We start from the raw sequence: 458,568 nt of genomic DNA, 5'->3' as shown, positions 1-458,568 counted from the left end.
CATTGGTTGTTGGTCAGTCTTTACGTGTACTTTCTCATTGGTTCTATTGAGTTTCTTTGGTCTACTGTGAATGCCTGCAAGGAAGCAAATGGTGACACACAGGTACTTGATAATAAATTTACTTTGGACTTTGATAGAGCATCAGGTAACCAACACTCACAAGAAAAAAAAATTAATTGTCTCAACTTTGCACAACTCTTACAAAGGGAGAACGTGGAACAAGAATGTAGAGCGCAGTGTTGCTGGACGGAGGCAGTGACTAGGGTTGTGCTGGCTGGTTCGAGAGCCGGATGGTTGAAGGGAAGTCACTGTTCCTGGACACGGTGGTGTGGGATTTGAGGCTTCTGTACCTCCTGCCCAGTGGGAGCAGCAAGCAGGGAGCGCCAGCCGGATGGTGGGGATTCTTCGCGCATGAAGAAAGGCTCCTCTCTCTCTCTGAGGGACAGGACTCCCGGTTCTTTCCTGTGCCAGGGGACCATTTGCCGTTCCCACCTTCCTCCAACCAGCCTTGCTGGTGGCTGTGAGTCGCCAGGATCCGGGGTGGGGAGAATTAGCGGGAGGGTGGGGAGAATGGTCAGCGTGGACTCGCTGGACAGAAAGGTCCGCTTCTGCCCTGCACCACTCAGTGACCTGGTGGGGTGGGGGGTGAGTCACTCTCCTGATCCTGATTTCCACCACCAAACAACTGACAACAGTGAAAACCAGCTTCCCCTCGGTACATCCTTAAGGTCAGTGCAGGGGCGAGAGGTCGTGTCCCACACACTCCGTCTGTGTGAGTATGTGTATGCCTCTGTGTGCGTGCACATGTGTGCCTATCTGTGTGGGTTTGTGTCTGTGTGTGTGTGGGGAGGGGGTCTCAGACCTCTCTGTGTCTGTGGGTATGTGTCTGTCTCTGTCAGTGTGAGTATGTGTGCCTCTCTCTCTGACCTCTCTGTGTCTGTCTTGTGTATGAGTGGGAGTGGGTGTGTGTCTGTCTGTGTGAGTGTGTGCCTCTGTCTCAGATCTCTGTGTCTGTCTGTCTGTAGTTTGTACCTTTCCTCTCTGACCCCCATAGTTTCCTCTGAACACCAGTCCCCCCCCCCCCCAATGTATCAGCAACACACAGGGTCGGTGGATTAATCAGCCACCATGAATCACCCTTCTACCCCACCCCAACTGTGTGTGAGTGAGAGTGAGAGAGATAGATAGATAAAGACTGGGGGAGTTGATGGGAACACGGGGGGAGCACAATCGACCCAGCCTGTTTCCACTGCCCTCACTTGGAAGTCTAAACCTCCTGTCCCCCCCCACCCCCGAATGCAGCCCCTGCCCATGGTGATCCTTCACTCCTGTCCCAAGGTCCCGTCAGCTGCAGGTTCAGCTGCACGATCTGATGGACCTGCACCAGAACGAGCTCAACAACCTCGAGGACAACCTGGCCAACCTGGAGGAGAAGATCGCCTACCAGTCCTATGAGAGCAGCAGAGACATCTGGGTCAGTCTGACGGTGCTGGGGAGCAGGGCGAGGGATCACTGTTCATATCTGTGTGCCACAGTGGGTGCAGCCAGTTAGACCGAGCGGAAATTATAGACCAGGTAGCCTGGCTTCAGCGGTTGGCAAGATGTTGGAGACCATCATTAAGGATGAAGTTTTGGGGTACTTGGAGGCACATGATAAAATAGGCCAATGACAGCATGGTTTCCTTAACGGGAAATCGTGCCTGACAAATCTGCTGGAATTCTTTGAGGAAATAACAGACAGGATAGACAAAGGAGAGTCAGTGGATGTTGTTTACTTGGACTTTGAGAAGACCTTTGACAAGGTGCTGCACATGAGGCTGCTTACCATGAAAAGAGTATTACAGGGAAGATGCTGGTTTGGGTAGGAGATTGGCTAATTGGCAGGAGGCAAAGGGTGAGGATAAAGGGGGTCTGTAAGGGTGGGCTGCCGGTGTTCCACAAGGGGTCAGTGTTGGGACCGCTTCTTTTCATGTTACATGCCAATAATTTGGGTGAAGGAGTTGATGGCTTTGTGGCCAAGTTTGCAGATGATACAAATATGGGTGGAGAGGAAGGTAGTTTTGAGGAAGCAGGAGATCTTGGACATATTGAAGGATGAGCAGATGGAATATGGTGTAGGCAAGTGTACGGCCGTGCATGCTGGTAGAAGGAATAAAGGTGTAGATTATTTTCTAAATGGGGAGCAAATTGGGAAATTAGAGGTGCAAGGGGACTTGGGAGTCCTCGTGCACGTTTCACTACAGGTTGAGGAAGGAAGGCAAATGCACTATTGGCATTCATTTAGAGAGGATTCGAATATAAAAGCAAGGATGTAATGCTAAAGCTCTATAAGGCATTGGTCAGACTGCATTTGAGGTATCGCAGACAGTTCTGGGCCCCCTATCTAAGAAAGGATGTGCTGGTGTTGGAGAGGGTCCAGAGGAGCTTCACAAGGATGAGGAGCTTTGGATAGGTCTGGGCCTGTACTCACTGAAGTTTGGAAGAATGAGGGGGGGATCTCTTTGAAGCCTACTGAATGTTGAAAAGCCAGATAGAGTGGAAGTGGAGAGGATGTTTCCTGTGGTGGGGGAGTCTAGGACCAGAGGGTACAGCCTCAGAAGGTCACCCCTTTAGAACAGAGATGAGGAGGAATTTCTTTAGCCAGAGGGTGGTGAATCTGTGGAATTCATTGGCACAGACGGCCGTGAAGGCCAAGTCTTTGGGCATGTTGAAAGTGGGGCTGATAGGTTCTTGATCAGTGAGGGCATCAGAGGTTACGGGGAGAAGGCAGGAGAATGGGGTTGAGTGGGATAATAGATCAGCCAGGGTACCTGGTGAGAGGGAGAGATTCCTCACTGCTGCTCCCCTCTCCCCCTCAGGAGGTGTTGGAGGCTTTCCAGAGCAAGCTGCTGAGGCTGGAGCAGCTGCAGCAGGTGTCCCAGGCTGAGCAGCCGGGCGGCCACGAGCTCCTCGGCAAGTCCATGAACCTGCTGCTGATGATGGCCGCCGTGGCCCTGACGCTCATGTCCACACTCTCGGCTCTGGTCTTGCCCTTCGTTCGCACGCGGACCCGCACCCTCACCACCTGTGCCCTGTGCCTGCTGCTCCTCTGGCTCTGGGGCAATTGGGACTCTTTCCGGGTCCAGCCCACCAGCCCCAAGTCCCTCCAGGGCTGAGCTCAACGTCCTCTACCGCCCATCTTCAGCCAGATCGGACATCTCAAGTTTTAAAAGGGTGCATCTGACGCACCCAGGGGCGCCGAGTGATGCAAAGACCAGAAAACAGCACAGCCTGCCATAAGGCACAGGAGCAGAATTAGGCCACTCGGCCCATCGAGTCTGTTCTGTCATTCCATCATGGCTGATTTATCCCTCTCAACCCTGGTCTCCTGCCTCCTCCCCATAACCTTTGGCATCCCCACTAATCAGGGACCCATCCACCTCCATTTTAAATTCACCCAGTGACTTGGCCTCCACAGCTGTCTGTGGGAATGAATTCCACGGAATCCCCACCCTCTGGCTAAAGAAATTCCTCCTCATCTCTGTTCTAAAGGGGTGACCTTCTATTCTGAGACGGTACCCTCTGGTCCTAGACTTCCCCCCTATAGGAAACACCCTCTCCACGTCAACGCTCCGCTCCGACAAACTGTTTGTAATCTGGACGCTTCACAAAGTGGGCAGCTTGGCCCCCACAAAACAAGGTGCCAGGTGACCGAAGGTGCCCGCAGCCAGCAAACTCCTGAGAGCTGGTTGGTGGGCACGGTGACCGTAAGCTGGAGATGAACTGTGTAAATACCATTGTGTGTGAAACCTTGTTAACAGAACGTTTGGACAAGGTCCAATGTCTTGTTCCCCCCAGAGCAGGAGTGAGTCCATGTGTCAGACATCCGGGGGGGGGGGATTCTGGCTCGGGGGAAGGAGAGAGGGAGATGTGGAGGGGGAGAGAGGGAGATGTGGGGAGAGAGAGAGGGAGACATGGGGGGGGGTTCTGGCTCTGTGGGGGGGAGAGGGAGATGTGGAGGGGGGAGAAGGAGATGTGGAGGGGGAGAGGGAGATGTGGAGGGGGAGAGGGAGATGTGGGGGGGGAGAGAGGGAGATATGGGGGGGTTCCGGCTCGGTGGGGGGGAGAGGGAGATATGGGGGGGGTTCTGGCTCGGTGGGGGGGGAGAGGGAGATGTGGGGGAGGAGAGGGGGAGATGGGGAGAGAGGGAGATGTGGGGTGGGAGAGAGAGGGGGAGATGGGGGGGAGAGAGGGAGATGGGTGGGAGAGAGAGGGAGATATGGGGGGGGGGTTCCGGCTCGGTGGGGGTAGAGAGGGAGATGTGGGGGAGGAGAGGGGGAGATGGGGGGGAGAGAGGGAGATGTGGGGTGGGAGAGAGAGGGGGAGATATGGGGGGGGTTCCGGCTCGGTGGGGGGGGGGGAGAGGGAGATGTGGGGGGTGGGGGTGGGAAGAAACACCGAACTGAACTGGCAGATGAGCGGGGGCCTCTCACTGGGCAGAAGAGCAAAGGCACGGCCGTCATCCTGAGCTGCGGCTACCTCGAAGTGTTGGGGGGAGGGGCAGGTTTCTGACTCTTGGCCATCCAACCAGGTCAGATGGTGAATGTAAGGGTAGGGGAAGGGCTCTGTCCCTGGGACTTTTCTTTTCTCCACCCCTCCCACCCTGTCTTCCTCTCCCCCTTTCTGCCACCCTGCATCCCTCCCCCTCTCCCTCTTGTCCCCTCTTCCCCTGGGAGGCAGGAAACTGCCCTTCCATTGTCGATGGGCGTACTGATAGGAGTCAACCTCATTGACGTTGCTGTAGCCAGTGTTAGAACCCCCGACCAGGAGCAGTTCCGACTGTGGCTGCCACAAAATAATGTTTTGCTAATAAAAAGGTTTTCTCATCTTCACCTCTTGTGGTGTCTGACAGTCTGGGAAGCCGTCCACAGGAGACGGACCAGACATCCTCCTGGGATAACGGGGGAGTTCCCAATAAGACCGACAGCTCTGGGATGGGGGGCAGAGGGAGGGAAGCGGGACATTGTATACCGGATCTGGAGAAGACGCAGTAACAAAGGTAGAACGGGTGAGGCTGGTGAATCTGTGGAAGTTTCTGCCCCAGAGACAGAGAAGACCAGCTTGGATTAAAGTGAAGATCATTACTTCCACCCTCCACCCATCTTCACCATCCTCCTGGTCTAATCCTCTTCCCCCCTCCCTCCCTCCCTCCACTCCTCTTTCTCCCCTTCACGTCCTCCCTCCCACTTCCCCCTCACTCCCTCTGCCCATCTCCACCCTCCCCCTGTCCAAGCCTCTTCCCCACCCCCTCCATTTCCTCCCTCCCTTCACCCTCCCCTGATCCATTCCTCTTCCTTCCCCTGGTCCGATCTTCTTCCCCACTCCATGTCCTCCCTTCCTCTTTTCCGTCAACCCCACCCAACTCTCCCTCTGCATCCCCCCCCCAAATTTTGAGGGATGTTGAGGAGGGAGTAGACTATCATTGGATCTGTAAATATTATATTGTAAATATATGAGGAAAAGAGAAAAACAAACAATACACATATGAATATAAATATATTTTTGTTCTTTTCCACACTGTACATGTATTTTCATATTTTGGGACTGTGTGAAAAACAGAGCTTAATAAAACACGTGCTCTTGTGATGGAGTCAATTTTTTTTCAAGAGACGCAGTGCCCAACATATTCTCCCTCCAATCCCTCCTCCCTCACTCCCTTTTCCTCTCCTTCCCACCCTCATTCTTCCTGCATCTCCCTTCTTTCCCCATCTCTCCTCCTCCTCCCCTCTTGTCCCCACCCCCCATTCACACGAACGCCAGGATATCTTCTCACCGTGACAGAGCACCTCCTCCCCGTCTGTATTGAACACCAGCCACCCTGACACCGAACTGACCCCGTGTCCTTCACTCACTCCCTGACATTCCCAATCCTGGAGGCAGGGAGCGAGTGATCTGATCTGTGCCTTCATCCCAGAAGTGAGGAAGTCTGAGAAAGAATTTTAAATCCAGTAATCGTACCCATTTCACACGAGCTCTCGCAGCCCTGCGTCCAGTCCAGCCTTAATTTGCAGATCTCAACAACACAGTGAAGATACTGCTACTGTTTACATCACTTGAAACGTCGATCAATTCAACCACAGGAGATGCAGACTTGAGTAGAAATTCCACTGGAGACTGGACTGAGAGAAAACACTCTCCATAATGTCCCATCACACACTCCCGGGGTCAAACACAGAGTGAAGCTCCTTCCACACTGTCCCATCACACACTCCCGGGGTCAGACACAGAGTGAAGCTCCCTCCTCACAGTCCCATCACACACTCCCGGAGTCAGACACAGACTGAAACTCCCTCCACACCTTCCCATCACACACTCCCGGGGTCAGACACAGAGTGAATCTCCCTCCACACTGTCCCATCACACACTCCCATGGTCAATAATATTTATGCTCTGCCCTTTGACCCTGCTCCTCAGCCACGCACTACTCCTGTGACACAGACCAAACCCCTCCATCTCCGTGCCTGACTGACTCCAGGACAGCCACGGACTGTTTGGGAAGTGGAGGAACCAGCCCACCCGCCCTCCGCCCTCCTTCACACAGAGGGGCTCTGGAAGATGGAGATGATGGGGTCTTCGTGGTGCCGAACCACCAGCACGCTCCGGAACTTGTCGATGAGGGTCAGCAGGACCGAGCGCCTCATGTTCTCGTTGTACATGATCTCCTCCAGGTGGTGACGGCCGCGGAAATAGTGCAGGAGTCTGCCGGGGAGAGGGACAGGCACGGTGAGGGGGGGGGGCCGGAATGGCTGCTCCAGCTCCCACAACCCAGCCCCGTTCCAGCGCTAACCCAGCACGCCCACAATGACAAGTCCTAACCCATTTGTCTTTGGACTGTGGGAGGAAATGGGAGCCCCCGGAGGAAACCCACGCGGTCTCAGGGAGAACGTACAAACTCCTCGCAGGCAGCAGCGAGAATTTGAGAGTGTCAGGGGCAGAAGTGAGTGTCGTGGCTATTAACAAGGAGAAGGTGCCGGGAATCTGAAAGGTCTGAAGGTACTTGGGACCAGATGGACTGCACCCCAGGGTTCTGAGCGAGGTCGATGTAGAGATTATGAGCTCCGAAACAGGTCTGGAGGACTGGAAAATTTCAAATTGTCACTCTACTCTTTAAGGGAGACAGCCAGAAGAAAGGAAATTAGAGGCCAGTTAGCCTGAATTCAGTGGTTGGGAAGGTGCTGGAGTCTATTACTAGGGATGAGGTTTCAGGGTACCTGGAGGCACAGGATAAAACAGGCCATGGTTTCCTCAAGGGGAAATCCTGCTTGGAGTTCTTTGAGGAAACAACAAGCAGGAAAGAGCAAAGAGAGTTGGTGGATCTTCAGAAGACCTTTGACAAGGTGCCGCACAAGACTAGAAATGGAAGGGTTAATGCACGAGAAGTACTTGATTTCTCTGGGCCTGTCCTCGCTGGAGTTTATAAGATTGGGCAGGCGGGGAGTCTCACTGAAGCCTGTCGAGTACTGAAAATGGATGAAGAGAGGATGTTTCCAATAGTGGGGAAGTCTAGGACCAGAGGACACAGCCTCAGCATAGAAGGACATCCCTCTAGAACAGAGATCAGGAGGAATTTCTTTAGCCAGAGGGTGGTGAATCTGTGGAATTTGTTGCCACGGACAGCTGTGGAGGCCAAGTCATTGGGTGTATTTAAAGCGGAGGTTGATGGGTTCCTGATTGGTTAGGGTGTCAAAGGTTACGGGGAGAAGGCAGGAGAATGGGTCTGAGTGGGATAGTAGTGGAGCTTACTCAAGGGGCTGAATGGCCTGATTCTACGCCTCGATCTTATCGTCTCTAAGAATTATCTTGTCTCTTTGATTACTTGTTGGTGAATTTTCTTTCTTTCCGTATAACTGTAATAATTTCTGATAAACTTTAACACATGTACAGGGCTACCTTTGTTACAGGTACCCTGTGCCGCTGAATCAGAAAAGAACAAGGAACTAATCTTTGGGAAATTGTCGTTACTAAATACTTCTGCCTGCCCCCGGTCCATATCCTTCCGGTCCCTGCACACTCATCTGCCGATCTGTGAGCTTCTTAAACACTACCATATCTGTCTCCACCACTATGCTGGCAGGCCATTCCACAGACCCAGCATTCCCTGCAAGAAAACAACCTGCCCCCCATACAACACAGCACAGGCACTTCCAGCCACAATGTTGTGACAACCTTTTAACCTGCCCTATGGTCAATCTAATCGTTCCCTCCTACACAGCCCATGGATGATGTTTCTATCATGGACGTGCCTAAGAGTCTCTTAAATGTCCTTAATGTATCTGCCTGCACCACCCCGGCAGCACGTTCCACACACCCACCACTCTGTAAAAAAAAACTACCTGACATCCCCCCTATACTTCCCTCTAATTGCCTTAAAATTGATAAAAGTATTTCTGCTCTGGGATAAGAGTCTCTGGCTGTCCACTCATTCTTTGCCTCTCGCCATCTTGTACACTTCTACCAAGTCGCCTCTCGCTCCGGGGAGAAAAGCCCGAGCTCACTCAACCTATGCTCGCTAACGCGGGCAGCATCCTGGTAAGTCTCCTCTGCACCCCCTTGAAAGTTTCCACATCCTTCCAGAACCGAACACAATACTCCCAAGTGTGGTCTGACCAGGGTTTTATAGAGCTGCAATGTTACCTCACGGCTCTTGGACTCAATCTCCTGACTAACGATGACTAACACACCGTACACCCCAACCACCTGCACGTCCACTCTGAGGGATCGATGGAGGTGGACCCCAAGATTCCTCAGTTCCTCCACACTCCTGAGAATCCTGCCACTGGCCCTGCATTCAAGTCCTCTACAAGATGGGTGACCCCAGCCATTATTGATACTCTTCAGAGATTGTCTGCCTGGCATAACCAGGACTTGTGATCTGCACTGGCTGCTCATACAACCATCCACCACCTGCTCCCATGGCTTCACAGCACCCTGATGAGGGGGCTAAGCAGGTGCTACACCTCGTAGCACCCAAGGGTGACCTGCGGGATAGCAGAGGGAAGGAGCACCTTATAGTTTCTTGCCCCATCGATAACCCCTCAATCTCCCCTCATTCTCTGGTCAAACATGGTTCTTCACCCTACCATCCTTTCCCCTGAACCTGCACGGTTTGTTGTTGCTGCTGCCCAGGTTGGGACCCGGCCGGATTCGAACTCGGGACCATCCTTCTCGAAGTCCAGGGCTGATGCCAGTACACCACCAGCCGTCCAGCCCACACTGAACAGAAAACATCCGTTCCCAGTCTCCTTTGAACATTCCCTCAACCTGTGCCTTCTTGTGTTCCAACATCTGTTAATTCTGTTTTTATGTCTTATGGTCTAATATGGGGTTGAGGAGGAGATAAAAGAAGGATCAGCCATGATTGAATGGTGGAGCAGACTCGATGGGCCAAATGGCCTAATTCTGTTTTTATGTCTTATGGTCTTATCTGCACCCCAGGGACAATGACTCCAACAAAGTCCCCATCGACGCCTCTCATCAGTTGAGAAGGTCGGGAGGTTAAGGCAGCTTATGGAATGCTTGCTTTTATTGGTCGAGGCACTGAGTTCAAAAGTCAGGAGGTTAAGTTGCAACTTTATAAACTGGTTGGACCACACCTGGAGTATTGCGACAGTTCTGGTCTCCCCACTATTGGAGGGATGCTAAGACTGGGAGAGGGTGTGGAGAGGTTTACTGGGGTGCTGCCTGGTTTAAGAGGGCAGGGTCACCATGACAGGCTGGATAAACTTGGGTTCTTCTCTCTGCAACACCGGAGGCCCAGGGGAGATCTGATAGAGGTTTGTAAGATCATGAGAGGCACAGATAGAGTACCTATTTCCTCAGGTAGAAATGTCTAACATCAGAGGCGTTGAAGGTGAGGGGGGAACAGGTTCAAAGAGTTTGTTTACTCAGAATGGTGGATGTCTGGGATGCCCTGCCTGGTATGGTGATAGAAGTAAATACACAGGCTTTTAGGAGATGCCTGGATAGACACATGGATGTAAGGAAGATGGAGGGATAGGGATGTGGTAGGAGGAATTAGTATTTGGGTGTTTTTGATTTGCCTTTTAGCTGGTTCAGCATGACACTGTGGGCCGAATAGCCTGTGCTGTGCTGTACTTTCCTCTGTTGGTATTAATGAGAACTTGCAGAGTGTACAGTTTTGGTCACCAAGCTGTAGGAAGGACCTGGTTGTGGATACAGCTCAACGTGTCAGGCAACTGGCGTGTCCCCAGTCACCCTCACCGATTGTTTTTAAATCGATGAGCCACAGACAGCGTCCCGTCTGGATACGTCACGGCACGACAACCGCTCGGCCCGTGAACACGAGGATCGGCACAGTTCTGCACCTGGCTCAGCCCATCTCGGAAACCAGCCTCCCCTCCCCTTGGCGGGCTCTGTCTACACGTCTCACCGTCTCAGTAAAGGCCATTCAGCCCACCGAGTCTGCTCTACCACTCCATCATGGCTGATTTATTATCCCCACTCAACCCCCATAATATTCAACACCCTTGCTAATCAAGAACCCATCAACCTCTGCTTTAAATACACCCAATGATTTGGCCTCCACAGCCGACTGTGGCAATGAATTCCACAGATTCTCCACCCTCTGCCTAAAGACATTCCGCCTCATCTCTGTTCTAAAGGGATGTCCCTCTGTTCTGAGACACTGCCCTCTGGTCCTAGACTCCCCCACTACGGGGAACATCCTCTTCACGTCCACTATGTTTCAATGAGATGCCCTCTCTTTATTCTGAACTCCAGTGAGTACAGGCCCAGAGCCATCAAATGCTCCTATTTACGCGGCTCTACTTGGGAATTGTAACATATTAGAAACATAGAAAACCTACAGCACAATACAGGCCCTTCGGCCCACAAAACTGTGCCGAACATGTCCTTACCTTCGAACTACCAAGGCTTTACCCATAGCCCTGCGCTTTCTAAGCTCCATGTGCCTGTCCAGGAGTCTCTTAAAAGACCCTGTCGTATCCGCCTCCACCACCGTCGCCGGCAGTCCATTCCACGCACTCACCACTCTCTACGTAAAAAACCTACCCCTGACATCTCCTCTGTACCGGCTCCCCAGCACCTTAAAAGTATGCCCCATCATGTTAGCCATTTCAGCCCTGGGAAAAAGCCACTGACTATCCACACGATCAATGCCTCTCATCATCTTATACACCTCTATCAGGTCACCTTTCATCCTCCGTCGCTCCAAGGAGAAAAGGCCGAGTTCACTTAACCTATTCTCATAAAGCATGCTCCCCAATCCAGGCAACATCCTTGTAAATCTCCTCTGCATCCTTTCTATGATTTCCACGTCCTTCCTGTAGTGAGGTGACCAGAACTGAGGGCATTATTATTGTAAAAGGGTTGTTGGTAGTCAGCACGGACTAGACTGGCTGAAGAGCTGCATCTATTCAGGGTCTTTGTGACTCTACAAGAAGGTGCAGCCAACCCCCACCCACCCGTCTCCAAGCGACCACCTACTTGGCCAGCATGCGCAGGTCGTCGGGGTTCTGGGCGGCCGGAATGTTCTGGATGGCCTCCCGCTCGTGCTCGGTCAGGCTGGCCAGCAGGTTCTCCGTCATGCGCTTGCCAAGGGGCGAGTCACCGCTGGGGAGGAGCTCAGCGCTGGAGTTGTCCATGCTGGGGCTGGTCAGAGTCATGTCGTCGCTGCTGGCTGCGGGAGAGAGCACAGGGGTGAGGCAGGCGTCAACATAAACCCCTCCCCCACCGCCCCCGGGTACAGAGCTGTGAGGCCATCACCAGCAGGGCGGCCGTGGGCAAACTGTGGAGCCTGAGTTATGGGTTCGATCCCCGCCGTGCGTGTTCAAATACACGAACTGGAGTGTGTTTGGGTGTACGTCTACATGAACGTCATTCTCTACGACATCCCAGCCTGGTGTGTGTTTTGTGTAAAGGGGTGGCTGAGGGGCAGCATGCATTTAATGGGCTGAAGGGCCTTTTTCTGTGCCCTATGACCCTGTGTTGGCACGTGTCCAAGTGGTTAAGGCGTCGGTCTAGTGATCTGAAGGTCGTGAGTTCGAGCCTTGGCCAAGGTAGCTTGTTGTGTCCTTGAGCAAGGCACTTAACCACACATTGCTCTGCGACGACACCGGTGCCAAGCTGTGTGGGTCCTAATGCCCTTCCCTTGGACAACATTGATGTCATGGAGAGGGGAGACTTGCAGCATGGGCAACTGCCGGTCTTCCATACAACCTTGCCCAGGCCTGCGCCCTGGAAACCTTCCAAGGTGCAAATCCATGGTCTCACGAGACTAACGGATGCCCGATGGTGAGACAATAAATGGAGGTGGGGGGGTGACCCAGTTACGTGAACACAGACCGGCACGGCCCGGCCTCGCCCTCGGGCAGCAACCTACTCGGCGAGCCGAAGCTGAGGGCGTTGGGGGCGCTGAGGCTCCGGCCCCCCACACGGGTGGGCAGCATCCTGTCCTCCTCAGCCCGGCCGGGCGCCGCGGGCTCGCTCGGAGGCGCCAGCAGGCAGACGTAGGTGTGGAGCTGGGTCAGCAGTCGGCGTTGCAGCATCCAGATCACCATCTGGACCAGCTGGGCCTGGAACGCAGAGCAAGAACCGTCAGCGGGGGGACGCGGGGGGGGGGAGAGAGTATGGGCCTGTGGAAGGGGGGAGGAGAGGCCTGGAACGCAGAGCAAGAACCCTCAGCGGGGGGACGCGGGGGGGAGTGTGGGCCTGTGGAAGGGGGGAGGAGGGGCCTGGAACGCAGAGCAAGAACCGTCAGCGGGGGGACCCGGGGGGGGGGAGAGAGTATGGGCCTGTGGAAGGGGGGAGGAGAGGCCTGGAACGCAGAGCAAGAACCCTCAGCGGGGGGACGCGGGGGGGAGTGTGGGCCTGTGGAAGGGGGGAGGAGGGGCCTGGAACGCAGAGCAAGAACCGTCAGCGGGGGGACGCGGGGGGGGGGGGGAGAGAGTATGGGCCTGTGGAAGGGGGGAGGAGAGGCCTGGAACGCAGAGCAAGAACCCTCAGCGGGGGGACGCGGGGGGGAGTGTGGGCCTGTGGAAGGGGGGAGGAGGGGCCTGGAACGCAGAGCAAGAACCGTCAGCGGGGGGATGCGGTGAGGGGGGGAGTGTGGGCCTGTAAGAGGGAGGAGGAGGAGGGGCCTGGAACGCAGAGCAAGAACCCTCAGTGGGGGGGACGCGGGGGGGGGTCGCGGCAAGGGGGGGAGTGTGGGCCTGTAAGAGGGAGGAGGGAGGGAGAGGAGGGAGTGGGAAGGGGGAGGAAGGAGAGGAGGAGGGGGGAAGGGGAGGAGGGGGAGGGGGAGGGGGAGTCAGAGACAACGAGAGAGCGAGGGAGAGAAATGAGGCTGAGTGTGTGCATGAGGGAGGGGGGGAGAGAGAGAGAGATTATTGGAGGGAGAGTGGGTTTAAGTTTGGGAAGCGTGTGTGCGTGTGTACCTGCGTGTGGTGTGACATTTTATGAGTAATTAATGTGGGAAACCAGGTAACTGCAAAGAGTTCACAAACATTTTCCTTTAACTGTATATTAAGAGCCAAAGGTTAGCAAAGTTGGCCCTCTTGAAGATCAGTGTGGTCACCTACATACAGTCAAAAGAGATGGTGTGTAAGGAGGGAGGCAGAGCAGAGGGATCTGGGAATAAACATCCTTAATCCCTTGAAAGTGGTGTCACAAGCAGATTTTTGGCTCATGGGTCTTCATAAATCAGGGCACTGAGTACAGCAGTTGGGATGTTATGTTGAAGTTGTAAAATCTGTTGGTGAGACCTAATCTGGACACTGTGGGCAGTTCTGGTCACCTGCCTACAGGAACAATATCAATAAGACTGAAAGAGTGCAGAGAAAATTCACAAGGACTTGAGGACCTGAGTTAGAGGGAGAGGATGAATAAATTAGGATTTTATTCCCTGGAGCACAGGAGAATGAGGAGAGATTAGATTGAGGATTTTTTTTAAAAACGATGATGGGTATAGATAGGGCAAAGGCAAGCAGGCGTTTCCCATTTTGGTTTGGTGAGACCTGAACTGGAGGTCACGGGTTTGGGGTGAACGGTGAAGATATTTAAGAGGGCCGTGGGTTTGCGGCACCCTTGCAGAGAAGTCTGGACAGGTACACGAAGGGGAAGGGAGGTTGAGGGCTTTGATCCGGATGCAGGTCGATGGGACCAGGTAGAAGACGAGGTCGGCATGGACTAGTTGGGCCGAAGGGCTGCCTCAACACTGTAGTTTCTGAATGCGCTAGGGGTGGGATCACTCGCGGGCAGAGATTCATCGGGTGTTGTGCTTAGTACAGACATCGCGGGAAGCAGGGCCTCTGTTGGATTGTTCAGTGAGAAGTGGGTTTGAGTTATTGGGGGGGGAGGTGTGTGGACAGGCTTTCACGCACCCCACCAACATCCCGCTCCCCCCACCCGTTACCAAAACCCCTGCAGCTGCCCGTCCCACCAGCTCCTTACCTCCTGCATGGGAGGTGCCAGCGGGTTCTTGAACTGTGACAACGAGGTGGGCAGGGAGAACTTAGACAGCACACTGAGGAGGTTGTTTCCGGGGAATCTCTGGGAAAAACGTTCGGCCAGGGGAGAGTACCTGTGGGGGGGGGGAGGGGGGAGATTGGTCATCCATCACAGTCAGCATTAACACCCCCCCGACCGCCTATACCCTCCCGGTTTAGAGTCAATAAAAGACCGTCGACTCTATCCAACTATCTTGAGTTTACAACCCCCCCCCCAAAAGGTCTCCCATCACCCCAAGGAACACGATCCCAACCTGTCCAGTCTCTGCTTGTAGCCCCGCCGCTGGAGAATCTCTCCTGCGCGGCAGTCTACCGCTACGACAGCGCCAGCGATCACTGATCGGGGTTTAGCTCCCCGCCACTGTCGGTGAAGATTTTGCAATGGGTTCCCCGTGACCGCGGGGGTTTCCGTTTAAACCCCACATCGCAAAGACGCAAAGGTTAGGGCTGGCAAGTTGTGGGCATGCCACGTTGGCACTGGGAGGGTGGCGGTTCAGGGACAGTCATCACCCCTCGAACATCGGGCTCTTGTACCGAAGGGGATAACTTCACTTGCCCCATCACTGAAATGTTCCCACAACCAATGGACTGACTTTCAAGGACTCTTTCCTATGTTCTCCATATTTATTGCTTGTTTATTTATTTATTATTATTATTTCTTTCTGTTTGTATTTGCACAGATTGTGGTCCTTTGAACACCAAAAATGGGGCAGACTTTCATTGACTCTATTCGGGTTATTGTTCTATGGTGTCAAAGTGGTTGTGGTGACGCGACTAGTGTGTTAGTGTAGTGGGTCGTGCTTGTCACTCTCACTTACAGCTTCCACCGCTGGCTACCGGTCTTGTGAAAAGGAGAGCTGAGTGTGCAAGTCTCTCCCTGACAGTACATAGCTCCTCCAACAAGCCTCGTGCAGTGCCTCCTCGCTGGCGACACACGGAAACTGAGCTCCTTTCAGGCGCAGGCTGAACTACAGAGGATGGGGAGGAGGTCTGGGCCCCTGCACTTGTAGCACGCAGGCCCACCAGCGTCTGGGCAGGCCCTGGTGCTCGTGAACCAGATCCCCAGCTACGGGTAAATTGCCCCACTGCCTTGTGGGCAGCCTCGGGAGAGACGAAGGCTACAGGAGTAAACCCAGACAGCAAATCCGGAGTGGAGTTCCTAAGGCGGCTGGACATCATTGAACATCCTCCCGACAGCTCCTGTAGCCAAGCTGGTGCCAAACGTATTGCTTCATAAGCTTTCCTTTGGACTTCACCAGTGAGGCTGAGAGGGGATCTTGACGAATGGGCATCTCAGTATCTCCATACCTTCATTACTCATTGTCCTTTGAGACAGACGGATGCCACCACCACATAATTCTACTATGGATTTATCGAGTTGTCGTGGTGGCTATCCCTCGAGGTCGAGGATGATGGTCTTTGTTCTGTTGATCTACTTACAGGCTCTCAAATGGCTTATGAGTCCAATCTTGGCTTTGAAAGTTCTTCTGCATTCAGGACAGGTAGTTCCAGATGGCAGATCGGGCTTTGGTTGTTGCTGCCTCTCTTCCCATTTTCTTCTCTTTTCTTCTAATTCTGCACATCTGTTGGCTTCGAAAGTTGCTGTTCCTTCTCGGTTGATGGCTTGCCAGAGCTTCCTGTCCTTGGCATTGGTTTCCCAATTGTTGATGTCGATGTTACATTTCTTCATGTTGGCTTATAAAACGTCTTTGAATCTCTTCTGTTGTCTGACTCTTTTACGTTTGCCTTCTTTAGGCTGGGAGTACAAGATTTGTTTCAGCAGACGTTCGTCTTTCATCCAAACAACATGACCGCTCCATCTCAGTTGGTTCTTCATGACGGAGGCTTCAATGCTTGTTGTTTTTGCTTCATTTAGCACACTGACGTTGGTTCTTCTATCTTCCCAGCTGATACTTAAGATGTTTTGAAGACAGCGTTGATGGAACTTTTCAAGTGCCTTCAGCTGTCGTCGGTATGTTGTCCAGGTTTCTGATGCATACAGGAGCGTTGGGATCACCACTGCTTTGTACACTAACATTCTGGTGTCTGTTCAGATGTCACGATCATGAAAGACTCTTGTTCAGAGACGTCCAAAAGCTGTTCCAGCGCATTATCGAGTATGCCCACAAGAAAATGAATCTCAGGGTTGTACATGGTGACATTAATGTACTTTGATAATAAATTTACTTTGAACTTTGAAACTTGTGAGCTGCCCCCGCTGATTTGATTTGACACGAACAATGCATACTGTATGTTTCGATGTACCTGTGACATGAACCTAATTTCTCCCTTTCTCCAGCTTCCGAAATTCCCAAACTCCAAAAGGCGGACTTCTAGTCTTTAAGACCCTGCCCATGACGCCAGACTCTCTGAATCTGACAATCCATCATAAGACCATAAGACGCAAGAGCAGAATTTGACTGTCCGGCCCTTCGAGTGCAATCTGCCATTCCATCATGGCTGATTTATTATCCCTCTCAACCCCATTCTCCTGCCTTCTCCCCGTAACCTGTGTCGCCCTGGCTAATCAAGAAAACTATCACCCTCCACTTTAAATCTATCCAATTACTTGGCCTCCACAGCCGTCTGTGGCAATGAATTCCACAGATTCACCATCCTCTGGCTAAAAAAGCTATCTCTGTTCTAAGGGGATGTCCTTCTACTCTGAGGCTGTGCCCTCTGGTCCTAGACTCCCCCACTATAGGAAACAAACTCTCTACACCCACTCTTATCACAAAAGATGGAGGCAGATAAAGAGGAAGAAAATATCCCTCTCTCTCTTCCTCCCACTTCCCAGCATGACACTCCCGGACATCTGACAAGAAGCCAAGGTCCACCAATCGCCAGTGACTCCTCTCTTCTCACTGCTCCAGTAAAGCAGCCAACATAATCAAAGACCCCACCCATCCTGGCCATTCTCTCCCCCATCGGGCAGAAGATACGAAAGCCTGAAGCACGTCCCACCAGGCTCAAAGTCCACCTCTACATGATCCTGAACAGGCCTCCTGTACGGTAAGGTAGACGCCTGGCCTCACAATCTACCCCAATATGATCTTGTCCACCTCCACTGCGCTTTCTCTGTAGCTGTCGCGCTTTATTCTGGATTGTTACTGTTTTACCTTGTCCTACCTCAATACACTGTGTCGTGACCTGATCTTGCGAAAAGGAATGTGTAAGTCTCTCCCCGCCAGTGCCAACAGCCAGCCCCGTGTAGTGCCTCCTGCTGGCGACACACGGATACTGAAGTCCTTTCGGACTCGGGCTGAACTACAGAGGACGGGGAGGAGGTCTGGCCCCTGCACACGTAGCACGCAGGCCCACCGGCGTGTGGACACACCCTGGTGTTCGTGAGTCACAGTCTTGACCGGAGGCGCTGACAATTCCCTCCCCAACAGATGCAGCTCGAGCCACTGAGCTCCCCCAGCTCTTTGCCTCTTGCTCCCAGATCCTAACATCTGGACACCGTGTCTCCCCGTAACTGAAACCAGCGTCGCTTTAAAATATTCATTGAACACTCAGCGGCAACTTCATTCCGTTGAGGAGTGGGGCACAGTGAGGTCTTCTGCTGCTGTAGCCCATCCACCTCAAGGTCTGACGTGTTGTGCATTCAGAGATGCTCTAATGCACAGCACTGTTGTAACGTGTGGTTATTTGAGTTACTGTTGTCCTCCAGTCTGGCCATTCTCCTCTGACCTCTCTCATTAACAAGGCATTTTCACCCACAGAACTGCTGCTCACTGAATGTGTTTTTGTTTTCTGCACCGTTCTCTGTAAACTCTGCGAGACTATTCTGTGTAAAAATCCCAGGAGATCAGCAGTTTCTGAGATACTCAAACCACCCCATCTGGCACCAAAATCATTCCACTGTCAAAGTCACTTAGATCACATTTCTTCCCCATGATGATGTTTGGTCTGAACAGCAAGTGAACCTCTTGACCACGTCCGCATGCTTTTATGCATTGAGTTGCTGCCACGTGATTGGCCGATTAGATATTTGCGATAGCGAGCAGGTGTGCCTGATCAAGTGGCCACTCTGCATTTCACCATGTTGCTGCAGTGGGGCTCACACCAGCCTCTCCCTGTCGGTGGTCCAGAGAACCCTGCCAGCCCCTGCCTGTATCGTACTGGGACCCTGGAGTCTCCGAGCATCTGGGGCTGTGCAAGCTGCAGTGCGGGTTAAGATGACGTGCTGACATTGTACCGTTACCCAAGCTGGACAGGGTCCCCGAGAACCCAGCCCCTGTCTCGTGTCTTTGCCGAGCCTGGGACCCCAAAAGATCATGAGACATTGGTGCCGACTCAGGCCATTCCCCCCATCGAGTCTGTTCCATCATTCCATCATGGCTGATTTATTATCCCTCTCGAGCCCATTCTCATGCCATCTCCCCATAACCTTTGACTCCCTGACTAATCAACCTATCGACCTCCACTTTAAATATACGCAAAGACTTGGCCTCCACAGCCGTCTGTGGGAATGAATTCCACAGATTCCCCACCCTCTGGCTAAAGAAATTCCTCCTCACTCTGTTCCAAAGGGTCATCCTTGTATTCTGAGGCTGCGCCCTCTGGTCTTATCTCCCCCAATACAGGAAACATCCTCTCCCCATCCACCCTATCTCGGTCTTTCAATGAGAAGCTTCTAAACTCCACCGAGTACCAGCCCAGATTCACCTGGTGCTTCTCATGGGTCACCCCTTCATTCCCAGGGTCATTCTGACAAACCTCCTCAGGACCTTCTGATTCCAGCTCGTCCTCGCTTAGAGGTCACCAGACAGGTACAGACGAGGACGCCTCTACTTCCTCAGGAGGCTGAGGAAACTCAGCCTGTCCCCGCTGACCGTCACCCATTTTTAATCGAAGCACCACACAAATCGCATCCTCCGGACGCATCACAGCTTGGCACAGCAACTGCTCGGCCCGTGACCGCGAGAAACCGCAGAGGGTCGTGGACGCAGCTCAGCACATTGCAGTAACTAGCCTCCCCCTCCATGGGCTCCGTCTACACTTCTCACAGACAGTATAATCAAAGACCCTCACCCTCCCTCTCTCTCTCCCGGCGGGCAGAAGATACGAAAGCCTGAAAGCACATCCCGCCAGGCTCCTACCCCGATGTCGTCAGACCCTCTTGTACGATCAGCTGAACTCGTGACCCCACGATCTCCCCCATTCTGACCTTGCACCTTATAATGTATCTGCACTGCTCTTCCGCTGTAGCTGGTACAATCTATTCTGCATCACCTTGTCCTACCTTAATGCTCTGTGTAATGATCTGACCTGTCCTTCACTGTGCCTCCGTACACGTGACAACAATTAACCAATTCTAATAGCCCTTTTCCTTGAAAAAGGATCCAGCGCTTTCCCAGCGTATATGCCAATAAACTCTTCTCGGGCTCCCAGCCGGGTACAGGTATTGGTTTTAACCGACATTTTCATTGACGAGCTCTGCCGTCTTCATCAGGGGATGATTATCTTCGCCTTCGGAGTTTATCATCCAAACGTAAGTTGTAGTCGATACCTGTACCCGGCTGGGAGCCCGAGAAGAGTTTATACTTCTCCTTTTCTTTACACCTCACCTCTCCACTCTCAGCCCCGCATCATGGTGTTGATCATAGATTATTACAGCACAGAGCCAAAAAAATTATTCTGCCTAGTCCCATCGCTCTGCATAGCCCTCCATACTCCACCTGTCCATGTACCTGTCTAAACTTCTCTTCCACATTCACCACCTCCGTTGGCAGCTCACTCCACACTCTCACCTCTCCAACTGAAGAATTTCTCCCCTTAAATATTTCACCTTTCGCCTCTAACCCATGACCCAACCTCAGTGGAAAAAGCCTGCATGCACTTGCCCTGTCTATACCCCTCGTAGTTTTGAGCACCTCGATCAAATCTCCCCTCACGCGTTCCAGGGGATAAAGTCCGAACCTACCCAACCTTTCCTTTTAACTCAGATCCTCGGGACCCAGCAACATCCTTTAAAGTTTCTCTGCACTCTTTCAATCTTATTGATATCTTTCCTGCAGGTAGGTGACCAGAACTGCCCACAATATCCAAATTAGGCCTCACCAACGAACTATACAATTTCAACCTAACGCCACCCCAACTCCTGTACTCGGTACCCTGATTCATGAAGACCAACAGGTCTAAATCCCTCTTTATGACCCTAGATATCTGTGACACCACTTTCAAGGGAAGTGGATCTGTATTCCCAGATCTGCTGGTGCCCTAACATTCGCCGTATTCTCACCTGTGTTAAATCTGACAATTCTGAAGTTTCTGAACCTTTTGACGACAACTGCAGGAATTGGTACCGGTTTATTACTGTCACATGTACTGAATAACAGGGTGGTTTGCATCTCTACCAAAGGAGGTGTAAGGCGCTCCTTCCCTCCGCTAGCCTGCAGGTCACCCTTGGGCAAGGCGTAGCACCCCCATTCCCCCGATCAGGGTCACGTGAGGCCACGGGAGCGGGTGGTGGATGGTCGTATGAGCAGCCGGTGCAGATCACAAGCCCTGGTTGTGTGACCACTGACGCCAGGCAGACAATCTCTGAAGAGTTTTGATAATGGCTGTGGTCGCCCCCCCCTTGTAAAGTCACTGCCTGGAAGAAGGCACTTCTGCAGAAAAATTTGCCAAGTACAATCATGGTCAAAAGACTGCGATCGCCCACGTCATACTGCACGGCACATAATGATGATGTCATATGAGACGGCACATGATGATGATGACGATTTAGTGAGACAGCGGGACGTACAGACAGAGTCTACGGGGGGGGGGAGAGACTGGTTTCCGCGATGCGCTGCGTTCACGGCTCTCTACGGTTTCCTGCGGTCGCGGCCGGAGCAGACGCAGTGCGTCGATAAGGGTTGGCGCGGGTCGACAGGGATTTCTTGAGCCTCCCGACGAAGGAGAGGCATTGGCGAGCTTTCTGGGGCGCGACTGAAGAGGATGGGGGGGGTCGAGGGCCGGCGAGACAAGGCCTGCGGTCGGCCGCTACTCACACACAGATGTCAGCGTCGGGGGACAGCATGTAGAAGTTATTCTCGCACAGCGGGTAGATGATTATCGCCTTGCCCCAGTACACCAAGTGGGCGGCCAGCTGGAAGACCTGTGGAGGAGAGGACGGCTGAATCCGGGCTGAGGGGAGTCCCGGGACCACCCGGCCTCAGACAATGCTCCAACTCCGCTCCCAAGCCTTATGGTACGTTCGTCAGCGGGTAGAGTTCAAGGGCCACGCGGCAAGCTTGCAGCTCTGTGAAACCCTGGTCAGGCCACACTGGGAGTACTGTGTTCAGTTCCGGTCGCCTCACCGTAGGAAGGGTGTGGAAGCTTTCCAGAGGGTGCAGAGGAGATTCACCAGGATGCTGCCTGGATTAGAGAGGGTGCAGAGGAGATTCACCAGGATGCTGCCTGGATTAGAGAGGGTGCAGAGGAGATTCACCAGGATGCTGCCTGGATTAGAGAGGGTGCAGAGGAGATTCACCAGGATGCTGCCTGGATTAGAGAGGGTGCAGGGGAGATTCACCAGGATGCTGCCTGGATTAGAGAGGGTGCAGAGGAGATTCACTAGAGTGCTGCCCGGATTGGAGAGGGTGCAGAGGAGATTCACCAGGATGCTGCCTGGATTAGAGAGGGTGCAGGGGAGATTTTCCAGGATGCTGCCCGGATTAGAGAGGGTGCAGAGGAGATTCACCAGGATGCTGCCTGGATTAGAGTGGGTGTCTTATGAGTAAAGGTTGAGTGGGCTTGGGGAGGAGGAGAATGAGAGGTGACCTGATAGAGGTGTATACGATGATGAGGCACAGATCGAGTGGAAAGGCGGGATGAGAGGCGACTTGACAGAGGTGTATAAGATTATGAGAGGCAGAGATAGAGTAGACAGCTAGCGTCTTTCATCTGGGGCGGCAGCAGCCAAGACCAGAGGAAATCCACTGAGAGGAGGAATATTTCGGGGAAAAGTCAGAGCTAGGTCTCTTTACACAGAAAGTGGTGGGTCCATGGAACGCCCTGCCAGGGGTGGTGGTAGAGGCAGGTACATTAGGGACATTTACAAGACTCTTTAGGCATGGCCAAGTGGTTAAGGCGTCGGTCTAGTGATCGGAGGGTCACTAGTTCAAGCCTCAGCTGAGGGAACGTGTTGTGTCCTTGAGCGAGGCACTTAACCACACATTGCTCTGCGACGACACCGGTGCCAAGCTGTATCGGCCCTTGCCCTTCCCTTGGACAACATCGGTGTCGTGGAGAGGAGAGACTTGCAGCATGGGCAAATGCTGCTCTCCCATACAGCCTTGCCCAGGCCTGCACCCTGGAAACCTTCCAAGGCGCAAATCCATGGTCTCACGAGACTAACGGATGCCTAAGAAAAAGGCTCTTAGATGGACGAACAAGAGAAAATTCGCAGAGGCTGGAAATCCAAGCAACACACACATACAAAATGCTGGAGGAACTCAGCACTCCAGACAGCATCTCGGGCCAAAACGTCAGCTGTACTCTTTTCCATAGATGCTGCCTGGCCTGCTGAGTTCTTCCAGCATTTTGTGCGTGTTGCTTAAATAGACACATGGATGATAGAAAAATGGAGGGCTATGTAGGAGGGAAGAGTTAGATTGATCTTAGAGTAGGTCAGAAGATTGGCATCACAAGGGCTTGTCTCTGGTTGCTCTCTCTACCTGTGCCTCTCATCGTCTTCTACGTGTCTATCAAGTCACCATCCTCCTTTGCCCCAAAGAGAAAAGCCCCAGCTTGCTCAGCTTTTCCTCACAAGACGTGCTCTCTAATCCAGGCAGCATCCTGGTGAATCTCCTCTGCACTCTCTCTAAAGCTTCCTCATCCTTCCTATGGTGAGGTGACCAGAACTGAACACAGTGTGGTGTGACCAGAGTTTTACAGAGCTGCAACGTTACCTCGCGGATCTTGAAATCAATCCCGACTAAACAAGGATAGCACACCGTACAACATGGACCATATCCCTCCTCGCCCCTCCTATCCAGGTCCTTATCCAAACTTCTGTTAGATATTGAAATTGAACTCACAGTCACCACTTCCACTGGCAGCTCGTTCTACACTCCATTGAAGAAATTCCCCCTCAGTTTCCCCTTAAACTTTTCATCTTTCACCCTTACCCCATGACCTCTAGTTGTTGCCACCCAAACCCAACGGAAAAAGCCTGCTTGCATTTACTCTATCTATACCCTTCACAATTGTCCTCTCAATCTTCTACATTCCAGGAGAAAACAGTCCTAGCCTATTCAACCTCTCCCCACAACTCAGGTCCTCAAAACCTAGCAACATCCTCGTAAATTTTCTCTGCACTCTTTCAGGCTTACTGATATTCTTTTCCTGTAGGTAGGTGACCAGGACTGCAGACAGCACTGCAGAATAGGCCTCACCAATGTCTTATACAACATCCCAACCCCTGTCCTCAATACTTTGATTTTATGAAGGCCAAGGTGCCTAAAGTTCATGTTCTCTGCAGGGCAGAGGTTCTGTCACTTGCCACGGCCCCGGTCCCCGAGGCCTGGGTTACCTGCAGTAAGGCCAGGTCAGCGTCCTGAGCGAGCTGCTGGAGGTTCTTCATGGCCGACGTGGTCTTGATGACCCGCACCAGGGCAGGGGAGCAGTCCACGGGCAATTGGCTCAGCAGGGCCTTCTCCTCATCCAGGAGCAGCAGGGCGTGGTATGGCCTGTGGGCACGGGGAGGAAGGGGAAGAGTCACACAGCAGGGGAAAGCGAGCCCCTCACTCCCAATTACCAACACCCCCTATCTCAGCCCATCCCCTTTACCAACACCCCCTATCTCAGCCCATCCCCTTTACCAACACCCCCTATCTCAGCCCATCCCCTTTACCAAGACCCCCTATCTCAGCCCATCCCCTTTACCAAGACCCCCTATCTCAGCCCATCCCCTTTACCAAGACCCTCTATCTCAGCCCATCCCCTTTACCAAGACCCTCTATCTCAGCCCATCCCCTTTACCAAGACCCCCTATCTCAGCTCACCCCCTTTACCTGCACCCCTCTAACCTTTCCTATCCATGGACCCAAATACCTGAGGACGAGAGGCCCCGATGGAGGGTTCTGGCTCAAAACATTAACTATTTATTCCCCTCCATAGATGCTGCCTGACCTGCTGAGTTCCTCCAGCATTTTGTGTGTCTGTTAATTATATACATCAATCTACATCTAAATATATATATATATATATATAGACATACATACATACATACATATACACACTCTATTTCAGTGTTGGGATGGTGATGTGTCTCTGCCAAAGGAGGTGTAAGGTGCTCCTTCCCTCCGCTAGTCTGCAGACCACCCTCAAGCAAGGTGTAGCACCTGCTTAGCCCCCGATCAGGGTCACATGAAGCCATGGGAGCAGGTGGCGATGAGCAGCTGGTGCAGATCACAAGTCCTGGTTATGTGACCACTGACGCCAGGCAGACAATCTCTGAAGAGTATTGATAATGGCTGGGAGGGTCACCCGTCTTGTAAAGTCACTGCCCAAAACACGACAATGGCAAACCACTTCTGTAAAAAAGTTTGCCATGAACAATCACGATTATGGAAAGACCGTGATCGCCCATGTCATATGACATAGAACATAACGATGATGTCATATGACATGCCATACAATGATGATGTCATATGACAAGCTACACAATGTCATGTGACACGCCACACAATGATGTCGATCATATCTGCTTTAAGTTTTCCTAATGCCTTGGCCTCCAGATATTTGAGATTTACTATTAATATAGAACAGGCAAAGCACGCAATGACATTCATCTAACTAGATTCAGATTCATTTTTATCTCATGTACAATGAAACATACAGTGAAGTGCATCGTTTGCATTAAGAAAACAACCTCAGGATGTGCCGGGGGCAGCCCGCAAGGGTCGCCACACATTCCAGTGCCAACACAACATTCCCACAAAGTTCGGCAGAACAACACACAACACAACAAACGACAATGGCAAACCAAGCCCTGTTCTCCCCCTGCCGCGCCCCCCCCCCCACACACACACACACACACACACACACACACACACACAAAGTCTTCCATGCCCAGGACAGGGCTCCAGGCTCCAGACCCAGTGTCAATATATACAGCCATTTTAAGCAAAAGAAATTGGTTGCTGGATGAAGATAAGAACCTCCACTCAGCAGACATTTTACACCTGCACACCGGCTCGTTAATGCAAACACCTAATCAGCCAATCACGTGGCAGCAACTCGATGCAGAAAAGCACACAGGCATGGTCAAGATGTTCAGTTGTTGCCCAGACCAAACATCAGAATGGGGAAAAGATGTGATCCAGGTGCTTTTGACTGTGGGAGAATTGTTGGTGCCAGATGGGGTGGTTAGAGTATTTCAGAAACTGCTGATCTCCTGGGATTTTCACGCACAACAGTCTCTGGAGTTTACAGAGAATGGTGCGAAAAACAAAAAAACATCCAGTGAGCGGCAGTTCCAGTGGGTGTAAATGCCTTGTTAATGAGAGAGGTCAGCAGAGAATGACCAGACTGGTTCAAGCTGACAGGAAGGTGACAATAACTCAAATAACCACACGTTACAACAGTGGTGCATAGAAGAGCATCTCCGAATATTGAACTTTGAAGTGGATGGGCTACAGCAGAAGACCACAATCATACACTCAGTGGCCACTTTATTAGGTACATGAGTTATATATCAAGATGCTAAGCTCTAGCCTCGGTGGGGTGGGGAGGGCTCTCTGTTGATTACAGACAAGCTAAAGCATGAATCTCGACTCCAGCCTCTGGGAGGCGCTCTCTGTTGATTACAAACAAGCTAAACAATGCTAGACTCCAGCCTCCTCTGGGGGTGCTCCCTGTTGAATACAGACAAGCTAATCCACACCACACAGAGGGAATATTAAGGGTCACTTCACGTACGCCAGTGCAATGCACAACTGTCCACACGACTATTTGCCGAAAACAGCACATTTCACACTCTGTTTTGATATACGAGGTGCTGAAGTGGCTAACGGACTGGTGCAGAGCCAACAACCTGCCTCTGAATGTGAGCAAGACAAAAGAGATGGTTGTTAACTTCAGGCGGACACGGAGCGACCACTCTCTGCTGAACATTGATGGCTCCTCCATTGAGATCGTCAAGAGCACCAAATTTCTTGGTGTTCATCTGGCGGAGAATCTCACCTGGTTCCTCAACACCAGCTGCATAGCAAAGAAAGCCCAGCAGCGTCTCTACTTTCTGCAAAGGCTGTGAAAAGTCCACCTCCCACCCCCACCCATCCTCAGAGGTTGTATTGAGACCATCCTGAGCAACTGCATCACTGCCTAGTTCAGAAATTGCACCGTCTCGGATTGCAAGACCCTGCAGCGGATAGTGAGGTCAGCCGAGAAGATCATCAAGGTCTCTCTTCCTGCCATTACAGACATTTACACCGCACGCTGCACCTGCAAAGCTAATAGTACTGTGAAGGACCCCACACACCCCTCACACAAACTCTTCTCCCTCCTGCCATCCAACAAAAGGTACCAAAGCATTCAATCTCTCACGACTGGACTGTGCAACAGTTTCTTCCCCCAAGCCATCAGACTCCTCAGTACTCAGAGTCTAGACTGACATCTACGTCATTTATTATATTGTAATTTTTCCTCTACTGTGCTTAGTTTTGTTTATTAATTATTGTACTGCCCTGCACTGTTCTGTGCACTTTATGTAGTCCTGTGCAGGTCTGTGGTCTAGTGCAGTTTTTGTGTTGTCTTATGTAGTCTAGTGTAGCCTTGTGCTGTCTCACATAGTCTAGTGTAGTTTTGTGTTGTTTCATGTAGCACCATGGTCTGGAGGAACGTTGTTTCGTTTTTACTGTGTACTGTACCAGCAGCTTATGGCCGAAATGACAATAAACTTGACTTGACTTGACACGTGTGACTAATACAGCTAATCTTTCTTTGACTTCTTCCCCACCCGTCTGCCTGTGACACGTCAGAGAGATGGAAGTGGGGGTATTATGAACACCCCCCCACCAGTGATTTCTCTCTCCCTCCACCCTCCAGGACATACACCGGAAATGGCGTTCACAGAGCCCTCAACATTGTCAAAAGGACCCCGGCCATCTGTCCCACGATCTCTCCGACCCCCTACTGTCAGGAAGAAGGTACCGCGGTATAAAAGCGACAAATGTTAGGCTGGGTAACAGCTTCTTCCCCTAGACTCTGAGACTTCTGAACACCGAGACCACCCAGTACATATCACTGATGCCAGCGCCAGTAACATACCATATGCCATACAGCTTATCAACTTTACGTCAACAGAATTTCATCCGTTAACATTATTGTGCTATTATTATCACAAGTTCAGTATGCGACACGTGTGAAGTGTTTTGCATCTTGGTCCCAGAGGAGCAATGTTTCGCTTTGCTGTAAACACGTGTTCGGTTGAATGGCAGCAAACAGGCTGAGAAGTGGCAGATGGAATTTGATGCAGAAAAGTGTGGGATGTTGCCCTTCTGGAGGAACGAACCAGGGTAGGGAAATCAGGGGTTTGCTAGAACAAAGGGATCTGGGAATACAGGGCCATAATTCGTTGAAAGTGGTGTCACAGGTAGCTAGGGTCGTAAAGAAAGATCTTAGCACTTTGGCCCTCATAGGTCAAAGTATCAAGTACAGGAGATGGGATGTTGGTTTAAAGACATTGGTGGCCTAATTTGGAGTATTGGGTGCAATTTTGGTCACCTACCTACAGGAAAAATTGAAAGAGTGCAGAGAAAATTTACAAGGATGTTGCCAGAACTGGAGCCTCTGAGTTATAAGGAAAGATCAAATAGATTAGGACTTTATTCCTTGGAAAGTAGAAGATTGAGAGGAGGTTTGACAGAGGTATACAAAATTTTGAGGGGTATAGATAGGGAAAATGCAAGCAGGCTTTTTTCCCCACTGAGGTTGGGTGGGACTACAACCAGAGGTCATGGGTTAAGGGTGAAAGGTGAAAAGTTTAAGGGGAACATGAGGGGAAACTTCTCCACTCAGAGGGTGGTGAGAGTGTGGAACAAGTTGGCAGCACAAGTGGTGCATGTGAGCTTGATTTCAATGTTTATGAGAAGTTTGGATAGGTACATGGATGGGAGGGGTGTGGAGGGGTATGGTCCCGGTGCAAGTCGATGGGAGCAGGTAGAATAACAGCTCAGCATGGACTAGATGGGCCAAAGGGCCTGTTTCTGTGCTGTACTTTTCTATGAATCTATGAACTTAGGAGGAGGCCATTCCTGCCACTGTAGCCGTGCTAGCTCTCCACAGTGAGCCTCACCGCACTGTAACCCTTCCGAGAACACAGGATAGTGCAGCACAGCCTTTGGGCGCACCTCACTGTATCATGTTGGGCCGGATAGCATCAATCAGTGCTGCCCTCCAGTGATCACTCCTGGGATGACAAGCCGTGGCTGCTCTGCATGAAATGAGGAACTGCTGAGGCTTGTTCCTGCAGAAACGTGGCTCCTGGAAAACATCCCGTGCTCCATCAATCCACAGGGAATTGGGCTAATAGTATTATACGTAGCTTAACAGTTTTTTTGGAAACTGTTTGCTTTTCTGCTATCATAATTGTATGTGCTATATGTGCAGCGTTTTGCACCTTGGCCCCAGAGTAAACAGTTTGTCTGTATTCCTGTATTGTTGAATGACAACTAAACTCAACCTTAACTCATGACACTGAATGTGTGATGACACTTGCCCCCCGGCACACCATTCGGTTGTGTTTCTTCTTAACGCAAACAGTGTATTTCGCGCTGTATGTTTCGATATCCATGTGACAAATAAACCCAAATCTGATCTGATAAACAGGTCTGACCTAATCCTGTCTACTCGCACACAGTCCATATCGCTCCATTCCTCTGCGGCTTCGATAAACGAGTTTCTTAAACGCCTCTATCGTATTGGCCTCCACCATCACCCCTAACAGTACCCAAAACTCTCAGTTAAAAGAAAGTTTGCCTTGCAGACAAGATCATAAGGCACAGGAAGAGAATTAGGCCAATCAGTCCATTTATTCTGCCCCGCCATTCCACCATGGTTGATTTATTTTCCTTCTCAACCTCATTCTCCTGCCCTCTCTCCGTAACTTTCCGCTGCCTTGCTAGTCAACCTCCGCTTTAAATACACCCACAGCCGACTGTGGCAATGAATTCTACAGATTCACCACCCTCTGGCTGAAGAAATTCCTCCCCATCTCTGTTCTGAAGGGATGTCCTTCTATTCTGGTACTAGAGATCCCCTGCGATAAGAAACACCCTCTCCACGTCCACTCTAGCTAGTCCTTTCAATACTCGATAGGTTTCAGTGAGATCCTCCCTCATTTTTCTAAACTCCCGTGAGTACAGACCCACAGCCTCATATGTTAACCCCTTCACTCCCAGGATGATTCTTGCGAACCTCCTTTCCTTTAACTCACCCCCTCTCACCTTAAATACTTCTCTGGTGTTAGACATTGAGGAAAAGTAAAAGATTCTGACTGTTTACCCTATCTCTCACAATCTTACGAATGCCTATCCCGTCTCGTCAGCCTCCAACGCTGCAGAGAAAACAATCCAAGTGTGTCCAGCCTCTCCTTACAGCTCGTGCTCTCTAATCCAGGCAGCATCCTGGTGAACCTCTACCAGACCCTCTCCAAGTCCTCCTTGTCATGGGGTGACCAGAAGTGCACACATAATCCAAATGTTTATTTATCTACTGAGATAGCTTGGAACAGAGGTGCAATCCCCCGACCTGACCTGAGCCTAATCACAGGACAACTCACAATGCTTGATTAACCTGCCAACCGGTACGTCTTTGGACTGTGGGAGGAAACCGGAGTACCCGGAGGAAACCCACGCGGTCACGGGGAGAACGTACAAGCTCCTTACAGGCCGCGGCGGGAATTGAACTGGGGTTGCCGGTACTGTAAGGTTACCGCACCCTATGTGAAGTTCTGTACACGGCCTCTCTTGACCTTCACACTCTATTTCGCAGTCATCGATGACGAGCACGGCGTACCCCCGCTTTCCCACTCAGTCTACTGGTGTGGCCGATCCAGGGGGTCTGAAAGGGGCCACACAAGCAAGCAGGGGCCTTTGATCAGGTCTCACCTGAGGCTCCAGAGAAAATGACCCAAGCTTTTCCAGCCTCTCCTTGTAGCTGACACTCTCTAATCCAGGCAGCATCCTGGTGAGCCTCCTCTGCACCCTCTCCAGGGCTCCCACGTCCTTTCTTGGATCGGGGTGACCAGCCATCTAGCCACGCACGGACTGGCCTCAACGCTCATCGCAGGGGTAAACCTCCAGAATGGTGGCTCACCTCCCCTACTCCCTCCCCCTCAAAGGGAGATGAGGAGGGCCCTTCGGCCCATCGTGGGCTAGCCTAACCCGTCAACAGTGCCAACCCGACACGGAAGAAGCTCGCGGCCCACCAAGGTGGGTAGGTGGGGGGGGGGTCGAGGGGGAAGAGAGTCCAGCAGTTTACCTCCATTCTCACCTACCGGATGGCTTTGAGGCTCCGCTCGATGGCGTGTGGAGGGATGCAGTCGGGGCCGAGCCGGTGGACCTTGTGTGGGAGACAGAAACTGAGTTCCAGCCAGTCGTTGATGTGCAGGTGGACGATGCCCGTGGTACAGAGGCTGACCGAGCGTGGGGGGGTGGAGAGAAACAGAGAGGGAGGTTAAAAACCCAGAATCAACAGCTCAGCTCCCTGCCTGTCTGCCTGCTGTTACCCGCTTGGTGGGTAACCCCCACACGTACCGGAACCGCACACTTCACAGCCCCAAAGTTCAAAGTAAATTCATTACCAAAGTGCATATTGATTATCAAAGTATTATCAATTTATCAAAGTACATATAAAGAGTATTCATCCCACTGCCCCCCCCCCGAAGTTTTCATGTTTTATAGCATTGAATCACAGTGGATTTAATTTGACTTTTTGTGACACTGATCAACAGAAAATGACTCTTTTGTGTCAAAGTGAAAACAGATCTCTACAGAGTGAGATATAGAGAGACAGTGAGAGTGAGAGATATATATATATACACACACAAGCATATATATATATATATATATATATAGATAGAGAGAGATAGAGAGAGAGAGATAGAGAGATAGTTTGATAGAGAGATAGAGAGAGAGAGAGAGAGACAGACAGAGAGACAGAGACAGAGGGGGAGAGAGGGAGGGGGATAGATATGCCGAGAGACAGAAAGAGACATGAAGGTGGAGGGAATTCTGTTTCTCAGGACCCACCTGTCAAAGGCCTGCTTCAGGTCGGATGCCAGCTTGCACTTGGGCAGGATATGGTGGAAGGGTGACTGGGACCCCTCGCCTGCAGAGGGGCAGGAAACACCACTCAGAATCTGAGACGGGCTCGACACAGTCCAGGCCAGCCAACGAGCTCTCACCACCCCAGCCCCCTCCCCGGCTTTCGCTGACCCCATTTGTTGGTCTGCGAGCACCCTGGGACATTGTTTGGAAGCGGCGAGAGGCTGCGGTCAGGTTGAGCGCAGAGTCTGCAGAGCAGAGGTGGAAGCTCACCACCGGGAAGTGGGAACGGGAGAGGCCACCCAGCCCCACAGGCCTGCCCCTGCCCCCCATCCATGGCCAATCAGCCCCAAGCCTCATCTCCTCTCCTCAGCTAGTTAACCTCCACCCTCCGTTCCCCAACCTAACGTACCCACCTCGCCTTCCGGTGTCCAGCCTCTGGGAGAGGGAATCGCTGCCCTCCAAGGGAAACACTACTTTAGACGTGCCCTGGTTTATTCTAGCTCCTTCCCCCTCCCTTACCAGTCCTGGTGTAGGGTCTGGGCCCAAAACGTCGACTGTTTATTCCCCTCCACAGATGCTGCCTGACCAGCCGAGTTCCTCCGGCGTTGTGTGCGTGCTGTTAGATGGGCCAGAGGGAATTTCTGTCCCATGGACGGAGGTTTGCACTCACCGTCGGACATGGCGGACACCTCGTCCTGAATGGCCAGCATCAGCTTCGCCTCGCGGGTCAGGTACTGACAGCGGCGCTCCTCGTGCTGCAGGACCACGGCCAGGCGGCGCGACAGCGTGTGCACGCAGCCGATGACCGAGGGGTCCGCGTTCGCCTGCAGGAGGGGAATGGGACTCTGTCAGTTGTCCTGAGGTGCGCGGCAGGCTGGGAACACCGAGAACCTGAGCTGCCCCCCAACCCCACCCAGGAACAGCTACAGATTCCCGAATCACGCAGGGAGGCTGGGGGGGGCGGGAGGGGGGAGGGATTTACAGAGACAGGGACTGCTGTAGCAGCCAAAAGGAGTCACGGAGATGACGAGGGGTGTAGAGGAGGGAGGGGCTTAGAGAGAGAGAGGGGTGTCATGGCTGAAGGGAGTCACAGAGACAATGAGGTGTGTAGGGGAGGGAGGGGGGCATGGAGATAGGGGGGGTGTAGGGGAGGGAGGAGGGGTCACAGAAACAGGGAAGGATGTAGGGGAGGGAGGGGTTAACAGAGACAGGAAAGGGTGTAGGGGAGGGAGGGATTAACAGAGACAGGGAGGGGTGTAGGGGAGGGAGGCATTAACAGAGACAGGAAGGAGTGTAGAGGAGGAAGGGGGTTACACAGACAGGGAGGGGGGTAACAGAGATCGGGATGGGTGTAGGGGAACACCCAGACAAGGGCATTTGATTCCGAACAATTGGTTTATTGATCATTACAGAGTGTCTCTCTGGTGCTTCCCACTCCCTCCCCTCTCCCTTCCCCTTTTCCCAACCATGATTCCCCTCTCCCTGCTCCCTTCCCACTGTCAGTCCACAATAGAGACCCATATCAAAATCAAGGTTTATCATCACTCACGTGTCATGAAATCTGTTTTTTTTTGCGCAGCAGTACAGTGCAATACAGAAAGTTACTGCAGAAAAGACAATGCCTGGGCCAACTTACCCGCAACGCGAACACCACGTTGAAGAGAATCATGGTAGGCATCTCCCGCTTTGGGGAAGGGTCCAGCTTGGAGACCTGGAACAGGCGAAGAGAGGTTACAGAGCTAACGCGACAGTGCAGTGCAGATCCAAAAGCCCAATACGTCATGGGCAAATTCCTTCTCCCACCCCCCACAGTCCGGGTAGCTGCAAGGTGCACTGCCTCAGGAAAGCAGCAAAGATCCCCACCATTCTTGGGGAGGAGGTCCCACACCACAAGGTTCAGTAAAAGCTCCTCCCCTTCAACTATAATCACTCCCTCAGTACAGCAACACCATGACTGTGACCTCTTGGCACTGCAATAATTATCAGTTCTTACTGTATTCTTCCTTGTAAGAAGTATGTACAAGGCAGATTCCCATTAATTGGGGCAGCCACTTATTTTGGACAACTCTTAAAAGTAATTAATTCAAAATCTTAATTGAGAAGTATAGCTGGGATCCTCCTCGTTTATTTGGGACACTACGCTGCTTAACTGGGACAGAAGCCTATTGCCAAACTGTTTCTGACCGGCATCACTTGTGCCCCCTCTCTCTCTCTCTGGCTATCCATCCCATAGGATGATGATGGTTGCTTTCAGTCAGTTAGTGGGGTGGTACCCCACTCCTCAGAAAGGAACAGCGTGTGTATGAATGTGAATGGATTTAGGTGAGTAGGGGGTGCACAGGTCCAGACCCACCCTCTCGACATCCCCTCCCGATCCAGCAGCGTGGTGGGGTCCAAGACAGCTGGGGGAAGTTCTGTTGCAGTGAATGGCCAGACCAAGCTTCAACGCAAGGGATGCCCTTTCCGCGCTTCACGGCACGTGTTTGCTAGAAGGCCGTTGACCCTACGAGAGGGTTCGTCCGCCCTTTGACAGGTCTTGTTTTTCGTCCTGCAGGGTGTCTAGCCACCCTCTTCAGCAGGCAAGCCTGGTGGGGGAGCCAGTTTAGTCACCAACCACCCGACCATGCGACAGGTAGTACTGGATTACACGGTACCAGTAGCACTCAGACGAGTGACCTGACATGCAAGTGTTGCTTGTGCACGCTTGTGTGGACATCAAGACACTGCCACACCATGATTCAGTGAACAGTTGCACGAGATTGTACTCAAAAAGCCGTGACTTTGGTGAGAAATAATCCGCAAGACAATTCAGAACTTCCACTCACCGCGGTTTCAAACGCTCAGAAACGACTGCGAGTGAAAATGAAACAATTTCACTACTTCAACAAGCTGAGGAGAATCTGAAGGTATCGGCGATCATTTTGAATGTTACAATGAAAATGAAGATTTGGAGGAGACAATTATCAACAGTATTGTACAAAGCCAGTCCATTAGCTGCACTAGGTGTCTGTGCTGATTTTGATCATTTACAGTCAAGAGAAGCTGATGCGGACAAATTCCTCCATCGATAACCATTCGGAACTAATACACAGTTTTATAGTACTGTAGTAGTATTGGAAGTATTCTAATTTGTTCTGCATTTCATTTAAATTAATAACTTATTACTCAGTTTGTCTTTTTTGCTGAGGTTATCTATTGTGTCCGGGGCTCCCGATGCAGTCTCCTCTTATTGGTGAGACCCATGTTCTCCCTAAGCTGTGCGCGTGTGCGCACACACACACATATTTTTCAACCAGCGCACAAAGGAAATTAATGTGCCCACAAAAGGTTTGTTACCTAAAATAATGTAGTAATTAATAATTATACTTATTGAAAATAATCTTTTAGCTAAATGTTTCTGTTAACTAGTTAGTCGGTTTCTCAAATACCACAATGCACGTCACTAATTTACGTCACCTCACCTTTCCTGTTCCGGTTTGTACAGCTGCATCACGGCGGCAGCCACCTTTGGCGGACAGTGTTCATATCGTAAAGTTTACAAAGATCTATTTCAAATCCTGTAGATAGCTTACTAAGTTTTTATTGAAAAAGATCAGTTTAAATGACCCTGTGGCTAAATACTTTATACTTTATTGTCGCCAAACAATTGATTCTAGAACGTACAATCATCACAGCGACACCTGATTCTGCGCTTCCCACTCCCTGGATTACAAATCGATAGTAAATATTAAAAATTTAAATTATAAATCATAAATAGAAAATAGAAAAATGGAAAATAAGGTTGTGCAAAAAAACCGAGAGGCAGGTCCGGATATTTGGAGGGTACGGCCCAGATCCAGGCCAGGATCCGTTCAGCAGTCTTATCACAGTTGGAAAGAAGCTGTTCCCAAATCTGGCTGTACGAGTTTTCAAGCTCCTGAGCAAAATTAGCAAGATAAGAAAGCAGTATCTGGGAGACAATGTTTCGTGGAGTGACAAAGTTAAAGTTTTGTTAAGCCAACAATGTGAAGAAAACATCACAGTAGATACAAGTTCGCTATTGACTTTTATAAACAGTCTTTGTGTTCATTTAGAAGAAAGGTTTCCTGAAGATGAGGTACAAGAATGGTCAGCTTTTGATTTCTCCACAGTTGCAGATTGTGACTTCACATTTGACAATGAACAAGTTAATGCTGTATGTATAAAATATCATGATTTTCTAGCTGAAAATACCGTATTAGTTAGACAGTTTAATGATTTCAAATTTTCTGTGAAAGAAATTAAATCCAAACTGATTTTAAACTTTGCTCAAATGGTGGCATCTGTACTTCAAAATGAACAGTTTTGCGACTTTGCACAGTTGATGGACGTTGGGGGAACCTTTCTTGTGTCTAGTGCGGACTGTGGGTGAGGTTTTAGTCTAATGAATCAACTCAAAAACAAGCTGAGAAACTGTTTAGGTGAATGTCATTTGGATATGTTAATGAGAATCAAAAGCTATCAATTGGATGGAAGTTCTATTAGTCCAGATAGAGTTTACAAAGAATGAGTAAATGCCAAAGACAGGAGAGAGAAAAAATAACTGAGTGACTTAAATATGTATGTTATTTTGTTGTTATTCTGTGCAGTTTTATGTCAAATATTTTGTTAACCTACATAAACTGTGCCATGTGTGCATTCAGTGCGCACGTACTTTTGTCACAGGAAAAAAAATTTGCACAACATTTCATTTTTGCGCACACTGACTACTAAAAATTAGAGGGAACATTGGGTGAGACACGTCGTAATTTGGGGGACCGCCTCGTCAAGCATCTCCGCTCCATCTCCCAAAAGCAAAACTTCCCGGTGACCAAACATTTTAATTCTGATTCCCATTCTGACGTGTCAGTCCACGCCTCCTCTTGTCCTCAGTTTAAAAAAAAGAATTGCCTCCCCTCCCCTTCTATTCCCCACTCTGGCCTCTCACCTCTGCTCGCCTGCCTTTCACCTCCTCTGGGTCCTCTCCTCCTTCCCTTTCTCCTATGGTCCACTCTCCTCTCCTGTCAGATTCCTTCCTCTCCGGCCCTTTACCTTTCCAACCCGTCTGGTTTCACCTATCACCTTCTAGTTATCTCCCCCCCCCCACCAAATTGCCCCACTTTATTTATTCTGGCATCTTCCCCCTTTCCTCCTCAGTCCTGAAGAAGGGTCTCGGCCTGAAACATCAACTGTTTAATCATTTCCGTAGATGCTACCTGACCTGCTGAGTCTCTCCAGCACTTTGTGTGTGTTAATTTGTTTTTTTTTAAACACCTTTTTAACCATTTCTATGAAACTTTGGCTAACCAGGTCAAAACGTACAGGTCCTGATGTGTCCCAATTAAGCTCAGTCCACTGCAATTTATTTTTCCTGAGAACACTGCTTATCCGACGCTGAGTGTCTGCATTACTGCTGCAAGTTAAGTTTGCACTGCTCCTTGCAGTCAGGGATTTAGGCACAAGACTGTAAACATAACTTTGTCTTTCATATGATTAAAGTTTTTCTTGTGAATGCTGCATTTACTCCTTTTTTTGGTTTCAGTTTTGTGTTTAATTAATATGTTTGTGTTTAATTATTGCATTTAATTAATGCTCTTGTGCTTAATTTTAATTCCACATCCCATTCCCATTCTGACATGTCTATCCACGGCCTCCTCTACTGTGAAGATGAAGCCACACTCAGGTTGGAGGAGCACTCAGGTCTGGGTTGGAGCCACACTCAGGTCTGGGTAGCCTCCAACCTGGTGGCATGAACATTGACTTCTCAAAACTTCCGCTAATGCCCACCTCCCCCTCGTACCCCATCTGTTATTTATTTATATACACACATTCTTTTTCTCTCTCTCCTTTTTCTCACTCTGTCCTTCTCACTCTGCCTCTTGCCCATCCTCTGGGTTTTCCCCCCTCCCCCTTTTCCTTCTCCCTGGGCCTCCTGTCCCATGATTCTCTCAAATCCCCTTTTGCCTATCACCTGTCCAGCTCTTGGCTCCATCCCTCCCCCTCCTGTCTTCTCCTATCATTTTGGATCTCCCCATCCCACTTTCAAATCTCTTACTAGCTCTTCCTTCAGTTAGTCCTGACGAAGGGTCTCGGCCTGAAACGTCGACTGTACCTCTTCCTACAGATGCTGCCTGGCCTGCTGCGTTCACCAGCAACTTTGCTGTGTGTTGCTTGAATTTCCAGCATCTGCAGATTTCCTTGTGCTTGTGCTTAATTAATGTTTTCGTTTAACGTTTGTGGGGGCAGCACACGGCCCAACCAACTGCGCAAGGCCCCGTCGGACCCTGCTGCAAGCCCCATCCACTGGCTCGTTGGTGAGACCGACGGTAGGGGAGCCACGTGGCCTGGGTTGTGCGGACCGGGCACGCTTATTGTTGGGTCACCTGTAGCAGCCACCCGGGGGGGGGGAGGTGCCAGAGGTAGCAGGGCCCTGCAGGAACCCACGCTGGCACCTCCCATCGGAGCTGCCCTCCAGTGCTCGCTCCGTGGAAGACGGGCTGGGCTGCGCGAGCACGGGCTCGTTCCTGCTGACATCCCGTGTGCCGTGAATTTACGGGACATGACAGTCAGGGACCTGGGCTGATTTATATTTTTGTGTGGGACTGTAGCTTACATAGGCTACATGTGCCTTGTGATGCCAGGAAAACTGTGCCAGAGAGTTTTTGAAGAGGAAAAGCCACTTCACTGGGGCGGTTCCACTCTCTCGACCTCAGAAGTTGGGGTCCAGTGCTTTGAACACAAACTGGGGTCTTCCTTGGTTGCAGTGGATGACCATGATAGCTCCCGTGCCTTGTCAGGCCATTCGCTCTCCACGGAGAGTTGCAGAACTGCCTTCCTGGCCGTTGGATCTCACTGTAGCTCTCGTTTCCCCCACCCCCCAGTCCGCCGGAGCTGACTTTACATGGTAGGGCAGGCATATCCCTATCTCACTAGGCTATGAGTCCGTCTCCCCTCACCTGGTTTTGCCCGCCTGTTGCAGGGGCGTGCTGGTGTGTGGATACCATCACATGTAAACACCTCTTTAGAGCCACAAGTGAGAGCTGAGTGTCCGGTGTGGGTCAAAAGTTACGCTCCAGATGATTGTCGATACCCCAAGTTCTTCATAGTTCCTAACATGTTTACGTAGTGAAATTGTTTCATCTTCACCCCTGGTAGATTCTGGTATCTCCCAAGCCTGAATGCTCAAAACCACAGTGAACAAAACAGTTCTGAACTGTCGTAATGTTTACTCCTCACCAACTATTAGTGACAAAAGTCACTGCTTTCTAAACACAAACACACAAAATGGACACTATTTAAAAACTTCGCTCTAAGCATGGCTCAGCGTCTAACGTCACACAAGCGCAGGTGATTGCCGCTAGTTAGAAACTGTTCGGCAACAGTCCCCTGCCCCAATTAGGCGGCAGAGTGTCCCAAATTAACCAAGGGAATCCTGGCTAGTCCCCCCCCCCCGCCCTCCCGCTGATTAGTTTTTGTTCCTTAAGAGTTGTCCCAAATAAGCAGCTGCCCCAATTAAGCAGAACCCACTGTGTGGGGTATATACTTCAATAATAAATTCATTTTGAACTTTGAAATCCATTTTTGTAATTATTGTCTATTAGTGTTTTGTGTTTAATTAACGTTGCCCTTGTGAGCACTGTATTGCCGAGGTGATGCTGCAGCAAGTACGTTTTCTGCTGCCCCTCCGGGCAAGTGCAATTGACAATAAGTCCAACCATGACCTTGGCACTTGCCCCAAACACTCAGGTTCACAAACCGTACAGCCACTGGGAGATCCAGCACAGAAGCAGATCATCCGCCCACGGGACCACGCCTGCCGCAAAACACGCATGGGGCAACTGCTCGGCCCATGACCGCAAGAAACCACAACGAGTCACGGACACGGCTCAGCATATCACGGAGACCAGCCTCCCCTCCGTGGACTCCGTCTACACTTCCCTCTGCCTCATCATCAAAGACCCCCACACACCCCAGACATTCCCTTCTCTCCCCCCTCCCATCGGCCAGGAGATACAAAAGCCTGAAAGCACGTCCCTCCAGGCTCAAGGACTCTTGTCCAGTACAATGGACCCTTGACCTCAATATGACCTGCACTTTATAATTTATCTGCTCTACACTTCCTCTGTAGCTGTTACACTTCATTCTGCATTCTGTTATCGTTTTACCTTGTTCTACCTCGATGCCTTGTGTAATGATCTGACCTGTATGCAAGACAAGCTCTTCACTCTGTCCCAGTACACGTGACCACACTAAAATCAATTGCATTGGAGAGGGTCCAGAGGAGGTTCACTAGAATAACCCAGGGAATGAAAAGGTTAAAGGTATGAGGAGTGTTTGATGCTCTGGGGTCTTCACTCGCTGGAGTTTAGAAGAATGGCAGGGGTGAGGGTCAACCCATTGGATATTGAAAGGCCTAGATGGAGTGGATGTGAAGAGTAGGGGGAGTCTCGGACCAGAGGGCACAACCTCAGAATAGAAGGGTGTCCCTTTAAAGCATCACTAAAAGCACATTTTCTGAGGTAAATGGTGTTAAATTATCGCTGCAAACTGTGAAGAGGTGATTTCGGGTGAGGGTGGCGGTGGGCCGAGGTGGCGTGTTGCAGAATCATTGCAGATGGAGCTCCAGTGCCCATACAGCCAGCCCGGGAGGGAGGGTGGGCACTGAAAGGAGAAGTCGGTGCCCAGGCAGAGAGGTTCCGATGCTCATTCAATGGGGCTAGGTGAGAGTTGGATCACTCGGGGGCGCCAAGGGGAGGAATCAGGACTCGAGCAGAGGAAATTCGGTGCCCGCACAGCCAGCCCGGGAGCGAGGGTGGATCAGTCTGGGCACCAGGCTGATTTGAAGAACTTGAGAGCGCCTTGGTGACAAAATCTGGACCTGAAGCAAGTCGCCGGGCGGTGTGGTCTAGGCCCAGAGCCTTTCATGGTAGTGCGAGGCATAAGACAATTTAAAAGCCAGCCCAGATCGGAGGTGAGAGCCGATTTTGCTCACTCTCTGCGGAGGGGGAGGAGAAGATGGCAGTGCGACGCAGCCGCTCTGAAATGATATTGTATGTGTTAACTAGGGCCGTGCACAATCCTGATTTGATGGAGACGGACGTGAGAAGCACGGAGGAACACCTGGAGAAACTTCTGAAATGCCTGCTTCGCTGCCGCTGCTACTGTGCGATTGAGAATCTCTGGGAAAGGCCCCAAATCCTCGGCTTTGCCTATTGCCGGGTTCGAAGCCCTCCGCAGAGGATGGTGCTCGGTGTCAGAGGCTCGAAGTTTTCAGATGGACTCAGAGTCGGCTGTGGTCGGGTGTTTCCACGATGCTGCATCGGCAAGTTTGCGGCACTGGAAGCTCATGGCAGGGAGAATTTTTTTTCTTCTTTCTACCGTCTGCGTGAGATGATGGGACTTTCGAGAGACTTTGAGACTTTTTTTTACCGTGCCCAAGGTCTGTTCTTCATCAAATTACGGTATTGCTTTGCACTGTTGTAACTATATGTCCTGACGAAGGGTCTCCGCCTGAAACGTCAACTGCACCTCTTCCTACAGATGCTGCCTGGCCTGCTGCGTTCACCAGCAACTTTGATATATGTTATAATTATGTGGTTTTTGTCAGTTTTTCAGTCAGTTTGTCTTGTGTTTCTTTGATATCATTCTGGAGGAACACTGTACCATTTCTTAATGCATGCATTACTAAATGATAATAAAAGAGGACTGCGTTTCCTCATAATCTAATCTAATGGTCACCCCATGACACTGACGCTATGAAGACTGCCCCTACTGTTGTGCTCCATGCCCACAAACACAGTGAACTGATAAGTGAGGCTTGGGGCCTACTCTGAGATGCTACAGGGTTCGGATCTGGTTCAGAATGTCGTTGTTCACCTCAATGATGTGTGTTTTTATTTCCTTCTCTTGCAGAATAAGGGTTGGTCTTTCACTTTTATTCTTTTTTTTCTTGAAATTGGGTTCTTTTGGGTTTCTTGCTATTTGGCTGCCCAAGAGCAAGCAAATCTCAGTTATATAATTTATGCATTTTTTGATAATGAATGTTCTTGAGATGAGGAGGAATTTCTTTAGCCAGAGGGTGGTGAATCTGTGGAATTCATTGCCACAGATGGCTGTGGAGGCCAAGTCATTGGGTACATCTAAAGTGGAGGTTGATGGGTCAAAGGTTACGGGGAAAATGGGGTTGAGAGGGATAGTAAATCAGCCGCGATGCAATGCCGGGGTGATTCGATGGGCTGAATGGCCTCATTCTGCTGGGTCTTTTGGTCAATTCCCACCAGATTCTGCCCCTCACAAACTGAACTACCCTACCACCTCGGGAGGGAAGTGGAGCGCCTGGGGGAGACCCACTCGGTCACAGGGCAGAACGCGGGCAGTTGAAATGGCTCGGCGTGGACTAGGTGGGCCGGTTTCTGCGCCGTACTTTTCCATGACCCTAGCGGCCAAACTCCGCACATGCCCACGCACACACACAGAAGGGGGTCAGAATCAAACCCGGGTCTGAGGTGCCGCAGGGCAAATGCTCGGCCAACTGGGTCACTATACCGCTCAGGTGGAAGCAGAGCAAAGCACTAGCACCATCTAGCTGGGCCGAACGGGTTGTCTCCAGGCTATGTATTTTGGTTGGGGGTGGGGGGGGGAGTAGTCAGTGGGGCAGATGGAGGCGCATTGATCCAGGAGACGGGAGTTCGATTGGAGAGTCACACGGTCACACAGCACAAGGACAGGACCATTACCACGAGGTAATGTTGCAGCTCTATAAAACCCTGGTCAGACCACACTTGGGAGTATTGTGTTCAGTTCTGGTCGCCTCATTATAGGAAGGATGTGGAAGCTTTAGAGAAGGTGTAAAGGAGATTGACTAGGATGCTGCCTGGATTAGAGAGCATGTCTTATGTCCCATGTCCCTACCATCTTCCTCCTTCCTTTCCAGTCCTAAAGGAGGGTCTCAGCCCGAAACCACGATGGCTTATTCATTTCCACGGCTGCTGCCTGACCTGCCGAGTTCCTCCAGCATTTTGTGTGTGTTGCTCCGGATTTCCAGCATCTGCAGAATCCCTTGTGTTTATGCCTTATGAGGAAAGGCAGAGCGAACTGGGGAATTTCTCTTTGGAGAGGAGGAGGATGAGAGGTGACTTGATAAAGTGTACAAGATGATAAGAGGCACAAATTGAGTGGACAGTCAGACTCCTTCCCAGGGTCAGTAGAGGCTAAAACTTGTGGGCATCCATTTAAGGTGAGGAGAAAATTTCAGATGCTTTTCCCCCCAACAGAGTGAGTGGTGAATGTGTGGGATGTACGGCTGGTGGCAGAGGTTGATACATCAGGGACATTTAAGAGACTCTTATCGACAGGAACATGGATGAGGGGAAAATGGAGGGCAACGGGTGAAAAGGCCAGAAGGCTTAGGGGAATTAGTCCATTCAGCCCATCGAGTCTGCTCTACCGTTTCAGCTTGGCTGATTTATTATCCCCCTCAACCCCATTCTCCTGCCTTCTCCCTGTAACTCTGACGCCTTGCCAGATCAAGAACCTATCAACCTCCGATTTAATGACTTGGCCTCCATTGTGTCCATGGTAATGAATTCCACAGATTTGTCACTCTCTGGCTAAAGAAACCCCTCCTCATCTGTGTTCTAACGGGACGTCCCTCTATTCTGAGGCTGTGCCCTCGTACTATAGGAAAAATCCTCTCCATGTCCACTCAATCTCGGCTTTTCAATATTCGATAGGTCTCAATATGATTCCAAACACCAGCAAGTACAGGTCCAGAGTCATCGTGTTCCTCATTCGCAGAATCATTCTGATGATCCTCCGCTGGACCCTCTCCTTTCTTAATTAAAGGACCCAGCACTGTTGATAATACTCCAGGTGCGGTCTGACCAAAGCCTTATAAAGCCTCAGCATTACATCCTTTTATACTCCAGTCCTCTTAAAATGAATGCTTACACCGCATTTGGCTTCCATACCACCGACTCAACCTGCAAGTTAACCCGCAGGGAATCCTGCACAGGACTCCAGAATCCCTTTGCACCTCGGGTTTCTGAATGTGATCCCCGTTTAGAAAATACTCCACGCCTACATTCTTTCTACCAAAGTGCACGACCATATACTTCCCAGCACTGTGTTCCGTTAGCCACTTCTTTGCCCATTCTCCTAATCTGTCTAAATCCTCCTGTAGCCTCTCTATTTCCTCAAAACTACCTGCCCCTCCACCTCTCTTCGTATCGTCCACAAACTTGGCCACAAAGCCATCAATGACATCATGCAAGTCATTGACATATAACGTGAAAAGAAGCACCCTGCGCCCCCCCTGCCCCCCAACTCCGACCGTTAACCGAGTTCGCAATCTCCTTCATACTGTTGGTAGTCTAATCCTCTGGAAATGAATGCTAACATTGCATTTGCCTTCCTTACCAATGACGCAGCCTGCAAGTTAACCTTTAGGGTATTCTGCACGAGGGCTCCCAAAGTCCCTTTGCACCTCCAATTTCGGAATTCGCTCCCCGTTTAGAAAACGGTCCATGCCTTGCAACGAGGTGGTGTCGCTGTGGTTGGGTCACCGGCAGGTTGGGCGAACAGGGGAGAGGCAGGGGTGGGGGGGGGTACAGGAGAGCTGGTTAGGTGGGTGGGGTGAACTCTGCCCTCACCTGGAAGCCCAGCGGCTGCTGCAGCAGGGTCGGGTGGCCCACAAACCGCACGTTGTCGATCTTCAGCTCGAACTTCCGGCCGCACATGTCGGACTTGGTGGCCAAGATGGTGGCCAGGATGGCATCGGAGAACCTCGAGTACGTCAAGTGGGGTCAGGGAAGGGGGCGGAAAGCCAAGGGAAAAGGAAGAGTGAGTGGAAGGGTCCCCATAAACACCCTCGGTACAGCCCATTCCCCCCCCTCCCCTTCCATCCGCCCACCTCCCACCCCATCCCCCCTCATCTCCATCCAAGGGCTGGAGATTGATCAGGAGCCGAGCGCTTGCGTCTGGCTGTGGGGTAGGGGCGGGGAGCCCAACACCAAACAAAAAAAAAATTCATAAACTCAAGAGATTCTGCAGATGCTGGAATTCCAGAGCAACACACACAAAATGTTGGAGGAACTCAGCAGTCAGGCAGCGTCTATGGAGGGGAATAGACAGTCAGCGTTTTGGGTCGGGGGTCTTCATTAGGACTGGAAAGAAAGGGGGCGGTGGTTCTGCCAGCTTTCTTTCCAGTCCTGATGAGGGACCTTGGTCCAGAACGTCGGCCATCCAATCCTCTCCGTGGATGCTGCCTGACTTGCTCGGAGTCTGCTGGGAAAGGAGACTCGAGTAGGTTAGACCTGCAACAAGAATTCCACCTGGGATACATTTCAGCCGTCTGAAAACTTTTAACAGGGGTGAGGGCTGGAGGGCTCTTAAAACGCTTGCTCAGCCTCTCCCTGCTTAGTATCTGCAATGAGGAAGGGACCTCGACAGCTCACTCGAGGGACGCGCGCTCCCTCGATTGTTGCCTGAACGCGCCTGGAGTTCCCGTCGGCATCAGGACCCCCTCGGGATTCGCAACTGTGGGGTTTCCTACGCTCACCTCGAGTCCCCATCCTGGTCTTCAGTGCCCTCCGGCGTACTGTGCAATGCGTAGGGACTGCTGGGCTTGCCTGTGGGAAACAATTCAGAGAGAGAGTGCTCAAAGTTCCAAGTAAATTCATCTCCAAACTACCTACATGGTACCATTTACTACCCCGAGATTCATTTTCTTGTGGGCATTCATGGTAGAACAAAGAAATACAATCGGATCAATGAAAATCTACACGCAAATACAGACAAACAACCAAGACAAAAGTGTGCAAATAAATAACATAGATAAATATGGAGAAGATGAGTTGTTGTGTCCTTGAAAGTTGAGACCATAGGTTGTGGAATCAGTTCAGAGTTGGGGTGTGAGTGAAGATATCCACACTGGTTCAGGAGCCTGATGGTTGAGGGGTAATAACTGTTCCTGAATCTGGTGTTGTGGGACCAGAGGCTCCTGTACCTCCTTCCTGATGGCAGCAGCGACATCCATCACGGATCTGTGATCTTCTACACTTCCGTCAGGTTCCCCACCTCAGCCACCCTCGTTGTTGGCCAGTCTCTCCCCATAACTAAAGGCCTCTAATCGAGGGAGCAACCCGGTGAATCTGCTCTGCTCTCTCTCCAGCACAGTCTCCTCCTGCCTGTGGGAGGCCCAGCGTAGAAGGATGGGACACCTGGAAAGCGAGTCTGTGGAATCAGTTCAGTGTTGAGATGAGTGAAGTTATCCACTCTGGTTCAAGGGCCAGGAATAACTGTTCCTGGACCCGGTGGTGTGGGACCTGCGGCTCCTGTATCTCCTTCGTGATGGCAGCAGCGAGCGGAGAGCATGGCTGGGTGGGAGGGGTCCTTGATGATGGATGCCGCTGTCTTGTGGCAGAGCTCCTTGTAGATGGGCTGAATGGTGGGGAGGGCTTTTCCTGTGATGGACTGGGCTGTGTCCACCACTTTTTGTCAGCTTTTCCATTCCTGGGCGTTGGTGTTCCCACACCAGGCTGTGATGCAGCCAGCCAGGATACTCTCCACTGTGCACCTGCAGAAGTTTGGCAAAGTTTTTTCATGATGTGCCGAATCTGCACAAACATAGAAACATAGAAAATAAGTGCAGGAGTAGGCCATTTGGCCCTTCGAGCCTGCACCGCCATTTATTATGATCATGGCTGATCATCCAACTCAGAACCCCGCCCCAGCCTTCCCTCCATACCCCCTGATCCCCGTAGCCACAAGGGCCATATCTAACTCCCTCTTAAATATAGCCAATGAACTGGCCTCAACTGTTTCCTGTGGCAGAGAATTCCACAGATTCACCACTCTCTGTGTGAAGAAGTTTTTCCTAATCTCGGTACTAAAAGGCTTCCCCTTTATCCTCAAACTGTTACCCCTCATTCTGGACTTCCCCAACATCGGGAACAATCTTCCTGCATCTAGCCTGTCCAATCCCTTTAGGATTTTATACGTTCCAATCAGATACCTCCTCAATCTTCTAAATTCCAACAAGTATAAGCCTAGTCGATCCAGTCTTTCATCATATGAAAGTCCTGCGATCCCAGGAATCAATCTGGTGAACCTTCTTTGTACTCCCTCCATGGCAAGAATGTCTTTCCTCAGATTAGGGGACCAAAACTGCACACAATACTCCAGGTGTGATCTCACCAAGGCCTTGTACAACTGCAGAAGTACCTTCTTGCTCCTGTACTTGAATCCTCTCGCTATAAATGCTAGCATACCATTCGCCTTTTTCACCGCCTGCTGTACCTGCATGCCCACTTTCAATGACTGGTGTATAATGACACCCAGGTCTCGTTGCACCTCCCCTTTTCCTAATCGGCCACCATTCAGATAATAATCTGTTTTCCTGTTTTTGCCACCAAAGTGGATAACCTCACATTTATCCACATTAAATTGCATCTGCCATGAATTTGCCCACTCACCTAACCTATCCAAGTCACCCTGCATCCTCTTAGCATCCTCCTCACAGCTAACACTGCCGCCCAGCTTTGTGTCATCCGCAAACTTGGAGATGCTGCACTTAATTCCCTCATCTAAGTCATTAATATATATTTAAACAACTGGGGTCCCAGCACTGAGCCTTATGGTACCCCACTAGTCACTGCCTGCCATTCTGAAAAGGTCCTGTTTATTCCCACTCTTTGCTTCCTGTCTGCCAACCAAATCTCTATCCACATCAATACCTTACCCCCAATACCGTGTGCTTTAAGTTGCACACTAATCTCCTGTGTGGGACCTTGTCAAAAGCCTTTTGAAAATCCAAATATTCCACATCCACTGGTTCTCCCCTATCCACTCTACTAGTTACATCCTCAAAAAATTCTTTTGAGATTCATCAGACATGATTTTCCTTTCACAAATCCATGCTGACTTTGTCCGATGATTTCACTGCTTTCCAAATGTGCTGTTATCACACCTTTGATAACTGACTCTAGCAGTTTCCCCACCACCGATGTTAGGCCAACCGGTCTATAATTCCCCGGTTTCTCCCTCCCTCCTTTTTTAAAAAGTGGGGTTACATTAGCCACCCTCCAATCCTCAGGAACTAGCCCAGAATCTAAAGAGTTTTGAAAAATTACCACTAACGCATCCACTATTTCTTGGGCTGCTTCCTTTAAGCACTCTGGGATGCAGACCATCTGGCCCTGGAGATTTATCTAAGAAAGGTTGAGTATTGCAGAACAACGTCAGCCTTGTCCCAAAGGTGGACACAGATCTGTTGTGGGCCTTCTGCGCAAGTCAGAAGATAATGACCATGACAGAGAGGGAAGTCGGGATGGAGGGGTTGGAGAACGCTACAAATTTTGGGGTTGGGTGCAGTGCCACCCCTCCAGCAGAGCAATGGTGAAGGAGGACTGTCCCACCTCCCACTCTGCTGTTAACAGTGATGTTGTCACTGATTCCTTGGTGCCTCCTCCAAGTCAAGTCAAGTCACTTTTTATTGTCATTTCCACCATAACTGCTGGTACAGTACAGTAAAAACGAGACGACGTTTTTCAGGACCATGGTGCTGCATGAACAATACAAAATCTACACTGAACTACGTAAAACAACACAAATAACACAACTCCTCCTCCTCTGTTCAAGCACACAGCGCTCCCTCATCACCGTGCCCATGGTCTGTTCTTCATCAAATTACGGTATTGCTTTGCACTGTTGTAGCCAAATATTAAAATTATGTGGTTTTTGTCAGTTTTTTTTTTAGTCTTGGTTTATCTTATGTTTCTGTGATATCATTCTGGAGGAACAAATTGTATTATTTCTTAATGCATGCATTACTAAATGACAATAAAAGAGGACTGTGTGTCCTCATAATCTAATCTGATCACCATCATTCAGAAAGTCAGGAAACCTGGCTGGGTAGATTCGGAATTGTCTTACCCGGAGAAGGCAGAGGATGGTTGTAGACGGAGATCACTGACCAGTGGAGGTCCACAAGGATCTGATCTGGGACTCCCAGTGACTTGGATGAGGAAGTGGAAGGGTGGGTTAGTACATCTGCAAGGTTGCTGGGTGGGGCTATGGAGAGTGTGGAAGGTTGTTGTAGGCTACAACGAGATGTACAGCTGCTCTGAGAAGCGGCAGGTGGAGTTGAACTTAGGGAAGAGTGAAGTCATTCACTTGGAAGGTTTAATTTGAAGGCGGAATGGAAGGATTCTTAGAACAGAGGGATCTTGAGGTCCACAGATCCCTCACAGTTGGCAGGGCAGTTAAGAAAGGATATGGTGTGTTGGCCTTCATTGGTCAGTGGATTTTGTTCAAGAGCTCTATAAAAGCTCTATAAAACCCTGGTCAGACCACACTTGGAGAATTGTGTTCAGTTCTGGTCACCTCATTATTCGAAGGATGCGGAAGCTTTTGAGAGGGTGCAGAGGAGATTTTCCAGGATGCTGCCTGGATTTGCACGTCTTATAGGTCGAGCAAAATAGGGCTTTTCACTTTGGAGCAAAGGAGGAAGAAGGGTGTATAGAGGCATAGGTCTACCTGCTGAACCGTGTCTACGCCCACCCAGACAAGCCAGCGAGCACTGTGAGGGTCATGTTTTTTGACTTCTCCAGTGCCTTCAACACCATCCACCCTGCTCTGCTGGGGGAGAAGCTGACAGCGATGCAGGTGGATCCTTCTCTGGTGTCATGGATTCTTGATTACCTGACTGGCAGACCACAGTGTGCTTGCAACACTGTGTGTCCGACAGAGTGATCAGCAGCACTGGGGCTCCACAGGGGACTGTCTGGTCTCCCTTTCTCTTCACCATCTACACCTCGGACTTCAACTACTGCACAGAGTCTTGTCATCTTCAGAAGTTTTCGGATGACTCTGCCATAGTTGGATGCATCAGCAAGGGAGATGAGGCAGAGTACAGGGCTACGGTAGGAAACTTTGTCACATGGTGTGAGCAGAATTATCTGCAGCTCAGTGTGGAAAAGACTAAGGAGCTGGTGGTAGACCTGAGAAGGGCTAAGGCACCTGTGACCCCTGTTTCCATCCAGGGGATCAGTGTGGACATGGTGGAGGATTACAAATACCTGAGGATACAAATCGACAATAAACTGGACTGGTCAAAGAACACTGAGGCTGTCTACAAGGAGGGTCAGAGCCGTCTCTATTTCCTGAGGAGACTGAGGTCCTTTAACATCTGCCGGACGATGCTGAGGATGTTCTACGAGTCTGTAGTGGCCAGTGCTATCATGTTTGCTGTTGTGTGCTGGGGCAGCAGGCTGAGGGTAGCAGACACCAACAGAATCAACAAACTCATTCGTAAGGCCAGTGATGTTGGGGGGATGGAACTGGACTCTCTGACGGTGGTGTCTGAAAAGAGGATGCTGTCCAAGTTGCATGCCATCTTGGACAATGTCTCCCATCCACTACATAATGTACTGGTTGGGCACAGGAGTACATTCAGCCAGAGACTCATTCCACTGAGATGCAACACAGAGCGTCATAGGAAGTCATTCCTGCCTGTGGCCAACAAACTTTACAACTCCTCCCTTGGAGGGTCAGACACCCTGAGCCAATAGGCTGATCCTGGACTTATTTCCTGGCATAATTTACATATTACTATTTAATTATTTATGGTTTTATTACTATTTAATTATCTATGGTGCAACTGTAAGGAAAACCAGTTTCCCTCAGGATCAATAAAGTATGACTATGACTATCAGATTGAGTGGCGATCCAGAGACTTCTTCGCAGATGGGAAATGGCTGATAAAAGGGGGCATACTTTTAAGGTGATTATAGGGGGTGAGGAGGTGATGTCAGAAGTTATATATAAAACACACCAGGGACTGTGGTAGAGGCAGAACCATTAGGGACATAGAAAATGGAGGCCTGTTGTGGACAGGAAGAGTTTGATTGATCTTGGAATTGGTCAAAAAGTCAGCACAACATTGTGGGCTGAAGGGCCTGTACTGTGTTTATCAACACCAGCACCCCTCCCTCCCTCACGCGACGTTCCTTTATCACCAGCCCTGGTTCGCCTGCCCACTTGCTCAGTAATTCCTCTCCCATAGTGGAGCCACACTCCCCCCACCACCCCCAGGCAGCAAGATAGCTCTCCCTCTCCAATGGTCAGGCACTCCCTCCACTGAGCGTAGCTCTCCTCCCCCACAGTCGGGGCTCCCTCCCCCGAGCAGGGCGCTCCTCCTAACTCTTCCTTTCCCACCCCCACCCCCAAAGCAAGGCGCTCCCTCCACTGAGCGTAGCTCTCTCTCTCCCACAGTCGGGCGCTCCTCTCAACTCTTCCTTCCCCACACCCAAAGCGGGGCGCTCCCTCCACTGAGCGTAGCTCTCCTCCCAAACAGTCGGGTGCTCCCTCCCCCGAGCAGGGCGCTCCTCCCAACTCTCCCTTTCCCCACCCCCCAGCGAGGCGCTCCCTCCACTGAGCGTAGCTCTCCCTCTCCCACAGTCGGGTGCTCCCTCCCCCGAGCAGGGCACTCCTCTCAACTCTTCCTTCCCCACCCCCCAAGCGGGGCGCTCCCTCGGCCCTGGGAGCGCCACTCACTGGTCTGCTCGCCCTGCTGCCGCCGGTGCCGCTGGAAGGGGTATCTGAAGAGCAGCTTGTTGCCCCTGCTGCCCGAGCTGACCAGAATGACGCTGACGGGGCTGCTGTCTTCGCCCATGCCCGGCCCCGCACTCGGGATAGAGCGGGTTCCCGACCGGAAGCTCTCCCCGCTGTATCCGGCGAGGTCTCACAGTCACGTGAGCGACGTCCCCGCTGACGCAACCGCGCAGCGCATTCCCTCCGCCCTCTGGTTCACTGACGTCTCGGTGTTGGCTCGTAAAGATCCACATTATAAAGGAAATTTATTATCAAAACCCTGAGATACATTTTCTAGCGGGCAAACACTGTAGAACAAAGAAATACAATAGAATCAAAGAAAAAGCTACACATAACTACTGACAATCACCCAACGTGAAAAAGAAGACAATAAATAAACAGACAGATAACGAACTAACTTGAGAACACGAGTTGTTACTTGAAACAACACACATGAAAGTTGCTGGTGAACGCAGCAGGCCGGGCAGCATCTCTAGGAAGAGGTACAGTCGACGTTTCAGGTCGAGACCCTTCGTCAGGACTAACTGAAGGAAGGGTTAGTAAGAGATTTGAAAGTGGGAGGGGGTGGGGAGATCCGAAATGATAGGAGAAGACAGGAGGGGGAGGGATGGAGCCAAGAGCTGGACAGGTGATTGGCAAAAGTGATATGAGAGGATCATGGGACAGGAGGCCCAGGGAGAAAGAAAAGGGGGAGGGGGGGAAACCCAGAGGATGGGCAAGGGGTATAGTCAGAGGGACAGAGGGAGAAAAAGGAGAGAGAGAAAAAGAATGTGTGTATAAAAATAAATAACGGATGGGGTACGAGGGGAAGGTGGGGCATTAGCGGAAGTTAGAGAAGTCAATGTTCATGCCATCAGGTTGGAGCCTACCCAGACGGAATATAAGGTGTTTTTCCTCCAACCTGAGTGCGGCTTCATCTCCTGTCCTGTCCCATGATCCTCTCATATCCCTTTTGCCAATCACCTGTCCAGCCCTTGGCTCCATCCCTCCCCCTCCCGTCTTCTCCTATCATTTTGGATCTCCCCCTCCCCCTCCCACTTTCAAATCTCTTACTAACCCTTCCTTCAGTTAGTCCTGATGAAGGGTCTCGGACTGAAACGTCGACTGTACCTCTTCCTAGAGATGCTGCCTGGCCTGCTGCGTTCACCAGCAACTTTGATGTGTGTTGCTTGAATTTCCAGCATCTGCAGAATTCCTGTTGTTATTTGAAACAGAGTCTTTAGGTTGTGCAATCAGTTCAGTGTTGAGGAGAGTGAAGTTGGTTCAGGAGCCTGATGGTTGAAGGGTAATTACTGTTCCTGAACCTGATGGTGTGGCACCTGAGGCTCCTGTGTCTCTTTCTCGATGGTAGCAGTGAGAAGGGGGCATGGCCTGGGCGATGGGGGCTTCCTGATCACGGACGCTGCTTTCTTGTGGCAACGCTCCTTGTGGATGTGCTCAGCGGTGGGGAGGGTTGCCGAGGGGTCTCGGCCCGAAACGTCGTCTGTACTATTTTCTCAGGTGCCGCCTGGCCTGCTGAGTTCCTGCAGCAATTTGTGTGTGTTGTGGGGGGACGTTGGGGGGCGGGGGGCGGGGGGCTTTGCCTGTGATGGACTGGGCTGTATTCACTACGTTTTTGTAAGGCGCTTCCATTCCTGGGCATTGGTGTTTCCATACCGGGCCGCGAGGCAGCCAGTCAGAATACTCCCCACTGTTTGTCAAAGTTTTACATTAACATGCCGATCTGTGCAAATGTCTAAGAAAAAGGATGTCCTTTGGGTTGTTAAAAATAAATTAGATGCTTCGGCTGGTGGAAACTGCAGCCCTAATCCCAGCCGCACTAAATAGACACACGATTTCTAAATTAGATTTTCCGTTTGTGTAACTCACGCAAAATGCTGGAGGAACTCGGCGGTTTGGGCAGCATCTATGGAAACGAGTGAACAGTTGACTATTCAGACTTTCATCTCACACACACACACATTTTCTCTCTCCTCTCTCCCATGGGGCAGAAGATACGAAAGTCTGTCCGGCTATTAAAGAACTCCCTCGTGCAATAAATTGGGACTCTTGACCTGCTAATCTACCTCGTTATGGTTTGGCGCCTTGTCGTTTTCCTGCGCTGCACTTTCTGTGTCGCTGTTACACTGTATTCTCCACTCTGCTGTTGTTTTAAATGCGCAGTGACACTTGAAGTCTGCCCCAGCACAGCCGCGGTGTGTAGATTGTGTTAATGCAAACGATGCATTTGGCTGCGTATTTTGGAGTACGCGTGACCACGAAACTCGAATCTCCAATCTTAAATTTATTATATATCAATCTACAAGTTTAAATTATTTATTTAGAAATGCACAGCGAATTCACCAGCCTTTACGGCCCCGGGAGTCAGCACCATCCAGTGACACATACGTGACTAACCCGTGGGGCGAAACCGGAGCACCCGGACGAAACTCACACAGACCCGGGGAGAATGTGTAAACACCTTACAGGCAGCGACAGGAATTGAACTCGGGTGCTGGCGCCGTAATTGCGTTCGACTCCCGAACCTCCATGGGCTCGGTCCCCACCTCTCACTGCCTCAGCATTTCTACCAGCTGGACAGGATGTTTCCACCGGTGGGGGAGTCTAGGACCAGAGGGCACAGTCTCAGAATAGAGAGACGCCCCTTTAGAACAGAGAGGGGGAGGAATTTCTTCAACCAGAGCATGATTTGTGGGATTTGTTGCCGCAGAGGCTAGTGGAAACCGTCACTCAGCATATTTAAGGCAGGGATTGGTGGGTTCTTAATTGATAAGACATAGGAGCGAAAATTAGGCTATTTGGCCCATCGAGTCTGCTCCGCCGTTCAATCATGGCTTATCCTTTCCTTTTCTCCTCCTCAGCCCCACTCCCCAGCCTGTAACCTTTGGTGCCGTGTCCAGTCAAGGTCTGCCTTAAATGTACGCAATGGCCTGGGCTCCACAGCTGCCTGTGTTAACAAATTCCACAAATTCACCACCCTCTGCCTAAAGAAATTTCTCTGCATCTCTGTTTTGAAAGGGCGCCCCTCTATCCTGGGGCTGTGCCCTCTTGTCCTAGACTCCCCCACCATGGGAAACATCCATTCCACATCGACTGTCTAGACCTTTCAACATTCGAAAGATTTCAACGAGATCCTCCCTCATCCTTCTGAATTCCAGTGAGTACAGACCCAGGGTCATCAAACATTCCTCGTACGATAACCCTTTCATTCCTGGAATTATCCTTGTGAACCTCTTCTGGACCCTCTCCAATGCCTGCATATCTTTTCTAAGATGAGGGGCCCAAAACTGTTCACAATACTCAAGGTGAGGCCTCACCCGTGCCTTATAAAGCCTCAGCATCACATCCCTGCTCTTGTATTCTAGACCTCTTGAAATGAATGCTAACATGGCATTTGCCTTCCTCACCACTGACTCAAACCTGCAAATTGACCTTCAGGGTGTTCTGCGCAAGGACCCGCCTTGTGCATTTAAGTAGGCTAAGGATTGCAGGCAGAAGGCAGGAGGGTGGGGTTGCAAGTAAATCAGCCACGATGGAACAGCCATGCGAGAAATTTGTGGGAGCCTCAGGTCCCACGCCTCCAGGTTCAGGAACAGTTACTACCCTTCAATCATCAGACTCCTGCACCAGTGTGGATAACTTCCCTCACCCCAACTCTGAACTGATTCCACAACCTACAGGCTCACTTTCAAGGACTCTCCAGCTCATCTTCTCGGTATTATTTACTTACATTTTAATCAATAAACTTCCAGAAGCGACGGGAGTTTGTCCTGATGAAGGCCCTCGGCCCGAGACGTTGACTTGATTCATTTCCATCGATGCTGCCTGACCTGCTGTGTTCCTCCAGCACTTTGTGGGAGTTGTTCTGGACTTCCGGCACCCGCAGAATCTCGTCTTTGTGGACTTCCAGCTGAGTTCTACTTGGGTCTGTGGGACAGGATGAGCCCAGACCTGCTGAAAGTGTACAATGATGTGTTTCTGCTTGGCAGCATGTCAGACTCCATAAGGAAGGGCATCGTTACCCTCGTCTACAAGGAGGAGGAGAGGGGTGACATCAGGAACTGGAGACCGTTGAATGTAGAGGGTGTAAACTAGTTTAGCAGGGGAGTGGGAAATGGAGTGATAGAGCTGGGGATAAAGGCTGTTGGTGTCACCGGGTTCGGATACGGCCCAAGTGCGGAGTGAGAGAGTTCACAAAACTTTATTGCGAATAGAGTTAAAGGGAAAATAAAACTATAAACGCTAGGCCAAACAGGGCCGTTAACTAAAACTCTCAAACTGGAAATGAACCCTACACTGCGGCTGAAAAAAACACCTAATTATTAAACGAATGCCGCTAATCTTCAGAGTTAGTCGAATTGACAGTCCAATATCTCATGCAAGGCTGATGAACACAAAAGCGAAGTGTTGTTCTGCTCTGTCCAAGTCTCAACAAGCACGACGACCACAAGTATGGAGTTAAATACTATCACGATTCGATAATAATCGGCTGACACATGCAAATTCACAAGCGCGATTGCCGTGTCCACTGCGCTGCCGAATCGCTGGTTGTGACAAGCAGAGCCAGTGGTGCAGTGAGACTGTCTGGAAGGAGAGGCAGGCAATGGGGCAAAATTGCTGTCAGTGGGATGAGTTGCAGTGTGACAGGGGGTCAAAATCGAAAAGGGTGACGAATACAGGACCGAAGATATTATATTTGAATGCACATGGCATATGGAATAAGGGGAATGATATTGTAGCACAGTTAGAAATTGGAAGTTTAAATGGTTTGGCATTGACTAGATGGGTCGAAGGGCCTGTTTCTGTGCTGTACTTTTCTATGACTCTTTTGGCAAGTTAACCCGACCTCAGTGGTTGGGAAAATGCTGGAGTCGATTGTTAACGCTGTTGTTTCGGAGGTACATGTCAAAATAGGCCAAAGTCAACGGTTTCCCTCAGGGAAAATCTTGCCTGACAAATCCATTGGAATTCTTTGAGGAAATAACAAGCGGGGCAGACAAAGGAGAATCAGTGGATATTGTGTACTTGGATTTTCAGAAGGTGTTTGACAAGATGCTGCACGTCTTGATAAGTGCCAGTGGTATTACAGGAAAGATATTAGCATGGATAGGGATTGGCTGATTGGCAGGAGGCAAGGAATGGGAATAAAGGGAGCCTTTTCCCTTTCGGTGTCAGTGAATAGTGGTGTTCCACAGGAGTTGGTGTTGGGACCGATTATATGCCAATGATTTGGATGATGGATTGATGGCTTTGTGGCCCAGTCTGCAGATAGGTGGAGGGACAGGCAGTTTTGAGGAAGCAGGGAAAATACAGAAGGACTTAGTCAAGTTACAAGAATGGGCAAAGAAGTGGCAAATGGAATACAGTGTCAGGAAGTGAATGGTTATGCACTTTGGAAGAAGGAATAAAAGCAGAGACTATTTTGTAACAGGCAGAAAATTCAAAAATCCAAGTAATAAGGGTTAATTTGTGGGTTGAGTCAGTGGTAAGGAAGACAAATGCAATTTCAGCATTCAATTCCAGAGGACTAGAATATAAAAGCAAATATGTAACGCTAAGGCCTCACTTGGCATCACGAGCAGTTTTGGGCCCCTTATTTAAGAGAAAATGTGCTGACATTGGAGAAAATCCAGAGGAGATTCATGAGAATGATTGCAGGAATGAAAAGCTCATCTTATGAGGAGCGATTGATGGCTGTGAGCCTGTACTTGCTGGAATTCAGAAAAATGGGGGAGAGATGTCATTGAAACCTATCGAATGTTGAAAGGCCTCGGTAGAATGGATGTCGAGAGGATGTGGGGTGACTTAGGACCAGACAGCACAGCCTCAGAATAGAGGAGCAGAGATGAGGGGAATTTCTTTAGCCAGTGGGTGGTGACTCCACAGGAGGCTGTGGAGGAAAGGTCATTCGGTGTGTTTAAGGCTGACGTTGATAGATTCTTGATTAGTAAAGGTGTAAAAGGCAGGAGAATGGGGTTGAGGGGGAAATGGATCGGTCATGATGAAATGGTAGAGTAGACTCGATGGGCTGAATGGCCCGATGCTGCTCCTATATCTTAGACTAGGAGATCATCGTCAACATGATCAAACATGCTCTGGAAGAGGTGACCCACTCAGATGAAACCTGTGTTGGACCTGGCAGGAAGATCTTTGACAGCCTTGTGCGGCTCAGTGATACCATCGCCTTTGTGAAGATCAGAGGGGTGGGTGCCTGCCTAGACAGTCTGGACCAGGAGAAAGCCTTCAGCAGAAAATCAGACATTTATCTGATGGACGTACTCCCCAAAATGGGATTTGGGGAAGGAATTGGGAATTGGATCTGACTGCTCTACACGGATATTTGTAGTTCAGTCTGAATCAATGGTTGGGAAACATAGCTTCATCGTCAAGTCTGGAGTCAGGCAGGGCTGCCCACTCTCCCATGTCTATTTTGTGTGCTGTTCAGAACCTTTTGCTGAAGCCATCAGGAAGGATGAGAACATTAACATTGATGAAGGTGGAGCAGTGGATGTAGTGTATATGGATTTCAGTAAGGCATTTGATAAGGTTCCCCATGCAAGGCTCCTTCAGAAAGTAAGGAGGCATGGGATCCAAGGAGACCTTGCTTTGTGGATCCAGAATTGGCTTGCCCACAGAAGGCAAAGGGTGGCTGTAGAAGGTTTGTATTTTACGTGGAGGTCGGTGACCAGCGGTGTTCCACAGGGATCTGTTCTCTTTGTGATTTTTATAAATGACCTGGATGAGGAAGTAGAAGGGTGGGTTAGTAAGTTTGCTGATGACACAAAGGCTGGGGGTGTTGTGTATAGTCTGGAGGGCTGCCAGAGGTTACAGTGGAACATCGATAGGATGCAGAACTGGGCTGAGAAGTGGCAAATGGACTTCAATTCAGATAAGTGTGAAGTGGTTAATTTTGGTAGGTCCAATTTGAAGACAGAATATAATATAAATGGTAAGACTCTTGGCAGTGTGGATGATCTTGGTGTCCGTGTTCTTGGGAAGTTCAAAGCTGCTGCACAAGTTGACAGTGTTGTTAAGAAGGTGTATGTTGTGTTGGCATTCATCAACCACGGGTTTGAGTTCAAGACCATGAGGTAATGTTACAGCTATGTAAGACCTTGGTCAGATCCCAATTGGAGTACTCAGTTCAGTTCTGGTCACCTCACTACAGGAAGGATGTGGATACTACAGAGAGAGTGCAGAGGAGATTTACAAGGATGTTGCCTGGAATAGAGGACATGCCTTATGAGGATAGGTTGACTGCACTTGGCCTTTTCTCCTTGGAGCGACAGAGGATGAGAGGTGACCTGATAGAGATGATGAGAGACATTGATCGAGTGGATAGTCAGAGGCTTTTTTCCCAGGGCTGAAATGGCTAACACAAGGGGCATAGTTTTAAGGTGCTTGAAACTAGGTCAGGGGTAAGTTTTTCACACAGAGAGTGGTGGGTGTGTGGAATGCTCTGCTGGTGGCGGTGGTGGAAGCGGATACAATAGCGTCTTTTAAGAGCCTTTATGTAGGTACATGGAGCTTAGAAAAATGGAGGGCTATGCGCTAGGGAAATTCTAGGCAGTTTCTAGAGTAGGTTACATGGTTAGCACAATATTGTGGGCCGAAAGGCCTGTAATGTGCTGTAAATTTCTATGTGGGTGACGCTGCCAGGCAGCGGAAGGACGCAAGTGAAAACCTCCCTGTGCGTGGATGAATTCGCCGTTTTCTGCTCGGATCCAATGTTGCTGTGCAGATTGATCAGCATCTGTGATCAGTTTGGGTTGACATCAGGGGCCAGGGTCAACCGCACGAAAAGTGCGGACGTGCTCTTCGGCAGCTGGCGCGACCGAGCCAGAGTCCTCTTCCCCATCAGGAAGGTGCTGGGGACCTGGTTCGGAGGTGCGACAAGAATTGGCCGGAGCAGACCGGGAGGGTAAAACAGAAATTGGTGGGGTTGAAGAACCTGGTCATCGGGTGTGAGGTGCTCTCAGAGCTGCTGCACTTGGCGCAGGCGTGGCCCGTCTGCCGTTCCTCCAGCCTGGGAATCAAGTTCATCTGGGGATCCAAGGCGGAGCGAGTCAGACGGGTCACAATGCACGTCCCTGGATAAAAGGGGGAAAAGTACCCAATTTCCCCCCCCCCCCCACCTTCGTGTGTGGCTGCGTTAGACTGTGTGTGGGTTTTGCGTTATTAGCGCTCACGGCGTGCTGAGCTCAGACTTAATTCCCAGCGCCGTCCTGCAAGCAGTCCGTACGTCCTCCCCGTGGGACGCTCTGCCTTCCTCCTACACTCCAAAGACGTACCGGGTAAGTTAATTGGTAAATTGACCTGTAATTAGGTTAGGGGGTAATCGGGTTTGAAGGGCCGGAAGTGTTTACTCGGCGCTGTTTCCCTAAACAAACAAACATACAATGTGCAGACGCCAAGTCCCGCCATGCGCTGAGATACTATAACAGTCCCCGGTATCGTTTGGCCCCGGTGCCGCACAACGCCCCCGTCAGCTGGACGGTTCCGCACGACCTGTCCTCCTAGTAAGGTTCTTCCGAATCATCTACTGTCACCACAAGTCCGGCAGCCGGTGGTTAGCACGGAATGACTCTGCGGGAGAAGGAGAGGGACTCGATGGACACAGTAGGGTGGTAGACTATCCAGACCAGGGGCCGTGGCCTCACCTGGCTGACGGTGAGAGAGGGGAGGGGGTCCTGTGTGTCCGGAGCAACACTCCCAGCGTGCGCTGCCCGCAGCATGACTGTACTGGGGAAACGGTGGGTCGCTCGCCTCTCTGCGCACTGTCGGCTTGGTGAGGACAGTGTGGAGAAAATGCACGGGCTTGTGTCGTGGCTCACCCAGAGCAGCTGCGTGACAGAGGACTCTGACCTACGGGCTGTTTCCCAGGACATGGTTTCTTAAGTTCGTTACAGCCGGGAGAGATGGTGGGGATTAGCTCCCGCTACCTATTAAATGCTCCCAATGGCGTGCGTCTCAAATAGCCTCTGACAACCAAGTCCAGCTCCTGGCCTTCACGTGTGGTTTATCTACTAAACCCGGCAGAACCGTTTCTACTGACAGGACAAGGGTCAGAAGGCGGGTTACTGCCGCCATAAACGCAGAATGGGGCTCATCAGCCATGGTTGGCAGCTCATTTAGGAGAAGGAAAACTCTCATCTCAAACCTCCGCTGTACTCACTCACGGGGAAGGCTTCGGGAGTAAACCCTGAGGGGAAAATCCGGGGCCGGATTGTCTAAAGCCGAGTTCAACACTGACTGGCAAATTCTTGCCATGCCGCTGGTCCCAAACCGCATCGGTGATGATGTTCTTTTGGATCCATCAGCTGCGTGGAGAGGGGGAGCCCGCTGCACGGGTTAAACCCATAACGCACTGTCCTGGCTTCCGTATCACGTAGACAGCCGGCACGTAAAGTCCGCGGTCGGCCCCGAGTAACTGAGGGCCTCCCAGGGACTCAGGTGCTGCTGGCAGATCGTCATGTCGGTGAAAGACGCCCTTCGGTCTGACCGGAATCTGCTCGTCTGCCGGCGCATCTGGATGCCGGTGGAGGAATGCTGCAGGCGGGGTGGGGGGGGCGTGTCACTGAGGCTCGGTGGGGAAGGACCACAGTGTCGGGCTCTGGGGGCCGGGTTGAGCGAGGAAGCACCTCAATTATTGTGATAGTTTACCCCAGGGAGCCACCGGAGTGATGAGCGGAATAGGACAGTACTGAAAGTGTTGACTATGAATGTAAAGAACGGACAGGCATTGCATAGTTTATTCTTGTAAATAGTTTTTTTCAATTATGAATAAAGTTTATTTTGATCAAAACATTATTTCCACAGTTTAGCCTCCTTTGCACAGTGGTCGTTTGTCAGTCTTTGCGTATGTACAAGTTTTCACACTGTGACGATATCCTGAGTTATTCATTATGGACTGTGCCTTTAAAAAGAGAGAGAGAGCGTGCAGCTGTACAGCACAAACAGCTTGTTACAGAGAGAGAGAGAGAGAGAGGGGCGAAGACTGCTCACAAGTTGTTTGGGATTTCTGCAAGGTCACTGCCAGCTTCTGAGTTCCTACAGAGAGAGAGGGGAGGAGCTACTTGATGGACGGCCGGTGTTCAGCACAACAGTATTTAAACCAGCGTAGTTGCCTGTTTCACAGGACACGCAGACGCACTAAGGTGTGGTGAAGCTACCATTATCCTGTCCAGGAGTGTGGGACTAAGGATCGATCTGTGATTATTGGTGCGTGAAACAGCGGCCCTGAGGAGTCTAGCAGTGTGTTTAACCTTTGCCTGGGTTGGTAGACGGTGCTCTTAAGTTGGTCCAGTTTGGCTAACGTGGAAGTTTTGGAGGACGGCATCGGCTTACCCGGACAACCACAACACCTCTCTCTCTCCAACACTACTCAACTCAATACCAGGAACTGAACTGATTTCATTTACCCATCACCGTAAGACTGTATCCATTTACCCCCTAGGCTTGAAGAAACTTGTTTTGTTATATTTCCACACTTATATATATAATCGTAAACACAAAATAATCTGCAGATGCTGTTGTCGAAGGAACACTCACAACGCGCTGGAGGAACTCAGCAGGTCAGTCAGCATCAGTTGAAAAGATTATAATCATTTATCTGAATTTTTACTACTGTATTGCGTAGTTACTAACAAACGAGCTTCAGAAAATAGCAATACCAGGATCCAGGGTGATTTCCATTTCTGCTGGTTCTTTAACTCGTTACGGGGTACGTAACAATACATTCTGCTGCATTTCTCTATTTTCCCGTGAATGCCTGCAAGAAAACGAATCCCAGGGTGGTACATGGTGACACAGGAGTACTTTGATAACAAAGTTACTTTCAACTAAGCGAGGAAACGTTTCAGTAAGTGATCAGCAACGGGCTTCCGAGAGAGGAAAAGTTGAGTTAACCCTGGACAACCGCTCCTAACAAGCGATGGCTCTGAACTACACTCGCTGGAGTTCACAAGAACGAGGAGGGGAAATCATGGAAACCTGTCGAATACTGAAAGGCCGAGATAGGGAGGACATGGAGAAGATGCTTCCCATAGTGGGGGAGTCCAGGACCGGAGGGCACAGCCTCCAAATAGAGGGACCTCCCTTTAGAATAGAGATGAGGAGGAATTTCTTTCGTCAGAGGTATGTGAATGTGACCAATTCATTGCCAAAAACGGCGGTGAATGCCAAGCCATTTTTATACCCTTAAAGCAGAGGTTGATAGGTTCTTGATTAGTAAGAGTGTCAAATGTTTTGGGGACAAGTCAGGAGAATGGGGTTGATGGAATGATGGGATGGCAGAAAAGATTTGATGGGCCAAATGGCCTAATTCTGTCTTATGGTCTTAACATATCGGAAGACCTGTCCTTCACCCAGACTTCGGCCATATTCCACGGAGATACAACACTGGGCGGCACGGGAGGTCGTTCCTGCCTGTGGCCATCGAAGTTGCAGCTCCTCCCGTGGAGGGTCAGACACCCTGAGCCAATAGACTGGTCCTGGACTTTTTTCCATCTGGCATAGTTTGCATTTTGTTGTTTGATTGTTTGTGGTTTTTGTATTGCTATATTTACACTCTATTCTTGGTTGGTGCGGCTGTAACGAAACCCAATTTCCCTCGGGATCAATAAAGTCTATGTATCTATCTGTGTATCTATGTAGATGAAATCACACAGCAAGTGCACCAGCGTCTTTACCTGTTTAGGAGTTTGAGGAGGTTCGGCTTGTTATCGAACACACTGAAACTTCTTTCCCCCGGGGTACTGTTGAAAATATCCAGACTGGTTCGTCAATTCAGGACTGAGAGTAGCGGATCTCTGTCCAGTACCTCACGGGCTCATCCCTCCTCACCATCGGCTCTATCCACAGGAGGCACTGCCTCAAAAGGGGAACGTCCATCATCAGAGATCCCCGCCGTCCGGGCAGGGCGTCTCGCAGCTCCCATCGGGCAGGAGGTACAGAAGTCCGAAGTCCCACACCACTCGGTTCAAGAACAGCATCAACCATTCGATTCTTGAATCAATCGGCACAACCCTATCACTGCCTCACGTAGCTCTAAAATTGACTATTTTATTTACTTGTGCTCCTTTTTGTAAAAGAAGTGTATATAATTTATATTTTTCGGTGAATGGAGTGCTTCTGATACTATGTGCCTGTGCCGCCGCTGCGGTTAAGTTTTTCATCGCACCTGTACAGATAACAATAAACCCGACTTCAAAATCTGCTCTTTACACGGCAGGACTGCTATAAATGGAGGGTCGACTGCGCGGACGACGGCGGCAAAGTGTAGCAGGGGGAGCCGATACAGATGCTGCCAGGCCCACCGAGTTCCTCCAGTCGGTTGTGTGCGTTACAGTATAAGATTTCCAGCATCGGCAGAAGCTTTTGCGTTTGCAGTGGGTAGAGCCGCTGTCTCCGTGCGCCGGAGACACAGGTTCAATCCCCATTTCTGACGCGCGTGGAATTTACCTTTTCTTCCCGTGACCGCGTGGATTTCTTCCCGGGCGCCTCCCACACCCCAGTGAACGCGCGGGGTTGGTGGGTTAATTGGCCACTGTAGATTGCTCCCCCCACCCTCCCTGAGTGTGTGTGGAGGAGGGGGGCAGAGCTGATTTGGGGCTGCGTGGCCACTGTGAAGTGAAGGGAGGGGAGAGATTGTTATTATTCCCCAGTGTTATTTCAGAGGGCCTGTCCTGGGTCCAGTACCTAATCATGAAGTAATTATGCACGGTAGCACCTCTACTTCCTTAGGAATTAGTAAAGATTCGAAACTTTGACAAACTTCTATAAGCGTGTAGTCCGGAGTATATTGTCTGGCTGCATCACAGAACGGAAAATCCTACGGGAAGTGGGGGCTACCACTCAGTTTACCACGGGTAAAGCCCTCCCCACCACTGAGCACATCTAAGTGTAGCGTTGTCGCATCCATCATCAGGGACCCCCACCACTCAGGCCTGCTGCCATCAGGAAGAAGGTACAGGAGCCTCAGGACCCATACCGCCGGTTTCAGGAACAGTTGTTACCCCTCAACCTTCGGGCTCCTGAACCAAAGGGGATAACTTCACTCAATTTCATTTGCCCCATCCCTGAAATGTTCCCACAATCTTTCGACTCACTTTCAAGGACTATTCATCAGTTCAGGATATTTATTTATTATTTCTTCTTTTTGTTGGGGTAATGTGCAGCTTTGTAACATCCTAGTTAGACCACACAAGACTCCCACTTGCCTTTACTGGGATCTTCCTCCTCACTAAATCTATTTTAGAGTTTAAGGTTACAGGTTTGTGAAGGTGGTGGGGTTATGCCTAATGTTAGGGGTTTTAACATAGGGAGTGGGTGCTGTGATTTGGGGGTTTGTGCTAACTTGTTGGGATGTGGAGGGAAGGGCCAGGAATTGGGGTAGGTTTGGGCAATAGAGAGGTGGGGTGGGAAGAGGGTAGGGGAACAGAACTGGTGGTGATGTGGGGTGAACTTGGCCCCCTGGTGGGAAAAGAGCTTGGGTTTATGAGGGTGTGGGTGTTAGGTTTAGGGGTAGGGTTGGGAGATGCAGATGCAGGCCTCCCCACGGGGAGGTGGGGAATGATAGGACCTGATGTTAAGTAAGCTCATTTGGGGGGGGGGTTGCAGTCCGGGTTAGTTGGGGTCTGTGGGCCTTTGGACGTTAGGATTAGGGTTAAGAGATTTTAGCAGAGAGGGTTGTGGAGTTTAGTGTTCGGAGGTTGGGGTGAGGGCTGTGAAATTTCAGTTTTGACAGGCAGGGTGTGTCCTGACAGAGTGGGGTGGGGTGGGGGAGGCGAGATGTGCCTGAGTTTCAGCAAGATCCAGTTTCCCTACTTTGCAAAGTTTTCGGTGATCTCTTCTGTGTCAAGAACTGTTCTGCTTCCCCATCTGGATCAAATTAATAGGTAGAGGAATCTATTCTCCCTGGTCATTATAAAGTTATAATTCATACTCTTAGACCTTGTTATTTTGTTTAGGTTTGACCATTTGGCGAATGTGGTTATATTCTGAAGCCCAGTTGTTAGGTTTCATTTCCAAAGTAAGATGTACTTTCCTTATTTGTCAACTGCCTTAATTTTGATTCTGGGTGGGTGTGTGGGGGTTCCCCCGACTAGATGAAAGTAAATCATACTCTTCCCCTGCTGTGATTTTAATAATTTAATCCCTGTTTTACCTTCTGGCCTAATTTTTTAGGCTTTGTTTAGACTGTTTGAGGAATAAGTTTGTAGTCTTTCAATCCATCTCCTCGCTGCTCCTTTTCTGAGGAGGTTTGACCAATTCAAGTTAGCTTCCAGGTCCAGGATTTCCAAGGAGTAGATTACATATCTGTTATGGTTTTCTCTTGTAATATTACTGAGGTGCCCTGTCAGACTGGTTCTTAGTGTTACCCATCTCCCCGTGTATATAATATGACATTGTTTACACTGGATTGCATATACCAAATTATTGCTGTTCAGAAGTTATTCTCTGCTCTATCTGGGCCCACTTTCCAGAAGCTCTGTCGTGGATGCACTTAGAGATTTGTAAGTATTTGCATGCCCTGCAGTTTCCAACCCCACAGTTTGGGGCTGCATGTAAATCTGATACTGACTAGTACGTCCCTCCAAGTTTTTACTCCTCTTGAAAGCTTAAACTATTGTACATTGACCCAGTGGGCCTTCTGCTTTGAGTTCTTCAAAGTGGCCTTGATCGTTCTGTGGATACTCATCACCATTACACTGCATCCTGTTATCAGCGGTCATCTCCGTGCTGGATTGTACTCGTGATACTTTTCAAACAGTCAGATTTGATGTGTCTGTCTATTTAGCTTATCGTAGTACAATACTGTTCAGTTCTGGTTGCCTCATTATAGGAAGGATTTGGAAGCTTTAGAGAGGGTGAAGAGATTTACCAGGATGCTGCCTGGATTAGAGAACATGTCCTATGATGATAGCTTGAGCAAGCTCGGGCTCTTCTCTTTGGACCGACAGAGGACGAGAGGTAATTTGTTAGCAGTGTACGAGATAAGCGGCATAGATTGAGTAGATAGTCAGAGACTCATGAAATTCTGCAGATGCTGGAAAGCCAGAGCAACACACACAAGATACCAGAGGAAATCAGGAGGTCAGGAAGCATCTATGGAAATGAAAAGTCAAGCTTTCAGGCCTTTGGAGCAATGGAGGATGAGAGGTGACTTGGTAGAGATGTACAAGACAATGAGAAACATAGATCGAGTGGACAGCCAGAGACTTTTTCCCAGGGCTGGATTGGCTAATATAAGGGGGCATAATTTTAAGGTGATTGGAGGAAAGTGCAGAGGGGGTTTTAAAGATAAGTTTCTTCTACACAGAGAGTGGTACGTACATGAAACACCCTGCTAGGAGTGATGGTAGGGGCAGATACATTAGGGACATTTAAGAAATGTATAGATAGGCACAAGGATGTTAGAAAAAAATGGAGGGCTATATAGAAAAGGTTAGATAGATCTCAGGGTTAAAGGGTTGGTACAACCTCGTGTGCCAAAGGGCTTGTACTGTGGTGTTTCTATGTTCTGTGTTACACCAGTACAAGATCCTGGGCAGACTGTATCGAAGCACTGCAGAGCCGTGATTGCCCAGCTAAAGCAAGGGTTGCTATTAACTCAAGAGGCCAGAGAAGATTTGAGGACTGAGGGATTGAGCTACGAGAATGGATAGGCTGGGGTTGTTTTTCCCTTCATTAGCTGAGGAGTGACCTTATAAAAGTTTGTAAAATCATGAAGGGTAGAGGTAGGAGCAGAATCGGGCCATTCAGCCCAACAAATCTGCTCTGCCATTCAATCACGGCCGATTTAGTTTCCCTCTTAACCCTATTCTCCTGCCTTCTCTCCGTAACCTCTTTCGCCCTTACCAATCAAGACTCTATCAATCTCTGCTTTAAATACATCTAATGACTTGGCCTCCAGAGCTGCCTATGGCAACGAATTTCACAGATTCACCACCCACTGGCTAAAGAAATTTCTCCTCTCTGTTCAAAAGAGACACCCCTCTGTTCTGAGGCTGTGCGCTCTGATCCTAGACTCCTGACTATAGGAAACATCCTTACCACATCTACTTCATCTAGGCCTTTCAATATTCAGTAGGTTTCAATGAGATTCCCCTTACTCTTCTAAACTTGAACGAGTGCAAGTTCAGAGCCATTTAACTTCTACATAACTTTTTTTGTTCCCAGGATCATTCTCGTGAACCTTCTCCTATCTTTTCTCCCAGGGTGGTGGGGTGTTAAAGGAGAGGGCACAGCTTTAAGGTGAAGGGAAAGAGAGCAGTGGGGATATGGATCTTGAGTGTCAGAGGAAGCTGTAGATTGAGAGACATTTATGTTTAAATGTCATTTGGACAGGTTACATGGACAGCAAAGGTTTAGAGCAGGGGTTCCCAACCTGGGATCCACGGACCCTTTGCTTAATGGTATTGGTCCACAGCATAAAAAGAGGGATATGGGCCTAATGCGGGCAAAGGACACAAGATATTGGTGCAGATCTGGTCACAGAGCTCTAGGGAGCATGTGTTTGAGCTGGAAAAGATTTACAAGGATGTTACCTGGACTGAAGGGCTCGAATTACAAGCAAATTGCTCCTGAGGAGCAACTTAATGAATATCAAGGTAGAATCTGGTGACAAACACTCAGTGGCCATTTTATTAGGCACACCTACTCATTAATGCAAACATCTAATCAGCCAATCATGTGCCAGCAACTCAATACATCAAAGCATGCAGACATGGTCAAGAGGTTTAGTTGTTGTCCAGCCGTACATCAGAATGGGGAAGAAATGTGATCCAAGTGACTTTGATTGTGGAATGATTGTTGGTGCCAGATGGCGTGGTTTGAGTACCTCAGAAACTGATCTCCTGGGATTTACATGCACAACAGTCTCTAGAATATAGAGAATTGTGTTTTTTTTTGTTTTTCACACATCAAGTGAGCAGTGGCTTTGTGGGCAAAAAACAGCTTATTAATGAGAGAAGTCAGAGGAGAATGGCCAGGCTGGTTCAAGCTGACAGTTACTCAACTAACCATGTTACAGCATTGCTGGGTAGAAGAGCATCTCTGAATGTACAACGTGAACCTTGAAGTGGAATGGCTACAGCAGCAGAAGACCACAAACATTAGGTGGGAACTTTATTAGGTACAGGAGGTAACTAATAAAGTGGCCATTACATACTTTGATAATAAACTTAATTTGAACTTTTTCCCTATGCAGAGGTCGAGTGGGATATGGAAACAGCTGCCAAGCAAAATGTTAGGGGAAGATCCAATCACATTGTTTAGAAGGCACATGGATAGGAATGTGGGCCTAATGTGGACAGGCAGGACCAGCTGAATGTTGAGCCGAGGTGCTGGACAGGTTTCTAGAATCACTGACTCCCACGCCATCCGGCAAGAAGTACCTTAGCACTAGAACAAGGACTGCTTGGATGGGAACAGCTTCTTTCCCCAGGCCAGGAGACTACTGAACTCCCTGCCACCACCTAGGTCTCATCATGTATGTAGCGTTATACTGAACTCACAGCAGGTCAGGCAGCATCTATGGAAGTGAAGAAACAAGGATCTGAAGATGGGTCTCGCTCGAAATGTCGACTGCTTATTCATTTCCATAGATGCTGCCTGGCCTGCTGTGAGTTCCTCCAGCATTTTGTGTGTGTTGCTTTGGATTTCCAGCATCTGCAGACTTTCTTGTGTTTATGAGTAGTGTTATACTGTTTACTTTTAAATTTCTGTGGTAAAAATGCACCTTATTATTTGTGCTAATATTACTGTGTGTTTGTTCTATGCACCATGGCCCAGAGGTACGTTGTTCCCTTTGGCAGTGGACATGAATGACTATAAACTTTAGCCAGGCTTTACAACAAGTCTTGCTGCTGCAGATGAACTGAGGTTCAACGAGGAGAGGACCTACAGATTACCGGCACTCCCCTCCTACCCACCTCCAGTTGCGACTGCTCCTCTGCGGAGGAGCCTGTGGGAGAACACGAGGTCCCTCTCCTCGCCCCGGGCAAGGTGAGAGCCTGAAGGAAGACACAAGAAGCAAAGACAAAGGCACCAGAGCAGCAACAAGGCAACCAGCGTTTCAGTTTTTTTGCTTTGTTTGGATTTTTTTAATAAATATGTTGTAGGGGATCCATGTCACTTATACGGATACACATTCAGACAAGTCAGTAACTGAAATGATACAAATCTCCTCTTTTTTTTTCCTTAACAAACCACGTGGTTTTCCCGTGAACTCAGTATGTTTCGGTTGTTCTTAATACAAAGAACCCACTACTTCATTTAGAAAATAGAACCTTTGTTTTTTTTAATCCCCTCTCTCCTTAATTTATCGATCTCATGTTAAATAAACCAAAGTTTCTCCCGCATCAACCCCTTCCGACACCAAACAAATAAAAGACAGGTTAAAGAACTTTTATTTTCCTGATCAGTCTAGAAATAAAGTGGGGGGGGGGGGGAAGATACATTAATCCGCTCAAAACCAAAATTCTAACACGAAACAAGGTGGGTGGGGGAGAGGAGAAAGGAATTAATGTGCTAAAGGTGTTTGGGAAGACCACAGTCAAGGGACTAGGCTTAACAGTGTAGTATTAATGACAAACGAGAGAAAGAGAGAGCAAGAGAAAAAGAGAGAGATACATGTTTCTCAAACACTGACATGACTGCGTATATTTTAAATAACAGTCCTTGTGCATTTGGTCTGGAGTTTTCTCACATTTCCTTTCTAATAAAACAGATTTTGCTAAACCTTCTCTAAAAGCAAGTTGGTTAAAGCAATCAAGCCATCAGAAATTTATCTCAGGTCTTGGAGGAAGAGCACAGGGAAATGCTTGTGGGTCACCACCCCCCCACACCCCTGGCAGCTCATTTGGTGTCAGATGGGTGGTTAATGGCATTGTGGAGTGGGAAGGTGGGGGCATGTATTTTAGGATTTATTTGGATTTTTCCCAGGAGTCTGAGGATTGGGTGGGGGAGGAAGTTGAAGACATTGCAAGTGACAGACATCCAAAGCACGACTGGTTACACACAGCCCCTGCCATCTGCTTCAAGAGCAAAGGAAGTTACTGGGCAGTGTCAGCCTGGAATCTGTTACATGTCAGAGGGATGGGAGTGTTTTCTTTTCTGCCCTCCACCAACCGAGTCTGAACTTCTGTTCCTTGGTGTAGTTCCTGGTTCGAGGAGGGAGACAGGCCTTAACAAAAAGGGGCGGTTGGTTCCCAGAGCAACACGCACAGGTTGCTGCACGAACTGAGCACATCTGGGCTGCAGAACCTCATGTTTAAGAGGGTCCCAGTGTTCTCCCTGGGAGGAGGGGTGGGTGACAGGGAGGGTCGGGGAAGGATACTGGATGTGACAAAGGACAGCAAGGTAGGCAGGATTGGCAGTCTCGTAAACACAAGAGGTTCTGCAGACGCTGGAAATCCAGAGCAACACACACAAAATGCTGGAGGAATTCAGCAGGCCAGGCAGCACCTATGGCGGGGAATATACAGTTGATGTTTCAGGCCAAGATCTTTCATTGAGATTGATGTCCTGTCATCACCAATCCTGATGAAGGGTCTTGGCTTGAAATGTTGACTGTTTATTCCTCTCCACAGATGCTGCCTGACCTGCTGAGTTCCCCCAGCATTTTGGAATAGACATCCAGTCTTTCTCTGATCTATCCCCACTTAATTTCCTCCAACTCCCCAGTCCCACTCTCGTGGTCCCCCGTTATCCCTGCATTTCCTCCCTCTCTGAGAGGAGTATCTCGCTTCCTGCTTTGCAGAGTAGCGGAGCAGGAGGGCATACTTCCTCCAGCATAACCACCACCGCCAACAGCTTCCTCGAGAGAAGAGCAGGGAATGCCCAGGCTGGAGTTGGGGGATGCCAGGTGAAGCAACTGGTCAGTGTGACGGGCACTGTACTGAGTGTACTGCCCATTCCCGCCTTTCAAACATGGCCACTTTTGGGGCCCTGGAAGGAGTGGAGGTGATACAGCAGGGTGGGGGTGGGGGCAAGGTTTGGCAAGTGCAGGATTGGAGTGTCCTGGGTAGGAACCATGTCTTCCAAATGTAGGATTCCCAAACTAGCTTCCTCTGCCCGAGTCCTATCAGGTAACAAGTGATCATGCCAAGCTAGAGCAAATGCCCACTGCATGACACTTGCCAACACCACTCACCCTACCAGCATCTCTGCCTGTCTGCCCCGAATCAAACAAGGCTGAACTTAGCTTCCAACATAACCAAGGGTTAAACCAGACATGCACAGAACAGCACCACCCTCACACACAGACACCTGTGCACAGTGACAGACAGACAGACAGACACACACACACACAGAGGAACAGCATCTCTCACACAAACTCAGACACGCACACAGAGCAGAACACTCTCTCTCACACTCACACTGTGGAACACTCTCTCACCCACACAGAGTGGAACACTCTCTCTCTCATACACACAGAGCGGAACAATCTCTCTCTCTCTCACACACACACACACAGACACAGAGTGGAACACTCTCTCTCATACAGTGGAACACTCTCTCTCATACACACAGAGCGGAACAATCTCTCTCACACACACACACAGAGAATGGAACACTCTCTCACACACAGAGCAGAATTCTCTCTCACACTCACACACTGGAACACAATCTCTTACACACATTACAACAGTCACTCTCACACGCACACAGTGGAACAGTCTCTCTCTCTCTCTCTCACACACACACACAGTGGAATACAGTCTCTCACACATAGTGGAACACAGTCTCTCTCTCACACACACAGTGGAAGACAATCGCTTCCTCACACACATTAGAACACAGTCACTCTCACAGGCACACAGTGGAACAGTCTCTCTCACACACACACACACACACAGTGGAACAGTCTCTTTCTCACACACTTTGGAAGACAGTCACTCACACACAGTGGAACACAGTCTCTCTCTCTCTCACACACACACAGAGCAGAACACTCTCTCCCTCTCTGACACACACACACACAGTGCATCACAGTCTCTCTCTGACACACACACAGTCACTCTATCACACAGTGGAACAGTCTCGCTCTCACACATACACACACAGAGTGGAACACAATCTCTCTCACACACAGTGGAACAGTCTCTCTCTCTCACACACACACAGTGAAACAGTCTCACATCAACACAGTGGAACACTGTCTCTGTCTCTCTTTCTCTCACACAAAGCGGAACATTCTTTGTCTCTCTTCGCCTCACACAGTGGAACACTGTCCCCGGCCCCCCCCCCCCCCACACACAGAATGGAACACTATCTCTCTCTCCCACACAGTGGAACAGTCTCTTTCTTTTTCACACACACAGTGGAACAGTCTCTCTCTCCCACAGTGGAACACCATAGCTCTCTCACACACATACACACAGCAGAACACTGTCTTTCTCTCACACAGACAGTGGAACTCCATCTGTGTCTCACATAGCAGAACTCTCACACACACAGCGGAACACACTCTCTCTCTCTCTCTCTCTCACATACAGCGGAACTCTCACACACATCGGAGCTCTCTCTCACACATACAGCGGAACACTGTGTGTCTCTGTCTCTCTCCCACACACACATACACTGCATTCCTGCTGTACATCTGGCACCTTCTCAACAAATGATGGGCATCTGCCGACGTGGCTGCTTCTCTGCGGGGTTTATGGTGTCCTGAACATTGCGATTGTCAAATGCCTGCCCCGGAGTGTCAAAGGCTCAGCTGGTTTGGATGCCTTTCTATGGAGTTCAGCTGCAGCGAGTGAGCTGGTGGCTTCACCCGAGAGCAAGTCCTGTCCTCCCACTCTGGGTCTGTCACTCCTCTGTCGTCTTTACTACTGTTCCCACTCTCTGATAGACTAACTTTATCTATCATCCTTAACTTACTGTACTGAAGACATGGCCTTGTCAGGGGGCTTTAGGAGTGTGACAGGGAAGGGCTGGGGTGAGGGTGAAGGAGCAGGGGAAAAGCAGCATGATGGCCGGGGTGGGGGGGGGGAATGGAGCAACCAGTCAAGACCTCCAGCTTCCAAAAGGGCTGGGATTCTAGGAGACGGTTTCGCGATCTTGCCATCTGCCTTTTCCTGTTAGTGGCACTTCCACGAGCCCGGGGGCTGGGCAACAACGGGGTCTTCGTGGGGTGGAGGGGCAGTGGCACAGCAGGAAGACAGAGCAGGGTAAAGTGAACAGGTCAACAGCGGGTTCCAACAGAGCATGTTCTTTGACAGGAGGAATCATTGGGATTAGTTTCAGTCACCTATCCTCCTGCCTAGTCACAAGCAACATTAAACAACCCCCACCCCCCACTACACTATGTATGGTGCTAATAACTTTAAAAATATAAATATAAATCTATAAATCTGACTACAAAAAAAGAAAATACAGGCATACACACACACACAGAGAATACAACAGCGAGCATTCGCAAACCATCACCTCACCAGCCTCAGTTGCATGAGCTGTACATGTCATCTTGCAGTGATGGGGCAGGAGGGGAAGGAACATCAAGCCCTGGTATGTATGGGTGACAGCGAGGGGAGGGAGGGGAATGGGAATGGTGGGTGGGGGGTTTGAAGCCATTTGCTAAGCAATGGAAGGTCCCTGCGGGTCATTCCCAACTCCCACCACCCCAACCCTCCAGTCTGGTTCCCAGAGAGATGGAGCGAGCCACTTGCCTATGGGGCAGGAGCGAGGACTCAGGGAGACACGGAGGCCCCAGCCAGGCTCTCACTCGCCACCTCTCCCACTCCTGTTGCAAGCTTCAGCGCACTCCCTCCCCTCCACCAAAACCCCTGTGTTTTGTTCTACCCTGCATCCCTGCCCCCAAAGGGTGGAGAACAACCCATGGAGAGGGTGGGTGAGGGGGTAATCTCTCACCAGGCGGAGCTTGGAAGCTTGACGGACTGTGAGAAGACGTCACTGCCCAAGTAAAACTCTCACAAGTGGTTAAAATCAAAGGACTTGGAAGTTTTTATTTGCGATTTTGTTTTTTTGACAGTGATGGGAGACCACATTAGTTCATCGTACGTGCTATGAGTCATGGAAGCCATACTGAAAGAGTCACTTGGTAGGTTAAACAAGTGGCTGGCTAGGTCACCCAGTCAGCCTGACGAGGAGTACAAAATCTGACACACAGTGATATTCATTTACCATCCCCTCACCCTGAAACCCCCCCACCCACCCCCAATAACTTTTATGACAGCGAGCAATCCCTACGTCTTGCTGGAGGAGCCGTGAGCTCCACGCTGTCTCACCACAGATTAACTTCACCCTTCTCCCTTGCCACCCACCGGTGAGCAAAGACAACATCAAAACACATGATCCTTAACCCCCACAACCCCGAAGAAGAATTTGGCACAGAGAGTTCACCTCACTGAACAAACAGGGGACTCTGTAATTACTCTGAGCGGTGTGTGCACTGCCAGACTAACGAGAGCTTTGTAATTACTCTGAGAAGTGCATCTCCTGTCGGGCAAACAGAGGGTTCCATAACCACTCTGGCGCACGCCCTGGCGGACAAACAGGGAGCCCAGTAATTACTCTGAGCGCTGTGTGCCCTGTCCGGCAAACAGGGAGCCCAGTAATAACTCTGAGCGGTGTGTGCCCTGCCTGAGAAATGGGGCTCCGTACAGTTAGAACAAACACTTCAGCACTGTACGTGCAGTTACAAAGAAGACAGCCTAGTACTGCTCCAACCAGTCACAAGCTACAGGATAGGATTCATAGTCACGGTAATTATAATATATAGACGAAAGGAAGCACTGAGCTAGAATCTATTATGTAACTATACAGATATATTCTATAGGAAACTATATGTTTATATTCTATAGGAAGCTCTATATATTACTAAAAGATAAAAAATATAAACCAAGTGGTCCCCCATCCGGTCAATCTTCACCGGACAAATGGATTATCTATTTTTAAAAAAAAGTTCAATCACACGCACTGAGCTGGAAACCAGCCACAGGTACTGAAATACGGAAGCGCTTACTCGCCTCTTCTATTTTGCGCCCAGGTAACAACATGCCAGCCCTCCCCAATCGCGATTCCTCCTCCCTGATGTCCCGCTATGGTCACACGCTGTTTCTTTTTTTTTGTTAAAGATAGGCATTTTTTCTCTTTTTAAATTACAAAACACAGGTCTGTGGCCGAGAACACAGCTGGATTAAAGTTCACGTATCTCAATGTGCTTCTGGTCAGACATAGGCCAAAAGAGGCAGAGGGAAGCTAGTTAATTTATTTCTTTTCTCTTTAAATCGGAGTCATTAAAAAATAAAAACATAAGCACACCAACCGAGTTACCTATGTGATGGTAAATGTGAACACTGTAAAAGCCACGATTTTATTTATAGATATATATATTTTTATATATATGTATGCATATATTATTTTCTTTACTGAAAGAGGTTTTGGTGAATTCACAAGCAGAACAGTTTTACAATTATGATTTTTTTTCTCTTTTTTTAAAAAAAATATAAACTTGTTTCTCTATTTCCGTGCAAAAACAAAACAAAAAAAAGCATTATCCTACAGAATAAAAGTCACAGGTTAAACCTAGGCGGTATTGGCTATTGGTTCTAACAAGAAAATTCTCGGCACTGACGAAACACGCGTCCGCGCGCGCACACGCACACACACACACAAGAAAGACGTCGTGGAGGGAGTGTGCCGACGACAACGGGATTTTGGTGGGACCTCAGCCCCTGTCTGGCGCCCGTGTCTGGCTGCCAGGAGGAGCTGTCAAACCATGGCAAGTAAAGCAAGACATCCTTCCAGGGGAAGTGTGGAAACACTGAGTGGGTCTGCACTCTTTTTTGAGGAAAAGGCTCGAGAACCGGAGGACAGAAGTTGCTGAACTTAAAGCCTGGCGGACTATCAGTCTACAGACCGCCGGTGTACTGGTCACCGAAGGGAGAGGGAACCTGGGAGGTTAAAGTTATCTCAGAAAACTTGGAGTGTACTGGGCACCCCCCCTCCACCACAAACAGACAGTCGCCGTTCCTCCAACTTCTGGTTTGCTTCCAGACATTGAGGAACTTGCTCGATGCTCCATGACACCAAATCACAACCTGGTTCACTCCCCAAATGGAGCTAGGTTCCCAAGGCAAGATCCCGTTCACTGGGAGGCTAGGCTGGCAGGGACCAGCTAGGCACAAGAAAGTTGGACAGAGAGGGTGAGCAGAGGGCATGCCAAGAAAGAGGCACCGAGCCTCTTTACAAAGGGGATCTTCCCACCCTCCGCAAAGCAGAAGCAGGCCGTGGCTGTCTTCTGTGTGATTCTGTAGGTTAAGTCCCGAGCAGGAGCCCTGAGCGCAGCAAGTCGAAGGCAGAACTGTGTGACCAGGTCAGCAGAGGACCAGTGCCGGGTAGTTACACTGATCGTACTGAGGAATCACTCACCCACACAGACTGAACAGCTGTGGGGATGAGCCTACCCGAAACCACCACAGAGTGGTAACAAAGGAATCAAACCAAGGGCTGCTGTAGCCCCAATGTGCCCCCACTACACCACACTCGCATTCTCATGTGCACTGAGTCCGATCTCAATGAATTTCCTGGTCTTATGCCTTCGCAAACCCAGAACGATTATTCCAGATGGACTTTGTGTCTAGCATTGTCCTCTGCCTTTCACAGTGAGCGCCCCAGACTCATACCAAGGAAGAGGTGAAAACAACCTGAATTGGTGGCAGAAATTACGAAGGGTAAAGACTGCCACCTCCAGATTCTGTGAGGAGGGTGGGCGGCCAAGAGCACCAGAGTTACTGACTTGGGCTTGGGGGATCACCTATGAAGTCAGCTGGCCACATTTCTGGAGTTTCCCCACCACCACCCCTGCCCACAGGACCTCGGTACAAATCAACAATTGGTATCTGCAGCAGCCCGCGTCTCTCACGTTCTTCTTCGTGCAACGTGGATACGGGTTTGGGGAGCGGGGAGCAGGGACCAGTGGTCGGTACACAGGTCCATGCGGTTTCTGGGAACTGCCCAAGCTGCACATCAGTGCAAGTGCAATTCTTCCCCACGACAACAATGAATAACCTACTGACACAAAAGCTGTTGATACGGGTCTCTAACTCTGGGAAAAACGAACAAAAAGGGCGTATGCCAGAGGACTGTGTGACATGGATTCTGAAGAACGTTTATGCAGGGAATGGTTAAAAATCAACATAAATCATTAATGATAACATTCAAGTTAACACTGCGGGCAGAAACCTTCAATACCTCGACTGCGAGACAAAAAGCGCCACCCAAATTCACTCGGGCACCCCGTGGCTTGTCCGAGATTAAATTCAAATTACGTCAATCCAACAACACATTTCAGTACATCCACGCACAGGACAATACAATACTGTCACTTTAAACTTCAGCAATTGATTTGCAAACACCTACCCCTCCGGCACTCTGCTCATTTCACCACCCCCCCACCCGCCTCCTAATCCTCACCGTTTGTGTAATGCGGGAGCCTACAAGGAGCTGGAGGAGAGGGAGGGCAGGATGAGGGAGCATTACTTCTCCTCCCCGAGCAAGCAAAACGCCAAAATCTTCACAAGGACTAGGACTACGCAGGGCAAACATAACATGGAGCTTCCCAGAGAGACTGCTGCACAGAAAATCAAACCCAGACATTTGGGAGGGGGCGTGGTTTGGCAGCACTCCCCTTGGAGGACATTCCCCCTTCAAAGAGACACTTGCAGCCAGCGTGTGGCAAGACAGACACCAGTGGGAGGCCAAAGTCTAGTGACTGGTCAGTTATTGCATTTCCGAGAGGTTTGAGACTCAGGGAGGGGCTGACCAGTCCAATGCGAAGCACCTATGGGTGCCATTTGGTGCTTATTAAGGAATGAAAGAACTGAACAAAAGGACTGACCATCTGTAGCTGGTTGGGGGGGGGGGGGATACTAGGACGCTTGGGACATTGTGTTTCATGGGGCACCAAAGTGGAAGAACAGTAATGGTGATCCGCAGTGTGGGATACCTCAGCCGCAGAATCTGCGCCTGCACAATGAATGGAGGCAGCTTCCGAGGGGGAGAAAGATGGTTTGATGAAATCTTTTTGGGGCGTTAACTGGAAAAAGAGCCATATTCACCTGTGTCTGTGTGTGTGTGTGGCCACCATCCCTCCCATCTAATTCCTTCCTGAATTACTTACTCTTAGGGGAACAGAGTCAGTTCAAACCCCAACTTGTCAGCTAGTTACCTCATACCAGCATTTAGTTTTATGGACAATAGCAAATTTGGAATTCAAGACTGGCCGACTAACCTGAGGGAGACTTAATAAGAGGCAACATCGCGACCCCACTGCAATCTGACACACAACACAGTACTAAATGATCTCTGCGCACATGGATCCAGCATGTGGGGAGGAGAGCTCTCCATCGTCTGGGCAGGCTGCCCACTGGGTTGATCTACAATGAGCCATTATTGTGACTGGTGCAGCCGCGAGGGATTTAGTCAGGGACTTTGGATACCGGCTCATCCTGGGGTAATTCCACTCTGAATGCACTTGGCCCAGGGTGGAGGAGGGTGAAGAGGAATGCGGACACACAGCGATATTGAAACACGCGCCAGTGTCTATGGCACATCTGTAGGGTGGACACCGTATTGGATTTCTGGCTGCAAATGTTCCAATCAGTGAAGGAGAGCACTGGCTGAGATACATCACTAAGAGCTTTCTATTATCAGTGCGTAGGCCACTAAAGGGACCATACTTTCACAGTGCCTGTGCCAACAGGACCATGTTGTGGCACAGGGGTTTGTACAAACACCAGTCTGACCTGGAGCTGTCTCTTCTGCTAAGGAGGCGAGGTGCGGGAAAGGGGGGCGTCAGCACGTTACAGGAAGTAGTATCCATCACGCAAGACACAAAGCTGGCTGCAGCTGAAACCAACGGGCACAGGTGGAGACTGTGCCCTCAGCAGCCACCCTGTAGGTCACCGAAAGGCCAGCTCGCAAGACTGGGCAGTACTGCAGAGTTCACAAGCATCTGTTCTAAAGGGGAGCAGGGGTGGGGGGGGGATGTCAGTATATTTTAGGTAGCTTGATTGGTGCTTGAAAGGAAAAGACAGAGCCAATCAAAACTCTCCAATATATAAATAATATCACTATATGAAGAACATCCTACAGTACAGAGAGAAGCTCTAGTCAACAGTGCAGGCAGGAAGATTTCCGGTCCAGCAGACATGACCACTCAATGGGATGTGAAGAGCAGGCTAGCAGGACTGCTACTGAGATACAACCACCATCTCAAAGTGTTGGCAACCCTTCAACGTAGCGCAGTGGGAGTACGTGTTCCTTTCTCTCTCACGACGCACAATACCAAAACAACTACCAATCCATTGAACTATTTAGTCCTATCTAAAGATAAAGTTGGTCAGTATTTCTTTTCGGAGATGACGACTTTATTTTGTATAAAACCTCCCTCCCTTGATTCATCTCCCACCCCCCCCACCCACCCAAAAAAAGAGGCAAAGCGAAGACGACTTCTGGAGCAGACAGAGGTGCAGCAAGGCAAAGGAGAAGAGTGGGCAGGGGCGTCTGCCTGTGGAGTGCTCTGTGCGTGGTTGCAGGTGCACAAGGGGTGGGGGAAGGTCTCGGTCCCTTTTGACTGACTAGGGTAAAGTCTCCAGTCTCGGGGCTCCCAAGTCGTGCCTCCAGAGTGAGGGTGTGTTCTCTCGTGCATATGGTTTAGAAGATTATACACGTGCACACGGAAATCCGCAGGGGTCACTCGCTCTGCAGCTCCCAGTTTTTTGGGGGGGGGTGAGGGAGAGCTCAAGAGTACCTGGAGGTGGGGAGAGGGGTGGGGCCATGGCGTGTCATAAGCTTGCTGCACAACTGTCTACCCCGAACTCACCGCACGCAGAAGAGGGATTTCTTTCAGAAGATCGTACCTTTCCCCTCTACCCCAAAAGCATCCACTCACTCCCTCCTCCCCACCCGCACCATTCAGAAGGTGCCCACTCAGAAACCTCCTTGAACTGTGTCCCGGTCACACTTCCTACCCCGCCGGTGGCTGGCGAGGCCATGTTGGTCCACCTGGACGCGGGCAGCACACTTGCGCTCACCCCTCCTGCACCACTGGATGGGGTGAGGTGCAGAGCTCCGCCTTGCTGACACCTGCCCCACCGCAGACTCCCCCCAACTCCGCTGGTACCAGGGGTTGGAGGGGATGGTGGGGGACAATCTCCCCTCTCCTGCCACCACACCAGCCCCAGCCCTGCAAATTCCGCAACACAACCCAATGAGGGACTGACCGGGAGAGGAGGGTTGAGGACCCAAGGGGCTGCTGACTGGGAGGAAGAGGTCAGTGTAACGTGAGGGTTGAGGCACCGGTGGAGCCCACACCACCCTGCCTCTGGTACTCACTTCCACTCATTGCAACCCCACCCCTCCCCACTCCCAAAACAAGTCCAGCGTCAAGACAGAAGTGAGGCCGAGAAGCTTCAAGACCCACCGACTTTAAGCCCAAGGGGCACCCCAACACGAGACAAGCTCGCGAGCCACACACAGAAGGCACGGTAACTTTTTTTTTATATAAACCTCCTTCTTCTTCCTTCTTCCCTCCATCCCCCCATCCCACTCTCTGCAGGCAGGAAGAAGGGTGAGGTAGGAGGGGAGGAGGAAGGAGAGAGGAGAAGGACATGGAGGAGGGAGGGAAAAGAAGAGGGAGGGAGGCTGGGGGCGCAGGTCGACCTCTCGCTTATCTTTTTTTAAACCAAGGTCTGAACAAAACACAAAAGACAGACTGAACACTTGACCACCTAACAGATGCAAACACTTCAAAGAGGAAATTAGAAATTAAATCTTGCCCCATATAAGCTTCGAGGTTCAGCATCAACTGGTCTGGAAAGCCTTCGTTCAGAGCCCTACTCACAATGAGAAAAAGACACAACAGCTGCCTCGTCCATTTCTTTTTTTGTTGTTGTCGTCATTGTTTCCTTCTTCCTGCGAAAGTCAGCTCACTCTCTCGGAAACAGTCGCCCGGGCGTCGGCCGCCTCCTCCCTGGCCGGCCTGGGGACGGCCGAGATGACTCCCCGCTGCTCGCCCTCGCCTCTCAGTTTGCTCTTCTCCGCGAGCTCAGTCTTTGGGGGCTCCTTCGGCAGCAGGTCGGCCTCGGGTCGGGCGCGCAGCGGCTTCTCCTCGCCGCACGCCCGGCTGCTCAAGTCTTTGCGTTCCGAGGGGCTGCTGCCGTCCTTGGAGCTCTCTGCCTCCGGGGACGCCAATTCCTTTGGGGCCTCGGTCAGTGGCGGACACTCCTTCTTGAGGCTCCGGGCTTTGGGGCTGCCTTCTCGTGCCTTAGGCGCCGCGCTCTTGGCGCCTTTCTGTCCCTTCCCAGCACCGGCCAGCTCTTCCGCCTCGCTGCCCTCCCTCGCCAGTGAGCTCCCCACCACTGGTGTGCCGGTGTCCTCCTCAAAGATGCGCGTGCTCTTCCGCTTCTTCAGGGGAGAGCTCTCCTCCCCTAGGTTCCTCTTCTTGATGGGCAGGACGGCCACCTCCTCGGGCTTGGCAGACATCTCCTTGACTGCCTTCTTCTTTGCCACAGCCGCCCCCCCGCCGCCCCCTCCTCCCGGCTTCCGGCCCCTCTTCTTGGGAACCACCTGGGGGTCGCTGTCAGACTTCCTCTTCCTACCGGGTACCCCCTTGCGCACTTTCGGATGCTGCTCCGTGGAAGACGTGCCTCCCTCAGCTTTCTGCAGCAGGGGGGCTGCGAAGGGCATCTTAACCAGGAGCTTGGCCGCGCTCTTTTCTGACAGCCTCTTCGACGGGCCGCTCTTCCGCACCATCTTATCCTTGCCACTACCTTTGGGCCGGCCCCGTCCCCTGCCAGTGCCCGGTGACTTGGGGGTCTTTGGCTTTTTGGGCGGCTTCTTCTCTCTCCTCGAGGGGCTTCCTCGGCCCGTGACCGTGAAGTCAAAGTCGCTAGGGTCGAGGGTGGTGTCGCCGACCTTTTCGAAGTGCGCCAGGAGTTCCACTTTGGAACGGAAGGCTTTGCCTTGCGGGCTGAGGAGGCAAAAAGAGGAAAAAGACCAGGGTGTCAAAACGTGGGAGGCAACGCGGACATCCTCTGTTAAGCTGTAGTTCACTCCCAGGCTTGGTTCAGGAGGGGATTGAAAGCTGAGGGGGGGGGGGGCGGCGGAGAGGGGGAGGGTACATACAGAGAGCGACAGTGATCTGGAAGGAGTGTCGGACGAGTGTGGGACAACAGTGAGAATGGAGGGTGGAGGAGAGAGGTAGGTACCAAATGGGCAGAGTGAGGGGGAGGAGAGTGGAAGAAAGAGAAGGCAATAAGACAGGAGGGAGCAGAGAGAATAAAGTAGGGGTGTGGGGGAAATGCTACAACTATTGAAGCCCCAGCTCCCAGCTAACCTAACTGGAGTGTACAGAATCAAGAGCGATTTACGCAGTGTTAAAGCAAAGAAAACACACGAAGTGCTGGAGGAACTCAGCAGGCCAGGAGGCGTCTATTGAGGAGAACAAACAGTTGAATATTTCGGGCTGAGTAGGGGACACAAGCCATCCGCCTATCTCACATCAAAGTTCAAAGTAAATTTATTATCTAAGTACATATATGTCACATTATAGAACCCCAAGATTCATTTTCCTGCACGCATTCACAGAACAAAGAAACTCAATAGAATTAATTAATTGTATATATTAATGATCGCCCACTTCTACATCACCTAATCTCACCTATCACCTGCCAGCTTGTACTCTGCCCCTTACCTCCCCACATTATCATTCCCACTGCTGTGTGTGAGGAATTTGTCCGTTCTCCCCATGACTCTGCTCCAGTTTTCCTCCCATAGTCTGGGTAGTAGGTTAATTGGTCATTGTAAACTGTCCCACATTTAGATCAGGTGATCGCTGGATGGTGCGGCTCGCAGGGCCTATTCCACGCTGTATCTCAATGGATGAACATAAATAAAATTATTCCCTTCCATAGATGCTGCTTGACCTGCTGAGTTTCTCCTAGATCCCTGAACAGAGGACAAACACTCTCGGGGGCGGGGTGTGTCCAGAGAAATGAAGGCAACTATCACAGTCCGTGGGCAAGCTACAGTGAGTGAGAAAGCATGATACACAAGCAGTAGGATAGCATAATGCTACTGCAGTGCCCGTGACACGGTTCAATTCCCACCATCGCCTGTAAGGAGTTTGTCCGTTCTCCCTGGGACTGCGAGGGTTTCCTCCCACAGTCGAAAGACGGACGGGGTAGTTGCATAATTGGTCACAATTGGGCGGTGCGGGCTCTTTGGGCCCCAGTCAGAGGTTGGTGGTTCCCAATCTGGTCATCTCAGTCAGGGGACGTGAGCTTTGAGCAACTCACAGTCGAGGAGCAGAGGATCTCTCTCCACTCTCCTGGTGGCCTTTGCCCTCCCCCTTCCACAACTCCCACAGAAACAGCTCTCCAACCCCAGCGGTCACTTACTTTATAATGTAGACGTCGTACTTCCCTGCCGACCGACCCGACTTCCGCTGCTTCAGTTTGCGCGTCCAGCCCTCGGGAAGCGTGGGGTCGTCATATAGGGGCCCCCGGTCTCGGATCAGGGAACGCCGGGGCTTCGGGGTGGAAGGGGTGGCCGCCACAGCCCCCTCTTGCTCCGCCGTCTCGACTTTGGCGCCGTCTGCCGGCTCGGGGACTGGCGCTTCCGTCGTCTGGGCTTCCCCGCGCCTCTCCTCGTCCCGCTCATCCTTCTTCACCTTGTGCTTCTTCACCTTCACCACCTTCTCCCGCTGCCCGGCCTGCTCGTGCTCTTCAGGTTTCTCGTCACTGTAACGGTAACAGAGCACAGCCTCGTTTCTCACTTGTCTTTAATTCACAGACCACTACAGCACACAAACGTCTGGCCCACGCCGCACCATTATTGCCCAGCCCCATCGACCAGCCTCAAAGTTCAAAGTACATTTATTATCGCAGTACGTGTGGAGTGTCCAGGGAAGGGTGGCGCCTCTGGAAAAGGGGCTTGTCGTGTCCATTCTGGGGCAGCCGCTCACCTTTGGTCCCCACCAGTGCTCCAAGCAGCTGTTTGCATGTGACATCAGCCACACCCCGGTACACCACTTCGAAAGGAGGGCTAAATCAGGTGAGGGTAGCTGGTGGCCTCATACCCTGCTGAGATAGGGACATACCTGTCCTAGCACATGAAGTCAGCTCCAACGGACTGGTGGAGGGGGGAGAAGGGATGAGATCTACCTAGGAAGGCGGTTCTGCAATGCTCCATGTGTACTATAATGTTAAGAAGTTAGCATCTCGCAGGCCTCTTGTGACCTCGGCTATTTTGTAAGGGTCATAGCGGCTAAGACTTTGACAAAAAGCAGAGAAGCACAAGTGTTTCTCACAAGGTAAGCTGAGGGGGTGATATTATTTTTGGTATGCGACCCGCATAACTTCAGTCCTTGCTTAAGAACAACTTGTACCACTGTTTGATTAACTGCTGTAAGAAACATAGCGCTTGCTAGATAAGCATTGTAAGGAATGCCTGTTTCAAGGGTGGGAAGCACCGAGGGGTAAGCCTATGCCTGGCTGTTCCCAGACGTAAGGGTAGTTAAGCTGTTACACGAACAATTTATGGCTGATAAGTTAAACAATACTCATCTGTACAGAAACTAAGGGGGTGAACCCACCTGTATCTATGTACGTGACTGCATATGTATAAAAAGCACTGTATTAGCTTCAGAAGGCAGAGACCCCTGGAGCAGCCCAAGAGAGTGCTTAAGGAGGGTTCTCTCTGGGAACTTGCTAATAAAGAGTTAAAGTTACATTCACCGTAGTACATGGTGTCTTTGCATCGGGTAGATTGGAAGGAGTTTACGACACATGGAGGGTGAAGGGTATGACAAGGCATAGAGGACGTCCACTACAACCAAGGAAGACACTTGCTCATCCCACTGGACTCAGACTTCTGAGGTCGAGAGAGTGGAACTGCCCCAGTGAAACTTTAAAACTGCACCTGCAAACGTTTCCTGTCATCGTCAGATACGGCGGAGAACCATCATATGTTATACAACCTTGAGATTCGTCTCCTTACAGGCAGCCACAAAACAAAGAAACCCAATAGAACCCATTAAAGATAGAAGACCGTTAAACACACAACGTGCAGGAGAAAAAAAACTAACGGTGCAAACAACATCCAGAACTGAAGCCAGTCACAGCCGATGCAGGCCACAGCCTCAGTTCAGCACGGAGATGAGTAAATCTCACTGAGCAGCGAGCTGAACACGTGCCCGTTCCTCCCCTCTGGCCCCGACACAATCTGGCCCGGCATCTAAATCGGCCAAACAGCAAGTCGTTCTGCACTCCCAGGCCCACACCCCTCCACCGCAATTCGGCCCACACCTGGCACGCTGTAACCGTCCTGCACCTTTCAAGGCTTCAGCTCACACCGCAAACATACCAGGTAGTACAGAGAGTTCAAAAGCTCTACTGATTAATGTGATTATTTTCGAGAAACTGTGATTAACAGTCAGTAGTTTTGTTTGCTGCCAGCAAGTTATCGCTGTACCTCACCACCGTCATTTTAAACCTGGACATCCTTTAGAACAGAGATGAGGAGGAATTTCTGCAGCCAGGTGGGGAATCTTCAGATTTCGTTGCCACAGATGGCTGTGGAAACCAAATTACTGGATATATTTAAAGTGGAGGTAGATAGGTTCTCGATTAGTAAGGACATCGAATGTTACGGGGAGAAGGCAGAAAATGAGGCTGAGATGGAATTGCAGAGCAGGCACAAAGGAGTCGAATGGTCTAATTCTGCTCCAATGTGTTATGGCCTAAATAGAATGGATGTCGAGAGGATGCTTCCTATAGTGAGGGAGTTGAGGACCAGAGTGTACAGCCTCAGATTACAGAGGCATCCCTTTAGAACAGAGACGAGGAGGAATTTCTTTAACCAGAGTGGTGAATCTGCGGAATTCATTGTCACAGATGGTCAAGTCATTGGGTATATTTAAAGCAGAGGCTGACAGGTTCTTCATTTTAAGAGTATCAAAGGTTACAGGGAGAAAGCAGGAGAATGGGGTTGAGAGGAAGATCAATCAGTCATGACACAATGGCTACACAGACTCGATGGGCTGAATGGTCTTAAGGACTGGCTCAGGTAAGCAACTTTGATGAGCCAGGTCTAAGAGCCTGCTGTCTCAACGACTCAACTCTGCACACACTCCGACACCCACCAGCGTCTTTGTGCCGTGTCACAACTTGGTCGGATGCGGTGAGGATTCCCACGCTTTCCAGCTGCACAATCGTTCTTGAAACCACTGCATCAACGTCTGCAATCCCTCACAAAGGAATGAGGGCAGAAAACATCTAAAGCAGCTTCTAGTCACGGTGTCACTTTCTACTATATTGTTCAAGATTTCAAACTCAAGTTTCTTTATCACATGTATATCGAAACATACAGTGGGATACATCTGGAATGTTATTCCGTGACTGCGTGGGTTTCCTCCGGGTGCTCTGGTTTCCTCCCACATTCCAAAGACGTACGGGTTAGGGTTAGTAAGTTGTTGGACTGCTGCTTTGGCACCAGAAGCATGGTGACACTTGTGGGCTGCTCCCAGGCACAATCCTCGGGCTGTGTTGGTCGTTGACACAAACAAGGCATTTCACGTGACAAATAAAGCTAATCTTTATCTTTGAAATTTCTACAGGTGTCCCATGGAGAACGTTCTGACAGCTGCATTGCCATCTGGTATGGAGCTCACCGTACAGGATTGGAAAAAAGCTGTAATGGGTTGTAAACTCAGCCAACCTCATCATGGGCACTAACCTACTCACCTTCCAGGACACCTTCAAAAGGCGATGCCTCAAGAAGTTGGCATCCATCATGAAAGGACTTCACCAGCCAGGACCTGCCCTCTTCCCACTGGAGGGGGTACGGGAGCCCAAAGATACACACTCAACATTTTAGGTACAGTTTCTTCCCTTCTGCAGTAAGGTTTCTGAACGGACAGTAAATCCACGAACACTACTTCACTATTTTGCTCTCACTTCTCCGTGGATTGTCACCTTGTCGTGGTGGAGAAGCTTGTGTGGTCCTGTGATCCCGAGAGCAATGCCCTCTGGAGCTATGCTCCTGGTAGGGTCACCCATGGCGGTAAGGTCGAGGGTAAGGTCCCTGACAAAGAACAATCCAACCAAGACCTCAACGGTGGAACAGGCGGACGAAGTTACTTCGAACTCAACGGCTGTGAAGGCGGATGAAGCTGCAACAAATCCATCAGCTCCAATCGTCATGGTTTCCATGCCACTGGAATCAGTTGGTTGATTTCTGAAGTATCGTGTGCTTCTTGGGGTACAACATCAAGTACACATTAAACAAATACACGCACAGGCATCTTCACTCTGGGCCACTTCTTCAGAACGAAGACCGTCATCCTCGACCTCGAGGGATAGCCATGATGACAGATTTTGCTCTCTTTTTACGCTACTTATGTATATTATTTTAACTTACAGTATTTTTAAAAAATGTATCGCACTGCACTGTTGCCGCAAAACAACAAATTTCATGACGTACCAACACACATCAAAGTTGCTGGTGAACGCAGCAGACCAGGCAGCACCTCTAGGAAGAGGTACAGCCGAAGTTTCAGGCCAAAACTCTCCTGACGAAGGGTCTCGGCCTGAAACGTCAACTGTACCTCTTCCTAGAGATGCTGCCTGGCCTGCTGCATTCACCAGCAACTTTGATGTGTGTTGCTTGAATTTCCAGCATCTGCAGAATTCCTTGTGTTTGCGTTTTTAATTTCACGACGTATGTCAGTGATTCTGATTATATCCAGGGCTGGAGGCAAGTTGGAGGCCTTCAGTAAACCTGACTCCCAGCAGAATGCCACAACAGTAAAACTGGAACAACAGATGAAAACAACGTAAATAATTTGCCTTGTAACACCACAAAGGAATCCCCTGTACTCCACAAAGCTTTGGCAGGCTCTTTAATTTAAATGCACAGCAAAAATAAGTGATGCAACGCAACATTCAAGTTCTCCTCAAAGTAAACTGGAAGTTGATCCGGCTTTGGCCATCGGGGGGCAGCAACGAGCAAGGCAAACAGCAGCTCTCTGATGGAAGTACAACACGCACGGGTTGGCTCAACGTAGTCGGTCACGTGGATCACTTTATGTTGCAGCCATTGGCTGCTTTGAAATTTCAAAAACAAACCTCTCACTCACTGCAATCCCTCCCTTGATGGGAGACGTTGCCTCAAGGAGGCAAGGTCTACCATCAGAGATCCGCACCATCTTTTCACAACTACCACTGAAACAGGAGGTACAGAAGCCCAAAGCCCCCCACCACGTGGTTCCGGAGGAGTTTCTGCTCTTCAGCCATTCAGTTCTATTATCAAAGTCAGAATCCGAATCAGGATTATAATCACTAACCTATGTTGTAACACTTATGGTTTTGCGGCAGCAGTATCGTGCAATACATAAGACAGATTATAATAATAGGAACTATATGTGAAAAAAGGCAAATTACCCGAGATTCATTTTATTGAAGGCATTTACGAAAAACAAAGTAGTCTAATAGACCTAATAAAAAAGCTATACATAACAAAGATGGGCAAATAACCAACGTGTAAAAGAAGACAAATTGTGCAAACAAAGATATAAAATATGGGAACATGAGAACATATTCTCATCTCAGCGACCTGTAAAACCCTAATGACGACAGTATAGCAACACTTGGATCACTTTGCATCGTAGTGGACCTTGGTCTTTTTTCACTTGTATTTTGTGTAAAAATGGCATTATTTGCGAATGCTTATCTTGCAAATTTGCTTACATAATGCTGTGTACCTGTGATGCTGCAGCAATTAAGATTCAAGATTACTTATCATGCGTACATCAAAAGGTACAGCATCAACAACCAACACACCAGAGGACGTGCTTGGAGCTGTCCACTTGGGTCACGTGCCCCAGCGCCAACATGGCATGTGTACGATGTTTGGCAAAGCAATGCAGAACTTAACAACAGTACAAGCCCCATTTTCCCCTCCCACCCACAAACAGTTCCCCCTAAACTGTGCGGGTGCGTGGCCACGCAGTAACTGAAATGCTCCCGCACACATAGCCTTTGTTGACGTGCAGCTGGAGTTGACAAAGTGAACAATCTGCTTGCTTCTGTAAGTTCTAACATTGATAATGCGTCCATTACTTGGAATCACTTGGATAACAGATTTCCTGACAATGAGTTATGAGGATAGCAAGCTTTTGACTATATTGCAGTTACAAATGCAACCAGTTTTGAATTTGTAAAAGAGAATGCTGTATGTGTCAAAAATTACAATTATGAACTACAAAAGCCTTGCTTCAAAAATATTGCAGCAACATTGTGAATTCAAATTTATCGTTTATGAGAAAGTTAGGATTGATTCAATTAGGACGCTCACTGATATGTTGAACTACGCATCTAGAAACAAAGTCTTTGAAGAACTGTCAATTCTTGTTGGCATGGTTGGAACATTTCAGGTTCTAGTGCTGACTGCGAATGTTGATTCTGCCTTATGACTTCAATCAAATGGAAATCCAGAAACAGACCAGAAGTGGAACATTTGGGAGATCTAATGAGGATTACGACTTATTCTTCATCTGGATGTGAAATTAATCTGGACAGCGTTTATAGACAATGGATTTGTAATAAAGACATACAAGTTTATGAAATGTGAAAGATTTTCTTTGTACTGTATACCCTTCAAGTAATAAATAAAATTAAAAGTACGTGACTTTTGAATTTTCGTTCTCAATATTCACAGTATGCATGTACAAAAAAAACATTTAAAGTGCCACAGTTTTCAGGCCATGTAAAAATCCCTTCTCAGAGCGACGGTTGGTCTGCATAGCTGTGTAAAAAGAAACTAGAGGGAACGTTGCACGTATAAACCCCAGGACAGACCATCGTCGGCCTCCAGTGGACCTGGATTTTGATTTGGACAGTAGGTGCTCTGACTACCCCAGCGGACTTCCAAAGGTTCGCTGGCCAATGGCTCTCAATTTCTGAACATCGATCCTTAGCATCGGACACAAGACCCGCCGGACACCAACGAGCAGGCCTCGAAACTCCAGACTCACTGATAATGGACCCTGAACACCAGGCCTTGGAATCCAGTCATTGGACCTTGTTCATCCTGTCTACACAGAACTCCAATTCCATAACCCACAGACAACTCACTGACTCGGGGGGCAGGGAGAGGTGGAGTGTGGCCAGCAGTCTTCACCCACACTGGTCAGTCACTCCGACATCCAGCCAAACATTTCAGCCTTGTCTGTTGGACGTCCGGCAGGCACTTAAGACTCTGGCCTGCCCTCGAATTCCTCAACATCCCTGTCCCTAAACCCTAACATGACACCTAACTCCCCCTTTCTGTCTCCAAAACCAAACCCACAAACCTAGAAAGCCACTGAAAATCAACAGAGGTCGCAGCTCAGCGACATCGTGAAACTACCTCAGATTTCACTGCACCTGTGCCTACATGGACTTGTGCATTTGACAATAAACTTAACTTTGAAAGACTCCAGCATCACCTTTCATGCAAACCAATGTAACACACTCACTCACAGATTTCAGGGAGACCTTCCAAATTGCCAAGACCCTCACAATTTTGTGACATACTATTTTTTAAATGAAATTATTAAGACCAGGGAAACATAAAATTACACAGACCATGTTCTGATTGCTGAGGTAGCGCCAGCAGCCCGAGTTCAAATCCTGCCGCTGGCTGTGAGGAGTTTATGCATTCTTCCTGTGACGTGTGGGTTTCCTCCGGGTGCTCTGGTTTCCTCCCACATTCCAAAGATGTACAGGTTAGGGCTGGTGCGTTGTGCGGCACCAGAAGCATCGTGACACTTGCGGGCTGCCCCCAACACATCCACTGACGCAAACAAGACATTTCACCGCACGTTTCTGAAATCCACAATCAGCTCTTTCGTCTCACTGACGTTGAGTGCCAGGTCGTTGCTGCGGCACCACTCCACTAGCTGGCATATCTTACTCTTGTACGTCCTCTCATTACCACCTGAGATTCTACCAACAATGGTTGTATCGTCGGCAAATGTATAGAATGGTATTTGAGCTGTGCCTAGCCACACAGTCATGTGTGTATAGAGAGTAGAGCAGTGGGTTGAGCACACGCCCTTGAGGTGCGCCAGTGTTGATTGTCAGCAAAGAGGATATGTTATCACCAATCCACACAAATTGTGGTCTTCCGGTTAGAAAGTGGATGGAATCCAGAATAAGATGCTGCCCCACTTGCTCATTTCCTCCAGCTGTGTGTGTGTGTGTGTGTGTGTTGCTCAATGGTTTCTTCTTCCCTGCCGCTTGCAAATCACTTCCTAAATCTAGCCCAGGTTTGTGACAAATGGTAACTAGACAGGCTGATATGCCAGCACTGTACTGAGCAAGTGTCAGTGCATCATAGGATGCCATCCTTGTGTACAAAGGGATGCAATGTAGGTTCTGCTAAACTAGTCTAGGGTTAAGGCAGACATTAAAAAACCCTCAGTCTTCCAAAGAGGGGAATGTGTTCCCAACGATCATTCCCAAACCTTCTAGTGGTTACAGAAACGCCATTACAAATGGGATTCAATTCTCAACAGCGCCTGTAAGAAGTACGCATGTTCTCCTCATGACCACATGGATTTCCTCTGGGTGCTCCAGTTTCCTCACACATTCCTAAAGCAAACGGATTGATAGCAAACACTCCAGCAAATTTCTGCAGACGTACTGTGGAGAGCATTCTCATTCTGACTGGTTGCATCACTGTTGAGTATGGAAGAGCCATAGCACAGGGTCAGAAAAAGCTGCAGAGATTGTAGACTCAGTCAGTTCCATCGAGGACATCTTCAAAAAGTGATGCCTCAAAAAGGCGGCATCTATCATTAAGGACACCCACCATCCAGGACACACTCTCAACGTTTTCGAAACATAAGGTACAAAAGTTCGATCTAAAAACTGTCCATTATGCCTAAACCAGGAAGACTACAACGGGATAAGGAGGAGTTGGATAGGGTAGGCTGGGAACACAGGCTATGTGGTGGGACGGTTGATGAACTGTCAAAAGCAAGGACAGTAAGGGTGGGGAGAACCAGCCATGGATAACTAAGGAAATAAAGGAAGGCGTCACACTAAAAGCTTGTGTGTACAAAGTCACCAAGAGGAGTGGGAAACTGGAAAATTGGGAAAACGTTAAAAAGCAAAATAGAACCACTAAGCGAGCAATAAAGCGAAGATATGTTATGAAAATAAACTAGTACAAAATATAAAAACGGATAGTAAAAGTTTTTATAATTATATAAAGCAGAAAAGGGTGGCGAAAGTGAACATAGGTCCCTTGGAGGACAAGAAGGAATTGATATTGGGTAATAAGGAAATGGCCGAGGTTTTGAATTACTATTTTGTGTCGGTCTACACAGTGGAGGATACGTCTAACATGCCGAGGAAATAAGATATGGATGTGATGGGAGGTGAGGACTGCGATACAATAACTATCACTAAAGAGGTAATGCTGAGCAAACTTGTGGGCCTAAAGATAGACAAGTCCCCTGGTCCTGATGGAATGCATCCCAGGGTACTGAACGAAATAGCAGAGGTTATAGTAGAGGCCTTATCAAAATTCTCTGGACTCTGGACAGGTCTTGGCAGACTGGAAGATGGCGAATGTCACGACACAGTTCAAAAAAAGAATGTAGGCAAAAGCTAGGTAATTATAGGCCAGCAACACACATCAAAGTTGCTGGTGAATGCAGCAGGCCAGGCAGCATCTCTAGGAAGAGGTACAGTTGATGTTTTGGGCTGAGACATCGACTGTACCTCTTCCTAGAGGTGCTGCCTGGCCTGCTGCATTCACCAGCAACTTTGATGTGTGTTGTTTGAATTTCCAGCATCTGCAGAATTCTTCGTGTTTACGTTAGTTTAACATCTGTAGTTGGGAAAATGCTTGAAGCTATCATTATAGAAGAAATAGAGAGGCATCTGGAAAGAAATGGATCCATCAGGTAGACCCAACATGGATTCAGCAAAGGCAGGTCCTGTTTGACAAACTTACTGGGGTTCTTGGAGCACAGTGGACAGAGGGAAACAGATGGACGTTATTTATTTGGATTTCCAGAAGGTGTTCAATAAGGTGCCACATAAAAGACTATGGGGTGATGTATTAGCGTGGATAGAGGATTAGTTAACGAATAGAGTGCAGGGAATTGGGATATATGGGTGTTTCTCTGGTTGGCAATCAGTGGTGAGCGGTGTGCCACAGGGGTTGGTGCTGGGCTCGAGAGTAGTGTATCTAGGTTTGCTGATGACACTAAATTGTGTGGAAAAGCAAATTGTGCAGAGGATATGGAGAGTCTGCAGAGAGATATAGATAGGTTAAGTGAGTGGGTAAGAGTCTGGTAGATGGAGTACAATAAGAGGTCATCCAATTTGTAAGGAAAACTGGAAGATCAGATTATTATTTAAATAGTAAAAGATTGCAGCATGCTGCTGTGCAGAGGGACTTGGGAGTGCTTGTGCATGAATCACAAAGGCTGGTTGCAGGTGTAGCAGACTATCAAGAAGGCAAATGGAATGCTGGCCTTCATTGCTGGAGGGATTAAATTTAAGAGCAGGGAGGTTATGCTGCAACTGTACAGGGTACTGGTGAGCCCGCATCTGGAGTACTGCATGCAGTTCTGGTCTCCCTTCTTGGGGAAGGGTATACTGGCTTTGGAGATGGTGCATAGGTGGTTTACCAGGTTGATTCCAGAGATGAGGGGGTTAGACTATGAGGAGAGATCGCGTTGTCTGGGACTGTACTCACTGGAATTCAGAAGCATGAGAGGAGAATCTTATAGAAACATATAAAATTATGATAGGGATTGATAAGACAGAGGCAGGAAAGTTATTTCCACTGGTAGGTGAGACTAGAACTAGGGGACATAGCCTCAGGATTCGGGGAAGTAGATTTAGGGCGGAGATGAGGAGAAACGGCTTTTCACAGAGAGTGATGAATCAGTGGAATTCTCTGCCCAATGAAGCAGTGGAGGCTATCTCAGTAAATATATTTAAGACAAGGTTGGACAGAGTTTTGTATAGTAGGGAAATTAAGAGTTATGAGAAAAAGTCAGGTAGGTGGAGATGAGTCCATGGTCAGATCAGCCATGATTTTATTGAATGATGGAGCGGGCTCGACGGGCCGGATGGCTCACTCCTATTTCTTGTGTTCAACCGTCAGACCCCTGAACCAATGTGGATACCTTCAATCCCCACTGCTCTTAATTCATTCTACGACTTGCAGATTCACTTTCAAGGACTCTTTCCAACTCATGCTTTCAGTATTAGTTTTGATTTGCCAACTCTATCAACTTTTACACATTGGCTTTTTGTCAGTCTTTAAGTCTAGCATTTTTTGTAAAATTCTATTGCATTTTTCCCCAGTAAATGCCTGCAAAAAAGTATAAGGTACTCTGAAATTAAATTTACTTTGAACTTTGATTACTGAGACGAGGCAGTGGGAGGAGGGAGATTAGTTGACCAACCATGTATATGGTCCAAAGATGACATTTAAGGTCACTAAACACAGAAACCCTACAGCACAATAGCTGTGCCGAATGTGTCCTTACCTGAGAAATTACCTAGGGTTACCCATAGCCCTCTATTTTTCTGAGCTCCATATACCTGTCCAGGAGTCTCTTAAAAGACTCTATCATATCTGCCTCCACCACCGTCGCTGGCAGCCCATTCCACGCACTCACCACTCTCTGCGTAAAAAACGCACCCCTGACATCTCCTCTGTACCTACTTCCACGTACCTTAAAACTGTGCCCTCTCGTGCTAGCTGTTTCAGCCCTGGGAAAAAGCTTCTGACTATCCACATAATCAATGCCTCTCATCATCTTATACACCTCTATCAGGTCTCCTCTCACCCTCTGTCACTCCAAGGAAAAAAGACCGAGTTCACTCAACCTATTCTCATAAGGCATGCTCCCCAATCCAGGCAACATCCTTGTAAATCTCCTCTGCACCTTTTCTATCCTTTCTACATTCCTCCTGTAGTGAGGCGACCAGAACTGAGCACAGCACTCCAAGTGGGGTCTGACCAGAGTCCTATATAGCTGCAACATTACCTCTCGGCTCCTAAACTCAATCCCATGATTGATGAAGGGCAATGCACCATATGCTTTCTTAATCGCAGAGTCAACCTGCGCAGCCTTGAGTGTCCTATGGACTCGGACCCCAAGATCCCTCTGATCCTCCACACGGCCAACAGTCTTACCATTAATACCATATTCTGTCATATTTGACCTACCAAAATGAACCACCTCACACATATCTGGGTTGAACTCCACCTGCCACTTCTCAGCCCATTTTTGCATCCTATCAATGTCCTGCTGTAACCTCTGACAGCCCTCTACACTATCCACAACACCTCCAACCTTTGTGTCATCAGCAAATTTACTCACCCATCCCTCCATTTCTTTATCCAGGTCATTTATAAAAATCACAAAGAGTAGAGGTCCCAAAACGGATCCCTGAGGCACACCACTAGTCACTGACCTGCATGCAGAATATGACCCGTCTACAACCACTCCTTGCCTTCTGTGGGCAAGCCGTTCTGGATCCACAAAGCAATATCCATTTGGATCCCATGCCTCCTTACTTTCTCAATAAGCCTTGCATGGGGTCAAACCTCGTCAAATGCCTTGCTGAAATCCATATACATTACATCTACTGCTCTACCTTCATCAATGTATTTAGTCACATCCTCAAAAAAATTCAATCAGGCTTGTAAGGCATGACCTGTCTTTCACAAAGCCGTGCTGACTATTCCTAATCACATTATGCCTCTCCAAATATTCATAAATCCTGCCTCTCAGGATCTTCTCCATCAACTTACCAACCACTGAAGAACCACTGGTCCATAATTTCCTGGGCTACCTCTACACCCTTCCCTGAAAAATGGAACAACATCCACAACCCTCCAATCCTCCGGAACCTCTCCTGTCACCATTGATGATGTAAAGATCATTGCCAGAGGCTCAGCAATCTCCTCCCTCGCTTCCCACAATAGCCTAGGGTACATCTCGTCCGGTCCCATTCTGCTTCAAATTTAACCATTTTCCATGACGTACTTACAGGAACTTGAGGAATGCAGACAGGAATTTTTCTTTAGGTTTTCAGTATTTTTAAAAAAAATTTCATAAATAGGAAGCAATAAGGAGCCATGTCGCTACCCCACACTGCTCTTTAACCTCAGGATGGGAATCCACATCAGGCTGGTGGGATTCTCAGCCTTAGAAATCCTGTTAATGAGCCAAAATTTCAGTGCAGTTCCCTGGGAACCTGGGCACACAATATAGTAATGGCTTTAATTCAGCAGTGTCAGAGAAAAGTCAAAAGCATCTCTGCTGTTGCCAGAACATCAAAATCAACAGATAAAAATAATATGCTGATGTAAGATGGCTCATGCACCTAACTATCAAAAGAACACGGTATTGATGGTGCTTGAAAATTATTTTATGATGAGGGTGTGGAGACTGAGGGGAAAACATTTTTTTCCCTTAGTTCCCCCAGTGGAAAAGTGCAGGAACAATCACCAAATTAACACACACAAACTACTGGAGGAACTCAGCAGGTCAGGCAGCATCTATGGAAATGAGTAAACAGTTGACATTTTGGGCCGAGATCTCCTCCAGGATTGGAAAGGAGGAAGACGCCAGAATAAAAATGTGGGGTGGAGGGAGGGGAACAGGATAGCTAAAAGGTAACAGGCAAAGCCAGGGGGGTGGAAAAGGTAAAAGGCTGGAGAGCAAGGAATCTGATAGGAGAGGAGAGTGGACATTAGGAGAAAAGGAAGGAGGGGGGATCCAGGAGCAGATGATAGGCAGGTGAGAAAAGGGAGGAGTAGACGAGGAGAGGGGGAGTGGGAGAGAATTTTTTTTTACCAGGAGAAATTGATATTCATGTCATCAGGTTGGAGGCTACCCAGACAGAATATAAGGTGTTGCTCCTCCACCCTGAGGGTGGCATCATCGTGCCACAAGAGGCCACAAACTGACATGTCAGAACAGGAACATAATTACAATGTTTGGCCACCAGGAAGTTCCATTTTGTAGCAGATGGAGTGGAAGTGCTCAACGAAACAGCGTCCCCAATCTACGTTGAGTCTCACCAATGTAGAGGAGGCCGCATTGGGAGCACCGAACACAACTGACAACCCCAGCAGGTTGTAGACGAAGCATTGCCTTACCTCGCAGGACTGTTTGGGCCCCTGGATGGAGGTGAATGGGCAGGTGTAGTACTTCAGCTGCTTGCAGGGTTAAGTGCCAGGAAGGACGAATGGACAAGGGAATCACGGAGGGACTGATGCCTGTAGGAAGCAGCTGGGGGGAGGGTAGGTAATGATATGTTTGGTAGTAGGATCCCTTTGGAGATGGCAGAAGTTTTTAAATATATATTTGTGTTTTATTTATTGAGAACAGACCTTTTGAGCTGCAATCCAGCAACCCACCTATTTAACTCAAGCCCAATCACAGGACAATTTACAATGATCAATTCACCTACCAACCGGTACGTCTTTGGACTGTGGGAGGAAACTGGTGGTGGGATTTGATACTGTACAGTGCTGTGCTAACTGCTACACCACTGGGCCGCTCCAATGTGGAGGCCAGTGGGGTGATAGGTAAAGCAAAGAGGAACTCTATCACTGTTAAGGAAGATGGGTGAGCATGCATGTTCTGGAAATGAAGGAGATGAGGATGAGGGTAGCATCAATGGCAGAGGAAGCAAAACCCTGTTCCTTGAAGAGGGACATCTCTGATGTATGAGTAAGGAAAGCCACATCCTGAGGACAGATGCGATGAAGACGAAGTCATCCACCAAACTGAAGTTCAGGTTTATTATCATTTAACCATACATGTGCATACAGCTAAATGAAACATCGTTCCTCTGGGACCAGGGTGTGAAACACAGCAGAAATAGTTACAATCTAGCACAGTCACAAAAGACTATCAGCTCAAGTCCCTGAGTGGCATGGGCTGAACACTGACGGGTTGACATAAAGTACAAAGCTCTCCTTGAGAACCATGAAGATAAAAGGTGTCATTAGACTAATTGGTGAACAAAATGAGCAAAAGTTCAAAGCTCAAAGTCAATACATCAAAGTACACGTGTCACCATATCATTTTCATTTCATTTTCTTGCAGACATTTATAGGAAAATAAAGAAATACAACAGAAATGATGAAAAACTATACATGACAAAGACTGACAAATTACATGCATGCAAAAGAAATCGTGCAAAAAAATAAAGTAACTAAATAACCCTGAGAATATGTGTCGTAAAGTCATTAAAAGTGAGTCCATAGGTTGTGGAATCAGTTCAGGGCTGAGGTGTGTGATTGAAAGGTAATGACTATTCCTGTACCTGGTTGTGTGGGACCCAAGGTTCCTGTACCTACCCCCCAATGGGCGCAATGCCTGGATGGTGGGGGCCCTTGATGAGGGATGCTGCCAGTCAATGTTAGGGAGAGATAAACATAATACGGGCTGAAAGGGCTGTCAGGAAGCACAGGCAGTGTAATAAAACCCCCTTGAGTACAAAGATTGCTGCCACCAAGCATTTGCTGTTTATCTAGCCTGATAAGAATGGGTGAAGACACAAGGTCGCCACATAATTTCACACTGGGCACTCGTTAATATTCCAAAGATGAACAAGTGTGCAGAGAGATTAGTTTAATCATGACAGGAATCTGTAAGATGAGCACAGGCACATCATAGCAATACAGAATTCCTTCTGGCAGCTCTAGCCCCATTTATCTAAGCAACACACATCAAAGTTGCTGGGTGAACGCAGTCCTGACGAAGGGTCTCGGCCCGAAACATTGACTGCACCTCTTCCTAGAGATGCTGCCTGGCCTGCTGCGTTCACCAGCAACTTTGATGTGTGTTGCTTGAATTTCCAGCATCTGCAGAATTCCTCGTGTTTGCCCATTTATCTAAAATAGGTTGCTTTCTCCTGTAACATAGCCAAAGGAAAGGGAGGCCAAAGCAGGTTCAATACCATTGGACGTAGGAGCAGATCTAAGCCATTCAAGCCCATCAAGTCTGCTGTTATTCCATCATGGCTAATTTATTACCCCTCTCAAACCCATTCTCCTGCCTTCTCCCCATAACTTTGATGCCCTGTAAGAACCTATCAACCTCTGCTTTAAACTACTTGGCCTAAAATTGCCTGTGCTAATGAATTCCACAGATTCACCACCCATATGGCTAAAGAAATTCCTCCTCATCTCTGGTCCAAAAGGGACGTCTTTCTATTCTCTCTGGTCCTGGACTCTCCCGGTTGGAGGGTCTTGACTGGAAAGTTGGCTCTTTATTCCCCTCCACAGATACTGAGTTCCTCCAGGATTCTGTGTATGTTGCTCAAGATTCCCAAAACCTGCAGAAGGTATTGTGTTAAAGAAAAGATCTTGCTTTCTTTTATTACCATGCTTATGAATATTTGTACACGAAACTGCAGCACAATGATTAAACCCAGAGAGCATAAAACTCTTTCACATTCCCTCAAGGGCAAAACTTTGTAGTAAATCAAGGGTGGTGCTTGGTCATAGCTAGTGGCTTAAAAATAATATTCTTCAAAAAGGGTTTTCAAAAAATTTCAAGCTTGGCCATTCTTGCCCAATTTGTATGTTGGACCAGGATTCCAGCCTTACAGCTCACTCTTAAAATCCACACTCCAGAGCAGAGGCCTGACAGCTCCCATCACTGGAACATGGTTACAGGGGTATGTTTCTGGAGGACTGGCCCAACAAAGACCACGGCCCATTGCCAAATGAGCTCTCTTTCTCAAGACTCTTGCTCGTCTATGTTGCTTTACAAGCACCTGCTCCCAATCATTCACCAGTTCCTCTCCCTTACACTATTGAAATTGGTCTTACCCTCTGGCCTTGACCCAAAGCCCAACCTTATCACTTTCCATAATGCTGTACATTTCAAGGAAGATTCAAGGGAGGCACTGTAGCATAGCAGTTAATATCAACACTCCACAGCCCTTGCGGTCACCCACTGGGGTTCAATTTTAGCCGCTGCCTAAAAGGAGTTTGTACGTTCTCCCCGTGATTATGTGGGATTCCTCTGGGTGCTCTGGTTCCTCCCATATTCCAAAGTTGTACTGGTTAGGGTGAGTAAGTTGTTAAGTTCCACGCCATACCTCAATACATAAATAACATATGATTTATGTTTAAATTATTTTTCTTCTGAATGCTGCTGTGTGCCTGTGATGCAGCTGTAAGTAGGTTTTTCACTGCACCCGTGCATGTGACAGTAAGTTCAGGTTTGGCGCCCTCCCATCATACTTGTTATCTTCACCGAGCTCTGTGCTTGTTTACCAACTTTATAAAGATTCAAAGTACATTTGTTATTAAAGGATGTGTGCAGTATGCAGCCCTGAGATTCACCTTCCACAAAGACAACCATGAAACAAAAACCATGGAACCCGTTCAAAGAAAAACATCAAACCTCCAATGCACAAAAGGAAAAATAAATTGCACGAATGACAAAAAAAACCCAAAAAATACAAAGCATCTATCACAAAGATATCGAAAAAGCCCACATATTTTCAGTTCAATCCAGCACAGGGTCCCTCACTATCTGCAAGCTGCAGTGCTAGTCCACCCCAATCAAAATTGCACAGAACAGCAACAAAAAAAAAGAGCAACCAGAAACATATCCTAATGTGAACTATGGAGTCCAATCCACAAAATGCGTCAATTAAACCTTGCCCAAGACCCACGGACTCTAGCACCATCCTTCAACAGCATTGAGTGAGAGGGAGAAAGAGAGGCCAGTCACATGCAGGTAGACAGTGCTGAACACTTGTCCGCCTTTCACTCTTGTCCTCATTGATTGCAACCTTCCTCGACACTTTATTTGGCGAGATCAGCGAGATCATAGGCTCGCACCCTGTCTCCAGGCTTCTTGGACTTTAGGACCCACTCTTCGCTTGAAACCTTGCTGAATTCCCAAAGCCCCAGGTCGCTCAACTGGCCTGAAAACACACCACCAAAATGTAGATCACAGGCTCCTACAGTAGCAGAACCACACTTGAAAGAAAAGGATGAAGTAAATGACGTGAGAGAAATAATTTCATGAACAGTCTGAAGAATGTTGCCCTTGGTCATGTTGTTCACTGGCACCACCTTCTTCTATAGATGTGTCTGTTCCACACACCAGGGCAGTCTTCAGAAGTGCAAAAATGGGAAACTTTCCCACCATAAAATGATTGGCAACATGGCAAGGACAAGGACATCAGAGCAATCAATCCATTTTTCGTACTGCCCTCAAAACTATTTCTTTTCATGCAGTTCATACTCTCTTCCTGAAGCCCTGGTGGCCTCATCTTCTGGTACGGGGGCTCCAATGCAGAGAATTAGAGGAAAGAGGCTGCGGATGTACCACGGTGGCATTGCCACCCTGGTATGGAGGCACCAATATACAGAAACAGAGAAAAGCTGCAGAGGGGTCAGCTTCATCACGGGCACAACTCTCTCCACCATCGAGGTCACCTCCAAGGTGGTGCCTCAAAAACGTGGCACCCATCACCATGGGCTCTCACCATCTGGGACATGCCCATTACTACCATTAAGGAGGAGATACAAGAGCCTGAGACTCTTTTCTCTACTTTAGAAGACCTTGACTTTGCGAATGACCTCGCATTACTATCACAGCACATGCAAGAGAAAACTCAGCTTCTGTCCTTTGATGGTCAGGTTGGACTCGGGGTCAGCCAGAGAAAGACTGAGACCATGACCCTTAATGCAGAGTCTCCTCCTCCCGTCAAGGTGTATGGCATCGACATACCCAGCACCGACAGAATCACCTACCTGGGCAGCATCATTCGGCAGGATGCTGGGACCAAGGATGACATACAGTGCAGACTCAGCACAGCTAGAAATGTCTTCAGATTAATTACAACATATGGGCAGAGTGAAGTACAGCTTCCATCCCAAAGTGAAGCTGTGTTCTGTCCACACTCTTGCATGGGTCAGAATGCTGGCACACGTCAGAGCATAACCTTGCTAGCTGCCGTCATTCCGCACCATGAGCCCCCGAAAGATTCTACTTATTTTCTGGCCAAGAAAGATCTCCAACCACACCGTATTCCTTCAGAGTCATCAGGAGGACATGGCCACAATCATCACGAGGAAACTTTGGGGACAGATTGGGCACGTGATGAGAAGAGAGGCCAAATCCATCATCGAGACAGCACTTCATTCGACCCCCAGAGGGTGGAGAAAATGTGAGAGACCAAAGACAACTTGGCGTCATCCCGCGGAGGCAGAAATGAGGACCCCTGAACCGCATCTGGACCACAATAAAGAAGGTGGCCAAGGACAAAGAGATGAAGGACCTTCACTGCTACCATAAACACCAGCAGCGTAACAGGCAGTAAGTACAGGAGCCCAAAGACACACAGTCAACGATTCACCAACAACATTTCCCCCTCTGCCATCATACTTCTGAAAAGATCATGAACTCTACCACACTATTCCTCTTTTGCACCATTTATTGTGACTTCTCCCGCTTTTTATGTCTTACACTATACTGTTGCCACAAGACAAGGCACTTAACATTTGTCAGTGATTCTGACTCTGAGTTCAAAACAATGAGTTCCAGATTGTCACCCATGCCTGCATTAAAAAAAATCAGCTTCACACTGTTCACTTGTCTGCACGTCTGTGAGTGCAGGCCAGAGACAGCAGGTAAGACGTCTGATGTCTGCAAGGCTGACAGTTGGGGGCCAGGGACTGGAGGCCTGTAAGTGTGAGGGGTTGGGAGGGTGGGAAAAGAGCTGTTTGCTGTTGGCTATTGTCTTGGTTTGTTTAACTGTTGCTGCTTGTGTTCTTCTGTGTTGTGCTGAAAATGGTGGGCATGCTATGTTGGCAAACTTGCAGGCTGCCTCCAGCACATCCTTGGGTATATTGATTGTTAACACAAATTATGCTCTTTGCTGCAGGTTTTGATGCAGAATCAGAATCAGGTTTAATATCACCGGCATATGTCGCAAAATTTGTCATCTTTGTGGCAGTAGTACATTGCAGTATATAATAAGAAAAAAATGTGAATTACAGTAAGTATATCTATATGAAATAGTTAAATTAAGTAGTGCAAAATAGAAAAAGAAAAAATAGGTAGTATTCATGGGTTCAATATCCGTTCAGAAATCTGCTGGCAGAGGGGAAGAAGCTGCTCCTGAATCATTGAGTGTGTGCCTTCAGGCTCCTGTATCTCCCTCCTGATGGTAACAATGAGAAGAGGGCATGACCTGGCTGATGGGGGTCCTTGATAATGGATGACACCTTATCGAGGCATTGCTCCTTGAAGATGTCCTGGATACTACAGAGGCCGGTACCTATTATAGAGCTGACTTAAGCTTGCAACTCTCTGCAGAGCCCCCAGCCTCCATACCAGACAGTGATGGAGCCAGTTCGAATGCCTTCCACGGTACATCTGTAGAGATTTGCAAGTGTCTTTGGTGTCTTTACCAGATCTCCTCAAACTCCGAATGAAATACAGCCACTGTCATGTCTTCTTTGTAACTGCATCAATATGTTGAGCCCAGGATAGATCTTCGGTGATGTTGACACCCAGGAACTTGAAATTTTTCCACTTCCACATGCGATAAATAAACCTCAATCTGTGATCCAAAACATTGAAGCATTTGTTTACGGGGAATTGCTTCACTTTGTGTATTGTACTGGAAAGCCAAAGAGGGAAAACAGCAGTCAGCTTTGTACCTTCTCCAGAGTTTGCAGGAAACCCCATACCTATGGCTGCAATCAGCCAAGAAAGTATAGTTCCCTTGGGCTCAAGATTCAAGATTCTGCATTGTCAGGAGTATAAAGAAGAAGAAAATGATTGTTACTCTGGATCTGGTGCAGCATTAAAAGTCACAGTAAATATAACAGCAATCCTATAAAACACAAAGTACAAGGCGCGGCACAGTAGCATAACGCTAATACAACACAGCAACCCAGGTTCAGCCCCCGCCGCTGCCTGTAAGAAGTTTGAATGTTTTGAGCTGAACTGAGTATGCCCGAACTGTTTCGCTCGGTTTTCTTTTGCCGTTTGCATGATTTGCTTGTTGGGGATGGGGTTGATATTTTCCTTTGAATGGGTTCCACATTTTTTTCTTTGTTTCATGGCTGTTTGTGGGGAAGACAAATCGCGGGGTTGGATACTGCTGACAAAATTTTGAATATAAATGTACTTAGAATCTTTCCGTGACCATGTGGGTTTCCTCCAGGTGCTCCCACGTTACAAAGATGAACAGGTTAGTAGGTTAATTGCTCAGATGGGTTTAATTGGTTTATTGGGTTGGGAAGGTCTGTTACTGTGCTGTATCTTGAAATAAAAAAGTAATGGTTAGGGTGTAGCCATATATACAAAGACTGACTGTATGTACATATAGTGACACTAGGTGCAGGAGTATCTGAACATAAGGTGACTCGGACAGGAACTGATAAAATGACAAAGTGACTCTTGGCAAGTGGAATTCTTTAGGTAGCAGCAGGGCATATGAAACCACAGCGGACAGTGACTGTGGCAGTGAAGGTATGAGGTGTAAAGTAGCACAGCATGGGAGGGAGGGGGAAATGAAGGCTACTGACAGACTGTGGAGAGGAGTGGATATAGAGGTAGGGGTTGGTTAATGGGTGGAGGTGTCGATCAGCCTTACTTCTTTGGGGAAGTAACTGTTTTTGAGTCTGGTGGTCCTGGTGTGGATGCCAAGTAGCCTCCTCCCTGATGGGAGAGGGACAAACAGTCCAGGAGCGGAGTGGGTGGGATCCTTCATTATATTGCTTACGTTCTGTTTAATCCCCTGTAAACTACTCTGTACTTTCTCAAGACCCTTAACTTCAGGGAGCAATGATTTACCTTATGTTCTTGCCTAGAGGGCGACCAGAAGGCAGCAAAACTGTGGAAGCTGTGGCAAGACAAAGGTTAACATATTGTCCAGGCCATGATAGATTGCAGCTCGAGTGCAGACTGCCCAGGGAAGAAAGAGCAGAGCTTGCCTTTGCACAGCAGGAGACCAGAGTATTTTCCGTTACGGAGACAAGAATGCAATGACGTGATTATTGGTGTCAGACGGAGTGGTTTCTGCATCTCAGACTGCTGATCTCCTGAAGTTTTCATGCACCAGGTTCAAGAACAGTTACTACTCCTCAAACATTAGGCTCTTGAATAAAAGGGGATAATTACACTCACTTTCCCCATCATTGAAGGGTTCCTACAACCAACCATCTCACTTTAAGGACTCTATCTCATTATTTTTGCTATTTGTACAGTATTTGCATTTGCAGTTTGTTGTCTTCTGCATTCTGGCTGATCTCTCATTGATCCTGTTATAGTTACTATTCTATAGATTTCCTGAGTTTCCCACAAGAAAATGAACCTCATGGTTGTATATGGTGACATACGTGTACCTTGATAATAAAATTTACTTTGAACTTCAAGAGACTCTAGAGTTTACAGAGAATGGTGCAAAAATTTTTAAAAAAACATCCAGTGAGTGGCAGTTCAGTGGGCAAAAATGCCTTGTTAATAAAAGACGTCAGAAGAAAATGACCAGGCTGGTTCTAGCTGACAGCAAGGCGACGGTAGCTCGAATAACCATGCATTACAACAGTGGTGTGCAGAAGAGCATCTCTGAATGCACAACACGTGGAACCTTGAAAAGGATGTGCCACAGCAGGAGAAGACCAGAAACATACACTCAGTGGCCAGTGAGTGTACTTAACTAAATTCAACGTATCCTCAGTTGTTAGCTTGTAGTTTTTTCTGACTTTTAAAACTTTTGTTGTGAATGGCGATTGATCTTGCAAGGAATTTGAACACACACAGTTACCAAATTGGTACCTTAAGGTTGTTATAGCCGGGTGTGGTAATGGGGATAAGCTCCCACTACCTATTAAATGCTTGCAATAGTGTGTGTCTCACATAGCCTTTGACAACCAAGTCCAGCTCCTGGCCTTCACAAGTGGCTTAGCTATTAAGCCTGGAGGAACCATTTCTATTGACAAGAGGAGGGGCAAAGGTACCGTCCTGGCACCTTAAAACCTTAAAGTTGGGGTCACTTCAGAGATGGGGCTGAACAGTCATGGTTGGCAGCTCATCTAGGAGAAAAACTCTGATCTTGTCCATCCGCTGCCTTGCTCATGGGGAAGGCTTCAGGAGTAAACCGCGAGGGAAAAATCCAGAGCTTGAGTCTCTAAGGCAGTCCTACATTGAGTTCAATGCTGGACGGCAACTCCTGTGATGCCACTGGTGCCAAACTCTGCTGTTCCTTTGGGTTCACAGATGTGTGGGGGAGGAGCTTGCTCTCAATATGTTACTGCCCTGGCTGCACATCCAGACAGCTAGGACACAGCACCCACAGTTGACCCCGACCAACTGAGGCCTCAAAAAGTTTACCAAATGGTCAATATCAAAATCAGAAACTGGTTTAATACCACCAGCATACGTTGTGAAATATGTAGTCTTTGCGGCAGCAGTACATTGCAATACGTAATAGTAGAGAAAGACTGTAATTGTAGTAAATAGATATTTAAATAGTTAAAAAAGTATTGCAAAAATAAAAATAAAGCCATAAGGTAATGTTCATGGGTTCAGTGTTCATTCAGAAATCAGATGGCAGAGGGGAAGAAGCTGATCCTGAATCGTTGGGTGTGTGCCTTCAGGCTCCTGTACCTTCTCCCTGAGGGTAGCAAGAAGAAGAGGGCACGTCCTGGGTAATGGAGCCACCTTTTTGAGGCATCGCTCCTTGAAGATGTCCTGGATATTAACACCCACGATGGAGCTAAATTAGTTCACAACTTTCTGCAGCTTATTTCGATCCTGTGAAGTGCCCCCCCTCCACCACCCCTCCATACCGTACGGTGATGCAGCCAGTCAGAAAGCTCTCCACCATACCACTGTGACATACCAAATCTCCTCAAACTCCTAATGAAGTACAGCCGCTGTCGTGCCTTCTTTGCAACTGTATTGGTATGTCGGACCCAGGATAGATCCTCAGAGACGCTGGCCCCCAGGAATTTGAAATCGCCACGCTTGAAGTGAGCATAACTGCAAGTCAATTCTGTATAAAAATGGCATTTCTCCGTTCGGACTCAGAACAGTGTGGGGGACAGGGGTCATGCTGTTCCCCCTATGCGCAGCAAGTAAAATACAGTATGATTGAGGAATGAGTGCGAGTTTTCAGATCCAGTTAATTGGTGACGACAAAACAAATGTGCGAAGGCAGCTGGGAGAGGGAGCTATTTTTAGAGTGGAGAAGAGAGGAGCAGAGAATCCCAATGTGATGTTTTTGTCACACGCCACACAGGGACACTGCTGCAGTGCTTTACAGCAATACATCGATGATGACAGTTACTCGGCGGAGAGCTGCAGACAGCTCGAGACGTTAACAAGACAACAATTTAAACAACTGCCTGACTGCGGACACCTCGATGCATTCCCGAAGCAGCGAGCTAATTGAAGGTTTCAGATAGCTCGTGTGACAAGATCTCGGGGTTTTTGGATGGAAATTCAGACAGCTGGGAGTGAATTATAGGCTCTTCTCTAACCCCAATGTCTTAAGTGTCAAACAACATTCACTGATACAGTGGTTTTGACATAGTGGTATCAGGAGCATTGCAAATATACACTAGGTGGCCACTTTATTAGGTACACCTTTACAGCTGCTCCTTAATGCACATATCTCATCAGCCAATCATGTGGCAGCACTCAGAGCACTAAAGCAGGGGTTCACAACTTTTTTTATGCCATGGACCCCTAGCGGGAACTCCTGCATAAAAGCATGCAGACATGGTCAAGAGGTTCAGTTGTTGTTCAGATCAAACAGCAGAACAGGGAAGAAATGTAATCTAAGTGATTTTGACCAGGCATGATTCTTGATGCTAGATGGGGTGGTTTGAGTATCTCAGAAACTGCTGATCCCCTGGGATTTTCACGCACAACTCTAGAGTTTATAGTGAAAAACAAAAGGAAAATATCCAGTGGGCAGTTCTGTGAAAGCTCCTTGTTAACGAGAGAGGTTAGAGGAGAATGGCCAGACTGGCTCAAGCTGACAGGAAGGCGACAGTAATTCAAATAACTACACGTTACAATGTGGTGCACAGAACAGCATCTCTGAACGCATAACATGTCGAACCTTGAAGTGGATGGGCTACAGCAGCAAAAGACCACAACACACAGTCAGTGGGCACTTTATTAGGTACAGGAGGTAGCTTATGAAGTGGTCACTGAGTGTATGTAACCCAAGAAGCACAGAGGTGGAGGGAACTCTGTGCAAATCTGAGGTAGAGGCCTGAAGGGCGAAGCCTCTGGTTGACCTGTCCAGAGGTCGGTTGCCCGACGTCTGCACGTTCGGGCCAGGGACTGGTGGTTGGAGATTGGGAGAGTGGGAGAGTAAGAGAGCGAGAGAGAGACAGAGACAGATTTCCTGTGCACGTCTGTGTGTGCCTGTGTGTGTGTGTATGCAAAGCATGTTTTGTTGTTGTTCTTGCTGTATGAATTATTCTACTGAGTGTTCTGGGCGTGCTATTTTTATTAAGATACGTTATCGGACAGGCCCTTCCGGCCCTTCAAACTGCACCGCCTTGCAACCCCTGATTTAACCCTATCCCAATCACAGGGCAATTTACAATGACCAATTAACCTACTAACTGGTACATCTTTGGACTGTAGGAGGAAACTGGAGTATCTGGAGAAAGCCCATGCATTCCACGGGGTGGGCACATGGATGACATCGAAACTGATCTCAAACTCTGATGCACCAAGCTGTAATAGTGTCACGCTAACCATAGTGTGGCCCAAATGTTGGCGCCGGAATGCGTGGGAACTCCTGTGGGCTGCTCCTCAGCACATCTTTAGGGTGTTGGTTGTCAACGCAAATGACGCATTTCACTGTAAGCATTGGCATACGTGTAGTAAATTAATTAGAATCTGAATCAGCTTGTGTTCAGACAGCAGAATCTGAAATGAGATTTGGGTACAGATTGGACAGACTGTAAGTGTTCGCTGCAGGACTTTGAGAGCTCAGTCAGAATTTTGATAGCCTATCTTCTCCCTCTGATTAAGATGACAGGGAAATTAATTAATTACATGGGTTTGAAGCTCGTAAACGTAATATCCCTGTATAAATCAGGACAGCATCCAATTCAGAGTACAAAGGGCAAAACTGACCACAAAAACTGTTTACTCACACTCCCTCAGAAATACAGAAGAGACAAGCACAGTTGCTCCCTGCCACTCCTAACTGCCCCAACCCTCTGTTCGTCACATGTACAACAAAACATACAGTGAAATGTGCTGTTTGTGACGACAGTCCAGCACCAACATAGCATTCCCACAACTTACAAACCCTATCTTTCTGAGATGTGGGAGGAAACCAGAGGAAATCCACACACTTACAGGGAGAAGGTGGATGGGGAGGGGGAGAGTGAAAGAGGTGGGATAAACTCCAAATTTTTCTTATCTAACATTCGTAGAAAAGCCACTTCCATCTGGATAGATAGCTGGAACAAGGGTAATGTTTTCTCTTCCAGGAATGCTCAGGAACACTTGAACCCCCAACCTCAGCTTCAGGTTCCCAGATCTTTCCATCTACTTTTGCCTGCCTGGCACACCTCAGAACTGCCGCAAACTTCTTCAAGATGGCGCCAGTGAACAACGCGACCAATAGCGACATCCTGCAGACAGTTCATGAAACAACTGCTTTTACTTCTTCTTTCAAATATGGTTCTACTACTAAGCTGTGTGTGATTGGAACCTGTAATTTCCATTTTGATGGTGCGTTTTGGGGCTGATTGAGAGATTTAGCACTTTGCCGTCTCCGAGGGAGTTTGGCAAGGTTTGAAGTGGAGTGTGCGGCCTGAGGGCCTGGAAGCCTGGAGCCCATGGTCAATACCATTGCCTCTCTCCAACTGAGCAGCACAGGCGCGAGACCATGATTAACTCCATTACCTCTTTGACTGAGGCGTCAAGCAAGATTGAAGTCGATGAGGACGAGAGTGGAGGATGGGCGGATGGGCGGCGCTGTCCGCCTGCACTTCACTGGTCTTTCTCTCCCTCTTGCTAGCTTCTATCAGAGAAAAGTGCAGCAGTCTTGGGATCTACATTGCAAGGATTGACTGTGGACTCGTCTTGGGAGACTTTGGGGCTCATGTTGCATGTGCTGCTGGATTCCGGTTACTCTTTTTTTGTGCTGTTTTTGGGTGGTTTGGTCAGGGTAATCAATGCCATCTGGGGCACTTCAGCGAAAAATGCTTTGCCCTGTAGCCTGCAGTGGACTAGTGGCGTGATGCTGAACTGAACTAAATGGAATACTACTAGACTCCTGGTTTGAAGTTTGATATTCTGTGTGTTGTCGCTTGCTTTTTGCTGTTTGCATTATTTGTTCTTTTTCTTTGCATTGGGTGTTTGATGTTTTCTGGAATGTGTTCCATGGTGTTTCTTTGTTTCGTGGCTGCCTGCAGGACAAATCTCTGCTTGCATACTTTGATAGTAAATACACTTTGAACAGTGCGACCAACTACCAAGGACTTGGAGAGTCAAAAATGGTGGCATTCTACTTCTGACCTAACTCTTCCTATGCTTAGGCACCCTCCTAGGGCAGGGAAAAGGAAAAGAGCCTGTACCAAGAAGGGGCTTAGATCCAAGATCCAAGCACTATGCTATCTTGAGCCAAACCAAGGATAGTGAGGAATCCTAAGTATCTATTTATTCAACAAATGCGTAGGTTAAAAAGCCAAACTTTTCTTTATTTTTGCCAGGTTAAGATTAGCTTTATTTATCACAGGCATATCAAAACATACCATGAAGTGCATCGTTTTGCATCAATAACCGATAGTCTGAGGATTGTGCAGAGGGCAGCCCATAAGTGTCACCACGCTTCTGACACCAATATAGCATGCCCATAACTCACTAACTCTTTGGACTGTGGGAGGAAACGGAGCACCCGGAGGAAACCCATGGTGAAAACGCACAAACTCCTTGCAGGCAGTGGTAAGAATAGAATCCTGGTCATTCCTTCCTGTTCCCAGAAGGCTTCACAATGGAAAGTGAATGAACAAGTCACTGCAGAGACTGAAAGACTTTGCATGGATGTCCTTACCCAGCCTAGAAGTCGCTGTGTGCTGATAATAATATGCAGGTGTAGAATCTGCACAGGGAAATTGATTTTAACCGCACAGCTTCCTGAGAGTGGAGTCACTTGGAGATGGGGGGAGAAGGCACCTGACCTTCATCAGACCACGGAGCACAAGGCTGGGGTGTTGCAGATGGACAAGATGTTGGTGCAGCTGCATTTGGAATACTGTGCTCAGTTTTCATCAAAGATGTACAAGTGTGTTGCTAGGAGTTGAGGAAATAGGTTATAGGGGTTGCTGGGCAGACTAGGACCTTTTTTACTTGGAGCATAGGAGACAGAGGGGTGATCTTACAGAGAGTCAGATCATGTAACATCACGTAGGACAGAGTAGGATGAATAGTCTTTTCCCAGGGTTGGGGAATGAAGAACTGGAATACATCTAAGGCAGGGGTTCCCATGTTTTTTTATGCCATGGACCAATACCATTAAGTAAGGGATCCGTGGACCCCTAGATTCTAGGCCTTTCAATATTTGTTAGGTTTCAATGAGGTTCCCTCTCATTCTTTTAAACTAGGTTGGGCCGGTGTCAGTGCTGTGAGACTCTATGAGATGAAGATCCGGCTGGATATTCCCTGTTTTGGGAAGGCGTGTGGCAGACAAAGTGTGGATGGCACGCAGCAAAATGAACAAGCCCGAAGTGTAAGCAATTAGGAAAGAGTAAGCAATGTGCCGAGAAGGGACATGAATTAACATTAGAAACCGTGGTCATTAAGGTAGGGAATAATACAACTGCACTCAGATGAAACATCAAAGCGACTGGCGACATATAATTAATACTGCTCCAGTGGGCTGACCCATTAACACAAAAGCAATGAGCCTGCCACGAATGGAAAACGATTCATATCACATGGCTCCTCATCGCGAAATCTCTTTATAAAGCATCAAAGTAGTTTAAATGACTACATGCAAATATTAATTTTGAAGTGAAAAGCAGTGAGGTGGAGTCTGTCCCCACCTCTCCCACACACCGGGAGAACCACCCTTGACATGTTTAAATGGAGAGGGCGCTGGCATAGACACAAAAGGTATAAAAACGCACTTTCCACATTCACCCTGTGTGCTCTTGAAGACATTTTAGATCACTATAGCACAGGCCCATCTAGTCCGTGACAAACTATTATTTTGTCTAGTCCACTGACCCACACCTGGACCACCGCCCTCCAGACCTCTCCAAACCTATCCAAATTTCTCTTAAGTATTGAAATCCACTCTGCATCCACCACTTGTGCTGGCAGCTCATTCCACACTCTCACCACTCTCTGAATGAAGAAGTTTCCCCGCATGTTCTCCTTAAACTATGATCTCTATTCCAGTCTCACTCAACTTCACTGAAAAAAGCCTGCTTGCATTTATCCTATCTATACCCTTCACAATTTTGTATACCTCCAGCAAATCTCCCCCTCAGTCTCCTATGCTCTAGGGAATTAAGTCCTAACGTATTGAACCTTTCCCGATAACTCAGTTCCTCAAGACCCAAAAAACATCCTCTGCACTTTCTCAATCTCATTTACATCTTTCCTGTAGGTGGGTGACCTAAACTGCACACAATACTCAAAATTAGGCCTCACCAACGTCTTGTACAACTTCAACATTTCATCCCATCTCCTGTACTCAATACATTGCTTTATGAAGGCCAATGTGCCAAATGCTTTGTGACCCTATCTATTTGTGATACCACTTTCAAGGGTCTGTATTCCTGGATGCCTCTGTCCTACTGCACTCCTGAGTGCCCTACCACTCACCATGTAAGACCTATCCTGGTTGGTCCTCCCAAAGTGCAACACGTCACCCTTGTCTGCATTAAATTCCATCTGCCATTTTCCCAGCTCTTCCAGATCACTTTGCAAGCTTTGATAGCCTTCCTGCTGTCCATTACCCCTGCACCCCCAATCTTGGTGTCATCCACAAATTTGCTGATCCAGTTTGCAATATTATCATCTAAATTATTAATACGGATGACAACCAACAACAGACCCAGCACCATTCCCTGCGGCACACCATTCCTTGCCTCCAGTCGGAGAGGCAATGTCGAATCCAATTTACTACCTAAATCTTGAATGCCAAATTTTAATCTGCTCCAAGGTCAATCCAGCCTTTTCTTCCCACAGAGCCCTCCATTTTTTTGTCATCCATGTGTCCATTTAAGAGTTTCTTAATGTAACTGCCTGTATCACCAACCTCTGGCAGCATGTTTCACACACCCATCACTCTGTAACAGCTTACCTTTGGCATACACCCCCCCCCATACTTCCCTCTAAACAGCTTAAAGTAATGCTCTCTTGTATTAATTATTTCTGATCTGAGGGAAAAAAGTCTCTGGCTGTTCTCTGCCTTTTATCAACATGTACTCCGCTATCAAGACACCACTCATCCTCCTTCGCTCTAAAAAGAAAATCCCCAGCTTGCTCAACCTTTTTACATAAGACACGTCCTCTAATCGAGGTAGCATTCTGGTAAATCTCCTCTGCACCCTCTCTCATGAAATCTCTCTGTAACCCTCGGTCCCTTGGTCTCTGGTTGACCTGTTGAGTCTACATGACCTACACAAAGGTTCTTTGGAGCAATACTGTCAATCCCATTCTCTGCGACCCTGACAATTATTTCAAAACCCTCTGTTGTGCTTAAAGCACGTCTAGACACACTGGATGCAAAAATCAAACAGAGGAAAGAAGTCCCATCTGCTGCCTTTGCCATTTCTAAATATACTTCTTTCCCAGCACGGCACAGAATGATAACGATTCCACCCCCCACCCCCCCCGCCCAGGAAAATATGAATAAAATGACAACTGTTTTAATTTCAGCTCTGTCTGAGGTCAGACAGGTTAGTGGGTCCCGGCACTGGGTGTTCATGCAAGCCAGTGAGTCAGTGAGCCCAGAGTTTGAGGTCAAAGTCATTGGCTAGTTTGGAGCTCAATAACAAAGATCAAAACAAGAAAGTTGATTGTAAGTCTGGAAGCCGGGATCGGAGGACATGGTTATGCAGAGAACAGACAAATTTCTGACACACAGCGACAAGAATCAAAGCCCAATTGGTGATCGCTGGTGCTGTAGAGCGACTGTGCTAACCACTATTCTACCACATCATCCACCAAGTTATACAAATGAAATACCAACAAAAGAGTGAAAAATGCTAAAGAAAACTCTCTAGCATAGACGGGACATGAAAAGTGGAAATCAGCATATCCCAAGCATAAAACAAATTCCATCATTCCTGCTGTTACAGAGAAAATGTAAGGGGACCCAAAGGAGACGGGTGACCTGTCTGTGTGAGTGAGTGGTTGGGAGGGAGGAACGGGGCTCGTCTTGATGTTGTTGTTTGCTTATTGTGTTCTGTTTTAAACATGAGAATTTGCAGATGCTGGAAACCCAAATAACAAACACACACAAAATGCTGGAGGTCAGGCAGCATCTATGGAGGGGAGTAAAGAGCCAACAATTCGGGCCAAGACCAAAACAGTCCAGAGGAAGAGACTCAACCCGAAGTGCCAACTCTGTATTCCTCTCCAGAGATGCCATCTGGCCTCCTGGGTTCCTCCATTTTGTGTGTTGGTCTGCCGAGCATTGTGGCCACTCCATGTTGGCACTTCCGGGCTGCCCCAGCACACCCTCAGACCGTGATAGTCGCTGATTCAAAAGACACATTTCACTGCGTGCATCAATGTACATGTGATAAAAAAGTGAATCTGAATCTAGGCTGTGAAAAAGTGGCAATTCCCTCTCTCAAACAGAACCTGCCTAACTGACTCAAGAGATTTCAAAGTCGTATTAATAATTACTTGAATTTGTGAGGAACAGATGATTTACAGTGTAATCTGAGAGATTACTCACATGATTAGCAGGAAGGCTCGAGGCACAGTTTTCAGAATGTTAACCTGAATTTAGTGAAGGCGCTAATGAGACAAAGATTTATATCCCTCTACCTGTGAGAGTTACCTCAGAGATGCACGAGAAACTCCCTCGCGTAGGAAGGACATGAAAAGTGGAAATCAGCAGATCCAAAGCATACAACAAATTCCCGCTTTTACGTCCATCATTCCTGCATGAAATGTAGCTTGAAACTGTCAAATCATTGTGTACACAGATTGAAGACCACATTTTAAAAGAAATTTTAAATCGTTAAATCTTCATTTTCTAATGCCATAAGAACACAAGATCTTAAGACATAGGAGCAGAATTAGGCCATTTGTCCATTGTATCGGATGTCCCATCCCATCATGGCTGATTTATTCTCCCTCTCAACCCTATTCTCTTGCCTTCAACCCGTAACCTCTGACACCCTTACTAATCAAGAACCCAGCAACCTCTGCTTTAGATATATCCAATGACTTGACCTCCACAGCCCTCTATGACAATGAGTTCCACAGATCCATCACCCTCTGGGTCCTAGACTCCCCCACTATTGGTCCAATCTATCCAAGTCTTTCAATATTTGATAGATTTTAATGAGATTCTCCCCCCTGTCCACTTCTTTTAGACTCCAGTGAGTACAGATCCACAGCCATCAAATATTCCTCTTATGTTAACGCTTTCATTTCTGGGATAATTGTCATGAACCTTCTCTGGACTCTCTCCAATGCCAGCACATCCTTTCTTAGATAAGGGATCCAAAACTGCTCACAATACTCCGAGTTCAATCTAACCAATGCCTTATAAAGCCTCAGCTTTACATCCTTGCTTTTATGTTCTGGTTCTCTCAAAATGAATGCTAACATTTCATTCACCTTCCCTATCACTAATTCAACCGGCAAGTTAACCTTCAGGGAATTGGTTGCTAAGGGTTGGGGCAGCATTCAAGCTATGAATGCAGGGTTGCAAAATGGTCACAGCTCAGATAGATGCTGCTCAGCTCTATTATGAATATTAGATTAGTCGTCACGTGTATCTCGAAACACACAGCGAAACGCTTCGTTGCATTAAGAACCAACACACCTATTGATGTGCCGGGAGCAGTCTGCAAGAGTCAGCTCTGCAGTGAACTGATGTTGAGGCTGTGGCCTGTTCTGGGCTTTGTGTCTGTGGACTCGCTTTTGCTCTGAATGCTATTTGCTTACCTTTATTATTTGCACGATTTGTTTCTTTTTTTTTTCTGCACATTGGGTGTTTGATGGCCTTTTTCTTTTAAAGTGGGTTCTTTTGTCTTTCTTTGTTTTGTGGCTGCCTGTAAGGAGTCAAATCTCAAGGTTGTATAATGTATACATACTATGATAATAAATGGACTTTGAACTTTGAAGTGTCACCACACCTCTGGCGGTAACACTACGTGCCGGCCATTTTCAACAGCAGCAACATCAGAACAAAACAAGCCCCTTCTCCACCCTCCTGCCCCTTCACATACACAGACAGACCTCCAGTCCCAGGACTGCATGCTATAAAATAACAGGGCTTATTAGAAAACTACTGACTGATAGCAATCAGATTGGACAAACCAAATTGGCAAGGACAGTCTTCAGGACAAATTCTGTGTCCATTTGGGACGTAAGCAATGTAAGAGTCATACAGCACAGGAACAGGCCCTTTGGTCCAGCTCCTCCAAGCCAGCCACAAAGCCCACCCATATTTGTTCCATTTGCCTGCATTCCGATTCCTTTTCCACCCATGCAATAGTCCAACTGGACTCTCTCCCAACCCTGCTCTATCCTTCCACCAACTCTTACCTCTTTGACAGCCCTGCCAAGTTACGACTCACTCTGTCTCAGTCCCTCCAATCAGCATCAATGCCATTGATTGCCTAAGTGTAACCGAGTCCCGCTGCATGCTAGCTGTACATGCCATACGGGTTTAGAAGGATCTGGGTCAAACACAGGCAAAAGAAACTAGCCTGCACAGACACCTTAATCAGCATGGGTAAGTTCAGACACCTTAATCAGCATGGGTAAGTTCAGACACCTTAATCAGCATGGGTAAGTTCAAAGTTCAAAGTAAATTTATTATTAAAGTATGTATGTCACCATATTAATTTAGTAATACAGCACAGAGCAGGCCCTTCGGCTCTTCAAGTCACATGGCCCAGCTACCTCAGACAAAGCCGATGAATCCTAACCGAAATCACGGGACAATTTACAGTGACCAATTAACTTACCCGTAACGCCTTTGGACAGGGGGAGGAAACCGGAGCACCAGGGGAAGACCCACACATTCCACGGGCAGGACGCGCAGGCGGTGCCAGAACTGAACTCCAAACTTGGAATGCCCCAAGCTGTAACAGTGTTGCGTGAACTGCCGAGAGCCTTCAGATTAATTTCCATTCGGGCATTCACAGTAGAAGAAATACTACAAAATCAATGAAAAACTACGCACAGAGATAGGCAAACAACCAATGTGCAAATGAAAAACTGCGGAAATACAAAGAACTATTAAGTGAGAAAGTAAATATGAAACAGTCCTTATCAGTGAGTCCATCGATTGTGGAATCAGTTCAATGTTTTGGTGCGTTTGAACCTGGATCCCATACTGAACAGCAAACAGTGTTGCAAAGTTACTTCCTCTTAAATTACCACCTTCAAGGCCAGCCAGTCACCTTATACTGGCATCCCTGAAAATAAAACAACCCAAACACTGTAATCAACAGAAAAAGGTGGAAGTCTGGTACAGTGTGAGTGAGAGTGAGAGTGAGTGAGTGAGTGAGTGAGTGAGTGAGTGAGTGAGTGAGTGAGTGAGAGAGAGAGAGAGAGAGAGAGAGAGAGAGAGAGAGAGAGAGAGAGAGAGAGAGTGAGAGAGAGTGAGAGTGAGAGTGAGAGTGAGAGAGAGAGAGAGAGAGAGAGAGAGAGAGAGAGAGAGAGAGAGAGAGAGAGAGTGAGAGTGAGAGTGAGAGTGAGAGTGAGAGTGAGAGAGAGAGAGAGAGAGAGAGAGAGAGAGAGAGAGAGAGAGAGAGAGAGAGAGAGAGAGAGAGAGAGAGAGAGAGAGAGACTCACAGAGGTGCAAACGAAGACTGCGGTTCCCAGCTTCTGCCCGTCCTTGCGAGGAAGACAGCATAAAAATAAGGCAGAGCATTCTCGCTGCAGAGCAAATTATGACCAACGGGTTGGTTGGGCCTTGAACTATGTCTGCTGCTCCCCAAATGTCACTGGGAAGGGCAGGCAAGGAGACAGAATATCTTTCTAAACAAAAATCTATCATCAAACAGTGGTTTAATCACATGGATAGCTGTTATTATCTATTGGCTGAGAAACTGGGTCTGAATGACGGTCGTGCATGCAGTTGAGATATTTTAACGTTACCTTTATTTGTCACATGTACATCGAAACATCAAAACACATGGTGAAATGCGTTGTTTGCGTCAATGACCAATCTGGGGATGTGCTGGGGGCAGCCCACGGATGCTGCCACGCTTCCTGCCCCAACATAGCATGGCCACAACTCACTAACCCTAGTACATCTTTGGACTGTGGGAGGAAACTGGAGCACCTGGAGGAAACCCACATGGTCACGGGGAGAACATACAAACTCCTTACAGTCAGCAGCGGGAATTGAACCCCAATCACCAGTGCTGTAAAGTGTTATGCTAACTGTTATGCTACTGTGCCATCTGTAGTGGATACATGAAAACAAACCAAAACCACTGAGAGACTAAGCCAAGGTAATCGACACTGTAAAAAAAGCTTCCAAATTGCAAAAGGTATGTTCAATCTTATATTACAAAACCAGCAAAAACAAATTATCTTGTAGCGATAAAAAACTAATGAAACTAAATTGGCAAAGTAACAGTCTAACTTGCAGTCTAGTAGCAATATTAGCAATACCAGTAACATCCCAATTAGTGGGCAACAAAAAAATTCTCCAGACTCACTCCCCCTCAACTAGGTGAACTAAGTGTGTAACATAACTATACTCATTTGATTCTACCACGCCCGAACCTACGTGACAGATTACCGTAATAAACGCAACACAAAATACAATACAGAGAAAATAGATATGTGGCTCCTGCACCGCCCATAACGTGTATTATGTTGGAAAACACACACACACACTGAAACTCCTTGGGCTCCATTCTTTTCAAATACTTTCATGCCTGCTTTTCAATGATTTACTGACTGCAGAATCATCTTTGAACACACAACCTTCTCCTAACAAAATCACAAGATAACGATGCAAATTGTAGCAATTGATAACGGCCGCAGTTGTAACCTGAGACGCAACCCCCACCCCACAACTCGCTCTCTACACCAATACAAGGGTGGCTGCAAGATCAAGCGTACATTACACTGTTCTGACAGGTGCCGGCTTCCCCATGTCCAATATACACGCATCCACCACAAAATCACAGCACTCACCTCCTTCCACGTCAGGTCCACGCCACACAGAACACAATCAGTACCTATGCACAGAAACTATCACATGTCCAAATCCTTAATACTGTAAGACATAGGAACAGAAATGAGTCCATTCAGCCCACTGAGTCTGCACCGCCATTCCATCATGTCTGATTTATTATACCTCTCAACCCCATTCTCCTGCTCTCTCTCCATTACCCTTAACACCCTGACTAATCAAGAACCTATCAACCTCTGTTTTAAATGTACCCTATGATTTGGGCTCCACAGCCGCCTGTAACAATGAATTCCACAGATTCACCACCCTCTGGCTAAAGAAATTTGAAATTCTTCCTCATCTCTATTCCAATCCAAAATAAATATTCATAGGAGTTCTGCTACCTGAACAAAAAAAAAACACAGAAACCATTGCAAAGTTTGATGGTTCTGAGCCTGTACTAGCTGGAGTTTAGAAGAATGGGGTGGGGGGAGGAACTTTTTGAACCCTATCGAATATTGAAAGGCCTAGACAGAGTGATGTTTCCTACAGTGAGGGATCTGGGACCAGAGAGCACCGGCTCAGAATAGAAGGACATCCCTTTAGAATAGAGGAGGAGGAGGAGGAATTTCTTTAGCCAGAGGGTGGTGAATCTGTGGAATTCATTGCCACAGACGGCTGTGGAGCCTAAACCATTGGGTATATTTAAAGCAGAGGTTCAAAGGTTCTTGGTTAGTAAGTGTCAAAGTCACGGTAAGAAGGCAGTAGAATGGGGCTGGGAGAGCTAATAAATCAGCGATGATGGAATGGTGGAGCAGACTCGACGGGCTGAATAGCTTAATTCTGTTCCAATGCCTTATGGTCTCTTTGATTTTGCTGATGTTGAGTGAGATGTTGTTGCTATGGCACCATTCAACGAAATTTTCAATCTCCCTCCTACATGCTGATTGATCGCTGCCTTTGTTTCAGCCAACAATTATTGCATTTAATTCATTTTTGAAAAAGTTCCTCTGTTCTTGAACAATGACAACACCAGTTAGTGCAATGCTTTACAACATGAGCAAACTCAGAGAGGGGATCAATTCCCACCACTGCCTGTAAGGAGTTTGTACATTTGCCCTTGACCTCTCCATGGGTTTTCTCTAGCTGACAAACACTGCGCTGAGAATGGGTGATGCACAATGCAAAGTGGAACACAATGTATTGACCGTGTTTGACCCCATGGCCTATCACTGTCCAATCACATGTCTTGAACAAAATGCATACTTCATCTCTGAGTTTTACAGACATCAGGTTCCTTAAAGGTTATCACAGCCAGAGTAGGTAGTAAGGATATGTTCCCACTACTTATTAGTGCTCCCAATGCATCTCAAATAGTCTCTGACAACCAAGTCCATCTCCTGGCCTTCAGGCGTGGCTTAGCTGCTAAGCTCAGTGGAACAGTTTCTACTGACAGGGGAAGGGGCAAAGGCCAGTTACGGGTATCCTAAAACGAATTGCTCTGGGCAGATGGGGATCCTCAGCCGCAGTTGGCAGCTCACCTAGAGGGAAAACTCTGATCTCAAACCTCCACTGCCTTACGGCTATACCCAGTCATGGGGAAGGTTTCAGGAGTAAAGCCTGAGGTAATATCTAGATCTGGAGTCTCTAAAGCAGTCCTACATTGAGTTCAATGTTGACCAGCAATTCCTGCGATGTCACTGCTGCCAAAGTGCATCAGTCTCCACCCTTCTTTTGGATGCATCAGCTGCATGGGCAACAACTTGCTCTCTGTATTGTACTGCCCTGGCTTGTGTATCATGTAGACAGCTGGGATGCAAAATCCACGGTCGACCCTGACCAACGGATGGCCTACTACAGACACCAGCACAGTGCCACATCAGGGGGAAGAGCGAGAAAAAATTACTTTACGAGTCACACGTACATCAAAACATCGAAACATGCAGTAAGATGTATCACTTGTGTCAACAACCAGCACAATCCAAGAATCATGCTGGGGGCAGCCTGCCAGTGTCACCATCATAGCATGCCCACAACTGGCAAACTCTAGCCCATATGTCTTTCGAGCATGACCAGAGGAAACCCATGGAATCACGAGGAGATTGCACAAACTCCTTAAAGACCGCGGCGGGAACTGAACCCCGATCTTACAGCTTTGGGCAGTCCACAAGCCTGCTGTCGCCAACATAGCATGTCTACAAGCAACACACATAAAAGTTGCTGGTGAACACAGCAGGCCAGGCAGCATCTCTAGGAACAGGTACAGTCGACATTTCGGGCCGAGACCCTTCATCAGGACTAACTGTGTTCACCAGCAACTTTCATGTGTGTTGCTTGAAATTCCAGCATCTGCAGATTTCCTCGTGATAGCATGTCTACAAGCTCCTTACAGGGAGTGATAGGAATTGAAACCAGATCGCTGACGCTGAAAAAGCATTATAGTAACCGCAGTGCTACCTTGCCCACCCTCAAAATAGCCTAGGTGGGGGGGGGTGGGGGGCGGGGAACAAAACAGTGAGTGTCGTTGCAGACTGAAAGTTCAGAGTTCAGCCAATACCCAAGAAAATAAAGTCAGGAGAAATAAAAGCCACTAGGTTGAGTAGAATCCAGGAAATCTTCCTTGGAAAAGGGAGAAACAGTACATTTTACCCCATGGGGGGGGAAGGGGGGAATGTGGAGAGAATAGGGGGGAAAGTCTGTAGTAAATTGCAGACCAATATTGTCAAATTGTTTTTTTTTAAATGACAAGGTAAAAAGAGAGCTGTGTTGAGGCAAGTACACGAGTGGTTACCTGGAATCGGTGAATTCAGTATTAAGTCCCAAAGGCAGCAATGTGCCCACGCAGCTGAGACGCACCCGCAATGTTTGAGCAAGGCCCAAAAAGGACGAGTCAGACAGTCAGACAGGTGCAAATGTACCATTGACTAGAAGATCAGAAACGCCCTTGTGCAGTGAACAGAGGGGCCTGTAAAGCTTTTACAGTTCAGACATGGAACAGACAATGAAAGTTACCATTGGCTAGAAGATCACCTTCCAAAGATGTGGAGAGGGTTGTGCACATGATGGAACTGGCTGAGTTTATCATCTCCTGCAGCTCAAAGTTAATCTTTTGCCAGTTTTTCTCATATATTATTGAAATATATAATATATATATTTCAATATATATATCTTTCACTGGTCCAGGACCTAGACTTGATGCCCAAGCTTCCATAAATCTGCACATTTCAATGAGTAACACTTTGTGCAATACCTGCAATCACCTATCACGTTCGATTCCTGCCGCTGTCCGTAAGAAGTTTGTACATTCTCCCTGTGACCGTGTAGTTTTCTTGCAGGTGCTCTAGTTAGCCCCTCATGCTGAAGACTTTCGGGTGAGAGTTATTGAGTTTGTGGGCATGAAATGTTGGCATCAGAAGCATGGCAACAGTTGTGAGCTGCCCAGCAAATCATCACGGATTTTATTTGATGCAGTCAACACATTTCACTGTATGTTCCAATGTACATGTGACAAATAAAGATAAACTTTTACAGTCACTGTTCCCCAAGTTGGGTGGCGAGGTGGAGATATGTCTCTATCAAAGGAGGAGTAAGGTGCCTCTTTCCTCTGCTTGCCAACAGGTCACCCTTGGGCACCTGCTTAACCACCCCCCCCCCCCCAAACCAATCAGGGTCACGTGAAGCCATGGGAGCAGGTAGTGGATGGTTGTATGAGCAGCCAGTACATATCACAATCCCGGTTATGTGATCACTGACACAAGGCAGACAATCTCTGAAGAGCATCGATAATGGCTGGGGTCACCCGTCTTGTAAAGAGACTGCCCAGAAGAAGGCAATGGCAAACCACTTCTGTAGAAAATATTGGTCAAGAACAATCATGGTCATGGAAAGATCATGACCACTTACATCATGCAAGACACATAACAAACGAATGCTCACCAAGTGCTTCCCCACTGACACTTCCACCATCTGACCACGTGGGCCAGACTATCATGAAGGACCTTGATAGATCCTTGATTAGTAAGGACGCCAAAGGTTACAGGGAGCAGGCAGGAAACAGGGTTGAAAGGGATAATAAATCAGCTGTGACTGAATGGTCTAATTTTGCTCCTGTGTCTTATGGTTTTTCAAATACAATTCTGATGACAATTCCTTGACCCTAAATTAGGGGTTCCCAACCTTTTTTATGCCAACGACCCCTACCATTAACCGAGGGGTCAGTGGACCCTGGGTGGGGAAACCCACTGACAGTTTCTCTCCCTGTGGATGCTGCTTGGCCTGCTGAATGCTTTAACATTGTGTTTTTGTTCTGAATCTCCAGCGTGGCTCAAAGTATAAAAGTAAACAAATGCTATTGGCCCCACCCTCATTGGCCTACAGGCATAAAGGCAACAGGATAAGCGAAAGTTGCACCCAAGAATAGCTGTTAGCAAATCCATCTGGACAGAGATACACGGCGACCAAAATCAGCTTTCAGAATCTCTGAAGCAGAAGATTTAAGCCTGACATCAGATTTCATCACAGATGTACGCTGATGCATGCACAGAGCCTTGGGAGCAGAATTAAGCCACCATATCAGTTTATATGTCAGCTACGCTAACAGGGCTCCCCTCTGTGTGTGTTTTATAGGAAGGAAGAAAGAAAGAATCAGTGGCTTCAGCATTTTCTCATCCCTCTCCATTCTCATTGATCATCATATTCACTACTCGGTTAAACCAGCAAGCAGGGGAAAATGGCCGAGGCAAGTGACAAGAGTCCAATGGTGTGAGGAGGAGGCAGCAAAAGCACCAGAGAGCGTCGTGAACCCCTGGGGAAAGAAGGGAATCCTTCAGTTTAGCGTAATTAAACTCTTTCAATGCTGTTGGGCTCTGTTAGTTCCTGTCAGTCTCTCATCCTCCCACGTTGAGGTCATCAGACCCCCGCCACTTCAACAGAAACGTCTCTTCCCTTTCAGATTAATTTGCAGCTGCATTTTGAATGCAGTGCACATAGGTTGGCCCGTTTCCTCTGGGGCCGAGCTGACGCAAGCAGCAAGCTCTGCTGTTTCACTGAATCTCTTCAACTGCCGACAAAATAAAATGAGATACAATTGCTCCACTGAATGACAACAGGGGGTCTCTGACCATTTCCATTGAACCAGTGGCTTTCTGTTTGTCTACAGCTGAGTCGCTGCCACAAATGCACAGTGCCTCAATAACCATTGTTTAAATGACTGTACAGAACAGCAATCAGGCAATGTTTCCACTGGGCAAACAGAGCATAGAACAGTACAGCACAATACAGGCCCTTCGGCCCACGATGTTACGCTGACACTCAAGCTAATCCTACCACCTCACCCCATCCCTCTCTACTTTCCGCAGGGATCACTCCCTCTGTGACTCTCTTGTCCATTCGTCCTTCCCGGCAAATCCCTGGAAGCTACACCAGGCCATTCACCTCCTCCCTCCCCACTATTCAGGACTCCAGTCAGTCCTCCCAGGCCAGTCAACCCTATCCTCTATCATCTCCTCTTCCTTCCATTTCTCCAATGGTCCACTGTCCTCTCCAATCAGATTCCTTCCTCTCCAGCCCTTTACATTTCCCATCCACCTGGCTTCACCTATCACCTTCTAGCTAGGTTTGTTCCCTTACCACCTACCTTTTTATTCTGGCATCTTCCCCCTTCCTTCTTGGTCCTGAAGAAGGGTCTCTGTGAGAAATATCGATTGTTTACTCACTTCCATACATGCAGCCTGGACTCCCCCAGCATGTTGTGTTGCTTCCCTCCTATGTCACCCTCCACTTCTCTATCATCCATGTGCCTATGGTGGTGGTTGTCTCTCGGGGTCCGAGGAAGACTAAACGTTGTGCAGTCATCTGTAGATACGCACGTGGCTTCGGAGGCCGAAGGCCGAAGCACACATGCGGTTGCAGGTTGGACATGGACTGGCTGTTGTTAGAACAGGTACATACACAGCTTTGTGGCGTTGGTCTCGTGCTGCTGCAAGGCGCTGATTTCGGTCATCCTCACAGTCAGATGCAGCTTTTCTGGTCAGCGCGCGCCACGCAACCCTGTCGGCTGTGGACACCTCAAGTTGTCGAGGCTGGACGTCTGCCCGTTTGATGTACGATTTCAGATTGTCTTTGAATCTTCTTTTGGGGCGGCCCTGATTGTGACTGCCATGCTCAAAGCTCACCGTAGAGCAGCTGCCTGGGGATTCTTGTTTCACCCATACAGATTACGTGGCCAGTCCAGTGTAGCTGGGCCTGGAGGATCTTTGCCTCAATGCTTGTGCTGTTGGCTCTATCAAGGACTTCCTGGTTGGTGATTCGGTCCTGCCATCGAATCCTCATGATCGACCGCAGACAGCGCATGTGAAACTGCTCCAGCTGTTTGATGTGCCTGCAGTACAGGGTCCAGGTTTCGCAGCCGTACAGGAGAGAGGTGAGGACCACAGCCTTGTACACCTTGAGCCTGTTTGAAAGCTGAATGTCCTTGTGCCCCAGAACTTTAACACGGAGTTTCCCGAGTGCCTGGCTGGCTTTGTCGAGGGATCAATTACGAGAGATGTTGCTTCCTAAATACTTGACGCTCTCCACATTCTTCAGGACAGTGCCATCGATGGTGATGCAAGGCTGAGGAGAGTGACTGTTTGGTGCAGGTTGTAGGAGAACTTCTGTCTTACCGAGGCTGACTGTCAGGCCAAACAGCTTTGAGGCTGTGGAGAACTTGTTGACAATCGTCTGCAGGTGGTTCTCCTGGTGGGCCATGAGGGCACAGTCATCAGCAAACAGGGCTTCAATGATGAGCCTCCTCAACATTTTGGTCTTTGCAGCAAGGCGTCTCAGGTCAAACATCGATCTGTCTAGGCGATATCTTATGTAAATACCCAGGTCTAGGTCCTTAACAGCATGCTTCAGCACTTGGGTGAAGAGGAGGCTGAAGAGCACTGGTGCTAGAATGCACCCCTGCTTCATGCCATTTGAGATGATGTTGAGAGTCTCAGATAGGGAACCATGTAAGAACACTTCTGTCATGTCATCGTGGAGCAGGCGGATGAGTGTAGTGAATTTCTGCCGGCAGCCAAGCTTTCTAAGGATGAACCACAGCGCGTTTCTGTTGACCGTGTCAAACGCCTTTGTCAGATCAGTGAAGACAGAGTATAACTTCATGTTCTGTTCCAGGCACTTCTCCTGTATCTGTCTCACTGCGAAGATCATGTCGACAGTGCTGCGTTTGGGACAAAAGCCCCATTGCAACTCGGACAGGTTCTCTTCTGACACTGTTGAGGATAGACAATAGGTGCAGAAGTAGACCATTCGGCCCTTCGAGCCTGCACCGCCATTCTGAGATCATGGCTGATCATCTACTATCAATACCCGGTTCCTGCCTTGTCCCCATAATCCTTAATTCCCCTATCCATAAGATACCTATCTAGCTCCTTCTTGAAAGCTTCCAGAGAATTGGCCTCCACTGCCTTCTGAGGCAGCACGTTCCACACCTCCACAACTCTCTGGGAGAAGAAGTTCCTCCTCAACTTTGTCCTAAATGACCTACCCTTTATTCTTAAACCATGCCCTCTGGTACTGGACTCTCCCAGCATCTGGAACATAGGATGACGTGGGCGAGGATTTTTCTAGCAATGGAAAGTAGTGAGATGCCTCTGTAATTCCCGCAGTCGGTCCTTGAACCTTTATTTTTGTAGAGGGCGATTATCATTGCGTCTCTGAGGTCAGGGGCATCTCTTCTTCTTCCCAAATGCTAGTCAGGGCGCTGTGGAAAGCCTCAAGTGATTCCTTGCTGAGTGCATTGTACAGTTCAGCAGGTATTCCATCCTTGCCAGACGTCTTGCCACTGCTCATCTGCGTGATGGCCTTCTTAACTTCATCTATCGAGGGAGGATCATCTAGTTCCTAGTGAATAGGCTATTGGGGGATTTGGTCCAGAGCAGACTGGTCAACCGATGAAGGTCGGTGCAGGAGCTGGCTGAAATGCTCTTTCCATCTGTGTTGGATGCTCTCTTTGTCCTTTACAGTGGGGTCCCATCAGCAGACAACAGTGGAGATGAACCAATCTTGAGGAGCCGAAGATCATCTTGATGTAGTTGAAGAGCAGCTTCGAGTTGTTGATGTTGGCAAAGCATTGCACCTCTTCAGCTTTCCTATCCCACCACAGGTCGTGCATCTTGCGAATTCCTCGTTGGGCATGGGCCTGAAGGGACTTAAACCACTCTTCTTTGGGAATGGAGCTTGGGTCGTTTTGCCACTCCATGAATGCTTTGTTCTTCCTGGCCAGGAGATCTTTGATGGTACTGTCATTCTCGTCGAACCAACCTTGGTGGTTCCGGTCCTTGGGACCGAGGACTGATTTTGCTGTCTCCGTCACCATCTCTCCAAACTGATTCTACTTCTAGATTGGCCCACCAGCTAGTGGTCCATTGGCAGACAGTTTCTCATCAAGGGTGCGAAGATACAGCAGCTCTTGGACTCTGGCAGTGTTCAAAGCTGTTCTGATGAACTTAGGGTGCTTGGGATGGTGGGGAGCAATGCGTAGCTTCAATGTGGTGCGGACAAGCCTGTGGTCAGTCCAGCACTCCGCTCCTCACATGGCTCTGGTGATGACGACATCCCGGATGTCTCGGCGACATACTATAATGTAGTCAATCATGTGCCACTGTTTGGATCTTGGGTGCATCCACATTACCTTGTACTTGCTTGCCAGCCTGAACACTGTGTTTGTGATGAGGAGGACATATCCTGCACATTTGCTAAGGAGCAAGAGGCTGTTGCTGTTCATATTGCCAATTCCATGTTTGTCTAGAACCCCTTCCCTGTGACTGTGATCGCAGCCTACTCAAGCATTGAAGTCACCGAGCAGGATTAGTTTGTTGTTGGCAGGAATTGAGTACAGAACAGAGCTAAGGTTGGTGTAGAACTGTTCAATGGTCTCGTATTTGCTGGTCATGGTGGGGGCAGAAGCGCTGATGACTGTTGCGTGACCTTTGTGGCTGAGGGGCAGACGTAGCCACATAAGCCTTTTGCTGATTCCCACGGGCAGGTCGGAGAGTAGTTTCAGGAAGCTGGACTTGACTGCAAATCCAACTCCATGAATCCTCTTTTCATCTTGCGCTTTTCCTTTCCAAAAGAAAGTGTAGCCGCTGGTGGTTTCAGTCAGGGATCCTTCCTCTGCAAGCCTGGTTTCACTGAGGGCTGCGATGTTGATGCTGTATCGTGGAAGTTCCTTGGCAACAAGGGCTGTTCTTTTTTGGGGTCTCGCTGAGTTCTCTCTGTCCATGAGTGTGTGGATATTCCATGATCCTAACAGAAGTTTCTTTCTTCTCCTTTGAGTGTAACCACATTGGCGCATGAACTGCCAGCCACTGTAAGCTGGCCAGTTATCTGTCCGTAGGGCAGGCAATGTTTAGGCCACCTTTTCTAGGCCCCTCCCTATCAAACGGTGAGCAGTGCTGTCCTGAAAAGGGCTGCTCAGTCGCCAGTGGTGCTGCCGGACTCCTCTGCTGCCCTGGGTACAGAGAAGAACGACCACTTATCCAAAGGCCACCTACAGGCGGGTTCGTGACTACAACTCCCAGTGGTCGCCTCCACCCGTTGCTTCGCCACTCCCCCATCGCCATAGGACTTGTAGAAGACTGGTCGGAATTGAAAGTTGGGAGATGAATGTTGCACAATGTAACCAGTACGTGGAAGATATTAAAGTGGAAAAGCCTTGCACAGAGATGATCCCACTCTCTCGGCCTCAGAAGTCAGGATCCAGTGGCACAAAGAATCGTTATGTGCCTATAAGAGTGTCTTAAATGCCCCTAATGTATCTGCCTCTTCTTGAAAAGGAGCAAAGGAGGAAGAGAGGTGACTCAATAAACATGTACAGGATGATATGAGGTGTAGATCAAGCGGACAGACAGAGATTTTTCCCCAGGGTGGAAATGGCAAGGGAGGCATAATTTTAAGGTGATTGGAAGAAAGTACAGTGGGGGCGGGGGGAAGATATGTGGAACTCACTGCCGGGGTGGTGGTAGAGGCACAGTCATTCAGGAGGGGATTCCCAACTTTTTTAATGTCATGAATCAACACCATTAGGCAAGGCGTCCATGGACCCCAGGTTGGGAACCCCTGCATTAGGGGCATTTGAGTCTTAGATAGCACATGGATGATAGACAAATGGAGGAGGGAAAGGTTAAATTGATCTGAAGTAGGTTAAATGGTTGGCACAATATCGTGGGCCGAAGGGCTTGTAATGTTCTATGTTCAATGTTAATCTTTGTTTAATCCTACTCATTCTGAAGAGCGACGCCACTTGATTTTCTGAGCACTGACTATGCTGAGGCATGGTGCCAGAAATATTGGCAGAACTGCGCAGGTGTTAAATGAAGCGCTCAGACAGATTAAAACAGCACAAGTACGGCAGGAAACTCCAGAATTAATAAACATTGTCACTGATATTAATTAACACTGTGGCAACTTCAGTCTTGATAACAATCCCAACAAGAAAGCAACCAAAATCTAATCGGTTTATTAGCACATCCCACTTCAATATTTACACACAGTATCAGAGTGAATCATAATGCATTGTAATCTCTCTTTAAAAGACACAGTTAGTATTCAGCTCAGTTTTGACCTCAATAATCCATTGCCAAATCCTGCTCCCAATCAGAATATTTGCTCAAGATTTCTGCCTCAGTGGTTGTTCTTCAAAAATGAATTCCAATTTGGATTCATTTAGTTATCACATGCACGTCGAAACATTCAGTGAAAATGTGTTGTTTGTGTAAACAACTAACACAACCCAAGGACGTGCTGGGGGCAGCCCACAAGTGTCGCCACACATTCCGGCGCCAACGTAGCAAATCCACAATGCTCGGCAGAACAACATCAGAACACAACAAAGAACCCTGTCCCTCTCTTTCACCCATGCACATACACAGACTTCTAACCCCAAGGCAGTCCGCCTTCTTCGGTCTCTAGCCTCTGATTCAGACTTGGATATGCAGACATTGACTACCCCAGCAGACTCAAACACTGGGCCTCCGGCGAATGGGACTCGACTTTCGGACATCTGATTCAACTAACACAACCTCAGGATGTGCTGAGGACAGTCGTGAGCAACTATTACATGATAAAAGATTCATTCTCTCTCATTCTCTCTCTCTCTCTCTATAACTACACATAACAAAGGCTGACAAACATGTAGTGTGCAAAAGAAGACAAACTGCTCAAAAATAAATAACCAGATACATACTGACAACACGAGAGTCTTTGAAAGCAAGTCTGTAGATTGTGGAATCAGTCAGCATTGAGGTGAGTGAAGTTATCCACGCTGGTTCAGGAGCCTGATGGTTGAGGGGTAATAACTGTTCCTGAACCTGGTGGTGTGGGAACTGAGGCTCCTGTACCTCCTTCCCGATGGCAGCAGCGAGAAGAGAGCACAGGCTAGATGATGGATGCTGCTTTCTTGTGCAGTGCTCTTTGCAATTGTGCTCAATGATGGGCAGGGATTTTCCTATGATGGACTGGGCTGTATCCACCATTTTTGTAGACTCTTCTGTTCATGGGCATTGGTGTTTTCATACAAGGCCGTGATGTATCTAGGCAAGGTGGTCTCCAAGATGACAAGCTAAACTGACGCAAACTTCTAAGAAAGTAGAGGTGGTGTCCCATGACCACATCTTTGTTGTCCTCTACCTTTAGAGATGTCATTCCCCCCCACCCCACCCCCACTGCCCCTGCAAGGCTACCAGGACAGACAACATATCAGGCCAAGTACTCAGGGAGTAAGTGCACTAGCTCAATGACATCTTCAACACTTCACTCATCCAGGCTGCTGTCCCCCATGCTTCAAAGCAGCCAGCATTATCCCTGTACCAAAGAACTCTACACCTTCAGAGCCAAACGACTACCGCCCAGCGGCATTAACACTAATCATCGTCAAGTCTTTGAACGGCTGATAATGGTGCACATCACAAACTCCATTCCTGGCAAATTGGACACTCTCCAATATTCTTACCAACAGAACCACTCCACAAGAGATACCATAGCATCTGTGATGCACTGGCCCTGACACATCTAGGAACTAAGGGCACTTGTGTCAAAATGCTGTTTCTGGATTTCAGTTTGGCATTCAACACTACTATCACACAGACCTTGCTGAACAACTTCCTACTCCTCAATCTAAACACACCATGCAACAGGGTGTTGGTCTTCCTAACCACCAAACCTCAGGTAGTCAGGACGTACAATCGCTCCTCCTTCCCATCATCCTCAACATGGGTGCATCCCAGGGCTGTGTGCTGAGCCCATTGCTGTGCACTCCGCTCACACATAACTGTACAGTCAATCACATTGTCAAGTTCACTAATGATGTGACAGTGGTTGGGCTCATCACAATAAGCCAGCCTACAGAGAGGATGTTGAGGCCTGGTGTCAAGCAACTAACCTCTTCCTCATTGTCGATAAGACAAAGGAGATGGTTATCGACTTCAGGGGAACCCACACCACTCTTTACATCAGCAATATAGCAATGGAAACTGTGAGCGGTTTCAAATTCCTGTGAGTGCATATCTCACACAACCTCTCATGGTCCTTGAACACATTCTACACAATTGAGAAAGCTCACCAACGCCCCTACTTTCTGTGGAGGCTGAAGAGGGCTGGACGATGCACTTCCATACTCAAGACCTTTTACAGATGTGCAACAGAGAACTTCCTAACATGCTGTATCACTGCATGGTACAGAAACTGCATTGTAGAAGACAAGGAGGCTCTACAACTGATAGTCAAAACTACCCAACGCATCGCCAGTACCACCATCAAGGGCATATGTACAGAAATAAGACAGAAAAAGGCTAGCAACACTGTGAAGGATCTCACCCAGCCTGCTCATAGACTGTCCCACTCCCATCAGGGAGGAGACTACATAGCATCGACAACAGAACCACCAGACTCAAAGACAGTTACTTTCCCCAAGTGGTGAGGCTGATCAACACCTCCACCTGCTACCCCACTCCATTCCATCCCCACCACTTTATCATTTCCTGTCAGTCACCTTATGTACAGACACTCCTAGCATCATTTTAAGGACATATAATCCATGTTTATTGTGGGTTTTTTATTATTGTGCTCTTTACCTTATTGTCTTTTTTTGTGCTGTATTGGATCCAGAATAACAATTTATTTCGTTTTCCTTTACACTTTTGTACAGAAAATGAAACAAACTTGAATCTATATGGACTTTAGTGTGACATTTGACAAGGTCCTGCAGAGTAAGCTGGTCCATGTGGGATCCAGGACAAGCTGGCTCAATGGATACAAAACCGGCTTGGAGAGAAGACACAGATGCTAGGACCCTTGTACTTAGTGAGAAACATTAACAACTGGGATGTGAACACAGAAGGAAGTGGACGACAAGTCAAATTATCTGTCAAGTGGAAAGTTGGGCAGATTGCTGGCAAATAGAACTTGATCTTGGTAATGTATTCTGGGAAATCAGACAGTGGGGTAGGACACACACAATAAAAGGAAGGATGCTGAGCAGGGGTTCCCAACCCCTTGGTTAATAGTAGGGGTCCATGGGAACCCCTGGTGCTGAAGATCGTTCATGAACAGAGGATTCAGCTCAAGAAGATGATATCCCTATCATCCAGGCCACATCATCTTCTTGCAGTTATGACTGGGAAAGAAGAACTGAAGCGTGAAAATCCCACACCACAAGGTTCAAGAAAGGTGACTTCCCTTCAAGCATTCGGTTCCCAAACCGACCTGCATAACCAGAATAAATATAGTTTAGCAAAACTAGGAGTTTATTCACTTTGGACTCCAACAGACCTTGTGTTTTTTTTGTTCTACTTGTGTTCTTTCTTGCAAGAGTTGTGTCCAATTTATGTTTCATTTGTTTTTCTTGTGAATACCACTTATTAAAGATCAAAGCAAATTTATCACAAAGTACAAATATGTCACCATATACTACTGAGATTCATTTCCCTATAAGCATTCGCAGGAAAATAATGAAATACAATAAAGTTTAAGAAAAATTATACAGAATAAAGACTGACAAGTATTCAAATGAGGACATTATGGAAAAATACATTTTTTTTAAAAAACTAAAATAATTAACACTGAGAACACCATTGTAGAAACTTTGAAAGTGAGTCCACAGGTTGTGGAATCAGTTGATGCAACATGCCGATATGTTCCTGAAAGTAAGTTCTTCATTAAACCTGTGTGCACATGTACACAAAGCTGTATACAGGCCCTTTGACCCACGATGTTGTGTCGACCTTTAAACCTATGCCAAGATCAATCTAAAGCTTCCCTCCCACATAACCCTCCAATTTTTCGATCAAAAGTCCTAGATGTACCAGCCTCTACCATGTGCTCTGGCAGCAATTTGTGCATAAGACAATACACTTGATTTTGACCAGGGATTCTAATCCACTGTTGTCTGAACATAGATTAGGGTGATGAAAAAGGCATATGGCATGATTGACTTCATTGATCAGACTACAGGACATAAAAGTTGGGCATGATGTTGTAACTTGCAAAATGCTGGTTAACCACTCCTGGAGTACTACTGTACCACAGGAAGGATGTCATTTCCAGGATCAGACAGAGTGAAATTCCATCCCCACCCTGCCACCACACACTCCAATAGTCATATACAAGAATGAGGCTCCCTCCATACCGTCCCATCACACACTCCCGGGGTCAAACAGAGTGAAGCTCCCTCCACACCGTCCCATCACACACCCCAGGGTCAAACACAGGGTGAAGCTCTTTTGCACGGTCCCATAGCACACTCCCAGGGTCAGACAGAGTGAAGCTTCTTCTGTACTGTTCCATCACACACACACCTGGGGTCAGACACAGATTGAAGCTCCCTCCACACTATCCCATCACACACTCTTGTGGTTTGACACCAAGTAAAGATCCCTCCATGCCGTCCCATTGCACACTCCTGTTGTCTGACACAGTGAATGAAGCACTGCCTCCCTCCAGGCGAGAGGGGAATGTCAGTCATGTGAGGGAGGGAGAGAGAGGATGCAAGGAGCTGGGAGGCAATCGGTGCAAATGAGAAAAGGGCAGAAGAAGATGGAATCTAAAAGGAGAGGACAGTAAAACACAGCACAAAGGGAAGGAGGGGAACTGGAGGAAAGAACATGTTGGTGATGGACAGATGAAGTCCAAACAGTACTCCAAGCAAGAGATGACATTCATAATAAAACCTATATAATCAGTAGCCAGTTCAGTCAGCAGTTTAAAGGGGAACAAAAAAGGTTTCTTGGCTGGAGCTCCAATGGAAACAAATCAGGACCACAGCCTGTACTCAACGGAGTTTAGAAAAATGAGGGGGGGATTTCACTGAAACCTACTGAAAATTGAAAGACAGAGTGGATGTTTCCAATAGTGGGGGAGCCTAGGACCAGAGGGCACAGCCTCAGAGTAGAAGGAAGTCCCTTTAGAACATGGATGAGGAGTTATTTCTTTAGCCAGAGAGTGGTGAATCTGTGGAATTCATTGCCACATATGACTGCGGAGGCCAAGTCGTTGGGTATATTTAAAGCAGAGGCTAATAGGTTCTTGATTAGTAAACATTTCAAAGGTTACGGGGAAAAGGCAGGAGAATGGGGTTGAGAAGAATAATAAATCAGCCACAATTGAATGACAGAGCAGAAATGATGGGCTCAATGGACTAATTCTGCTCCTGTGTCTTCTGGTCTTACAGTTACAAGGACATCACTTTAGAACCGAAATAAGGAGGAATTTCATTACCGTGAGTGGAGTGAAGTGAAGTAAATCTGTGGAATTCATTGCCACAAATGACTGATGCTGGAGTGTGTGATGGGGCAGTGTCCCTAACCTTTTTTTCTAATGCCACAGGCCAATACCATTAAGCAAGGAGTCTGTGGACCCCAGGTTGGGAGCCCCTGGCCTAATATCACTGATCTCCCATTTTCAGATGCTGACATACCAGGAATTTCCAGCCCTCTCCATTTTGTGTGCCAGTTCAACAACATCTCTAATTCCTATCCCACATGAACCAAGCACGTTCACCCTCTGCTTCACAGAGCAACTACAAATGCATTTCGGGCGAGCAGGTGGTGGGGGGTGGGGGGGGGTTAATTTCAAGCCTATTTACATACAGTACACTGGGCAAAGCCCATACTGTTCCGTTGCACGTCAGAATTTTAAAAGACAAATTGAAATGCTCTGCATGTGGCAGAACTATCGCATGCTAACGGCCTTCTGTCTGTTAGAAAAGGTTATAAGTCCTTATTGGATTTTTCAGATGATAGCAAAGGATTATAAGTACACTTTTCCTCTGAAATTGAGTCATCATACGGCAGTCAATTAAGCTGGAGGCCTATGGCCAGTATCAACTCCATGCCTTCAAGGGAAAAGCATCTGGCCTCTCAGCTGGCGATGGTAATGCATGCTGTGGGCTCGCTGTAGCTTTCCGTTCCAATGTTATCCGCAGAAATTTAACAAGGTTTCGGCTCCGGTTTCCACAAGTTGGAAAGGGAATGTCTGGAATAAAACAGTTTGGACCTCAGCCAGACTAGAGAGCAAAGAAACAAGCGATCAAAATTCTTGTGTGTGCATTGCTTTGCGAAGTGGCCACTGTGTGCGTGAACCATAGGGGGCAACTATAATACTGGAGCAGAATTAGGGCATTCGATCCATCAAGTCTGTTCTGCCATTGCATCGTGGATGAATCATTGTCCCTCTCAATCCCACTTTCTTGCTTTCTCCCCATAACCTATGACGCCCTGACTAATCAAGAACCTATCAACTTCTGCTTTTAATGTAACCAATGACTTGCCCTCCACAGCTGTCTGTGGGAACAAATTCCACAGATTCATCACCCTCCGGCTAAAGAAATCTTTCTCATCTCTGTCCTAAAGGGATGTCGTTGTATTCTGAAGTTGTGCCTTCAGGTCCTAGACTCTCTACTGGAAACATCCTCGCCACATCAACTCTATCTAAGCCTTTCAATATTTGATAGGTTTCAGTGAGATCCTCCCCATTCTCCTAAACTCCAGCAAGTACAAGCCCAGAGCATTCAAATACTCCTCAGATGTTAACTCTTTAATTCCTGGGATCATTCTTGTGAACCTCTTCTGGGCCCTCTCCAATGTCAGAACATCCTTTCTTAGATAAGAAGCCCAAAGGTCCTCACGAATAAGCCAGGTGCGGCCTGCCCAATGCCTCATAAAGCCTCAGCATTACCTCCTTGCTTTTATATTCTAGTCGTCTCAAAGTAAGTACTGACATTGAATTTGCCTTCCTCACCAGGCCTTCAGCGAGAAGGCTGATCTCAGCCTGTATCTCAGCTTAAATTTTCCCTGCCAGAAACAGATTTGTTATCATTGATTCAGATGATGTGAAATTTGTAGTGTGGTGGTAGTACTGTGCAAAGATATAAAATTAGCAAATTAAAAAGATAGTACCATAAAAGAGGAACTATGAGATTCAGGAGACACACAGAATGCCACAGGAACTCCGTAGGTCAGACAGCTTCTACAGAGGAAAATGGAGTTGACATTTCAGGCCGAGACTCTTCATCAGGACTTCAGATATCTGACGGTCATGTCTCAATCATCTTTAGGACCTGTACCTCCATCCCGATGGTAGTAATAAGAGAAAAGCATGTTCTGGATAGTGAAAGCCCTTAATGATGGATGTCACCTTCTTGAGGTACTGCCTCTTGAAGATTAAAATTCAAAGTAAGTTTATTATCAAAGTACAAAAATGTCACCATATACAACCCTGGGATTCATTTTCTTGCAGGTATTCACAGTAGAAGAAACACACACAATAGAATCAATGAAAAACTACACACAAAGACTGACAAACAACCAATTTGCAAAAGACAAACTGCAAGTACAAAAAAAACAAAGAAACAAACCATGAACATGAGTTGTAGAGCCTTGAAAGAGAGTTTATGGGGTTGTGGAATTAGTTCGATGTTGAGTTGAGTGAAGTTATCCACATTGGTTCAGGAGCCTGATGGTTGAAGAGTAATAATTGTTCCTGAACTTGGTGGTGTGGAACCCAAGGCTCATGTACATCCTTCCCAATGGCAGCAGCAACAAGAAGAAAGGATGGCCTGAATGCTGGTGGAGGGAGCTCAAACATCTATCACTTTCCAGTATGACCATAGTCTTGACAGTCTCCCCGTAACAGTCTTAGACAATCCCTTCTCCTGAAACTGAGACTCAAATTTCTAATCCTCCAACTGAAAAGAACAGACTCTCAACATCCCTTGCCAGATGCTCCATATTTCAGAGATATAGCCTCCCATTGTTTTAAACTCCTGCAAATGCTGGTTAACTCCCCCTCCCATCAGATCCCAACTCTCCATTTTCCTTCATTCCTATTCTCACCTCCTCCACTTTTTAATATCCACATCTGTTAGAGCTTTAGCTGTCTTCACATGCTTGGACAGATAGGTCCCTAACTCCCTGGGTTATCAGGCCACTGGCTACTACATAACATACATAGAGATACATCTCTCTCTGTATACGTATGTATATCTATATACACACACACACAAAATTTATAGCATTTTACGTATTGCACTGTACTGCTGAAAATCAACAAATTTCACAACATATATTAGTGATAATAAACCTAATACTGAAGTTCTCCAGCGGCCTGTACATGCTGACATATACACACTTCAAACTCGGGTCTTACATCACCTGCAATGAAGAATGCAACCCCAACAATGCTCGAGATACTTGGAACCATGCAGTGTACAGCAGACTGATTGATCAGCACCCCATTTGCCACCCTAAGCAGACATTCCATTGACAAAGTATGCTGCACATTCATAATCATGTGGTCACATCAGACAGTAAGGGAATGGCAGATTCGTCCCTCACCACCTGAATTAGGTGAACACGAGTGGCTCCTAATGGACAGAGCACTGGGATAAACGTCACACCTTCATTGATGAGTGTGTGGTCACAGGAGACTGGGGAAGAATAAAACCAGAAGACATACAAGTAGAACTAGGCCATTCAGCCCATCGAGTCTGCTCCATCATTCCATCGTGGCTGATTTATTGTCTCTCTCAACCCCAATTTCCTGCCTTCTCTGTTACATTTGACACCCAACTAATCAAGAACCTATCAAACTCCACTTTAAATATACCCAATGATTTGGTCCCCACAGATGTGACAATGAATTCCACAGATTCACCAGCCTTTAGCTAAAGAAATTCTCCATCATTTTCGTTCTGAGGGGATGTCCTTCAATTCTAAGACTGTGCCCTAAACTCCCTCACCACAGGAAACATCTTCTCCACATACACTCTATCTAGGCCTTTCCGTATGCGATAGGTTTCAATGAGATTTCCCACCACCACCGCCACCCTCCCTCTCCCCCACCCCTGGTCATTGTGGCAGTTTTTTTTTATCCGCACCCTGAATTAGGTTAACACGACCTATTTTAATGACAGACTGTCATTTTAATGCTCACTAGGATGAACATCACCTCCTTTATTGGTGGGTGTGTGTTCATACCAGACTGGGAAAGAACAGCAGATTCTTCATCTGTTCCCTGAATTAGGTGAACATAATCTGTTTTTAATGACACTCTGACAGTTTCATGGCCAGTGATCCCAGGATAATTGCCCTTTTATTGCGTGTAAAGGCAACCTTTCCATCTCAGCAACTCACACAAAATCCTGGAGCAACTCAGCAGGTCAGGTAGCATCTATGGAAATTAATAAACAGCAAACGTTTGGGGCCGAGACCTTTCTTCAGGACAGGAAAGGAAGGAGGAAGACGCCAGAATAAAAAGGTAGGGGGAGGAGAGAGAGGATAGCTAAAAGGTGATAGATGAAGCCAGGTGGGTGGAAGAGGTAAGGGCTGGAGAGGAAGCCCTGATAGGCGAGGAGAATGAACCATAGGGGAAAGGGAAGGAGGGGGGACCCAGGGCGAGATGATAGGCAAGTGAGAAGAGATGAGAGGCCACAGTGGGGAACAGAAAAGATTGGGGGGGGGGGGGGGGGGCGGAGGCAAAAATTTAAAAGGAATTTTCCACCCCCTTTTTGCAGGACAGTCATGCGCATAGACACACAGACGCAGACCCAGATCCAAGGGGAAAGAACCGACATCCCTCTCCAGAGAGGGGATGGGGGAAGAGAGAGAGGAATTGACACCCCTCTCCGGGGGGAAGAACAGATACCCATCTCAGCACTAACTATACAGCTCATTCTCCAATTCCTCAGCTCAAAAGGCAGAGCTAATCTGAAAAAGAAATGAAGGACCTCGGCCCGAAATGTCGACTCTGGCTACAGCTACAGAATCTGGGTCTCTGTACCTCCTTCTGCAATTGGATCCTCAACTTCCTAACTGAAAGACCACAGTCTGTGCAGACTGGTAAAAACATCTCCACCTCGCTGATGATCAATACTGCCTGCCGCAGCTCAGGGATGTATGCTTAGCCCACTGTTCTACTCTCTCTACACCCATGACTGTGTGGCTAGGCACAGCTCAAATGGCATCTATAAATTTGCCGATGATACAACCATTATTGGCAGAATCTCCAATGAAGCAAGGGGGCGAACAGAAGTGAGATATACTAGCTGGTTGAGTGGCGTTGCAGCACCTTGCACTAAATGTCAGTAAGACCAAAGAGCTGATCATGGACTTCAGGAAGGGTAACATGGGGGAACACGAACCAGTTCTCATAGAGGGATCAGAAGTGGAGAGAGTGAGCAATTTCAAGATCCTGGGTGTCAATACCTCTGAGGATTAAACCTGGTCCCAACATATCGATGCAGCTATAAAGAAGGCAAGCCAGCTGCTATATTTCATTAGAGTGTAAAGAGATTTGGTTTGTCACCTAAACACTCGAAAACTTCTACAGATGTACCATGCAGAGCACTCTGACAGACTGCACCACTGTCTGGTATTGGCAGGGGGTGGAGGGCTACTGCACTGCATTGTAAGAAGTTACAGGAAGTTATCAGCTCCATCATGGGTACTAGCCTCCACAGTATTTTAGACATCTCCAAGGAGCGGTGCCTCAGAAAGGCGACGTCCATTATTAAGGACCCCCCCCCCCCCCATTACCCAGGACATATCCTCTTGTCATTGCTACCGTCAGGAAGAAAGCCTGAAGCCACACAATCAGGGATTCAGGAACACTTCTTCCCCTCTGCCATCTGAATTCTGAATGGATGTTAAATCCATGAACACTACCTCATACTGTTTTCACAGCATTTTTAATTTAACTATTTAATATACATATACTTACTGTAATTGATTGATTTCTATGTTTATCATGTATTGCATTGTACTGCTGCCGCTAAGTTAACAAATTTCACAACATATGCTGTGATATTAAACCCGATTCTGACTCTCTTTATTCCTCTCCACGAATGCTGCCTGACCGGCTGAGTTCATCCAGCATGTTGTGGGACTCCAACAGCTTCAGCCTGACAGAAGCTCGATTCACAGTTCAAAAGTTGAAAGTAAGTTTATTATCAAAGCACATCTATGTCACCATGAGTTTCTTCCTGGGGCTCTGGTTTCCTCCCACTGCCCAAGGTCCAGTTAGTATGTCAACTGGTCACTGCAAATTGCCCTGTGATTGGGACAGGGTTAAATAAGTGGGTGGCTGGGCGATGCGGCTCGTTGGGCCAGAAGGACCTGTTCATGCCGAATCGCTAATAAATATACTATCCTGAGATTCGTTTTCTTGCAAGCATTCACAGTAAGTACAAGGAGGCACAATAGGATCAATGAAAAACTACACACACACACACACAAATAACCAACATGCAGAAGACAACAGATTGCGCAAATACAAAAAGAAAAACTTGAATATTAAATATTGAGATTATGAGCTGTAGGGACATTGAAAGTGAGTCTGTAGGTTGTGGAATCAGTTCGTTTTTGAGTGAAGTTTATTCATTTACTGATTTATTGAGATACAGTGCAGAGGCAGATCCTTTCGGCCCTTTGAGTCAGCAATCCCCAATTTAACCCTAGCCTAATCACTGGACAATTTATACCGTAATGATCAATTAACCCACTAACCAGTACGTCTTGGGACTGTGGGAGGAAACCGGGGAATCCGGATAAAACCCACGTGGCCATGGGGAGAATGTACAAACTCCTTACAAGCAGCATCCACACTGTTTCTGGAGCCTGACGACTGTTTCAGAACCTGGTGTTCTTGGACCCAAGGCTTCTGTACCTCCTTCCCAATGGCAGGAGGTGAAGTGTACAAATTATGTTTTTAATGCTACATGGGCAGCATGGTGCCTGTAGGAAGCTTCTCCACTCCTCCCCCTCCCACCACTGTTCACAGCTCCCTGCAACATTTATGGAACAGTTCTTGGAAAGCATTCCTTTAAATCTTCAAATATCTTCTGTGAAGGCAGCCGCCTCTGGGGAGGAACACCTCCGGCAGATTTCCAAAGCAACCAGAGAGGAATATAGTAAACAAAGGAGCTACAGATTTAATCTGTGAAAAGCTGAAATATTTTCACATTAGAAATCATTTGCTAGGGGCTCCCACTGTAGCATCGTCAATGAGTCATACAGAGCAGGAAATTCCTAACTCAATGGCCAGCCTGCATTCAAAGTGTCCAAACGACTCGTCTCACAGCACCAGGGTATGCCTCACATCTCCTTGAGATTCAAGATTGCTTAATATCATTTCCAGTACACGAGTGTAAAAGAGAATGAAATAATTATTACTCTACATATTATGCAGCACAAAAACAAAAAAAACGCAGTAAGATAAAGAACACGATAAAAAGGTGAAATGTTTAAGGCGTACATGAGGGGAAACTTCTTCACTCAGAGGGTTCTGGAAGTGTGGAATGAGCTACCAGCAGAAGTGGTGAAAGTGAGCTCAATTTCAATGTTCAAGAGAAATTTGGATAGGTACATGAATGGTAAGGCTATGGAGGGCTACAGTCTTGGTGCAGGTCGATGGGAGTAGGCAGTTTAAATGGTTTGGCACAGACTAGATGGGCCAAAGAGCTTATTTCTATAACTTTATAATTAAAAAAAAACAGAAATATCAACACATAAGACATGGGTTGTTGGTGTGGAGACACATCTCTACCAAAGGAGGATATGCGACCACTGACACCAGGCAGACAATCTCTGAAGAGTATTGAGAATGGTTGGGGTCGCCCATCTTGTAAAGACACTGCCCAGAAGGCAATGGCAAACCAACTCTTTAGAAAAATTTACCAAAATCCATGGTCATGAGATCATGATCGCCCATGTCATACGACCATGACCTCCTACGTCACATGACTCAGCACATAATGATAATGATGACGGGTCTCAAATCCCAATGGATCAAACGTCAATTCCTTTAACTTTCTGAAATTTGTCCCCTTTCTCTCTTTCTCCATTCCCCATTCCAGTTCTTCTCTTACCCCTTCTCTTCTCCTCAGCTGCCAATCACTTGTCTGGGTCCCCCCTTTTCCCCTTTCAACCTGCTTAAGCATGGACCTGGACCCACTATAATTTGCCTACTGCCACAATAGGTTTACAGCAGATGTGATCTCAATGGCTCTCCCTTTGGCCTTAGATCACCTGGAGAATACCAATGCTTACACTGGGCTGCTGTTTATTGAATACAGCTCAGCATTCAACACAATCATACCCTCAGTTCTAATCAACAAGCTCCAAAACCTGGGCCTCTGTACTTCCCTCTGCAAATAGATCCTTGACTTCCTCATCAGGAGACTGTAGTCTGTGTGGCTAAGAAATAGTATCTCCACCTCACTGATGATCAACACTGGCATTCCACAAGGATGCATACTTAGCCCACTTCTCTACTCTCTCTACACCCACGACCATGTGGCTAGGCTAGACTCAAACGTCATCTATAAATTTGCTGATGACGCAAGTAATGTTGCCAAAATTTCAAATGGTGACAAAGAGGCCTACAGGAGCAAAATAGATCAGCTGGTTGAATGGTGGTGCAACAACAATCATGCACTCAACATCAATAAGACCAACTGAACTTCACAAAGAGCAAGTCGAGGGTACACACACCAGTCAGTCCTCACTGAGGGATCAGAAGGGTGAGCAATTTCAAGTTTCAGGGTGTCAACATCTCTATGGATTTATCTTGGGCCCAGAATATTGATGCAATTACAAAGAAGGCTCGACAGCAGCTATATTTCATTTGGAGTTTGAGGAGAATTGGTATGTCACCAAAGTCACTACAATTTTTTTTTTACAGATGTACCATGGAGAGCATTCTAACTGGCTGTATAACCGTCTGGTATGGAGGGGCTACTGCACAGAATCGGAAATAGCTACAGAAAGTTTTAAACTCAGCCAGCTCCATCAAGAGCACGAACCTCCCCAGCATCCAGGACACCTAAAAAAGATGATGGCTCAAAAATGTAGAATCTGTCATTGAGGACCTCCCCCCCTCCCCTAAATCATCCAGGACATGCTTGTTTTCATTGCTACCATTAAGTAACCAGAAGAGACACACTCACCGTTTCAGGAACAGCTTCCTCCCCTCTGCCATCAGATTTCTGAGTGGACAATGAACCCATGAACACTTCCCTCAGTACTTTTTCCCTTCTCTTTTAGCACTGTAATTGTCTACTGCTATCAACTTCAGCGGAAACATGTGGGGAAACTTCTTCATTTAGAGAATCGCAAGAGTATGGAACAAGCCACCGGCACAAGTAGTGCATATGAGCTCAATTGCAACGTTTTCAAGTTTGGATAGGTACACCGATAGTTGGGGCATGGGGAGCTACGATCCTGATGCAGGTAGACGGAAGTAGGCAGTTCAAATGGTTCAGCATGGAGTCGATGGGCCCAAGGGCCTGTTTCTGTAACAGCAGGGATCTTAAGGAACCACAGATAAAATGCTAGAGGAACTCAGCTGGTCAGGCAGCATCTTATGGAGAAGAATAAACAGACGATGTTTAGGGCTGAAGACCCTTCATCAGGGCTAGAAAGGAAGGGGGCGAGGGAGAGAAGTACAACCAGGCAGGTGGGTGGGTGGGGCCAGGTGAGAAGCAAGAGATAAAGGACTGAAGAAGGAACCTGATCGGACACAACTAAATCATGCAAGAAAGGGAAGGAGGAGGGGTTAGAGAGGGAAGTGAAGAGCAGGTGAGGAGAAGACGTGAAATGGTAACCAGAAATTGGAAAAAGAGAGAAGGGGTAGGGGGAATAAGTTAACAGACATTGGAGAAATCTCACATTCTTGCTGTCAGGTTGGAGGCCACCCAGGCGTAATGAGGTGCTGTTCCTCCACTTCACCTGGACTCAACCATTACCACTACCTACCACTACCTGCTACTGCCCCCTTCCTTTCCAGTCTCAATGAAGGGTCCCAACCCGAAACATCAACTGTTCATGGCTGCCTGACCTGCTGAGTTCCTCCAGCTTTGTGTGTGTGTCGCTCCAAGAATTCCAGTGTCCACAAAATCCCGTGCTTATGAGACCATAAGATATCGGAGCAGAATTAGGCCATTTTGGCCCAACAAGTCTGCTCCACCATTTCATCATGGCTAATCTATTTCCCTCTCAGCCTCAATCTCCTGTCTTTTCCCTGTATTTTTTTTCACACCCTGACTAATCAAGAATCTATCAACCTCAATCTCTGACCTGGGCTCTACATTTTTCATCTCTGATCTAAATGGACATCCCTCTATTCTGAGGCTGTCCCCTCTGGTCTTAGACTTCCCCCACCAGAGGAATCATCCTCTCCAAATCTACCCTGTTGAGACTATTCAACATTTAATAGGTTTCAATGAGATCCCCCCCTCACTGAAGCCATGTCTACTTGCTAGTACATGCAATGGACACAATGGCCTCTTTCTCTACCATAAATTTCCACAGGCCTCTAATCCCGAGGAGAATCTCAATCAGACAAACTTCTGCAATAACTGCAAATGAAAACTTAACACAGAATTGAAGACAAGAAGAGAGCACTAGACCAGGGAGTTCCCTTCCCTTTACACCTTCTCCCATGGGTGCAGAGCTCAGCAAGTGGTAAAAACCATACTTTGGGTCACAAGCTTCTAAGTTTCAAAAGAGACAACACCAATCGCCAACTCGTTTATGAACTGTCAACCTTGAGCAAAGGTCATAAGATAACGAAAAGGATGAAGATCAAAGATTAGTTTTATTTGTCAAAAGTACAGTGACATACGTCATTTGGATCAACGACTAATGCATTCTGAGGATGGGCCGGGGCAGCCTGCAAGCATTGCCACTGTAGTGTATTTAATATTTCAGTAATCTTGCATGTACATACTTTGAGTGATTAAGAATTTTGTTCCATTATGGGTTAGATGTCAAGATACATGAATTACATTCACACTGCCACGTGAAAGTAAACTCGAAGTTAGACCCGTATTTCGAACTCCCGTCTTCCTTGGAATTAGCTTACTGTTTTGAAGTTATAAAACCTAACAGTTACGTCTCCGGTGTCAACATGGTGTGCTCACAACTCACGAACCCTAACCTGTACGTCTTTGGAAAGTGGAAGCACCTGGAGAAAACCCAAGCAGATGCAAAGGGGGGAGAACATACAAACTCCTTACAGACAGTGGCGGGAATTGAACCCCGATCACAATCGCTGGCGCTGTAAGGCATTATGGAATTGCTACGAGCAGAGAAGATAAGAGACTTGATACTGGTCTATCTGATGCACATTGTGAAACCCTTGTATGTTTGGTGCTGTTGAGCAAGTTCAAAAACTCACTCGCTGGGCTGGGTGACTAAACGTACAATTTCGCAGTACTGAGTCACAGATAATTTCCCTGAACACCTAGCACCAACGTCAATGCACGTCACATTTCCCCGCTATCAGAGAATCTCCCGCTCAGTCACCCCAAATGGACCAAGTGAGCAAATGACAAGAAGTGACTGTGTGGATTATGAGAGCTTTCAGATAGTCTGGACAGGAGATTGCAGGCTTCTTTCCCCTCCCCACTACAACAAATAAGCCAGCACAGGGGTTTAGAGCTAGCATGTTCTCTTCCTATTGTTACCTGGCAATAGGCCAGGGGGATTACTGGTTTATTAATATCGTGCTAGGAATGCCGCTAGATCCACCCACTTGGCATCAGCTTAGATCTTGCTGGTAATGGGTCCAACAACTAGCCCTGGAACAAAAGGAAGAGTAAAAAGCAGCTCAGATTTAAGCTCTGGTAAACAAGTGCCCGTAAAAGGATATTAGGTGAACATGGTCAATGTTCAAAGTAAATTTATTATCAAAGAATGTATATGTCAGCATGTACCACCCTGAGATTTATGTTCTTGCAGATATTTATAGGAAAACAAATGCAATAGAATTTATGAAAACTATATAAAAACAGAGACTAAAAACCAACGTGCAGGTAGTATAGTGATTAGCACGATGCTTTACAGTACAGGTGACCCAGGTTCAATTCCCACTGTTGCTTGTAAGGAGTTTGTACGTTCTCCCCACGACTGCGTGAGTTTCCACTGGGTGCTCCAGTTTCCTCACACAGTCCAGTCATACCAGTTGGTTAAATGGTCATTGTAAATTGTCCCGTAATTAAGCTAGGATTAAATCAGGAGTTGTTGGGTGGCGCAGCTTGAAGGAACGGAAGGGCCTAATCCGCACTGTATCACAATAAATTGTGCAAAAAAAAAATCAGAGAACTTGAGTTGAAGAGTCCTCGAAAGAAAGTCTGTAGGTTGTGGAATCAGTTTGTTGTTTGGGTGAGTGAACTTATCCACGCTGGTTCGGGAGCCTGATGGTTTAAGCATAATAACGTTCCTGAACCTGGTGGTGTGGGACCTGAGGCTCCTGTACCTCCTTCCCGATGGCAGCAGCATAAAGGCAGCATGTCCTGGAGGTCTTGAGGTGGTTTGAGCTCTGCCCCATTACCTCCCAATGATTAACCATCTGTACGGATACCATGGATAGACCAAGTGGCTGAAGGAAATGTGGTAAGCAGAAATTTAATCCACCATGTCAGGAGGGAAAATAAAGGCACCAAATGATGCAGAATTAAGCCGATCAGATATTCAGGATATATAACCAGTGGTTAGCATAATGCTTTACAGCATCAGTGTCCCATGTTCCATTCCCACTGCCGACTGTACAGAGTTTGTACGTTCTTCCCATTACCAAGTGGGTGTGCCCCCACATTCCAAAGACACACACGTCAGTAAGGATTAGTGAGTTGTGGGTACTGGAAGCATTGTGACATATCTGGGCTGCCCCCAGCACATCTCGAACCGTGTTGGTCATGGACACAAATGACTCATTTCACAGTGCGGTCCTATGCGTGTAACAAACACAGCCAATCATTTCTCTTTCAAAACTACAGGTTTATAGACATAGTTACCAAAATAGCCATCCAAATTCCTAATCTGGAAAAGCCCAAGTCAAATCAGTATTAACAAATCGCAAGATTGGTTTTAGTGTAGTGCATTTTAAAATGTGGCATCAGTAAAGAAAACCACAAGAATAACTGGGTATTTAGAAATCCAAATTTCATTACTAACTCTAAAAGCTGCCAATCTCACCTCAGATATAATACAGGCCCATTCTAATACAACCACTTCAGTCACAAGAGTCCACAGAGTTATCTTAGCAAGCCAACATTTTCCCAAGGTTAAAATAAAATTCACCCCATCCGTACTAAGACGTTTCTTCTGAAATCTCAAAAATAGCAGCATCACAGGGCTAGCGACAGTGGGAGGAGAATCCGCCAAAGCTCCAAGATCTATTCCAGAATCCCTTTGACCTCCTACTGTCAAGGCAGAAGCTGTTCTGTTTTGTAACTCTAAAGCATTAAACTAATTGAAAGGAAAAGACGAGAGCCCAAAATGTGAGTCTAATTTTGTGCTTACCTCAAATGAGGCGCACATGTACTACATGGTACTGTCATGACGTATGCAATTCACTTATCTTTACATATAACCCATAATGAATTATTTAAATGAATGATAATGCTTAATCAAACACATATCTAATTATTCAAATATTACAGAAATATTAAATACACAACATTCCTTCCAACTTAGCCATAAACTCCAACTCAATATAGAATGCATCTCAACGTGCATACATGCGTACACTATAAACAGTATACTTTATAATACAACTGCTATACAGGAGGCCCCCATTTTCTGAATGTTCGCTTTACGACACCTTGCTGTTATGAAAGACCTACATTAGTTACTTGTTTTCGCTAAAAGAAGGTGTTTTCACTGTTACGAAAAAAGGCAGCGCGCCCGAACAGCCAAGCTCCTCCCCTGGAACTGCATTCTAGCTGGCATTGCTTAAACACGTGCTTTATTTCAATTTATTTTGTGTATCCGTTAGCAAGATGAGTTCTAAGGTATCAGAAAAGCCTAAAAGAGTTCGTAAGGGTGTTACACTTAGTGTAAAACTAGACATAATTAAACGTTTCAATCGTGGTGAACAAAGTAAGGACACTGTCCGCGCATTGGACTTGCCTGCGTTCACCATTCGTACTATTTATACGCAGAGAGAGAATTTTTGAAAGCTGCCAATGTTACTGTTGGTTCTGCTCATAGCAAAGTGGTCTCTCTTAGTCGGCATCCAATAATGGATAAAATGGAAGGTCTACTGCTTGACTGGATTGATGGGTGTACAAAGCGTGGTGTTCCGTTAAGTTTTCTTATACTTGAGAAATCAGTCTTTTAAATAAGCTGAAACAGAAAGCACTGGACGATGGTGATGAAAGCATTGCGAAAGTGGAATTTAAAGGTAATCATGGGTGGTTTGATCGGTTTCTGGGGCGAGGGCAGCTTCATAGTTTAAGCAGTGGTCTCCAACCTCCGGGCTGCAGACCGACACATTGCCGCGAAGAATGCAGTGGTGCAGCGGTAGTCAGAACTCACGCAGCACATCTTTAAGAAAAAAGCTGAAATAAACAAGCTAATTAATTAGGTGCCCGGCATGTAAATGTCGGCCCAGATCAGAGGCAATTGCTGATTGTGTCAGGTGGTTATTCGTATAAGTGTTTAACTGTGACGAAACTGCAATGTATTGGAGTCTTCCCAATTCCGGTAAGTGAAACTACACTGTACATACATTATTTCTACTTGATATAGGCTGTGTACTTTTATGTATTATTCGGTATGATTTGGCAGCTTCATAGCTTAAAGGTTACTGGAGAGAGTGTTTCTGCCAAGAGCGCCTGCGCCGTGTTCCTGCCAAGAGCACTTCCGCGAGATTTTCGCTGTGCTAGACAGCGTTGCAGGAAAGTATTTCTACTTTATATAGGCTGCATATTTATCATATCATTCCTGCTTTTACTATATGTTACTGTTACTTTAGGTTTTGTGTGTTATTTGGCATGATTTTGTAGGTTATTTTTTGGGTCTGGGAATGCTCAAAATTTTTTCCCATATTAATAAATAGTAATTGCTTATTCACTACGACATTCCAGCTTATGAACCGTTTCATAGGAACGCTCTACCTTCGGATAGCAGGGGAAATCTGTATAGACATCTGCAATATAGTAAATTTTTTAAATGGTCCCATTCAGGCCTGAAGATTTATTCACTGTAGAGGATTTCTTACACTTGTGGGATAACTTCTTTGCGAGACATGCATCTGTGAAACAATCTCCGGTTCTGGGGCATCCTCCATGTTGGTTGTCAGGAGCTGACTGAGGGTGCAGAAAGTGGTTCTGACAGTTCTGGACACCTTTCTTCTCCTTTTCTCAGCTTTTCTCTCTCGATCTTCTCTCCTTTTTAACTTGTCTTTCTTCTTCTCACCTTCCTTTTTCATCTAGTTTCTCGTGAGCATCTCTGAATTTGCTAATTTCAAGAAATTAGGTCTCATTTACCCTCTTCCTAGCCGGCTGGTGGCATAGTGGCACCAGCGCTGGACTTCCTAGCAAAGGCTCCCGAGTTTGAATCCAGCCGGCTCCCTTGTACGCTTTCCATCCATGCTGGGTTGAGTGTCGAGCTAACAACTCAGCCTCGTAAAAATACTAAGAAAGCCTGCTAAAAAACGCCGTCATGATGGCATCCCGATGACTCCACTCGGAGTTAAGGGCTTTCTTCTTCTTCTTACCCTCTTCCATTTCCATAGTATTGATATCATCCTCCTCTTTCTTTTCCTTTTTCTTCTGTCTAGGATGCACATCTTGATCTTGGGAAGCTTCATTTAGTTCACTGGAGTATTCTTTTATTAATCCCTCTATTGGTCTTTACCATCTGATCTCTCCTCTTGGTTTCCTCATCCACAACATCATCGATTGAATCCTGTTTTCATATCTCCATCGACGCCTTTTTTTGGCCTTCTGTTCATCCAGCTGGGCTTTGGTCTTTGCATCTTCTTTTACAAGCAGCTTGTCTCCCAATTGCAATTTGTGCAATAACCTTAATGCACGCAGAGTAGATTCTTTATACTCCAAAAGCTGAATGCTTGCAACTTTTCTGAAGCTCACTGAATTCTCTCACAGCTTAAAACTTCCTTGTGCAGTCCATTTATTTTTGTCTGTCTGACATGCTCTTTGTATGTCTTCTACTTTGTTGTATTTTCTGCAAAGTTCTGCCTTTAAATCTGAATCAAATTGGTGTATGAGCTCCTGCCAAAATGGTAACACAATTTGTTCGGCTAAGCAGGCCTCCACCTAGACACCGCAATTTTCTCCACACTCATTTTCATTCCTGATGCAACTCAATTGCATCTCTGTCTGCTGCTCCCATTGATACAGCTCTTTTAAATGTAGGTTATGTTTCAGTTAGGAGCCATGTTTGAATGCTTTCTTGTAAAATTCCACGAACTGAACAATCTCTCAGTGCACAATTAAGCCCATTACCGAACTGACAATGCGTAGACAATCTCTTCAATTCAGCCACGCAAGACAAAATGGATTCCCTTTCCTTTTAATTCTGCTTATGAAACCTAAAACGTTCTGTGATCAACAATGGTTTCAGTTTTAAATGTTCCTGCATTACTTCCACAATATCAGCAAATCTCATTTTGGCTGCCCTGGTTGGAGCAGTCAAACTCCTAAGCAAACTATATGCTTTTAAACCCAATGCACTGTGCAAAATTGGTACTCACTTTTCATCAGCTATTTCATTTGCTTTAAAATTCTGCTCAATGTACAAAATCCAGTTATCTGTTATGTAATCAATTGTGCTAATCTTTCCTTTCATAGCCAGCCATTTCTGTGTTTTATTATCACCCAGTACTATTTATGTACCCATGAATTCTTCCATTTCTGCCTTTTTTTAACTCGATCATCTTCCCTTTTGCAAAGAAAATGAGCTGCACTTTTAAAAAAAACTCAACCATTTCTTACTGTGTATTTCTTTTTAAACTTGAACCACTCACTGCACTTCAACAGGTTGTCTCAGATTCGTTTTTTTAAAATACATCGGCACTTACATTATGTAATTCCAAGACATTAAACTAATTGAAAGGAAAAGATGGGAGTTTGAAATGAGAGTCTAACTTCGTGTTTACTTTAAGCGAAGCTTGCAGACTTCATGGGGTATCATGACATTAGCAATTCACTTATTTTTACATATAACCCATAATGAATTATTAAATGAACAAGAATGCTTAATCAAACAATATACTTACAATATTACTGAAATGTTAAATACACAAAAGGTACCAGAGTGTAAGAATGAGGATGGTTAGGCTTTTTCCCCTCAGGCCATGGGAATTGTGAATACCCAGTACACATTATTGGAGACAACACCAGTAGCATACTTAACTGTCATTTATGCACTTTACGTCAACTTGCACATCTACAGGTTCTCTAGTTATAACCGGGGGTAGTATTGGGGACAAGCTTCCACTACCTATAATTCTCCCAGTGACGTGCGCCTCAAGCAGCCTCTGACAACCAAGTCCAGCTCCTGGCCTTCACGTGTCGCAACTGTTTCTACTGACAGACAGGCAATTGGCTCCTTAACACCAGTTGCTTCGGGCTGATAGGGCTTGTCAGCAGTGGTTGGCAGCTCATCTTTTTATATGGAAAATTGCAGTAAACAATCACCACAAACAATGAAGAAGCAAGAGAAGGCTAGGCTGATCCGAGGGTTGATGCATGCGGGTGAGAGACAGACTTGAAGCGAGGTCTGGACATGTTCCAGGAGAAGTTGGATCGAGCAGGGTGGAGTCATTTTGGAGCCCATCTACCTAAGCAGGAGCGAGGTTTGATCCATCCAAGTGCCACGCCGATTTGGAAAGATCGGGTATGGGCTGGATGCAGCCGAGAGCATATCACTGCAGCGTGATCCGGTCCAAGTCCGGGGGACGACCCAGTGCTTGGACAATTTAAACGCTGGGCCAGATGGAATGAAAAAGCAGGGTGTCGCGACCAGATGTGAGGGTGGAGCTGGTTCTGCTCTGCGACGGTTTACTCCGCTCTCCTTGGCACTGAAGCTGTGAGACTGTTCCGGCTACAACGCACTTCATGTCTGCCAGCTTCACAACGATTTGACCTGCTATATGATGAACTCAGACCAGGACTTTGGTCCTATTCCAGGGCTATGGATCGACGTACTCTTTTCAAATCGTTTTATTGTTATATTATACAAAAGAAATAACACGAGTATATTGAAGTAACAATACTTACAATGTCTCAAAAAAAGACATTATCTTAAAGATTGAAAAAAAATTTGTGATAACGAAAAAAACCTACTGAGCAGAAAAATTGGGGAAAAAACCCCATTAGGGGTACAACCCTGGAGCCATGCGTCATACAAAAAGCTTCTAAAAAAAACATCAAACCACCAGCAAGAAAATATACCAAAAAAATTTACAATTAGATCGTGGAAAAAATCTATCAATTAGCTCAAATGAGAATAACGAGCAAATGAGCCCCATCTTTTCTCGAAACCAAATAAAGGTTCAGAGGTTCAACTTTTAATTTTCTCCAAACTAAGACAAAGCATCACTTGAGAGAACCATTGTGACAAAGTGGGAGCTGATGTATCCTTCCACTTCAACAAAATGGCCCTCCTAGCTATCAATGTAACAAATGCAATAACATGTTGGTCAGACACAGAAATACCATGAATATTTTGAGGAATTATTCCAAAAAGCACAGTTAATTTATTAGGTTGCAGATTAATTTTAAGTGCTTTAGAAATTGTTGAAAAAACTGACTTCCAGAACTGTTCCAACATAGAACAAGACCAAAACATATGTGTCAGTGTAGCTATCTCAGTTTTACATCTATCACAATGACTATCAACATTAGAAACTATTTTAGAAAGTCTCTCCTTCGTCAAATGATAATGATGTACAATTTAAAATTGAATCAGTGAATGGCTAGCACAAATTGAAGAAGAGTTAACTAACTTCAAAATCCGCGGGATCTACGCACTCAATTTGGTTCAGAATGCTGTTACTTGCTTTTACTGTTTGCATGATTTGTTTTTTCCCCTTTTTCTCTGCACATTAGGTGTGGTTTTGTTTTTATAAAAATTGGGTTCTTTCGGGTTTCCTACTTTGTGGCTGCCAGTAAGCACATGGATTTCAAAGTTGTATAATTTATACATACTTTGATTATAATACATATAGAAACATAGAAAGCCTACAGGCCCTTCAGCCCACAAAGCCGTGCCAAACATGTCCTTACTATAGAAATTACCTAGGGGGCCAGCTGGTGGCGCAATGACATCAGTGCTGGACTCTGGAATGGAGATTCCCAGGTTCAAACCCAATCGGGTCCGCTCCCATGTATGCTTTCCATCCGTGCCAGGTTGAGTGTCGAGATCGCAACTTGACCTCGTAAATTAAAGGGAAAAATACTGCGAAATGTCTGTGTGAGGAGTGGTGCGCCACGCAGTCTCTTTCTCTCTCTTGCTCTGCGCCTTGTAAAGGCATGAAAAAGACATTGTTCCACCAACATCGCACATGCACGCACACAGACACACGCCAAAAAAAATTACCTAGGGATACCCATGGCTCTATTTTTCTAAGCTCCATGTACCTATCCAGGAGTCTCTTAAAAGACCCTATCATATCTGTCTCCACCACGGTTGCCAGCAGCCCATTCCACACACTCACCGCTCTGCGTAAAAATTTACCCCTGACATCTCCTTTGTACCTACTTCCAAGAACCTTAAAACAGTGGTCCCCAACCACCGGGCTGCAGACCGGTACCGGGCCGCAAAGCATGCGCTACCGGGCCACGAGGAAATGATATGATTTGGCAATATGAGTCAGCTGCACCTTTCCTCATTCCTGTCACGCCCACTGTTGAACTTGGACGCATGCGAGGTCGTTACGCACGCGTCATCCATGTCAGCGCGGGAAGAAGATCAACTCCTCGAGCTTGCAAATGACGGCGGGCTGAAAAGTATGTTTGACATAACATCTCTGCCGGCATTCTGGATCAAAGTCAAGGCTAAATATCCTGAGATAGCCACGAAAGCACTGAAAACATGGCTTCCATTTCCAACATATCTCTGCGAAGTGGAGTTTTCTGCAATGAATGCAACAAAAACTAAATTGTGAAATAGACTGGACATAAGGAACCCCCTTCGAGTATTGCTGTCTCCCATCACTCCTCGATAGGAACACCTTGTTGCAGGGAAACAAGCCCAGGGCTCCCACTGATGCAGCAATACTGGTGTGTTGCAATGATTTTATACGTTCATACGAGGAAAATATGTGCTGTGTGTTTAATATCCAAACGTCACTTAAAATATTATGATGCAATTGACTTATCACTATATTCATGCAAGGAAAATATGCACTGTCTGTTTAATATTAAATTCGTTAGATAAACCCTTTTAGAAATGAAATTGAATGTATTAGCCACTTATAAGTGACTTAGAGTTGACTTATCACCTATATTCCAGTCGTGATTAACAGCCCCCTCTCAGGGTTGCCAACTGTCCCATATTAGCCGGGACATCCCGTATACTGGGCTAAATTGGTTTGTCCCATATTTCCCCCACTAAGGTAGAGCGTTCTTATGAAACATTTCGTGCCGAAATGGCGTAAAGCGAAGAAGCAATTATCGTTAATTTATATGGGAAAAATTTTTGAGCATTCCCAGACCCAAAAAAAACCTACCAAATCATACCAAATAACACATAAAACCTAAAATAACACTAACATATAGTAAAAGCAGGAATGATATGATAAATACACAGCCTATATAAAGCAGAAATAATGTATGTACAGTGTAGTTTTACTGAACAGAATCGCCAAAAACAATTTGTAGAAAAAAATCAGCACGTACACACATACACACGTCACGCATGCACACACAGGTGCCCGCGCAAGGCTTCATGGTCATGGTAGTCTTTCTCGGGGTAAACACAAGTGTCCCGTATTAGACTGCTACTCTTGTCAGTCGGCAACCCTCCCCCCCTCCCCCCACCGTCAGCCGGTCCGCAAGAATATTGTCAATATTAAACCGGTCCGTGGTGCAAAAAAGGTTGGGGACCCCTGCCTTAAAACTGTGCCCTCTCGTGTTAGCCATCTCAGCCCTGGGAAAAAACCTCTGACTATCCACGCTATACACTTTGATCTAGGAGAAGGAAAACTCTAGTCTCAAATCTACTGCCTTATACCCACTCATGGGAAAGGCTTTGGGGGTAAAAATCCAGAGCTGGAGTTCCTAAGGCAGTCCGACGTTGAGTTCAACACTTGCTGGCAACTCCTGTGATGCCATTGGTGCCAAACTGCATCGGTCTCTGCCGTTCCTTTGGATTCATCAGCTGCGTGAAGAGGGCGAGTCTACTGCATGGACAACAACTTGCCCTCTGTGTCGTACTGCCCCAGCCTAAGTATCCTGTAGGCAGCCAATTGCCATGGTCGACCCTGACCAACAAAGGGCCTCAATGCATGTCACAAAATATTTTGAATATCAGTAACATTATTGAGTTAACATTATTTATGTGCTGTACGTGATCTATGTAAGGTGTTCTATACCTTGGTCCTAGAGGAACGCTTTTTCATTTAGCTGTATACATGTAAGGGTGAATGACAATAAGATAACTAGGGAGCATGCATGTGTGCACAAGGGGTAGACAGGAAACAACCGCCATTCATATACGAAGTCAGTAACTTTAGAAGATGAGGTTACAGAGACCTCTGCATGTCGCACATACCCTTCCCTTTAATACACCAAACAAGAAATCCTCTATCTAAATTAAGCTACCAGATTTTATTACAGAGACACCCTGAATTACCCTCACACACCAATAAACATCAATTTACAATGAACATACCTTTTTAACCAGAGAACAGCATATGACAACCCAAACCTATCAACCATTACTTCAAGTAAAAAGCACTTAATGCACAGAGAGTCAGAAATAACTGGAAGAGAGGACATTGTTTATTAGATGCATCGCAACACCACGGGCTGCCAGAGGCTGCCGAGCCACATCAAGATTCAGATGAGCATCCACAATCTCCGCTCTGTATTTCTAATCTTATTCCTGTCACTGCAGGGAGACAACTCCTGGACGCTTCCAGAGGCAGCTGGAAAATTGCAATTTACGAGCGATCTTGCCCCTCAGAAAGAAAATGGCAAACAGCGAGGAGGTGGTGTCAAGGTACAGTGCAATTGGAATTTTTTTAAAGCAGTAATGGGGCCTCTGTTACAAAAACCAACAATCTATTTTGAAAACTAAGTGGTTTTGATGATGGTTCAGGAAATAAACTCATTTATGAAGGAACTCAGCAACATGAAGCCTATTAAGCCTTAGTATAGAGTTATACTTGTTTCAGAATATTATGGCACATAGATCCATTGTAAATCATAATCATACCGTATATACAATTGCACCTTAAGGCTTAATTTTTTTTAAGTCACTGCAAATAAACCAAAAATAATAGATCTAACTACATAATAGATCTGCAAACAACTTTACATTCTTACAGACCCTGGTTTCAATTTAGTCGCCCGCAAAATTCCACGAATTCAAACACATCCCGAGAACTTAACCCTCTTGCTGCCTCTCACCCTAGGGACGCTGCATCACTCCTTTCAAATGCAAGCAAATTGTGGGGAAACCCAATCAAGAGCAGACAAGGTTTGAATACTAAACTGTAGCCAAGCCACGCGATAGCTCCAAGTCCTGGCTCAACATGGTCCATCCCCTCTCACACCGACCAGCCAGGAGAGAGCAACCAAGATTGATCCTTCAATTTCTCTGGCACAAGGTCACCAAGCTCAGTTAAAGATCCTCTTTTGTAATTCCAGATGACGGGAGGTTTCCCACATTCAGTCTATTGATGGAGAAAGACAGTGTTCTCCAGGACTGCAATGCCCAGCCAAGTTACAGAGTCGAGAACTGATTTTCTTAAAAAAGCGCTCAGGGTGCCACCGTCAACAAAAACAAAAAAATGACCAAATACATCAAATGGCTGCCTACTCTCCAAGTTCAAGTTCACTGTCTACAACTAAATAAAACATTGCTCCTCTGGGGCCATCATATGTATAGTCACACACAACACAGAGTTACTGTCCAGCACAAAATAATATTAGCAGAAGTCTGAGAGCAGTATGGCCTGAACATTGAGAGGATGAAGTAAAATGCAGGGTGCATACTAATTTTAAAGCAGTATAATATTACAGGCACTATTATGATAAAACAAGCAGTTGTAAACATTTTTGAAACAGCAGCAGTAGACGATGAGAAGTGACCAATGCAGAATGAGGGAGTGTCTGTCAGTTGGAGAGTGAAGCAGGCCATTCGGTTAGGATGCAGATGTGGGTGGCACCAGTCTAACAGCCTGGGGGAAGAAACTTTTACCCAGCCTGGCAGTTCTGGTTCTGATGCTGCGGTACCTTCTGCTTGGTGGCAGGAGGTCAGAGATTGCAGGATCATTACACACTCTGTTGTGTGATGGTATGAATCTGTCGTGCAAAAGTTCATTAGTGCGGATCTGATAGAGGTTAGCAGCCAGGACAACCAAAGTGAGCCTGGTTCTATACAAATCTGTGCTGTGCGGAGTGTGCAGCTGTATTGCTCTCTGCGCTGATCTGAGCTTCCAATCTCTGGCACTGGTGAACATGACTCCATTTGATCCACATCTGCAACAAGTAGTGTAACAGCCCAGTCTATCACAGGCAAAGCCGTCCCCATCATTGAGACCATTTACAAGGTATGCTGCCAGAAAGTAGCAACCATTAAGGGTCCGTATCATCCAGGCCATGTTGTCTTCACACTACGTACTACCATTGGGAAGGAAGTACAGGAGCCTCAGGTCCCACACTACCAGGTTTAGGAACAGTTCAACCATCAGGCTCCTTAAACCAGTGTGGATAACTTCACCCTAACTCAACAGTGAATTGATTCCACAACCCATGGACTCACTTTGAAGAACTCTACAACTCATTCTCTATATCATTTATTTATTTTCATGTTTGCAAATTTATCTTCTTTTGTACATTGTTTGTCAGCCTTTCTGTACAGTTTTTCATAAATTTGATTGTATTTCTTTATTTTCCTGTAAATGCCTGCAAATGTGACACATACTTACTTTGATAATAAATTCACTTTGAACTTTGATGAACACTAACTTCAGTGCCCTGACTTTTGATGAAAACAGGACAAACTACATTGGACTGCTCCAATCAATAGAGCCATAGCAGAAACAATCATTGCAGGAGGTCTGACTCAGATGTACTGTTGTGACTGACCAGCCCACAATGCCTCTCCTCCACACGAGAGATCAAAACCAAGATACGATTGAAGATCCATGGGGTGTTCAGGTTTGTTATGGGAAAGCTGTGGTTACACTGGAAACAGCGCAGGAAACATTTACGAGGATGTTGCCAGGACTAGACCTGATAAGACACAGGAGCAGAATTAGGCCACTGGGTCTGTCGAGTTTGTTCTGCCATTCCATTACGGCTGATCTACTTTCCCTCTCAACCCAATTCTCCTGCCTTGTTCCCATAACCTTTAACACCCTGACTAATCAAGAACCTATCAACCTCACTTTAAATATACCAAATGACTTGGCCTCCACATGAATTTGAATTTACTTAAATCTTACATCTGTCCAACATGAGGGAGTAAAAATCTTTGCGTTATGACTCCGTCGCAATGTACAGACGTGTGAATTTGTAAGTTTAATGGCTTGTAGAAAGAGGCTGACCCGTAGCCTGTTGACCCTGGCTTTAATGCTGCTGTACCGTTTGCCAGACAGAGGCAGCTGAAACAGTTTACAGTTGGGGTGACTGATGCTTCTGATAACCTTCCAGGCCCTCTTTACACACCCGTTGCTGTAAATGCCATCAACGGAGGGAAATTCACGTCCACAGATGCACTGAGCTGTCCGTACCACTCTCTGCAATGCCCAGTGATCAAGGTTGGTGCAATTCCCGTCCCAGGCAGTGATACAGCCAGCCAGTATGCTCTCAATGGTGCCCCTGCAGAAGTTCTTGAAGGATTTGGGGCCTCATGCCAAACTTCTTCAGTTGCCTGAGATGGAAGGGACACTGTAGTGCTTTTTTACCACACAGCCGATGCATACAGTCCAGGTGAGATCTTCAGTGATGTATATATCAAGGAGTTTGAAACTACTCACCCTCTAACTGCAGTCCCATTGATGTTGATCAAGGCAAGCCTGCCTGCCTCCCTTCCTCCTGTAATCCACGAGCAGCTCCTTTGTTTATCGGACGCCGAGGGAGAGGTTGTTATCTTGGCATCACTGTGTCTGGCTGTCTCATCTCCGCTAGAAATAAGGCCAATCAATGCTGTGCCCATCAGTGGCAAGGAACTCAACAGATTCACTATCCTCTGGCTAAAGAAATCCCTCCTTATCTCTGTTTTAAAGGGCTGTCCTTCTATTCTTAGGCTGTACCTTCTGGTCCTAGATTCCCCCACCTTTGAAAACATCCTTTCCACCTAGGGCATTCAATATGTCTCAATAAGATTCCCTCCCCCTTGTTCTTCTGAACTCCAGTGAGCACAGGTCCAGAGCCATCCAACACTTCTCATACATTAACCCTTTCATTCCCAGGATCATTCACACAAACCACCTCTGAATCCTCTCTAATACCAGCACAGGCTTTCTTAGATAAAGGGTTCAAAACTACTCACACTACTCCAAGTGTGGTCTGACCAATGCAACATAAAGCACTACATCCTTGCTATCTATATCCTAGTCCTCTTGAAATGAATGTTACCATTACATTTTCCTTCCTCACCACCGACTCAACCTGCAAGTTAACCTTCAGGGAATTGGCTGCTGAGGGTTGAGGCAAAAGAAAGAAGATTGCAAAATGGTTACAGCTCTGCTCTAGATTTCAGCCTAACTCTTCATTCATTGACACATAGGAGAATGAGGGGGTGAACTTATAGAAATGTTTATAATTCTGAGTTTAAAATTAGGTGGACAGTAACAGGGAAGGGAACAAAGGTTTAGGGCAAGGGGGAAGATTTTAAACGGATCTGAGGGGCAAGATTTTCATGCAAGTGGTGAGTATGTGGGACGAGCTGCCAGAGGAAGTGGTTGAGGCAGATAGAGTAGTATCATTTTAGAAGCAATTGGATAGGTACATGGAGGGGAGGAGTGTGTGGTGTGGAGGGATATAGGCTGAACACAGGAAATTGGGACTCACTGTGTGGGCATTGTGTCTCATTGGGCCTGGGTCCGTGCTCTACTTCTCTACGACTACATGATCCAGTGTAAGAAACCACCAGCTTTAACACACACTTCGAGAAGAAAGAGATCTAGAAAGCCAAAGGCCACGTGTATTTCACAAATGTCTAATGCTCTAACACAGATCAGAATGTACAGAGTGAGAAGAGTTCACAATTCAAGTTTATTTGTCACGTCTACATCGAACATACAGTGAAATGTGCTGTTTGCATTAACAACCAACACAATCAGGGGTGTGCTGGGTGTGCAGTGCCAACGTCACACGTTCACAACACAAGACCATAAGATGCGAGAAATTAGGAGCAGAATTAGGCTATTTGGCCCACTGAGTCTACTTCGAACATGACACACAGAACAAGTCAAGCAACAAGACAACAGCACTACAAACCCCATTCCAAAACACCAGAAATTCTGCTGATTTAATTAGTTAGTTATTCAGATACCGTGTGGAATAGGCCCTTCAAGCCATGCCACCCAGCAATCCCCTGATTTAATCTTAGCCTAATCATGAGACAATTTACAATGACCAATTGACCTACTAACCGGTACGCCTTTCGACCGTGGGAGGAAACAGAAGCGCCAGAGGAAACCCACCTGGTCACAGGGAGAACGTACAAACTCCGTACAGACATCAACAGGAATCGATCCTGGACTGCTGGTACTGTAAAGTGTTGTGCTAACTACTGCACTACCATTCTAGAAATGGTGGAAATCTAAAACATGCAAAACACTGGAGCAACTCAGCAGGTTAGGCAACGCCTATGAAGAGGAATAAACAGTGGACGTTTCAGTCCCCTTTCCTCCCTCCCACACATATACACAGTCCTCCAACCCCAGGACAGTCTGTATTCTTCAGCCTCCAGTGTTATTAAATAGTTTTAATATTTTTCACTTTAAAAGTTTGTGACAAGATTTAGCAGAGTTGCATTCTGAATGCTCATGTTCAACGGGCAAATTAGAACTCATGTTTCAATCAATTCTGCACGTTGTCTAGAGCAACCCAAGTAAAATCAGTTTCTCAAGCGCACCAACAAAACAAAATCATACTGACAACAGAAAATTCATTACAAATAAACCAATCGCATTTTGCTAACAAGGGAAATCTGCAGATGCTGGAAATCCAAAGCAACACACACAAAATGCTGGAGGAACTCAGCAGGCCAAGCAACATCTATGGGAAGGAGTAAACACTCGACGTTTCAGGCCAAGACCCTTCAGCCAGATTTATCAATCGCATTTTGCTTATTACCCTTGGAAAATCATATCCCCTTGCAAGGTGGCAACCTCCTGATTTAGTACAGATACACAAGAAACCAACAGGCATCCTGCACCTCATCCAGCCACCAGTGCATCTGAACCAAGAACTCGATCGGTAACCAATGTGACTACCAAGGGGTACGCAGTGGTACTCAATTCTATCCAATCGTTGAGATGGACTACTTTAATGCAAGTCAAAACTTTCGTAGGACTTATACTTTATACTTTATTGTCGCCAAATAATTGGTACTAGAATGTACAATCATCACAGCGATATTTGATTCTGCGCTTCCCGCTCCCTGGATTACAAATATTAAATATTAAAAATAGTTAAAATTAGTAAATTCACCTGGAGCTGAGAGAAATTAAAGGTTAATGCATTGAATGTGAAGGCTTTTGAGAGTTTTGGGTCCCATAACCAAGAAAGGACATGCTGGCATTGGAGGGGGTCCAGAGAAGGTTTACGAGAATGATCCCAGGATTTAAGGGGTTAACGTATAAGAACTTGGTAATGTCTCTGACTCTGTACTCACTGGAGTTTAGAAGTTCAATTATAATTCAACCATACATGAATACAGCCAAACAAAACAGTGTTCCTCCAGAGCCAGGATGCAAAACATAACACCAATAGTCATACACAGCACAAGGTACATATACGATAGCAGTAAACATAGAGTCACATAAAAATATATATAACCCAAGTCCCTGAGCAACATATCCTGTAACTTGAAGGTGCCTGTGTGTTGTCAGCAAGAACAAGCAGTTTTCAGTAGTCTACCGATGTATACATGCACGCAATCCAGCTTGTCTTCCACCCAGTGAACACTGGAGAGCAGCACCAATGGGAGGAACAACCCCCAATCCATCATGGACGACATGGTACACTGCCTCCGGCGTCTCTTCTCCTGGAATGCTGCAACAGCAAGCCTGAGGCACAAGGCCTAGTCCTCGCTACAACCGAGGCCACACAGCTCCCCTACTGTCAGTCTCCCCAATAAACCAGTGAACCGGATGCAGTATTTTACGTTACCAGTGTCCAACGGGGTCTTGTGATCACAGGAAAAATGTCCAAGACAATAACTCGTTGTTGTCAATAACTGCACACCACCTTTCTGCACTGACTCTGAAGCTTCTATAGTCAGTAACAACATGGTCCAGCTACTCTGCTATCAAGCAACTCACTGATGAGATAGACCTGCAGTACTTGAGTTTCTTAATGTCCAACAGTATGTTAATATCATAATAAAAGACCTGAAAAAAAAAACAAAAACAACTTTGTTTGGCCCCGGAGAACCCGCTGCATCCAAGCGCACTGCTACTGAATATTGCAAGGCCTGGATAGAGTGGACATGGAGAGGATTTTTCTAGTAATTGTACAGCATCAGATTGAAAGGACCTCCCTTTAGAACAGAGATGAATGGGAATTTCTCCAGCCAGAGTGTGGTGAATCTGTGGAATTCATTGCCACCTGTGGCTGTGGAGGACATGTCATTGAGTACATTTAAAGCAGAAGTTGATCGGCTCTTGATTAGTCAGGGTGTCAAATATTACAGGGAGAAGGCAGGAGAATGGGGATGCAGGGGAAAAATAAATCTGCCATGATGGAATGGTGGAGCAGATGGAGCAAAACTCTCTTCCTATGTCTTATGGTCCTAACAAGTGGTCAGGGGAAATGTTTTGTAACGCACAGAAAAAGGAAATTAATCTGTTTGCCTTTCCATCACACTCAGGACATGCAGAATGAGACAACAATCTGCCTGGAATCTTAAATAGCATTAAAGTGGGCTTGGTGAGGGAAGTCCTTGAACTTCCTCTCTTCCTGAAGACACTCTTTCAACCAGAGGACCAGGGACCAGAACTGAGCTGACAGGGATTGCAAACTGCAAGCATAAATGTCCTTACAGCACATCCCATGCTACAGTATTAGCACACTAACGAGACATTTTAAAATAACACAAGGCTTGTGGCTTGTGTTATTAACGCATTTTAAAATAGCACTATATATACATATACACATACGTACACGTGTATATACACACACACAGGCACATATACATATATAAAAAACTCAACGTGGAGCAGAGAGCAAGCTTGTTAATCCGGTTGGAGAAAAGGATGTTGGGAATGGTGGCGAGGGTGGAGTGTCACAGAGAGGGGTGTGGGACAGGTGGCAGAGGTGGTGCGTCGGGGCAAGAGGATGATGCAGGTGCAGACACACCCAGTCCTGAGACACCAGACAAGGTCATTTGATTCCAAACAATTGGTTTATTGATCATTGCAGGAATGTCTCTCTGGTGCTTCCCGCTCCCTCCCCTTTTCCCAACCACGATTCCCCTCTCTCTGCCCCCTTCCCAATCTCAGTCCACAAGAAACCCATTTCAGAATCATGTTTATCACTCACTTATATCATGAAATTTGTTTTTTTTTGGCAGCAGCAGTACAGTGCAATATATAAAATTACTACAGTGCTGTGCACTTTAGGGTTAGCAAGTTGTGGGCTGGCTATATTGACACAGGAAGCAGAGTAACGCTTGTGGGCTGCCCCCGGCACATCCTCAGACAGTGTTGGTCATGGATGCAAACGTTGTATTTCACTGTGTACCTTGATGGAGTTTGAAGCCCAGTGTTTGCAGGTGTGTGGCCATGTCTGCTGCTGGCTGGAGGCCCTGTCCCAGGGTTAGGGGGCTGTGTGTGTGAGGGTGGGAAGGAGGAACAGGGCTTGTTTTCCCTGTTCTTTTGGTGCCTGTGTTGTGTGTTGTCCTGTTCAGCACTGTTGCTAAAATGTGTGGTGACACTTACAGGTTGCCCCCAAAACACTGCTGTGTTGGTTGTGAATGCATATGACGCATTTCAATATTAGTTTCAATGTGACAGATAAACTTTAATCTTGAATCTTATTTTTGATATACATGTGACAAATAAACATAATTTTTAAACCTTTTTTTGCCTTCGAATCAGTAGGTTCTCCTACCAGTGATCCAAACATATATGCTCAAGTAAAACTGCAAAAAACTTCGCCACAAGATACTACGCACCGCCTATCAGACGAGAGGTTAATACAAGGTCTCACATACTCTCGCTTGTCTGCTTTGACCAGTAACCTGCCTCCACAGTTATTATAATTTGGCCGTTTAAGGGAATTCGCTACGTGTTCTATACTACTAGTGACGCGATTCAAAAGCTTCGTGCTGACCAAGCAACTTTGGGTGCGTCACAAAAGTGACGAGGAGGAATGTTCTTTCACCCTGAATATTCACTTCTTCTTGTATGGCGCTGTTCAGCAACTTAACGTGTTAGTTTGCTAAGGGTACTCCTGTGGTCCTTTACGAACCTCCAAGGGAGCAGGGGAGAGCCACCGCTTCCAAGTTCACCCTCTGAGTCACTCACTGGTACCAGTCCTTCCTTAATACTGGGTCAAAGTCCAATCCCTGTAGTTTTTTGTCGATTCCATTGCATTTCTTTGTACCTACTGTGAAGGCCAAAAAGTAAATGAATCTCTGGTGACAATAACAGATTTACAACGAACTTTAAATCTGTGAAACTGCCTACCACAATAGCCTTGTGGAAGTACCTCCACCACAAGGGCAGAGGCGGAGGCTCACCATCGCCTCCTCAAGAGGCAATAAATACTCCTCACCAGCAGCGCACACACCATAACATGAATAGAAAAGAACTTCGTCATTCTTAACACCGAGCACATTCAGAAGGGATTGAAGTTACATTTCCAGCAGTATAAGTAGTCCATCTGGCAAAGATTCTGATCTCCCAATGGTGACATTTATTTGTTACTGTTTTATTTGCCATTATAAAAACAGAGTTATAATCATGATGCTGAGGCTTTATGAGGCATTGGTAGATGACACTTGGGAGTATCGGGCACGGTTTGGGTCCCTTTATCTATAAAACGATGGGCTGGCATTGGAGAAGGTCCAGAGGAAGTTCATGAGAATGATCCCAGGAATGAAAATGTTAACCTGTGAGGAGAACCTGTGGTGTTGGGGGGGGGGGGGGGGGGGGGGAGGGGAATCTCACTGAAACCTATTGAGCATTGAAAGGTCCAGTTAGAGTGGGCGTGGAGTTGCTGTTTCACATAGCGAGTGTGTCTAGGACCGAGGGCACAGCTTCAGAATAGAGGGACATCCCCTTAGAACCGATATGAGGAGGAATTTCTTTAGCTAAAGACAGTGGTGAATTTGTGGAATTCATTGCCACAGATGGCTGTGGAGGCCAAGTCTCTGGGTATGTTTAAAGCAGACATTGATAGGTTCTTGATCGGTGAGGGAGTCAAAGGTTACAGTGAGAAGGCAAGAGAGTGGAGTTGAGAGATAATAAATCAGACAGAATGGAATGGCAGAGCAGAACGGCTTAATTCTGCTGCTATGTCTTATGTCTAAAGCAAGGGTTCCTAACCTGGGATCCATAGACCCTTTGGTTAACGGTAGGGGTCCACGGCATAAAAAAAGTTGGGAACTCCTGGCGAAGCGTCTCTGAGCTGAAATATTAACTGTTTCTCTTCCCAGAGCAGTTGTGGAACTTGCTGAGTGCTCCCAGCAGTTTTTGATTCAGTCTGAACACAACCTTTCAGCACAAGGTAGAGAAATTAACAACGAGAAATTTCTTCCAGTAAATAACTTTTATTAAAATGGGTGGCGTGTCAGTGACCTGGGTTCAACTCAGCCGTCGTCTCGAAGGAGTTTGTACATTTTCCCCGTGACTGTGACAGTGCGGGAGCCCCCCCAACCCCAATCCAAAGACGGTTGGGTTAGGGTTAGTAAGCCGTGGCCATGCTATGAAACAAGGTGATACTTACAGGATGCTCCCTGCACATCCTAGGACTCTGTTGCTCATTAATACAATCAACACATTTAATTGTGTTTCAATGTAAAAGTAACAAATATAGTGAACCTTTAAATCTTCATTCTAATCATAATTCCAGTATAAGAAGTGTGGGGGAAGCATGGATGGGAAAACTGGGAAAAACTCAGATTTCTTCATCAAAATGATATTAAAACATGAATGTAAGCAAATAATATGAATAAAACCACCAAACCTCAGAGAATCTAAAATGCAGCAGTGTACGTAGAACTTTTGACACGACAGACAAAAATATCACACTATTAGTAAAAGTTTGTCACAACCCGACTCTAAATACACTCAGTGGCCACTTTATTAGGTCCAGGAGTGGAACCCAGTTTACTCTTCTGCTGCGGTAGCCCATCCACTTCAAGGTTTGGCACGTTGTGTATTCAGAGGTGCTCTTCTGCACACCACTGTTGTAACGCGTGGTTATTTCAGTTACTGTCACCTTCCTGTCATTCTCCTCTGACCTCTCTAATTAACAAGGCATTTTCACCCACAGAATTGCCACTCACTGGATTTCTCCCCCCATGTCATTCTCTGTAAACTCGAGACTGTTGTGTGCAAAAATCACAGGCGATCAGCAGTTTCTGAGATACTCAAACCAGCCTGCCTGGCACCAACAATCATTCCACAGTCAAAGCTACTTTGATCACATTTCTGATGTTTGGTCTTAACAACAGCTGAACCTCTTGACCATGTCTGCATGCTTTAATACATTGAGTTGCTGCTACATGATTGGCTGATGAGATATTTGCATTAACGAGCAGAAGTACGAGTGCACCTAAGGAAGTGACTGAGTGTACAGTCAAAATGAACTGCACCAAAAGGAAGATGTCAAAAGAGTTACAGATATGGTGTACATTTTCCCCTGCACATTTCTCATCAAACGTTTATCCGATTCCTGCTCGAAAGTCATTAGTGAAAGCATTTTGTGGTTCTAAATCACAACTCAACGCCATAAAAGAAAGTCTCTCAATGCCCCCACCACCTCGGCCCACAGTTCCCTTCATAATTACGTTAAACACGCAACATCTGGTCACCAGTGGAAATGGGGAAAATTTCTACTGTGCATGTTAAATACAAGTTCACCAAAACACCAACTGCACTTAAAATGAAGAAACAAGAACGTCGCATTGCCAAAGGTTAACACCCAAGCTTGTTGCAAGACTGGGTATTATAAGCTCTTTGCATGCTGTAGTGTATACTCCAATTGCAAGGAACCAACTAGCACCCTCAAATACAGAAACAAGCCTAAGAGTCGCAATGCCAATCCATCAAACTGGTGAAGTGTTTGTCCTGATTGACGTGCATCAGTTGGCAGGGTAACGTCACGATTGGTAGGGGCCAGTTGGAAGGGGGAACGTCACAGCAGGCAAGGGGTCTATGAATGGGACCACTGGCACGGGTTAGTTGGGTAGAGAATACATCACGATTGGCATGGACCAATGGGTAGAGGTTGTGAATAGTAGTGACCATTGTCCTAATTGGCACGGCTAATATCATGACCTTCACAGGCCAACAGGGTGGGGCAACATCTGGCCATGATTGGCATGGGGCCAGTTGGAAGAAGGCAATATCCAGTTGTGACCGTTTACGGGCCGACGGGGGGGGGGGGGCAACGTCTGCAAATGTTTACAGGCTAACTGGATGGGGGAAGTGGCCAACATCTGCAACCAGGCCGGCCGGATGGGGGGAGGGGGCCAACATCCGTGATCGTTTACATGTTTACAGGTTCCAGAGGGAGTAGGTTATTTCTGAAAATAAATAAGAAATTCTATTTCTGATCAACTCAAACCTTTCATGATAACTTTGTCTGGATGGGGGTGGGGGGAGACCATCTGCGACTCTTTACAGGCCAGCCGGATGGGGGCCAAGGTCCGCAGCCATTTACGGGCCTTGCAATGCGAACAACATCCGCGGCCATTTACGGGTCGGCTGGATGGGGGGGGTGGCCAACATCCGCGACTGGCACTGGGCTGGCCGGATGGGGCCAACGTCTGCGACTGTTTACAGGCCAGCTGGATGGGGGCCAACATCCGCGACCATTTACTGGCCAGCCGGATGGGGGCCAATGTTCATGACTGGCACTGGGCCAGCTGGATGGGGGCCAACATCCGCGACCGTTTACGGGCCGGCAGGATGGGGGCCAACATCTGCGACTGTTTACGGGCCAGCAGGATGGGGGCCAACATCCGCGACCGTTTATGGGCCGGCCGGATGGGGGCCAACATCCGCGACCGTTTACCGGCCGGCCGGATGGGGGCCAATGTTCATGACTGGCACTGGGCCAGCTGGATGGGGGCCAACGTCCGTGACCATTTACGGGCTGGCCGGATGAGGACCAACATTCATGACTGGCACTGGGCCAGCTGGATGGGGGCCAACATCCGCCACCGTTTACGGGCCGGCAGGATGGGGGCCAACATCCGCGACCATTTACGGGCCGGCAGGATGGGGGCCAACGTCCGCGACTCACATGAGCCAGATGGATGGGGCCAACGTCCATGACTGGCATTGGGCCAGCCGGATGAGGACCAACGTCCATGAGTGGCATTGGGCCGGCCGGATGAGGACCAATGTCCATGACTGGCATTGGGCCGGCCGGATGGGGGCCAGCGTCCATTCATGACTGGCACGGTCCAGATGGGAGATTGCTACTTCCCAAACGACAGCAACTATTTCCATCTAGATATCTGGAGGAAGGGGAAGAGGAAGAGGAATGCGACGTCCTGATTGGCGAGGGCATTCTGCTCCCCCCCCAACCCCATTCCCTAGGGCGACCTTCTAATTGGCTGGGACCCCGTTCCCAGGGGGCGACGCGACCTCCTGATTGGCTAGGGGCCCCCACACGTTACCGGGGTACCCAGCGCCCGGGGCCGGTTGCTAAGGAGCCGCGAGGCCGTTATCCTTCTCCCCGCCCCCCTCCCGCTCACACCAACCGCCGGCTGCCGGTAGGTGCCGAAATTCTCCCCTCACCACACTCTAAAAAAATTTCTTATAAATTTTTACTTTAAAAAGTACCCTGCCGGCTTGTTTATTTTTTTTATTTCCCTCCGATGTAAATTCCGCCCTCCTTAAAGAGGCCGGGCCTTTCCCCACCTCAGCCTGCAGCCCGCCTTCCCTCCGTCCTCCCCTAGCGGCTTAGCTCGGACCGCCGTCCCCGGCGCTCACGCCCCTTCCTCCCTGCCCTCTCTCGGGGCCGCGTCTCCCTCACCGACCATCCACCAAACCCCCCGGATTACTCACAGCCTCTCTCCAGCGCTCGGCGCGGCGGCCATTTTCAAATTATTTCGAGCGCGTCACACCGGCAAAACCGCCCAACTCTCGCGAGGTTTTTTTCCTCTCTCACCCCCCTTTCCCCCCTCCCCACCCTCTCTTGCTCCGCGAGGGGGCGGGGCCGCTCAGTTATTTTTAATCTTCCCTCCCCCACCAACGGCTGCCGGCGGGCCCGGGTATCACGTGATTCCGAGGGGGGGTTTAGATCGTGGGAGGGGGAGTTCCTTCGCTCTCCCGCCCAAGCCGCATGACTTATCGCGAGAAATGGCGGTCCCGCTTCTCGCTCTGATTTTGACCCCTCCCCCCACGCACACACCACCCCGAGATTGAAATAAGCCCCGCCCTCTTCCTCACATCTCTAATTGATGCAAACCACGCCCCTTTTGTTAGCCACGCCCACTTCCTCCCAGTTCCCTCTTTCCAATTAGCTCCAAGTTCAAGTTCAAATTCAAGTTTACTGACATTAAACCGTTTACGTAGGTTTACCGCCAAATGAGGCAATGTTCCTCCTGTCCAAGGTGCACAACATTGTACATATGACTTACAGACATAACACGTATTACCACAATGTGTAATGTTACCACAAATAAATTCACAAATAATATACGATACAAGTGAAAAAGTAAACAGTATAACGCTACTGGAGCTTCATACTTCATGAGACCAGGGTGGTGTCAGTAGTCTTACAGCATGAGGGAAGAAGCTGTTTCCCCTGCTTCTCCTGGTGCTGTGGTACCCTCTGCCTAAAGATCAGGGCCAAAGAAATTGTGGACGGATGGGAGGGATCACTGACAATACGAAGAGCCCCGTGTGCATAGCGCTCCCAATAAATATCTCAAATGCTAGGATTCCCAAACTGAGGCTCACAAACCCCTTGGTTAATACTAGAGGTCCATGGCATAAAAAAGGTTGGGGACTCCTGCCCTAATGGGTGGAAGGAAGACTTCCCAGCAAGCAGTCCTTGCATTCCTTTGTGGGGACTTGTGGTCAGATGCCTTGCAATTCCAGACAGTGATGTAGCTTGTCAAGACACTCTCGATGGTACTCCTGTAAAAACTGGTTAAAATGGGGGGAGCCTCACTGGTCTCAATCTACTCAGGAAGCGGAGACATGGCTGTGCTTATTTGACTGAAGAGGTGGTGTTGAGGGACCGGGTGAAGTTGCTACATAAGAGATTTGCTGCCCCATTGAGGCAAATGGTTATAGCGTAACGGTGTAACTAGCATGGAAATTAACTTCCTGCAGTAAACATAAACCATTATATATAACTATAAAATAAGCAGAATGTCAGTGATACAAATTCAGGGAATGTAAAAGTGAATGGCTGACTTTACACTGAGCGTAAAGTTCAGGGACTGTAAAGTACAATCCAAGGTGGTGTCAGGGTTTTTAAGGACAGTTTATGGCGTTGGGGAAAAAGTTGTTTTTTGAACTTAGAGGTGTGAGTCTTCAGGCTCCTCTGTTGATGCCAGAATATGTGGTGACACTATTTGGCTTTGACCTCCTCCCACCAGCACATTTTTGGGTTAACGGAAGCAATGCTTTTCACTGTATGTTTCAAATGTACGCATCTGTGAATTCAGAACTGAAATCTGAATTCTGCCTGACGGGAGCATCGAGAAAAAGGCATGGCCCGCCAACTGGGGGGGGGGGGGTGACCACCTTTCTCTTGTAGGTGTCCTCGATAAAGGGAAGAGCTGTACCCATGATGGAATTGGCTGAGTCCCACCACTATGTGGCCTCTTCCACTGGAGTTCAAATACTAGTCTGGGATGCAACCAGTCACAAAGCTTTCTTTAGGAGTTTGAGGAGGTTTGGTATGTCGCCAAGGACTTTCGCAAATTTCTACAAACGTACAATGGAGAGCATTCGGACTGGTTCCATCACTGTCTGGTATTGAGGGGCCACTGCACAGGATCAGGCAAAAGCTACAGAAAGCTGTAAGCTCAGCCAGCTCCGTCGAGGGCACTAAGATTCCCTGCATCGAGGTCACCTTCAAAAAGGCAACATCTATCGTTAAGGAACCCCATCACCCAGGACATGCTTTCTCATCTGATACGGGAGTCTGAAGACATGCACTCAAAGTTTTGGAACAGCTTCTTCCCCTCTGTCATAAGATTTCTGAACGAACAATGAATCTTTGAAGATTCCACAGTATTTTGTTTTCCTCTCTTTTTGCACAATTTTTATAAATATACACACATAATTATTGTAATTTATAGTTTTTATTGCACTCTATTGCTGCCGCAAAGAACAAACTTCACGACATATGCCGGTGATATTAATCCAAATTCTGATTCTGAAAACATCACAAAGGAGGCCTTTCAGCTGGGTATGAGGAGATTTCCTTCACCCAAGGGCAGCTGATGCTGTCTCGACCTTCTGGGAGCCCAGGGTGGAGAGGAGTTAATGCTTTTCCATCAAGTAGTGTCGAGCCAAGGAACCGTGGTGGCAAGGGAGTTCTGCTGGCTCTCTTTTTCCACTGCTTATTTCATTTTTATACTGTGCAAAACTCTTAGGTGCATATATATAGCTAGGACGCCTGAGACTTTTGCACAGTGCTGCATTTGTTAACATGGAGCAGAGAGTGAATTTGTAAATCTGGCAGAAGCAATAGATGTTAGGAATGGTGAGGGTGGAGTGCCATGGGTGAGGGGTGTAGGACAGGTGGCAGAGAAAGAGTTTCGGGGTCAGTTGATTCCAAACAATTGGTTTATTGATAATTGTAGAATGTCTCTCTGGTTCTTCCCACTCCCTCCCCTCTCCTTTCCCCCTTTTCCCAACTATGATTCCCCTCTCCCTGCCCCCTTCCCACTCTCAGACAATAGAGACCCATATCAGAATCAGCTTTATCATCACTTACATCTGGGTTGGAGGAGAAGATGGCAGCGTGCGCAGCTCTCCGGTGAAATGATATCGTATCTGTTAAAGAGGGGCCGTGGACAATTCTGATTTGATGAAGACAGGCGTGAAAGCACAGAGGAACATCTGGAGAAATTTCTGAAATGCCCGTTCACTGCCGCTGTTACAGCGCAATCGAGAATCTTCCGAAGGGAAGGCCCCAAAATCCCCGGCTTTGCCTGCTGCTGGCGACCGAGGCTGAGGTCGAAGCGTTCGGATAGAGATGGTGCTCAGTACTCGGTGTTGGAGGGCTGATCGGATCTCGAAGTTTTCAGATGACTCGGAGTCAGACTGTGGTCAGGCATGGCAGGGAGAGTTTTCTTCCTTCTCCCGTCTGCGTGAGATGTGGGACATTCGGGAGACTTTGAACTTTTTTACCGTGCCATGGCCTGTTCTTCATCAAGTTATGGTATTGCTTGCATTGTTGTAACTATATGTTATAATTATGTGGTTTTGTTAGTTTTTTCAGTCTTGGTCTGTCCTGTGTTTTGTGATATCACACCGGAGGAATATTGTATCATTTCTTAATGCATGCATTACTAAATGACAATAAAAGAGGACTGTATGTCCTCATAGTCTAATCTTGACTGCGTGTCCTCATAATCTAATCTTGTAATATGTCATGAAAGCTGTTTTGTTTTGTGTCAGCAGTACAGTGCAATACATAAAATTACTGCAGTATTGTGCAAAAGTCTTTGGCACCCTAGCTATATATATGTACCTAAGACTTTTGCACAGAACTGTACAGTTTTTACTGTAATTTATGGTCATTTTTATGTATTACACTGTACTGCTGTCACAGAACAACAAATTTCACAACGTATGTCAGTGATAATAAACCAGATTTTGAATCTTATTTGTTGAATTTTGTCAGTCTGTTGCATCTCCTCAAACTTTGAAAGACATAGAGACCTGGTACAGCTTCTTCATGGTTCCATCTATGGCCCAGGATAAATCCTCCGAGATGTTAAACATTCAAGAATGTAAAGCTTCATACCTAAAAAATAAGATTCCGTTCCACTCTGCCCCATAGGGTGGCATGGTAAATCCTACAGAAAGTAGTGGATATGGCCCAGTCCATCATGGGTAAATCCCTCCCCACCATTGAGCTGGTGGGGGAAAGCAGCAATCCATCGTCAGGGATTCCCACCACCCAGTAACATGCTCCCTTCTCGTTGCTGCCATCAGGAAGAAGGAACAGGAGCCTCAAGGCCCACACCACCAGGTTCACGAACAATTATTACCCCTCAACCTTCAGGCTCTTGAACCAAAGGGGATAAGTTCACTCAGCTTCACTTGCCCCGTCATTGAAATGTTCCTACAACCTATGGATCACTGTCAAGGTCTCTTCATCTCATATTCTCAATATTTATTGCTTATTTATTATTATTATTATTATTATTCTTTCTTTTTGTATTTGCAGTTTGTAGTCTCCTGCCCTCTGGTTGAACGCCCAAGTTGGTGCAGTTTTTGATTGATTCTGTTATGGTTATTACTCTATAGATTTATTGAGTATGCCCACAAGAAAATGAATCTCAGTCTTTTATATACTGGCATATACGTACTTCAGCAATAAAGTTTACTTTGAACTTTAAACGGTAGTGTCGCGCTTAGTACGTCACTTTATGGCACCAGGCAGTGCCCACAGATCAGGGTTCAATTCCCCCGCTGTCCGTAAGGAATTTGTACGTTCTCCCCGTGACCACGTAGGGTTTCCTCCCACAGTCTAAGGCGTATGGATTAGGGTTAGTGAGTTGCGGGCTTGCTTTGTTAGCGCACGAAACGTAGCGACATTTGCAGGTCACTCCCAAGACAAATCTCGTTGGTTTGATTTGACACAACTGACGCATTTCGCTGCAGGTTTCGATGTACGTGTGACAAATGAAGCTAATCTAATGTCCCACAACAAGACCCTGGAAAACATAGACAGTTCCTGATTTCTTTCCCATCATTGAAATGTTCCCACAACCTATGGATCACTGTCAAGGATTCTTCATCTCATATTCCCAATATTTATTGCTTATTTATTTATTATTATTATTAATAATGTTAATATTATCAATATTAATATCAATAATATTAATATTATTGGCACAGTCAGCACGGATCGATGATAACATACCCTCCTCGCTGATAATCATACCTCAAGCAGCTCACACACAAAATGCAGCCGATCAGGAAGCAGCTATGGAGAGGAATAAACATCGATGATTCGGGCCAACACCCTTTATCGGAACCGGAAAGGAAGAGCACAGAAGCCAGAATAAAAAGGTGGGGGGAGGGGGAGAAGTACAAGCTGGTACAAGGTGATAGGTGAGACCGTTTGAGGAGGAGGTAAGTGAAATGAAGTAAAAAGCTGGGAGGTGATAGGTGGAAAAGGTAAAGGGCTGAAGAAGAAGACCTCTGATTGGAGAGGAGAGTGGACCATGGGGGAAAGGGGAGACAATAGACAATAGGTGCAGGAGTAGGCCATTCAGCCCTTCGAGCCAGCACCACCATTCACTGTGATCATGGCTGATCATCCACAATCAGTACCCTTTTCCTGCCTTCTCCCCATATCCCTTCACTCCGCTATCTTTAAGAGCTCTATCTAACTCTTTTTTTGAAAGAATCCAGAGAATTGGCCTCCACTACCTTCTGAGGCAGAGCATTCCACAGAACCACAAAGGGAGGAGAGGAATGGAATGGAGGAAATGGGCAGGTGAGAAGAGCAGAGCTAAAAATAGGGAATGGAAAAAGAGAGAAGTTGGGGGGGGGGGGAATTACTGGAAGTTGCAGAAATTGATGTTCATGCCACCAGGTTGGAGGCTCCTCCAACTTGAGAAGGACCTCATCATGGCAGTAGCGGAAGACATGGGCTAACAAATTGGGATGGGAATTAGGAGTGGAATTTAAATGGTTGGCCACCGGGAAATACTGCCTGGTGCAGATGGAGCGATAGTGCTCAACAAAGGTATATGCTTAATGGATGTATCTCAAGGATGAAATGTACCATTCTGAAAGACATATGCTTCGGCCACTGCTCTACTCTCTCTACACTCATCAAAAGATCTGGTGACACCAATGTTGTTGGCAGAACCTCAGATGGTGACAAAGAGATGCACAGAAGTGAGATGGACCAGCTGGTTTGAGTGGTGTCACAACAGCAACATTGCAGTCAATTTCAGCAAGACCAAGGAACTGATCGTGGACTGTAGGAAGGGGAAGTAGAAGAATAATAAATCATTCATAAAACAGTTTTCAGCCCATGATGCTGTGCTGACCTTTTAACCTCCTCCAAGATCAATCCATTTAGTCCTCAATTTTTCTTTCATCCATACGCCTATTCAAGAGTTTCTTAAATACCCCTAATGAACCTGCCTCTACCAACACCCCTGGCAGTACATTCCACAAACCCACTATTGCCTGTATAAAACCCTACCTCTGATATTCCGCCCCCCCCCCACCCCCAACCAATCACTTTAAAATTAGGCCCTCTTGTATTAGCCATTTCTGCTCTGGGGAAAATGTGCTGGCAGTCCACTCGATCTATGGCTCTTACCATCTTATACACCTCTATCAATTAATCTCTTACTCTCTTTGCTCCAAAGAGAAGGGTCTTAGCTCCTCATAAGACATACTCTCTAATCTAAGCAGAGATTTACCTAGTGAATCTCCACTGCATCCTCTCCACAGCTTACTAGGTTACTTACAAAACTTCTAAACATTTTCTTCTGATGTACTCTCTCTGCCTGTAATTTCACTTTAAAAAAATGTACTTTTGAACCAACTTAATGAACTAGTTATTCCCTTCTGAAGGACTCGGTGGACTTCACTCTCAAGCATGCAGTTACAGCACCTTTAAGCGGATAAAGGCTGAAAGAGAGGAATGAGGGGAGAACTTCAACCCAGCATCTCATTAGCAAATGTACATTTGCTGGAGAAAAAGACTGAGGACCTAATAGCAAGTTTGCTGTCTGGGAGGGAAATGAGAAATTGCTGTGTTCTGTGTATCACGGAGACATGGCTCACTCTGAACAAGCCAGATGCATGAGTAAGACCTGAAGGCTTTTTGATACACAGGATGGACTAAGCTGCTGATTATGAGAAGACAACTGGTGGAGCATCTGTGTTTCACGATAAACTCTGTGTGCAGTGGTCTTGTCACACTTTTGTTACCCCAACCTGGGCAGCCTGGAACATCTAATGATTAAGTGCCAACTATTCTACTTATCAGAAGAGTTCACCTTCATGGTCCTGACCACAGTTTAAATACTGCCCAAAGCCGACATTAATCAGGCACTTGAAATATTCAGTGCTGCCATCACCTTACAAGAAAGAGGCCACATTTCGAATCTTAGTTGGGAACTTCAATCTGACTTGTTTGAAGAAATCTCTGCCCAATTTTCATCAACATATAACCTGCAGCACCAGGGGCCCCAACACACTGGACCACTGCTATACTATGATTTGGAATGCCTACCGTTTCATGCCTAGACAGCATTTCGAGATGACTTCACCCGTGATGGACTGGCTATATCCACTACTTTTTGTAGGATTTTCCGCGTCACCCTGTGTGGCAGAGTGGAAGAGAACTATTTTTTAGGTACGAAGCTTCACATTCCTGCATGTTAACACCTCTGAGAGTTTATCCTGGAACAATGAAGAAGGCGTACCAGGTCTCTATATTCTTCAAAGTTTGAGGAGATTCAACATGTCATCAAAGCCTCACAAGTTTCTACAAATGAGAATGAGAATCAGGTTTATTATCACCGACATACTGAAATCTGTTGTTTTGTGACAATACAGTGCAATATATAAAAATTACTGTAATTTACAATAAGAAATATACAGTACCGTGCAAAAATCTTAGGCACATATACAGTATATAGTTAGGCTGACTAAGACTTTTGCACAGGACTGTAGCACTGTACTGGGTGGAAGAGCATTTTCTCCTCACAACCCTGGGCTCCGGAAAGGCTGGGGTACCTGGTGAAGGAAATTCCCTCACACTCAGCTGAAGAGCCTCGTGAGATTTTCAGGATCAGAATCAGGTTTAATATCACGGGCATATGTTGTGAAAATTGTTGTTTTGTGGCAGCAGTACACTGAACCTGTCAGAGCTGGCAGATATTGATGGTCACTACTAACCTCTGTGTGCCCTTTGACCCCACATATGGGATGGCTATGGTTCACCAGACACTGCTCAACCTTGCGATCCTTGGTTCAGTAAGGAGGCACGGTAGCATAACGTTATTACAGTGGCAGCGGCCTTGGTTCAATTCCTCTCACAGTCTGTACATTTGGCACAGACTAGATGGGCCGAAGGGCTCCCTTCTGTGCTGTAGTGCTTGATGACTTTACAACTCTGAGATAGAACTGGGTAATTATTTTTTGAGTGGTGGGAGCCTGGAATGCCCTGTCAGGGTTGGTGGTGGAGACAGATGCATAAATGGAAGGTGGCATTTCAGCATGATAGCCCACCAGCTGTTGGTGTTAGCTTCAAGGTCACATCACTAGATGTTCTTTGGCTGGCCTCTCTTCCATCCACTTTCCCTGGGGATTCCACATCTGCGCTTGCCTGGTAATGTTGGTACTTGGTTAACACAGCGTGTATCCTATCCATCCCCATCTCAGTTCTTCTTCCGTTGGTAGAAGGTGTGTTCTCTGCCATAGATCAGTGTTGCCGATGACTTCTGGCCAGCAGATCTTCTGGATCCACTGTTTCAAGAGTACCACACACAAAATACTGGAGGAACTCAGCAGGTCAGGCAGCATCTATGGAGGGGAATTAAGCAGTTGACGTTTTGGGCTGAGAAAGAAGGGGGAAAAGCCAGAATAAGGTTGTGGAGTGTAAGGAATACAAGCTAGAAGGTGATAGGTGAAGTCAGGTAAGGGGGAAGTTGTGTGGGGGAGGAGTGGGGGGGTGAAGTAAGAAACTGGGAGGTGATAGGTGGAAAAGTTAAAGGACTGAAGAAGAAGTAATCTGATAGGAGAGAAGAAAGGTTCATGGGAGGAAGGGAACTGGGCAAATAGAAAAATAAATAAATGATTGACAAACAAGTAAATAAATAATAAGCAATAAATATCAAGAGCATGAGATGAAGAGTCCTTGAAAGTGAGTCTGTTGGTTGTGGGAACATTTCAATGATGGGACAAGTGAAGTTATTCCCTCTGATTGAGGGGTAATAACTGTTCTGAACCTGGTGGTGTAGGTTCTGAAGCTCCTGTTTTCCCGTACGGACGGAAACGGGAACGACCAATGTGCAAAAGAAAACCAACTATGCAAATACAAAAAAAAACCCAAAATAATAATAATCAATAAATAATACTGAGAACGTGAGTTGTAGAGTCCTTGAAAGTGAACCCATAGATTGTGTTCAGAGTTGAGGTGAGAGAAGTTATCCACGCTGGTTCAGGAGTCTGTTGGATGCAGGTTAATAACAGTTCCTGAAGGTGGTGGTGTGGGACCTGAGGCTCTGGAACAATTATTACCCTTCAGTTCCCAGTTCCTGGGCCTTAACATCTCAATAGATCTATCCCGAGCCCAACACGTTGATGCAATCATGAAGCAGGAATGCCAGCAGCTCTACTTCAGTTCAGTTCAGTCCTCGTTTATTGTCATTTACAAATGCATGCATTAAAAATTGATACAACATTCCTACAGGATGATATCACAAGAAAACACAGGACAAACCAAGACTAAAACTGACAAAACCACGTAATTATAACATATAGTTACAACAGCGCAAAGCAATACCATAATTTGATAAAGAACAGACCGTGGGCACGGTAAAAAAAAAGTCTCAAAGCCCAGATAGACTCATCATCTCACGCAGGCGGCAGAAGGGAGGAACTCTCCCCACCATGAACCTCCAAGCGCCGCCAACTCGCCAATGCAGCACCATTGGAAGCACCTGACCGCAGCGGACTCTGGGTCCGTCCAAAAACTTCGAGCCTCCGACCAGCCCCTCCGACACAGCCTCCCGAGCACCATCTTCTGCTGAGCGCTTCGATCCCGTCCTGGCCGCCGAGCAACAAGCAAAGCCGAGGACTTGGGGCCTTCCCCTCTGGAGATTCTGGACCACACATTAGCAGCAACAGTGAAGCAGGCATTTCAGAAGTTTCACCAGATGTTCCTCCATGCTCCCACGTCCGTCTCCATCAAATCAGGATTGTGCACGGCACCCTACTTGACAAATAACAGACATCACCACCAGAGTGGTCGCTGTGAGCTGCGTCGCGCCGCCATCTCCTTCTCTCAAACTTCATTAGGAGTTTGAGGAGATTTGGTCTGTCACTAAAGACTCTGGCAAATTTCTACGGAGGTGCAGTGGATAGCCCTCTGACTGTTTGCATCACTGTCTAGTACAGAGGCTCTGATGCACAGGATCGAAGGAGGCCGTAGAGAGTTACAGCTTCAGCCAGCTCCGGCATGGGCACTACCTTCCCACCATCGTAAGGTTTGAGGCCTCTATCGGTCGGGGTCAACCAAGGATGTTGTGTCCTAGCTGCCTAAATATGCAAGCCAGGGCGGTACAATATGGAGCAAGCTCCCCCCTCTCCATGCATCCGATGATTCCAAAGGAACGACAGAGACATAAACAGCAGCGGTGTCGCAGGAGCTGCCGGTCAGCGTTGAACTCAACGTAGGACTGCCTTAGGGATTCCAGCTCCTGATCTTTCCCTCAGGTTTACTCCCGAAGCCCTCACAAAGTGTGGGTATAGCCGCAAGGCAGCGGAGGTTTGAGTTTTCCTGCTCCTGGATGAGCTGCCAACCACAGCTCATGAGCCCCATCCGCCCGAAGCAACTGGTTTGAAGGTGCCAGTTACCCGCCTTTGCCCCCTCTCCTGTCAGTAGAAATGCTCCTGCTGGGCTCAGCAGCTAAAGTCACACTAAGTTTCTTAAGAAATTTGGCCTGTCCCCTAAAACCCTCACTAAGTTTTACAGCTGCACCATAGAAAGCATTCTTCTAGGGTGCATCACAACCTGGTATGGAAGTTGTCCTGTCCAAGACCGGAAGAAGCTGCAGAAGATCGTGAACATGGCGCAGCACATCACGCAAACCAATCTTCCGTCCTTGGACTCACTTTACACCGCATGTTGTCGGAGCAGTGCTGCCAGGATAATCAAGGACACGACCCACCCAGCCAACACACTTTTCATCCCTCTTCCCTCCGGGAGAAGGCTCGGGAGCTTGAAGACTCATACGGCCAGATTTGGGAACAGCTTCTTTCCAACTGTGATAAGACTGCTGAACGGATCCTGACCCGGATCTGGGCCGTACCCTCCAAATATCCGGACCTGCCCCTCGGTTTTTTTTTGCACTACCTTACTTTCCATTTTCTATATATGATCTATAATTTAAATTTTTAATATTTACTATCGATTTGTACTCCAGGGAGCGTGAAGCGCAGATTCAAATATCGCTGTGATGATTGTACGCTCTAGTATCAATTGTTTGGCGACAATAAAGTAAAATGAAGGCCAGGACCTGGGCTTGGTTGTTAGAGGCCATTTGAAAGGTGGTGCCTCATGAATAGATAGGGTGCCTTCTTCAGCACCCTATCTACCTGTGACACTGTTTTCCATGAACTGTGCATTTGAACCCTCAGTTTTAGATTAGATTATGAAGACACGCAGTCCTCTTTTATTGTCATTTAGTAATGCATGCATTAAGAAATGATACAATATTTCCTCTGGTGCGATATCACAAAACATAGGACAGACCAAGACTGAAAAAACTAACGAAACCACATAATTATAACATACAGTTACAACAGTGCAACAATACCATAACTTGATGAAGAACAGTCCATGAGCACAGTAAAGTTCAAAGTCTCTCAAATGTCCCACATCTCATGCAGGCGGGAGAAGGAAGAAAAACTCTCCCTGCCATGCCGACCACAATCCGACTCTGAGTCACCCGAAAACTTCGAGCTCTGATCAGCTCTCCGACACCGAGTACTGAGCGCCATCTCTGTCCGAACGATTCGACCTCAACCTCGGTCGCCAGCAGCAGGCAAAGCCGGGGATTTTGAGGACTTCCCTCCGGAAGATTCCTGACCACGCAGTAACAACAGCAGCGAACGAGCATTTCAGAAATTTTGCCAGATGTTCCTCTGTGCTTTCACGTCCATTCTCCATCAAATCAGAATTGTCCACGGCCCCTATTTAACAGATACAATATCATTTTTCACCGGAGGGCCGCGCACGCACAGGTGCGCCGCCATCTTCTCCTCCCGCATTTCAAGGCTGATTTGATCTCAGAGGATCTGTCCTGGACCCAGCACACTGATGCAACCATGAGGAAGGTACACCAGCAGTTGTATTTCATAGGAGATTGAGGAGACTTGATACGTCACCAAAGACTCCAGCAAATTTCTTCACGTGCACCGCGAAGAGCATTCTTACCGGTTGCATCACCATCTGGTAGGGAGGCTCCGATGTAAACTCAGTCTGCTCCAGCCCGCCATCGAGGACACCTTCAGGAGACAGTGTCTGAAGAAGGCAGATCAGATCCAGCAGTAAGGACCCTCACCACCCTTCCTGTTTCTACCACAGATGGTGAGGGCGGGGTAGAATACCCTGCTCCCTACGGCTCTCAGATTCTGACCCATTCCAAGCAAAGATGCGAAGTCGCACATATTATCCAGAGGTTACAACACTAAGCAGAAGTCTTAGGTGCATATATATAGCTAAGGTGCCTAAGGCTTTTGCATGGTACTGTAGTAATTTTATGTATTGCAGCAGCGGCAGCAGAGAAAAAAATCTTGACATATGTGAGTGATGGTAAACTTGGTCCTGATGTGGGTCTCCATTGTGGACTGAGAGTGGAAAGGGGGAATCATGGTTGGGGAAAAGGGAAAGGGAGTGGGAAGCACCAGAGAGACATTCTGTAATGATCAATAAACCAATTGTTTGGAATCAAATGACCTTGTCTGGTATCTCAGGACTGGGTGTGTCTGCACCTGCATCATCCTCTTGCCCTGACACACCTCCTCTGCCACCTGTCCCACACCCCTCTCTGTGACACTCCACCCTCGCCACCATTCCCAACATCCTTTTCTCCAGCCAGATTTACAAGCTCGCTTTCCGTTCCACGTTGACAAAGACAGTACTGTGCAAAAGTCTTAGGCACGTAGACAGTATATATAGCTAGGGTGCCTTAGCCTGCCTGTCCTGTGGCTGTTGCAAGATTTCTTCATGGCAGCAGCTTTAATTCTGGGTCAGAATGTGACAGGTGTAGGGAGCAAGGGTTTTTACTCCCCCCGCCATCCATAGTAGAAACCAGAAATCAGCTTGGAGCAGAAGAGTAAATTCAATCATCTGACACCACAGTTCATTAATATCACAGAGAAGACATAAACAAAATGTATATACCAATTATAAACAGAAAATGCTGGAGGAACTCAGCAGGCAGCACCCATGGACACGAACCAACAGTTGACATTTTAGGCCAAGACCTCTTCAGGACTATAAAAGTTCAAGGTTCAAAGTTCAAAGTAAATTTATTATCAAAGTACATACGGTGTATGTATTCATTTTTTTGTGGGCACACTCAATAATTTGGTGGTGGGGTGGAGACACATCTCTACCAAAGGAGGTGCAAGGCGCTCCTTCCCTCCACTAACCTGCAGGTCACCCTTGGGCACCTGCTCAGCTGCTTCTCCCCGATCTGGGTCACGTGAAGCCCTGGGAGCAGGTGGTGGATGGTCGTACGAGCAGCCAATGCAGATCACAGGTCCTGCTTGTGCAACCACTGATGCCAGGCAGACAACCTATGAAGAGAATTGATAATGGCCGGGGTTACCCGTCCTGTAAAGACACTGCCCAGCAGGTGGCAATGACAAACCACTTCTGTAGGAAAATTTGCCAAGAACAATCATGGTCACCATGATTGCCCATGTCATACAACACAGCACATAATGATGATGAGGATACTCAGTAAATAATAACCAGAATAAAATCAATGAAAGACCACACCAAATGGGACCTTCAACCAGTGTGCCAAAGAAAACAAACTGTAAGTACAAAAAGAAAGAAAGATTTATAAATAAGCAATAAATATTAAGAACATGAGTTGCAGAGTCCTTGAAAGTGGGTCCTTTGGAAAGGAAGGGGGAAAAAGTCAGAATAAAAGGTGGGGTAGAGGAGGGGAGGGGAAGTTGTACAAGCTGGCAGGTGATAGGTGAGGGAGAAGGTGGTGTGTGGGAGAGGAGGGATGAAGTGAGAATCTGGCAGGTGATAGGTGAGGGAGAAGGTGGGTGTGTGGGAGAGGAGGGATGAAGTGAGAATCTAGTAGGTGATAGGCTGAGACGGTAAAGGGCTCGAGAAGAAGGAAACTAATAGGAGAAGAGTTGGACCATGGGAGAAAAGGAAGGAGGAGAGGCACCAGGGGAGGTGATGACAGGGGAGCCAGAATGGGGAATGGAAGAAGGGAGAGGGTGGAAGGGAGAGAAATTACTGGAAGTTAGAGAAATCAATCTTCACACCATCAGGTTGGAATACGAATATGCTCCTCTGACCTGAGAGTGAGACAATTTTTGGCACTGTATTTAATCTTAACAATTTTCTCTGAGACCTAGTGGTGAATCCCCCTCCCCCCAACCTTGTTGTGTACTCTACAGGCAAATTGCAAGCATCGTATCTCTAAATGTACATCTTAATGCTTTTACTTTTCCTCAGTTCCTCCGAATAGGTGTGTCCTGCTTCACAGATAGAATAATAGAGCACTGAAACAGGCCCTGTGGCCCATCTAGTCTGTGCTGAACTGTCTTAGTCCCATTGCCCCACTCCTGGACCATAGCCCTCCATACCCACAGCCTTCCACATCCATAGCTCTCCATACCCACAGTCTTCCATACCCATAGCCCTCCATACCCATATCCCTCCATACCCATAGCCCTCCATACCCATAGCATTCCATACCCATAGCTCTCCATATCCATATCCCTGCATACCCATAGCTCTCCATACCCATATCCCTCCATACCCATAGCCCTCCATACCCATAGCACTCCATACCCATAGCTCTCCATACCCACAGCCCTCCATACCCATATCCCTGCATACCCATAGCTCTCCATACCCATAGCACTCCATACCCATAGCCCTCCATACCCATAGCACTCCATACCCATAGCTCTCCATACCCACAGCCCTCCATACCCATATCCCTGCATACCCATAGCTCTCCATACCCATATCCCTTCATACCCATAGCCCTCCAGGTACTTATCCAAACTTCTCTTAAGCATTGAATTTGAACTTACATCCAATGCTTCCACTGGCAGCTCATTCCAGACTCTGATTTAAGACTCTGAGTTCCCCTTAAATACTTAACCCTTCACACTTAACCTGTAGTCTCTAGTTGTCCCCACCCAACCTCAGTGGAAAAAAGCCTACTTGAATTTATCCTATCCATTTTGTATACCTCTGTCAAATTTCCCCTCATTCTCCTACGCTGCAGGGAGTGAAGTCCTAATCTATTCAACCTTTCCCTGTACTGAACATGAGTGGGAGTAACAGTTCGGCATGGACTAGATGGGCTGAAGGTCTGTTCTGTACTGTAGTGCTCTAGGACCATGACTCTAAATTTCATGATGCAGGTCAGTGATAATAAACCTGATTCTGAGCATCTCGATGGGCTGGGTGGCCTCAAAGGGGGAACTGAGCAATACACTCCATCCCCCCCGCAACACCGTGGTTTACAGACAATCATTAGAGCCGTTTCCAGGTACTTGGCTGCCGTCTGGCTGGCAGCACAGGTCCGCGACTTGCCGCTCTTTGCCCACTCACCGAGTGTGATCTGAGGAATAAACTGAACAGAGGACGATTGTGACTCACTCAAGATCCTCCGAAGTGTCTGTGCAAGTTGGCTCAAGTTGGTGCAGTCTTTCATTGATTCTGTTATGGTTATTATTCTATTGATTTATCAAGTATGCCCACAAGAAAATGAATCTCACAGTTGTATATATGTACCTTGATAATAAATTACTTTGAATTTTGATTTACCACATACCTGATGCCTTCTCTGGGTGGGCACATGGCCAAGTGGTTAAGGCATTGGACTGGCGACCTGAAGGTCGTGAGTTCGAGCCCCAGCCGAGGCAACATGTTGTGTCCTTGAGCAAGGCACTTAATCACACAGATGACACTGGTGCCAAGCTGTATAGGTCCTAATGCCCTTCTCTTGGACAACATGGTGTTGTGGAGAGGGGAGACTTGCAGCATGGGCAACTGCTGGTCTTCCATACAACCTTGCCCAGGCCTGCGCCCTGGAAAGTGAAGACTTTCCAGGCGCAGATCCATGGTCTCACAAGACTAACGGATGCCTTTTAGGTGCCTTCTTCACTCAAAAATGGTCAGGGAAGAAATGGTAGGATTTGTGAGGTACCTCCTCCTCAAAGGACTACAGGACCCAGCATACAGTACCCTCTCAGCCATCTTTGAGAAGAAATGATGGGAGCACAATAAAATGTCGAGCTTGCAGGGCTCTGAGTGAACGGGACAGGTTGAGGGAGTGGGCAAGCACAAAGCAGATGCAGTCCAATGTGAAACATTCTCTCTTTCGGAGCATAAACAGGAAGGCAGATATTATCTGAAGAGTAACTAATTCAGGAAAGGGGCGGTGCAATGAGATCCAGGTGGCCTTGTACACAAGTTGATGAAAACAAGTCAAGGTTTTTAAAAAAAACCTGCAGATATTGGAAAGCTGAGACAAAAAGAGAAAGTGCTGGGGCAAAGAAAAGCAAGTCAGTCAGAAACTACAATCTATGCCAGTCTACGAAAGAGAGAACTACAAGTCAATTTTCTGTAGGAAAATGTCAGGGTGGGTGTGGGTTTGGGACAAAGAGAATGTATATGATGGGACAAGTCAAACTGGTTTAATGGTCAAGATACCGTCATGTTAACCTTCTCAGTCACATGCAGGGCAGTTGGCATACCAAGCCAAAACACATCCAGAACTTTGAGCAGGAGGCACGAGGGCCGGTCAGTTGGAGGGCTCAGGGTTTGAGGCCAGGAGTTTGAGGTCCTGTTGTCGGCTCGTCTACGGGTTGATACCGAAGATCAAAGCTCAAAGGTCATTTGGAAGTCCAGAAGTTAAAATCCGGAGACTGAAGCCCTGGAAACCTGTTCTGAGGTTGGAGGACTGTGATGTCTTGTAACTTCAAAACATTAAATTAATATTTTCCATGTTGCTCTGTTGAACTTGGTGGGCGCACGTGACATTGGCGCTAGAAAGTGCAGCGACACTTGTGGGCTGCCCCCACCGATCCTCCGCCGTGTTGGTTGTTCACACAAACGGTGCACTCGATTGTCTGTTTCGATGTGCATTTGCGTAATTCATAAATGAATTAATCTGAATCTAAAATGCCCACGGGTACAGCGATTGCGATCAAGGTTCGATTCCCGCCACTGTCTGTAAGGAATTTGCACATTCTCCCCGTGACTGTGGGGGTCTCCTCCCACAGTCCAAAGACGTATGGGTTAGGGGTTAGTAAGTTGTGGGCGTGATACGCTGGTGCCGGAAGCAAGGGGACACTTACGGGCTGCCCCCCCAAGCACTTGCTTAGGTGTGCTGATTGTTAATGCAAACGATACATTTCACTGTGTGTTTCAATGTACATAATAAGTAAATGAATCTGAATCGGAAGTGAACTGAATAAGCCTCAGCCCAGGCGCGTGGTGCCTGTCCAACTGATTTTGCATGGGGATTTTGTGGCAGCTGTTATTTTAAACTGTGACTGCGTTTCCTGTGCTTAGTGGCGCAATATAAAATAGTTATCTGGTGTGTTGGAGAAAACCAGCTCTGCTGCCATCTGGTGCCTAGCTGGTGTATTACAGCCAGTGGGTTTAAATCAAGATTTGAAAAAAGAGCCAATGATCTCTAGGCGGAGAATGACAGCGTTAGAATATGGTACAGAAAAGCACAGTACAGGCCCTTCAGCTACAATGTTTGGCCAACTTTTTAACTTAGTCTGAGATCAATGTAGGCCTTCCATCCCACATTGCCCTCCATTTTTATATTACCCCTAGGACTACGTACAGTACTATGCAAAAATCCTAGTGGTATCTCCTACAGTACTTACCAGAGAACTGTAATAATTTTATGTATTGCACTAAACTGCTGCCACACAAAAACAAATTTCACGAAATATGTGAGTGATGATAATTCTGATTCTGATATGGGTCTCTATTGTGAACTGAGAGTGGGAAGGAGACATCACGGTTAGTAAAAGGGGAAGGGAGAGGGGAGGGAGCGGGAAGCACCAGAGAGACATTCTGTAATGATCAATAAACCAATTGTTTGGAATCAAATGACCTTGGCTAAATAAGAAAATGCATTGAGGATGTTACTGTGATTAAACACTACACTGCCAGGGGAAACCAGAAACCACGGCTGACTACAGAGTTTTGTGGGATCAGGACACTGTCCTCAGATTGGGGGACAGAGCAACACTAAGGCCAACAAGGGCCGTTCATCAGGAAGTCATCATCATCATCATGTGCCGTGTGGGTGGTCATGGTCTATGAATATGATTCTTCTTGGCAAATTCTACAGAAGTGGTTTGCCATTGTCACCTTCTGGGCAGTGTCTTTACAAGATGGGTGACCCCAGCCATTATCAATACTGTTCAGAGATTGTCTGCCTGGCATCAGTGGTCCTAGTCCAGGCCCTGCGCTGGGGTCCAGCAGCACATGGCCTGGTGTTTGGACGATTTCAATGCCAGCCCAGATACACCGGAAGGGCAGGGTGCCAGGACAAGGGATGAGGATCAGACCGATTTCTTTCGCTCTCCCACAATGTTCACACCTCTCTGCATGGCGCTGAGGCTGTGAGTTTGTTCCTGCTGCTTCGTGCTTCCTGTGTAAGAGCTCCACAGCAATTTGACCCACTCTATGATGAACTGAGACCAGGGCTTTGGGCCTACTCCAGCTACTCCAGGGCTACAGGTCTACGAACTCAATTTGGTTCAGAATGCTGTTGCTTGCTTTTTACTGTTTGCATGATTTGTGTTTTTTTCCCTCTTTCTCTACGCATTGGGTGTTGGTCTTTTTTATATAAATTGGGTTCTTTCGGGTTTCTTACTTTATGGCTACCAGTAGGCAGACAAATCTCAAGGTTGTATAATTTATACATACTTTGATAATAAATGTATTTTGAATCTTTTAATCTTTGGCCACATAACCAGGACTTGTGATCTGCACCAACTGCTCATACAACCATCTACCACCTGCTCCCATGGCTTCATGTGATCCTGACCAGGGGGATAAGCAGGTGCCACACCTTGCCTAAGGGTGACCTGTAGGATAGCGGAGGAAAGGAGTGCCTTACGCCTCCTTTGGTAGAGACGTATCTCCACCCTGACACCCTGAGTATGGACAGAAAATCCCCAGTCACATTTGATACCAGCGACACGTGGGACATGTGGCAAGGTATACAGACCATAACCAATTACTAGTCCACACTGTGCGTCAACTTCTAATAGGGTGAATGCTTTCCTTACATAATTTGACCAACTGAGTGATGTGACCTCGAGAAAAGACCCCCCTTCCCCTGAGGAACAGGCACCCTATCTGACTGTAGCTGAGGGGAGAAGAATCCTAGACAGGGTAAACCACACAAATGTGCAGGGCCAGGCAACATTACAGTGTGCTGATGGACTGTGCGATCTAGCTAACAGAGGTCTTAGCGGACACTTATCGTATCTCTCCAAAATAGTCCACTGGCCCTGCAGGCTTCCAGTGCCCATTGGTAAATGGTCTAAATCAGGGGTGGCCAACCTTTCACATTCCATGCGTCAATTTTTTCACTCACGAGTTCAGATGTGCCATACGACTCTTGTACCCCCATTCAATTCTTGTAAAAATACGTTCATATAGAACTCGTGTGTGGAAAAAATCGCATCTGAACTCGTCCGTGAAAAAACTGACGCATGGAATGTAAAAAGTTGGCCACCCCTGGTCTAAATGATTACCGACAAATGGCACTGACTGCATCAATCATGAAGTGCTTTGAGTGGCTGGTAATGGATCGTGTAAGATCTACCTTGGACCATTTCCAGTTCACCTTCTGCTCAAATTGACCACTGATGAGGTCATAGCCTCGGCCCTCTACTCCAACACGTCCCATCGAGAAAACGATGCCTCATACACCAGGATATTGTACATCGACTTCAGCTTGGACCTTGACATGGTCATCCCTCAGGGGCTGCTGGGTGAACTGTTCTCACTAGGACTCGACGCTCCTCTTGGTAACTGGATCTTGGACTTCTCGGAAAGACCCCAGTCACTCCGAGTTGGCAGCAACACCTCAAGCTCCATCGCACCGGGCGCTGGTGGCCCCCATGGCCGTGTGCTCAGTCCACTGCTGTCTCGCAATTGTATGCCCAGATCCAGTTCGAACCACACCATCGAGTTCGCTGATGATACTGCTGTGTTGGCCTCATCGTCAACAATGATGAGCCAGCCTACAGAGAGGAGGTAGAGAGGCTTGCCAAATGGTGATAGAACAACAACCTGAGTCTCAACATGGACACAACCCAAGAAATGATTGTGGACTTGAGGAAGGCACAGTTCAACCACTCTCCACTGCACATCAATGACTCTGCCGTGGACAGAGCCGACAGCACAAAGTTCCTTGATGTGCACGTAATGGACAGTCTAACCTGAACCCACGACACCTCCTCACTAGTACACTGTACTAGTCAAGAAGGTACAGTGTCTGTGCTCTGTGAGGAGATTGAGTCCGGCCCCCATCAAGTGTCCTGTCTGGCTGCATCATTGCGTGGTATGGAAGCCGCAAGGCAGAGGACAACCAGACCCTGCAGAGGATAGTGAAAACCCCGTCAAGAGGTTTACTGGGATCTCCCTCAAGATTCAGGTACATTTATTATCAAAGAATGTATAAATTAAACAACCTTGAGATTTGCTTGCTTGCAGGTAGCCACAAAGCAAGAAACCCAAAAGAGCCCAATTAAAGAAAAAAAGGAATAAAAATAAAAGATCAATCACCGATGCACAAAGAAAGGAAAAATGTTCGTCATACAATCAATTGAAGCAAACAACAACATTCTGAACCAAAAATGGCTCATCAAATTCGAACCCCAGAGCATCTCGAGGAGGCCCATAGCCTGGCTTATCAGCTTATCATATTAGCAGGCATGGAGCACAGCAGCAGGGGCAGTCTTCACAGCCTCAGTGTTATGGAGAACGAGTGAAAATGGCTCTCTCCCTGACTGATACACTGTCTTTTCAGTCTATCTGGCTTATCTTTTTAGTTATCTATCAAACAGCAAAAGACTCCAGGCCCTGGAGAGAGGAGTGAAGATCGTGGAAAGCAAGTTAAATTGACTCTCGCCTCTGATCTGGGCCAATGTTTAAATTGTCTAAACAGCGCATTGTACCTCACACTGGGATCCAAGCACTGCTGCTACAAAGGGCCACAGGCCTAGACCAAGTTGGCGCATGGCCAAGTGGTTAAGGCGATGGACTAGTGACCTGAAGGTCGCGAGTTCGAGCCTCAGCTGAGGCAGCGTGTTGTGTCCTTGAGCAAGGCACTTAACCACACATTGCTCCTGCACGTTAATAGCCCAGCGGCGGCAGTTGCTGCAGTATGCACAAGACAAGACACTGCTCAGTGACTCGTTCTGGGCCCAGATTTTGCCTGAAGCAACTCACAATCTCTTCGAATCAGCCCGGCACCCAGTACGATCCAACCGTGTACCTGGCCCAGTTGTACGAGCATCGACATCGAGTCTCCTCTGTCGGGGCCCCAGCTTCTCCTTATGGCACCCAGAGAGATCCAACCTCGCTCCTGGGCCAACTGTACAGGCATCGGAGCTCCATCTGCATCAATTCATTCCCTAACGGGAGGAGAAAATGGCAGTGTGACGCAGGGCGCACAGCTTTGCAGTGAAATGATATCGTATTTGTAAATAGGATGCCGCACACAATTCTGATTTGATGGAGACAGACGTGAGAAGCAGAGGAACATCTAGAGAAATTTCCGAAATGCTTGGTTTGCTGCCGCTGCTACTGTGTGATAGAGAATCTCCAGAGGGAAGGCCCCAAAATCCCCGGCTTCGCCTGCTGTTGGCGACTGAGGCTGAGGTCGAAGCGTTCGGCAGAGATGGTGCCCGGTACTCGGTGTCGGAGGGCTAATCAGAGCTCGAAGTTTTTGGACGACTCTGAGTTGGACTGTGGTTGGGCATGGCAGGGAGAATTTTCTTCCTTCTCCCGTCTGCGTGAGATGTGGGACTTTCGAGAGACTTTGAACTTTTTCACTGTGCCATGGCCTGTTCTTCATCAAGTTATGGTATTGTTGCACTGTTGTAACTATATGTTATAATTATGTGGTTTTTGTCAGTTTTTCAGTCTCGGTCTGCCCTGTGTTTCTGTGATATCACACCGGAGGAATATTGTATCATTTCTTAATGCATGCATTACTAAATGACAATAAAAGGGGACTGCGTGTCCTCATCATCTAAAACTCACCTCACTATCCCTCGCCCCTTCACGGTTTGTTGCGATAACTTAACACAATTTACCTCAGGGCAATTTTTAGTTACTTTAATTCGTTGAAAGTGGCGTCACAGGTTGATAGGGACGTAAAGAAAGCTTTTGGCATATTGGCCTTCATAAATCAAGGTACTGAGTACAGGAGATGGGTTGTTACGTTGAAGTTGTGTAAGACATTGGTGAGGCCTAATTTGGATATTGTGTGCTGTTTCGGTCACCAACCTACAGGAAAGATGTAAATAAGATTGTAAGAGTGTATAGATAATTTATGGGGATGTTGCCAGGACTCAGAGGCCTGAGTTATAGGGAAAGATTGAATACGTTCGGACTTCATTCCCTGGAGTTTAGGAGAATGAACTGAGATTTGATAGAGGTGTAATATGAGGGGTACAGAGAGGGTAAATGCAAACAAGCTTTTCCCACCAAGGTTGGGTGCAACTAGAACTAGAGGTCATGGGTCAAGGGTGAAAGGTAAAATGTTTAAGAGGAACATGAGAGGGAACTTCTTTAGTCGGACGGTGATGAGAGTGAGAAAAGAACTGCCAGCAGGAGTGTTGGATGCGGGTTCAATTTCAGCATTTAAGAGAAGTTTGGATAGGTACGTGGATGGTGGGGGTATGGTCCCGGTGCAGGTCAGTGGGAGTAGGTAGAATAAGAGTTCAGCATGGACTAGATGGGCCAAAGGGTCTTTTTCTGTGCTGTATTCCTTCCAGCCTTCTCAGTGCCGCAGTTTACGCAGGCTTGAGTCTATCCATGCCACTCCGCACGCTCCCTCTCCACATGAAGTGTCCAGCAAGTGTAAGAATGATATGCTGCTCAGTTCAGCCACTTGACTCCTGTGCTCAGGAATGCTGCAACCTTTTCTCAGGTTCACTAGATGGTGTCAGAATCAGAATCCGGTTTATCATCACTAGCCTACGCTCCATCTGCCAAGTTTCAGTGGCCAGTGGCCAAACGTTTTCATTCCCATTCCCGGTCCGAGATGCGGCCGCACTCAGAGTGGAGTATCTGGGTAGCCTCCAGCCTGATGGCATGAATATCGATTCCTCCCGCTGGTAAAAAAAAATACCCTCCCTCCTCCCTTTTACTTCTATTCCCCACCCTGGCCTCTTACTGCTTCTCGCCTGCCTATCACCCGGGGGCACTTCCTCCTTCCCTTTCTCCCACGGTCCAGTCTCCTCTCCTGTCAGATCCCTTCCTCTCCAGCCCTTTACCTTTCCTGCCCACCTGGCTTCACCCGTCACCTTATCGCAAGTCCTGCTTCCCTCCCCCCACCTTTTTTATTCTGGCTTCTTCCCCCTTCCTTTCCAGTTCTGAAGAAGGGTCTTCGGCCTGGAATATCGACTGTTCATTCATTTCCACAGGTGCTGCCTGACCTGCTGAAATCCTCTAGCATTTTGTGTGTGTTGCTCCAGATGTCCAGCACCTGCAGACTTCCTGGTGTTTATATTGTGAAACTTGCTGGTTTGTGGCAGCAGTGCAGTGCAGTGCATACATAGAAATACTACGTTACATTCAAATACATATAAATAATGGCAAAAAGGAACATCAAGGTGGTGTCCATGGGTTCATGAACGGGTCAGAAATCTGATGGCAGAGGTGAAGATGCTGTTCCTAGTTTTTTAAGCGTGGGTTTTCCAGCTCCTGATGGTAGCAACAAGAAGAGGGAATGTTCCAGATGGTGAGGTTCCTAAGTATCTTTTGCCATCTTCTTGAGAGGGGTTAAAGTAACAGGTTGTCACGACCTTGGGTCATTGGTGGAGTTTTCTGAGGGCTCTGAGTTTCTTGCTGTTGGTTTTTTTTCTGCATTTTATTAATTATAATTATCTGTATTGTTGTACTTTGGGTTTTTTATGTGTTGTTCTTGTGTCTTCTCTAGTTTACACTTAAATTGCAATTGTCCTTGGATATTTCCAATTCATTCTCCAAGACTTTGCAGGTGTCCAATTAAGTATCCTTGGACTTTTGTCTCTTATTGAAATAGTTACTTGTTAGCTTGTAATTAGTCTGGGGTTCTATCAGCTGGGAACAGGCTCTGGAATGTACCTAAAGGGGCAGTGCCAACCTCTCGTTTGCACAATCATCCTGATCCTCGCCAAGTGAAGTCTTGGCCAAGTTATTCCGCATAATCCAAAAACCTTCCGAGTTCTACTGTTTAGAACTTCGTTAATGCAATTCCCATTTTTGTTTAATCGTTCTGACTCTCTGTGTTATCCTGCACTTGGGTCTGAGGATATGGTGTGGCAGAGGTAGCTCGTGATCCGTCAGGACTAGAATATAGTACAGGAACTACTTCAGGCACAGGGTGGCCCACTTATGGAACAAGCTGCCAGAGAAAGTGGTTAAAGCAGGTACATTAACAGCAAATCAGAACCAGAATCAGGGTTATTGACACGGATGTACGTCGAGAAAAGCCTTAGCTCACTCGGCCTATCCTCATAAGATGTGCTCTCTAATCTTCTAATCTAGGCAGCATCCTACCTACCCTTGAGCCTGGTGGTGCATGCTTTCGATCATTCATACTGTACTGGGCAAAAGTCTTGGGCACTCTAGATTTTTAATTTGATTTCAGATGGTATGTGTTATGTTTTGTAACTTCAAAACATTAAACTAATTCAAAGAAAGACCAGGAGTCCAAAATAAATGAGCGACAATGCTTCATCAACTATTGATTGCCACAAGCCTGCTTCCCTTGTTTGGTGGGGAGGGAGACAGGCAGCGAGGGAGTAGCTGTAGCTAGGACTAGGCCTCAGTCCTGGGGTTTGCATCGCAGCGTAGCATCTGGGCTCTCCCATCAGTGCTGCACTCCAGTGGCAGATCAGTGGAATTACAGGCTGGACTCCGGGAACCAGCACTTTGTGGGACGTGTCGCTCAGCAACTTGGACTAAAAATGTGTTTCCTTACATGACTATGTTCTGTTTTTTTCCCTTTCTCGTTATTTTGAATGCACATGTATGTTTTTGTACCTTGGCCCCAGAGGAACGCTGTCTATATATATAGAGCTGATTTTCTTACAAAATTACACGACAATGCATCTAAGAGAATTGATGTAGTTTTAAAGCAAAGGGTGGTCACACTAAAAATTGATTTGATTTAGTTTTTTTTACTGTTTATTATCCCTTATAGTATTTTTGATAGTCTTTTCATTATTTTTTAAAGCATCTTCGCTCTACGGAATATTTTACATGCGACTAAGACAGTACTAAAATACAGTACTGTATCTTCTGCCTAATGGGAGAAGGGAGAGAATGTCTGGGGTGGGAATGTCTTTATTTGTGTTGGATCTTTTCCCGAGGCAGCGGGAAGTGTAGAAAAGAGTTGACGAAGGGGAGCCTGATTTGTGTGACAGTCTAGGCTGTATCCACAAACAGGGTTTGCACCCTGAAGACCTGACGAGAGAAAAGAGGGAAAGTTGGAGGTTCAAAGTAAATTTATTATCAAAGCACGTAGAGTATATGTCACCATACATTATCCTGAGATTAATTTTCTTGCTGACATTCACAGTAGAATAAAACTACACACAAAGATTGACAAACAACCCCTGTGCAAATACAAAAAATATTATTATTACTATTAGGACCAGGTAGTTAACATGAAAATGATCAAAATATGTCATAAAAGACCAACATATTCAAGACAATGAATGCAGAAAATGGCAAGAGAAACCAGAAACAATCCAACACATTACAAGATCCTGTAGCAGTTTAACTCAGTCTGATCACTTACACAGGCACAATCAAGTGGCGAATATCATTCACCAAAATCTTGCTTTAAACTACAAACTCATAGAAGTCAGCACACCCTACAAGCCTGCTCCTGTTTGGGAGTCAGAGTCCTACAAATTATATTATGCCTGATTCGTTATTACAGATGGGACAATCCATAATAACTGTCCAGATATAATATGACAGAATAAACAAGCAGGAACAACTTACTTAATAAATATAGCTATTCCAAACACACACAATGTACAGAAATCGATAAGTGAAAAGCAACAGAAATATGTTGAATTGAAAAAGGAAATTGAACGACTATGGAACATGGACAGGGTATACATTGTCCATTGTAGATTAATATCTACAACTGTTATCATTCCAAAGGCACAAACCAGTAAAATTACAGAATTAGGCCAACACAGCAATATTTATGTAAATCTCCAGAAAGCTACGATACTGAACACCACTAGAATAGTCCGAAATTTCCTAGCAATTGAGAAATGAGCTTGATTGGCTATGCCCATACCTCGGGTTTTACCAGCTTGAGCTGAGAAATAAAATTGATAACCCATGCTGGGTTTCCTGACCCCATCAGGCATGTCCCCGGACGGCAGATTGGGGAAATCTCTGCAGATACGCAGGGCGGGAGGGAAATAAAATACCACCCACAGATCAAAACAGAAACAAATCTTGGTCGGCCCATCTGCACCCAGGCTGGGTGCTGCTCTGGCCGGTGTCTGTTCTGACACCGAAACCTGTCCGCAGGTATAAAACGCAATGCCCCTTCACTTCAGAAATGGAGAGATGTCTGCGGAATAGAGTGATACGGCCCTTGCCTGGGCACTGCCAGTTTGTGCTACTGCTGGGCGTGACAGTAAGTGAACCACTAGTGATGCACTGCTGAAGAGGCGGGGAAGCACCAGGAAACCCCCAAAAAAAGATACCGCCAGCATTCGGAGTAGCCCACAAAGTTCACAGGCTGTGGCTGCTGCAGGTGTTTCTCAGGGGAACAGCCCAGTTACAACCAAGACCACCCAAGCAGTTCAGGGAAGAAAGCAGTCATGAAACGGTCATTAGAAGTAAACACATCCATAATACGTGTATATTATCAAGTAACAGAACTTGAGATTGACAAGACAGGATACAGGTGCAAATGTCATCAACAGTTTATAGCACGATGTTCCTACATGCAATTAAATGCACTATGAATACTGATCAATGTGGAGTGATAGTAAAAAGTAGCTTAATCCCGAGGGACATGTTAAACCCAATAAAACATGAGCTAGAAAGAAACCCCAAGACCGTGACAGTACTACGCAAGAAAATAATGAAGGTGCGACCCACCAAAGCACAGATGAAAATAGAATTACTTCAAGTATTCCACAGCCTGACAATAATAGCAACAACACTGATGCGGAGCCTCCACAGAATGCTGCTGATGAAGCTGAGCGTACTGACAAAATTATCCTGACATTTAACACTGCTCTAACAGAATATATAGGCATTGACCCATCAAAAAGACCCTGCACACCAAAACAAAACACATCAAAAATCGTTAATACTCTCAGCAATATTATATTACCGCAATATTTAAGAAAACTTGAAACATTTGAAGAACTACACACAATAACATACTGCACAACATTAACATCAGTGCACACCAAAATAGAGGCACCTATTAATAGAAACCCAAAGCTGAATAACCAAATGAGAATGCTGAAATGGCAGAAAAGATTAAGAAACAAAATTGAAACTTTAAGAGCAGAAGTAGCCCACCCGAGCAAGAAAGTTAAGAGAAAAAGCAAGTGACTATAAGGTCCACACAAGATATGGTCAACCTAACTAAAGTGTTGTAGAATTTATTGATACACTAAAACAAACACTTGGTGCTTACAAAGCCAGGTTAAATAGGTATGTGAAATGTGCCAGAGGAAGAAAACAGAATTATCAGTTCAGGAATAACAAAAAAGGTTTATACAGGACATTGAAACTAGATTAGATGCACCAAAATGTCACCAACCCTAGCACAGAATTACCAACAAACACAGAGATAATAAACTTTTGGTCAAATATCTAGTCAAACAGAGCGGCGAACAACCATGAAGCAGGCTAAATTAGGGAGGAAAAAGAACATGCTCACACAACTAAGGACATGCAAACATCAGAGGTTACAATAGATATGCAAAAGTTGTGACAAAAATACCCACAACTGGGAAAGTACTGGCAGAGATAATATTCATAATTATTGGTATAAAAAATTTACATGCCTTCATCTGTTCCTATTAATACATCTCAACAATTGTCTTAGAAATCCAGAAAAAGTGCTCGAGTTTTTGACGGAAGGTAAAACAAATCTCTTACCTGAAGAAGAAATCACAAGTGACCCACCAAAATATCATCCTATTACTTGTTTACAAACTAGATATAAAATTGTGACATCATGCATCTCGCAACTGATCTTGACACACTTATTATACCTACAGAAGAGCAGAATAGATGCTGTAAGCATATGAAAGGATGTAAAGAACAACTGATAATAGATTCTGTAGTTCTAAATCAAGCCCGGCAAGCAGAGCAGAAATCTTGCATGTTGTTATATTGACCACCGAAAAGCATTTAATTCTGTCCCGCACTCATCATTGTTAATAGAAAGTCTTGTGATATCCCAATGATATCTGTTGAAGCACTGACATTCTATAATCACGCTGTCTATTAACAACCAAAAAAGAACAACCACTGTTATCAAAATAAACCAAGGCATTTTCCAAGGCGACTCTCTTAAGTTGACTATGGTTTTGTCTAGCTTTAAACCTGCCTCTTTGGACAAAAATAGTGTATCGAATCAAAAGCAACCAAATGAATTATACCTCGACACACCTTCCATACACAATGAGAAATTGTACACTCCTTCATCAGTAAAGCTGAAGCAATTAATTCAGATAGTAGAACTATTTTCATAAACATGAGCTTTGGACTGGATAAGTGCAGAACATTAAACATAAAGAAAGGTTCAATAGAGCTAGGAGGATACAAAACAGAGCAGTAGGATACAACCACGAGGAATTCTGCAGATGCTGGAATTTCAAGCAACACACATCAAAGTTGCTGGTGAACACAGCAGGCCAGGCAGCATCTCTAGGAGGAGGTACAGTCGATGTTTCGGGCCGAGACCCTTCGTCAGGACTAACTGAAGGAAGAATTAGTAAGAGATTTGAAAGGGGGAGGGGGAGATCCAAAATGATAGGAGAAGACAGGAGGGGGAGGGATGGAGCCAAGAGCTGGACAGGTGATAGGCAAAAGGGACATGAGAGGAGCATGGGACAGGAGGCCCAGGGAGAAAGAAAAGGGGAGGGAGAGAAAAAAAAACCCAGAGGATGGGCAAGGGGTATAGTGAGAGGGACAGAGGGAGAAAAAGGAGAGAGAGAAGGAGAATGTGTGTATATAAATAAATAACGGATGGGGTACGAGGGGGAGGTGGGGCATTAGCAGAAGTTAGAGAAGTCAATGTTCATGCCATCAGGTTGGAAGCTACCCAGACGGAATGTAAGGTGTTGTTCCTCCAACCTGAGTGTGGCTTCATCTTTACAGTAGAGGAGGCCGTGGATAGACATATCAGAATGGGAATGGGATGTGGAATTAAAATGTGTGGCCACTGGGAGATCCTGCTTTCTCTGGCGGACAGAGCATAGGTGTTCAGCAAAACGGTCTCCCAGTCTGCGTCGGGTCTCGCCAATATATAGAAGGCCGCACCGGGATCACCAGACGCAGTATATCAAATCTCTTACTAGCTCTTCTTTCAGTCCGTCCTGACGAAGGGTCTCGGCCCGAAATGTCAACTGCACCTCTTCCTAGAGATGCTGCCTGGCCTGCTGCGTTCACCAGCAACTTTGATGTGTGTTGCAGTAGGATACGAGAATGGATGAATATGAAACATATAAGTATCTGGAACACCAATAAGAAAAGTATATAGGCCATAGCATGATAAGGGGAAAACTTTCAACAGAATTACTTCAAGACTCACAAGAATTTGCCCAACAGAGCTCAATAGTAAAAATATAACAAAGGCAATAACCACTTTTGCTGTACACATATTAATGGTAATTAAAACCCAACAGAAGGCAACTGAAAAAGAAAAAGATAGACTATGCAGGTAAGCTAGCCAATAATATTAAAGAGGATACCAAAAGTTTCTTCAGATACATAAAGAGTAAAAGAGAGGCGAGTGGATATTGGACCACCGAAAAAATTATGATGGAGAGGTAGTAATGGGGGACAAGGAAATGGCGGACGAACTGAATAAGTATCAGTCTTCACTGTGGAATGCACTAGCAGTATGCCAGAAGTTTGACAGTGTCAGGGGACAGAAGTGTGTGAAGTTGCCATTAGAAGGGAGAAGGTTCTTGTGAAACTGATACGTCTGTAGGTAGGTAGGTCACTTGGACACCCCAAAGTTCTGAACGTGGTGGCTGAAGAGATTGTGGAGGCATTGCCAATTACCTTTCAAGAATCAATTGCTTCTGGCATCATTGTGAAGGACTGGAAAATTGCAAATGTCACTCCACTCATCAAGAAGGGAGAGAGGCAGAAGAAAGGAAATTATAGGCCAGTTCACCTGAACTCAGAGGTTGGGAAGATGTTGGAGTCGATTGTTAAGGATGTGGTTTCAGGGTACTTGTAGGCACATGTTAAACTAGGCTGTAGTTAGCATGGTTTCGTCAAGGGAAAATCTCGCCTGACAAATCTGTTGGAATTCTTTGAAGAAATAAGAAACAGGACAGACAAAGGAGAATCGGTTGATGTTGTGTACTTGGATTTTTAGAAGGCCTTTGACAAGGCGCTACACGTGAGACTGCTTAACAAGGTACGCACCCATGGTATTACAGGAAAGATTCTAGCATGGATAAAGCAATGACTGATTGGCAGGAGGCAATGAGTGGGAATAAAGGGAGCCTTTTCTGGTTGGCTGCTGATGACCACTGGTGTTCCATGGGGGTCTGTGTTGGGACCGATTCTTTTTATGATATATGTCAATGACTTAGATGACGGAATTAATGGCTTTGTGGCAGTTTGAAGATAGGTGGAAGGGCAGCTAGTTTTGAGGAAATAGAGAGGCTACAGAAGGACTTAGACAGATTTGGAGAATGGGCAAAGAAATGGCAGTTGGAATATAGTGTCAGGAAATATATGGTCATGCACATTGATAGAAGAACTAAAAGGGTAGACTATTTTCTAAATGGAGAGACAATTGAAACATTTGAAGTACAAAGTGACTTGGGAGTGCTTGTGCAGGATTCTCTAAAGGTTAATTTGCAAGTTGAGTCTGTGGTGAGGAAGGTAAATGTGATGTTAGCATTGATTTCAAGAGGACTAGAATATAAAAGCAAAGGTGTAATGTTAAAACTTTATAAAGCACTGGTGAGGCCTTGCTTGGAGTATTGCAGACATCCCGCCTCTCCCGGAAGTTCCGGGAGTCTCCCGCATATGAATAGTGGCTCCCTGATGCCTGCAAATTATGTACAATATCACGGAAATCAATTTTTTTGAGAACGGGCGAAAGCGCAAGAGAGAAAGCAAGCGAGAGCGCAAGAGAGAGCGAGAGCACGCGAGCAACCACGAGAGAGAGGGAGCGCGAGCGAGCGAGAGAGAGCGAGAGCGCACCATGGCAAGTGTTCTAGAAAAAAAGAAAATTTAAAACGTACGTTACCCCAGACTACACTAAAGTGTACCCCTGCCTAATAGGGGTCAAAAATAATGACAGTGTTGCTCGCTGCACTGTTTGCAACAGTGACTTTTCTATTGCCCATGGTGGGTTAAGACTGTAAAAGACATGTTGAGGTGAGTTTAACAGGTGTCATTCGTTCATTAGCAAAGCTAACGTTATTTAAACTAGCTGGCTAGCTACTAAGGAGCTACTCTTTTGCAGACATCCCACCTCTCCTGGAAGTCTCCTGCAAATTGATGGTGCTACCTCCCTGAAATCAGTTTTTGCAGGGTGGGATGTCTGGTATTGTGAGCAGGTTGGGGCCTTTATCTTGGAAAGGATGTGTTGACATTGGAAAGGGTTCAAGGGAGGTTCACAAAAATGATCCTGGGATTGAAAAGCTTGTCATATGAAGAACACAGATGGCTCTGTGTCTGTTCTCAGAAGGCCTTGATAGAGTGGATGTGGAGAGGATGTTTCCTCTGGTGAAGGAATCTAAGACCAGAGGACACAGCCTCAGAATAGAAAGGTGTCGTTTCAGAATGGAGATGAGAAGGAATTTCTTTAGCCAGAGAGTAGAGAATGTGTGGAATTCTTTGCCACAGGCAGCTGCGGTGGCTGTCACTGGGTCCATTTAAGGCAGAGGTTGATAGGTACTTGATTAGTCAGGATATGAAGGGATATGGGGAGAAGGCAAGAAATTGGGGCTGAGAGGGAAAATGAATCAGCCATGATGAAATAGTGGAGCAGACTTGATGGGCCAAATGGCCTAATTCTGTTCCTATATCTTATGGTTTTACTAGCTAATGCATTCCTTTGGCATAGTATCATGGTCCGAAACTGATCTAGAAAATTTAGTAAGAAAAATAAGAACTGAAATGACAAATTTTAGAAAACACTATGTACACTCGAATGTACTTAGGTGAACACTACCTGGGATAGAAGGAGGAAAAGGAATAAACAACATTAAAAAATTACACAACAGTCAGATAAAACCTCTGAGGATATATTTTCATCAATGAAAACAGGAACCATTACTCCGTGCAAGCATATGTAATTCCAATAAGAAGTACTTAAACTTAAATGAGAGCACGACCCAGAAAAATGAAGACTTTATTGTTATTGAAACAAAAGGTTAACCAATGGAAGAGCATGACCCTCCTTGGAAGACATCCCTATGACCTGTGTGGACTGGATGTCGTCAAGGACGTGACAAATGCCTGGCTCAGAGTTGGAGATCTCCTCCCAGAAGAACAGGGGGGGTTCCTTGTTGCAATACAGAACACAACAAAATATCATAAATATGTCATTAAAAAAACCAACAATTCAAGATGATAAATGCAGAAAATGCCAAGAGAATCGAGAAGCCTGACGCATTACAGGATCCTGTAGCAGTTTAACTCAATCTAATTACTTACGCAGGCACAACCAAGTGGCAAACATCATTCACCAAAATCTTGCTTCAACATACTCATAAAAGGCACCATGTCTTACTATTAGTACAAACCTGATCCAGTTTTAGAGTCAGAGTCCTACAAATTATATTACAACTGATCCATTTTGATAGGTAAGGCAATCCGTAATAACCGTTCAGGATAAGAACAACTTACTTAATAGATATAGCCATTCCAAATACACATACAGAAATCAATAAGCAAAAAGAACACCATAAATATACTGAATTAAATTGGGAAATTGGAAGACTATGGAACCTGAACAGGGTATATACATTGTCCCTATAGTAAAATCTACAACTGGTATCATCCCAAAGTCATTTTAAAAATAGCATTAAACACTTAGGCCTACATAGCAATACTTATGTAATTCTTCAGAAAGCCACAATGCTAAACACCACTAAAATAGTCTGAAAGTTCCTAGCGATTGAGAAATGAGTGTACTTGGCTATGTCTGCACCTAAGATGACATGCCAAGTCTGCACAGTTTTCAAAGCAGGTAGAGGCACTGCCCTGGCTTCTTTGTGATGGCACTAACGTGCTGGTCCCAGGACAGAGAATCTAAAATAATGACGCCAAGAAATTTAATGTAGCTGACCCTCTCTGCCACCCCCTGATGAGGGCTGGCTCATGGGCCTCTGGTTCCTTCCTACTGTAGTCAATAATCAGCTCTTCCATTTTGCTGATGCTGAGCGAGAGGTTGCTGTTGTGGCACTACCCAACCAGATTTCCAATCTCCCTCCTATATGCTGATTCGTCACCACCTTGGATTTGGCTGACAACCACAGTGTCGTTAGCACACTTAAGTATGGCACTGGAGCTGTGCTTAGCCTCACAGTCGTAAGTATAAAACGACTAGAGCGGGGGCTAAGCACACAGCCTTGTGGTGCACCTGTGCTGAGGAGATGTTGTTGCCAATCAAAACTGACTGGGGTCTGCAAAGTGAGAGAATTGAGGGTCCAGTTGCACAAGGAGCTTATTAATTAATCTTGAGGGGTTTATAGTGTTGAATGTGGGGCTGTGGTCAATGAAGAGCATTCTGATGTTTATGCATCTTCAGATGTACCAGGGCCAAGCAAATGGCATCGGCTGTTGGCCCCTTGCCGTAAGTACAAAGCCAAGATCTGGCTGTTTATTCATTTGCTGTAGAGATTCACTTTATTAGTTGGTTGCAGCGCCCTTCAAATCTTACCAAGCTCTGAAACATGCTGACAGAACCGGGGCAATTTTTTAATCCCTGGTGTCTTGTTCTGTAACCATACAGTGTCAAAAAATATCAGTTGCCCTCAAGATTCAGATTATAGTAGTTGGTGCTTTTGCAGTACAAAACACAACGATAATTAAAGCTATTCTGACACTTTTCCGGACTTTCATTTTGCAAAAAGAGGAACAAGGGCCCAATGTTCAACTCCACTGAATCTGGTGAATTTCTTGAAAATGCCAATTTTAATTGAACTGACAGGTGGCCTGACCAATCAGCAAGTCGTATTGCCGTGACAGCTTTGTCGTGGGCAGCCTGAAACTCACCGCCCTTTCGTCCCACGAGGTTTTGATTGACGGATACCTTTGCCCAAAGGAAGATACCTTCGCCCGAGAGCCAGGCGAATCGAAAGCAGAGGGCAGACGTAGCTGCCATGAGTTTGACACTGGCGGCCAATGAAAATGCAAAGGCGAGAGGAAGGCTGTAATCGACTCGCCACTATCCAATCCACCCGAGGCTATGTATTATTGACAGCTCTTATGACCAATAAATGAGGCAGAATAGATGAGACCCACCCAGCTCCAGGTTTGACCGGCGGCGAAACTAGCCAATTGAGAACGCGAGAAAACAAGGGCGGGAACAGGGTGTTGTAGGTTCACCAATCAGGTGGGGCGGGGCAGTCAGGCTGTCGGCCGAGGAGACGGCGGGCGGGCGGCTGATACCAGGAGTCGGGTTTCCATAGGAACGGCAGATCGGGGTCGGTGGTCGGCGTCGGGTTTCCATAGGAACAGTGGATCGGAGTTGCCTTGGGGGTAGAAGTGGGCTTGAGGCCTACCCGCAAGATGAGCGAGTGGAGTCCGGGCCGGGAGTTCATCCACCGGCTGCCCGCCTACATCATGCACGAGTTCTGCTCGGTGATGGATTCGCTGGACAGCGCCGACTGGGGCCGTTTCGGTGAGAGAGTGGCAAAGGAGCGCCGCGGGGGTCTGGGGTAGGGCTTCAGTGAGGGGAGCGCCGCGATGGTGGAGATGTTGGTGAGGGAACACTGCAGGGGAAGAGGGTACGGGTTCGTGAGGAGCGCCGCGGAGACTGGAATGTGGGAGTCAGTGAGGGAGCGCCGCGGAGATCTGAATGCGGGGGTCAGTGAGGGAGCACCGCTGTGATCTGAATGTGGGAGTCAGTGAGGGAGCATCTCACTGAAGGGTGGGAGTCAGTGAGGGAGCGTCTCACTGAGTGAGCGGGGTGGGGTGAGTGAGGGAGCATCTCACTGAGTGAGCGGGATGGGGTCAGTGAGGGAGCATCTCACTGAGAGGGTGTGAGGGGTGAGTGACTGGTATTGTCGAGGGGGAACTACACTATTTTCCCCCTTGCCAAGACCTGTGTTGTCTCTATTAATGTGATCACTGTGATTTGACAGCATTTCTTTAACAAATCAGTGCCTTTTAGCTTCAAGGGATCTGTGAACTGAATCATATGTGACTACTTAAGTCATTCAATATTAAATTAAATTTATTATCAAAAAGTAAATAATGTTACTGAGAATCTGAAATGTAGAGTCTAGAGGTTGTGAAATCAGTTCAGTGTTGAAGTGAGAAACCTGATGGTTGAGGGGTAATAACTGTTCCTGAACCTGGTGGTGTGGGACCTGAAACTCCTGTACCTCCTCCCCGATGGCAGCAGCGAGAAGAGAGCACAGGCTGGATGGTGGGGGTCTCAGTCGAAGAAAGAATGGGCTGGCACAAACACTAGAAAATGTCCAGATGCTGGAAATCCAAGCAGCACTCACCAAATGCTGGAGGAACTCAGCAGGCCAGGCAGCATCAACGGAAAAGAGTAAACGGTCGTGACGTTTCAGGCCAAGACCCTTCATCAGGACTACTTCTCATCTTCTTTTCCAGTCCTGACATAGGGTGTCGTCCCAAAGCAGCAACTGTTTACTCTTTTCCAGTGTTGATGCCTCTGGGCCTGTACTCACTGGAGCTTAGATGAATGAGAGGTGAATCTCATTGAAACCTATCGAATATTGAAAGGCCTAGATAGAAAGGACATGGAGAGGATGGTTCCAATAATTAAAGTTCAAATGTAATTGTCATTCAACCATACATGAATACAGCCAAATGAAAGAGTGCTACTTAGGGGCCGAGATGCAAAACACAGTTATACACAGCACATATAATATATCAGTAAAATACAGTCACATAATTAAGAAAAAAGTCCAAGTCCCTGACTCCATGAATGTTGCATCAGTCTACAGTCAAACACAATACAACCTGTCATCTGCTGAGTGAACACTGGGGGAGGGGGGTGAGTGGGGGCAACACTGACCCCCAGCTTGGACACCACGCCACACCACTTCCAGTGGAGTACTCCGACGCCTCTTTCCTTGGCGGCTGTGAACAGGTGACACCACGGCTTGAGGCCCAGTCCTCGCTATGCCCAAAGCCATGCTGCCCCCCTCCCGTCCACCAATAAGTCAGTGAACCGGACTTGCAATATTCCACACGAACAATGTCAACAGGGTCTTGCGGTTACAAGAAAAGGCTCTCCGTTTGACTGCTCCTTCGCGCACGGACTCCTCTGATGCCTCTCTGACGTAAGCAGCAGCACGATCCGCACAAATACAGCTCCTTCATTTTGTCCGCCAATTCGCTGATGGGGTAGACCTGCAGCACAATGGTGGGGGAGTCTAGGACCACAGGGCACAGCCTCAGAATAGAAGGACTTCCATTTAGAACAGAGATGAGGAGGAATTTCTTTAGCCAGAGGGTGGTGAATCTGTGGAATTCATTGCCGCAGCTGGCTGAGGAAGCCAAATCACTGGGAATATACACATGTATATTTACTCTTGATTACTGAAGGCGTCAAAGGTTACAGGGAGAAGGCAGGAGAATGGGGTTGAGAGGGTTAATCAAACAGCCAAGGAGGTAGGTAGAGTCGATGGACCGAATGGACCAATTCTCTTCCAGTGGGTTAAATGGCCACTGTAAATTTCCTCTGGTGCGCAGCTGAGTTGTGGAATCTGTGAGCAGTGAATGGGTATAGAGGGAGAATTAGTATCCACCTATCACCTCTTGGCCTCTCACATCATTACATTTGACCTTCTACACCCACCTGTCTTCCTCCTAAGAAGAGTTCAGCATGTCCTTGTTGGCTCTCACCGATTTTTACCGATGCACTCCAGAAGTCACGCTGTCTGGGTGTGTAATGGCTTGGTATGCCAACTATTCTGCACATGACCAAGAAGGTTAATGTGCCAGTGTCTTGACCATTAAGCCATTTTGACTTGATCTATCACATACATTTGCTTTGTTCCATACCCGCTCCCCGATACTCCTACAGAAAACTGACTTGTATTTCTCTATTTTGCAGTCTGGCATAGGTTGTAGTTTCTGTTTCCGGTGTCACTGACTGACTTGCTTTTCTTTACCCTGGCACTTTCTGTATTTTTTTTTGTGGCTTTCCAGCATCTGTAGGTTTTCTTTTTAAACTCTCATTTGCTTTCATTATGTACAAGGCCTCTTGGTTCTTATTGTACCTCTTCTTTCCCAAAATTAGTCACTCTTCAGATAATATCTGCCTTGTTTATGCTTCTAAAGAGAGAATGTTTCACATTTATCCACATTGAACTGCATCTGCCTTGCGCTTGCCCACTTCCTGTTCGATTCACTCAAGCTTGGCATTTATTGAGCTCCCATCATTTCTTCTCAGACTGCTGAGAGGCAGTGTTGGGTCCTCTAGTCATTTAAGGAGGGTCTGCCTCACAAATCCCACCCTTTCTTCCTCGATTATTTTTGAGTGAAGAAGGGCATTGGTTGTGTGGTAAATCAAAGTTCAAATAAGTTTATTATGAAAGTATAACACTGAGATTCATTTTCTTGTGGGCATACTTGATAAATCCATAGAATAATAACCATAACAGAATCAATGAAAGATCGTCTAACTTGGGCAACAACCAGAGTGCAAATGACAACAATCTGTGCAAATACAAAAAGAAAGAAATAAGAATAAATAAATAAGTAAGCAATAAACATCGACAAGAGTCCTTGAAAGTGAGTCTGTTGGTTGTGGGAACATTTCAATGATGGGGCAAGAGAAGTTGAGTGAAGTTATTTCCTTTGGTTCACGAGCCTGATGGCAGAGGGCTAATAACTGTTCTTGAACCTGGTGGTGTGAGTCCTGAGGCTCCTGTACCATCTTCCTGATGGCACCAGTGAGAAGAGAGCACATCCTGTGTGGTGGGGGTCCCTGATGATGGATGCTGTTGTCTACATGGAAATGTGCTCAGTGATGGGGAGGGCCTTACCCATGGATAAAATGTTTCTGACCCCTTTCTCAATCTCTCTGGAGACAAACTACTGACTGACTTCTTTTATAAACCTACCGATTCCAATGGTTGTCATGACTATACCGCTTTGGATAAAAAGTTACCTTTGTACATTTAATCTTGAACTTGAACGTCAGTTTCCTAGTGCCTTTAGGTCAATGGTCCATTGATCTGACTGTACTGAGGCATGGAAAAGTTGAAGTAAATTCATTATCAAAGCATGTATATGGCACCATATTCTTCCAGGCATTCACAGCAGAATAAAGGAATACAATTAACAACTGTACACAAAGTGACATATAACCAATGTGCAAAAGAAGACAAACTGCGCAAATACAAAATGAATAAATAATACAGAGAAAATGAGTTGTCGAGTCCTTGAAAGTGAGTGTGTAGGTTGTGGAACCAGTTTAGAGTTGAGGTGAGTGAAGTTATCCACACTGGTTCAGGAGCCTGATGGTTGAAGGGTAATACCTATTCCTGAACATAGTAGTGTGGGACCTGAGGCTCCTGTACCTCCTTTCCGATGATAGTGGTGAGATTATAGTGGTCTTGTATACTGGTTGTATAGTGGTCTTATATAGTGGACTATATATTGTATAGTACAATGAAAACAATATTGTATATACAATGAAGTATAAAGTCTTGCCCGATATTTCTACTGGTATTGTATTTATAACTTGCAACATCCCTTTTCCTTGTTTTTCAGTCAGGATCTTGCTGGTGAACACTGAATTCGCTGCCTCTGTTGAAATTTGTTGCACTCTCTTATTGATCTCTTGCTGTTGTCCTCCTTTCCTGCTACCTCTTTGGCTCTCTATTCCACTTCTCACCTTAAAGATACGAGTGGTGGATATAACACGGCCTGATGTGGAAACACCAATGCCCGAGGATGGAAGAAGCCTACAAAAAGTTGTGGGTGCAGTCCATTCCATCACAGGAAAAGCTCCGGCCACGCACACAAAATGCTGGAGGAACCTGATGCAGGGTCTTAGCCTGAAACGTCAACTGTACTCTTTTCCGTAGATGCTGCCTGGCTTGATGAGTTCCTCCGGTATTTTGTGTGTGTACTTCGAGTCGTATATGGTGACATAGACATACTTTGATACTTTGATTCTGCATTCATTATCAAGCTGATATTGATTGTACAGATCACCCACTCTCAACTCCTCCTGCCATTAGGGTGTCAATAGCTTTGGTTTCCCTTGTCCCTTTATTGGGATTCACTTACACTGTATTCCAACAATCTTCTTATTCTATGTTGGGGGTTCAGAAGTTTTTTTATGCCATGGACTCCTACTGTTAACAAGGGGTCTGTGGACCAAAGGTTGAAAACCCCTGTTCTAGATCAGTAATTTATCCATTACATTTTAACTGGGCCCGATTCAGCCTTGGGTCATAAAAATTGCAAATCATTCTGAAGGTGTTCCAGATTGTGCCTTGTTCTTCATAACTAACCTAAGATTATGATTGCTATTACTTTGTTGCTCCCCATCCATAATTTAGTTTTCATAGTTCTATTTTCTATCCAAGTCTGTATAATTTTTGAATGCCTTTGCTTTTTTTTTACTGCATGTCGTGCCCTGACCAACACACCGCTGTAAATTCCTGATATATGTGAATGTTTATGGTGTAGAAAGTTGATCCTTGACTGTTGATCCCACAGGACTAGATCTAAAAGTTCATACCCTTTATCTTAGCCAGTGGTGGCATGGTCGTGTAGTGGTTAGCATAATGCTATTACAGTGCCAGCTGTCAGATTGAAGTTCACTTCTGGCCGCTGTCTGTAAGGTGTTTGCATGTTCTCCCTGCGGCTGTGTGAGTTTCCTCCAGGAGCTCCAGTTTCCTCCCACATTCCAAAGGTGTGAGTTCTGGGTTATGTTGGCGGCAGAAGTGTGTCGACACCTGCAGAATGCCCTCAGAACAATCCTTGCTGATTTGATTTGATACAAATGACGTCTTTTGCTGTATGGTTAGATGTACATGTGACAAGTAAAGATAATCTTTATATATTTTCTCTTTTAATTGAGGAAAGATATTTTGGATGTATCACAGATATCCCATCTCATAATTTTGAAAAGTAATGGATTAGCAATTAAGTCAACATAATTCTTGTCCCAATAAATTTTTAATTGGTTATAAATCTGCCATCGCTGCTATACAATGCAAAAGTATTTGTCTAGAATTCTGAAGAAAATCTATATTATTTATTTCAAAATGTACACTCAGTGGCCACTTTATTAGGTACACCTGTACATTTGCTCATTAATGCAAATATCTAATTAGCCAATCATGTGGCAGCAACTCAACGCATAAAAGTATGCAGACAAGGTCAGGTTCAATTGCGGTACAGACAAAGAAGTCAGAATGGGGAAGAAGTGTGATCTGTGTGTGGCTTTGACCGTTTAATGGTTGTCGGTGCCAGACAGGGTGGTTTGAGTATCTCAGAAACTGCTGATCTTGTGGGATTTTCATACACAACAGTCTCTAGAGTTTCCAGAGAATGGTGCAAAAAATCCACACAGTGAGCGGCAGTTCTGTGGGTGAAAACATCTTGTTAATGAGAGAGGTCAGAGGAGAATGGCCAGACTGGTTCAAGCTGACAGGAAGGTGACAGTAACTCAAATAACCACATGTTATAACAGTGGTGTGCAGAAGAGCATCTCTGAACACACGACACATCGAACCTTGAAGTCGATTGGCTACAGCAGCAGAAGATCACAAACAGACCTAATAAAGAGACCACCGTTTGCATATAAAATAACCTGTAACGCAGTGCAATTTGTATTCAATAATCTTCAATAGGAGTTAATTTGCACAAAGTAACCTTTAACATTGAATATTGATTATATAATTCAACATTCATAAACGTCTCACCAAATAAAGTGGCTTCCCCATCACCATTTAAAAATCTATTTAACATTTTAACAGAAATTATAATGACCTAAATTATGTATCAAAAATCAATCACGTCAGCTCTGCACTGCTTAAAAATTCCTTAAGTAAGGGTATTTTGTTTTAGGTGTTATTTTTAGAGTAAGCATAATCTGAACACTTGCACTTCTGTTATTTCTTAGTGTCCATGCTATCATGATGCTTTCTTAAATATATAAAATAGTTATGTCATCCATTTAAAACAAAAAAATAACCCAAGTGGAGTTCATAGACAGGAGACTCTGTTGATGCCGGGAATTCAGAGCAACACACACAAAATGCTGGAGAAGCTTAGCAGGTCAGGCAGCATCTGCGGAAAAGAGTAAATAGTCCAGGAAGGAAGGGGGAAGATGTCAGAATAAGAAATTGTGGGGAGGAGGGGAAGGAGGATAGCTGGAGGGTGATAGGTGAAGCCGGGCAGGTAGGAAAGGTAAAGGGCTAGTGAGGAATGAATCTGATTTGAAATGAAAGGGAAAGAGGAGGCGACCCAGGGGAGGTGCTTGCCTTCATGGAACAATAGAACATAGAACTCAGTACAGTTCAGGCCTTTCGGCCTATGATGTTCCTCCATTTAAAATAAAAAGAATCCAAGTGGAATTCATGGATGTGAGATTCTGCAAGTGCTGGAAATGTGCCAACCTTTTGACTTACTCTCTCCCTCCCCTCCCATTTAAGCCTCCATTTTCCTATCATGCACGTGCCTATCTAAGAGCTTTTGTATTGTATTTGACTCTACCTGCCACCTCTGGCACTCTGTGTTTAAAAAGAAAATATTGTATCTGACATCCACTGCCCCCTCCAACATACTTTCCTCCAATCACCTTAGAATTATGAGTAACGCACACAAAATGCTGGAGGGGCACAGGAGGTCAGGCAGCATCTACGGAAATTAATAAACAGTTAATGTTTCGGGCCGAGACCCTGCATCAGCACTGGAAAGGAAAGGGGAAGATGCTGGAATATAAAAAAGTGTCAGGGGGAGGGGTGGGAGGGAGTGCAAGCTGGAAGGTGACGGGTAAAGCCAGGTAGGTGGGGAAGGAGGGGGTGAAGTGAGAAGCTGGGAGGTGATAGGTGGAAAAGGTAAAGGGCTGGCGAAGAAAGAATCCGATAGAAGTGGAGAGTGGACCATGGGAGAAAGGGAAGGGGGGGGGAAGGTGAGGAGAACAAACACGAGGCCAGTGTGGAGCTGAGGTTGGGTTAGCTTTGAAAGTATCATGCTGCTTGAATTGGATTGGCAAACTGTTGATGTAAGAAAACGTAGGACTTTACAACTGGGCGCCAGGGTGGAGTACCGGTTAGTGTAGTGCTATTGCAGCTCCGGGAATTAGACTCTGGCACCGTCTGTAAGGAGTTTGTACATTCTCCCCATGACCATGTGGGTTTCCTCAGGGTGCTCCAGTTTCCTCCCACATTCCAAAGATTTACCGGTTAATGGGTTCATTGGCCATTGTAAATTGTCCCGTGATTAGGCTAGGGTTAAATAGGTGGGCTGCTGGGTGGTGCGGCTTGTTGGGCAGAAGGGCCTGTTCCATGCTGCAATTCAGAATCAAACAAAATAAATGTATAAATAAATGCATGTTAGCTTGAGTTCTTGTTGATCACACAGAGTAAGCAAGCTTTCATCCGGAACAACTAGCAACCTGCTGGAGCAGCATCTAATCGGGGGGGGGGGCAGGGGGTGGCACAAAAGCAGGAACTCTTAGCTGGGACCTTAAATCAAGGTGTCAACATCTTGATGTAGGGTCTCGACCCGAAACCTCGACGTTTGCTTTCCTGCCAGAGCACGACTCGACCAGTGAAGTTCCTCCAGCAGACTATTGCTTCGTGTTGGTTATGGTAGACAGCCTGTGCTTTCCTACCCAAGCAGATCTCTAATACAAGTAACAATTGGGATACAAGACCATCAGTTCTGGTCGCCTCATTATAGGAAGGATATGGGAGCTTTAGTGAAGGTTCAGAGATTTGCCAGGAAGCTGTCTGGACTAGAGAGCATGTTTTATGAGGACAGGCTGTCCAAGCTAATGTTTTTTACCCTTTGGAGCTAAGGAGGATAAGAGGTGACTTGATGGAGGTGTGCAAGATGATAAAGGCACAGATCGAGTGGACGGCCAGAACTTTTCCCAGGGCAGAAGTGGCTAATGCAACGGGGCATAACCTTAAGGCAGTTGAAGGCAAGCTTAGGGAGGGTTGTCAGAGGTAAGCGCGGTGGGAGCCTGGGGTGGTGATGGAAGCAGATAAGCTACGGGCATTTAAGCAACTCTGAGATAGGCACGTGATTGAAAGAAAAATGGAGGGCTAGGTGGGAGGGAAAGGTTAAGTTGATCTTGCAGTAGGTTAAAAGGTCGGCACAACGTTGTGGGCCGAAGAGTCTTTTCTGTACTCTTGTACAGTACTGTATTGTGGAGTGGAGAGTTTGTAAAATCCGGCGGGAGCAAAGGGAGCGGCGAGGGTGGAACACTGTGGGCAGGGTGTGGGGCAGGCAGCTGTGGAGGAGTGCCAGGAGTTGGGGAGGGGGTGGGGTCGGTGCTAGAGCAGACCCACCCAACCCTGAGACACCAGGCAAGGTCATTTGATTCCAATCAATAGGTTTATTGATGATTATAGAATGTCTCTCTGGTGCTTCTCCGTCCCTCTCCACTTCCCCTTTTCCCAACCATGATTCCCCTCTCCCTGCCCCCTTCCCACTCTCAGTCCACAATAGCGACCCGTATCAGAATCAGGATTATCATCACTCACACTGTGCAATACATAAAATCACTCCAGTACTGTGCAGAAGTCTTAGGCACCCTAGTTATATACATGTGCCTGAGACTTTTGCATCGTACTCGTATGTTCATCACACCTAGGAGCAGAAATAGGCCATTTGGCCCATTTATACCATGGTCTCGGTTCGTCCATGCTCCCTCTGCTATTGGCATTCCTTGTATGGTCGACAGTACAAATGGAACTTAAGAGTCAAAGGAGGGAGATTAGTTTTGTTGGTAGAAAGATGAGCAGGTACATGGGAGGGGGGTGTTGGTAGCAGGAAAATAAGGTCACAAGGCAATAAAGCATGAATACAGGCCCTTCTGCCCAACCAAACCACACTGATGCTGGCCACTCAGCTAGTTCCAATTTCCTGCATTCGGTATCACTGACATATGGTGTGAAATTTGTTGTTTTGTGTCAGGAGTACAGTACAAAGACATGAAATTACCCTAAATCTAAAAAATAAGTAGCGCAATAAAGAGGAATAATCAGTGTTGATGGAATACTCAGAAATCTGACATTGGTGGGAAGAAGGTATTCTTAAATGATTGAGTGCGTCTGTTGAGGCTCCTGTACCTCCTCCCTGATGGTAGCAATGAGAAGAGTAGTCTTTAAGGAAGGTGGGCCCAGTGGCACAGCGGATACAGCTGGAATGAGAAGAGGGTATGTCCCAGATAGTATCTGTCTGTTTATTTACAGATACAGTGTGGAATAGGCCCTTTGAGTGGCATCGTCCAGCAAACCCCACTTTAACCCTAGCCTGATCACAAGTCAGTTTATAAAATTTATAATGAGCAATTAACCTACTGACCAAGCAGTGTGCCTTTGGACTGTATGAAGAAACGGGAGCACTCGGAGGAAGCCCACGCGGTCACGGGGAGAACGTACAAACTTCTCGCAGACAGTAGCGGGAATTGACTCCGGGTCACCAGCACTGCAAAGCGTGATGCTGAACACTACACTACCATGCCCCTTTCTTGAGAGTGGGGTGGGTTTTGCCTGTGGTGGAGCTGGCTGAGTTTGCAGCCCCTCTACAGCTTCTTGCGTTCCTGACTGTTGGAGCCTCCCTACCAGCTGGTGATGCACCAGTCAGAATGCTCTCCGCAGTACACCGGTAGAAATTTGCTGGAGACTTTGGTGATATGCCAAATCTCCTCAAACTCCTCATGAAATATAGCTGCTGTTGTGTCTTCTTCATAATTGCATCAATACTGTATGTTGGTCCCAGGATTGATCTTTAGAGACGTTGAGGCTGCTCAGGCTTAACATTGATGACCTCTTGATAAAGACTGGTGCGTGGTTCCTTGACTTCCCCTTCATGAAGTTCACAATCAACCCTTTGCTCTTGCGGACACTGAGAGCCACGTTATTGTTGCAAAATCACTCCTTAATAATAGATGCTAGCCTTTTGAGGGGCAGATGTTCCCAGTGGAAGGGAAGGTTGTACCCATGATTGAGCTGGCTGAGTAGACAACCTTCTGTAGCCTCTTATGATCCGTGGCATACCATACCGGCCAGTCAGAATGTTCCTCGCCGTACATCTGCAGAAATGTGTAAGGGTTTTTGGTGACATATAGGAACAAGATTGAAAATGTGGCTGAGTGATGCCATTACAATAACGTCTTACTCAATGTCAGCAAGACCAAGGAGCTGATTATTGACTTCAGGAGAAGGAAACCAGAGGTCCATGAGCCACTCCTCACTGCGAGGTCAGTAATTATGTTAGTATTTCAGAGGACCATTCCTAGTGCAATTTTGAAGAAAACATGGCAGCACCTCTACTTCCTTAGGGGTTTTGTAAAGATTCAGCATGACATTTAAAATTTTGACATGGCTGACTGATTATCCATCTCAACTCCATTCTCCTGCCTTTTCCCTGTAACCTTTGTCACCTTTATTAATCAAGAACCTTTAAATATATCCAATGGTTTGGCTTCTACACCTATCTGTGGCAATGAATTCCACAGATTCACCACTGAATCTGTGTGAGAAGGCGGGGTTGAGAGAGATAATAAATCAGCCACAATGGAATAGCGGGGCAGATTTGATGGGTCGAATGGCCCAATTGTGCTCCTATGTCTTATGGTCTCCCTGCAGAGATGAGGTGGCTGAGATGGTTTTCAAATGGACAGCAACCAAGGGGTTAATATGCAGCTTGTCGAGTTTGTTCACCTGCCTCCTGGTTATATGGAGTGAGTCATTCCCACCAGATGTCTCCTCAGCCTTCCAGCTGAATGCCGAGACTATCCAGATTCCTGTTTCTTTATTAAAAAAAACAATGAGCTCTCGTTAAGAAGTCAGAGTAAAGGCTGGGGACTATTCTGTTAAAATTTCATTAACTAACAGTTGAATCAGAATCAGGTTTATTATTAGTGTCAGATGTAGTGAAATTTGTTTTGTGGCAGCAGTACAGTCCAGTACACAAAATATACTATCAATTACTATCTAACATATACGGTATATAACTTCAGAGTTCTGCAAAAAGAGAACAAAAATAGTGAGATAATGTTCATGTAATGTCACATGCGGAGGGGAAGAAGCTGTTCCTGAATCATTGAGTGTGTGTCGTCAGGCTTTCGTTCCTCCTGTCTGATGGTAGCAGTGAGAACAGGAACCCTTGATAAATGGGAGTGCAGTGGCACAGCGGGTAGAGCTTCTGCTGCCTCACAGTCCCCGGGGCCCGGGTTTGATTCTGAGTCCTAGCTGTGTGTGTGTGTGTATGTATTTGTCACATTCTCCCTGTGGCTTCGTGGGTTTCCCCCACATCCCAAAGTCGTGCGTGGTCGAGGGGTTAATTGGCCACTGTGAATAGTGTGTGGGTGATTACTGGCATATTCTGACAATTATTAAGTGGGGGGGGCAGTGGTCAGCGTAATGCTGTTGCAGTACCAGCAGCCTGGACACAGTTTGTGCCGCTGCCTGTAGGAGTCTGTGCCTTCTCCCACATCCAAAGATGAACTGGTGAGTGCGTTAATTGGTCACATGGGTCTGATTGGGAGGCGCAGGCTCGTTGGGTCAGATGGGCCCGTTACCGTGCTGTGTCTCTAAATAAAACGTAAACGATCAACACCATCATTTTTGCCCATCAAAGACGTTCCCAGTGGTGGGGAGGTCAGTTCCTATAATGGAGCCGGCTGAGTTTAGAGCTCTCTGCAGCTTTTTTCTACTCCTGTGCAGTGTCTCTCTCTTCCACCCCAAACCAGACAGTGATCCAACCAGACAGCTCGACGTTGGGGCCACACTCTGAGCCAGGAGCGAGCATCGTGCACGCACTGCACATCATTTCAGTTAAACCCCATGCTGGTTTAACTGGCAATGACTTACAGCCACAATACGGAGATTTGCTCCCAGGCGCCCTGAATGTGATTTCAATGTAACATAAGCCAGTGAGAATGCTTCAACCTCCTCAAATAAGATGGTCACTCACTTCAGTGTTGAGTAAGAGTTTATTGAGAGACTCATCACTGGACAGATCTCAAAGTGACAATTCTGAGAAGTGTGTGTGTGTGAGAGAGAGAGAGAGAGAGAGAGAGAGAGAGGCGGGGGAGGGAAAGCCAGCCAAGAGGAGGTGGCGTGAGTGCAGACACACCCAGCCCTGAGACACCAGGCCAGGTCATATGATTTCAGACAATCGGCTTATTGATTATTACAGAATGTCTCTCTGATGCTTCCCACTCCCTCCCCTCTCCCTTCCCTCTCCCTTCCCCTTTTCCCAACCCTCTCCCTGCCCCCTTCCCACTCTCAGTCCACAATAGAGACCCATAAAATGTGTGTGTATACAGTGTGATATATGTGTGTGTGTGTGTGTTTGTGTGTATATATCTGTGTGCTTGTGTGAGTGTGCACGCGTGCTTAAGGCTTTCAACAGTACTCTGTGCATGTGTATGTAGCAGTGCAAAAAGAGAGTGGGAAAAAAATGAAAAGGAGTAGTGAGGTAGTGTACATGGGTTCATTGTCCATTCATAATTTGTATAGTGGTGGGGAGGAAGCTGTTTACAGATGACATAGAAGCAGAATTAGGCCATTCTGTCCATCGATTTTGCTTGGCTGATTTATTATCCCTCTCAACCCAATTCTCCTGTAACATTTGGTGCCCTGACTAATCATGAACAATGATTTGACCTCCACAGCTGTCTGTGGCAATGTATTCCATAGATTCACCACCCTCTGGCTCAATAAATTCCTCCTCATCTCTCTCCCTTGAAGTTGTGTCCTCTGGTCCTAGTCTCTCCCACTATTGGAAACATTCTCTCCACTCTATCTAGGCCTTTCAATATTCGATAGGTTTTAATGAGATTTCCCCTCCCTCTCCATTCTTCTTAACTCCAATGAGTACAGGCCCAAAGCCCTCAACCACACTTCAACACTAACCCTTTCATTCTTGAGATCCTTCTTGTGAACCTCCTCTGGACCCTCTCCAATGCCAGTACATCCTTTCTTTGATAGGGGGCCCAAACCTGCTCACAGTACTGTGACTACAGTCTGACCAATGCCTTATGACCGTTTCATGTGCCCAACTCTCTTGCTTTGGAGTGGAGCTCAGTGGCTTCCGAATCAGGTTTATTATCACTTTCTTGAAACCTGTCATTTTTGCGGCAGCAGTACAGTGCAAAATCATGAAATTACTATAAATTACAAAATAAATAAATCGTGCCAAAATGAAGAATAAAAGGTGTAGGAGACGCGCATTTGTTTTCTGTCTGCGTTGTCTTATGATGGTAGTGAGTCATGTTGGGGGTGGCATGGTAAAAACGAAAGGAATAAGTTCTGGGTAGTTTAGAGCTGAGGGCTGTCGAGTATCACATCTTTTGTTGACCGCTTTGCTTGACTACATTTGAAATTGTTCAACTCTACTTAACTTTGACGAACTCTGCTTGTGTACATTTCATATTGCTGGTTTTGGTTTCATCGCTTCAAGTTTGTATGTTTTGCTAGTTGCTATTAAAAGATCAATCACACTTCAACTTTTTGAACCTTATTATTGGATTGATCAGAGGGTGGGTCATACAGGATAACTCCCCGTGCTTGGACGCCAGCAGTGGCATTGGCTTGTTCGAGTTGCTGCTATGGGTGTTCACGGGTTCACAGACTGCTCAAAAAGCTGATGATTGTGGGATGGAGGAGAAGCTGTTCCTAAATTGTTGAGTGGGTGTTCTACACTCTCCCTGGTGATTGTAACGAGAAGAGGACATGCCCTGCTTGGTGAAGGTAGAGAGGTCTATGCCCATGATAGCGATGGCTGAGTGCACAACCCTCTTTCGACCTTGTGCATTGGAGCCTCCGTACCAAGTGGTGTTGCAGCCGGTCAGGATGCTCTCCATCGTACGCGTGTAGGAATTTGCTAGAGTCAGCCACATCTCCTTAAACTCCAAACGAAGTATAGCCGCTGGCATGCCTCCTCCACGATTGCATCAACGTGTTGGGCTCAGGATAGATCCTCCAAGATGTTGCAGCTGCTCACGCTTTCTACTGCTGGTGAATCTTCTCTCAACTTCCCCTTCCTGAAGTTCACAATGAGTTCCCTGATCGTCTCCCAGCCGCTTTGTTTTATTTGCACTCGCCGACAGATTCACTGGGCAAAGATCCTCTGTGTTCTGAGCCCCATCTGACTTCCACGCTGTCCAGCCTCAACACCAGCGGCCCGGGTTCATTTCCCGCCGCTGTCTGCGAGGTCTCCCCGTGACAGCCAGGGTTTCCTCTGAGAGCTCCAGTTTCCTCCCACACCCAAAGACCTGCGGGTTAGTAGGTTAATTGGTCATAGTGGGTGTCATTAGGCAATGTGGGTTCGTTGGGTCAGGGAGGCTCGTAACCACGCTGTGTCTCTGAGTAATTAAATACAGATGATTGCAGCAGATTAGAAAAGATGACATCTCAGCTACTTTCTCCGTGGAGCTGCTGAGTCATGGTCACAGACCACTTCAGCACAGAAACATCTAGTCATTGCAGACCCGTTTTCTGCTGAGTCTCATCGACCCACACCAAGATCATAGTCCTCCACATCCTTCCCACCTATGTTATCCACACTTCTCCTAAATGTCACAATCGAACCCCTGTGCACCATGAGTTAAGTTCCCCCTCATATTTCACCCTTCAACTATGACCTCCAGTTCTAGTCTCACCTGACATCAGTGAGACTAGAACTTGAGGTTTGCTTGCGTTTACCCTATCCATTACCCCTCACAATTCCGTATACCTCTATGAAATCTCTCCCTCGGTCGCCTACGCTTCAGGAAATCAAGTCTTAACCTTTTACTGTAACTCAGGGCCTCTAGTCCCAGCGACATCCTTGTGAATTTTCTCTGCACCCTTTCAACCTTATTGATGTCTTTCCTGTCGGCAGGTGACTGGAACCGCACACAATATCCAATTTAGATTTCACCAACATCTTTACAACTTCAACATAATATCCTATCTCTAGTACTCAGTACTTTGATTTATGAAGGCCAATCTGCCATTAGTACCAGTGACACCACTTTATTGATCTGTATTCCCTCACACCTGGTTTGTCCTGCCAAATCATCTTGTGTTAAGTCCTATCTGCCACTTGTCAGCCTATTTTTCCCAGCTGGTCCTGGTCACACTGCAAGTTCTGAGTTACCAGGCGTGAGGTGTTTCAGGAGAAACCTGTTTATTCAATGAATGTCTCTTTGTTCAAATAGATTTGACCTTGGCCTCAATCAGGAATTCCAATGATGCCAGATTATACCAGTAGCTACTTGAAACCTATTGAGTCAAGTCAGGATAAAAATTTAAAGATCTTAAAAAGATTTTTTTGTAATGATTAATTTTATTTGTCACATGTACAAAATATCGGAACATACAGTGAAATGCATTGTTTGTGTCTAACAGCTGAAGCAGACCAAGGATTGTGCTGGTGTAGCCCACAAGTGTTGCCATGCGTCTGGCATCAACATAGTATGCCCACAATACACTAACCCTAACCCAGAAGTCTTTGGAATGTGGGAGGAATCTGGAGCACCCCCTCCCCCCACATCTTAGGAAACCCTCCTGGTGTCGGGCAGAATGTACAAACTCGTAACCCCAACTGCTAGAGCTTAAAGTGCCTTGCAGCTATACTGACCTAAGATTCTAACTGGGCAGACTTGGTATCTGTATTGCTTCGCCCAGTGTCAAATTAACATGCTCACCAGTCCAGGTGGAGGCTGCCGACCTGGAACGTCAGCTGTCCACCTTACCCGCACGCACCACATCCTGCTGTGACAGCTGCTCTGCCTGCGACTGCAAGAAACGGCAGAGAGTTGTGTGACACACCACAGCACATTGCGAAAACCAGCCTCCCTTCCATGGACTCTGTCTACACTTCTCACTGCCTCAGTAAGGCAGCCAGAATAATTAAAGACCCCTCCCACCCCAGACATGATCTCTTCTTTCCTGTCTCATTGGGCAGAAGATACAAGATCCTGTAAGCCCACAGGCTCAAGAGCAGCTTCTACCCTGCTGTTATGAGACTATTGAATCTAGTACCCCTGGGTAGGGTCACACTACAATGTAAATTAACTGGTTTTGGATCACCTTTGAAATCTTTTCCTGTATTATGCCAAAAGGAATGACAAGTTGTTGAGAAGGTTGCACCCTGCTACCATCTACACAAGGACAGTTAGGTTTGGTCTCCAAGTAGGATAGTTGGACTCTTGACCTCACAGTCTACCTTGTTATGACGATTGGATTGGGCTGTAGAATTGTTATTCTCTTGTAGTTTAACTGCCTTAAGCTTGACTGAATTTTTATACACACAATGGTCATTTTATTAGGTACACCTGTACTCCTGCTCGTTAATGCAAATATCTAATCAGCCAATCATGTGGCGGCAGCTCAATGCATTAAAGCATGCAGACATGGTCAAGAGCTTCAGGAGGTACTAAAGTGGCCACTAAGTTTGTCAAAGTTTATAGGGAGGGTTGTAGGTCAGGGACCTATAAGCATATGGTTCCTTAAGTAGTATCGCAGGTAGGATGCTGAAGTATGCATTTGGCATGCTGTCCTTCATCCATCAGGGCACTGAATATACACTGAATAGCCGCTTTATTGAGTACACCTGTATACCTGCTTATTAATGCAAATATCTAATCAGCCAATCATGTGACGGCAGCTCAATGCATTAAAGCATGCAGACATGGTCAAGAGGTTCAGTTGTTATTCAGTACAAACGTCACAATGGGAAGAAATGTGATCTAATTGACTTTGGAATAATCGTTGGTGCCAGATGGGGTGGTTTGAGTATCTCAGAAACTGTTGATCTTCTGGGATTTTCAAACAGCATTCTCTAGAGTTTACGGAGAATGGTGCAAAAGACAAAAGAAAGATCCAGTGATCAGCAGTTTTGTGGGTGAAAACACCTTGTTAATGAGAAATCAGAGGAGAATGACAAGACTGGCTCAAGCTGACAGCAAGGCGACAGTAACTCAAATAACCACACGTTACAACAGTGGTGGGCAGAAGAGCATCTCTGAACGTATAACATGTCAAACCTTGAAGTGTATGAGCTTCAGCAGCAGAAGACCACAGCACACACTCAGTGGCCACTGAATGATTGTTCAAAGAGTTTTTAGTGTTTATAGTTGCCTCTGTATTTTTCTGGTACCTTCTTGGTTTCAGTGGCGAGTGTCAGATTACTTGAATCTGGCTATTTAATTGGTTAACAGTTAGGAATTTCAAAGGAATTTACTGTTATCACTGGTCTGGTGTATGAAGTACAGACACCATTGTTCACTCTTCATCTGCTCTTTCCTCTTGCTTCTCTTTTGATCTTGTTTGTTCTTGCAGCTCTTAATAAACTGATCGTATGCAACAAGTTTTGTGCCTCATTCGTAGAGCCTTTGGAGCATCGGGGTGTAACACGACCCTGCACTTGTCTGTGTGCACACATTTTCTCTGTAATGGTAACACTTGATTCTGGCTACTCTTAGTGCTTTCACTGGCAATGAATTGATCATCTGTATGAACAGTCTGCAATTAAACTTGGTAACAGCATCTCAGTACATGTGATTACAGGAGGAATGGAGACAGGCTCGCCCCAATCAACGTCAATGGCACTGTCATTGAGAGGGTGAGTAGTTTCAAGTTCCTCGGTATACACATCACCGAAGATCTCACCCGGACTGTACACACCAGCTGTGTGGCAAAAAAAGCACTACAGAGTCTCTTTCACCTCAGGCAACCGAAGAAGTTCAGCATGAGCCCCCAGATCCTCAAGACCTTCTACAGGGGCACCATTGAGAGCATACTGACTGGTACGGGAACTGCACCACCCTTGGTCACTGGGCATTGCAGAGAGTGGTACGGACAGCTCAGCGCATCTGTGGACGTGAACTTCCCTCCATTGAGGACATTTACAGCAGCAGGTGCGGAAAGAAGGCCTGGAGGATCATCGGGGACACCAGTCACGCCAACCATAAACTGTTATAGCTGCTTCCGTCTGACAAGCAGTACCGCAGCATTAAAACCAGGACCAACAGGCTATGGGACAGCTTCTTTCTACAAGCCATTAGATTTATAAATTCACACGTCTGTACACTGTGATGGAGTCATAACGCAAACATTTTTACTCCCTCGCGTGGATATAAGATTTAAGTAAATTCAAATTCAGTAATAAACCCTCCCCAGAAGATGCCTGACCTGCTGAGTTCCTCCAGCATTCTGTGTGTGGCGCTGGGTTTGCAGCATCTCTTGTTCCCACATCTTTACATTTGCAGGTTTTAATTGGGACCATTGGCCGGGGAGGATCCCAAGCCTCATGCTGAGCAATGCACCCACCAGTGGACGAGGCTTGCACTTTTTGGCCAGCCAGATAGTCCTTGAGTCGATGGGAGCAGGGAGCTTACAAACTGCTGTCTTCCCTTGTGGTCTGGTTAGGTGATTTCAAAGGTTGATTCAGTATTGACCACTCTACATTGTGGTTTGAACTCACACCATTTTGCAGGTGATGAGCTTAATTCCAAACAAAATATTCAGGAACCAAATTGGTTTTTGCACCACAAAATCTTAGAGCAATTTGGCACAATTACAGGTCCCTAAGACCAACCAGTCTATGCCAACTACGATGCCCACCTGTCTAGTCCCAATTCCAATAATCCTGATGAAGGGTCTCAGCCCAAAACGTCAGCTCTTTATTCTTCTCTGTAAATGCTGCCTGTTCTGCTGAGTTCCTCCAGCATTTTGTGTGTGTGTGTTATTCTGGATTTCCAGCATCTGCAGGATACCAGTTTCCTGGGTTCGGCCCAAATCCCTGCAAGCCCTGCACCTTCGTGTTCCTATCCGAGTATCTCTTAAATGATACCATTGTACCTGCCTCAACCACTTCCTCTGGCAGCTTATTCCATCTGCTCTGAAGCAGTGGTTTCTTGTTTATAATTGTAAATTTACTTAATCACACTTAAGTTCCCACCTCCCATGGTGGACTTTGAACTTTGATCTATCACCATCAGTCTTGGAGTATGGGTCAGTGTTTCCAGTAATTTATCCAGGGTTGTAAAATTCCTGTAATTCTTTTTTTTCCCCATTGTACATGCTGTGTCATATGACACAGGCAATTGTGACCTTTCCCTGACCACTATTGTTCTTGGCAGAAGTGGTTTGCCATTGCTGTCTTCTGGGTAGTGTCTTTACAAGATGGGTGACCGCAGCCATTATTAATACTCCTCAAAGATTGTCTGCCTGGCATCAGTGGTCGCATAACCAGGACTTGTGATTTGCACGGGCTGCTCGTACGACCGTCCACCACCTGCTCCCGTGGCTTCACGTGACCTTGATCTGGGGGCTAAGCAGGTGCTACACCTTGCCCGAGGGTGACCTGCAGGCTAGCGGAGGGGAGAAAAGTCTTACACCTCCTTTGGTAGAGACGCATCTCCATCCCAATGGGAGTAACAGCCAGTAATCCAGAAAATCTGCGAGACAGAGGCAACCAAAGTCCTGAGGGTGGCAGGTTATCAGAGTTTTATTGTAAAATACTCTTCAAAGATTGTCTGCCTGGCGTCAGTGGTCGCATAACCAGGACTTGTGATCTGCACCGGCTGCTCATACGACCATCCGTCATCGGGACCGTTCCCTATTGTGGCACTTAGAGTATTGTGAGCAGCTTTGTGCCTTTTATCTAAGGAAGGATTTGCTGGTATTGGCGAGGGTCCAGAGGAGATTCACGAGTGTGATTCTGGGAATGAAAGGGCCAACATGATATGTGTTTGATGGTTGGACATATTTAAAGTGGATATCAATAGGTTCTCGATTAGTAAGGGCAAAAGGTTACGGGTAGAAGACAGAAGAATGGAGTTGGGTGGGATAGTAAATCAGCTAAGATGGAATGGTGGAGCAGACTCAATGGGCCGAATGGCCTACTTCTGCTGCTGTATCTTACGGTGGAATAAATGATTGCGAAAGATCAGCAGTCTCTGCGGCTGAGTAAGTGCGTTATCGGCTGGAAGAACAGACAGTGCCTTTATGAGGTGGGAAGGGTGTGTGGTCTGTGAAAGGATTTCACTGACATGGAACTAATGGGAGGGGTGGAGATGAGTGGTGATTTTTCTTTTCTGAGTTACGTCAGTGCGGGCTGCTTGGTCATTTCCCCCAGAGGACAGGTGGGGCGAGCCAGGGTTTTCCTCTCTGGATTGAAGGACGATGAGAGGTGACTTGATAGAGATGTTCAGGATGATAGGGGCAGAGACTGAGTGGACAGCCAGAGTCTTCTTCCCAGGGTAGAAATGGCTAATACTAGGAGCATAGTTTTTAAACGATTGGAATAAAGTATAGGGAGGGATGTCAGAGGTAGGTTTTTTACACAGAAGGTGGTGAGTGTATGGGATTGTGTGCCAGGGAAGAGTGATTGTGGCAGGTACAATGGTATCGTTAAAGAAGCACTTGGACAGGTACAAGGAGAGGTGAGTCTTGGGAGGCAAGTGGGCCGAACGCAGAATGGGACCAGCTGGATGGGCACTGTGCTGTCCTGTTCCATGTTCGACAAACACTGGATGAACATGCAGTACTGTGCATATATATCGTTTGCTCACAGTACTGTAGAAGATGGGAACGTACAGTACAGCCCACAGTGTAGTGCCGGCCTTATAACCTACTGTACGATCAATTTAACCCTTCTCTCCTACACAGCCTATAACCTTCTATTTTGTTTCTTTCATCCATGTGCCTATACAAGTCTCTCAAACATCCCTGTTGTATCAGCTCCTGCCATCACCTTGGCAGTGCCTTCCAGGTAGTTACCACTCTCTGTGTAAATAAAGAAAACCCACCTCTGATATTTCCCCTCAACTTGGAACAATAATGATGCAGAGTAAAATGTAACAGCTACTGAAAAAGTGTAGTGCCAGTAAACATAAACTAGTTCACAACGAAGTACGTTGTGAGGACAAGAGTTCATCTTATTGTTCAGGAGTCCGATAACCGTAGGACGGAAGTTATCCTTAAGCCAAGTGGTACGTGGTTTCAGGCTTCTGCATCTTCTGCCCGATGGGAGGGAATGTAGAACAGTACAGGATCTTTTAAATTACTCCAGGGTCAATCTAACCCTCCCCTCCTAAATAGCCCTCCATTTTTCTTTCATCCACGTGACCCTTGCGTTAGCCATTTCTGCCTGGGAAAACGACCTCTGGCTGCCCACTCTATCTGTGCCTCTTATAATCTTGTATGCCTCAATAAGTTGCCTCTCATCCACCTTCACTCCAAAGAGAAAGGCCCAAACTCGCTCAGCATCTCCTCAGGAGACGTGGTTGTGCAGAAGGGCCTGTGTCCCTATCACAAACAGGAGGAAACCCTGCAGATGCTGGAAATCCGAGCAACACACACAAAATGCCGGAGGAATCTACTAACTGTTGCGTCTTTGGGCTGTGTGAGGAAACCGGAGCACTCGCAGTTCCTCCAGCATTTTGTGTGTGGGGCCTGTGTCCCTGCTGCATTCCTCAATGACCCCCCCCCCATCTCTTTCTCCAGCCCCACCCTCCCTTACAATCAGATGTGAAAACATAGGTCTGCTGCAGCCCTCCTCTCCACCCCACCCTCAGTCACTGACTGAGTGTCACAACGCTCCCAGATTCTGCTCAGCAGCATGACGTGCCGTGGGTGGGTGTGGAGTCTCTGCATAGCTGGACTTTGGGAGTGTAAGAGAGCTCTCTTTCCTGAGTGGATATTGCAGTAACTCCTGCGTGTGGTGAATGTGGGCAGGTGCAGCTCGATGTCCACAACCTTTTTTATCCTACTGATTTATTAAAGGCCCTCCCAGCCCTTCGAGCTGCACCTTCCAGCAACCCCCAATTTAACCCTAACCTAATCACGGGACAATTCACAATGACCAAATAACCTACCAACTGTTGCGTCTTTAGACTGAGAGAGGAAACTGGAGCACCCAGGGAAAACCCACAGGGTTACAGGGATAACGTACAAACTCATTACAGACAGTGGTAGGAATTGAACTTGGGTCTATTGTGCTAACCAATACTCTGAAGTGGAAAAAATTCAGGAGGTGACTGTTCAGTCCATTTTCTATACACTCAATTGCCACTTTAATAGGTACCCCCCGAGTGTATATCCTAGTCTTCTGCTGCTGTAGCCCGTCCACTTCAAGATTTGACGTGTTGTGTGTTCAGAGATGCTCTTCTGCGCACCACTGTTGTAATGTGTGGTTATTTGAGTTGCTGTTGCCTTCCAGTCAACTTGAACCAGTCTAGCCAATCTCCTCTGGCCTCTCTCATTAACAAGGCATTTCTGTGCCTGCTGATAACTGGATGTGTTTTGGTTTTTTTTGCACCATTCTCTGTAAGCTCTAGGGACATAAAAAATTACTTTAAGTTACAAAAAGGGGAGTAGTGAGGTGGTGTTCATGGGTTCATTATCTTTTCAGAAATCTGAGGGTGGAGGGGAAAGGTTAAAATATTGATTGTGGCTCTTCACTCTGCTCGATCTCCTCCGCTGTTGGTAGTAATGAGAAAAGAGCATGGTGACGATCCTCGATGGTGCATGCCGCCTTGGTTAAGGCATCCCCTTGTAAAGAGGCTGTGCCCTGGGTGAGGGGGGGTCCCTAGTGATGGATGTCACCTTCTTGAGGCATCCCTTGTCCTTGATGCTGGAGAGGCTAGCCCCTGTGACGGAGCTGGCTGAGTTTACAACCCTCTTGTGATCCCATGCAGGGGCCCCTCCAGGCCAGGCTGAAGCAACCCATCCGAATGCTCTCCATGGTACACCTAAAGAAATTTTCTCAGGTCCTTGGTGGCATTCTAAATCTCCTCAAACTCCTGCTGTATAGCTACTGCTGTTCCTTCTTCATGATTGCGTTGACGTGTTGGGTATTGGATAGATCCTCTGAGAGGCTGATGCCCAACAGCTTGACGCTGCTCACCATTCACCCCTCAGTGCGGACCGGTGGGTGTTCTCCCAACTTCTCCTTCCTGACAGATACGGCACGGTAACAGGCTCTTCCGGCCCAATTACGCCCATGTGACCAATTATCCTACTGACCGGTACGCCTTCGGACTGCGGGAGGAAACCAGAGTATCCGGAGGAAACCCACATGGTCACGGGGAGAACGTACAAACTCCTTATAGACAGCAGTGAGAATTATGAAGTATTATGCTACAGTGCCATCCCCTAAACTTCAAAATCAATTCCTTGGTCTTTGCTGATGCTGAATGTAAGGTACTTGTCGTGGCATCACTCAACCAACTGATCTCCCTTGCCCCTGTATGCTTGCTCATCTCCATCTCATGTCTATCAACAACTCTGGTATCAGTGGTGAATTGATAGTTGACAATTCAGCTGTGCCTAGCCACAACTCAAGGTGCAAAGAAATTATTATCCAATTACAATTATTATAAGATTATTAAGGGATTGGACACGCTAGAGGCAGGAAACATGTTCCTGATGTTGGAGGAGTCCAGAACCAGAGGCCACAGTTTAAGAATAAGGGGTAGACGATTTAGAACGGAGAGTTGAGGAAAAACTTTTTCACACAGAGGGTTGTGGTTCTGTGGAATGCTCTGCCTCAGAAGGCAGTGGAGGCCAGTTCTCTGGATTCTTTCAAGAAAGAGTTAGATAGAGCTCTTAAAGATAGCGGAGTGAAGGGATATGGGGAGAAGGCAGGAAAAGGGTACTGATTGTGGATGATCAGCCATGACCACAGTGAATGGCGGTGCTGGCTCGAAGGGCTGAATGGCCTACTCCTGCACCTATTGTTTATACTACGCTGAGATTCATTTTCCTTGTAGTCATTCACAGTAAAACAAAGAAATACGATAAAATCATTGAAAAACAACATCCAAACAACAACAGAAAACAACCAATGTACTACAGACCAACCGTGCAAATACACACAAAAAACAAATAATAATAAAAAATATAAGAACGTGGGTTGTAGAGTCGTTGAAGGTGAGTCTGTAGGTTGTGGAATCAGTTCAGCTTTGAGGTGGGTGAAGTTATTTACACTGGCTCAGGAGCCTGATGTTCGAAGGGTAATAACTATTCCTGAACCTGGTGTTGTGGGACCTGAGGATACTGTACCTTCTCCCGGATGGCAGCAGTGAGAAGAGAGCATGGTTTGGATAGTGGGGGTCCTTGATGATGGATACTGAATAGAATTGACTTTATTACTTACATCCTTCATATACATGAGGAGTAAAGATCTTTACGTTATGTCTCCGTCTAAATGTGCAATGTGCAATTTATAGTAATTTATAATAAATATTATATACAACAGGATAATCAGTATAACATAGAAATACAATGGTGTCAGCATGAGTTAATCAGTCTGACGGCCCGGTGGAAGAAGCTGTCCCGGAGCCTGCTAGTCCTGGCTTTTATGCTGTGGTATCGTTTCCCAGATGGTAGCAGCTGGAACAGTTTGTGGTTGGGGTGACTCGGGTCCCCAATGATCCTTCGGGCCCCTTTTATACACCTGTCTTTGAGAGTGTCCTGTATAGTGGGAAATTCACATCTACAGATGTGCTGGGCTGTCCACACCACTTTCTGCAGAGTCCTGTGGTTGAGGGAAGTACAGTTCCCGTACTAGGCAGTGATGCAGCCAGTCAGGATGCTCTCAATTGTGCCCCTAAAGAAAGTTCTTAGGGTTTGAGGGCCCACACCAAACTACTTCAACCGTCTGAGGTGAAAGAGGCACTGTTGTGCATTTTTCACCACATAGCCGGTACGTACAGACCATGTGAGATCCTCGGTGATGTTTATGCCGAGGAACTTAAAGCTGTTCACTCTCTCAACCCCAGACTCATTGATGTCAATAGGAGCTAGCCTGTCTCCACTCCTGTAGTCCACAACCAGTTCTTTTGATTTTGCAACATTGAGGGAGAGGTGGTTTTCTTGACACCACTGTGTCAGGGTGATGAATTCCTCTCTGGAGGCTGCCTCATTATTATTTGAGATTAGGCCAATCAGTATAGTGTCGTCAGCAAATTTAATTAGCAGATTGGAGATGTGGGTGGCGACATAGTCATGAGTATACAGAGAGTAAAAGAGAGGGCTTAGGACACAGCCTTGAGGGTCAGAGGGGCAGGGGTGAGGGAGTCCACTCTTACCACCTGCCGGTGATCTGACAGGAAGTCTAGGATCACAAGGCAGGGTGAAGGCCGAGGTCTCTGCACTACTTGTTGGGCCTGGAGTCCAAGAACAGCATTCTCACATAAGCATCGCTCTTCTCCAGGTGTGTGAGGACATTGTGTAGAGCTGTGGCTATTGCGACATCTGCTGATCGGTTGTGTCGGTAGGTGAATTGTAGGGGGTAGCAAGCTGTAGATGTAGCCCTTGACCAGCCTCTCAGAGCATTTCTTGTGGCAGTGCTTCTTGTAGATGTGCTCAGTGCTGGGTGTGTGGGGCTTTGCCTGTGATGGACCGGGCTATATCAGCTACTTTTCGCAGGCTTTTCCATGCTTGTGCATCGGTGTTTCCTTGCCAGGCTGTGATACAGCCAGTCAGGATATGCTCCACTAAGCATCTACAAAAGTCATGAGACATTCCAATGCATGTCTTATTCAGGAGCTCATTCTCAGCCCATGCCCCCTCGTAAAATCCCTGTCGACTTGTACCATTTTGCCCTTGCAATGTCTTTCCCACTTTAAAACCCGCCAGGCCCTCCTCTGGGGGTAAAGGCTAGCTGCCAGCAAGCATGCTCGTGGTTCAGCACGCTTTACAGATACTGGCCATCTCCATGCCCTACTCTCCAACACGACGCAGAGTTTCGATTGAAATAGCAGCAGTCTCCCACCCCCACACAGACGCTGCTCGACCCTCTGAATTCCTCCTGCAGCCTGCAAGTCACTTGGGCTTTTGCGTCTCTTCAGTCAGCGGAGGTCAGGAGGGATTGTTCGTTCTATTGTAAAGCTCCCATCCGATTGCGACTCTCAACAGCGCATTGACATCCTGCAGGGAGGCTTCGACTGGCTTAGTGCCACGAAGCACAGTTACACAACACTGAAACACTTTAACTGTTGAACACCCATTTCCACCAATCCCCTTTCATTGGAGTCATTGACATAAAGCAGGGAAAAAGGCCGTTTGGCCCGATTCATCCATGCCAGCCAGCTTTTTACTTGATCTAGCCCCTTTTCTTGTGTTGGCCCATATCCCTCTAAACAAGGGGGTATCCAACCTTCTTTATGTCATGGACCAATATCATTAACTGGTGGACCCCCAGTCAGGAAAACCCTGCAAAACATTTCCTAATCATTTCCTGTCAAAATGTCTTAAATATTCTCTTTGGAGAGGAGGAGGATGAGAGGTGACTTGAAAGAGATGTATAAGATGACAAGAGTCATAGATCGAGTGGACATCTAGAGACTTTTGCCCAGGACGGAAATGGCTAATACGAAGGGTGTAACTTTAAGGTGATTGGAGGAAAGTAGAGGGGGTGGGGGGATGGGAGTGGTGAATGTCAGCTGTAAGTTTTTACACAGAGAGTGATGGGTGCATGGAATGACTTGCCGGGGATGGTGATAGAGACAGATACATTAGAGGAATTTAAGAAACTCATAAACACAGGAAAGTCTGGCTAGAAATCCAAAACAAGACACGAAATGCTGTAGGAACTCAGTAGGTCAGACAGCATCCATGGAAACGAATAGACAGTCGACATTTTGGGCTGAGACCCTGCTCTTAGATAGGACAATTGAGTGTTATATAGGAAGGAAGGGTGAAATTGATCTTGGATTAATTTAAAAGGTCAGCACAACATCGTGGGCCGAAGGGTATGTACTGTGCTCAGTGTACTATTGAAATTGAACTTGTCTCTACCACTTTCTTGGGTAGTTCATTCCACATACCCACCAGCAGCTCTGTGGAAAATGTTATCTCTTCACATTCATCTTCAATCCTTCTTCTCTCTCCCTCTTACCCTGGTGGAACGACTGTGATCATTCACCTCATCTGAATTGGGTTTATTATCACTGATATATGTCATGAAATTTGTTGCTTTGCTGTGATCAGTACAGTACAAGAGATAAAAATTGACGTAAGTTACAATAGAAAATGAAATAAGTAGTGTTAAAAGAAGGATAATGAGGGATTGTTCATGGACAGTTCAGAAATCAGATGGCAGAGAGGAGGAAGTTGTTCCTAAAATGTTGAGTGTGTGTCTTTCGCCTCCTGCATCTCCCCTTTGATGGCGGGAATGAGAAGAGGCCATGTCTTGGATGATGGGTTCCTTCACGATGGATGCCGCCTTCTTGAGGCACGGCCTTTGAAGGTGTCCTCGACGCCGGGGGGACGAGTTTGCAACTGACTGAGTTTGCAACTTTCTGCAGCTTTTTCCAATCCTGTGCTGTGGCTCCTCCAGACCAGACGGTAATGCAGCCAGCTCTCGACGGTACATCTGTAGAAATTTGTTCTGGTCTTTGGTGGACGTACCAAATTTACTCACACCTTTAATGAAATATAGCCACTGTCATGTCATCTTTGGAAAAGCATCAATATGTTTGGGCCCAGGATAGATCTTCTGAGATTTTGGCACCAGGAACTTGAAGCTGCTCACTCTTTCCACTTCTGATCCCTCAATGAGGATTGGTGTGTGTTCCATCGTTTTCCCCTTCTGGAAGTCCACAATCAGTCCTTTAGTCATATTCTCATGTTACTGCAGCACCACACAAGAAGCTGATCTATCTTGCTACATTTCAGGGAGGCAACAGTCTCGACTTATCCAGTCTCTCCTGACGACCCAAGCCCTTTGGCTTATAACATCCTCTGTAGCCTTTTCAGTTTAATTTTCCCTGCGTTCACAGCACCCTCTCCAATTCTACCCTCGCTAAGCTCTAAGGGCCGGTTTCCAGCTGCTAACGGAACTACGAGCTTGTGTTGGGGATGAGGGTGGACGCTGGAGCACCTGGGAGTAATCCACACGGTCACAGGGAGAGAGTGCAAACTCCACGCGTAATGCCAGAGTCCACATTTGGACCTGGGCCTCGAGAGCCATGAGGCAGTGGCACTACCCGCTGGCGGGAAATGGGCAGTCACCGTCTCAACATGAAATACCGACTGTCCATTTCCTTCCGCAGATGTGTTCAGTTCTGGTTGCCTCGTCATAGGAAGGCTGTGGAAACTTTAGAGAGGGTGCAGAGGAGATTTACCAGAAAAAAACTTCCTGGATTGGAGAGCATATTTTCTGTAGATAGTTTGAATGAGCTGGTGCTTTTCTCTTTGGAGTGAAGGAGGATGAGGAGTGACTTGATAGAGGTGTACAAGATGATAAGAGGCATAGACTGTGAGGATAGTTAGTGCCCACACCACCTGGTTCAGGAACAGTTATTACCTGACAGCCAGCAGGCTCCTGAATTGGCGCAGATAACTTTGATAAAAGTTCTCAGGACTATTTTTCATTTATTTGCACAGTTAGACTTCAATTGCTTATTGATGCCTGTTATTTGTGAGTCTTTGTGAGGAAAGCTTGAGTGAGCTGGAGGTTTTCTCTTCGGGGCGAAGGAGGATGAGAGGTAACTTGATAGAGGTGTACGAGGTGAGAGATGGAGTGAACACAGAACAGTGCGGCACTTTGGCCCACGATGTTGTTTTAACCAGCTCTAAGATCAGTCTAGCCCTCCCTCCTACATAGCTGCCCATTTTTCTATCATTCATGTTCCTATCTAAGAGTTTTCTGCCTAAGGGACATATCTGTCTCTACCACCACCCCGGCAGCATGTTACATGCACCCACCACTTTCTGTGTAAAAAAAAAAGAAAGAATAAATAAATAAATAGATGTATACTTTAAAAAACCTATATCTGACATCTCCCTATACTTCCCTCCTTAAAATCATGCCCCCTCATATTAATATTCTCTGACTGTCCACTCAATCCAGGGCTCTTATCATCTTGTACACCTCTATCAAGTCACCTCTCATCCTCCTTATGCCCCAGTTATCGCTTGGGACATAATTTGAAGGTGATTGGAGGGAAGTGTAAGTTTTTTACAGGGAAAGGGGGGGGGGTGGTGTGGAACGCCCCTGCCAGAGTGGTGGTAGGGGCAGATGCATTAGAAACTCTTAGATAGGTACATGGATGATAGAAAAACGGAGGCTGATGTGGGAGGGAAGGGTTAGGTTGACCTTAGAGTAGGTTAAACAGCACCATCGGATGAAGGGTCTGTACTGTGCAATGTTCTAAATAATTAAAAAGCAATGACATTGGATTGTTGCTGAGGGAGAGGCATACTAGAATTAAAATATGATTATCTGAACATCTGGGGTGTGTGATACAACATGACAAAGTTCTCATTCCATTTCCCAATGTCATCCGTGGTTTGGTTTCATCATTTCACTGAATTAACCCAAGAAATTATTTAAGTGAATAGATTAGTACGTCTTCCACCTAACCCAGCATGCTTGATGGTGCCAAAGTTCAAAGTGAACTTATTGTCAAAGTATACACATGAGATCAACGTAATGACCGGTGTGCACAAAAATCTTGTGCTGAGCAATTTTTTTGCCTACTGACAACAACGTGTGTGCCCTGAATAATTTCTTCAGTAAAAACAGTATAAATAAGCCAGTTCTAAAATCTGCAGACAAGTCGTTGCAAACTCCAGGTTGCCAACACTGTTTGCATCAGAAACCAGAAAAGGAAATGTGATTGTGTACGATTGTGAAATATACTCAACATGCCAACGAGGTAGAGAGTGACAACTAGTACGTACCAAAAAATGTGCTGAGGGAACATTGCTTGGAGATTTATTTTTTTGCAGGCATTTATGGGAAAATAAAGAAATACAATCAAATTTATGAAAAACTATGCATAAACGAAGACTGACAAACAACCAATGTGCAAAAGAAGACAAATTATGCAAATAAATAAATAAGTAATATCAAGTATGTGAGTTGTCGAGTCCTTCAAAGTGATTCTATTGGTTGTGGATTCAGTTCAGTGTTGAGGTGATGTCCTTATCTGCATCCTTGTAATTTTAAGCACTATTCTAAGGTCATTCCTCAGCCTCTGATGGTCTGAGGAATGAAGTCCTAACTTGCCCGGCCTCCCTCTGTGACTCAGTCGCTCAAGTCCCAGCAACATCCTCATAAAGCTCCTCTGCATTCCCCTCTCAGTGACAGACAAGGTGCAATTCGGACAGCGTAGAGGTTAGCGAAATACCTTACAGTTTAGTGTTGAGGTGAGTGAAGTTACCCACGCTGGTTGAGAGGTAATAACTGTTCCTGAAGCTGTTAGTGTGGGACTAGAAGAGAGCATGGCTTGGACGGTGGGGTCCCTGATGATAGATGCTGGTCTCTTATGGCAGACAGGAGAGGCCCATGTACATATCGCGCATAAAGCTGATAAATTTTTGTCCATTGCTCATTGCCCCTCACCACTTTGGTAGATCAGAATCATGGCTGGAAGCTTACAGTCCAGTGAAAAGCGTTATTTTGCTTGCAATCCTCACAGGTCAGTCCAGACAGAAGGACATCAAGGTACAGGTGAAGGTAAGGCAGTGGATATTGTCATTCTCTGCTTTCAAGCCACCCACCATCCAGGCCATGCTCTCCTCCTGCTTCTGCCATTGGGAAGGAGGTACAAGGGTTTTAGCCCACCAATGTTCATGAACAGTTATTACCCTTCAGGCTCATGAAGCAACGTGGAAAACTTCACTCACCTCAACACTGAACTGATTCTGTGACCTACACATTCAAGGTCTCTACAACTTGTATTCTCAATATTATTTTTTGTTATTGTAATTTTTTTTTATATTTGTATAGTTTGCTGTCTTGCACATTGGTTGTCGGTCTCTGCGTGTAATTTTTCATTGATTCTATTGTATTTCTTTGTTCTGCTGTGAATGCCACAAGAAAATAAATCTCAGGGTAGTATATGGTGACCTATATGTAATTTGATAGTAAATTTACTTGGAGCTTCTGACAGAGCGTATTCTGCCTGGTGGGTTTTGAGCAGTGGTGTTCTGCAAAGTTGCAAAGTTTCATAGCAGTTTCTCTGAGTTGAGGAGCAGCCAATCGGCAAGAGGATTTTATTAGAAAGTGGGAATACAAGTAACGCAGGTGCAGGCAGAGCAGCCATTGCTTTGGAGTGCGTGAATCTTTAGATTGGCTTTGGCTCATCAGGCCTGGGCGAGATGAAGCTTGAGTAAGGTAGATTGTCTTGTAAATGACTGTCTCTCTTTGTTCTTGTTTGTTCATTCCTGATCTATTAGTGCATAGTACAGTGAGAATGGCTCCAGGGGCAGTGTTCTGTACTGTGTGTCTGGGAGACCGGAACACATCTGAACCAGGTGCACTGAGCTGCAGCTCCTGAGAGAACGTGTTAAGGAACTGGAGCTGCAGCTCGATGACCTTCGACTCATACGGGAGAACAAGGAGGTTGTAGACAGGAGCTACAGGGAGGTAGTCATCCCGAGATTGCAGGACACGGGTAACTGGGTGACTGTCAGGAGAAAGAAGGGAAATGCACGGCCAGTGCAGAGTACATCTGTGGCCGTTCCCCTCAATAATAATATATAACTTTAGATACTATTGAGGAGGATGACCTTACGGGGAAGCCACAGTGACTGGGTCTCTAGCACTGAGTCTGATGTTGTGGCTTAGTGGAGTAGAGAGACGAGGTGGACTGCAAAGTTGATAAGAGACTCTTTCCTCTGAGGAACAGAGATGAGGTTCTGTGGCTGCGATAGAGCCACTCAGATGGTACGTCACCTTCTTGGTGCCAGGAATAACTTAGATCTGGTCCATGGCATTCTCAAGGGTGAGGGAGAGCAGCCAGAAGTCCTGGCATATACTGGCAACAATGACATGGGTAGACAAGGTGAGGAGGTTCTGTAGAAAAATTTTGGGGAGCTAGGTAGAAAACTGAGAAACAGGACCTCCAGGGTAGTAATCTATTGATTGCTGCCTGTGCTACATGCCAGTGAGGTTAAGAATAGGATGATTTGGCAGGTGGATGTATGACTGAGGAACTGGTGCAGGGTGGCAGGGGTTTAAATTTATGGATCTTTTGGGATCTTTTCTGGGGAAGGTATGACCTGTATAAAAAGTACAGGTTACACCTGAACCGGCGAGAGGCAAATATCCTTGCAGGCAGGTTGGCTAGAGTTGTTTGTGTGACTTGGCAGGGGCTAGAAACCAGAGTAATGGTGCTGAAGATGAGGTAGTTGGTTTACAAACAGAGGCAAAGTAGTGAGACTCTTAGCAAGGAGAGACTGATGGCAGGGAAGAATTGCAGACAGTAGGGTGAGTTGCAATGTAAAAGGTGGACAAATCGAAAAGGGTGATTACAGGACTGAAGGTATTGTATTTGAATGCACGTGGTATATGGGATAGGGTCAATGAACTTGTAGCACAATTACAGATTGGCAAGTATGTTGCTGTAGGCATCACTGAAAGAATTATAGCTGGGAGCTTAATGTCCAAGGATACACACTGTGTCGACAGGAAGTCGGGGGGAGGGGTGAGTTGTGTGGCTCTGTTAGTTAAAAAGAATGAAATTAAATCATTAGAAAGAGTTGACACAGGGTTGAAAGGTGTTGACTCATTGTGGATAGAGCTAAGGAACTGCAAGGGTAAAAAGACCCTGATGGGAGTTATATGCAGAACCCCCAACAGTAGTAAGGATGTGGTCCACAAGTTACAAGGGGAGATAGAAAATGGTTACCGAAAGGTCAAAGTACAATAGTCATGGCAGATATCAATATTCAGGTAGATTTTGGGAAAATCAGGTTGGTGCAGGAATTCAAGGGTGGAATTTCTAGAATCCCTGCAAAATGGCTTTTTAGAGCAGCAACTGTTTGAGCCCAGGAGGAGATCAGCTACTCTGGATTGGGTGTTGTGCAATGAACTGGAATTGATTAGAGAGCTTAAGGTAAAAGAACCCTGACGATCGACTTCACCCTGAAATCTGAGCAGGAGAAGCTGAAGTCAGATGTATCAGTATTTGAGTGGAGTAAAGGGAATTACAGAGGCCTGAGAGAGGAGTTATCCAGAATTGTTTGGGAAAGAACACTGGCAGAGATGATGGCAGAGAATAGAATTTCTGAAAGCTATTTGCAAGGCACAGGATATGTACATTCCAAAGAGGAAGAAGTTCTAAAGGCAAGATGACACAACCATGGCCAACTAGGGAAGTCAGATTCAACATAAAAACCAAAAAGAGGGTATATAATAGAGCAAAAATTAGTGGGAAGTTAGAGGATTGAGAAGCTTTTAAAAACCAACAGAAAGCAACTAAAAAGGTTATTAAGCTAAAGGTGGAATCTGAAAGTAATCTAGCCAATAGTATTAAAGAGGATACCAAAAGTTTCTCCAGATACATAAAGTGTAAAAGAGAGGTGAGAGTGGATATCAGGCTGCTGCAAAACAATGCTGGAGAGGTAGTAATGGGGGACAGGGAAATGGCAGACAAACTGAATAGATATTTTACATCAGTCTTCATTGTAGAAGACACTAGAAATTCCAAGTGTCAGGGGTCATAAGGTATGTGAAGTTACCATTACTAGGGAGTAGGTTCTTGGGAAGTAGAAACATCTGAAGGTAGATAAGTCACCTGGACCAAATGGTGTATACCCAGGGGTTCTGAAAGAGGAGGCTGAAGAGATTGTGGAGGCATTAGTAATAGTCTTTCAAGAATTACTAGATTCTGGAATGGTTCCTGAAGACTGGAAAATTGCAAATGTCACTCCACTCTTCAAGAAGGGAGAGAGGAAGAAGAAAGGAAATTATAGACCAGTTAATCTGACCTCAGTTGTTGGAATCGATTATTAAGAGTGAGGTCTCAGGGTAATTGGAGGCACATGATAAAATAAGCCGTACTCAGCATGGTTTCCCCAAGGGAAAATTTTGCCTGACAAATCTGTTGGAATTCTTTGAAGAAGTAACAAACAGGATAGACAAAGGTGATTTGGATGATGTTCTACTTGGATTTTTCAGAAGGCCTTTGACAAGGTGCCACACATGAGGCTGCTTATCAAGTTAAAAGCTCATGGCATTACAGGAAAGATTCTAGCATGGATGAAACAGTGGCTGATTGGAAGCAGGCAAAGAGTGGGAATAATGGGAGCCTTTTCTGGTTGGCTGCTGATGACTAGTGGTGTTCCACAGGGGACTGTGTTGGAACCAATTCTTTTTATGTTATATGCCAATGATTTGGATGATGGAATTGATGGCATTGTTGCAAAGTGTGCAGATGATACGGAGATAGGTAGGGGTACAGGTAGTTTTGAGGAAACAGAGAGGCTACAGAAGAATTTAGACAGGTTAGGAGAATGGGCAAAGAAGTGGCAGATCGAATACAGTGTCAGGAAGTGTATGGTCATGCACTTTGGTAGGAGAAATTAAAGGGTTGACTGTTTTCTAAATGGAGAGAAAATTCAAAAATCTGAGGTACAAAGGGATTTGGGAGTTCTTGTGCAGAATTCCCTAAAGGTTAATTTGCAGGTTGAGTCTGTGGCGAGGAAGGCAAAGGCAATGTTAGCATTCATTTCAAGAGGACTGGAATACAAAAGCAAAGATGTAATGTTGAGACTTTATAAAGTACTGGTGAGGCTTCACTTGGAGTATTGTGAGCAGTTCGGGGGCCCTTATCTTAGAAAGGATGTGCTGAAACTGGAGAGGGTTCAAAGGAGGTTCACAAAAATAATTCTGGGAGTAGCAGACTGTTTGATGGCTCTGGGCCTGTATTCACTAGAATTCAAAAGAATGAGGGGTGACCTCATTGAAACCTATTTAATTGTGAAAGGCCTTGATAGAGTGGATGTGGGAGAATGCAAGACCAGAGGACGCAGCCTCAGAATAGAGGGGCATCCTTTTAGAACGAGATGAGGAGGAATTTCTTTAGTCAGAGAGTAGCGAATCTGTGGAATTCATTGCCAATGGCAGCTGCGGAGGCCAAGTCTTAAGTGTATATTTAAGGGAAAGGTTGATAGATTCTTGATCAGTCAGGGCCATGAAGGGATACAGAGGGGGTAAGGCAGGACATTGAGGCTGAGAGGAATAATGGATCAGTCATGATGAAATGACAGAACAGACTTGATGGACCAAATGGTCTACTTCTGCTCCTATAGCTTATGGTCTTGTATGTAATTTGATAATAATCTTACTTGGATTTTAGTAGGTGCTTTGACAAGGTCCTGCTTAGCAGGGTGGTCTGGAAGGTCAGGTCACGTGAGATTGAGAGGGAGCTGCTGAGGTAGATTCAGAATTAGCTCAATTATAAGAAGCCGAGGGTGACGGCTGAAGGTCCATTCTCTGAATAGCAGTCCATGACCAGTGGGCTTCCCCAGGCTCAGTGTTGGGACCTTGGTTACTCATAACTTTTGTAAATGATTTGGATATCACTAGTCCATGGCACAATTGGCAGGTGAGGCCATGTTAGTGGGTATAATTGAAGCAGAGGTTGATGGGTTCTTGATTAGTCAGGGAGACCGGTGGTGGATGAGTGTGGGGAGACCAGAGAGGAAGGCGTGACAGAGAAAAAGAGATCCCAACCATCAAAAAGGTGGCATCTATCATTAAGGACCCCCATCACCCAGGACATGCCCTCTTTTTGTCGATATCATCAGGAAGGTGGTACAGGAGCCTGAAGATGCACACTCAATGATTCAGGAACAGCTTCTTGCCCTCCGTCATCAGATTTCTGATCAGTGTGTGAACGCATGAACACCCTCTCAGTATTTTGCTCTCTCTTTGCACTTGGTATTTATTTTTTAATATCTTCTTTTCGCAATTGATATTAATTTCTATGCGTAGTACTGCTGCCACAAGTTCCATGACATATATCAGTGATAATTCTGAGATTGCTCAGATTAGATTAAACTTCTCGGTAGTCAGAGGTGATTGTACAGAGCTGCACTGTATGCCTGCATGTTTTCTGTTGGGTGTTTGCAGCACCATCATACCGCAGAGAAACAGTCCCACTGGCTCACCGTATCAGTGCCAACTATTGTGCCCGTCCATACCAAACACTGGAGGAACTTAGCCCGTCTCTATGGAAAAAAGTAAACGGTCGACATTTCGGGCCGGAGCCCTTCTTCGGGACTGAGAGAGAAGGGGGAAGATAACAGAATAAAAAGGTGGGGGGAGGAGAAAGAGGTGATAGGTGAAGCCAGGTGGGTGGGAAAGTTCGAGTGAAGGAGAAGAGGAAAAATGATAGGAGAGGAGAGTGGGCCGTGGGAGAGAGGGAAGGAGGAGGGGATCCAGGGGGAAGTGATAGGCAGGTGGCAAGAAGTAAAAGCTGAAAGGTCAAATTGGGGACTAGAGGAAGAAGGGAGGGGAGGAATTTGTTCACTGGAAGGAGAAATTGACAGTCATGCCATCAGGTTGGAGCTCCAACTTTAGCCCACTGAGAAAACTTACTTCAATCCATCCCCCTTCCCACTGCTAAGCGTAAGGCGCTGGTGAGACCTCACCTGGAGTACTGTGGGCAGTTTTGGTCTCCGTATTTAAGAAAGGACGTGCTGACGTTGGAGAGGGTACAGAGAAGATTCACTAGAATGGTTCCGGGAATGAGAGGGTTAACATATGAGAAACGTTTGTCCGCTCTTGGACTGTATTTCTTGGAGTTTAGAAGAATGAGGGGGGACCTCATAGAAACATTTCGAATGTTGAAAGGCATGGACAGAGTGGATGTGGCAAAGTTGTTTCCCATGATGGGGGAGTCTAGTATAAGAGGGCATGACTTAAGGATTGAAGGGCGCCCATTCAGAACAGAAATGCGAAGAAATTTTTTTAGTCAGAGGGTGGTAAATCTATGGAATTTGTTGCCACGGGCAGCAGTGGAGGCCAAGTCATTGGGTGTATTTAAGGCAGAGATTGATAAGTATCTGCGTAGCCAGGGCATCAAAGGATATGGTGAGAAGGCAGGGGAGTGGGACTAAATGGGAGAATGGATCAGCTCATGATAAAATGGCGGAGCAGACTCGATGGGCCGAATAGCCGACTTCTGCTCCTTTGTCTTATGGTCTCATATAGCAACGTGCCTGTCTGGCACCAGTGGGAGGGCGGTTGCCCGTTCTGTGGCCGTGTTCTACAAGGGCTGTTCATTTAATCTTTCAGCTTCCTGCATCGTCAGCGACATGACTGACCTACGGCTTCTGGAGAACCGGGGGGACCTGGGTCGGACGCAGAACGTCATGTGGTACTGGATAAGCCGAAACGGGACTGTGGGCCAGCTGCTTCATATCCTGACCAGCCTCAACCTGCTGCGAGCTAGAGACATCATCCTCTCCTGTGAGTTGCAATCCCATGTAAATTAGCCTAATTGGTAATTTGTTTGATCATTGTCACATGTACTGAGGTACAGGGAAGGGGGTGCCACGGAGGTGTAGCAGTTAGCACAACTCTGTTACAGCTCTGGTGTACTCTGTAAGCAAGTGTCCATGCATATTCCTCCCTGTATGCACGTGGGTTTCCTCCTCCTGTTCCTATTTCCTCCCTGAGTGCAAAGACACACTGGTTTGTAGGTTAATTGGTCATTGTAAATTGTCCCATGATTAGGCTAGGATTAAACTGGTGGGTTGCTGTGAGGTGTGGCTCGAAGGTCCTGTTCCACGCTCCGTCTCTGAGAAAAGACTTGTCTTGTGTACGGTTCACACAGATCATGACAACAGTGCGTTGAGGTAAAACAGTAACAGAATGCAGAACAAGAGAAAATCTGTAGATGCTGGAAATCCGAGCAACACAGGCAAAATGCTGGAGGAACTCAGCAGGCCAGGCAGCATCTATGGAAGAAAGTACAGTCGACATTTTGGACCGAGACCCTTTGGCAGGACCCTCGTGTTTTTTTGCCTGGCCTTCCAAGTTCCTCCAACACTTTGTCTGTGTTGAACAGAATGCAGAATAAAGTGTAACAGTGACAAAAAAAAAGTGCAGTGCAGGTAGACAATAAGGTGCAAGATCAATAGATTGTGAGGTCGAGAGTCCGTCTTATCGTACAAGAGGTCCGTTCAAGAGCTGACAACAGTGGGATAGAAGCTGTCATTGAGCCTGATGGGACATGCTTTCAGGTTTTTGCATCTTCTGCCGGATGGGTGGGTGGAGACGAGAGAATGTCCATGGCGGTTGGCGGGGGACTGGTTGCTGTGACGTTCTGAGTGAGCTCTGTCCACAACTCTCCGCAGTCATGGCCTGAGCAGTGAACGTACCAAACCGTGATGCGTGGAGATCGGATGCTTTCTGTGGTCGTTTCTTTTGCTGACCGTCTGACCGTGGTGCTGATCTCAGTGGCCTTTTTATTTGGTTTCACCCGTACCTAATAAAGTGGCCACTGAGCGTCCTGATGAAAGGTCTCGACACAAAACGTCGACTGTTTACTCTTTTCCATAGATGATGCCTGGCTTGCTGAGTTCCTCTAGTATTTTATGAGTGTTGCTGAGTGTATGTTCGTGGTCTTCTACTGCTCTTGCCCATTTGACATGTTGTACATTCAGAGATGCTCTTCTGCCCACCACGGTTGTAACGTGTGGTTATTAAGATTCTATCACCTTCCTGTCAGCTTGAACCAGTCTAGTCATTCTTCTCTGATCTATCTCATTTAACAAGGCATTTCCCCTACAGAACTACTGCTCACTGGATGTTTTTGTTTTGGTTTATCGCACCATTCTCTGTAAACTTTAGAGACTGTTATGCTTGAAAATCCCGGGAGATCAGCAGTTTCTGAGATACTCAAACCACCCCATCTGGCACCAACAATCATTCCCCAGTCAAAGTCATTTAGATCACATTTCTTCCCCATTCTGATGTTTGGTCTGAACAACAACTGAACTCTTGATCCATGTCTGCATGCTTTTACGCATTGAGATGCTGCCACATGATTAGCTGGCTGATTAGATATAACCATAACCATATAACAATTACAGCATGGAAACAGACCATCTCAACTCTTCTAGTTCATGCTGAACTCTTACTCTCACCTAGTCCCACCGACCCGCACTCAGCCCATAACCCTCCATTCCTTTCCTGTCCATATAGCTGTCCAATTTAACTTTAAATGACAACATCGAACCTGCCTCAACCACTTCTGCTGGAAGCTCGTTCCACACAGCTACCACTCTCTGAGTAAAGAAGTTCCCCGTCATGTCACCCCTAAACCTTTGCCCCTTAACTCTCAACTCATGTCCTCTTGTTTGAATCTCCCCCACTCTCAATGGAAAAAGCCTATCCATGTCAACTCTATCTATCCCTCTCATAATTTTAAACACCTCTATCAAGTCCCCCCTCAACCTTCTACGCTCCAAAGAATAAAGACCCAACTTGTTCAACCTTTCTCTGTAACTTAGGTGCTGAAACCCAGGTAACATTCTAGAAAATCTTCTCTGTACTCTCTCTATTTTGTTGACATCTTTCCTATAATTCTGTGACTAAAACTGTACACAATACTCCAAATTTGTCCTCATCAATGCCTTGTACAATTTCAGCATTACATCCCAACTCCTATACTCAATGCTCTGATTTATAAAGGCCAGCTTACCAAAACCTTTCTTCACCACCCTATCCACATGAGATTCCACCTTTAGGGAACTATGCACCATTATCCCTAGATCCCTCTGTTCTACTGCATTCTTCAATGCCCTACCATTTGCCATGTATGTCCTATTTTGATTAGCCCTACGAAAATGTGGCACCTCACGTTTATCACCATTAAACTCCATCTGCCATCTTTCAGCCCACCCTTCCAACTGGCCTAAATCTCTCTGCAAGCTTTGAAAACCTACTTCATTATCCACAACTCCACCTACCTTAGTATCATCTGCATACTTACTAATCCAATTTACCACCCCATTTGTATTTACATTAATGAGCAGGTGTACCTAACAAAATGGACCCTGAGTGTGTATGAAAACATACAGTTAAATGGGTTATTTTCGTTAACCTGAAGTTTGTGCTGGGCATAGCCCGCATGTACTGGCAATGTGTTCTGGCGGCAGAATAGCATGCCCACCGTATTACACAGAGCAACACAAGTAGTGAAAACAACAAAATAAGACAACAAGCCCCCTTCCCAGCCCTTCCACCCACTCTCACACACACAGATAGGCCTCCAACCACGCTGTTGGGGTCAGTACTGAAGATTGAAACCTCGAGATTGATCGGAAGACCACAAGATGTAGGGGCATAGGCCATTCAGCCGAACGAGTCTGCCCCACCATTTCTTCATGGCTGATCCATTTCTCTCTCAACGCTATTCTCCTGCCTTCTCCTTCTAAACTTACATGCCCTGACTTACCAAGAACATTTCAACCTCTGCGTTAAATACACCCCAATGACTCAGCCTCCACATTTGTCTGTGGTAATGCATTCCACAGATCCACCACTTGCTGGCTAGAGAAGTTCCTCCTCATCTCCATTCTAAATGGAATCCCTCTATTCTGAGGCCGTGCCCTTCAGTCCTAGACTCCCCCGCCGTAAGAAACTTCCTCTCCACATCCACTTTATCTAGACCAGGGGTTCCCGACCTTTCTATGCCATGGACCACTACCATTAACCGAGGGGTCCATTTGCTCCAGGTTGGGGACTTCTGATGTGGACCTTTCAATATTCGATAGGTTTCAATGAGATTTCCCCTCATTCTTCTAATTTCCAGCAAATAAAGGCCCAGAACCATCGATCGCTTCTCATATGATAAGCCTTTAATTTCCAGAAACATTCTTGTGAACCTCCTCTGAACCCTCCCCAATATCAGCACATCCTTTCTTAAATAAGGGGCCCAAAGTAGCCCAAAGTAGCCCAAGTGAGGCCTCACCAGTGCCTTATACAACCTCAGCATTACATCTTTGCTTTTATATTCTAGTCTTCTCGAAATGAATGCTAACATTGCCTTTGCCTTCCTCACCACTGGCTTAACCTGTAAGTTAACCTTTAAGGAGTCCTGCACAAGGACTCCCAAGTTCCTTTGCACCTCATTTAGAAAAGAGTCAGTGCTTTTATTCTTTCTGCCAAAGTGCATGACCGTGCACTTCCCAACACTGTATTCCATCTGCCACTTCCTTACCCATTATCTCAATCTGTCGTAGACATTGTGCAGTCTCCCTGTTTCATCAGCGCTTCATGCCTTCGAACCATCTTCGTATCGTCTGCAAACATGACCACAAAGCCATCAATTCCATCATCCAAGTCATTGACAAAAATATCAATGTAAAAAGAATCGGTCTCAACAACAACCCCTTTGGAACACCAGTAGTCACCAGCAACCAACCAGAAAAGGCTCCCTTTATTTCCACTCTTGCCAGTCAGCCAATATTCTGTCCGTGCTAGGATCTTTCCTGTAATAGCATAGGCTCTTATCTTGTTAAGCAGCCTCAGGTACGTCTCAACACTAACCCCTGCAGAACACCAGAGATTGGAGGCCCCGAATCCTGTGCTGGAGTTGGAGGATTGTCTGTGTGTGTTGTCAGGTCTGAGCAAGGAAAGGGGCTTTTTGTTTTGTTACTTGTTGTGTCAAGCATTGTGGGCACCGAAATTTGTAGCAACACTTCAAAGCAAATTTATTAACAAAATACATACGAGTGGCGGGGTGGAGATGCATCTCTGCCCAGAAGAAGACAATGGCAAACCACTCCTGTAGAAAAACTTCCCAAGAACGATCACGGTCACCATGGTCGTCCACATCATACAATACGGGATATAACGAATGTACAAACAAATGTGTCGTCATATACAACACTGAGATTTGTTTGCTTGCAGGTAGACTCAATAAATCCAATAACCGTAATTGAATCAGTGAAAGACTGCAATAATATCGAGAACGTGAGATGAAGACTGGTAGAAGGTGACTTGCAGGCTGCCCCCAACACATCCTTGCTAACGCAACTAACTCCCTCCTTAACCTATCATCTTCTAGATGTCCTCCCTCCCATCCCCAGCACCTTTTTATTCTGGCCTCTTCCACACTCCTTTCCAGTCCGGAAGAAGGGTCTCTGTGTGTGAGTGGGTGGGTGGCAGGGATGGGAAAGGGGATTGGTTTGTTGTTGCTGTTTGCGTTGTTGCACTGAACAGTGTGGGCGTGCTATGTCGATTTGTGTGGCGACACTTGCCGGCTTCTCCCAGCACATCCTTGGGTGTGCTGGTTGTTCAGCAGGGCAACGCAGTAGTTAATGTGACGCTTTACAACGCCAGTGATCCAGCTGCTGTCTGCGAGGAGTTTGTACGTTCTCCCCGTGACCGCGTGGGTTCCCTCCGGCTGCTCCGGTTTCCTCCCACATTTCAGTGACGTACCGGTTTGTTATTAATTCTCAGGGTCCTGAACCAGAGGGGCTAACTTCATTCAGCTTCACTTGCCCGTCACTGAACTAATCCCACAACCTATGGACTCACTTTCAAGAAGTCTTCATCTGATGGTCTCACTATTTATTGCTTATTTATTTATTTATTATTGGTTTTTTTTTCTTTTTTTTTTGTATTTGCACACTGGTTGCTCACCCTGTTGCTGAGGTCTTTCATTGATTTTGTTGGATTGACCGAGTATGCCTGCAATGAATCTCAGGGTTGTATATGGTGACATATATGTACTTTGATAATAATTTGCTTTCTACTTTGGAAAACTTGAAGGGCTGCATAGTGAGTCAGTTGCCTATAGCATTCTGATAAGGCAGAAGATAGTGCGTAAGATAATCAGAAACGACCCAGCCCTTTCCACCCTGCTGACCCATTTCCTCCAACCACCTTGCAGGGTGGCTGATGTTAAACAATTTCTCATTCATGAGAACAAGAGGCAAATCTTGAGTCCGCGCCGATTTTGGAGGAAGCAGGCAGACTTGCCCCTGACAGACACCCGGCCAAGCCAGCGCTTGGGAGACCAGTGGGAATCAAACCCCAATTTTACGGCTAGCTGCTACACTACCATGTCGCCCTGTATAATGCATCTGCTTCTCCCGCCACCCCTGGCAGCATGCTCCACACACCCAAGCTCACTGTGGTTTTAAAAAAAAATCACCTCTGACACCCTCCCCCAATACTCCTCCAGTCACCTTAAAATTATGCCCCCTTGTTTTAGCTATCCTGCCCTGGGGAAAAGACTCTGACTGTCCACACTATCATGCCTCTTAACATTTTGTGCACCTCTATCATGTCACCTGTCATCTTCCTCTTCTCCAAAGAGAAAAGCCCTGGCTCGCACAACCTTTCCTCATACGACATGCTCTCTAATCCAGGCAGCATCCTCTGCACTGTCTCTCCCACATCCTTCCTTTAATGAGGTGACCAGAACTGAACACAATACTCCAAGTGAGCCTTACGTCTGTGGTGGGAAAGCTGTTGGAAAAGATTCTTAGAGATAGGATCTATAGGCATTTAGAGAATCATGGTCTGATCAGGGACAGTCAGCATGGCTTTGTGAAGGGCAGATCGTGTCTAACAAGCCTGATAGAGTTCTTTGAGGAGGTGACCAGGCATATAGATGAGGGTAGTGCAGTGGATGTGATCTACATGGATTTTAGTAAGGCATTTGACAAGGTTCTACACTGTAGGCTTATTCAGAAAGTTAGAAGGCATGGGATCCAGGGAAGTTTGGCCAGGTGGATTCAGAATTGGCTTGCCTGCAGAAGGCAGAGGGTGGTGGCGGAGGGAGTACATTCAGATTGGAAGATTGTGACTAGTGGTGTCCCACAAGGATCTGTTCTGGGATCTCTACTTTTCGTGATTTTTATTAACGACCTGGATGTGGGGGTAGAAGGGTGGGTTGGCAAGTTTGCAGACGACACAAAGGTTGGTGGTGTTGTAAATAGTGTAGAGGATTGTCAAAGATTGCAGAGAGACATTGGTAGGATGCAGAAGTGGGCTGAGAAGTGGCAGATGGAGTTCAACCCGGAGAAGTGTGAGGTGGTGCACTTTGGAAGGACAAACTCCAAGGCAGAGTACAAAGTAAATGGCAGGATACTTGGTAGTGTGGAGGAGCAGAGGGATCTTGGGGTACATGTCCACAGATCCCTGAAAGTTGCCTCACAGGTGGATAGGGTAGTTAAGAAAGCTTATGGGGTGTTAGCTTTCATAAGTCGAGGGATAGAGTTTAAGAGTCGCGATGTAATGATGCAGCTCTATAAAGCTCTGGTTAGGTCACACTTGGAGTACTGTGTCCAGTTCTGGTCACCTCACTATAGGAAGGATGTGGAAGCATTGGAAAGGGTACAGAGGAGATTTACCAGGATGCTGCCTGGTTTGGAAAGTATGCATTATGATCAGAGATTAAGGGAGCTAGGGCTTTACTCTTTGAAGAGAAGGAGGATGAGAGGAGACATGATAGAGGTGTACAAGATAATAAGAGGAATAGATAGAGTGGACAGCCAGCGCCTCTTCCCCAGGGCACCACTGCTCAATACATGAGGACATGGCTTTAAGGTAAGGGGTGGGAAGTTCAAGGGGGATATTAGAGGAAGGTTTTTTACTCAGAGAGTGGTTGGTGCGTGGACTGCACTGCCTGAGTCAGTGGTGGAGGCAGATACACTAGTGAAGTTTAAGAGACTACTAGACAGGTATATGGAGGAATCTAAGGTGGGGGCTTATATGGGAGGCAGGGTTTGAGGGTCGGCACAACATTGTGGGCTGAAGGGCCTGTACTGTGTTGTACTATTCTATGTTCTATGTTCTAAGTGTGATCTAACCTGGGTCTTATAGAGCTGCAATATTACATTGCCATATTAATTCATTGATACCTCACAAAACATTCCTGGGACAACATAGGGGTTCTTCTGCAAGTGGGGAGGAAGGGGCCATGTTGGGTGAGGAAGCCCCTCAATTATTGTTGTTGTGCACCTCCCAAGGGGGCCGCATGGGCGGCAGTGGCCCTAAAGGGTTTAAGGAATGTGATAGAACAGGTCTAGAAGCATTGACCTGCTGCTCTCACAGTACATATGTACACAGCTATGTTCTGAGTTAAACAACTTCTCAAAGGTCACCAGAGACAGAAGCTTCCTTCAGGGTTTTTAATGAGACTGTTGACTTGTGAAATTGCAGGAAGTTAAGTCAACCCAATACAGAATTGCCTCACACCTGACTATACTAATGCTCTCGTCTATTCTCACAATCAGTGTGAACTAAAGCGCTTCAGATAGGCAACACTCCATAACGATAACATAGTAGTTAGCACAACACTTTACCATAACAATGACTTGGGTTTGATTCCCACTGTGGTCTGTAAGGAGTTTGTACATTCTCCCTGTTAGCGGTTTATTCTCACAGTTTGAAGATGTACTAGTTCGTAGGTCATTGTAAATTATCCTGTGATTAGATTAGGATTAAACTGGGGGATTGCTGTGCAGTGTGATTTGAAGGGCTGGAAGGGCCAGTTCCACATCGTATCTCAATAAACAAACAAACAGGCAAGGCCATGTAAACAAGAGTAGTTCCGTAAACCGGGGGGTGATTGTGGGGATAAGCTCCCACTACCTATTAAATGCTTCCAATGGTGCTCTCAAATAGCCTCTGACAACCAAGTCCAGCTCCTGGCCTTCACATGTGGCTTAGCTACTATGTATTACATACTTCCAGTATGTGGTGTCAGGGAGGGGTAGCACCTCTGGTGGGGGAACATGTCGCATCCTTTTCAAGGCAGTTTGTCCACCTTTGGTCCCCATCTGGCACTCAGCTCTCACCTGTGGCTCCCTGTAGCTGTTTGCATGCGACAGTGGCCACACCCCGGGCAACGGCTTTGACAAGCCAGCTAAACCAGGTGAGGGTAGCCGAAGGGTCTCAAACCCTCAGTGAGATAGGGAGTTGTCTATCCCAGCATGTGAAGACAGACTCCAGTGGATTGAGTGGACAAGACCGATGGAAGGTCCAACGGTCAAGAAGGCAGTCTCTGCAAGTGTCGTGGAACGCGTAGAGCAGGACAAGACGCAGAAGACATCCTGGTCATCCTCTGTGCCTAGTCCCATCTCCAGCCGTCAAGACTCTGTCTTGCCGCTGGATCCAGATGGGAATCGAGAAGAGGGAGTGAGGCTGACGCTGCGCAACTCTCCCTCACTTAAATCCAAATCAAGCACTAGTCTCGACACCATCATTATGGTGTCAAGGTCCTCATCGGCGTCAATGATGGACGGACACACAGCGACTAAGCCTGGTGGAACTGTTTCTACTTACAGGAGGAGGGGCAAAAGCGGGTTACTGGTGCCTTAAAACCAGTCACTTTGGGCAGGTGGGGCTTGTCAGCCATGGTTGGCAGCTTACCTGGGAGAGGGAAAACTCTGATCTTAAACCTCTGCTGCCTTGTGGCTACATCCACTCATGGGGAAGGCTTCGGGAGCAAACCCTGAGGCAAAATCCGGGGCTGGAGTCCCTAAGGCAGTCCTACGTAGAATTAAATGCCCATTGGCAACTCCTGCGACACCTCTGGTGTGAAATTGCATCTCTCTCTGGCGTTCCTCTGGAGGTATCGGCTGTAGAGAGGGGGAGCCTCCTGCATGGGCAACAACTTGCTCTCCATGTGGTACTGCCCTGGCTTGCATAACAACGTAGACAGCGAGAACGCAACTCCAACCGAGGGCCTCAAAACAGCAGTGGACTGATGGTACAACGTTAACTTAATAATGATAAATAGTAATCATAGCACTTGCTTCAAAATATATCTGCTAAATGTTGACCAATATTAACAGAAACTTCAGACTCACTAATATTGCTGTTTCAAGGGCAAATAAGGAGAGGATGGAGATGTGTGTTGTTCCACTGTGACTCAAATCGAATCACAACTAACCCACGCAGGAAATTATATATTTTAAGAAAAAACAACTTGTGTACTGGATTCAAAGATTCAAAGACCATAAAAGGTATTCACCTGCTCCTCCTCCCCCGAAAGTTTTCATGTTTTATTGTTCTACAACATTGAATTACAGTGAATTTAACTTGGCTTTTTTGACACTGATCAACAGAAAAAGACTTTTGTGTCAAAGTGAAAACAGATCTCTACGAAGTGATCTAAATTAATTACAAATATAAAACAAAATAATTGATTGCATAAATATTCACCCTCCCCCCTTTAATATGACACACCAAATCATCACTGGTGCAGCCAATTGGTTTTACAAGTCACATAGTTAGTTAAATGAAGATTTTTTTTTTGGAGACCTATGTGCAGTCCAGGCATTTCAACTGATCGTAATAAAAATACACCTGTATCTGGAAGGTCCAACTGCTGTGAGTCAGTATCCTGGCAAAAGCTACACCATGAAGACAGAAGAACACTCTAAGCAACTCCACGAAAAGTTGTTGAAAAGCACAAGTCAGGAGATGGATATAAGAAAATTTCCAAGTCACTGAATATCCCTTGGAGTACAGTTAAGTCCATCATCAAGAAATGGAAAGAATATGGCACAGGTGTAAATCTGCCCAGAGCAGGCCATCCTCAAAAACTGAGTGACCGTGCAAGAAGGGGACTAGTGAGGGAGGCCACCAAGAGACCTATGACAACTCTGGTGGAATTCCAAGCTTCAGTGGCTGGGATGGGAGAGACGGCACATAAAACAGCTGTTACCTAGGTGCTTCACCAGTCACAGCTTTATGGGAGAGTGGCAAAGAGAAAGCCACTTTTGAACAAAACTCACATGAAATCTCAGCTGGAGTTTGCCAGAATGCATGTGGGAGACTCTGAAGTCACCTGGGAGAAGGTTCTGAGGTCTAATGAAACCATAACTGAGCCTTTTTTGCCATCAGAGTAAACACTGCACATCATCAAAAACACACCATCCTTACCATAAAGCACGGTGGTGGCTGCGTCATGCTGTGGGGATGCTTCACTGCAGCAGGCCCTGGAAGGCTTGTGAAGGTAGAGGGTAAAATGAATGCAGCAAAATACAAAGAAATCTGGATGAGGTGTACCCCAGGCTACTGTGGGAGGCGAGGAAGGAGATTGCTGAGCCTCTGGCGATGATCTTTACATTATCAGTGGGGACGGGAGAGGTTCCGGAGGATTGCGGGGTTGCGGATATTGTTTCTTTATTCAAGAAAGGGAGTAGAGATAGCCCAGGGAATTATAGACCAGTGAGTCTTACCTCAATGGTTGGTAAGTTGTTGGAGAAGATCCTGAGAGGCAGGATTTATGAACATTTGGAGGTATAATATGATTAGGAGTAGTCAGCATGGTTTTGTGAAGCACAGGTCATGCCTTACGAGTCTGATTGAATTTTTTGAGGATGTGACTAAACACATTGATGAAGGAAGAGCAGTAGATGTAGTGTATATGGATTTCAGCAAGGCATTTGATAAAGTACCCCATGCAAGGCTTATTGAGAAAGTAAGGAGACATGGGATCCAAGGGGACTTTGCTTTGTGGATCCAGAACTGGCTTGCCCACAGAAGGCAAAGAGTGGTTGTAGATGGGTCATATTCTGCATGGAGGTTGGTCACCAGTGGAGTACCTCAGGGATCTGTTCTGGGACCCTTACTCTTCATGATTTTTATAAATGACCTGGATGAGGAAGTGGAGGGATGGGTTAGTAAGTTTGCTGATGACACAAAGGTTGGAAGTGTTGTGGATATTGTGGAGGGCTGTCAGAAATTACAGCGCAATATTGATAGGATGCAAAGCTGGGCTGAGAAGTGGCAGATGGAGTTCAACCCAGATGTGTGAAGTGGTTCATTTTGGTAGGTCAAATATGATGGCAGAATATAGTATTAAAGGTAAGACTCTTGGCAGTGTGGAGGATCAGAGGGATCTTGGGGTCCGAGCCCATAGGACACTCAAAGCAGCTGTGCAGGTTGACTCTGTGGTTAAGAAGGCGTATGGTGTATTGGCCTTCATCAATCGTGGAATTGAATTTAGGAGCCGAGAGGTAATATTGCAGCTATGTAGGACCCTGGTCAGACCACACTTGGAGTACTGTGCTCATTTCTGGTCACCTCACTACAGGAAGGATGCAGAAGCCACAGAAAGGGTGTTAAAAGATTTACAAGGATGTTACCTGGATTGGGGAGCATGCCTTATGAGAATAGGTTGAGTGAACTCAGCCTTTTCTCCTTGGAGCGACGGAGGATGAGAGGTGACCTGATAGAGGTGTATAAGATGATGAGAGGCATTGATCGTGTGGATAGTCAGAGGCTTTTCCCCAGGGCTGAAATGATTGCCACAAGAGGACACCGCTGTGGAGTAGGTACAGAGGAGATGTCAGGGGTAGGTTTTTTCACTCATAGAGAGTGGTGAGTGCGTGAAATGGGCCGCCGTCAATGGTGGTGGAGGCAGATACGATAGGGTCTTTTAAGAGACTTTTAGATGGAGCTTAGTAAAATAGAGGGCTATAGGTAAGCCTAGTAATTTCCAAGGTAGGGACATGTTTGGCACAACTCTGTGGGCCGAAGGGCCTGTATTGTGCTGTAGGTTTTCTATGTTTCTATGAAATCCTGGAGGAAAACCTGATGCAGTCTGCAAGGGAACTGCAACTTGGGAGAAGACAGTGATTCCTGCCCCCCCCCCCACCCACTGACCCACCCACCTGCTCAGGCATAAAACACAGAAATAGCTTAAGAACAGCAAAGTTAAAGTCCTGAAGTGGCCAAGTCAGAGCCCAGACCTCAATCCAATTGAGAATTTGTGGGTGACTGGGTGACTTGAAAAGGGCTGTCCACTCATGAGCCCCATGCAATCTGACAGAGCTTGAGCAGTTTTGTGAAGAAGAATGGGAGAAAATTGCAGTGTATAGCCATGCAAAGCTGATAGAGACCTATCCACACAGACTACTAAGTACTGACTTGAACAAGCTGAATACTTACTGAAACTGTCCAGGAATGTTTAGTTTAGGAAGTGCTATCCATACAAAATAAACTGTATCTCTGGAGGTCAGCACATTGACTTTGAATTGAAGAATGAAAACACATTGCAAAGTTTATCCTAAAATTTTAAAATTATGAATAAAGTTTGTTTTGATATAGAAATGAAATATCTCTATAGGTTGGGGAGAGAAATCCATCCCCTGATCTTGGCAACCTCATTGTTGAATCATAGAACACAGTACTGGCCCTTCAGCCCACAATATTGTATGACACTTTAACCCACTTGAAAATCAGACTAACCTATTCTCCTACATAGCTATCCACATGTCTATCCACGGCCTCCTCTACTGTAAAGATGAAGCCACACTCAGGTTGGAGGAACAACACCTTATATTCTGTCTGGGTAACCTCCAACCTGATGGCATGAACATTGACTTCTCAAACTTCCGCTAATGCCCCACCTCCCCCTCGTATCCCATCCGTTATTTATTTATATACACACATTCTTTTTCTCTCTCTCCTTTTTCTCCCTCTGTCCCTCTCACTATATCCCTTGCCCATCCTCTGGGTTCCCCCCTCCCTTTTCTTTCTCCCCAGACCTCCTGTCCCATGATCCTCTCATATCCCTTTTGCCAATCACCTGTCTAGCTCTTGGCTCCATCCCTCCCCCTCCTGTCTTCTCCTATCATTTCGGATCTCCCCCTCCCCTTTCAAATCTCTTACTAGCTCTTCTTTCAGTTAGTCCTGAGGAAGGGTCTCAGCCCAAGACATCGACTCTACCTCTTCCTAGAGATGCTGCCTGGCCTGCTGCGTTCACCAGCAACTTTGATGTGTGTTGCTCCTACATAGCCCTCAATTTTTCTATTATCCATGAGCCTAAGAGTCTCTTAAATGTCCCAATATTGATAGAGATTAGCTTTATTTGTCACATGTACATCAAAACATAAACTAAAATGCATCGTTTGCATCAATTCAGATCAGCGAGGTTGTACTGAGTAGCCCACTGGTGTCACCACACTTCTGGTATGCCCACCACTGACAGCGCCTAACCCATAAACCTTTGGAATGTGGGAGGATACCCAGAGCATGCAGAGGCAGCTCACGCCGTCACGGGAAAAACACAAGAACTCTTTAATGACAGCGGTGGAAATTGAACCCCAATCTTACATCTCGTGCTGTAAAGCATTGCACAAATGCTGCCCACATGGAACCAGCTCACGGATAGGAAAGGTTTAGAGCAGGGGTGTCAAACTACCAGCCCGCGGGATGATTTGGGGGAAAAAAAAGTATATTCATGACCATTTATTATGTATCTGTACGGCAGCTTGTTGTGTGTACTTAGAAAACAATAAGTGGCAGTTAACCACCCGCTGTGCGTAAGCACGTACCACCCTGCACTGAAGACCATTAGGGCCCCACTTACGTCACCAGACACAGTATAAACACACAGAGTACTCAGGTAAGTAACACCTGTAGTAAGGCTGAGACTGTTGGTTGCTGTGGTCCAAGAAAAGAAAAGTTGACATCGAAGGTCGGATATTCAACGATAATTGGAAAGATCATTTTTTCTTCTGTGAGGTCAATGGCAAGCCTGTGTGTCTGATATGCTCGCAACAAGTGGCTGTGGCAAAGGAGTACAATATCAAACGACCCTATGAGATGTCACACGGAGAAAAATATGACAAGTACGCAGGACGACTCGGAACGCCAAAGGTAAACGAGCTTGAGACAGCAATCAGTGTTCACCAAAAGTCGAGAGACTCATGATGGAGATGTCAAGGCCAGCTATATTATTTCCAGCAAAATAGCTGCTGCGTCAAAGCCATACACAGAGAGGGAATTCATCAACACATGCATGCTGACAGCGGCTGAGCTGGTGTGCCCTGAGAAGAGACAGGCTTTTGGTAATATCAGCTTGTCAAGAAATACTGTGGCAGAGGGAATCGGGGACCTTGCAGGAGATTTGAACAGTCAACTAAAAGACAAAGGGAAGTCGTTTATTGCCTTCTCTATTGCAATTGATGAGAGCACCGATGTGACTCATGTAGCTCAATTAGGAATATTTATTCGTGGTGTTGATGCATCTTTGACTGTCACCGAGGAGTTTGTGGAGATGGTGCCCGTGACAAACACCACAACGGTGAAAGACGTTTTCTGCAGCCTCATCAAGGCCTTGGACGGACTGGGAGTTGACTGGAGTCGCGCTGTTAGCGTGGCAACAGATGGCGCACCGTCCATGGTCGGAGAAAAGGCAGGTGTTGTTGTGAAACTCAGAGAGAAAGTTCAGACAGCGAATCCAGAGCAGGAATTCTGGAATTGTCATCGTATTGTACAGCAAGAGACGTTATGTAGCAGCAGCCTGAAAATGGACAATGTCATGGATGTGGTAATCAAAACGGTTAATTTTATTGGAGCCAAGGGACTCAACCATCGGCAATTTGACACTCCTTTGTCTGAAGGTAATATTGGACACGGCCTACCCTACCACACTGAAGTCCGCTGGTTGAGCCGAGGGGTTGTGCTCAAACGTTTTTTTTCAATTACATGCAGAAATTGGACTATTCATGAGTGAGGAAGGGAAGCCAGTGGCAGAGTTGGATGACCCAAACTGGCTTCATGATCTTGTATTTTGGTGGATATAACAGAGCACTTAAATGTGCTTAATGTTAACCTGCAAGGCGGCAACAAACTTGTTACGGAATGCTATGACAGCATTCGTGCCTTTCAAATTAAATTAGGCCTGTGGGAGATGCAACTATCCCGGAGCAACCCAGCTCTTTTCCCCTCTTTGCAGTCTGTGCGTGTCGCTCATGCGAATAATGACAACACGGACAGGTACAAGGACAAAATATCACGGCTGAAAAGTGAGTTTCAGAATCATTTCCAAGGCTTCACTCAGCTGGAGAAGGAATTCTCACTATTTTGCTCGCCATTTGCCGTCAACGCAGCATCAGATGTGCTGGAGGAACTCCAAATGGAACTAACTGAAATTCAGTGTAACTTGGCTTTGAAATATAAATTTGAGACTGTGGGTCTGGACTCATTCTATCAATACCTGGGACCGATGTACCCCAAGATGATAGACTTTGCCTCAAAGATCCTTTGCATGTTCGGGACAACATATCTCTGTGAACAGGCGTTCTCCATAATGAACATTAACAAATCCAAACTGCGCTCACAGCTGACACACAGACACCTAAATGACATTATGAAAACCACAACTGCCCAGAAACTGGTCCCTGATGTTGACAGGCTGGTTAAAGCCAAGAGAAGTCAGGTGTCTGGAAGCAGCAAGTGAAAAATGAGTGACACTCTTCAATGCACTGCGACATGTAAGCAAAATACATGATGAAATATTGAGTGTCATAATATTGTGATTCATTCATTTTCTGACTTCTATTATTGTAAATGTGATCCCTTCAATAAATATTAGAGGCTAACTGTGTTCATTGTCTGAGTCTGATTGCTGGAAACAGGCTAATAAAAATTAGTTGCAGTTGTGTAGCCTACATTTACAAATTGTTTCGTTGGGTCTACATTTCTGTCTGCTAATGTTTGACTTCAAATGGTTTATTAGTGGAAAGTGTGTGGCTCCCAAAACAATCTTAGCCAAGATAGCATCGTTTTTTCTCTCTCTCATCACAACTTTCTTGTAGCCTACGACTGTAAGTTAATACCAATCATAAAAATAATGCTTGCTAGGCAATCTTCTTCATAAGAAACAAAATTCGTAAAGTGAAACACTTTAGCAGAGGCTGAGACACATGAGAGCAGGTTGAAAAAAAACGAAGGCAATGAACACTGTGGAAGCACGCACAACTGATCCGGGCTGCATGAAGTCGCATTTTGCCCAATCCGGCCCATGACCTAAAATGAGTTTCACACCCCTGGTTTAGAGAGACACCGTACTGTGCATAAATCTTAGGCACATATATCTAGGTAGGGTGCCTAAGGCTTTTGCAGAGTACTGTAGTAATTTTATGTATTACACTGTACTGATGCCACAAAAAAGAGTTCATGACATATGACATACGTGAGTGATGATAAACCTGATTCTGATCTGGGTCTCTATTGTGGACTGGGAGTGGGAAGGGGGCAGGGAGAGGGGAATCATGGTTGGGAAAAGGGGAAGGAGTGGGAAGCACCAGAGAGACATTCTATAATGATCAATAAACCAATAGTTTGGAATCAAATGACCTTTCCTGGTGTCTCAGGGACCTTGCTGGGTGTGTCTGCATCTGCACGGTCCCCGTCCCTGGCGCGCATTCTCTGCTACCCGTCCCACACCTCTCCTGTGGCACTGTGCCCTCGCCGTTCTCAACATCCTTTGCTCCCACCAGGTTTACAAACTGGCTTTCCGCTTCACGATGACAAATGCAGTACTGTGCAAAAGTCTTATGCACCCTGGCTATATATATGTGGCTAAGACTTGTGCACAGTACTATATGCAGAACTAGAATGGTTGGTATAGACCAGTCGGACCTGTTCCTGTACTGGATTACTCTACCAGTAGGTTGGTGGAGAACTACAGTCCAAGAAGGGGTGGGTGAATTTGGCTGCTACAAGGAGCACGGCTACATTGAGCACTTCTACAAACAGCACTGTCACAAGAGAGCAGTATCCATCATCAGGGAACCCCACCGTCTAGACCACGCTGTCTTCTCACTGCTTCCCTCGGGCAGGAGGTATGGGAGCCTTGGGTCCCACACCACCAGGCTCAGGAACAGCGTGGGTAGCTTCACTCACCTCAGCACTGAACTGTATGCATTGCACTGACCTCTGCGCTGCGGTGCTGTCCGAATTGCATCTCGTCTGTCACTGAGAGGGGAATGCAGAGGAGCTTTATGAGGATGTTGCTAGGACTTGAGCGAATGAGTCACAGAGGGAGGCCGGGCAAGTTGGGACTTCATTCCTCAGCCCATCAGAGGCTGAGGAATGATCTTAGAGTGGTGCTTAAAATTATGAGGGCGTAGATAGGGACATCACCTCAACACTGAACTGAATCCACAACCGACAGAACCACTTTCAAGGACTTAACAACTCATCTTTCTTTCTATCTTTTGCACATTGGATTGTATTTCTTTATTTTCCTGTAAACACCTACAAGGAAATGGATCTAAAAATAGTACATACTTTGATAATAAATTTACTTTGATGTTGGCATTAATTGATCAATTTATTATGCATGTATTCATTTATGTATATATTTCATCAGAGAGTGGAGAATTTGTGGAATTCATTGCCACAGACGACTGTGGAGGCCAAATCATTGAGTGTATTTAAAGTGCAGTTTGATGAGTTAATTAGTCAGGACACCATAAATTACAGGGAGGAGACAGGAGAATGGGATAGTAAATCAGCCATGATGGAATGGTGGATCAGACTTGATGGGCTGACTGGCCTAATTCTTCTCCTATGTCTAATGGTCTTATTTAATAATGTGGAACAGGCCCTTCCAGCCCACTGAGCCACGCTGCCCAGCAACCCTAATTTAACCCTCGCCTAACCACGGGACAATTTACAATCACCGTTTAACCTCCTAACCAGTACGTCTTTGGACTGTGGGAGGAAACCGGAGCATCTGGAGGAAACCCACACACTTATGGGAAGGACGTACAGACTTCTTACAGAGGACGCTGGAAATGAACTGCAAACCCCGCAAGCCGTGATACAGCAGTGTGGCGCCAATCGCTATGTTACCATGGCACCCAGATCACAGGCTTCAACACGAAGTTCTGGCGCAGAGCGCAATTGCTGTTACTCTTCTCCCATTGACCAGTCATACTTGGCAAGGATGTAATGACAGCCTCAAAATCGAGTGGCCTCTGTGTTACTCACTGTGCATCCTCCGGTGCAGTCCTTCACCTTCCCCCTATCCACGAGTAGACAACGCTGGCCATCTGTCACCCCCTGCAGGTCAGTGTCATATCTGCAAGAGTCAAAAGTAAATTTATTATCAAGGTATGTATCATCATCATTATGTGTTGTGTCGTAAAATGTGTGTGATCATGGTGTTTGACCGTGATTCTTTTCTACAGAAGTTGTTTGCCATTATCGTCTTCTAGGCAGTGTCTTTACAAGACGGGTGACCCCAGCCATTATCAATGCTCTTCAGAGATCGTCTGCCTGGTGTCAGTGGTCGCTTAACCAGGACTTGTGATCTGCACCAGCTGCTCATACAACCATCCACCCTCCCGCTCCCATGTCTTCACCTGACCCTGATCGGGGGTCTAAGCAAATGCTGCTCTTTGCCCCAGGGTGACCTGCAGGCTAGCATTCACCCTGCCACCGATACGTAGATGGCACCTTATACTATCCTGAGATTCGTTTTCTTGCAGCATTCACAGTTGAATGAAAAAATACAATAGAATCAATGAAAGACTACCCCACAGATTGACAAATAACCAATATGCAAAAGAACACAAATTGTGCAACTATAACAATATTAATAAGTAAATAACACTCAGAACATGAGTTGTGGAGTCCTTGAAAGTGAGTCTATAGGTTGTGGAATCAGTTCAGTGTTGAAGTTATCCACACTGGTTTAGGAGACGATGGTTGTAAGGTAGTAACTGTTCCTGAACCTGGTGGTGTGGGACCTGAGGCTCCTGTACCTCCTTCCCGATGGCAGCAGTGAGAAGAGAGCATGGTCTAGGTGGTGGGGGTCCTTGATGTCTTGTGTCAGCGCTCCTTGTAGATGTGCTGAATGGTGGGGTGGGCTTTTCCTGTGATGGGTGTCGTAGGTATGGAAAGATCTGGCTGGGTGGCAGGCAAACAAGAGTTCTTCACTTTACCTCACACATCTGACAACAACTTACCAATACCACACAAAATAAAATGGTGTAGAAGTCATTCACGGGTTTACCAGTCGTTTTGATCAGGGGTTTCCAAACCTGGGGTTCACGGACCCCTTGGCTTAAGGGTATTGGTCCATGACGTCCCTCCCCAGTCTAGATCATCTGCAAGGGTAGTGCCACCAAAGTGCTGAGCATGCTGAGATAGTGGTGTGTTACTGTCTGTGATTCGTGTTGGAGCTGAGAGTTCAGCAATGCTGGCCAATATCGTACAGCACAGGAACAGACCCCTTGACCCACGGTATTATACCAAAGTCCACTCAGTGGCCACTTTATTAGGTACAGGAATGGAGCCCTGTGTGGTTCTCTGCTTATGTAGCTCACCCACTTCAAGGTAGGATGTGTTGTGCGTTCAGAGATGCTCATCTGTACGCCACTGTTGTAACGTGTGGTTACTTGAGTTACTGTTGCCTTCCTGTCAGCTTGAACCAGTCTGTCCATTCTCCTCTGACCTTTCTCATTAACAGCACTGCTGCTCGCTGGATGTTTTTGTGTTGGTTTATCGCACCATTCTCTGTAAACTCTAGGGTCTGTTGTGTGTGAAAATCCCAGGAGATGAGCAGTTTCTGAGATACTCAAACCACCCCGTCTGGCACCGACAATCATTCCACAGTCAAAGTCACTGAGATCACTTTTTCTCCCCACTCTTATGATAGGGCTGAGCGACAACTGAACCTCTTGACCATGTCTGCATGTTATTATGCATTGAGTTGCTGCCACGTTATTGGTTGATTAGATATTTGCACTAACAGGGAAATGTACATAATAAAGTGGCCACTGAATGTAATTCGGCTCAACGGCACCTAATCCCCTCTGCCCATGCAAGGTCCCTCGCCCTCCATTCTCTACACGTGCATGTGCCTCTTAAACACCTTTATCGTATTTACTTCTCCCACCACCTCTGGCAGCCCCTTGCAGTAACCCAGTTCTCTCTGTGTAAAAGAACTTATGTAGCTCTTAACTTTTGAACTCTCCCTCTCCCCAAACTTAGATGCATGTACTGGGCAAAAAAAAAAATAGCGACTGCATACAGACCCTGCTTCTCATAATTCTATAAACTTCAATCAAGTCTCCCCTCAACCTCCACAACTCCAGAGGAAACAGCTCCAAATGTGTTCCGACCTCTAACTGAGGCAGTGTCTGGTGAACCCGAGGGAGAGGCGTCGAGGAGGGTGTGCCGCCCTGTAGGAGGGGCAGCAGGGAGGGAGCACTCTGCAAGAATTGATACCTGCAGTATTTGTGTTTTACTAGACCACAGCAGGTACATATTATCACTGACACGTGCTGTGAAATTTGTTGTTTTATGGCAGCGGTACAATGCAAGACATAAAAATTACTATCAGATGATAGATATAACTCAACAGTGCAAGAGAGGATTTGTCAGGTTGTAGAATCAGAATCAAATCTAATTTCACTGGCAAATGTTGTGAAATTTGTTGTTTAGTGGCAGCAGTACATAATAGTAAAACTCTCAGTATAAATATACTTACAACACAGAACTAAAAACACTTAAAATAAGAAATACTTTTTAAAAATTAAATTAAATTAATAGTTCAAAAAGAGAACAGGAAATATTGAGCAGTGTTCCATTCAGATATTGGATGGCAGAGGGGAAGAAGCTGTTCCTGAATCGTCTTCAGGATCTTGTACCTCCTCCCTGATGGTAGCAATGAGAAGAGGACATGTCCTGGGTGACGGGGGTCCCTAATGATGACTGTGGCATCTTGGAGTAATCATGGGTTTGTTGTCCATTCAGAAATCTGACAGCAGAGGGGAGGAGGTCGATCCTGGGCCTTCAGATTCTTGTATCTCCTCCTTGATGATGATAATGAGAAATGGGAATGTCTCAGATGAGGAAGTTAACTCTACCCCTCCCCCCTCTTTCCCCCCTTCCCCACCCTATCTTTCCCCCACCCCATCTTTTCCCTCTCCCCTCCCCCTCGCCCTTCTCCCCTTTTCCCCTTCCCCCTCCCTTTCCCCCTTCCCCCTCCCTTTTCCTCCCCTGTCCCCTCCCCTTTCCCCCCTACCCCATTCCTTCCCCTTCCCTCTTCCCTTTTTCCTTCACCCCCGTCCCCTTCCCCCTCCCCCTTCCTCCACCCTTCCCTCCCCCCATGGTTCACTCTTCTTTCCAAAGTGATTCCTTCATTTCCAGCCCTTTATCTTTTCCACTCATCACTTCCCAGCTTGTTACATCATTTCTTACTTCATTCCCACTCCCCTATCTACATGGCTTCACCTTTCACCTTCAACCTTGTACTTCTTCCCCTCTTCTTATTCTGGTGTCTTCCCCACTCCTTTCCAGTCCTGATGAATGGACCCAGCCCAAAACGTCAACTGTTTATTCCTCTCCATAGGAGCTGCCAAACCTGCTGAGTTCCTCAATAGTTTTAGTAGTTTCAATAGCACCATTTAATATCAGAGAAATGTATTCAATATACATCCTGAAATTCTTGTTCTTTGCAGACATCCACGAAAACAGAGAAGTGCCCAAAGAATTAGAACTCCAAAGCCCACCACTTCTCCCCCCCATGTACAAATAGCAGCAAAGCAACATCCCTCACCCCCCCTCCACTTACTAAAGCAAAAAAAATCAGCATCCTCCACCCACCAAGCAAGCAATAGCAGAGCCCCCAAGGGAGACCATAATCTGCAGTACCACAAAAACTATTTGTTCACCCAACAATTTGACATGCCACAGTGTGTCTCTCCCCCCCCTCCCCCCCTCTCCCCCTCTCTCTCCCCCTCTCTCTCCCCCCTCTCTCTCCCCCCTCTCTCTCCCCCCCTCTCTCTCCCCTCTCCCCCTCTCTCTCTCCCCCTCTCTCTCTCCCCCTCTCTCTCTCCCCCTCTCTCTCCCCCCCCTCTCTCCCCCCTCTCTCCCCCCCTCTCCCCCCCTCTCCCCCTCTCTCCCACCCCTCTCTCTCCCCCCTCCCTCTCTTCCCACTTCCCCCTCCCTCTCTCCTCCCCCTCTCCCTCCCCCCTTCTCTCCCCACTAAAGGGACAGCGAGGTGTTATCTTTTCACAGTGAGAGGGAGACATAAGCAAAACAACTTGCTGATTTGCAATGATGATGCCTGTCACATTCTCCAACTCAAGAGATGGCAATAAATCTGAATCTGAAATAAACAGGATTCATCCTTTTTTTCTTATATTCAAAAATACAGAATGTTTTGTAACTAGCTCATTAATCAATGATAATCTCTGCTCAGGATTACCATGGCACAAACAGGAAATGTTCAGAAGATAATAATCTGAAGAAGATGGCAAGATGGTACCAGTGACCAACAGCAACATCTTGCAGACAGCTTACAAAACTACTGGATTCTTCTTCTGCCTTTACTTCTTCTGAACTGAGATCAATCGCAACCTGTAATTTCTCTTTTCAGTGTATTTATGGGCTGACTGAACTATCTGGTGCTTCTGTGATCTCCTGGAGGGTTCAGCGTGGATGAGACTCTGTGTCGGTTCCTAACGTCGGAACATGACTCTGTGGTCGGCTCCATTACTCCACGCCACTTAAAGCGTTGACTGAGATTAAAATCGTCGAGGACGAGCAGAAGACAACAGGCATTCAGCGACGTCTGCCTTTCACTGCTCTCCCTCTCTCCTCACTGCTACTGGCGGGCAGATGGTGCAGGGGTCTTTTGGGTCCCACGCCGCTGGGTTCAGGAGCGGCTGTTGCCTGCAACCATCGGTCTTCTGGACAGGCTCGTCCCAGCACTGAACACGCTCCACAGCTGTGGACTCGCTTTGAGGATCCTGCAGTTCACGTTCCTTGTGGATTTTAAGTTTTTTTTACTATTTGCGCTTCAGTACTAAACTAACTGCAGCTGTGGCCTGTGGCCAATGTCATAACGCTGGGGACTGCCATCAGCATAGTGCTGAGAACTCACTTTTGGAGACTACAGTTAATTTTATATGTTTCCTTTTTATTATTGGCAAAAATTGTTCTTTTTTTGCACATTGGGTGTTTGATGGTCTTGTGTGAGTTTTTCTTTGAATGGGATCTATTGTGTCTCTTTGTGAAGATGAATTGATAAACTTAGAGGCTTATTGTGTGAGAGCGTTTGTTGGCTCTGGACCTGAACTCGCTGGAGTTTAGAAAAATGAGGGGAATCTCAGTGAAACCTGTTGAATATTGAAGGGCCTGCCAGCTTGGCCATGCGATTGACGTTAAAACAGTGGCAAACATTTGGAAACGTACTGTGGCAGCGATGCTCTGTGAGGGACCCTCCCACTGTGAACACAAGTGCCTGCTTTCACTGACTGACACCCATGCAATCATCTGTTTGAACTTCTTCCACCTGGCAGACGCTATAAGGTTTTCTATGCCCGCACTTCCAGACTGAAAAATAGCTTTTTCCCCGGAGTTATAATTGCTCTGAACCAATCGATGAAACATCACCCATAAATTGTTATATTACTACTTTAATACTGGCTTTATGACTGTCGAGCACCTGAGCTGTGCTTTTGTACCGCCGGACATTGCTTGTACAGGCTGGTTATTTTTTATTTATTTTATTTGTTGTTTATAGTATTGAGTATGAGAGTTGCAAACTCATTTTCGCTGTATTGGTGCATGATAAATTGAACTATGCAATGACAGTAAAGATATTTCATTTCACTTCCTGTGTTTCAGGGAGACCTGTCCTCCGACCACCACCGCCCAGCATGCCAGCCCCCAGGATGGATCCACCCCCGCCCGCTGCCCAGCCCCCGCCATCGGCCACCCCGCCCCCCAGCAGGTTGGGCTGCGAGAAGAGCTTCAGCAACAAGCTGAGCGAGAAGGAGACGGTGACCATTGATTCTCGCAGTAAGTGGGTAGAGTGTGCTGCAGGGTTGGGGGAGGGTGTGGTGAGCCAGGGGGTCAGGAACTGGCATCAGGGCAGCGTCAAGCATGGGGTGGGGGGGGGGGGAAGCGCGATTCACAGTACCACAGTTAGGAGAAACCAAGGTTCGGTCCCAGTCTCCCGCACTGTGTGTGTGTGTGTGTGTGAGAGAGAGAGAGAGAGCATGTATGAGTGTGTGTGTGTGAGGGATGGGGGAGAGGAGGGGGTCAGGACAGGGAGGTGGGAAGGTGAGGTATGAGGGAGAGGAGAAGGTCAAGATGGGGAGGTGATGGGGTAGAAGACGGGGTCGGGATGGGGGTGTGGAAATATGGGGAGACGAGGGGGTCAGGACGGGTGGTGGGAATGTGGGGGATGGGGAGAGGAGGGAGTTAGGGTGGGGAGGTAGGAACGTTGGGAGAGGAGGGGGTTGGGACAGGGAGGTGGGAAGGTGGAATATGGGGGAGAGGAGAAGGTCGCGATGCGGAGGAGGGAACGTAGGTGATGGGAAGAGGAGGGGGTCAGGACGGGAGGTGGGAATGTGGGGGATGGGGAGAGGAGGGGGTCAGGATAGGAGGTGGGAATGTGGGGGTTGGGGGAGAGGAGAAGGTCGAGATGGGAAGGTGATGGGGTAGAAGAGGGGGTCAGGACGGGGATGTGGAAATGTGGGGAGATGAGGGGGTCAGGACGGGAGGTAGGAATGTGGGGGATGGGGAGAGGAGGGAGTTGGGACAGAGAGGTGGGAACGTGGGGAGAGGAGGGGGTTGGGACAGTGAGGTAGGGAGGTGGGAAGGTGGGATATGGGAGAGAGGAGAAGGTCGAGATGGGGAGGTGGGAACGTAGGTGATGGGGAGAGGAGGGGGTCAGGACAGGAAGTGGGAATGTGGGGGATGGGGAGAGGAGGGAGTTGGGGCAGGGAGGTGGGAATGTGGGGGTTGGGGGAGAGGAAGAGGTGTGGGACATGGTGTCGACAGTGTTAGGAAGTCACGGGCTCTTGATGGAGATTAAATGGATGAACTGAGGATTTGTGCAAACTGAGTGTGTGCAGACATCAGTCAGCAGCTGGAAACGTGTCCCTGGGGAAGGTGGTGGTGTTGTTGGGTTAGAGTTAGACCATAAGGCTTGGCAGCAGAAATAGGCTATTTGTCTCATCAAGTCCACTCCACCATTCCATTTCCATTCTGGCTGATTTATTATCCTTCCGAACCCAATTCTCCTGCCTTGACCCCATACCCTTCGACAACCTTACTGATCAAGAACCTATCAGCCTCTGCTTTAAATATACCCAATGACTTGGCCTCCACAGCTGTCTGTAGCAATGAATTCCTCTGGCTCAAGAAATTCCTCCTTGTCTCTGCTCTAAAGGGACATCCTTATATTCTGAGGCTGTGCCCTCTGGTCCTAGACTCCCCCACTGTAGGAAACATTTTCTCCATATCCACTCTGTCTAGGCCTTTTGATAGGTTTCAATGAACCATCACCTCCCCACCATTGTTCTAAACTCCAGTAAGTACAGACTCAGAGCCATCAAATACCCCTCGGATGTTGACACTTTCATTTATGGGGTCATTCTCATGAACCTCCTCTGGACCTTCTGCAATACCAGCAAAGCCTTTCTTCGATTAGGGTCCAAAACTGCTCAATTGTCGGCAGAGTAAAAGATAACATAGGATTGCATGGGTGATGGTCAGCAGGGGCTCTGCGGGGAGAAGGGCCTTATCCTGACACCCTGTGTTGATTTGCGGCGAGTCTCAGATGACTGAGCCACTCACGCTGTGTCTTCTCATGATTGCCTTTCAGTTACTTCCGCTGTGGCATCTAAGAACAAACTTCCACGACCACCCAGTCCTCCGGACAGCTTGTTTACGGACCCTGGCAAGGTAATTCCAGGTTCCAGCCACAGAGGGATGGTATGTCATTTCCGAGCAATACCCAGCCTCTTTCTTTTTTACAGGTACTTGTTCACCAACAAAACCCTGCACAATAATCAAGGCTTCATAAATTATTTGCAGTTTCAAATTAAAATGCGATTTAGTAGCGCAGTGGTTCATTCAAGTCAAGGTCAATTTCAGGTTTAATTGTCATTCAACCACACATGAATACTCATGAAATCAGCCAAACGAAACTACCTTTCTCCGGGACCAAGGTACAAAACACAGTACCAACAGTCATGCACAGCACAAGGCGCATATAGCACATAGTATTATAAACTCGAGAAAGTTTGTAAATGCTGGAGCAACTCAAGAGGTCAGAAGCATCCATGGAAATTTTGGGTTGAGACCCTTCATTAGGACTGAAAAGGAAGGGGGAAGACACCAGAACAAAGGGGTGGGGGTGGAGGATAGCTGACAGGTGAAGCTAGGTGGATGGGAAAGGTAAAAGGCAGGAGAGGAAGGAATCTGACGGAAGGAGAGTGGACCATAGGAGAAAGGAAAGGAGGAGGTGCACCAGGGAGAGGTGATAGGCAGGTGAGAGGGAGGTAGGAGGCCATAGTGGGGAATAGAAGTAGAGGGGAGGGGGAGGCACAATATATTTTCTGGCGCCCCCATAGTGTAAAAACATGTCTACTATCCGCTAACATGTGAAAAATGAGTTTGCTTTAAATTTTTATTTATCTTTAAACCTAGCTTATACGGTACCTGTGCACTGTAGGGCTGCTTCAATACCCTTGAAAACCTTGAGCTTGATGGTTTTTAGCAAGAGTTGAAATATCCGACTCAAGTTATGACAACAAAAGCCGTAAGTCCACACGTGTAACAATGCCCAAGCAATTTCTGATTTTTTTTATGAGTATGTGATTTACTGCACTGAAGCTTCTTTCAACGAAGTAGGAAGATGGAAATGCAATGACGAGCAGTTTGGCTCTTCTCCAAGGACCAGGAAACTGTATATGACCATGGAGCCACATGCCATAAAAGCTGAGATTTTTGAAAAAGCATGTTTGCTTTCTCATCATTCTGAATTTTGATTATTTCTTCTTGCAAGCTCTCTTCCGGTTCTTCCATCTTGCAAAGAAATGCATTGATTACCCAGTCCAGAATTTCCAGTTTGTTCAGATCCTTGAATTGATGCTGAAAATCCTTCTTCAGTGACTGCAGGTGTAAGCAGTACTGTTGCAAATCACCGTCTATGAATGAGAGTACCATACTTTCCATGCAGGGAAACTGTGAGAACATTCTTCTCCCAATGTTTTGCTTATATATTAACAATTTTCCGATAAAAGTGGATACTACACTTTTTGCCTGGATTAAATTGAAGTTTTCACCCTGCAGTTTCATATTTAGAATGTTCATTTTGCCATATAGATCGGCTAGGTATGCCACATTTCCGCACAGAAGTTCAATTTTGTTTCCCCAAGCTCTTGTCAACTTTTGAGCAAAAATTCAACCGCAGTGTCAAAAAGATCAAAGAAGTGTTTTAAACAGCAGCCTTTTTGATAGCCAATGCACTCAGTGTGAAGATGCAAACCTTCAAACTCTTCATCATTATCTTGGCATAACTGCCAAAATATTCTGCTATTTAATGGATAAGGTTTAATGTTGTTACTAGCAGATATTACAAGAGTCATGCTTGAAAAAGTTGCTGGCTGAGGTTTTTGGCTGCGAGGTGTTGATGATGACTTACACAATGGATTGCAAACAGACATGGAATTTCTTTTTTCATTACTGCTGCTAAACCAGCATAGCAACCTGTCATATATGGAGCTCCATCTGTTGCACAAGAAATCATGTTCCTAATCGGGATACTCTTATCCTCAATATACATTTTGAGCTCGTCATAGATTGATTCTCTAAAAGAGAATCGCTTCATAATATTTTCCATTTTTGACAAACCATACATATGCTATTTGAAATACCTCATTGTCTCGCAGAGTTGATTCATCCAGTTCTATCCTAAATTTTGTTTTTTGTAGCTCTGTGAATAGTTGATACTCAATGTCTTCACTCATTTCATCAATACAATGAGCTACAGAGCTATTACTCAGAGGAACTGATTTTTAAAATACTGGTATCATTTTGAGAACAGTGGTGAGCACTTCTGATACAGCAGGCATTATTAATCTTTCACCAAATGTATGAGATTTTCCACACTCCGCTATCATTTTGGAAATGTTATAAGAAGCAATAAGACCACTAGCATGGTCATTTTTAGCTTTCTAGGCTAAAGGCTCAAGTATGCAATGCTTTTTCAATGCTTCTTTCATCGTCTGGAACTGAGTAATACCATAAGTAGCTTTTTCAGGGTGTCTTTTACTGAAGCATTCCTGCAATCTTGATGGTTTCATGGCTTCATTAGACAGTACAGTATTGCAAATAAGACACATGAGGCGTCGCTGATCTGACAGAAACAAAATAAAACCATACTCCAGCTATGTAACATTGTATTCACACACTTTCTGTAGTTTCTGTATCTTAGTAGGATTAGAATTCAAGGCTTCTCCAATTTCAGACTCATAGAGATGGTGCTGTATGTATTTATCCATCGTTAACAGGGCTAAGTTAAAATAAAAAGTTAACGCAAACTGGGAACACCGATCAGATGTCGACGACAGCAGCAAGTTGACATGGATGGAACGATGGTAGCGGCGAGGCAAAGATGAAGACGATCACAACAGTGGAAATTATGTTGACAAGAATTCAGATTGGAATCTGAATGTTGGTCAGGACAGAGCTGGTGTTCAGCAAGCTACCTTTATACTATTCCAGTTAGCACGATTGACCAATCACGTAAGGTCTCACAATCCCCAAAGATGGTTCTTGAGCGCACATATGAAGCCGAGGTCACTTTGAACACCTCAAGAGGAATCCTGGGAGTCGGCAGGTTCACTGATTGACTCTATTTCGCCATTTGGTTCCGGCCAGCGCTGCATCGTTGCGCGACCTGTTTTCCACAGATCTGTTGAGAAGGTTGAAAGTTTCATCAACTGTTAAATTGCGTGGGCTCGTTCCATGCCGCAAGTCAAGGGGAACTGCTAAATTATGCATCCCCAACAATGTCTGTTTGGTTGGTAAGATCTGCAGAGTTATGGTTCTCCTATGTTACAGTGCCTCATCCTTTTTGGAAGTGCCTGATCTACTTGTGGTCTGTCAGGTTAGGGTGTACCCCAACTCCCATTCACGTTCTTCTGCACATCCCCATCTCCCGCACGCCCCTCTCCTCCCGCGCACGCCCTTCTCCCACTCCCCTTTTCCCCTCTCTTCCCCCGTCGATGTTTTGGACTGAGACCCTTCATCAGACCGGAATGTCAACTGCTTACTCCGTAGATCAGCGGTCCCCAACTACCGGGCCGCAAAGCGTGTGCTACCGGACCATGAGGAAACGATATGAGTCAGCTGCACCTTTCCTCATTCCCTGTTACGCACTGTTGAACTTGTGTATTTGCCCAGACATCCCATATATTGGGTTAAATTGGTTTGTCCCATACGGAACCACCCTTGTCCCATATTTCCCCCGCTAAGGTAGAGCGTTCCTATGAAACCTTTCGTGCCGAAATGGCGTAAAGCACAGAAGCAATTACCATTAATTTATATGGGAAAAATTTTTGAGCCTTCCCAGACCCAAAAAAATAACCTACCAAGTCATACCAAATAACACTAACATAGAGTAAAAGCAGGAAAGATATGATAAATACACAGCCTATATAAAGAAGAAATAATGTATATACAGTATAGTAGGGAAGATGAAGCCAAAACTGATTTGTGGGGAAAAAATTGGCACGTACGTGCATGCACACACAGGTGCCCGCGAAAGGCTTCATGGTCATGGTAGTCTTTCCTGGGGTAAAGTGTCCTGGGATTTGACTGCTACTTTTGTCCCTTATTTGGGAGTGAGAAAGTTGGCAACCCGAACTGTAAAAGACATGTTGAGGTGAGTCTAACCCTGCTTGAACACCATCCCCCCGGTTGGCCAGTCTGCAAGAATACTGTCAATATTAAACCAGTCCGCGGTGCAAAAAAAGGTTGGGGACCCCTGCCGTAGATGCTGCCTGACATGTGGGCAGTGTTTTGTCCAGATAGGCATATGGATGTAAGAAGTTGCTGGTGAACGCAGCAGACCAGGCAGCATCTCTAGGAAGAGGTACAGTCGACTTTTCGGGCCGAGACCCTTCGTCAGGACGGACTGAAAGAAGAGCTAGTAAGAGATTTGAAAGTGGGAGGGGGAGGGGGAGATCCAAAATGATAGGAGAAGACAGGAGGGGGAGGGATGGAGCCAAGAGCTGGACAGGTGTTTGGCAAAGGGGATAAGAGAGGATCATGGGACAGGAGGCCTAGGGAGAAAGAAAAGGGGGAGGGGGGGAAATAGCCCAGAGGTTGGGCAAGGAGTAGTGAGAGAGACAGAGGGAGAAAAAGGAGAGAGAGAAAAAGAATGTGTGTATATAAATAAATAACGGATGGGGTACGAGGGGGAGGTGGGGCATTAGCAGAAGTTTGACAAGTCAGTGTTCATGCCATCAGGTTGGAGGCTACCCAAGGCCTCCTGTTCCATGATCCTCTCATGTCCCTTTTGCCAATCAACTGTCCAGCTCTTGGCTCCATCCCTCCCCCTCTTGTCTTCTCCTATCATTTTGGATCTCCCCCTCCCCCTCCCACTTTCAAATCTCTTACTAGCTCTTCTTTCAGTTAGTCCAGACAAAGGGTCTCGGCCCGAGATGTCAACTGTACCTCTTCCTAGAGATGCTGCCTGGCCTGCTGCGTTCACCAGCAACTTTTATGTGTGTTGCTTGAAATTCCAGCATCTGTAGATTTCCTCATGTAAGGACAATGGGCTGTGTAGGAGGGAGGAGTTGAATATGGAGTAGGCTAAAAAGTCGGCACTACATTGCGGACAAAGGTACGTGCTCCACTGCAATGTCCTATCTTTTATATTACATTATAAATGTTTTCTTCCTGCTGTCTTAGGACCCTCCAGTGTCTCGTCCAGTGACCCCGCCCTCCATTATGAAGAAAGTGTTCTACTGGCCACTGGGTGAACTCCGAGATGGCACCTGCAATTTTGCGGAAAACCAGAAGATCGGTGAAGGGGGCTTTGGCTGCGTTTACTGGGCAGTGATGCGTCATACGCGGTATGCGGTCAAAAGGCTGAAAGAGGTGAGCGGCAAGGAGGTGTTCGGTTTTGGGAGGGTTGGATTTCTCCCTCGTTCACTGTGGGAGAGGACCTGCAGTTTAGTTACATGAACTTGAGCACTTCCATGGAGAGTGGTAAATGGGCCTCTCAGTTAATGGACCCTCCCATCTGTCCCACAACCTCTTTGACCTCCTACCATCAGGCAGGAAGTACCTTAGCTTTAGGACAAAGACTGTTAGGATGGGAAACAACTTCTTCCACCAGGCCGTGAGACCACTGAACTCCCTGCCACACCCAGGTCTCATCAAGTACAAACCAAGTAGTGTTATACTGTTTACTTTTTAACTTGTGTCGTAAATGTCAATTTTCAATGTCACACGACACGACACATAACAATGAATATGAAGATAGTAGGTTCTAGTGAATTGGGCCATCAGTTAATCAGGCAGCCGCTTATTTGGGAAAACTCTTAAAAGAATGAAAACAAATTGGGAAAATAGCCAGGATTCCCTCAGTTTACTTGGGACACTATGCTGCTTAATTTGGACAGGAGACTTTTGCTGACTTGTGTGGCCGTTAGACGCCAGACTGTGCTTAGATCGAACAGTTTTTAAATAGCATAAATTATGTGTGTTAGTTTTCAAAAAGCAGTGATCCTTGTCACCGAGAGTTGGCGAGAAATAAGCAGTAAGTCATTTCCGAACTGTTTGCTCACTGCAGTTTGTAGCATTCAGGCTTGGAGATGCCAAAAACAGCCGGGAGTGAAATCAAACGATTTCACTGCTGTAAAAAGTTAGGAACTAAGAAGAATTTGAAGGTATCAACAATCATCTTGAATGTTACAATAAAATTGAAAATATGGAGGATACAATCATCAAAGGTGTTGTATGAAAGCAGTCCATTATCTGTAATAGGTGTCTGCACTGTTTTTGTTCATTTACTGTCAATCAAAAGGAGACAACAACATACACTGGATGAATTCCTCTGTTGATAATTTGTTACTCAGTTAAACTGTAGCTTGTCTTTTTTATTCCTTTTTAACTATTTCCATGAAATTCTGGCTCATTGGAGAAGCCGCTTAATTAGGCCAAAATGTCCTGTCCCAATTAACTGGAATCCACTGTGTTACTCTGTGTTGTGTGTGAGTTATTTGTACTGTTGTGCACCTTGGTCTGGAAGAATGTTGTTTCACTTGGCTGTATACATGTGGACTGTTGAATGACGATAAACTTGGAAGGAATGCACAAAGAGGCAGTGCATTCAGGAACACTTAAGGGACTGCTATGGATGATAGTAAAATGGAGGGAAATGTTAGATTGATCTTGGAAAAGGGTTGGCACAACTATGTGGGTTGAAGGGCCTGTACTGTTCTTTGCAAGTGCTTCTTAAATTATACTATTTCACTTGCTGTAACCACTTCCTCTGGCAACTCGTTCCCTGTGCTCGTCTCCATCCTGCATCTTCTACTCGAGCAGCACAGTGGCGAAGCAGGTAGAGCCGGTGACCCGGGTTTGCTCCTGACCTCCGGCACTTTCTCTGTGTGCAGAGTCTGAATGTGTTCCCTGTGAGTCCGTACCCTACCCCTGGGTGCTCTGGTTTACTCCCGAGTCCCAGCGATGTGCGGGGTCAGGGGGTTCATAGGCTGGTATAAATTCCCCCCAACGTGCAGTTGAGGGGTTGAAACTAGGGGTGAGTGGAATAAGAGCGTCTACGTTATCGTGCACGAGGTCCGTTCAAGAGTCTGATAACAGTGGGATGGAAGTTGTCCTTGAGCCTGGTGGTGAGTGTTTGGGTAGTCAGTACAAATGGTTAGTTGGTGGTCAGCACTGACTCAATGGGCCAAAGGGCTGTATTTCCAGCACCACTGCCTTTTATATACTATTGGACAAAGCTGCTGAGATAATGTAGCCTCCAACCTGAAGACACAAATGTCTATTTCTCCCTGCCCCCTTCCCTCGTCTTCTATGCTGCATTTTGGCTCCCCTCTTACCCCTTCTCATCTTCCCACCTGCTCATCACCTTGCCCTGGTGCCCCTCCTCCTTCTCTTTCTCCCATGGTCTACTCTCCTCTCCAATCAGATTCCTCTTTCTTCAGCCCTTCATCTCTTCTACCTATCCCCTCCCAGTTTTTTACTTCATCCCCCCCGCCCACCCGCCCACCTTCCCACTCACCTGGTCTCACCTATTACCTGCCAGATTGTATTCCATTCTCTGCCCTCCCACCTTCTTTATTCTGCCTTCTTCCCCCTCGCCTTCCAGTTCTGATGAAGGTCTCGGCCCAAAAGATTCAAGATTGAAGTTCATTATCATGTGACATCAAAACATACAATGGGATTAACAACTAACACACCAGAGGGCATGTTGGGGACAGCCTGCAAGTGCTGCCACTCCTTCCAGTGCCAACAAAATGAGACGTCGAATGTTTATTCCCTTCCATAGATGCTGCCTCTCCTGCTGAGTTCCTCCACCATTGTGTGTGTGCGTTGCTCTGGATTTCCAGCGACTGTGGAATCTCTTGTGTTTAAGAGATGGCAGCCAGGTTAATGTGAGCTGATCTCACTCAGCGTGAAAGTCTGTTAATCAGTTACACTCAGTAACCACTTTAGTAGGTTCCTGTACCTAATGAAGTGACCACTGAGTGTAGTTGCTGGTCTGCTGCTGCTGTAGCCCGTCCACTTCGAGGTTGGAAATCTTGTGCATTCAGAGAAACTCTTCTGCACACCACTGTTGCAACGTGTGGTTATTTCAGTTACTGTCATTTTCCCGTCAGTTTGAACCGTCTGGACATTCTCCTTTACCAAGGCATGTCTGCCCACAGAACTGCTACTCACTGTTTGTTCTTTTGGGTCTCGCACCATTCTCTGTAAACTCTGGGGTTGTGTGTGAAAACCCCAGAAAATCAGCAGTTTCTGAGATACTCAAACCACCCGGTCTGGCACCGACAATCCTTCCTCGGTCAAAGTCACTTAGATCACATTCCTTCCCCATTCTGATGTTTTGTCTGAACAACAACTGAACCTCTTGACCATGTCTGCATGCTTTTATATATTGAGTTGGTGCCACATGATTGGCTGATTAGATATTTGTATTAACGAGTAGGTATACCTAATATAGTGGCCACTGAGTCTATGTTCTCTTGTCAATTTAGGATGCTGATTTGGACTGGAAGACGGTGAGGGAGAGCTTTTACACTGAGCTGGAGAAGCTTTATCAGTAAGTAGCGTTAATCTTGGTCGACTTGCAAAGCGTGGTGGAGAGGACAGGATGGTAATGCAACATCCAGCAGCACCAGAAATCAGTGATCAAAGTTCAATTCCTGGCACACTCTGTAATAGCAACACACATCAAAGTTGCTGGTGAACGCAGCAGGCCAGGCAGCGTCTCTAGGAAGAGGTGCAGTCGACGTTTCAGGCCGAGACCCTTCGTCAGGACACTCTGTAATAAATCTGTACATTCATCCCATGACAGAATGTTTTCCTCCAAGTGCTCCGGTTTCCTCCCGTATTCCATAGGGTCAAAGACAAAAAAAAAAGCAAAAGAGAGGGCATAGAATAGAGCAAAAATTGGGAAGATTTTAAAAACCAACAGAAGGTGACTAAAAAAAACTATGAGAGAAAAGATGAAATATGAAAGTTAGCTAGCCAGTAATATCAAAGAGGATGCCAAAAGTTTTTTCAAATATGTAAAGAATAAAAGAGAGGTGAGAGTGGACATCAGGCCACTGGAAAATGATACTAGAAGGGTAGAAATGGTGGGGGGGGAGGTGACAAAGAAATGGTGAATGAACTTAAAAAGTATTTTTGCATCAGTCTTCACTATGGAAGACACCAGCAGTATGACAGGAATATGAGAGTGTCAGAGGTTAGAAGTGATTATTGTTACTTTTCCTGGAGAGAAGATGCTTGGGAAACTGAAAGGTCTGAAGGTAATACACACAAAATGCTGGAGGAACTCAGCAAGCCAGACAGCATCTATGGAAAAGAGTATAGTTGACATTTCGGGCAGAGACCCTTCATCAGGACTGGGAAAAAAGTTGAGCCAGAGTAAGAAATAAGTCACCTGGACCAGATGGACTACACCCCAGCGTTCTTGCTGGAGATTCCAGAGGCATTGGTAATGATCTTTCAAGAATCGCTAGGTTCTGGAATAGTTCTGGGAAACTGGTAAATTGCAAATGTCATTCCACTCTAAGAAGAGGGGGAGGCAGAAGAAAGGAAATTATAAACCAACTAGCCTGACTTTAGTGGTAGGGAGAATGTTGGAATCTATTATTAAGGATGAGGTTTTGGGATACTTGGAGGCACATGATGAAATAGACCGGTCAGCATGGTTTCCCTGAGGGGAAATCTTGCCTGAGAAGTCTGTTGGAGTTCCTTGAGGACATAACAGGCAGGATGATGGGACACCTTGATGATAGATGCTGCCATCCTGTGACAGTGCACCGTGTAGACGTGCTCAGTTGTGAGAGGGCTTTTCCTGTGATGGGCTGGGCTGCATCCACCACCCATTTTCCGTTCGTGGACGTTGGTGTTCCCATACCAGGCCATGAGGCAACCAGTCAGGATACTCTCCGCTGTGCACCTCTAGAAGTTTGTCCAAGTTTTAGATGACAAATTGCTACGAAAGAGGAAATCTGCAGCAACAAAGAGCCCGCCAGCGGAATGTGTCAGGTTGAGCAGTGTCAGAGGGTGGAGTCGGGTTGAAGCTCTGAGTCGGGTTCAACAGGTACATCTAATGTCAGAGAAATGTCTACAATATACATCCTGAAATTCTTTTTCTTTGCAAACATCCACAAAAACAGAGGAGTGCCCCAAAGAATGAATGACAGTTAAAATGTTAGAACCGTAAAGCCCCCCCACAGCTGCCCCCTCCCATGCACAAGCAAAGCAAAGCCACAACTCCCCCATCCCCCAAAGCAAAAAAGCATCAGCCACCTCCACAGAGCACTCAAGCGTGCAGCAAAGCGTCAGTAAAGACACAGACTTGCAGTACCCCAAAGACTACTCGCTCACCCGGTATTCTACATACCACAGGCTCTCTCTCTCTCTCCCTAATAAGGGAAAAAAAGGTGTCCCTGTTTCTCAGCAAGAGGGAAGATATAACAAACAACTCGCTGACTTACGATGTTAAGAGTCTGTTGCGTTGCTTTTTCCGAGCTCTGCACCCAGAGAGGCACCATAAAGGTGCAGCTCTCCAGGCACACAACCCCCAGCAGCTAACTTGCTGCTCCCAATGTTCCATGTTCTCCCAGTCAGGGGCAGCAGCCTAGAATCAGCCCATCCCAGAGCCATGAAAATCTGTAACCCCGAAGGCGCGGTAGTCTTCCAGGCCGTGTCCTTGGAATACCAAAAAGCAGCCGGTCGTGAGGCCCTGGGAGCGGGTCCCATTCCCGCAGAGTACCAAAGTCAGAGCATAATTCCAGGTCAGGGTCTTCAAAAGAACCAAAGGCACAAACAAAGGAGTCACTGTTTAGCACCATCTTGACTTCGGTCCACCTCCAGAAGTTCTCACCCTGAATCACTGGCATTTTTCCCTCCACAGATGCTGGTCAACCCTCCAAGGTCCTCTAACGGATGGTCTGCCGCAGAGTGCTTGGTTACTACACCTTGATTTCTTGATTTAGCCCTCAGTTACTATGCCTGCCCCTTCACCTCCTCTCTCATCACCATTCGGAGCCCCAGACAATCTTCCAGTTTAGGCAAGGGAAGAACATGCAACTCCTTACAGACAGCGGCGGGTCACTGGTGCTGTAGTAACGTTACGCTAACTGCTAAGCTCCTATACTCTGTGACCTCACGAGTTTCCTCCGTGTGCTCCGATTTCCCCCCACGATTCAAAGATGTACTTGGTAGGAGGCTAGTTGGTCACATGGCTGTAATTGGTCACATGGGTATAATTGGTGACATGGGTGTAATTGGTCACATGGCTGTAATTGGTCACATGGCTGTAATTGGTGACATGGGTATAATTGGTGACATGGGTATAATTGGTCACATGGGAATAATTGGTCACATGGATGTAATTGGTCACATGGCAGTAATTGGTCACATAGGTATAATTGGTCACATGGCTGTAATTGGCCACATGGGTATAATTGGCCACATGGCTGTAATTGGTCACATGGCTGTAATTGGTCACATAGGTATAATTGGTCACATGGCTGTAATTGGTCACATGGCTGTAATTGGTCACATGGCTATAATTGGTCACATGGCTGTAATTGGCCACATAGGTATAATTGGTCACATGGCTATAATTGGTCACATGGCTGTAATTGGGCAGCGTGGGCTCATTGTGCCAGAAGGGCCTGTTACTGACCTGTAGCTCTAAATTTTTAAAAAATCTGCAAGTCTTTCAAGGTCATCTACTGTATCTAGTACTTCTGGTGCTCCTCTACATCAGTGAGACCTGACTTAGACGGGGGGAGTGGGGGGCTACTTCATCAAGCAGCTTTGCTCTGTCCGCTACAAAATGTGGGTTTCATGATGGTTAACTATTTTAATTCCACTTCCCAATCCAACATGTTGATCCATGGCCTCCTCTACCGGAGCCACTCTCAGGTTGGGGGAACAACACTTCATATTCCCTCTGGGTAGTCTTCAACCTGATGGCATGAATATTGATTTCTCCTCCCTCCCCACTTCTCTCGCTTTCCGTTTCCCACTCTGGCTCCCCTCAGCCCTTCTCTTCTCTTCTCTTCACCTCTCTCTGGTACCCTTCCTCCTTCTCTTTTTCCCATGGTCTACTCTCCTCTCCTGTCAGATTTCTTCAGCTTCAGCCTTTTACTTTTGAGCTATCACCTCCCAGCTTTTCACTTTATGCTCCCTCCCCTACCCACCCTCCTGGTCTCACCTATTACTTGTACTCCTCCTGCCCCCCCCCCCCACCTTCTTATTCTGGCTTCTTCCCCTGTCCTTTCCAGTCCTGATGAAGGATTTCGACCCAAACTGTCAACTGTTTAATTCCTCTCCGTAGATGCTGCCTGACCTGCTGAGTTCCTCCAGCATTTTGTCTGTTTTGCTCAGTTGCGTAATCTGGTTCCCCGGTGAGACTAACCGCACCCTCCCACCTTGGGCACCTGCAGGTACCGACACCCGAACATCGTGGACCTGGCCGGCTGCTGTGTGGAGGATGACGTCTACTGCCTGGTGTACACCTACATGCCAAATGGCTCACTACAAGAACGCCTCCAGTGTCAGGTACCTGCGATGGCTACTGCAATCCTCCCTGTTTCAGCTTCATTTACTCATCACACATAGAGCAAAACATACGGTGAAGTGCGTCGTTTGAGTTAACAGCCGACACAGCGACGGTTGTGTCGCGGGGCAGCCCACAAGTGTCGCCACGCGTCCCGGCGCCAACAATGCTCGGCCGAACTGCGCAGAACACAACAAAACAGACTTAACAAAACAAGAGCAGCAGCAGCAAAGCAAGTCCCTTTCCTAGCTCTCCCAGCCACTTTATTTGTCACTCATACATCCAAACGTCAAAGGCTACGATGAAATGTGGTGTTTGTGTCAACGAGTAACACAGTCGGAAGGTGAACCCACAGGTGTCGCCACACATTCCAGTTCCGACAGAGCGTACCCGCCACTCGCCAAGCCTAACACGCACGTCTTTGGAATGTGGGAGGAAACTCGGGCACCCGGAGGAAACCCACGTGGTCGCAGGTAGAACGTGCTGACTCCTTACAGGCAGAGGTGGGAGTTGAGCCTGGGTCACTGACGCTATGATAGTGTTACACCAACCGTGCCACCCTTCTACCTTCGATCACTTCCTCTGGCACAGAGAGGGGTGGGTAGCTGGAACCCTCCTCCACGAAGACTAGATCATAAAATGTAGGAGTGGAGTCCATTCGGCCCGTCGAGTCCGATTCCCCCCCCATTCAGTCGAGACTGGTTGGTTTTCCCAACCCCCATTCTTCCACCTTCTCCCCATAAACCCTAACCACCTTACTGAGAGCCTTAGATGCACCCAATGACTTGGCCTCTGCAGCCCTCCATGCTGAAGGATTCCACAGATAAGGGGCATTTAACGAAGAAATTAATTACAAGGAACTGAGGGGCGCTGCTTTAACAATCCCCCATCAAAGGTCTTCACCGTTTGCTCGCGGCTCCCATCGGACAGGAGATTCAGAAGCCTGAAGTCCCACACCACCACGTTCAGGAACAGATACTACCCTTCAACCATTCGGTTCTTGCCACAACCCCGATCACGATCTCAGTCCAGCAACACTGTCGTTCTAATTGTCTTCTTTCTTGTCCAAACTGTGCTGATCTCTGTTTAATTTCTGCTTCTCCTGTGCACGCTGCTTCTCTGGTGCTCCGTGGCTGCGCTGGTGCTGCAAGTGAGTTCCTCCTCACACCCGTGCGTACACAGAACAGTAACTAACTGACCACGGGGAATTGCATGTGAGAAGAGCTGAAGCCTGGGCACATCAGCTTTGAACAAATCCTAGAGGACTTACGGTTAAGGCGAGAGAGAGGGGAAAGTTTAAGGGAGATGTGTGGGGCAAGCTGATGATACTGAGAGAAAGCAGTGCCGGGGAGGTGGTGGAGGCAGATAGAGGCGTTAAAAAGGCTGTTGGATAGACACACAAATGTTCTTGGAATGGAGGGATTTGAACTGTATGTAGGCAAAAGAGATTTTACCATTATAGATCTCCCTCATCTACTCCATTAAGCACTGCAGATACGTTTAAGAAATCCATACACATGGAATGATTCAAAGCATCAACACTTAAGGACAGCACAGGAGAGACACAGAGTGAAGCTCCCTCCACACCATCCCATCACACACACTTCCAGGATCAGACACAGAGTGAAGCTCCCTCCGCGCCATCCCATCACACACACTTCCAGGATCAGACACAGAGTGAAGCTCCCTCCGCGCCGTCCCATCACCCATACTTCCGGGATCAGACACAGAGTGAAGCTCCCTCCACACCGTCCCGTCACACACACTTCTGGGATCAGACACAGAGTGAAGCTCCCTCCACACCATCCCATCACACACACTTCCAGGATCAGACACGGAGTGAAGCTCCCTCCACACCGTCCCATCACCCACACTTCCGGGATCAGACACGGGGTGAAGCTCCCTCCGCACCAAACAATCACACACACTTCTAGGGTTAGACACAGAGTGAAGCTCCCTCCACGCCATCCCATCACACGCTACCAGGGCCAGACACAGAATAAAGCTCCCTCCACATTCTCCTGAGGTCAGACTCAGAGTGAAGTTCCCTCCGCTCCATCCCATCACACATTCCCAGGGTCAGACACAGAGTGAAACTCCCTCCACACCGTCCCATCACACACTCCCGGGGTCAGACACAGAATGAAACTCCCTCCACACCGTCCCATCACACACTCCCGGGATCAGACTCAGAGTGAAGTTCCCTCCGCTCCATCCCATCACACACTCCCAGGGTCAGACACAGAGTGAAACTCCCTCCACACCGTCCCATCACACACTCCCAGGGTCAGACACATGGTTGCCTCAGGCCGGGAATCCCCTCCTCTGGCAGAGGGCGGGGTCCTGGCCGACCCTTGCCCTGTCTCAACGGATGTCTCAGGTGTGTGGAACGACTCGGGCTGAGCTGCTCGTCGGGCCCAGGCCCCGCAGCCTTACCCGAGAGACGAATCCACACAACTTGAGCCGTCTTTCATCGACACCCACAATCCCATTCAGGGATGCAGGCAGGAGGTACCTTTATGGGCTGCTGCTCCACACCCTCCACTTCCTAGCATTTGTCCACCGTCCCGACACGCCATGGCGGTCGGTCTTTCCACCTGGAGGTGAGGGGGGTCCGCAGTGGAAGTCCCTCTACAAGGGAGTCCTTCCCATGCACCTTGGGGATCTCGGCTGGAGGGTGCTGCATAAAGCGGTGCCCTGCAATAAGTTCTTTAGTTTGTACACGGATCTCCCAGCCACGTGTCACTTCTGCGGGCTGGAGGAGACCGTGTACCATATGTACGTGGAGTGTGTGAGGCTGCAGCCCCTTTTCGCGTATTTGCGTGGGCTGCTTCTCGCCTTCTGGTTGCATTTCAGCCCCACCCTATTCATATATGGTCATCCAGTAAGGAGGGGGGCACAGAGGGATGAGGATGTCCTTGTCAACTTGCTCCTGGGGCTGGCAAAAATTGCCATCCGTGGCTCCTGGAAAAGGGTGGCAGGAGGTTCTCCCCGGGCGGAGTGCCTGGCTATGTTTAGGGGGTATGTTCGAGCCCGGGTGAACATTGAAAAGGAATACGCACAGTCCACGGCGACCGTCGAGATGTTCTGGGACCGTTGGGCTCCGCGGGGTGTAAATGCCATCATTGATGAGGATGGCAATATATTGGTTTAACATGTATTGTCTGTTTGTAGTGTAGTAAATGTGTTAGTCACTGGGTTTGTAAATATTGTATAGCACCAACATTTGTAATAAAGAATTTTGTATAAAAAAAAAGGGTCAGACACAGAGTGAAACTCCCTCCACACCGTCCCATCACACACTCCCGGGGTCAGACACAGAGTGAAACTTCTTCCACACCGTCCCATCACACACTCCCGGGGTCAGACAGAGAGTGAAGCTCCCTCTGCACCACCCCATCACACACTCCCGGGGTCAGACACAGAGTGAAGCTCCCTCCACACCGTCCCATCACACACTCCTGGAGTCAGACACAGAGTGAAGTTCCCTCCACACTGTCCCATCACACACTCCTGGAGTCAGACACAGAGTGAAGCTCCCTCTGCACCGCCCCTTCATACACTGCTGGAATTAGACAGAGTAAATGATGAGTGTGCTGTCCTATGCTCTATATTGGTAAAGACTATGTGTGAAATATACAACCACAGGTGGTGCTGGGAATCCAGAGTAACATTCACAAAACGCTGAAGGAGCTCATCCGGTCAGGCTGCGGAGGGAAACAATCTCTCTGCCTTTCAAGCCAAGGCCCTTCATTAGGCTGAGTCACTGTTGGAACTCTCGTGGGGGGGGGTGGGGGAGTGTGGGTTCATCGGTCTTTCTCGCGGAGTATTTGCACCGAATTTCAACGTTACGGTTTGTCACCAAGCAAGTTTTCCGCTGGAGCATTTTGGAACATAGAACACTCCAGCACAGGTCAGGCCCTTCAACCCACGATGTTGTGCTGACTCTTAAACCTACTCTAAGATCAACCTAACCCTCGTCTCCCAGATAGCACTCTGTTTTTCTATCATTCGTGTGTCTTGGAGTCTCTTATATGTCCCTAAAGTATCTGCCCTCTTCTTCCCAGTCCTGATGAAGACTCTTGGCCTGAAATGTCAACACTTTATTCCTCTCCATAGATGCTGCCTGCCCTGCTGAGTTTCTCCAGCATAGTGTGCGTGTGGCAGGAAAAATAATCTGCTGGAGGATTTCTGATTCAGGCTCCCAATCTGCAACGTAGACCACTCCTCTGCCTCCACAGATGCTGCCTGGCCCACTGGGTTTTTCAGTAACTCCTAATTCCAGAATCTGCAGCCCCCTGTGCCTCTGTAAATTGTGGGAGGTTGAGACATTGCGTAACGATACAACTCAGAAACTAGCCCCCCAACTCCACACCAAACATCGCCCTGCCTTTGAGAGCAACCCCACACTCACCCCAGTTTTTATCATCCCTACACTCCCGCCAGCCCCACACCTCCACAGTTGTACCACACACTCGCTGGGCAACTTACAGTGGGTGTTTAACCCACTGACCCACCCTCCCGCACGTAATTCATTGGGACGTGGGGTGGAATCTCTCAAAGTCATAGGGAGAATATTCAGACACACATACGCAGAGGCAGACAGATAAACACAAACACGCACAGAGAGACGAGACGTACCTGTGAGAATCGGTGAGCCCACCCTTAGTGCCACCCTGCCAAAGCTGAGGTTCTTGCTCAGTGGGGGAAGTTCCAGACAGGATAGTAGAACTGAAAGCAACAGAGGATCAGGGAACAGAAAGGCAGACTGGAGGGGACGAGTGGCTGAGATTATGTCCAGGGGTGCAGTGGTAGCTGGAGCGCTCTAAAACACGTTCGGCACCTCCTTAAGAAAAAAGCCGATATAAAAAAGCTAATTAATTAGGTGATGCCCAGGATGATTCGAGTCTCTCAGAAACTGCTGATCTCCTGGGATTTTTACGCACAATATACTCTGGAGTTTACAAAGATTGGTGCAAAAAACAAAAAAAAACCGGCGAGTGGCTGTTCTGTGAGTGAAAACATCGTGCTAAATCTACTTGCTGGATTTTTTTTTTGTTTTTGGCACCATTCTTTGTAAACTCCAGAGTCTGTTGTGCGTAAAACTCCCAGGAGATCAGTTTCTGAAATACTCGAAGCACCCTGGGCAGCACCCAATTAATTAGCTTGTTTATTTCGGCCTTTTTCTTGAGGTACTGAATGCGTTTCAGAGCGCTCCGGCTACCACTACACCCCTGGTTATGTCACCAGTTACAGACTCCTCTTCCTCCCAACCCTATCCTCCGCTCACGCACCCTGTCTTCCAGCTCCTCTCTGGTTTCCCACTCCTCACTGGGGGTGAGAGTGAGGTGAGCTCTGTCCCTTACCCCCTCTCTCTCTCTCTCTCTCTTTCCCACTGCAGGACGGCACAGCTCCACTCTCGTGGCTGCAGAGGGTCGGGGTGGCGCTGGGGGCCGCCCGGGCACTCCAGTTCATGCACAGCAGTAGCCCCAGCCTCATCCACGGAGACGTCAAGAGGTGATACTCCAGAGATCCCGGCAGGGAGTCAACAGAAGGAGAGAGGTGGTGGGGAGGGGTGGAGTGGGGGGAGGAAGGGAAGGGAGAGTGGAAAGAAAGGGCCATGGTAGCAGGAGACTGGGACAGGGTTTTGTGGAGAGAGAGGGGAACGGTGGTGGGAAGGAGCAGTGGAGTTGTGGAAGGAATGAATGGGAGACAGACGGGCTTGGGGGGGGTTGCACTTGGAGTGTTGTGAGCAGTTCTGGGCCCTTTATCTAAGACAGGATGTGCTGCCACTGGGGAGCGTCTAAAGGATGTTATAGAAAATTGTCCCGGGAATGAAAGAGTTAATGTATCAGGAGTATTTGATAATTCCGGGCGTTCAGGAGAATGAAGGGTGATCTTATCGCAACCTGGAGGTTAACCGGACATTCAAGAGTGTCAGGGAAGTGAAGTACGTGCAGTGAAAATTACGACTGAGAAGTTGCTCAAGAAGCTTAATGGTCTGGGGGTGGATAAATCCCCTGGACCTGATGGAATGCACCCTTGGGTTCTGAAGGAAATAGCTGGAGAGATTGCAGAAGCATTAACAGTGATCTTTCAAGAATCAATAGATTCTGGCATTGTACCGAATGACTGGAAAATTGCAAATGTTACTCCGCTATTTAAGAAGGGTGGGAGGCAGCAGAAAGGAAACTATAGACCTGTTAGCCTGACATCAGTGGTTGGGAAGTTGTTGGAATCGATTGTTAGGGACGAGATTACGGAGTACCTGGAAGCATATGACAAGATAGGCCAAAGCCAGCATGGTTTCCTGAAAGGATACTCCTGCCTGATTAACCTACTGCAATTTTTTGAGGAAATTAGAAGCAGGGTAGACAAAGGAGATGCAGTAGATGTGGTGTACTTGGATTTTCAGAAGGCCTTTGACAAGGTGCCACATATGAGGCTGCTTAGCAAGATAAGAACCCATGGAATTACAGGGAAGTTACTAGCGTGGGTGGAGCATTGGCTGATTGGCAGAAAACAGAGAGTGGGAATAAAGGGATCCTATCCTGGCTGGCTGCCGGTTACCAGTGGAGTTCCACAGGGGTCAGTGTTGAGACAGCTTCTTTTTATGAGTATGTCAATGATTTGAATTCTGGGGTTAATGGATTTGTGGCTGTTTCTTGATGATACAAGATAAGTGGAGGAGCAGGTAGTGTTGAGGAAGCAGAGAGACTTAGATAGTTTAGTGGAATGGACAAAGAAGTGGCAAATGAAATACAATGTTGGAAAGTATATGATCATGCACTTTGGTGGAAGAAATAAATGGGCAGACTATTATTTAGATGGGGAGCGAATTCAAAATGCAGAGATGCAAAAGGGACTTGGGAGTCCTTGTGCAGGATACCCCAAAGGTTAACCTGCAGGTTAAGTTGGTGGTGCAGAGGTGAATGCAATATTGGCATTCATTTCTAGAGGTATAGAATATAAGAGCAGGGATGTGATGTTGAGGTTCTATAAGGCACTCGTGAGACCACATTTGGAGTATTGTGTGTGGTTTTGGGCTCGTATTTTAGAAAGGATATACTGACATTGGAGAGGGTTCAGAGAAGATTCATGAGAATGATTCCAGGAATAAAAGGGTTATCATATGAGGAATGTCTGGCAGCTCTTGGGCTGTATTCCCTGGAGTTCAGGAGAATGAGGGGGGATCTCATTGAAAGATTCCGAATGTTAAAAGGCCTGAACAGATTAGATATGGCAAAGTTATTTCCCGTGATACGGGAGTCTAGGACAAGAGGGCTTGACTTCAGGATTGAAGGACGTCCATTTAGAACTGAGATGCAGAGAAATTGCTTTAGTCAGAGGCTGGTAAGTCTGTGGAATTCGTTGCCACGGGTGGCTGTGGAGGCCAAGTCATCGGGTGCATTTAAGGCAGAGATAGATAGGTTCTTGATTAGCCCAGGCATCAAAGGGTATGGAGTGAACGCAAGAGAGTGGGGATGACTGGAAGAATTGGATCAGCCCATGATTGAGTGGCAGAGCAGACTCGATGGGCTGAATGGCCTGCTTCTGCTCCTATATCTTATGGTCTTGTGGTCTTAAACTGACCAAATATTGAAAGGTCTAGATACAGCGGATGTGGAGAGAACTTTTCCTATAGTGGAGGAGTCTAGAACCAGAGGGCACAGCTTCAGGATAGAGAGACATCTATTTCGAACAAAGATTAAAGGGGATTTCTTTAGGCAGAGGGTGGTGAATCTGTGGAATTTGTTGCCACAGGCGACTGTGGAGGCCGTCATTGGGTATATTTAAATCGAAGGTTAACAGGCTCTTGATTAGTGAGGGCATCAAAGGTTACGGGGGGAAGGCAGTCGAATGGGGTTGAGACAAGAATATAAGTCGGCCGGTATCGAATGGCGGCGCAGACTCGATGGGCCAAATAAGCTGTTTTTGCTCTGAAGTCTGGTGGTCTTATGAACATTGGGCGTGGTGAACAGGTGGTGGAGGTGGGGGGAAGCTGAGGACATTGTGGGGAGAGGGGAGATGAGGTGAGCAGAGGCAAAGGAAATTCTAGGCTGGGAATGTTTGCAGAGAGGGACAGAGGGAGCCAGGGAAATGCTGGGAATGGACGGGAGTGGTATAGATGCAGAGCAGGATGGAGGGGGCAGAGGGGACGGGCAATGGGGAGTGGAAGGGGAGGGTACAGAGAGGGCGAGAAGGTGGGGAAGATGGGGGAGGGTGGAGGAGTCAGTAGGAATGGAGGGGGCAGAGGGGACGGGCAATGGGGAGTGGAAGGAGAGGGTACAGAGAGGGCGGGAAGGTGGGGAAGACGGGGGAGGGTGGAGGGGTCAGTAGGGATGGAGGGGGTAGGGGAGTGGGGAGGCAGCGAGGGTATGTGAATGTATGAGGGTCGGTGTGGAGGCCAGGAGCTGGATGGAGGGAGGGGTTGGGGCTGAGGGGGAGCGCATGTGGTGATGCTCATGAACCATTATGCTGCTCAGCAGCGTGTCAAATCCATCTGGGGACTAAAGATCCTTGCTCTGCTGTCCTACCTCCATCCCTGAGGTAACAATGCAGCCCTCCCCCTGTTCCCCCTGTGCTTGGGACTTGCCTCCCTCGGGCCCATCTCAGTGTCCATCCCTCCCCTCTGTTGCAGCTCCAACATTCTCTTGGATGAGCACTTTGTTCCGAAGCTGGGGGACTTTGGCCTGGCTCGTTTCAGCCGCTACTCCAACAACTCGGGCAACAGCTGCACGGTGGCTCGGACGAGGACGCTGCGCGGGACGCTGGCATACCTTCCCGACGAGTACATCAAGAGTGGACAGCTGGCTGTGGAGCTCGACACCTACAGTTTTGGCGTGGTAAGTGGCAGATTCAGCCGTGCGATGGAACTGGACACGGGGAGCTCCTCCCCGCGTCTGACCCTGGGAGTGTGTGATGGGACGGTGTGGAGGGAGTTTCACTCTGTGTCTGACCCTGGGAGTGTGTGATGGGACGGTGCGGAGGGAGCTTCTCTCTGTGTCTGACCCTGGGAGTGTGTGATGGAACTGTGCACAGGGAACTTCACTCTGTGTCTGACCCCGGGAGTGTGTGATGGGACGGTGTGGAGGGAGTTTCACCCTGTGTCTGACCCCGGGAGTGTGTGATGGGACGGTGTGGAGGGAGCTTCACTATGTCTGATCCTGGGAGTGTGTGATGAGATGGTGTGGAGAGAGCTTCACTCCGTGTCTGACCTTTTCTTTTACAAAAGTACATTTATTATAAATTCAAACCACTTCAGTGCTATTGTACATTCACATTCCAAACAAAAAACAGACAAATCATGACTAACACAGATGAAATTATCACATTCCTGTCGTCATCTCCGTGTTGCCCGAGAGGTTTGAAACACCTCTCTGCTTCCTGTAGAGATGGCAAGCACAACAACTTGTTACAGGATATCACCCTGTGGCCCCACCCTTAGATCCCAGTGTGCAAGGCGAGGGCAGCCTTATGAAAGGACTTCCAGTCTTGCTCCCAGGTGGAAAGACTGACTGCCAGGGCGTGTCAGAACGGTGAATGAGAGCTACGAAATGGATGGTGTGGAGCAGCAGGCCACACAAGTACCTCCTACCTGCATCTCTGAAAGGGACTGTAGTTGTTGATATGAGATGGCTCAGGTTTTGAGGGACTGGCTCGCAGGTAAGGTTCTGTGGCCTGGGTCCGGTGAGCAACTCCAGCTGAGCGGAGGTGGGCTGATCCGTAATCACCCCGCACACCTGAGCCACATCAGCACTCGATCAGGTAGGGCAGGGACGGGCCGTTCCCTCAGCTAGGACCAGCGGAGGTGGGTCCCGGCTAGAGGCAACCATGTTCCATGTTTCCTAGCAGGTCCGGATAGAAGCCGGGCAGCTTCTGCAGAGCAGCGTGGTTGACGCCATCCGGAGGTAGTCACGTCATGAAGACGGGGCCCCTCTGGGGAAAGTATGCCACCTGGGAAAGTGCTCAGCATACAGGAATCTCTGTAGGGTCCTGAGGCAGAGAGCCACCAACCATCTATGGACACACACCAGGGACTGTCCACTCTCTCCCATCAGGAGATGCAGGACCACTGTAGACATCCTGTGCTTCCTGTTGCCCCAGAATAAGTCTTTTTTTCATAGATGCTGCCTGGCCTGCTAGGTTCCTCCAGCATTTTGTTTGTGTTGCCGCTGTTAATTTCCTCTGCTATCTTGTGGCAAAGGCAGAGGGTGGGGTCAAGGTGACCGTCCGGTGCCACGACATGGAGGCCCCCAGCTGGTTTATGACCACCACCCTGCCTCAGTAGGAAAGTACCCCGAGGAGGCCTGACCAGCGCCCCAGCCCAGCCATGATTTTCATCCCTGGGTCCTGCCGGTTTGCCAGCCAGCTCTTTGGACTTGTTGGTCAAAGACTTCAGAGTCTTTGTTTAGTACTAGAAGGTAAGCATTTAAGATGAGAAGGGATGTCTGGGGCTAGTTCTGGCTGGTGTCTGGACTGGGCTGCCAGGGATGCTGGTGGAGGCAGATACAACAGGTAGAGATTCAGACCTATTATCACATGATCACATGTACATCAAAACATAATGAAATGTTGTTTGCCTAAGGATGTGGTGGGAGCAGCCCTCAAGTACCTCCGCACATTCCGATGCTTTGGATCTCTGTGTGTTTTCTGATCCTTAGGGTACTTCCGGGACAACCCTAAGGACAATGAATACAAGGGCACTTTATCTAAATGCCCGTAGTATTATAAACAAGGTCAGTGAACTTGTGGCACAGATCAGTACCAAGGCATATGATTTAGTGGCCATTACAGAAACCTGGTTGCAAGGTGGAGGTGACTGGGAATTAAATATCCAAGGGTATCAGGTAATACGGAAAGCTGACAGGAAGGCAGAGGAGGTGGGGTGGCACTCTTGATTAGGGATGAGATCAGGGCGATTGTGAGAGACGATATAAGATCTATGGAGCAGGATGTTGAGTCCATCTGGGTAGAGATTAAGAATAGTAAAGGGAAAAAATCACTGGTGGGTGTTGTCTATAGGCCACCTAATAAAAATATTGCAGTGGCGGAGGTGATTAACCAACTGAGGCTTGTAAGAACGGAACGGCAATTGTCATGGGGGATTTTAGCTTCCACATGGATTGGGTGAATCAAGTTGGTGAAGGAAGTCTTGGGGAGGACTTCATAGAATGCATCCGTGATGGCTTTCTTGAGCAGCATGTTAGTGAACCTACAAGGGATCTTAGATCTAGTCCTGTGCAATGAGACAGGTAAGATTAACGATCTTGTAGTCAGGGATCCTCTTGGAAAGAGTGATCATAGTATGATTGAATTTCGCATACAGATGGAGGATGAAATAGTTAGATCTAAAACCAATGTATTATGCTTGAACAAGGGAGACTACAACAGGATGAGGGAGGAGTTGGCTAATGTGGATTGGGAGCACAGACTATTTGGTAGGACAGTTGAGGAACTTTCAAAGAGATTTTTCTCAGTTCTCAACAAAAATATATTCCAGTCAAAAGTAAGGACGGTAAGTGTGGGGAGAGCCAGCCTTGGATAACTAAGGAATTAAAAGATAGTATCAAATTAAAAGCTCATGAGTACAAAGTTGCAAAGAATAATGGGAAACTGGAGGATTGGGAAAACTTTAAAAAGCAACAGAGAACAACTAAACAAGAAATAAGGAAAGGGAAGATAGAGTATGAAAGTAAATTAGCACAAAATATAAAAACAGATAGCAAAAGTTTTTATAAATATAAAAAGCGGAAGAGGGTGGCTAAAGGCAACGTAGGTCCCCTGGAAGACGAGAAGGGGAAATTGATATTGGCTGATAAGGAAATGGCTGAGGCATTGAACGACTATTTTGTGTTGGTCTTCACGATGGAGGACACGTCTGATATACCGAAGAAGAATGTTATGAACGAAATGGGAGGTGAGGACCTTGATAAAATCACTGTCACGAAAGAGATAGTGATGAGCAAACTAGAGGGCCTGAAGAGATGCATCCCAGGGTGATGAAGGAATTGGCGGAGGTTATAGTAAACGCGTTGGTGATCATTTACCCAAACTCTCGAGACTCTGGGCAGATCCCGGCGGATTGGAAGACAGCAAGTGACACGCCACTGTTTTAAAAAGGATGTAGGCAAAAGATGGGCAACTATAGGCCAGTTAGCTTAACATCTGTAGTCGGAAAAATGCTTGAAGCTGTCATTAAGGCAGAAATAGCGAAACATTTAGAAAGGAGTGGTTCCATTAGACAGACGCAGCATGGATTCAGAAAGGGCAGGTCCTGTTTGACAAACTTACTGGAGTTCTTTGAGGACATAACGAGTGCAGTGGATAGAGGGTGGATGTCGTATACTTGGATTTCCAGAAGGCATTCGATAAGGTGTTGCACAAGAGACTTATAAATAAGATACGGATGCATGGAGCCGGAGGAAGTGTATTGGCATGGATAGTGGATTGGTTAACCAATAGAAGGCAGAGAGCTGGTATAAATGGGTGTTTCTCCGGTTGGCAGTCTGTGGTGAGTGGGGTGCTGCAGGGGTCGGTGCTGGGCCCGCAGCTGTTTACCATTTACATTGACGTTTTGGAAGAGGGGACTGAGTGTAGCGTAGCAAAATTTGCTGATGACACTAAATTGAGTGGAATAGCAAATTGTACAGAGGATGTGGAGAGTCTGCAGAGGGATACAGATAGGTTAGGTGAACGGGCCAAGGTCTGGCAGATGGAATACAATGTTGGTAAATGCGAGATCGTTTGCGAGGTGACCTATGCTCTGTCCGCCAGAGAAAGCAGGATCTCCCAGTGGCCACACATTTTAATTCCACGTCCCATTCCCATTCTGATATGTCTATCCACGGCCTCCTCTACTGTCAAGATGAAGCCACACTCAGGTTGGAGGAACAACACCTTATATTCCGTCTGGGTAGCCTCCAACCTGATGGCATGAACATTGACTTTTCAAACTTCTGCTAATGCCCTTCCTCCCATTCTTACCTTATCCCTTATTTATTTATTATTCCCCCCCACTTTTCTTTTCTCTCTCTTTTTTCTCTCTCTGTCCCTCTCACAATCACTCCTTGCCTGCTCTCCATCTTCCTCTGGGCTCCCCTCCCCCTTTCTTTCTCCCCAGGCCTCCTGTCCCATGATCCACTCCCTTCTCCAGCTCTGTATCCCTTTTACCAATCACCTATCCAGCTCTTGGCTCCATCCCTCCCCCTCCTGTCTTCTCCTATCATTTTGGATCTCCCCTCCCCCTCCCACTTTCAAATCTCTTACTAACTGTTCTTTCAGTTAGTCCTGACGAAGGGTCTTGGCCCGAAACGTTGACTGTACCTCTTCCTAGAGATGCTGCCTGGCCTGCTGTGTTCACCAGAGTTTAGCTGCTATACCACTTCCTGCCAGTGAGTGGGGATGAACCACCACATACTGTGAAAAATACATGAGTTTGTTAAAAGTACAAATCTTATAAAAAGTATTATTTAAAAAAAAACTGTGGCTTCCAATAATGACAGCCCAGCAAATAACGAGACTGGACAGGTAATGGATGAATATGGACATGACACAGGCAGAAGCAATTACTTTGGTTAGGCAGTTATTTTATTTATTCATTTGGAGATATGGTGCAGAACAGGCCCTTCCAGCCCAGGAACCCCTGATTTAACCCTAGCGCCATCGCAGGACAATTTACAATGACCAATTGACCTGCTAACTGGTACGTCTTTGGACTGCAAGAGGAAACCAGAGCACCCTGAGGAAACCCACGTGGTCACGGGAAGAACGTACAAACTCCTCACAGTGGACACTGGAATTGAACTCTGAACTCTGATGCCCCGAGCTGTAATAGTGCCGCGCTAACTGCTACGCTGCCGTGGCGCCCGACACAGAGTCGAACGTGCTGTATGTACTGTTCTACGTTGTATCCTAAGGGTTGAGGTACTCTGTCTGTCCTTAAAGGTGACACGGTGTCATAGCGGTTAGCGTAACGCTGTTCCAGCGTCAGCAGCCCGGGTCCAATCCCACCACTGCCTTGAAGGAGTTTGTATGTTCTCTCCGTGTCCACCTGGGCTTCCTCCGGGTGCTCCGGTTTCCACACACGTTCCAAAGACGCACGGGTTATTAGATCACCGCATTTCAGACTGCGGTTGGGGTATCATCAGCGGTTTTGGGCACCTTATCTAATAAACGTTACAGAGAATGATCCTGTGAACTAATGGGCAGCATGGGGGGAGACTTCACTGAAACTTATCAAATATTGAAAAACCTAGATAGACTGGATATGGCCAGGATGTTTCCTGCCGTGGTGGAGTCTAGGACCAGAGGGCGCAGCCTCAGAATAGAAGGACATCCCCTTTAGAACAGAGATGAGGAGGAATTTCTTCAGCCAGAGAGTGGTGAATCTGTGGAATTCATTCCTGCACACGGCTGTGGAAGCAAAGACATTGGGAATATTTGAAGCCGATTTTGGTAAGTCAGGGTGTCAAAGGTTACAGGGGTGAATGCAGGAGAATGGTATTGAGAAGGATAATAAGTCAGCCGTGATGGAATGGTGCAGAAGACTTGATGTGCCAAATGGCCTAACTCTCCGCTGTCTTATGGTCACATGGGTGTGATTGGGTGCCATGTGCTTGTTGGGCAGGAAGGGCCTGTTTCTGACTTCTGCACATGTACACACAAACTCACCTGCCTTCTCCGCCTCTCTCTGTAGGTTCTGCTTGAAATCCTGACCGGAAGGAAGGCTTTGGAAAATGATGGATCGGCAGATTCCAAGTATCTGGTGAGACGCCACCCCATTGGAAGCAGTTTCTCCCATGCCTCCTTCCCCAGTCACGCGGGACAGGGTGGAAGGCTGGTTCAGCCAGCACACTGAATCAGGCCCTACTCTGACAATCAGGCACCCATTTACACTAATCCCATTTCCCAGCATCTTCCCGTCTTTACTAATCCCATTTCCCCGCGATTTCCCATCTTTACTAATCCCTTTTCCCTGCGATTTCCTGTCTTTATTAATCCTGTTTCTCTGCGTCTTCCTATATTTACTAATCCCATTTCCCAGCGTCTTCCCGTCTTTACTAATCCCATTTCCCTGCGATTTCCCATCTTTACTAATCCCATTTCCCCGCACTTTCCTGCCTTTACTAATCTCATTTCCCTGTGTCTTCCTGTCTCTACTAGTCCCATTTCCCTGCGCTTTCCCATCTTTGGTTTGATGGTTCAAAGTTAGCTTCTTAAAAGCCTTTGCCACTCATCATCCAGGCATGCTCTCTTCTCACCGTGACCATGGGAAGGAGGTGCGGAAGCCTTAGGTCCCACACCACCGGGTTCAGGAACAGTTGTTACCCCTCAACCTGATCACTGAACACAACCTACGGACTCACTTTCAGGAACTCCATAACTCATGTTCTCAGTATTACTTATTTATTTTACTATTGATTATTATTATTTGTTTTTTTTTCTGTGTTTGCACAGTTTGTCTTTTGCACTTTGGTTGTTTGTGTGTAGTTTTTCATTGACTCTATTGTACGCCTTTGTTCTACTGTGAATGCCTGCAAGAAAATGAATCTCAGTAGTTGACGGTGACATGTTCGTAATTTGATAATAAATCTGGAGATGCATTTGCGGAACAGGCTCTTGCGTCCCTTCGAGCTGCGCTGCCTAGCGATCCCTGACCACCGCGATTTAACCCTAACCTAATCATGGGACAGTTTACCGTGACCAATTAACCTTCCCAGTCTGCCTTTGGACTGTGGGAGGAAACCAGAGCACCCCGGGGAAAACCCATGCATTCCACGGGGGGCGTGGGGAGGGACTGACGTACAGACCACATCAGAATCAAACTCCAAGCTCTGATGCTCCAAGCTGTAATGGTGTCCTGCTAACCACCATGCTAACCCCATTTTACTTCCAACTTTGAGCAGAAGGACATCCTCGAGGAGGAAGAGGAGAGCGAGGAGGAGAAGCAGGAGAGCTCTGTGTTGACGGACGTGGCCAGGAGCCAGCAAGTGGCCGTCAAGGTCTGCCAGAAGTACCTTGACCGGAGGGCGGGGGCCTGCACAGCGGACATTCCACTACAGCTCTGCGTCTTGGCCTCTGACTGCCTCAACCGCCGGAGGAAGAAGAGACCAAAGATGACGAAGGTAACGTTTTTTTTTACACCACAGCACAGAAGCAGGACTTTTGGCTCATCTAGTCCGTGTTGAACTATTAAACTGCTATCCCCAATGACTCACACCTGGACCGTAGCCCTCCGTGCCCCCTCCTATCCATGTACCTAGCCAAACTTAAAGGTTGCAATCGAACTCGCATGGTGGCTCGTTCCTCAGCATCCTCACGATTGAAAAAGTTCCCCTTCAGGTTTCACCCTTAACCTGTGACCTCTAGTTTTAATCTCACCCAACTTCAGTGGAAAAAGCCGACTTTCATTTACCCTCTCTATATCCCTCATAATTTGTATCCCTCTATCAAATCTCCCTTCATTCACCTACGCTCCAGGGAATAAAGTCTGAACCTGTTCAACCTTTCCTTGTAACTTAGGTCTTTGATTCCCAGTGGTATCCTTGTAAATTTTCTTTATACTCTTTCAATCTCTTCTGCAGGCAGTTGACCAGAACTGCACACAATACTCTGAATTAGGCCCCACCAACATCATATATAACTTCAACATAACATCTTAACTCCTGTACTGAATACTCTGATTTATGAAAGCCATTGTGCCAAATGCTTTCTTTATGACCCTATCTACCTGTCATACTGATTTCAATGATTATGGATCTGTGTTCCCAGATCCCTCTGTTCAACTGTGCTCCTTAGAGCCCTACTGCTCCCGTCCCTGGTTTGTCCTCACACTTGTCTGCGTTAAATTCCATCTGCCATTTTTCAGCCCATTTTTCCATCTGGTTCAGATCACTTTTGCAAGCTTTGATATCCTTCCTCGCTGTCCACTGCACCCCCAATCTTAGTGTCACCTGCAAATTTGCTGATCCAGTTAACCACATTATCACCCAGATCGTTGATTTATTTGACAAACAACAACGGACCAAGCACGGATCCCTGCGGCACTCGTCACACGCCTCCAGTCAGAGAGCATTTCAGTGATGGGGCAAGTGAAGTTGAGTGATGTTATCCCCATTGGCTCAGGAGCCTGATGGTTGAGGGACAATAACTGTTCCTGAACCTGGTGATGTGAGTCCTGAAGCTCCTGTACCTCCTTCCTGATGGCAGCAGTGAGAAGAGAGCATGTCCTGCATGGTGGGGGCCTCTGATGATGGTGGATGCTGCTTTCCTGTGACAATGTTTTGTGTAGATGTGCTCAATGGTGGTGAGGGCTTTACCCATGTGTTTAGTTTTTATTATTCTATTTTGCAATGTTCTGTTGCTGCAAAACAGCAAATTTCACAACAGATAGTGCTGCACTAAATGTACACATAGTTAGGGTGCCTAAGGCTTTTGCACAGTACTATATTTGTCAACGTGGAGCGGAGAGCAAGTTTGTAAATCTGGCAGGAGCAAAGGATGCTGGGAACGGTGAGGGTGGAGCTCTGCGGGACAGGTGGCAGAGACGGAGTGCCAGGGCGAGGGGGCGGTGCGGGTACAGATACACCCACCCTGAGACACCAGGCGAGATCATTTGATTCCAAATAATTGGTTTATTGATCATTACAGGATGTCTCTCTGGTGCTTCCCACTCCCTCTCCTTCTCCCAGCCATGATTCCCCCTCTTCCTGCCCCATTCTAACTCTCAGTCCACATTAGAGACCCGTATCAGAATCAGGTTTATCACCCACGTATCATGAAACTTGATTTTTTTTTGCAGCGGCAGCAGTACAGAGCAATTTATAAAATAATTACAGTACCTTTCAAAAGTTTTAGACACCCTCGCTACATATATATATGCGTAAGACTTTTGCTCAGTGCTGTATGTCAGTGATATTAAACCTGATTCTGACAATCTACCTCGTAATGATCTTGCACCTTATTGTTTACCTGTGCTGCGCTTTCTCTGTTACACTTTACTCTGCATTCCGTATTGTTTTACCGTGTTCTACCCCAATGCATGGTGTAATGAACAGACTGTAATGCCAGCTTTTCACTGCATCTTGGTTCATGTGACAATAACAAACCAATACCAACAGTCGAGGGCCTCTCAGAATCTCTGTGATGAACCACAGAAAGTGACCTCTCTGGATGCATCACAGCAGGAAAACTGCTCTGCCTGCAACCACAAGAAACTGCAAAGATGTGGATTGTGGTCTGGAATGGGAAATTCAAAGCTCAGAATAGTGGCTGTGTAGTGTAGCAGAGAGGCAGATGGAGGGGGCGGGTGTGTGAGAATGTAGTAATGGTGCACTGCAGGGATCAGAGCCGGGTCCATTGTTTCTTGTTTTGTGGCGACAGAACATTGCAATACGTAATAATAAAGACTACACATGGGTAAAGGCCTCAGCACCATTGAGCACATCTACACGAAACATTGTCACAGGAAAGCAGCATCCATCATCAGAGGCCCCCACCACCCAGGACATACTCTCTTCTTGCTCCTGCCATCAGAAAGGAGGTGCAGGAGCCTCAGAACTCTCACCACCAGGTTCAGGAACAGTTATTACCCCTCAACCAACAAGCTCTTAAGCCAATGGTGATAACTTCACTTGCCCCATCACTGAAATGTTCCTACAACCTATGGACTCACTTTCAAGGACTCTTCAATAGGTTTCATAGGTACATTTAATGTCAGAGAAATGTAGACAATGTACGTCCTGAAATTCTTTTTCTTCACAAACATCCAGAGGAGTGGCCTAAAGAATGTATGACAGTTAAATGCAGTTAAATGTTAGAACCCCAAAGCCCCCCCCCCACTTCCCCCTATGTTCTTGATATTCACTGCTTGTTTATTTATTATTCGCTCTTTCTTTTTGTATTTCCACAGTTTGTTGTCTTTTGCAGACTGGTTGAGTGCCCAAGCTGGGGCAGTCTTTCATTGATTCTGTTATGGTTATTATGGATTTACTGAATATGCCCGCGAGAAAATGAATCTCAGGGATGACATATAAGTACTTACATAATAAATTTACTTTGCACTTATAAATTACATAAGTAGATATGAAAAAAAAGAAAATTCAGTAAGTAGTGCAAAAAGGCTGGTGATGCAGTGACATCAGCACCGGACTCCGGAGCGAAGGTTCCCGGGTTCGAACCCAGTCGGGCCGCTCCCAGACGCGCTTTCCATCCGCGCCAGGTTGAGTGTCAAACTCGTAACTCGGCCTCGTTAAAAAAAAAAGACTGTGCTGTGAGGAGGACGTGGGGGCCACTCACAGAATCTTTCCTCCGAGACAACCACTTGGAAAAAGTGGTTGCCGAGGCTCTGGCAGAGTATGGCACACAAAGACAAAAGTGCAAAAAGAGGGGAAAAATGAAATGCTCTCATTGCCCATTCAGGAATCGGACGGCAGAGGGGAGGAAGCTGTTCCTGAAACGTTGAGCGTGTAGTCTTCAGGCCTCTGTACCACTTCCTTCATGGTAGCAATGAGATGAGGGCATCTCCTGGGTGAAGGGGGTCTTTAATGTTGGACACCGCCCTTCGAAGGTGGACTGGATGCTGGAGAGGCTGGTGCCCGCGATGGATTGGCTTTCCGCAGCTTTATTTCTGTGAGGTCAGGAGTCCTTGAGCCTGTTTGTACGTGCTTGCAGGGTTTTTCACTTTCTGCCCGATGGGAGAGTGCCCGGGGCATGTGGGGTATTTGGTTACACTGGCTGCTTTGCTGAGGTAGACAGAGTCCAGGGAGGGGACGCTGGTTCCCACGATGTGCTGAGCTGCACCTTCAGCTCTGCAGGGAACCAGATCGTAACAAGGTAGATTGGATTACCTCAGTGCAAGTTTCACAGTAAATTGATTATCAAAGTACGCATATGTCACCATACACATCCCTGTGATTTATTCTCTTACAGGCATTCATGGTAGCACACAGAAATACAATAGAATCAATGAAAAGCTGCACACAAAGACTGACAACCGATGTGCAAACGATGACAAGCTCTGCAAATACAAAAATACGGTGGCTGTAAAAAGTATTCACCACCCCTTCCCTGGAAGTTGTCGTGTTTTATTGTCTTACAACATTGAATCACAGTGGATTTAATCTGGCTTATTTGACACTGATCAACAGAAAAATACTCTTTCATGTCAAAGTGAAAACAGATCTCTACAAAGTGATCTAAATTAATTACAAATATAAAACACAAAATAAGTGATTGCATCTGTGTTCCCCCCTTTTAATATGACACACCAAATCATCACTGTTGCAGCTAATTGGTTTTAGAAGTCATGTAGTTAGTTAAATAGAGATCATTGTGCAGTCAAGGTGTTTCAATTGTTTATAGTAAAAATACACCTGTATCTGGAAGGTCGGACTGCTGGTGAGTCAGTATCCTGGCAAAAACTACGCCATGAAGACAAAAGAACACTCCAAGCAACTCCACGAAAAGGTTATTGAAAAGCACAAGTCAGGAGATGGAGACAAGAAATCCCTTGAAATACAGTTAAGTCAATCATCAAGAAATGGAGAGAATATGGCACAGCTGTAAATCTGCCCAGAGCAGGCCACCCTCAAAAACTGAGTGACCGCGCAAGAAGGGGACGAGTGAGGGAGGCCACCAAGAGACCCATGACAATCTTTGGAGGGGTTACAAGCTTCGGTGGCTGAGATGGGAGAGACTGCGCGCACAGTAACTGTTACCCGGGTCCTTCACCAGTCACAGCTTTATGGATGAATGGCAAAGATGATGCCATTGTTGAAAAAAAAACTCCCATGAAATCTCAGCAAAAATTTGTCAGAAGGCATGTTGGAGACTCTGAAGTCAGCTGGAGAAGGTTCTGTGGTCTGATGAAACTACAATTAAGTTTTTTGGCCATCAAAGTAAACGCTATGTTTGGTGTAAACTAAACACCTCACATGATCAAAAACACACCATCCGTACCGTGAAGCATGGTGGTAGCTGCATCATGCTGTGGGAATGCTTCACTGCAGCAGGCCCTGGAAGGCTTGTGAAAGTAGAGGGTAAAATTAATGCAGCAAAATACAGGGAAATCCTGGAGGAAAACCTGATGCATCCAGCAAGAGAACTGCGACTTAGGAGAAGATTTGTTTTCCAACAAGACAATGACCACAAGCATAAAGCCAAAGCGACACAGGAATGGCTTAAAAACAACAGTTAATGTCCCGGAATGGCCAATTCAGAGTCCAGACCTCAATCCAATTGAGAATTTGTGGCTGGACTTGAAAAGGGCTGTTCACTTATGATCCCCATGCAATTTGACAGAGCTTGAGCAGTTTTGTGAAGAAGAATGGGAGAAAATCGCCATGTCCAGATGTGCAAAGCTGATAGAGACTTGTCTACACAGACTCAGGATGTAATTGCTGTCAAAGGTGCATCTACTGAATACTGACTTGAAGGACGTGAGTAGTTATGAAATCAATTATTTATATTTGAAATTAATTTAGATCACTTTGTAGAGATCTGTTTTCACTTTGACATGAAAGAGTATTTTCTGTTGCTCAATGTCTAAAAAGCTAAATTAAATCCACTGTGATTCAATGTTGTCAAACAATAAAACATGAAAACTTCTGGGGGGGGGTGAATACTTTTTATAGCCACTCTACATAAATAGTACTGATATTTTACTGAATAATACTAATGCACTTAGGGCAACACACACAAAATGCTGGAGGAACTCAGCAGGCCAGGCAGCATCTATGGAAAAAAGTACAGTCAAAACTCTTCAGCAGGACTGGAGAAAAAAGCTAAGGAGTTGATTAAAGAGGGGGGAGAGAAACACCAGGTGATAGGTGAAACCTGAAGGGGGAGGGATGAAGTAAAGAGCTGGGAAGTTGATTGGTGAAAGGGAGAGAAGGCCATGGAAGAAAGAAAAAGGGGGAGGAGCACCAGTGAGAGGCGGTGGACGGGTAAGGAGATAGGGTGAAGAAGGGAAAAGGGGATGGGAAATGGTGAAGGAGGGGGTGAGGGACATCACTGGAAGTTTGAGAAATTGATGTTCTTGCCATCAGGTTGGAGGCTACCCAAACAGAACATAAGGTGTTGTTTCTCCAACCTAAGTGTGGCCTCACCACAACAGTAGAGGAGACCATGGGTGGACATTCGGAATAGAAATGGGAAGTGGAATTAAAATCAGTGGCCACTGGGAGATCCCATGTTCTGGTGGGCGGAGTGTAGATGCTCGACGAAGCGGTCTCCCAATCTACGTTGGGTCTCACTGACATACAGGAGGCCACACCAGGAGCACCAGACACAATGAGTGACCCCAACAGTCTCACAGGTGAAGTGTTGCCTCACCTGGAAGGACTGTTTAGGGCCATGAATGGTAGTGAGGGGGGAAGTGCAGGGGCAGGTGTAGCACTTGTTCTGTTCGCAAGGCTAAGTGCCAGGAAGGAAATTAGTGGGGAGGAACGAATGGACAAGGGAGTCACATAGGGAGCGATCCCCGCGGAAAGCAGAAAGTGGGGAGGAGGGAAAGATGTGTTTGGTGGTCAGATACCGCTGGAGGTGACGGAAGTTTCGGAGAATTATTTGCTGGGCACAAAGGCTGGTAGGCGAAAACCTTATCCCTGGTCGGGTGGCGGGAGGATGGGGTAAAAGCAAACGTGCATGAAATGGCAGAGATGCGGTTGAGGGCAGCATTGATGGTGGAGGAAGTGAAGCCCCTTTCTTTGAAAAAGGAGGACAGCTCCTTTGTTCCAGAATGAAAAACTTCATCCTGAGAGCAGATGCAATGAAGTTGGAGGAATTGAGAAAAAGGGATGGCGTTTTTAGTAGTAGTAGGGTGGGACTAGGTATAGCCCAGGTAGCTGTGAGAGTCCGTGGGTTTGTAATAGACATCGGTGGATAAGCTTTCTCCAGAGATGGAGACGGTGAGATCGAGAAAGGGAAGGGAGGTGTTGGAAATGGACCAGGGTGGGAGTTGGAGGCGAAGTGGATGAAGTCGACAAGTTCAGCACGGATGCAGGAAGCAGCACCAATGCAGTCGTTGATATATCAGGTGCTCCCCATGTACCCGATGTAGGTTGGGAGACCGCTTCACCGAGCATCTACACTCCGTCCACTAGAACAAGCAGGACCTCCCAGTGGCTGCCCATTTTAATTCCATTTCCCATTCTCGTTTGATATGTCTATCCATGATCTCCTCCACTGTCGTGATGAGGCTACACTTAGGTTGGAGAAACAACACCTTACATTCCCTCTGGGTAGCCTCCAACCTGATGGCATGAGCATCGATGTCTGGAACTTCCAGTAATGCCTCCAACTCCTTCACCATTTCCCATCCCCTTTTCCCTTCCTCACCCTATCTCCTTGCCCGCCCATCACCTCCCACTGGTGCTCCTCCCTGCCTTTTTCTTTCTTCCATGGCCATCTGTCTCTTTAACCATCAACTTCCCAGCTTTTTACTTCATCCCTCCCCCTGTCACCTGGTGTTTCTCTTTCCCTCCTCCCACTTTTTAATCAACTCCTCAGCTTTTTTCTCCAGTCCCGCCAAAGGGTTTTGACCCGACTACTATTTTCCAAAGATGCTACCTGGCCTGCTGAGTTCCCCCAGCATTTTGTGTGTGTTGCTTGGATTTCCAGCATCTGCAAATTTTCTCTTGTTTGTCATTTAGATGCCAATGCACTGATGTAATGAAACAGACTCTATGAAGACACAGTCTTTTCTCACTGTAACTCAGTATGTGTGTCAATTCATAAATCAATTTACCTATCTTGATCTGTTGCCCTCAATTGCAGCCTGGCAGTGATGATATAAATACACTCTGGTGGGCTTGTTCCATCTTATAGAGCCTGTTCCCTACCTTGTACTGCCTCAATTATTTGTATGAACAGTCTGTAAGATCAGTTCTAATAAAGCAATCATTCATATTCCTTTTCTCTCTCTCCCTCCTCCCCTCTCCCCCTCCCCTCCCCTCTCCCCCCTCTTCCCCTCCCCTTTCTCCCCTTCCCTCTTCCCCTACCCCTTTTACCCCTCTCTACCCCCTCCCCTCCACCCCATCTCTCTCTCCCCCTTTCTGTCTCCCCTTCTCTCTGCCCGTCGCTCACTCCCTCCCTTGCTGCCTCCATCTCCCTCGCTTTCTTTCTTTCTCTCCTTCTTCTCTATCCTCTTCACTCCCCTCTCTCTCTCCCCCTCCCTAACCCCTGCTGCAGGTGTACGAGAGGCTGGAGGAGCTGAGGAACGGTCTGCGTTCACCGCCCTGCCAGGAGGCTGCCTCGCTATCCAACATCTCCGTGCCGGAGCTCTCCGAGAGACTGCAGCGCTCTTCGCTGAGCCCCGTGCAGAACACTTACCGCTTCGCTGCCGGCGACTCTCTCAGTCCCGCCCTGCGGTGCCCGTCCCGGGACTGGACTGCCGGCATCAGAACCGGCTCAGCCCCTGTCCCTGAGTGCACCCCGGGTTTCCCCTCCTCCGTGGCCAAGTTCTGCCAGCCCGTGGAGAGTGATGACAGTTCAATTGACCACGGCAGCGGCAGCCAGCACTGGAGTCTCAGCAGCTCCGCCTGGCTCCAACCCTCCCTGCGTCCAGCGGACACATCCATCCCGATGTCCGGTGCCCCATCCCGGCCTCCAGTCTTGGGGGAGCCCCACGGAGCGCACGCATCCTTCCTGTCCACCGACTCCCGAGGTGAGAGTGCATTTATCTAATGTTTCTAAATGTGTACGGCTATGGCTCTTCCCCTGCCTGCCTGCAGTATTTCCTGTGTCCGCCTGGGGTATTTTCTGTGTTTGCCTGTAGCTATCCCTGTGTCTCCTGTGTTCACCTGTAGCTATCCCCGTGTCTCCTGTGGTATTTTCTACGTTCGCCTGTAGCCATCCCTGTGTCTCCTGTGGTATCTTTCTGTGTTCGCCTGTAGCTATCCCTGCGTCTCCTATGGTGTTCTCTGTGTTCGCCTGTAGCCATCCCCGTGTCTCCGTGGTATTTTCTGTGTTTGCCTGTAGCTACCCCTGTGTTTCCCCATGGTGTTTTCTGTGTTCGCCTGTAGCTGTCCCCATGTTCCCTGTGGTATTTTCTGTGTTTGCCTGTAGCCACTCTGTGTCCCCCATGGTGTTTTCTGTGTTTGCCTGTAGCTGTAGCTACCCCTGTGTTTCCCATGGTGTTTTCTGTCTTCGCCTGTAGCTCTTCCTGCATGCTGTTTCTTAACTCTGCCAGTGACTTTCCTCCGCCTCATCCCTCACATCTTCAGCTCTGCCCCCTTTAATGACACATGGCTCCCCGTGCCCCGTACCCGGGACCCCCGAGCTGCACCCATCACATCCCAGTCCCAGCCCCTCAAGGCCATGTCTCTGCCCCACCCTCCCATGTGTCTTTGCTGGACCCCACTCTCCCCTCTTGGGCAGGGCCGCTCTCACTGGGCCCCATCCACTCGACGCGGTAACAGTCTGACCAGACACCATTCGTCCAGGCGGCCGTCCACACAAGCCGCAGCTCGAGACCCCCGCCCCCAGCCCTGCACTCCGGGAGCTGGGGGAGAGCGAGGGAGCCTCATTTTTCCCAACTCCTTGGTCTTGCTGATGCTGAGCATGAGGTTGTTGCGACACCACTCAACCAGCTGATCTGTCTCGCTACTGTACCCCCTTGTTTTGCCCTGAACTCACCCCACAACCCATGCACTCACTTCTGTTCTCCACATTTATTGCTTATTTATTATTGTTTTTGCACAGTTAGTGACTCCTGCACGTTGGTTGTTTGTCTCTGTCATGTGAGGTTTTTCATCGATTCTATTGTGTTTCGTTCTATTTACTACGAATGCCCGCAGGAAATTGAATCTCACGGGGTGTTACGGTGAGCCAAAATGATCAGCACCTCGTGGGTCAGCTGAAACCAGTTCCAGGCTGACTCTCACTGATTGGTCGTTGTCCTAATCAAGGATTCAATTTTTCTGGGGTGAACCATTTAAATAGTCGTGCTGCGGAGTGTGAGTTTGAGTAGAGTTTAGGGGCTGGTGCAGTTTCACTGAATAAAGGGTTATCTTGAATTCCCGCTTGTTCTATCGTCTGGCTTCGGGTCTCGTCAGTAGTTACAGAACACGAGACAGGGTAGTTCAGTATATGGTGAACTTTGAACTAACTCCAATCATCCATACACCCATCTCCCCGCCCCAGGCAGGGAATCCACTACTGAAACCTCTTCTTGTCTCCGCCACAGTTTCGTCCTTGCCGTCCCGGCAGATCGTGGTAAACCCGGCCAAGCAGAAGATCCTTCAGCAGTTTGCACTTTATAACGCGGGGCAGATCAACAGCAGCGAGCTGCTCTCCTCTGCAGCAAGGCAGGGTAAGGGGGAAGGGGCGGGGGTCAGGGTGAAAGCAGGAGACCGTTCAGTGCTGCAGGGACGTGCTCGAACTCCTTCATGAAGCTTCACACAGATTCCCCTCACCGGCCGACACATAACACAGCCTGGTACGCATCGATTGGTTGTACGTCCATAAAATTACACTAGACACAAGAGTTTCTGTACGTAACTGACTGAAAGGAAATGACAAAGTAGTGGTGATGGCCGGTTACTGGGTGGAGGTGTTGATCAGCCTTACTGCCGGGGGAGAATGTTTGAGTCTGGTGGTCCTGGCGTGGAGGCTACGTAGCCTCCTCCCTGATGGGAGTGGGACAAACAGTCCATGAGCAGGGTGGGTGGGATCCCTCGTGATGTTACTGGACCATATTATTTCTGTTCTGGCCTCCCTCCACTGGCTGCCAGTACAGTTCAGAATTGATTTTAAGATTTCTCCTGTTTGTTTATAAAGCCCTAACTGGGCTGCCCCCCCCCCCAACACTTATATCACAGACCTCCTAACCCCTTATTCTACAAAAGTTTGTACTTCCAGGTCCCTCAGGTCGGCTGACTTGGGGCTCCTGGCTGTCCCGCGATCTAAATTTAAGTTCAGGTGTGACCGTGCCTTTGCTATCGTAGCCCCTAGACTGTGGAACAGCATTCCCCTCCCTGTCAGATCTGCCCCCTCCATCGACTCGCTTAAATCCAGGCTCAAAACTTACTTTTATTCAATAACGTTTGAATCCTCCTGATATGGCTGATTTTTGGCTTGTGCCTAGGCCCTTGTGTTGTTTCTTTTGTGTCTGTAAGCTGTTTGCCTTGTTGGTTATGTCTGTGTTTCTCGTATTAGTAATTTTAGCTATTCTGCTCTGATCTGTCAGCACTTTAGTCAACCTGAGTTGTTTTCAAATGTGCTGTATCAATAAATCCGACTTGACTCTTCCAGAACCTTCCTGTACACATGGTTGATGGTGGATAGGCTAGTGCATTGGGCAGTCTTGACTACCGATCCCAGTACAATTGTAGACTGGAGGGGAGAAGCAGCGAATAGGAAGGGCACTGGAAGGGGCTGCAGAGGGGGAGTCAGTGGCAGAGCCAGGGAAGACGGACCACTGCACTGCGGCAGAGACGGAGCACCGTGCCGCGGGAGCAACGAGGAGGGAGCCCCATGCTGTTGGAGGGGTGGCGAGGAGGGAGAGAGCGGTGCTGGGAGGGTGGGGGCGGATGGGAGAGTGTTGCTGTGTGAGGGGGGGGTCGAGGAGGGAGCCGCACGCTGTTGGAGGGGTGGCAAGGAGGGAGAGCGGTGCTGGGGGGGTGGGGGCAGATGGGAGAGTGTTGCTGTGTGAGGGGGGGGTCGAGGAGGGAGCCCCACGCTGTTGGAGGGGTGGAGAGAAGGGAGAGCAGTGCTGGGGGGGGTGGGGGCGGATGGGAGAGTGTTGCTATGTGAGGGGGGTCGAGGAGGGAGCTGCACGCTGTTGGAGGGGTGGCGAGGAGGGAGAGAGCGGTGCTGGGAGGGTGAGGGGGGATGGGAGAGTGTTGCCGTGTGAGGGGGGGTCGAGGAGGGAACCTCACGCTGTTGGAGGGGTGGCGAGGAGGGAGAGAGCGGTGCTGGGAGGGTGGGGGCGGATGGGAGAGTGTTGCTGTGTGAGAGGGGTCGAGGAGGGAGCCGCACGCTGTTGGAGGGGTGGTGAGGAGGGAGAGCAGTGCTGGGGGGGTGGGGGCAGATGGGAGAGTGTTGCCGTGTGAGGGGGGTTCGAGGAGGGAGCCCCACGCTGTTGGAGGGGTGGGGAGGAGGGAGAGAGCGGTGCTGGGAGGGTGGGGACGGATGGGAGAGTGTTGCCATGTGAGGGGGGTCAAGGAGGGAGCCCCACGCTGTTGGAGGGGTGGCGAGGAGGGAGAGTGGTGCTGGTGGGGTGGGGGCAGATGGGAGAGTGTTACCACATGAGGGGGGGTCGAGGAGGGAGCCCCATGCTGTTGGAGGGGTGGCAAGGAGGGAGAGCGGTGCTGGGGGGTGGGGGCAGATGGGAGAGTGTTGCCGTGTGAGGGGGGGGTCAAGGAGGGAGCCACGTGGTGAGGAGAGGCAGCGATCTATCAGTGAAACAGACATAATCCCAGGAATAATAGGGCTGACATCTCAGGGCCTGTACTCACTGGAGTTAACGAGGATGGAGGAGGAGATGGGCAGAATCTCACTGAAACTTATCGAATATTGAAAGGCCAAGATAGAGTGGATGTGGGGGGGGGGCTCTGGGATCAGAGGGCACAGCCACAGAATAGAAGGATGTCCTTTTAGAACAAAGATGAGGAATTTCATTAGCCAGAGGGTGGTGAATCTGTGGAATTCATTGCCACAGTCAGCTGTGAAGGCCAAGTAATTGGGTATATTTAAAATGGAGGTTGATAGGTTCTTGATTAGTCGGGGTGTCAAAGATTATCAAGAGAAGGCAGGAGAATGGGGTTGAGCGGGAAAATAAGTCAGCCATGATAGAATGGCAGGACACACTCAATGGGCCGAATGGCCGAAAACTGCTCCTGTACCATATTGACTTGGTCGGAGGTGGGATTCAGGCCAAAGCAGGCAGGTGGGATGGGCTTCGATGGGATTCTTGGTTGGTAGGGAGGGATTGGACCTGTATGACACTGTGACTCTTCCCTAGTTTGCGTGCGGCCGGGCTTTAGTGCTTCCCGCGAGGAGGCGTGGGTCTGGGAAATGCGGCCGCAAGCTCGCGGCCTCAGCGGTTAAAGCTGTGTCTGTTTTCCCCTTTCGCAGAGCGCTGGTCCGGACTCAGCTGCAGGGCCCCAGAGGAGAGCGATGAATTCGACTGAGGATTTCCATCCCCCTCCTCCCCCACCAACCCCTGGTGTGGGAGAGATGGGCCTGAGGTATTCAGAGCGCTGGAGGACAGATCGGTTCCCGTGCTGTGCTGATATAGGAGAGGTCAGCTCACGGCTCCTGCCCCCAAGGAATCCAAGCCGGCAACTTATTCGACACTCCCTCTCTCCCCCTGGCTCCCTCCCTCCCGTCTCACTTCCCTACCTCCCTCCTGCCCACATCCATCCTTTACCAACTAATGAGTTCCCTCTTCTCCACCCCCCACCCCTCCCCATCTCTCACTGCTTCCCCTCCCTCCCTCCTTCCTCCTCCCATTCCCCTCCCTCTCTAACTAACAGACTGCCTGCCTCCCTGCCGCTGACGGACCCTCTCCTCAATCTGGGACAGGACTCCTCCGCATTGGGACCCTTGTCCCGGGACTGCGACTGTGTCTCTGTCTCCTGCGGAGGAAGAGGTGAGGCCGTGGGGATGTTGCTGGACGGTCGACCCACCACTCATCCCAGTCCACGTCGTCCCGGGATCTCCAACAGCAAGGCGGGGAGACCTTCTCCCCAGGGGCAGAGGCAGAGTTCGGCCACGCTGGAGCGCAGGAGAAGGAGGGGCGACCTCGTGGACATTTATGAAATCACGAGGTGGACGGTCGCAGGCTTTTCCTCAGGGTCAGAGTGGAATGCACAGATACGTGACAGGCGAGAGACTGAAAAGAGATGACTGTTTCACTCAGAACGAGCTGCCCGTGGGGGTACAGCTGCAGCATTTAAAAGGCATTTGCACACAAGGGAAGAAGTCTGAAGGCTGATGGGCTGAACGAGGAGACAGATGCTGTGGTCAGCATGGTCCAGTTCAACTGAAGATCCTGCTTCTTCAGCGCACACACGCACAGACACATACGCACTCTCACATACACTCTCTCACGCACGCTCTCTCTCGCTGTCTCACACGCTCTCTCACACACACTCTCTCACACGCACTGTCACACACTCTCATACACTCTCTCACGCACACTCACATGCACTCTCTCACACAAACACACACGCTCTCTCTCGCACTCTCACTCTCTCTCGCGCTCTGTCTCACACTCTCACACTCGTACACACACACACATAAGCACATGTGCGTACATACATGCACACATCTCAAAGGGCAGTAAGTAACCGGCTGTTCATTTCCAGGAACGGCAGCCTCTCAATAAAGAAATTGCTTCCCAGCTGGTGCCCGCTGTGTCTGTGTGGTGGGGAGCACCGTGGCAGCCGGAGAGGGCAGCAGTCTACATCGTCCCCCCAACCTGCAGTTCAGCAGGGAGGTTTTTGACACACAAGATGATCCCGGCGCGATACCCACTGTGAGTTTGACTCTTGGACGGCGCCTGTAGACGGGCAAGCGGTGCCCCTCGTTCCGCTGTGTTTACCCCGCAGGTTGCAAGGATGACAAGGCGTAGACCAGCAAACCAGACTCACTGAGAGAAGCACACACAAAATGCTGGAGGAACTCAGCAGGTCAGGCAGCATCTGCGGAGAGAAACAGTCAACATTTCGGGCCGAGACCTTTCATCAGGACTGGAGAGGAAGGGGGAAGGGGGAAGAACCCAGAACAGGGTGGGAGGGGGGTGTGGGAAGGAATGCAAGTTGGCTGGAAACGTCGGCAGTTCTTTCCTCCAGCCTTTCGTGTGTTACTCGGGATTTCCAGCATGTGCACAATCTCTTGTGTTTATGAATTGAGAGGAAGCGGTGCGGTGTGGGATTTTCCAGTGTCGGATTGAGTGTATAAAAGATTCAGGATTGTTTGGGGAGGTGGGGGGTGGTTCAGCGGCCCAGGGACGCGCTCAATCTCCTCAGGAAGCTTCGCACAGACTCTCCTCACCAGCCGGCACACACAGCCCGATATTCACGATTGCAGTTTGTTTAGGATCTCTCCCAGTACGCAGGTACTGATGAGAATGAACTGATTGTTACTGCAACACACATCAAAGTTGCTGGTGAACACAGCAGGCCAGGCGGCGTCTCTAGGAAGAGGTACAGTCGACGTTTCGGGCCGAGACCCTTCGTCAGGACTAACTGAAGGAAGAGCTAGTAAAAGATTTGAAAGTGGGAGGGGGAGGGGGAGATCCAAAATGATAGGAGAAGACACGGGGGGGGGGGGATGGAGCCAAGAGCTGGGCAGGTGATTGGCAAAAGGGATATGAGAGGATCATGGGACAGGAGGTCTGGGGAGAAAGACAAGGGGAGGGGGGGAAACACAGAGGATGGGCGAGGAGTATAGTCAGAGGGACAGAGGGAGAAAAAGGAGAGAGAGAGAAAGAATGTGTGTATATAAATAAATAACGGATGGGGTACGAGGGGGAGGTGGGGCATTAGCGGAAGTTTGAGAAGTCAATGTTCATGCCATCAGGTTGGAGGGTACCCAGACGGAATATAAGGTGTTGTTCCTCGAACCTGAGTGTGGCTTCATCTTTACAGTAGAGGAGGCCGTGGATAGACATGTCAGAATGGGAATGGGATGTGGAATTAAAATGTGTGGCCAGTGGGAGATCCTGCTTTCTCTGTCCGCCAGAGAAAGCAGGATCTCCCAGTGGCCACACATTCTGGTGGTTCGGAAAGGACATCGGAAGCTGTTGGCGGGGGGAGATGTTTGAAGCCGGCCCATCGGGGCGCGATGTTATGCCGGGTCTTAACCAACAGCAAGATCAATCTAACCCTCCCCTCCTTATAGACCGCTGTCTGTAGCCGAGTGCCGGTCTGAGAACGGTGATACAGTTTCAGGCAGGAACAAGACGTCGGGAATATTTACAACGGAGCTTCATAGGTTCCTGATTTAGGCCTCGTAGGTTACGAGGAAAAGGCAGGAGAACGGAATGGAGAGAGATAATAAATCAGCCAGGGTGGAATGGCGGAGCAAACTGAATGGACGAATTCTGCTCCTGATTTCTGGTCTGGCAGGCAGGAAAATGGAGGATTTGTGTATATGATTGCGAGCATGGTTCCAGAGGACGCGGATTTAAGATGCGATGGAAAGGTGTGCGGGGCAAAGTGTTTTTTTCCGCTTAGAGAGTGGTGAATGTCTGGAATGTGCAGCCGGGGGTGGCTGACACGATAGAGGGGCTCGAGGCTGTTATAGACATAAACATCGGGGGGGGGGTGTAGATTTAATTTAATTTGCCATCAGACATGGGGGAGGGGGGATGAGGAGCCTGTTTCTGTGTCGTACCCGCTCTCTGTTCCCAGATGCGCAGCTTGAAGTGACAATGTTGTCAGCGTGGCACAATGTGTCACTGGTGCAGTGTATCAGATAGAAATGGGTTCGGCTCCGGGAGGCAGCGTGGCGGGCATGGACGAGGTGGGCCGAATGGCCTGCAGCCTCTCCCTCGCGGCCGGCCCCATTTCTGTGGGAGGTATCGACTCGAACTGGAACCGTTCTGCCTGGGTTCACTCGGCCGGGGCCCGGCTCCGCTCTGCGCAGCAGTGCGGGTGTGGAGGGGGACCCAGGCAGGACGCTCCCTGTTCGGAGGGCGACGGGCCCAAAACCACCCGCCGGGGATCTTGTGACAAAGCAGCTCCGTTGGAAGGACGGTGCCGAGGTTTCTCCTTGCGGGGTCGGTGCCCAGGGATCTCCTCGGAAGAGGGTGGTTCTGGTGGACCTCACTGAGGGGGGTGGCACTGATGGGAGTTCCGCTGGGAGGGGCAGATCTGGGGGATTCCCTAAAGGTTAAGTTGGGGGTGAGGAAGGCGAAAGTAATGTTCACATTCATTTCCGGAGAACTGGAATATAAAAAAAGCAAGATATATGCTAAGATTTTGTAGGACATTGGTGACGAGGGTTCAGTGGGGCAAATGCGACCCTATAGAAAAGACGCAAACTCAGAGATTCACTGCCAATTGTTGCTTTATTCGTCACTACTTCTACAAAGGTTGAAGAGAGCGGGGCTCGCGGAGTTAAACCACCCTCGACACGCCTCGTTCACGTCAGGCGATGCATTGATGTGCGGCGAGGCCGAAGGGGAAGGCGGTCAGTTTCCCTGTCCTAGAGGGTGAGAGAGGAAGGGAACAAAATAGAAAACAATTAGGCGAGGCGTTGGCTGTTCCCATTCCCATTTCACTCCCACTCCCCCCGACTCCTGATACAAAGATAGTGTTCAGGAAGCAGAGAGGCTGCCGACGGACTTAGCCAGATTAGGAGAACGGACAAAGAAGTTGCTGATGGTATAGTGTTGGGAAGTGTATGGTCTTGTTCTTCAGTGGAAGGAACAAAGGTGCTGATTATTTTCTAAATGGGGAGTGGAGTTCAGAAATCTGAGGTGCAAAGGGGCTTAGAAGTCCTCGTGCAGGATTCCCAAAAAGTTAACTTGCCGAGAGCGGTAAGGAAGGCAAGTACGATGTTGGCGTTCATTTCGAGAGGACGAGAATATAAAGCGGGGATGTAATGCTGAGTCTTTGTCAGAGTATAGTGGGCAGTTTTGGGTCCCTTATCTACGAGGGAATGTGTTGGCATTGGAGAGGGCCCAGAGGAGGTTTAGCAGAACGATCCGGGAATGAAAGGGATTTAATTAATTAATCTATTTAGCAATACCACCCCACAACCCCAATTAACCCTAACCTAATCACAGAATAATTTAGTCTTTGGACTGTGGGAGGAAACCGGAGCACCCGGGGGAAACCCACGCGTTCCACGGGGAGAACGTACAGACTCCTTGCAGAGGATGCTGAGATTGAACTCCGAACTCGGAGCGCCGCAAACTGCAATAGCGACGTGCCAACTGTCTACACTAGGGGGCGCCATGACAGTACAAGGAGCCTTTGATGTATCTGCCTCTACCGACATCCCAGGCAGGATATTCTAGGCACACACCTATACTTTGTACTTTATAGTCACCAAACAATTGATACTAAAACGTACAATCGTCACAGCGATATTTGATTCTGTGCTTCCCACTCCCTGTGTTTTTTAAAAAATGTACCTCTGGTATCACCCTCATACATGCCTCCAATCACTTTAAAATTATGCTCCCACTGCCACCCTAAGAAAAAATCTTAAGACTGTCCACTCAATCTATACCTCTTATCATCATGTATATCTCTATCAAGTCATCTCTCGCCCTCCGTCACTCCAAGAGAAAAGGCCTCTCTTGCTCAACTTTTCCCTGTTGAACATTCTCTCTAATCCAGGCAGCTTCTTGGTAAATCTCCTCTGCACCCTCTCTAAAGCTTCCACACCCTTCCTAGAATGAGGCGACCAGAACTGCACACAAGGAGTATTGTGGACTTAGCAGGGTTTTACTGGACTGCAATGTTACCTCACAGCTTTTAAACTCTATGCCCTGATTAATGAAGTGAGCTGATCAGTGGACTGTAACAGTGCTGAGACAGTGTTGACAAAGCTGGGAATCCTGGGGACCTGATGCCCCAAAGTCTCCCCCATTCTGCAGGGCAAAGGTCAGGAGTGACTCCCCACTTGCCTGGTGGAGTTAGTCCATGCACTCCACATCCACCACATCACCTTTCCTCCATCTACAAGTCAGGAGTGTGACAGGACAGTCGTCATTTCCCCTAACCCCTAACCTTTGTAGTTCTTTCTGTATTTGAATAAAGTTTAGTACGTTAGTGGGGAAAAAACTTTCTCTACTCCCCTGGGTGGAGTTAGTCCATACATTCCACATCCATGACATTACTTCTCCCCCATCTACAAGACAGGAGTGTGATGGAACACTTCCCCACTTGCCTGGCTAGAGATAGTCCGTGGACTCTGCTTCCGCCACATTACCTGTCCCCTGTTTACAAGTCAAGCATGAGAAGAAGCACTCCCTCTCAGAGGATGTCCTGGTATGCTTGCTCTTGGGCCTGGCCAAGAAGGCCATTCACAGGTCAGGCAGTGGGCTGTCGAGGGCTCTGCCTGAGCTGACTGCCTGCCCTCTTCTGGGGTTACATTCGTGCCAGGGTGTCCTCAGAGAGGGAGCATGTGATTATTATGGGTGCGGTGAATGGTGCCCCCCCCCCCGGGGAATTGAATGCATTATAGTTGGTAATACGGCATTTTAACTTGAATTCAGTAACTATTATAATCTCTAACCTTTGTATACGTCTTTTGTATTTGAATAAAGTTGTGTGCATTTGTCTACCTCCCCCCACATCTACCAGTCAGAATCCTGACACCATCCAGGACAAGCAGCCTGCACCCCACAAACACCTCCTCCACCATTGCTGCACAGTGACCACAGCGCACAGCATCTGCGGAATGCACTGCGGTCAGTCCCCTTGGCTACTCCGACAGCATCTGGGCATCACACCATGGTCAGACCCCCAGCTACTCCAACACCATCTGGGCATCACACCATGGTCAGTCCCCCTGGCTACTCTGACAGCATCTGGCATCACACCATGGTCAGTCCCCCGGCTACTCCAACAGCATCTGTGGAACGCACTGCAGTCAGTCCCCCTGGCTACTCTGACAGCATCTGGGCATCACACCATGGTCAGTCCCCCTGGCTACTCTGACAGCATCTGGGCATCACACCATGGTCAGACCCCCTGGCTGCTCTGACAGCATCTGGGGAACGCACCGTGGCCACTCTTCCTGGCTACTCTGAACCATCTCCTAAACCCGCCTGTCTCTCCCTCCAAAGACAGCGAGCACAGAGGAATGTCTCCACCTGCAGGTTGTCCCATCCGAGTCACACCACAGTAGAGGCAGATACATTAGTAATATTTAGAAGACTCTTTGGATACGCCTCTACCAAAGGCAGTGTAAGGCACTCCTTCCCTCCACTAGCCTGCAGGTCACCCTTGGGCAAGGGAAGGTGTAGCACCTGATTAGCCTTCCCCCCCCCCCCCACCGATCAAGGTGATGTGAAGCCATGGCAGCAGGCGATACAAGTCCAAGTCAGCAGAAATCTCTGAAGAGTATTGATAATGACTGGGGTCACCCGTCTTGTAAAGACACCGCCCAGAAGAAGGCGATGGCAAAGCAATTCTGTAGAAAAATTTGCCAAGAAGAAGCATGGTCATAGATAGACACATAATGAGATGTCATACAGCACGGCACATGATGATGTCATACAGCATAGCACATAATGATTATGGTGACTGGAGGAAAGTATAAGTGGGATGATGAGATATTTTTATTTTTACAGGGTGCGTGGAAGATGATGCCAGCAGTGGTGGAAGGGGCAGATACATTATGGACAGTTAAGAGACAGCACATTGTAGTGAACCAAATGGCCTGTACTGTGTTGTAATGTTTTCTAGGGGCAGTTCAGGAAGGGTGACACACAATCCTGGCAACGACATCAAAGTCCACACACACCCCTCCCAGCAAATAAAACACAGCGCGGAGTAAAGAGAGAGAGAGACTCACCTCCCAATCCCAGCAGGCTGTCAAACAACTGCAACAGCAGATCTTGGTACTGCTGAGCGTCACCCTCTCCCGCTGGCAACTGGGAGGGCGTCTGCTTCAGAAACACACCTTGGTGTTAGCAGGGAGGAAAATACCCTTGCCTCACTTTACCCCAACCCCCCCCCCCCCCGCCTCATACTCCAGGGAGCAGAAAGATGCCCTGCCTTGTGCTTTTCTGGCTGTTCAGGCACATACACTGGGTACACACTCCACTGAACTGTTTCCTTAAAGAGGCCATTTGGCCTATGTATTCTGACCCCCCTCCCCAGAGCAACCCCATTCCCCAATTCTGTCTTTCCCCTAACCTTCACACTATAATGAGGCCCCTCACCCCCTGCATCCACACCGACTCACCAACACCTAGAGTGGTTTACACTCAGTGATTAACACACCAGGTCACTGGGACGTAGGAGGAAACCAGAGCACACAGGTGGAGTGGGAGGAACATGCAAGAAAAAGGAAAGACGGGATGACTGCACGGACAGGCTGAAGAATAGGATCCCTTTGAGACACACATTACATTACACATTCATGCATGCAAGCGCTTCAGACCAGCAAAATGCTGTGGGAGTTCAGGACTTCACTGGGGGACAGTAAGGTTCCACAGGGTTTATTGATTGATAATGAGAGCTTGCTGATGGATGGTGAGGGATCCCTGATGAATTGTAAGGGTTGGCTGATGGATAGTAAAGGTATGTTGATGGGCATGAGATTTTCCTTAAGAATTGTAAGAGTTGGCTGATGGACAGTAAGGATATATTGATGGGCAGTGAGAGTTTCTTGCTGGATTGTAAGGGTTTGCTGATGGATGGTGAGAGTCCCCGATGAATAGTATGGGTTTGCTGATGGATAATAAGAGTGGTCTGATGGATAGCGTGGGATCGCCGATGGGAGTGTGGAGGGGTTGACAATGAGAGCTTACTGATGGATGGCGAGGGTCTCCTGATGAATTGTAAGTTTTTGCTGATGGATGGTGAGGGTCCCCTGGTGAATTTTAAGTTTGCAGATGGATGCGTCCTCTGATTAAGTGTAAGGGTTTGCTGACGGATGGTGAGAGTATACGGATTGACAATAAGAGTGGGCTGATGGATGGTGTGGGATCACCGATGGGAGTGAGGAGGGGTTGATGACGGGCGATGTGCATTCAACAGGCCGGGACAGATGAACCCACCCGCTGCAGCGCAGGGTCACGTCGATCTCCCTCCACCTGAAGGAACATGCTGTCGTACACCTCCCGCCTTGCACTTGGTTTCTGGGAAGATACAGTCAAAAACACCATTAGTACCCTTCGCTCCCCTGTAGCACCCACTCTCGGACCATAGGAGAGCGTCCGTGAGCGCCGGGACGCGGATCACAGAGCTTATGTTCTCATTGCTGTAAAAGTACTCCAACCAAGTTATGGGAAATGTTTCTCCCTCTGCGGGCTCTGCCCCGCTGGCACGAAGCAAGAAGGGCGAAGGAGCATTAGAATTAAATGACGGTACAGACCCAACACTTTACAACGTCGAAGCGAGGAACCGGGCACGCCGAGATGGAACGCATGCGCAGTCGAAAGCCCGCGACCTCAAAAGCCTTCGCTAGGAGTCCCAATCGATTCACCGCGTTATCGATTGGACGCATGCGCAGTGGAAAGCCCGCGCCAAAAGGGGTAGGCGTTGCTATCGATCGGACGCATGCGCACTCGCCACATTCCAGCAATCGGTCCGATGCGGTGCATCGGAAGCGAGATTGCGGCGCACACCCACCACAGAACCGCGGCCGCTCCCCGAGAGAAGATCGCCCTCACCGAAGTGCTCCGGGGTTGGGGGTGGAAGCTGACGCCCGCCTCTGCCTCGAGGGCGAGGGAGGCGAGAAGCGCCGCAGACAGCAGGACGACGAGCAGCCGAGCACCCTCCATTCCGAGACCTGGGAGCGGGGTGGAGAGAGCGAGAGAGGGGCAGGGAGGGAGGGAGGGGGAGAGAGAGGGGCAGGGAGGGAGAGAGGGGGAGGGAGGGAGAGAGAGGGGCAGGGAGAGAGAGAGAGGGGAAGAGAGAGAGGGGAAGGAGGGAGAGAGAGGAAGGGGAGGGAGGGAGAGAGAGGAAGGGGAGGGAGGGAGAGAGAGAGGGGAGGGGGAGGGAGAGAGGGGAGGGGGAGGGAGAGAGGGGAGGGAGAAACAGGTGGGAGGGAGAGAGGGGCAGGGAGAGTGAAGGGAGGGAAAAAGAATGGGAAAGGAGAGGGAGAGTGCGAGGGAGGGAAAAGGAGAGAGGATGGTAAGGGAGGGAGAAGAGGAGGGTGAAGGAAAAGGAGAGAGGGTGGGGAAGGGGAGGGAGAGGAGGGAGGGTGGTGAAGAAGAAAGGAAAGGAGAGAGTGGAGAGGGAAAAGGAGAGAGAGGGTGGGGAGGGAGGGATGTAGAGGTGGGAAGGAGAGAGGGTGTAGGTGGGGGAAGGAGAGGGAAATAGCGAGTGGGAGGGAGGTGGATGGAGAAGGAGCGAGAGATGGGGAGGGAGAGGGGGAAGGAGAAGGAGAGAGGGGGATGGAGATAGAACGAGTGAGAGAGGGACAGGGAGAGAGAGAAAAGAGGTTTGGGTTTAGACTCTCCACACGCACAGCAGTGAAGCAAGGGAAACCTGCATTGCCATAGTGACCTGCCCTGCTCCTACCCGCTGCCTGTGTATGGAAAGATTCCACAGAGCAGTGGGGGTCGTGCACGTGAGCCGGTACCTCCTGGTCCTTGACAGGGGACGCCAGTCCACACCAGTCAGGGGATCTCACACTCTTTAGCACCCCAAACTGTAACCCACCCCCACTCACAGGGAGACAGGACTTAGGCTGAACTCACCGGAGACCCACCCACAGTGTGGCGTCCTACTCCCATCACCCCTCCTGCAGCGCAGTGCTCCCTCCTCACCATGCCTCCCACAGAATAATATCATCTATATAATAAACCCATGAGCCCCTGGATCCGATCCTAGCCTGAACCCCACTCCTGGTGATCTGTTACTCATATATGTAAACCCTGGATTAGATCCCAGCCTGAAACCCACTGCCAGCGATCTATTACTCTGTATAAACCCCTGGATTAGATCCCAGCCTGAAACCCACTGCCAGCGATCTATTACTCTGTATAAACCCCTGGATTAGATCCCAGCCCGAAACCCACTCCTGGCAGTCTGGTATTATGCAGAATAAACCCCCTGAACCCCTGGAAGCCACTCGGGGGCTGGGGTCTGTTATTCTAAATATAAACCCCTTCCCTGAACACCTGAATTAATTCCTAGCCTTTAACTCACCCCTGAGAACCTGCTATTCTATATATAAACCCCGAGCTCATGGATTAGATTCCAGTTTGTAACCCACTCCCAGGGTTCTGAACCCCTGGACTAGGACCCAGCCTCTGCCCTGCCTGCATCTCCCAACACTGTCAGTACCAGGCCTGGCAGTTTCAGTCTCCAGTCTATGCGCACTCACCTGTCTGCCTCTTCTGACCAAGTGAGTCAGTGGATCAGTGGTCGTGCACGGGGCTGGAGTCCACCGGGGGTTATTTGTACCCGTGGGCCAGCGGAAACTCTAATCTGTGAACGGTGCTGGGGGTGGATGGAATTCACGTGGCCTTCAGTCCCAGTGTTTGACATTGCTTTGGTGCCCGGCAACCAAGGCCAGGCAGCTGCCCAGGGAGCGCGGGATGTTTACGGATTCCTGGAACGACGGGTGGTGGACCTGCTGCTGCCTGGGCCGATGGGAATGTAGCGGGAGATGGAGAGTGGAGAGATGGGTCGGGGAAGGGAAGGAGAGGGGTGGTGGGGGGAGTGTGAGGATAGAGGAAAAGGGGGAGAGAAGGAGAGAGGAAAGGGAGAGACAGAGCGAGAAAGGGAGAGAGGAATGTAGCGGGAGATGGAGAGTGGAGAGATGGGTCGGGGAAGGGAAGGAGAGGGGTGGTGGGGGGGAGTGTGAGGATAGAGGAAAAGGGGGAGAGAGGAAAGGGGGAGAGGGAGGAAAGTGGGAGGGAGAGAGGTAGAGATAGAAGGAGAGTGGGGAGACAGGTCTGGATAGAGGAAAGAGAGAGAGGGATAGTGAAAGTGGGGAGAAGGAGATAGAATTGAGGGGTAGGTGCAGGTTGAAGAAAGGGGAGAGGGACAGTGTGGGTGGGAGAGGGGAAGGGTACGTGGAGGAGAGAGGGTGAGTGAGAGTGGAGGGGCAGAAGGGGAGGGAGAGAGAGAGGGAAAGTGGAGGGGAGAGGAAGGGGATGGGGTAGGAGGATTTAATGGGGAAAGGAAAAGGAGGGGAAGGGGAACACAAGATGAAGAGAAGGAGAGGTGGGGATGGGAAGAGTGGGGAAAGGTGTGGAAATCATGGTGAGAGGGCCGATGGGTGTCCTCTGGTTGGGATGAAGAGAGGGAGTACACGGAACACACCTGTACTTACACACGCAGAACCCCCCCCCCCCATTCTCCCTCCTCCAACTCTCCCTCACTCTCCCTTTGTCTCTGCTTCTCCCTTCCTCACCCACCGCCACCTCCCTCCCACCCTTACCTCTACCTCCACTCTCCCTGCTTTCTCTTCCCTCACAATTCCTCTCTGATTCTCTCCCCTCCCTCCTTCTATCCCTCCTTTTCTTTCCATCTCCCTCTCTATCTCTCTCCCACCCCACCCCGTCTCACATCTCACTGTCGCAGATCTGTTTCCCAGCCCTCCCTGTCTGTTTCCCACTCTGTTCATCCCTGTCCGACACCAGCCCTCTCCCTCTCTCTCTTCTGGATCCGGCCTGGAGTGGGTGAGCTCCGGTGGGATCTTCAGCTGTGCGTGGCATCGCAGGTCTGATGGTGAGGATCCTTGACGATGTTTTCGTGCAGCAATAGTGCTCTGTGGTGGGGAGGGCTTTGCCTGGGATCGACTGGCTTTCCCATTCTATGAGCCACGCAGCACGAGCTCTAAGGAGAGGTGGGATAAACTCGTGTTGTTTTCCCTAGAGCAGCAGGAACTGAGGGGAGAGCTGACAGAGGTTTACACGTATAATACCCTAGTTAAGGTTTCTGCTCCATGCTGTGGGGTATTTTCATTTCAGCAGTTCTCTGCAAAAGCAGTGTGTCCCGCTGGTAAGGGTGTTTTGGCTTTGGCTAAGGATAAGGAGCACGTTGTCCAACTTAGGAATGTTGTGTCAGCCGGTCAGGAATGGGAAGATTCTCGAGAGCTGGGCGGGAGGAGTTTTCTGAAGGGCAGTCATCTGGTTTGGGGTCTTTTGGCGGGAGGTACGGAGAGACGAGCACCAGGGAAGACGCCTGGAGGATCCCATCCGAAGGGGTGACCCTGTTACAAGGAGAGCCCCACAAGGCAGAGGATTCCAAGAAGGGAAGTTCTACCTGTGGTTGGTGAGGAGAATTCAGCGCTGTGAGTAAAGCTCCTCCCAGCCACTACAGAAGTAAGCTTTAGCATTTAAATGCCCTTTTATCTTTCTCCAAGTGGTTAAGGCATTGGACTAGCGACCTGAAGGTCGTGAGTTCGAGCCCCAGCCGAGGCAACGTGTTGCGTCCTTGAACAAGGCACTTAATCACACATTGCTCTGCGACGACACTGGTGCCAAGCTGTATGGGTCCTAATGCCCCTCCCTTGGACAACATCGGTGTCGTGGAGAGGGGAGACTTGCAGCATGGGCAACTGCTGGTCTTCCATACAACCTTGCCCAGGCCTGTGTCCTGGAGAGTGAAGACTTACCAGGCGCAGATCCATGGCCTCGCAAGACTAACGGATTCCTTTTTTTAAATCTTTCTCTGTTAAGTGTTTGATAAAGTTGAAAAGATAAATACACTTTCTTTATAATTTTACGATCTGTCATTTCTGGGCTACCGATAATTGTGTACGGGCAATATTTATGCAGCATTCACACAAATCAAGATTCTTTTAATCACAACATCCGGACATTCCTGTTTGGTTGAATCCTAAATCACTCTGACCCGAGATGTATATTGATCATGAAGGGTGGCCTTCTCACCGGTGAATCACGTGGCTGTTAGCGGAGTTCGCCAATGCACCAATTTGGTGTACAAGCCCCGGTGAGAGGGTTGTATAAAATTATGAGAGGCATAGTTAGAGAGCCAGTATCTTTTTCCAAAAGGCCGATATGTCTAATGCCAGAGGGCATGCATTTCAGGTGAGCGGAGAACAGTTCAAAGGAGATGTGCGGGGCAAGTTTGATTTTACACAGAGAGCGGAAGGTGCCTGAATACTCAACAAAATTAAAAATCAGAATCAAGTTTATCATCACTGATGGATGTTGTGAAATTTGTTGTTTTGCAGCAGCAGTAGAGTGCAAGGCATAAAATACTATAAATCACAATAAGAAATATATAAAAATTAAACAAGTAGTGCAAAAATAGTGTGGTGGTGTTCATTGTCCATTCTGAAATCTGATGGCAGAGGGGAAGAAACTATTCCTAAATCGTTGAGTGTGTCTCTTTAGGCTCCTGTACCTGCTCTCTTGATGGTAGTAATGTGGAAGTGTTGGCTTATGAGGGTCCTTAATGATGGATGCTGCCTTTTGGAGTCATCACCTGTTGAAGATGTCCTCAATGCTGGAGAGGCTGATGCCTGTGGAGCTGGCTGAGTTTGCAACCCTCCGTTCCTGTGTAGTGGCCCCTCCATAACAGACGGTGATGCAGCTGGTCAGAATGCTCTCCACCTGCAGGAATTTCTGAGAGTCTTCGGTGATGAACCAAATCTTCTCAAACTCCTAATACAACCGCGGTCACGCCTTCTTTGTAATTGCACCAATACATTGGGTGCAGGTTAGATCTTCAGAGATGTTGACAGCCAGGAACTGGAAACCTCTCAGACAGAGGCATACGCTAAACTGAAATCTGATATCACACTCCAATACAGTCACTCAGGGTGGGTGGGCTTCAGCTTTGCGGGCGTGAGCATCGCCAAAAGCCTCTCCTGGCCCAACCACGGAGACTCCATGACAAAGAAAGCTCACCAATGCCTCTAATTTCTCAGGAAGCTATTTGGCATGTCCCTGTCGACCCTCACCAATTGTTATTGCTGCACCATAGGGGTGGGTGCTGGAGTGGATGCATGTTTCTACCAATGGAGGTGTAAGTCACCCTTGGGTGAGTTGTAGCACCTGCTTTGCTCACCCTCCCCGGTCAGGGTCACTTGAAGCCATGGGAGCAGGTGGCGATGAGCAGCCAGTGCAGATCACAAGTCCTGGTTAAGTGACCACTGACACCAGGCAGACGATCTCCGAAGGGTATTGATAATGGTTGGGGGGGGTCACCCATCTTGTAAAGACACTGCCCAGAAGGTGGCAATGGCAAACCACTTCTGAAGGAAAATTTGCCAAGAGCAGTCGTGGTCACGGAAAGAGAAAATAATCAGATGGAAGACCATGATAGCCCACGTCACACGACACAGCACATAATGGTGACGAGGGTGCATAGGGAGCATCCTATTCAGATGCATCGCGGTTTGGTACAGCAATTACTCTCCTGTGCCCGCAAGAAACTAGACAGAGTGTAGACACAGCTTAGCACATTTCAGAATCCAGCCTGTGTCTACACTTATCACTGTCTCAAGAAAAAAATGCCAAAGACTGCCCCCCCCAGGCATTCTCACTTCTCCCTCTCTCCCATCAGGCAGAGGATACAAAACCCAGAAAGCAGGTACCACCTGGCTCAAAGGACAGCTTCTACTTCACTGTTATCGGACAATTCAGTGGTTCCCTTGTATGATGAATTGGATACTTGACCTTACAATCTACCTCGTCGTGACCTTGCGCCTTATTATCTATCTGCACTGCACTTTCTCTTTAGATGTTACACTTTATTTTGTTAAGTCCCTACAAAAGACTGTTAGAATGGCTGAGGGGATCATAGGGGTCTCCTACCATCCATCAGGGACATTTACCAGGAGTGCTGTGTACCATAAGATATAGGAGCAAAATTAGGACATTTGGCCCATCGAGTCTCCTCTGCCATTTCATCATGGCTGATCTAATTTTCCTCTCAGCCCCAATCTCCTGCCTTCCCCCCGTATCCCTTCATGCCCTGACCAATCAGGAATTTATTGACCTCTGCTTTAAGTATACAAAAAGACTTGGCCTCCACAGCTTCCTGTGGCAATGAATTCCATAGATTTACCACTGACCGGCTAAAGAAATTCCTCCTCATCTCTGTTCTAAAAGGACAGCCCTCTATTTTGAGGCTGTGTCCTCTGGTCTCAGATGCTCCCATCGTAGGAAACATCCTCTCCACGTCCACTCCATCAAGGCCTTTCACCATTTAATGGGTTTCGATGAAGGAAATTTTCTGAGTTTCAGTGAATACGGGCCCAGGGCCATCAAATGCTCTTCATATGACAAGCCGTTTAATCCTGGAATCATTTTTATGAACCTCCTTTGAACCCTCACCAGTTTCAGTACAACATTTCTAAGGTAAGTGGCCCTAAACTTTTCACAATATTGCAAGTGAGACCCCGCCAGTGCTTTATAAACTCTCAACATTACATCCTTGCTTTTATATTCCTGTGCTCTTGAAATGAATGCTAACATTGCATTTGCCTTCCTCACCACTGACTCAACCCACAAATTAACCTTTGGGGAATTCTGCATAAGGGCCCCCAAATTCCTTTGTGTCTCAGATTTTTGTATTTTCTCACCATTTAGAAAACAGTTAACTCTTTCATTTCTTCCACCAAAGTGCATGACCATGACACTGTATTCCATCTGCCATTTCTTTGCCTATTCCCCTAATCTGTCTGTCCTTCTGTAGTATCCCTGTGTCCTCAAAGATGCCTACCCCTCCAGCTATCTTTGTATCATCTGCAAACTTTGCAACAAAGCCATCAATTCCATCATCCAAATAATTGACACGTAATATAAAAAGAATCAGTCCTAATACAGACCCCTGTGGAACACCACTAGTCACTGGCAGCCAACCAGAAAAGGCTCCCTTTATTCCCACTTCTACCTCCTGCCAATCAGCCACTGCTCTATCTATGCTAGAATCTTTCCTGTAATACCATGGGCTCGTAGCTTGTTAAGCAGCCTCACGTGTGGCACCTTGTCAAAGACCTCCTGAAAGTGCACAACATCAACCGATTCTCCTTTGTCTATCCTGCCTCTTATTTCTTTAAAGAATTCCAACAGATTTGTCAGGCAAGATTTCCCCTTGAGGAAACCATGGTGACTACAGCCTATTTTATCATGTGCCTCTTCCTTAAAAATGGACTACAACATCTAATCTTCCCAACCACTGCAGTCAGAGTAACTGGCCTACAATTTCCTTTCTTCTGCCTCTCTCCTTTCTTGAAGAGTGGAGTGACATTTGCAATTTTCTGATCTTCCAGAACCTTTCCAGAATCTAGGGATTCTTGAAAATCATTACTACCTAATCTTTTCAGCCACCTCTTTCAGAACCCTGAGATGGACACCAGCTGGTCCAGGTGACCTGTCTACCTTCAGACCTTTCAGTTTCCTGAGAATCTTCTCTCCAGTCATGGTAACTTCACACACTTCATGATCACCGACATCTGGAACTTCCACCATACCGCTGGTATCTTCTACTGTGAAGACTGATGCAAAATTCTTAATCAGTTTGTCTGCCATTCCTGTCCCCCATTACGACCTTTCCAGCATCGTTTTCCAGCAGTCTGACCTCTCCTTTACACTTTATGTATCTGAAGAAACTTTTGGTACCCTCTTTAATACTATTGGATAGTTTACATTCGTATTCCATCTTTACTTTCTTAATGCCTTTTCAGTTGCCTTCTGTTGGTTTTTAAAGGCTTCCCAATCCTCTAATTGCCCACTAAGTTTTGCTCTATTATATGCCCTCTCTTTGGCTTTTATATTGGCTTTGACTTCCCATGGTTTTGTCTTTTTAGAATACTTCTATCCTCTTTGGGATTTATATAACTGGTACTTTCCAAATTTATTCCAGAAATTCCAGCCACTGCTGCTCTGCCATCATCCCTGCCAGTGTTCTTTTCCAATTAATTCTGGCCAGCTCCTCTCTTGTGTCTCCCTAATTTCCTTTACTCCACTGTAATACTGATACATCTGGCTTTAGCTTCTCCTTCTCAAATTTCAGGGTGATCTCGATCACATTGTGATCATTATCAGGGTTCTTTGACCTTAAGCTCTCCAATCAATTCTGGGTCATTGGAGAGCATCCAGTCAGAATAGCTGATCCCCTTTTGGGCCCAAACATGACCTGTTCCAAGAAGCCATCTTGTAGGCATTCTAGAAATTCCCTCTGTGGACTCCTGCACCAATCTGATTTTCCTAATCTACCTGCATATTGGAATCCCCCATGACTATTGTAACATTGCCCTTTTGGCATGCATTTTCTATCTCCCGTTGGAACTTGTAGACCACATCCTTACTACTGTTTGGGGGTCTGTATAGATTTCCCATTAGGGTCTTTTTAACGTTGCAGTTCCTTAGCTCTATCCACAACACCTTCCGACTCTGTGTCACCTCATTCTAATAGTTTAATTTTATTTTTACCAACAGAGCCACGCCACCCCCCCTGCCTTCCCACCTGTCCTATCGATACAATGTTAATGGCTTGCAGATTAAGCTCCCAGCCATAACCTTCTTTCAGCCATGATTCAGTGCTGCCTACAACATCATACCAATCTGTAACTGTGTTACAAGTTCATCGACCTTATTCCGTATTCTGCCTGCATTCAAATATAACACCTTTGGCCCTGGATTCACCTTTTTTGATTTTGTCCACCTTTTACGCTGCAACTCATCCTGTTGGCTGCAATTTTGCCCAGTCATCAGCCTCTCCTTGCTAGGAGTCTCACTACACATCGCCTCTGTTTGTAAACCTGAACCTGTGTAGGCAGGGCCCTTAGTATTATCAAGGATTCCTCCCTGTGCCCACCCCCCGCCATCCATCCAGCATCCCCTTTGACTTTCTACTCTCAGGCAGGAGACTCCGATGCAGAAAGACGAAAACAGTTTCTTTGCTCAGGATTCTGGACTCCCTGCCGCATCGCAGTCGAAGTGTCACCGGATAATTTGTACTGTGCCCTACAATACTGTATTTAATTAATGCCTTTTACTTTGTTTATCTGTGCATAATTCATTTGTAGTTTTAATTCTTACTTTCCTAAGTTATTGTGTGTTACATGTACTACTGTGCTTTACATTTCTGGAGAAATGTCGTCTCGCTTGATGGTATACGCGTATATAGTTAAATGGCAATAAACCTGACTTGACTTATGGTTTTACCTTGTGCTTCCTCAAAGCACTGAAGAAGAAGAAGAAGAAAGCCCTTAACTCCCAGTGGAGTCATCGGAATGCCATCATGGCTGCGTTTTTTTAGCAGGCTTTCTTATTTTTACGAGGCCGAGTTGCTAGCTCGACGCTCAACCCAGCACGGATGGAAATCGTGCAAGGGAGCCGGCTGGATTCGAACTCGGGAACCTTCACTCTGAAGTCCGGTGCTGATGCCACTACACCACCAGCTGGCACACCTCAAAGCACTGATGTGATGAAATGATCTTCATGGTGGCCTGGAAAGCAAAGCTTCTCACTGTACCCTGATACATAAACTGATATCCTGTTTCAGACATAAACCAATTATTTTACATCTGTCAACTACCCATCGCCAACAGGCAGAGCTCAAAGTAATTTTATTATCAAAATACAAATACGTCACCATATACCACCCTGAGATTCGTTTTCATGTGGGCATACTCAATAAATCCATCATAGAATAATATTCCCGCCGCTGTTCGAGAAGAGTTTGTACGTTCTCCCCGTGACCGCGTGGATTTCTCCGGGTGCTCCGGTTTCCTCCCACAGTCCAAAGACGTACGGGTTGGCAGGTTAGTTGGTCATCGTAAACTGTCCTGTGATTAGGCTAGCGTTAAACACAGGGGATTGCTTGATGGCTCATAGGGCTGGAAAGGCCGACTCCACACTGTATTTCAATAAATAAATACATAACCAGAGTAGAATCAATGAAAGATTTTTTTCAACCAGTGTGCAAATGCAAAAAGAAAGAATAGTAATAAATTTTCATCATCATCGTTATGTGCTGTGTCGTATGACATCATAATCATGTGCCGTGTTGTATGACGCAGGCGATCATGTGACCGTGACTGTTCCTGGCAAATTTTTCTACAGAAGTGGTTTGCCATCACCTTCTTCTAGGCAGTGACTTTACAAGACGGGTGACTCGAGCCATTATCAATACTCTTCAGAGATTATCTGCCTGGTGTCAGTGTTCACATAACCTTACACTTCCTTTGGTAGAGACATATCCCCACCCCGCCACCTGTAAGCAACAAATATCGAGTACATGAGATGACGATTCCTTGAAAGAGAGTCCATAGGTTTGTGGAACAGTTCAGGGATGGGACAAGTGAACTTATCCCCACTGGTTCAGGAGCCTGATGGTTGAGGTGTAATAACTGTTCCTGAACCTGGTGGTGTGAGTCCTGAGACTCCTGTTCCTTCTTATGGGGAGTGGGGACAAGTCACAATGGCCACCTAAACCACTGACCTTGCACATTGTTGGGACATGCGATGAAACTGGAGCATCTGAGTGGGTGGGGGGAGATTCGACAGGGTCACAGGGAAACACACACACAATGGCAGAGTTTGGAATTGAACCTGTTTCTCTAGCACAATGAGACGGCAGCTCTATCCACTCCCATCCACAGACTGCAAGAGCTTTCGCTGCTGTTATTAAGACTCTGGGCGTGAACCGCATTGAGATTCCACCGTTGCTGTGATCTGGTTCCCTGCATCTTGGCTCAGATTCCAGGGTGGGGAATGTGGGATTCCTTCTGTCCCAGGAGACCCACGCAGAGGCACAGATAGAGATGTACACGTACACGCATATGCACAGACACAGACAAACACAGGCACACTTACAGAGACACACACACAACAAACACAGACATACGCATAAAAACACGACACTCCAAACACAAACACAGATGTACAAAGAGACGCAGGTATACACACACTTCCACACAGTAGAGGAGTGAGACCGAATCTTTGGAAAATTCTCTCCACCTTCCCCTGCCCCCCCCCCCCACCTTCAAGTCAGCAGATTTATCCCTGGTCCTGGACTTATTTCCTGGCATAATTTACATATTACTATTTAACTATTTATGGTTTTATTACTATTTATTATTTATGGTGCAACTGTAACGAAAACCAATTTCCTCCGGGATCAATAAAGTATGACTATGACTATGTCATTTGTGGGGACGTGCTGGGTCCTGCTGGGTCTGCTGGAGGGCAAATGGGCGTGGGAGGTCGGGAGCTTTACTCACTGTGCTAATGGCCCTCAGGGCAAGGGGGGGGGGAGGAAGAGCAGCAAGGGATTCTAACAGAAACCCCCACCCCCCAACCCTTTCACAATCTGCCTCCACTGGCTGCTACAGACTGAGGTGGTTGGGTGGGTGGGGGAGCCAACAACAGTCGGTGATGACCCAACCAGTCCAATTACCATTGAAAACCCTCCCTCATTTCTGGGGGGTGTCTTCTGAGCACTACAGATCAGGGAGTGCCTTTGGGGTCTGAGAGAGAGGGGGACCAGAGACTGGGTGGCATGGAGAGGGGGTTAATATCACTGGCATATGTCATGAAATTTGTTAATGTGGTTCAGGTCAAGTGGATCAATTCATTGGTATTCATTTCCAGTTCTCTGGCTGCTGTCTCCATCATCATTTGTGTCTTCCTCTTGCTTTCTTCCCCTCAATCTTTCCCATAATTACCGTGCATTCTAACTCCTCTTTCCTAATCACATGTCCAATGAAGTTACGTTGCCTTTTCATGATCTCATACATTATTTCCCTTTTTGTGTTTGCTCTGTTCATGACATCCTCGTTAGATATTAGTTTCGTCCATGATATTCTTTGCATCCTCCTCAGAAACACATCTCTGCTGCTTCAATTCGTTTCCTCATGTTACTAGATATTGTCCAACATTCTGAGCCATATAACATAACTGGATAAACATAACATTTCAGTACTCTGAGGTGGGTTGTCATGTCTAGTTTAGTATAGGTCAGTATACTCTTCATTCTCGTAAAGGTGTCTTTTGTCATCCCTATTCTTCTTTTGATGTCCATGTCGCACCTGCCATCTGATGTCACCCAGCTTCCTAAGTAGCAAAAGTTCTTTACTTGTTTTATGTCTTCCCCGTTTATTCTCAGCCTGCAGATAGGATTCTCCTTCTTTTTGGATATCACCATACATTCTGTCTTTTTGCAATTGATAGATAGACCCATTTTTGCACTTTCTTCAACAATTATATCAATTAACTTTTGTAGTTCTTCCTCCGTACTTGCAATTAACATAGTGCCATCTGCATATCTGAAATTATAATCAAGGACACAACCCACCCAGCCAACACACTTTTCGTCCCTCTTCCCTCCTCGAGAAGGCTCAGGAGCTCGAAGACTCCTACGGCCAGATTTGGGAACAGCTTCTTTCCAACTGTGGTAAGACTGCTGAACGGATCCTGACCTGCCTCGCCTCTCGGTTTTTTTGCACTAACTTACTTCCCATTTTTATATTTTCTACTTATGATTTATAATTTAAAATTTTAATATATCGATTTGTAATCCAGGGAGCGGGAAGTGCAGAATCAAATATCGCTGTGATGATTGTACGTTCTAGTATCAATTGTTTGGCGACAATAAAGTACAAAGTTTTCACCGCCAACTTTGATTCCCAAGATGTCGCTTATTTTTTGTAATATTGTTTCCGTGTACACATTAAATAAATCAGGGGAGAAAACACACCCTTATCTTGATTTTCCTAAACTGACTCACTTCTCCATCTAGATAAAAGGAACAAAAGGACAGTGAGGCAGTGCTCACGGGTTCATTGTCCAGTCAGAAATGTGATGGAGGGAGCCCTTCGTCATTATTCCCTCCTTGTCTGCGTGACCTTCTCCTTCCTTTTCACGCGTTCCCCGCTGACTCCCTCCATTCCCATTCCCGAGCCCGTCCCGGTCCCCGCGCCCCCTCCATCTTCCGCACTCCGCTTCAGTAGCAGTGGTTACAGTTGCCGATGGCCGGAAGTGACGACTGGGCCGTGATTGGCTCCTACTCCAGTAGCGGTCCGCGGTCGCCTGGGCGACAGCGCCGTTGCTATGGAGACGGGCCTTCGGTGAGGACGTGAGGTGCCACGGATCCTTTAGGATCGATACAAACACGCTCTGCAGGCCCATAGCTGGGCTCGCCCACGGTTGGTGGTCGCTGGGCGCCATGTGGAGCATATGACACCGCAGTAAGGCTGCCGGACAACGGCCGCTTTGTGCGCAGGCCGGATCCGGGGCGGGGTTTGCGGCCTTTGATTGATAGTACCTCGCTCGTCGGAATCGACCAATCAGTGCGACGCTTTGGCAGGACTTCAAGCTTCATTTCTTTTACCATTCTCCATCCTAAATAAAACAAATCCGTTAATATTCTGGTGCATCAGCGATGATTAAACATCGTTGATCGTTATGAAGTGCATTAGAACCATGTAGAGAACCAAAGGAGAAGGGCGTGCAGTTCCTGGTTGCCATGGGAACTCCCTCGGAGTCCGTCCGCGCGCCGGCTGCTGTGACGTAACATCCGCCCCTCCAAACTGCCGGGGCAGCAAGAAGGCGGTTCCCGCCCCAGTGAGGGAAGGAAAATATTCGCATCGAATATAAACCTGCAACGGGTGCATTTCATCTCTCGTGACTCTGAGTCTGATTGTGGCTCAAACCGGATGCGGGAACCGTTGCCATAGCTGCAGATTAATGACGCATGCCCTGTCCCAGACTGCCGGCCCTGGATCTGCGGGGAATTTTTTTTTGTACATTATTACCCCACCGCCCCACCATCGCGTTTAAACGAATCTGGGGAGGTGGGTACTTGCCCGTTGGGCTTGTAAGCGGGGTTTACTAGCAATTTGTTGGGGGGCGTGACGACAATCCATTGGTTGGTGGGCGTAGCTAACTCTGATGGTCCCGCCCCACCTGAAGTAGTGGGCGTGGTCAAGATAAGGCTGAGCCTATGAGTGAGCAGGGCTCCTCCAGCGGGAATGACTGACGTCGCCCCGCCCCACTCAGTACACACCGCCCTCGGTGATGTCACTGGCCCCCACCTATCTGCGCTCAGTTTGTTGTAGATACAGAAAGCCGCCGGGAAAAGCCATGAAGGGTCCCACCCACCCTGCTCACGGACCGTTTGTCCCACTCCCATTAGGGAGGAGGCTACGTAGCATCCACGCCAAAATCACCAGACGCAAAAACAGTTACTTTCCCCAAGAAGTAAGGCTGATCTACACCTCCAACTACTAACTCCACCACTATTATGTCCTGTCAGTCACCTTATCGACAGCCTAGGGTCACTTTACGCACGTAGTCAATCTGTGTATATCAGCTATCCCGTGTATTTATTGATTATCATTATTTTCTTTGTCTTTTGTGATTTTTTTTGTGCTGCATTGGATCCAAAGTAAAAATTATTTTATTGAATTTTACACGTGTGTACAGGAAATGACACAAAACAATCTTGAATTGGAACTGTCCACGAGCAGGGTGGGTGGAATCCTTCATGATTTTTCCCGGCAACTTTCTGTATCTACATGTGCTTGAGCGCAGGTAGGTTGGGGCATTGGAGCTGTACTGAACCATGCAACCATAGGTAAAAAAATGAGGAAAACAGGGAGCTATGCACACAGCCCTGTGATGCACCAGTGCTGACCTTCAAGTTTTTGCAAATTTGTACGGCTTGGAAAGCAGCATCCATCATCAAGGACCACTGCCGTCCAGGCCATGTTCTCTTCTCACTGTTACCAGCAGCCTTAGGTTCCACAGCACCAAGTTCAGGAACAGTTATTACCCTTAAACCATCAGGCTCCTGAACCAGTATGACTAACTTCACTCAACACTACTGATTCATGGATCTACAGACTCACTTTCAAGGCCATGTTCACTATTATTTGCAAAACATAATTGCTTTTTTATTATTAGTTGTACTGTGTTTTTTTTCTTTTGTACTTTGTTTGCCAGCCTATTGTTTCAGACATTCTATTGAATGTCTTTTATACTGGTGAATGCATGCAGTAAAATGAATCTCAACTTAGCGTATGGTGACAACTTCTCTACAGATTGTCACCTTGTCACGGTCCAGTGGCTTGTGAGTTCCCAGGAGAGATGATGTCTACAGCGTCCTCCAGTAAGAGAATGCACTAAATCCCAGCTTGGCCTCTACAGCCACTTGAAGACCCACAAATAGACAACCCGTTCAGAGAGCATCCTACTTGATTTGAATGTCTGCACTGCTACTTTGATCAGAAAGTGAGGGGCTTGGGTGGGTGAAGGGCAAGGGAGGCTGTTGTTGTTGCTGGTTGTGTTGTTTCGCTGAGATTTACAAGCAGGCTGTGTGGGGGGAGGGGAGGTGGAATATGAGGTAACACTTGTGGGCTAACCCCAGCACAAACTTCCGCTTTGTAGGTTATAATGCAAATGATGCACTTTTCTGTGTTAAGTATTTAGAAATATATATAATAGGGTGGAGATATGTCTCTACCAAAGGAGATATAAGATGCTCCTTCCCTTTGCTAGCCTGCAGGTCACCCTTGGGCAAGGTGTCGCACCTGCTTAGCCCGCCAATCAGGGTCATGTGAAGCTACAGGGGTATGTGGTCATATGAGCCGCTGTTGCAAATCACAAGTCCTGGTTATGTGACCACTGACACCAGGCAGACAATCTCTGAAGAGTATTGACAATAGTTGGGGTCACCTGTCCTGTAGACACTGCCCAGAAGAAGGCAATGGTAAACCACCTCTGTTGAAAGATTTGCCAAGTACAGATATGGTCATGGAAAGACTATGATCGCCCACATCATATTACATGGCACATAACGAACGAAATATCTATACATTTTATTCTAATTTATAGGTCTTATTATTGTGTACTGCTGCCACAAAACAACTTGAAACCTGATTCTGGTGAATCTGAATGTAGTCACAAACAAAGGAAAATGTGCGGATGCTGGAAATCCAAGCAACACACAGCAGGTCGGGAAGCCTCTCTGGAAAAGAGCAGAGGCGACGCTTCGGTCCGGGGCGCTTCCGCAGCCGGATCTGAACGTAGTGGGCGTGGTCAACAGGGAGTGGGATTGGTGGGCGTGGCCAGGCTTCTCGAGTGACGTTGGGGGGAAGGGGGCGCGGCGGACGGAGATGAAATCCCGCCCCCTTTCCCCCTCCCCCTCCCCCCTCGCGCGTGCGCGCCGCCGGCGGAAGATGGCCGCCTCCATGCTGAAGTGGAAGCGCGTCTCGGGCTCGAGCGGTCCGGTGCCGCGGCCCCGGCACGGACACCGGGCTGTCGCCATCAAGGAGCTGATGGTGGTGTTCGGCGGCGGCAATGAGGGCATCGTTGACGAGCTGCACGTTTACAACACAGGTGAGGAGCGGGGAGGGGGAGGAGTGCCGTCCCGGTTGGGGGGGTGGTGGTGGGTGGTTGGTTGGTTGGCCGGCCGGGAGAAGGCTGAGGTAAATAAACCGGCGCCGTCCTTTTTAACGCGACAGCCGCCGGTTGGAGGGAGGCTGCGGGTTCCCTCCTCGCCTTCCGCGTCCTGCACCGTCCCTCGGCTTTGGTTTAAACCGGGTAGTGAGGCCTGGCTTGTTTTTTGCGGGGAGGGGGGAGGGCGGTGACGTCATGTCAGACAAGATGGCGGCCGCCACAGCAGCGGCTCTGGCGCCAAACTGCTGCTTTAGACAATTCCCCCCTCTCTCTCCTGCTCTTTCTCACTCCACCCTCCGTTCCCTCAACCTTACATTTGCACCCAGTGCATCCCACACTGCTGCCTCTGAGCAGCTTTGCACTTTGCATTTCGAGTTTACGCTATCACTTCGAATCTCTTTTTTTTCTATAGTCTCATTTGCAATCGTCGGTCCAAATGATCTCTTTCTTCCTTGTAGTTATTTGCGGGAGATTCATCTCCTTGCAATTTAGCATTTTTAATTGCACTTCTAATGCTCTTGTATATACGCGTGTGATATTACTCAGAATGGAAATTTTAACTGAATTTTAAATAACGTTTAAACTATGTTTCTATATATGCACAATAGCATTTCAATTGTAAATTGAAAATTCTAATTAATTTCAATTTGCATTGATGTAGGGAATAATCTCGGTGGTTTTCTAAATTCAAGAAACTGCAGTTCTAATTTGTTTGAAAAAATCATTGATGGTACTCTTAAAGGTTGCAGCTTTCATTAATGGAAAAAAGATTTTAATTTGTATTTTTAATTTCATTTTGAGCATACTAAGTTTGCTTAATGGCAAACCTGCAATTTTAGAATAAAATTTGCAAATTTCATGTAGCATGTTGATGGCACTTCAAAGGTTTCTGAGTTCCTCTGTTAAAATATAATCCATTTTTAATTTTTAATTTGTGACTTTTTCCTTATTGGATTGAATAAGAGATGATTTGTTGCCATGGTTTAGGATCTTTTGTTTTACAGTGCAGGATTGAATGAATGAGTTGACTTTATTTCTTACACCCTTCACATACGTCCTTTATGTCTCCGTCTGTGCAATGTACAGATTATAGTAATTTGTAATAAATTGCAAGTACAGTAAGATATTGACTGTTCTGTTGTATATAGCTTAGAAATACAATTATCAGTCTGATGGCCTGGTGGAAGAAGCTGTCTCAGAGCCTGTTGGTCCTGGCTTTAATGCTGTGTTTCCGTTTCCTAGATGGTAGCAGCTGGAACAATTTATGGTTGGGGTGACTCGGGTCCCCAATGATCCTTCGAGCCCTTTTTTCGCACCTTTCGCTGCAAATGTCATGAATAGTGGGAAGTTCACGTCCACAGATGCACTGGGCTTTTCACACCACTCTCTGCAGAGTCCTGCGATTGAGGGAAGTACAGTTCCTATACCAGGCTGTGATACAGCCAGTCAGGATGCTTTCAATTGTGCCCCTGTAGAAAGTCCTGAGGATTTGGGAATTCATGCCGAACTTCTTCAACCATCTGAGGTGAAAAAGGCACTGTTGTGCTTTTTCACCACATAGCCAGTATGTACAGACCAAGTGAGATCCTCGGTGCTGTGTATACTGAGGGACCTAAAGTTGTTCGCCGGCTCAACCCCAGATCCATTGATGTCAATAGGGGTGAGTCTGTCTCCGTTCCTCCTGTAGTCCACAACCAGCTCCTTTGTTTTTGCGACATTGAGGGAGAAGTTTTCTTGACACCACTGTGTCAGAGTGATGACTCCTCTGTCGGCTGCCTCAGTATTATTTGAGATAAGGCCAATCAATGTAGTATCATCTGTAAATTTAATTTGCAGATTGGAGCTGTTTGTGGTGACAGTCATGGGCGTACAGAGAAGGGTATAAGGACACAGCCATGGGGGGGGGGGGGAGAGAAATGAAGGCTCCTGTGTTGAATGGGAACCATTCGAGTTATTGTGTCAGTATGGATTAAATCTCTTCCAAGCGCCTGTCCCCATTCAGTGGAGGTATCTGCGCAGGAGCAAACCCTCTTTCAGAATCCTTTATTTTCTAAGGCAATGAGATGGCAAGGCTTTTAAAGTGCCATTAACAATTCTGACCATTGTATCCTGTAAATTCTGAAAATCCCTTTCACCTCTCTCCACTCTTAAGTCCTCTTAAAACCCTCTCAGCTACCGTAAGCTATGAGTCCAGAGGTCATGAACGCCAGCACAAAATAAGACTCTGACCACAGAAGAGTGGCTGGGGGGAGGGAAGAGAAACTGTGTCTGAGGGTTAGGAGAAACGTGGAGTGAGTGTCATGATAACACAGTATGAATAGGCAGGATACTGTGGATATGCGGTCTGAAGCAAAGCACAATGTCACCTGGGTCCATACAATATAGGAACAGAATTAGGCCAATCGGCCCATTGTGTCTACTCTATCATTCCATCATGGCTGACTTGTTATCCTTCTCAATCCCATTTTTTTTTTACCTTCTCCCCATAACCATTGATGCCCTGACTAATCAGGAACTTATCAACCTCCACTTTAAATATACCCAATGACTTGGCCTCCATGTCAGTCTGTGGCAATTAATTCACCACGCTCTGGCTAAAGAAATTTCTCCTCATCTCTGTTCTAAAGGGGCATCCTTCTATTCTGAAATTCTGTCCTATTGTCCTAACTCTCCCCCCCCCCCCCCACTACAAGAAATATCCTCTCCATGCCCACTCTTAACTGGCCCTTTCAATATTCAGTAGGTTTCAATGAGATCCTCCCTCATTCTTCTAAACTCCAGCGAGTACAGGCCCAGAGCCGTCAAACAGCCCATACCTGAATCCTTTCAGTCCTGGGATCCATTCTCATGAACCTCCTGTGGGCTCTCTCCAATGCCAGCATTGGCCCAAAGCTGTTCAAATACTCAGAGGGAGGTCTGACAATGGCTTATAAAGGCTTAGCATTACATCCTTACTTTTATAGTACACTTTCTCATAATAAAGCCTAACATTGCATTTGCCTTCCTTCCTTGCCACCGATTGGGCTGAACTGAGCCTGCTTCAGGCTTTTTGTCTGAGGACTCATTTTCATTCTGAATGATATTTGCTTACTTTTTTAGTTTGCACAATTTGTTTCTTTTTCTCTGCACATTGGGTTTTGGATGGTCTTTTTGTTATGGGCTCTTCTAAGGTCTCTTTGTTTTGTGGCTGCCTGTAAGGAGACGATTCTCAAGATTGTATAATGCAAACATACTTTGAACTTTGAATTTAACCTTTAGGGAATCCTGCACAGGGACTCCCCAGTCCGTTTGCACCTCCAATTTCGGAATCAATCTTGTCTCAATCGACCGAGTCATTAACTGCTGATGGGGATTTTGGCTGTTGAGTGCCTTTTGTTTATACAAAGACATTTTTTTTGCAACTTCTACAGTACTATAGCTGTGTAGATGGGAGGGAGGCATTACATCCTATCTGGACAGGCTTGTTTTGTTGCTGCTTGTGGGCACGTGGTGTTGGCGTGGGAATGTATGGTGGAAATTGTGGGCTACCCCCAGCACATAGACCAGAAGCCAGAATTAGGCCATTTAGTCCAATGAGTGTTGTCATTCCATCATGGCTGATTTATTATCCCTCTCAATCCCATTCTCCTGCCTTCTCCCAGCAACTTTTGATACCCTTACTAACTGAGAACCCATCAACCTCTGCATTAAATCTAGCCAATGACTTGGCCTCCACAGCCATCTGTGGCAATGAATTCCACAGATTCACCACTCCCTGGCTAAAGAGATTCCTCGTCATCTCAGTGCTAAAAGAATATCCTTCTATTCTGGGGGTTCCCAATCTTTCTTATGCCATGGGCTCCTACCATTAACGGGGGGGTCCTTGGGCCTCAGGTTGGGAATCCTGTTATATTCTGAGGTCCTGAACTCACTACAGGAAAAATTCTCTCTACATCCACTCTAAGTCTTCAATATTTGATGGGTTTCAATGAGTTATCTCTCCCCACCCCCCCATTCTTCTAAACTCTAGTGAGTCACAAATGTTTGTCGTATGTTAACCCTTTCATTCTTGGGTTTATCATCCTTGAGTTGTTGGTTGTTAATGCGAAAGCGAAATTTAACTATTTTGATGTAAATGTGATAAGTGAAACTGAATCAAAATCAACAATAACAGCAGAGATAGTAACAGTGATGTCACAGTCTAGATTAACATGTTGCCACCCTGATCTCGTCTGTGTTAGTTACTGTGTTCATCACCTGTGGTGCCCAGTGGTCCCCAAACAGCTCCATGGTCCCATAGACACTGTATGTTCTTTCTCCAGGGTTAACTGGACACAGACATGCCAGGCAGCCATTCTGGCTCAAGTCCTCCGCTGCTTGCTTCCAGAACCCATTTTTGGCCAATCCTAGGAGTAAGTTTACTTCCTCCATACTGGATGACCAAAGATGAGGACTGGGCTAAAACGTAACCAGAAAGTGAGGAGCAGCCTGTGCAGATACATGAGTAGGGGCTGCAGCCTTGCACATATAGTACTCGGTTACTTCCAGCCCCTAGAAGTGACAGGCAGGCGGAACACATACAATTACAGGGCTTTGCTCTATGCAGCACCCTCCACTCCAGGTCCTCAGTGTACAAGTGAAGCACACCCGCATAAGAAGACCTTCACCCTTTCACCCAAATGGATATACTGACCGCCTTGGCTTGGCTGGGCAATGAACAAGGGCTCAGAATTGGAGCAGGAACTCCATACAGGTACCTCTTCCCTACATCTCTGGACAGTATTGTAGGTGTCAATCAGCGTATTGTCTGACTCCAGGAGTGTATGATGTGACAGTGTGAAGGGAACTTCACTCTGTGTCTGACCCTAGCAGTGTGTGATGGGACAGTGTGGATAGAGCTTTGTTCTGTCTCTGACCCTGGGAGTGCGTGATGGGACGTATGGAGAGAGCTCTCCACTGTGTCTGACTCCAGGAGCGTATGATGGGTTAGTGTGGAGGGAGCTTCGCTTTGTGTCTGACTTCAGGAGTGTGTGATGGGATGATGCAGAAATTTGCAAAACTCTGATGACACGCCATATCTCCTCAAACTCCTGATGAAGTATCACCACTTGTGTGTCTTTAAGGTTGCTCACTTTTACCACCATTACTCTTTAATGAGGACTGGTGTGTGTTCTCCCGGCTTCCTCTTCCTGAAATTCACAATCAGTGCCTTCAGGTCTGAGGTTGTGGCTGCGACACTGATCTACACTCAGTGGCCTCTTTGTTAGGTAAAGAGTAAATGCCTGCAAGAAAATGAATCTCAGGGTAACGTATATACTCTGTACATCTGATTGTTAATGCAAATATCTAATTGTTGGTGCCAGACAGGGTAGTTTGACTATGTCAGAAACAGGGATTTTTGCACACAATTGTTTCTGGAGTTTATAGAGAATGATGCAGAAATCAAAAAGATAAACAAAAAATCCAGCGAGCAGCACTTCTGTGAGTGAAAACGCCATGTTAATGAGCAGTCAGAGGAGAATGGCCATACCAGTTCAAGCTGACAGAAACTCAAAGAACCATGCTTTCAGCAGTGGTGTGCAGAAGAGCATCTCTGAATACACAACGTGTTGAACCTTCAAGTGGATGGGCTACAGCAGTAGAAGACCACAGCCATACACTCAGTGGCCACTTTATTTGACACAGGAGGTGCCTAATAAAGTGGCTACTGACTGTATCTCACTGCTGTACACCTCCTTGTCACCATCGGAGGTTCTGCCAGTAAATGCCCCGTTCTTGTAGCCATCACTGGGGAGGAGGTACAGGAGCTAGAAGATGCCACTCAGTTTTATCATCCCCTCTCTTGTTAGATTTCTGGTGGTCCATCAGTACTACCTTGTAATTTTTCTTTTGCTGTTTATTTTAATCTAACTCAGTAATTTTTAATTTTATTTATTGAGAAACAGCGCAGAATATGCCCTACTGTCCCTGTGAGCTGCTTCGCTGAGCGATCTCCCAGTTTATCCTAGGCTAATCACAGGACAATTTGCAGTGACCAATTAATCGACCAATCTATAGTCTTTGGAATGTGGGAGGAACTGGAGCACCCGGAGGAAACGGACACAGTCACGAGGAGAACATATGAACTCCTTACAGATAGCAGCGGGAATTGAACCCGGGTTGTTTGTACTGTAAAGCAATGTGCTAACCAAGATGCTACTATGCCACTCTTACCTCTTGCTTTGTGCTGCTGTCACAAAACAGCAAACTTCACAACATCATAGACCTGATTCTGATCCTGGGAGTGTGTAGTCAGACAGTGCAGAGGAGAGTGATGGGACAGTGTGGAGGGAGCTTCACCCTGTGTCTGACCCCGGGAGTGTGTGATGGGATGGTGTGGAGGGAGCTTCACTCTGTGTCTGACCCCGGGAGTGTGTGATGGGACAGTGTGGAGGGAGCTTCACCCTGTGTCTGACCCCGGGAGTGTGTGATGGGACGGTGTGGAGGGAGTTTCACTCTGTGTCTGACCCCGGGAGTGTGTGATGGGACAGTGTGGAGGGAGCTTCACTCTGTGTCTGACCCCGGGAGTGTGTGATGGGATGGTGTGGAGGGAGCTTCACTCTGTGTCTGACCCCAGGGATGTGCGATGGGATGGTGTGGAGGGAGTTTCACTCTGTGTCTGACCCTGGGAGTGTGTGATGGGATGGTGTGGAAGGAGTGTCACTCTGTGTCTGACCCCGGGAGTGTGTGTGATGGGACGGTGCTGAGGGAGTTTCACCCTGTGTTTGACCCCGGGGGTGTGTGATGGGATAGTGTGGAGGGAGCTTCACTCTGTGTCTGACCCCAGGGGTGTGTGATGAGATGGTGTGGAGGGAGCTTCACTCTGTGTCTGACCCCGGGAGTGTGTGATGGGACGGTGCTGAGGGAGTTTCACCCTGTGTCTGACCCCGGGGGTGTGTGATGGGATGGTGTGGAGGGAGTTTCTCTCTGCCTGACCCTGGGAGTGTGTGAAGTATAGAGGGTGTAGTGCAGTGCTGTGTCTACATAGAGGTGTTGACTGGGATGCAGCCAATTAAAGCCTCTGCTCGTTCCACTAGGTTCTGTCCTGCTCTTATCAGACTCTTGAACGGACCTCTCATGCAGTAAAGGATGAATGCTTGATCTCCCAACCTGCTACATTGCAATTGATTTGTCTCTCTGTAATGTGGCTTCTCTGTTACAGAGCCACAGTAGCTTAGCGGTTAACGAGATGCTATTACTGCTCTGAGTCTTCTGGAGTTCCCAGTTCAGTTCCATCTCAGTCTGTAAGGAGCGTGTATGTTCTCCTTGTCAGTGCATAAGTTTCCTCCCACAGTCCAAAGACATACCGGTTAGTAGTTGAGTGGTTCAAAGTAGATTTTATTATCAAAGTACATATATGTCACCGTATACAACCTTCAGATTAATTTTCTTGTCCCGTACTCAACAGATCTATAGAATAACTATAACAATCAGTGAACGGCTGCCAAACTTGGGCTTTCAACAAGAGTGCAGAAGACAACAAACTATGCAAATACAAAAATAAAGAAATAACAATAAATAAATAAATAACAAACAAGAGAAAATCTGCAGATGCTGGAAACCTGAGCAACACACACACAATGCTGGAGGAACTCAGCAGACCAGGCAGCATCTATGTTAAAAAAAAAGAGTGCAGTCAACGTTTCAGGCGCATAAATAAGCAATAAATATTGAGAATATGAGATGAGTCCTCGGAAGTGAGTTCATTGATTGTGGGAACATTTTGGTGATGGGGGCAAGTAAAGTTATCCGCTTTGTTCAAGAGCCTGATGGTTGAGGGGTAATAACTGTTCCTGAACCTTGTAGTGGGAGTCCTGAGGCTTGTTGTACCTTCCTGACGGCAGCAGCGAGAGGAGAGCATGTCCTGGCTGGTGGGGGTCTCTGATGATCGTGTCCTGTGATTAGGCTAGTGTGGGTGCTGGGTGGTGTGGCTGGCTGGGCTGGAAGAACCTGTTTCATGGTGTGTCTCAAAAATTCCCAGTGATTGTTGGTTTCTGCAGCATTTGTTCTTGTAAATAATTTTGCCTTTTTTGTCATGGAGGCAGAGGACTTGCTGCAGTAGTAGAACTGTCCCTCTGTGTTTATCGTGTGCCTGAGGCCAAGTTATTGTTCTTCTGGATTCCTGGCTGACTTTTGCATGAGACCTTGAACTGGATACTGAGAACTGCCCGGATGTGTGAGGTCCTGTATCCAAATGGAATGCTGGCTCATCAAATAGTATTTGGGAAGATCCTGGGGGGCGGGGGGGCGGTGCAGGAACCTCTTCTCGGAGGGTAGTGTGAGTGTGGAACAAACTGCCAGCAGAAGTAGTGGATGTGGGCTCGATTGCAACGGTTAATCTGTGGACCTCAGATTTATGAAGAGTTTGGATCAGTGCATGGATGGGAGGGGTATGAAGGGATATGGTCCAGGTGTGGGTCAATGGGATGAGACAGAATTACAGTTTGGCATGGACTAGATGGGCTGAAGGGCCTGTTTCTGTAGTGCTCTGTCTCTTAATATTCCCTGTTATTGACTCACCCAGTGATCCCTTTTCTGGTGAGGGGGTGCAAAGTAACTTTACTTTGCGCTCCATCCATACAGCTCATCTCACACTTCAGTTCGATGAGGTTGTGTAAGGGAAAAGTAATGCCCCACAAACCCCCCCCCCCCCCCATATTGTGGCCATAGTCTTTATTTTGTGTTTGAATTCATGGCCTCCGGGCTCAGAGGTACAAAGCCAAAGCTTATAATTGCTGAGCACATTTAAGTTGACTTAAGGAGTGTCGAGAAAGGGATTTTCACGGATAAAATGCACAGAATTACTAAAGGCCTAGTGCTACGGTAACAGAGAGAGTGCATATAGACAATAACGTGCAAGGCCATAAAAAGGAAAAGGAAATTGCCTTTTAAACTCACGAGAGAGCATAGGCCATCAACTTTTTGCTGCTGATGTTTCTGTAGCAGGCAATTTCTGTTTTAACGAGGTTGAGATGCTAGTTCGGCACTCAACCCAGCGCAGATGGAAAGCGTGCCAGGGGAGCCAACTGGATTCGAACTCGGGAGCCTTCGCTCCAAAGTCCAGCGCTGATGCCTCTATGCCAGGGGTCCCCAACCTTTTTTGCACCGCAGACTGGTTTAATATTACAATACTCTTGCGGGACCGGCCGACCTGGGGGGTGGGTAGGGTTGCCGACGGACAAGAGTAGCAGTCAAATACGGGTCACTTGGGTTTACCCCGAGAAAGACTACCATGACCATGAAGCCTTGCGTGGGCACCTGTGTGCGCATGCGTGACGTGCGTATGTGTGTACGTGCTGATTTTTTTCTACAAATCATTTTTGGCGATTCTGTTCAGTGAAACTACACTGTACATACATTATTTCTACTTTATATAGGCTGTGTATTTATATCATTCCTACTTTTACTGTATGTTAGTGTTATTTTAAGTTCTATGTGTTATTTGGTAGGTTATTTTTTTGGGTCTGGGAACGCTCAAAAATTTTTCCCATATAAATTACTGGTAATTGCTTCTCCGCTTTACATCATTTTGGCACGAAAGGTTTCATAGGAACGCTGTACCTTAGTGGGGGAAACATGGGACAAAGGCGGTCCCGTATGGGACAAACCAATTTAGCCCAATATACGGGATGTCCCGGCTAATACAGAACAGTTGGCAACCCTCGGGGGCGGGATGTTAATCACGACCGGAATATAGGTGATAAGTCAACAATAAGTGGCAAATACACTCCATTTCGTTTCTAAAAGGGTTTATCTAATAAATTTAATATTAAACACAGTGCATATTTTCCTTGCATGAATATTGAGATAAGTCAATTATAAGCCACTTGTAGGTCAATAGCATCATAACATTTTAAGTGATGTTTGGATATTAAACACACAGCACATATTTTCCCCATATGAACAGATAAAATCATTGCAACACACCAATATCGCTGAATCAGTGCGAGCCCTGGGCTTGCTTTCCTGCAACAAGACGGTCCTATCGAGGGGTGATGGGAGACAGCGATACTCGAAGGAGGTTCCTTATGTCCAGTCTATTTCGCAGTTTAGTTTTCGTTGCATTCATTGCAGGAAACCCCACTTTGCAGAGATATTTTGGAAATGGAAGCAGTGTTTTCAGTGCTTTCGTGGCTTTCTCAGGATATTTAACCTTGACTTTGATCCAGAATGCCAGCAGAGATGTTATGTCAAACATGCTTTTCAGCCCACCGTCCTTTGCAAACTTGAGGAGTTGATCTTCTTCCCGTGCTGACGTGGATGACACGTGCGTAATGTCCTCGCATGTGTTCAGGTTCAACAGTGGGCGTGATAGGGAATGAGGAAAGGTGCAGCTGACTCATATCGCCAAACCATATCATTTCCTCGCGGCCTGGTAGCACATGCTTTGCGGCCTGGTGTTTGGGGACCACTGCACTACACCACCAGCCGGCCTCAGGGCCATAATGAGATCAGTTATTAGGTCTAAATCTATCTTACTTGCATTCGAACCTAGCCCTCCACGCCCCTCCCATCCATGCACTCATCCTAATTTCCCTTAAATGTTGTCTTTGAACCCACATCGACTACTGGTGTTCTTGTGGTCTCTCCCTCTGGCTTGATGCTGCCTGAGGATTGCGCTGGAGTCCTGGGTCCGTGGTGCACGTTATGATGTGTTTCTAGTTTCTGGTTGCTCCTTATTTATTTATTTTTGCTGATTTGGGCTCTTTTGATCAGGGTGACCTGCGGATAAGAAGCAACGAAGAGCTAGATTGGGTTGAGCTGAACTGAATATGCCTGGACTCTTGATTTTGTTTTTTTTTTTTGTTTTGTGACTGTGGGAAGGCAAATCTCAGGATTGTAGACTGCGTACGTTGATAATAAATGTACTTTGAACCTTTGAGCTCGTTCCACACTCACACAACCCTCTGAGTGAAGCAGTTACACATATTTCACCTTTCACCCTAAACCTTTTGACCTCTAGTTCTAGTCTCACCCAAGTGGAAAAAGCCTGCTTGCATTTACCCTATCTATACCCCTCATAATTTTGTATACCTCTATCAAATCTCCTTTCAATCTTCTGCACTCCAGAGAATAACATCTGATCTATTCAACCTTTCCCTGTAACTCAGGGCGTCAAGCCCAGCAACAGTTGCACGGTTGTTAGTGAACTACATCTGTGTACGGTTTTGGTCTTCTCATGTAAGAATAGATGCAGGTTTCCCCCGCCATCCGAAGGTAGAGCATTCCTCTGAAACAGTTTGTAAGCCAGAATGTCGTAAAGCGAAGAAGCAATTACCATTTATTTATATGGGAAAAATCTGTGAGCGTTCGCAGACCCAAAAATAACCTACCAAATCATACCAAATAACACATAAAACCTAAAATAACAGTAACATATAGTAAAAGCAGGAATGATATGATAAATACACAGGCTATATAAATTAGAAATACTTCTCTACAACGATTGCCTTCATTGTTCTCCGTAGCGAAAATCTCACGCAAGCGCTCTTGGCAAAACACTCTCTCCAGTAACCTTTAAGCTATGAAGCTGCCAAATCATACCAAATAACACATAAAAATACACAGCCTATATAAAGTAGAAATAATGTATGTACAGTGTAGTATCACTTACCGGAATCGGGAAGACAGCGCCGAGCACACTGATGATGGTGTGTTAGGCTGAGTCGTCGGAGGTTGGGGTGGTGCAGTGGTTCCCACCCTCTGGGCAGCGAACCAATACCGATCCGCGAAGCATGCAGGAGTACAGCGGTAGCCAGGACGCATCCAGCACATCTTAAGCAAAAAGCCGAAACATACAAGCTAATTAATTACGTGCCGGGCGGCACCTAATTAATTAATTTGTTTATTTCGTGTGTTTTTTTTTAAAGACGTGCTGGGTGCCTCCTGGCTACCGCTGCGTTCTCCGCGAATCGGTATCTGCGGCCCGGAGGTTGGGACCACTGGGGTGGTGAGACACGGAGGTGTCATCTCATTGTCGATCAGGGCAGGCAGGTCATCTTCTAGGTCTGCCTGCCTTGATGTCAAAGGTCGAGGTTCGTCGTCAGCTGTGGCTGATGTGGAAGACTTGAAAAACAACAGTATGCTTGACTGCTAGCCTCGCGCATTTTTCTATCATACAGTTCTTTGTAAACCATCTTGCAAATATGCCCTAAACCGACGTACCCTTTCAAAATTAAAGTCGTACTTCATCATTGCAGCGAAAATCTCATGCAGTTGCTTCACGTTCAGTTCCTGGATGACTTCAATTTCGGTCCATTCGCTACTGCATTCAGTTTCAATTGTTATCCTTTCCTCTTCCAATTGCATCAGCTCTTTATCTATCAGTTCTTGGTCATGGGATGCCAAACCTCTTCAACTTCATCTTCGTCACTTTCACAAGCCAAACTCTCTTTGTCCTTACTTCGTTCACTACGATCGAAAGGCTTAATTATGTCTAGTTTTACGCTATGTGCAACACCCTTACGAGTTCTTTTAGGCTTTTCCGATACCTTAGAACTCATCTTGCTAACGGCTGCTCACAGGCACGTGTTTAAGCAATGCCGCTAGAATGCCGTTCCGAATCCGGGGGAGGAGCTTGGCTGCTCGGGGAGCACGCTGCCATTTATTCGCGCGCTGATTTTTTCGTAACAGTGAAAACACCTTCTGTTAGCGAAAACAGGGAACTAATGTAGGTCTTTCATAACAGTGAGGTTTTGTAAAGCGAACGTTCGAAAAGCGGGGGACACCTGTAGTCCAAAAGAGATTTGCTTGGCTAATTCATAGAAAGAAACGTTTGTGCAGTCAGGATTGGCTAGAAATTGATTCTTTGGAATTTAGTAAAATGATTATTGAAATATCATAGCCGTAATAGTGAAACTATTACAGCTGGAGGCATTCTGGAATCCGGAGTTCAATTGTGTTGCCGTTCTGTAGGGACTGGCTGTATACCAGCCCTGTGGAATGCGTGGGTTTTCTCTGGGTCCCCCGTTTTCCTCCCATAGTCCAAAGACATACTGGGTTTGTTAATTGGTGATTATGAATTGTCCTGTGATTAGGATAGGGTTAATTGGGTTTGTCGGGCCTTACTGGGGTGGTGTGGCTGAAAGGGACAGAAGGGCCTACTCCGTGCTGTATTGCTAAATCAATCAATGAATAAATAAACACCTTTGTAATTTTCAGTGCTAGCATTAGAGAGGGCCCAGAGGAGGTTAACTAGAATGATTCCAGGAATGAAAGGGTTAATGTACGAGAAGCATTTGATACCTGTGTGCCTGTACTCGCTGGAGTTTAGAGGAATGAGGGGAATTTCTCATTGAAGCGCCTAGTGAGAGAGTCTGGGGCCAGAGGACACAGCCTCAGAATAGGATGACATCCCTTTACAACTAGAGATGAGGAGGAATTGCTTTAGGCAGAGGGTGGTGAATCTGTGGAATTCATTGTCACAGACTGCTGTGGAGGCCAAGTCATTGGGTATATTTAAAGCAGAGGTTGATAGGTTCTTGATTAGTGATGTTGTCAGGGGGAGGGGAGTCACAGTTGGGGAAAAGGAGAAAAGGGAAGGGGACAGGGAGAGGAGGGGGAGCGGGAAGCACCAGAGAGACTTTCTTGTAATGCTCAGCAAACCAATTGTTTGGAATCGAATGACACCTTACCTGATTTATGAGGGCTGGATGTGTCTGAACCCATGCCAACTCCCCCTCCCCGACCCTGGCACTCCTCTGCCACCTGTCCCACGTCCCTCCTGTGGCACTCAGCCATCGCTATTTTCTCCCTCCAGATGTGGAAAAGTCTTGGGCATCCTAGCTATATAATGGTGCCTAACTCTTTTGCATAGTGCTGTACATGTGTAGTAAAAATTAGCTTTATTTGTCATGAGGTCTGTTCAGTAGTCTTACAGGAGCTGTCCTTGAGTCTGGTGGTTGGACAGTGTCAAACCTGGAAACTGTGTGGCAGCAGCTGGAAAACAAGCCAGGTCAGAGTCTGGATGTGGTTGTCAACGTCAGCATTTATTTCCTGTCCCTGATTGCTCTGGGCAAGGTGAAGGCGATGTGGTGTGGGGACGATAACGGTGCAGTCAAGAAGTTTGCTCCCTGCCTTCAGAGGGCACAGCACGGGTGGGTCTGGAGCCATGTACATGCCTAGACCTGGTCAGGTCAGGTTGCCACCATTAAAGGATGCCATGTGTTGACAATTCAGCAGATTTCCCAATTCATCGTGAAGGTCAGCTATGTTTTTTCTATTTCTCTGAAATTCAAGTTCATTCATTGAAATTTGGACCATAAGACATAGGAGCAGAATTAGCTAATTCAGCTCATTGAGGTCTGTCCTGCCATGATGTTGGCATTTAAGCAGCAAAGAAGGTCCTCCTTCTCTGGCAGTGTTCAGGGCCTCTTTCATCGTGCCAGTGGCTTCATTTCGGTTTTCACTACTGTACTGGGGATACTGTTGCATGCAGATGTAGAAGAATTTTTCATTGCAATTTCTGTAACAGTTTTGTTATAGCAGACAGGGTTAGGCCCTGAGCTGAGGCTCAAACCCGGAGGACTTTAATTTGTCCTTTATCCTTTGACCTGTTTGACATGGGTGATCATAACAAGAATTAAAGCATAAAGCCCTGACTCCAGCCAACATAGCTCTCCAGGCTATTGAGGCACGCAAGCCTCCAAAGTTGAGATCCTCTTGGAGGTATCATTTGGTCATGCCTGATTTATTATTCCTCTCAACCCCATTCTCATGCATTCTCCCTATAACCTTTAATGCCCTCACTAATCAAGAACTTATCAACCTCCACTTTCAATACACCCAATGACTAGGCCTCCACAATCGTCCGTGGCAATGAATTCCACAGACTCGCCATCCTCTGGTTAATGAGATTCTTCTTCATCTCTGTTCTGAAGGGACGTCCTTTATGCTGAGGCTGTTCCCTCTGGTTCTGGACTCCTCCCTGTGTAGGAAACATTCTCTCCACATCCAGTCTATCTAGGACTGTCAATACTGTGACATCTTCACATGCCTGTCTCAGTGCCTCTCAAGTGACGCTATCATGTCTGCTTCTGCCAGTAACTCTTAAGCAGTACATTTCAGAAACCTGTTTATCAGAAAATTGTCCCGTGCACTTTTGCTTTAAATCCATATCCTCCAATGTTTAATGTTTCTACTCCCGGAGAAGGATCTACCTTATCTATTTTAAAGAGATTATCTTGATTTGTCACCCGGACATTGACGCAAGCAACGTGTTTTACTGCGTGCTTCATCGGACCAGCACAATTCCAGGATGTGCTGGGGCAGATCGCAAGTGTTACATAGAAACATAGAAAATAGGTGCAGGAGTAGGCCATTTGGCCCTTCGAGCCTGCACCGCCATTTATTATGATCATGGCTGATCATCCAACTCAGAACCCTGCCCCAGCCTTCCCTCCATACCCCCTGACCCCCGTAGCCACAAGGGCCATATCTAACTCCCTCTTAAATATAGCCAATGAACTGGCCTCAACTGTTTCCTATGGCAGAGAATTCCACAGATTCACCACTCTCTGTGTGAAGAAGTTTTTCCTAATCTCGGTCCTAAAAGGCTTCCCCTCTATCCTCAAACTGTGGCCCCTCGTTCTGGACTTCCCCAACATCGGGAACAATCTTCCTGCAACTAGCCTGTCCAATCCCTTTAGGATCTTATACGTTTCAATCAGATCCCCCCTCAATCTTCTAAATTCCAACGAGTACAAGCCCAGTTCATCCAGTCTTTCTTCATATGAAAGTCCTGCCATCCCAGAAATCAATCTGGTGAACCTTCTTTGTACTCCCTCTATGGCAAGGATGTCTTTCCTCAGATTAGGGGACCAAAACTGCACACAATACTCCAGGTGTGGTCTCACCAAGGCCTTGTACAACTGCAGTAGTACCTCCCTGCTCCTGTACTCGAATCCTCTCGCTATAAGTGCCAGCATACCATTCGCCTTTTTCACCGCCTGCTGTACCTGCGTGCCCACTTTCAATGACTGGTGTATAATGACACCCAGGTCTCGTTGCACCTCCCCTTTTCATAATCAGCCACCATTCAGATAATAATCTGTTTTCCTATTTTTGCCACCAAAGTGGATAACTTCACATTTATCCACATTAAATTGCATCTGCCATGAATTTGCCCACTCACCCAACCTATCCAAGTCACCCTGCATCCTCTTAGCATCCTCCTCACAGCTAACACTGCCACCCAGCTTTGTGTCATCCGCAAACTTGGAGATGCTGCATTTAATTCCCTCATCCAAGTCATTAATATATATTGTAAACAACTGGGGTCCCAGCACTGAACCTTGCGGTACCCCACTAGTCACCACCTGCCATTCTGAAAAGGTCCTGTTTATTCCCACTCTTTGCTTCCTGTCTGCTAACCAATTCTCTATCCACATCAACACCTTACCCCCAATACCATGTGCTTTAAGTTTGCACACTAATCTCCTGTGTGGGACCTTGTCAAAAGCCTTCTGAAAATCCAAATATACCACATCCACTGGTTCTCCCCTATCCACTCTACTAGTTACATCCTCAAAAAATTCTATGAGATTCGTCAGACATGATTTTCCTTTCACAAATCCATGCTGACTTTGTCCGATCATTTCACCGCTTTCCAAATGTGCTGTTATCACATCCTTGATAACTGACTCCAGCAGTTTCCCCACCACCGACGTTAGGCTAACCGGTCTATAATTCCCCGGTTTCTCTCTCCCTCCTTTTTTAAAAAGTGGAGCTACATTAGCCCCCCTCCAATCCTCAGGAACTAGTCCAGAATCTAACGAGTTTTGAAAAATTATCACTAATGCATCCACTATTTCTCGGGCTACTTCCTTAAGCACCCTGGGATGCAGACCATCTGGCCCTGGGGATTTATCTGCCTTCAATCCCTTCAATTTACCTAACACCACTTCCCTACTAACATGTATTTCGCTCAGTTCCTCCATCTCACTGGACCCTCTGTCCCCTACTATTTCTGGAAGATTATTTATGTCCTCCTTAGTGAAGACAGAACCAAAGTAATTATTCAATTGGTCTGCCATGTCCTTGCTCCCCATAATCAATTCACCTGTTTCTGTCTGCAGGGAACCTACATTTGTCTTTACCAGTCTTTTCCTCTTTACATATCTATAAAAGCTTTTACAGTCCGTTTTTATGTTTCCTGCCAGTTTTCTTTCATAATCTTTTTTCCCCTTCCTAATTAAGCCCTTTGTCCTCCTCTGCTGAACTCTGAATTTCTCCCAGTCCTCAGGTGAGCCACTTTCTCTGGCTAATTTGTATGCCTCTTCTTTGGAATTGATACTATCCCTAATTTCTCTTGTCAGCCACGGGTGCACTATCTTCCTTGATTTATTCTTTTGCCAAACTGGGATGAACAATTGTTGTAGTTCATCCATGCAACCTTTAAATGCTTGCCATTGCATATCCACCGTCAATCCTTTAAGTGTCATTTGCCAGTCTATCTTAGCTAATTCATGTCTCATACCTTCAAAGTTACTCCTCTTTAAGTTCAGAACCTTTGTTTCTGAATTAACTATGTCACTCTCCATCTTAATGAAGAATTCCACCATATTATGGTCACTCTTACCCGGGGCCTCTCACGACAAGATTGCTAATTAACCCTTCCTCATTGCTCAAAATCCAGTCCAGAATAGCCTGCTCTCTAGTTGGTTCCTCGACATGTTGGTTCAAAAAACCATCCCGCATACATTCCAAGAAATCCTCTTCCTCAGCACCTTTACCAACTTGGTTCACCCAATCTACATGTAGATTGAAGTCACCCATTATAACTGCTGTTCCTTTATTGCACACATTTCTAATTTCCTGTTTAATACCATCTCCGACCTCACTACTACTGTTAGGTGGCCTGTACACAACTCCCACCAGCGTCTTCTGCCCCTTAGTGTTACGCAGCTCTACCCATATCGATTCCACATCTTCCCGGCTTACGTCCTTCCTTTCTATTGCGTTAATCTCTTCTTTAACCAGCAACGCCACCCCACCTCCCCTTCCTTCATGTCTATCCCTCCTGAATATTGAATATCCCTGAACGTTGAGCTCCCATCCCTGGTCACCCTGGAGCCATGTCTCTGTGATCCCAACTATATCATAATCATTAATAACAATCTGCACTTTCAATTCATCCACCTTATTACGAATGCTCCTTGCATTGACACACAAAGCCTTCAGGCGCTCTTTTACAACTCTCTTAACCCTTATACAATTATGCTGAAAAGTGGCCCTTTTTAATGCTTGCCCTGGATTTGTCGGCCTGCCACTTCTACTTTTCTCCATAGTACTTTTTGTTTCTACCCTCACTTTACACCTCTCTGTCTCTCTGCACTGGTTCCCATCCCCCTGTTGTGAACTAACCTCCTCACGCCTAGCCTCTTTAATTTGATTCCCACCCCCCAACCATTCTAGTTTAAAGTCACCTCAGTAGCCCCCGCTAATCTCCCTGCCAGGATATTGGTCCCCTATCGAGTCCCCTATCACAACTGCCCTCCTCTTCCTTGCCCTACCCTTCTGAGCTACAGGGCCGGACTCTGTGCCAGAGGCACAGCCACTGTCGCTTCCCCCGGGTAAGCTGTCCCCCCCAACAGTACTCAAACAGGAGTACCTGTCGTTAAGGGGCACAGCCACCGGGGTACTCCCTATTACCTGACCTTTCCCCTTCCCCCTCCTAACCGTGACCCACTTGTCTGCCTCCCGTGGCCCTGGCGTGACCACCTGCCTGCAACTCCTCTCTATCACCTCCTCACTCTCCCTGACCAGACGAAGGTCATCGAGCTGCAGCTCCAGTTCCGTAACGCGGTCCCTTAGGAGCTGCATCTCGATGCACTTGGCGCAGATGTAGACGTCTGGGAGGCTTGGAGACTCCAGGGCCTCCCACATCCGACACCGAGAACAGCAAACTGCCCTCACACTCATACTGCCCCTCTCCTCAAATAACAACAGAAAATGAATGCCAAACCTTCCTCGCCTGTTTCCGCCTAAGCCCGTTGAGCCGAAGCCCTTAAGCCTTTACTTTGCTCCCGGCTCACTCCGCAGCCTGCAAACTACGCTGCCCGCTCTATGAGGCTCTGTTCCTCTCAGTCCCGCCTCTCAGAACGCCGTTGGAGAAAAAAAAAAACCGAAAATTTCAAAAATGTCTTTCTCGGCACTCCCACTCAGACTCTCAGACTCCTCCTTCGAATCAAACCCGAAGCAGGATGTCTGCCCTTTTAAATCTGTTGCCAGGCTTCTAATGACAACTCGGCAAAAGTTCAAAGTTTATTATCAAAGTAGGTACATGTCACCATATACAACCCTGTGATTCACTTTCTTGCGGGCATTCACAGTAGACCAAAGAAGTACAAGAGAATCAATTGAAATTACACACAAAGACTGACAAATATGCAAAAGAAAGACAAACTCTGCAAATACATTTTTAAAAAAAAACACATAATAAATACTGAGAACATGAAGAGTCCTTGAAAGTGAGTCTGTAGGTTATGGAGTCAGTTCAGAGTTGAGGTGAGTGAAATTATCCACACTGGTTCAGGAGCCAGATGGTTGCAGGGTAATAACTCTTCCTGAACCTGGTGGTGCGGGACCTGAGGCTCCTGTACCTTCATCCTGATGTTATCAGCGAGAAGAGAGCATGGGGTGGTGGGGGTCCCTGATGATGGATTCTACTTTCCTGCGACAGCACTCTTGGTAAATGTGCTTAATGGTGGGGAGGGCTAACCCTTATTAACTTGGATGTCTTTGGAATATGGGAAGAATCCCATGCAGTCACTGACAGGTGGCAGGAATTAAACCCCAGTCGCTGGTGGTGTAAAGCAACTTTACTGTATTGCTCTAAAACTTTCTGTCAGCCTCAGAACAGTCCACATTTCTCCAGCCTCCTGATTAGACAGTGCTCTCAAATCCCGGCAGCATCCTGGTGAATCTCTTCTGCACCCTCTCCAAAGCTTTCACCTCTGAAGCTAGCCTGGTAAATTAATTGGCTCACCATTCCCAGTATCCAATATCTCCAGTTCCCTGGTATTCAGTGCCCACTGCCTATCAATCAACGCTCATGACTGAGTTATATAAACTGGCTCAGAGTACATTTATTATCAAATTATGTGTGCTACATACAACCTTAAGAGTTGTCTCTTTTCAGGCAGCCACAAAACAAAGAAAGCCATAGAATCCATTAAAAAAGGAGAAAGTCAAACACCCAATGTGCGGGGGTGGGGGGGGGAAGCAAATCGTGTAAACAATAAAAGTAAGCAAATAACATTCAGATCTGAAGTTCACAAAAGTGGGCCCATAGCCATAAAGCTAGTCACAGTTGAATCAGGAGCCTGTTACTTGCAGGTCACAGCCTCAGTTCAATGCAGAGACAAGTAAACCTCATGATCAGTGAGCTGAACACTGGCCTGTCCCTTACCTTTGGCTCTGACACCCTGACCTTTTCAATCTGGCCTTGTGTTTAAATCGGCCAAACACTGGGTCGTTCCTCGCTCTTGGACCTGGCCCTGCTGCTTCATTATGTTCTTGGGCCTGGGACCTGCCACCTCGATTCGGCCCATATCCAACCTTTACAATCTGGTCTGGCACTTAAATTGATTAAACATTGGCTTGTTCCTTTCTCTTGTGGGCAGGCCCAGCTCCCTCAAAACTGTCTCACCTTGGTTCTGCTGCTAAAAATCACCCCTTAGTCTGCTCCTGCAGCCAAGCATTTGCTCCATCTTGGCCACCGCCACCATGGTTTGATCCCTAGATGTCACACTGCAACTGTCCTGTAGCACCTTGACTTCAGTTCACATTTCAAAAAAACCAGGACATACAGGTGGTTCAAAAGCTCAGCTCCAAAAGGGAGGTTACAGGCTATTGATCTCAGTGATCTTTGTACAGAGAAAGTGTGAGTAATAAAATAGTTAATAGTTGTGTATGCTGCCAGCAAGTCATCACTGTATTTCAACTGGAACTAATAAGCGAGTTGGTGACTAGTGTGGTGGCCACATGCACTGAGAAGATTTGATTTTCTTGCCACCCAGGCATATAATTTTGTAAGTACATTGAGGTAGTAATAAGGAATTCAGAATGCAGAAGATTGTATTATGATTAAAAGAGAAAGATTAGCTGCCATGGTAATGGGTGCCCTGGTACCGTAGTGTTTAGCACGACGCTATTAGAGCTCGGGGCATTTGGAGTTCAGTTCCAGTGCCGTCTGTAAGCAGTCTCTGTACGTTCTCCCCGTGGAATGTGTGGGTTCTCTTCAGGTCCTCCAGTTTCCTCCCACAGTTGTACTGGGTAGGTTAAATGGTCATTGTAAATTGTCCTGTGATTAGGCTACGGTTAATTGGGTTTGTGAGGAGCCAGAAGGTCCTACTCTGCGCTGTATTGCCAAAATAAAATGTGTCCCGCCCTTCTCAGGCCGTGTAAAAATTTCCTTCTCAGAGCAATAGTTGGTCGCACAGCTGTTTTTAAAAAGAAATTATGTGTACATCAAAACATCTTGGCATACGGTGAAATGTTTTGTTATGCATCAATGACCAACACAGTCCGAGGGTTGTGCAACCTGCAAGTGTCACAGATCACAGAACACAACAGTATAGCCCTGTACAGATCTGTCCGCCCACAACGTACCAATGTTATAACCTACTCCAAGATCAATCTAGCCCTTCCCTCCCACATAGCCCTCCATTTTTCTATCCTCGGTGTGTAAGAGTCTCTAAATGCCCCTAATGTATCTGCCTCTACCATTATGCCTAGCAGAGCATTCCTGCTTTTTTAAAAAAGAACTTGCCTCTGATGACCTCTGAGTGACATCTTCACTCGTAAGTTGTGAAGCATGGAACGAACTGCCAGCACAAGTGATGCATGCAAGCTCGATTTTAACATTTAAGTGAAGTACATGGATGATAGGGTATTGTCCCAGTGCAGGACAATGCAGTTTAAATGGTCCAGCACAGAGTAGATAGCCGAAGGGCCTATTTCTGTGCTGTACTTTTCTTTGATTCTATTCCCCAATACTTTTCAATAGGTACATTTAATGTCAGAGAAATGTATACAATATACATAATGAAATTCTTTTTCTTCGCAAACATTCACAAAAACAGAGGAGTGCCCCAAAGAATGAATGACAGTTAAATGTTAGAACCCCAAAGCCACCCCCCCCAATTCCCCCCTCCCACGCATAAGCAGCAGCAAAGCAATGACCCGCCTCCCCCACCAGTGAAAAAAACATCGGCACCACCCACCCACCCACCAAGTACTTATCGTGCAGCAAAGCATCAGTAAAGTCTTGCAGTACCCCAAAGGCTACTCGTTCACCTGTAATTCAACATGCCACAGGTTCTCTCTCTCATCTCCCTAATAAGGGAAAAAAATGTGTCTGGTTTCACAGCGAGAAGGGAGACATAACAAATAACTCGCTGATTTATGGTGTTGAAAGTCTTGTTGTGTCGCTTTTCCCGAGCTCTGTGCCCAAAGATCTCAGGTCTCTGGGCACGCAGCCGGCTTGCTGCTTTCGATCTTCCGTGTACTCCCACAACACATCAGGTGGCAGCACTGGCCCAGTCTTCCAGGCCGCATCCTTGGCATATCGAAAAGTGGCTAGTCGTGAGGCACTTCCCATTTCCGCAGAGAACCAAAGTCAGCATGTAACTCCAGGTCAGGGTCTTCAAAAGAACCTTGAAAGGGAAAAAAAAAGGACATCAAAGATGGGAATAGAACTGATTCTGAAAATGCAAGCAAAGGAGTCGCCATTAGGTGCCATCATCCTCCTAAGCTCTGCCAATCACCTTGAAGTTGTGCCCCACTCCTATTAACCATTCGTATTTGTTCTGCTTCCAGCACCATCATAGCACGCCCACAACTCATTAGCCCTAACCTGTACACCTTAGGAATGTGTGGGAGGAAACCGAGCACCTCGGGGATGCCCACGGGGTGAATGTACAGACTTGCAGACGGAAGTGGGAATCGAATGTCAACATTTGATGGCTGGCAATGTAAAGTGACTGCGCTGCTACACTAGCCTGGTGCCTGGATATAGTTACAGAGACAGTGCAGTGCTTGTAAGTAACGTGCAAGGGCCACAGGAGAAAGATTGGAAGATGAGCAGATCATCATCAACAAATGAGGGGTATGCTCAGGAGTCTTACAACAGTGCGATAGAGCTGGTTTATATCTGCTCCAAAGCCAATATAACTGACTGGGGGACAAGTGGGCATCAATATCTCCTCTGTGACCTCCATCAGCACAGATGTGCCATGAGGCTGTTGCTTAGCCCCCTGCTCTTGCGACTGTGTGGCTAAACACTGCTTCGATGCCATGTTCAAGTTTGCTGACGATAGCAGTGTTGTAGGCCAAAGCGAAGGTGTTGATGAATCAGCATATAGAAGGGAGATTGAAAATCTGGTACAGCAGTGTCATTATGACAGCCTCTTACTCAAAGTCAGCAAGACCGGAGAGATGACTATTGACTTCAGGAGAAGGAAATTATAGGTCTAAAGCAGTCCTCGTGGGAGGATCAGAGATGGAGATGGTCAGTTTATTACTTCGGAGGACTCGTCCAGGGCCCAGTATGTAAGTGCCATTGTGAAGAAAGCATGCCAGCAGCTCCACTTCTTTCGGGGTTTGCGAAGATTTGGCATGACACTCTAGAACTTTGACAACATTCTGTAGATGTGTGGTGGAGAATATATTGAATGGCTGCATCATAGCCTGACATGGAATCACCAATGTCCTTGAATGGAAAATACTACAAAAAATGGTGGATATGGCCCAGTCATCATGGGTGAATCTCTCCTCCCCACAAATGAGCACATTTCCATGGAGCATTGTCCTAGGAAAGCAGCAATCATCATCAGGGACTCCTACTATCCAGGCCATGCTCTCTTCTCGCTACTGTCATCAGGAAGAAGGTACGGAAGCCTCAGGACTCTCACCACCAGGTTCAGGAACAGGTTCTACCCCTCAACCATCAGGCTTCTGAACCAAAATGTTCAACTTCACTTATCCTGTCATTAAAATGTTCCCACAACTGATGGACTCACTTTTAAGGATTCTTCATCTCCCATTCTCGATATTTATTGCTTGCTTATTTGCTTATTTCTTTCTTTTAGTATTTGCACAGTTTCCTACGTTTGGAGAGTCTTAAGACCAGAGGACACCACCTCAGAATAGGGGAGTGCCCTTTTGAAACAGATGAGGGATTTCTTTAGCCAGAGAGTGGTGAATCTGTGGAATTATTTGCCACAGGCAATTGTGGAAGCTAAGTCTTTATGTGTATTTGAGGCAGAAGTTGATATATTCTTGATTGGTCAGGGCGTGAAGGGATATGGGGAGAAGGCAAGAGATTGGGGCTGAGAGGAAAAATTGGATCAGCCATGATGAAATGGCGGAGAAGACTCGGTGGACCAAATGGCCTTATTCTGTTCCTATAAGTTATGGTCGTGTAAACAGTTGACATTTGGATGGAGACCCTTCATCAGTACTGGAAAGGAGAAGGGAATAAGCTGGAATGAGGTGAGGGGAAGGGGTTAAGGAGTTACAGACTGGCAGGTGATAGATGAGACCAGGTGAGAGGGGGAAGGCAGATGGTAAGAACCTGGGATGTGAAAGGTGAAGGACTGAAGAAGAAGGAATAAGAGAGGAGAATGGACCATGGGAGAAAGGGAAGGAGTTGGGGGTGCAGGCACCAGAGGCAGATAAGAAGAGAAATATGGCCAGACTGGTTCAAGTTGACAGAAAGGCAATGGTAACTCGAATAACCACATGTTTCAACAAGTTGTGCAGAAGAGGATCTCTGAATGTATAACATTTCGAACCTCAACGTGGATGGGCTACAGCCGCAGAAGACCACACTGGGTTCCACTCCTGCATCTGATAAAGAGGCCAGAGTGATTCCCCACAGTAAACTGCCTCGTATTTCATATAGTGGAGTATGGACTGAGTGTACAGTATTGACGAGCCATTTCAGGGCGAGGAGGTTTAGAACCTTGAGTGTAGGTCTTCAGGCTCCTGTCAGCTCCCTGATGCTGGTAATGAGAAGAGGGCATGTCTTGGGTGGTGAAGGCCCTTCATGATGGATGCCACCTTCTTGAGGCATCACTTGGAGATGGTTGTGCCCATCGTGGAGCTGATTGAGTGTACAGCCCTTACAGTAGAAGCATAAAAAATGGATGGAAAACCCTGTTTTACAGCCTTTTGCAGTCCTGTGCATTCAAGCCTCCATATCAGATGGTGATGCAACCATTCAGAATGCTGTCCACAGAGCATCTGGAGAGATTTGGCGATGTTCCAAGTCTCTTGCAATTAGAGTTGCTGGGGTGCTTTTTTCTGAGTTGTATCAGCACCCAGGGGGTGAGTGCAACAGCTGGAGCTCAGGGGACGTCTCAAATGGGAAATGGTAGTGCTATACTTTATTAGGAGTTTGAAGAGATTTGGCGTGTCAACAAGTACACTCAAAAACTTCTATAGTTGTACTGTGGAGAGCATTCTGACAGGCTGCATCACTGTCTAGTACGGAGGGGCTACTGCACAGGACCGAAAGAAGCTACATAGGATTATAAATCTAGTCAGCTCCATCTTGGGTACTAGCCTGCAAAGTATCCAGGACATCTTTAGGGAGCAGTGTCTCAGAAAGGCAGCGTCCTTTATTAAAGACCTCCAGCACCCAGGGCATGCCCTTTTCTCATCAGGTAGGAGGTACAGAAGCCTGAAGGCACATACTCAGTGATTCAGGAACAGCTTCTTCCACTCTGCCATCTGATTCCTAAATGGACTTTGAATCTTTGGACACTACCTCACTCTTTAAAACAGTATTTCTGTTTTTGCATGTTTTTAAAATTGATTCAATATACATAATTGATTTTTTTATTTTTTTTAAATTTTTTTTTCTCTCTCTGGTAGATTATGTATTGCATTGAACTGTTGCTGCTAAGTTAACAAATTTCATGTCCCATGCCGGTGATAATAAACCTGATTCTGATTTAAGTGTATTTGAGGCTGTACATTTCTTTACAGATATGTTAAAGAACTAAAGTGAAATGGCATTAGATTTAGAGAATTTAATAGTATTAAATCACAGATGGGCTCCACTCGCACCCCTCTTTACATTGGCAGCTCAGCAGTGGAGACTACGAGCTGTTTCAAACTCTTGGCAGTGCACTCCTCTCATGGTCCCAGAATACATTCTACACAATCAAAAGCTCACCAATGCCTCTACTTTCTGAGGAGGCTGAAGAGAGCTGGACTTCGCACTTCCATACTCGCATCATACAGATGTGCAGTAGAGAGCTTTCTAACATGCTGTATCATTGTATGGTATAGAAACTGCACTGTGGCAGACATGAAGGCTCTACAATGGGTAGTCAAAACTGCCCAGTGCATCACTGACACCAGCCTGCCCACAGGACATACATACATACAGAAAGGTTTCAAAGGTATATTTAATGTCAGAGAAATGTATACAATATACATCCTGAAATGCTTTTTCTTCACAACTATCCACGAAAATAGAGGAGTGTCCCCGAAGGATGTATGACAGTTAAATGTTAGAACCCCAAAGTCCCCCCCCCCCCCACCAGCTCCTCTCACCCCTGCACGTAAGCAAGCAACGATCCTCCCTCTACCCACTGGCAAAAGAAAGCATCAGCATCCGCCACTGAGCACTCGTGTGAGCAAAGCAACAGCGAAGACACAGACTTGCAGTTACCCCAAAGACTTAGCGTTTTACCCAGTATTTGACATACCACAGGCTCTCTCTCTCTCTCCCTAATAAGGGAGAAAGAGTTGTCTCAGTTTCATAGCAAGAGGGGAGACATAACAAACAACTCGCTGGTTTACGACGTTAAAAGTCCGTTGCGTTGCTTTTTCTGAGCTCTGTGCCCAAAGATCTCAGGTCTCTGAGCACACAGCCTTAGGTCCTCCATCTCACACGACACACCAATCTGCCTGGACACCGACCTCTGATTTCACCCCCACCCCTGTTTCCAGAACCATAAAATCTCAGACCTCTGAGGATGAGCTGAGCCATTGGCATGCCGAATCACGGCCAGTCGTGAAACCCCAAGAGTGGATCCCGTTCCCGCAAAGGACCACGGTCAGCGTGTAACTCCAGGTCAGGGTCTTCAAAAGAACCCTGAAAGGGAAAAATCGAGATGTTAAAGATGGAAATAGAGCTGTTTCTGAGGATGCAAGCAAAGGACTTGCCGTTAGATGCCATTAATCCTCCTAAGCTCTTTCAGTGCCGGAAAAGGGCCAGTAACATCATGAAGGATCCCACCCACCCTGCTCATGGACTGTTGGTCACACTCCCATCAGGGAGGAGGCTACGTAGCATCCACACCAGGACCACCAGACTCAAAGACAGTTACTTTCCCCAAGCAGTAGGGCTGATTAACACCACCACCCGGTAACCCACCCCTCCACACCCCCAACCACCACTACTTTATCAATTCTTGTCAGTCAACTTAAGTAAGGCACTCCTCAATCCGGTGTCACTTTATGGACGTACAATTAATCTATGTATATAAACTATCTTGTAGTGGCAAAACTAATCCAAAATTTTAAAAATTGCCATTTGCCTGCAACTGTACGGACTGTAATACTTGTGTGACGTGCCCATGACGCCAATGATTGCTCCAATCCTTTATCAACAAGCATGCAATTAAGCATTATTTTGTGTTAACTCAGTGGTCAGCAAAAGTGACCTCTGCTGGTTCCGAGCTACAAACAGCAACAAAATAAGCAAGAAAATGTAACTTGTCCCTCCCCCCCCCCCCCCCACTTTTACTACATCCCCACCGTGACTAGTTACCATAATAAACCCCACAGCAGAGAATACAAGTCAGATTGAGAACAGTTACATGGCTCCTCTGTATATTATGTATTATGAGAGAGCCTGTGGTATGTGAATTGTTGGGTGAACAATGTTTGTTCAGATCGTGGTCTTTCTTGGGGGGTTTGCAATTGTTTGGTGGGTGGAGGGTGTGGATGCTTTTTTTGGGATAAAGTGAGGGAGGGGAAGGGTCATCACTTTGCTGCTGCTTGTGTGTGTGGTGGGGGGACTTTGGATTCTAATATTTTTACTGTCACTCATTCTTTGGGGCACTCTTCTGTTTTCGTGGATGTCTAAAGAACAAGAATTTCAGGATGTATATTGTATACATAGCTCTGATATTAAATGAAACTTGAAATTGTTCATACTTTTTTTAATTGTCTTTTTGTGCCTAATTGGACACGAAGTAACAATTATTTTGTTCTTTGTACTTGTGTACTGGAAATGACGTTAAACAATCTTGAATCTGATCATTTGTATCCCAGCATATGAAAGGAAGAAACAGTAACATTGGGTTTATTGTTAATTGGTTTATTTTTGTCACATGTACCCAGGTACAGTGAAGAACTTTGTTTTGCTCGCCGGCCATACAGATAATTTCATTACAACAGTGCATTGAGATCGTACAAGGCAAAAACAACTGCAGAATAGTGTCACAGCTACAGGGATAGTGCAGGCAGGCAATAAGGTGCAAGATCATAACACGTCGATTAAGAGTTGATGAGTCTTTTATTCTATTAGGAAACTGTTGAATAGTCTTATAACAGCAGGGTAGAAGCTGTCCTTGAACCTGATGTATGTGTATCATCTGATGATGGGAGGAGGTGGAACTGCAGGTACCCCGCCTGGTACCAACAGCATTCCACGGTCAGAGTCACTTGGGTCCCATTTCTTCCCCCATTCTGGTGTGTGGTCTGAACAACTGAACATGACCATGTAGGCATGCTTTTATGCACTGAGTTGCTGCCACGTGATTGTCTGATTAGATATTTGCATTAACGAGCTGTTGTACAGGTGCACCTGATAAAGTGGCCACTGAGTGTTGTTCTGCATATGGGGTAGCAGCAAACATCCTCCTGTATTTAAAATGAGAAAGAGAGAGAAAGCAGGAAACTGTAGACTTCCCTTTCATAGTTGGGAAATACCAGAGGATAAGAACGGAAACTTGGAAAACGTCAGTGGGACTGGACACCTTCCGCATGGATCTCTGGAAGGGAAATGGTGTTCGGCTAACTTCCTGGAGTATCTCTCTTGGATGCAGCTTGTAGAGCAGATAAGGGGATGATTGTGGGTGTGGTGTGCTCTGACTTTGGAAAAATCTTGGTAAAGTTTTATGGGTAGGGTAAAATTAGCGTGTAAACTGTTGGGGTGGTGATGTATTGGCACGGAGTGAGAATTGGCTGACAGATGAAGCGGGAAGTAAGAATAATGGGTCGGTTTCGAGGCATCGGACGCTGGGATCAGTATATCAGTGAAGGAACAGAATGCAGATGCTGGAAACCCAGAGCAACACACACAAAATTGAACTCCGAACTCCTGTATGTCCCAAGCTGTGGCAGCGTCATAGTAACTGCTGTGTTATTGTGGTGCCCCATTTTGGCCTTTATCAAGGGACTGAGTACAGGACTCATACTTGGCTTTGCTTGCATTCCTGTGTCATTGGAAGCTGTGCTAAAAGGGATCATTCCGGAACTGTATCTGGACAGACTTGTTACTGACAGAGCTGCAGTATAGGGAGCCTGATCCAGCCCTGGTTCATTCTAAGGCTTGGTACAACTGCAAAACTCAAGTTTAAAGTAAATTTATTATCCAACTACAAATGTCACTATATACAATCGTGAGATTCATTTTCCTGTGAACATGCTCAATAAATCCAATAACCATAACAGAATCAATGAAAGACCGCACCAACGGGTGTACAACCAGTTTGCAAAAGACATCAAACTGTGCACATACAAAAATAATAAATAAATAAACAATAAATATCAAGATTATAAGATGAAGCGCCCTTGAAAGTGAGTCCATTGGTTGAGGGAACATTTGAATGATGGGGCAAGTGAAGTGGAATGAAGTTATCGCCTTTGCTTCAAGGCCTTGATGATTGAGGAGTAATAACTGTTCCTTAACCCAGTGGTGTGAGTCCTGAGGTTCTTGTACCTTCTACCTAATGGCAGTAGCAAGAAGAGAGCATGACCTGGGTGATAGGGGTCCCTAATGATGGATGCTGCTTTCCTGTGACAGTGCCTTATGCTGTCCTGGAGCAGCCCGCAGGTATTCCAGTGACAACATAGCATGCCCCCAGTGCTCAGCACACAGCAAGCTATGACATAACAGCAGCAAAATGAGCGCTGTTTCTCCCTCCCACCCACCCACATACACAGCCCTGTAACCCCAAGGCAGGCCACCTTCGGCCTCCAGTTGGCTCAGATTCTGACGCAGACATTGGGCTTTCAACTACCGCAGCAGACTCGCAGAGATTCAGACTCTGAATCATCGGCCAACAGGCCTCAACTTCCAAACTTCCAGTTCAATCCTAGGCATCGAACACTAGGCCTCAGACTCTGGACTCGACAATGGCAGATCCCCAAGCACTAAGCCTCTATCTCTGGTGTAAACTGATTCTAGAACCCAGGGGCGAAATCTGATCGGGGCTGGAGCAAGTAGTTGGCATTGTTGGGGACTGGCATCTCCTGCCTTGTGTGCTGACCACTTCCTGCTGTGTCCTGCAGTCTCTTTCACCACCTCCTGTTGGAAGTGATGGAAACTATATCCCCACATCCCCCGCCACCCTTGTCTTGCCTACTCTGTTCTCCCCCAGTTCAGAAATATCTCTCAAGTAAACTCTATGCTGGGGGAGAAATTTTTTTCTGCTGAATCGCTGAACCTCACCTCCCTCTTCCCAATTTCCTTTTTAAGCTGTGGCACCCACCCTTCCTTTGATTGGTACCTGGTCACCCAACCTTGGTAAGGGTGGCTTGAGGGACAGCAGAGCAGTGTTGACGTATCATGGAGCAGCTGGCTGGGCGAGCTCCCATGGCAAAGCTCTGCCTTTGGGAGATAATGGCGCTTGCACTGATCTTCGAGGGTTGTGGTGTTCAAAGAGGGTGTTAGATGATTTTTTTATTTTAGCCAGTCACACAGCATGGAAGCAGGTCCTTCAGCCCAACTCGTACATGCCAACCACAGCATCTTCCCAGCTATGCATTCGGCTTCTTGCCCTCCAAACCTCTCCTGCCCTAATGCCTGTAAACCTGCCTTTGTCACAGCCTCTGTCAGCTCATTCTGTACAAACCCTTCACAGGCAGCGGTTCACTGGCGTGACAATAACATTACGCTGAGTGCTAATGATATGGGTGGTCATGGTCGGCATCGGCTGGGTGGGCTGAAGGCGTCTGTTGCAGTGCTCTGAGCTGAGAGGCAACAGTGCAGTCTGCTTGGCTGGCGGGATAGAGATACATTTCCAAAGGTGCTCCTTCCCTCCGTTAGCCGGCAGATCACTCCTGGGCAAGGTGTAGCACCTGCTTAGACCCCAATCAGGGTCACGTGAAGCCATGGGACCAGGTGGTGGGTGATCATATGAGCAGCCGGTCCAGATCACAAGTCCTGGTTATGTAACCACTGCCGTCAGGCAGACAAGCTCTGATTATGCCTGGGGTTGCCCGTCTTGTAAAGACACTGCCCAGCAGAAGGCAACGGCAAAGCACTGCTGTAGAAAAGATTGCCAAGAACAATCACGGCCGTGCAACACGGCACATAATGTATGAACGGGCTCGATGTTGAACAGTAAACACGGGAGCTGACTCACCAGCAGCACGCTCCCTGGAGCTCAACCATCTCGCGCCCCAGATCTTTTAAATTAGAAGCTCTTGTACTTTTATGTATGGTATATGACATTGTAAGGAGCAGAAGCAGAGCGAGGCCATTCAGCCCATTGAATCTGCTATGCCATTCAATTGTGGCGGATTTTTTTTCTTCTTTTGAACACCATTCTCCCTGTAGCCCTAAACCTCCTTATCCATCAGTCTCTGCCTTAAAAGCTGTCAGTAACGTGTCCTCCATAACTCTCCATGCCAACGAATTCCACAGGTTCACCTCCCTCTGGCTGAGGGAATTCCTGCTCATCTCAGTTCTAAAGGTATGTGCCTTTATGCCGAGGCTTTCCCTCAGATCTTAGATTCTGCTACTAATGGAAGCATCCTCTCCACGTCCACTCTAGGAATTGAATTGAATTGACTTTATTACATCCTTCATATACATGAGTAAGAATCTTTATGTTACATCTCCATTTAAACGTGCAATATATAGTAAATTACTATAAATAGTACATACAACAGAATAGTCAAAATAGCATAGAAATGCAGTTGTGTCAGCATGAATTAAGCAGTCTGATGGCCTGGTGGAAGAAACTGTCCCAGAGCCTGTGGGTTCTGGCTTTTATGGTGCAATACCATTTGCCAGATGGTAGCAGCTGGAGCAGTTTGTGGTTGGGGTGACTCGGGTCCCCAATGATCCTTAGGGCCCTTTTAACACACCTGTCTTTGTAAATGTCCTGAATAGTGGGAGGTTCACATCTACAGATGTGCTGGGCTGTCCGCACCACTTTCTGCAGAGTCGTGCGATTGAGGGAGGTACAGTTCCCATACCAGGCAGTGATGCAGCCAGTCAGGATGCTCTCAATTGTGTCCCTATAGAAAGGATTTGTGGCCATGCCAAACTCCTTCAACCGTCTGAGGTGAAAGAGGCACTGTTGTGCCTTTTTCACCATACAGCCGGTATGTACAGACCACGAGAGATCCTCAGTGATGTTTATGCTGAGAAGCTTAAAGCTGTTCACCCTTTCAACTCCAGATCCATTAAGGTCAATAGGGGCTAGCCTATTTCCATTCCTCCTATAGTCCACAACCAGCTCCTTTGTTTTTGCGGCGTTGACGGAGTGGTTGTTTTCTTGAAACCACTGTGTCAGGGTGATGACTTCTTCTCAGTAGGCTGCCTCATTATTGTTTGAGATTAGGCCAATCAAAGTAGTGTCGTCAGCAAATTTAATTAGAAGATTGGAGCTGTGGGTGGGCATGATTAATCTGGACAGTGTGCAGAGAAGATCCACAGAAGATGTTGATGGCACTGTATAATTTGAGATATCAGAAATTGTCCAATTGGTGCAGGAACCACAACCGATCACTCAACATCAAGAAGACAAAAGAAATGATTAAATGACTTCAGGAAGGCAAGAGATTTCAAACAAGCCCCATAATTCGTTAATGGAAATGGTCTTCAGTTTCAAGTTTTTGGGGATGACCATCACTGAGAAACTCTGCTGGTCCGTCAATACAACCTCAATTGTAGAGAAGGTACAAAAGCAACTATACTACTTGTACTAAAGGGGAGCTAATTTATTCCAAAGATTGCCTGTCAAATTTATCGATGTGCGATAAAGGGCGTATTGACATACAGAATGAAAGTGTGGTGCTCTAGCTGAAGCAAAGCAGATCACAAAGCACTCCAACGGGTCATTAGGACACCTCAGCACATCATTGGGACTCAACAACCGGACGTGGAGACAACCTACAACTCTCGATGTCTACGGTGCTCTCGTATCATTGTTATTCAATCTCCTGCCATCTGAGAGAGGGAGAAGGGAGAAATTTAAGAGGGCGTGCAGGGCAAGTTCTTCCATTCACAGCATGGTGAGGATATCGAACAAGCTTTCAAAGAAAGCAGTAATAGCTAGTGACTCGCTAGTATGATAAGGTGGAGCTTGACCTTACAATCCACCTTGGTAAAACAGCCAGGATCAAAAACCTTCCCCCTCAGAAAGGTTGAATAGTTGAGGACTTGATTCCTTGGAGCGTAGGAAAATGTGGGAAGATTGAATAGGAGTATTCAAAATTATGAGGCGTATAGATGGGGTAAATGAAAACAGGTGTTTTTCTCCCTGAGGTTGGGTGTGATAGAACTAGTGGTCACGGGTTAAGGGTGATGGGTGAAATGTTTAAAGGGAACAAGAGGGGGAACTTCTTCACTCAGAGGATGGTCAGTGTGGAACGAGCTGCCAGCGGAAGTGGTGGACGCGGGTTCAATAGTAATATTTAAGAGAACTTTCGATAACTACAGTACAGAATTTTATTTTGCATGTACCCAAGACTTTTGCACAGTAAAGTGAAGGTGCTTTCAAAAGTAATGAAATGAAAGGTGGTCTATTACTTAATGCTACTTAATGAAATACAAGCATTGCTCTAACATTTAATTTTTTTGGAAAATGATTGGAGATCTAAAATTTGCTCTTTTCTACTGCTACACTTAATGCAGAAGACAGCAAATACTCATCTAAACTGAAATTTTTATTAAAAAATCTAGGGTGCCTCAGACTTTTGCACAGTACCTTCCCTAGATGGGAGTGGTGTGCAGGGTTATAGTCGAGGTACATGTTGATGGGATGAGACAGAATAATAGTTTGGTGTGGACTAGATGGGCTGAAGGTCCTGTTTCTGTGCTGTAGTACTCTATGACTTAGTGACACCCCAGTCATATTTTCTTCACCCCTCTGATAAAGCAGAATATACAAGAGCTTGAAAGCATGTACCACCAGGCTCAAGGACAGCTTCAACCCCACTGTATTGACTGATTCCCTGGAGCGATATGTGGATCCATGGCCTCCCTATCTACCTTGTTATGATCTTGTAATTTATTGTCTATCTGCACTGCACTATCTCTGTAGCTGTTACACTTTATTCTGCATTCTGTTATTTTATTATTTTATTACTTTGTTCTACCTCTGTGGAAGTCGAATCCGGATAAAGTCACTCAGAGACTGTGTATAAATACAAACTCTTTATTCAAAGCACCCGGGGCTTACTCAGTTAGTCGCTCAAACAGGAACAGTCTGTCTGTGACTGTTCTTTCCCGATCCACCCGAACTCACAATTCCCCATACAGAATGGATGTAGTCGTTCAGATACTCCCCACACATACCAAACTGGAGTCAGATTTATCTGTTGCTTGACAGTACCTAGAGACAAATTACAGAATAGGCATAATGGCCTAATACACAAAACAGACTGGAGCTGTCCTATCTCTACGCATGACTGCACAAAGAGATAAGCATCCTGAAACCCTAGCTGCCTACCTTCAAAAAGAAATATTGCTCAGCGTTGAATAACAAAATTAGCACATCTGTTGATCATCAGCGGTTTCTTTCAGAAAAGCAGGCTGCTATTGTTTAACGAAGTGTTGACCCTTTTACATACTTCATCACCTCAGTGCTCCTTGTAATAATATGATCTGTATGGAACAGTATGTAAGACCCAGAACTCGGCAAGTCGGTCAGCGTCTATGGAGGGGAAGTAAGCAGTTGATGTTTTTAATTCCCCTCCATAGTTGCTGCCAGACTCGCTGAGTTCCTGCAGCATTTTGTGTATTGACATTCAATTTAGTGTCAGAGAATACAATGCACAACCTGAAAAAGCATCAGCCCCCCCACCTCCGGACTACCATCCACCATGCAAGCAATAGCAAGCCCCCAGATACCATGATCTAGAGTCCATCATAAACTACTGCCCATCCCGACACTCGGCATCTCAACAGACCTCCTCTCTCTAATGAAGGAGAGAGCGATACCGCTCCTGTCACAGCAAGAGGGGAGGCCAACAGGTCACTGTTTCGATGTTACAGACTGCAGTGCCGCTTATTCGAGTTCCCTTGACTTGAGAATTAGAAGACTCTCACATTCGAGCAAGAGAGAGGTCACTCGAGTGCAGAAGTGTCCGACAACTGCACCTGCTGTCTTGCTGTTTTGATCTCCCGCAACACTTCAGTCGATGACACAGGAGAGGAGTCGGGTAGCCCACAGGGCCGCACCCGGAAGGTGCACGTCTTCGAAGCCGCTCCTGGAAGATAGCAAAACGCCAGGCCGCTCGGCGAATTCCAAGAACAAGAACCCAGCACCCATGAAGAAGGTAGTCTGAGCGCAGCCGTAGATCATGGACTCTGACAGGACCCCAGCTACCTTGAAAAGGGAAGAAGAGTCATGAGAGCATTGAAGCTGTTTTGCAGATGAACTCGAAAATGTTGCCCAGGTCCGCAAAAACATCTGGTGCCGTCTTCAGCTCTTCCCACAACAAGACAAGACTGTACCTCAGTACACTTGACACAAAAAGAAAAATCAATTGCAGCATTGACAAGGCACTTGGACAGGTACATTGATAGGAAAGGTTTAGACCAGGGGTTCCCAACACTGACAAATAGGCAACCCCTGGTTTAGAGGCGAGTGGCTCTCACTCAGGTGGGCAAGCATGAGTTGGGCTGAAGGGCCTGTTTCTCAAAGGGGACATGATGGGGTACATGTTGAAAGCTGGAGTATTGTGTTCAGTTCTGGTGGACTCATTGTAGGAAGGATGCAGAAGCTTCAGAGAGGGTGAAGAGGAGATTTACCAGGATGCTACTTGGATTACAGACCATGTCTTATGAGACCATAGCACCATAAGATGTAGGAGCAGAATTAGAGCATTTAGCCCATTGAGTCTGCTCTGCCATTTCATTATGGCTGATACTTTTTTTCTCTCAGTTCCAATCTCCCACCATCCCCTGCATATCCCTTCATGCCCTGATTAATCAAGAATCTATCAACTTCTGCCTTAAGGTTGAGCAAGCTCGGGCTTTTCTCTTTGGGGCAAAGGAGGATGAGAGATAATTGATAAAGGCTGCAAGATGATAAGAGACATAGATCGAGTGGACAGCCGGAGACTTTCTCTCCAAGACGGAAGTAGCTACTACCAGGAGGCATAATTTTAAGTTGATTAGGAGGAATGTCAGAGATAATTTTTAAAATATATATATATATTGAGCGATAGGTGGCTGGAATGCGCTCCCAGGATACATTAGGGACATTTTAAGAAAGTCCTAGATGGTCACGTGGATGTTAGAAAAATGGAGGGAAGGGTTAGATTGATCTTGGAGTAGGTTAAAAGTTCAGCAACACCCTGTGGGCTGAAGTGTCGGTACTATGCTGGTGCCTGTATGTTCTCTGATGCTCAGCATCAGTTCAATATGATGCCAGTCCCTGTGGCTATTCTTGGTGGGGGGGGCAGGGGGAGGTGTGTGTGTGCAGTGAGCGGGAATGTACACTGATGGGTTACTCTGGAGCTGGATGGGGTGGTGGGGGATGAGTGCAGCTGGCCCCTGTGTCTCTCCATCTGCGTTCAGTGCAGCTGGCAGCTGTCCAGAGGAAGGGGCAGTAACCAAAAATACACATTAAGTTTGAACTCTTCAGCTGTTTCACTATGACAGTGCAGCAGAAAGTTTGCTCCTGAAATGCCTTTCAGTAACCCTACGCAGCATCACCATGAAACGCAAAACATTAAGATTGTTTAATGTCATTTCCTGTACACAAATGTAAAGAACAAAATAATTATTATTCCAAATCCAATGCAGCACAGAAACAACATGATAAGACAAAGAATGCAATAATAAATCACAATAAATATAAGTACATAAGATAGCTTATATACATTGATTGTATGAGACCCTGAGACCGACTGCCCGCCCCACAACCACACTGACTACCTAAATATCAAAAACTCGAGTGACATATTTCACTGTGATTCAATGTAAATGTGATACACAAAAAAAAAAGGAAAATGAAAATCAACATTATATTTAGTTTTGGTCTCCCTGCTTTTCTGATGCCGTGTCCTGTCTGAGGCAGGTCACTCACCTTTGGTCCCCACCGGACTCTCAGCTCTCACCTGTGGTTCCCAGTAGCTGCATGTAACAGCGGCCACACTCCATTTGGGAGCCAGGTGAGGGTGACTGTTGTAGCGTGTGAAGTCCTAACCATTGGACTTGGTGGATGATCTCTACAGTGAGATCTAACGGACGGGAGGGGGGTTCTGCTATGTTTGTGGAGAGTGTAGGGCACGACGAAGCACAGAAGTCATGGTCATCCACTGCAACCAAGGATGACCCCAGGTACGACGACTACTTGTACCGCCAGACATGGACTTCCAAGATCGAGAGTGTGGAATTGCCCCATGCTTTCCACATCCACTTGGACGGCTTTTCCACTTTATAAACTCTCCCGTGCAGGTGTCCTATCGTTATTGGATATGAGTAACAACCACCAGCACCACATCGAAACGTGCAGTGAAATTGCGGGTGGCGTCTGTGCCAACATAGCATGCCCACAATGTTCAGCAAAACAGCAAGGAACAAGTCGGAACTGCAGATCATGCCTGGTTCCTCCCTCCCATCCACCCATGCAGATACAGTCCTCCAGCCCCAGGATGAGCTTTCTCGGACTCCCGTAAGCTCGCAGATTCACAGACTTTGGGTTTCAGCTTGGACTCACAGAGAGCTCAGGGCTCCGGCCATCGTAACCCTACTCAACACTGCTTCAGACTATTCATTTCATATATTCCAGAGCGGTCTCATCAATATCCCCTATTTACTTAGCCCAGGAAGAATGCAAGGATTTAGAAGAATGAGGTGGGAGGGGGGTGAATCTCATTAAAACCTATCGAATATTGAAAGGCCAAGATAGAGTGGATGTGGAGAGCATGCTTCCTATGGTCTAGGACCAGAGGGCATAGATTAAGGATAAAAAGGCGTCCGTTTAGAACAGAGATGAGGCGGAATTTCTTTAGCCTGAAGGTGATGAATCTGTGGAATTCATTGCCACAGGATGTCAAAGGTTATGAGGCAAAGGCAGGAGAATGAGGTAGAGAGAGATAATAAATCAGCCATGATAAAATAGTGGAGCAGTCTCATTGGGCCAAATGACCTAATTCTGCTCCCAAGTCTCATGGGAGCTGTAGAAGGGTGTGTGCTAGGAGTTGATGAGTACGACTTGGACAGTCATGGTCTTTCCATGACCATATTTGTTCTTGGCAATTTTTGCTGCCTTCTGGGCAGTGTCTTTACAAGACGGGTGACCCCAGCCATTACCTAGACTCTTCAGAGATCGTCTGCCTGGCGTCAGAGGTCACATAACCAGGACTTGCGATATGTACCGGCTGCTCATATGATCATCCATCACCTCCTCCCATAGCTTCGCATGATTGGGGGTAGGGGGAGGCTAAGCAGGTGCTACACCTTGCCCAAGGGTGATCTGCAGTTTAGCAGAGGGAAGGAGCACCTTACACCTCCTTTGGCCACCTCACCACCTCAGTGTTATCAGCATTGTTTTTATTTGCAGTTTGTTTTTTGCACATTAATTGTTTAGTTTTTCATAAATTCTATTGTATGTATCTATTTTCCTATAAATACCTGCAAGAAGATGAATCTCAAGATGGTACAGTAGATTCTGGTTAATTGGGTCAATGGTTAATTGGGGTAGCTGTTTATTTGGGACAGCTCTTTAAAAAAAGCCAAAACTAATTTTTTTTAAAAAGCTGAGATTCTCTTCGTTTATTTTGGTCACCTTTGCCACTTGGGAAAGGGGTCTGTTTCCAAACAGCTTCCAGCTAGTGTCAGTCGTGTGCACTTGTATGGCTCTTAGACACTGCATTCTACTTAATAGTTTTTTAATAGCATCAGTTGCATGTGTTTGTGTTCAAAAAGCAGTGATTTTTTTTTGTCACTGATCGTTGGCGTGATATTAGCAGTAAGACAATTTAGAACTATATTAGTCACAGCGGTTTCAGGCTTGAACAGCCTGAGTGAACCTGAAACAGCCGTGAGTGAAAATGAAACTAATACACCTTTTCAAGTAAGAACCTTCAAATTCTTTGTAGTTATCAGGAATCAGCTTGAATGTTGTAATGAAAGTGAGGATTTGGAAGATGCAATTATTGATAGCAATGTACGTAGGCAGTCTATTACCTGCCCTAAACGTCTGTGCTGATTTTGTTCATTTACCATCAATCAAGAACGTGGCAGCATACACTGGATGAATTCTACCGTCAATAACTATTAGGAACTAAAGCAGTTTTATAGTACTGTAGTAGTATTGATAGTGTTCTTATTTGTTCGTATTTCATTTAAATGCATAATTTGTTACTCAATTTGTCTTTTTAATGATTTCCATGAACATTTGGCTAATTGGTCCCAATTAACCAGTGTGTAATGTAGGGGTAGCCAATCCGTCGATCGCGATCGACTGGTCGATCTTTAAGACTTTCCCAGTAGATTTCCCGAAAAAAGTCAAAAATAAATACACAAATACTGTTATGATGTGAGCGTTATAAAAATAAGTAATACTAATTAGGATAATGGTAATATAGCAATACTTTTACTACAAAGCTGTTTGTAAAGAGAGATTGTTTCCGGGTTGCGGGGCTTTAGTTCTTTCTGCCCAGTGCGCATGTGTGTAGCACCCCCGCCATGAACTGCATTTTCTACGTAGCTTGTGCTGCATCAAAGTGACCAATTAAATTAGATATGCAGTGGTCCCCAACCACCGGGCTGCGAAGAGTACAGCGGTAGTCGGAACGCATCCAGCACATCTTTAAGAAAAAGAGCCGAAATAAACAAGCTAATTAATTAGGTGCTGCCCGGCACGTAAATGTTGGCCCAGATCAGAGACAATTGCCGACTGTGTCGCCCCTGATCTGGGCCGACATTTAGGTTGGGGACCACTGGATAGGAGTACAGACTGTCGCAAACATCAATATACGGCACTCGCTCGTGATATCCTGATAGCATGGTGGAGCCTCCACGAAAGAAGGCAGAACCATACAAATTCCATCCGGAATGGGAAGAGGAATTTCTGTTTACCTTGGTGAAAGACAAGTGTGTATGTATGTTGTGCCACCAAACACAAGCACTGACTAAAAGAGGGAATCTGGAGCGGTACCACAACACCAACCACCAGAAATTTAAAGACACCTACCCCCCAAGGAGCGCAATTCGTGCCTGGAAAGTTGAGGAGCTGAAATCAGGGTTGAAGTCTCAGCAATCATTTTTCACAAAACATGCTGCTCAAAATAAGGCTGCTATTGAAGCATCATTTTGTGTAAGTCACCTTTTGGCTAAACACAAGAAGCCTTTTACAGATGGCGGTTTATTCAAGGAAGCAAATTGCCATTATCGCAGAGACTGTTTTTAATGACTTTAAAAACAAAAACAACATCACAACCGCAATCATAATATACCGCTTCGCCCTGCAACAATGACAAAGAGGGTAGAGTCACTGTCACAGGACGTGGATATTTTTCACTACAATTCGATGAATCCCTGGATGTAATGCAAACAGCTTAGCTTGTTGTATTTGTCAGAATGACTTTCCAGGATTTTACAACAAAGGAGGACTTTCTCACTCTTTTGCAATTAAAGGAGGGAACGGGAGGTGAGGATATTTACAATGAGTTTAAAAAATATGTCTGTGAAAATGACAACCCCATTCATAAACTGGTGGCAATTACTACTGATGGGGCCCCAGCAATGTGCAGTCCAGTGCCTACTTCGGGTCAACTTATCTATGCATTTTCACAGATAAAAAATTATTAAATCTAGGTACAGGAGCTGTCTTACTGACAGACACCTCACAGACTGTCTCAGTAGGCTGTCTGTAGTTATGAGCCAAATTTCAGGGAACTAGCAATAAGTATTCAGCCCCAGTCATTACACTGAGTGCAACAGTCAATTTTTATTCATTTATTTTTCATGTTGAAATAAAATTAAATAATGAAACTTAGAATTAAAGGTGTGAAGTATTTAATATTCTTAAAGATATGATAGTTAGTGTTTTCTTGTTTGAATTAATTTGAAAATTTGAAGTTTGACAGAAGTATTTTGTGTAATTCAAATACAATTAGCCCAAATAAAAGGCCTCAAATTGGCAGTACAATCTGAGCTGTTTTTTCTCTGAACAATTTAGTAGGTAGATCTTACCTTTCACTGAGGTCGAGATAGGGGATCTTGGGCTTAAAAAGGTTGGTGACCACTACTGTAATGTGTATGGTAACATGTATGTACTTTGTGCTTTGACTTTGGAATGTGGCCCACATGTGCAAGCTCCACCCTCAAAGAACAAGAGGTCAGGGTCGATCCTGTTGCCACTGGAGCTATGAAGTGGGTTCAATGTCCATTCAGAAATCTGATGGCAGAGGGGAAAAAACTGTTCCTGAATTGTTGACATCTAAAACATTGACAAACTTCTGGAGATGTATAGTGGAGGGTATATTTACTGGCTGCATCACAGCCTGGTATGGGAACACCTATACCTCTTGAATGGGAAAATACTTCAAAAAGTAGTGGATTCGGCCCAGTACATCACAGGTAAAGACCTCCCAACCATTGAGCACGTCTACATGGAATGTTATCGTAGGAAAGCAGCATCTATCATCAGAGATCCCCACCACCCAGGCCATGCTCTTCTCTCACTGCTGCCATCAGGTAGAAGGTACAAGAGCATCGGGACTCGCACCACTAAGCTCAAGAACAGTTACTATACCTCAACCATCAGGCTCTTGAATAAAAGGGGAAAACTACACTCACTTGCCCCATCATTGAGATGTTTCCTACAACTAAAGATCTCAATTTAAGGACTCTATCTCATGTTCTCATTATTTATTGCTATTTATTTATATTTGGATTTGCACAATTTGTTGTCTTCTGCTCTCTGGTTGATCTTTCATTGAACCTGTATAGTTACTATTCTATAGATTTACCCAGTACCCACAAGAAATTGAATGTCATACTTGTATATGGTAACATAAAATGTACTTTGATACTAAAATTTACTTTGAACTTTGAATGTGTGCCTTCAGGCTCCTATACCACCTCGATGATGGTAGCAATGAGAAGAGAGCAGTTTTGCCAAATTGTTTGTGGTAGAGGGGTCAATATTGTCCTTGCGGGCAAAAAGAACTCCCTCTGCTCCTCTTAGATGATGATGTCTTATTTTTCATTTTATTTTAGATATACAGCATGATAATAGGCCCTTCCTGTCCAACAAGTCGGCAACACCCAGTTACACCCATATGTCTAATTAACCTACTGAACCGCACGTCTTTGGAAGGTGGGAGGAAGCTGAATCACCCAAATGAAGCCCACATGGACACAGAGAGAGCGTACAAACTTATCACACTCTGACAGGAATTGAACTTGCTGTAATGGCTTTCTGGTGATCACTGTGCCATCCCAAATGTGAGCTTCTAACCGGCCCTGTTCCAAAGTTCATTTTGAGATGTGGGGCAAGGAATGGCAGGTGGAGTTTTACTTTGACAAGTGTGAGTAATAGAGCAACTCAACAGGAGTGCAGGCCTTTCGGCCCAACCAGTCCATGTTGAACCATTTAGTGTCAACATCCTGCATTCGGCCTATATCCCTCTCAGACCCATCCATTCATACAGTAGTGTGCTGCTTTGCAATGCCAACAATCCCCAATTGGGGTTTTCCACCGCTGCCTGCAAGGAGTTTGTACCTTCTCCCCATGGCCACGTCGGATTCCTCTGAGTGGTCCAGTCTCCTCTCACATTCCAAGGACCCACAGGTTAGGGTTAGTGCGTGCGGCATGGTGCTGGAAGTGGTCCGGCCCCAGTGCAATCTTGGGACTGCGTTTGTTCACACAAACGACGCATTTACTGTATGTGTGGCTAATAAAGCTAACCTTTAAGAATCTTTGCTCTTTATCCAAGTGCTTCATAAATGCTGCTTGTTCCACATACTCTCCACTCCCTCTCTGAGAAAGAGAGTTAGAATCAGATTTATTATCACTGATGTACTGTTTGTTGTAAAATATGCTGTTTTGCAGCAGCAGTACAGTGCAGTACACACAATATACTATATCGTAATGAGAAAATAGTATTAAAAAAGTAAGTAATGTGAAAAGAAAGCAAAAAATAATGAGGTAATGTTCATTGGTTCAGAAATATGGCAGAGGGAAAGAAGCTGTTCCTAAAACATTGAGTGTGCCTCTTCAGGCTCTTCCATCTCCTTTGTGTTGGTAGCAATGAGAAGAGTGGATGTCCTGGGTAGTGGGGGTCTTTAATGAATGTTGCTGTCTTTTCAACACTTCGCTCCTTGATGGTGGGAAGGCTAAGTTTACAACCCTCTTCCTTTTGGGTCCTTTTTAATCTTTCCCCTCTCACTCTAAAGTTTTGGACTCTTTTGCCCTGGGGAAAAGACTTGCTGTCCACCTCAGCTACACCTCTCATAATTTAAACATTTTTATAAGATTGCCCTAATTCTCTTTAAGTTCCAAGGAATTTGGTAGTTGCAGACTTTGGAAGGGTGGACTTTGCCTGCCCTTCATTTTGAAGAAATTCTAATGCTTCATTTTGGCAAACTTAAACGAGGGCAGGTGTTGCGAGGTAAATTGCAGAGCACTGGAGAGTGTTAGAGCAGCGGTCCCCAGCCACCGGGCCGCAAAACATGTGATACCGGGCCACAAGGAAATGATATGAGTCAGCTGCACCTTTCCTCATTCCCTGTCACGCACTGTTGAACTTGAACATAGGGTTGCCAACTGTCCCATATTTGCCAGGACATCCCGTATATTGGGCTAAATTGGTTTGTCCCATACAGGACCGCCCTTGTCCCGTATTTCCCCCGCTAATGTAGAGCGTTCCTATGAAACCTTTCGTGCCGAAATGGCGTAAAGCGAAGAAGCAATTACCATTAATTTACATTTGAGTGTTCTCAGACCCAAAAAATAACCTACCAAATCATACCAAATAACACACAAAACCGAAAATAACACTAACATATAGTAAAAGCAGGAAGGATATGATAAGTACACAGCCTATATAAAGTAGAAATAATGTATATACAGTATAGTCGGGAAGATGAAGGCAGAACCGATCTGTGGGGGAAAAAAATCGGCACGTACACACATGCGCACACAGGTGCCCGCGCAAGGTTTCATGGTCATGGTAGTCTTTCCTGGGGTAAAGTGTCCCGGGATTTGACTGCTACTTTTGTCCCTTATTTGGGAGTGAGGAAGTTGGCAACCCGAACTGTAAAAGACATGTTCAGGTGAGTTTAACCCTACTTGACCCCCCCCCCCCCAACCCGGCCAGCTCGTCCGCAAGAATATTGTCGATATTAAACCTCCGCGGTGCAAAAAAGTTTGGGGACCCTGAGTTAGAGGACAGAGAGATCTAGAGTTACAAGTGTATAGTGTTCTGAAAGTGGCAACATGCAAAAGGCGTTTGGCACTTTTGCCTTTACAATATTCCAAATGCGGTGTGACCTGCTTATAAAGCCTCGATAGTATGTTCTTGCTGTTATCTTTCAGCCGTCTTGAGAAAAAGGTTGGTGGGTGGGGTTTTGGATGGTGTAGAAGATTGTCGTAGGACATAGACTGGATGCAGAGTTGGGCTGAGAAGTGGCAGATGGAGTTTAACCAGGTAAAGTGAGAAGTGATTCATGTAGAACCGTCAAAGCTGCCATGCAGTTTGTTAGGGTGGTTAAAGAGACATATGGTGTGTTGGGCTTTCTTAGGGGATTGAGTTTTAAGAGTCACGAGGTAATGTTGCAGCTCTGTAAAACTCTGGTAGACCACATTTGGAGCATCATGTTCAGTTCTGATTGCCTCATTATAGGAAGGATGTGGAAGTTTTAGAAAAGGTGCGGAGGAGATTTACCAGGGTGCTGACTGGATTAAAGAGCAAACCTTATGAGAATAGGTTGAGTAATTTAGGGATCTTTCTCTTTGAATGGAAGGAGGATGAGAAGTGACAAGGTGATAAGGGACATTTCTCCCCAGGGCGGCAGTGTTTAATACAAAGGGGCATACTTGTAAGGTGATTGGAGGGATGTCAGAAGTAGGTTACACAGATATTGGTGGGTGCGTGGATCACACTGCCGGGGTAGTAGAGGCAGATTGGAGGGCAATGTAGGAGGGAAGGATTAGATTGATCTTGGAGCAGGTTAAATGCTTGGCACAATGTTGTGAGCCGAAGGGCCTGTACTGTGCCATAACATTTGATGTTCTGTAAATGTTAACAGGAAAAAATGAAATAGAGGGTTTCCATTGGCAGTGTAGTATTCCCTTAAGTCCTGTCTGTTTGGAGTGATGTTCTCTTAAATCTTTCCTGCTGACAGTTTGACACTCCCTCAGTACGTCCCCAAGGGTGTCATCCCTTTAAATTTTTCTCTCCTGGCGGAGTAGCTCCCTCTCACCCCACACCTTCTGACACAATGCCTCTGTGCTGCCCACTCCTCTGCTCCTGTTTCGTCCAGCGCAGCCTCTTGTCCGGGTTGGGAGGTGGCTTGCTCCGAATGTAGCCTCTGTGTCATAACCCTCTCCTCCCTTTGTTCTTGGTCTGTAGCAACAAACCAGTGGTTCATCCCTGCAGTGCGAGGAGATATCCCCCCGGGGTGCGCTGCCTACGGCTTTGTTTGCGATGGTACCCGCCTGCTGGTCTTCGGGGGGATGGTGGAGTATGGAAAGTACAGCAACGACCTCTACGAGTTGCAGGTACGGGCAGGGGTTAGGGTGTTCATGGAGTGATGGCATCTGCCTGCTGACTTCACATTTTGCTGCTTAACATTCTCACCTTTCTTCCTTCCTCTCCGTGTTTCTGAATTAATATTCCCCTTGCTTTCTCTCTGATCCCTTCCTGCATCCTCTCACCAACACTTTTTGAGTATTGTAACACATGGAGGAACTCAGCAGGTCAGGCAGCATCTGTGGAAAAGACTGAACAGGACCGAGACTCTTCATTAAGACTGGAATCTGATTTCTACCCGCTTCCTTTCCAGTCCTGAAGAAGGGTCTCGGCCCGAAATGTCGACTGTTCATTCCCCTCCACAGCCGCTGCCTGACCTGCTGAGTTCCTTCAACATTTTGTGTGCATGGTGAAAGTGTTCCAGCATCTCCAGGATCTTGCGTGTCTCTGCTCTTCTCGTTGTGCAGGCGAGCCGGTGGGAGTGGAAGAAGCTCAAGCCCAAACCCCCCAAGAACGGGTCTCTGCCGTGCCCACGCTTGGGCCACAGCTTTTCCCTGGTGGGAAATAAGTGCTACCTATTTGGGGGTCTGGCCAACGACAGCGAGGACCCCAAAAACAACATTCCACGGTAAGACCGCCGGAGGGGGCAAGTTCTACACACCTTCACATTCCCAGTTGAATTATGTTTTATTAACGACAGTGCCTTAAGCCTGGTTTATACTTCTGCGTTAACTGGACGCCATAACCTATGCAAGTGGCCTACGTGTGTTGTGAGCATCTATACTTGTGCGTTGGTGTGTCTGCGTCGCTCGACAATTTGCGCACGTCACGCATGCGCACTCACCTGCCCGCACAAGGTTTCATGGTCATGGTAGTCTCGGGGTAAACAAGTTTAAAGTGAGCGTCTTTTTTCGTGTGAAATGTGTCCACCATAATTTCAGAGGTCTATAAAGCTTTATGGAAAGCATTGCAGCCAGAGTTCCTTCCCTGCCCTTCAGTCACCCAATGGAAAGCTATTGCAGCGTAGGATGAAAAGCGATGCTACCAGGCGGACCAATCACAGTTGTTGCGTTCTGCATTGCCGTGACGAGCGGTTACATTTGGGGAGAGGTGCGCATCGCAGCAACGCAAGCTGTCACATGGGGTAGGGTTTGCGGCGACGCAGACCTTACAGCAACGCGTTGATGCAGAAGTATAAGCCAGGATTTAGACTTTTGCACAGCACTGTAGCAATTATATGTATTGCACGGTACTGCTGTTGCAGAAAAAACAAATTTCATGACATACAATTGCAAGAAAAAATTTTGTGAACCCTTTGCAATTACCTGGTTTTCTGCATTATTACTCATAAGATGTGGCCTGATCTTCATCTGAGACAGAATAATAGACAAACAGCGCCCCCTCCACCACCCTCCTCACCTATCACCTGCTGCCTTGTGCTCCTCCCCTTTCACCCCTACCACCTTATTCTGGCTTCTGCCCCTCCCATTCCAGCCCCAATGAAGAATTATGGTCTGAAACTTCAAATAAAATAAATTATTCCTCTCCATAGATGCTGCCTGACTTGCAGAGTTCCTCCAGAATTTTGTGTGTGTAGTTATTCTTCTGAAATACACATCTTTGAAATCTACAAGAATACCAAATAACACGAAGCACATTCTCAGGGGTGGGTGGTCTTCAGTGTAGTGAGCGTGGGTGTGAGGTATGGAGTGAGCTCCGTCCCAGAGCCCGGACAACTGAAGGCCCTGGTGTCCGTGATCCCAAGGTTTGAGATGGAGGAGAACTGAGATCCAAGAGGGCTCTGGTGGTTACAAATGGGGAGGGGTGTGGGGGCTGGGAAGGGTTATAGAGATGGTGAGGAGTGTATTAGAGGGTAGGGTCACAGAGATGGGGAGGAGAGTAAGGACCAGAGAGGTTCATAGAGATGGAAGGGTGTAAGGACTAGAGGGGGTTACAGAGATGGTGAGGGAGTGTTATGGAGGCAGGCGGTCTCAGAGACAGGGCCAGAGACCTATACGAAGAAGGCGAAGAGTGCAGGTTCTGGAAGCATTCTGGCCGCTCTTTATCCCCCTCCCCCTCCATCCTGACCCAGTGAGGTCTGTACCCTCTGCACTATCCTGTCCCACTGAAGATTGTCCTGCCCACCCTCCAACTTGCCTCCTCACCCTCGTACTGTTCCCCACTCCAACTCCCCCATCACAGTGTCGACGGTTAGCAGGCACGAGCTGCAGGAGACTGTGGACCCAGTGTTGGTGAATAGATCACTGTCAGTCGGTGTGGACTCGTCACCGTGTCCGCGTCACAAGTTTCTACCAAATGTACCTGGTTAATGTCTCTCTGTTTCCGTTCTCCAAGCATCACTGAACGTATTGTGTGTGTGTGTGTGTGTGTGTTTGTGTTTCTCTCTCCTTTTCCTGACTACTCCAATTTCCCCCACCTCACCCAGATATTTGAATGACGTTTATGTTCTGGAGCTGAGGCCAGGATCGGGGGTGGTGAGCTGGGACAACCCCATCACCTACGGGGTGCTGCCTCCGCCACGGGAGTCCCACACGGCTGTCATCTACACTGACAAAGACTCAAAAAACTCCAGGCTGATCATCTATGGAGGAATGAGTGGCTGTCGTCTCGGTGACCTCTGGACCCTGGACATTGGTAAGATCCCAGTGGGTTTTATTCCTTGCCACTCTGCCTTCTTGGGTCTGGGGGTGAGGGGGGGTGTTTGGGGTTATGCATCACCTTCACCCAGGTGCATTGCACCAATTTTGATGATGATGGGATTGAGTGATCGGACTGTGAGAAAGGAACTTTACTCTGTGGCTGACCCCGGGAGTGTATGATGCGGTGCTGTAGAGAGATCTTCGCTCTCTGTCTGACCCTGAAGTGTGTGATGAGATAGTGTAGATGGAATTTTATCCTGTCTGACCCTGGGAGTGTGTGATGGGACGGTGTGTAGGGAGCTTCACTCTGGGTCTGACACTAGAAATGTGTGATGGGACGGTGTGGAGGGAGCTTCACTCTGGGTCTGACACTGGAAATGTGTGATGGGACGGTGTGGAGGGAGTTTCACCCTGTGCCTGACCCCGGGAATGTTTGATGGGACAGTGTGGAGGGAGCTTCACCCTGTACCTGACCCTGGCACTATGTCATGGGCGTGGGTACTCCATTGTGTAATCGAAGAGGGCAGGAAGGATGGTGAGTGCAGACTTGGCACAGATCGCAATCTCAGTGGAACCGTTAAACCTCCCTCTTGCAGACACCCTGACGTGGGACAAGCCAAATGTGAATGGTGTCTCTCCGCTCCCCCGCAGCTTGCATTCGGCCACCACCATCGGCAACAAGTAAGTTATTCTACTCGTTCTCACGTGCTGCAGTCCATCGTTAGTGCACAAAATGAAGAGAATTGAGCCATTGGGCCCATGAAGTCTGCTCTGCCATTCTATCAGTTTTTAGTCCTATTTACCCCTCTTGTCAATCAAGAAGCTATCCATCTTTACCTTTGTCACACCAGTGGTTTGGTCTCCATAACATCTGTGGTAACGAATTCCACAGATTCACCATAGTCTGACTGAAGAAATTCTTCCTCATTTCTCTTCTAAAAAGAGATCACTTTATTCTGAGGCTGTGCCCCTTTGTCCCAGACTCTCCTTCATCCTTTTCCTGTGCTTTCTGTACATTTCAGTGAGATTCCTCTACCCCTCCGCCAATCATTCCGAATTCCACCGGGTCATCAAATGCCCCTCATATCTTTCTGCCCCATTCCTCTTGGTTGTTCTTTCTACATCCTCCTTGCTCTCTGTCGCTGCTTTCTGACAAGCAACCCTTCAGGTACACGAAATATCCTGCAGATCCTGGAAACCCTGAGCAACACTCACAAAACTCAAACTGAAGGTTGCTAAGAAGGTGCATGGTGTGTTTCCTCTTCATTGTTCAGGGGATCCGGTTCAAGATCCAAGAGATAATGCTCCAGCTCTGGTTGGACCACACTTTGAATATTGTGTCCAGTTCTGGTTGCCTTATTATAAGAAGGATGTGGAAGTTCTAGAGAAGGAGCAAAGGAGATTTGCAAGACTGCTGCCTGGATTGGAGAGCATTTGCTATGAGGTCAATCACAAATGAGAAATTCTGCAGATTCTGAAAATTCAAGCACTAAGTTTACCAGTTCTGATGAAGGGTATCGGCCTGAAACGATGACTGTTTACTCTTTTCTATAGATGCTGCCTGGCCTGCTGAGTTCTTCCAGCATTTTGTGTGTGTGTGTGTGTGTGTTGCTATGAGGTCAAGTTGAGCGAACTAGGGCTTTTCTCTCTGGAGTGATGGAGGATGAGGTGACTAAGAGGTGTACAAGGTGATAAGAGGCATAGATCGAGTGGACAGCCAGAGATCTTTTCCCAGAGTGGCAATGGCTAATACAAGGATGGATAGTTTTACGGTGATTTGAGGAAAGTACACGGGAGATGCCCAAGGTGAGTTCTTTATACAGTGTGGTAAGTTCATGGATTGACTGGTAGGGGTGGTGGTAGAGGCAGGTACTTTAGGAGCATTTAAGAATATCCTTGAGGGCCAGCTGGTGGCTCAATGACATTGCTGGATCCGGGAATGGAGGTTCCCGGGTTGGAAACCAGTCAGGTCCGCTCCTGAGTATGCTTTCCATCCGTGCCAGGTTCAGTGTCGAGATCGCAACTCGACCTCGTAAAGTAAAGGGAAAAATACTGCGAAAATGTCTGTGTGAGGAGTGGCGCGCCACACAGTCTCTCTCTCGCTCCACACTTTGTAAAAGTCATGAAAAAGACATAATCACAGACGTACGCACAGGTTCTCACACACGCAGGCACGAGCCAAAAAAAAAAAAGAATATCTTTGACAGGTAGGTGGATAAAAGAAAAATGGATGGCTATGTTGGAAGGAAGAGTTAGATTGATCTTGGAGTAGTTTAAAGGTCAGCACACCATCATGGGCTGAAGGGCCTGTACTGTTCTCTGTTCTATGATCCAAAATGCTGGAGGAATTCAGCAGGTCAGATAGCTTCTAAACAGTTGCGTTTTGGGCCGAGACCTTTTATCAGGACTGGAAAGGGAGAGAGTAGAAGCCGGAATATAATGTGGGGAGGGGTGTGGTGTGAAAGGAGGGAGTACAAGCTGGCAGGTTAGGGTGGGGGAAAGAGTGATGAGGAAAGAAGCTGGGAGGGGATAAGTGGAAGAGGTAAAGGGCTGAAGAAGAGTGAATCTGATAGGAGAGGAGAGTGGACCATGGGAGAAAAGGAATGATGTAGCAAACCAGTGGGAAGTGAAAGTAAGAAAAATGGTGAGAGGGTTGTTTCCAACCTGATGGCATGGACATCAATTTTTTTTCTCCTTTTTTTAAAACTTCCAGTAATTGCCACCCTATCGTTTTTCATTCCCCATCTTGTTACCCATCTGCTTCCCTGTCCTCGTGCCCTGCCCATCTCCCCACACTGCCTTATTCTGGCTTCTAATCCCCTTCCTTTCCAGTCCTGATGAAGAGTCTTGACCCGTAACGTTGACAGTTTATTCTGCTCCGTAGATGCTCTCTTGAACTCTGTGTGTGTGTGTGTGTGTGTGGGGGGGGGGGGGGGGGTCTTCTGGGAGCCTACTCATTCTCCTGCTCAGTCCACGCAGCACGGCTCAGAGAGGCACCGTGGCTCCCTGTTTGCAGGGGGTGCGGGGAGAGTAGTGATTATTGTTTTGTGAAGGGGAGATAACGCCTGCTAGATTCTGATGTTTTTAATCCATGTTTCTTTAGAAGTTGGGAAAGAGGAACAAAACCTGTAGCTTCACAGTTGTTTTATTAAACATTAATGGAACAAAGTTAAACAACATATCAATGCAGCTACAAAGAAGACACGACAGTGGCTATATTTCATTAGGAGTTTGAGGAGTTTTGGTATATCACCAAAGACACTCGCAAATTCCTACAGATATACTGTGCAGAGCATTCTAACTGGCTGTATCACCATCTGGTTTGGGTGGGGGGAAGAGGTGGCTACTGCACAGTATCGAAATAAGCTTCAGAAAGTTGTAAAGTCAATCATATTCAAATAATGCAGCTCCAGAGAAGCTTTCAGAGCTTTCCAGAATCATACAAATGTAACCACTAGGGGGCACGCTGAACAACTGTGTATACATTCTGTGACCACTGGGAAACATACTGAACGGTTTGTTATGTGCCGTATTGTATAACGTGGACGATCATGGTCTTTCCATGACCGTGAATGTTCTTGGCAAATCTTTCTACAGCCATTTCATTACTCTTTAGAGATTGCCTGACGTCAGTGGTCGCGTAACCAGGACTTGTGATATATACCGGCTGCTCATATGACCGTCCACCGCCTGCTCCCATGGCTTCACGTGACCATAGTGTGGTGGGGGGGTGGGGTGCTAAGTAGGTGCTGCATCTTGCTTGAGGATGACCTACAGATTAGTGGAGGGAAGGAGCACCTTGCACTCTTCCTTTGGCAGAGATGTAGCTCCACCCTGCCACCATATACTAAACAGTTACACGTAGATACATAGTTATATTAAAAAAACACTAGCAAGTAATATGTTAAGCTGCTAAGGAAATAACAATTAGCAGTGTAATCTAACACTCCCCCCCCCCCAACAATCCAGAAGGCGGTGAGTTGCTGGTTCACTGGAAGGATAAGAAAATCTTTGAGGTTGTACCAGGCTTTGATGAGTTTGATTCAGAACCCTGCATTGGTTCAATTCCATGTTTATTGTTGTCGGCATTCATACCCAGGGTATAAACGTCATGAAAATTAGCTTTCTGCATCAGCAGCACAGTGCATTACCAACTCAAATTAGAATTGGGCTTAATGTGGCTGGCATATGTGGTGAAATTTGTTGTTTCTGCAAAAGCAGTACAATGTAATGCATAGTAAATATTTATATATAAAATAGTTAAATGTCTAGTGCAAAAACAGTAGTGAAGAAGTATTCATGGGCTCATTGTCCATTCAGAAATTTGATGGTGGAGGGGACAAAGCCTTTCCTGAATCGTTGAATGTGTTCCTTCAGGCTCCTGTACCTCCTTCCCTGGTGATGGGGGTACTTAATCATGGATGCTGCCTTTTTGGGGCATCACTCCTTGAATCTGACCTGGATGTTGCAGAGGCTAGTGCCCATGATGGAGCTGACTGAGTTCACGGCTTTCTGCAGCTTATTTCGACCCTGTGCAGTGCCCTGCACCCCCACCTCCCCCATACCAGACAGTGATGCAGCCAGTTAGAAAGCTCTCCACAGTAATCTGTAGAAATTTATGAGTGTCTTTGGTGACACACCAACTCTCCTCAAACTCTGAATGAAATATAGCTGCTGTTGTGCTTTCTTTGTAACTGCCTTCTGTGATGTATTGGACCTACAATAGATACTCAGATGCTGATGCCCAGGAACTTGAAATTGCTCATTCTTTCCACTTCTGATGACGACCCAAATTAAATAAAGTAATTTAAATTAGAAATGGTTTACATGACCATAAGGCATAAAATTAGCATTAGGCCATACTGCCCATCAAGCTGCTCCACCATTCCATCATGGCTGATTTATTGTTCTTGTCAACCTCTGCTCAAAGTATATCTAATGATTTGGCCTCCACAGCCAGTTGTGGCAATGAATTACAGATTCAGCACTGAAAGATATTCTTCTCGTCTCTGTTCTAAAATGGATGTTGTATCTGGAGGTTGTCCCTTCTGGTCCTAGAAACCCCCTGCCCCACTATTGACAGAATAAAACTAAATGTAATGACTTTAGTGCTGGTTGAGGGAAATGTAGGCCCAGGTAGGGTTAGGGTTTTTCAGATCTGTTCGACAACTAGGTGGCAGTGGGAAGATGCTGTCATTGAATCCTGAAGTGTGGGTCTTCAGTTTCCTCTTCCTCATTCCTGATGGTAGCAATGAGAACATGGCATGGCCCAGACAGTGAACATTACCGATGACCAGTTCTGGTCCAACCACGTGGAAACTACGGCCGTGAAAGCTCGGCAGCCTCTTCTTTCTCAGGAGTCTAATGACATTTGACATGAAGCTGTTGATGAATGAGGGATGTCACCTATCTGAGATGGTGCTTCTGGCAGATGCCCACTTGGAGAGTTGGTCCTGCGAATTGGCTGTGTGCAACACTCTCAACTTCCTGACCAGTTGGTCAGGATAGGCAGCAGCACCTCAGCCATGATTATTCTCAACGCTGGTGCTCCATAATATTGCGTCCTCAGCCTCCCCCTCCCCCCCGCCCAACTCTACTCCCTCTATAGTCAGACTGCATGGCCAGATTCTCCTCTCACTCTAGCTACAACAGCTGCCATGGAGCCTTACAGTTAACCGAGGGGTTCATGCTTCATGGTTGGGAACCCCTGTTGTCAAAACAGCTGACATGGACCACCAACACCTCGCTGCCTGTAAAAAAGGCACAACAAAGACTCTTCTTCCTCAGAAAGCTGAAACAGGCCAAACTCCCACAAAAGCTGTTGCTTAACTTCTACAGAAGCACAATTGAAACCACCCTGACCAACAGCGCCACAATGTGGTATGCCAACTGCACAGCCGCTGAGCGACAAGACATGCATCGCATGGTGAAGGCGGCCCAGTGAATTGTCAGGATGGAGCTCCCAGGACTGGACACCGTCTATTCCAGCAGACTCAGGAGGAAAGCAATCAGCATAACCAGAGACACCACACACCCCGGCCACTCCCTGTTTGACCCGCTGCCGTCCAGCAAAAGGTTCAGGACACTAAAAGCCAGAACAAACAGACTGAGGAACAGCTTCTATCCCAGAGCTGTGGCCTCCATCACACCACTCCCACAGAACAATGACGGAAACTGTGAACACACGCAAGGACTCAAGTCCTTCCACTAACAGCACTTCATGCATTACTGTGATATTCTGGTGCTGCTGCAACTTATTTTCTGCTACTTGTCTATTTAATACTGTTTTTCTATTACTGTCTTGTTTTGATCTACCGCTTTATTTAATTGCCTGAGAGGAAGCCAAACAGAGTTTCATTGTGCCTATGCATAATGACAATTCAATTCTACAAGTTTGCAGATGGTACCACTGCAGTGGGCTGTATCTCAAATAACAATGAGCTGGACTACAGGAGAGCTAGAGAGCTTGGTGACGTGGTGTCTTGATGACAACCTTTTCCTCAATCGCAACAAAACCAAAGAGCAGTTCATTGCCTTCAGGAAGGGGGACGGTGCACATACTCTTGTCCACATCAATGTTGCTGAGAAGGTTGAGAGCTCAACTTTCTAGGAGTGAGCATCACCAATAGCCTGTCCTAATCCAAGCACATCGCCATCGCAGTGAGGAAATCTTACCGACGCCTCCACTTCCTTGGGAGACTAAAGAAACCTGGCATGTCTTCGTCGTCCCTTATCACTTTTTATCGATGCTCCATACAAAACATCTTATCTGGATGCATAATGGTTTGGTACGGCAACTGCTGTGCCCGTGACGGCAAGAAACCGCATAGAGTTGTGGACACAGCGCAGCACATCACAGAAACCAGCCTCCCCTCTATAGACCCTCTCAATAATTCTCACTGTCTCAGCATAATCAAAGATTGTACCCACCCTGGGCATTCTCTCTTCTCTGCTCTTCTATCGGACAAAGGCTACGAAAACCTGAAAGCACGTCCCAGCTTCCCTGTTGTTATCAATCTCTTAATAGTTCCTAAGTACAAAAAGATGGCCTCTTGACCTCACAAGATCTTGCACCTTATTGTGACCCTGCAGTCCATTTCTTTCTGTTTCTCTGGAGCTGTTGCACTTTATTCCACATGGTTTGTATTTTACCTTGTTCTGCCTCAGCGCTCTGTGTAATGACCTGATCTGTATGAACAGTATGCAAGACAAGCTTTTCACTGTATCTCAGTACATGTGACAATAATAGACCAAATCTGATTCTTGTGATTCTGTGCATTGGAGTTTGAATACCAGCCTGTGATGCAACCAATTAGAATGTGTTCCACTGCATATCTTCAGCAGTTCCTCAGTGCAGCAAACCGACCGAATCTCCTTAAACTTGGATACTAACTAGGGAAAAGACTCATTGCAACTTTCCTTCCTCTCCCGCTGAGTTCATCTGATTCAGATAATGCTCACGTACCCCTTTACACTTCCTCTAATTGTCTCCCTATTTATCTGGTCTTGCTTGCGCTTTTCCCATCCTGTTACGTGCAATTTTATCATCACCTGAAGGACTTGGCAGACTTAATTCTACCCCTCAACCATCGTGTTCTTGAACCAGAAGGGATAACTTCACTCACTCCAACACTGAACTGTTCCCACAACTGTGGGTTAAAGTTCAAGGACACTTCATCTCATGTTCTCACTATTGCTTATTTATTTCTTTTTTTTTTGCAGCTTGTCTTTTGCACATGGGTTGTTTGTCTTGTGTGTAATTTTTTATTAATTCTGTGGTTTTTTTGTGTCTACCCTGCCTACAAGAAAATGAAGCTCCGGGTAGTATAGGGTGACATATATGTGCCTCAATTATAAATTTATTTCAACTTTGCACTGTTACAGTTGTAGAGTATGATCTTTTTTTTTAGGAGATGCAGCATGAAGTAGGCCCTTCTAGCCCTTTGAAGTGTGCTACCCAGCAACCCCTGATCTAACCCGAACTTAATCACAGGACAATTTACAATGACCGGTTAACCTACTGGTACACCTTTGGGGAGTGTGTACAAACTGGAGCACCCGTGGAGAGCCCACGCGTACCACGAGGAGGACTCTTTCCAGGTGACACCGGAGTTGAACTCACCGAGCTGTAATAGCATCATGCTAACCGCTACGCTACTGTGGTGTCATGCGGGGAGTCCGAATGACAGCAGATCATTAGGATTAGCTGCTTTTACTAAGACGCGTCAGCCGCTGTACACGTTGGGCAGTTTATGGTGCGGACCTTCAAACCAGGTCTGTCAAGACTAAAATGTGCGCACTTAGGAAGTCTGTACGTAACGGGAGAGAGCCCTCCACGCATAGGAGGCTGAACCGATTTACTGTGCGATCAATCGGTCACACGTGCACTTGCCACATTCAAGATGAAGGTTATAGTCACCTGTCTGTACAGATGTACAACCAAACGAAAAAAAACATTTCACGGACCACAGACCACTATCTGAGAGTGGCCTCATCGCAGTAGAGGAGGCTGTGTACTGACAATACAGAATGGGAAGTCGATTTGAAAACGGCACCAACAGAAATCCTTCCTTTTGCGCTGGATGGAGCGAAGGTGTTATGTGTCAACTCGGCTTCCCCTCACCTGGTCTCACCCATTTCCTGCCAGCTTGTAGTTCAAGTTTAAGATTATCATCCTCTCATTGTATATGTGTACAAACAAATGAAGCAATGATCCTCCAGACCACAGTGCACCCACAAAACATGTGTCACACACAACACGTGTCCAAAATATTATACTATAAATAAATTAGCAAAATATAATTAAAAATGCACAGTAAACAGCTCACTGTCCTAGTGATGAGACTTGGTGGTGGTAGGGTGTTCATTAGTCTCATGGCCTGAGGGAAGAAGCTGTTACCCAGTCTGGCCATCCTAGTCCTGATGCTCCTGTACATCCTCCCTGATGGTAGTGGGTCAAAGAGATTGTGGGCTGAGTGGCAGGGATCTCCAACGATACCTCTCTCCCTCCCCCAAGATGTATGTGTTTGGTGGTTGGGTGCCTCTGTATAACAATACCTCTCTCCCTCCCCCAGGATGTACGTGTTTGGCGGTTGGGTGCCTCTCGTCATGGATGACGTGAAGGTGGCCACGCACGAGAAGGAGTGGAAGTGTACCAACACACTGGCCAGTCTCAATCTAGGTAGGTACCGCAAGCCTTCCCCACCACACTTACCAGTCATCCCTCTCCCCAGAACCTCAAACCTATGACTCTGCTGCCCTCTCCCAACCCCTTTACCCCTCTTCCCACTACCCCTTCAATCTCATCCCTCAACTCTCATTCCTCCCTCCTCAGCCCCCTCATTCCCCCTCCTCCCACTCTCCCCTCAAACCCTTCTCCACTGTCCTTACAAGCTCGCTCCCCTCTCATCCCTCTTAACCACTCCAATCTCCCCCCTCAAACCACTCCTCACCTCCCCTTCAACTTTGCCCTTCTCTCAGTCCCCTCAACCACCTCCAACCTCCCCCATCGCTCACTCATCCTCTCAGCCTTCTCCCGCATCCCCCTTCAATTCCTTCATTCTCACTCCCCTCTTAGCCCCCTCCCAATCTCCTCGTTCAACCCCTCAACTTCCTCTCCCACCTCTCCCTTCAACTCCCCCAAAACTTGCTCCCCCGTCCCCTTGACCAATCAGAACCCTCCCCCACCCACCTAAACCTCAGCCTATCTCTGTCCTCTGTGATTTTATGTGACTCTGTAAGATCAGCCATCCGTCTCCTGTGCTTCATGGAATAAAGTCCCAACCTCGCTCTGTAACTAAATTCCTTGAGTCTCTGCAACAACCTTGTAAATCTCCTCTCCACTCTTTTCTTGGTGGCGGGATGGAGCTACAGCTCTGCTGAAGGAGTTGTAAGGTGCTCCTTCCTCCGCTAGCCTGCAGTTCACCCTTGGGCAAGGTGTAGCACCTGCTTAGCCTCCCCGATCAGGGTCACATGAAGCCATGGGAGCGGTTGGTTCATATCACATGCCCTGTTTATGCAACTGCTAAATGCAGGCAGATCTCTGAAGAGTATTGATAATGGCTGGGGGTCATCCTTCTTGTAAAGACACTGCCCAGAAAAAGGGAATAGCAAATCACTTCTGTTGAAGAATTTGCCAAGACCTATCATGTTGGAAAGATCACGATCGGCCACCTCTTACGATATGGCACGTAATGAATGAACTCTTACCGGCTTATTAACTGCATTCCTACAGCATGGTGACTAAAACTGTGTATAATACTCTTAAGGGCAGGCACCTCTGACATCCAATTCCCCGAAGCCATCACACCTGTCCCAATTTCTCTGCTGCTGCCACCCCTCACCCTGTCATTGCTTCATTGCTGCCTGCGGGATCTTGCCATGCACACCCCGATGGGAGGTTGGAGTGGTGGTGTGGTGGGAGGGAGGGGAAACAGCTCCCTCGATTGGACACCCAGAGCATGCACAGGCGTGACTAATGGACCTCTCCCCTCACCTCCTGCGCCAGACACGATGACATGGGAGCCGGTCATCATGGAGACGCAGGAGGACAACTTGCCCCGGGCGCGGGCAGGGCACTGCTCAGTGGCTGTGAATTCCAGGCTGTACATCTGGAGTGGCCGGGACGGATATCGAAAAGCCTGGAACAATCAAGTATGCTGTAAGGATCTCTGGTACCTGGAGACAGGTAAGGTGGAGCTAATGTTTGCTCAACTTTGTTCCTCTTTGCCTTTCTCCCTCCTGTTTTTGTCCAACCTCCACCCCCACTCCCATCTCGAGCCAGCCTCCGTTTCCAACTTCTCTCTTCACCTTATCCAATCTTCCCTCTCACTCATCTCCCGTGTATAATCTGCCTGTCCACTTCCAACCCCCTCCACCTCTACCCCTCTCTGGTTCTAAGGGATGGTACCTCACAGTTCCAGTGACTCTGTTTCGATCCCGTCTTCTGTGTGTGTGTGCTTTTCCTCCCACGCACAACGTGGGTTAATTGACTGCAGTAAATTCTCTCCCCCACCCCCATGTGTGGGTGAGGGGTATAATCTAGGCTGTGTGTGGGGTATGAGCAACAATGAAATTGGTTGGAGGATGATTGGCATTAAAACAGGAGGGACTGATAGGCTAAAGGGCCGGTTTCCATTCTGTAGTGTCCTTTCCTCCATGCCTCTGCTTTTTAACATGGCTACTTGTCTCAACTGGATGGCTGTCTGAGGTGAGGTTGGTTCTCACTCCCTCTCTGTCTGTGTTTAAGGGATGGGAAGAGGGGAAACCATCTGAATTGGGGGCTAAGAGGGGAGACTACTTTATTGGAGTGGTGAGCCTCCCCCCTAGAGTAGAGGGGGAGTTGACCCTCCCCCACCCCCGCCATCGGGAGGGGTGCGGAAAAGGTGGGAAACCCGTGTATTGGGACCTGGGAGAGGGAAGCTAGACAAGCCACCTTACGAAGTTCTTCCCACATGGAGAGAAGAGAAGGGATTGGAGTGAGGCCCTCTCTGTCCGAGCCTCTCCCAGGATCGCTCTGTTCCTCCATGTCCCATCGCTATAAACTGGTGTATCTTCAGTTGACTGGGACCTGAGCTCCAGAACTTCCTCCCTAACCCCCTCCGCGTTGCCTTCCAAGAAGTGCGAGCGAAGTGAAGCTGCGGGATGGGGTGAAGGAGCAAATACAACAGAGCAGGTGAAGAAAGAGGTGTGGGGGCGTCTCCCTGTCACCTTCTGGCCAAGGGGTGAGGGGACTGTCTTTCTCTGCCTCCTCACAGCCTTAGCGGGGTCCCCCACCTCCCCCTCAGGGTTTGCTAGTCACACATGTCCCTCAATGCAGGGGTCTCATCCCTCCCCATTTCTGCCCCACCCCCCAACACAGTACAGGATTCTGTGGGTTGCCGGGTCAGATTGTTGGACCGAAGGGCTGATATAGGAGCTCAGCAAGTTGAATGGCGACTGTGGAGGGAAAGGAACCGTTGACATTTCAAGTTCAGAGTTCAGAGGGAATTGGGCCATCTGCAGGAGGAATGGCGATAGTTTAAAAGGGCATTTCGGTGGGCATTGGCCGAAGTGCCTGTTTCCGTGTTGTATGACTCTGACTCCGGTATCTGATTATTTGAAAATCCTGTTCAGTTGGGCATCTGGCTCACTCAGCACTGACAAAGGTCTGGTCCCCCTTTCATTCACCCCACATTCCCATTCAGACTCTAGCACAGATAGGCACACTGGGGGAGCAGGGGTTGTGGAAACGTTGGAGTGGGGGGGTGCCGACACAGCAGGACAGACGTGGGGGCAGACTTGGCGGGCACTTTTCAACGATTAATTAACCCCGTACGTGAGAGCAAACCAAAGGTCAGAATCGAACCTGCTATCTGGAGCCGTGAGGCGGCAGCATTCTCCCTGCTCCACTTTACAGTCCCTTAAGCCCTCTCTGCTGTCAGCCGGACTCCTCCCCATGGGAACAGGCACTTTCCCTGCCTCAGGAGGTTGCCCTGTCTTAGTTTATTCACCAAGTTCTGCTCTTCCCCACAAGTGAAACGGGGACACCTCTTTTACTCTTATTGGGAAGAGAGAGAGAGCCTGTGGTATGTCGAATTACTTGGTGAATGAGTAGTCTTTGGGGTACTACAAGTCTGTGGCTTTATTGATGCTTTGCTGCATGCTTGAGTGTGCTCGGTGGAGGGTGCAGATGCTTTTATCGTTGCTTTGCTGCTGGTTATGCGTGGGGAGGGGCTTTGGGGTTCTAACATTTAACTCATTCATCCTTTAGGGCATTCCTCTGTTTTCATGGATGTTTGCGAAGAAAAAGAACTTCACGATATATATTGTATACATTTCTCTGATATTAGATGTACCTATTGAAAGCTATTGAATTGCAAATGTGACCATAATCCCCCCCCCCCAACGCTACCGTCTTTTGGAATTTCAAAGCCCCCCCTAATGTAACTCTGAAGATTCTTGCAAACAAAAAAAAAAGTCAACATGAGTGGGATCGAAATTTTCATTGTGACCAGGAAGGCATCTTGGTCGGCCTTGACGAATTGGGCCAAAGGATCTAATTTTGTGGGGTGAGGTATATAAGGAATGAGGAGGAGAAAGACCATGACGTAAAACCAGAACTGGGTCTATCTGCTCTGCCATTCCATCATGGTTGATTTATTATCCTTCTCCATTTCCCCAACCCCATTTCCGTGCCTTCTCCCTGTAACCTTTGCCCTGACTAATCCAAACATGTTGGGGGAGGCGAGTGTAGTTAGTTAGTGTAGTATGAATCTATGCTGTTGGGCTTGGTAGTTAGTGGTGTAAGGTAGGCAGCACACAGGAGACCTGTGCACGAACCTGACGAGGAGGATTGGCTGTGGGTTACCTCTATCGAGTGGTGACCCTAATTCCAGATAAATCCCACTCCCCCTGACTCTCTCTCTCTTTTTCTCTCTCGGCAGAGCGTCCGCCAGCTCCTTCTCGGGTACAGCTGGTCCGGGCCAACACCAACTCACTGGAGGTGAGCTGGGGTTCGGTGCCGACGGCCGACTCCTACCTCCTGCAGCTACAGAAATACGACCTTCCGGCGGCTGCTGCCGCCTCCCCCGCCCCACAACCCCTCCCTTCCGTCCCCGCCGGGCAGCCGAAGAGTCCGGCCCCTGCCTCGGCGGCCCCTGTTCCACCTGCCCAGCAGCCCGGGGTGCCAGCACCCAGCTCGTCTCCAGCCCGCCGCCACCCTGGCTCCATCCCAGACTCTGCTGGGCAGCGCCACTGCTGTCCGGGCACCAGGTGAGTCCGCTGTCTGTGCTACGTGGGGCGGCTTTTAACAGGCTCCTGGTCTGGGTGGTGGGTGTTGTAATGGGCCTGTACTAAGGGTTCATAAGGTTTGTAATGCTTTTGTATTCTGGGTTTGTAAAGAAGAGATTTCACTGGGACCTTGATTTGAGGTGTGCAATCGACCCATTTCCCAGGGGATGTAATAAGCAAGTAATACAGGGATAGTACTGGTGCCTTAATCTAGGAGGTTGGTGTTGCAGTGGGGTGACGTGCTGGGTGCTGGGGCAGGGGGAGGTAACTGAATTTAGAATCGGTCAGGGTAGCAACAGAGATGTGGAGTTGTCAGGTGGTCAGTCCTGGGACCAGAATGCACGGGTACTCGGTAATAGACCAACATGGGAGTGTGTGACAGAAACACCGCTTGCATTACGGAGGATGAATGGGGTAGGGTGGTGTCACCACAACTATAATTTCCCTCCCGCTCTTAAACTCTGTCTCCTCTCCTTCCCTCTGCCCTTCCTCCCTTCTTAACAGGAACGCCGGCTGTGCTCCGCGTGGCCTCCCCACAGTCCGCAGCCGTGCTGACTAGTGGTACATCCCTGATCACGGTGCGTCAGGCAGGGCCGCAGGTCAGGCCGCCCACCCCCGCCACCACCTTATCTACGGGGGTCCGGATGGTTGTGTCTGCGCAGGGAACCCAAAACGTGGTAAGTCCTGCTGTCTGTGTGTCCGCTGTCCTCACCGCTGCGGGATGTCACAAAGCTGCCCGAGGGAGACCCAGTTCACACCCACAACAACCCCACCCCACACCCCCATCTATCTGCGCTCAGTCTCTTCCCAAACCCCAGTCTGTCTCTGGATGTTTGTGCGTGTTTGTGTATGTGTGAGTCTGTGTGTATGTGTGAGTTTGTGTGTACGTGCGTCTGAGTGTGTGCGCAAACCTCTGATACCTCACTTCCCGCACTGTTTTGAGGGATACATCTCCCCATTCTCCACTGAACGACAAATGGTTTCTTTTTCCTCCCCTGCCTCCACCGCTCCCCCCCTCACCGCTCCCCTCCCCTCCCTCCCCCCCACCTTTCCTCCCCCACTCCCTCCCCCTCCCCCACCCCTCCCCTACCTCCCGCCCCCCACCGCTCCCCTTCCCCACCCCTCCTCTTGCTCCCCTCCCTTCCCCCACCGCGCTCCCCTCCCCCGCACCCCTCCCCTACCTCCTTCCCCCCACCCCTCCCCATCTCCCTCCCCCCTCCCCTGCACCACTCCCCTCCCTCCCTCCTCCCCACAGCAGACGATAGGCGGCAGTACACAGATGAGTGGGATGGCGGCTTTGGCTGCTGCAGCCGCGGCCACGCAGAAGATCTCACCCACCACCATCTCCACCGTGCTGGGGGTCCCTGGTTCCACCACAATCAAAACCGTGGCCGTGGCCCCCGCATCCACTCTGCCCACTACCGTCAAGATGTCTTCCTCTCCCGTTATGGTAGGTGGACTTGTGTTGCTGGTGTCTCTGTCCCAGTCCGTCCCTCCTTCCGTCCTCGTGTGTGTGTGTGTGTGTCTGAGAGCAAGAGGGACATATTCCTGTGTGTGAGTGCAAGAGAGAGGAAGACCCTGTGTGTATGTGTGCGTGTGTATGAGAGACAGGGTACATACGTGTTAGAGGGCAATAGGGACATTGTTTCCGTGTGTGAGTGTGAGAGAGAGGGAGGAACACACGTTGTTGCTCAGTGTGGGTATATGGAGGTGTGTGCGTATCTGAGTGGGGTTGTGTGTGTCTGCATGTGAGTATGGGTGTGTAGTGTCAGTGTGAGCCATTGCCCACTTGTACCACGTCTTTAATCTAGTGCATCATTCAGCCCACACTAAGCTGCTTTCCCTCCTCCTCGCAGGTGAGCAACCCAGCCACACGGATGCTGAAGTCGGCAGCAGCGCAGGTGGGAACTTCGGGCACCACTGCCTCCCCCATGAGGCCAATAATCACGGTCCATAAGTCGGGCACGGTAACGGTGGCACAGCAGGCCCAGGTAGTGACAACGGTGGTGGCAGGAGTCACCAAAACCATCACCCTGGTGAAGAGCCCCATCTCCATGACCGGTAGCAGTGCCCTGGTAACTCTTTCTCTATCTTTCTCTCTGCCCCTCTCTCTCCCCCTGCGACCCCCCCCCCGCCCCTCGCCGTCGCACACGCCTGCTCTCCCCGTCCCGCTTTCCCCTGCTGGCTTCTCGCTGTCGCACTCACCAGCTCCCTCTCTCTCTTTGTTGTACTCACCCACTCTCTCTCTCTCTCGCCCTGACTGTCGTGCGCTCTCTCTCTCTCGCTCTCGCTGTGACTGTCGCGCGCGCTCTCTCTCGCTGTGACTGTTGCGCGCTCTGTTGCTGCTTAGCTCACTCTCTTGCGCGCTCTCTCGCGTGCTGTCTTGGTATAACACTCGCGCACTCTCTCCCATTGTCACGCTCTCTGTCTCTCTCTATCTCTCTATCTCGCTCTCTATCGAACTCTCTTGCTCTCTGTCGTACTGTCTCGCTCTCAGTTTTTCTCTAGCGTGCTCTCTCCAGCACATGCGCTCTAGCTCTTGTTCTCTCTCTCGCTTTCTTGCTGTCTCTGCCATGCTCTCTCACACTATCTCTAGCATGTGCCCTCTCGCTCTCGCTCTGGCCCTCTCTGGCCATCGCACTCGCGCTCCCTCTCCCTCACTCTGTCACGCGCTCCCTCTGTGTCTGTCGAACTCTCTCCCTCTCTGTCTGATAAACTCTCTGTCCCTCCCTGTCTGTCGAACTCTCTCTTGCTCTCTCTCCCTCCCTGTCTGTCGAACTCTTGCTCTCCCTCCCTGTCTGTCGAACTCCCTCTTGTGCATGCGCGCACTCTCTCTCTCAAACTCTCAGTCTCTGTCTGTTGAACTCTCTCTTGCTTTCTGTAGCGTGCATGCGCTCTCTCGCTTCCTCTTGCTCTGTCTGTCGCACACGCTCCCTCTCTCACTCTCTTGCTCTGTCGCCGCTCTGTTTTTGTAGCGCTGGCACGCACGCTCTCATGTTCTTGCTCTGGCTGTCGCGCACACTCTCTCGTTCTGTCGCAGTTGCGCTTGCACTCTCCCCCTCTCATTCTCTCCCTCTGTAGCGTGTGCGCGCACTCTCTCTCTGTCTCGTGCATGCTCTCTACACCTCTGTAGTGTGCTCTCTCTCGCACACTCTGTCTCTCTCTTGCTGTCGCGTTTTCTCTCTTGCTCTGGCTGTTGCGCTCGTGCTGTCTGTCGCAGTTGCGCGCGCTCGCTCTCTCGCACGCTCGCGCTCTCTCACTCTCACTCCCACTCACTCTTGCTATCGCACTTGCGCTCTCCCCCGTCGCTAGCTTCACTCACGCTCTCTTTCACTCTAGCTGTGGTGCGCTCTCTATCTCTCGCTCTGGCTGTCGCGCATGCTCTCTTGCTCCCTCTCTGTCTCTCGCTCCCTCTCTGTAGCATGCGCTTTCTCTCTCCAGCATGTGCTTACACTCTCTCACTCTCTCTATTGTTCTGGCTCTCGCTCTGGCTGTCGCGCGCTCTCTCCTTTCTCTTGCTCTCTCCCTCTCTGTAGCGCGCACTCTTTCTCTGTTGCTCTGGCTCTCATGCACTCTCTCACTCCCCCTCTGACGCGCGCTCTCTCCCTCTCTGTAGCATGCACTTTCTCTCTCTCTAGCACCTGTGCGTGTTCGTTCTCTCTCTCTCTCTCTCTCTCTCTCTCTCTCTCTCTCTCTCTCTCTCACTCTCACTCTCTCTCTCTCTCTCTCACTCTCATTCTCATTCTCACACTCACACTCACACTCACACTCTCTCTCTCTCTCTCTCTCTCTCTCTCTCTCTCTCTCTCTCACTCTCACTCTCACTCCCGCTCACTGTGGCTGTCACTTGCAGTCACACTTGCGCTCTCTGTCGCAGTTGCACACGCGCTCTATCTTGCTGTCTTGCTTGCTCCCTGTCGCGCACTCTGTCTTGGTGTCATACTCGTGCGCTCTCTCACTGTCGTGCATTCATTCTCTGTCTCTGTCTCTGTCTCTGTCTCTGTCTCCGTCTCTGTCTGTCATGCACTCGCACTCTTTAACTCCCGCTCCCTCTCGCTATCACACTTGCGCTCTCCCCCTCTCGCTGGCTTCGCTCACGCTCTCCCTCACTCTAGCTGTAGCGCGCTCTCTTATCTCTCGCTCTCTCTGTCGCGCGCGCTCTCTCTCTCTCTGGCATGCGCTTTCTCCTCTCTAGTGCGTGCATGCGCTCTCCCACACTCTCTCTTGCTCTGGCTCTCGCACTCTCGTTCTGGCTGTCCCTCTCTGTAGCGTGCACTCTCTCTCTCTCATGCTCTCTGTCTCTCTAGTGCGTGCTCTCTTGCTTGCTGTCTGTAGCATGCGCGCTCTCTCTCTTGCTCTCACGTTCTCTCTTGCTCTGGCTGTTGCACGCGCTCTGTGTCGCTCTGGCACTTGCTCGCAGTTCTGCGCGCGCTCTATCTTGCTGTCTTGCTTGCTCTGTTGTGTGCACGCTCTCTTGGTGTCGAGCTGTCTCTGTTGCGCACTGTTTCTTGGTGTCATGCTTGTGCTCTCTCTCTCTCTCTGTAGCACACGCTCACTCTCGCTCGCACTGTTTGTCGCAGTTGCACGTGCGCTTTATTTTGCTGTCTGTTGTGCACCGTCTCTTGGTGTCATGCTCCTTCTTGCTCTCGCACGCTCTCTTCCTCTCCCTCGCTGTCGCACGCTCTCTCCGTAGACATTACCCTTGCGCACGCGCTTTCTCCCTTGCTCTCCCCATCGCACGCACTCGCTCCCTCTCTCACGCACGCGCTCTCTCACTGTTGTGCTCACCCACTCTGTCCTTCGCTGTCGCACTTGTGCGCTCCCTCTCTCTTGCTCTGGCTGTCGAACACTCTCTCGCTCTGTCTATGACTCTCTCTCGCTCTGTCTTTCTAGCGTGTGCTCTCTCTCTCTCTCTGTAATGCACGTGCACGCTCTCTCTTGCTCTGACTGTCGCGTGCTCTCTTGTTCTGGCTGTTGCGTGCGCCCTCTATCTCGCTGTTGTGCGTGCACTCTATCTCGCTGTCTCTCCGTCTCGCTGTCATGCCCGCACTCTCTTCACTCGTGCACTCTCTCTCTTGCTGTCAAGCTCGCCTGCTCTCTCTCTGTCGCTCGCACTCTCTCCACCCCTCTCTCTCCACCCCTCTCTCTCCACCCCTCTCTCTCCACCCCTCTCTCTCCACCCCTCTCTCTCTCCACCCCTCTCTCTCTCCACCCCTCTCTCTCTCCACCCCTCTCTCTCTCCACCCCTCTCTCTCTCCACCCCTCTCTCTCTCCACCCCTCTCTCTCTCCACCCCTCTCTCTCTCCACCCCTCTCTCTCTCCACCCCTCTCTCTCCACCCCTCTCTCTCTCCACCCCTCTCTCTCTCCACCCCTCTCTCTCTCCACCCCTCTCTCTCTCCACCCCTCTCTCTCTCCACCCCTCTCTCTCTCCACCCCTCTCTCTCTCCACCCCTCTCTCTCTCCACCCCTCTCTCTCTCCACCCCTCTCTCTCTCCACCCCTCTCTCTCTCCACCCCTCTCTCTCTCCACCCCTCTCTCTCTCCACCCCTCTCTCTCTCCACCCCTCTCTCTCTCCACCCCTCTCTCTCTCCACCCCTCTCTCTCTCCACCCCTCTCTCTCTCCACCCCTCTCTCTCTCCACCCCTCTCTCTCTCCACCCCTCTCTCTCTCCACCCCTCTCTCTCTCCACCCCTCTCTCTCTCCACCCCTCTCTCTCTCCACCCCTCTCTCTCTCCACCCCTCTCTCTCTCCACCCCTCTCTCTCTCCACCCCTCTCTCTCTCCACCCCTCTCTCTCTCCACCCCTCTCTCTCTCCACCCCTCTCTCTCTCCACCCCCTCTCTCTCCCCACCCCCTCTCTCTCCCCACCCCCTCTCTCTCTCCACCCCCTCTCTCTCCACCCCTCTCTCTCTCCACCCCTCTCTCTCTCCACCCCTCTCTCTCTCCACCCCTCTCTCTCTCCACCCCTCTCTCTCTCCACCCCTCTCTCTCTCCACCCCCTCTCTCTCCACCCCTCTCTCTCTCCACCCCTCTCTCTCTCTCCACCCCTCTCTCTCTCTCCACCCCTCTCTCTCTCCACCCTCTCTCTCTCTCTCCACCCCCTCTCTCTCCACCCCCCTCTCTCTCCACCCCCCCCTCCACCCCCCCTCTCTCTCTCTCTCTCTCCACCCCCCTCTCTCTCCACCCCCCTCTCTGTCGCACATGCTCCCTCTCCCCACCCCCTCCCATCCCCATCTCCTGTCTCTCTTCCCCCCTCTCTCACCCCCCCATCTGTGTCCATTTCTCCCCCTTCTCCCTCCCGCCTGCTCTGAGTTTCATCCTAAACCACTGCCAGCAGTGAGCTAAATGTTGCCACTAAAAGAAGGCAGATGCTGGGGGCGATTCAGTGGCACAGTGTGGGGCAGAGGGATGGCACAAGGACTGTGTGAGGAGATGGCCAGTAGAGGGAGGAAGGGATAGAAGTAATGGGTGCGGGAAGGGTTGTGAGAGGATGATGGGGGCAAGGGGAGAGGACAGAGGTGGAACAAGGGTCAAAGATACAGGAATTCAAACAGACCATATACAATGCATTTATGTAGTACGAGGTAAAGAATAACAGAATGCAGAATAAAGTGTAACAGCTGCAGAGAAAGTGCAGGTAAGTATTCAGGTGCAAGATCATAATGAGGTAGATTGTGAGGCCAAGGGTATAATTTATCATTCAAGAGTCTGATAACTGCGGGGTAGAAGCTGGTGGTACGTGCTATCTTTGATCTGATGGAAGTGGGGGAGAAGAGAGACTATCCGGGGTGGGAGGCCTAGGTAGAGTGGATGTGGAAAGGATGTTTCCTATGGTGGATGAGTCTAGGATCAGAGGGGGCAGCCTCAGAATAGAAGGGCGTTCCTTTAGAACAGAGATGAGGAGGAACGTCTTTGGCCATAAGGTGGTGAATTTGTGGGATGTGGAGGCCGAGTCATTGAGTATATTTAAAGCGGAGATTGACAGGTTCATAATTGATAAAGGTGTCAAAGGTTACAGGGACAAGGCAAGAGAATGGAGTTGAGAGTGGTACTAATCAGCTATAATGGAATGGCAGAGCAGACTTAAGTGGTCACATGCACTGAGATTCAGTGGGAAAACTTTGCTCTGCATGTCATCCATGCATATTCCATTAATCCAAGTAATGTGACAGGATATATACAGTATTTGAAAAAGCAGGACCTGACTAGGGATAGTCAGCCTGGCTTTGTGTGTGGCAGCTCATGTCTAACTAATCTTGTATAGCTGATGAAAAGAAGGTGGTGGACATTGTCAACGGTCTTGCTGAAGTCCACATAGACAAAGTCCCGTTTGACAGGCTGGTCCAGAAGGTTCAATTGCTGGCATTCAGGCTGAAGTAGTCAATTGGATTCAACGTTGTCCCAGCAGGAGAAACCAGAAAGTGTCAGTGGATGGTTGCCTCACTGACTGGTGGAGTGCTGGGTCTGCTCTACTCTGTCGTCTTTAATCAGTGATCTGGATGACAATGTGGCAAACTGGATCCGCAAATTTGCGATGACATCAAGATTGGGGGGTGTCGCGGACAGCAAGGTTGGGTATCAAAGCTTGCCAAGTGATCTGGACCTGCTGGGAAAATGGGCTGAATGTGGCAGATAGAATTTAATGCAGACAAGTGTGAAGTGTTGCACTTTGGGAGGACAAACCAGGGGGCTCTTGCACGGTGAGCGGTGGGGCACTGAGTAATGTAGGACAGAGGTATCTGGGAATACAGATCCATAATTCCTTGAAAATGGTGTCACATAAGGTTGTAAAGATTTTGATACATTGGCCTTCATATGTTAAAATTGTATAAGATGTTGGTGAGGCTAAATTTGAAATATTGTGTGCAGTTTTGGTCACCTACCTCAAGGAAAGATATCAAAAAAGTACAGAGAAGATATATAAAGATGTTGAGGGGACTTGCAGACCTGAGTTATAGCGAAAGGTTGAATGGGTTAGGAGAATGAGGGGAGGTTCGATAAAGGTGCACAAAATTATCAGGGGTATAAGCAGAGTCAGTGCAAGATAGGGTTATGTGAAACTAGAGCTAGAGGTCGCAGATGAAAAGTGAAATGCTTACTGGGAGCATGAGGAGAACCACTTCACTCAGAGTGTGGAAATGGTGGATCTAACTTCAACATGTAAGAGAAGGTTTGGATAGGTACATGGATGAGAGAAGTATGGAGAGCTAAAGTCCAAGTGCAAATAGATGGGCTAGGCAGAAAACTTAGATAGGCCAAAGGGCCTGTTTCTTTGCAGTTGTGCTGTGTGACCTTTTGACTCTAGTGTATGGTAAAATACACTGGTTGGCCACTTTTATTAGGTGAAGGAGTGGAACCCAGTGTGGTCTTCTGCTCAAAGTTGCTGGTGAACGCAGCAGGCCAGGCAGCATCTCTAGGAAGAGGTACAGTCGACCTCTTCCTAGAGATGCTGCCTGGCCTGCTGCGTTCACCAGCAACTTTGATGTGTGTTGCTTGAATTTCCAGCATCTGCAGAATTCCTTGTGTTTGTGGTCTTCTGTTGTAAGTCATCTATTTCAAGGTTCAATGTGTTGTACATTCAGAGATGCTCTTCTGCACATCTCTGTTGTAACGTGGTTAGTTGAGTTACTGTCACCTTTCCATCAGCTTGATCCAGTCTGGCCATTCTCCTCTGACCTCTCTCATTAACCAGGCATTTTCTCCCACAGAACTACCACTCATTGGATTTTTTTTTGTTGTTGTTGGCAGTTAGCTCTAGAGGCTGCTGATCTGCTGGAATTTTCACATATAACAGTTTCTGAGATTCTCAAACCACCCCATAGGTGCCAACAATCATTCCCCAGTCAAAGTCACTTAGATCATGTTTCTTCCACATTCTGACATTTGGTCTGCACAACAACTGAACCTCTTGACCGTGTCTGCATGCTTTTACATGTTGAGTTGCTGCCACGTGATTGGGTGCTTGCATTGGCCACTGTGTGTATGCGTTACATATAAAATTAAATAATTAGTGAAAAAACAGTAAAGAAATAATGAATTGGTTTTCATGGGTTCAATGTCTATTCAGAAAGCTGTTCCTGAAACATTGAGGGTGTGTCTACAGGCTCCTGTACCTCCCCTTATGGTAGCAATGAGAAGAGGGCATGTCCTGGGTGGTGGGGGTCCTTGATGATGGATGCCACCTTTGTGAGGCATTGCCTTTTCGAGTTGTCCTCGTTGTTGGGGAAGCTGGTGCCATGATGGAGTTGGCTGATTTTGTTAACAGAGCTCAGTGGATTGGGCAGAATCTGTAGAGGGAGGAGGAGCTTTCGACTATGTTCAGCTCGAAGCCTTTCCTCAAACAGATTTGTTTGTTGCTCCTTGTATTTGACCAAGCGCCAAAGGTAACAAAATGCCTGTGTTTTTAATGACATTGTACTTTTTGAACTCTGGGGTTGTTGCTAACATTTTCACCTGGTGTGTGTTTCTATTCCCTCCCCCCCACCACTGCCACCCTGCCCATTTTCCCACACTGCTCCTCCCCTCCAGATCTCCAGCCTGGGGAAGGTGGTCTCCCTAGTGCAGACAAAACCGGTTCAGTCAGGAGTGGTCACAGGTCAGGCGACCACGAACCCTGTCACGCAGTACATACAGGTGAGTGCATGTCCACGTCTGTTAATAGATCTGCCCTTGGTGTGCTACTCAACACATTACTGCTCCTCCCGCCACACTCCCTCCTTACCGCCCGTCCCACAGTGTGGCGCTCCCTCCTTGCTGTCTCAACCACAGCTTTCCCTCCAGTCTGCTCTTCCTGCAGCGCTCCTTCTCTCCTCTTTCCCCCTTTCTCTCAGTGCTCTCTCCTTTCTCCCCTTCTCATGGTGCGCCCTCCTCTCCCTCCTCACCTTCTCTCCCACAGTGTGATGCTCCCTCCCTATAGCACTGCACCAGTGACATGGACACCATGGCCAAAATGTCCACTTAGCTGCCTCTGCCCCATGGCATGTGCCTCCCAGTCACTTCTAACCTTCTGTTTCTTCATGTCCTTTGTTTCCTGGCGCAGACGAAAGGTCCGCTGCCCCCAGGAGCCACCATCCTGAAGTTAGTGACGTCGGCAGATGGCAAGCCCACCACCATCATCACCACGTCGCAGGCAGCTGGGGCGGCAGCTGGCAAGCCCACCCTCCTGGGCATCAGCAGTGTCTCGCCCAGCACTGCCACTAAGCCCGGCACCACCACCATTATCAAGACCATCCCCGTCTCGGCCCTGATGGCTCAGCAGGGTGCTGCAGGTAATGGCAGTTGGGCCAGGGTGGTGGTGGGGGGGGGGGTAGTGTTTCTGCTTTGAATGGGCAGGACCTCTCTTTGAATGGGTCACTGCTGTCTATCCCACCCACCTGCTGGTGAATGACTCGGACCACCAGGGAGTGGAGCTGTGCTGGGAGAAGTCTGTGGGGCCTCTGGGAGGAGTCCCAGCCTTGGGTGAAAGATGGTCCATGGAGTTCCAAGGTCCTGAGTTACAGGGAAATAGGTTGGGACTTTGTTGCCAGGTGCATAGAGGGATGAGTGCAGATTTGATAGAGGTATATAAAATAATGAAGGATATAGATGGAGTAAATGCAAGCGGGCTTTTTCCACTGAGGCTGGGTGGGACAAGAACTAGAGATCAAGGGTAAAGCGTGAACGGTGAAATGTGTCAAGGAAACGTGAGGGTGGCATGAGTGTGGAAGTGGTGGATGTGGCTCCACTTACAACATTGAAGAAAAGTTTGGATAGGTGCATGGATGGGAGTGGAGGGCAATGGGACAGGACAGAATAGCAGTCCAACGTGGACTAGATGAAGCCGGCTTGTGGTGAAGTGGCATCCGTACCGGACTTCAAGGCTAGTGGTCCCGGGTTCAAATCCAGCCTGCCCCTCGCAGGCTTTCCATCCCTGCTGGGTTAGGTGTTGAGTTAGTAACTCGGCCTCGTAAAAAAAAAACACACCAATGCGAAATAAACGGCAAGGTTGCTGCCCGATGCGCCACAAGGTGCAGAGAGGAACAATAACAGCACTGGACTAGATGGGCCAAAGAGCCTGTTTCTGAGCTGTAGTGCTTGATGGCCATTATCAATAATTATTGAACAGGTTTTCTGAATGGCTTCATTTCAGTCTGTTTTTATTGTTGTACTATCAATAATAAAACAGAGTGCATGTAAATGAGCCAGAATTATTGTTCCTAATTTACTAATCAATTATAATCTTTCCCCTAAATTACCATGGCGTGCGAGAGAATTTTATTTTTATCTTTATTTGTAGATACCACATGGTATCAGGCCATTCCGACCCAACGAGCCCAGGTCCCCAATTAAACCCACGTGACCAAATAACCTACTAACCCGTACGTCTTTGCAAGGTGGGAAGAAACCAGAGCACCTGGAGGAAATCCGCACGGTTACCGAGAAGGAACATGCAAACTCCTTACAGACAGCGGCAGGAATTGACCCCGGGATGCTCCCTCTGTAAAACCATCGCGCTAACCACTCTCTGGGCGCGCACTCTCAAAAAGATTCGCCACCCCGGCCTTGTGTCAATTAGCTGGGGCGAGTGTATCTGCCTGCGGCTTTGGCAAATTCCTCTAGTCATGTCCTGTGCTATACTCCTTCTGGGACGGGGTTCGGTCCTGTTTGTTCATGGATGGAAGGTGGCAGGTTTTGGCTCTGCGGTAATCCTGTCCCCACCCATCCCACTACTACCTTTACTACCTTCACCTTTGGAAATGAGTAACCTCCTTTTTGTCTGCTGCTTATCTTTTTTCGGAACTCTCCAGCCACGAGCAACACTGGGATTAAATCGCCAATCACTATCTTCACCACTAAGGTAGTGACGCCGGGGACCGGCAGCCCGGCCAAGATCATCACCGGCGTGCCTAAGATCACCGGCGGCGTGGGCCAACAGGGGCTGACCCAGGTTAGTGAGTGCGGCTGGAACCGTGACAGGGGGTTGGGGCTGGCTGTGGTGGGAGAGCGCTCGCGAAGCGTCGATCAGTCAACTGGCATTCGATGAATGTTCTCCGCTCAGTGAAGGGCAGTGAGTTGCATCAAGGTGGCCGAGAGGTCATTGATGCTTGCAGAGAGTAGGCATTTGGTCCATTACCCTACTGGAAGCCCCCGAAAGGATGAGCCATACCCCGCTTCCTTGCTTCCTTGTCCATTTCCTCTTTGATTCAGGCTCTTCCCACCCTCCCTGTAGAATAAAAAGATTTCATCACTGCTTTGCCCAAGGGTCATTTTCAGGTTGAATCTGTGCTAAGGAAGGTAAGGTAGAATGGAACAAAAAAATCCTACAGAAAGTAGTGGATACAGCCCAGTCTATCATGGGTAAGGCCCTCCCCACCATTGAGCACATCTACATGAAACGCTATTGCAGGAAGGCAACATCCATCATCAGGGATCCTCACCACCCAGGTCACGCTCTCTTCTCACTGCTGCCATCAGGAAGGAGGTACGGGAGCCTCAGGTCCCACACCACCATGTTCAGGAACAGTTATTACCCCTCGACCATCAGACTCTTGAACAAAGGGGATAACTTCACTTGCCCCATCACTGAAATGTTCCCACAACCAGTGGACTCACTTTCAGGGACCCTTCATCTCATGTTCTCAATATTTATGGCTTATTTATTTATTTATTATTATTATTATTTCTTTTTGTATTTGCACAGTTTGTTGTATTGCACACTGGTTGAATGCCCAAGTTGGTACAGTCTTTGATTCTATTTCGGTTATTATTCTATGGATTTGTTAAGTAGGCCTGCAAAAGAATGAATCTCAGGGTTGTATATGGGGACATTAATTTACTTTGACAATGAATTTACTTTGAAGTGCAATACTAGCATTCATTTTGAGAGGACTAGAAAAATAAGGATGTAATGTTGAGGCTTCATAAGGCATAGGTCAGACTGTGCTTGCAGTTTTGTGAGCAGTTTTGTGCTCCTTATCTAAGAAAGGATGTGTTGGCATGGGAGAGGGTCCAGAGAAGGATCACAAGCATGATCCTGAGAAAGAAGGAATGAGGAGTGTTAAGTGTTTCAAGGTCTGTACTACAGTGGTGTGGTCTGCAAACTTGGAGCAGAATCTGGCCACGCAGTTGTAAGTATACAGTGAGTAGAGTGGGAGGGGGTGTCGGTGGTGGTGGGTGAGGACGCAACCTTGTGGAGCACCAATGTTGAGAATATTCATGGCAGTCTGTTGGTCAGATAGTCAGGGATCCAGTGGTATCCTTTTCCTTGCTATGAAGCCATGCCTCCTTGTCCATGACTCTCCCCTCTGGTAGAATCATTCCAGTACAGTACAGGCCCTTCGCTTATGATGTTGCGCCGACCTTTTAACCTACTCCAAGGTCAATCTAACCTTTTCCTCCCACATAGCCCTCCATGTTCCTTTCATCCATGTGCCTATCAAAGAGTATCTTAAGTTTCTATAATGTTTCCACCTCTACCGCTACCCCCAGAAGGGTGTTCCACGCAACCACCACTCTGTTTTTAAAAAAAGAACTCTGATGTTCCCCCTCTACTACTTCTACTCACCTTAAAATTATACCTCTTCACAGTAGCGTAGTGGTTAGCACAGCGCTTTACAGTACCAGCAGCCCGGCTTAAATTCCCACTGCTGCCTGTATGTTCTACCCATGGATTTCCTCTGGGTGCTTCAATTTCTGCCCATGGTCCAAAGACGTATCACGTGGTGGGTTGATAGATCATTGTAGATTGTCCTGTGATGAGGCTAGGATTAAATCTGGGGATTGCTGGATCGTGTGGCTCGAAGGGCCTGTTCTGTGTTGTATCTTAATAAAGGTTAGCCATTTCAGCCCTGGGGAAAAATCTCTGGCTATTCACTCGATCTCTGCCTCTTACCATCTTGGATACCTCTATCACTACTAATGGAGCTGTCCAAGCCTTTCCCACCATTGAGCACATCTACAGGGAGCACTGCCACAAGAAAGCAGCATCCATCATCAAAAACTCCACCATCCAGACCATGCTGTCTTCTCACTGCTGCCATTGGGAAGGAGGTACAGGAGCCTCAGATCCCACACCACCAGGAACAGTTATTACCCCTCCTGAGCCGGCATCAATAACTTCACTCACCCCAGCACTGAACTGAATCCACAGCCTATAGACTCACTTTCAAGGTCTCTATAACTTGTGTTCTCAGTATTATCTATCCATCCCTCCATCTGTCTTATTGCCCATTGTTTTTTTGTCAGTCTTTGGGAGTAGGTTTTCACTGAGTCTATTGTATTTTTTTTTGCTCTACTGCAAATGCCTGCAAGTAAATGAATCTCAGGGTAGTATATGGAGACATGTAGAGTAGTGTACAAAAACACAGCACTGTGCAAAAGTCTTGGGCACCCGAGCTATAAGTATGTGCCTAAGACTTTTGCACAGTGCCGTATGTAAATAAATTTACTTTTAAACTATCAAGTCACCTCTCATCTTCTTTGGCTCCAAAGAGAAAAGCCCTAACTCGTTCAAACAACCCTCATATCCTCAGTCCCCGGTCCTGATGAAGGATCTTGACCTAAAATGTCGACTGTTAATTCATGTCCATAGATGCTGCCTGTCTGGCATTTTGTGTGTGTTCTTGCATTTGCAGAATCTCTTGTGTTCATCATCATAGGACATGCTCTGTAATCCAGGCATCATCCTGGTAAATCTCCTCTGCACCCTCTCCCTAAAGCTTCTGCATCCTTCCAGGATGAGGTGACCAGAACTGAACACAATACTCTAAGTATGGTCTAACCAGTTTTATAGAGCTGCAGCGTTATCTCATGGCTCTTGAACTCAATCCTCCAACTAATGAAGGCCAACACACAATACTCTCAACATTGCACCATCATGCCTTCCAGGGATAAATAAGATCACCCCCCCCAATCTTCTGACTCCCCAGAAATGTCAACCCATTCTCATTTTTTTTTTTTTCCCTGTCTCTCTTCTGTTTCTTGCCAGGTGTTATTGAAGGGGGCTCCAGGGCAGCCAAGCACCATCTTGCGGACCGTCCCGGTCAGTGGGATGAGACTGGTCACGCCGGTGACCGTGTCTGCAGTGAAACCAGCTGTCACCACATTGGTGGTGAAGGGAACCACAGGTAAGCGAGCCAGGATGTGATGGAAAGGGGTGGGGGAGTGTCACACATCTCAATCCAGCAGGGCATGTTTAATAATGGATGTCCTGCTGCCCCCAAGGATGTTGAGGCCCAGAAGGGCTCACTGTTGCATCTGTTAGGATGTTGTAAGTGCAGATCTTTCTCCAGCTCACTGCCTCAATATGCCGCATGTGGGAGGGGTGATGAGGTTCAGCGTGGTGGGAGGGGCAATGAGGACACAGGGCGGCGAGGAGGGAGCGCTGGTAGGAGACCAGATCACTATAGAGAAACCCACTCAAGTATAGGTACAGGGTGAGCGAGCGAGCTCCACTCTCTCACACAATACCAGAGGCCGGAATCAAACTGCTGTCTGTATGACTGTGAGGCACTCTATCCCGGAGACGAGGGGCCCAACTAGCTTCTCAATGTGTCGGGGTGGGGGAAGGTGTGCAGTTTCAGAGTTTAGCCTGATTTATACTTCTGAGTCAAATCTACACTGTAGGTACCACATACCCTACACCGTAGAGTGACGTGCACCTACCCAGAAAAGTAACTCGCGCGTCATGGCGCTGCAGACTGCAACAACTGTGATTGGTCAGCTTGGTAGCATCGCATTTCTTCCTACGCATTTCCGGTTGCTTTTCTCCGCCGTGTCTGCACACTGATGCGAAATAAACGGTTGGAGACAATGAACCAAATCGTCAAATCTACCTGCCGATATCCAAAAATATTTGAAATGCATTTCCTCGTCCATGTCTCTCACGAAGAAACCCAAAACAGTGGTATAGAAACCCCACCGCCAACTAGCGTTTTGGCGGTGAATTGGAGAGTGACGCAGATGCAACAACGCATGCTCTCTACGGCGTAGGGCTACGCAAAAGTATTAATCAGGCCTGCGGCATAGCCCGTACGCACAAGTATAAATCAGGCTCTAGAGGGCTGGGTAGCCTACCCACAGCCAAACTAACACTCCGATCCTCTCCCTCCGCACTCCCTCTCTGCTATAGGCGTCACCACACTGGGCACCGTGACGGGCTCAGTGGGGGGAGTTCCAGCTGTGGGTTCCACCACCCTGTCTGGGACAGTCGGCAGCTTCTCCAGCCAGCTCATCAACCCTGCCGTCATCACTGTCTCTACTGCGCAGGCAAGCCACTCCTCTACCCCACCCACCATCTCCATGCAGGTAAGGTCACCCGGCTCTGTCATTCAAGGACCCCACCACCACCACCACCTCCTCTGCTCTGTGTCCATGCCTCCTCCCCTCCTCCACGCCCCACCCTGCATCTGCTCTGCACCCCCAGCCTAACCTCACACCCCCAATCCCTGCTGAATCCATCCTACCTGTGTCCCTCCACTCCTCTTTCCATCCCCTTCCCTCATTCAGTTCTGCTCTTCCTTTCCCCCTTCCTCCATACAGCCCTACTTCCCTGTCGTAATGCTCCCTCTCCCCCCCCCCACTGTCACTATTTTTAATCCCTTACCCTCACCCTCTCCGCTGTCTCCATGACACCCCCTTGTCCCTATAGCCCGTTCGCAGTGTCAGCCTGTGGTTGAGGCAAACTCGCCTGATAGTATTTTCTCTCTGCCTCCAGCCCGCAACTGAGCCCACCCGCGTCACACTCATCGCCGCACCCAGCGGGGTTGAGGCTTCATCCATCCAGGAGCTCCCGGTCACCATCCTGGCCTCGCCCACCACCGAGCAGCCCGGCCTGGCGCCGGGGCCAGAGGCCGGCCAGGGGGAGGGTCAGACGGCCAGCGGAGTCCCCCTGGTCTGTTCCAACCCACCCCACGAGACCTCCGAGACCAACACCACCAACACCGCCACCACCGTTACTGCCAACATTGGTACCAATCAGGGTAAGGAGCTCGCTGCCGTTGTTACGTGTCAGAGTTCTGGGCGCAGAGGAGCAAGTGTGAGGGGAAGCTACCTTACATCAGCATGCGGAGACAGGCCCGTCAGCCCAACTCACCCATGCTGACCAAGGTTCTTGTCTGAGCTGATCCCCTTTGTCAGCATTTGGGCCGCTTCCCTACAAACGTTTCCTGTCCATGTATGGGGGGATTGAAAGTCCTGGATAGAGTGGATGTTTTGGATGTCCTTGATAGAGTGGGTGTGGGTGGGTTGAACGTCCTGAGTGGAGCAGGCATGGGTGAGTTGAATGCCCTGTGTGGGGGCGGGTGTGGGAGGGTTGAATGTCCTGGCCACGGGCGGGTTGAACGTCCTGGGCGGGGCAGGTGCAGGTGGGTCGAACGTCCTGAGCGGGGCGGGTGCAGGTGGGTCGATCGTCCTGGACGGGTGTGGGTGGATTGAATATCCTGGGCAGGGCGGGCATGGGTGGGTCGAACGCCATTGACAGAATAGTTCACAAGAACAATCCCAGGAATGAAAGGCTTAACGTGCAAGGACCATTTGACATCTATGGGCCTGTACTCTGAATGTAACAGCTCTATAAAACAATATTTAGACCATGGATGTCCTGTCAGCCATACATCCAGTTTATGGCACAAGGCCATGTCCATAGATCCTTCAGAGTTGCACAGGTCCACGCAGATAGGTCCCTCAGAGTTGCACAAGTTCATGTAGATTGGCCCCTCAGAGTTGCACAAGTTCATGTGCTAGATTCCTCGAGTTGCCCTGCAAGTTCACAGGGTGTTTATGAAGTTGTAATAAGATCATTAGACATAGGAGCAGAATTAGGCCATTCAGCCCATCAAATCTGTTGTACCATTTCACCATGGCTAATTTATTATCCCTCTCAACCCCATTCTCCTGCCTTCTCCCCGTAATGTTTATCGCCCTGACTGATCAAGAATCTTTCAATCTCCACTTTAAATATACCCAATGACTTGGCCTGCACAGCTGTCTGTGGCAATGAATTCCACAAGTTCACAACTCTCTGGCTGAAGAAGTTCCTCCTCTTCTCTGTATCAAGGGGACATCCTTCTATTCTGCCGATTGGTTCTAGACTCCCCCACTATAGAAAACATCCTCTCCACATCCACTTTATTCAGGACTTTCAATAGTTGGTAGGTCTTAAGTGACTCCCCCCACCACCCCGAATTTCAAACTCCAGCAATTACAGGCCCATAGGTATTAAACGCTCTTCACATGTTAACCCTTTAATCCTCAGGATCATTATCTGAACTCTCTCCAGTGGCCGCAGATCCTTAGTTAAAGGGCCCAAAACTGCTCATCATATTCAACGTATAGTCTGACCAATGCCTCAGGGTGTTGGCAGTCTTAACTGAGGGTTGAGTTCAAGATCTGAAACCTCAGTCCCCCAGCTAATAAAGGCCCGCACACTAATTAGGTTTCCTTGGAGTTTAGAAGAAAGACCGGTGGTCTTTTGGAAACATTTCACATCCTGAGAGGACACGACATATAAGGAGTGTTTGATGGCATGTACTTGATAGAATTCAAAAGGGTGAGAGGGGAAGCTCATAACAACCTACCGAATACTAAAAGGCTTAGATTAAGGAGATGTGAGAAGAATGCTAACCAAAATGGTATTTCCCTTCATTAGTCAGGGGATCGAGTTCAAGAGCCACAAGGTAATGTTGCAATCTATAAAACTGTGGGTAGTCCACGCTTGCAATATTGTAGGAAGGATGTGGAAGTTTTAGAAGGGGTGCAGAGGAGATTTACTGTGATGCTGCCTGGATTAGAGAGCATTTCCTACGAAGAAAGGTTGAGTGAAAGAGATGAAAGTGGCTTTATACAGGTGTCATCGATATATGACATAGTCCCTCATGGTCTTCCGTCTGTCCTTATCCTGAGAAGTGCCAAGGGATTGTTGCCCTGGGGAAGGCTGCCCACCTCCCCATGCTGCCGCACACACTCTCCTCCCCATCTACGGCCATGATTGTTCTTGGCGAATCATTCTACAGAAGTGATTTGCCATTGTCTCCTGGGCAGCGTCTTTACAAGACGGGTGACCCCAGTCATTGGGAATACTCTTCAGAGATTGTCTGCCTGGCGTTAGTGGTCGCATAACCGGGAGTGTGATATGCACCGTCTGCTCATACGACCATCCACCACTTTGCCCAAGGGTGACCTGCAGGCAAGCGGAAGGAAGGAGTGCCTTACAGCTCCTTTGGTAGACACGTATCTCCACCCCGCCATGAGAAGCATAGATAGAGAGGACAGCCAGAAACGTTCTTCCAGAGCAGAAATGGCTAATATGAGAGAACATAATTTGAAGGTAATTGGAGGAATGCCAGAGATAAGATTTTCTAATGGTGTGTGGAACGCACTGCCAGGTGTAGTGATAGAGGCAGGTACATAGTGACAATTAGGAAACACATGGATGATAGGAAAAAGAAGGTTTACAGAGGAACGGAAGGGTTAGATTAAAAGTTTGGCACAACATCATGGGCTGAAGGCCCTGTACTGTACTTTGGTACTAAGGTGTTGTCTTCGCTGAAAGGGCTCGAATTGTAAGAAGAGACTGGAGAGGCTGTGGGAGTTTACACTGGAGCACAGAAGGTTGATGGGCAACTTGAAAGATGCTAACAAATCATTGCTGGCCACAGATACAATGAATAGCCAGCTTTTCCTCCCAGGGTAGGAGAGTCTGAAAGCGGGGAATATGATTAACATGAGGGGAGATATGGAAAGAGGTGATGGGGAGCAGAGAGTGGCATGAGCTGCTGGAACAAGCCCCCCCAACCCCCAGGGCAGGGTGCTCTCTTTACTTCTGCCCCTTCCACGGCGCGGTGCTCCCTCCCCGTTGACATCATGCGGTGTAGCACTTCCTCCCCATTGCCCCTCGCTCAGCACTCCTCAGCCCTTCAATCTCCTCCCCCTTGAAGACGGTCCTCAACACTTCCCTCCTCCATACTGCTGCTCCTGCTGCGCATCACTCCCACCTTCATCTTGCTCCGCCCTTGAGGTCTTTCATTGGGTGGGTAACATTTGCGCGGATGGGTTGGAATCTTCAATTTTCTCTCACTTCATTCCCTTCTCTTTTCTCTTTCCCCCTTCCCTCATCCCTATCATCTTCCCAACTCCACCACCCCAGTCCAGCCGCCTCCCACTAATGCCCAGGGTCACCCGGAGACGGTGCACGGAGAGACAGCGACCGCAGGCACCACAAACACCGCCACAACCGTGTCTGCAGCGCAGAGTGGGGCCAACACAACCGTCACCCAGTCCACGCCCACACCCGGCCCCTCCATCCCGGTAAGTCCTCTGATCCAGTCTGTTTCTCCGCTACCTCAACGGCTCAGAGGGAGAGCGGTGTCCCATTACATGGAAGCAAGGTGTCAGTATCCTCCTCCCAACCTGCAGATACCTGACTGACAGACCCACTTTCAAGCATTTACATCCGTGTTCAGGTGCCCCAGGAGACTGACAGAGTGAAGCTCCCACTGCACATGAAGCTCCCTCCACACCGTCCCATCACACACTCCCGGGGTCAGACGCAGAGTGAAACTTCCTCCACAATGTCCTATTACACAATCCTAGGGTCACACACAGAATGAATCTCCCTCTGCACCATACCACACACTCCCAGAGTCAGATACAGAGTGAATCTCCCTCCACACTGTCTTATCACACATTCCTGGGGTCAGACACAGAGTGAAGCTCTCTCTAAGCTGTTTGGCAATAATCCCTCTAATTTATTTTTACCTCTGACAGTTCTCCAACTTCTTTGTTTCTAAGCACATGATTTGACTTATCAGTCAATGTCTTAATTAAACCAGTCATAACTTTCTTAGAAACGACAAATTTGAAATTGCAATATTGCTGCAATATTTTTGAGGCAATGCCTTCGTTGTAGTTTGTAACAGTAGCTGAGTATTTTTTTGTCAGTCGTACAACACTCTCCTTTCCAAATTAAAAATTAGTTGCATTTGAAATAGCAACAGAGTCAAAAGCTTGCCATTCTCATAACTCATTGTCAGGAAATCTATTATCCAAGTGATTAGACAGATGTTGAATGAATGGAATAATAAGCGCAGTATCAACATAAAGAAATTATTGATGCAAGCAGATCTTTTGCTGTGTCCCTCTAATAAACAGACCGTAACTTGTTAATTTTAGCTTTTGCATACTGCAGTGCTTCACTTGTATTCACACAGCTTTTTTGAAGGAATTTTTAAAGAGCCAGATCTTCTAAAACATCACTCAGGACAGTTAATTCTACTTAATATTGTGGATTGGTTAAAATCTTCAGGCAGTAGTTGCTGATTGGATCATTAAACATTCATTAATTTGCGTTTTGCAATACTGGATCAAAACTTAATAATTCCTCTTTAAAGCAATAGTGGCAAAATGTCTTGACAGCCATCTTACTTTGTTTAGTGGTCTGAGTGACACATCACATTCTCTGACATTAGCTAATTCTCCTAGCTTTCCTTTTTTAACCAATGACCTGCCGAACATTTTCTACACTGTTCATAACAGTATTTCTATATCCTACATAATTGATACTCTTTTCCATGCATCATCTAATCCCAGGTCTTCTCTATGTACAACGCACAGTAGCTCAGACAGATGCTTTAGTTCTTGTCGAAGAATTGCCGCCATACCATTATCTTCCAAGCATAACATTTCCCCCTGTCTGACATAAATGCACCATCTTTTCGATATCATGATTGGTGAATAAACTCTTCTTGGGCTTGATGATTACAAACTCTGCTGTCATCAGGGATGAAGAGCTAGATCCTTTGTTTAAGATTGGTGTTGATATAAAAATGTTTTTATTGATTCTACGATAGTGATACCATCACATGCAGTTACTTACAAAATATTCACAAACACGAAGTTTAACTTTTTGGTCAAAACTTAAAATACTAAATGAACATTTCTGTACAGCAACATCTGTACTTCCATCAGCAGTTAGTGTATGGAAAACATTTCCGCAGTCTTCCATTATCAGTTGCATTCAACAACAACATTCCCTCTAATTTTGCTTTACAAATTCAACAACTACGGACCAACCAATGCTCTGAGTAGGAAAATTTTACACGGCCTAAAAATTGCCCAGCACTTTAAATGTTTTTACTGTGTAATATGAATAATTAGAATGAAAATTGAAAAATCATAGGTTTGATCTTATTGGTTGAAGGGTGTAACAGACCACCAAAAAGAAAATCTTTAAACGTTTACAAAACGTTAAACTTGTCGTCGGCGTTCAGTGGGCCGGCGGTTTATTGACAATGAGCAACCAACTTCCATTCTGTGTCTATTATTACAATTTGTAACAGTGTTGTAACTTGAAATACTGACAGTGTAAATGCATTGAAGCCCTGAATTGTTTCAAAGTAAAGGTTGTGGTATGTTGATTATTTAGAAATTTATGTATTCATAACACAATTAATTCCAGGTTGTTTCACAATTATATTCACATAGATTTGAAAATTATATTAACATATAAAAGAAAATTCCAGCTCCATGACAACACAGGCTATGTACACAGGAGCATTTCAGTTACTGTGTGTCCACAGAGCTTAGAGGGAACAGTATTCAATAAATTCAAAAGCAAAGTTCTAGCTGGGCCAACTCTCTGCTGTATTTACATCTTTAACCATGTGTGCATGAATTTCTTGCACAGGATACATAGAAGAATTAATTTTAATTGCTAAGTTAATGTTGTCTATTACCACCTTGACTATGCTTCTTTCATGCATCTTGTTTCAATGTTGCTTCACGCTATTTTGGAGTTCCAGTTAACATGTGCAAAATTCCACATTTCTTCTGGCTGTGCAATTTAGTAACTGCATCTATATGAGTTATCTGGTTACGATGTCGTTTTAAGTCATCTAACTTCCATTCTTCCCTTTCTCCCCCCCCAATACTGGTTGCCCCCAGCATTTGCTTCGGCACAAGTGATGCATGCAACATTGCCAGTACCTTGCTGTAAAAGATAGCCAATTTTTATTTTCTGTTTTTGATGCAAAGTATCTACAAATTGCAAAAGTGTTTCTACCTTAAATTTGTACGAGCTTTGTTCCTCAAAGTATTTAACTCTTCTGCTTTTTTTTGACATCCTTGGGATACTAAAAATAATAATAATTATTAATTGAGAGTACTAAGAATAATTATTTGAAAAAGTTAACAGGTCAAAAAATTATAATTTGAGTAAGATAACCACAGTCATGCAGAAAATTTTATAGAAATTAATTATTACCTTGCTCGTCTTTTAATCTAAAATTTGTTGTTGGATTATGATTTTTTTTAAAGATTACTTACATAAAAAGTCTGAATATAGAATTTTTCACAACAACCAAACACAAACCATAACTTCCAACACAAGTAAATGATGTCAGGCAGTCAAAACAATGGCAAAAGTAAAATGTTTTTACTGGACAGCGTCAGCGTTCATTGGGACGTGGTTTATTAAGAATGAGCCACCAATTTCCATTCTGTGTTTATTGTCACAATTTGTAGCAGTGTTGCAATTTGAAACACTGACAACGTAAATACATCTAAGCTCTAAAATGTTTCAAAGTAAAGAATGCAGTATGTTTACTATTTAGAAAATTTATCGATTATATTCATTAATACAATTAATTACAGAATTTTTCACTATTAAATAGATTTCAAAATTATATTAATATTACATAAAAGACTGTGTGTGTGAGCATTTCAGTCATTGTGTGGCCACACACCCAAGCAGCTTAGATGGAACAGTGCTGATCAGACACATAAAGGTTTTTAGTGGTTGCATTGATTAAATAATTTATCCTCCGCCCTTCTTTTTCAGAATGTTCCTTCGATATCGGAGGGAACTAATGTCACCACAGCGACTGAGCAGCCCACCTCCTCTACGTCAGAGCAGGAGTCCCTGGCGCCATCTGGTGGAGACCCAGCCCCCCCAGCAGAGGCCCTACCTCTGGGGGAGCCGCCATCATCCGAACAGCTTACTCCGCCAGCACAGCTGATGGCAGAGCGAGTCAGCGGGCCGGGTGAGCTGACGGGGCTGACGCCTGAGGAGCTGGCAGTGACAGCAGCAGCCGAGGCGGCAGAGCAGGCTGCCGTGTCCGAGGAGGTGCAGGCTCTAGCCCTGCAAGCCGTACTCCAGGCTGCCCAGCAGGCCGCCATGGGTAGGTCACAGTGGGGCTGGGTGGAGTCCCAATCTTGCTGTTCCAGTGTACGCGGTGTCAACCCCACCTCTTGTTCCATGTGTGTTTGTCACTGTCTCTGTGACTCTCTCTGGCTGTGTTTGTGGGCCCAGGTCCCGGCCCTGCGTCTCCCCGCCGTCCCAGGTGATGTCCTGGGTTCCAGCCCCCCTATCACTTCACTGGTCTGTGTTGCGAGCAGATTATTGGGGGAGATCACTGACTGACTTATGTCCCCACTCTTTTCCCCATTGCCCTCAGGTACCAGCGACCCAGTGGGCACGCCGGAGACAGGACAGCAGCCTCACGAGGCGGACCTGAGGCAGCTGGGCACCGAGGCGGCCGAAGGCCAGCAGCCAGCACTTCCATTGGCCGTGCTTGCTCACCAGGACCTGGCTGCACTGGTGGAGGGGGCCAGCAAGAGCCAGCCCCAGCTCCCCACAGAGGCCCTGGCCCCAGCTGACAGCCTCAATGACCCTGCAGCCGAGAGCAATGGTCTGGGTAGTGCGGCCAGCGAAGGGGGCGGGCACGGCCTCCTGTCACCCGGAACCACTGAGAGTAAGTAGCTTCTCTCCCCACCATTCCTCCCAGACACGGCAATCCCTGTCCCTTCTCCTTCCTCTACATCCTCGATCTTCTCTAATATCTTGTGTTTGCACTCTAGGATTCTGACAGTTCAGCCTATCTAAAGACTAAGATTAGCTCTATTTGTCACATATGTAGATAGATAGATATACTTTATTAATCCCGAGGGAAATTTGGTTTCGTTACAGCTGCACCAACCAAGAATAGAGCATAAATATAGCAATACAAAAACCACAAACAATCAAACACCGAAATGCAAACTATGCCAGATGGAAAATAAGTCCAGGACCAGTCTATTGGCTCAGGGTGTCTGACCCTCCACGGGAGGAGCTGCACGTTCGATGGCCACAGGCAGGAACGACCTCCCGTGCCGCCAAGTGTTGTATCACGGTGGAATGTGGCCGAAGTCCAACAGTAAAAAGTTCAATATCCAGTCTGCAAACACGTTCCTCGATCGTAATATACCCCGGATTGCACCATCCGTTGTTAACCAGAACAGTAAACACCCAACTCCTTTACGCTTACCGCTCTCCGTGCACTTCCGGTCAGCCAGAACGGTATTACCCACCGAACTCCTCTTCTCCAAAAGTCTCTGTTGTCTCGACCCGATCCTCTTTCCTCGGCTTTGTAATTCCCCCTCTGTGTGTTTTCCTCCGGATTTCAGCAGGGGTGTCCACCGCTTTGTTCGCTAAGCCGGCCGGCCTTTGCTGGTCCGTGGAATACACAATGTGACCTTCTGTCCTGCGTGTTGGGATGTAACCATTTCCAGCGCTAAAGAAAACCCAAATAAAACTCTCTCTACCAGCATGTTAGAGAGGGTGCAGCTTCGACGTGTTACCATGAGAAAAAAAATACAAAAAATAACGTAAATTAAAAAGTAAGAATAGATCGGAACGGCTGTACCAGGCTGCATGCACGACCGGTGCATGTGCACTAAAAAGTTGGTTTAGTGCACATGCGCTGGTCGTGCATGCAGTTGGTTGTTATCTAACAATGACAGGGGAGAGGAGAGTTTTTAGAAGTAGAAAAGTCGTTGTCCTGGGGCATTTCTACTCTCTCAACCTCAGAAGTCCTGGTTCAATGATGAGTAGTGTGTAGATGACCATGACTTCTTGTCAGGCACCTTTGCTGTCGGCATTGCAGAACTGCCTCCCTGGCTGTTGGATCTCGTCCCCTCAGTCTGCTGGAGCTGACTTTGCATGTTAGATCAGGCGTGTCCCTATCTCACCGGGCTACCCTCACCTGGTTTAACCCAGCGTTTGAAGCGGTGTACCGGGTGTCGCCGCTGTCACATGCAAACAGCTACTTGGAGCCACAGGTGAGAGCTGAGTGTTTGGTAGGGGCCAAAGGTGAGTGAGCTGCCCCAAAATGGACACAACAAGCCCCTTCACCAGGGATGCTGACCCCTCCCTGGACACCCACACACCTCATGATGTCACATGTACATTACAACTTACAGTGAAATGCGTAGTTTTTGCATCAGTGACCAACGCAGCCTGAGGATTTTGCTGGGGGCAGCCCTCAACTGATTCCACACTTTCGGCATCAATATAACTTACTACTCCGAACCCATATGTATTTGGAATGCGGTGGGAAACAGCAGTACTTGGAGCAAACCCACACAGTCACGTGGAAAATGTACAAACTGCTCGGAGACAGTGGCAGGGTAATGAACAAGCCAAGATTTGACCACTAGGCCGAATTAGAAAGGTCGGTTACTGGCCAAATGGAGGCGGCGGGTCTCAAGAGAGTATCGAAGCAGCAGGACCCAGATCTGAGAGCAAGGAACGACTCATTGTTTGGCTGATTGAAGCACCAGGCTGGATTGAAAAGGTCATAGTTTTGGGGCCGGAGGCAAAGGACGGGCCAGTGTTCAGCTCACAACTCCCTGAGGTTTATTCGGCTCTGTCTGGCTTTATGGCTGTGAAGTTACCTAATGTTTGCACAATTTGTTTTGTTTTTCTGCACTTCGTGTTTGACAGTCTACTTTTTTAAATGGGTTCCATTGGGTTTCTTTGTTTTGTGGCTGCCTGTAAGGAGATGAACTTCAAGGTTATATATAGTACACACACTTTGTCCTTTGAACTTTGAAGTGCAGGTTGCTGGTACTGTAGTAACGTTACAGTCACTGCTGTGCTGTCATGCCACCCCATCACTGAGCTCAGTCTCCACCGCTCCAGAGAAACTTCATGCCCTGTAATCCAGGCTGGTGAGCATCTTCTGCGCCCTCTCCAAAGCTGCCACATGCTTCCCGTAATGAGGCAACCAGAAATGCACACAATACCAAGAGCAGTCTAACCAACACATTATACAACTAAACCATGGCTTCCTAACAGTAGCACAGGCTGCAAACACGAGGAATTCTGCAGATGCTGGAAATTCAAGCAACACACATCAAAGTTGCTGGTGAACGCAGCAGTCCAGGCAGCATCTCTAGGAAGAGGTACAATCGACGTTTCAGGCCGAGACCATATGGCTTCCTAACAGTAGCACAGGCTGGCGCGGTTAGCAGGACTCTTTACAGCAGCCAGTTGTAACATCAGAGTTCGATTCTTGCTGCTGCCTCTAAGGAGCTTGTACATTCCCATGACCGTGTGGATTTCCTCTGGGTGCTCCAATTTCCTCCCACATGCAGGTTAGAATTAGTGAGTTGTGGGCGTGCTATGTTGGCACTTTTGTTCATTTGATTTGATGCAACATTCCATTTCATTGTGTTTCAATGTATGTGTGACAAATAAAACTAATTTTTAATCTCTTTACTCAACACCCTGACCTATGAAGGCTTTCTTTCCTAGTCTGTCTGCTGCCATAGCCATTTTCAGGGAGCTGTGTACTTGGCACCCAAGGTCCTTCTGTCTATCAGTACCTTAAAGAGTCCTTCTATTTGACCTCTCAAAGTACAGCCTTTGCTGTATCCCTTGACAACCCTATTCATATTTCACGACTCTGCCAATCTTTCTATTGTCCACAGACTTACTAACCCACCCTCGTACGTTTTCGATATCACAAATATCAGAGAGACCAGCACCAATCCCTGCGGAACGATGCTGGTCACAGACCTTGTGTGTCCGCCCCTAAATTTCCCTGTGTCTATCTGCTAAACCAGCCAGCCCTCACACCAAGGAGCAGGGGAGCACTATGTTCTGCAGGTGCCCCACCAGAAAGCCTGTCTTTCTTCCTTTGCTGTGGAGTGTCTAAATCGCAGGGTAACAAGAAATCATCAGGATGTAGAGTTGGGCTGAGAAGTGGCAGATGGAGTTCGACCCAGATATATGTGAAGTGATTCACTGTGGAAGGTCGAATTTGAAGACACGATACAGGGTTAAATGCAGGATTCTTAACAGTGTGGAGGAACAGAGGGATCTTGGGACCCATGTCCATAGATTGCTTGTGTCAAGTTGCCGCGCATATTAACAAAGTGGATAAGAAGGTGTACGGTGTGCTGGCCTTCAGTAGTCAGGGGGATTGAGCTCAAGAGCCATGAGATAATGTTGCTGCTCTGTAAAACTCTAGTTAGACCACACTTGGTTTGTTGAATTCAGTTCTGGTTGTCTTGTTATTGGAAGGATGTGGAAGCTTTAGAGAGAATGCAGAGAAGATTTACCAGGTACTGCCCGGATTAGAAAGCATATCTTATGAATCAGAAACTTGCATGTGACGTGAAATTTATTAACTTAGCAGCAGCAGTTCAATGCAATACATAATCTAGCAGTGAGGGGAAAAATAATAATAATAAGTAAACAAGTAAAACAATTAAGTATATTGAATAGATTAAAAGAATGTACAAAAACAGAAATACTGTGTATTAAAAAAAGTGAAGTAGTGTCCAAAGCTTCAATGTCCTTTTAGAAATCGGATGGCAGAGGGGAAGAAGCTGTTCCTGAATTGCTGAGTGTGTGCCTTCAGGCTTCAGTATCTTCTACCTGATGGTAACAGTGAGAAAAGGGCATGCCCTGGGTGCTGGAGGTCCTTAATAATGGACGCTGCCTTTCTGAGACACTGCTCTTTGAAGGTGTACTGGGTACTTTGTAGTCTAGTGCCCAAGATGGAGCTGACTAGATTTACAACCTTCTGCAGCTTCTTTCAGTCCTGTGCAGTAGCCCCTCTATACCAGACAGTGAGAATGCTTTCCACAGTACAACTTTAGAAGTTTTTGAGTGTATTTGTTGACATGCCAAATCTCTTCAAACTCCTAATAAAGTATAGCCACAGTCTTGTCTTCTTTATAACATATCAATATGTTGGGACCAGGTTAGATCCTCAGGGATCTTGACATCCAGGAACTTGAAGCTGCTGACTCTCTCCACTTCTGATCCCTCTATGAGGATTGGTATGTGCCCCTTCGTCTCACCCTTCCTGAAGTCCACTATCAGCTCTTTCGTCTTACGGACGTTGAGTGCCAGGTTTTTGTTGCACTAGTTGGCATATCTCACTCCTGTACTCCCTCTCGTCACCACCTGATATTCTACTAACAATGGTTGTATCGTCAGCAAATTTATATATGGTATTTGAGCTATGCCTAGCCACATAGTCGTGTGTATACAGAGAGTGGAGCAGTGGGCTAAGCACACAGCCCTGAGGTGTGCCAGTGTTGATCATCAGCGAGGAGGATATGTTATCACCAATCTGCACAGACTGTGGTCTTCCAGTTAGGAAATCGAGGATCCAATTGCAGAGGGAGGTACAGAGGCCCAGGTTCTGCAACTTCTCAATCAGGATTGTGGGAATGGTGGTATTAAATGCTGAGCTTTAGCTGATGAACAGCATCCTGACACAGGTGTTTGTGTTGTCCAGGTGGTCTGAAGCCGTGTGGAGAGCCATGAGATTGCATCTGCCATTGACCTACTGTGGCGATGGGCAAATTGCAATGGGTCCAGGTTCTTGCTGAGGCAGGAGTTCAGTCTAGTCATAACCAACCTCTCAAAGCATTTCATCACTATCAATGTGAGTGCTACCGGGCGATAGTCATTAAGGCAGCTCACATTATTCTTCTTAGGCACTGGTATGATTGTTGCCTTTTGAATCATGATAGGTTGAGCAAGCTAGGGCTTTTCTCTTTGGACCAAAGGAGGATGAGAGGTGACTTGATAGAGGTGTACAAGATGATAAGAGTCACTGATCAAGTGGACAGCCAGAGACCTTTTCACCAGGGTGAAAATGGCCAATACTTGAGGACTTCCATTTAAAGAGATTGGAGGAAAGTATGGGGGGGGGGGGTGTCAGGTGTTTTTTTTTCCACACAGGTTGGTGGGTGTGTGGAATGTGCTGCCAGGGGTGGTGGTAGAGGCAGATACCTTAGGGGCATATAAGAGGCTCTTAGAAAGGCACATGGATGATAGAAAAATGGGGGGCTTTATGGGAGGGAAGGGTTAGGTTGATCCTAGAATAGGTCAGGGTAACACCGTGGGCCGAAGGGCCATGCTCTAAGAATCAGAGAGCGGTAGGGGCGTGGGGGCCCTGTCTGACAGTGGATGGGGTAGTGGGAAGGGCTCTGCATGCTTTCCTCACAGGCTCCTGCTCTGAGATGCTCCCCTCCTGTCCACAGGCCTGGTGCCATCCAGCTCTCTCTCCTCGCCGCAGCCGGCGGCAGTGCCCAGTCCAGCCAAACTACAGGCGGCAGCGGCCCTGACCGAGGTGGCTAATGGCATCGAGGGCACTGGAGCGGTAAGCTGTCTGCGGTCCATCCCTGTGGGGGAGGGCCAGCTGCTGTTTCTGAGACACCTGCGAGAGGTTTGGGGGTTGGAAGCACAGGAATCCTGTGGGAGGGGTACGACAATGTGCCCAGGGTCCCATGAGGGTAGGACGGTAGCATTACCCAAGATCCCCCTCCCCCAGTTGGGGGGTTATCATTTCCCAGGAACCCCGTGGGAGGGGGCAGCCTGGCATTGCCCAGGAATCCACAGAAGGTGGGTGGTGTTTCTCGGGACCTTCGAGGGTGGTGGGAGTATCTTTTCCCAGGATCCCTGTGGGGGGGGATGGGTAGCATTGCCCAAGACCTCTGAGGGAGTGGGGTTTGGGCAGGGGGAGGGGAAATCAGTGTCCAACCCAGAACTCTAGTGGGAGGGGTGAATATTACCCATCCCGGAAGCCCTGTTTGAAGATTGTTGTCTTTAAGACAATGGAAAGAGGGGGGGTTGTGGGAATGGAATCTGTTTCTGGGATACCAGGAGTGTTGGGTATATATGATCCAGGATGCAGGGGTGTATTCCCCTAACACTACAGTAACTCAGGGAACCCTCCTTCCCGAGGGTGCAGTGGGAAAACCGGTGCTGATTGATCTCGCTGGGAATGTCGGAAGCTGTGGTTCCCGTTTTCTCACCACTCCCTGGGAATGGCCATGGGGAGTGGGTGCTGGGTCAAGAGTAAGCCTGTGGAGGAGGCTGCCTGACATACTCGTTTAATCCTGTTGCATCTTCCCCCATTTTACAGAAAGCAGACGCGGCCCCCATCGCCCCGAAGCCCCCAGTGAAGAAGGACCAGAACCAGTGGATGGACGTGGGGGTGATCAAGGGGACGAGTATGGTGGTCACGCACTACCACTTCCCGTCTGACAGCACCTCTCCCAGAGACGTGAGTGTCGCTGGGCTGGGAGGGGCATGAGTTGAGTGGAGAGGGGAAGAGGGGTAGGACAGGGTATGGAGGGGAGGGGTCAAGGACTGGGTGTGGTGGAGGGATGGGGTGTAGGGGGGAAGAGGGGGTGAGGACTGGGTGTGGGGGGGAGAGGTGGAAGAGGAGTGGGTGTGGGGGAAGAGGGAAAGTGCAGAGAAAATTTATAAGGGTGTTGCAAGGACCTAAGTTATTTGGAAAGGTTGAATAGGTTAAGACTTATTCCCTGGAGTGTAGCAGAATGAGGGGAGATTTGATAGAGGTATACAAAATGATGGAGGGGTACAGATAGTCTGCAGTGCCTTACCCACTGAGGTTGGGTAAAGCTAGAACGAGAGGCCGTAGGTTAAAGTCAAAAGATGAGGGGGCAACTTCTTCACGCAGAGGATGCTGAGAGTGTGGAACGAGTCACTGGCAGAAGTGATAGATGAGGGTTCAATTTGAACACTGAAGAGAAGTTTGGTTGAGTACATGTATGGGTGGGGTATGGAGAGCTTTAGTTGATGGGACTAGGCAGAATAACAGTTTGGTATGGGTTAGATGGGTTGAAGGGCCTGTTTCTATCTTGTTGTGCTCTTGAGTCTATGTACCTGAGATGCGAGCGGTGATTGATAAGTTTGTGGCCTAAGGTAGAGGGAGATGAGTTATACAGCTCTCGTTACATGCATGTGCAATTCAACTCTGAGTGATTATGCAGAAAGTTTGAAGTTAACTCATCAGGGGTGATTGATAAGCTCGTGGCCTGCGGTAGAAAGAGATGAATTATTAACTTCAAACTTTCTGCATAATCACTCAGAGTTGAACTACATGTGCATGTAACGAGAGCTGTACAACTCGTCTCCTTCTACCCTAGGCCATGAACTTATTAATCACCCCTGCTGTGGGCACTTTCTGGACGTCCAAGATCCGTATGCTCCACGACTGCTGGACTAAGTGTGTAAATAGGAGGGGACTATGTTGAAAAATAAATGTGCTAGGTTCTCTAAAATTGACTCCTTCTACCTTAGGCCACCATCTTATTGCATGCCATCCAGAAAGATGGTTCCATACATAAGTACATCAAGACAGTACAAAATGCAGAAAAATGGGGAAGTGCAGGTAGTCAAATGCTCCAGTGCCACTTTCTGCTGAGCCGACTTGCTGGTATCTTTTCCTTGCCCTATCCCGTCCCTTCCCCTGCTTCTCTCCCTCCCGGTCTGCAGGATGACCCGTACGTGGTGCCGGACTACAGCCAGCTGAAGCGCCAGGAACTCCAACCGGGCACCGCCTACAAGTTCCGGGTGGCGGGCATCAACGCCTGTGGCCGGGGGCCGTTCAGTGAGATCTCCGCGTTCAAGACCTGCCTGCCGGGGTTCCCTGGGGCACCGTGTGCCATAAAGATCAGCAAGGTGAAGATGAAAAGGAAGAGTGTGGAGGAGTCGGGGGGCTGGGGGGGTTCTCAGGGAGCAAGTGTCATAAATTGGGTGAAAGCGCAGAGTCTTTATCCCCAGGGTTGGAGAATCAAGAACCAGTGCCTGGAACAGAACAGGCCTTTCGACCCACAATATTGTGCCAACTCTTGAACCTACTCCAAGATCAATCTAACCCCCCTTACATTGTCCTCCACTTCCATGTGCCTAAAATCACCCTAATGTATCTGCCTCTATCACTAATACTGGGAGCGCATTCCACACTCTCACCACTCTCTGTGTTTAAAAAGGACCTCTCGTCCTCCTTCACTTCAAAGAGCGAAAAGCCCTAGTCTGCTCAACCTCTCCTCATAGGATATGCTCTGGAATCAAGACAGCATCCTGATAAGTCTCCTCTGTACCCTTTGTAAAGCTTCCACATCTTTCCTGTAATGAGACTAGCAGAACTGAGCATAGCACAAAGTGTGGTGTAACCAGGGCTTTGTATATTACCTTGTGGCTCTTGAACTCAATCCCCCAACTAATGACATGCCACACTGCAGGGCACAAGTTTGGGGTGAGAGGGAGAGATTTAATAGGCTCCTTAGTGGTTGCATGTGTGTCCCTTTGAGTCCCATTTCTCTGCCCCTCTCTCTCCCCCTGCCCCCCCCCCGATTCTACACTCTCTTGTAACATCCTAACAATGTGTGGGATCAGTGCAACAATACAAAGTGGCATTAGTGTAGATCAGGGGTTCCCAAACTGGGGTCCACAGACCCTTCAGTTAATGTTGGGGATGTATGGCTTAAAATAGGTTAGGAACCCCTAGTGTAGATGGTTGAAGGGCCATTACGCCCATCCTATTTGCCATCTCTTTTCCTGCCATCCTTCACCTTGTTGGCCAAGACCTGCAACAGGGCATCCCAATCATGTATGCAATGGACAGCAGGCCTTTCAACCTCAACTGGTTCAAGGCCAAGAACAAAGTCAGCACCACCACTGTCATGGAGTTTCAGTATGCAAATGACAATGGCATCACAGCACACTCTGAAGAAGACCTCCGATGTATCCTGAATGCCTTTGCCAAGGTATATAGGACCCAGGGTCTTGTTTTGAATATTTAAAAAAAACAGATCCTATATCAGCCATTTATCCAGCCCTCCATGAAAATCAACAATATCACCCTTGAAAATGTAGACCACATGGCATTCTCTCCTCAGAAGCAGATTTCAACTCAGAAATCAGCCACTGCCCAAATAGTACTGGTGAAGCCAGTGCAAGATTAAGGGAAAAATATCTTCCAAGACCAAACAAAGCTTTTCGTCTATAGAGCAGTCATCCTTCCTATGTTACTGTATGGAGCTGAATCATGTGCTCTTTTGTGAACAAAGTCACCAGAGAAATTCTGAAGCTAGTGGATAGAAAAGTGTTTTATTCAACAAAATGAGACACTTTCAAAGGAAAAAGCCTTTTGGCCCAATATTACATGTCATTTTTATATGTTAAAGATCAAAGGCGACAGCTGGACAATTCTGTAGTTACAATGTACCTACAATGCTTCCTTCGAATTACGTCTAATTTTAACACCTTCTTTGCACCCACACTCCAGACACCCAAAATAAATGTTAATTACCATTGTCTGGTTTGATATCAGGTCCAGTCCGCAACTCTAGGAAAACTGTTGTTCAGGGCTGCATTTTAAATTCCACATTCAAATCTGACACATGGCTGCTGTTGAACTTAACAGTTGTTATATACCCTAACTCCAGACTACGCCCTAACATCATGGACCACTTACAGTAGGCATCCAGAAAGCCTTGAAAATGTTGAGAATCATGTGGAATTAGACACACTAACACCAGAGTACTGGAGGAGGCCAACGTGAACAACATCTCCACCTCGATAAAGCAACCTCGACTCTAATGGATGTTCATGTCCTTCGGCTGCCTAAGTCACATCTCCCCACACAGATCCTTTACGCCCAGTTGAAGGACAGTCAGCAAAGGAAATGCTTGAAAAACAGCATCAGTATCAGCCCGAAGAAATTCAACCTTGCATTCACCTGGAGGAAATCTGTTCAAGAGGGAGCTGTGCTACGTATGAGCAACGTCCACTGTGCCCCACACAGGGCAGCTGTGAAAGAAGACCCAACCACCAACCACTTGCCCACTCTACACCAGGTAGTCCTGTACAGCCAGCTGAGGACCCAACGATAGACAACCCATTAGACTCAAGTGATCACACTTACTACTACCCTGCACAGTTTAAAGTTCAAATTTATTATCTAAGTACATACATCATATACAACCTTGAGATTCGCCTTTTTCAGGCGGAACAGAATAGAATCCACTAAAACACATACAAGAGAACCACATTTCCCTCCATGGCCCTGTATCTACATGAAGCAATCCATAAAACAGGAGGAGAATTGAGCTGTTTGGCCTATCAAGCCTGTTCCACCATTCCATCAAGACTGATTTATTATCCCCCTCACTCTCCTGCCTTCTCCCCCTAACCTTTGATGTTCTCACTTATCAGCTTCCACTTAAAATATATCCCTCCTCGGCTGTCTGTGGCGATGAATTCCACAGATTCACCACCCTCTGGCTAAAGAAATGCCTCCTCAGCTCTGTTCTAAACCTTCTGTTCTGAGGCTGTGCCCTCCGGTCCTAGATTACCCCCCACAAAAGGAAACAGTATGTAGGCCTTTCAATATTAAATAGGTTTCAATGAGGTCTCCCTCACACCCTCTTCATTCTTCTAAACTTAGCGAGTACAGGCCCAGAGCTATCAAATACTTCTCAAAGCACAAGACGTAAAGGCAGAATTGGGCCAGTGAGTCTGCTCTGCCATTCCATCGTGGCTGATTTATTATTCCTCTCTCATTCCCAGGCTGTAGTGTTCTGTGTTCTATGAGACAGAAAGGGAAGGTGGTAATGTTTGAATGGGCGGGGTGGGAGAGGGTGTATCCTCAGAAGGGTCCCAGGATAGGATCCTGTGCTTGTGGGACTCTGTAACCCAATCTCCCCCTTCCTGTGCAGAGCCCGGATGGTGCGCACTTGACTTGGGAGCCTCCTTCCATGACGTCAGGCAAGATCATAGAGTACTCCGTTTACTTGGCCATCCAGAGCAGCCAGACCCTGGAGTTGAAGGCCAGCAGCCCTGCCCAGCTAGCCTTCATGAGGGTTTACTGTGGCCCCAACCCCTCGTGCCTGGTGCAGACCGCCAACCTCTCCAATGCCCACATCGACTACACCACAAAGCCGGCCATCATCTTCAGGATAGCAGCCAGGAATGAGAAAGGCTACGGACCCGCCACGCAAGTCAGGTGGCTCCAAGGTGACTGTCCTCCCATGGACATCTCTCTCCATCTTGTTCCTCTGTCCTGAGCTTCCCCTCCTTCATCTCCGTATCAATCTATCTCTACCTCAGTCTCTTCCCCCCCCCCACCTTTTTCCTTCTTTCCACCCCTTTGCTCTCTGCCGCCACCCCCCCTCTCTCATCTCCCTTCCCCATCACTCGAATCTGAAGTGTTCATTAAATCCTTTCTTCTTTCTACTCTTCCAGAAATCAACAAAGACGGAACAGCAGTGAAGCCATCAGTGAAACGGCCAGTCACCTCACCAGAAATGTAAGCAGCATCACCCTTCTGCCACTTCTCCTTTTGTCTCCCCTCCTCCTAGGACAGGTCAGATCTTTGGGTGGGCAGTCATTGAGGACTACTGTACGTTGGCCCTCCCAGCATGGGTCCATCTCACATCTCCCACCAACCCCCACCAGCTCTGTATTCGTGGCATGTGTAACGGTGCGGGACTGGTCACCTTTGGCCAAGATCTCTGCCTCCACATCTCACATCAGAGTCAAAAGATCGGGGTTTCGACAAAGGCTGGGGCCAGGTCGTGCTGTACCGAGGGAGCAGTGAGGTAGGATTGCTGCACCACAGCTGGGGCTTTGTCTCAAGTGCTCTCTCATGAAGAAAAGGCTGGTCTCTTTTATTAAGTAGCAGCAGAGATTGGGTCATGATTGGATTGGGTGCGTATGTGCACCACAGTAGCATAGCGAACAGTGTGATGCCATTCCAGCTCGGAGCGTCGGAGTTCAATTCTGGCACCCGCTGTATGAAGTTTGTACACTCTTCCCATGACCGTGTGGGTTTCCTCTGGGTGCTCTGATTTCCTTCCACTGCCCAAAGATGTTCTGGTTAGTAGGTTAATTGTCATTGTGAATTGCTGTGTGTTTAGGCTGGGGTTACATTGGGTGGGTGCTGAGCGGCGTGGCCCATTGGGCTGGAGGGGTCCATTCTGCACTGTCTCTCTAATTAAATAACTCTGTAAAGTAAAGGTGCTTTCAAAAATAATAAAATGGAAAGTTTCTAAATATTAAAAAAATTACTAGAAAGAGCATTAATCAGTAAAAAATCTAAATCAAATCAATATTTGGTATGACTACCCTTTCCCATTAAAACTCCATCAGTTTTCTTAGAAAACTGTTGTGCAGTTTTATAAGAAGATTGGCCAGTAGGTTGTTTGAAGCATCTTGGAGAATTTTCCACAGTTGTTCTGTATACTTTGGCTGTCTTGCTTGCTTCTGTCTCTCCAGGTAATCCCAGACAGCCTTCCTTTTTATAGTCATGTTTTTTGATATTTAGAAACTTTTAATACATCGTAGTATTCACAGAATTATTTTTTTACATGTGCCTAAAACTTTTGCACAGTACTGGATATACGTGGTGGGTGTGTGTGTGTGTGGTAGTGGGTTCTCTTCATGGACAGTTCAAAAAGTTGATAGCGGAGGGGAAGAGGCTGTTCCTAAAATGCTGAATGTGTGTACTTGGGTTCACGTACCTCCTCCCGAATGGCATTAAGGTAAAGAGGTCCAGGGTGGTGGATGCCAGCTTCTTCAGGCACTGCCTTCTGAAGATGTTCTCAAAGGTGGGGAGGATAGTGCCCATGATAGAGCTGGCTGAGTCTCCAATGCTATAGCTTTCGCCAACCCTGTGCAATGGCCCCTCCATACCAGACAGTGATGCACCCAGTTAGAACGTTCTCCATGGTACAGCTGTAGAAATTTGCTCAAGTCTTTGGTAACGTACCATAAGGGCCATCGTGTTGACCGGTCTCTGGCAGAGTAGGCAAAGGGTCAGCCAGTAATTGTCATGTCTTGAGACTTCCGGGAAACCTTTGCTGAGGTGCCTGACAGGTCATTAAACCATATGATAGTGGATTTATTATACAGCTCAAAATGGTACACCTAATAAAGTGACCAATGAATGTCACGGTATTCTGTTGATGTAGCCCATTCAAGGTTCGAAGAGCTGTGTGTTCAAATGCTCTTCTACACACCACTGTTTTAATGTGTGGTTATTCAAGTTGCTGTCAGCTTGAACCGGTCTGGCCATTCTCCTCTGACATCTCTCATTAACAAGGCATTTTCACCTACAGAACTCCCGCTCACTGGTTGTTTTTTTTTGTTTGTCGCACCATTCTCTGTAAACTAGAGATTGTTATGCATGAAAATCTCAGGAGACTGACAATTTCTTAGATACTCAAACCATCCTGTCTAGCACCAACAATGATTCCACAGTCATAATCACTTAGATCATACTTCTTCCCCATTCTGATGTTTGGTCTGAACCTCTTGACCATGTCTGTGTGCTTTAAAGCATTGCGTTGCTGCCACGTGATTGGCTGATTAGATATTAGTATTAATGAGCAGGTGTTCCTGATAAAGTGGCCACTGAGTGTATGGAGCCCTTGTGAGGCCACGTCTGGAACATTGTCTTCACTCCTGCCCTCTCTCCCTCCATTCATCGAGTATCTTCAAGCCAGGTGGATTTGAGAAATCTAAGTGAACTGAAGTAGATGGGTGGTTAGTGAGATTGAGGACGAGTCAATATCTGTGGAGAATAAGGAACAGATACTATGGGCCAAATCACTTTATAGGCTTTATAACTGCTTTATTGTGAGCAGTTTTGGACTCCTTATCTAAAGAAAGATGTGTGGGCATTGGGGAGGGTGCAGCAGAGGTGCATGAGAATCTTAATGAAACCTGTCAAATATTGAAAGGCTTAGAGTGGGCATGGAGAGGATGTTTCCTATAGTAGGGGAACCTGGGACCAGAAAGCACAGCCTCAGAATAGAAGGATGTCCATTTAGAATGGAGATGAGGAGGCTGGTGAATCTGTGGGATTCATTGCTACAGATGGCTGTGGAGGCTAAGTCACTGGGTATATTTAAACCAAACATTGACAGGTTCTTGATTAGTAAGAATGTCAAAGGTTATGGTAAGAAGGCACAAGAATCGGTGTGAGAGGGATAATGATTTATTAAATCATCCATGATGGGGTGGTGTAACAAACTTGATGGGCTGTATTGCCTAATTCTGCTCCAGTATCTTATGGTTTTATGGCCTGCCCTCCATATTTCTGTCCTGGACAACATTTGACCCCAAGGTAACATCTGTGTGGTGGGGGGGGGGGGAGAAACTGGTTGTTACAGACCTGCCTGAGTACAGGTTACTTGGACCGGTTTGTACTTTCCAAATCTTCCCACTAAAATGAAATTTAGCAGTAGGAAATACTCCAACTTCACACTCTCAAGGCAAGGGAACACAAGTTGGACACAGAGTGAAACTCCCTGCACACCGTCCCATCACACACTCCCAGAGTCAGACACAGAATGAAGCTCCCTCCATACTGTCCCATCACACACTCCCGGGGCCAGACACAGAACGGAGCTCCCTCCATACTGTCCCATCACACACTCCCAGGGTCAGACACAGAGTGAAGCTCCCTCCACACTGTCCCATCACACACTCCCAGGGTTAGACACAGAATGGAGCTCCCTCCACACTGTCCCATCACACACTCCCAAGGTCAGACACAGAGTGAAGCTCCCTCTGCACCGTCCCATCACACACTCCCGGGGTTAGACACAGAATGAAGCTCCCTCCATACTGTCCCATCACACTCTCCCGGGGTCAGACACAGAACGAAGCTCCCTCCACACTGTCCCATCACACACCCCCGGGGTCAGACACAGAACGAAGCTCCCTCCATACTGTCCTATCAGACACAGAGTGAAGCTCCCATAACATGCCAGTCCACTGAGCTAATCCATGGCACTGCCAGCTGTTTTTGCCAAGCAACGCAGGACAGTGACATCTCTCACTCTGAGCCCCTTGTTAGTACTCGCTAACTATCTCTCCTCTTCTCCGCAGGAAATCCAGCAATGTCCCAAAGAAAACGAAGGTGGACGGCCAGTGATTTTTGTAATCTCCCTGACATTGCCCCACCCCCTGGACCCTCCCTCCTGCCTGCCCCCTCTCCCCACACACACACAAGACGACAATGGATGCGGTAATGGAGGGACCTGGACCCATCTCTGTTAACACCCGGCCATTGCGTGGACCCCACAACACCCCACCCCCCCCATACACGCACACCCCGGCTCCCAGCTGGAATTGCTCGGACCCGCGGCTCCTTATTTAATGCAGATTATGACTGCACTCGACGAGTGGGACTTCAGGAGAGGACAAGACCCAACCGATGTCTCGATGTTTGCTGTTTTTAAAGGAGAGGAAGGAATCTGGATCCCCACCCAACCTACCAGTGAGGTGCTGTCGGAGGGGGGTGCAGACCGAGAGACAAGATCCTCTGCTGCACAGATGGTTCCCGGGACGAAGATTTTGCTGCGCGTGTCCTCCTATGGCGGGGTGTGACGCAAGGATTTGCTCACAGGCAAGAGGACCCTCTGCAGGTCTTCCTGCTGTCCCCGCTCCCCACCGCCTGCGGGTTGTTGGCCGGGCACATGCCTCATCAGGCAGCCTGACATGGGAATGAGGTGACTGGACTCCTGACCGAGCTTGTCTGGAGAGAAACAGAGGGTGCTGAGACTGTACATAGAGCACTTCACTCTGTCCACTCGTTTATTGGTCTGTTTTTTGTCTCTGTCTCTCTCTCTTGCTCTTTCCATCCCTCTCTCTCTCACCCTCACTCTTTCCATTCCCCTCTCTGCGTCCCTGTCTCTCTCTGCAATTCTTCCCTCCCTCCCAAAACCATGCCGAAAGCTCAGCGATCCTATCCTCTCCACCCCACCCCCACCAACTGGGAAACACTCAACAGCATCTCCCTGTCTGTTTGTCCTAGCCTCCTTCAAGGATTCAGCCGCCTCGTTCACTGGACTCTGGTCACCTCCAAGCCTTCCTACGCGTTCTCATTCTCTCCTCTCTGTCTATCTCTCCTCTCTGTCTATCTCTCTCTGTGTATCTCTCTATCTTTCTTCCTCTCTTTCTCACACTGGGACTGTTCCAACCAAGGTGATGGGGAGGGTGTGGATGGGGGTCTGTGGGCGGGTTTTGGGGACAGCTGTTTCGTACTGATTTGGCAAACATTTCTTTTGGAAGATTCAGTGCCCTGGTGCCTCCCTCCCTCTTCTCCTTCCCAGCCTCAATGATGGTTTCAGAAGCAGCACCCCACCAGTAACTGTAGCGCCCCTGATAATGTTGGTATCCCGTAGTTACGTGTCGACATTTACTTTCTTTTTAAATATAAAAAAAACACAATATTTGAAATAGAATCCAGTGATCGTGGGTGGTTCTTGGGGGGAGGGAGACGAGGATGGAATCGTTATTAAACAAACCACGACTGTCTCCTCCGCCTCACCCCTATCTGCCACCCCCTTAACCCCTTCCTCCTCTTCTCCATCCTCACTGCCACTCCCCCCTGGCCTTCATCCTGCCCCCTTTCCTTTTCCTCCACCCATCATTTCCATGCGTCTGATGAGGGGGGTGGGGGCAGACCCTGAAGGCGTTTCTCTGTCCTGTGACTAAGCCCCCACTCCTCGTTACCTTCGTCTTCAAGTATGTTCCTCGAACGAGAAAGGCGAGTGAGTTGGTAGGTCTGGTCGATGCTACGAGGACGTGGATCCCAGCAGGTTGGGATGAGTGGGGGGGGGGGTGTTCAGGAAGCACAAGGGACTGTGGTTGCTGGTAACATGGTATGACACACGGTGATGGAAGAACTCAGAGGGTCAATCAGGATCTGTGGAGCCAGGTTTTTGTGCTGAGACCCTTCAACCAGACTGGAAAGAGCCGGTATACAGCAGCAGGGCTGGTGATGTGCTGAAGGAGTGGGAGTCGAAGTGAGAAGCTGGCTGGTTGAGGTTACAAGGGTCTAAAGAACATGAAATGCGGTAAACTGGTTTATTACGTCACATGTATCAAGGTCTGGTGAAAAGCTTGTCTTGCATACCATTCACTCAGATCAGATCATTACAGAGTGCGTTGCAAATGCATCATGAAGTGTTACAGAGAAGGTGCAGTAAAGGCAGAGAGGAGGCCTGATACGACCATAAGATATGGAAGCAGAATTGGGGTGTTCCATCATGGCTGATTTATTATCCCTCTCCACCCCATTCTCCTGTATTCTTCCAGAAATCTTTGATGCCTGACTGATCAAGAACCCATCAACCTGTGCTTTAAGTATCCCCAATGACTGCCTCCACAGATTCACCGCCCTCTGGAATGTCCTTGTATTCTGAGGCTGTGACCCCAGGTCCTAGGCTCTCCCACATCCTCTCCATGTCCAGTCTATCTAGGCCGGGGTGTACAAACCCCTCGGTTAATGGTAGAGGGTCCATGCATGTAGAAGTTTGGGAACCCCTTCTATTTATGACCTTGTATTCTGAGTCTGCCTTCTGATCCTAGACTCTGCCACTACAAGAAATGCCCTCTCCACATCCGCTCTATGATCTTTTATTCAGAGGGTGTACCCTCTGGTCCCGGACTTTCCCACTATTAGAAACATACTCTCCATGTTCACTCCATCTAGGCTTTCTGATGGAGGCTTTTAAAGTTATGAGAGCAAAGGTGAGATTTTTTTTATTAATCACGTTCCCATTGAAGCACACAATGAAAAGAATTGTTTGTGTTAACAGCCAATACAACCCAAAGAGGTGCTGGGGGCACACATCCCGGTACCAACAGCATGACCACAGTACTCAGCAGAATAACAGGCTATCAATATACAGCAAACAACAACAGCAGAACAAACCCCTTTCCCACACACACACACACAGACGGGTCTCTGTCCTCCAGACTGTGAGAAGACTTCTTCCCCTCAGAGTAGAGACCCTGACTCTTATTCTCTGTATATGCTGACCAACCTGCTAATTTTTTCCATTTCATGTGTGTTGCTCTGGAATTGTCAAATACAAGAGGGTGTGCATTTAAAGTGAGAAGGGACTAAGTTCATTTACACAGCATGGCAGGTGCCTGGAATGCACTGAGAGGGGTGGTGGGTAGGGGCAGATATGGTGGTGGTGTTTGAGGTGCCAGGAAATGTAGAGGAGGCTTGACCCAAAAGCAGAGCAATGGAGCTGATCAATGGTGAATAATAACTTTAGTAATAGACCACAAAATAACGAGCCGCAGAACGAGAGAGGACAGAAACTGGCAGGGAAGGTGGGGCTACTCATTGAGGCTGGCTGGTTCGGTGAGCAGACAAGGAATATGGATGAGAAATGGGGTTTAAATAGGCTGCAGGTGACGAGTCTGGAATGAGTGGCAGGTGAATCCTATTAGCTGGGAGGTGTCAGCTGGAGTCAGCTGAACAAGCTGGTAAAAACACATGCAGGGATATAAGACATGGGAACAGAGTTAGGCTATCTACTCTATTCTGCCTTCTCCCCATAACCTTTGATTACCAGACTAATCAAGAAACAATCAAGCTCCACTTTAAATATACTCAGTGACTTGGTCTCCACAACTGCCTGTGACAATCGAATCCACTGATTCATTCACCTTTGGCTAAAGAAATTCCTCATCTCTTATAAATAAATGTCCCACTAGTCCGAGGCTGTGCCCTCTAATGCTTAACTCCCCCACTTTAGGAATACTCACTCTTATGTTTTCAGGACATATGCAGGTGATATTAAACCTGAATCTGGTTCTTTCAGTATTTTACAGGTTTCAATGAGATCCCCACTCATTCTAAACTCCAGCGAGTACAAAGCCATCAAATGCTCCTCTTACGTAACCCTGTCATTCTCGCCAACCTCTGGATCCTCTCCAATGCCAGTTTCTTAAATTAGGGGCCCAAAACTGCTCAGTTCTCCAAGTCTGACCAGTGCCTTATAAAGCCTCAGCATTGCATTCTTGGTCGTGCATTCTAGATATCTCAAAATGAATGCTGACATATTTCCTTCCTTAACATCGACTGAACCTGTAAATTAACCTTTGAGAATCCTGTATGAATCCCAGGCCCCTTTGCACCTCGGATTTTTGAATTTTCTCCCCATTTAGAAAATAGTCTGTTTTTATTCCTTCTACCAAAGTGCATGACCATTCACTTCTCTACACTATATTCCATCTGTCACTTCTTTGCCAATTTCCTAATCTATCTATTCTACAAAACCCCTGATTCCTCAACACTACTTGCCCCTCTACGTATCTTTGTATTGTCTGCAAACTTGGCCACAAAACCATTAAATCTGACAGATTACGTGAAAAGAAGCAGTCACCAACGACCCATCCAGAACACCACTTGTCACCGACAGCCAACCAGAAGAGGCCCCCTTTATTCCTACTCTTTGCCTCCTGCCGTTCAGCCAGTCTTCTATCCATGATAGTATCTTTGCTGTAATGCCGTGGGCTCTTGTGTGCAGCACCTTGGTTTTCTTCTGTTTGTTTTTTAAAAGCTTCCCAATCGTCTAACTCCCACCCCCCCACCCCCACCCCCACCTTTTTTTGCTGTATGGTATTCCCTCTCCTTTGCTTTTATGCTTTTTGACTTGCCTTGTCAGTCACAGTTGCCTCATGCTTCTTCACCTTTGGGATGTATATCCCGTGCCTTCCAAATTATCCCCAGAAATTCCAGCCATCATCCCTGCTGGTGTTCTATTCCAATCAACTTTGGCTAGCTCCTCTTTCATGCCTCTGTAATGCTCCTTACTCCATGGTGAGGTGAGGTGAGGGCCTCCGTCAGTCAGGGTCACCCATGGATATTGTGTACTAGTCTAGATACACAAGCCTGCGTAGTCTGATATGGAGAGCAAGCTGTTGCCCATGTAGCAAGCTCCCCCTCTCCATACAACTGATGAACCCGAAGGAACGGCAGAGACTGATAGTTTTGATACCAGCAGTGAATTCAACGTAGAACTGCCTTAGGGGCTCCAGTTCCAGATTTTTCTCTCGGGGTTTACTCCCAAAGCCTTCCCCATGCGTGGGTATAGCTGCAAGGCAGTGGAGATTTGGGATCAGAGTTTTCCTTCTCAGTGAGCTTGCAACCACAGCTTATGAGTCCCATCTAACGGAAGTAACTGTTTTTAAGGCATCAGTAACCCATCTTTGCCGCTTCGCCTGTCAGCAGAAATGGTTCCGCCGGGATTAATAGCTAAACCACGCATGAAGGCCAGCAGCTGGACTTGGTTGGCAGAGGCCATATGAGGCGCACGCCATTGGGAGCATTTAATAGGTAGTGGGAGCTTGATTCCATTACCACCCCGGGCTACAACAATCTTAAGGAACCACTGTAATATCGATATATCTGACTTTATCTTCTCCCTCTCAAACTGCAGGGTGAATTCTATCATATTATGATCACTGTCTCCTAACGGTTTCTCTACCTTAAGCTCACTAATCAAATCTAGTTCATTACAGAACACCCAACCCTGGATTGCCCTTTTCCCCAGTGGGCTCAACCACGAGCCGTTCTGAAAAGCCATCTCGTAGGCATTCTACAAATTCCCTCTCTCTTTGGATCCACTTGCATATTGAAATCCCCATGACAATTGTAACTTTGCTCTTTTTGTATGCCTTTTCTATCTCCCCCCCCCCCCCCCCGTAATTTGTATCCCACATATTTGGAGGCCTGTATACAATTTCCATCAGTGTATTATTACCTTTGCAGTTTCTTTACACACAATAATTTACATCTTCCGATTCTATGTCACCTCGGATTTGATATTTTTTTTTACCAACGGAGCCACGCCACACCCTCTGCCTTCAGATACAAGACGTATCCTTGGATGTTAAGTTCCCAATGTGATCTTTCAGCCACGATTCAATGATGCCCACAACGCTGTACCTGCCAATCTCTAACTGCGCTGCGCCTTATTCTGCATACTGCGAGTATTCAAATATAACACCTTCAGTCCACCATTCATCGCCCTTTCCAGTTTTGCCGTACCATCTGCCTGCCCTCATAGTCCCACTACACACGGCGTCGACTTGTATACCAACTTGCCCCATCCCCCTGCCAAGTTAGCTTAAACCCTCCCTAACTGCTCCAGCAAACCTGCCCACAAGGATATTGGTCCTCCTCAGGTTTAGGTGTAGCCCGTCCCTTTTGTATGGGTCATTCCTTCCCCAAAAGATATGTAGGCAGAAGAGACGGAATTCGGCCTCTTGTTCAGCCGAAAGGCCTGTTCTACAAGAGAGCGACCACCTCGTCTCCTGCCTTCCCTCGTTCTCATCCACAGACGGTGTCAGCTGAATCGGGATCCTAACGGCCCCCTCCCTCCCAGATCCCAGTGTAACGGGCTTCCAGAGCAGCCCGGGTAAGTAACTGGTCAGGTCAAGAGGTCTGCTAAGATGTTGAACGGCACGTTCCCTGAAAGGTGTACCGTTCGGACCTTGCTCCACGCCACTCCCTCCCTTACACTCTCCCTAACTCGTTACCTTCCCTCCCCAATTCCTTCTTCCTCCCTCCGTGCCTCGCCTTTTTCCGTCTCCTAACCCTCCCTCCATGCCTCGCTTTCTCCCGTCTCCCCTCCCTTGTCTTCCCCTGTTTACCCCGCTCCTCGTCTCGTTTTATTTGTCACATGTATATGTATCCGAACGTGGAAACATGCAGTAAAGTGCATTATCCGCGTCAGCAACCAGCGCAGTCCAAGGTTGTGCTGGGGGCAGCCCGCAAGCGCTGCCACGCTTCCGACGTCCACAGCTCACTAACCCTAACCCGTATGTGTCTGGAATGCATTGCCGGCAACTTCCCTCAGATCCTTCGCCCCGACACAAGGATGTTGCCAGCGCTGGAGGGATTTAGGTTATATGGAGAAGTTGAACAGTCTAACGCACACAAAATGCTGGAGGAACTCAGCAGGCCAGGCAGCATCTAGGAAAAGACTACAGTCGATGTTTTGGGCCAAAATGTCAACTGTACTCTTTTCGACAGATGCTGACTGGCCTGCTGAGTTCCTCCACCATTTTGTGTGTGTTGCTTGGACTTCCACCATCTGCAGATTTTCTCTTGTTTGTGGCTGAACAGGCTAAGACTTCATTCCTTGAAGCAAAGGAGACTGACTACACCCTAAGGAATACAATCATTAGATAAACACCTAGGTAGCCTCCAACTTGATGACATAGATTTCTGTAATTACCTGTAATCCTCCTCTTCCAGTTCCCAGTGGCTCACCTCTTCCCTTCTCATCACCTCCCTCTGTTGCCCCCTCCTTCCCTTTCTCCCATCGTCCACTCTCCTCTCCTATCACAGTCTTCCTCCTTCAGCCCCTTATCTTCTCCTCCTATCTCCTGCTTCCCAACATCTCATTCTGACTTCTTCCCTTCAAGTCTTGATGAAGGGTCTCGGCCCGAAACGTCGACTCTCCATAGACGCTGCCCGACCTGCTGAGTTCTTCCAGCAGTTTGTGTGTGTTGCTGTGGAGTTCCAGCACTTGCAGAATCTCTTGTGTTTACAATCTTGAGGAGCAGGGAGAGACCATCTTTTCCCCGGGGCTGATGAACTGTGCACTAGTTTAAGGTGAGAGGGGGCACCTGGTTTTCACACACGGAGTGGTCTGCATATTGAAGCCGCTGCCAGAGAACATGGTTGGGGTAGGTACATTACCGTTTAAAAGATACTTGGATAGGTCTGGATTGGAGAGCATGTCTTGTGAGGGTAGGTTGAGCGAGCTAGGTCTTTACTCTTTGGCGAGAAGGAAGATTAGAAATGACTTGATACAGGTGTGTAAGACGATAGAGTGGATAACCAGAGATTTTTTTTTCCCCAGGGCATAAAGAGGAAAGAGTAACTTGAATGTCAGAGGTAGTGTTTTAAACACAGATTGGTGAGTCCCGGGAGTAGTGGCAGAGCAGACACATTTGGGGTGTTTAAGAAAGTCTTAGATAAGCGTATGGATAACAGAAAAAAATGGGAGTTATGTGGGAGGGGAGGGATAGATTCATCTGGGAGTAGGTTAAAAGGTCGCCACAATATCGAGGACTGTAGTGCCTGTTCTAAACTGCAGTCAGTTATACTCCAATTATTAGAAAATTCCCTGCATTTTCATGTCCTGCGCTGCCGTTTTCTATGGAATACGGGCCAAAGACGGGTAAATCTTGGTCCGCACGGACGTGTGAACTGCAGGCCGATTTCTGAGATGACTCTACAATGCGGACATCAGGGTGACCACCGCCGCCATGCCCCTGGAGACACCAGCACATTGGAGAGAGTCCAGAGGAGGTTCACTAGTTGAACGAAAGGGGTAACGTATGAGGAGCGTTTGATGGCTCCGGGCTTCAACTCGCTGAGGTTCAGAAGAATAAGAAGGAACTTCATTGAAACCTACTGAATATTAAAAGGCCTAGATAAAGTGATAGAGTTCCTAGGTTGAGTTTCCAGTATTAGGGGAGTCTAGAACCAGAGGACACAACATGAGAATAGAGGGACCTCTATTTAGAATAGAGTTGAGGAGGAATTTCTTTAGCCAGAGGGCGGTGAATCATTGCCACGGTCGGCAATGTGACGGAATATATTTAAAGCAGTGGTTGATGGGTTCTTGATTAGTAATGGTGTCTGAGCTTATGCGGAAAAAGCAGAGGATCGGGTTGAGAGAGGTAATAAATCAGCCATGATGGAATGGCCAAATTCTGCTCCTATGTCTTGCATCAGCTGTGGGTTGGGGTAGGGAATGACGCTGGCTGCATTATCAGCCTTGTTCTTCTCCCCCTGCGGCTGCCGAGGGAGAATCATAAACGGTCGACGTCCGGGGACGAGACCTTTCGTCAGGACTGTAAACGAAGGGGGCAGTCAGAATAAGTACAAGATGACAGGTCATAGGTGAGACCAGATGGATGGGGGAGGTGGGAGGTGATGGGCGAAAGCGATCATCTGATTGGAGAGAAGATGAACCATGCGAGAAAGGGAAGGATACCAGCGGGAGGTATGAAGAAAAGGGGAGCCACACTGGGGAATAGAGAAAGGGAGGGGAGAGAAATTACCAGATGTTGGAGAAATCGATGTTCGTGCCATCAGCTTGGAGACTAGCCAGAGAGACTTCGAGGTGTTGCTTCTCCAAGATGAGAGTGACCTCATTGTGACAGTAGAAGAGCCAATGTACCGACATGTGGGAATGAGGATTGGACAGACAGAGAGACGGTGTCCTCTGGAAAGCTGTTTTCGTTTTTGTTTTGAGAAGAGGGAGCAAGGTGGATTTGTCCCTCCCCTGGAGCGGAGGAGGTTGAGGGGAGACCTGGCGGAGGTGCATGACGTTTCCCAGGAGACCTGGTGGAAGTGTGGCCAATTATGAGGACGGTAGATCATTAAGAACCCAGATAAAAGGAGCAAGGGTGAAAGGTGGAAGAGATCAGAGGGGGATTTTGTCCCACAGATAAAGGGATGGAATCTGGAGCGGCTGCCTGAAGTGGTGGCGAAAGTGGAGATTCCCCAACAGTCCGACCGTGTGTTTCGAATTATCGTAGGGCAGCACGGTGGTGCAGCGGTTAACATAATCTTTTATTCCAGCGCTAGCGGCTCGTGATCAATCCCTGCTGCTGCCTCTGAAGAGTTTGAATGATCTCTCCTTGGCCGCGTTGCTTTCCTCCGGGTGCTCCGGTTTCCTCCCACGGTCTAAAGAAGTGCCTGCTAGTTGTGGACATGGGATATCGGTGCCGGAAGCGTGGCGACACTTGCGAGCTGCCCCCAGCGCATCCTCTGACTGTGTTGTTGTTTGACACAAATGTCGTGTTTCATTGTACACGTGACAAATAAAGCTAATGTTGAAAATATGAAATCTACACTGAAAGACACCCCTACATAAATATTCAAACGTCCACCATCCACTTTCAGTAATTTTAAAAAAATAATTTGTTCCTCTCTGCCTTGTCTGTGCCGGTGGTGTTGTGGTATCCTCAGCTGGATTTCAAAACCAAAGGTCCCGGTATCGAATCCGACCGGGTCCTGTCTGTGCTGGGTTGAGCGTCGAGCTAGCAATTCGACCTCACGTTGCTAAAAGAAACAGCGAGGTTGCTGCTCGATGCGCCTTTGTGTCTGTCTTGTGTTTTTTTATAAATATTCTTTATAACTGTGGAGGGTCTGTTTACCATATCGAGTAGGAGGTAAGTGGGTTTCATGACGATAAATCCAATGATTAGCATGGGTCTGGTGGGCCAAGGGCCTGTTTCACATGTCTATGGCTCTCCCGCTGACCAGCATGGGTGATAAAATGTAATCACCCCCTCGTACCCAAAGCAAGAAACAACAGCTGTGGGGATTTACATGCGGAAGGCCGAGCAAATTATCCAGAGGAACGGGTCAGGAGCGGGAGGACGGGGAGCCTCTCTGGAGAGCCGTCCTCTCGGGTCGTGAACCTTCACCGGACCGCGGTCTCTCCCGTCTCGTACCACTGTTCCGTCGAGGCGGTCGCGGTCGCGCAGTAACTGAAACGCTCCCACGCCCATAGCTTTTACTGCCGCACGGCTGGAATTGGACGCAGTTAGAAAAAGTTTACGAAACATGAAAGAGTTCTTTTGTTGGAGTATATTCATAACACCCATCAATTAATAAAATCAAAATTATGCAAGTTTTCTATTTAAATTTTAATTATCTACAGTTTGCATAATTATAATAAAAATACATGTAAAGTGCTGTGCATTGAAAGGGCCGTGTAAAAAGTTCCTGCTCGGAATTATATATATGAGAGAACGTTGCCCAGACGCAGGGACTCAGTTCTTGTTGGGTACCACAGCAGTGGCCGAGCGGGAGAGGGGTTACGGCGGAGGTCGATATCCAGTCGGAAGAATCAACAGCTACAGGGCCAATTGGGGCTGGGCTGCGTCTGGAGCTGAACCAGGTCCTGACTTTCCACGCAGCGGTCCACGTCCTTCACCTGCAAAAGGGGAGCGATGGTGGTTACGCCGTTTCCCACACCACAGGCCGTCCAAGTCTACAAGGTCATTGCATTTCTTAACCTCTCTCCCTCTTCCTTTCGCAGCCACAGAGACTGGATGCAGCGGAGCGCGCCGGCACCCCCAGCTAAGCAGCCATGAAGTCTTCCAGCATGGAAGCAGGCCCTTCGGCCCGACTAGTCCATGCCGGCCAAAATGCCTCATCCAAACTTGTCCCATATGCCCGTCCTTGACCCCTTTCCAATCTTTCCTACCCACATACCTTTTAAACTTTGATAATGTAGCTGCCTCAACCACTTCCTATGGCAGCTCGTTGCAAATACGAACCAAACTCTGGGTGAAAAAGTTGCCCCTGAAGTTCCTATTAAGTCCATAAGACACGAGCAAAATTAGGCCAATCGACCGTCGAGTTTACTCCGCCATTCCATCATGACTGACTTATTATCCCTCTCAACCCAATTCCTCCTGTCTTCTCCCCGTAATCTTTGACGCCCTAACTAATCAAAAACTTATCAACCTCCGCTTTAAATATACCCAGTGACTTGGCCTGTGGCAATGAAATCCACAGATTCACCACCCTCGTCGTCCTAATATCGGTTCTAAAGGAACGTCCCTCGATTCTGAAGCTGTGCCTTCTGGTCTTAGACTGCCCCATTACAGGAAACATCCTCTCTATGTCCACCCTAACATGGCCTTTCAATATTCGCTCGGTTTCAGCGAGATCGCCCCTCGTTCTTCTAAATTTCAGCGAGTGAAGGCCCAGAACCATCAAATGTTCGTCATACGTTAACCCTTTCATTTCCGGGATCATTCTTATTAACCTCCTCTGGACCCTCTCCAACGCCAGCCTGAGCTAAGGAACCCAAAATTGCTCATAATGCTCAAAGTGCGGTCTTCCCCCTAACCTTAAACCCACGCCCTCTCATTCTCGATTCCGCAACCCCGCCCGTCCCCGCTCCTCAACTCTACTATGCAGTTCACCTGGTTCAGCGTTAAGCGCGTCGCAGCCCGAAACGCCGTCTCCACGTTGAGAGCTTCCTTGGCGCTGGTTTCGAAATACTCCGCCTTGTGGGTTCGGCACCAGCCCTCCGCCTGCTTCCTGCTGACCTGTGGTTGGAGTGAACGTTATGTACGAGGCGGGGGGAGCTTCTAGGGGTCGGAGGAGGTCACAGAGACGGGATGGGTGTTGGCTCCGGAGGGGTTTACATAGACTGGGAGGGAGGTGGTCACGGAGACGGGGATGGGACTATAAATCTAGGTTAGGTCTGAACAGTCGGGGATCTCCTCCCCATCTCAACACCCCACCCCCGGCCTGGGCTAGATCCGGTTTCTGCCGTACACACACCCTCGCTCTAACCGATTTATAGCCCGCGAATGCCTAAACTGTCACCGAACTTGGGCCCATAACCACACGTCCCGACGCACCAACTTGTAAGCGAGGAATTCTGACCGTCCGCGGGATTGGAGAGGGGAGAGTCGTGCGGGGTACGGAAGGGGCGAAAGGGCCCTCCTCACCTCCCTGTTCCCCAGGTCAGCTTTATTCCCCAGCACGACGAAGGGGAAGGTCTCGGGGTCCCGGGGGGAGCCCTGCACCACGAACTCCTGTCTCCAGCCCTGCAGCGCCCGGAATGAATCGGCCGAGGTCACATCGAACACCAAGAGGCAGCAGTCGGTGCTCCGGTAGAGGACGGAGCTCAGAGACTGGAAGCGCTCCGTGCCTGCTGTGTCCCATACCTGCGGGGTGATAGGGAAGACAGGTTATCGACCCCGCTACCTGCAGCAAATCCGCCCCACGCACAATCCTGACCAGTCCCGACCCTTCCCACCCAACTCCAACCTTTCAACCCAATCTCCTCGGCATCCTCTCTAACCGTCCCAATAATGAGTCGACCAGACCCGAACACAAAAGCCTGGTCTAACCAGAGCTTTATAGAGGTGCAACATTACCTCACGGCTCTTGAACTCAATCCCCTGACTAATGAAGGCCAGCACACCGTACGCCTTCTTAATCACCTTCTCAACCTACTCGGCGACCTTGAGGGATCTACGGACGCGGACCTGAGCCGCACCGAGCTGGGCGACGACACGGTACGCACCGAGGCTGACGGTCCCTCGGTCTCCGCCGGCTCCTCCCGGAAGGGTATTACTGCCAGTGGACCAAGGAAGGCACTTGGATCTACCAGTACGGCAAGCATCGCTTTGAGAAAAAGGAAAATAAATATACCGGTGGAAATCCAGTGTGTCCAAGACCAACAAACCCCAAAGTGGCAAAAAAAAAGGGATTGGAGAATCCTTTGGTGGTCCAAAACAAAATGTGAAGAAAGAAAACACAGATCCCTCAAATAATGAGCGCACCAGCAGCAGGACTGGGAAAAAGGAGAAAGCTCCGAGGGAGGCATGCCCTCTGTCTGCAGAATCTTCAGATGAAGCTGCTTCAGGAGATGAGAACTGAGTTCCAGGTTCCTCTGACCACGTTTATTACTTGAACAAATCCTGGCATGAAGATATGTCAATTACTTTCCAGTATGGACTTGTTAGGTTTGTACAGAAATTCAATAAAATACACTTAAATTCCAAATAAAAAAATCACTCTGTTGCTCCGCACTGCCTAGAATCCTGTCATTAACCCTGTATCTGCCTTCAAGTTCGACCTTCCAAAGTGAATCAATTCATAATTTTCCGGGTTGAACTCCATCTGCCACTTCTCAGTCCAAAGCTGAATCTTGTCAATATCCCATTGTAATCGATGGCAACCTTCTACACTATCCAGAACTCCACCAACCTTCATGTCATCTCCAAACTTACTAACCCACCCTTCCACTTCCTCATCCAAGTAATTTTCACAAATCTCAAAGAGCAGGGGAGCCAGAACAGATCCCTGTGGCCTGTTTGACCTCCAGGCAGAAGACACTCCATCTTCAACCACCCTCTGCCTTCTGTTGGCAAGACAGTAACAGGACTTCCTATTTTTGCTCTTAGAACACTTAATAAAACTTCCCTAACTACCATGTGTTAGCCCTCTGAAGGGGTTCCAGATCAATATCACCAGGTCTGGGAGCATAGATCAGGATGCCTCACCATGGCCTGCCCCCACCACTCCGAGAGACAACGTCACTGTTCTCCAAACGGCCATAACCGCCAAGTTTTAGCTCCCTGAATAACTTCGGGTTTAGGTGGCTGTCTGTTGTATCCACGATAACAGGAGACCTGTGCGGGAGAGTTTTAAAAAGGGAGAAACCATCGTGGTGGGGCAGTAATGCCCTCTCGACCTCGCAGGTCCAGGTCCAGTGCTACGAGTAGTTGTAACAAACTGAGGTCTTCCTTGGTTGCCGTGGATGGCCACGACTTCTTGTGGTGCCTCGTCAGGCCCTTCGCTCTCCACAGAGCGTAACAGAACCGCCTTCCTCTGTAGAGCTCATCCTCCCATAGTTCAAAGTTCAAGTTAAATTGTCATTCAATCATACATGAATAGCCATAAATATGGCCAAACAAAATGGACCAAGTTACTAAACATAGAACCAACAGTCATACACAGCACAAAGCACATGTACCACATATATGATATCAGTAAATTACAGTCACACAATATAAAATCCTAGACTCTGAGTCCATGTATGTTGCAGCAGTCTATAGTTTGGCTTGTTTTCTGCCTAGTCTGCCAGAGATTACCTCACATGCCAAGACAAGTTGTACAAGGCTGCCAGCTACCCTCACCTAGTTTAACCCACCCGATGAAGCGGTGTACCAAGGTGTGCCCTCTGTTGCAAGCAAACTTCTATTTGGAGCCACTGGTGAGAGCTGAGTATCCGGTGAGACCCAAAGGTGAGTGAGCTGCCCCAGAATGGACACAACCAGCCTCCTCAGCAGAGGTACTCCCACTCCCTGGACACCCCATACGCCCACATCAGCAGATACAACAGTGTAGAACAGGTCACTTGTCCTCAACCCCCCCCCCCCCCCATCGCCACTCTCAGCCCGGCTCCCAGCTCCCGGTGCCTACCTGCAGGGTGACGTGCTGGTCATCCACTGTGATGTCCCGGGTGAGAAAGTCGGCCCCGATTGTCGCCCTGTACAGGTTGGTGTAGCGCTGGTTGATGAACTGGTTCATCAGGGACGACTTCCCCACTCTGAAAGAGGAGGCACGTTCTCAGTCCGAGGGAACAACCCTTCCGAGCCCAAATGGTGGAGTTCAGAAGAACGATCAGGGAAGATCTCACTGAAACCTGCCAAATATTTGAAAGGCCTGGATAGAGTGGACTTGGGGATGATGTTTCCTGTAGTGGAGGAGTCTAGGATGAGAGGGCACAGCCTCCGAATAGAAGGACGTCCCTTTACAACAGAGATGAGGAGGAATTGCTTTGGCCAGAGGGTGGTGAATTTGTGGAATTCATTGCCACAGACAGCTGTGGAGGCCCATTCATTGGGTATATTTAAAGAGGAGATTGATAGGTTCTCGATTAGTCAGGTGATCAAATATTATGGGGAGGAGGGCAGGAGAATGGGGTTGAGAGGGATAGTAAATCAGCCGTGATGGAATGGTGGAGCAGATCTAGATGGACCGAATGGCCTAACTCTGCCCTCATACCGTAACGGTTTAAATCACCCAGCTGACAGGAGATACACTGACCGGGGGAGAGACGTACACAGCACAGTACAGGCCATTCGGCCCCTGATGCTGGTGGTGACAGGCTGGGTGGACAAATTGGATTGGGGGTGGAGAATGGAGGCTCGAGATTTCATTAAATAAGACACACTAAGGTTGTCATTGTGCTGCCATCGGGAAGGTAGGGGGGCTCGGGACTCACAACAGACTCTTCATCTCATGCTTTCGATACTGATTATTATTATTTCTTTGTTTCTGAATTTGCAGTTCGTTGTGTTTTGCACACCCAAGTTAGTGCGGTCTTTCATTGATTCTATTGTGGTTATTATTTCGGGCAGGCGGGTCTCGTCAGCCTTGGATGGCAGCCCGCCTGGGAGAAGGAAAACTCTGATTTTAAACCTCCGCTGCCTCGCAGTCATACCCACCCAAGGGAAAGGCTTCGGGAGTAAACCCCGAGGAAAAGATCTGGAGCCAGGGGTCCCCTAAGGCGGTTTGATGTTGTTTACAACTTCACCCTGGCGACCTCTGCGATGACACTGGTGCCAAGCTGTATCAGCGCTTGCCCTTCCCCTGGACTACATCAGTGACGTGGAGAGGGGGAACCCACTGCAATGGGCAACAGCCGGTTCTTCAAATCCTCCCGCCCTGGAGAGGACACAGTCCACCAGAGGCACAAACCCATGATCCCCTCGGACCGACGGTGACCAACTTATTATTCTAGTATGGATCCGCAAGGAAATGAATCTCAGAGTTGTATATGGTACGTGGGCACTTTGATAATAAATTTACCTTGAACTTTAAGAGATGCCATATCGGTGACCATCCAGTACTGTGAAATGGCGACGGTGCGGACGGCGACGGTGAGGACACTGACGGTGCGGACGGTGACGGTGCGGACGTCCCGCGGTCAGGACGGCAACGGTGAGGACGCTGACGGTGCGGACAGCAACGGTGAGGACAGCCCGCGGTCAGGACGGCAACGGTGCGGACGTCCCGCGGTCAGGACGGCAACGGTGGCGGACAGCCCGCTGTCAGGACGGCGGACAGGCCGGACAGTCTAGACCGGGTTAGTTCTCTTGGGAGTGGAGGATGCTGAGGGGTGGCCTGGCTCAATATTATTTAATGTCATTTCCAGTACGCAAGTGTAAGAGAGAAGGAAATAATTGTTACTTCGACCCAAAGAAGCTCAATAAGATAAAGAACAAAATAGTTAAAACAAAACACAATAAATATAAACACACAATGCATGGGTTGTTGGGGTGGAGACACGTCTCTAGCAAAGGAGGTGTAAGGCGCTCCTTCCCTCCGTTCGCCTGCAGGTCACCCTTGGGTAAGATATAGAATAGTACAGCACAGTACAGGCCCTTCGGCCCACAATGTTGTGCCGATCCTCAAACCCTGCCTCCCATATAAGCCCCCACCTGTCTAGTAGTCTCTTAAACTTCACTAGTGTATCTGCCTCCACCACTGACTCGGCCAGTGTATTCCACTCACCAACCACTCTCTGAGCAAAAAACCTTCCTCTAATATTCCCCTTGAACTTCCCACCCCTTACCTTAAAGCCATGTCCTTTTGCATTGAGCAGTGGTGCCCCGGGGAAGAGGCGCTGGCTGTCCACTATCCAAGATGTGGCCCCTGCTTAGCCCCTCCCCTACCCCACCAATCAGGGTGACGTGAGGCTATGGGAGCAGGTGGTAGATGGTCGTATGAGCAAAGCAAAGCACTTCCGTAGAAAAATTTGCCAAGAACAATCATGGTCACGGAAAGACGGTGATCACCCCGCGTCGTACGGCACAGCACATAATGGTGACATCATACGACACGGCACATAATGACATCATACGACACGGCACATAACAAACAATCACAAAATCATTTCTATAGATTGATTGTATGCCTGTAAAGTGGCACTGGGCACAGGAGTGTCTGCACATAAGGCAATTGACAGGAATTGATAAAGTTGTAGTATTTGGGGGTGTGGAGGGGTGGGTTACTGGGTGGAGCTGTTGATCAGCCTTACTGCTTGGGGACAAGTAACTGTTTACGAGTCTGGTGGTCCTGGTGTGGATGCTACGTAGCCTCCTCCCTGATGGAAGTGGGACAAACGGTCCATGAGCAGGGTGGGTGGGATCCTTCATGATGTTACTGGCCCTTTTCTGAAACCTTTCTGTATATTTGCTCTTGGTGGTGGGTAGGCTGGTGCCCGTGACGAGTTGGGCAGTTTTGACGGTGCGGACGGCTCGGGGTCAGGACTGCGGAGAGATCGGACAGGCTAGACAGGGTTAATTCTCTTGGGAGTGGAGGATGCTGAGGGGTGGCCTGACTCAAGATTATTTAATGTAATTTCTAGTACACAAGCCTTCCTGCCCACCGCAGTGCAGTGTCCAAACCAAGCAGTGATGGAGCGTGTTAGGATGCTGTCTAACTGCGCGTCTGCAGAAGGACGCGAGTGTAGACGTGCACAGTCCAGCTTTCTTCACCCCCTCAGAAAGTGGAGTGTATGAAATTATGAGGGTCATTGTCCACCCCCTCCGTCGGGGAGGCGAGTCTGACATTGACGGTAAGAGGGGAGAAATTTATTCTTGTTTTTATTTCGTGATACAACACGGTGACAAGGCCGGACATGTCCGTAACACCCAATTATACCCATGTGACCGATTAAACTACTGACCAGTATGGAAGGAAACCGGAGCACCCGGGAGAAACCCACACGGTCACAGGGAGACAGACTAACTCTTCACAGACAAAACTTGCCCAAGTTTCCATCAAGTCTCTCCTCGGACCTTCAAGCTGTGCATTGCAGTTCATCAGTTCTCAGCCCCATGCGATCACCCCCTCTCCACCGTCAGCCCTCAGGGTGCTACGCTCCAAGGAGGAAAGTCCCAACCCGCCCCACCTCCCCTCCACGGCTCAGTCCCTCAGAAGCCGCCAACGTCTGCTTAAATCTTCTCTGCACGCTTTTCAGCTTGATGGCGTCTCATCTACAGCAGGGTGACCAAAACTGAGCACGACCTTTCCAACTGCGGCCTCAGCAGCGTCTTGTACAACTGCAAAGCAACGTCCCAACTCCTGTACTCGGTGCCCTGATTGCTGAGGGTCATCGTACCTCATTGCCCCACCCGAGATGCCATCTTCACACCAGAACTCCACGTCTGGGAGCGGGCATACAGAATAAGGACTCGATCCAT

At 47.5% G+C, this 458,568-nt stretch overlaps 6 protein-coding genes and 1 long non-coding RNA gene across 14 annotated transcripts in view; 3 read left to right on the top strand and 4 right to left on the bottom strand.

The window, feature by feature from the left end:
* The window catches only part of LOC140190172 (uncharacterized), a 13,856-nt gene extending 10,701 nt beyond the window's left edge, over window positions 1-3,155 (top strand). Inside the window, exons 3-4 of the mRNA XM_072246683.1 lie at window positions 1,339-1,474; window positions 2,859-3,155. Coding sequence (XP_072102784.1) covers window positions 1,339-1,474; window positions 2,859-3,155 — 433 coding nt within the window. The remainder of the gene's footprint in view (window positions 1-1,338; window positions 1,475-2,858) is intronic.
* Window positions 3,156-5,758: 2,603 nt separating this feature from the next.
* Window positions 5,759-51,518, bottom strand: nprl3 (NPR3-like, GATOR1 complex subunit). 3 transcript variants are annotated; one of them, XM_072246867.1, is made up of 13 exons: window positions 51,341-51,518; window positions 45,345-45,414; window positions 44,437-44,569; window positions 33,426-33,500; window positions 32,460-32,613; window positions 31,772-31,850; window positions 31,018-31,155; window positions 24,049-24,205; window positions 21,524-21,630; window positions 14,467-14,596; window positions 12,401-12,593; window positions 11,506-11,698; window positions 5,759-6,738 (listed from the first exon to the last, which is right to left on the bottom strand). In XM_072246867.1, exons 1-13 carry the CDS (start codon window positions 51,456-51,458, stop codon window positions 6,573-6,575), a joined length of 1,713 nt encoding a protein of 570 aa, XP_072102968.1. In that variant the 5' UTR covers window positions 51,459-51,518; the 3' UTR covers window positions 5,759-6,572. The 3 variants fall into 3 exon arrangements, with proteins under 3 accessions (XP_072102968.1, XP_072102969.1, XP_072102970.1); XM_072246868.1 differs by lacking the exon at window positions 51,341-51,518 and adding an exon at window positions 49,487-50,228 and having other exon boundaries at window positions 5,760-6,738; XM_072246869.1 differs by lacking the exon at window positions 51,341-51,518 and adding an exon at window positions 48,719-48,922 and having other exon boundaries at window positions 5,760-6,738.
* Window positions 51,519-79,838: 28,320 nt separating this feature from the next.
* On the bottom strand, window positions 79,839-170,852 carry mecp2 (methyl CpG binding protein 2). 2 transcript variants are annotated; one of them, XM_072246796.1, is made up of 3 exons: window positions 170,767-170,852; window positions 83,830-84,171; window positions 79,839-82,400 (listed from the first exon to the last, which is right to left on the bottom strand). In XM_072246796.1, exons 1-3 carry the CDS (start codon window positions 170,796-170,798, stop codon window positions 81,353-81,355), a joined length of 1,422 nt encoding a protein of 473 aa, XP_072102897.1. In that variant the 5' UTR covers window positions 170,799-170,852; the 3' UTR covers window positions 79,839-81,352. The 2 variants fall into 2 exon arrangements, with proteins under 2 accessions (XP_072102897.1, XP_072102898.1); XM_072246797.1 differs by lacking the exon at window positions 170,767-170,852 and adding an exon at window positions 96,263-96,319.
* Window positions 170,853-205,931: 35,079 nt separating this feature from the next.
* On the top strand, window positions 205,932-312,902 carry irak1 (interleukin-1 receptor-associated kinase 1). 2 transcript variants are annotated; one of them, XM_072246501.1, is made up of 14 exons: window positions 205,932-206,231; window positions 243,773-243,946; window positions 267,896-268,069; window positions 269,883-269,992; window positions 274,982-275,170; window positions 278,296-278,360; window positions 282,232-282,346; window positions 287,746-287,861; window positions 290,986-291,190; window positions 297,043-297,111; window positions 298,253-298,471; window positions 306,537-307,011; window positions 308,533-308,658; window positions 311,424-312,902. In XM_072246501.1, exons 1-14 carry the CDS (start codon window positions 206,120-206,122, stop codon window positions 311,477-311,479), a joined length of 2,205 nt encoding a protein of 734 aa, XP_072102602.1. In that variant the 5' UTR covers window positions 205,932-206,119; the 3' UTR covers window positions 311,480-312,902. The 2 variants fall into 2 exon arrangements, with proteins under 2 accessions (XP_072102602.1, XP_072102603.1); XM_072246502.1 differs by having other exon boundaries at window positions 269,883-269,962; window positions 311,424-312,900.
* Window positions 312,903-315,359: 2,457 nt separating this feature from the next.
* Window positions 315,360-320,119, bottom strand: LOC140190133 (uncharacterized). Its single transcript, XR_011883539.1, has 3 exons — window positions 320,041-320,119; window positions 318,831-318,921; window positions 315,360-315,503 (listed from the first exon to the last, which is right to left on the bottom strand). It is a non-coding gene; the product is annotated as an uncharacterized lncRNA (long non-coding RNA).
* A 16,969-nt stretch (window positions 320,120-337,088) lies between these two features.
* On the top strand, window positions 337,089-441,230 carry LOC140190286 (host cell factor 1-like). Its single transcript, XM_072246886.1, is given in 27 exon segments — window positions 337,089-337,260; window positions 383,359-383,507; window positions 383,946-384,106; window positions 385,925-386,133; window positions 386,735-386,819; window positions 395,213-395,319; window positions 396,646-396,825; window positions 399,563-399,828; window positions 399,830-399,890; window positions 400,413-400,585; window positions 401,164-401,358; window positions 401,765-401,983; window positions 409,437-409,541; window positions 409,948-410,176; window positions 411,695-411,834; window positions 414,874-415,012; window positions 416,017-416,192; window positions 416,602-416,866; window positions 420,031-420,191; window positions 423,721-424,060; window positions 424,337-424,633; window positions 430,206-430,324; window positions 431,090-431,230; window positions 432,469-432,654; window positions 435,696-435,993; window positions 436,222-436,285; window positions 439,873-441,230. Coding segments are annotated over 27 exon segments (4,671 nt in total). The 5' UTR covers window positions 337,089-337,100; the 3' UTR covers window positions 439,919-441,230.
* A 9,250-nt stretch (window positions 441,231-450,480) lies between these two features.
* Window positions 450,481-458,568, bottom strand: part of LOC140190079 (ras-related protein Rab-7a-like) — a 14,139-nt gene continuing 6,051 nt past the window's right edge. For 3 of the 4 annotated variants that reach the window (XM_072246544.1, XM_072246545.1, XM_072246543.1), the window contains 4 exons: window positions 454,778-454,904; window positions 452,293-452,511; window positions 451,759-451,884; window positions 450,481-450,758 (listed from right to left, as the gene is read on the bottom strand). In XM_072246544.1, coding sequence (XP_072102645.1) covers window positions 450,672-450,758; window positions 451,759-451,884; window positions 452,293-452,511; window positions 454,778-454,904 — 559 coding nt within the window. In that variant the 3' untranslated portion in view covers window positions 450,481-450,671. Of the gene's footprint in view, window positions 450,759-451,758; window positions 451,885-452,292; window positions 452,512-454,777; window positions 454,905-456,169; window positions 456,485-458,568 lie in introns of all 4 variants that reach the window. The other variant, XM_072246546.1, reaches the window with a different exon arrangement.

Source organism: Mobula birostris, chromosome 29, assembly GCF_030028105.1.
Source record: "Mobula birostris isolate sMobBir1 chromosome 29, sMobBir1.hap1, whole genome shotgun sequence".
In the NCBI taxonomy this organism is placed as follows: Eukaryota; Metazoa; Chordata; class Chondrichthyes; order Myliobatiformes; family Myliobatidae; genus Mobula; species Mobula birostris.
The sequence above is the reverse complement of the archived record's forward strand: the minus strand, read 5'-3'. Positions and strand labels throughout refer to the sequence as shown.

Coding starts and splice junctions, on each gene's coding strand:
- mecp2 (XM_072246796.1), bottom strand. CDS start 170,798: ATGGCCGCCGCGCCGAGCGCTGGAGAGAGGCT. Junction 84,172..170,766: donor CCGAGCGCTGGAGAGAGGCT/GTGAGTAATCCG, acceptor TTACCGTTACAG/TGACGAGAAACCTGAAGAGC. Junction 82,401..83,829: donor TACGACGTCTACATTATAAA/GTAAGTGACCGC, acceptor TTGCCTCCTCAG/CCCGCAAGGCAAAGCCTTCC.
- irak1 (XM_072246501.1), top strand. CDS start 206,120: ATGAGCGAGTGGAGTCCGGGCCGGGAGTTCATCCACCGGCTGCCCGCC. Junction 243,947..267,895: donor TAGAGACATCATCCTCTCCT/GTGAGTTGCAAT, acceptor CCTGTGTTTCAG/GGAGACCTGTCCTCCGACCA. Junction 287,862..290,985: donor ATCCACGGAGACGTCAAGAG/GTGATACTCCAG, acceptor CCTCTGTTGCAG/CTCCAACATTCTCTTGGATG.
- nprl3 (XM_072246867.1), bottom strand. CDS start 51,458: ATGGGCGAAGACAGCAGCCCCGTCAGCGTCATTCTGGTCAGCTCGGGC. Junction 33,501..44,436: donor AGCAGCCGCTGGGCTTCCAG/GTGAGGGCAGAG, acceptor CGCCTGTTCCAG/GTCTCCAAGCTGGACCCTTC. Junction 12,594..14,466: donor TGGCACCTCCCATGCAGGAG/GTAAGGAGCTGG, acceptor TCTGCGTTCCAG/GCCCAGCTGGTCCAGATGGT.